General features: G+C 36.9%; 1 protein-coding gene and 1 long non-coding RNA gene across 12 annotated transcripts; one reads left to right on the top strand and one right to left on the bottom strand.

The window, feature by feature from the left end:
• The first annotated feature begins 40,203 nt into the window (after nt 1–40,203).
• LOC309847011 lies at nt 40,204–45,157 on the top strand. The gene is made up of 3 exons (XR_014302259.1): nt 40,204–40,547; nt 41,266–41,346; nt 45,005–45,157. It is a non-coding gene; the product is annotated as an uncharacterized lncRNA (long non-coding RNA).
• Nucleotides 45,158–112,676: 67,519 nt separating this feature from the next.
• On the bottom strand, nt 112,677–505,088 carry ZPLD1 (zona pellucida like domain containing 1). Of its 11 annotated transcripts, none has more exons than XM_082696335.1 (20): nt 505,045–505,088; nt 311,083–311,143; nt 247,455–247,500; nt 229,467–229,531; nt 220,180–220,314; nt 219,160–219,269; nt 216,647–216,713; nt 181,101–181,193; nt 180,549–180,634; nt 180,203–180,314; nt 159,666–159,779; nt 144,455–144,675; nt 141,223–141,404; nt 139,854–139,926; nt 135,356–135,453; nt 133,901–133,981; nt 123,365–123,536; nt 122,009–122,117; nt 115,631–115,660; nt 112,677–115,232 (listed from the first exon to the last, which is right to left on the bottom strand). In XM_082696335.1, the coding sequence occupies exons 11-20, from the start codon at nt 159,769–159,771 to the stop codon at nt 115,057–115,059; spliced, it is 1,248 nt and encodes a 415-aa protein (XP_082552461.1). In that variant the 5' UTR covers nt 159,772–159,779; nt 180,203–180,314; nt 180,549–180,634; nt 181,101–181,193; nt 216,647–216,713; nt 219,160–219,269; nt 220,180–220,314; nt 229,467–229,531; nt 247,455–247,500; nt 311,083–311,143; nt 505,045–505,088; the 3' UTR covers nt 112,677–115,056. The 11 variants fall into 11 exon arrangements, with proteins under 11 accessions (XP_082552461.1, XP_082552462.1, XP_082552457.1 ...); XM_082696336.1 differs by lacking the exon at nt 505,045–505,088 and adding an exon at nt 345,074–345,359 and having other exon boundaries at nt 159,666–159,915; XM_082696331.1 differs by lacking the exons at nt 216,647–216,713; nt 505,045–505,088 and adding an exon at nt 345,074–345,359 and having other exon boundaries at nt 219,156–219,269.
• Between the last annotated feature and the right edge of the window lie 71,628 nt (nt 505,089–576,716).

Below are 576,716 nucleotides of genomic sequence, written 5' to 3'. Positions count from 1 at the left end.
AGAATAAAAAAAGTGAAGCAATAGTTACCATTTATTGTGCTGATAACGTATGCAAGGTCAGGTGTTGAATGAAGTACCTTACAAATACTAAAGAACAGTAGACACTGAATCAAATAAATTTTTAACTACAGTAGCTCTTCTGAGTTAGTCACATGCACGTAGGGAGTAGATTTTGATTTAGGTGATATTAAGAAACACCATGCCTACATGTTTCTCCCCAAAAGACCCTGAAATTTTACTAATCAAGACTTACGTCTTGGATTCTGTGGTCATTCCTTAGGAATACTTTAAGGCGAACAACTCTCCCAAGTTCTACTTCCCTAAGGTGTTCTAAATCTTGTTTTGCAAAATCCCCAACTTTTCCCTCTCATGATTCTTCATCTGCCTACCAGTTTTTGTCTCCTATAAATCAATAACCTGCAAAGACTGTTATAAAGCCCCAGGAACTTCTGATTGTTTTAAAAGAAATCTCACCCCACTTTGCCACATTCAAATTTTTCTCCCAGGATGGAATTGCAGTCTTATAAGAGAAATTTGACTTTTGGTACAAAAATGCAGACTATCTTAAATAGGTGAAATTACTTGAGAAGTATAATCCTATGAATTCACTGGAGGAAGAAGTCAATGCCCAGGAAAAAGAAAAATAGAATTAGTTGTAAAAATCTAGAAGGAAACTGCAGACAGAGGGAGACCAAATGTCATCTAAGTTAGAAGTAGCTGGAAAAGAACATTACAGGTTGTGCTTAAGACACTGGCACACATCAGAGAGCTGAAGGGACGTAAGAACTAGAATTTGCTATTGGAATGCTTCTGTGACTGAATGGGGGCATAAGTGCGGCTAGAGGATTTGAAACTGAGAAGAAATTACAACTAGTCTTTGATTTTATAAACTTCTGTTCTAAGCAACTGGCCTACCAATATGGAAACCATCATGAACCAGTCAACTCTAATATATTCCTTGACACAGAAGAGAATGAGAATAAATTCAAGAATTTGGTGCCAGTCTTCATATGAACCATATATATGGTTTGGGGGCCTTGTTCTACCACTAGGAGAATACAATCTATGATCTCCTTCCTGAAAACAAGTCATGTCCTAAGTCCTGAGCCAAACCTGACAGACATTTCTCAGACTACCCTAGGAGTCAGACTTTAAACATAGATCATGCTTCTACCTCAGGACTTCCCTACTCTGAAGAAGACTCTGATGTCACCCTAAGGTTTATAATCAGGTACCAGATCAGTGTGTTTCAGAGATGCCCATAGGCTTGAGAAACTGACTTTCTCTCATTTTTTTTTCCATTATGACACGGTTTCTGTTTTATTTCTTGTTTTATTTCGTCTTGGCAAACTGATCCCCAGGTTCCTTGAAATTTATTGACATACCTTGCTTTCTTAGGTACACTTCTATCATCAAATTCAACAGCCAAGTCTATTTCCATAAGAATGAGACCCTCATTTCATTTGCTCTATGTTGCTCGCCAGACACACAGACCCATGGTGAATGTTCCACAGGAGCCCAAGACCAGGAAAAGACTGCTGAAGGATAGGGAGAACCAAGGGGGAGAACACAAAAGACATCAGTTGAATAGGCATGTAAGGTATGGTGACTTGAAAATAAGTAAAAAACACTGAAGTAGAGGGGGAAAAAAAGAGCTCTCTTTTTTTCAGAAATAATTAGAGACTTCAAAATGGATTAGGGAATAAAGGTATGTGTATGTTATGGACTTGAATGTTTGTTTTCCCCCCAAAATTCATATGTTGGAAATCCAATCCCAATGTCATGAATTTGAAACGGAGCCTTGGGGAGGTAATTAGGTCACAGGGGAAAAACTCTGATGAATGGGTTTAGTGCCCTCATAAGAAGAGAGCAGAGAGCAAGCTAAATAAATGGAGCTGTCTGCAACCTGGAAGAGGAAATTTACCAGAACCCAACCATGCTGGCACCATGATCTTGGATTTCTGCCTCTAGAACTGTAACAAATAAATGTTTCTTGTTGATAAGCTGCCCTGTTTATGTTATTTTATTGGCTGCAAACTTGTATTGCTGAAAACTCTAAAGGGTTCAAGTATCAAGACTTTGAAAAGTCTGAAAAGAGAAAGAGAAGTTGCATAGAGAAATAAAGTTAACCAGAATTAAGTCCCACGATTTAACTAAATCTTTTTAAGCCCCTCCAGGAGGGAAACCATCAGATGTCTTGTTCTACTCACTTCTGCTCCATAAATCTGTACATGCAAGGCAACCTATCTTATCCTTTAATTCCTCCCACCAAGACAAGTCATTCAAAATTTGCCTGTTGCATTAAAAAAAAAAAAAAAAAATCCTAGGGTGCCTAGGTGGCTCAGTCTGTTCAGCATCTGCCTTTGGCTCAAGTCACGATCTCAGAGCCCTGCAATCAAACCCTGCATCTGGCTCTCTGCTCAGTGGGGAGTCTGCTTCTCCCTCTTCCTCTGCTGCTGCTCCCTCTGGTTTGTGCTCTCTCACATTCAGTCACTCAATCTTTCTCTCTCAAATAAATAAATAAATAAATTCACTTTTTAAAAAATCCTGCCAGTAGGCTTCTCTATTTTACATATAGATATAGATGGGCTGGTTTCACCTATATCTATATTATTTATACCAAGAACGAGGCTTGTGTGCTTTCCTGCTCCCTTTCCCCTTATCCCTCTCTCTCTCCCTGCACTGCCCTCCCAATCACTCTCTTTCTATCTCTTTCTCTGTCTCTTGCTACGTGGATTTTAAGAAACTCTTTGCCAATGGGCTACCTTAGCCGGGGTCCTCCCTTATTTTGTCTATGTCTAAGTGAGTAATAAATCTTTAGATTACCTGCAATCACTCTCTCAGGCATTCTATGCTTTCATACCCTATACCTTTCATGGGAGGTAATAGGCAGGCTACTGATCCAGCAAGGGGCCAAATTTGTTCAGTGTAGTTCCTTGAAAGCAGGTTGAAAAGAAATCTCCCTCCTGCAAGTTTAATGGGGAATTTTTTAGGAGCAATATCTGCAAGAAATGGAAAGAAACAGGACTGGGCAGAGGGAGCTGTAAGGCCCCATGCCGTCACAGAAAGGGCTCAGCCAATTCCCTAGCACCTCTAAAATGGACTGACCCTTCAAAGTTGCTCTGAGTTAGAGCAAAAAAGTCGAGGCCTGAGACCCTAACTGGGCTGCAGACTGACCCTGGGAAGGTGTGTGACCTTGGGCAATATGGGTCTATTCAGCTAAAACAAATTCCTAGAAAGATTAGACAGCTGAGGACTATTTGTGGGAAGCAATCCCAGTAACTGGAAGAGGTTTCTCAGTGCCGGAGGCAGATCTGGCTTACAGCACAGCTTTACTGCAGAAGCAGAGGCAGAAGATATTTAATGTGGGTTTGGGTGGGTTTTGAGATATACAGATTTTTCCCCACCCCCACCTGCCCACTGTTTCTCTGTGACACCAAGGGAATTTCTGGCAAGGTGGGCAGCAGAAATAGTCAACGAAACTTCCAGAATTAAGATTTCTAAATCTTAATTTCTTAAATCTTAGTCTGATGTGGAGACCAGGGTTTTAGAATGGCAAGGAAGAGGACTGTAGATCCTAGATCAGTAGGTAGCTGGCCTTGGAAGACAGCAAGAGAAGAATCTATGTGGTATTTCTAAAAAGAGGGAACACAGACGTCAGAGTACCCAGCCCCATGAAAATAACTGTCTGGTGAGGAGTGGGATCTGAGTGGGCTGTGTAGACAAGTACAGGGGACATATTGGTAGTTACTAGTGTGGTCACCCAACCATTAGCAGAGGGTGCCCCCTCACACTCCACTAAGAATCAGTGGCACTGCATCAAATACTCCCCTGGCAGGGAGGAAAGCCCAAAGTATAGCAAGGCCTGAATATCTCACCAGCCTGCAGGATGAGGGCTTGGCATCAAAATAATGTTAAGTCACGGACAATGGATAAATACAGTATTTCCTATAAATCTACGTTTCTGGCCTCCAGTCTATACCTGGTTGACATCTACCTGGGACTAGCTAAGAAATGGAAAGTTGTTACTGTGTAACCTCTCTCACCAGTATGGAATACACCAAGAAACTTTCACACCATATTCAAAAATTGTTGCTATAGGTACCTGGGTGGCTCAGTCAGCTGAACATTTGCCTTAGGCTCAGGTCATGATCCCAGGCTCCTGGGACTGAGTCCCACATTGGGCTCTTTGCTCAGCAGGGAAGTCTGACTCTGCCCCTCCCCCTGCTCATGTTCTCTCTCACTCTCTTTCTCTCTCTCTCAAATAAATAAATAAATCTTTAAAAAAAAAATTGTTGCTAACACTGATGGACAGAAAGTTCCAGTCTGCCACAGAAAACACTGCAGTGGAGAGATCTTGATATTGCTAGAGAAATGAGAGACAGAAAATGTTCTGGCAAGTCCAAACGACTTGTAGAAGCCATAAAAATACTCATCCAAGCAGAAGAATAACAGAAACCCAACTGAACGAGCCAACATTTGAGAGTTATCTAAAAATGGAAATAATCACACAGGCAGTGTGCGCTATCAAAATTTAATATTTCTTTTCGTGTTTTAATAAAAATTAGTACAAAGTAAACAAAATTTTTAAAAAAAGAATGAGAAAATACTGAAGTACTTCTGCAACAACATGCCTAAATTTTAGAGGAATGACAGTACTTTTGCTGGGAATCCAAGATAGAATGTGTTAGAGATTATGTAATAAGTCTATCATGACGTTAGCCTAATGCATAAAGAACAAGATTTTTTTTTTTTCCATTTGTTTCAGCTGTTCAGTGTGCCTGTGGGATAGCAGACTTTAGCACTGGGATATTTATAATTTTCCAGAGGAATGTTAAATTCTGTCAACTCAATGTGCCGATTTTTAAAAACTTATGCATGCATTATGTATAATGCCACAAGTACTCAGGAAACTAAATGGTATCACTAGGAAAGAAAACAAGGAATCTTAAGGAAAACCTAAAATAATAAAAGATAATTGATTAGTGACACTATGTAGAAAAAATTTTGAACTTGCCCTCTCAAAGAGTAATTTAAATTCTTTAAACTTTTGGATAGTATTTGGAGATGAAGTCTAAGAATTGCATCGGAAAAAATCTAGCCTTCCGGCAGCGTTTACATATGGCAATTCTATTTGCATTCCATTAGAATCGACCTTTTATGAATTTGAGGCAATGCTGGAAGAGGTATCAGTTCCCCCTGGTCCGAATGGAAAAGAAATGCTGATAAGTTGTTAGTGGAGGTCATTAAGCAGCCGGATATGGAAATCAATAAAACTATGCATTTATGTAAGAGAAGGGTATTGAACAGAAAATTGCAAGATTAACAGTAAGGTTCTATTGAGGGAAGTTTGTGTTCAAGTGAGAGTTCTCAGAAGCCCCCTTCTCATGTCATGCTCAGAAATAATCGTAACAATATGCAGGAAAGCAGATGGAATTTGGCACCATTTCAAAGACTGCAGATTGGATGCTATGTATTTAAACTACATGTAATTGGGAAATTATGAATGAGTCTTTGAGATAGAAAATGCCAACCATCTCCTGTTATACTGCAATTGGTTTGATTTATAATGACTTTATAAATAGTAAAATAAAAGGAAATGTATGTACTAAAATATTAGAGCAGAATAGGAAAAGATCAGTGAGGTTCTCAATTACAAAGAAGGTCATTTCTTTTCGAATGGAAATGATTGACGTTCAATTAAGAGACAAAAGGAATAAATAAGTTAGTCCTTGTATTACCACTCTATCAAAATGTAGAAAGCACTGTGATTAGCCAAGAGGCCAATAGACAAAGATACAAAATACATAATGCAAGCCAAAGTGTACCTTTGAAAAAGGAAGAAAAAAATCCCAATTGCAATATTTCCCCATTGTTCCAAAGCCAAACTTTCTGTTCTCTGATCCATCTGCAGATAGTTTATTTTGCTTCTGACTGTGCAATAATCAACGTCTTGCCCCAGGCATAGCTGGACACTCAACTTCTGTTTCTCTGGGGACTCAGTAGGGAGGCCAACAGTAAAAACAGCCAATCACTAGGGTTTAACATGCTGACTAAAAACTCAAGGACTGCGACTTGGTGGGAATGCTGGTTTTTCTAGGCAGTAATTGTACTCAACAGCAAAAAAGATACTTGGTGATTGAGTAAAGCAGCCAAGCCACTCTGCATTTACATATCATGTTCTCTTCAGTCTTTTATCTTAAAATTACTCCAAGCCAAGACTCAAAGACTCTCTTGCTGTTCAATGAAAACAGTTACAAATGAAACCTCACTACTGTAAAATTTACCAAAACTTGGCATCTGTCTCAGGAAGTACTCCCATGTCATTTTCTCTCCTCAAAATCCCTGGTACTGAATGACCTAAATAAGTAATGTTTTCTTCCTCTTTCTTTAGGAGGGAATGGTATCCCATATCCAGCAATGTAATCACGGATCATCTCTCAACCCAAAGTCACGTCTGGTGTTCAAAAGATTTAGAAATATATTGAGCAGTCTGCCCACTTTTAGCGAGGCCTTTGTCTGGTTTTCCAAAGCCCTGAAGAGTCTTTTAAAGAACACGTGCTCCTTCTCTTGCCCAGTCACTTCAGAAGGCAGTTCCTATTACAGGAAACAGGCAAATCCCAGAGGGACCTATGCCATGGTCTCTTTTCTCAACATCAACACAGAGTTCATTGATCTATGAAATAGGTATTTACTTGGAGCATAGAGAAAGCAATCTCCCTTTACAAACCACAAATAAAAATAATAAAAAAAAATTATTTCTGGAACAAACTTGTAAACCTTCATTAAAAAAAAAAAATTTCTGGACCTTAGTAAGGATAGACCTTATTCAAAAGGATAATTGTAAGCTGTGAGAGGGACTATCAGAATAGGAAAGGGGAGGTATTGCCACAGGAATAATCTGGGACCATAAGATCTGCGAGAGTCTCAAGAATTAGGCAGAAAGGGCTTTTCTTTTGTAGAGAGGACTTGACAAAATAGAGGATAAGATGTGGGAAAGTAGGGTGAAAAGTGGATCAGATAGTGGATCAGAGAAAGTCATTGGCTTCTTTCTTAGCCGGCCCATTTTCCTGTGTTCCAGGAGGGGTCCTTCGGAAGGATTCTAGGTGGGATCAGGCTGAGGGTGGGGCAGAGTTCAGGGACTTGAGGGAAGGAAAGAATTCTAACCAAAATTTGGTTACGAAGCACTTTGTTCTGACTTGTGGGGACAAGCAGGGCAGGTAATTATTTATGAGGAAAGGAAGGGGAATTTGGAGGGTCTGGACTTGTCATAGGTAAACAGGGGAGGTGGAGGCATCTCAGAGCTTTATCTAAATATATCTAAGTAAATATGGGGAAGAGTGGTTCTTTTCAGTAAGTTGTTGTATGGGGTTTTTGATTTTTGGGGGGGAGGATTTTTTTTTTTTTTCATTGCAGATAAGGATGGGGATTCCTATCAACTTCACTATTTACCAGAAGCACAGGGTTGGGGGAAAATTCAACACTGTCATTTTTATGTGAAGATCTATTATATGGCTAGAAGAATTGCTCAACTTGGATTCCTGGTGTCCAGTGTTGCTGACTTGACACAGAAGAGATTGTTGGGGTTTTGAGAGGTCAAGGGTAAGATTTCTTATCTTCTATAAACAAGGTGATGAACCTCTTATATATTCTCATGTCCATTTCTGCCTCAGTCTCAAAATGTTAACAGGCAACTCTGGCTTTAGGAATACAAAAGAAATTAAAGGTTCCCAAGCCATCTTCACTTAAAAATCCTTAGAGTCAGTACAATCCTATTTTAGATGTATTTGACAAAAAGTAGAAGGGTCCTATGATTGCTAATTAAGATCACAGACCACCACAAAGGCTGGTTCTTTGGGAGAAGTGTGAATTGATTTTGCATGAACACAAGCCAGTTTAAATTGACCTAGGAAACCACTGCTGCAGACCCGCTGACTTGTACTCAGAGACACCTCCATCATTATGGCCACACTGTCTTGTTAGATAATTGAGGTTATTTGTTGTGGTTACTGGTGTCACTTGTGTTACTCTTATCGTCTAGTTTCACACTGATCTGATCTCTCCACAGAACATAAGGAACATTAAAAGTATCCAAATGACCTTAATGTATTCTTTCATTCCTTCCTGCTAAAATAAAGGCCCTTTGTGTACTTAAAGAGTCTCAGGTAACTGGAGGTGACACAGTGAAGAGGAGGGGATTTGGGAAGGAGAGTGGAGGCTCTCAACAAAGTGGAACAATTCTTAGAGTGGAGAATGATGAGGGAGCAGGAGACTGGCTGAGGATAAAGCAAAAGATGGCACCTTGCACCCACTCTCCACCCACTCCCCTCCCCTCCCCTCGGTAATATATTTGACATTCCTCAGGCACCCCTGACTGCCATAAATGAAAAACAAATAGTTAACGTGCAGAGATCACAATCCTGCAAGACAGGAGTCTCCCTTGGTTTACATATGTCCTAGAGATCTACAAACAAAGAAGCTATTTTATCAATAGCCCAATTCCCAGAGAGGAACAACTCAGTCCCTCAAGCCCTAATGTCATCCTCCCCTCCATAAACAAAACTGAAGGAGGCTGGGGTACAAGGAAATGTAAATAAAGTTAAGTTTCTCCTATACCTAAATCTCACTAACAAAGACGCTTGACAGCAGGATTGTGACTTCCCACCAGGAATCTCCCAACTATCTTGATGTTAATGGCTTGCCAAAAGACAACATTGATCAAGCCACAAGACCTCTGGTATCCCTGCACCCCGTAGGCCTTTTTTAGCATATGAAAGCTCCGTTGAACCTCAGGGTACATAACCTGTCATCCCTCACAACCTGGGGCAGCAGCTCTTTCTGCCCATGGGTCCTGTCCCCATGCTTTAATAAACCACCATTTTGCACCAAAGATGTCTCAAGAATTCTTTCTTGGTCATTGGCTCCGGACTCTCAGCCCACTGAACCTCACCTAGGTTCTAGAATTCATCAGAGAAGAAATACAGTTTGGGTCGTTTTATTTCTTACTGCATTCAGTCTCCATTACGTACCTTTTCTTTAATGACCAAAGTTTTATAGGTGACTTATTCATAAATATCTTTCAAAATAATGTTGTTGAACTTAGCCCTTCACTCTATCCTATGTATTTTTCAGAGTCTACGAAGAGTAATTTCTGCAAAGCCAGAATTTATTCTTCTCTACATCTGTCAGTAATGGAATAGCCAAAAACAAAAGTTCTGGGTTTTGGGTATGGTGAGTAAATCATTTTGCTCCAGCTCACTGTGAAAGATGATTATGTCTCTGGCAAATACTTTTGATCCTGAAAAAGATAAGGCCTGACTTCTCAGGGCCCAAGAACAGGAGTCCTATTGTTTTTAGCTGCTCCCCATGCTACCCCTCCCCTTCTCTCCACCCCTACAAGTGATTGAATGAATCAATAGATTAAGCCATAGGCTTAAATAACTCCCATTACCTCCCTGAAGTGCTTGAATTGCTTGGAGGACCACCTTTGCAAGGTAACTTTGGAAGATTTTATTGGTGACTCATGCATGTTGCAGAGCAAAGTTGAAGTGGTGGTGTGAAGTCCTGGTCTGCAGGGACCATGTTCCCTCAGGGACTGAGCCCTTACTCCCACTTGGATTACCATTTCCAATGCACATACACACAATTAAACACAAAGACATTCTCTGCTTTCTAGTGAATGCCAAAATGATTCCATTGCAAATACCCTTTTAATCCAATTACATGGAAAACGACATCACATCTTCACATTTATGACTTCTAGATTTAAAAAAAAAAAAAAATATATATATATATATATATATATATATATATATATATATATATATATGTTGCTCCCCTTTCCTACATGTTTGATAATTCCAATATAATTTCACTCATGGATAGATCACTCTTCTGAAAATGAATACTGGGCTCAGGTGCACTCCTAACATTTTGTGAATCCTTCACCTAATTAATGAGAGGTTATTCTCTTAACCTACTGCCCAGGTCCCATGGCCGATTATTACCACTAGTGCTTTGATGGATCTTTTTAAGTGCTCCTCTTGGGAAAGATGTTTGAAAGTCACATTTAAATAAGGATTCAAAAATTACTGAACATTAATTCTCTTCCAGTCTCAAATGCTATTTCTGGTGAAGGTTATGGAGGCAATTTTAATGGGAGAAATACACCATTCTTTAGTTATCCCTTCTTCCCAATATGCAGCAAAGGACTTTGCTAATCTTCCCACCTCACCCTCACCTCAGACCTTTCAAAGGATGTAATGGATTTTCACTCCTGTTGGAAGAACAGAGAAAGAAGTGAAAGAGGAAAGAACTAGATAGAGCTGGTGGGGATTTATTCTCTCTATCTCAAACACAACCTTCAGGGAGATGGCATCTTGATCAAACCATTCATATGACTTAAAATTCAATATTATATCCAAGAAAATTCTTACCTTTTTCCTCTCCCCTGCCTTCTCAGTTGGTATATTAGAGTAAAACCAAAGAGGCCTTTTCTCACCAAGAACTAAAAAGCTGAAAAGAACTGAAAATCAATTTATCACCCTCCTCCCCCACCCCAGCCCATATAAAGGACAAACTCAGAGTATAAGTAACTTGCCCAAAGATACTTGCTTGTTAGAAGTAAAGCTATGACTTGAGATTGGGTCTCCTGATATCCAATATTCACCCTGCATGAGGCCACTTAAGTATAATTTGTGAATTAGTCATTTTTTAAAAGGTCAAGATTATCCTTTTCTGTCCTGCCTTAAGACAAAAATTTTAAATTGAGTAGATTCAGATGTCAAAGGAAATAATTATGGAATTGCAATTAATTTAAATTTTCTACTGTGTATAATGAAAGCGGCTTATAGATGAAAAAAGGGGAAACATGAAATTAAAAAGGAAATGAGTTTGAAACTTTCTTAAATTTTTAAAAAATCTTATGTAAAGAGATATATTCAGAAGAAGAACCAAAATACTAATGTCAGAGGAAGACACTAGAAACACAAAATAATACTAAATGCAACTTCACAAAGTATTTCTAATATCAGGAAGGCTAAGAGGGAAGAAAGGAGAACATCAGTGGGTGAAACTAGAAATGAAGATGCACCAGAGGGCACAGAGCTCATCTATTAAAAAGGTAAGGAGGAATATAATTCACATATTAAATGAACACAAAGTATCTGTCATCAAACATTTATTTTACATTTGGGCATCATAGGGGATTTCTGTCAAAAAGCAAAGATAGTTAAATTAAGCCAACAGTGCAAAGTCACAGAACTGGAGGGGATGATCACAGAATTTAATTTCAGGGAAAATGAGAGAATAGTTTATGTAACAGTTTAACAAAAGGCTGATTTATCCTTCTGTATGCACATGTAAATCCTATTATCTTCATAGGGAGTTCAGGCATGACCAAAAAGCTGCTACATTCTCCCTTGAGTGAACAAATAGGACTGGGTGCATAGCAGCATGCTGGTAGAAGTTAGAGGTGGTATTAGGGAAGTCAGGACACAGATGGGACTTCTTCTAAGACATCCTTCCTCAATAGAAAAGGGCTTTGAGGAAATAGGAAAAGCCATGGATCACTTATTTAGCATAGATTTACATCCCATCCTCAGTGAGGAGAGCATTGAACCTATAAGACAGATCTTAGAATTTCTACTGCATGTACCTATGGCAGTAAGACACAGAGATTTTGCAAGTGAAGCCCAATGCCTGTCATTTCAAACACACAACATTTTCCCTTAGGCTCAAAATTGGAATCGAAGTTATTTATAATAAATCTTCTAAAGTGTATATTCCACAATCTTTTTTTTTTTTAAGATTTTATTTATTTATTTGACAGAGATCACAAGTAGGGAGAGAGGCAGGCAGAGAGAGAGGAAAGGAAGCAGGCTCCCCACTGAGCAGAGAGCCTGATGCGGGGCTCAATCCCAGGACCCCGGGATCATGACTTCAGCTGAAGGCAGAGGCTTTAACCCACTGAGCCACCCAGGCACCCCATATTCCACAATCTTATACAATCACATATAATACTTAAAAATTCCACCTTTCTGCCAAAAAAATGCGTATTTATTTCTTTCACATACTTCTAATGAATCAAACATGAAATCACATGGTAGATATTTCAATAGCTATCGGTAAATATCACTATGTGAAAGTGTACAAAACCATAATTAATTGAAAGAAGCAAAATTTAAAGTTTTCAGGGACATTAGTGTTAATTTTTAGGGCAAATGTTAATCACATACTAGGAGTTAACCAGAAAGTACTTAGCTGGTAATAGTGGGCAATTTAAGCTTTATTTGGGCAACATACCAAGTAGTATGGGGCAACAGAATCAATAGGATACTCGCTCAAAGACAATATGTGCCTCTTGGAATAGCACAGAAGGTAGGACCTAGCCTAATGTCCTGGCCAGGTAGTGCAGACATTGCAAAGTAGTTTGCAAAGTAGTTCTTTATAGCCAAGATGCTGCGACTAGCTTACTTTCTATGCCTACCTTTTGATCCCCACTGAGTGATTGGGTATATGAGAGATTTCCCAGAGAAACTGGGAAAATGATTTAGCCTCCTAAGATCAGCCTTAGGATTATAGACTTATGAAGGAGAGAGAAGAAATGAAGTCACTTTGGAAAGGAGAAACCTTATTGAGGAAGAGAGCATTCAGTGCCCTAGGCTTGATCCTGGATACTAATTTCTACTGAAGAGGCAAGTTTTAGAACAGTGGTTTTGCTCATAGTTGACTTTATAACTTTACATCAACATTTAAGAGGTATTCATTTATTTTACAACAGTCTCATTCCTTTTTTCCCCCATGGGCTTTCCTATGAATGTGAAAAAGAAAAAAATATATATGCCTTGTGTGTCTGGGGTACACAATCCTTGGTACAACCATGGGGCATGTCATGCTTATGAATATCACCAGTCAAGTGCAGTGAGTCAATTAGGATATAACGCTCAGTCTGTGTCACTGAAAGTCCATTCTCCAGTTTGGGGGTAAGAGGTACTAGAGGTTGGGGGAAAAGAAGAAATAAAAAGAACAAGGCAAGCATTCAAGAAGCAAAATGAAGAAGTAGAAATCACTGTGAATATTCTCTTTTCTTCAGGAAAGCAGAAGATGGTTTTCTTCAGGAAACCATCTGCTGCAGATAGTTTCAAACTTTCAAAATCAGAAACAGTAGCACAAAACAGCAACTATTGCATGAGGTAATAAATCAGAAGGAAGGACAGTGAGAATGGCAGGAAGACACAAAGGCCAACAGAAGCAGTGTGCAAGAAACTAGGACCATGCCTATTAAGAACTTGATGTGTTCAAAGATCCCGGGACTGTATCAATTGAAGCCAAGAAATCAACTCTCAAAGCCAGGTTAAGATAGAACTAAACACTCCTTCCTATGTGATGTCAAAACATGTATTAGAATGCAGAGTTACAATAATTATGATAGAGATACAATAATTATGCATCTACTTACCTGTCTCCCTCACTAATTTGTGAGTTTCTATAAGAGCTGGAACCATGTCTTATTCACCTGCCAGTCTCTGAATCACAAGTGGGACTTGGCTTAGAGTAAAGACCCATAAATGTTTATTGAAAGAGAAACTATAAAGAACTTTGGAAGGAACATGCTAAACAGGAGAAAGGACACAGTGGTCTTACTGAGGAGACTGCCTCTTATAATTCTGCCTCTGGCAGTAACCAGCTGTGAGACCTTGGAAAGCCATTTAATATTTCTGAGACTTGGTTTCTTTATTGGCAAAATAAGCCCATTTATCCAAATTACTCTAAATTCTATTACTTGGAAAATAAGGTCTAGATTTTTTTTGAAAGTTTGTTTACTGTAGCTAAGTACCATTTTTTATTAGATTTAGCACTTCAAAAAATGGTATTTGTTAAAAACCCCAAATTTCATGATTTTAATTTCTCTTAGTAAATGTACTAAACACATAATTTACTGAACCACTACCTCAATGATAAAGTCAATGAGTTGTAAGAAATACATTTTTAATCTCTCCAACATGGAAATATACTATTCTTACTATTCTCATGCAAAGCTGTAAGGTGGTTACTATTTTACACTAGTTTAGTTTCTGATTATAAGGAGTTAAGGTTTTACTTTAAGTTGATGAGTTTTATTAAATTTTCAGGTGATGTTTTTTTAAAAGAAAATAAAAATCGCACATACTCTAATGTCTTTATTCTTTCAAAATGAGGGTGTTTTGTGAGGACTGGGAATGTTTAAAATGAATTGTGTAAGAGCATATTTATTTGTTTAATTATCTGTGTAAACTATAGTATAATGAGAGTATTGTAATTGTACCACTTTTCAAAGCAACACTGAGGAGAAAATTGTAAACATCATGGATGGGGAATTATGCACACAAAGACTAACAGCTACAATAATGTTATTCAGAACTGTGCTGGTAATTTTCCCCTTAGGGGGTAAATTTGGGGGAAAAATATGTATAAGGTTGAACCATGTGACTCTCACTTAATGGGCGTTGTACTGCAAAAGCCACATATACCACAGTGAACATTCAGTAATAATTATTTCTCTTAGTTATTCTCCTGGTGGCTTCTCAGTATCTATGATTGCCACATTCTCAAAAACAGCATTTGTTGTATGGCATCTGCCCAACAAGTAAAATGGACTGGTGGTTACAACAGAAATTTCTTTCAACATTTCATTACTGAGGGCTTCTTCTAAAGAGGAAAAAATAAAATGAGTAGATGAAGATCTATCTTTAAACTTAGGAATTTCAGCCCAAAGAGTCTTTTTATTAAGTGCTTTACCTAGGGATTACTTGTCAAATATGTTAGAGAAAATGGCTTGCTTTTTGGATAGAAAAGCAATCTGTTTTATTTGGAAACTGTGCTGACTATTCTCCATTTGCCCGTTCTAATCATTCTTTGCTCTTCTCATCCCATTCTTTGCCACAGGAGACTACCCTTTGTGCACTGCATTTCTGAGACTTACTTGTTAGGTGACTTTCAGATGGATTGGCCAATAGGAAGTCACCAATGTGTAATTAAGGGCTTCAAGCACCACCTCTGTGTTAGTAGTTGTATATCTCCAGGATTAGGGCTCTTTCTAGTGTAGACCTTCCTCTGTCTTTCCAACTTTCACTGGGTTTCTATATGTCTCTTTACCTCTCTTGTCCTTTCAACTTCAGGGGAATTAATAGCACTCTACTGTTGTTAGTCTCTGTGTGCCCCATTATCCCTATACATCCCCTGACCCACCTACATCTTTGAAGTGCTACTCTAATACACAGAAGTTACTCCAGATGGTTTAAATGATGAGCTGTCTTTTTCCAAGACACTGGCAATAAGTGCTAACAGTGTGTGCACTTAATGATACTTAAGGATAGGTGATATTTGCAAGCATGTTGCACCGTTTCTTTACGTAACAATGTACTATAGTGGATACTGTGCTGCTGCACTCAAATATGTGAATGATTAAATTACAAAGAGGTAAGAAGTCCTTGCCCTTTGCCTCCATTTAGGATACTCTAAGGACCATCCCCATTCCAGAGCTTGCCACAAATTGGCTGGCTAATGTCTCATTAGTTACTTCATTATGGGTCAGGTTTTCTTTCTGCCCAGTCTTGCAGGTATATCTCCTGAAAGCAGCCCCAAATAAATATGATGCAATTCTTGTGGAGGCCGAGAAAATTAAGGCCATCCCACCTCAAGTTTAGCTGATGTGGGAAACAGAGGGAGAAGAAAATCATTAAAATTCCCCACCTATTGACAAGCCCTTGAAACAGACAGAGTGGCTCACCCCTGGGGACTTAACTGCCCTCACCTTGATATTTTGCTAAGGACAATCCTAGCCTGACCGACCCCCTACCCCGACAAGTCTGACCAGAATCCTGTAAGTCTACTTTAACAATTCCTTTAGGAAACTTTATCTCTAAACCTCCAAGATAGTGTGGAGAATCATTCCCAAGTATATGACTCACTGTTACACATCTAAAGGGTCTCACAAGAAGACTTTTATTATTGATAATGAATAACCTTTTCCTCAGACAACAGCTAGCCCCTCAAGGTCCTGGAGACCTTGCTTCCAAAATTCGTTAGAGACTTACATAATCCATAACCCCCTTTGTCCTCACCCACCACTGAGTCCACCCCTACTCTGCCTTTAAAAACTCTGACTGTAATCTGGCTCGGGATCCAAGACCCTACTCTGCTGTGTCGGGTATACTTGGGCCCAAGCTTAAGCTTGTCAAATAAACCCTCGAGTGATTGCATCGGTGCTTGGCTCCTTGGTGGTCTCTCAGACTTGAAAACTCGGGCATAACATTCTCAGTTTCTGGGACTGTCTCCAGGGAATCTAATCTAAGTCATGAGATAACTGGGCTCAGCCTGGACCTGAGCTAGCAGTAGAATATAACTAAATTCCCCAAATCGGAAAATACTTAGACTGTAACTACAAGAATCAAATGATCCTGTAGAATTTCATGAGAAAACTTACTGTAGCCATTAATGTAGCTATCACTGCGTATATTCCTTCCAGTGTCAGAACTGTTTTTACTAAGTGCCCTCAAAGAATGACTTTAGTCCCTAAGAAATTGTCTTCCATCAGGACTAGGTGGGTGAACATTTGCATAATGCCAGCTAGTGGTATCTCCTGAATCATCTCTCCTGGTTTCTGGCATCTGTTCTCCCTTCTTTCAGGGATTATGGCTAACCTTTCCTGTTACAGTAGGTTGGCCCCATGGAACCAAATTAGTGGGTTCCTCTGAGGCAGCCAACTTGTTAGGACTCTGAGGAGTAAAGCAAATCAGTCTTTAAAGAGAGCTGATCAAAAAGGATCACTGAATCCAAGATTGCCAGAAAGAGGTTTAACGTTTGAATTATACAGGCAAAAATATTTGAAAGGTTTGGATTGGGACAAAAAAGGTCAGCGACAAATGCTGAGCATCTGCCACAAAAAAGGGGGTGGTCCTCAGAAACTCACAAGTTGTTGTTGAGGGTGTATAGAGCGGTAAAAGCAAAGGCAATTTCCATTATCATAATGCCTCTCCCCCCAGTGATTCCTGGAGCCAGAATCATTACTATGATAACAATTCCTTTCTGTGTGATGTCAGGGAAGCTTGAAGAAGCTGCAAACATGGTTCTCAGTGCAAGCAACTGTAGTCAACTAGAATGGGTGAGAAAATCAGAGCCTTAGCAGAGGTAGGATGGTAAATGAAGAAAGCAGAAGGAGGGAGGTAAGCACTCAGTTTTTAATCTATAGCAATGTAATCAACATCAAAAGAAAGTCAGCATAATATGCATATAAGATAACTGGATATCTGAAATTACATTTAAATAAATTAAGTCCACTGAAAATGATCAATAGTAATTTTAAGACTTTTTCAAAGACCAACTTCACACAACTCCTAGAGGCTTCCTTCCATACAGAAGAGATGAAAGAAAATCAAAACAGGGGGGAAAAATTACCATAGTTAGTCATTGAAAAAACCCTAACTGACCGATCAATTTTCTTTGGAAATATATGTTTGAATATCATAGCTTAAAAGCTTACATTAGTTTCTCTTTCAATGCTTAAAAGCGAGCAATAGAATAACGCAGTTTTCTTTGCAGTAATGATAGTCTTGCTGCGCCTAGTTAATATAAACAAAAGATAAAAATTGCTCAATAACCCAATATGTTTGTTTACCTCCAATTCTCTTAGGCAGACTCTAGCTAAATAAGAATGGTAATTTAAGGTTAGTCTTTCATGAAAATGTTCTCTTAATGAAAAATAAACCATTTTAACTAATATTCATTTAAAACAGATTTCATATTAAGAAACCTCTTTGAATTCAGTCTAATAAATCAGGTTGATTCTAAGTAGTGGTAGTCCAAATAGATTTTTACTGAAAGATGTGTTATTGTGGTGGGGCAGATTTAGTGGGACAGACCCCACAAGCAATGGGGATTCAGAAACACTAATAGAGTTACTCACAGGACAGTCCTAATGAACTGCAACAAAGTGTAATAACCATTTTGCAAGGTAGTTTCTGCCCAATTTAACCACATTCATGGAGGTAATACTTTTCAGAAAGGTGACCCTGAAAAGTCTTCTTTCATTTTAAAAACACTCAATCATTTTCCAGGTCTTCTAATCTCATAAGGCTCTAGGTGATTGTCATGTTTCCCTACAACATGTCAATGAGGAATAGGAAATTTGTGTTCTATTCTCTTTGGAAGACCATTTACAAGCCTAAGGCAAAAAGCACATGTGGTCGCTCTCATGGCTACTCTGTGTATGGCTCCTTGCAGTATAGATGAAGGCAGGGGTTATAGAAGCATGAATTCTAAGTGACTTCTAAGATTTCTACCTTAAAGTGTACATACCTTGTGTAATTCTTTCCACTTGAGTGCCAGTGACGCCTGTGAATATGATGATACCGTTTTTCCCTTGAATAAGTGCTGGACTGTCACTCCTGCTGGACTTAAAGAGCCAAGATGGCATGTTGGGGAGAAGGTCACAAGGCAGGGAAAGCTGGATGATCTCTAGGAGCTGAGGGCCTCAGCCTACAATTGCAAGGAACTGAATTCTGACAATACTCACACAAATTCAGCAGAGAATCTCAAGCTCCAGAAAGGAACACAGCTCAGCTAACATCTTGATTTTAACCTCGTGAGACCCTGGGACCCCAGCTGGGACTCTTTACTCAGAAGATAATAAATGGACACTGTTTTAAGTTGCTAAGTTTGTATTAATTTGCTACACAGCAATAGCAAACTAATACAGAGTAGAGGGAGAATGATTGGGAACTTCTACAGTGTTAATGAGCTCCCTCTTTTATATATATGTAATATTTGGGGTTTGTCTAAGCTGCCTTTGCACAGACCCTGATATCAAAGAGAAGGCAGTATCAAAGTGGCTAAGAGAATGGACCCTAGAGTCAAGCTGTAAAGTTTACATTCTTATTTTGCCCCTTAATCACTGAGCTCAAATAAGAAAATTAATGTATTTGTGTCTCAGCTTCCTCATTTATAAAATGAAGATAATAAAAGTTCTTAGGGTCATTGTAGCTATTAAATCACCTAAGCTATACAAAGAGCCAAGCTGGCTCTTTGTATGATTACACAGTAATCATTCAAATCTGTTATCTTAACTATTATTATTGTTCGAATTCCTGCCATAAATAGAAGGGCTATCTCTCTAATCTCAGCACAATAGAGTTAGGATACTTTTGCTGCAAGAATAGAAACTCCAACATACTAATTTAGATGAAAAGAAACTAAGTTGTTTTTTGCTTGTTTGTTTTTTCTTTCCTCTTAGAAAATTCTAACAATGGAATGGTTTCAGGTACTGATTGGCTGAGACACAATGTCATCAGTGCACACCTCTCTTTATCTCTTGGTATCCTTCCTTCTGAAGGTTGGCTTTATCTGATTTTTAATGCTCCTAATGGTAGTGAGATGGCTTTAGTGAACTTCAAATCCTTATATCGTAATCTCCAAAAATTAAACAAAGAAACAAGCCTCTTTCTTTTCCAAGAATGCTAGCAAATGTCTCCTAGTGTCTCAACAGTTATGAATGAAAGATAAACACACCCAGAACCAAGTAGAGGGACCAGAGGGATGAGGCAGGATTCTCTGCCTAAACCAGTTATAGTTCTTCCTTGAAACTGAGATTTGGTCAGTTCAATCCTGTTCAAAACCCAGGCCTGAGAACTGAGAGTATAATGGTTCCTCCAAAGAAAATCAAGAGATTATATTTGGTTTCTCCCCCCAAAATGTATATTGTCTACCCACAAACATATGTTGTGTCTCCTCCCAAAATTTGTTGAAGCTTTAGCCCCCAGAACCCATGAATGCAACCTTAAATGGAAATAAGCTTTTTAAAGATGTGACCAAATTAAAACGAGGTCATTGGGGTGGGTCCTAATTCAACATGACTGGTGTCTTCATAATAAGAGTGAAATCTGGACACAGTCTCACAGAGAAGGTGGCCATATGAGGACAGAGACAGAGACTGCAGTGATGCATTTACAAACAAGGAACAGCAAGGAGTGCAAGTAAACACCAGAAGGTAGAAGGGTTAAGAAATGATTCTTCCTGATGTTTTCAAAGGAAGCATGGTCCTGATGACACATTAATTTCAGACATTTAGTCTCCAAAACTGTGAGGCAGTAAAGTTGTTTTCAGCCACCCACTGGAAAAAGGAATAAGGAAAAAAAAAAAAAAAAAACTTAATCTGTAGTGAGCACCTACTATGTGCTCAGCTCTTACCTCCTTTGATCACTGCCCACAAAATTATCAGGAGGTCTTAATCCCAAGAACCTTTAAACCTTACCTTATCTGGAAAGAACCTCTTTGCATATGTGGTTAGGAATCTTAAAATGAGGAGATTGTGTCTCTCATTAACCAGGTTGGCCCTTGATGCAATCACAAGTGTTCTTATAAGAAAGGCAGAGAGAGGCTATGCCATATAGATACGAGATGATATATAGGCTAGGCAGAGATAAGAGTGATATAGTCACAAGGCAAGGAATGCCAGTGGCTACTACAAGGTGGAAGAACCTCCAAAGGCAGTGTATCCCTGCCAATATCTTGATTTCAGCCCAATAAAATTCATTTTGGACTTCCTGCCCACCCCAACCTTTGCTTACTGTTTTAAGCCACCTTGTGTGTGGCAATTTGTTTCAGCAGTCATAGGAAACTAACCCATGCACCTAGTTGATAATTATTAGTGCTTTACTATGTCCTGGGCTCTGGTAAAAAACATTATACAGCAAACCTAAAAGGTGAGCAATATTATAATTTACATTTTATAGAAGGGGAAACTCAGCACAAAAGAAAGATTGAATCAAGATCACACGGCTAGGGCTTTATGGTTACCAACTACTCCAATTTGCTAATACTATCCCAGTTTTAAATCCAAGCAATACGATATATAGATGGTTTTTAAATGACTTCAGCCCATACCTTCCATGTCAATCATTGTCATTTAGGTGGTAACGCATGACATGATTTGATTCACCCATGACTGGGGCAAAGCGTGTGCTTTGTAATGCTGTAGCACACTACATCTCTGACCTCATAGCCCTAGGCATTTGACAGAAGTTTCACTTTGCATTCATAGAATGGAAGTTATTCTTCCATTTTCTCCTAAGAAATGTGACAGCAAGATATGCTTCCCCCCACCCAGCTTTCTCTGCACCACTTCTCAGAGCTGAAGGGGGTTTTCATCTGCCCAGGTGGTTCCAGGGAATAAGGGGAAAATCATGTTTTCCCACGGGCTCCTCTCCTGAAACAGGACATAGAACTTATTAAAGTCTCTGAGTGTAGAGCCAGAAATGACAGGTTAGCTAAGTCACCTGGTGTTCTACCGTGACTCAACCTCAGCACTTTATTTCAGAATGGGTCAACCTACAAGATCCGAATGCTCTTTATACGCTATGGATTTCTTCTAAAAAAAGACTTTCTAATTCTATTGATATCCATTTTCTGATGGCTATTGCTCTTGTTAAAAGTCCTATGACACAGCTAAAGCCATCTTTAAATACATTATCAGTCATATTAGAAGAATAATTTCAGGTATTCTCTTACATTTCCTTAGCCTTCCTGAACTAAAAGCACTTTACTTTTTGAAGGTTATCAGGAAGAAAGAAAGAAAGAAGAGCACTGAAGGCTGAATTTCTACTTTTATAATTCAGTTCCTCTCCTCTCCCTGCCTTTCCCTTCCCACAAAAGTCTCCCTTATTCTCCATTGTTCAACCCAAATCTCATCTTCTCCAGGAAGAGTTTCCAATCTTCTTTGTACACAAATAATGATAAAATTTTATATGATCTTACTATGAGCCAAATACTATTCTTTAAAGGTAAATCAGTAGATAGATAATCTTTAATTAAATAAGATCATAATTTATTTATGTTTTAGTAAATACATTTATTGTATATAAGTATTTTAACTTAAGTATGCCTGAGTGGCTCAGTCTTATAGCATCTGCCTTCAGCTCAGGTCATGATCCCTGAGATCCAGCCCTGCACTGGGCTCTCTGCTCAGCTGGGAACCTGCTTTTCCCTCTGCCTGCCAGTCCCCCTGCTTGTGTTTTCATGCTCTTTCTCTCTCTCTCTGACAAATTAAATAAAATCTTAAAGAAATAAATATTTTAGCTTACATATATATATATATATGTGTGTGTGTATATATATATACATATATTAGATATAAGATGTATATTGTATATGAATATATATTATTAGATATAACATACATATACATCTTGTTTAATCTTCACGCCACGGTGAAGTAAGAAGTATCTTAATTATCTTAATTCACAGATCAGAAAATTAAGTAACAGACAAATTAAATAATTTGCCCAAGGTCACAGAACTAGGCAGAGTCAAAGCTCAAACCCAGATCTGTCTAAAGGGAAAGTCTATGTCCCTAACCTATAAACATCTCATGATAATTGTCCAAAAATTTACTTCTAGAAATGCTCATTGAGTATGACGTTCTATTGTGGTTTAGCATATGTTCCTGACTACTGTGAGGTAATTTATGTGCATGTCTTGTTCATCTAGGTATATCTAAAACCTCCTAGATTAAAGGAACTTTGCTCTGTACCTCATTGACGATTCATCACTTAGCATAGTGTCTTCCTGAATATGAATGTTGGCTTTTATCCTAATCAAATATTATGATAGTATTTGTCTTAGAAGAATGTTTTATTTATTTATTATAATTATTGAAATACTTTATGAGAGGTTACATTAATTCATTATATGTTTGGCATTATTTATCAAACATTTATCTACATTTCTTCTTAAAGATAATTTTATGAGCATTGAGTGAATGCAAAGATGAATCAAATGCATATTTTTGCCTTAAAGGATTTTCAATCTATAAGGAAGCTAGGGCATGTACATAAATGATTAGGAAGTAAAATAAGTGAAGATTAGTTATGTAAGAGGGACAGATATTCTTATCTCTACTGCTATAACTTGTGTTACTTCAATGATGTCTCTGGAATGAAAGTCAGATCATCACATCCTAGTTTAGAACTTCTCAAATTTTTCCCAGTGCCAAGAGTATAAACTCCAAGTTCCTCAGAACGCTCTAGAATTTCCTGCTACACTCACACATGCCCTCTATATTTATAGTTCTGGCTATGCCATGCACTTCCCTTCTCCATGTTTTTCCCTTGGTTTAGAATACTTTCCTCTATTCATCCTAAATGATTTAATTTAAACATTTCTGCGCTTTCCCAGACTTCAACTATAAAAAATAGTTGATTGTTTTATTACTCTATTATACTCTATTATAGTGCTCATTAAGTGTTACATTCATTTCTTTATATAGTAGATATCTATAGTAGCCTATATTATTTCTAGGGCAAGGACAGCATCCCCTAAAACAGTGTCTGGCATGCTCGGTACTCATCAATATTTTGAATTAATTATTTGTAAACTCCAATTATGGTAGGATAACTTCTTAAAGGTTCATTATTCTCCAATGCAAAAACCAGTCAGTGCTAATATAATAGTAGTTGTGATATGCAGAGTAAAAAATGATGTCCATGTTCTAATCCCTACCCTGTAAATATGTTAGGTTACATGGGAAAAGAGAATTAAGTTTACAAATAGAATTAAGGTCCTATGGAAGTAAGGTATTACTTCCATAATTAACCTTGTATCTAATACCTCAATTACTTTAAAATAGGGAAATTATTCTGGATTATTAAGGTTGGTCCAATCTCATCAAAGAAGGTCTTAGAAGTAGAAGAAAGCAGAGGAATGTCAGAGAGAGAAAATGTGAGAACTTAATCCCGTGTAGATGGTTTTGGAGATGGAGGAAAGAAAATAGGTGGGAATAGCCCTCAGGTGACAGGCACAAGGAATCCAAGTCTACCAAAATCTCAGGAGACAAAGGAAACAGAGCCTCTCCTAGAACCTTGAAAAAGAACACAGTCTATCAATAAATGAGATACCTCCGGGTTTCTGACCAATAGAGCTGTAAGGCAACAAATTTGTTATTTTAAGCCACTAAGCTTGTGGTCATTTGTTATGGCAGCACAGGAAACTAATATAGTAGATATTCAATAAATGCTTGCCCTGTACATAAAAGGGTCAGCCCAATATCATGAGTTGCATGCCAGTTTGAAGGTACATGTGGTCCAGCCTCCTATCTCAGAGAAATTTCTCATTCAACTATGACTATTATCAAATATATCAGATGTCTAGGGATAAAGACAGCAATGCTTTCCTCTGCAGGCAATTTCAGTGTTTTATCACTTGGATGATCAAGAAGTACCTCCCATGTCCAACAGAGCTCTCTCTTGCCATTGATTTAAGATTGTTTTCTCTTGACCATTTCCTTGTGGACAGAGTATAACTGATCAACATTCCCTGACAAAATGTCCTACAGATGCTCAAATACAGTAATCAAGTTTGCTCTTAGGGTTCTTCTCACTAGAGGTTAACTTTTTCTCAAATGATTTTTTTCTTTCTTTTTTTGAATGATTCATTCATTTTCCTTTTTTTTTTTTTATCCCAGTGTTCCAAGATTCATTGTTTATGCATTACACCCAGTGCTCCATGCTATATGTGGCCTCCTTGATACCTACCACCAGGCTCACCCAAGTCCCACGCCCCTCCCCTCCAAAACCCTCAATTTGTTTCTCAGTATTCACAGTCTCTTATGGTCTGTCTTACCTTCCAATTCCCCCAACTCACTTCTCAAATGACTTTTTGATTGTTTTCTAAGTTTATTTATTTATTTATTTATTTATTTATTTATTTGACAGACAGAGATCACAGGTAGGCAGAAAGTCAGGCAGAGAGAGAGGAAGGGAAGCAGGCTCCCTGCCAAGCTGAGAGCCTGATGTGGGGCTCGATCCCAGGACCCTGGGATCATGACCTGAGCCGAAGGCAGAGGCTTTAACCCACTGAGCCACCCAGGCGCCCCATGACTTTTTGATTTGTATAATCATTTTTACTTCCTTGGTTTGGATTCCTTTTCTAAATAATTAACATGAGAGGCAATATAGTTGGTCAGTACTAAGTCTAGGCTAGAATTAGAAGATTCCTCATTCTCTAACTTCTTATAGTGACAAAATCATGTCAACTTTAATAACTATGGTTATGTAATATGGAATTGATCAGATTAGGTAAATACTTGTTAAGCAATAATTTTTAGCTGCTTTCAATCTGCTTGGACTAAAGCTTATAAAATGCACATTGTTTTGTAAAATCTCTGACCAGAGGAATTGAAAAGGAGGAAGATAGAAAGCAACTAGAGAAGGAGATGAGAAATTGCATTTAGAATGGAAAGACTTATTTTTGTAAAAGTGTATATCTTTCCTAGAAATTTATATAAAGATGTTCCTCTACCTGTATGAGGGCCAGCCCTCCCCAATCAAGGATTTGGCTTTTTTGCTTCCTTTTAAATCTCACCAGCACTTCAAAAAATCAATATGCTTTAGTAATAATTCATAATCCTCTCTGTGTTGCCTTTATTGGCCAGTTGGAGCAGTCATATCTTGCTAGCTGGGTTTTTAGGAAACGTACTCAACAACAAAACAGGAATCACAAATCACGAGTGCAGTGTTCTCAGAAGCCCACTTGTTCTGCAGAGTAGTGTCACAGTGTGAGCCAAGCATAGCCAACAACTTTGATATAAGCAAAATCCGAGTTTTCCCTGGAAAAAGCAGCTGGACACTTGCCCAATGTTCTTGTTGTGCCCTTAGTATAGAAAGATTGTGGTCCTAAAAAATCATGCCATCTTCCCATTGATCTAAGTTTATGGAATTCAATCTGTGATCCTTGACCTCTAGAAAACCAAAGACAGTCTCTTCAATCTATATGCATGTCAAAATGCTTTTTGCAAGATGAATAAATCAAATATCTTTTAGAAATGTGTACTTGTGATAGTTTTATGTGTTGACTTGGCTAGGCTACCGTACCCAGCTATTTGATCAAACACTAATGTAGGTGTTTTTGTGAAGCTATTTTGTAGCTAATTATAACATCCCTAATAAGTTGGCTTTACATAAAGGAGATTAGTTCCCCATAATGTGGTTGGGCCTCATTCAATCAAATGAAAGGCTTTAAAGTAAGACTGAGTGTCTCTGAAGAAATCTACCTCAAGAACCCAACATCAGCTCTTCTTCAGGAGTCACCAGCCTGACCTGCAAATTTTGGACTTAACAGCCCCACACCCATGTAAACCATATGTGGCATCAATATTGTTTCATTTTCTCTGAAGAGCTCCAAGTGGTACAATATTCTTTTTCAATGTAGGTAAATACTATTAAGGTTTAAATGCATAAATTGGTTGTAAATATACTTCTATGTGGTGGTATTTCTTATTACATATTTTCACAATCAATCAATAAATACTAAGATGAAACTAATACAAAATGAGATCTGCAACATTGACATTAATCAAGGGTTTTTATATCAGGAAAATTTGGCCAGTATAAGATGATCGATGACTTTGGAGACTAAATTTCACCAACTCTGTAGCAGAACAGACCATATCATGACTATGGCTATAAAAGGTAGAGAAAAACGAGACCCTGAGGCTCAGAGTTCAAAACCACAGGCTGCTGTCAGGCAGCTGATGCACTGGGGGTTTCAGGAACAGCTCTCAGAACCAAAGCAAGGCCACCTTCCCTTACCTTAGCACTTATCACAGTATTGTAATTGTCTGATCCTCTCAGTGGCTCCATGAGGCCAAAGACTACAGTCTCCAGTCCTACTAGTCATAGCAATAACTACTTTATCTTGAGTTCAACATTTGTGCCATGCTTCTTTCTAGATTATGCACTGTATATATGTTATTCCTAAAAACCCTGTGAGATAGGGGTTATCTGTAACATTTGTTTTATACATGAAAAAACAGGGCCTTGGAAAAATGATTGTCCAGTGTCTTTAGTTTTTGTTTTTGTTTTCTTAACGATTTTATTTATTTGACAGAGAGAGAGAGAGAGAGAGATCACAAGTAGGCAGAGAGGTAGGCAGAGAGAGGTGGGGGAAGAAGGCTCCCTGCTGAGCAGAGAGCCCAATGTGGGGCTCGATCCCAGGACCCTGGAATCATGACCTGAGCCGAAGGCAGAGGCTTTAACCCACTAGCCACCCAGGTGCCCCCAGTGTCTTTAGTTTTAAGTTGACTATCCAGCACTCATCACAATACTCAGTATTGTGGATGCTCACTAAATATTTGGCACATGAAGTAATACAGGCGCTCTGAAAAGAATCAGATGCAAATCGTGTATTTAACAGATGAATAAACTGAGGCCAAGACAGGCTAAGCGACTTGTTCCAGAAAGCATAGCAAGTTAATGGCAGAGTCAGGACTAGAAGCCACCTCTCTTAACTATTAGGCCAGAATATCATAGTTGGTGTTGCTGTTCTTAACAGCTATAGCTCCCAGGCCTTCTGTACCATCAAAATATCCCTGCACCACCTATCGAAATGTCATGTTTGGGTCTGGTCAGAGACTGGAGAAAAGCTATTTACTAATCTGTTCCACTTACGCCCTCAAACCCCTCCTACCCAGGACAAATGCTTTCCCCCAACAAAAGCTATTACTGATGATTTCGGTCTTCTCTTGATTAAAAACAAACACAAGAACACTCTCCAATCCATACGACTAGTAAGTTACTTTTTTGAGCTCAGAAATCTTGCTTAAACCCCCGTACTATATTCAGTGTTTGTGTCAAACATGAATAACTTCCCGTAAAGAACCTAGGAAGACCCCAAAAGTTGTGAGTGTTCCCTAGCCAGTGGTTCTGTGAAAGGGCGATACAAATATCTCTCAGACTTTTAAATTCCTGAGTTAGAAACTATTTTTAGTAGTAACTGAGAAAGATATTTTTTGGTGAGAAAAAATTTCTAAAAAATTTAAAGGGAAATGGCCCAAGTCACAAGCTCAGAGGTGAATTCAAGATCCACAGTATTGCTGGCATTTAGATGAATGCATAGATTTGAAACCAAAAATACACATCTTAAGTATGTATGTAGAAAGAGAGTACAAAAGAATAAGACTCAAATTCAGAGCAAAATTCCCAAGTTGGGGTGGGGGGGAAGCATAGGATTTCAAACTCTCAGATATTCTAGAATAAAAAAATTTCCTGGCTACTAGAATCCCTGAGTTTTCCCAAGTAAAAATGATCACATGAATAATGTGTCTTAAAGAGGTCTCTAAGCTGTGACCTGGATGGACTCATCAGAGGATCCCACTGATTGATAAGAAATTATCTGTACTAAAGATAAAGAAAGCTCACTTTTCCAAGAGTAGAAAGGAAGAGCTATATGCTTCTTCCCTTCCAAGTTCTGATTCTTGGCCGATAGAGACCAGCTCTGTCTTTGCAGAAGACTGAACTTACAAAATTATACCTAGTTTGATAGCCAAATACATTAAGCTTTATCTCCTGAACTCTTCTACTGCAAGTGGAAACACTTAGCGATATCCCTAACCCACCATTACAAAAATCAACTTACGTGTCTACACTATTCCAACCCCAGTGGTATCCTTTGGAATCTTTTAGTACTTCAAACATTCTTCCATATCAGGTTTTTTGGATTTTTTTTCCCACTAGAATGGTTCTTCTTATCTCTCATGTCCGCCTAAGTGTAATCTTAGGAGTATATTGACCATGCTCTCTACAACAATTATTTTCACATGCTGTTTCTATTCTAAACACATTTATTTTCTTTTCTTTTTTTTTTTTTTAAAGATTTTATTTATTTATTTGACAGAGAGAAATTACAAGTACACTGAGAGGCAGGCAGAGAGAGAGAGAGAAGGAAGCAGGCTCCCTGCTGAGCAGAGAGCCCGATGCGGGACTCGATCCCAGGACCCTGAGATCATGACCTGAGCCGAAGGCAGCGGCTTAACCCACTGAGCCACCCAGGCGCCCAACACATTTATTTTCTTTATAGTTCTCATCACAACTTGTACTTTTTTGTTTGCTTCTTTATTTCTATTTTCTTTTATAGAGAGTAAACTCATTGAAGTCAGAAATCTTTATATCCCTAAGATCCAGCAGAGTATCTAGCATATAATAGATGCTCAATAACTAAGGATAAAATGAATGTTCAAAAGTAAAATTTGTACATTTATCTGTGGTCTATACTCTTGTAGGCCTGGTATATCTCTGAAATATGTTTATCCTTGTTCTTCTATACAGCTAATAAGTTTTCGGCATTTTATCTAGAATCTTTCTAGAAGACATAGGGTATATTGTGTGTGTGTGTGTGATTTTTGCCTATAATTCATCACCATAAAGAACTACAATTCTTGAGAACTGTAAAAATTAAAAAAAGAACCAGGATATCTTTTGCTGACTTTTCAAAAGCATATGGCAAATTTTAATGCCTGGGCCCTTTCTAATCTTTGATACCTCCCATGTGGTAATAAGGATGCTTTAAGAAATGCCTGAAGAGCATTTTCAAAAGCAGTGATTCTCTAATAATAATTATAGATTTGTATTCAGTAACCAATTCAAAGGACCAATTCTTAGTTATTTGCTAATAACCAAGATCTTAGAACTGTCACGTCGGCACTACTGTGTTACCCTTTTGCAACATTCCTTCTATAATCTCACATTCTCCATCAGGTGCATTTGTGATGCATAGTTTATTTCTTTCATCTTAGATCTTTTTTCCCTTTGAAAGTCAGTGAAATGCTGTTTTTAGATAAGGCAATCTTCCACCTATACCCCAAAAGTGACTGAAACATACAGTCCAGCTAATTACATGCCCTTCCAAACTCAGCTTCAAACCTCTCAGCATTCTTCTGAATGATTTAAACGTATTTCTTTCAGTGCCACATTGTGACTCCCATCAACAAAGGTTACTGATGCAGTCTCAAAACAGTAGGAAAGGAGTCATATTTTGTCAAGAACTAGTATACTACCCATATATCACATTAGCAAATTTTAAAAATTCCATTTGCAAGTAGAAAATCCTGTTGGTGAGATGTTCATAAAAGGATGTTCTTGCTCATACACATTTAAATTGAAAAATCAGAAGTGAAAAGAAGATTGTTTTTCCATTTCTAAACTTTGGAAAAGTAAGGCACTTCTCTTGCTAAAGTCAATATTGGATATCATAAATTCAGTTTCGTGCATGATATAGCATGTAAAAGTATATAAAAAATTTAGAGAGAAATGTTGCCTATTAACAGTGTAATCTTTAAAAATGTACCTTATAAGTAAAGGGTAACATAGGATAACTACAAACAAATTGATGTTATCTTCTAGTACACAGTCCTAGTGTCCTCTCTTTTCTGCCTTATTTAATAAGAAAAACAGTCTGAAAACTGCAGGTTGCTCTCTAAGGTCATCTCCACATGCACCAAGGAAGATGAGCTGGCCACAGATCCTTGGACACTTCACTTACTCTGCCTTGCCCCACCCCACCCCATAGTGATCAATGAGCATATTGGCATAATACACATTTAGAAGGCAAACAAATATTATATAGAGAGTTTTATCTTGTAATAAATAAGATTGTGAAATTCTGGAGCAAAAACATTTTGGAACCTTGGTCTCAGAGAATAACTGGAACTTGTGGGCTTGGGGCACAAGTAGAGTCCAAGAAAGCTGGTAAGCTAAAGAGAGAGAAGAGAGTAGAAAATAAAGGAAGAGGCCTTCAGGCACCCATTGGCAAATAAATGCCTTGTCTTGTGCCTTACCTTCTGCAACTGACTGTGAATAATTACCCACTTATTTCTGGTGATAAGGTGAGCCCACAACCATTCCAGTCGTTGCAGGGCACACACCAAAGTTTATAAAATTAATAATCAGTGAATTTTCAGGTGAATGCAAATAATACATAAAGCCAGACACAGGTATAAATGTAAAAATTTGGGGCCAAGGGTTATGTAGGCTTTGCTAAAATATTCCAGACCATTGACAGAATGTTTTGTAACTGTGTCAAATAACTCTTACTCTAATAATCCCATTAACAGAAATAGGGCATAGGAGCAAGGGAGTACTTTATGGTTTCTATTCCTTCAGTCAACCTGTCTCCCCTATATGTAAGTCCCTGGGTGACTCTATTAGAATAGCATGGCTGAATGATCAGAAAAGATCAGCTTCTATTATTAGGCCTTGGTAGATATAGTCATAATCTAAAACCAAAGATTTTGTACATATCCACCATTAAATGAGATAAATAACAGATAATTCTATAGAGAATATACATAATTATCTACAGATAATTATAGAGAATTATCTATAACCAAATATGAAGAGAATTAAAATATAGAGACAATAAAGATATATAAGACTAATCTAGATCAGTTTCTTAAGCTGGTCAGCTTCATTACAATAACTTCACTTTCTTTTGTTTACGTAGACCAGTGTAAACAGAAATAGCCTCTCCTTTTGATAAAAAAATGTTTTATAACATTGAGAAAATTTATAAATTACGTTTTTGGTCCTTCAAACTGAGTCTCCTATTATTTGTCTATTTTCCTTAAGATGGCATTTTCCCATTTCTGAACATTACAGCTGCTGTAGGCCATTCAATAAAAATATTATATCCTCCCTATAAATGTCTGTTCTGATTTGCTTTTATATTGTTTCCTTAACCCTGATTTAGTTTTATCCCACGGCGATGTTTTGAGCTGAAAAGGCTAACTTTACTTGGCATTATACCTGTAAGAATTACTGATGTGAAGATGTCATAGTTTTAAACCAAGTGCAGCAATGATTAACATAAAAGAATGAGAAGGAAAGAGTTAGTGTTATTAAAAAATCACCTTTCAAGCATCTAAACCTTAATGGATACTATTCTCCTAGCATACTAGTATGTATATGAATAATCTTTGAGAATTGAAATACTAAAATAGTATACTATAATAAATGGTACAGCTTTGTGACCACAACACTTGTGGTTATTTTAATTACCAAAGTATGCCGTAAAAACAGTTGCATGATTTTTTTCTAGAACAAAGATATTCGCTGAAACGTCCTAGCCAGCAAGAAATGGTAACATTCAGCTAAAGGATGGCCTTCCAGGGGCGCCTGGGTGGTTCAGTGGGTTAAAGCCTCTGCCTTCAGTTCAGGTCATGATCCCAGGATCCTGGGATCAAGCCCCGCATTGGGCTATCTGCTCAGCGGGAAGCCTGCTTCTCTTCCTCTCTCTCTCTGCCTGCCTCTCTGCCTATTTGTGATCTCTGTCCTTCCAGCAAGGGCTGACTTTCATTCCCCAGATGGAAGCAATGGAGCAATGGTCCCCCTGTTACAGAAGAGCTCTACACAGGCAAACTGGACCAGACTGAATGCCTTGGGTGGAATAATTGAATCAGAAAAGCTTTTTCTTTTCTTACGAGTCTATCCCAACCCTTATCGCCAGGTGTACTGTGAAGAAACACAGCTTTCCAAAATTTAAATATCAGAAGGAATCTTTTCCTTTCCTACATCCCTTCCAAAAAAAGTTTACATGCCTACAGAGATCCCAAGGCCAACTATCACAATGCAAACTTCGCCAAAAGGAAAAACTAAATGGTTTTCTGTTTTCTAGCAGAACAGATTTCATGGATTAGAGATTGTCTAAGCAGAGGCAGGTGGGACCACTAAAAAGTTTGAAAAGTCTCCCAGGAAATGATGAACACGATACCTTAAGATAGGACCATTTGGGTGATTATTGTCCTACAAAACAACTATCCTTCTTTTCCTAACAGTAATAGTTTCCAGTAAAATAAGACTATTAAATGTAGGCCCCACCCACCGAAGTTTAAAAGATTAATCTCTGGCCTAGGGATTTGCAGGCAAGACTTCCTCGTCCAAAATTTACACTGTAAATTTTCACACTGCCCGGCTCCGGCCTCATCTCAGGTTAGTTTCCCTAGGAGCATAAAATATGGAAAGCGAAATGGACAGAGAATGCAAATTGAGATACTGAGTAGAAGGAATTTATAAAGTTCAATATCTATGATCCAACTAGCAAGTCTAGTTTAATATTTTTCTTATGTTTAATAACAGGGCAGCTAGGGTGCCGGGGTGGCTCAGGCCATGATCTCAGGGTCCTGGGATCGAGTCCCGCATCAGGCTCTCTGCTCAGCAGGGAGCCTGCTTTCCTCTCTCTCTCTCTCTCTCTCTCTGCCTGCCTCTCTGCCTACTTGTGATCTCTCTCTGTCAAATAAATAAAATCTTTAAAAAAAAAAAGATAAATAAAAAAAATTTTTTTAAATAATAATAAAACAATAACAGGGCAGCTTCTCTGTATACCACAAAGCTGGCATCTGAAAAATGGCTGATGATGAGCGCGGGCTATAATGAATCCCATCACCAGTGCTTGTGAATGTTCCTAGTTCACTATTCCGCATGGTGTGATGGAATCTGTTCACTACAATTTTATCTGGTGATATACTACTAGCTGTGAATTCTCATGGGCTCTAAGAATGTGAAAAGTGACTTGTAGATGTTTGCAGGGATCCTTCAAGCCTGTTTTAATATAAAACACCCTCATCTTTCTTTTGAAAATCTCCAGTCAAAATGTGCAAAGAAGTAAGTACTTTGAAAGTGTGGGACTCAAGGAATGACACAAACCTGTGCGGGGCATAAGGTTCAGGTTTAAGATAGTATCAGGGAAGTAAGAGCTTGAGAGTTGGGGAGAAAAGCACCAGAATAAAGAAGATAAATGCAAGAAAAGTCATACCAGACAGAAACTTTGCTCATTTACAAATTTTGCTTATCATGATTATCTTATACCCTGTAAAGCAATATCTATGTATGGATACATATCTATGTACGGACTGCAAATTTCAGACCACTGTTTATTATGACTTCTAAGTCTATTAATTTGTCTATTTTTAATCAACTTACTAGGTCTTGTGAGCTAGTGAGCTAGCTGGCAATAGGCTTTTGTGGACTAGTTGGGAATTCAATCATCACTAGCTTGGTTGCTTCTATAATTAATTGCAGTTTCAACATTTAAAAGTCATTTAGAACACATTCTATTTAAAAGTCAAGGGGCTGAGGAGCACAGGGAATGGGAACTGATTGTTTAATGGGTATAGAAGTTCAGTTGTACAAGACGTAGAAAGTTCTGGAGATGGATGATAGTGATGGCTGCACAATGTGAATATATTTAATATCACTGAACTACACACTTAAAAATGTTTAAGATGGTAAATTTTATATTACGTGTATTTCATCACCAATTTTTTTAAAGAGTCAGAGGCTATTTTAGCATCTCTATGAATAAAATAATTTGTACATAATTAAAATCAAAGGAAAGTCATGGGGTGCCTGGGTGGCTCAGCCAGCTAAGCAGTTGACTCTTGGTTTCAGTTCAGGTCATGAGCTCAGGGTCCTGAGATCGAGCCCCTTATAGACCCCCCACTCAGTGGAGAATCTGCTTCAGGATTCTCTGTCTCCTTCTGTCCCTCCCTCTGCTCTCTCTTTCTCTCTCCCTCTCTCTCTAATAGAATAAACCTTAAAAAGAAAATCAAAGGAAAGTCCCTAAAGTTTATTCCATTTTATTATACCTGATACTATAAAAGACACCAAAAAGCACATTAGATATGAACTACAAAAAAACTTTCTGACATTATAAGAAGATCATCATATATATTGCAGGTAATTTATCAATCCAGCAACATCTCTCTTTATCATATATTATTTCCTTTGTTTGCATTTGTTTGCTCAAAATGAAAACACAATATTCTTAATTCCCTGGTTAGACTCAGAATAGTAAGGTTTTATATCTACCACTTAATCTGCATATTAATTAAACCATTAAATGCTATCTCAGTGCATACAGAAATCAGCTGTGCTTCTCTATCTCCTTTTTACTCAAAGGTTTCAATCTGAAATAAAAAATAATTTGCTTTTCTAAGAAAAGCCTAATAAGTGGCCAATAAAAGACAGAGTCTGGGATTTATAGATTAACTTTCTTTCGAAGATTTGCCTTTTTTTTTACTTCTTGGCATAAAAAGTTATTTATTCAAGGATTAATCATTCCTTTCCCAAAGGAGATTTTACAAATGAGTTTTCAGGGTTCTTTATCAAAAATTACTATAATTTTTCCATAGCTCTTAAAAGACAGGGAGAAATTAATGTCTCCATCTCACAGACTACTTGAAATGAATGGAAGAAACTGGGATGTTTCAAGTAGAATTAGAAGTTCAAGTTCACAGCAGGTTGGATGGCAGATAGAAGAGAAAACCAGTCCTATTATCCCCTGGCTTTGAATTCTGGCCCATGGAATTGGAACCCCTTCTGCCCAAAGTAATTCTTCCTTTTCCATGATGTCACTGCTTTGAGAAAACCTTCTACTTTAGGGTATGTGCCCCTCCTAAACATTCTATTAACTATCTGATTCTATATCCCCTCTGTGGCAGTGAGCAGATGCGGTGGTGACTCTTACATTGGATCCAAGGAGGGAGGTTATTAGATGCCAACTGATCATTTTTAAGGGTAGGTTTGCAAGTATGCACTGATTCACTGAATTTTCACTGAAAGTCCCCACTGGACACAGAAGAGTTAAATGGCTTTTAGAATACCTCTGAGAAAGCTTGTCACAGGTTAAATATCATTTAGACAAGTGAGCAAATCTTCAGTACCTTTTATGTCCCTCCCAAAATAGTTTTAAGTTTAGGTTTAAAAATGGCATAAAAAATGTTCTGGAATTCAGAAGAATATATAGAAGAGCCTAGGTCAAAGATGCTTACCTACAACTGACAATAGGAGTAGAGGAAGGAATTTGTGTATTATTTGCCAAATTTTAAACAAATTCACAGGGCATGTGTTTCTACATTTGAACATCTCGGGCATTAATGGACCAGGACCTGAAGATGTATCTTGACAGGAAACAAGAAAGAAAGATACAGAGAACACTCACAAAGCAATGCACATTTTCCTATGACACACTAATGGCACTTCAACTGTACATAAAACACATTTACAAGCAGATATCTTTCCAATAAAATGAAAAGGCATGTTTAATCTGTAGGAAAATAAAACTTCCTGGGGTGAAGTCTCAGACAATTGGTTTTAAAGGTTCATTCTTTTTCAATTGTGGTATTTGGTATTTTGTTTTAACGAGGCACATGAAACGCTTCATTTTAGCCCTTGGCCATCTTAAAACCTTATTTTAATTCCCATATGTCCTTAATAGGATTCTTGGAAAACAGACATTCCTTCGTTTTCATGAAATTTGGCCATGTCAAGGAGCTCAAGCCTCACACAGAAGAGTTCCTGGATTACTAAGTAAGTAGCCATGGCACAGAGATGGATTTCAGCCTAGCTGAATGGTAAGAAATAGCCAGGGGTGTAAATTTAACAGGCATCAGGTATCCTCTTCCAGATGTATTGTGGGACACGAAAGAGACGAGGTCATTATTATATGTTTCACATCTTCTCTCCTCTGAAATGTTCAATACGGTCCTTTCTACTTCCCTCCTAACTCACATTACACTGAGGAAATATGAGAAACAGCATCAGAAGAGAGTAACGAGGAAGGCTAACAACTTCCCTCCATCTGCAATCCATCAGATAGACTCTTCCAATTTCTATGGATAAGATCCTTCCACCTGTCCCTGATCCCAAACCTCTTCTCATCCTTCAGGACTTTGCTCCTGCAATATTCCTCCTTCTCTCACCATTACCTCTCCCCTCCCCCCAGGATCACTCCCATTTTTGTAAGAGGCAGTGATCTCTACTCTAAAAAGCATGGGCTCTGGAAATATGGAGTGCTGAGATTGGAATCCTGGCCCCAGCCTGTAGTAGCTGCACCATCAACCCCTTTTGTAAGTTCATTTCATCTGTAAGGTGGTAGGTTCATATAAAAATTGAGAATTAAGGAAGTTGATATCTGGGGAGAACTCAGTTTCAAGCACATGGTAAGTTATGTAAGTATGAGCTATTTTTTATTATTAACATAAAATATACCTCAATATTTTCCATATTTGAAAAATATCCTCTTTAGGCACAAGGCCACAGCCCCATTTCACCAATCTTTTTTCTAGTGAACCCTTCAAAGTTAATATTTCCTCACTTCCTCACTTCATCACCTCCCACTCTTCCCAATAAGCCCCACCCCCCCACACACACATAGGACTCCACTGAATCAGCTCTCAATGTCATTAGTGACCTTCATATAGCCAAGTGAACGACACCTAGGCCAGCAAAAGCAGAATCCAGAGTCCAACATTGACTATAAGTACCCAAAACTCACACAAGTTTTAGGATGGCACATGAGACTATCTAAAATGTAAGATAATAAAACTATGCTAATTTCATCTTACCAAAAAGGATAGCATGACTTCAACTAACACCAAGGTCACATTAATATCTATATGCATATCCCCTAGGATCACACAAAATAAACTCACTTTGAGAGTTAGACCTGAAGCCCATTAAATTAATAGCTCTCACGCACTGTCACAGGACCTAATCCCTCTTCTGTGCAGGACAGCTGTGAAAATCCTTAGAGTGGGGCCATCACATATGGTCTGCCACATACTTGCTTCCCGTTTCTGTCTGCCTTCCTGCTGCTTCTCTTCAATCTCACTGTCTTTTCTAAACTTTACCCTGCTGGTCTCTGCTCATAGTGCCTGCATTCGACTTTACTGTCTAGGGTGAATTTATCAAGCACACTGGACACTACTGAGAGTAAAATGACATTCCCTTAGGTCAAGTCCCCAGAAGAACCCACACAAGATAAGGATTTATGTATGTGACTTACTGAGGGAAAGCTCTCCAGGGTAAAACTGAAAGGAAGTGAGGCAGGTAGAATAGGAAAAGGGGAAAGAACTAAGCAAGCGGTCACAGCCTGGTCTGGGTAAGATCCACAGGAAACACTGAGGCATAAATTGCTCTACAAAATTGCCTCCCTCTTGAGCTAAAGGAAGGATACTTTGCATTTATTTTGTCAGCCACCCACTCTAGGAACATCATTAAGGATTATGCCAGGATCATTTCAAGCTACTGGGACATTTGGTCACCCTAGTGATATATCTTACACTGCCAGCCATGCTGTAGTACTGCTCTGCTTTGACTTCCCCTGGGCCCTACAGCTGTTAAGGACTGCTATCATAGCCATCCAATACCACCACGTGGCCTTTCCCAGGCTGCTGCTTTGTACCACTGCTGCCAGTCTATAGTTTTTCACATAGACCACTCCATGGGCTGCAGCCTACTCTGCTGCACCAGCAGATATGGCTTGAAAATCTTTGGCTTCATGACAAGTCTTTGGGTCCATGCCCATGGGTCCTTTTCACATGGCTCTTGGAGATTTTTACCTGAGTCCATCCCTTACTCTTTGATCATGTTTCTTCTTCTAGCAGAAGGAAAGCATTTTTTTTTCTTAAATTTTATTCTTTTAGGAAGGACCCACAGTGATATTAATTGGGTTTGGTAACAGCATATCCAAATTTAACTGGAGTGGTCAGGAATATATATTTTGTCCCAGAGTAATTATAAGTAACACCTCCTTTGATGCTCAACATTGTCTTCTTTGGGATAACAAATTATAATTTCACCCTGTTGAGAATCCTGGTTTTCAATATTCAGACCTCTTCTGCAAAGGTTCTACAAAATTTCTTTTGTATCTTAAAAAAGATTTTCTTTAAAAAAGAAAATTTCTAAAAAAAAAAAATTTATTTTGTAGAAGAAATATTAATTTCTTCTGACCTCAACATAGGAACCATAAGGGGACCTGGGCAGAATGAGTTCAAATGCATCCTCCCTCTGTATTTACCATCACTTACAATCACTGACCCCCTGTACTTCAGGCCAGGTCACCAAATGTGGTAGGTGAGACTCCTTGTCCCTTAGCAAATCTCTCAAGGATCCTGTGCACTCCTTGTAGTTTACATTATCTGCTCCCCCCCCCCCCATCGCCAAGATCATCAGATACTCAAACGTAGTTCTGCTCCTTAAGTGTGGACAAGTTATTTACTAGGGTTCTCAAATTCTTTTACAAATAAACGCGTGAAACTTGAACTAGATAACAGGATGTGTTGCATAGCTCCAAACAGAACTTAAAATTGAGCTTCCACTCTGAACTGACAGACCCCTAGATACAAAAGGACATTGTGAAGTATGGGGATTTATAACTTTCCCTGTATTTATTTACATCTGAACATTATGATCCTAAAGTTTGCTTGAAGAAATGGCTCTTAGATAAAAGAGCCTCCCTTGTGGTATGTGAATGGATATCAGTTTCTTTGCACTTTTTTTGTAAAAAGCTCAGAGGGTTATCTGGAATCCACTTCACATCACTGTGTACAAATATGCTAATATTCTGCATAATTACTTAGCCTCATTTGTACATGAATGATCACATACAAAAGATGTTCTGAGTCAGAGAGTTAAAGTCAATATGAATTTGAACATCTGAGAACAGAATTAAGTCCAGAAATTTTTATTATATAATATTCTCATTTAGATAGTTCCCACATCTTAGACAATTATTGAATAGCAAAGCAGTAAGAATGAGGAGCACTTCAATCCAAGATTTGTTTACAGGTGAGACCATTTTCTCCTATTAAAAGGTAGTAACCTATAAAGAAAATGATCAAACATTATATACACACTCATCTATCAAATAAACTCCAATAATTCTGAATATGTATGCTTGTAGTATATCTTTCACTTAAGGAATCTGCAAGTTAAAGTTCATTGCTATTGAAAATAAGTCTGATGCAATCACTAAGTTATAACCAGTATGTTCTGACAATCAGTAAAAAAAACTGGAAATGAGCACATATGGAAGTTACTGTCTATGGGTAAATTATAAAGAATTGTATGTACACTATAAAATGTTATGTACTTAGTTGCAGATAGCCCTTAACAAAATGAACTCCATTGCTGAGATTTATTAACTCCATTCAGCCTGGACAGTCATTCAGCTCAAACTTTAAAAGCTTTCAAAATGTTTAGTACCAGTCTGGTTTTAATATAGGTAACAAAATGATCATAAAAAAAAAAAAAAAAAAAACTGAAGTTAGATTTTAAGAAATTTACCAAGCTCACATTAATTTTTAATGGCCTTATCAGAACCATAGTTCAAATCTATGACCTGGTGGCTAAAGATGGAATTCTCTCTGAAGGATAGGAATATACTCACTATCAATCTTGGCAGGTAGAATTAATTCTGGGATAGATTATTAGGCAAGAATTTGAACTGATGTTGGAAAAGAGACTTTTTCCTGGGACTTGGAACCAAAGGCCTCTTAATTAACCGGGGTCCCCTAGAGAAGCAGAACTAATAGGAACACACACACACACACACACACACGAGAAGCTTAATTCTAGGAGGCTGAGCAGTTCCATGGTTTGCCTCTGCAAACTGGAGAGCCAAGACAGCTGGTGTTAAAATTTAGTCTGAGTCCAAAGGCCTGTGAACTAGGAAAGCCAATTGTCTAACTCTCAGATTGAGGCCAAAGCCCTGAGAAGGAGCTGGGATGTGGGCCAGAGTGCAGCTGATGTAAGTCCCAAGATACTAAGATCTAAGAACTAAGAGCTCCAGTGTCCAAGGACAGGGAAAGATGGATGCCTCAGCCCAAGAAGAGAAAAATTGCTTTCCTTCCACCACTTTGTTCTACGGAGTTCTCAACAGCGTGAGGCCTGCCTACATTCGTAAGGGTGAGTCTTCTTTACTCAGTCTACTGATTAATCTCTCCCAGAAGCATACCTGGAAATATAGTTTTACCAGCTATCTGGGCATCCCTTAGTCAAGTTAACACCATCACAGACTTCAAAGGGTGGAAAGGTTTGGAGTGATTCCTGGAGTGGGGTGACATTCTCCTGGCCATGTGGGGGCAATGTGGGAATGAGTGGAGGCAGCGAGCTTCTACTCTTTGCCAGCAGCAGGATAGCAGGGACATTGCCCTTGGCAGTCACCACAGAGCAGACAGGGCCTAGCTTCCAGAGCAGCCACCATCTGGAGCAGCCAGTAAGAGCAGTCCAAATTGAACTTTGGACAGGTTAGTGAGTAGTGCCCCATCTAGAATGGGAATGGGGGAAGAGGTGACATCAGTGCACAGATAGCTTTGTCCAGCAGACTTCATAATTCACAAGCATCTTCAGCAGCAGGCATAGCAGGCTGGTGGCAAGAAAGAGGCCATGAGTTGAAGAATCTGAGGATCTTGTTTTGGGGTTAGTATCTTGGAAAACTTCCCAGAAATCCATAAAATCCCTGGGGGATTACTCCCTGGGGAGTAATTTCTGACATGACAGTGCATAGGGCCTTATGTTAGTATGATCTGAGTAAATAAAGAAGTGTAACTTGCTTTGTAGTCATATATGGGAGAGAACAGGGGTAAGTGAGAAATACAGATAAATAATTAAGGTATTTTTCTAGTTGGTTAGATTTTGTACATCATCAACACTTTGAAAGACACCTCTTGAGAATCAGACAGTTCTTGAGAACATGATCCCAAAGGTAAGTTTCTAGAAAATCAGTTGAACCAAATTTAAGACTTAAAAAAAAAAATTAAAGGTGACTATAAAATTGACTTTTATTGTCACAATTACTTATTATGTTTATCAAGACTCTCAACTCCCAGCTGAAAACTTTTTTGTAACTCTCGGTTTCAACAAAGTTTACTCATTTTAGAGCTAAAATAATGATTTTTCTTTGTTTGGCTACTGTGCTTCAAATGATAGACCTACGAATAGATTTTGTTTTTATTTGAAATAAAATTTCTAGCATTTATAAAGCATTGCACTTTACAGTACATTCTCTCATAACTATTTTACTTTACCTTACAATTACCTTGTGATATAATTACTCTGTGTTCATTTCATTGTTATTACCATTATTCTTAGAACCATTCCTTTTTTAACATATAAAAAGAAGGGTCAAAAAAATTAAGATTTTCCAAAGATTATTAAAGTAGTGAAGATAGAGACCAACTATTCACTTAATAAAACTTTACTTTGATTTATAAAGGCCTCCGGAGTGTTGTTTTTAAATTTAGGGAGACTAATATATTAAAGCTTCCCAAAACTTATTATAGGCTACATTTTGAGACACATGTTAATAGAAAATAAGGACATTCGTGTTTGCATAGTTCCATTTGAAAATGTCTTTAATAAAGTTCTATTTACAAATAATTAGGGAAAAAGTATGGGTATGCCATATGAACTTCAACTGCATCTGCCTCATTGTTTACGAGAATGAGTAATTTTGTAAATTTACTTAGATCTAAATTATAAAAAAATTGAAAATAGTTTCTAGTTAAGCCAGAGTTATGCATACAAAACAAAATGGAGAATTGGAGCACAAGAGAGAACATTTTAAATCCTGAATTTCTCTTGGAAATTTTACCAAAATTTACCTCAAAATTGTGGTTAAAGTGATTTTTAAGTTTTGTATTCACGTAAATATTTTGTTAAGTGATTCAACAAAGACTTATTGAATACTAACAGTGCCCTAAGCAATGCATTTTTTCTATTAGTGGAGAAAACAGTAGAAACCAAAAGAATAAAAATATGATATAATAACCAGAAATTATCCTTTCCATGAAGGTGAGGAAAGCAGTGAAAGAAGTGAATGACGTGGCAGGGGCTGGGGGCTGCCGGATGCTATTGGATACAGTACTCCCAGGTAGGCCCTTCTGGAGGGAAGTGACATTTAAGAAGACACAGTGTTTGAAAAAGAAGAGCGTTTGAGGCAGAGAGAAAAGATCTTAAGACAAAAATTAAATTGGTGTATTTAAAAAATACCAAGAGGGCCAGCGTGAACAAGATGAAGTGACAGAGAGCAACAAATGAAGTTGGAGGGACATAAAATACAGAACTTGTAAAGCATTCAGAGCGTAATGTTCGGCCACTGAAGAGCTCTGAGCAAGGATGAGGGATGAAGTGAACCATGCTTGTTTCTTCTGATTTCCTTGAAATTGAATTAAAAATTTACATAAAGCAAAATGAGAACATCTGAAGTACACAGATCAATGGCTTCTTATAAAAATAGACACCATGTAACCACCAGTCAGAATTATACGTTTAAAAGGTGACTGTAGGGAGTGACAGGGAAATTAAAGCAAAAGAAAAGAACATGGCGACTAGTTAGGAAGAAATGACTATAGTTTATGTAAAAGAGATCATGGCCGATTAAACTAGGATGGTAAATCCTTGAAGTGGTGAGCAATGGAAAGCTGGAAACTGCAATTTACATTTCAAGGTAGAGCCAATAGGCTTTTTCTTTTTTTCTGTACTGAATGCACATGCAAGGAAATAGGAAGTAAAACAGGATGACTCCAAAGCTGTGGTTCAGAACAACGGCAGGAGTAGTAGGGAGTACTGTCGTTGAGACAGAGAAAGAGTGATTGAGAGAGAAGCATCAGAGATCCTACTCTGGCACTTTGAGTTTGCCCTGCACGTTAGAATCACTGGATTCTAAAGCTCTAGGATGAGGTTGAATGAAATTGTCCATAAATGGTAAGATTACACAGAGAAGAGCAGAGGACAAAAAGAAGTAGAGTTAGCACATGCCTGGGAAGGAAAAGCTGAGGAAGTAGCCAGCAAAACAGGAAACTACAAAGTTTTGAAATGCATGAGTGTGAACATGCAATTCTCTGTGGAAGAATTCTCTGTGGAGCAGTTGTAAGGTGCTGAATTGTGCCCCCCCCAAAAAAATCAAACTTTGTTAAAAGTCCTAACCCCTGCACCTCAGAATGTAACTATATTTGAAGACAACCATCTGTACAATAAGGAGAGAGACCTCAGAAGAAACCAGCCTGCCAACACCTGGATCTTGGGCTTTTAGCCTCCAGAATTATGAGAAAATAAATTTCTGTTGTTTAAACTACCTAGTCTTGGGTACTTTCTTATGGCAGCCCTAGCAAACATGAATACAGGCAACATAAAGATCTATGGTCCTTTTCTGAATAATCGAGAGAGAAGGAAGGGAAATATTCTCCCAACCAGACATTCACAGATTACCTGCCTTTTCTCATATCTGTAAGATATTGCCATACCCTGGAAACCAAGTTTGAAGGTATATAAATGTGTGCCCAGACTTATTATTGGGTTTAATGTTAAAAGACTCTATTTTATTACCTAATCCTTAGGGCTAACCACTAGTAAAGATGAGCAAATCTTAAAAATGTACTATATGAAGTCCTAGGAGAGGATTCCTAGCCTTAGTTTAAAAAATAAAAGAGAGATACAATGAGAAACCAGTATGTTTAGGAAAGACTGCTAACTTTTTTCCAATATCCATTCTCCGCTACTTCCTTTCCCAAGTACTAACTCAAATAAGTTTTTGCTAGAACACATAGTCTGCCTTGTATCATGTGGTTAAATTTTGACCAATAAGACATGCAAAAGGTCTTCCAAGATGTGTCCTTAAAGAGAGATGCACAAGCTGGTGCAGCCACTCTGGAAAACAACATGGAGTTTCCTCAGAAAGTTGAAAATAGAGCTACCCTAAAACACAGCAATCACACTACTGGGTATTTACCCCAAAGATACAAATGTAGTGATCCGAAGGGGCATGTGCACCTGAATGTTTATAGCAGCAATGTCCACAATAGCCAAACTATGGAAAGAACCTCGATGTCCATCAACAGATGAATGGATAAAGAAGATGTGGTATGCGCATGCACACACACACACACACACACACACACACACACACAATGGAATACTATGCAGCCATCAAAATAAATGTAATCTTGCCATTTACAATGACATGAATGGAACTAGAGGGTATTATGCTGAGTGAAATAAGTCAATCAGAGAAAGACAATTACCATATGAGATCCCTGATATGAGGAAGTTGGGAGGCAGAGTGGAGCTTTGGGGGAATAGGGAAGGAAAAAAAATGAAACAAGATGGGATCAGGAGAGAGACAAACCATTAGAGACTCTTAATCTCACAAAACAAACTGAGGGTTTCCAGGGAGAGGTGGATAGGGAGAGGGGTGTGGGGTTATGGACATTGGGGAGGGTATGTGCTATGGTGAGTACTCTGAAGTGTGTAAACCTGGTGATTCACAGACATGTAGCCCTGGAGCTAATAATACATTATTAATAAATTAAAAAAAGAAAAAGAAAGAGAAGCATACCCTTTCAACCTTTTCCACTTTCTTGCAGTCTGGAATGTGGACATGATCCTTGGAGATTTGGCAGTATTTGGTAGAATGCAGCTTGCTGAGAATGGCAGAGCAACAAGAAAGAAACATGGTCCTTGATGCCATGAAGTGACCCAAGGGTCCTAGAAATAAACTTGTCTTTCTTGTCACCATTCTTTTTGGTGTTTTTCTTTTTTTCTGGTACTCATAGTCAGACTATCTTAACTATATCTCCAAAGGCACATTTTTGATGGTATAAACACATGCAATACAATGGAGGATGTTTCATTTTTCAATACTCATTTCAATAAAATTCAGATTTTGAATTTGGACACATACAGTAGTACAACTTGCATTACAAAACTCCATGGGACCTTATTCACATAGGGGTCCAGGAAATGGCACCCCTGGAGTTGTACAGTGACCTGGAATCTGATGATATCTAGTTAATACTAAAACTTTTTTACTTCCCATAAGGATAAAAATTGTGCTTTTAGAAATCACTGTTTAGGAAAAAATAAACATGTCTATAATGAATTAGCTTCACTTTTTACTAATCGCATTGGTATTTATTTACTCTTGAAATATCATAATGGATGTGTATAACACTATTCAGTGTACAAATTCTGCTTTTGATACATGTAGACTGTGAAAGTCTTACAGCAGCTGTGGACCTCCCCCATCCCTCACTCTGAGTCCAGGGTCAAGGAATTGGAGCTACTAACAGACTATTTGAACTGTGAGAATGTTCATATAAAGTGGGCAATTTACTGTTGTGTTTTAAATATAAGAGCTTTGGAATCAGAGACATAGGTTTCAGTTTCTTTTCCATTACTTACCCTGAGTAAGAATTAGGACTTCTGTGACCCTTGATGTTTAAAATGTGGATTCCCATAGTTGAGAAAGTCAAATCAGATTCATGTATAAGCACTCAATATAGAAACTGTCAGACAGGAAGTGCCCAGTACCTGCTAGCTATTATTACTGGGTATTCCACATTGTTAGTAATTCAGTGAATGATAATACCAACAGTCTCTGAGTTACGATTCAACAGATGATTTTTCAACTTTACAATGCTATAAAAGCAATACACATTCAGTAGAAACCATTATTTGAATTTTAAACATGGATCTTTTCCCACACTAGTGCTATGCTGTACAACATTCACAACGCTGAGAAGCTACAGCTCACTCTCTGTGACATGATCATGAGGGTAAACAACTAATACACTTATAACTATTCTGTACTCAGACAACCATTCTACTTTTCACCTTCAGTACAGTTTTCCATAACTTTCATGATTCCATGAGATATTATTTTACAATTGGCTTTGTGTGAGATGATTTTTCCCAACGGTAGGGTAATGTAAGCGTTCTGAGCATGTTTAAGGAAGCTAGGTTAAGCCATGACGTTGGGTAGTTTAGGTGTATTAAATGCATTCTTTACTTATATTTTCAATTTTTAATGGGTTTACTGAGATATAACCCCATAGTAAATCAAGGGAGATCTGTAGACCTTCTTCATTTAGCAGATGAATACACTGAAACTGAGACAATCTGAGTTATGACCCCAGGTGTTTTTCCACTTTTGCCAACTTAATTGCTAAATCCTTGCACTTCCCCATAAATGTCACAGAAAAGCACATTCTGGCAGTGAGGCTTCTCATCCAAAGTAGCTGCTCTAACAAAATTCTTGCCATTATTATCTCTTAAACTTTGCCTTTCAAGTGTCTGCTTTATTTGGCAAGACTGGTATGCTTTTAAGCAAATAATAATGTCGATAACAAATGCAGAAATAATGTGTTTTATATTGAAAGCCTAATCGTTTAAAATAAATTACTTCAGATCAACCATTATTTTCAATAATTTCCCAAGATTTGAACAGGTCTGAAATTGGGAAACTTTTTCTATACAGACATTGTACTGCTTCCTCACCAGAATGCTTCAGATATTTGCGTAGCAAGTAAAATACTCACAAATTACTATCTTTACACAGTAAGGAAGTATGTTTCCTTAACAGAGGAAAGGATTGAGAGTTTCAGGGTCAGATTTCGTTAACACTTAGCCAAGACCCTGAATATATAGTCACAAACATCCAAATCTTAATTTTTTTGAATAGAAATTAATTTTAGTTAAATATAAATCATCATCTTCTTAATTGAATCTACCCTTACATAAAGTACATGCCCAGTGAATGGTTTGTCAAGTGAGGGAAGAACTGAAACTCAAGTTTTGTTTGTTTGTTTTAAGTAGGCTCCACACTCAGCATGGAAACTGAGACAATCTGAGTTATGATCCCAGGTGTTTTTCCACTTTTGCCGACTTAATTGCTAAATCCTTGCACTTCCCCATAAATGTCACAGGAAAACACATTCTGGCAGTGAGGCTTCTCAAGGCTTCTTGACCTTAAGGTCAAGACCTGAGCTGAGATCAAGAGAAGCATGCTTAACTGATGACTGAGCCAACCAGGCATCCTGAAATTCAAATTTTTCTTCATTGGGGAACTTACTCTCCTGCATAAAACAAAAAACTTGCTTTATTTTTATTTTTTGTCTAATTTTATTATTATTTTATTTTATTTTACTTCTGGCATCGTTAACATTGTGTTGAATTAGTTTCAGGTATACAATATAATGATTCAGCAATTCCAAATATTACTCAGTACTCATCAGTGTCCTCCTTACTCCTGATCACCTATTTCACCCGCCCCCTCCATCCATCTCATCTGTGATAGCCATCTGTCTGTTCTCTATAGTTAAGAGTCTGTTTTCTGGTTTCTCTTTTTCTCCTTTGTTCATTTGTTTTGTTTCTTAAATTCCAAAGGAGTGAAAAAATCATAGAGTATTTCCTCCACCTCCTCACCAACACTTGTTTCCTGTCTTCTTGATTTTAGCCATTCTAACAGGTGTGAGGTGATATCCTATTGTGGCTTATTTTTTTGAAGTAATCAAACGGTGTGTAAGAGTGTGTGGTGAAAAGAAATTTTCATATTCATCCCTACACCTTCCCCATTTCAAAAACCAATCGTGTTTAGCCACTTCTGGCTGTCTTTCTCCCTCCTCAAAAACTGGACTATTAATATGTTAACTTTCAGCTTTTTACCTTTGGATCTTGCCTACTAACTTCTCATTATGGTAGAGGAGGCTTGAACTCTCTCTCCTTCCATCCCCCTCTTCCTCCACCTTAGTCCAGTGATCTCTACAACCTCAAACAACATCTTTAAATTCTTTTGTTCATCAATTATAGAAAGTGTCTCTTGATATCCTTCTCTGTTCAATCTGATATCTTCCCTCATTCCCTTCCACCTCCCTTCTTCCATCAACCATAACTTTACACTGGCACTTACTTTTTCTCTCATAATTATTTAAAATATTTTTGTATAATTTATCTGTTACTGTATTTAAAAGTTGAGTACTAAGGAACTGTTTCTATTCATATGACTCTGTAGCTATTTTTTCCCGAAACATCAAGCAGTATAGAAACATTACATCTCCTTCTGTATCATCAATACCTTGGGCTTCCAGGTGTCTCCTGTACAGTTCAAATAAGAGTTTTATTGCTTTTTCTTTAAGTTTCAATGGATTTTTCTTTTGTAATTTACCAGTGGTATTCATCAGAACCTTGAGTTCTTCTAAGCTCTAGTTCATTCTATCACTTATGTTCATTCTATCACCATCCTCCTAGAATCCACTTAAAGGTTTATAGTGAATATTAATGAAACATGAAAAGAGATTAGCACCATATCAGACACTACTAGTCAACATCAGTGTTACTGTATTATCAATATAATAGCATTATTATTAGTGCAGTAATGCTATTAAGTTCTCAGGGGACAGAAGATACCTTTAAAGCTCATTTTTCTTATTTACTATTATATATGTCACAGCCCAGTTAATAAATAAGTGGCTCATATTTTGTAATGATCTTTAAGAAGTTTTTTAAGTTGCTTAGTTGTCTCAGTATGTAATATTGCACATAATCAGCAAATATTGAGTGAAATAAAAATGTAAATGAATGTTATTTTTTAAATTTCCTCTGTATTTTTGAAAAATATACTTCAATGTGCTCTAAAATTTTTACTTTACCTGCTCAAACTAACTCATCCACAAGGTCACATGATGAAAAGAAATAATTTCCTATACACATAGTAAATAGGTCTTTATGTAAACTACACTATATTTGCCACTCTGTCCTATTGGATTAAAGCAAGTTAAACTTGTTACATGCTGCCAATTTTATGAGTACAGTGCATGAGATTAACAATAATTCAGAATTTTTCTTTTGGTCTATAAGTGAAAGCCTATTGCTTTCTGCTCTGTAGAAAAACAGTAGGTTCTGAATTCTTCCATAGCTTTTCAGAGTAATTTCAGTATGTGAGCTTTTAAAATGTTTAAATATCAATTTTCAAGGAAGTGAGTAAAAAATAATGTATTTTATGATAGTCACAATTGTTATAACTTTTAATTATTAATTAAATTAATAATTATAGATTCACATGCAGTTATATGAAGTGATACAGGGAGCTCCATTAAGCCCTTTGCCAGTTTCCCCCAATAGTAACATCTTTTGTAACTACAGTGTCATACCACAATCAGGAAATTGACATTAATACAATCTTTTGAGCTTATTCTGATTTTGCTGGTTATAAATGCATTCTTGTGTTTGTGTATGTGCATAAAATTTATCATATGTGCAGACTCTTGTAACCATCACCAGAGGCAAGATATAAAGCATAACCATCACTTTGCCATTGTCTTTTAACTTTAGATTTTTTATCACTAAGATTTAAAAGAAAAAATTGAGTTTCCTAGATGCTTTCCTGTCTTTTATAGATAAGATCCAAGCAATACCAAACATGGCTATAAGTAGCTCTTGGTTTCCCTCAAATGTCAGTAAAATACATCTTTCTAATTCAACCAGAATTTGTCAGCAACTCTGAAAACTCCAATGAGCTTTGGGGGAAAACTGACAAGTGTATCTCTAGCTTTTGATCTTTTCTTTAATGAGATACCTGAATAGCCGTCTTACCGTGAAATGTACTCAGTTGCCTTACTTTCCCAGGTAACCTTTTGAGAACCAGGTATCCCTCCCATATTCCTCAGGATTTTTTATCCTCACCCCAAGGCAAGCAAAAATGAAAGAGAAATTAAAGAAACATCATGATGGTGCTGGTCTGCATGAAAACACCATGATTATCTTTTCTAATCAGATGGGAGTAATTTTCTTGCTCTCCAACTGACTAATTTTCTCCTCTCTTCTCCCCCACCCTCCCATCAGGTATCTAGCTGCTAAATGTTTACAGATTAATTTGCATGAAATGGTCCCTCAGCAACAATCACTCACAGGATCAAATTTTCCTTTACTCTTAGGTTCCCACTTTTTTTTTTTTCTGATGATACCCCTGTTTATTGTTTTTTGTTTTGTAAGATTTTATTTATTTATTTGACAGAGCGAAATCACAAGAAGGCAGAGAGGCAGGCAGAGAGAGAGAGGAGGAGATACCCCTGTTTTTTAAATAAAGATTTAAAGTTGAATATAAGACTCAAATCCCAGAATGCAGTCTACATAAGACCATAGCTTTTAAAATCAATTTAAAAGACCATGGCTTTTGGACTGATATAAAGCGTTTTCAAGCCCCAGAATATTTTATGTGTTTTAGATCATAGCTATAGAACAGAAAAATTTATATCAGGCTGATTAGTTTTAAAAATGCAGTTTCAGTCTGCTGTCAAAGTCAAGTCAGTAGGTCCCCAGACTTTGCTGTCTACTTCTCTACAACTCTGACTTCTATGCCCTGTGAGCTAAAGTAAGTGATGCCAAGAATGATAGGGAATGGCAATAATGAAAGGGTCATGGTGTAACAAGACTGGCCTTTTTTGGGGCACTGATTGATTCTATGATTTCTTCAAATCAAAGACAGTTTAAAGAATTAGCTTCCAATTCTATCAATTGCTAACTTGATTTATCAGTTGGTTTTAGTCCCAAATTATAGCCAGTTGAGAGGTTATAGAGGACTCTAATGCAAAGGTTAATCGCAACTTCCCATAACAGAAGAAGGCCAATGATGGACTATTTTTTTTAGTGAGAAGAGATGACTGTAAGTCAGAGGTGGCAGAGATTCCCAAACTGGCCTCTTCTCCAACCAGAGCGGCAGTGGCTTTTCAGCCATAGGATCTGTGAAACATGTCAGTAAATCTCCAACTACCAGGTCTTTGCCACAGTTTTGTTGTTGTGTTGTTTTCATTTTTGTTGTTTTTCTTTTCCACAGTTTTGTTGTTCTAACTGGTTCCCAGAAAGCTCAAGGTTACAGGAAAACTGTTTTTCTATTTATTGATTTAGTTGCAAAAATCTGGTGCCAGGACCCTAGAGACTTAAGCTGTTATGCCTCCACCAATCCAAAAGGTGAGAGTTTACCTAGGTCAACGGTGTTATCGTAATGCCACAAATTGCTCTAGACAACTGAAGGGAGGGAATATTAAACCTGATATTATTCAACATCATCATACCAGTCATCTGGGTGTTTGCAATGGACTTGAGACTTCCCCAGACTCTCTGTCAGATAGGCAGAAAAAGAGGACTATCTCCATTTTACAGTTGATCAATCATAGTATTAGGGTTCTCCAGCAAACAGAACCCATAGGATACATCTATCAATACAGATATAGATAAGTGAGACAGAGACAGACAGAAAGAAAGGAAGAAAGCAAATGAGAAAATGAATGCGTAAGGAGACCTGGGATAGCTGATGGTTTAGTTTTAGTCCAAACCCAAAGACCTGAGAACCAAGAGAGCCAATGGTGTACTTCCAAACCAAAACGGGACATGCTTGAGGCCCAGGAAGAACTGATGTTTCAGTTTGGGCCCAAAGGCAGGAAAAAGATGATATTCTAGTTAAAAGGCAATCAGGTAGTGGGAATCCTCTTTTATTTTAGGGTAGGGGGTGGGGTCAGGGTTTTGTTCTATTCAGGCCTTTGACTGATTGGATGGGGTCCAGCTGCCTTAGGAAGGGTAATCTGCTTTTCTCAGTCTACTGGTTGAATCTCATCCCAAAACACATGGAATAACGTTTGACCAAATATTTGGATACCCACAGTGCAGTCAAAGTCAACACACAAAAAAATAACCATAACAATGTGTCAACTAATCTTATGATGGTAATCATTTCACAACGTATGTATATCAAATCATCACATCATACACTTTAAATTTACATAATGTCATATATTAATTATATCTCAATAAAGGTGGAAGATTAATCATCACAATATTATTTCAACATGTGCATGAAACACACACCAGCAGAAACATCTGCATTCCCTGCAGTCTATTTTGTAAACTTCATATTTAGTGACAGTAAACCTGGGTTGACAGAGAGGCCAGCAGAGGATTCGCATGAATATTTTGCCTATTTGTGATATATGGTATCACATTCCTATGGGAAATATTGTTTGGCATAATCCACGGTGGTACCATCTTTCAGATTAATTGTTCTGACCTTGGTCTATAAGCATAAACAGAAATGTATTTCAGATAATGTTAGTTCCCGTCATAATTATATTCTGTGCACATTCAGGTGGAGAGGAGTTAAGGAGCATCTGTGTTTGCCAGCGGGAGCAAGGAACCTTGAACCAAAAACAAATGCATAAATCTAATCTTAGGTAGGATGCTAGCTATTAGATGAACACTGACCATGGACAGGGAGATCTGCAACTGCAAATCTTTACCTTAACCCAAACTACAGCATCCAGAAGATAACATTAATGATAAATTACCATTATCTTGTGCCTATAAAATGAATCTTTTGAACTGGCTTGAAAACCTTTGTGTGATTACATCTATTAGATACTAGGTATGATAAACACCTTTTAATATACCTTAAAATTTGCTGCAGGCTTGCCATGTTTAAAAAAACAACAACAGGGTGCCTGGGTGGCTCAGAGGGTTAAGCTCCCTCTGCTCAGCAGGGAGCCTGCGTCCCTCTCTCTCTCTCTGCCTGCTTCTCTGTCTACTTGTGATCTCTTTCTGTCAAATAAACAAATAAAATATTTTAAAAAAAAGCAACAACAACTGTCAAATGACTATGTGTTGACAGTATTTAGAATCATACTGCATTCATCAAAGCTAATTCTATTGGGGAAATTTGTGAAATTATGATAATATGGTGATTGATAACAATAGTAAAGAAACTTAGGATCTTAAAAGTAACCTTGCAATTTCACAAATACTTACCTAACCTGCTATATATGAAAAATCAATGTGTACCATTTTTTCTCAATTGTGCATGTTTATTTAAAAATGCATGTTAATATAAATCGGGAAGGGCATAAGCATGTCTCAGTTTCAAGGAAGGAAATGGAGCGACTGGGATGATTGGAGAAATAATCTTTTCTTTACCAGAGAAAACACTCACAGGGTTTGGCAATCCTTCCACAATGAAGCTCATTTTTCATTTTGCTTTGACTATGCATGTGGGCAAGAAAAGTGGGGAGAGAAAGAGAGAAGAGGAGGAAAGGGTGGGGGGAGGGAGGGAGGAAGAAGCTAAGAAGGAATGAAGGAAGGGAAGGACAGAGGGAGTTTGTGTCTCTCCGAGAGATGGAACAGAACAAACCACAGGCAGCAGCCTGGTTTTCCCTTGCAAGGTATTTCTAGAAGAAAAAGCAAATCAAAATCATCCCTCAGAACCTAAACAAATCGCTTTCAAAGTTTTGAGTCTACCCTGAAGTAGCCACAGCACCTGTAGCAAGATTCATTGCAAAGGATGAGAAGCAAAAGGAAGAAGCAAGTGGCATTTTGTGCAGACATCAAATTAAATAGGTGAGGGGGTAAAAATTATTCCTATGGGTAAGAATAAAAGTCAATATTTAGCTAAGCAACTATTGATAATAACTGATTCAGTGGGGATATATGCTATCGTTGGATTTGGCTATTATTTTAAAATGCACTTCACGCGGAATCCTTCTGTTCATCGCTGTAAATGAATACATTATCTACTGTTATTTTGCTAGCTGTGCTTTTAATAAGCATAACTAAAACATTTAACTTCACTTTTCAGTTATATTAAGTAATCTATATGTCGACATCTAAAGTGTCAGCCTTTACCTAATGTGAGCTTCTGAAAAAAGCAGCTTTCTGCCTTTTTTTTTTTTTTCCCCCAGCTTTTCTGCTTTCTGAAAAAGCAGACAAGACTGCTAGGGGGCAAAAAAGGTATTTCTATTGAGCCATTTTTCATTTCCAAAGGTGCAAAATGTATTAGTCAGAATATTTTAAGTTACATATGAGTTAAACCTAGCTGATACCAGCTGAAGTAAAGGGAAATTGAGCCATGTAACTAGAAGCCCAAAAGTGAAACTAAGGTATGAATAGATGAAGGAGTTCAATGACCCTTTTTCCATATTTTGGCTCCATTTCTTGCTGTTCTTTGCATATTGGCCTCATTCTCCATTTCAGCAAACTGACTCTCTGTACGGAAAGATAGATGCTTGATAATTTATTTTGACAGCTTACAATCTAGAAGGAAGTGTTTCTCTCTCTTAACATCTATGTATAAAATATCATGGAAAGGTTATTATTGACCTGGTTAAAAACAGGTGTCCATTGTACTGTTGATGGGAAAAGAAATTCCATATGTAGAGGAGCCTAGGGCATAATTCCTGTTGTCAAGAACTGGATGAGACACTGATTAACAGACATGTTGCTTGCTTAAAACATGGGGCCATCTCCCATTAGAAAAAAGGTATTGGAAAGGCCAAAACTACAGATTTCACCACTCTAAAAATGGCCAAAATTTCCATGAGACATCCTAATTTATAGTTTTTCTCACTTAACTCCAGAATCCTGGGTTTTATAAGAATAGACAATTCTAACATACTATACATAACCACCATTTATTCAAAGCACCATATTAAGCATTACAAATTTATAAAAGAAAGAGAAAATAATTCTTCCAGTGACCTGATAACCTATAAAGCTGTTATGGGAGAAAAAAAAAAACACATAAAAATGCATTTTGAAGAAAGAAAAAATAGTTATAAAATTATGATGAAAACTCCTTTCATCACATATTTTATATCAGACTCCACAAAACAAGTCAAAGATCTTATTACAAATACAGGATAGCTTTTATGTATAAGTAAGCATTTACTTATTTTCTTTATTTATTGACTTAATTATTTCTCTTCCCTGGGGTTCCATTTGGCAAATTAACACACCAGGACACTAAATGGAACCGAGGTGATCTTAAAGAATTTAGATACCTTTCAATTTGCCTGAAACCCAGTTTGCCCAAAGGTGACCTAATTAAGTAGGTTTTAAAACACTCCCATGAGAAGGCTCGTGTTGCTGCTGAATAGAAAGCTGTGATACAGTATTTCTGTTAAACAGTATCTATGTCCTGTGTTTCTACATACTTGCTTTAGCAGTACAAAAAATCTGAGCAAGAATATCTAAAATAAGGATTTCAAGGGAGGAAGTCAAACATCATGCCTCAACATAGACCTTATTTAACATCATGCTTACTCTGCCTTCCTTCTTTCATTAGCCTCTGGATTATAGATTTTTTTTAATGTGACTATTGGTCAATAAATCAATAAGTTCCTGGAGTGCATTACATCTATCTCTCACTCTATATGTTTCTATAAATTGTTTTCTTTTTTCCTTTCAGACTTGAAAGAGAAGAAGGTCATGCCAGAAATAAAAGTATCATCAGGAGAAAATGTTTGGACTATAAGCTGTTCTGCATCATTGGAGAAAATATCGAAGTAAACATATTACCCAGGGAGGAGTCCTGCCGAGCCATCCAGAACAACTTTTACCAAAATATAATTACGGGGGCTGTAAATATATTTGCTTTAATGGCTGGTACTACACCTACAATTATAAGCACTCCATTTACCTGATGCACCTCTGAACAAAGAAAGCAATAAAGGGCTTTGAAATACTGGACAGCAGAGGGTACTTCTCGTTGGTTCGCAGTGAGTTACACCCATGACGACAATCTCAGTGACAGAGAGGCCATTAGCCTCATGCACTCTATGATGATTCCACACCTGAAGTGCCACTGAGTTCTCCAGACATACCCATCACTCTTATTGTTTTGCTTTTTCTGACCGAATGGGTCACTTTTATTGCTTTCTCAAAGTTAAGTTAACAAAAGGTGCCAGAAACAGTAACCAGAAATGTTCTTTAATCAAAAATCTATCTAGCTAAAGTATTATATACAGAGGAGAAATCTGAAGGATGAATACCCTCACTTAGCCTTCTCACTAATCATAGAGTTTAGCATAAATGAAGAGGTCACATCAGAGATCACAGGAAGCAGGTTCAAAACCTGCAAACCTGGGGCCTAAAGGAAAGTAAGTTAATACAAAAATGTAAAAACTGCAGAGCAAAATAGCGCAAGTCCATGATGCCCTTCCCTGGAGCCAAATGACTTTTAGAATTCAAAATTTTTCCAATTTGAAAAAGATAGCACAGTGTCCACACCATGTATTTCATAAACCCCCCAGCATGTTATGGCACAGTACGCGTAATCAAACACTCCAACAATCTGCAGTGAAATTTAGGAATATTCAAATAGGGTCAAATAGAGGCTCAAGATATATGCATCAATTCACTTCAGGTTTTCCCATCAACTATCTTTGCATAAAACTTAAGAAAAAAAAAAATCTTTGTTTTCAGAGATGTTTTGGTTTGAGATGGGGGGAAAAAAAAGAAAGAAAGAAAAGGAATGTTTTAGCTTCACAGACCTGGCTGCTTCTTTTGCACAGACCTGTCTCCTCAGAGCTAGTCGGCTCTGCCCAGACCTGCCCAACTCCCAGCCTTGGATACTGCTTAGGCTCAAGCTGAGAATCCTGATGTAAGTGTACATACATACTTCCAGGGAGAAGTCTTTAAGTGCTTAAATCCACAAACTATGTCTGTTATCATTTGCATGAAATTCCCCTACCATGCTTGTGTTAATTCCATTTGAAGAACCACCTACCATGAGAGTAAATATGTTTTGTGATAAGGCTGTTGAATATCCAGAATGCAAAAATATTTTTTAGATCAACTGTGCTACCCAGTGAAGTCACAGCCAATTCACCAAATCACTCAGAAGATTTTGTTTAAGGATGGATTGGGGTAAGAAAGCAACATTCTATAGCCCAAACTCTTAGCCTGTTCAGGTTGCTATATCAAAATAGCACAGATGGGGGACGCCTGGGTGGCTCAGTTGGTTGGATGACTGCCTTCGGCTCAGGTCATGATCCTGGAGTCCCAGGATCGAATCCCACATTGGGCTCCCAGCTCCATGGGAAGTCTGCTTCTCTCTCTGACCTTCTCCTCGCTCATGCTTTCTCTCACTGTCTCTCTCTCAAATAAATAAATAAATAAATAAATAATAGCACAGATGGGTGACTTACAAGCAACAAAAATTTATTTCTCACTGTTCTGAAGTCGGATGCTGGTGTGTCAGCGCGGTCCGATGAGGACTCTTCCTGGCCGTAGACTCGAGGTTGTGTCCTCACACTGCGGAAGTCTAAACAGCTCTGAGGAGTGCCTTTTATAAGGGCACCAATCCCATTCAAGAAGGCTCCACCAAGGCCCTCCCTGTCTCACCTCCTAAAAACATCACCTATGGGGGTTAAGATTTCAATATATGTGTTTGAGGGGGATGCAACATTCAGAGCATAGCAGTTGCCATGAAATATCATACCTAGTCAGTATTCCTATTTATGGTACGCTTAGTACGTGTTAACATAAAGAGTTGGGAGGGCAATGTTAAAAAAAATGTATCCATTTAACTTAGATAATTCAATTCCATACACATAGAAAGGAAAGATGGAAGGAAAAACAGCAATTTAAATAATGCAGGTGAATCTTGTCATCAGTTTACTCAGTTGTGAATAGCCTAGTGTGATCATGAGATCAGGGGGACCTACTCTATCCTACTGGGTCTGAGTTCCATAAGCCCACATCAAGCACACGTGCTCTCTGTGCCTCTTCAAGTTCTAGTGTTTAAAGCTGCTATATGTTTTTGTTTGTTTGTTTTGAATCATATGGTCCCTAAAAATAAGCCAGATGCTTCATCAGTAACTCACTTCAAGAAACAAGAAGGAAAATGACATGTATAAAATGAATTCTGGTTTTGGGTGCCTGGATGGCTCAGTCAAGTGTCTGCCTTGAGCTTAGGTCAGGGTTCTCGGATTGAGTGGCAGGGCTCACAGCCTTCTTCTCCCTCTCCCTCTTCTTCTGCTCCTTCCCCTTGCTGTGCTCTCCTACACTCTCTCTCAAATAAATACATAAAATCTTTAAAAAAAAATAATTTGGGTTACTCTGATACTACACCTTAGGGGACATTTCAAGAGCAACTCTGACTACCTATGATTTTCACTTTATGCTCTTATTTTATTATCCAATCTCTGAGAAAAGTGCAATTTGACTGCATATGTAAGTCATTCAAGGCATTAATGAACATTCATTATTAGCAGATGACTTTGTTTAAGGATGGATTAGGATAAGAAACAAGCATGCTGTAGGCTAAACGCAAATATATGGATGACTCAGAAAAAGGCAGCAGAAGACAAGCGCAAATATTTTTAAATTCACTGCTTCCCTTTGCACACAGCCCAGAGATTTATATGGAAATGCAGACTCATCTCCAAATTGCTATATTCTAAGACGACTAAGTCTTGATGATAATACTACAAAAATCAGGAAATCTGCTAATGAGGCAATTGTTGTGTTTTTACGGGTTAGTCATTCTCAGACCCCAGATCATCTGTATCCATCATCTCTTACTCCATTGTGGGACAGTTCATGGATGTGTCATAATGATACTAAGGCTCCTTTACACAAACTTAATGTTACAATCTGGTTAATGAAGAAGATACTCATTTCCTTCTCAACTCTTATTAAAGAACATTGGTCAGGGCTTTTGTGGCTTTTATTCTATTGGGGAATTTTTCTTTAAAAAAAAATAAAAACACTTTCACTGAGATTTCTCATTTGTTATTTATATCTAACAAGCATAGAATTAGCCCTTTTATTCCAGTTTCCTCCTGTGTAAATCAAAACAGTAGATTAAATATTTAAGATCCTATCTGACCCTAATGGTATATGAATTTATGAACCAATGTATTGAAAAAGAACATGAGAGCCTGTGACCCATTCTATACAAGTACCTTCAAATGTGTATCAAAGTAGCATTGCATGCTGGGCTTTGTAGATGGGATAGTTGAAATTGAGACCTTAACTCTCCAAATCAACAGCAAAAAGCCTTACTCTGACAATTTTTAGAATTTCCCTTAAGAAAGAAAATTATTGAGCTTCCTTCACCACCTCAGTTCCCAGCAAAGTGGGACTCTGAACCCATTTAGAAAATGTTAAGACATATGAAAAACTCTAATGGAGTTAGGACACTTGCATTTGAGATCTACCTCTGCCATTTTCCAGGTCTACAGCCTTAAGCTATTCACTGAATTTCTCCAGGTCTTAATTTTCTTCAGTTATAAAATGGGAATAACAATTTCTATTCAACTGTAGATGTGAGAGCATCTCGTAAACACAATCCTAAGTCCTATTCAAATGGGAGGAAAATTGAAAATTGAAACTACTGTGCACCCCTCCCCCAGGAAATTCTTTCTCCCAGGAAATATTAGAAACTCAACTTAAATGAAAACTCAGAAAAAATGTAAACCAGCACTCAATATGGGTTTCCTTTGTGTGTCCTGTGCACAAGTCCTCAGCTTATGCCTAACAAGGGGGTAGCCCTGATGGTGGGTTTATGTGTACACAGTTGAAAACTAATTTGCTTCCCATGGCTGGTGACAAATTCAGAACATTTTCATTGTTCAGAGAAAGGAACAGAAAAGAAACAGAGAGGCAGTTCATCTCCTTGCCTTTCAAAGGGAACTTCCTTAATTTAAAGGCCTCTAGAGAAGAAAATGCCATTATGTACTCTAGGACTACTTTCTAACATGGAATACCTTCTACTACCAGGAAATTCTCTCCTCAATTGTCTAACCTAAGGAGAATCTTCCTTGCTTCCTGTCTCCCATCCATATAAGATGTTGAGAATTATTAGGAAAATTTAAAAACTTTAAAAAAGCTACAAAACATTTGCAGGTGAAAAAAAAATGAAAAATAAGGCTAATTTGAAAATACATTATTTAATTTGTGTTACTGGAAACCCAACAATTAAAAGGGCTTAGAACTGAAAATTTAGAAAAAGATCCATATACGGTGAAAGAAGATGGGTTAAGTTTTTTAAGCGTGAAATTTCTGACACATCTCAGCAGATAGGTTTCTAACCAGAAGCCCAATTTCTCATAAAGCATTATGGTACTAATTTCCACTTATTACAAAACAGCTTTTTTGCCTGTATGACATTGCCTCTTGGACCCCATACATGACTTTAATTAAGATCTAACTTATTCATGACTATAATTCAGATCTAACAACCAGTCTAGTCAGATCAGGGTAATTAGTCCCAGAGGGTATTTTCAGAGAGCTCATTTTTCTTTTCATCTTTATATTTTGGCAAACAACTTGGGGTACTGGTTCATTTGAGGAATTCTATAATTCAGAGAACTCAAAAATGTGGGAGTGAATTAGCTAAATAAATTATTTTAAAGAGTTTCTTATATAGAGCTCGTGTGCTGGTTAATTTGGTTTGTGTGCCTTTACTGTGGTCCAGAACAGAAACAATAAGGATGATTAACCAACATCAAGCTAATAACTTTTAACAGCTTGTTAACAAGTTTATTAGAAAATTTAAAGGCCAGAATTTAACCCTTCCATATCGCATACCCACTTGAAGTTCAGTGGATCTGAAAGCATTAAATCCTACTTATTTCTATTTTTACCACTGCTGTTGTTATTGAGGACTCTATTAAGAACTTATATATCCAGTCAGTTGGAAAGATAAAACAGCTGATATTGGCCAGGGTGAGATAAAGCAAAGCTATTTTCTCATTTAAAGTGTTGCTACTCCAGCATTCTTTTTTTATACTGCCATTGCCTGATGCCATAGGACAACCAAGCTTATTCTTACTCCTCACTGTACTTGAAGCCAACTCAACATTATAAAAATCCCTTTCTTCCATTTCCCCCCCCATTATCCTTATTTTTAACATATTATCACTGTAATTCTAAATATTATAGCCAAAAACCCAGAGCCTCAAGGGCTTTTAGAATACAGCTTATTAAATTCTTACCCAAACATCTAGCTCAGCCCGTGTTTAATTCAACATATTCTAAAGAGTAAGGCATGGAACCAAGAATAATTTTAAAATCCAGAATTACTCAATGATATGCAACGCATGATGTTTGGTCTATACCTAGTAGTCAAGAATTATTTAACCTTTCCAATCATTTCTAAGAAAAAAAACATAAGTGATGCCACGTACTAAATTTATCCAACAGATGGCCATTAAGTTAATGCTGATGTCCACAACCAAAATGTAAAGGGCAAAATGTATCTTTCCATCCAAAACACTGTAGTTCCAATGGAATAAGTCTATAATACTGGGCTGTAAGGCAAGAGACCAAAATTACCACCTCAAAACTTCTACGTGTAAGAAAGCATGAAGCAGAGCCGGTAGTCATTGAAATGGAAAGAGAGGTAAACATTAAGTCTTGAAAACCTAGGTTCAAAGTCTAGCTCCCTTATATTATTAGCCACAAAACCTCAGAAGTATTATTTATTTTTGAGTCTTCTGTGCTTCAAAGTGAAATGGACATAGTGATTCCAGCCTCACTGGGCTGTGAACCTATGAGGATTAACTAAAATAAAATTGTGTGTACTTCTTTAGGAAGAAGAGCACCTGAAATAAAATAAATTCTTTTCTCCTTGCGTCTTTGCCCCCACTTCTCTTTCCGTTCCTTCCTTCCTTCCTTCCTTCCTTCCCTCCTTCTTTCCTTCCCCGCAAGTGGATCTCAATGAGGGATATTTCTCCTCTAACCTGCTACCTATTAATGTGGACTACAGAAGTTGTCTGTGAACAAAAAAGTTGAAGGAAGACTCTCTTTCTCAATACCCTCAATTTCTTTCCTTTTCACCAATGCCTCTTTCTCCATCAATTTAACAAGATCTTTTTATTAAGTTCAATTAGCCAACATATAGTACATCATTAGTTTTTGATGTAGTGATTCATTAGTTGCATATAACACTCCGTGCTCATGAGCCCAGATACACCAACCCCCACCCACTTCCTTCCACAACCTTCAATTTGTTTCCCTTAATAATAGCTGTTACAGCTGACCTAAGTGACAGTAAGGAATTGATGCCAAAATGTTTAAAACATATCAAAACATTATTATAACAGCCAAAGGTGAGTCTCTAACTGGACCAGGGAGAGGAAAGAGCATGTTCAAAAACTTACCATAAAAAGGCAAGGATATTCAGGGAGCAGTTTGGCATCCAGAGAGACAAGAGAGTAGACAAGTGGGACTGTGTGGTGAGGAGGAGTGGTTGGGGATGAATGAGACTGGACTGGTAGTTCAGAATAGGTGGAGGAGTGTGTTCTGTGTTGTATAAGTCAAGGTTTCCTCTGTATTCACTAGATCTGCTTTAACCAGTGGTCCCCAGCAGTAACATCCTTTATACCTAATACACAAATCTCTTTCATTCTGGTCCCACTCAGAGATGAATTTAGTTACAAAAGATCCAAAAGAACCTTATCAGGGACATCTATAGACATCCCACACCATGAGGAACTTATAGAAGTTATCATATTATAGAAGGAAAATAAATTATTTCTATGTGAATAAACATACATCTGAAAAATCATGATCTATTCCATCACAGCATTGTGATGATTGGGTTATTTTATTGGAACAAAACTGGGAAGTTAACTGTGCTTCTATCTTAATTTTTCTGAAAAAGAAGTAAAAAGTCATGAAATCTCATCAGAAGGAAACTTTATTTTGTGTTTAATTGTTAGAAATTCCTACTTAAATGGATCTAAAACTTGAATCTATAGAGGGAGATGCATTCTTAATGTCAAACTGAATAAACTCAACTACCCAGATCCAACTTGTATTTCCAGCCACTTCTCTCTGTGGTTCTCCTTCTTCATAAACCCCCATACCTACAATCCCATGAACTCAGACACTGCATTACTCACAGATTACTGAACCTACTTCACCTTGTCTTACTTTCAAGCCTTTGCACTTGCTACTTCCTCTGCCTAGAATATTTCCCTCTACCTTATATATCTGGCCAAGGATCACTGGCAATTTTGTTTGCATCACTCCTTTATAAAAATATTGTCAAGGTACTATGTGAACAAGATTAATATTAAATAACTGGTTGGATGTCCTGAGGCACAAGTTGGAGAAAGATACTGATGGAATATGTGGTGGGGTCTGAGTAACATGGAAATCAGTGACTTTCCATGATTATGAAGTCTAAATGCAGAATCCAGATATTTATGGGACATCTGCCATATATATCCTTTTATACCAGTGCTCAAATGCTTAAGACTCTCATTACAGAATCTCCTTGGTTCTACTTTTTCCCTTTCTGCTTAAACATGAGCTTACTTAGCTTTTTCATACATGGATCTCTGCTTTTGCTCTTCCAAGTACAAGCCTAGTTCTTAAGCTCAGATGAGATTAATCATCTCTTCAAGTCCAAGGCCACCATTTTCCTAGATCAAGAAACCGAAGCCCAGAAATCTGCAATGATTTGCTCACAGCTACTTAATCAAATACATACCAAATCAAGACCATGTTGCGGACCTCCTGACCCTGAGATAGGCATATTTTCCCCTTTAGAATTTCAAAACGTATGTTTTAGGGAAACACTAGCTTCTTGGAGTGTGAACAGACAGTGCTTAATATATTTGTTCTGTGATCAACTATGCTTGGGAAATTCTGAGTTAAATAGAGTTAAGCAGATTTATTTACTGGGAAGTCTTCAGTATACCAGTGGGTATTAGTTAACTATATATAACAAAGTGTCCAAATTGTACGTGACTGAAAATAATAGTTAGCAGTGGGGAATTTAGTATTTTATAAAGACAGTAGAGCACATTGGTTAGAGCCATACGCTTGCATTCTAATGTCAAATGTTACTATCAAGCATGACTTTGTCAAGTAATTTCATCTCTCTCTGCTTCAGTTTATCTGGAAAACCAACATATAACATGTATTATATAATGCATAATATAATAGCATCTTCTTCAAATAGTTGTATAAAGATCACATGTATTATATATGTAAAGCCCTTAGAACAATGTCTGGCATTGTTATTGGAAGGGTCCAATAACAGTTAATTTTTATTAGAGGATATAGGTAATTATGCTGTAATCCAGGCATCAAATATCTTAATAAACCTTGATTAGTATTTTATTATCTCCTAAAGGCCTTCTTTGATTTGTCCACCATGGCTTTTTCCATGATTCTTTCTACACAGTATTCTGATATAGCCCTTGCTCTGTTGTTCTCTTTTTTATGGAGAGTTGTTTCTTCATTCTGCATAAAATCTGGGGGCCAGCCAAATCACCCTTCTATCCTGAGTTAATTTACTCACTGTTTGTTTCTTTTTAAGAAAGCAGGATCTCCCCTCCCCAGCACCACACAGTAGAATTCTTCTACTATTAAGAAGAGAACTCTCTTCTCGGCATACATAAAAAAAATCTTTTCTTTTTTAACATCCTTAAAGGACCTATCTTTGGGAAATCATGACTTGTAGGCACATTCTTCATACTTAAAATCTGTAATTTGCATTCATATTTTAGGGCTCTTTCCTCTTTGAGACTGTTAGAATTCATGTAACACAACTTAGATGGCTACAATAAAGAGCTTCAAAAGTGTATCAGCTTAAGTAAGATAGGAATTGTTTTCCCTTTCTTCTGTAGGTCTGCTTAGGCATTTCATGGTTGTTAGGGAACAGCAATGGAGCTGGGAGAGCAGGCTGCTTTTATCTTTTGTTCTGCTCCTCTTTAAAACGGAGCTTCCACCTCTCAGCCCATGACGGCTGCTCTCTTCCCACCATCATATCTACATCTCAGCCAGCAGAAAAGAAGAAAAAGCCAGGGAAGGATGGCACACATGTTCTCCAAAAGGATATGACCAGACGTGACACAAATCATAAGTCTGAAGGACACACTTCATGAGTCAACTAGGACATATTTAGCCATGCAGTAATTTGTTAGCCAAAAGTTCAATTGCCTTTAAAAAAAAAAAAAAAAAGGAAATATGACTATTAGAGGCCAAATGGCAGGCTCTGCCCTGTCTGGTTGAAGTGAAACTGATAATTAATGATTGACAGTCCCTATAGACAAGGCTCCCACAACAAAAATCTCCCCTTCCCTACTTTTCACTCTAAACTCAATTCCTTCAGCCAAGATAGTCTAAGCAGTTCTTAAAATGAAACGGAGGTATTATCTGAAGGGCTGAAGTGAGGATAGGTTTCTAAAAGGAAGGAAAAAGCCATACGAAAAAGAATGCAGGTGCATTTTCAAGGTTTGGTAAGCACTTGAATTTAATCATTTTTGTAATTATTAAAATTTAATAATTTTAAGAAACTCAATCACTTGAAGTTTTAAAGATAGATGGTTTCCTGGTCTTGGAATATATGAGTCCTCTCTCTGCATCTACTTATTTGGCTAAAGCATTTTGATCTATTTTGAGTGGCAAGATGAAATTAGTTTCTATTTTTTGTTTTACCATTTCTTAAATAATCTCTATCGTATGGCATTTGTTTTATATTTTTATTGTAAATAATAATAATAGCTAACATCTTTAGCACTTCTGCTTAACTTCTCTCTCCTAAAATTCTAGTGATGTATATGCTGTTGTTGTCCCCACCTCATAGATTTTTAAAAATGGGGACTAGCAAGTGGTATATATAGCCAGGATACCAGCTCATGTAATCTACTGCCTGTAGACACCAAGCCTTAAAAGTCTGTGTAATATTTTTATTAAGCTAGCAATCCCTTTATGAAAAACAAAACAAACAAAAAACAGAGCAGGTGATCAAGCATTCCATGCAAACAACCACTGCAGAAGAAATAAGAGTTTAAAATAACAGAAAAACTAAAGATGTGGCTTAAAAAACAAAAAAGAAAAGAAAGAAACGTTAGTGTTGATCAGGTTAGTGTTTCTAATTCCAGGATTTCAGCTTCTAATTCAGGGTTCCTGGACAGTGACCAGACCACCTATCTTACCAGACAGAAATAAAAGGAGAAAATGCAAAATATTACCAGTAATGAACAGCTGAGTTAAATTATTTAGAGCAGACAAATGATAATATGCGTAGTTTCAACTAATCATTTTCCAAGGGTAAATAACAGAGATGGAGAGAAATTCTCAACACATCTTCTTATTTAAAATGGGTGCTGCCCTCTCCTGCATTAATTACACAGCACTAGATGAACAGGAGAATGTGAGCTGGGACTCCCAGGGAGGCCGGGAGAGGTGGCTTGCTTGCCTTGTGCATCCAGATGCTGGGAGAAAGGTGCCCGCGGGAACTGTAACCAGATGCTTCGAGCTCCCCGCCTGGCTGCCGCTGCCCTCGGCTGTGCGTGCATTTCTACGCTGATTTACTAGGTGGCGATATAATCTTAGAAATAAGCATTCACGTGCTGGTGCAAAAATTGCAGCTCTCCATTTTCTGGCTGACGCTTTTTTTCATTCCCATTGTTAACTTCTATGCTTTCAGTTTTGCCGTCTTTCACTGAAATTTTGTGTCATCTGAAAAGCCATTAAACCATACAAACTGGCTTGAGGAAGAAAAGTTCAAAATCATTCCGTGGTATCCTCTGAATACAGGTGTTGCTACTGCCAGTTCCTGAGGGCTAACATTCATGTTTATTCCTGATATATCTGTACACGTGGAATTCTCTTTCTTGCTAAGATATTAGAGAAGTAAACTCATTCTCTCTATATATTTCTCAACACTTCAAGAGATAGGTCTCCTTATGGCCAATAAAAAAAGCAATTTACCATCAAATTTTTTTTTTTCATTCTAAATTCCTCTCCTGTACTCCTTCTGCTTATCCTATGCATCTACCTCCAACCCCAAAGTACATAGCAATTCTGGACGACCTTATAAAATCTCAATAAGTAAATATCAGTGAAAGTGCTTTTATAAGCAGCGAAAAAACATAAAAACACTACTAGCTCCTATTACTTTCTAATATCCTGGGCCAACGTGGGAAATACCTCATTTGGGAACCAGAGACAATGAGAAGCTCCCTCCTTCCCTTGGTACTTTTAGTTATGCTGAGAAAATACGGGCCCAGCGGGGATAACCCAGATAATGCTACCACTACAAGTTCATATGATTTATTCACTAATATTAGATTTGATAGGGCAGTAAACAGATGGCATTTCTGGAAGTACCAGAGCAACACAGTCAAAGCATGGTTTGTGGAAGATTAGCCTGGCAATGAGAGTGGGAGTCAGTAGAAAAGGAACCAGATAAGCCCAGAAACCAGATAGAAAAGCAAGGAGATAATTTTAGACTCCAGGAGAGGAAAGTTTGGGGCCAGCAAAGTGGCAGTGAGAATGCATTAATAAAAATAAGTACATTATAAGCTACTTATTATAATCCCTACCTCCTCCATGAGGACACTGAGGCCTGGAAAAGTTAAGAGATTTCCTAGGGCAGCTCTCTTCCCATTCATTAGTGCACAGGTAAATTTTAATACAGCACAATAACATATGTCTCTACATTCTTTTCTGTCAGGACAACCAAAGACAAGCATTGCTATATTCATACTTGCTTGGGACTCAGTTCTATTTATTATATGGTTGCTGCATGCAAAAGGGAAATAGGTAAACAACACAGAGCATTCAATATGGAGCATCCCCAGCTTCATCTAAGAATTTATAAAATATTTCGTCGGCTCTAAAGTGCTTTCTTCATAAGTCTTTAACATTTAGTTGCTTCTAAGCAGTACGGAGGCAGGATGGACATACTGACCAGGCCGCTAAGAACTGGATGAGCAAATTGCTTATCCTCATCCTTCTGGTCCAAGCTCTGGCCACTAACTAAATTCAAAGAACATCCACCATCAGTTAATCTTCTAAGCTGGTCCATGAAATGTTCCATCCATCCAGACAGGTCCCTTAGAGCTATACTGGTCCATGATTCAAGATGGAGAAGTAGAAAGCAGATCTTTCCACTCTTTTCCCAGGATTGTTTCCAGAATTGTTTCCATCCTTGGTGACCCAATGATGTCAGTTATAGGGAGGGAGTAAATTAAGATCTACTCAACAGGGGCCCCAAAAAGAGTTATGCCCTGATAGTAAAAGTCTGCAAGCTAGTAGGCATCTATCTGCAAATCTCATCATTATTTAGCTCATCTACTTGAAACAAAATGCTGGATATAACTGTAGTTGGGATCATCACTGTTACTTAAGAAAACAGGAGGTTGAATTGTCTTATAATGTACATATTTCTTTTTAAGGATGTCTGTCATCTCATGAACCATTTCTTTTCAGCCTTCCCCTTCATTTAAGTAAGATTAACACTTTTGTGGATCACATTCTTTTTTTTTTTTCCTAGTGGGAAGCATAAAATGAGGGCAAGAAATATAAAATGAGTTTGGAAAATGTAAATATTTATACCCTGAGGAGAATTATGTCAATTTGATATGGTATTGTTTTCAGTGAAATGCTAATAAGCAAATGACTGTGTAATCTCACATTCTCCTACAACAACCATTTGACAAAGCTCAAAGTCCATGCTCTCTGATTTGATACAAAGGGCCAAACCTTCAAGGGCTATTTTCCTTTGGTGGGTGCTGAATTTTGGACTGCAAAAAAAGGACACTTGGTAAAAGAAAATACTGTATTACAGTTGAATTATGGCTACACTGACTAATTGCAATTTTGCTCCTAAAAACCTGTGTGAGTTGGCAGAGCCATGATGAGGCATTGTTTGTAAGAGGGGAGAAGCAGCTGTGGGGAATTGGGCTGCAGAGGACTCATTGACTTCAGTGCCAGCCTCAAGATTTGTGAGGTCAGGAGACCAGAGTAAAATATGAAGCTGCCTGACAGCAAAGCTGTTTAAAACTGACCTTGGTCACCTTGGAGGATAACCAAGGAGCTGATTGTTCCAATGCAGTCTACAACTGCCAAGCATGAGAAGACACAACATCAGGTTGGCCGGAGCCGTCCCCACCAGGAAGTTTGTGCATAGCCATGCAAGTAATATTGAAAAATTTACCCACCCACAGCACAGTGCTTCCTTCACTGAGTACCACAATATTTGTATAAACTTGCTGCTTTTTCCACTATACCTAACCTATCACTAGCTATTCTATTTGCAAGAAACCCTTTCCATTAGCAAGAAGGTGAGAGGTGATTATACCTAGTCACGGTTCCCTGACTGATAATGTCATTGTCCACAGGGTGGCCTAGATTAGAACAGAACATCAAGGAGACAAGATTTTTTTTAAAGCCTCTGACAAATGAGGAAATGGGGGAAAAAAAATATCCTGTTTTCTTCCCAGAGATAATGAGGCAAAAATAATCTCTTCTGAAGGAGCCCAGAAATGTCATATAAATTACAAATTTAAAAGCTAGCTTGGACCTCAGGGCTATAATGGACCTATTCTGACCAATTCTCTCACTACACAAATAATGAAAACTGAGGTTCAGAAAGCTGTGTGAATTTGTTCAAGGTCAGACTGTATTATTCAGGGTTCTCTAGGAAAACAGAACCAACAGAATATATAGATAAATGATAGGTAGATAGAAATACTTATTATTATAAGGGAGATAGAACTACAGAAAGAGAGAGGTTTAATATTGGTAATTGGCACATACCATTTAGGAGCCCTATAAGTCCCAAGATCTGTAGTTAGAAAGCTAGAGACCAGGACAGCAAAGGGTGTATTTCCAGTGTGAATGCTGGTTGGCTCTAGAGCCAAGAAGAGCTGATGTTTCTGCTCAAGACTGAAGGCAGGGAGAAAACAATGTCCTGGCCCCTGCTCAGGAAGGAGGAAATTCCCTTCTACTTGAAGTAGGTTCAGCATTTTGTTCGAGTCAGGCCTACAACTGATTGGATGGTGCCGCCCATTTTACTATGTCTACTCATTTAGATATTAATTTTTTTTAAAAACACCCTTGCTGACACACTAAGAATAACGTTTCACAAATGCCTGGGCACCCTGTGGCCCAATCAAGGTGACATGTTAAACTTTACACACAGCTCATTGTTAAAGATTCCAGACTTGACCAGCTCTCCTGATTTCCAGTCCAATTCTCTTTGCACTGTGCCACATTGCCAATTCAAAATGAAATTACATGCAAGGCATCGGTATAAGGCTAGCTGGTTCAATTTAATCAAGTCAAGATCCCTTGGGATGAGTCATGTGGGACATCATTCACTGTACTGATATTTGTATTAGAAAAATAATTATTGAATTGTATCTGAAGCTCTGAGGAGCCCAAAATGATGTGCTTGAAAGAGTCATTCCTCACAGATAATCACTGTTCTATCAACAGTGTCAGGGTTGGGTAGAGTGTTTCCTCTGCCTGAGTACCCATAACTTCCTAGAGTAGAGTTTATAAAACTAGTACTAAAGAGAGTGGTCTCTCTCAAACACAATCCTCTTCCACCACCCCACACCCTTATTATCTCTGTAAAATTCACCCACACAAATCACATCGTGTCTATTTTTCTAAAGATGCTATCAGCTGGTTTTCATAAAACAAAATCATTCACTCAATAATTTTCCTGGAAGATGTACTAACAAACTTCATCTCTGGGCTCTCATAATCTGTTGTCTGGCTATGGAACACCAGGAATTTGGGGATGAAGGAAACAAGCCAAAAGATGAATATATAGCATGTGTGCCCACGTGCATTTTCTCCACTAAAAGAAAGGAAATGGGCTTAATAACATGGAAACCTCATAAAACAATAGTCACAAAAAATAGGTGAATTCTAATTTTTCCCTGGAATGATTCAGTAATGACAGAATAAGTGTTTTTTATTTTTCTAAATTCATGGGAATCATGTCCTCTACATTGGAAAAAATATATATATGTATATACATATACATATATACATATATATGTACACATATATAACAATAAAACAATAATGGAATCACCCTTATTTTCCACCTTTATTCCAAATAAGGGTGATTCTATTATTGTTCAGAATTCTGTTATTTGTGTATTGGATGGGGCTCATCTAGTCTCATTTTCTGTGTGCTGTGAGAACTAAGCCTACATGAGTATTTCTCCAAATGAGAAAGCAAAAACAATTATCATTCCTATTTTATTTCAGCTTACTTAATAAAGGAGAAACAAGAGAGTTTAAAATTAATTGCAAGAGCCAGACTAGTATTGGGCAAGTTAATGAGGCACTTTTATGAGCTGTAATTTTTATTTATTTATTTGTCCAATTAATTATTTATTATATGCATTGGATATGGCCAGTGTATAATAGCCTTCTGGGTGCATTTAATGCTGTAATTACCCCAAAATGAGCCCTGCCCTTACAACATGTAACCTAATCAGACTCAGGAAAGCAGAACATTCACATATGGAGTAAATGGAATTTGCTGAGCTCTCTCCCTCAAAGTGAGATTTCAAAGAAAGTTATTTTCACCCAGCAAGAGGCTGTAGTGATTTCTGTGTCTATTAATCAATGAGCCAATAAATAAATTATTAATTGCCTACTATGTATAAGACACTGTGGCAGGCAAGATGAGAAGATTTCAAGAGCATAGGCATGCTGTCTAACCTAACGCATATCTAGCTATGACCACCTACTACGTGCCAGGCAAACTACATACAGCCTCTTGCAAAGCTTTACATTAATTCAACAACAAAGACATTATTATCACGATTCCCTCATTTTACAGACCACAAAGCTGATTTAGTAACTCGAATGGTGCATATCAACAGTTCCCTGTTAGCTGTAGAACTAGCCAGATATAACGGGTGGCTCCCTTTCTCGGGGATATTTAGAAACTTCATTAACTTGCTTATGTGCTGATAAATAAAATTGGTACTTTTTAATATTATTTTTATTAGATGAAATTCACCTAACATAAAATTAACCACTTTAAAGTATAAAAGTCAGTGGAATTTAGAACATTCACAATGCTCACAAATTCATATTTTAAATTGTCTAGCTTGTTGATGTTTTAGGAAGAACACTCACTGACCTGAGAGTCCAAAGTTTCATTTTTAGTTCACACTCATCCAAAACAACTCTGTGACCTTGGCTAGGTTGTTAAACATCTCTAGAACTGTGGTATCTCTCTGTAAAATGGTCAATGATTTTCACTGTTTGAATCAAAATCACCTTGAGATATGTTTAAAAATATCTGGCATTGTTTCACTCCCAGAGCCTAATTCAGTAGACGTAGCATATGGATTTATAACAAGTCAAGTTTAAGAACCAGGAGACAATTATCTTAGATTATTTTAGATAATTTCTAAGATTCTTTCATAACTTCATATCTTACGATTCTGAGAGCCATAACTTCATAGTACAAAGCCAGAATTACCAAAAAGAAGTTTCCTTTAATTAAAAAAAAAAAAAAAGAATTAGATTTAAGACTTGTGTAAAGCCATCTGACATTTTTTAATGATTAAAATTATTTAGAAAGTTATATACAAAGTAGATGTCTTTAGTCAACCAAAAAAAGAGGCCCCATGCCATTTGTATTTGCCAAATATCCATGCTTTCTCGGTTCCTTTCTCGGTTACTCCCTTCCTTGATCTCCTTTTGCCATTCATAGCTTAAGTTCAAACAGAAAATTCAAATTGTTGATTTCTGGCCAATGCAGTAGTTAAATGGTCAACTATTCCTTAATTTAACATCCATTCAAAATACTCACTCTCTGCTGTAGATCCACTCTGTTTGCATGCTGCTGAGGTGTCTGATGGGTCAGTACTGCTGGTCTCCACTGAGTGAGTATAAATTTGTACAGCTGCACCAACGTGGAAGGGATTTCTTGACAAATAAGAAATATAGATGTGGAGCTGAACATTGTGAGAAATGAATTCAAGTCATGATGACTTTATTTTCCTAAGATCTAGTCTTACTGGACAACAATAATTTTGGTATATTACTTTCTACCAAAGCTCATTTCTGGTCTATATGAGAATTTTTTTTTTCCCAATCCATTTCATAAGGATGTCATAAATTTTGCATTTTCTATTAGTCCATCTTTCCTATTCACAAATCACTCCGTGAAGATTGCTTATCTCAGCCTTTCTTTTAGATACAATGCAATCTTTATAAAAATTATGCACAATGGATTCAAGTATCTTCCCTGATTATCAGATAATATCCTTTCCTGATCTTATTAGAAGATATCATTGCACACTATTTCAATAACAGGTGTCTTGTTTTATGATGTCTTGCAAAAGAATAAGACCCTCCTCTCTCACCCTTAACTCACTCCCCACCCCAACACACAAACAAAGCCCTAAATCTTTGAAAATCTTCTTTCTTCTTTGATGAGCTTCTGATTGCTTTTAATATTTCATTGGGACAAAAGACAGAGAAAGAGAAGTGAGAGTTTATACTGAAAGGTTGTGGATCCTAAGATGCTTCCATTAATTCAGCTCTACATTCCCATCCAGCCTGCCCTACAGGATTTTCTGTTTCTGTTTGATCATCTGGCCCAGCCCACCTGTTCTTACCATCACTGAGCCCCCAAGATCAACCCTGACAAATACCAAACTCCTACAAAATTCACCAGATAACCAACATTCCCTTTGTCCATTAGATTTCTTCCTCTCTGTTAAAATCACCTGCTATGTTCATCATCCCCTTTCCATCCCAACCTCCATCCCAAGACAGGCATTTGCCAAATAACAGCCAATGGTGTTTTCAATCAGGAGTAGGAAAAAAGTACACAACACATGAGAAGTAGCCACAACTAACCCAAATCCTCCCAGACAGCTTAAGAGTTTTCCAAGAGTAAAATGATCTCCAAAATTCAAGCCATCCAGGGAAACAGACAGGTGATAGCCCTATATTAATTTCTGTTATAGCAAATGTGATTAACTTGAGGTGCCTGGGTATCTCAGTCATTAGGCATTTGCCTCCGTCTCAGGTCATGGTCCCAGGATCCTGGGATCAAGTCCTGCATCAGGCTCTCTGCCCAGCGGGAAGCCAGCTTCTCCCTCTCCCTCTCCCACTCCCCTTGCTGTGTTCCCTCTCTTGATGTGTCTCTCTCTTTGTCAAATAAATAAAATATTTAAAAAAATATGATTAACTCATTGTATATTTGTTTGATAAGAGCTAATAATTACATAAAATATGGCAATAGTAACCAGAGACGCGAAATTCAAAGTCCATACCAGTTAAAAGTACAACATTCATAACGTGAGAAGTAAACTTTCAGGTCTAAGTACCAAAGATAAGCTAAAGACCAAAAACAGTATCCACAACCATAAGCAAACCCACTTCGTAGGTAAACTCAACCCTCTCACTTGTTAACACTTCTCAGGGAAACAGAAGGCCTCAATTTAACAATTTCATTTCATTTAGGAAATGAAATTGCTTGCCAAGCCATGTTGTCAGATAAGAATATCTTGTGTTTGAAGAATAAAACTTGTTTGAAATGCATCCAGTCTGGTAATCAGCTGAATACACAAGCTCTAGTCCAAGAGTGCATCTATTTTTTGAAGAAGAGTTGGGGAGGACCTGCCATACAGAGGACAGGTAAAAAGTCTTCCAGGCTGAAAAATACCTGATACTTTTAAGAGCACAGAAGGTCAATGTGGCTGGAGTGAAGTGAGTGAAGGGAGAGTAACTAGAGATGAATTTGGAGGGTGAGGGCAGATCTGTATCACCATTCACCACTGAAGAGATTTAAGAGTCCATTCCAAAGGGAATCACTCTAGTAGGCTTATACTTTCTGGCTGCTGTGTATGGAATGAACCAGAGGACAAAAATAGGAGAAGCTAGAAGGAGAATTGGCATGCCAAGACTACCAAGAACTTGGCCAGCATTATCTTCTTGTGTCACCACAATATTCATCTCATGTATGAAAAATATCCAGCCATGCCCTTAATGTTCAGTAGGGTAAATCACTCTCTCTATTACGTTATCCCTTTGTGCTATTTGTACTTCTTTCACTTGGCACAGTATATTGCATACATTTCCGCTGCTAAATTAAATAACATAAGTGAGGTATTTATGCCTGTGTTTGACACACAACAATTGCAAATATTAATTCCTTCTCTTTCTCCTGAGTCACTCTTGATTTTCTTTCCCCTCCAGGGAAGATTGCTGTAGATTACTTTACCTAGGAATTATCAGTAATGCCACAATCAAAAGAGTTTGCAGAGCATGGCTTATAGGGCAGAAGAGGAAGTTGGAAAATATGGGTGAACAGAATTGGGGTGTCAGCCATGGATATTGAAAGTCAGACAAAAATCAGGGTTTTAATGAGTCAGATAAGAGCTTGTAGAAGTGTGAAGGTAGAATGAAGGATAGGATGTTCTTTTGTGAATGCTTCGGACAGATTGACTTTACTGGTGAGGAAGCAGCTTAAGTGGTCAGAATAATGGTGAAAAGTCCCTATATCTTTCTCATGATATTTTCTCATGCCATAGCCTAGGGCCAGGCACATAGGAGAGCTTAATAGTGCTGTAGGCAATTATAATTAACTATGCTTTAGAGAGAGAAGCTGTTAAATTGAGGTATATTCAAAACTTTCTTGAGGTAAGGGCCGCAGAGCCCAGGGAAAATGATTCTATCTAACCTCATGTTGTATGGAGAATTAAAGTGTAGTCTGGTCTTGTAGATAACTCTAACATAAACAACATGAACACAATCAGGGAAGAGTGGCCGTAGCTTGATTGTTGGAAAGCAGACAGGAAGGACAACTGAGGAAGCAAAATGCACAATTATGTTTTACCAAACAGATCATCCCATAATAGATTCCTGGTAAAGAAGTGTAAGAACAGCAGAGGGCTCTTTTTCAAGAACACTAGTAATTTAATTCAGATCTAATGTGATTTAAAGTTTTTGAGCATTTTCCTCTATTTGGGTCTTTTTCCGTCCTTGCCATGCATTGTACTTTAAAGTTTTTAAATATTGGTCTAAGTCTGGTATTCACCTCTTCTTTCTGGCAAATGTCATAGTCTAGCCATTTGAGCTCAAAGTCAGTGGTTCATTAAGTCATTTAATGATAGTTTCTTTATTTCTTCCAACTCCTGATAGGGATGGAAGTCCATCCAGTACTTATTAATAGGATTACTCCACAAAAAAAAAAAAAAAAAAATCACTCAACCTTTCAATGCCCCTAAAGAACACTATTTATTGGAAGCCAAATTCTAACAGTGGAAGCAGGTTGGAGACAAAGAGCCCACCTGCATCTGACTCACAGTGTGAGGATCCGAGGTTTAAACTGAAGCCTATTCCCAGAGGTGGTTCCCAAAGAAGGACAACTGTAAAAGGAGGATTTGCAGACCTAGTCCACCCACACTCAGGTAAAGAGTGATGGGGTCCAGGCACCAGTGAGTATGGTAAATGGTGAGACAGTTTAGGGTTATGTGAGTGTGAGACAGAGTATTTTCAGGAGGAAAATTTTCTGGTTTTGGTTAGACATAGCTTTGTTGGACAAAGTGCTGGGAACTGTGGAATTACCCTACGATTTCACATCCTGTACTTCCTCAATAAAAAGTAATTTAGCATCCTGTAACCACTCTTCAACTTTACACTTCCCCATGCCCCATCACATACATACACACACACATACTCGAACACACACTAAGATTTGCACAAGGCAACCAAAAATCTAGCACTGAGACTGATGGCAAGCTAAGACAAGATAATCAAAACAAAATAGAAAAAAAAAGTCTTAGAAGCAAATAACACAGTATGCTTTGATGAACTTGCCTTCTGTAGACTTTTCCAAAATGTGTATTTTCAGACAGATGCTTTTGTTCTCATTGTTCAATAAAAAAGGAAAAGACAGGAAGATATAAAAATGGCTTACAGGATGAAGACATAATGCTAGAAAATGTGGGTGGATCATTTGCACATCTTGCATATCCCAGACCTCAACAGAAACCATACTTGTTTTCTGCCTGACATACTCTCCAATTCCCTTAATACCCACCAAACCAACACATAAATTAGATGCAAGAATCCTCAATTTATACTGATTTTCTGATTAAATTCATGAGTAATAAATAATTTGAATATACATTTGGATCGGCTAGTTTTTCACCATGAGGAATAAAATTATTTATTTCCCTTTGGTGAGTCAAAGGCATACAGTTACTTAATAGCCTTGCCTGAATCTACTTCCATAAACATTCACTGTAAGTCTTATTTTAAAAGCTCTACTGTTTTCCTTTTCCAACCAAGCTATAAAATTTGGCTCTGTCTTGTTTAATGCATCCCCTCATCTCATTACCATATCCTGTTCATATAAACAGTATAAATAAAAATTTAAAAAGAAAGGAGCACTATATTCATGGCTTAAACTTGTGTAAGTTTCTACTTAAACATAGCCAATTAATAAGTACTAAATGAATATACTATGCCTTGCTTATGTTTGCAAACATAATTCCTTTTAAAATTTTGTGCAAGTAGTAAATAGTTTATGTGACAGCTTCTATCTTAAGTTCTAATTATTCTGTGTGAAGATAGGTAATGTAATAATGATCCACCTTCAACTCCTGGACAGGAAATGGCAAGTGCTTTGTTCCTTAGTAGTGATACATTCAGCACCTTAACTTTTTGTTCTATAAACAGTGATAAAATTATTATTCTTTTAAGAGCTAAGACAAAGACATCTTGCCTAAGACTATGAGTGAAATTGTTTTCAGGATAAGCATTTAAAATATGTGAAGTAGTTAGGATTTTAATCAAGCATACCTCTGGACCACAGTGCATAGGATATGAAATATTGATGAAATCTTAGTTGATGAACCAGCACACTTAAAGATATACCCCATTCCTATTTAGTTGATTAACTACACTGAGAAATTGGAAGTAAACAAAAGCAAAAAGATGGGCCTATATTATATAAACTTTCAGATAACTTTCCTTTTTCATGGATATGGGAAAGAATGAAAAAAAATTTTAAAGTACACTTGCTTAATCATTTTATCTTAAGCAAAACAACAGGTACCAGGGTCTAAATTCCTTTAAAAAAATTAACCACAAAAATTTATGTTGCCATATTCATATTGAAGAAATTCTCTTAAATCGGTCTTCATTTCTCTCAACCTTTATTCCTTTATTGTCCGTATTAGGATTCCTTGTGGAAAGTGATAGAACCAGATTAAACTAACTCAAGGAGTGTTTGCTGGTCAGCTCCAGGGGTGGCACTTAACCAACAGACCACTGAAATATACAGATGCAAGAACAGTTACAGTCAGATCATTGACCACAATAAGGAATTTCTCTCTCTCTTCCTGTCCATTTTCCCCTCTCTCTACCCATGTTTATAATGCTAGCTTAATTATTCTTCTTCCTCCCTGTATATGGCAGAAAACCTAGGCATCCACGATTCCTATGTTTAAATATCTTACAAGTACCATTATAGAGATTGACTTATTCTACATAAAACTAAAAATTCCTGAGGTTCCCCTATGCCTACACCTTTGTAAATTACCTCTCCTCTCATTGTCCTATTTCAACTGTGCTATAGGCTTCCTACTGTGACCTTGACTGATATAAACATGCAATCAAGAATCACCATACAGGTGCGCCTGCGTGGCTCAGTGAGTTCAGTCTCTGCCTTCAGCTCAGGTCATAATCTCAGGGTTCTGAGATGGAGCCCTGCAATGGACTCTCTGCTCAAAGGGAGGCTGCTTTCCCCTCTGTCTCTGCCTGCTGCTATGACTACTTATGATTTCTCTCTCTGTGTCAAATAAATAAATAAATCTTTAAAAAAAAAATCACCATACATTTCAGAAACACCAATGCCATGAAACAGTAAAACACATTCAATAAAAAGAATAATTTGACCTGAGTTAAGAACAGTTAATAGAGCAAGGAAAACAGGATTTAAAAAATATATCTTTGGAGACCTGTGCAAAAGTATTATAATCTAAGTAAAGGGGAATTTTTCTTCCATATATGATGAAGTAACTAATATTAATCACTCCGGTCCATCACAAATAATTATAAAACTGGACAAAAATGTATGGGACGACTACTTTCAGACTTTAGGTAACAGGGAGCACAAAACTATAAACCTTGAGGGAAGGGAAAGCTCATGGGATGAGTCCCATGATCACTCCAGTTTTCAGCTGGTAGATATTTCTTGACCTTGACACAGTGATCTGGAATTCAGAGAGAATATGGAGATACTACTAAACTGAGAAGGTAGACATCGGGGTTTAAGGTATCTGAAGCAGCTGGAACCCAAGGGCCAGGGCATCAGACAGGAAGAAGCTGTGCAGGGAACAGACAGAACTCTGGGGAATCAAGGCAAGTCCTTCATTAAAGGTTGGGCTGCACAGTGCAAGGCAAGACTTCATCAGATTTCCCAGAAAACGGCTAGGTAGCATTTAGTGATTAACATTAGAAGTTGCACAGTACTGGAAGTTGGAATCTGTTCCCAAGCAGAGAGAAAAGATGTTTTAAATACTGTGAATATCCCAGGAATCCACTGAAGACATTATAAGTTTTAGTGTGAACTGCTCTAGACTTGTCCAATGAAACCGAGAACCAAGCCCTGACAAGAGCCTCAGAAAACATAAAATTTGGAAGTTTTTATTTGGGCAGTTTGGAACATCTTGGCAAACACCATATGCTTTCGTTGATCTATACTGAGCAAAATAATACCAACTAATCCAAATTTTTGCTTAAAAAGAGAAGTCGAGAAAAAAAAAAAAATCCCAACTCATTCTGTGGAGCCAGCATGTAATCTTGATACCAAGGCCAGAGAGATATTACAAAAAAAGAAAACTACTCCCAATATCCTTCATGACACAGACAGAAAAATCTTCAAAAATATTAGGAAATCGGGCGCCTGGCTCAGTGGGTTAAGCCACTGCCTTCGGCTCAGGTCATGATCTCAGGGTCCTGGGATGGAGTCCCGCATCGGGCTCTCTGCTCAGCAGGGAGCCTGCTTCCCTTCCTCTCTCTCTGCTTGCCTCTCTGCCTACTTGTGATCTCTCGCTGTCAAATAAATAAATAAAATCTTTAATAAAAAATTAGGAAATCAAAATCAGTGATGTACATGAAGGATGATATGAAGATAAAAGAAAGTGACAAGGAATGCAAGGTTCGTTTCACATTAAAAATATCAATCAATGTCAACTACCACACTTACAGAATAAAGAACATATATCATATGACCATTCTAAAAATTAAAGAAAATATTTGGTAAATTCCAAAACCCACTGTTAATAAGCCTCAAAACCTAAAAATAGAAACAAATTTTCTCACCTAATAAAGATAATCTTCCAAAAAACCATCAACTAATTAATATCATAGTAATCTTGGAAGTCTAAATGTTTTCCCTTTAGATTAGGAACAAAGTCTAACAGCATCACTTTCATTGTATTGAAGGTCCTAGCTAGGTGGCAAGCTGTATATGCATTCCTTATATGCCTGTATATGCCTTTTCAAAGAAGGCATGGATACTAAAAACCAAAAGGGGAAAAAAAAGTTCTATTTGTAGACAATTTAATTAGCCACATGGAAAATTATTTTAAAAATATTTTTTAAATACTGCATTAACACAATTTTAGAAAGCTTGCAGTATAAAAGGTCAATATAAAAAACATTGCATTCTGTGTACCAGCAAAAAACCCCTGGAACTTAAAAGTTAAAAAACTAAATCATCAAAAACGTGAAATATTTGGGATAAGTTTAATGAAAGACTTTTTTAAAAATTTATTCATTTAACAGAGAGAGAGATCGCAAGCAGGCAGAGAGACAGGCAGAGAGATGGGGGAAGCAGGCTCCCCGCTGAGCAGAGAGCCCGATGTGGAGCTCGATCCCAGGACCCTAAGATCATGATCTGAGCCAAAGGCAAGAGGTTCAACCCACTGAGCAACCCAGGTGCCCCTAATGAAAGACATTTAAAACCTCCACAGTGAAAACCTCAAAACATCGCTAAGGGAATGTAAAGAAGCTCTGAACTAAATAAGAGAAATAATGTTCATGAATTAGTCAACTCAAAATTGTCGGAATGTCCATTTTCTCTAACTGAACTGTAGATTCAATCTATGTTGAGCCCCTAACACAATCCCTAATACCATCCAAACATCCATTTTTGCAGACACTGACAAGTTGATTCTAAAATTTATATAGAGGAAATTTATATAGAAGACTTAGAATAAACAAGACAACTTTGGAAAAGGACAGTGATATGACTTACTGGATTTCCTTTAAAGCTACAGAGATCCAGACTATGGTATTAGTATAAAGGTAAGCATGTAGATCGCTAGACAAGAGTATAGAGTCCCAAAATAGACCAACATATATAAATCAATTTATTTCAACAAAGGGGCCAACATAATCTCATAAAGTTAAGATACTCTTTTTGGAAAAAGATATTCATCATTATCCAAGCAGTGGCACCTGGAGATGGAACGTAAAGGATTCTTTCTCATGGACTACATATTCTGCCTTAAGGAACGATGTGACTGCCAAGAGGTCACAGGTTATTGTGCAAAGGTGAGCTTAGTTCTGCCATTGTCCAACTTCCTGTACTTGATTTAATGCACTGAGTAACTCTAGTCCCTGTATTTGATTTAAAGTAGCATATTAAGGTTTTTCTAATTGACGTGTGGAAAAATGGCAGCTAATTTGCAGTTATATATATACATATATATTTTAAAGAATTTATTTATTTAAGAGGGAGAGAGAAAGAGAGAGAGCACACACAGGAATGCCAGAGCAGGGGAAAGGAGCAGCCGACTCTCTGCTGAGCAGGAAGCCCCCCATGGGGCTGGATCCCAGGACACTTAACTGACTGAGCCACCCAGCTGCCCCCCATGTTCTATTTCTTCTAAAAGATACATACATGGAATAAGCGTCATAAAAAGAGGAGTCGTTTTTTAAAATCATACGGACTTAGGTTTCACTAGTCTACTTCCTTTTTTGATGATAGAACTTCCTGGTAGGAAAAAAAAATAACGTTTCCATTAATTAGCTCTAACCCTCTTCAATTATGAATGAAGGATCTTTAGCAGAAAATTGATTTTTGTTTTATTCAGTAAATAAGTGCAAATAGAACGTATTTTTGTAAAATAGATTATCACTCATATAAGTTATTTTTAATTGCAAAAGCTCTTTTTGGTTGATTCATCTCTTAATGAGATTTTGCTTGATTTGAGTAAGAAAAAAATGTATAAATGCCTCATTTGTTCCTGCTCATTTGAATAACGGCCAAAGTAATATTGTCTCAAAGAGACTTTTTTTCAAATGTAGTTTATGCTGTAATAAGTTATTGATGTTGATGCTAACATTTCTAGTTGTCATTACTACAAAGCTAAATATCACCAAAATTCATTCATTCCCTCTTGACACACAAGATGTGCTCAAGATTTGGAGGCTCTACTTTGAACAAATTACATATTTCCTTTGTTTCCTGAAAAAGTCCATGCAATGTTAATTTTCACTGTATCCTTTTTTGATAGTCTGTCAATTTTTAAAATGCCCTTCTTCCCAAAGGACTAAAATACAAAAATAGGACAGAGAAGGGAAAGTCATGTTACCACCAACTGCTTTTTAAATACAAAGGCTATTATTGGTAACAGATGGATTTTTGTCCTGAAGAGCTTCATCTTCCTCTTCTTTCTCCCGCCAACACAAAATTAAGCTTTGGTAATTAAATATTTCAGTGAATTTGGATTGTGAAAAAGACCAATTTGGACTTGAGACCATTTAGCATTTATTGTTTATGAGAGATAAAGGTAGATGCTTTAGTCTGAACTATGTTAAATGTCTACAAAGCAATTTCAGATGATTGTAAATCCTCCAGTATAACCCATACCCTTTCAATCAGGCAGGAATTCCCTCTCTATTTGCACAATTTCACCAAATATATAAGAAAAAGCCTCAAAAATTTTCATCTTTATTCTATACTTCGAGCGATTTATTTTTTTTTTTAAAGATTTTATTTACTTTTTTGACAGAGAGAGAATGAGAGGGAAAACAAGCAGGGAGAGAGGGGAAGGGAGAAGCAGCCTCCCGCTGAGCAGGGAGCCCACTGAGGGGCTCAGTCCCAGGACCCTGGGATCATGGCCTTAGCCAAACAAAGGCTGACACTTAACTGAGCCACCCACATGCAGCTCTAATTTGAGCGATTTAATTTTCCAATGGTCAAATTTGATTCAGTATTCACTGTTCCCATTATTTTACTTTTTCCTTTATAAACAGAAAAACATGGAGTAAGGAGGAAAAAAAGGTACAATATACGGAGTCTATTGTATGTAAAATTATTTATATACTGTTGAAATCGACAGATCTTTGAATTGAGTCTCCTGATTTGCTCCAACTTTACAATCATCCCATAAAGGAGATGAGTCATCATTAATGTAATTATTCAAGCAGTAAGAGTGGCAGTAATGACCTACAGAGAAAAGGACTCAACTCTTACAGTCCTTGAATTCTAAGTTGCAAATAAAACAAAGATGCATTGGCCTATTACTGCGTACATCATACTGTAGTTTTTTTCTTCTCTCTAACTGGATTAGACTGCCCATTACTTCAGAAGAACTTCCTAACTGGAGGGAACATATTGCAAGAGAATGTCAGTGGTACTCATGCCTGTATTTTAGAAGAGAATTTTGCCCCAGAGCATGTTTTTTAAAATGACAAACTACCAGAATCTGAAATCCGTCCTTTGCCATAATGATAAAAAGCACCACACTGAGTGCTAAAGGGTTCTTGTGCACTGTTGAGCCAATCTTTTCTGTTGCCGATCACTATGAATGTCTTCTTCTCCCCTTTAATCTGTCCCTCATTCTATTAGCTACTAAAGCTAGAATCATAGGTGGTTTGTGACTGCAGGGGGCTTGCTGGGCATATGAGAAAGCCCTCTCCATCCCTAGTCTTTGTCTCCATTTGAGAGTTCCTTACTACTGGCCTGATTATAAGGTTACCTGATTATAAGTTACTATAGTAAAGTGTGTGGTCCCCCCCCCCCAGTATTTAATCACCAAAGTTGCTTAATCAGCAACCAATATAATATGGTGGTGGTTGTATCTTTTATAGCACAATTGAATGTTCTGGGAATCTATGGATCCTGATGCAAGTGTTGTGTAAATAACATCACCTAGGGACTTAACCAAATGCATTATGGCATGCCAAAAGGATTCCTTCAAGGCTGCTAATTGTTGTGCCCAGCATAAGGGCACATTCTTTAATGGAACCCATGTTACAATGTGGAATTGCTCTCTTATGGAGGACCATCTCCCCTCTTGTAGGTTAAGAATGAGAAAGTAGCCTTGTCAGAATGGGAATACACCATTGTTTTGTGCCAGGAGTTAGGATTTGTATGGAAGTTGTTTACAGAAGTTGTCTGAAAAAGCTAGCTATCCAACACTTGGAAACCTCCTGGCCTATTGGATGCTGTCAGCGTAAAGAAGCCACTAGTCCCATGGAAAACTAAGTCCAGAGGCAGCCCTTCCCACTAGAAGAAGGAAAAGAAGCTCCCAGGTGTCCCTGTTGCCTTTTTGTCCACATAACCCACATTGAACCTTTGGAGACTCCTTTCTGCTCACTGCACCATACATTTTGTTCAGAAGAACAATCCCTAATAAAGCATTGTACATGTGGTTTTTAAATAAGCCAGCAAAGTTCAAGTTAATTTCATTTCAAGCCTTTGCTCCAAAAATTACTCATTACCAAATCTTCAGTGACAAAAATAGCACTCTGGTTATCCAAAAACAGAAGACAAATCCTGAACTACCTGTTTTACTATCAAAGAGTATTGGTTTACTAGTAAAAGCTGACAATTATAAGACATAAAAGAAAAATCCCTTAAAAGATAGCTCTGTTCCCAAAATGGACTCCATCCCATTTGACTCTTTAAGAAGGGTGACTAGAGAAACATGTGCTCTGTTGGTTTTTATTCGGTTGCCCTTTTGATCCAAGGACCAGAAAACTATTAGCAAATCTTTTGCCTGCACCACAATTGTGACTTAGTCATCTTTTGTGTTATGGCAATCATCTGTCTCTATACTAGTATAAGTGTGTCTTTTTTAACCATTAGCAGCTTGAGCAAAACAAGAAAGATGAATTATTTTAGATACGTAGGAATTCTAGGTAGGTATACTACATGCCATTTACTGACACCACCCTGGTTGGAAGACTGCCGGTGTAAATGTCTTTATGCTTCCCAACACACATGAATCAGTCTTATTTCATACCTGTCTCCAAAGGAAGCTTGGTTCCTACAGGTATTTACTTTTGCATGAAAGTAATCATTCTAGAAAGGAAGTCATTATCAGCTAGTTCATTTGTTCTGTAAATTTGAAACTGGATTGATAATATTTTCTAAAATAAGTATATCATGTCATAAAGAAGATAAATTGCCTCTCTCAAAATGGGCATATCTGACTTTGAAATAGCACTTACAAAGTCTCTGGGATAGGTTAAGGCTGAGAAAGAGTGCCATCTTATTAGTGGAGCTTATGACTGATAGACGGTCACTTTACAAATTATAAATACCTCACAAATACATTCTATGTATTTATGCTTGAACTGCTCTGCTCCTTAACCAGTGTTTCTGTGCCAACATACTGCAGCATGAGGCAGTGCTAAGTTGATGCGACTGTATGTTAATATTCACAGATTTACTGAGGCATCATATTATGAGAGTGATTAGGTTTGGTATACATAACACCATGGTGTCAGCAATGTTGATGTTGGCTCAGAAGCCATTCAAATTAGCATTGCTCATGGCATTTTTTATATACTAAGATGTTGCTCATAATAGCAACATTGAAGAAAATACTTCTTCTGTAGGTGTCACAACACCCCCAACTGTCAGAGAAATAGATTAAACAGTTTAAAGGCAGAGTTTGAAAAACAAAGGGATGAAGCTTCAGGAATTATGCAATCATTTATAAATGACTGTTCCACAATTCTTGTGTTTACATATTTATTGCAATTTTAGGCTGTGTTTACATCATGAAGACATAACTCTCATGTATGCTGTTGGGTTTTATAGAGGATTTTTTCAGACATTTGCATTAGGAATTCAGTTTTGAAATGAAAGTCATTCTCACATTAGACTGATGCTGTTTATTAAAATGAAATTAATGCCCAAGTCCCCAAATCACTCTGATGGTAATTAACCAAAATCTAGTACCAGAATATTATAATTTTTAAAAAACAAGCCTATAATTAATTTTTAAAAGGAGACAATCACAATATAGATCAAATTTTAATGAATTTACTTAGTCTTCCACCATTTCAAGAGCTTTGTCAAATATTTCCTGTTTTCCCAATAAAAGCAGAATAGTACCACATTAAAAATACCTCTTCAGAATGAGATTTCTTTGCTGAAAGAGGTTCTCAGTTGAGATTATTTATATAAACTCTTCACTTTCAAATGTTCGTTGCATTTTATGATATACTCTAATTTTAGTCATCACAGTGGAAAATAACATTCCCATTTTTCAGCTGAGTAATAGAGGAAAAAAAGAATAAGTCACTTATCTAAGGTTACTCAAATAAAAAAGGACATACATACCTAAATAAAATACATGGCCAAAACACTTGTAATTTCTCGAACTCACTGCATGACTCCTCTGTGTTCTCTTTTTGTTAGCTTGTGCGTGAATAGAATCCAATGATCATATAACACTTGAGTTTACAGGAAACCTTAGCATATATTATTTTACATAATCCCCATTACCCTGAGAAGTGGGTATCTTTATCCCATTTTGCACATGAGGAAAATGGAACTTTAAAAAGGATAAATTGGGGGCGCCTGGGTGGCTTAGTGGGTTAAAGCCTCTGCCTTCGGCTTGGGTTGTGATTCCAGGGTCCTGGGATCAAGCGCCGCATCGGGCTCTCTGCTCAATGGGGAGCCTGCTTCTCTGCCTGCTTCTCTCTGCCTGTTTCTCTGCCTACTTGTGATTTCTGTCTGTCAAATAGATAAATAAAATCTTTTAAAAAAATAAAAAAATAAAAAAATAAAAAGGATAAATTGGTTTTTCCAAGGTCACATGTATAATAACTGGGATAGAAAATAATTCGGACGTCAACAACAGCATTCTTTTCTCTTCACCCTTATTCCAGTTGACTTTTTCTGAATCCTTGAGTTTCTGTCAGTAAAAGCATATTCTGTCCTTCAAGATTTGCCTCAACACCCCCTACTCCACAAAGCTCCTAATGCCCCAATGTTCCCATAAGGAATGTATGAATATCTTGCATTTAATTTTAAATATGTGGCTTCTTTCTCTAGAGCAGAGCAGTAAAGGGAAATGACTGGTGAGCCTGCATATAACACTTGTTCAAAGAACAGTGATTGAACAAATGGATGAATTAATGGATGGATTCATTAACTAAGGGAAATGATTATTTTTAATTTTTTTTTTCCCATAATGGGATGCCTGGGTGGCTCAGTGGGTTGAGTGTCCCCTCTTGATTTCAGTTCAGTTCATGAACTTGTTGTGAGATGGAGTCCATGTTGGGCTCCATGATCAATAGGGAGGGGGGAGAGGGGTCTGCTTCTCTTTCCTCCCACCACTGCTCATGGTCTCTTTCTCTAAAATAAATAATTAAATCTTAATTTTTTTTTCCACATAACAACAGTAATAGTTGGGTAGTATGGGTAATAGTTGATAGTATGCTTAAAATATTATCTGGCCTCCGCTCCTGGAAAAGAAGTATCTGTGGATCTACTCTAATACAAGTATAGGAGAAGTCAGGGCTAATGCTCAGCTGTGACAAAGAGTAAGGTGGGAACAAATTCCCAGGTCCAGGTGAGTACTGCCAGGAACCTGGCAAGTTCTGAAAATTCAAATCAACGGGAGCAGGCAAGGGTGAATACTGGATCTTACAGAACTGTAGATACTGTAATCATAACAGAAACTTTTCAATGAAGACTTTTTTATTGAATCAAGAGATGTCCCTTCTGTTTTAACTTAACCATACAAGGTCCCAGAACATCTAATACAGAGAAAATTAACAACTTTAGAAATAAATGAGTAAATAACCCAAACTCCAGATTATTGTAGAGGAGAAAGGGTCCTCTGTGATCAGCCATCTTGTTCTCCCAAAATGTTCTGTAGGATGAGATCAGCTTAATGATTTTCTCATGGTACAGCATCTGGTCCTTAATTTTGAAGAGGGTGAAGACTTATTTGTCAACACACAGAGGATGATCTGTCTCTCAGATGCAGACTCACATTTACTTAACTCACAAAATCAGTAAATGAAACTAGAGTGACCACAGATTTATCTTAGTATAAAATCTACTTGATTCCATTTCTTAATTTGGCTGACAAAATATATGAAAAGTCCAATTGTAATCCAGTTTCCTAAATGAGAAGATAGCTGAAAACTTGGATAACCATAAAAAGCCAACATCTTAACAAAAGGACAGAGAGAAGCTAATTCTTTGGCCTCGGGTCTTTGTCCACCCACCAGATTATGCCTGCATTTACCCACTTAACTCTCTAACTCTCCATTTTCTTTGTCCTGGAGGCTGTTAGTGCTCCCTTGTGATAGATTCACTCATAAAAAAAAAAAAAAAAAAAAAAAAAAAAAAGAAAGTCAGTGTGAATACATATATATAAATATACTTACTGGGTTACCATCAAGTCTTGCAGGCTTAGGAGCTAGTCTGCCTCTTTGGCAATTTTGTGCATTTCTCAGCTCTGTTGACATCAAAATTTTACTCTTTGAACAAGTAAGGCTATCAGATTTTTCTCATTTCGAAGTTCCTGAGGGAAGCCCCACTATATCATGAAGTCCTAACAGCAATTGAATAAAAGAACAATTAACATTAAAAAAATTTTTTTCCCAGTGGCCTTTACTGAGTAAAGAGTTAGGCAGACTCTCACAATGTCAAAAGAAGTATAACTGCCATTGAGCCTTGCTGGAGTGTTTATACACTCCCGACCCTGAAGATGAAGCCAGTTGACCCCACCTGCAGTGTATATCTGCAGGCCTGTGATCCCAGGCAAAGAAGATCTAAGTTCTTGCCCCACTTTCTGGGTTTCTGCATCCTTTGTTGTTTAGCTCTCTCTGAATTCCTACTGGAATATGACAACTGGGCATCTCAGGTTGCCTAGAGACCATGCTCCATCACGAGCTCCTGTATTAAATACTCTTGAGAGACAAGAGGCACGGACAGCCTGACATGACCCTATGGTTTGGGACCTGGGAGAATAAATACTTTGACCTAAATTTCCTGTTTTTTCTCTCCAATCTCCTCTCACCGCCTCTTATCAGCCTCTTAAAGAGCAAGGTGAAAAAGAATTCAAGGGAATAAGGAATATCTGAAACAATACATTAAAATGCAAACAAGCAGTGGGACTTTGGTCAACTTCCTTCTCTAGCCTCAGTTTTTAATTTTTAGAGTGGGAATAACAAGAGCTACAGAATTATAGTAATAATTAAATGAACTACTTCATGGAAGAGTGTGTAGCAAAATACCTGGTATGTAGTAAGAGCTTTAAATATACGAGCTCTCATTGTTGCAGGTGTCATGACTACATTAACCACTATTCCAAGCCTCTCTACAGCCCCCAGCCACTTTGAAAAATCCTGCCCACTAAGCTACATCTTCCTAAAGTTAGATTCCTGTCCATGAATCCTGGCTTATATGCAATTCCTTCTTACCAATGATCCAAGTGATCAATGGTGAATCCTTACGCTCCTGCTGTCCAGATTCCCCATAACTGGGGTCCGCCTGACCATTATCACATCTTCAACTTTTCTGCTTAGAACTGTTTTACTAAACTACATGCTGATGAATGCTGCTGAATACTAGTCTTCTTGCCATAGGTTAAGAATAAGGGTAATGCTTAAGTTTGGGACTTTCTAAACCCATGTCTCTGTTCTTAACCAGAGACAGTTGGTGTAATCATCTTCCAAGATATGACAAGGACAAGAGTTTTATTTTTTAATGCTTGGTGTTATTTAAAACCATATGCATTTCTGTAGCATTTAACAGTGACATTTAGAGAATGAACGGATGCACCATTAGGAATTATGTGTCTGTATACAAATGAATACAAATGCAAACACAAAATGCCTTGGTCATTCCCTGTTTCCTTCCTGAGTCTACGGTTTATGGGTGAAGGCTTCATTGGCCACAGAAACCATTTGGAAGGATCATTACCAATTGCATAAAAGTTTGACAGTCAAAACATATTAGGTGATTGCTGTCCATAACTTACTGAAAATATGAGCATAAGTGGAGCAAAGCTGAGACTGGGGGATTGTTCTGAGACTCTGAATACCAACAATACATTGGATCCAGTAATTTACTGTTGCCAACTTAGTATGGCTCTATGAAGCACTTCAAAATCTATTGCTGGCTACAGTGGTCATTTGATGGGTGAGAGGCTTTTGTTTTATTTTCCAACAGGTTTATGTGTTTTTCTTTCCTTGGCAACAAGACTCCACTATTGCTTTTCTACCCTCAAAGCCCTATTCTCCTCTGCCCATCTTGGGGTGTTAGGAAGTGATATGGAAAATGATTTTATCTTCATTCCAGGAACATGCCCTAAAAATGAAGCAGAAAGTCTGACTTTGTTTTCCCAAGGACCAAGAATCTCATAGAAAGGTGAGCTGCCATAGGGATGAGGAAGAATGAACCTGAGGGAGTAAGACATCTATCACTTAAGCTGGGCACCTAGAAAGTGTCTAGATAAGCATAATTTTTACCCCAGGGTTTCTCTGATTGATTTAATTTCTTGTGCTCTAAATGGCTGACTTAGGGTGACATATTCCCTATACTAAAAGTACAAGATTGTAATTGGGAGTCTATAAATAACAATGTCTATAATAAAGGATAATCAAAAAATGTGAAATCCTCACCCAATGCTGCTCATTCCCGGCCTTAAGTCCTTACACGTATTTTTGTAAAGCTTCAAATGCGGCCTGTGATATAAACTAGAAACAAAGAGTGATTATGAGTAGTATTGATGCTATGATAAATAGTAATATCACATCTTTGAAAAATGAAAAATGGCAAAATAATTTAAAGTTTCTTTAGTGTTTTATAAACAAATGGGAAATTAAATGAATTTGGATTTTTAAATCTGGAGAAAAATAGCTATTTCAGCCATTTGTCAGGAACTCAAATGAAATATGGGGTCTTTCTTTGGCCTGTTGATTGACAGTTTTAAGTCATGGAGTAATTATTTGAAACTGTTAGGATTCCCTTAGATGAATCCAGAAGTGGTCTAGCTAAAACACAGAATCTGGAGGAATGTTTTCCTATACCACTGAACGTGTCCCTTATAATGTGGTGCAGAACCTAGAAAATGATTAGCTGTGAGATCTTGGACTATTCACTTAGACTTAAACTTCAACAGTCAAATAAGAGGTTTTGTTAAGATGATCTTTTATTCCCTTACAATTATTAAATTAAGGGATTCTGACTTCCTGACATCTTCTAAAGTAGCAGGACCACCAAATGAGCTGAAGTTTATCTCAATCTCATGCAAACAAATCTCTAATTTTAACAACTACATAATGTATTTTTGGTGGACAATTTAGTTGATAATCTCTTTAATATCAAAGTTCCTTCAGGAACTAAAAAAGACCTCTTCTTAGTAAGTAGTATTTACAATTATCAGTTTCAAATGGAACCTAAAAAGGGTGTCAAGTATTCATTTTACATACTTTCTCCCTGCCTTTTTTTCCTCTTTCTCCTTTTAGACATTCTATTTCTTTCATCAATTTCCTGGAATTGTCTGCTTACAATTCAATGCTCACAATTGAAATGAGTGTCTTTTCCACAAAGATGCTTGATTCCAATGCTTATGTCACCATGTTTTGGACCATTTCACCCCAACATGTTTGTTGTGATTGAAGAACCCCTAAGCAAAGGCTTACACAATCTACGATGTATGGCCCAGAGTTCAATATCTATTCATTGCAGATGCTCTGGGCAGGACCATGATGATCTGTCTTTCTTAGATCATTTTCCGGAGGAACTTGAATACAAAGTACAGAGAAATTAGAAGATAGAGTAGCACAGAAGAAGACACATAGAGAGTCTGCAATAAACAGGAGCCATGAGACAGGAGTAACCATGAGTAAAACCTGGAGGAAAGCCTGATCTCAGTTAAAAGCAGAAATAGAAGTAGAGAAAAAAAAAATCACAGAAAGAAATTAAGTTGAGAACTAAATCATCATTAGAATTGTTGTTAGACAGCAAGAGCAGCTTGAATTTTTACTGAGCTCGAGTTCTTCATGAGGTCTGATTAGCTGTTGCTGAGACTCTGTTCCTGACCTCTCTGTATGAATTCTGACCAAAAGATGCATACCTTTCTGTTTTTCCAAACTTCATACCTTCTCTTTGAACCGGAGTCAAGGTAGGTAAGCTTCCATAAAACCAACTTGTTGTATCTGGTCCAAAATGGGTTTATTCCTGAATATGCAAAAACCTAGAGTATGTCAGCAAGGTTAGGAGAAGGCAGTGACAGTCAACATTGGTCTACATTTACATTTTCAGCAAAGAGTTTTAGTAAGAGAATAAGAGGTAAAGGAATCTAAAACTAAAAGCCAAGAGTTTTTATGAAATAAATATCCATAAGTTGAATTTATCCCTGCTATTCCTATTCATCATTTACAGAGATATTCAAGATTGCGTTATAATTAAATTATTTTGTAAATAGAGTTGGGTTAATGTTATTATTGCTTTCATGAATCCCTGGTATCAGCAGTATGGCTTATCATTCTTTACCAGAGAATGTCAAAAGAATTGTATAAATTAGACCACAGAATGCTTACTCTGTCTGCTAGTTGTTGAAGTATGTATCAGCGTACTAATTAGAGTCCTGTTTATGAGGCTGAAAATGCTCAGGGCCAATTTCTCACGTAGCTCCTGTTGGTGGGCATAGTTTCCAGAAAAGCATGGTTACATCTGGTGTGTACCTTGTAGCTCAGCATTGATATTTTATTCATTTTATAGCTAGCAGCAGTTTAGAAGGCAATATCTTTCTGAAACAGTGAATTCAGTACAAATAGCAGTGTAGCTATGATATGGTTGCTCTGTTCTATGAAGTGGAAAACTTTAAAAGGAAAACCTGTGTGATTTGAATATCCTTGTAAACCGTGTTTAATGCACCTTTAAATGAAAGGAGAGGAGTTGATCACAGAAACAAAAGCACTCAATACATCCCTCACCCTGATCTGGTGCAAAGTAAAACTCATGGGATGTCAGAAGAATGAAAGCCATTATTGTGGGCCATTTGAGGAACCAAGGAGCCCAAAACAACATTTTGACACATGGTAAAATATAAGGCAATGCTTTCTCCACTCTGATTTAGTTTGCCAGTCAGGAAATGAGCCAACAGCAAACTTACTTCTTTTGCCCAACATAATTGCTAATTTGAGGATGAGTACATTTACTTTTTCCTTTAGTCTATCTATTCTTATGCTTAAATGGTATTCAGAACAGTTGGGATGAAGACCATGCCTTCCTCACAGTAGAAGATCACTCGTTTTCATTGACCACTGGGCTGGATAAGATGCAACTGTAGCTGCTGAGCAATTTCACTCTTTTTTTTTTTTTTTGAAATATGGGTGGCTCTGGCTGGATTTAAAAATCTGTAAAGGGATGATGCTATTTATCCAGTTAATTACCCCATCAAAGGTATGGCATCTATAACTGTATCTTGCCCACAGCCGTCAATACTGTAGCCCCCAAATAACCCTCTCATTACATTTTACACATAGTTAATGGTAGTTTCCTGTGATTTACATGAAGAGTGAAAGAAGATTGGAGAAGCCTGAAGGTATCCTCGCAATGTTACCTTATTAATAGATGTGGTAAACACTGGTAATCCTAAACCTTCATAGTGGAGAGGCCAAGAAAGTATGTTCTAACTTTGCTTTTCAATCTTAAGCATCTCACCCAGAAGGCAATTTAGAGCTAAAGAGAACCATAAAATATTAGGGTAGACAAGTGATACAGAAAATGAGGAAAATGGCCATTGATAAAATGCCATTTTATTCTGTAATGAATTTCACCTTATTCTGAATACCAAATTGACCAGATCAGGCTAATACATGTTGTCATCAGATGGCAAACAAAATTCAGGGAACTATGGATGTACTTTTTTATTGTTGCTATCTGACAGTGGGGATTTTTCACAGGTCTTAGTAAAAACACTTCAGAACAAAGACTTGGGTCCACAGTGACACTTTCAGCAGTTTCTTTCTCCATCTTTCATCTATGACCTTCACCTAACATTTTATCCTAGTGAATTCTGGTTAAAATAAATATCAAAAGAAGGTATAGTTTAAGAATAGTACATAAGAAAAGAAGAAGGAGGAGGAGGAGGAGGAGGAGGAGGAGAAGAAGTAGAAGAGAACATCAAAGTCAACCTCTGTCCCCTCTGAGTTTCGGGCTTTTTCTTTTCTTTTTTTTTCCCCCCAAATCCAGCCAATGCTCTATCTTTGGTTCCTCTATTTTTTTTTTTTTAAAACCATAGCTCATTATTAACAAAGACAGCCATAAATAAAAAGACTTAATATCTCTTCTTCTGATCTAGCACCTTCCTTGTGAAGGATGTTCCACTGAGCATTATAGAATTGGAGGGAAAATGGTGACCCAGTCCTTACCCTCCAGATTTATCAGACTATATTATAAATGACAAGATGAGATAGAAAGAAAAATGAATATGGATATAATCTGGGAAATGGAGAGTGGGAAAGGAGAGCTTGATTCCTACAAGACAGATTCCTACCAGCCTTTTTGGAAAGGATAAACAGAAAAAAATAAAATTTTAAGTAGAGACTCGGAGAACAGAAATTTAAACAGTGGAAAGGGAAATTGACAATTTGGTACAAAAAGAAACTATAAGAAAAAATTTGCAATCCATATTTATCCAATTAAACAGTTAACTACTTAAATGAGACAACATTAAAACAAATTTAGAAGAGAACATCTTTTCTGATGTGCTGGAGAGCAGGGTATTGGTGGGATGTGAGGGGAAATACTAGATAAAAAGTTATAAAGAGAGATGATGACCCACTTTGACGGACTGTTGTCCACCATGCTGAGGGGCCATGGAAAGTACCCGAAGAAGAGAGCAATCTAAAAAGATATACATTAAAAGGTACCTCTGTTAAGAACAGATTAGAATGTGGAGTGGCAAAGATACCAATTAATTAATTGCTAGAGTGTTGGTAAATTTTAATAACGTTTTTAAACTAATAATTCTTCAGTGTGTTAAAATTTACAAAGTTATCTCACAGACATTTTCTCATTTGAATACACCCTGATATAAGGTAAAAGGACAGTACTGAATATGAAACACAGATATGAGCTATTGTGAAGGCTGAATTGAGGACTCTGACCACTACTAGAATGGACAGTGAGAAAACTGGCCAAGGACTTCAGTTCTGAGTTGAGAGCTCCCCATCATCATTACTGGCAACAACATGTTGAGGACAAACTAGGTGTTAGGCCCTGTGCTAAGAATTTATATTAAATGATCTCATTTAATCTTCACAATAACTGTATGTGCTCACCTTATGTCACAGGTTAGAAAACCAAGCTATAGGGGATATTAAAAACTTTGTCCAAGATCAGATAGGTAGCAAGTGGCAAAGCCAAGACTTGTTTGAATCTAAAGAGGTCAAAATACTGGTCACTGACAAGCTTAGAAAACAAACTCTGTACCTGCATGTTTAAAAAAAAAAAATCCAGACCTTATTAAAAGTTTAACTTGACTTTTTCTCAGGTTATTCATTATTTGACTCAAGGATAAATGGTATTTTCTTTTAAAGTATGAGCTAGGAGCCTGCCAGGTTCTATTATAATGGCAACAGATCCCATTTAAAGAAACCTGGCAATCTCTTGCCACACTGGATTTGGATTCATATGGTGTACCAGTAAGGGGAACTTTGTCTGCCAAGATGCTGTAGCATCATGATAGAGTCACCTTTACTCTCAGACACCACCAAGATCAAAAATTCTCAAGACTTGAGTGAAGAAAATAATTTTCCTTTTACCACCGACTCACATATGACAATATTTGCATTCCCAACATCACCATATGTAGTCACAAAGTCATTTTCAACATGCCTGCCTTTCAGCACTCTTGTATAAATTATTATGGGTTTCTTCTGGAGCCCAACTTAAATCTCTGTGGCCAGTGGGACCACTTAGAAGTTACTGCTTCAGAGCACTAAGTGGGCCCTTGGCGGCATGAAACAATTAATGACTTGTCCAGAAATGCTTGGTTATAACTTAAATCAAGAATAAGAATGAGGCTTTCTATTGCTATATCTTCTACAATGTATTTTTACAAAAGTGTAAATGTGTACAGATCAGATGGATTCTCTATGATTTTTATCTATGCTATGCTTAAAATCACAGGCTGCTATGAAGGTTTCTTTTTCTCTATGTAATTTATTTAATTAGTCAATTACATTCTCTAGAGAGAGGCTGTATTTGAAAGACCTATGCAAAGAAAGGCTTAAAGGTGCAGAGTCATATAATTATGAGTGTTTAGGGGCTCTAGTTAACAAGATAAAGCCACGCAGTCACAAAATATTAAAGAAATGGTGAGCATCTCTTTCCATAAAGTAAATATTATCATGTTCCTCATCTTGTCCTTCCCTTGTATAGGTGTGTCACTTATTTTGTTCATAATTTTTTCCCATAGTAAGAGAGGAAATAAACAACAGTCTGTGTGAAAACTCTTTCCAGAGAAAGCACTGGCAGGGGGAGATTATCTATTTAAAGTGTATTGTGTCTTTGGTTAAGCAGGAAATGAATTTGCTACAAAAGGTTGGAACCCACTCTGATAGAATTGAAGGTAATTAAAATCTAATGGTAGAATCTAACCATTTAAATTGCAATTTAAATTGGTCAAATAGGATTGAAATCAGAGTACTTGACAAGCTAAAAATGGGACTATACAAGATTCACTGTGTGCATGTGAAATATTTGCTTACTCTGGATTGAAATGCATATTGCATGGATGAAATGAAATACTTTCTAAATTTATATGACTTTTCATTAGTATAAAAAGATGGTTGTGAGGATTTGCATCTTACAATATATAATGACAAAGAACAACTGGCATGAAATTAAAAGCTTTCAATAACAAACAAAAGATGATTAGGTATTTGGGTTTATGAGATCTTATTATTCTAGTATGTATACTTTATTATATAAAGTCTTAAGATGGGAATTGCAAATTATCAAATTACATTTGTTGTTGGTTTAACCTAAGGCTACATGGTTAGGCTTAACAGATATTCTCTCTTCAAGTGTGGAAATAAAGTACCAATGCATATGTTTCCACATGTAATTATACTACTTTTTTAAATTTGTTAATATAATGAAGTAGTTTGACATATGAAGTAGAAGAGGTGTGGTTTTTGCATTTCTTACAGGAAATTGCTAAAGCACAATGATAAGGAATCTAATGGAAATTTAGAGAGACTATGATTTGGCAAAGTATATGTAAGCATCCCACCTTTTTACTCAACATTCCTTCCAACATACCATTAATTCCTCCCACTTTGAATGCTACCTCAAACACTGGGTACCTTTTACTTTTATTACTGACCACCACAGATTACTCATAATACCACCACATGACATCTGTCAGACTCCATCTTGTTCCAAATAACACGGAAAGGGTTTTCAGGCCTCACTGGCCAGTAAAATCTAGATCTCTAAAGCTATGAAGCAAAATACCTGATAGAAGAATAGTTAAAGCACTAACAATAAAAACACTTATTTGAAATCTTTTTTCAAATTAAGGGTTTTGTTGGTGGTAATACAACACCTTCCATGTAGGTACACACACATGTGTGTTTTTTAAAAACTTTGGTTTCCTGAGAATGTTGCATCTCAATGAAATGAGTGCTTCATTCATAGTAAAAGACTTGGCCACCATATAACATAACTACATAACCTCAAGGGGAATTATTATCCCAAGAAGGAGAGGGAAACACAGGGAGGGAAAATGTTTCAGTAGAAGTAAGAAAACCTGGGTCTTGCTCAATTAGCTTTATTGAAATTATAGGCAAGCAGATGTTCATGAAAGGCAATGTATTTATGTATTTTCCCATAGAAACAATGTTGAAATTGAGAGCTGTGTTCTTGACAAGAGACTTGGCATAAAAGTAAGCCTAGCTTAATCCAACGATGTCATAAAAACAAGCATAAAATTCTTCCATATATTTAATAGTAAAATTATGCTCAGAGTCCAATAAAATGAACATAAATATCCTATACACATTGATTATACAAGAGGGCACTCAGTGTTATAAAGTATATATGCTGCACATAAATAAAATCATGCTAAACTATAAATTAAACCTACTTAAAATTAATATGCTAGTTATAATAAAAATTAAACATTTAATTAGCAGTATTTTTGCTTGCCTTCTTAGAAATGTTATCATTTGAATGGCCTGAATGGTCTCTGAAATTGCTGCCTAGGGAAGTTTCTCTCTTCGAAAGATACCCTGTCTTGACCTGCATGATCCAGGCTGTAAGAGATTTTGAGACTGATCAGCAGACTACAGAATAAGAGAAGTAAGCTGAGAATAAGCATAAATAAAAATCCACATAAAAGGGATCTCCCAGGGGTTGCTAACCATCTAAAATTCAAAATCAAGCCTCAGGAGACTTAGACATGATCTCAGCCAGTACAAAACTTCAAGGGGAGAAGTGATAGAGAAGACCCAAAGAAGAAATTTCTAATACTGGGGTTTTTGTCAAGGAGCTCTGCAGCTCATTATCCTTGCAGGACAGGACCCAGGTGGCAGTTGATAGGAATAGTGGTAGAGAAAAGTGCTCTGAAGGTTGTCAGAAAAGTAGAAACCTTTCAGGGAGCACATTTGGGTATTAGGACTAATGTCCAGTCAAAAAAGGTGACAAGTATCAGCAAAGAGTGCATCCTATGGACACACAGATGACCAAAGAATGCCAAGAGATCCAATGACAATAGGTCTTAGAAGAAGCAAGACAAACTTAAGACCCTATCATCACCCATGATGGAGAAGAGACCCTTAATACTGCCATTGTTGTCTTCCTTGGCTCTAGTCTGCATCTAAAATAACCTGCATTTTCTCAGCTTAGAGCAAGGAAACATCTGCACTTTGACCGACACACAGGCATTCAAATGTCATTCAGTGACCCTAATCTGATGCTCATAAATCGAGTTCTTATTTCCAGAGTCTCAGTGGTAGATAAATATTCTTTTCAACAAATTACCTTGATAATATATATTATATTTAAAGTACTATCTAGAGCTTAATTTAAGCTTCTGAAGAAGAGCCAAACCTTGTGAATTTGGTCTTTTTGTTCATTTATTTCTTACTTGTTAAATTGTTTGCTCTTCTCCCTCATCTCATTCTAACAAGAGCACTAAGGCTGCCAAAGAAAATACAAATAGGAAGCTGGGGGATACTTTTGGAAAGAAGGAACAATATCTGTACTCCTTTGCCTTGATGCTATGCTATCTAGGGGGTGTTTATGGCTTGATTATATGCATATGGGTTTGAAGCTTTTCATTTCAGTTTTTGGAATCCTATTTATTACCTCACTTTATTTGCAACACTTTAGCATAGATACAGAGGAGATTATTATTATCCCCATTCTACAGATGAGAAAACTAACTTGGAAAAGCAGTAAGCAGTAAATGTAAATCCATGTCTTAAAACTTATTCTGGGAGAGTCAAGATGGCAGAGGAGTAGCAGACTGAGAAGACATCAAGTCACAGGAGTTCAGCTAGATAGTTATCAAACCATTCCAAACACCTACAAACCCAACAGGAGATCAAAGAGAAGAAGAGCAGCAATTCTAGAAACAGAAAATTGACCACTTTCTGAAAGATAGGACATGTGGAGAAGTGAATCCAAAGCAATGGGAAGATAGACCACAGAGGGAGGGGCTGGCTCCCAGCAAGCAGTGGAGCAATGGAGCACAAAATCTGAACTTTCAGAAATCTGCTCCACTGAGGGACATCGCTCCAGAGGCTAAGTCGGGGTGGAGACCTCACAGGGACAGTGTGGTCTCAGGTCCCGTAGGGTCACTGAATGATCAGGGGTGTCTGAGTATAGTAGAGCTTGCAGGTATCAGAGCAGGAAGCTGACTACAGAGACAGAGTCGAGGAGTGAGCTCAGCTTGGGGTTACCTTTAACTGTGATCCGTGGCACAGTTGGACCACAGCTCTTCGAGCAGAGACCCTACAAGTGGCAGATCCGGGGAGAAGCACCTTCCTCTGCTGGAAGAGCTGTGCAGCAGGAATCTGCTATGTTTGGAGACTCCAAATGGGGTCATGTGCCAGAGACAGAAACGCTCAGTCACAGGCCGGGTCAGCTTGGAGCATGGCCAGAGACCGGGGAGACACGAGTGATTGACTGCTTTTTTCTGAGGAGTGGGGCCTTAAGCTCTTGGCTCCTCTGGGCTGGATATTGGGAAGCCACCATTTTCATTCCCAACCTTCAGAGCTCTACAGAAAGTGTTCAGGGAACAAAAGCTCCTGAGAGCAAACTCGAGCAAATTACTTAGCCCAACCCCTGGCAAGGGCGGCACAATTCCACCTCAGGCAACGATATTTGAGAATCACTACAACAGGTCCCTCCCCCAGAAGACTGAGAGAACAATGAGCCAAGATCAAGCTCACTGATCAAAGAGAACAGCAGAATTCCACAGGAGGGGAAAGCAAATCATGGAATTAATGGTTTTTTCCCCATGAAACTTTAGTCTTTCAAAGTTAATTAAATTTTTTAATTTTATATTTTTCTTATTCTATTTTTTTAACTTTTCCTCTTTTCTGCTTTTAAATTTTTTAACTAGTTTATCTTAACAATACTTTTCTTGAAAAATCTTTTTTAATCCTTCATTATTATAGTCATATTTTATCCTTCATTGTATCTAACTTTATTTTTGTACACATATAGGGCTTTTTCTTCTAAAAAAATTTGGAATACAATTTCTAATAGATCAAAATATACCCTAAATCTAGAACAGGGCTTTGTTCTAGTCTCCAGCCTGAGCAAATTCTCTTCACTTTCTTTTTCTATCTTTTTCCAACCAACTTATCAATTCCTTTTTTATAATTTTTTTAAATGTCATCTACTTTAATTTCACCTAATTTAATTTAATTTCATCATAATTACAGTTATATTCCATCCCTTCATTGTGTTTAACCTTGTTCTTTAACATTTTGGGACATAGTTTCTTCTAAGAGACCAAAATACACCCAAAATGGGTGGCTCTGTTCTAATCTCCAATCAAATATATATATATAAATATATATTTATATTAATTTTTTTAAATTCCTTTTTATCCCCTTTCTCCTCCCCCTGATTTAGGGTCTCTTCTGATTTGGTTAGCATACTTTTTCTGGGGTCTTTGCCACCCTTTTAGGATTTTATTCTCTCATTTATATATTCTTATCTGGATAAAATGACAAGGCAGAAAATCTCACCACAAAAAAAAAAAAAAAGAACAAGAGGCAGTACCAAAGGCTAGGGACCTAATCAAAACAGACATTGGTAATATGTCGGATCTAGAGTTCAGAATGATGATTCTCAAAGTGCTAGCTGGGCTCAAAAAAGGCATGCAAGATATTAGAAAAACCCTGTCTGGAGAAATAAAACCCTTTTCTGGATAAATAAAAGAACTAAAATCTAACCAATCTGAAATCAAAAAAGCTATTAATGAGGTACAATAAAAAAATGGAGGTTCTTACTGCTAAGATAAATGAGACAGAGGAGAGAATTAGCAATATAGAAGAACAAATGAGGGAGAGTAAAGAAGCTGAGCAAAAGAGAGATAAACAACTACTAGACCATGGGGGGAGAATTTGAGAGATAAATGATACCATAAGATGAAAAAAGATTAGAATAATTGGGATTCCAGAAGAAGAAGGTGGGGAGGAAGAAGGTATATTGGAGTGAATTATCATAGAGAATTTCCCTAATATGACAAAGAAAAAATGCATCAATATCCAGGAGGCACAGAGAACCCCCCTCAAAACCAATAAAAATAGGTCCACACCCTGTCATGCACTAGTTAAACTTACAAGCCTTAGTGACAAAGAGAAAATCCTGAAAGCAGCTAGGGACAAGAAGTCTATAACACACAATGGTAGAAATATTAGATTGGCAACATACTTATCCACAGAGCCCTGGCAGGCCAGAAAGAAGGGCATGATATATTCAGAGCACTAAGTGAGAAAAAAATGCAGCCAAGAATACTATATCCAGCTAGGCTATAATTGAAAATAGAAAGAGAGATAAAAAGCTTCTAGGAAAAACAAAAATTAAAAGAATTTGTAAACACCAAACCAGCTCTACAAGAAATATTGAAAAGCGTGCTCTAAGCAAAGAGAGAGCCTCTTCTGCTCTAGTAGACCAGAAAGGAACAGAGACAATATACAGTACAATCACCTCACAGGCAATAAAATGGCACTAAATTAATATCTTTCAATAGTTACCCTGAATATAAATGGGCTAAATGCCCCAATCAAAAGGCACAGGGTATTATAATGGATTAAAAAAAATAAGACCCATTGATATGCTTTCTGTAAGAACTCATTTTAGACACAAAGACACTTCCAGATTCAAAGTGGTGGTGGGGGGTAGAAAACAATTTATGATGCTAATGGACATCAAAAGAAAGCTGGGGTGGCAATCCTTATACCAGATAAATTAGATTTTAAGCCAAAGAGTATAATAAGAGATAAGAAGGATACTACATCATACTTAAAGGATCTGTCCAACAAGATCTAATAATTTTAAATATCTATTCCCCTAACATGGGAGCAGCCAACTATATAAACCAATTAATAACAATATCAAAGAAACACATTGACAATAATACAAAAATTTTAGGGGACTTTAACACCCCCTTCACTGAAATGGACAGATCATCCAAGCAAAAGATCAATAAGGAAATAAAGACCTTAAATGACACACTGGATCAGATGGACATCACACAAATATTTAGAACATTCCATCCCAAAGCAACAGAACACACATTCTTCTCTAGTGCACATAGAACATTCTCCAGAATAGATCACATTCTGGGTCACAAGTCAGGTCTCAACTGGCACCAAAAGATTGGGGTCATTCCCTGCATATGTTCATACCACAATGCTCTGAAACTAGAACTCAAATCACAAGAGGAAAGTTGGGAAGAACGTAAATATATGGAGGCTAAAGAGCATCCTACTAAAGAACGAATGGGTCAACCAGGAAATTAAAGGAGAATTGAAAAAAATTCATGGAAAGAAATGATAATGAAAACACAACTGTTCAAAATCTGTGGGACACAGCAAAGGCCATCCTCAGAGGAAAGTGTATAATGATACAAGCCTTTCTCAAGAAACAAGAAAGGTCTCAAGTACACAACCTAACCCCACACCTAAAGGAGCTGGAGAAAGAACAGGGGAAAAAAAAAAAGCCTAAACCCAGCAGGAGAAGAGAAATAATAAAGATCAGAGCAGAAATAAATGAAATAGAAATCAAAAAACACCAGTAGAAAAAAATTAACAAAACTAGGAGCTGGTTCTTTGAAAAAATTAATAAGATTGATAAACCCCTGGCCAGACTTATCAAAAGAAAAAAAAAAAGGACCTAAATTAATAAAATCATGAATGAAAGAGGAGAGAGATCACAACCAACACCAAAGAAATACAAACAATTATAAGAACATATTATAAGCAACTATACACCAGCAAATTTGACAATTTGGCAGAAATGGATGCATTCCTAGAGACCTATAAACTACCAAAACTGAACCAGGAAGAAATAGAAAACCTGAACAGAACCATAACCAGTAAAGATTGAAGCAGTCATCAAAAATCTCCCAACAAACAAAAGCCCAGGGCCAGACGGCTTCCCAGGGGAATTCTACCAAATATTTGAAGAAGAATTAATTCCTATTCTCCTGAAACTATTCCAAAAAAATAGAAATAGAAGAGTAACTGCTAAACTCATTTTATGAGGCCAGCATTACCTTGATCCCAAAACAAGACAAAGACCCCTTAAAAAAGAGAACTATAGACCATCCTATAGAGAACTATAGAACTATAGTTCATCCTTGATGAACACAGATGCAAAAATTCTCACCAAAATACTAGCCAATGAGATCTAACAGTACATTTAAAGAATTATTCACAACGACCAAGTGGGATTTATTCCAGGGCTGCAAGATTGGTTCAACATCCGCAAATCAATCAATGTGATACAAATACATTAATAAAAGGAAGAACAAGAACCGTATGATACTTTCAATAGATGCTGAAAAAGCATTTGACAAGTACAGCATCCTTTCTTTTTTATTTTTGTGATTTAATTTACTTTTTTTCAGTGTTCCAAAATTCATTGCTTATGCACCACACCCAGTGCTCCATGTAATACCTTCCCCCCTTAATACCAACCACCAGGCTCAACCAATCCCCCGTCCCCCTCCCCTCCAAACCCATCAGTTTGTTTCTCAGAGTCCACAGTCTCTCATGATTTGTCTCTCCCTCCAATTTCCCCCAGCTCACTCCTCTCCATTTCCCAATGTCCTCCATGTCATTCCTTATGCTCCACAAGTAAGTGAAATCCTATGATAATTGACTCTCTCTGCTTGACTTACTTCACTCAGCATAATTTCCTCCTGTCTGTCCATGTTGATACAAAAGTTGGGTATTCATCCTTTCTAATGGAGGCATAATACTTCATTGTATATAGGGACCACATCTTCTTTATCCATTCATCTGTTGAAGGGCATTTTGACTCTTTCAGTAGTTTAGTGACTGTGGCCATTGCTGCTATGAACATTGGGGTACAGATGGCCCTTCTGTTCTATACATCTGTATCTTTGGGGTAAATACCCAGTAGTACAATTACAGGGTCATAGGGTAGCTCTATTTTTAATTTCTTAAGGAATCTCCATACTGTTTTTCAAAGTGGCTGCACCAACCTGCTTTCCCACCAACAGTGTAAGAGGGTTCCCCTTTCTCCACATCCTCTCCAATACTTGTTGTTTACTGTCTTGTTGATTTTGGCCATTCTGACTGGTGTAAAGTGGTATCTCAATGTGGTTTTGATTTGACTCTCTCTGATATCTAATGATGAACATTTTTTCATGTGTCTTGGACATTTGTATGTCTTCTTTGAAGAAGATACAGCATCCTTTCTTGATCAAAACTCTTCACAGTGTAGGGATAGAAGGTACATACTTCAATATCATAAAAGCCATCTATGAAAAACCCACAGTGAATATTATTCTGAATGAGTTAAATCTGAGAGCTTTTCCGCTAAGCTCAGAAACATGGCAGGTCTGTCCACTGTCACCACTGCTATTCAACATCATATTAGAAGTCCTAGCCCCAGCAATCAGACAACAAAAAGAAATAAAAAGCATTTGAATCAGCAAAGAAAAAGGTTAACTCTCACTTTTTGCAGATGATAGGATACTTTATGTGGAAAACCCAAAAGACTCCACTCCAAAACTGCTAGAACTTATACAAGAATTTAGTTAAGGTGTCAGGATATAAAATCAATGCATAGAAATCAGTTGCATTTCTATACACCAACAAGACAGAAGAAATAGAAATTAATAAGCCAATCCCATTTACAATTGCACCCAAAACCATAAGATACCTAGGAATAAATCTAACCAAAGAGGCAAAGAATCTGTACTCAGATAACTATAAAGCACTCATGAAAGAAATTAAGGAAGACAAAAGGAAATGTATAAATAGTCCATGCTCATGGATTGGAAGAACAAATATTGTGAAAAATCTATGCTACCTAAAGCAATCTACACATTTAATGCAATCCCTATCAAAATACCATCAATTTTTTTCAGAGAAATGGAACAAATAATCTTAAAATTTATATGGACCCAGAAAAGACTCTGAATAGCCAGAGGAATGTTGAAAAAGAAAACCAAAGTGGGAGGCATCACAATTCCAGACTTCAAGCTCTATTACAAAGCTGTAATCATCAAGACAGTATGGTACTGGCACAAAAACAGACATAGATCAATGGAACAGAATAGAGAGCCCAAAAATGGACCCTCAACTCTAAGGTCAACTAATCTTCAACAAAGCAGGAAAGATGTTCAAGGGAAATAAAGACAGTGTCTTCAACAAATGGTGTTGGGAAAATTGGACAGTTACATGAAGAAGAATGAAACTGGACCATTTCCTTACACCACACACAAAAATAGACTTGAAATGGATGAAAGACCTCAATGTGAGACAGGAATTCATCAAAATCCTAGAGGAGAACACAGGCAGCAATCTCTTTGAAATCCACCACTACAATTTCTTCCTAGAAACATCAACAAAGGCAAGGAAAGCAAGAGAAAAATTGAACTATTGGAACTTCATCAAGATCAAAAGCTTTTGCACAGCAAAGGAAACAGTCAACAAAACCAAAAGACAACCAACAGAATGGGAAAAGATATTTGCAAATGACATATCAGATAAGGGCTTGTATACAAAATCCATAAAGAACTTATCAAACTCATCACCCAAAGGACAAATAATCCAATCAAGAAATGGGCAGAAGACAGGAACAGATATTTCTGCAAAGAAGACATCCAACTGAACAACAGACACATGAAAAAGTGCTCAACATCATTCGGCATCAGGGAAATACAATTCAAAACCACAGTGAGATACCACCTCACACCAGTCAGAATGGCTAATATTAACAAGTCAGGAAACGACAGATGTTGGTGAGGATGTGGAGAAAGGGGAACCCTCCTACACCGTTGGTGGGAATGCAAGCTGGTGCAGCCACTCTGGAAAACAGTATGAAAGATCCTCAAAACTTTGAAAATAGAGCAACCCTCTGACGCAGCTATCACATTACTGGTTATTTACTCTAAAAATAGAAATATAGTGATCCAAAAGGGCATGTGCACCCAAATGTTTATAGCAGCAAAGTACACAATAACCAATGTCCATCAACAGATGAACGAAAAAAGAAATTTTATATATATATATATATATACATATATGTATATATATATATATGATGGAATACTATGCAGCCATCAAAAACCCTAGAATCTTTCCATTTGCAATGACCAGGATGGAACTAGTGGGTATTAAGCTAAGTGAAATAAGTCAACCAGAGAAAGACAATTATCATATGATCTCTCTGATATCAGTAATTTGAGAGGCAGGGTGGGGAGTCATGGCGGGTATGGAGGGAAAAAAAATGAAAAAAGATGGGATCAGGAGGGAGACAAACAATGAGAGATTCTTAATCTCAGGAAACAAAATGAGGGTTGCTGGGAGTCAGGGGCTAGGGATAGGGTGGCTGGGTGATAGACACTGGGGAGGGTATGTGCTATGGTGAATGCTGTGAAATGTGTAAGACTAAAGATTCACAGACCTGTACCCCTGAAGCAAATAATACATTATATGTTAATAAAAAATAAATACACAGATAAAAAATATTAAAAAAATAAAAAATAAAAGCAAAGTGTTCAATTCCTTGACTCTAAAGTCCCCAGGAACCTATAAGTGCTGATTTGCAGAGCTTATGCATTTCACAGTAAGTTCCACATTTTCCCTGAACACAGAAAGCACGGATATAGATGACAACTAAGACAAAAGTTAAAAACAATAGTGCTTATTATACCTTTGCAATTTACACATAGGTCCTTGAAACTCAATTTTGTTCTACATGGTTTAGATTCCTTGGGTCAGCCCTGATAATCAATATCATCTGGAAAGTTTCACCTTATGCATATTTTTGAACTTGCTCATTTTTTCTGCCAATAATCAGATAGAAGTGAGTTTTTGCTCATGTTTTGCAGATGATTTTTTTAAAAAATAATTTTCATAGCTTCACTGTGAGCATTAGACTTTTATAGTTGTCAGAGCTCAGCGAAGGAAAGCTATGACTGTTTCATTTTGACAGTTCCTTTGGAACAATTATTTAATGTGAGCATTATTTAAATGTGAGAGTGGAATGAATATATCTTGGTGTGGTTTTTAAAATTTAGTCTCTACATCTTATCTTCCATCTACATTTAAGACAGCACATTATTCTTTACTTCTTGCCTTCCATTTAGAGTTAGCACAGAGTTTAGATACTGGGAGAAGTAATTTAGACTGAAGAGCAAAAGATACACATTTATGTGCTATCCTTGGCTCTGTTAGTCCCTTAATCCCATCTGAAGAGAGAAAAAATGTTGATTTTAAGCTGAGGCAAAACGTGATATCTTTTGAACGGTACAGTTGACAATTTAGGAAAAACCACACAGTTTTTAAGGCATTATTTCAACCCCTCTGGGTATGCATAAAGTTACTTTCGCTGGTTGCCATTTGAGGAAAGATCCATTGTTGAGAAAAAAATTTAACCCCAAGAATGAATAAGTTAACGGAAGAAAGCTGCCGCAGCCTTTTTTCTCAGACCTGCAGGAATTCGGATCTTATATTTGTAATGAATTTCTGTCCACTTATTCTCAGGAATACTTAATAGGTAATGGAAGAAATATAAAATGCCAACAAAGCAATTATCATTGTTCTGAAGGGGGAGATAGGGTGAGGTGAAAACACAGTGAACATAGTTATTTGTTTACTTTAGAATATGGGTAGTGTTCAACCGAGGAGGTAATCTGGAGAATTTCTGTATCTTTTTCATATGCCAGCTCTCTCAAGAATCGACAGGCAGTGGCATTATACTCATTCTGGAAATTGCCTCTATGTTCAAATAGCATTCATTACACGCAGCTTTTCTCAGATCTAAAGGGCAAGGGGAAAACAGATTATTTGTAAAATAAAAACATAATGCTGGCATGGATTTTTTTTTCCCCCTCAGGGTGAGAGGGAAAATGTCTGGGTGTCGTTTTCAAACATTCCAGCCATCAACTCTAGAGAGCATGGACAGACATTATTTTCATTGTTGATATAATGAAGATGATGATGCTTTTCAACCATTTCCCAGAGCATAAACCCATTTTCAGTGCGAGCCCGGCTAACCATAACGAATGTCAGTGATGTGGGAAAAACAAATGCACAAATGAAAAACAATGAATCTGATAGCTCATTCATTGCTGTCAATAGAAGCCAGAGTTCCCCCAAATCCGCTTAGTATCTGGTATCGGCCGTTGTATAATCTGAAGCATTGCAGGCCATTTGCATATTGATTAAAGTATTAAAATTAACAATTGAGAAAAATGTTGGGAATAAGCAAAGCAGTTACATGCTATCTCCCAGAAAGGTCTGGGATTTTTCTTTCAGGTGTATGCTTTATAAAATAGGTACAAATAATTTTCTCAGTAACTGAAATGAAATAAAGTTTAAAATTGAGGCAATTATCTCAATAATATATACAAAACATTTTCTTCAACTTCTAAATTATTAGAAAACTAAAATTATTTTCTGTTTAAATGACTTGGATAGTTTCTCAAAAAAAGGAAACATCCCAGAGAGCCGTACAGTTATTTTTCCCTTACTGACCATTGTGAACATTTCTATCAGTTTCCTTCCTGTCTTTTTTCTGTGGGAGCTTATATTATATATATGGTTCAGGGTTCTTTTTTCTTTTCATAGTCCAGCATATTCTTATTTGGTAAAGGTTTTTGATAACTGATGTTCAGTGTCTACATATTCTTTTATCCCAAAAATAGTATGTCTAAGAATTCTGCATCTGGGAACATATAAGTGGCCTCTAAGACTTTTTGATTCAAAGTAATACAGTGATAAAGATCCTTGTACAGAAATCAATATATTTAACATTCTAAGGTCGTGAGTAAATGGTGACAGAGGCTTAAGTCAGATCCTCTGGTAACCCTGGGTCTCTGCATTATTCTCTGCCCCCCTCATTCTAGCAACAACTTTTAAAAAGCAAATCATTTCCAATTCCCAAGTGGTAAATAATTTCTCAAAAGTACTACATTTCCTCTCAAGTAATTTTTCATTTTAGTCAATTGTTCACTGTTACAAAAAAAAGAAAAAGTTACAAACTACATACAAGAGGAGAAATAGCTTAAGGACCTGTATAACTTGGAGGCAAAGTTGCATGAAATTGTCAAACCACAACTCTCCCAGGATCTTCTGGTGCTGGGTGATTAGCCAAACCAGCAGGACTACTCAGTAATGGATTCCACTTTGGGCAATGCTAAAGAGTTCTACTCTTGATGAAAAGTAACCTCAAAATTGGGGCCACATTGACTTTCACTAAACCTCCATATAATGATAGCACTTCAACATGGAAAATGTAGGGGAAAATTGAGGTAATTATGTTGGCAATTTAAGTAAAACAGAAAATACCCAGATACTTGAGGCAAAAGGAACTGGAGCTTTAAACTATACAGAGATAACAATCTGAGCTCTCGATTTCACTTTTTCAAGAATACAAAGCATTTTACAAATGAAGTTTACTGAGCAGAGATTCCCAAATCTTGTATCTAGTACCTGTGAGTAGAAGGTCCCAAACCAATTCTCTTCCTGCTACCTTAGCAAAAAAGTGTGATTAACTAAGGTTATTTTTCAGTTCTCCTGTGTTCAAATTTGCAGAGGCTGATACTGTTTGCCAATAAGCAATCAGGCAAGATATTCTCACAAACATGAAAATGTGACATATTTATCCAGTTTCCACTTCCTTAGAGCCTCTGGAGGAGATCGGCCACCATCAGGATAAATATGGGTAACAGCTACCAGATATTCTTCTTTTGTCTCCCACTAGTGAACTCATTCCCACTAAGAAGGTGCCTCTTCTCTCAGCCTCCAGCACTTCCTTTGCTGCATTTGCCCCCAATATCTCTGCTTTGTTGTCTTATGTTCTTTATTGCTCTGGCCTACTGTCACTGCTGATGTCATCACTCACTATGTTCCAGGGCCAGCCCTGTGGAATGGGGACCCATTGGTACTTTGATGCCAAGCCTCTTTCTGTCCTGTTTCTCCTGATGCTGCAGGGTATTTTGGCATGACTTTGGAGCTCATCGCTGCCCACCTACTCGTGGCCCTCTCTTTTCTCTATTTGATCCATATTATTAGCTAACATAAAAGAGGACCCTCTGCTCATAAGTCCCTACATTTAGATATTAAGTGTTTCACAATCATTGCAATCATACACTGCCAAATTTTGTAACATTTTTATTTATTCATTTTCTTACTGTTACTGGACTGATTAGGACTTCTGGTTTTCAAAAGTGCCAGACAAATAGATGGTGGATTTGCCAGTTAACCAGCTGTGATGTCCATTTTATATCAACTTGACTAGAGCATAGGTCACCAGACATTTGGTCAAACCTTATTCTGGGTGTGTCTGTGACATGTTTTTGGATGACACTAATATTTGAATAAATTAGCAAATCAGATTGCCCTACTTAATGTGGGTGGGCCCCATTTAGTCATTTGAAAGTCTGGCTAGAACAAAAGGGCTAAACATCCTGTGACTAGGAGAGAATCATTTCCATCTGACTGCTTTTCAACCTGGGACACTGATTTATTCCTGTCTTTGGAATTGAATGGAAATAATAGCTCTTTTTTGGTCTTAAGCCTGCTAGCTTTCAGACTGGAAATACACCATCAGCTCTCCTGGTTCTCAGATCTTTGGACCCAGGCTAGAACTCCACCACCAGCCCTCCTGGGCCTTGCTGACTACAGATCTTGTGACTTGTCAATCTCTATAATTATGTAAACTAATTCCTTAAAATAAACCTCTTTATATCCAGTACATATATTCCATTAGTTCTCTTTTCCTGGAGAGCCCTGATTAATACAACAGGTAGTCCTGGCATCTGTTCTGTTTACTACCCAACTACATTTTTTTTTCTAAATTGCAAATTTGAATTGTTTTATATTAAATGTCTCCCCACTTATAAATAATTGAGGAACCTCATTCTCAAAAGCAATTGATCTGTGATCGACTTGCTTTTTCCCTTATAAATATGGAATGAAAGCCAATGCGTGCTAGCCTAATAGCCTCCACAGTCATAATAGAAGGCTCTCCATCCTGTTATAATTCTTTCCTGCCAAGTGCTCTGGAAATCCTTCAAATTATGCCTCATATGTGTTCACAAATACGTGTCTCCCATGAACTTCTTCTCCTGCTCTTTTCTCACTTCTAGACATTTATTACCTTACATTTTCCACAACTGACCATGTCCCTTCCTGAACCATCATTTCTGTGATTCTCCCAAACCTACATGCCATCGCATGGAGACCCAGAGGTTTACTCATTTCTTTAAGATTAGATTCTCCCTGAGTCAGGAAAAGTTTTTTTCCTCAACTCTGTCACTTCTCAAAACAAGAGATGATAGGCTGACCCTGGGGCCTGTCATGAGAGCCTGTGAAACTCTAGGCAGAGGCTGAGCTTCTTGTCTTTCCAGTTCTGATTTTCCCCTCAAAGTTTTAAAAATTATAGGTTCAGTGTTAGTGCTCAAACTCAAGGTAAAGCACACTTCTTTACCGTCAACTGATCTCCTGAATAGGTCTCCTGACACAGAGCTGTAACCAGGAAGCTCAATATGGAGAGAACAAGCTTCATCTAGTTTCAGAGATCACTGCCCTTCCCTGTTGCATGAAGGAGCTTATTTTAAGTTCAGTCATTCTTAACATTTGTGAATCTAGGAAGAGAATGTTGAGATTAGGAAGGAGAAATACCTTAAAAAAAAACAAAAACAAAAACAGATGACTATTTTAAAGATATTCATTTACAATTATTTTATTAAACAATCATCTTTTACATGTCATCAGACCTAACTAACCCCTGAAGTGCCAAAACAAAACAAAACAAAACAAAAACAGTTTGAGGTATTAAAACTGAAGGAACATTTGCACATATTTTGTAAGGCTTTCACACTATAGTAACCAAAATATTCAGCACAACTAAATACTACACATAACTGCAGGTTGATAAGAACAAAACTATATAAAACAAACATGGTTTGTCTCATTATAGCTCTGATTCTCCCATTTATAGTGACAGGAAGGCAAAAAAAAAAAAAATCTGAGATGTAAGTTGCTTACAAAATGATGTGTCCATTATTCAATTTTAAAAAGTGGTATATAGAATGTAAAAGGTCACTGACCTGAAACAGTTCCCAAAAACACAAAATCAAACTGACCAACTGGCTTCAATGATAACGTCCTATTCACAGGACTTAATCCTCAGATTAATGGCAATTCACTTAAAGTATCTGAAATAGATCTACTAAATAGATCTACTAAACTATTTTAATTACCCATGTGCATATAAGATCACATAAGTAGCACACATGGTCCGTACTTTTTCTTTTCTGTAGGATTTTTCCGTTTAAAGTAGAAAATAAATTCTTAATACAGATAAAGTTCAGAATGGTCACTTCAAAGGGATTTTTGAAGTAACACAGGGAAGAGGAAGTTGGCTTTCTAAGTGTTAGACTTTTTAATATTGAATAAATTATCCAAAGACTTTCTGGACCTATTTCACTTTGACTGTATCTAAACATTGAAAGAGAAAGTTGAGGCAATCATATAGCTAATTATTATAATATAAACACTTTCTTCTAATCTGTTCAGGCAAATTGGAGAAAAGGTGTTTTTCATTTGATGATTGATTTAATTATTAACTTCAGAGCATAGCTACTTCATTTGAAACAAATTTAAAATTGCATAGCGATTTGCATATAGGATACTAAATTAAGTTCTGAATAATGGATCACAAATGTTGAATATAAATTAGTCTCTACAGCAGTTGTTACAGGTAACATAACACATCTAGTAGCCATGTGCTAGATTTTGATGGTTGTCGCTGAATTGTTCTATTCAGTTGTGTAGATAGGCTGAAGAAAAGGAAGGATAATTTTTTTTTTTGTAAGAACAGTCTGCTTAAACTTGGCTTTTAAAAACTTTTTGCAAAACTGATAAAAGACCAGATACTTCTTGCAGCTTACTATATAGGAAAATACTGTTTATTCCATGGTGAACATGATACTTTCAAGAAGACACCCTAACAAGTTAGACTCCTCCAGATTCTTTGTTTAGCCAGCATCAAAAAATTTGTGGGAAAAGGACATTTTTTCATAGAGACAGCAACAACGTTCTGCAAAACACACTTAGCCTGTTTCCTCTTTGTCATAGGAAAAAAAGGGAAACTAGGTTGTTAAAAACCCCTATGGGAACACTACACGTATGTGTGGGGACAGTGTCCTCTCCCACAACTATGGTTTGTTCTCATATGTAATGGCTCTTGAAAGAAGAAAGACCTTTGCAGTTGCCTCACTACTAGAAATAGTAGTGCTTTTGCAAAAGCAGCTGAGCGGTTTACCTGGGAGGAGAGTCAACATGTGCTAATGTTCTCACTTGAACCAGGAGAAAACTGATCACAGTCATTCCTATACAAATGAATAATGATCTAGGGTCACTTAGTATCTTTCAGAGGTTAATGACTATTTTTACTATTTGCTACACAAGTAGATGGTCCAGGTTAAGATACATTTCCCAAGAGTTTGTTGTTTTGTTTTGTTTTGTTTTTTAATGAATATCATCGGACATGGAAATCAGCCAAAAACACAGGTCATAGAATAAGTAATTAAATCTCAAGTGTCCAAATTGGCCAGTCCAATTAAAACATATCCCCAAGCTGGAATTATCTGGAATAAAACAAAAGAGTGACTTTCATTTTAGGACCACATATACAACTCTAAATGCTATTACATCAGGTTTTAACACTTACGGGGGTGGGGGGGAATGCAACAAATGTATTTTTTTCTACGCCCACCTTTATCTCTGTAACAACCAAAAATCAAAAGAAAATTGAAATAAAATGAAATGTGACTGATCCTGTAAGATCTAAGTCCTGAATATTGTTTGCTTATTGTCATTATACCAATTGGTGCCAAACAAATAGGGCTGACCACATACATAAATGACAAGAACAATAGCATCAAAATTCTTTCACTATCATCATGCTAATGAGCTACACTGTGAAATCTATCAAACCTATAAATACCAAATGCTGGCTGGCATTCAATTTGGATGAAACACTGACAAGTCACCCATGGTATGGTCAGTGAATCCTTTTCCCAAAAGGAGGGACCTGTTACAGTCAGTCAAAGACTGGGTTTCTTATGCCATTCAACACTAAATTGGTGGGTGCCTTTCTGTGTAGAAGGGCCAGTGAGCACAAGAGAAGGGAAAAGCTCATGACTCCCAGAATGACCATTCCTGATATCAGTGCACTGGTAACGGTGTTCAGCTGGAAAGGAGGGTCACTTGGAGAACCTGCAAGCAATAAAATACACATAGTGGAAAGGTCCAATATTGGATTTCTCTCACCTTATCCCAGTTTATACCTGCAAAACATCTGTCATTAGTATCTTGTGAAATAACAGCACGACATGATAAATGCTATAATCTATTTGACTATAATTCAATCCAGTAACCAAAGATTATGCAGTTTAGAAGACTGATATTCCCTGGGCTGCCAAAAAAAAAAAAAAATCATCTGTAAAATGCTATAAAAATTGACCACCAGGTCTCATATGAGTTCAGATGTTATGTAAAATATAACAAACTTGTAAAATCAGAACTCATCATATTTAGTTGCAACTGATAGTCAAAAAACACTTAAAATTTTTAAAAATCGTACTTTTATTTTCAATATATGTTCATTAGCTTACCAAGCTGCGAATTGTTGGTTGGAGTCTCATCTGAGAGAGAAAAGAAAAAGAAAAGCAATATTGTATCTCTAAATATTTACTTGTGTTTATTATAATTCTGTGATTACTTTTTACCTATATGTGTTTCATCCACAATCTCCATGGGTGAGGGAATCATGAAAATCTTCCTAAACCATTCTGCTTTCCAATTTTCTGTTTCATGTGTCTGAGATTTTTTTCTGTCTCTCCCATAAGCCCACACCCTGCCAGTTTCCCTAGGCATACAGATATAATCGCAAAATATACTGTATGATATTCTTTCCTGCCAACCTTTCTTTGTCATTCTCTCTCTAGTCAGGTTAGTGGGGGCAGTAATTGTTAACAGCTATTACATTTTTTATAGCCCTATAACCTGCCATTTGTTATTGTGTTCTAGAGAAGTATTCATTATTTAGTGCCGCTCTACTTTAAGTGTTGCAAATTTGCCCATCATAATTTGCAAAAACATCATTTTAAGTTCCTAAAAGATAAATTCACACTTAGTAACTAAATGAAAGGAAAACATGACTCCTAATCTTGCATTGCAGGATTTTTTGCATCTGTTTTTGTTTGTTTGTTTTTAAAGAATTTATTTATTTATTTGACAGAGAGAGATCACAAGTAGGCAGAGAGGCAGGCAGAGAGAGAGAGAGGAGGAAGCAGGCTCCCCGCTGAGCAGAGAGCCTGATGCGGGGGCTGGATCCCAGGACCCTGAGATCATGACCTGAGCCGAAGGCAGTGGCTTAACCCACTGAGCCAGCCCCGATTTTTTACATCTATTAAGTAAAAGATTAAAGCTGGTGATTTTTTACTTGTCCCTGGAAAACCTCATAATGGATGCAGTGACGCATTCACCTGGTATCCCAGCTTGTGTTATGCATTTGGTAATCATATAGCCATTAACCTCTGATCTTGTACAATGAGTGGATATCATTTTTGGTCTTAAATATGTGGGTGTGTATGTGCCTGTGGGTGTCCGTTATCTGAACCATAAAATGTGTGCCGTTGACTGTTTGGGAGTGTAAATATTATTACAATTAACATGTGTGTCATGCCATACAGTTTACAAAGTGCTGCTTCATGTGTCATCACATTTTGTCCTCATAACAGCCATATGGTTTTAACATTATTGCTACCCCCATTTTACAGATGAAGAAACTTCCATCTGTCACAGCCTCCATGATGAAGTAAACATATGTTTAAATAATAGCTCGGCTTCAGAATCCTTTTTCTAAAATAATATAGACTAGCCAAGCATGGAACAAAATTTTAGTTATAAAGATGACTATCTCAAGCTATGAAACCCCAGGGTTGGTATTTGAAATGATTGATTGGGAGAACCTGGCGTGATATTTAGAAGCCATCTGATGCCATTTCTTTTAAGACATATATATGAGTCTTGGCGGAAATGATGATTCTGCAGTTTGAGCCGGAAGTATAACGCTCCAAATTAATGGAGTGCTCATTTATAGTATTCTTTAGAATGGTGCAGTGCACCACTGTAGGACAAAAAGGAGGGGGAAAAAGCACAAATTTTTATTACAGGACACCCTTAGGAAAATCCTAACCTCTGACCAACACTATTTTATAAAGACACTTGTTTCTCATGGAATTGGATGGAATGAATGAACTGTGATCAATTCTCCCAAAAGATTTCCAAGACAAAATGCCTCACTGGAACATGGAGGAGCATATGTAAGGCTCTAAAACTCCTTTTTCAAAGTTATTCTTTGTTTATAAATAACATTTATTTTCATTTATTTATTTATTTTTAAGACTAGAAAGCTCCTTCTCCTATGTGTCCCAAATTAGGTGAAAGTGCTAAGACTGGCTGCGCATGCTATTTTCTGTATCCTGAAGTTAATTAAAGAAGTCAGAAAGTCCCCTTCTCTCCCACATTAGCAGCAACACTTCCTTCAGAACACTACCCCAGGTGTCACTCACAAGGATGGGGCTATGGACAAAATCTTTACATGAGACAAACTGTCGGATGAGCCATACCAGCCACAGGTTCCAGGACTGAAAAAGTACAAGCGTCCTACCTCTGATGGCAGCAAAGGGCTAAAATTAAAGCATGTACTATTTGAGTACCATTTGGAACTGCATTTGATAGTGGATAAACATAGAGCGAATCACTTTATCTAGTTGCTGTTTCTGGTTTCATTCCATTTCTAGTATCTTGCAATTTGGTTTAGCCCCAAAGGGAAGGTAGACATTTTCTAGGAGATTTTTTTTTTCACCACACACTCTTGTTTATTTTTCTCTTACACACACTTGGTCTTACCATATATATATATATATATATATGCTAAAAGACACCTTCTGGATTTAGAATGTATGGGAATACTAAACTTGGTGGGCTCTTCAAAATGCATGCAGCTAGTTGAGGACCCAGAGGAGGAAAGTGACAGCAGCAATATCATGGCTGTTGGAAACCCAGAAGCACCTGATAAGCATTTTTTCTCTGCTTTTCTTTCATATAAGTAGCAGAAATAAATGGACCAAGTAAGCATTGGTGCAAGGATATATACAGAATAAATATTTTTCTTTTCTTAGCACAAGCAAACTATTTTCTTTAATCTTCGATTATCTACGTATATGGTAAAATGGACCACATATTTCAAATTCAGAGCTTCCAAATTTATTATTTATTTATTTGAGATGAGGGCAAAAGAGGCCAAGAGACAGGGAAAGAAAGAATGTTTTCTTAAAGATTTATTTATTTTACTTGAGAGAGAGTGGGGGGTGGGGGGTCAGAGGGAGAGGGAGAGAATCATCAAGCAGACTCCCCACTGAGTACAGAGTTTGACTTGGGGCTCAATTCCCAGGACCCTAAGATCATGACCTGAGCCAAAAGCAAGGTTTGAAAACTCAACAAACTGATCCACCCAGGTGCCCAAGAGAGAGTATCTTGGCCCTCTCTCCACAGCAAGCACAGAGCTGAGCCAGGACTTGATCTCATAACCCTGAGATCATGACCAGAGCTGAAATCAAGAGTTGGAAGCGCAACTGACTGAGGGACCTTGAGGATTTCCTAACTCTTTATCCTCCATTATGTTATTTTTGTTAATAATCCACGTCTACCTTTGAAGACTAAGATTCCTGAGAGCAAAGACTGTGGCCTGTTCTCTAGTCTATTCCCAGTACTGAACAGAATGCTTGTTCCATGTGGAGGTTTGTATAAATTATTAACTCCCCATAATTCAATGATATGCATTGAATAGTTGACTAGGACTTCCTCCCATCAGAATTTATGTAAATAAAACAATTAGGTACTATTGATTTCCAGGACTTGCAGTTGTGAATTTCTAGAATTATATGCCATGATAAGCATTTCCCTACTGAATAGTTTTAGCATGTGGAGGTGTGAAATAAGAACACTTCAGGAATTTTGAGGATTTGAAATATTGCAGATAGGAATCTTTTCCTAAATCAATCAACAAAAGGATTTACAGTATTGGGCAAAATGATCAGAATGTCTTCGATTGTATTAAAACAAAAGAAGGGGCGCCTGGGTGGCTCAGTGGGTTAAGCCTCTGCCTTCGGCTCAGGTCATGATTCCAGGGTCCTGGGATAGAGCCCCACATCGGGCTCTCTGCTCAGCAGGGAGCCTGCTTCCTCCTCTCTCTCTGCCTGCCTCTCTGCCTACTTGTGATCTCTGTCTGTCAAATAAATAAATAAAATCTTTAAAAAAAGAAAAAAAAAGTACTGAGCTTTAACAACTTACTAAACTTGACCTAAGTCAGATGTCTAAGGGAAAGGAGTGGTTCAATGAGTAAACAGAGCAAAAATTCCAAGTACCAGAGAGCTTTGAAGAGAGCAAATCAAGCCTGAAATTGGACTTGTCTATAAAAAATTGGCCACAGGACCTGGAGAGATAAATTCTAGCTGACCTAAGGTAAAAATGAAGTGAAACTGAGAACAGAAGGTAGCCCTGGTCATTAAGCTAGACATTATGTTTACATAGGATTTTCCTATTGAAGGATATGGCTTGATTTCTGAGTTCTATATGTATGTAGAATTCAAAATAATAATTTTTAAATTATGATACTGTAGTAACATAAAGTAAAAATTGTTATATATGGCCCTCTACACCGTGAGGTCACCATGATTGTCCAGAAATGAGCACCATCCTAGAGCTATTTATCAAAATTATAACAAATAAAACCACAGAGAGTAAGAGAGGAATGAAGGGCATCCAGAACTTTTAAACATGATTCTTTGGGGGCTTTGCCAGTGAGGAGACTGAGGTTACTAAAACAACACTACTGTGTTGGAAAATGAATGTTATCTTTGAGGTGAAAATAGGTTAAAATTGGAAAGGAAGATATTCAGGCATGACTTCAGTGACATTGTGATCGAGGCATGAGCTGCCTAAGGTTTGAGCCAAGATACTTGGGCAAGTGACTATGGTATAGGTAAAACCTGTAAACTTGCATGACTGGGTGGCTATGGTAGAATAAGAAACTTCTACTTGGGGGATGTCTGTGTGGCTCAATCAGTTAAGTGTCAGCATTCAGCTCAGGTCATGATCCCGGAGTCCTGTATCAGGTTCCCTGCTCAGAGTGGGAAGTCAACTTCTTGCTCTGCCTGCCACTCTTTCTTTCTCTCTCTCTGACAAATAAATAAATAAAATTTAAAAAAAAAAAAAGAAAAGAAAAGAAACTTCTACTTGGTTAATATTTACTGAGAGTTCGAGATCTTAAAAATGTTGGTCCTTGTAAAAATGTATCTTATGCTAACAAATTAATTAAAATGTGTACCATTTAAATTTGATTTGGTGCATGTAAGAAGGAAGCAAGCAGGTTAATAAGGAGGAAAAGCCATCTACTCAACATGGGAAGAGAGATGCCCCTTTCAAGGGTTTTTTTCTCTTACACAAAACTGATGCTAGATATGGTCCATAGAAATAAAAATATTTTTATTGTGTCTACCCAAAACGATTCCTAGTTATTGGCAATGAGGGTTGAGTTTCCATGCAGTGTAATTCTATGAGTTATTTCTGACAGCCGGACAAGAGATAAGAATTGGGCCTTTCATAAACCACAAGCCAGTCATTTTCAAACCATTCAAAATGCATAACAAACCTCAGGGAATGCAGAGTAAGTTTGAAATTTCATATTTAATAAATTTCTGCGTTATTTTAAAAAACCCATTAGCTTGTTTTTAAATAATGGTATGTCTAAACAAACACAGAGGAGTGAATAATTTAAGCAACTGTCTAAACTTTCTAGGCCAAATCATTTTTTGCTTAATTACCTATTTCAGGCAAAACTTTCTTTTCACTGTGGAACAGAGGGCATGGGAAAAAAAGTAAAGATAATCTCATTGAAACACGATAATAACCTTATGGCTAAGATAAAAGTGAGAAAAAATTATTAGAATACAATCCAAACCAGAACTCTACTTTTTTAAAGACAAATTTAGATCTATAGGGTAAGAATCTTAAAGCAGCTTCTTCAAACCCCTTGTTTTAAGATATTTTCCCAATGAGGTGACGTAAAATCCCACGTCATATAGCTTGTTTGGACACAGCGGAGCTAGAATCAGTTTTTCTGACTTAAGTTTGGGTTGTTTACCCTGCATGTCTGTTTTCTCCAGTTGATTCTGAATGTCTCTGGGCTCACACTGATAGAAAACAATATCCCTTTGGAGAGTGTGTGTGGATGTACATGCATGCACAAATATTTGCATATATGAGAAGATGTGCGGATAAGTAAGCCGTTGTATCTGTTAGATTCGTGACCGTGGTTGGGTGTGCTGGAAGGGCTATGTAATATTCAAGATCCTGGCAAGAAACAAATGGTACTCACACTGGGCATTTTAAGAAAAGTTTAATAGGACTATTTTAAAGATACAGGGAATTCACGAAAGTAAGTCAAGTTCCCAGGGCTATAGGAAGGTTCCAGTTCTGGTGAGAGAGTTGTTGGGGAGGAACTCTGTGGACTTCATTTTCATCTTCGGATAGCACCACCTACTGGCCAAACCCAGCCAAGCACTGGATGGCAAAGCACTGGATGGGTGCAGTTCACACAGGCCCCATCTTCAGGGGAGAGAGCAGGACAGAGAAAAGGGCGAGTGAAACATGTACAGCACGGTATATTTGTATACTTGTGTGTGTGTGTGTGTGTGTAGTGTGTGCATGTGTATAAAGGGAAATATTGTAAAAGACAATATTGCCCTTTGTGTGAAAGTTGAGTAAACAGGAAACTACTGTGAAATTAAAGTTGCTTAGCAGTTTATCTTGTTTCACAGTTAATTAGTGTTATTGAGAAACCACTTTGAGTTCTCCTTCGAAGCCAAGTAATAAGCCATTTTGGAACAATCTATTACTACACACAAAAGGAGAAACGTTCCTACCACTCCGAGTAATGATGGGACCAGCAGAGAGGACGGCGCTTCCAGACGTGCTCTGGGGGCTCCAAGTGGTCCTCCTCCCCGCATCTCTTCTTTCTCTGTGGCCGCAAGTCTGAGGTGTTAATGAAAACAAATGAAATTCCACACCAGCACAAAATTGGTTCTTTATGGCCATTTGGAAAGCAGATTCTTTTGGAAGAGATACCACATGTTTAATTTTATTCATTTACTTCTGTGCATTTATTTAATTACTTTGCATATGATTGCTACAGTGTTTCTCATTCTGGCTTGGGCCACATTTCTTATTTCCTCCTGTTATAATTGTGCTTTGCCTCATTAATTCACATAGCTCAATGTTTCTCCTGAAAAAGAGCTGTGTTTATCAAACTTTTTTCTTTTATTTCTCTCAAGCCTTTAATAAATCTTTTCCTGAAATGTTGGTCAGCATAGAGTCAAGGTAATGTGGATTCACCATTTAACCCCATCTGATACAGCTAGTTAGGACTAAAGTAATCAATCATTGTGAAGGAAATGCATGAATTAGAGCATAAATAAAAATGTATTAAAGCTATTTCCAATTTTAAAATGTGGCTTCATTTTTCTCAGGTTAATATTGATATGACCTTAGGGACCTGTCAGCAATAGCTATCTTTTCTTATTCACTAGTAAATGGATCAATATTTTAATGATGGCTGTATGCAATTCAGATCCATGCCTATTTTACAAGTTCTAACTTGCAATCCAAGGGATTCCTGGGCCACCCATCCCAAATCTACCTTTCTAGTGTCAGCCCTGCCCCCTCCCTATGTTTTCCAGTCATCCCCTACTCTGTCCCATCACTTCATGAAGTTCTGGTAGTTCCCTGGTTACTCTGTCTTATGTGTCTGTGAATTCAGTCAACCTGTGGGATGGGGTGTCTCTCACACTCTTGATTTTGTTTCTTTGGGGTTCATCCATCTTCAGAGTCATACCCCGGGTTTCATGTCTTCCATCAAACCTCCCAGTCTCTCCTGTTCTTCTCACAGTGGTGATTACTGCCTCTTACAACAACCCATACATGTGTCTGTCTTTGGACCATAACATTTTTATCTTATCTTCTTCCATGACAGTCTCATGGTCCTCAAAGATCAGCTAAATGAGTTCAGAATTTATGCAAACATGTCTGTTTTCCTAGTATTATGCTTGGTACAATAGTAGGCATCCAATAGATCTTTACTGCATAAATAAATAAATAAACTCTACTTCAAACTATTGGCTTGACCCATATTCACTTTCTATACAGAAATTAGTCCCTAACACTGGATAACCCTTCAGCTTAGATCAATTTGATAATTTAGAAGAAAGTTGCTAAAAACATACAGGCATAAGGAAGGGGCAGTCATCAGCTCTGCAGAGCTTGGTAACACAGTGCAGGAAGACAGTAGACATTTTCTGATTCTTGTGTTTCACAAATCGGAACACTTCAAAGGAAAATCGGCCCTGCTGGCTTCTGCCATTTTCAATGACGGTGGTCTGAGGATCTTTGTCACAGCTACATTTTAGGGAATGTGAAAACAGGATGTTACTAAAGATTACCAGCCCGCTGGAAATGGTAAACTAATTTCTGCAGTATTAAGAGCTAACAAAATCATGCCATGTTACAGATATTTAATAAGAGCATAAGCTAACTCAACAAATATGACAAGAGTGACCTAGATCGCAAAGTTTAAACAGATCAATTTCTGACTATAATAGTACCATCAAATTTTAGAGGGATTATACTTTCATAAGGTTCAAAAATCCAAACAGTATAAAGCATACGTAGTGAAAAGTCTCCCTCTCATCATCGCCCTTGTCCGCACCATTCCATATCCACATTCAAATCTGCCAGAGGTGACCTCACTTGCTACTGCATCTTCCCAGCGTATACACAGACAGAAGCTGAAGCAATGAATTCTTATTGTTTCCTCCTTCTTTAAAAAAAAAAAAAAAAACCTACATTGCTTTGTTCCTTGTCTTTTAAAAAATTTAACAGGACATTTTAGGGATCTTTCCATATGAGTATTTAGCAAGCCCCCTCATTCTTTTTGCGTACCATACAGTATTCCATCACGCACATGCGACAACCGTTACTTAATTAGGTCCCTATTTATGGAACTTTGCATCATCTTGAATCTTCTGCTTTTTACGAAGTAATAATGAATAGCCTTATAATGCCTTATTTTGAACATAAGCAGAATTATCTGTACAATGTCATTTAGTAGATTTTGCCACATTGCCTTCTGTAAATATTACTGCATTTTGTACTCTGCCAGTAATATATGCAAAAAATCTTTCTTTCCCCCAGAGAACAACAAAGTGTATGGGAAAAAAATGGTTGTTCTCTGTTGGGGAGGAAAAGTAAACTGTCACTAATAATTTTAATTTACATTTTTGTCAGTGGGAATGACTAAGTACATCTTTCCATATACATTAGAGCCATCTGTATTTATCTGAAAACTGTTTATGTCCTTTGCCCAAATTTCTCTTTTGTTGTTGGCTTTTCTTTCTGTTTCCTACAAGTTCTTTATGTGCTAGGAATACTAGTTCATTGTTTGTTATATAAGTTGAAAATTGCTTGTTGCCCAGTTTTGGACATTTCTCAAGTGTGCCTGCGTGTATCTGTTCATACATACATAGGAAGTTTAGTTTTATGTTAAAATTTCAATATTGTATAGCTTTTAGTAAGTCATGTCCTGTTTCATTATGCTTTACTTTATTGTGCTTTCAGAGATTGTGGTTTTTAGGAATTGAAGGTTGGTGGCAACCCTGCCTCGGGCAAGTCTAGTGGCACCATTTTTCCAACAGCAGTTCCTCATTTTCTGTCTCTATGTCACATTTTGGTAATTCTCACAATATGTCAAACTTTTTCATTATTATTATATTTGTTACAGTGATCTGTGATCAGTGATCTTTAATGTTACTATTGTAATTTGCCCATCCCCCCAAAAAACTATGCCCCTCTAAGACAGTGAAGTTAAGTGATAAACGTGTGTTCTGACTGTTCCACTGATCACATGTTTCCCCATCTCTTTCCCTCTCCTCAGGCCTCCCCATTCCCTGAGATGCAATAATATTGAAATTAGGCCATTTAATAGCCCTACAGTGGCCTCTAATTGTTCAAGTGAAAAGAAGAGTCACACATCTCTCATTTTAGATCAAAAGCTAGAAACAATTAAGCTTAGTGAGGAAGGCATGTAGAAAGCTGTTTCAGGCTGAAAGCTAGGCCTTCTGCACCAAAAAGCCAAATTGTAAAAGCAAGGGAAAAGTTCTTGAAGGAAATTAAAAGAGATATTCCAGTGAACACACGAATGATAAAGTAAAAAGCTACTCCATAACAAAGTCCTAAATTTCTTCAATTCTAGGAAGGCTGAGAGCGATGAGGAAGCTACAGAAGAACAGTTTGAAACTTGCAGCGGTTGGTTCATGAGGTTTAAATAAAGAAGCCATCTCCGTAACATCAAAGTAGAGGGTGAAGCAGCAAGTGCTGACATAGAAGCTGCACAAGTTACCCAGCAAGTTCACACGATGTCCACTCTACAGCTCAAAGATCAAGGAGTAATTTTGACTTCAAGTCTTATTATTTAAGAAATACATTTCGTAAGGCTACGGGGGGCCATTGGTAGTGATTCCTTTGACGGGTCTGGGCAAAGTTCATTGAAAACCAGGAAAGGATTCACAGTTCTAGATGCCATGAAGAAAGTCAAAATATCAAATGACAGGACTTTGGAAGAAGTTGATTCCAACCTTCATGGGTGACATGGAGAGGTTCAAGACTTCTACGGAGGAAGTAACTGCAGATGTGGCAAAAACAGTAAGAGAATTAGGAATTACAAGTGGAGCCTGAAAAACGTGACTGAATCCCTGCAATCCCATGATAATGGGATCTCAACAAATGAGATGTTTCTTCCGAATGAGCAAAGAACCTGGTTTCTAAATATGGAATCTACTCCTGGTGAAGATGCTGTGAAGATTATTGAAATGACAACAAAGGATTTTCTATAAACTCAGTTGTTAAAGCAGCAGGGTTTGAGATGATTGACTCCAGGTTTTAAAGAAGTTCTACTGTGGGTAAAATGTGGGTAAAATCAAAGAGCACTGCATACTACAGAGAAATTGTTTGTGAAAGGAACAGTCAACCCATATGGCAAGCTTCACTGTTGTCTTATTTTAAAAAATTGCCACGGGCACTCCAGCCTTCAACAACCACCACCCTGGATAATCAGCAGCCATCAATATTGAGGCAAACATTCCACCAGCAAACAGATGACAAATCACTGAAAGCTCAGAGGATGGTTAGCTTTTTTTTTTTTTAGCAATAAAGTACATTTTAAAGGCAAGCCACTTCATGTTGGTAGGTGGCAATTTTTTTTTTTTAAAGATTTTATTTATTTATTTGACAGAGAGAGGAAGAGAGGCAGGCAGAGAGAGAGGAGGAAGCAGGCTCCCTGCCGAGCAGAGAGCCTGATGCGGGGCTCGATCCCAACACCCTGGGATCATGACCTGAGCTGAAGGCAGCGGCTTAATCCACTGAGCCACCCAGGCGCCCCAGCAATAAAGTACATTTTAATGAAGGTCTGTACATTGTTTTTTAGGCACGATGTTATTGCACACTTAATAGATTACAGTATAATTTAAACATAACTTTATATGCACTGGGAAATCAAAAAATTCAATTGACTCGCTGTATTGAAATATGTGCTTTATCAGAGTGGTCTGGAACCAAACCCACAGTATCTCCAAGGTATGCCTGTATTTGGACCAAAGATGGATAATTCTTACTCCAAAGTTTTAAAAATATTTACGTTAATATGGTTTCTTCTGCCACTTTTAAAACTGTATTTTTATATTTAAATTAATAATTTACTTAAAGTTTATTATTGTACATTAAATGAACTATAGATCCAGGATGATATTTTCCTCATGGTTATGCACTTTCAACACCATTTTTTAAAGTTTCTTTTTATTCTACTGATTTGTGGTATTAGTCTATCATATCGTAAATTCCCAAATGTTTTGGATCTATTTCTCAACTCACTATTCTAATTTTTGTCTATGTGGCTAATTTTGTATAATATCACATTCCTTTAATAATTTTAGAACTGCTTTTAACTATAATATGTGGTTAGGCTATTTCCATGTTTTGGGATATTTTGTGGATTTGTTCATCCCTTTTCTTGATTTGATTAACTTGTGATTGTTTTTTTCAAAGAATGTTATTTATTTCAAAATTTTGGTTCATATTTCCAATTCTGTTCCAAGTGTTATCTGTTTTAAACTTCTAAGTAATGGTGAATTTTTGTTTTCATATTGTTAAGCATTGTCAGCTATTAATATATAGCTCACTTACTATTTCATTCAGCTCTTCTATACCCTTACTTAATTGTTGGCTACCAGATCTGAGTTTCCTAAGAGAGGGGAATTAAAGTCTCCCATTTTTATTATATTTCTGATTATGTCTTTTTACAGTTCTCCTCATTTCCACTTGATGAAACTTTTGATTTTATCCAGGGCATCCTTTCTTTATGTTGGTGTAAGTCTTCTTTCAATTTAGGAAAGTATTTCTGGACTATATATTTTTTTAAATTTTTTTAAAATTTTTTAATTTTAACATCTTAATTTTATTTTTTTCAGTGTTCCAAGATTCATTGTTTATGCATCACACCCAGTGCTCCATGCAATATATGCCCTCCTTAATACCCATGAAGTATTCCTGGACTATATTTTTAATTACTTGTTCTATTGTATTATGTTGGATCCTTTGTGGGGAGGGGGACATTCCAATTATGTATTTTAGACATGTGTTGGATTCCTTCAGACTACCTTTTATTTTTACTATCTTTACTGTAATCCTCTTTATCTTTTCTTTTATATTTGTTTCTTTTTATTTGCATCCTAGTTTTATTTTCTCTGTCCCGTACTGTGCTTTCTGCTGTTTCTATTCTCCCTAGAACACCTAATTGTGTATTCCTCCTGTTTCACAGAAATGTTTCTACAACACACTTTTTTTCCTATTCTATCTTAAATTCTTCCAGTTCCCTTTTCTCATTCTTATAGATTTCCCTTTTACTGTCCTATCCTTTCCTAAGTGAGTTCTATTATTCTATCAACATCACTATGATTTTTTTAAAGATTGATTTATTTATTTTAGAGAGAAAGAGCACAGAAGTAGGGGAAGGGACAGAGCAAAAGAGAAAGAGAGAGAATCTCAAGTAGACTTCCTGCTAAGTGTGGAGACCAAAGCAGGGCTTGATCCCATTACCCTGAGATCATGACCTGAGCCAAAATCAAGAATTGAACACTTAACCAGTTGGCTGAGCTACCCAGGCACCGCCATCACTATGATTTTTTAAGAGAAATTCATTTAGACTTTAGAATAAACTTCTTCATAAAATTTCATCTTTTTGAAGTGTTATATAAATGGAATCAAGCGATATGTAATCTTTTGGGACTTGATTTTTTTACTCTGTAATTATCTAGAGATACATTTATGTTATGTGTATCAATAATCCATTCTTTTTTATTTAGGAGTAGTATTTTATGCCATGAATATATCACATAAAATTATTTACCTATTGAAGAATATCCATTATTTTCCAGCTTTTGGCTATTGCAAATAAAGTTGTCATTAATATTTGCATACATGTTTTTTTGAGTAAGTCTCTTATATAAACCTTATATCATATAAAGCTCATAATCACTGAGAAAAATGTCCAGGAATGAAATTGCTAGATTTTAGAATAATTGCATATTTAGTTTTCTTACTTTTATTATATTTTTAAGTACTAAATTTTCCATTTGTTTCTTCTTTATGTCTTCCATTTCTGTTCAGAGACTTCCCTTTCATTGCTAAGGCTTTCTATTTTTCCATTTGTTATAAGCATGTTTGCTATTGTCTGTCAAACTTTTTATGATGACTGTTTTTAAAATCTTTTTTTAGATCATTCTAAACTCCCTGTCACATTTATTTTTGTCTGTTTTCTATTCATTTTGAGATCTTCCTGATTGTTGTTGTGAAAGTGATTTTTACTAAACCTAGGACATTTGGACCAGTATTTTATGAGACTCAGGATCTTATATAAACCTTATATTTTAGCTGTCTTTCTTTGCCAACACTTCATCAGGGAAGAAGAGGCACTGTGTCATTACTGCCAAATAGGAGTAGAAATCCAGACTCCTTCTTGGCCTTTCTTGACCACCAAGGAGTGGGGATCTTGTTAATGCTGGGTAGGGTGGGAGTTTCCACTCCCCATTAGGCACCCAATAATATTTCTCTGACTAGCTGGGGTAAGTCAGAAGGCCACTAACTAGTGGCCTTCCACCAATACCCCAAGGACTATGGTCTTGTTACAGTGGGGTAATAGTAAATATCTGACTCTCCACTGGGACTCCTTTGACATTAACCCAATTGGGCATGTAAGGGTATTTCATTATTGCCAGGTGAGAGTAGAAGTACAGAATCCCCACTCAGCCTTCTCTGAAATCATCCCATAAGGAGAGATTGGGATACCTTCTTACAGCCAGACCAAGGAAGGAAATTTGGCCATCTACTCAGTCTTTGTTGGCCTGGGTGGGGATGAAGTCACACTTTATTTTGTGTTGTTAAACTAGAGTAGTACAATTATTATATAAGTTTTCTGTTTTACTAAGCTCTCCTTTTCTAGTCTTTTGGCTTGAGAGGGCAAGCTTTATCATCATTCATCCATTCATTCATTAATATCTGTGCCCACTGATATTTGAGTTAACTTCTGCAGCTCTAAGTCTGGGGTATATAAGACAAAAAGAAAACCCAGGGAACTCACCACAATATCATTCATGAGGTCTCAAATTTCCTAACTTGTTGAGCCCTATCTCCATCTTTTTATATTTATTTTATATATAACATTCGGGGTTTTGTTGTTGTTGTTGTTGTTGTTGCACTTAGCAAAAAGAATAGGCAAAACTCTATCTACTCAGTCTTCTCAGGAATGATTTCAGGTCACTTATTTTTACTACAAAAAAGAATATCAATTTTTTTCTTTTTCCATACTTGTTTACTTCCCTTCTCTTTCCTTCCTTCTCCTTCCATTCCTTTCCTTGCCCTTGTCTCTTCTCTACACCCTTGACAATTTTTGCCTTGACTCCTCGTTCTTTCTTTCCTTTTCTTCTTGTCCTTCTCATTTTCCTCTGTTTCAATTCCTTTTTTTTTTAACCTTTTGACCTCCTTCACCCATTTCTCTCACCCCCAAGTCTCCATGTCTGGCAACCACTAATCTGTTTTCTGTATCTTTGATACCTATGAGAGCTTGCTCCCCCCCACCAATATGATATCCATTCACAATTTCTTTATGCATTCATCCATCAATGGACACTTAGACTGTTTCCATGTTTTGACTATTGTAAATAATGCTGCCATGAGCATGAAGGCACCTATATTTTTTTGAGTTAGTGTTTTCATTTTCTTGCCTAAGTACCCAATAGTGGAATTTCTGGATCAAATGGTGATTCTATTTTTAGTTTATTGAGGAATCTCCACAGTGTTTTCCATAGGGTCTATACCAATTTACATTCCCACCAGCAGTGCACAAGTATTCTTTTTGTTCCACATTCTCACCAACACTTGTTATTTCTTATCTTTTTGATGTAGCCATTCTAATAGGTGTGAGGTGATATCTCTATTATAGGACTGATTTGCATTTCCTTGATTATTGAACAGTTTTTCAGGTACCAGTTGGCCATCTCTATATCTATTCATATCTTCTGCCCATTTTTTGATGAGATTGTTTTTTTACTGTTGAGTTATAGGAGTGATTTTATATATCTATATCTATATATATATAGAGAGAGAGAGAGAGAGAGATTTACTTGAAAGGGAGAAGGCAGGGGAAGATAAAGAGAGAGAATCTCAGGCAGACTCTGCACTGAGCACAGTTCAATCTCATAACCTTGTGGGGTTCAATCTCATAACCTGATCATGACCTGAGCTGAAATAGAGAACTAGACACTTAACCAGCTGAGCCAGCCAGGTGTTCCTTTATATATTTTAGTTTAGTTTAGTTTAGTTTAGTTTAGTTTTATTAACATACAATGTATTATTTGCTTCAGGGGTACAGGTCTGTGAATCATCAGTCTTACACAATTCACAGCACTCACCATAACACATACCGTCCTCAATGTCTATAATCCAGCCACCCTCTTTAAATATTTTAGATGTTAGCCCCTTATCAGATATATGTTTTGTAAGTATTTTCTCCTATTCTTCTATTCAGAAGATTGTCTTTTCATTTGTTTGATGATTTCCTTTGCTGTGCAGAAGATTTCAGCTTGATATAATCCCATTTGTTTAATTTTGCTTCTATTGTTCTATGGTTACTTTTTAATAAAAAAATTAATGTTGCTATGTTTTTTTTTTAAGATTTTATTTATTTATTTGACAGACAGAGATCACAAGTAGACAGAGAGGCAGGCAGAGAGAGAGGAGGAAGCAGGCTCCCCGCTGAGCAGAGAGCCTGATGCGGGGCTCGATCCCAGGACCCTGGGACCATGACCTAAGCCGAAGGCAGAGGCTTTAACCCACTGAGCCACCCAGGCACCCCTAATGTTGCTATGTTTAATTGCAAATCTTATCTGTTTCATAGCAAACTTTTCCAATGAGTTTAATTTATCTTTAAATATTTTTTCTCAGCTATTTTTTTACATTTTTCAGGCAATACATTGGAAAACTAGAAGCAGTATCTTCATTGCTTACCATTCACGTTTAAAAGAGTTGGATTTCCCTAGACCTGTTATTTTCTGAGGACTCTTTGGGCAATGTGGAACAGTAATGACCTTCCTCAAAGATTTCCTCAACTCAAGGTTCTCCCGCCTTTGTTTTACAAGGACAGAAAAGTTTCCATTGAATGTGCCATAATTGTATAGTTGAATTTTCCCTGCCTCTCTGGACCTAAAGATGTTCAAGAGTTCTACTACCAGTTCCATGTTCCTCAGCTTCATTCATACGCATCTTCCACCAAGGCCTTTGTCTTCCCAGGTGAATCCTTCACTTTTTAGAATGTGTATTCCCAGCACTTTGAGACCTCCCACTTCTGAGGCTCTGGTCACTCTCTATCCCTTCATTCTTCACATTCTCCAGGGCTGTTGGCTTATTGGTTTTCAGCCCTGTTCCTAGCAACTCTCACTCAGATTGGTACCCTCTCCTTCTGGGTATGCATCTCTCCTGGCCCTTTCTGAAATTTGCCACCCCGGGTTCCCTCAACATTAATTTTTCTTCCCCACTTCTCCTCCACCTCTCCCTACACTACATCCTGCAGCAAACTGCACCCCCCCGCACACTATTTGCTCTTGACCTTAATTATTTTTATCAACATGAACACATTATTTGGGTATTTCTCAGTTTTCTTTTTCACTTACTTTCATTGACATGGACATTTGAGAAACTCATTTAGTTACTCATTTCACTCTCTGTAGTTCTAATAAGAACACTAAAGAGAGTTAGCCCTAAACCATAATCATACTAGAAGTCTGATGATCATATTCCAGATTACCATCATGTGAACACTATAGAAATTTTGGAAAGTAAGAAAAAAATATCAAAACAAAATGATTCATAATCCTACCATGCATAAGTAATCAAGGTCAACCTGTTGATGTATTTCCTTACAGTCTTTTCTATCATATATTATGTAAATGAGGTTCATTGTACATACAATTATATACACTGATTCTTTCACTTCACATTTCAGATCATTTAAATTTTAAAGAATCACATATTTCCAAGGATTAAAAATACCAAGAAGACAGAAAGGTAGAAGATAAAATAGAATCAATTTTTTTTCTGTTTTATAAATAACTTTATAAAATTTAGTGCTGTGCAAGCTCCCAAATTACTAGTGTTCCCTAATTCACCTAGCCATTTCCTCATTGGTGAACATCCAGTTTGCCCCCCAAGTTTTAGTATTTTAAGTATAGACCAGAAAATCATAAACATTTTTGAATATGCTTCCAAATTTGTGGATGTAACATCAAAGAATATGGAATGTTTTAAGGTTTTTGATATATACCAACATTTTTTTTCCCAAAAATGTTTCCCAAATTAACACTTCCAGCAATAGGATATAAGAGTGTCAGTTTGACCTAGCCTCTGACCATCATCTTAACCTTGATTAGCCAACAAAGCATATTTTTTTGGTTTCCCATCATATTATTCCCATCATGTGTCAATAAGTAGCTGTGATCTGAGCCAACCGCATTTTATAAGCATGATTAGAAGCCATTGCTTGACTCTCAAGTCTGCTCTCCTGTCAGATAAAAATGCTGAAAGGAAACTTGGATGATTGAATGCTTTTATGATCAATGTCCCCTCTCCCCAAATGTAGATTACATTCACTCTATCATTGTCTATTGGGGAATGAAGTTGAAGTTATTGGCTCTGATAAAAAAGGAGTAGCAAGCTATATCATACTTTCATATTAAATACTGATAAATGAAGAAAAGAATTTTAGGGTCTAAATTATCTAGATCATTACTTTAATTTTACTCTCTCTGACGGACGACGAGACTATCTAGCTGCAAATAAATAGTACTTCCTACTGCCCTTCTTTGATTGCCAATAATATCCTAACCATGCTTTTTCTAAGACAGTGAAATATTCCCATATGTCCTAAACATGAATAAAATATCTGTGATGGGCCTAACTTACTTGGAATTCTCATTCAGCAGTAGCTTTATCAGCATTTTGTCTTGAAAACTCTTCTCAACTTTTATACTTCTGGCTTTGTAAGGACTAAAAGCTCACAATGTAAAACTTTAAATTTAAAAGCTATAGAAGTACCCTACAATTTGTTTATCTAACTTGGAGTTTTCATTTCAATGGGTCTTTGTTATCAATACAAGACTTACCTAAGGAAGAGATCATATCGAATATCATCATTTGGGTTCCCTGATGGTGTTGTGTAGCAATAATCCATTAAGACATTCCATCTACACAATGAGGAAAACATAATCATGATTCAGAATCTCCTTTTGGGTATTAGTTACTAATACAACGGAAGTAAATATTGACAAATATCTTTCCCCCACAGGATAAAAATATAGTCTCATTAGTTATTTCAGAGGTTTCTTGTTTTAGAATATTCTCCTAAGCTTGAGGTGTTTAAAAATATCCAGCAAATTGCCATCCTACATCAAGTGGGTTTAAGGCTAATATCACACAAACACACACAAAAATTGTGTACAAGACAGCTGTTCAAAGTCCGGAGAAACAGAAGCCAAAAGTGAGCTACAGAGATGCTTTTATGTTCACTCTGAACAATAGCCTTTTGTTTCCAGAAGTTACTATCTTTAACAAATGACAGAAGATATTATAATACCACATACAGCAAGAAGTTTGGTACATAAATTATACACTGAAAATTATGCCAGAATCAGTGGTGGTGACAGTGGAAGTCCATAACAGACACTGTTTTAGGTAAAAGAAAACCATGAGGCAAATACACAGCCTTCCTCCACAGGCCATACTGTGCCTAGATTTATACATTATTTCATTCCAACTCTGGTGTTATTAAAATGACTAGTCTATGGGAAGTAAATGCCAATAATTCTTTTTAATTCCTGCATTTGATAAGATAATTTTAAAGAATCATATATATCCAAGAAAAACAATACAAAGAAAGAAAGGGAGAAGGTAAAGAAGAATTAAATTTCCAGAGTACACTGGAGAATACCCTTCAGGATGCCAAGTTTATATAATAATACGTGATTGGATCTTTATAAGAATATTGGATTGGATCTTCAGCTTTTGAATTCCCTTTCAATTTTGATCATTCTGGATTGTCTAAAACATGGTCATAAGAAAGTCAATCATATGAAACTCGATTGACTTTGGGTTTCTTATGGAGATGTTTCTGAGGGTCATATTATATAATTTTGGCCCAGATCATTATGGGGAGAGTTCTTTGTGTTGTTTTCTTTTTAAATACATTTGTATTGAATAGTAACATACACATAGAAAAGTGCACAAATCATGCAGTCACAAAATGACTGCATCTGATTCATCGTCTTTCAGATGAAAGACTAGAACATTGTGGTATCCCAGAAGATCTGCTCATTCCCTCTTCCAGTAATTCTCCCTCCTTCTTTATGGGAAGACTTCTTATTTTCCAATTGATGACACAAAATAAGTGTCACCCCTTAATCTTTGTAATTTATTATTTCTATTTATTAGCATTCCTAAATGGTGTGGCAATGACAGTATTTTTTAAATTAAAAATGAATGAGCTAACTTTATGATTCATTAAGCTTTATGTGGTCAAAATGTTTTAACCAACAGAAAAAAAGAAAAGAGTTTGAAAATACCTGCCATCCAGATTAGTGGCTTGTACAGCTGCAAATACTTTGGTTTTCAAAGGTAATCCTATACTTGGGATAATTAACTGCTGGCTGTAGGTTGAATCCTAATGATGAAAAAAAATGAGCAATTAATCTGTCATTGTCTTTCAAACAGCACATTTGCCACTTAAAACAATGATATCATATAAAAAGGGGGAGAATCAACATAAATATACAGAATCAACCCCAAAAAGATCCAGTTAATCCTTTAGTTTCTCAGCAGAACTGTTCTTAAACCATATCCAAGTAACAAATTCATTTCCATGCATAAATCTTTTTGTTTGTATAGTTTATCATATCTAGTAGTTAATGTTCTGTGTATTTAAATTGCATTCAATGGTTGATAATCAGTGGTTAATACTTAATTTGTTTAATAATCAATTGTCAACATAGAGTTTATTTAATTTAATACTTAATTTATTTAAATTACATTACTGGATAATACTCAGTTTCTTTAAATTACATCCACTTTAGTTTAAGCCCTTTCCCATTAGGGTTTTGGTCTTTATGCTCTTGATAATGTGTCATTTGCCCAAAATCACTTATCTGGCAATTTGAAAATACCAAAATGTTTTTGAAAACCTAAAAAGAGACCAACATGTCCTGTAAGTTGCCAAAATGCATGCCACGGAGTTCCTTCACCTAATTCCTTGGCAGTTACTTAGAGAAGGGTGTCTCAGGATTTCACTTCTACCTTTCTACCATTATTTTATAAAAAATTTCAAGAGCTTATTTATATTATTCCCCAATTTACAGTATTAAAGTAATAGGTTAGAAATTAAGAAGTGACAGTTTTAATGACAAAAATTGTAGGATGCAAAAAAAACAAGAAGAAAAGAAAAGAACTTCTAAAAATGTAGGCTGTCAAATCATTTAGCATGCAAGCAAATTGTTTCCTCCAAATTTAGTAACCCTGAAGAGAATGATATTTTGCGGCAAAGGAAAAATGTTAATGTTCATTATGAAATTTCAAAGACATCAAGCAAAGGCAAAATACAGAGCATATTCTATCCAAGAAGGACAGGAAGAAAGCAACAGATTTTGAATTTTTGAAAATATAAATTTTTAAAATTATGGTTTGGACACTTTACTTTTGAAAAAGTTGCACTTGTATGGAACATTTCATTCCCAAATAAAATCATATAAATGAGGGATTATATGCTGTACTTATTTTCTCTATTTCTGTGATAAATGATAATAGCTCCTCAAACCATTTCTAATAGGTAGTATTTTTATTTATTTTCCAGCTCCCTTTGCAAACTTCTCCAAGTATTCCACACTTCATTAAGTATACAGATCTGATTCTTGCATCAACAGGGCATTAGCAGGGGCCAGAAGAATGTTTGCTTATTTACAAATATCATACTGCTAAATCATTTGCAAATGGTGAGACTCAGCTGTGGTTTAACCAATGAATTATCACATTTTTTCCTCCTAAAGTTGCTTCTAAGGGTATTTTTTTCCTCCTTTGTTTTTATAGTTGCTTTTTTATTCTTGTTAGTATAATATTGTCCCTAAAGTCAATTATATTTATTTTATATTTTTTCTTCGACTATTAAGAAACATTCATAGTTAATGTAGTACTATTTCAGATTTACTCTTTCTGTATTTTCTCAGAAGACACTAATATTTAGGCACAAAGTCATCTTCACTTTCCATTTCCACAGTGGAGAAAACCTATATATTAATATTACACATAAATAAGGCCACAGTTCAACTTGAAATAATCCACATATATGGAAATTGCGTAGTCAATAAAAGTTATCTTTTTTATAAATAAAATTTTCCTAAGTATATTTACTGACTTCTAGAATACTTAAACAATTACATGAAACCAGACTAGGCACAACTTCTCGTTTCCAAAGAATGAGAATAGTAGGTATATAATTCTTCATGCTTTCATAACTTTTCATAACCCATTGCTATGGGTTAAAAATCAAAAACTCTGCATGTAAAATAGGAAGATATGGCCACTAATGGTTATAACATAATACTCGTTTTGAAATGCTATAATGAAATTACATATGGATAGCTAAATGTTAGTGTTCCAAATAATAAGTATGATTTGGGTCAATTAGTGAAAGGAAATCAATTTTTTTCTGGTGTAAATTACTAGGTTTTTGTCCTTGTTATTACAATACAACTGACTATATTCCCTAGACTTTGCTTTTCACCTTTGTGACTTATTTATTTTAAAGCTGGAAGCTTGCATAAATTACTAGTTTGGTAATATCCTGTATCATGACAAAATATTTCATCCATGCCATGTTAAAAAAGTAGTTTAGAGCCATGAAACTCTTCTGTGTGATACAGTAATGATGGATCCAAGTCATCAGCATTTGTCAAAATCTACAAAAATATTCATGAAGTGTGAAACCAAATATAAGCTATGGACTTCAGTTAATATATCAGTATGAGCTCATCAATTGTAATAGACCCCAAAATTCAAGGTGTAAGTAATAGAGGAAATTGTGCATAAGCACAGGACATCTGTGGGATCTCTGTATTTTCAGATCAGTTTTTCTGTACACCTAAAACTGCTCTAAAAATTGTCTGTTAATTAAAAAAATACTTTGTGGAAAAATGGCCAAATTTCATTATATAATTATTTAGTAAATAACTTTCAAAATTCAATTTAATTTTTTAATTCAACCATTAATGGCAACTTTATTGCAAACTGGTTAAAAATGAGATGCATTTATCCTGTTTTCTGAATTCTATTTTTTAAAAGATTTTATTTATTTGAGAGAGAGCAAGAGCAAGTGAGAACAGGGTGGGGAGGGGAGGTAGGGAATGGGAAGAGGGAGAAGCAAGGTAGCATCATGCACTGAGCCAAAAGCAGATGCTTAACCAACTGAGCCACTCAGGCATTCCCTGAATTACATTTTTAGAATCTGTTCCCATCAGAGCTTTCAGGATGTTGAGTCTTATGAAATAAAAAGCATGACACATCAAAAAAAAAAAAAAAAAGTGGGATGTGTTTTGACACTATCTGTTTTATTTATAGTCTGATATCAAACAATTGGTTACCTTTTTACCACAGAATTTAAACCTTAAGGTTATCACCAAATTATAGGCTTTCATTTAGCATCTTAATTTAGCATTAAGATTCTAGAAAGTTTTGAAGGATTATATCTAGTTAGCAACAGGAGATTACTATTTCTAATGATAAAGAAAAGACTCACACAGCAAAGCTCTCCCCAAATTCCACACTTCTAAATTTTTATTTTCTGCTTTACTAGTAAGAGAATAGTTTAATTTCACAAAAAATAATGGTGTCAATAAACACCATCTGGGTAAATTTTTTTACTTTTTTTAGGATCAGGAAGTTTCATCTTTGTTTCACTTAAATATAACAAGTAATACTGAATCCAAACCAGTCACCTCAATTCTACCCCAAGGAGCTTACACATATAAATCAACAGAGAGGAATTTTCCAGTTTAAAAAATATTGCTCAAAACAAAAATAAATATCTGACCATATTGGGAATGAATATTGGCACATATTTGCTGAGTATTGTGGAACCAAGTAACTTGGCAGTTTCTCCTTGCAGAGGGAAGTTGGGAAATGACAGAAAGGCAATCTTCATTCCAACACATTTTAATTTGTTGTTTAGAACTCGGTGGTGTCAGACTACAAACTTATAAACATGATTTTTTTAAATGCCTTTGGAAAATGTCCTACTACAATATTTATAGCTCATTATATTCAAAGTATAAAGCACTGACTTTTAAATCAGTTGCATGAATTATAACTCAGTGCCATGATGACATGAATAATAATGTAAAAATCAGATTCATAATTTACAAAAATGTTGGTTGATAGATTGAAAAATTGATATTTAAATCAGGCATTTAAAATGTATGAATAAAAATTTTTAATCAACATGAAAATATCATTTGGGGGATTAATGTTAGAGTTATAAATAGAAATCCATAGTGTATTTTTCACGTTTTGCTGCCACTGTCTATATTTACATGACAAGAGTTTAGACAATACTATGTAGTCAACCCAAGTTATTTCAAATGTGACAGAATTGTCATCAGCCAAATCCCACACTGAAAATATTAACACATTCATCACCAGGAAAAATATCATTTGGATTTTTCCTATCTTTTTATCATAATAATACTACTTTCAAAATCTTGACCCTGACCACGGCTACATACACAGGCACACAAATTAAATACATACATATAAATATAGATAGACACTTGGAGTAACTATGTAAAATCACATTTACAAAATAAAATCGAAGTCATTTATCAACTTTTAGAAAGTAATGCAGTTTTTAGTATACCTTTATCACTAAGCTATACAAAAACTCTAGTAAAGATGAATAAATGTTACCAAAGTAAAACAGGGTTAATGTGGCTTTTGTAGATTTTGATATAAGACCCTTCCGCATAAATGGCTCCTCAGAACAGTGAGAGGGAACATAACATCCTTCACCCATCAACTTACATTATAAAGGAGCAGGTTCAAAGTGCTGACAAACGTACCATTGTTCTCTCTCACAGAAATAGCAGCTGAGGACCTAAAACAGATTTAGAGAAAGGAAAGCACTGATGAGTTTTTAAATTAGAAGTTTCAGTTATACATTAATGTTGGATTTAAGGCACTTAAACTCTCGAGTAAGCGTGACATACTTTTAACTAGGCCTGGACTAGGTACACTATTTAAATCACTGAACAGATAAATAATCAAAAAGCCAGAGAGACCAAATAAAGACAGACTGTTCTTTATGATCTTTTCATTTACAAAGGCATCTTTGCATTTTGCATTGCATATATGGGACTTTTTAAAGAAAAATGTCATTCCCATATAACTTGAATCTGATACAATCACATTTTCATCAATCCCCAGAGAAGTTTCAGGAGATCAGGGATTTTGTTTTACTTTGTTCACTGCTAGAACACTGCATGGCACATGGTAGAAGTGTAATAAATATTTATTGAATGAATGAATGACTTTCCAGGCGCACTGCAGCTTGGGAATGTGTTTACTGGGGAAGAACAAGGGAGCAGATTAAGTCTTTGACACCCTAATGACTCACTTCCCTCTACACCTGTATCTTTTTGACTCAAAGCCTTTCTTTTCTTGCTTTTCCAAGTCTTGCTTTTCACCAAGTTATTTGTCATCGTTGTGCCACTAAAACCAGCTGTGATCATTTTTTTTAAATGAAAGAGAATGTGGCCTCCACACTCCCTGATGACTAAGATTAAACAATCACTACACCTTTGTGAAAGCAAACGCTAGATCTGAGGAGAGAAAGTTTTCACTCAATTACCCCATTTTGTCAAAGTTGTGACAAATCTGACAAATCCAGGGGGCTATGCAGTACTGTGAACATAACCTTGTCTTGGAGTATGTGCTTTGGGAAAAATGAATGAATGCATGACTATAAGTAAAAGGCTATGAGCTCCATCCACCTCTGAAGCCCTTTGGCTCTGAGTGATATCACCTCTCTTTGGGAGCCATCAGCACCTGTGCAGCTGACACTCCAGCAAGGGCGTGCAGTCCCACATTCTGAGGCAGGAGAGTCCAACAGTGAGAGCTTATGGCAGAGACTGAAGCCAAGCAGGACCCAACATGCAGTAACTGTTCTACGCCCCGGAAACAGGACAGTCCTCTGGAACTGCATCAGCATCCAGAGTTCTTAGCTGCTTGGATGATTCCGAAGGGCATGAGGAGAACCCCCAGGCAGACATCTGGCCAGTTTGAACCAGTTTTAAATTGGGGAGAAATAGATATATTTGATCTGTTGATATGGGTCATGGCAAGGTCCTATAGGTAGATAGAATGTGAAAACAAGGATAGAATGTGAACTTACGAGGCAAGCTGGGTGTTATTAACCAGGTACTCTAGTGGGTAACTACAACTAAATTTGTAGAGAAGCCCAGGTAGATAGCTGATGATTGTTGGTGGGTCTGGAGTATCAATGTATCCTGAAATATTTCCTATTTGGACTGAAGTTGCATTTCCATAAGCACTGACTCCTGGAATTGTGGATACCTATTAAAACAGTAGATCAAGTTTAATGATTAAATAGCTATATGTAAATCTAGGTATTTCATTTGCAAAATAAAACATTAGATCAGATCATTCCTAGGGTCTTTTTCAACTACAACATGCCATGGTTTTGAGATTATATACACAAAATGCTATTTGTAAGTGATTATATATGTCTTTTAACTAAACGAAACTCCATATTCACCAAAGACACTTTATTCATATTTCACAAATAAGAAAGGAGAGAGATTACATGTTCAGAGGGCTACAGCAAGTAATTCGAAAATGTTCATGAGTAAGGTCCAAATTCTGTGGCCTGCCTTAAAAAATCCCTGTTAATCTGATGTTGTTTACCATTTTGGTTTCATGTCTCCAGACTTAAACTCTTGGCTAATAATGACCCAGCCACTGGAATACTTGGGTGGCGCAGTCAGTTGAGCATCTGCCTTGGGCTCAGGTCATGATCCCATGGTCCCAGGATCAAATTCCCCAGTGGGCTTCTTTGTCAGTGGGAAGTCTGCTTCTCCCTCTGCCTACAACAGCTGTTTATGCTCTCTCTCTCTGACAAATAAATAAAATCTTTAAAAATAGTAGTAATAAAAATAACACCCTAGCCGCACATGTTCCCTCTGCCTTCTTCTTTCCCACTTCACCATGATGTATCCTGCTTCTCCCCTTGATCTCATCTTCCCTAGGAAAGCTCCCTATCTCCATCACAGGAGCAGCTATGGTGCATGAACTGGAAGTCCCCTTCACCGAATCAGAACCCTTCGTGGGTAGGGAGTCCTCTTAGTCTTATTGCCTTTGCATGGTCAACATCACACAGTGAATTCTGAACAAATGAAGTAAGGTCACAAATTTTCTGAGGGTCAATCTGTGGGCCTTCATCTGTAGTACATACATGGAGACTCTCATCTCTTTCCAGGGCAATTATTCATAGATAGGTTTCAGGGGGATCATGAACTCCCAGAAGTTATATTAAAATATTGTCCATATGCATATTTTCCTGGGACTGATTAGCTTTCATTGGATTCTTCAATCCCACTAAAATGTAAGAAACACCATTTTAGGAATAATCAATAATGTTCTTGATTTTTGTAACATCGTAGAGCAATACAGCTTCCCCCAGTATGTCAAAGACAGTATGACACTCATGAATACTTGTAGCAGATATTATGGAAACTTGTTAATACTTACTTTTCAACAATAGAATAAACCTTATGCATGAACTTAGAAGTTCATGGACAAAGCCAAGGCAATCATCAAGCTGATTCATGAACAGAGCCAGAATCGTTATAAATGAAAACTTTTTTTTTTTTTTAATTCTAATTCAGTGATGTAATAGTCTACTTAATTTTTCCCATGTAGGATTATCGTTGGAACAGATTCCAAAGCTGGGACATCCAGGGCAAAAATGAAAAAATAAGCAAATCTTCCCCTCCTCTCACACCTTCCTGACTGGCTAACTAAACATACCAATTCTGTGAAAACAAAACAAACAAAACACACACACACATACGTAGTAATTTTTATACCCAAGTTATTCAGCTTTAAAAAAAGGTAAATAGCACATGTGCGTACCAATGTGCACACATGCACGTTCATACATACACACACACACACACACCCAGATGATTTGCCTGGAATTTCTCCTGAACTATTTTCTTGGCAGCTTGGCAAGACTTAAATCCAGAGAAGAAAGCAGCCCGAACGAGAGACCCCAATATGGTGGGAGGAGGGAGACCTTGGCTTTCCATGTGGGCTCTTCCCTCGACAAGGAAACACAGACATGTAATAATCAGCCTGCGTCACTCTCTCTCGGGCCCATCTCATAACCTCTCTGTGCACAACTCAGAGAGATGAATAAATGTTTTTAATAAAAAGAGTCAACAATACTCACGGTGAGGGCTTGAAAATGGTTATGGGCACAATATTCTAACTGGCCTCTGAGGGAAAATGAGGAAGGAGATCAAAGAAATCCCTTTCCTGTCTCCCTTCTCCCATCAGGTCTTAGAAAACCTGCCTTAGAGAAATTAAGCCTTCCCCTTTAATCCCAAACAATAATTTATGAAGAGGAAAAGCCAGTTTCTCCTCATACACTGGGCTAAGTGGTCATGCTCACTGTATCTCCTTTTTGTCTGTGCTAGGATTTACCAAGAAGATTATATTTAAACAAGCAAAATGAAAAATAATATTCAATGAATTTCAGTATAACACCCCTCAAATCACAATATTTATACTTCGATTAATTTTAATTCCTCACTCAGTTTCTTTTCTTTTTCTTTTCCTTCTCTTTCTTTCTATCTATCTATCTATCTATTTATTTATTTATTGGTGGTCAGTGCAAGTACAAATAAATGAATAGCATAGACTAGTGGTTCTCATTCAGGGTGGGAATATTTGAAGCAGTATTTTGATTTTTACAATGACTAGAGAGATTTCTCTTTTTGAACAATATACTGGGATTTCATGAGTAAGATTAGATATGAAAAACATTTGGAAATTCAAAGGACAGTCCCACACGATGAAGAATATCCCACTGAAAATGCTGACAGTCCTCTTTCACTAAATACTGCTATAGATCGTCCCATGGTAAACATGGACCTAGACGATTCTGAGCTTCCCATTCTGTATTTCATCTTTCTTTCTGAATAAGGTCCCTAGAAGCAAGGGGCCAAGAGACTCATTGCCAAACTCACCAGAAAAAAAAAAAAAAAAACGGTTTTTGTATAAAATAGTTCCATAAAAAAGCATGAAAAGCATAGCTAATGATAAAATGTAGGGAAATCTTCAACAATGTCACTCACACCAAAAATGTTGTTTAGAACAGCACAGCTGATCTCACACCCCTCAACTCTCACCAACAACAAACAGAACCATTACTGGGAAATACAATTGTATGTCTGAAGCCTCAACAGGCAAAGGACATGATTTGTTTAGTTTTATTGGAAATTTTTTCTTGAAAGATAGATTGGGCTTCTGATTATTTCATGAAATGGGGAGACCTTTTGTCGTGACCCCAAACCTAGCACATAATTTCACACTCTTCTTACCACTAAGCTGTTTCCACAGCCCTCCAAGGTGCTAAGATTGATGATGAAAATGACGACTGCAGGAAAGGTGTTGTTGTTGATGAAGCCCCTGCAGTGGGAGTCCCCATGCCTTCCATTCAGGGCCAGATCAGTTTCAGAATAACCCGAGAAAAGTACAGTGCAAAAATTAATCTTCATTGTAATGGTTTGCACCCCACAATAGACATTGATGTCTCTTTCAGCTGAAATAAAAATATATAAAAAGTAAACATTAGTCACAAAAGCACAGTACAGGGTAGAAGAATAACTTTAACCTCCTCTAATGTATTTACTCATCCCTTCAGTCTGTTATAACTGATTCCTATAGTTGAATATACCATAATCCAATGTGAAAGTTAAGAAAAGTAGCCAGGAAGAATAGTCTTAGATATAGTAATTTAGGAGTTAGAAAATACCTCTGTTGCTTTGTGTCTGGTATAGAGTGGATGTGCATTAAATGTCAGTTGAGTATTACAGAATGATTAGAGAATCAAGTGGAAAAAAAATCAAGTTACAGAGAAAATTCAGAGCTAGAGTAACTGAATTATTCAGATAGCCTGTCCAGAGTAGTGAGATTCACTACAAATGATGCATCTTTCCAAGTGTAAGGAAGAAGTTAAAATCCATTGTGAGCCATATTGCTGAGTGTTTAGGTGTTTTGTAACCCACCATACCCAGGATGGAGAAACAAAAGCTGTCCGTCAGAATCCCATTTTATTTTGCCTGTATTAAATTACTCTAGAGAGAAAGGAATGAGAACAAATGTGCTGATACTACAAAGAAAAAAAAATGCATAACTTGCTCTAAGAAATTTTGCCAATGACTATGCCAAAATAAAAGGAATGAACGAGACATGGAAATTTAAAACACAATTATCACAGTTTCCATGACTATGCCATGAGTTATCAGTGATGGGATCCACTCTAGGTCTACAGAGGTGAGCATAGGCACACACACAAGTTTTTCATATCTCTATTTAGTTATATTTCTTCATATGATGAAGAAAATATATGTAGCAAATGGAGAGGTGGGTTGGGAGGCAATTCCCCAGTGGCAGAAGCTTTTACATTTATTGTTTTTGGTAACTGTTTTAAGTTGAATCATGTCCCTCCCCCATCATAAAAAAGATACACTATAGTCCTAACCCTCAGTCTGTCATAACATGATCTTACTTGCAAATTGAGTCATTGCAGATAAAATTAGGTTAGATGAAGTCACACTGAAATAGGGTGGGTCTCTAATCCAAAATGACTTGTGTCCTTAAAAAAGGAATGCCATGTGAAGAGATGGACACAGGAAGGATGCCATGTGAAGACACAGAATTGGAGGGATGCATCTATAAGCCAAAGAATGCCAAAGCTTGCTGGCAAACCACCAAAAGCTAGGAGGGGCCAAGGAAGGATTCTATCCAGAGTGTCAGAGTGAACGTGGCCCTGCAGACACCTGGATTTTCAACTTCTAGCCTCTAGAACCCCAAGACAATAAATTACTCTTGTTTCAAGTCACCCTTTTGTGGCATTCTGTTTTGGAAGCCTTAGGAAATTAAGACAATAACCTTACCACTTTCTAACACTCCATTTTACCACTTAAGGTATCCAAAAAAAGCATCAGGTTTTCAAAATGTGGACACAAACAAAACAAAAACTGACTAAGCTATTTGGGGAAGTAAACTTACTTTGCTCAAAAAAGGAAAAACAAGCAAACTAAAAGGTATTTTTAGTAAATGAGATGATGTTCACCTAAGTAATACATAAATGTCACTCAAGGGTTTTTGGCATAGTATTATTGGCTTAAATATCTCAAAGGTAATCTAAGGGTTAAGTGTTCAACAGCGTATTTCTTTGGAGTACTCATTCCCCAGACTGGTTTTTGCTGGAAAACTGAGTCATATTTTGAGAATGTGAATAAGTAAAAATGAAAATTTCTGTCTGGCTGTGATTTTAAACTCATTACAAAAAGAAAGAAAATATTTTTCATGGTTAAAGATGAAGAGAAAGATGGAAAATCTATTTCTTGGCCAAAGGCAAATATTAGGCTAATTATCCAAGAAAACTCCAAGCAATATTCCCTTTGTAGGTATAATTCATTATGAAGTATACAGGAAATAATACATACTACTTAAAATTGGGAAAATATCTCTATTAACTTTCAGCGACATTAGCTGTTTAAATGCAACCATAACTTTTAATAATGCTCTTTACTAAAATAATAGAGTTCATTTTAATAAATGTTTGAGGGTCTACAAACTCAAAATAAGATCTTATATCTATCGATTATTCTCTATCTACATGCTATTCATTGACTCATGCCACCATTATCTCTTACCCTAGAGTATTATGTTAGCTTCCTACTTGATTCCTTTATTTCCACACTTAACCTTCTCTAATTAGTATAGCTATTAATAGATTAATGCAATCATTTCAGCTCTGCTCAGGTCTTTAACCTATCCATTTCACTTGTGCCAGAATTCCAAATCTTGAAGCAGGTCCTCAAGACGCTCCATGATCTGCCATCATCTTACCTCTGCATTCACATCGCTCTACCATTCCCACTGAACTTTCTTTAGCTCTTTGAAAGCATCACATTGAGTGATGAAAAGCTGAAGAGCTGTTACCTCCAGGGGTGGAACTGTCTGGAATAGGGGAATCAAGGAAAATTTGTGGGATGATAAAAATGTTCTTTGCCTTGATCTGAGTAGTAGTTACACGACTGCATATACCTGTCAAAATCGCAAGCTGTACCCTTAAAATCACTACAAATATGTAATATTATTTTATATAAATTATTCCTAAATTGCTGTGAGTACTTTGAAAAGCCTAATACAGATTCGTACAAGTCCTTTGATCAGTGCTCTTTTCTCTGTTTAGGATGTTCTTCCTCCCCCCAAGTCTTTGTCTGCTTAACTCCTATTCAATCTTCAGGTCTCAAATTTCTTGTCCTTTCCCCAAAGACTTCCCTGATCCCAAATCTAAATTATGCCACTGCATTATGCTGTCATATTGCCCTAGAATCATATATGTATTTGTCTAGTTGTCTTCTATATAAACTGAAAGTCCCAGAAAGGAGGATGCTATAATATTCATTGATGTGAATATTTAATTAAATAATTAACTGCATGAAATATTGGAACACTAGACTGCAAAGAGGATTTACAAAGTAGTGGTACTTGTTCTCCAGCACATCATAGTCTGTAAAAGGTGCCCAGTTTGACAGAAAGATTAGGCAGAGAGCTTTGGGGTGGTACCAAGAATGAACCCTACCCAGATGATCTAGTTAGGAACAGTCTCTTGGAGAAGATGTCCGTGACCTGAGTTTTGAAGCATCAGTAAATTGGAGATTTAAAGGAGTAGAAATTTTATAACACAAAGGGGAGTGTGAATAATGACATAAGTGTGAAATATGTCCAGGCTTGACATATTGACATATAGAGAACTGGATGGTTCTGTTTTCAGTAGAATTTAAAATAAAAAGAAGGAAATAGCAGAAAAGGAGGCAAGTGACAAACACACTGGCAAAATCACAGGAAGCTGTTTCTTAAAAAATGGTCTCTGTAAGGTAACAAAATGTCTTCCTCAATGTCAGATCAAATTCTTAACTACCAGTGAGTTTACTACGAATTCTCTTTCTGTCCAGTGGAATAGAGAATTGTACCACTGCATTATTTAGAGTATCACAAATTCATCGAAGTGAATACATATCATTAAATATGTTACAAAGGAGAAATATTATTCCCCTCAATTTAAACCAACTTAGACTTCAGCGTCGTCACCTTTGTTTGAGAGGAATTAGTGGATACTTAGAATAGCTTAATAAAATGGCAAAGATTGCTCTGTCCAGATGTAGAGCTCTCTTCAGTTTTCTGCGTTTAACTGAAGACTTGTAATGCCTGAAATGGAACTGAATTTGCTACAAGCTGATCCCACTAGGAGATACGATAACAAGCTAAAGGCTTTTTGCAGTAGAAGAAAAGAGCTCTGTTCAAATCCATCCTAACCTAGTTTTCTAAAGACTTTACACCACCACTTCTGAGAAACACGTTTTCCACTAGTTGTAGATACTAAAGACATCCATTCAGCACAACTTTTCCATTTGTGAGGCTTTGAGGTGGGAGAAAAGATACTTTAAGTTGCCAAAGGGCAATTTCTGCCAAAATAAGAGAAGTTTTCTTTCAGAGTTCGTGAGTAACAGTTGCTCTCGACAACTAAATTTCTTCAACGTTTTTATCGTCCAATCTCCGGCCAGAATTGCTATATTCTTTTAAACAACACTTGAGTATTAAACAACTCAATGAGTGCAAGTTAAAAACAAGATCAATGAATAAATACCTTTAGATTTTTTTTTACTCCTAGTGTTTTGTATTTAAAGATACTAAGCATGTTTACGATAAGTCAGCTTGCATGGTTTATGTGGGGTTATACTGACAGAATAGCTATTTTGCCCCTGATATTTTTAAAGAGTTGTTTACTTATTTGAGAGAGAGAGAGAGAGAACAGTGGGGAGAGGCATAGGAAAAGGGGAATAGAGTCGTTAAGCAGACTGAGGACTGAGTCTAAGGTGGGACTCCATTCCACAACCCCAAGGTCATAACTTCAGCCAAAACCATGAGTCAGATGCCCAACCAAATGCACTACTCCAGTCCCCACCTCTGATATTTTAACCAGGCTAAAGTTTTTCATAAGAATAATAAAAAAAAAATACAGTATTAAATCAAATTCAGGTAAAAATAAAGAAATGCTCTGTACTTCCCTCTCCAATCAATTGGGCCATGAGTTTGTCTCAACTTTCTTAAATTATGCAAATTTTAAATATCCTGTCACACTATCAACCATCTATCTCACCACATAGAGAAAAAAAGTGTCCAAACTTAGAGCTCTTAGAGTATTATTACCATATAAATGGGTATAAAGAAGGGATGAATCTAATTCTATATATATGAATAAAAACCTCATTCTGTTTCTTCATTCCCAATAAAGTTCAATTCCTACAACACCTAACTATAATTTCCCTTTAGACACAATTACTGACAATATATTTGCAACATATCATTCATATATCTAACAAGTATATCTAACTTTCTTCTTTTTCCTCAACAATTCCACACTCAACTAACTTAAATCCAATGGCATCCAGATGAGACTAAAGATCCCCAGCTTTTGATAGACTGACTGATCTTCATCTCATCTCAATACTGTTAACTTTGAGATCTACATTTACTTTCATTAACATCAGCATATTTATTCTAACATTCTCTAATTATTACCAAGCATAATAAGAGCACCGAGCAATACATTACTCAAATAATCTGCATACACATATTCTGATACAAACATGGTGACACCTCAAAAAATTTGAACTGTAGGCTATTACTCAGCCCCACAGAGCAGTGGCTCAAAAATATTCTTCCACTGTCTGAAAATAGAAAAATCTTCACATGAAAATCAGTAACTCTGGGGTCAATGCATTAAAAAAAAAAAAAAAAAAGACAGGGTGCACAGGAGTTTAAGACAAAATCAGTGGTGAACCAGTGTGGCACAGTCTGTTAAGCATCTGCCTTTGGCTTAGGTCATTATCCCAGGGTCCTGGAATCAAGCCCCATGTTAGATTTGCTGCTCAGCTGGGCATCTGCTTTTCCCTCTGCCCCTCTCCCTGTTCATGCTCTCTCTCTCTCTCTCTCTCTCTCTCTGTCTGAAATGAGTAAATAAATAAAAATCTTTAAGATAAAATCAATTCCATCAGTTTTATACAAGCTAGAACCTATTGTTCCTATTTATTTTCAAGATCTAAACTATATGCTACTTCATGTCAAAAACAAACTTTTTAAAACTACTTATTGTATCCATATTAAGGCTCTTTGCTAGACTCTGAAGATAAAGGCATTAAGAACACTACTTTACTTCATGATGTTCATGTTTGATTAGAGGAGGCAGAAAAATTAGGTAATTATAGAGCAGCCTGATAAAGACATGACAGAGATTCACTTACATGTTGTATACAACCATGCCTCTGTAAGAGAGAGCTGTTTGGAAGGGACCATTAAGAAGAAATGAAACCGTTCCTGGGTACCTGGCTGTTCAGTCAGAGGAGCATGTGACTCTTGATCTTGGGATCAGGACTTTGAGTCCCATGTTGGTGTGGAGATTGCATCCAACCACCCATCCATAGAAATGAAGTCATTCTAATGGACTAACTTAAGAGAAATTGATCAGATGATGGCATGAAGAGAGAGATAGATGTCAAACTGATATTCAGATTTCTAGCTTTAGTGGGTGACTAGGTCATTCCCTGAGATAGGAACACAGGAACGAAAAAGAGGAGACATGTTCAACAGGTAGTCAGAAATATAATTCTAATATTTGGAGTATAGCAAAGAACAGAAAACATAAATTTGAGAATCACTAAATACTCAATGTATCACTAATAAACAATAATAGTAGATGAAATACTCATGATGGCATTGAAGAAGGGAGATGAGCTGAGAAGAGAAAAATAATATCTAAGTTGTCCACTTAATGAGACTTTCCCTCATCTCTCAGGGGAAGGACTCTATCATGCATTCCTTTAACTGTGAGGCTACTGACCTGCTTACATTATGTCTGGGAGTGGATATTTGCTTTCCCAGTAGATTATGATCTCATTGAAAGCTCTGGTTTCCCCAGGTACCTAACAAATATGCATCAAATGTCTATTAAAACATGCTTAGGTCAGGGCACCAGGGTGGCTCTGTGGGTTAAAGCCTCTGCCTTTGCCTCAGGTCATGATCCCAGGATCCTGGAATCAAGCCCTGAATGAGGCATTCTGCTGAGCAGGGAACCTGCTTCCCCCTTTCTCTCTGCCTGTTTCTGCCTACTTGTGATCTCTATCAAATAAATAAATAAAATATTTAAAAAAAAACCATGCTTAGTTCAATTCCTTCACAAACAGCATACCTGGTTTGTAATGGTTAATAATAAGTTCCAAGATTCACAAAGAAAATATGTGTGCAATTAATACAGTGTCATCCTGACTGTTCATCCAGAACTCATATTTCCTATCTGTACTCTGCCAAGTGCCTGAGATGATTACTGTTTTCAGAGTTTTAGTCAGACATCAATATCTTTAATGTCACATATTTTCTGACTTCCAATTGAGAAAATTCAACCCATTAAAGAATATGAAATTAATAGATTTTTTCTATTTTTGTTTAGGTATTTAACCTTTTAAAATGCATTAGTCTTGGTAAATAATTATCTTGCCTCATTTCTAATAATGATTTTTTTTAATTATTTTCCCTTAACAGTGATAGATTTGCTGATTCCTGTTGTCACCAATAGTGAGCAAGTGCTTGACAGCCACCTGGACTTGACATACACAGTGTGGCTATGTAGCAACACAAATTTAGGAAGACATCATGAGCACCATTCTCAAACCAACAGTTCTTTTTTTCTTTTTTTTTTTTTTTAAGATTGTATCTATTTATTTGACACAGAGAGAGAGATCACAAGTAGACAGAGAGGCAGGCAGAGAGAGAGAGGGAGGGAAGCAAGATCCCTGCTAAGCAGAGAGCCCAATGCAGGACTCAATCCCAGGACCCTGAGATCATGACCTGAGCCGAAGGCAGAGGCTTAACCCACTGAGCCACCCAGGTGCCCTCAAACCAACACTTCTTATGATTTACTGAGCATATGTATTATCAGAGAATCCTATTAAAGTGCAGATTCTGATTCAGGAGATCTCGGCGGGCCGGGGCTGATTTGTGTGTTTCTCACATGCACCTAGGTGATACCAATATTGCAAGTCTTTTAGTCACTTGAACTGCTTAGTAACACCTATATATTTGGGGCAGAATCTAACCTTTAGGGTGGATTCTATCTGGTAGGATTAAGCACACCCACCAAATGCCTATTTGTACGATTTCCATGCTGACAAGAAAAAGTTTGGATGAAGAAGGATGGGAGGTAGGAAGAGGGGGGAAGAGGGAGAGATAAGGGGAGGAGAAAGCATGAAGGCGATGAATCCTGACTCCTTTCTGTGCCTGAGAAACCAACTGGTTTTGAATCTCAGTGAAAGAGGACTCATAAAAAAACTTTGTGAGCCTGAGTCCAAAAAGAATCTATCTTAGTGCTCAGGTGGCGGTGTGTGAAACAAAGCTGGGAATAGGATCAGTCTTCTTTCCCCACCTCTCCCCCATTGCAAAAACCACATCAGTTCAATAATCAGTGGAGCACCTCAAATGACAAGTATGTTCTGGGCACTCTCCCCAAACCGAAGGAGACCTGAGGTGGGGGTGGATATCTGTTGTGAGCAGATGGAGGCTCTGTGCAGGTCAGACACAGATGCAGATGCAGGTGACGCTGTGAATATGACTCCACCTCTGTTCATGGGTTGGATTACAAGCCCTTCGAAGTAGCATTGGGTTGAAACTGATTGTGTGAACCAAAGCCTATTACATATAGCAGGAGGAGCCTTTACTATACTGAAGAGTACACTGCTTTGTAGTGCCATAGAAATCTCACCTGGGAAGAATTTACTTCCTGAACTGCAATAGACATTCCAAAACTAATTTGTGCCATTTTAGCAGATTATGAGTAATTTGTATATCACTTCCATTTCTGACTCTGTAAAATGAGGGAAGAAATATTTGGCACTATATAAACTAAAAATTGCTTAGAGAACAGATGCTATGTTCATTGTTTTAACTCATTTTTTAAGTTGATTTTCTTCGCAACAAGATTTTATACAATATTGAGATTTGGGTGCTAAATGAGCAAGAAGTCCCAAAGAGGTGGTGATATTTCATCCACACAAAACACCAGCAGCTGATGGAAAATTGAAGGTAGATTAGGAATTCGAGTTCCCTTTCTACATGGACCAGGTTTCTTGCCACCTTGGTTTTTCACATCTGTTTCTCATTAGCAAATACAAGCTGTTGTTTCTAGTGCTGCAGGAAATTCATATGCAGTCTGAGGCAAGTTTTGCAGACTTACATTCATTACTATCTGCTCTACATTCTTTGGAACCAGAAGAGATTGGTCATCTCTTTCCGGCAGGAAAAAGCATATGGATTTTACAGGCACAAGCAGAGGAAGTGAAAAATTCATGCAATAAAGAAATTCTTTATTGAAATAAAGAAGGGTATGGACTCTGAATTACTAAGCCACTGAACCTGTGACTAATTATTCTTCCTGCCACTGCATTTTATCACTTAGATTAATCAGGAAGTGATCAGCAATCGCTGCCTAGATCAGTTCTTCTGCTTCATCTGGTCTTGTAATGGCAGTCACAGGTGCAATGCAGAAAGCAGGCATCCTCTGGACAGCTTGGAGACCAAAACACTACTACTACATGGGAAGGCAGGAGAGTAGGCCTTTCTTATCACAGAAAGTCCAAAACATATTCCCTTGAATAATTATTCCATTAACCACTTTTACTTCGGGCACAGGATAATGCAATGGTCAAGCAGAACCTAACACAAGATTAGAGAGTTCATTTTGCTTGACCCACTCATAAATTCAATTAAATTGGTGATTCTTAATTTTATCTCCTGTAAAACACTTATGTTTACTGAAATATTAATAAATATCACTGGAAAAAAAGATTTCCTTAGTCAAGCAAGTACTTAAAAGGCTAAACAATTTTCCCTATTATGTGATTTTTCAGATTGTTTGATGTGATAATTCCCACTTTGATTCTTTTGAACTTAGTATTCATTTTAAGGCATCATGATTTGATGGAAAGGGTCTTAGTTTTATATCTCTGTCAATTTCTAGCTTTGCAACATTAAACGATGCTAATCCTCAATTTCCCCATTGTAAAATGATGTTAAAAGATTTTATAGGTTTGTCATAAGGACTACAAGAAAGAATTAGTAATGCACATTTCACTCAATATAAACAAGATGGGATTGGGAGGGAGACAAACCATAAGTGACTCTTAATCTTACAAAACAAACTGAGGGTTGCTGGGGGGAGGGGGTTTGGGAGAAGAGGGGATGGGGTTATGGACATTGGGGAGGGTATGTGCTTTGGTGAGTGCTGTGAAGTGTGTAAACCTGGTGATTCACAGACCTGTACCCCTGGGGATAAAAATACATTTTATTAAAAAAAATTAAAAATTAAAAATTAAAAAAATATATATGGAACCCATTTTTTTCTTCCTTATTAGTGTTGTTTTAAGTAGAAATCAAAATGACAAATTGTGTAACACTGATATATTCAGTTTCCCATGAGTGGTTAGTTCACTATAAGAGAGCGCCGAGCCACAGTTTCTGGTGCTATAAGCCCCATTTTTCCTCGATGGTGCCTTTATTATTAAAGACTTCTTAGAGGCTAACCCTTATATGCTACCACCTTCCAAAAGGTGGGGTAGTTCCAGAAATGTATTTGTCGGTCACAGAGGCCAAATGCATTTGTCCATATATCTAATTTAAGCTAAATAATTCTGTGGTACTCTAAAAGTCAACTTTTAGATTGATTTGAGTTTTATTCTGGGAAGAGCGTTACCATAATGTCAGTGGGGTATAAGTCTGTCTCCTACTATCAGCTTGGATAGCCAAGAGTTAACTACTTTTAAAATTAAATGGGGTCCCTTTAAATTTAAAATGAATTAAACCATGGCAGTTCCCTTAGCCCAAGGATAAATGCCATGGAAATTAAAGAAAATAGTTCTAATGTCATGAAACAGCAAAGGTCAGATAGGGTGAGATGATTACTTTCATCATTATTAACATTACTTTGCATTTAGATAGTCCCTCTCCTTTGCCAGACTCATTCTCATTCTACCCCATTGCTTAGTATCTAAGCAGCTTGTGGAATTCCTGATGACATCAAGGGTGATCCTGATGTCAAAGAGAAGCCACAAGTCAAGAGGGGAGTGAGCAATTAACCTTTATGCTTTATTTGCTCATTCTAGTCTTCTGCAAATGACCTGCAAAAATAGGCTTACTTGAAAATAATACCCATATAAACTTAAAGCCTCTCCTGGGACTTCTGAATTCTCCAGATCTTAGACTTCTTTAATATAGATTTTTCATTGCAATAATATGTGTGTGCATAATATGTGTACACATGTGAGTGCATGCCCGTGCATGTACATTTAGAAAGTCTGGATATTTGTTCTCTAAGCTGAACAGTATTAGAAGTTTTAACATGTATAAGGACAAACACAAATTGAGAGGTTTAGGGGCACCTGGGTGGCTCAGTGGGTTAAGCCTCTGCCTTTGGCTCAGGTCATGATCTCAGGGTCCTAGGACAGAGCCCCACATCAGGTTCTCTGCTCAGCACGGAGCCTGCTTCCCCCTCTCTCTCTGCCTGCCTCCCTGCCTACTTGTGATGTGTCAAATAAATTTTAAAAAATCTAAAAAAAAAAAAAAAAAAAAGAGGTTTCCTTCTCTTTTCCTTCTCTCTGTTTAAAATAAAGGAAGAAACTTCTCCCTCCCTTTTCTTAAATCATTTACATCAGAAAACTTGTAATTCTGAATACTTGTACTTAGAAAACTTGTAATCCTAAGTATATAAATCCTCTGAAGATTAGATAGGCCTGCTATCAGCTTTATGACCCAGGAATGTTTCTCAAGGATCAGGGAACCATCTCTTGAAAATGTAAACATCAAGAAAAATAGCGCCCCCTATATCTGTAGGTGGGTGGGTGTGAGCCTCCCTTCCAGGCAGCATGGCTCCAAATTACAAAAGGACTTCCTTTTGTAAAGATAGGAGTTTATTTTTCCTCTAGATAAAGCCAATATGCTAACACAGATGGTCATCGCAATTACCAGGTATATTTAGAATGAACTATATGTAACAAATGGTGCTGTCAAGTCCTCTTATTGGAGGACTAGTTATTGTTTATCTTGAAAACATATGTGATGTGTTGCATGTGCTTGGCTACATAAAAGGGTAAGGTTTCTTTCTGTCTTTGCACTCTCCTGATGGATTGTTTATGATAAGCCTCACATTCTGGTTTAATGCTTATTGGATGATAAGTGATTTTGTCTCTACTCTCCTCGCAGAGAGCATTTTTGGATGGCGGGAAGATTTTGTCTTTAATTTTATTCCCCTAACACATGACTATGTTTTTAGTTGGAATAATGGGCTAAAGAAAATAATAGTATACAATGTGTCAGTTTTTCCCAACCATAAATATGCATTAGACTCATCCTCAGGATTTAAAATACACCACTATCAGAGATTTGGACACTACATTTTTGGTGTAAAACAGTGAAGTAAATAGATTTGGGGTAAAACACTTTTAACAACTATCCCAGGTGATTTTAATGCAGGTGGTTGGTGGGCACCATTATAAATGAGTGTTTTAACATAATTTTTAAATTTTCTATATGAAAAATACTTCCTTATCCTGTCTTAGCCTCTTCCTGGCTCATTTACATGTTTTATTTACCTTTACAAGTATTACGTACAAGATCAGGTAGATCCTCTTTGCTGAACAATCTTTTTACATTTAACTTTCTTTTCTGCACATAATAGGGGACAGCTTGACTGCTTTCTCTGGCTCCAACCAGGCCCCTGGGCCCTCACTCTCCAGTGGGTCTCTGCCTCTGCCTCCCATGTCACAATGAGCACCCCTTAACTTCTCTGTGTCTTTTATTTCTCCCTCTCTCCTAGAGAAAGTGTTACCAATTTCCCCAGGTTAACTCCTCCACCTGCATCTATGCTCTCTTCCATATTTTCTTTCCTCATCTCATCAATTCTTTCTCTATTGCTATTCCCAATCTCTGAATAAAATTTCCCTTTACTCGTGTATACTAAATGGCCTCAAGTTCTCTAATCCCCAAATCCTCTCTTCCTATTTTAGTTGCTGGCTCAGGTTACTCCTCTTTCCTTCATCACCAATGTTATCTAAAATAATAGTCTATTTTCTTACCTTTTATTTTCCTATTCCCCACTCATTATTTACTCAACGGGGATTCAGCTCCTACATAGCTATCTTTGGTTCCAACCTCTCTCCTTAGACCCAGGTCCATTATTTTCTACTACTCGATAGAGGCTGCCATTAGAAGTTCTAAAAACTCCTCAAACTCATTATTTTCAAACCCAAACTTTTTTCTAAAACATGCAAATGTCCTCTACTTTTGGTGTTAGTTGGCAATATCACCACCCAGTTATCTGAATTCAAAACATCATCTAAGACATGAACATCATCTTCTCTTTTACCTCCCCAACTGAACCAGCTCTCAAGCTCTGTCGATTCCACCACCAACATATCTCTAAGAGCTGTCTCATTCTGCTGCTCCCACAGACCTGCCTGCATGACATTTCTCTCTGCCTCTAGATTCTTCTAACTTGATTCTTTCACTTTTCCCAAAGTTGGCTTTCTAAAATAAAATGTGACCAGGTCAGATCCTTCAAATAATATATTTAGAAGGACACAATGGGTCTTCATTGCCTATAGATCAAAGACAAAATACTTCACATGAATAACTCACAAAGTCTTCTTGGCAAAATAACCAAACTTGAATTTACTCAAACTTCTAGCCCTAATTAGTTTATAGGGTGTATGGGAAAAGAGGAGCATGTAAAATGACATGCCAGAGCTACATCAACCTGATTTAAGCCAAAATTCCACAAAACAAATGACCACATTTCTTAACATTTTAGAAAAGCAAGGGACATAAAACTACTATAAATTAAAATAGACTAAAGACACATGTCAATAAATGGACCATGGGGATGTATTAGAGGCAACTTAGCTGAGTACTAGATGATATATTAAGGAATTATCATTAACTTTATTAGACATATACATGAAGTATAACTATTTTAAGTTCTTTTCCATCAAATACACTTCTGAAACATGAATAATGAATTTACTTTAAATTATTCCAGAGAGAGAGTTGGTAAGAAGAGAGAGATGAAGCAAAATGTATGTGTTGATAATTGATGAAGTTGGGTGATCAGTACAAATGCTTGTTTTACTCCTCTCTACTTCTGTATATATTTGAATTTTCCATAGCAAAAAATATTTTTTAAAAGCCCTCCTTTGTGGTACTCAAAATCGTTAACATCCCTGCCTTAGAACACCTTGCTAGACTTACCTTTAGACATTCCCCATCCTGACCTCCAGGTTGTACTTAACCTGCCAAGCACTTGGGTTCTTGAATGCATTCCTACATACTTGGATCTTTATTCTGGAGATACAGATTACCTCATTTCAGGTGAATTAGAAATCCCACATCAACAACATAACTACCTAGTGATTACTCTATGCAAGTCTGTTGTTGCTCTGGCATGTTCCAAACACAGGAGTACTGGCAGGTTTAGAAAATGTAAAACATGACTGGAAGTATTTCAGTTTGCATGGCAAACTTGGAAAAATGATTCCAGAATATCTAATCTTTATTTTGTAAATGTTTATCTGTGAATCTATAACTTTAGCTGACATAAAATGATGAATAGTTAAATGAAACACTGAATTACTTCTCACTGAGTGCAGATTGTAGGAACCTGTAGGACATGTCCATCAATCTGGTCAAAATCTCCTGTCTGTCCACAACATTGATGGTTGCTGGGCCATTATCCTCAAGTTGGTCTGTGTGCTTTGGAAATGACCAACACACCATTGAAATAATATTTTTGAGTAATGCACAATATCTCACAATCATTTTCCTTTTTTTTTTAAAGATTTTATTTATTTATTTGACAGAGAGAGATCACAAGTAGACAGAGAGGCAGGCAGAGAGAGAGAGAGGGAAGCAGGCTCCCCACTGAGCAGAGAGCCCAATGCGGGCCTTGATCCCAGGACCCTGAGATCATGACCTGAGCCGAAGGCAGCGGCTTAACCCACTGAGCCACCCAGGTGCCCACAATCATTTTCTTAAGTATTATTCCTAAGTAAAACTGTTAGCATATAAGGGTTGTTTTGAATGTCTGGATTAACTTATGAGGGGGATAAAAAGGGCATTAATTAAGCAAGTTTTGATGAAATTAGCTTCTCCCAATTCTATCACCCAATAACCGATATTTCTCACATTTGTGAGCAGCCATTATAATAATATTAACTATGATGAACACTTTGTATGTTAATCTGGATATAAATTACAACTCCAGAAAAATGTCTTTTGTCATTTGCCACTTGTTAATATCCACTTAATGTAGATGGATATCACTTCCCTCCATTTTCCATATGTATTTAAGGGCCTTACTATTCAAACATAATCACTCTTTGCAGCTGCAATTAGAGAAAGGATTAGGTTCAGACTTACCAGGAAATCTGCTGTGGAGGTTGGCATCACAGTTGTAGCCATTAAACTGAGCAGACCCCAGAAGCACTCCAATTGCTAGAAGCAACAGCAACCATATTCGTTCCATTGCAAAACCTAGAAAAGAGTTCTTATCATGTGTACATCACCAGCTTTCACTCCTTCTTGCTGGAAAGACAGGCTGATCTGAACTCACGGTTGGATAGGAGACTGGCAGGCTGCTATCTCCATGCAGGCAAAGCTCATTTAAAGTCTGAGGATTATGAGAAATAATTATCAGAAATGAAGCAGACATGTTGGTGACAATATTTGTAAATTGCTCCCATTCTTTGGTGTCAGTTTGCTAAGGGTGACAAATCCAGACTGTTCTAGTGGAAGAACTAAGATATAAGTCATAAAGCTTGCAAAAGAAAATGTATTATAAATAAGAACTCAAACCAAATATTTAACAGATTAGAACAACGTATCTAGACAAACTGATCAATGTAGAGACAATTTTGCACTTTAAAATACCAATATAATTAAGAGGGATTTAACACTCAATACTTGATTCTCAAAGAATTCTCTATACAATTAATAGTTAAACAATGTCAGGAAAAATTTCCCCTCAACAAAGGAATTCTAGACTAGTGCTGCTTCTCAAAATCAGTGTTGTGTGTATCATTTGTTTGTTTTTTTTTTTTTTTTTTTTTTTCCAGAAACACCGGGCTAAAGCAAAAGGAAGAATAGAAAAATACTATTTGTGAACTGACATCATCCTTCCATCAATGACTCATCATTGGTGGGTATATAAGACTGATTATACAGATAAATGAGCACCTTGAATTCTTAGGAGAAAGTAATGGAAAGTGATTTTTAAAATTGTCATTTTGTGTTGAACAAACAAATATAAACTGGCTTTGATAATTAAACACCAGTCAGTCTGGTGTTTTTTTTTCCCCCACATGCCCTTTTTTTGGCTAGATAAAGTTAAAACATCTTCCAAAAGCACCCAATTTAGTCTCAGTGCAATTTGTGCACTGAAAAAAAAAAAAAATCATTTGGGTTGGTGGTTTTGGTCTGTGTATAAAAAGCAAAAAGAAAAGAAAATTGTAAATGGTTTACTCAAATAATTTAGTACATTTTAAAAGCTTGGGTTTGTGGGGGATGGTATTTTAGCTTCCCTTAAAGATCTGCCCTTAGATGATTAATCAAGTCTTTAACAAAAGGAAGGAAATATATTTTGCTTTTGAACCATCATTTTAGTATAACAAGTTTATGGTGAACAAAGTCACTTTGGTAAGGATGTGGGAAAGGAAGGCATGAGTTTACTCTCAAAAATAGAAAAAATATTCAACAGGGGCTTCCTTCCTTCAGCATTATAACATGCTATTCAGGTACCAGCCTCATGACTTTTGGGAGAACAGCCATATGTCTGGTTACTTCTGATTCCCTAGGACATTCAGTAAACTAAAATTTCACAGAAATGGCTGACCCAGATCCTGGGCTCTCTTGGCCATATCTATAACATCATTGTCTAGTTCCTCAAGGCACTTCAAATAGACAAGAAATCCTTGCTCTTTTGGAGCCTTTGGAATACTAGTAGGGAAGGTACCAGCTTGTTTTGAGCAGTAGATCCATCCCACACAAACTTAGTATACACCCTACCCTTCTCAGATAGTACACATATGCCTTCTCATGATCGCTCCCATGGATTCCCTCAAGGCTTTGGAGACTCTAGACTCATACTGTTGTCTCCTGATCTAGAAAAATAGACATTTCTAGATTAGATAGAGCGGTATGGATCCATCCCTTAGGATTCACAGAGTCAAGAATTTTCATTGATGAGTGATTTTTATTCTGAAACACTTTCTATCTTTTATATTCTTTCATAGGAGAAAAATAACATTTACCATTTGGACACTTTGCATGAAGAAGACACTGTGAGCCAGATCATTTGCCTATTGTCTCTAATTCATATTCCTTATAATAACTGGATGAGATTGCATTTATTATTCCATATATAGAGAGAGAGACAAATAAGTCTCAGGAAGTTTAAGTGGCATGGAAAATACATGGAGAAACCAGATTTCAACTCCAGGTCTTTCTAGTAACATTTGCTGTTCACACTACCTAAATATCATCTCTAATTAAATAAATTCAGCATTATTTTTGTTGTTATTTACCATTAGTTATCAGTTATTTTCCTTAAGTTTATGAATTAATAAATCTTTTTGCTTTTTTTTTTTTTAAATTAGAGAGAAAGAGTACAAGCAGAAAGCAGGAGGAGGGGAAGAGAGAGACTAGGAGAGAATCTTAAGCAGGCTTCATGCCCAGCACAGAGCCCAGCACAGGACTTGATCTCATGACCCAGAGATCACGACCTGAGCCAAAATCAAGAGTCTGACCCTTAACTAACTGAGCCATCCAGGCATCCTATTAATTAACAGATTTTTAATAGATATTTTCATCCGAAATGGATAAACAAATTCTTATGTGGTAAATGCAATCTGCTTAGATTTTTATAATACAGGCATTATGAGGAAGAAAATTATTTTTTTTTTAATGGAGAAAAGTCCCTCATTATGAAAACTGTGGGAATTATTGCTACAGACTAAACTGGATACATCTATGTTTACCAAAAATGGTGAGAAACTTATGCTATTTGAAACAGCCTACCAATAGTGGTGGCAGCACTGTTGTGAAGATTAAAACCCTTCATAAATATTTTTTGATGAAAAAAAGATAGAGATAGAAAGAAGTTTGAGTCAACAGAATATACATTGATTTTTATTTCACCAGATATGGATTCAAGCACCCCCTAGTCATTCTCTGTATTTGTCATTTAAAAATCAGGATGATGATTGCAAGACTAGAAACTGTAAGTGCATAAACAATACAGCACCTGCACCCCAACATTCATAGCAGCAATGTTCACAATAGCCAAACTGTGGAAAGAGCCAAGATGCCCTTTAACACATGAACAGATAAAGAAGATGTGGTTCATATATACACTGGAACCATGAGAAAGAATGAATACCCACCATTTGCACTGACAGGGATGGAACTGGAGGAGACTATGCTAAGTGAAAGAAGCCAGGCAGAGAAAGACAATTATCGTATGGTTTTACTCATATGTGGAACGCAAGGAATAGCACAGAGGACCACAGAGAAAGGGAAGGACAACTGAATGGAAAGAAAATGAAGAGGGAGACAAACCATGAGAGACTCTGGACACTGGGAAACAAATTGAGCATTACAAAACAGAGGAGAGTGAGGGGACGGGGTAACCTGGTGATGGTCATTAGGAGGACATGTGTGGTGAAGAGCACTGAGCATTATACGCAACCAATGAATCATTGAACACTACATCAAAAACTAATGATGTACTATATGTTGGCTAATTGAACATAAGAGAAAAATTTTTCAAAAAACAGGGAGGATAAAAAAGAACATAGCATAGTGTGGACATACAGAACACACTGAAATACTAGTTTCAGAGTCACCACATATTGAAATGCAAGTGATACTTTCTCAAGTACATCCAATAAAAAGAGACAGTGACAGGGCCTGTGCTTCTTTGGCAAAGCCACATGTTCTGGAGCTAGACTGCTCAACACCAAGGTGTCCATGTTCTAGTAACAGCTCTGTGCAGTTGGGTGACATTATATTTATCATGGTGTTTGTACTGATCTGTGTGTTAATATTAAGGTACATCAAGCAGGAGATTCTTAAAGGACATCCCCATCTCTTGTGTAGGTAACCACATTTTGATCCCTATAACACATATCAAGACTTGGAGGGTTCTTTATAGTCCACCTGCAAGTTAGAACAAAATGATGAACTATTAGCATGCAAACTTCCCACCCTCCATCTCATCTCATCATTTCCCCTGCACACAGAGACCCGGTGTTTCATCTCACAGAGGCAAGCTTCGAAATGTTATCTTGCCACAGGTCCTAAAGTTCTTTCTGAAATGGAATTGCCTGGGATTTGGGAAAATTTTGAGACTCTTTACATTCACTAAAGCATAAAGTCCTGTTTGCTCAAGCACCCTAGTTCCTAGGCAGCTATAATTCTAGACATGCATACTCCAGTCCTGGTCTGGTTATAAAAGCTTAGTTGAGCTTCACATCACAAAGTAGAACCCAATTTTCATTGTCCATTCTGGTGGGATGTGTTGTGTTTGCTGTCCCATCATGGCTCCAGCAGACTCTGTTTGAGCAAAGGTATCTCCCATCTTCTCTACCATAGCTAAGCGCAACAACCAGTGCCCCAACTTCAGTGCTGACAATGGTATGCAGGACTGCCTAACACAACCAATAATCTAAAACATTCATAACAAGTTCTTAGATTAAAAAAAAAAATTGGAGAAATTGTGCACAAGGTTTTTGCATGAGTTTCTTAGCTTTGTATCTTCATAAATGTAAATGGATGGTGATAAAGGAGGGAGAGGAGAGTTAGGTCCACAACACTGAATTTTAAGGAATTTAGGAGTATTAATCCTAAGGTATAAAAAGAGACACTCCCATCTCTTAAACTGGCACTAAAAGGTTCTGTGTTTTATATGTGGCAATTCAAAGAAAATCATGGGCCAAGTGATTTGCTGTCAAATATGTCCAAGTTTCTCATATTAAATTTTCTTTTTAAAAATGGTAATTTCTTCTAAAATATAAATTCTGTTTTATTTGCTTAAGATTGAACGAGTCAGAATAATGTAATTTCATTTTCAATTCTCAATTTTATGTAAGTTGATATGGTTCTGTCATAAGCACCGTTCTCTAGTTTTGCATATTTGATTGTCTTATTTTGACCTTCCTTTTACCAAGATCTGTTATTTGCCAGGCATTGTGCTATATTTAGTATTCAACCACCATCATAGATTTATTTTTTTACCCATGTTACAGATGTGGAAACTGAAGCCTTAAGTTTTTCATTGACTTGTTCAGGGTCACAGATCTAGAAAACGATAGAGTAAAATTCAAAACCAAGCTTGACCTTTGTAATGATTACACTACTCTGTTTGGTTTAACTGGAGTGTGTCAAATAAATAAAATATATGTTCTGTAATCTTCAGAGAGTAAATTATATTAATAACATATACATCACATATGCCTTTACCTAAACAATTCTGATGATTAAGGCAAAATATTCGTAAGATCTACATAATTGTCATGACTATATTACTTAGGCAATGAGGGCCATAAAGATATTATTCTTTTCACAGATTGGCTTAATGGTAATACTAGTGAGTTTTAAGAACTGATCATGTACCACAATGTGTTTTTTTTTAATTTATTATTTTATTAACAAATAATGTATTATTTGGTTCAGGGATACAGGTCTGTGAATCTTCAGGCTTACACACTTCACAGCACTCACCATATCACACACTTTCCCCAATGTCCATATCCCAACCACCCTCTCCATAACCCCCTCCCCCCAGCAACTCCCAGTTTGTTTTGTGAGATTAAGAGTCTCTCATGGTTTGTCTCCCTCCGATCCCATCTTCCTTCATTTTTTTTCCTGCATTATCTCCCACCCCCCCACTCTGCCTTTCAAATTCCTTATATCAGGGAGATCATATGATAATTGTCTTTCTCTGATTGACTTATTTCACTCAGCATAATACCCTCTATTTCCATAATACCTTCTATTTCCATCCATGTCATTGCAAATGACAAGATTTCATTTCTTTTGATGGCTGCATAGTATTCCTGTGTGTTGTGTGTGTGTGTGTGTGTGTGTGTGTGTGTGTGTGTGTGTGTATCTTACCTCTTCTTTATCCATTCATCTGTTGATGGGCATCTAGGTTCTTTCCATAGTTTAGCTATTGTGGACATTGCTGCTATAAACATTCGGGTGCACGTGCCCCTTCGGATCATTACATTTGTATCTTTAGGGTAAATACCCAGTAGTGCAATTTCTGGGTCATAGGGTAGCTCTATTTTCAACTTTTTAAGGAACTTCCATGCTGTTTTCCAGAGTGGCTGCACCAGCTTGCATTCCCACCAAGAGTGTAGGAAGGCTCCCCTTTCTCTACATGTCTTTTTTTAAGCACTTTATACCTGTCATCTAACCATGATATAGGTAATTTATTTGTCTTACTCTGGGGATAGAAAACTAAGGCACAGATATGTTAACTAACTTGCCCAAGGTTAAACAGATAACCAGAATTAAAGTCAAGATTTGATGCACAATGACTCTAGAAACCACCCTCAACTATCATATGGCATTTCCTTCTAGAAAACAAACCTACTCTCCTCAAAGGGAAAAATGGCAATCACTTAGTAAATTTGATCAATAAAGATTATTCTTGCATTCATTTATTAAATACTATTGAATGTTTACAGATGCCTGGTACTATCCAGCGAGAGGGGCTGCTGAAAACTTTTTGTCTGCCTAGAATCTACATTCTAGTAAGGAAGTCAGAAGAAAAGAAAATCTGTAAGTAAAATACAGAGTATATTTGTGATAAGCACTATGAAAAAAAATAGAGCAAAAAGAAGGATAGGAAGTTCTGGGGTAGAACAATGGGAGTATTAAAATTTTAAATGGGGTAGTCAGGGATATATAAATAATACATATAAATAAAAAAATTACTTTAGTTATGAACTGCCAGATCTACCTCTTTTTAATTTGTACTTCACTTTTTTTTTTTTTACATTATATAGGCATTTCCAAAATAAAACAGACTTTTAGTACATAAATTATTCTCTGGGAAAAACTTGGACATTTTGAACAACTGCATTAACCTTTTCAGATGAATAAAGGTGGCCCTTAGTGTCTGAGAAAAGCAATTTATTAAATAGTACCCCTGTGACCTGAGAAAAAGTGAACAAGTTCAAAGTTCTTTTATCTATTCTCAAGAAGTAACTTTTACAGAAAAAATGGGTTCAATCATTTATCAGTTTCTTACTTCCTTAATTTTATTCCCTATATATAGACCATCTGTATGATACTGTTGTAGGTGGGAAGAAAGATAGGAAATTCAAACATCAGCTCTGCATATGTTTAATCTTCATGCTAAGATGGATTTTTTTTCCACTAAACTAAAGCTGATCATTTTATCATACAGATTTTAAAAATATGAAAGGGGCCTTTCGCATCAGTGATTGCCCTAATTCTCTCATTGTCAGCCCTCCTCCGAATTTATTAGCTACCTGCTCTGCACAAGCTTGCTGGTTTCTACAGGGAGCATAACCTCATTCCTGGTGCTTCTGTATCACCCACCCAAGCCTGCCCCTCAGAAAAGATCAAAAACAGTTCATTATATTTAAATGACTGGAAATAGTGTAGAGGGCTCCCGGGAAAGAGGAGAAGAAATATGTATATTTTAGCAGAGATCAAAGTTTAAGTTAAAGGAATAAAGCCCTTTAAAGCAACCAATAAGACCCAGGTAAGAACTGGGGCAAAAAGGCATGGAATTTGTACAGGTAGGCAACTGTCCTGCTCAGTGAAGTCTCAAAGTGTTACATGGTCTTGCCTCTAGAAAAAGAAATTATTAGTTCACCCTCCACAATCATCAGTTTTAAAGTGCTGGAAACCACAACTATTTAATGAAGAGACATATTTTTTGATGGGGTGTCTAGACTGAAACTCTATGCTCTTTATTTCCATGTTCCACTTGGACATTAAAGGCAATAGATATACTAAAAGGAAAGTGGAAAAACTTTCATCAGAAATATCCATTACTATGTACATACACACTCTCTAACATAGAGTGTCCTTGTCTTGCTAAACAAAGAATAAAATGTACCATGTACTTTCAGAAAAATGCCTCAAAGAAGGAGATATGCTTAGCCATCAAGAAGATATTCAGAAATTTTATGACTAAAGATGCTGATGTATACCATGAGAAAACGTGAATGCTCAAGGCTGTTCCTAAGAGAAAAGCCCTCTCCAATCTTCTCTGACACACTGTTCATTTATTTCTCTTTGCCCACTTCTCTCATTTGTCTTTCTGCTGAGGGTTTTCTTGAGTAATCTATGGAATTTAAATGATCTACAGTGTTCAGCTTAAACATTTATTCTAACACCTTAGTTTGGGGGGGTACTGACGGATTGAACTAGGTCACTCTAAAAGCCTTTTTTTTTAAATAATTCACCAGTTTCATTTTCAAGGTATGTGTACATTTTATCCTACTGAAGCAGCTTTGAAGATATGTTAGTATATTAACTTCCTCTCATTTTTCATGAAGTACCAAGATAACAGCTTAATAATAAAATGATAATTTATCTATTTATTTTAAATGCCCATTTCCCTGTAATTAGCTAAATAATTAGCAGTTAGTATGATTATTGCTAAATGAAAATGTTTCTTTCTTAATAGAGATAATATACAAAATATTTATGAAAAGGCACAACAGAAGAACCAGCCAATTAGAAGAGACACCATGCTGACATATGCTGGCTGAATACCAACATAACTTCCATACTTCAAAAAAGTATTTGCATGGGTACCAATAATGATAATGGAAAGATAACTTCATACCCTGGTCAGTTCTTGCCTAAGAATAAAGGAGCACCCTTTTTTAGTACCCCCACTATTTGAAATTCCTCTGTTAATTAATTCACTCATTTTATTTATTCATTTTTTTTAATAGAGCAATTTCTAAGTTTCAGACCTGGGGCATTGTGGATCCAGTGGTGAACAAAATAAACATGGTCCTTACTGAGTTTATGCATTAGAAAGGGAGATAATAAATATAAGGTAATATGTATTACTTAGTAGATACTATTTTTCTTATATTTTTGGTTTATTTTCTTTATCAGTCCATCCATCTATTCTTGTGGTGATGGTGATTTTTTCATCATTTGGTATTAAGTTTTAGACAATTTGGTTTTTAGTATTTCAACATATATTTCCTAAGAATAAAAGGACCTTTTCCATATAACCACAATACCATTACTAAACTCAATAAAATTACAATTAATTCATAATAGCATCTAATATCAATACTATATTAAGATTTCTCCAATTCACTGAAAATGTATTTTACAACTGATCTTTCCCCAATTCAGGATACAAAAAAAGAGACCAAAGAGATAATATAACTAAATGCAAAGGTTTATGTATTGTATTTGAATTGTTACATTCCTTTAGACTCTTGAAATATAGAATTCTCACTGCTCTGGTATCATTTTATAGCCATAAGAATTCTGTTGTCCTATCAGCCCAAAATTATATGAGAAAATACAAGATTCTGTAAAAATCAGAAATATCTAAAGCAGGACAAATTCTTTCAAATATCTTAAAGAGTCAATAAAGGCAAAATGTAATCAAAGATTAAAACTGTACCATTGGCGTTTCAGAGAGAAAAACTGGGTAATGGGTAACATGAGTCTAGAGAATGTTAGAAATGTGGGTTATATGGTCTGGATGAGTTATGTGCACTATAACAACAATGAGACCAATCTTTTCTCTAATTTATTAAGTCCTTGTATAGAAAATAAATAAGACTATGTTGCATGATGCTTACAAATAAGAATCTATCCATTGTCCCAGTCAAAGCCTCTGACTAATAAGCAATTGCTGTAAGCTTAGAAGATAATTGCTTTCTAAGTGGGTTAGTATCTCTTAAATCCAGGAATATGTAGGCATAGAAGTATTTAAGATAATCAAAACTTAGAGTACCATTTCTTTGTGTCAAAAGAACTAATGCATGTTGATATTCTTTGTAATTGTGTGACCTATTTAAAGTTAGTTCTTTTATTCTGATTTAAGATGTGTAACTGAGTAAATAATTTAGATTTTTCCATATTTTGGCTATTATAGACATTGCTGCTAAAAAAATAATTTAGACTTTTTATGTAAAATTGACATACTTTGAAGATTATATATATTATTGAAATACTTAAGAAAAAAGAAAATAGAACATATTTAAAAACCTATTTTTTATCTTTAATCATTAGTTGAATACTTTAGATTTTTTATAGCAGATAACTTAACTCTTACAAACATACTAAACTTTATCTGATAAAATATTAATATCTTATTTCCTTTTTAGTATGTTAATTAACAGCTTTTGCATATAAAATCAAATATTACTCAAAGGCTTGTTAAAAATTGTACAGTCTACTAGAACTTATAGATAAAAAGCTATAATCTGAACTTAAAATCTTTAATAATAGCTAGATTTGGTCATTTGTAACTCTAATTGAATGTTAATCTTAAGACACCTCAGAATATATTTTTCAATTACTCAATATAGAGCATCAGAAAAATAACCTCACACTAAACACAGAATAAGTGGTTGTTTTGCTTCAGAAGCCACGTTAAACATAGAATTCACATCATCAAACATTAAGTTCATATACTCCATATTGAGATGTTCACACTCAGACAATTACAAGGGAACTAAGATTGACTGAAGGGTACTAGTTTGATGTAGTCTACCTCACATTTACACAGTCATAAATCAATTTATTGACTGGCATAATAGGAAGACTGAAAATACTATTTAAATTAATTAACATTTCTTTCTTTTCCTCCCCAAGATTATATAGTGAAATCTGCTGATGACGAATTCCAATTTGATATGACTTCACAAAGTACACAGAATACACATTTCTGAATGTGTTTCTATCCTCAAAATGTTTTTAATCAGAGGGGAAACACTTTAGCTTCACAGTAATTACATCAATAGAACTTCTAGAAATTAATTTAGAAGAATATCTTTATGACCTTGGGATAATGAAAGATTTCTTATGAAAAAGTTGTTTTACCGTCATTTATTATAGTCTGTGTTTACCCACAACCTCCTTGTAGAGACTCACTGAAATATTTTTGTTTCCACATTGCCTATCAATTTGTATAATGTAACACTTATGTAGCAAACACTAGCATACTTCTGATTAAATACAATAATGTCTTGGGTTCTGGTTCTCACTCCATCACTAATTGTCTGTGTGGTGTTGGGCCTCTTGTGGGCAGTGAACTGTTTGATGACAAGATGACTAAGATGACTTCCAGCTATCAAGAGCCAGAGAAACCATGATGTTTCAAGAACTGGAGGAGAGAATTGTATTAAGTTCCTCAAGGCCTTCTTTCTAAAATCACCTCCCTTATCAGAATTAGGGCTTACAATATCAGGAGATGTTAGAGATCTACTGCCTTCCTGTCCTCTCCACAACAACAGAGGGGGTGTCAAATGTTGCACTCAGAACACCCTCGTGTCTCTCTTATCATTTTATAAGAAATAAAAATCAGCAAGAGGCTCACAGATTAATCCCAATCATATCAAGGGAAAGCATTTTTCCACTTTTGGACAGTTCTATTCTTCTTCTGGTAAATTAAAATTATATTAAAAATAAATAAGCTGCTATTGGTTTTACACTCTTATTTATTTCTCCTTGAATCTACATTTTTGTTTGTTTCTCAAAGGTCTCAAGGCTTTCAGGAAGCAATAGTCACAAAATAAAATAAAATAAGCTGCTGGTAATTTGTAATAGCACTTTGTTCTGCCTCAAATACATTTTCAACCCTGTTCTCATTAATGTTCATTTCTTTTTTATTATTTGTTGAGCTGTTTGGGGGAATGTAATATTAACCTTCATGACATCACTCTGAGGAATACATTGAAGCAACAGAGCTGCCTTTGATTTTTAGATGTGGGAATTGATGCCAAGTGGCTAAATGGTTTTCCCAGGTAATGCACACTTGTTATAGATAGTACAAAAGAATATAACTAAAAGCACCTCCTTGAAGTAATAATTTCTTTTTTTTTTTTTTTTTTTTAAAGATTTTATTTATTTATTTGACAGAGAGAAATCACAAGTATACTGAGAGGCAGGCAGAGAGAGAGAGAAGGAAGCAGGCTCCCTGCTGAGCAGAGAGCCCGATGCGGGACTCGATCCCAGGACCCTGAGATCATGACCTGAGCCGAAGGCAGCGGCTTAACCCACTGAGCCACCCAGGCGCCCGAAGTAATAATTTCTAATATCTCAAAATTAGATGTTTGATAACAACAAAATTACATGGACAAAATACAATACTTTTGGCCATGATAAAGTCGGATCCACAAAAGTTTTAGCCAGTCAGATCAAGTAGTACATATATACAAAAGCTTTAGTTAAGAATCAATGTTGAAATCAGGGAGAATCTAAAATTTAAATCCTTATATATAAACATTTCAGTTAGCTCCATATTAAATGCTTCTATTTTATGAATTAAAAAGACCACTCATGGAGGTGATCAGTATATTAAATCCTTTATCTGAAAATCAGTAATTAAAAGGAAAGAATTAAGCATTAATCCTGATTTTTCAAGTAGCAGCTATATTTCTGTTTTAAAATGACTTATCAAAAAAGTGTGTGTGTGTGTGTGTGTGTGTGTGTGTGTGTAGGCACTGTAGCAAAACATTAAAGCTTAGCTATTATTTTGATCTTTTGCATATTTTACATTTATCATAATAACTCAAAATACAGTGACCTACAGCTAACTTAGTCTGTGATACCTTAAGTAACCCACTTTACTTGTCTTGAACTCTCTTCCTATCTATAAAATAAAGACTTGCACAGTCTAAGTGACTAAATAATTATAACTACTTTACAGAACATTTGAAAAATTTTTCATCCCTTTTCCATTAGCATTACAGAAAAGCAGAATTCAGCCTAACTTATTTATAGGATCAAAGTCAATGATGTCAAGACATTGGATAATGAGGAGTTTTGAAGGGAAGGGTATTACCACTTCTTAAGAAAAGAGCTCATGAGCCTTTGTGGCTTTGAGATGAGCATAATTCTAACAAAATCATAGCCCCGCAATAGCCAGTGCTAGGAATATAAGATATAACTCTAGTTACAACATTTCAGCTTCTGTCTCATAAATCAAAATAATCTCTGGGATCTGAAGCACCAGGTGAATTGTAGAGATGACTGTGGGCCAGAGTAGGTAAGGTCCTTACAGTGAGTCTTAGTCAATAAGTGAGAGAGAAGCGGGTGAACAGAAAGGAGGAGGTAAGAAGGACATATTATTGTGGATGAGATTACAGATAATGTTGTATCATAACTAGTATATTGGGGTCTTTGGCAAAATTAAACATAAATTCTTCAGACACAGAGATCCCACTTCTTCAGGAGAGTTTATTTCACACTATAGTAGCAAATATTCCATCAAGACCAGTTTGAAAACTGGGGCTCATTATGACAAAAATGTCTCTGACCCAAAGACTGACACAAAAGATGTCACCCAGAAATACAGAATTAATCTTCAAATGAATTTCAATGAATGTTTAGTTTAGTCCATTCATTGGATGACTCAAAAAAAAAAAGAGAGAATAAAGTATAAATGAGAATAGAAGTTAAGTCTTTGAAACACAAAGAAATCTCATTATTTGTGCTATTTGAAAATCTAAATAAAATAACCCTCTTCATTAAATACAAATCTTCACTGAACAACAAAAACAGCTTTGTTTTCCAAGTATCTATACAACTATGATACTTTTAGGAGAATTCTACAACCCACAGACCCCGTTGAAAATCACGAGTTTAGATTAGAAGAACCTTTGAAAAATTAGTATTATGCTAGGATGTTAGTTTACTAGGTCAAGAAGAGCATTTTTCATGAAATGGAAAAGATGGGATAGTATAGGATGGAATAGAATGAAATAGAGTAAAATGGCATATTTTTGTAAAATATATATATACTATGTATATGTGTTTGGGTGAGTGTATATTAAATTACAATGTAAAATATCTGACTATGAGTCATACTGGAAAGTTTGAAACCCACTGATTTAGAACAAGGCAGCAACATGCTGCCACAGAGCCCATGGGCGAATGTCCCTACCCACAAACATGTTTTGATTAGCCTCACAGAAGAAGCAAGCAAAAGGAAAATAACATTCCCAGACTGAGTTACCCATAGAAAAATGCTGAGAAAAACTATATTTTCCATGCTATAAGTAAGGACTCCAAGTAGGGTTACAGATTGTGATTATTTATTTGTTTGCATTTTAAGAGGGTGTTTGTTTTAAGTATATATTAAGGAAGTAGAGGCAATAGCTATTTTCTTAAGGAAGTTTGTGAATTGAAGGAAAAAAGTTAGGAAGGAAATTAAGAGAAATATTTTCCACAAAGGGAAGCTTTAATGACAGAGAAAGGAAATGCAAAAGAAAATATTCAAGAAGCTGGAGAGAAGACAAATTGTAATGTAGTGTTTTCTCCTTTGCTCACTGGTGTGATGTTATAAATAATCTATAGGGAATGAAAACTGTACCTTCTTTTCCTTTCTGTTTCCTGACAGATGAAAAAAAAAAAAAGTGTCATCCCCTTGCACAGAGCAGGTAATTAATGACTATTTTGTTGATTTAACAAAGGATTAGGACTGGCATTTTAAGTTACTTTTCACAGTGATGAGTTCTGTCGGTACAATCTCAGGAACACAATACAATCTCCTGTAGCACGTTAGCTAAGAAATCCCACAATTTTAAGGCAGCTTCCTAGGATGAGGTGTAGGATGACCCATAGCTAAAGAAAAGAGAATGTGTTACAGGAAGATCGAACTCCTAACCTTGCTTTCACTGCACCATGCTTATTGGCCACATCAACCAACCAATCAGAGAGCTAGGCAGCACAAAATAAGACTGTTGGAAAATAATAAATATCACTGTTGGAAACTCCATGTTCAAATCTCTAGTTACCTCTCTAGATAGTGAGACTCACCCAACCTGTTTTACATACAAAATCATAAACTAGTTTCCCCTTGCCCTATAACACTATCAGAAAGCCACCTTCTAAAAGTTAGTAACCCCCCAAAAATTAAAATTCATTTTAATCTTTAATAGAAATAAGAAGATACACTTACTGGAGAAAAACTAAAAAGAAATCATTGAAAACCATAGTAAAAATGTGAGGTTAATATTTTGTATTCAGGCCGAGTTCCCTGAGTTAACCCAAGGAGTTGAAAGAAATACAGATACCCAAATATCTCTCCTCAGTGACTCTTTTTTGTTTGTTTTTTAAAGATTTATTTACTAATTTGAGAGAGAGAGGGAGAGGGTGAGAGAACAGACATGAACAGGGGAAGGGGCAGAAAGAGAGGGAAAGAATCCTCAAGCAGACTCCCCGCTGAGCAGGGAGCCCAAAAAAGAGCCTAACAAACAGTCCAATATGGTCCTCTATCCCCGGATCCTGAGATCACAGCCTGAATGGAAACCAAGAGTCAGATGATTAACTGACTGAGCCATACAGGCACCCCTCTCCCCTCAGTGATTCTACTGGGCATCCAGGGTTGAGAACCACTGATACAAAAGAACAAGGTTTTGCTATAGCTGAGATTTCCTTTCTAGTTGTCTTCTTTTATTGGTAAGCAGATATATTTTTTTTTAATTTGTCATGGTTCCATAACAAAAATCTGAAAACAGAACCTCTAGGAAAGGACAATGCTTCCTAATTCTTCAACATGACAGCTTAGGCCTGTGAGAGTCAACCAATCAAAAACAACACATTCATGAAAACACAGAAATCAAGGTAAGGTTGAGTTTTTATTGCTTTGGTAGAGTTCGGACCAAATAAGTAAAAGGTATAGAACCAGAAACACATTTACAGGAAAAGAAGTAGGGATCCTTTTCTTCCTACTGGAAGGCTTTTTCTTCCTGTGGCTTTTCTCTGATCAAATGATGTAGGATTTTGTGTTTCCTTAAATAACCATGACATTTGACACCACACCAGATGAATCCTACAAACAGACTGCCTGAGTATGTCATGTCCTTGACTGAAACCCCTCATATCCCCAACACCTTTCAGAGGGACACCCAATTCTATGATGTAAAAGAACAAAACAAAAGAAATAAAAATTTCCTGAGGTAAAATTCCTACTTACCTGACAACCCCAAATCTCCCTACTCCCATGCCCATTCTACCCACTCTCCACTTATGTTCCCAAAGATGAGAAGTTGTTTCAGACATTCATTCCTTTGCTCATTTTGCTGCCTCAGTCTGAAAGTTCCTCTTCCCAACTCTAGCACTCTTATGAGGAACAGCTCTCCATTCAGCCCTTCAAGAGTCAATTCACACATAGCTCTGCTTTCAGATATTCCTTTTTTTGGGGGGGGGGATAAGTCTTTATTTGAATAAAATGATAGTAGATATTATCATTTTATTTTTTAAATTTGATTTTATTTTTCCAGTGTTCCAAGATTCATTCTTTATTTTCCTTTGTCCAGACAACACTTCCTGCTCATAGAATTGATCACTTCCTATTCTTTTTCCACCAGGGTCTCTGCACCATTCTAGAATAGCAATTCTAAAAATGTGCTACACTGAGATCAGGGTTTATCCAAGCCAGCACAATTGGCATCTTAGTCTAGATAACTGTTACACGATGTTCTAACATCAATGTAGCAGATGTAACAGTATCCTTGGCTTCACTAAACACCTGGAGGACTCCCACTCAAATCATGACAGCCAAAAATATCTCCAGGCACTGCTACATGTCTGGTGGGAGTCCGAGTTCAAAATCACCCCAGCTGACTATATGCGCATCTTTGTTATCCCCTAATAAACCTGTAAGCCTCATAAAAGCAAGAGTATTATGTTTACTATAATATTTAGGATTTAGCAAAGTGCCAAATCCACTATAGATGCTCAAGAAATGCTTGTTAAATGTATTATTACCTTGTTATACAAGGGGCAATACCACACTACCAAAATGTAGAAAATCAAGTATATTAACTTATAGTCCTGATCATGATAATTCTTTATTGATAATTCTTTAATGATTCTATCACTAATGAAATTCACATTTTTAATTTCAACAAAACATGAAATTATAATCCTTAAATCAACCCACCCATCACTAGAAGTAATTTATGTTGATTTTTATATGATTTTAATACAAAAGAAAATGAGATTGGGATCTAAGATTACATCTATATGTATATAGAACTTTTGGATTAAAAATTGCTTGAATTTGTTAATTGATTCAGGTTTTTAAAAAATGTTTATACTTTTTATGTTCCCTGAATATTAGCTTTAAGTAATTGCTTGACTTCTTAAAGAAAAAGTTGTTAGCACTTGTTATGCCTTCCAAATAATTTTTTCAAGTTTTATAAAATAAAAAACACCAAACTTAATACAATCCCTTGCTAAGTCTCCTCATTCTATTAATATTGGTGGCACACATTTCTATGATAGAAATGACAAAGCAAGAAGTTTTTAGAAATCAGAAACATATTACTTTAAATTTAAATGCTTATTCAAAATAAGTTTTTAAATAGAATTGCAGTGCGAGAATTCAAATATATGAGCACAAATGCACATTATACACAAATACACATAAGTTTTTAAATGTATATATTCTATGGTAATGATTTTAAATCTTAAAAGATTAGTATTTTTCCATTATTCAATTAACTTCTTATATCCAAATTATGATAAATGACATTTGAAATAGAAAGTTAGCAGTAAGTTCTTTCCAATTTTAAATTATATCTTATCTAAAAAATGGTTTAATTTGAAAGTACAATTCATGTAATTTACAGAAGGTTTATATTCAGTGGTTTAATGATGGTATGTTCAACTGAGACAGTGTAGTCATATGAGCCATGGTTATCTATTAGGTAAACATATTTGAGCAAATATACTTTACATTCTAATGTAGGACACTAAATGGTCTACATTTTTTTTTACTCTTTCTAATAATGAAGTTAGATATTAGATAACTATAGTCTTAGTGACAATTTCAAGTTAACTTCATTTTACAGAGAATCTGAACTTTACAAACAAAGCCATTGACATTTTCATTCAACCTCAACTACCTTTTAACAAACTAAAAAATACCTTTTGTATTTAATATCCTGTTCTTTCACATATATAACAATAGAAATAATATAACTGTCATCTTAATCTAATTTTAACTTTGCTATTCTTAAGGCTTAGCAGCTTTTTAATTTTTCTTCAAAGTTTGGCACTATAATATTTTCTAATGCTCTAGTTATGTCTTAAAAAATCAATAAAAATCTAGACAGGTAATTTTGTTTTTTATATTTCTTCATGTACTAGTATATCTTATTGTGAGTTCTAGAAAACTAACACTTTAAACTAGAGGTCAGTGAACTATGGCTTGTAGGCTTAATGCTACCCATCACTTGTTTTTGTATGGAACATTAGCAAAGGCAGTTTTCACATTTTTTAATGGTTGAAAAAAGTAAAAAAAATAATAATAATAACATGTCATGAAAAGGGAAAATTATATGAAATTCACATTTCAGTGTCTATAAATGAAATGTTATTGGAATGCAGTTACACTCATTTATGTATATATTTCTATGGCTGTTTTTTTGGGTTTTTTGCTTTTTAAGATTTTTTTATTTATTTATTTTACAGAGAGAGAGAGAGAGAGAGTGAGATCACAAGTAGGCAGAGAGGCAAGCAGAGAGGGGGAAGTAGGCTTTTTGCCGAGCAAAGAGCCCGATGCGGGGCTTGATCCCAGGACCGAGATCATGACCTGAGCTGAAGGCAGAGGCTTAACCCACTGAGCCACCCAGGTGCCCCTCTATGGCTGTTTTTGAGCAACAAAACAATTAGTATAGGACTCTACATAAAATAATATGTAAATCTGGGGGACAGGACCCAGTATGTTCATAGGAGATTTCTTTCAGCCAATCTGAGATGTTGATCATTAGTAATAAAACACTTACCATGATGTTCATTCAATATTTGGAAAAAATTATTGAACTGGTCAAATCAACCATTTACTTTTTTGAGATGTACCTTTCTTTACCATATCATTGAAATCTTGAGAGTTTGGAATTCCAGTAATTCCCCACTCAAAATCAACTTAGATACCTAGTGATGCAGCAATGACTCTGAATCTATGAAACCCAGACTAATGTTTACCATGTCTTGGTAAAGCTGTTATGCCTGGTTTCTAGTTACACTGTTTTGTAATGAAAACGAAACACAGCAAACCAGATCAAGCTTAATTTATAGTCTTGACCCAGTTTACATTACAGCTTAAACACAAAAGGAAAAAAAAAAAAGCACAAATTTGGTAAATTGACCAAAAAATTGAATTCCTTGCAAGCAAACATTGCTAATAGGTATTTAAATGATACAAAAGATTATCATCCTCTATTAAGGGTCTTAATGCTATCCAAACTATTGAAAAAGCTACAAAAACATAAATCTTCAGTAAATTCACTGTTTGATGTCATAACTAAATAGATGATAGTCTGAGCATCTGCTTATGGTTCAAAAGTTACCTTTGAAATAAGATTTTCTAGCCAAAAAGTCTGATTATTTTTTTTTTTTGTTTATCCTCTGGATCATTGTCATAAGCCTTCTTAAAAAGGGGAAAAAGGCTTTAAATGTCTTGAAGGGAATGCAGAATTTGTTGGCAATATCTAGCATGATCTTGTTATTATATTATGTGGCTATTAACAATAACAATTACTATATTTTATTTTGAAGACATTGCTGAAAACCTCTAAAATGAAAGTACATATAACATATTTATAGATTTTTATACTTAGCCAAGTACAATAATAGTCTGTAAAGAAAAATTTAAAAATCACTTAGGTACATTAAAAAATGTATAACTAAGAGCAATGTTCAAATAATACCTCTGATACGTGTCTCATAAGATAAAGCTAGTGAAAGAAAAATGATATAATAAAGAAATATTCTATTATGTATTAAAAGAAATATTAGGTTTTTAACTAAATTCAACCCCTTTGCAGTTGCTATTAAAGTTATTTAAACTGAAAGTTTAGAATTGTTTTTCTTTGGCCCCTAAGATGAATCGTAAGAAGCCAGTTTACTGCAGCAAAACAAATAATGCCATATTCCTGAGAACCAGAAAGATTGTTATTTCAAACACATGAACCTAAGAAGTAAGGTCTTCTCCTCAACATCAAAAAACTAGTTTTACTGAAGGCAATCTTAGAATGGAAGGAGCATTAGAGGTCACCCAAGAAATGGGAACCACCATGTTTCCTCCCAGGTTACGTGAGAGTCCATGGCAATTCTAACAACACTAGACTCATTATTAAAATTATTTCCATTTAAAAGAAAATAAAACCATAATTATTTTCAATTATCATATCATCTTTGTAAGTAGAGATGGTGGCCCCCATATTCAAGCAGATTTTCTGGTAAGAAATGAGGTAAGGTATTTCATTAATAGAAAACCCGTGGGCCATAGCCGATTGGAAGTGCATTGTGTTTGGAACTCCAGGCTCAAATACAAAGGTGTAAGAAATCATGTATAAATTTTGACCTCAGGCTCTAACTTCAAAATTGAAGAAGCTATCAAAAGAGTAAGTCCTTTTTCCAAATCCAACCCAAATCTTTGGGATGAGACTCTAGTTCACAAAATAAAATTTTCTCTCTACCTTTCTGCACTCAAATATGGAAAGATGTTTTTCATTTCTTTTTGTGATATTAAGAGATTCCCCAGCCCAACCCTTACCCATCGCTGGAATCACACCACCAGAATTTTACTGGAGATTGTCTTATGACATAAAAAAAAGTATTAAATTTAAATGAGTTTTCCATGCTTACTAAAAAGTTAGCATTTGCTGTCACTTTAGGTGGCTTTGGTGCTGGGCACTTACCCAAGTCCCTGGTTCTGTGGAGTCAGCTGTCCTCCATGTGCCTGGTTCTGGTGCATGTGACTCAGTGTTCAAATGCCTGGCCTTACCAAACTTTTTCAGAAAAGAGTCAACCCTTCAAATGAGAGAAGAGTTGCTCATTATGAAAAGCCCTTTAAAAAAAAAAAAAATAGAGGGGGGTGGGGAAACCCTGGATTTTCAACAAGCAAATGCTTCCTCGGTCTCAGAAGATTTTGCAAGACTAATCATCACCAACATGAAACTTGAGCTCGTCTTTTATAGACCTTTGTTTCTTTCCAGCTACATCTCTTTCAGTTTTCATTTCATTCCCTTGTTCTTTTTCTCCTACCTGCTTTTGATCTTCTATTTTATACTGCACAGAAGTCTTGAGTGGTATGTGTGAAGCGAGCCATCGTCAGCCTGATGAGGGAAAGCCTGCAGGTCCAGAAAAAAAAAAGAATATAAAGTAAGAAACAAGGCCTGAGATTGGATTGGGAGTCAGTCTGCACAGTTATCAATGTCCTGTTATGCTTGTGAAAGATGCCTGGCCCTTTCAATACTACATTTCAGGTAGTGATGAAAATGGGATATGGAATATCATTGTGAAAAATGGTTTGATTGGAATCATAATGACTAAGAGGCTGTCAATGCAAAAAAACCCAACAGGACCCAATTGTAAAGGAGTTAGACACTGAATCCACTTCATAATCTCTGCTTTTATTTGGGGATCTCCAAACAACATGCCCCATCAGCCCTTGGAGACCTTGGACCCAGCAGGACGTCATCTAAGCCTTCCACTCCAGCAACCATTATGATTTCTCATTGGGAAGGAAAGTGGGAAGCTGAGATTCAGGTGCCACGGAAAACGTTTCAGGATATTTTGACCAAAGTAAAGCTTTACCTTATGCACACCTGTGCTTAGGAATGACCAGATGGCAGATCGAAGCCCATTGTGTAGATTTATAGTACTCCACCAGCTGTTTAATAATAATGCCTGTCCGGAAAAAGCACATTATCAGTAATACCCTAGCATATAGCTTGATAAAATTTTATTGTATTCAATTGGTTCAAGATACTTTAACAACATTTACATTCTCAATTGCTTCTTACGGAGGCAAGTTGCCTATGGCTACTGTGAACTGAGATTAAAATCTAAGAGTTCAGCCTTTGAAGATTTCTAGTCCATTCCCTGAACCAAATTCTCTCTCTAAATGGCAAGTGAACTTAAAGCTAATGTAACTACTAAAAAAATAATAACTGGAGGCAATTCACATAGCCTCCTATGTCTTGTTTAGTGTTGAGAGAGAGTTGGTACTTTATAGACCGAACAGATCCAGGTTTTTCAGAGAAGTGTCAGCTCCATAAACTTAAAACACCATTCTACTATGAGTAAATATGAGATACACGAATCTACCACTTTTTTGAATACCACTAATAGAACTTTCCTATATTATTTTTTGGTTAAGAACTCTTATTAAAAACATAAGAAAATGATTCCAGGAAATCCCTTGTAGGTCTTCCTAATTATGTTGACAGGAACTGCAGCTTTTCTTCATCCTCCAGAGGCTGTTTCATTCTATAATGAAGCTTTTGAGCTAGGTGTTTTCTAGCAATGTTTCAGGTTTTACTTTGAATACATGTCTGTCATGTTCTTTACCATTTTGAAAGTTAAAATGAAAATTCAACAGGTTCAAGCATCAATTTATAAATTCTGTCACTTACAGAAAAAAATCAGTAGCCTCTATCCTATGAGAAAAATGAGCATTTCATAAATATTGAAACCACTACCCACATTCTCTAAAAGTTGGTTAGCTAAAAAGACTGTAATTCCATTATAGGCTTTCAGCAAAGAAAAGATGAAATAGTTGAGATAAAGTAACTGACATTATTTGTTATTATTTTGCCATTAAAAATGTAGTGAACAGTAATGTCATCCATTCCACTAACTTCTAAGAGAAAATTTTATCAGTTTTCTGAAAACTCCGAGCCCTTTATTATGGGATTTCTTGTCTTACAAGCTATATCACTTGGCTGAATATTTGATTAGTTGTACCTGAAGCATATGCTTGTATCAAGGAATAATTTTAGCTATATAAAATATTCATTGGTATTTGATAGCACCAGAAGTGGAAATCTGAGTAGTTATTCTGTTCAAAAAAAAAAAGGGGGGGGGTTTACTAAATGTTTTGTAATCAGAGGAAAGGCCACCTATGAATGCCCTTCAGTTCCTAAAGCAGGCTGAATTTAGACCTCAAAGACACCTGGCCAGTAACAGTTTTCCTCACACTACATGGCTCACTCCCAACTTCCTTTAAAAATCATATAACTAGGGGTGCCTGGGTGGCTCAGTGGGTTAAAGCCTCTGCCTTCGGCTTAGGTCATGATCCCAGGGTCCTGGATAGAGCCTGCATTGGGCTCTCTGTTCAGTGGGGAGCCTGCTTCCCTTCCTCTCTCTGCCTGCCTCTCTGCCTACTTGTGATCTCTGTCTGTCAAATAAATAAATAAAATCTTTAAAAAAAAATCATATAACTGAACTCTGTGTCTGAATAGCTCCAGCTAGAAAATGAAAGTGAAAAGCCCTCATTGTGCATGGAGCTATACTAAAACATAGTGAAAGTAAGTCAGTACATTAGGATCTTGCTAACAGGAGAGTTACATAATTTCTGTCATTCAACCTAAGGATCTTTCCACTGTGAAACACAAAGACAAGTCTTTGTCTTTTTGTTATTAGAGTCAGACCTAGAAAGGTGAAATTGACAATCACCAGCCCCCTGTGTAAGGAACAAGGGCAAAGGTTAATTTCCAGGCTTCTCACAAAGTTCTCTCTCAGGGATGGAACTGCCCCCAGGGCTCAGTCTTTGCCCTCTTCGCCTCTATATGTACATTTGCTTCCCCGGATGATTCAGTCTCATCCAGTTGTAAAGCACTTACCACTTTCTAGTGTACTAAATAATTTACTTACTTCTGGGTCTTCTCCCTCCAGACACTCACCTGAATGTAATCCCTCCTGTGAGTTCTCCTGTTCCCTGATGCTTGCCTAGCACCAGGAGAATGCCTAATATGCATATAGTGTTCAATGACATGTTTTGAATAAATGAATGAATAAAAAAGAGCAGTACAGGATTACAGAAAATGTGTATTACTCTTATAGCTTGTAAGTGGGGAAATATGTTTCTTTCAAAATTAAAGGAAAAATTAAATAAAGAAGACCAGTTTTACTCTAATTTTCTATTAAAGCAAAGTTTAAGCTTTACACTAAAGAACTATATCATAAAATGAACATAAGAACTTTGTACCTCTTAACCTCTATGCTTGATCAAGTTTGTACCATGTGAATATTTAGCCTCACTTTCAGAATTACTATTTTTATTTTATTTTATTTTATTTTATTTTATTTGACAAAGAGAGAGTGGAGAGAGCACGCAAGCAAGAGCACACAAGCAGGGGGAGCATCATGCTCCCCCAACCCGAGCAGACAGCCCTACATGGCGCTCCATCTCAGGACCCTGGGATCATGATGTGAGACCAAGGTGAAGGCAGACGCTTAACTGACTGAGCTATCCAGGTGCTCCAAATTCCTGTTTGTTCTAAAATGGGTATTAAGGAGGGCACGTGTTGTGGTGAGCACTGGGTGTTTTACTCAACTAATGAACTGTTGAACACTACAACAAAAACTAATGATGTACTATATGTTGGCTAACTGAACATAATAAAAAAAATAAAATAAATAAGAAATAAAATAAAATAAAATGGACCCAAACTCAGTTAGATAAAGGAACTCATAAAATATATACTGGTAATTTTTTTTAGTTTGATATAACCAATTAATCTAACAGCCAGAAAATAGTTTTTGGTGTCCTAGATTCTCCCCAGTCAATTTTCTTTTCCTGCCGTCACATGGGCATCTCACAGATGCACCCCAACAGGCTTCTTACTGCAGAGCTGAGTTGTAAGAGAGCTATGTTCTTCAGGTCCTTACAAAATCAGTTGTAGCCCATGTACTCTATAAACAAATAAATTGGCTCTATGTCCTAATGAGATTTCAGTCCACATAGTATTGTAGACAATTTATAAAAGCAGATTTAGCCCCACTTGAAAGAGGGCCCACACAAGATTTATACATAAGTGCAATCGATTTCCCAGCTCAACAAGTAATTTAACCAAATATTTCTAATCTCAAGAGTCTAAAACCGGAATAAATTACCCTTACTTCTTGATCAGGATAAATTGTTAGTTGATAAGTTAGCAAGCAGCAATAAGGCTAAAGTTTTATTGTATTGTAGGCATTGTTGCACCATAAAAGGGGAAAGGTTATTAAAGGAATGTTAAATTTATTACTTTAAGACCATCAGTGGAAACACTGATAGATCATTGCTCTTATATCATACGATACTTAAAACCTCTGTTTTGTTTTGTTTTTGTTTTTGTTTTCAGGTATTTCTAGAGACTCCCCTTACAGAAAGATTTACTGATATATTCTAGATAATTTCAATGAGGATTTCACGGTGATTACAGTATTTAAAGTACTATAATTTCTTGCTAGTTATTTATTTACAGATGATCAATTCCAGGAACTAGCTTTACTAGGTATCTGATATTGAATACCTTTAAGAAAGCTTTTAAATCATCCCTACATTTAGAAGGCATTTCCTTGTTTCTTGGATTACTTAAGCACTCTCATTTCTGGAAACACCTAGTCAAAAGCATTAAATTTAAAATAATTGTAACTTGGACTGCTGAGGCTATAAAAGTGCAATTACTGTATCAGTTCACCGATACAGCCCTATTTGCCAATAAAAGCACTGAAATTGTGGTTTGTATTTCCAGCAAATCTTCATTGAAAGCCACAAACTGGATAATGGTAGGAAAAATTGTTCTAATCATATCTCTATTGTCATAATAAGGCAGGCCCAATCCTTTTAAAACCAAAACTTCTAAGAAATTTCTAAGCCAGAAACATAGAATACCACAGTAGCTTCAGTACACATTTCAGGATGGTAATTCATCTTGGACATTTTGGTCAAGTTGGGTACCACCTCTTTTATAAAAGAGGAAACAAACTTAAAAGACTACAAAGGCTCAAAAGTAACTTAAATAAGCAATGTAAGCCCCCTGGTGAATGGGCATAGGGTACATTGAGTTTGTGGCAGGAAAGAACCAACTGGAAGGCACAAGTCTTGCCTAAGGACAATGGTTAACACTTTTTCAGGTGGTTGCCATCCAGGAATAAATACTCAATAATGTGGGAAATTCAAAATTTTCAAGAAAAGAACAGATCAAGGATTTTATTTGTAACTACTTGATTTTTATATGCTGCCTCCCATTTGTAAACAATTTTTCCATATTTGGACTGGATTACAACTTTGAGCTACCAATTTGCCACCATGACTAAAGTAAAAAGTCAATGGTATTTTCTTATTAGAAAAAAAAATGAGATAGTTTCCTGCTAAGATCTTTTCCTTTTTAGGCAATACTGCCGAGTTAGTGACATTTTCTTGAGTCACAGAGTGAATTCCATGCACCCATTTATATATTCATTATGCTAACTAACCACGAAGCCCAAACTCACAGTTTATGTATTTTTATAATATAATAAAGTACCACATCTTGAAGAGGAAAACAGTAAGTCCAAATTACCATCTTGATACTAGTTTTACTATAGTCACATTAAAGGAGACAGGTCATAACATCACTCTTTGACACATTACTCTTTGACACATTCAGGAAGGTATTCAGTAGCATTATCCTAACAAAACAGAGAATAGAGATGAAGAACAAAATGTTATCTAGTTTTTCAAATCTATAGCTTTGACCTACAGAAATATATGTTATAGGTGAAAATGCAATGCATATGTAAAATATTCACTCTCTGAAATTTCTTCATGAATGGTGTAATATTAATCAAATTTTCTCCATCACCATTTTTTTAAAAAAGCATTTGATTCCTCTCCACATAGTCAACATTAAATATAATCATGAGAGTACATATAGAGATAGAGATGACAAAGAAAGAGATGAGATGGTAGAGATGATAAATACAGAGGAGAGGGAGAGGCAGAGGGAGAGAGTGGTTTGCTATTGGTCCTGTTCCTTGGTAGAACCCTGACTAATACAGCAAGCTAATGTTCCATCTTTCCTGCTAAATCCCATCTCCCCAACCTAACAACTTTACAGATTTTTTTTTCGGTTTTTATTTGCACCCAAAGTGAAAAAAAATTATTTATTCACAATAAAGTTTATCTTCTCAGAATCAACTCATCATTCCTGACTGAATGAGTCTTTTGGAGTTCTGATTCTGTCCCACGCATTCACTGCCTGTCCACCTTTATCTCAAACACAGAGGATAGAATAATATTTTTTTCAGCAAGTTTAGATTGTGAAGTCAGATCAATGTATAAGTTAGCTGACTTTCTAAGGAAACGGTCTACTCCAGTCATAGTAACTATGTATGTTGGAGTGTTAACTGTTTTTCCAAGTATAAAAGCTACCTTAATAACTCTCTGAATCATATTAAACAAAATGAATGACATGGTTTATTCTGATCTACCTTATTAAAGTTTCAGAAGAAACCAAAACACTTGAATGAATAATCCTAAATCAGCATGGAATTAAGCCCGTGTACTCCAAGGGAATATAGACCATTGGCTAATTCTGCTGGGCAAAGGATTTCTTTTACATATGCTCAGGTTTGGTGAAATAGAATCTGATTTGCCTCCAGTTCCCATCCTTTCATCCCACAGTTAAATACTCTGCTTATGTAAAATAAACTGTCCCAACTACTTTGTGTTATTTGAAAGTCTGTGTATTTCTTCCCCACAATGAACATAGATGGGTATATTAAGGACACCAAAAAAGTATTTTGCAAACAGACACAATTCTTTCTAAGGATCTGGTATCCTTTAAAAATTATTTTTGAAACATTTCTTAACCTTTATATAACCAATTATTAGGCCAATTTTTTTTCCATTTTGCCCAATAAATACTTTGGAAGGTGAATAGTATTACATTTTTAAATATAAGAGAAATATATCAGTATTCTTATCTGATCTCTCTTCCCATCTCCTTTACCCTCTTTCTGAACACAGGTATGTGTAGTAAGCCTTTCACAAACAAGGAATCCATTCAGGACTTGGTACTTGGGCCAGTTTCCACTCAACAGGTTTCCTATGCACTTGTAGGTGCCAAACAGCAACTCCTGTGTTTCTCCAAAAAGAATTCTTAATAGAGAGGGGATTAAACTCTAAGTGGCTTCCTGATTTCATCATTTCTGCAGTCCAGTGTTAGGTTGCTGAAAGGTTACTTCATTTATACCATCAGGAGCCTAGCAGGCTTTAGAAACTGAGTGAATGATGTAATGATTTTTGTTTGGGTATATGTGTGTGTGTGTGTGTGTGTGTGTGTGTGTGTGTGTGTGTGTGTATGAAGTACTAGAGTAGCTAGCAATCTGTTGCATTAATAGCACAGATAAATTTTTTTAAAGATTTTATTTATTTATTTGAGAGAGAGAGAGACAGAAAGAGCACAAGCATGAGGTCTAGGAGAGGGAGAAGCAGGCTTCCCACTGAGCAAGAAGCCCAATGTGGGGCTCTATTCCAGGACCTGGGATCATGACCTGAGCTGAAGGCAGACACTTAACCAACTGAAGCCACCCAGGCCCCTTAGAAACATATACACATTTTTGAGCATCTCTTCAGTTTTTGAAAACAACTTTTCTGTGATGCTTTAAATTTCAAATTTAAATGCAAAATGTGAGACAAAACATACTGTAATTACAATAATAGTATATATAGTAAAAGAGAGACAAAATTAAATGAATGCATGTATTTGCCCAATACTAATACTCAACTCGACCCTAAGCAAATAGTTACTCATTATCTGAATATAAAAAGTAAAATGTCCTTAGGGTGGTAACACACCCATCAATGTCTGGTCTATAAATGCCAAAAGCCACATTGCAACAAAGTTTCCATATACTCACATTCCATCAAATCAATATATAATCAAGAGGAAAAAGGAACCAGAGCTCACACTGAATGGAGAACTCTCCAAATTATCAAATTCAAAATTAAACAGGAGAGAAAACATTACAACTATTGTTTTTATAAATATAATCAGTCATCTAGAAAATGAGTTTAAACAGATAAAATAAGTTCCCAAGAATAATTTATGCAAAGTCCAATCAATGTTTTCAGGTTTATGCAAACCATGCCTGATACCATCTTGGTAGTGATTTCTGGTCCTAATCCAGTATCCCCTGTCCTCTCTGAGGCATGGGACTACTGAACGTCCATATTCAAACCACAAGATCATGCAAGGTTATTTGTGAAAATGTATTGACTTGGACCCACACTTGAACTCTCACCTTAAAATCAGGAAAGTGTTTTGCTGGACTAAAAAACTTTAGTAGAGTCAGTTCAATAATTGCTACTTTAGACATCAAAATTCTAAAGAGTTGTTTACTGATAGTCATCCTAAACAATTTTCCTTCTTTTCAAAGGAGGTGTGCCTTCCTCAAGTTTTAAGAAATATAGGCTAGACAGATTAAGAAGTGTCAGGAAACAAATACTCCATGTAATCTGAGATTAAAGAATAAAATTAATATATTTAATAGTTTAGCATGGCTTTAAATTGATTTTATTTTGTATAATTCCTTTATTACAAGGGTAATATTCTAGCCAGTGATACACATGGGTCTGTTTTTTTTTGTTGTTGTTGTTTAATGAGGACTGGCCACAAGGTCCAGTATACTAGACATTTACTTTAGAAAACTTCCAAAGATCAAACACATTTTTTCTTGAAACTCACTATATTATTACATTTGTTTATTTTTAGCCATAGCTACAATAGATGGTTTCCACCTACTTCTAAACTGATTTAAGGGATATTGTAAGTAAGAGGAATAGACATAATAAAGCTATTATGAAAAACTCAAAGGACAAGAATCAAACAGTGAAAGAGGAATGAAGTTTAAGAATCTGTAAAGGAACACTGACTAAAATATGAACAGTGTCTTCTATAGCAACTTTGTAAAAAATGAAGAACACATTCTTTTATGTACTATTATCACTGCTCTTAAAAAAAAAAAAAGAGTTGAGAAAAAACATTAAGTGACAGGTATTTTTTTTTTCTTTCCTGTAAGTCTCTCAATGACCTGAGAATTCCCCTTTTCTTCCAAGACTCAGTTCTCACTTTCTACAGAAATCATCATTGTGCCAGTTGTTTTTAATTGCCTTCTTAATATCTATTCACTCCATCTCCCTTTCTAATAGAACACAAATTAATTTAGTGGGTAATGTTTCTGTTTTAAAATACTTTAGCTTTCCACAGTCCCACGAATCAGAAGATGGGCTTGAGATGTAGTTCTAGACAAAGAATATATTGTATACACTGCAGTTAAGTATTGGGCTTTTCATAGTGTTACTGTCTTCCTGAAAACATGGGCAAACCTTTGCAATATATATTTTTCTCTTTACCCTTTCCCTTTATTTCTTCCTAGAATTGAGAAGTGATGTCTATAGGGAAATCTCTGTTTTTGTAAATATGAGGAGAATGGCCATGCATTAAGGATGAGGATGCTGAAAACCAGGGGAAGTCTAGACCTCAATGGCCTCCAGTTACCGTAACAGCCGTGGAGTACTGTTTGCCTCCAGACTCCATTTACATGAAAGAGAAGATAAATAAAATAAGACACTTTAACTGAATTTTTGTGACCTACAACTGAATACAACCTTAACTCAGACTCCCTTAGCATGCCTCAGTGCCACCCTGCATTAGCTGCTGCCCTCTGTTTCCACAGCATCTCCTACAAACCCAAACACAATCTTTTCCTCTCCCTCACTGCAGCCGAAATTTCAGGAAGACAGAGATCATGTCAAGCTTTCAAGCCCAGGTCCTCAGAACCTTGCTCATATCTGCATAGCACATAGTAGGCACTCAGTACATTTACTGAATGGGGGAATAATAAAGAAATTATCATATAATACCCACTCATCTCTGCATCTACTGCTAACTGCTACATCTATTACTACAACTAGGGTTTTTTAAACCCAGACTATTGAGGTAGCTTCCTTGCTGATTAAAAATCCTTCCTTAGCTTCCCATTACCCTTAGCATAAAATCCAAATCCCCTCCATATTCTGGGAAACCAGGAACTACTCTGATTTTATCTTTTTCCTTTTCCTCATTACATTCTACCCACACTGGTTTCCTTCCATTATTGAAACATCCCAAGTTCATTCTAACCTTAAGATCACTGTGCCAGATGTTCCCTTTCCGCAGATTTTCAACGTTGGCTCCTTCATGCCCTTCAAATCGAAGCTTAGATCCCCTCCTCAGAGAGGTCATAGCTGACAAGTGAATCTAGAGGAACTCATCAAGTACTCTATCCCATAACCTTCTTGCAGCTGTGGAGAAAAATACTCCGATTTCTGCAAAGTTAGGGCCTTCCGAGAGCATTTTACTGAAACTTGGAACGAAAGCTAAAACACAATCCTTAGAAGGTAATTTAGGACTGACTAAATAACGAGAACTTCAGAGAGCTTTATCTCTCTTGAAGTATGTGTTTACATTTTAAGGAGAGAGGAGACCCAGGGCCATGGACCCATTCCAAAAGAAGGACCTAAGTTCCTTCCCATTTCCAAGGAAAGTCTCTCAAAAAGGGAGGAAAGACAGCTGCCCCGCTCTCCTGTATAAATGTCCAGATTCATGGGAGGTGAGCAGGGGGTACTCATCTATAATACAGACCCCATATATGTTGAGTGACAGCTGGCTTTCACTGCATTGCCCAGAAGGAAGAAACTGTGGCACAAGGGAACCTGGACATTATTATTTGCTACAAATAAATAATGATAAATCTGTCTGCTCCAGAAGCCTCATGTTGGTTTTCAGGATAATATTAATAAATACATTATTATAAGCCTAACATCTCCTATATTTGTTATACTTCTTGTCATTATCTGACATTCTGTATCCACACCACTCTATCGTGATCCACAGGTTCAGCCTTTGTTGTGTTTATAGCTAGTGTCTGAAAGAACTCCCAGTAGGAGATCACCAAATACTAGTTGGATGAGCAAATGAATCAATTACTAAAATGACAATGTTTTGAAGAGCTGGATTACAGAGTTTTCCAGTGAAAAAACAGAGGGGAGATTATAAATTTTAGAAAACAATGGCTGTTTATTTTGGGTGGCCTCTTAAAGAATAGCATATGTAACATATATTTGAAAACTGAGGTTTTTATAAATGCCTGGAATGGACACATTTTTTTTAATGGGCTCATTTCTTTATGACAGCTACTAGCTGTGTAGTTGACGAGATTTTTATTTTTTCTATAAACATTGAATAATTTATCTGTATTCCTGCCCAGCTGCAGAGCAATTGAATCAGGCAGGACCAAGAAAGACTTTTCTCAAAAAAGCAGTTTCAGTTCTTGCCAGAGGTCTGAACAAGAACACAGTTAAATCCTCAGAGTTCTGCAAATACATTAACTAGAAACTTTAAGAGTGTATTTTAGTAATTCTCAACCTCTATCATGTGAATACCTATGAGAATTTGAGGAGGACTACACCTTAATGCCATTTCAAGATGAGTCACTCTCAAAATTTACTCTGCAGAACTTGCAGATTAGACCTCTTAAGCATCATATCCACATGGATATTGAAAAACATCTTCAAATAATTTTCATTTTGGTAGAGTTGGTATTGAGCTCTTAATTCTGATAATATTTGTACTATTTGCTTGAGCTGAGCATCTCATTGTAGAAATAAAACAAACATACTGACATTATAAATATTGGGTAAATACAATTCTTAAAGATCCTCCAATGGGACTGGATTCCATAATACCCAATGCTTTCTGAAAGATAAAGTCTGGGTAAACAAGAGTTGAGAATTTAATACTGTATAGTTGTGCCTCCAGCATAATCCATAGAACAGGATGCCCTGATTGGCAGGTTTGAGCCTCTAGCCTTCTCAACAGGTATAGTCCTACAGTTTAAAAAAAAAAAAAAAAAAAAAAAAGGTGCACAATAATCTATTATTTTGTATTATTTCTAAAGATTATCTATACACTTTTTGTCTGGGTTTTCTTAAAATCATCTGATTTCCCAAATAGACATCTCTCCTGAGAAGAAAATGTGTTCATACCCCAATATCAGTATTTCTAACAATTTATCAATGCAAAATAAATTAGTTCATGAGCCTCTCATAATTTGGTAGATGTAAAATAATCCTCCAGAAGCTAGTACTTAGAGAGAAAGAAAAAATCAAGTTCCTGAACCTACAAAAATAAGAAATAAGATCTGGAATAACAGTAACACCATAAACATCATTATATTATATATTATACCTACACATTATATACTTTTGTTATTATGCAATATACAAAGGAATATTGAAAAAGTGATGTTCTTGCTAATTTCTAATCCTTGCAAAGAAAATGTTTAGGAAGGCCTGAGTGAGGGTCAGCCATACAATTTGCAGGGCTCAGGGCAAAATGAAAATATGAGCCCCTTGTTCAAAAGCAGGAGAAAACTTTATCTGTTCTTCTATAGTCTCCCAAACTATCATGGTGATTTTTATTTGCATCTAATGTTCTGCTCCCTTGGGAATGAAAATACCCAAGGCGTCTGCTCCACACCCATGCCTGAGCCATGCTGGGGACAGAAGGCAACAGAAGTCACTGGGTGGAGTCAAGGGAGTGGGTGACTTGGCCCCCAGCCAGGGGAAATAAGGCGATGATAGGAGGCAGAATCATATGTAAGTAGAGGATCCAAGATCTCTGTGTATGTTCCTTCCTTTTGACTACAGAATACAAATTTAAAGATAACATTATTAAGAATTTCAAGATGACCACATTGCATCAAGTCCTAAATAGGGGACCCTATATGATTGCCCTGTTCTCATACCCATGAACCTGACCTTTCTTAAGGCAATGAACAGTCTCCCTGTACTGGATCTGGCTCTGACTTAATTTGTCTCATCTATTTCTTTTTTTTTCCTTTTTTTTAGTTTTTATATGAATTCCAGTTAGTTAACAGACAGTGCAATATTAGTTTCAGGTATACAATTTAGTCATTCATCATTTCCATACAGCACCCATGCTCATCACAAGTGCACTCCTTACTCCCCATTACCTACATAACTCATCCCCTCACCCACCTCCCTTCTTATAATCATGTTTTCTTCTCTATAGTTAAGACACAGACATACAGTTCTTGGACCCAGTTCAAGTATTTGCAAGGTGAGAGTACAGTCAATCATCACTAATGAGTATCAAATAATCAATAAGGATTAAAATACTTTTTTAAAGATGTGGATAGAATTTTAAAGATAGAAAAAATCTTAAGTTATGTATCCCAACTCTTTCATCTGACAACAAGAAAACCAAGGCCCCAAGGAGCTACATACTCAAGGTCACCACCAGCTGGTTAGCATTCAGACAAGGAATGGAGCCCACCCTTTCTCACTCCCAACCCAGACCTCCTTTAGAAGAGCTGAATGAGACAAAGAACGAGGAATTTTATTTCACCAGCAATGTAGACATTTAAGAAATATATTCAGAATTGAATCTAGATGAAGCTTCCCCTGACAGGTCATATTAGTAAAAGCTTAGAACATTATTCAGCACCACAGAGCCAAATGGGGTTGGTCACATGACTTGGTTTCCAATGGAAAAAAGAGGTGACATGCTGATGAAAATTCCAACTTTTATTTAACACATTTTACTTTTATTGATTTTATTCTATAAACCCCTGGAAGATGTGCACCTGACCCTCCAAAATTTTAGATTGCTATTCCTTTCACCACACAACCCTAGGTCTTCTGTTAGCTATCTTTCTTTGCTTTCTGCAATTGAGAGCCCACATGGCTATCTGATTTAATTTAAGCTCTTAAGTAAGTAAAATTTCTGCTTCCATGAGGCAGGGATTTGGAACAATGAAAACTGAGAAACCATCTTTCTCCTTCAATAAGCATGAATACAAAGTAAGCCAAAAAATGAACCTCAGAGAGCTGGATAAAAGAAAGGGAGGTACTCCATCCTCTCCCTGCAAACCGGAGAATAGGATGTTGAGTAAGTCTCAATACGTTATTTGTTTGGAGAAATGTATAGATTATAAAATATAATCTTGGAACACTACATCAAAAACTAATGGTGTACTATATGGTGACTAACATAACATAAAATAAAATATAAAATAAAACAAAATCAGTATAATTGTTATTTGGGTATCATCATAAAGCCAAATGCTTTTCTCATGAGTCCAATCAAGTCTACAATATTTACAACACAGTAAAATCTATAGTAATAAATACTGATCTATAATCATTATCATTGTTAGGTAAAGAAATACTGTAACAACTGATACTAGTTTGAAACACACTGATGTCTTCATAAAAATATTCTGTTACTTCAAGACTAAAAAAAGTGTATACTACTAAGCTAAGTGGCCTTTGGAAGAAGGGCCCTGAGGATAGTATAGCTTTGATATAGTGTTTTCTGTTCTATAAAATGTGACCTCATGTCACAGAAAACCACTTGGCTGACGGAGTTCTCCCCATTGGCATGCTACTATACTGGGTGCTATCTCGAGGCCGAAAAGAAGCAGACAACAACTTCCTTCTTTCAAAGCACTGAGTCAAACTGGAAATACAGACCATATATAGGAGAAAGGAATTGCTATAGGAGATGGCTGAAGGGTTAGTATATCCTGCTCTGTCTTGGCTCTGGTTTCTATTTAGAGCTATGTCACAGCTTAGGTCTGTATCAATGGAGTTTTGTTTACACTGGCAGGGAAAATTCTCCATCATATGTTTATTGAATCCTAAGAAACACCTGGAAAACACCTGGAAACACCTCCCAGAAACACCTGGGAGCACAAAAGCACCTCACACTGACCTGAAACATTGTATCAATTCTAACTCCAGTTAGCACATAGTCCCTGGTGTGCTCTTCTCTGGGATAGTTCCCATACCCTCCAGAATTTAGAATTTCTCTGAATGTCTAGGTGAGGGCAGAGTACCCAGCCAGCCTGTGCATCAAAAGTCTCAAAATGAAAAAGGCACGGTAAAATAAATCAGTTGGACACTTAGTGGTAAATGCCTCATTTTCTTGTTGTTTTTACCCTTCTGACCCAACAGAACAGTAATGTATATCCTTTCCTTGCATTCTTAATAAGGCTATTTACACTGCATATCCAATGAGTTTGTGCCCTATGCAATAAATTCTCAATTCTGAAATGTGTGCAAGAGTGTAGACATCATGATTAGAGGAATTAACCTTGTAAATGAGGAGCACCCTTACTGAAGCTCTGGATTTTGATTATTCAAGAGTGACACAGGAATATAGGCAGTTTTATGCAGGATTATGATAAGCCCTGAAAATTTGAAAAATATCTCCCTGTTGGTTTGTGATCTTCAATGCCAACAGGGGAAAAAATATTGTGAGTATCTCTGATACATAGAATTAAAGGTTTATTTATCGGTGGTGATCTGTATTTTGAACTGGTTGGACTGAGCAAAGCTAGCAAGAGGAAATGTAAGCAGAAGAGAACTTTTCAAGTCCTGCTGTCTGCTGCTTACAGTCCCCAGATCAGCACAATAGTCTACTATGTCCTAGCCTCCACTCAACCACACTGTGCAACAGCCATGGCTAAGACATACCTGGATACACTAACATTTTGTCAACATCCTGATTCATTAAGAGGTAATAGAAATCTAAAGGTATAATAAAACTACTATTATAACTCAAAAATGAATAATTGGGGATTTAAAAAAAAGGAAAGAAAGAAAGAAAAAAATAATAAGTACTACTTCATTTAGGTAGAAGCCTGAGATAAATCATTGGACTTTAATTCTTTCCATTTTTTTAACCAAGCAAAGACACTGAGGATTAACACGGGACTTGGAGATTCTTCCACCTTCTCTCTCCTCTAATTCATGATAGCTATCCTCACCTTCCTTGTACCCTGAAGAGGCAGGAGGGGGGAGTATTTCAGAGTCTATAATTGAAAATAATGTTCAAGAGCTATTAGCCTGGAAGCAAAAGCTCATCCGTCTAAAGTCTTTTAAGCCCATGTATAACACCCAACTACCAGGCCTGAGCATCAGGGAGTAAATAGGAGAAGCATTCCCTCTCTTCCATGTGAGAACGTACAGACTTTATAACATCCACAGTAATAAGTATAAATCCCACCGCTGATCATGATCCAGATGGAGGAACAGTGTGTACTTATGTGTAAAATTTGCACAGTTAAGATTTGTGCATTTCAATGTCCTTAAGTTATACCTCCCCCACCACATACACACACAACCTCTGTAAATAATAATAATAATTGAGTAAGGTCAGGAAATGAGTGGAAGCAAAGATAAAAAAAGAAAGGCTGAATACTGATTTTTTTTTAAAGCTGGGAGATGGGCTCATAGGGGCTCATTAGACTATTTTATTTATTTTGTATGTGTCTTAGTGTTTCTTATAATAAAAGCATAAAAATGCTAATTGTTTCTGCTTTATCACTGACCCACAGCCACTTTTATCACTATGAGGACCTTGATCAAAATCTACTCAAGTGTGACATTTAACAAGATAGGTGGAAGACATCACATCCCCTTCACACAATCCAAACTGAAGGAATGAGCTCAACATTTTTTAACTTCTGGGTCTTTGCTTAGGTAAAAATGAGGAATTTAAAAAGCTTGCCCATAATCATTATTTTTTTTAAAGATTTTATTCATTTATTTGACAGAGACCACAAGTAGGCGGAAAGGCAGGCAGAGAGAGAGAGGCAGGAAGCAGGTTCCCTGCTGAGCAGAGAACCCCATGCTGCGGGGCTCAATCCCAGGACCATGGGATCATGACCCGAGCTGAAAGCAGAGGCTTTAACCCACTGAGCCACCCAGGCACCCCAGTCATTAAATATGATTATACTGTCCCAGGAAGCCAGGGATACCAACTGAACACCTCTACACTGTTAGGGTTTTACTGATCTGCCATGTTGTATGTACTTCCTTAAGACACCTTCGATGGACTGAGCATGTTGAGATTTATCAAAGTCCCCTCGCTACGGACTTAGCCTTTATTAACTCTAATGTTGCCAACATTTCTAGATTAAGAATACTCGAGTTTTAGTACAGAGGTTCCTCAAAAAGTTGAAAATGGAGCTACCCTATAACCCAGCAATTGCACTACTGGGTATTTACCCTAAAGATATAAATGTAGTGAACCAAAGGGGTACGTGTATCTGAGTGTTTATAGCAGCAATGTCCACAACAGTCAACTATGGAAGGAACCTTGATGTCCATCTACAAATGAATGGATAAATAAGATATGATACACACACACACACACACACACACACACACTGGATACTATGCAGCCATCAAAAAAAAAAAAAAACCCACAAAATCTTGCCATTTGCAACAATGTGAATAGAACTGGAAGGTATTATGCTAAGTTAAATAAGTCAATCAGAGAAAGACAATTATATGATCTCTCTGATATGAGGATTTGAGAGGCAAGGCAGAGGTTTGTGGGGGAAAGGGAGGAAAAAGAAGCAAGATGGAAACAGGGAGGGAGACAAACCATAAGAGACTCTTAATCTCAGGAAACAAACTGAGGGCTGCTGTGGGAATGGGGGGAAGCATAGAGTGGCTGGGTGATGGACATGGGGGAGGGTAGGTGTTGTGGTGAGTGCTGTGAGTTGTGTGAGACTGATGAATCACAGACCTGTAGCCGCCCCGAAACAAATAATACATTATATGTTAATTAAAAAAGAAATAAAAATAAAAATAAAAGAATACGTGGGTTTTGTACCATCACACAGCATCCCATTAAAAGTACCAACATACAGATACTGAAGTCCTTCTAAAAGTGTTTATTTGATTCTTAAACACTGGTGCTATTGCAACCAAAGGAAAAACTGCTTTAATGCAGGCATGTTTTCATATTACACAAGGAAGGACTAGCATTCAGTATATGTGTATTGGATGAATGTTGAGTAGTGGAAGAGAGAGATTTAAATGTTAAAAAAATTTTATAATGGGCTTCAAAGACAGAATTTAGAAAAGTGCCAAATACTTACACAACAAAAAAAGAGCATTTGTAAAGATCTTAAAATTAAGGTCACTAGAAAGTGTTTTTGGAGTTATTATGGACCATGAAATGCCACAATATATTTAGGCTTAAAAAAATTATATATAATACTTTTACACCTAAAAAGGACTATTGGTTTAAGAGCTGCTAAGAGAAGCAGTCAAATCTCTAGGGGGAATAAAATGCCTTTACGTACAACACATTTATTACAGGGTTAACTTTAGTTTGTAAGTTTGACTCTGTTAAAATTGATTTCAAAAGATCTAAACTTCAAAAGCTAAAATAAACAAAAAGATATGTGGAGCCTAAATTACATGAATAATTACTTCTTATTTTTACATTCACTTTTTATCCCCCATTCACTTTTTTTCTCCTCTTCTTTTAATTTTTTAATTTTATTTAATTTTATTTTATTTTCATTGTTCCAAGATTCATTATTTATGCACCATTCACTTTTTATCTCTCTTTTACTAAAGCTTGCGTGTCAAATATTGAGTAACAACAGAGTGAGAACTCAAATAATCCCTATGTTCATAAACAAGAGGCTACGTCAAATCTGTACTAAGCACATACACGATGGTTTTCTTTTCATAACAAAGAGTAGCTGGTCCGCAGGTATCAACTTCAAAGGCAAACTTAGTAAGTAAACATTTAGGCAAAAACAGCTGGTTTTGGTCCTATCATGACACATGACACCTAGGTGCCCAATCCCTCATTTTCAAAGCACACTAGACACAGTCAATGCTCTCTTCCTGGGAACAGGACAAAGGAGTACCTGAAGCCTTTTAAGTTATCTTGTGAAGATAACCTGTCAATCAAGTACACCGAGTGCCTCTAATATGCAAAGCATTCAGAAAAAATGAGAACAAAAGCTTCTTCACACCACTGAGACACTTAGCTTTGCTCTAGCAAAATTGCAAAATTGTGCAGGCTTGTCAAATGTTAGTATGCTGGGACATGAAAACATCAATAATAACTGCATCTAGAAAATTTGATATCAGCAGTCTTCTGAGATCTATATATATGGGCCATATATATATATATATGGGTCACTGCATAACTCATTACAGAGGAAGCCTATCGTAGCTGCCATGGCATGCAGACTGACCACATAACCCCAATTTTCTCTCACTGGTAACTTTTTGATGCTTTGTTCCCCCCTCCAGGGTTATAGTTGGTTTTCTTCTTAGAGTCAGCTTAACAATGAGTTGTCATGGAAATTTTGCCCTAAAAATGTTTAGTCATGGGTTCAGTTGGTAAGAGAACACTAATGAAGCCAAGGTCACAGGTTCTTACTGGTATGAAATTCATGTGAAAGGAAAATATTCCACACCGGCTCTTGTTCACAGGATCAGTAGTCTCCAGCTGGAATATCTTTGGCCAAAGGGGGACCAGTTCAAAGAGTGGGGAGAGTCCACATCCTACCAGCTGTAGAGGATAGCCAGTCTCACGATCATTCTTATGTTTGTATTAGTAGCTATGAGTTGCTAAATTAGATTTGGAAATAAGAAGACAGGTGTTGCAACATCTCTGCCCTTGAGCTCCACACACCCCAAGTGAGGGAAGAAGGACAAATAAAAGAGATAAATAATAAATGATAAAGTGTAGCATTTTTAAGAACTGAGTAAGGAGTGCAGTCAGTATGTGTAGATGGAGTGAAGAAAAGGGAAAGATTGCATTTTGTCGTATGGTCAGGGGAAATTTCTGGAGGCAGTGACCTTGGTGCTAGCCTTTCTGAGCATGGAGAAAAAGCAGGAGATGGGTATTCAGTAAAAGTGGCCCCCTGATTCATCCTCACAGAGAAACTTGGTACTCTCCATCTGGGAAAAAATATAGCTTAGGCTTTCAGTGTGCACAGCAGGAGGTCAACTCCTATTTTTATTCCAGTACTACAAGCCTGTGGCTCATCCTATAGTTAGCAACAGAGAATACAGTAGGCTGTATCCAGAAAAAAAATTCATATCTAAAGACCTGCTGAGAAAAGTGTACATCAAAGAAAATCATTTAAGACCTCCATTCCCGAAGGCTTTCTAAGATCTAGCCTTGGATTAAGTTAGAGCTTTATAAAGCTACATGTCATGACCACCTTCACTGAGTTGTGCTTTCAAATTAAACTCTCTGAGTAAAACAGTGGTTACCAATGGGCTGAAAGGTGAGAAAAATGGGGAGATATTGGTCAAAGGGACTTTCAGTTTTAAGATGAATAAATTCTGGGGATCTAATATACACCATAGTGATTATAGTTAATAATCTTGTATTATATACTTGAAATTTGCTATGAGAGTGGATCTTGAGTGTTTTAACACACACACACAGACAAGGCAACTATGTGAGGTTATGGGTGTGTTAACTAATTTGATTGAGGTGATTATTTCACAATGTGTGCAAACATCAAAACGTCACATTGTATACCTTAAATATATACAATTTTTGATAATTTTACCTCAATAAAGCTGAAAAAAAATAAATAAAACTAAACATGCTGGTTTGGCAAAAATCTATCAAAAAAAAATCCCATACCTTTTTATCTAGTAATTCTAATGCAGGCAATTATTTCTATAAATAATCTCCTTTTGGTGTGTTGATACGTACATGTGATCATTCATTCTGCAGGTATTTTTTCTTTATTGTAATTGTGAAAGACTGGGAAGTAACATAATGCACATTAGCAGGAACGGTTTAACTAAATTAAAGTGCATCCATGTGATAAATACCATGCAGCCTTTTAAAAAAGCACAATATGACTATGTCTACGTATATGGACCTGGAACTAGCAAACTAGATGCTGAGACCTGAATGACGAGCAGCTACTCACCCAAAGATCTACTTACTGTTAGAATGTGCCAGGTCTGAGTGACAACTGAAGCAAAACACCTTAGACCAAATGTACTGTTCTAAGAAGGCCCCAAATGACTACAGCGAGGCAGATGAGGAAGGGGAGAAGGTAAAGGATTGAGATCTGAGAATGCAGTAGGTCACTTACACCCTGAAGGTCATGGTAGAGAGTGACCTTGTGCCCTAAATCTAAAGGGAACCAGTAGAATATTTTAAACAGATGCCCAGGTTTGTATTTTAAAGTGATCACTCTACCCTCTATATGGAAGATGAATTCTGTAGGGGTAACAGCAGAGTGTGATGCAGGTGGCCATTACGATGGCCCATGCAAGAGACTTTGAGTGTGGGCAGTGCAAGCAGTAAATAGTTTAGGGAAACATTCCAGAGATAAGATGCCTGTTTCCTCTTCCTTTTCATATTCATGCTTTTCTTCATTTTTATTGTAGTGGAGGTGTTGTCAACTCCAAACTTATTGTCCCACCTTGTATCTTTTTTGAAATCAGGTGGGGCATATACATACAAAGTTCTAAATAAAAGAGTGTGTGTGTATCTGTATGCACATAAAGGTATGTGCTAAGTAGCAACAGCTTGAATATGCATGTGGAAGGAGCAAAAGTCAAGTATCCAAAAGACCTGCTTTCATACTTATACTTTCAAAGATTTTATGTTCTTTATGTTTAAGAGGGTAAGTAAGAGCATAAATAGCTATGCTCATGGTGTTGTAAAGATTAAAAGTTGGCTTTTAATCAGAGACTGTGGACTCTGAGAAACAAACTGAGGGGTTTTTTTTGAGGTGGGGAGTTGGGTGAGCCTGGTGGTGGGTATTAAGAAGGGCACATATTGCATGGAGCACGGGGTGTGGTACATAAACAATGAATGCTGGAACATTGAAAAGAAATAAAATAAAATGAAAAATAAATAAATAAATGTACATGGTATAATATCTAGCACTTTGAAGGAAATCAGCAATTGCTTGGGATTAAAATGGGGAAGACCTTGGATATCATATCATGGGGAAGATCTAGGAAAATCTGAACATGGGGCTGGGGTACAAAGCAGCATTTTAGGAAGGTAGTATCAAGTTAGTTTCAGGAACTAGTATATAAGGGGGAAAGGCCAGTTAGGAGATTATTGCATTCTTCACAACATCTATTTTATAAAAGGAAAGAAGAGATCTCATTATCACCATTGACAGACAAAATAGAGAATGACTCACCTCAGGTCAAACAACAAATCGGGGCAGAAATGAGACTAGGCTGGAAAAATCACGCTTCCTAGTCTAAGTATACTAATTCTCTAGACCCCTGCTGCCTACATTATTCAAATACAGTGACCTTTTCTAAATATTAAAACTCACTGAAACCCACTAGATAAATAATATGCCAAAGGTCAAAGAATAGAGAAAACTGTAGTTTCTCCCAAGTTCTAATTTTTTCCCTTCTTTGAGTTTGTCTCTAATTTCCAATTTTCTTTCAAAATTAAAGCTTTTAGTTAAGTGGGATTAAACCATTCTTCTCTGTTCCCACTGAATCTATATGTATACATGTCTATGGAGTTTGTGTGTATGCATTCACACATGCATTTATCTCAAGGGTGAAAGTAATCTGTCACCATTAACTTAATGTGCAGAAAATACTTCTAAAGGGAAATTATCATTTAGCTTACCATATCTTTAGAATAAGTAAAAGTTTTTACAATTGCCTCAGAGAAAGTATTGGACTCAGTAAATGTGAGAATTTAAAAGCCATGGTGATTAATGAAGGGAACAGCTTACCCTATGAAAACAGAGCACAAAGATACTTTAGTAAGAAACTGCTATAATTTCATTGAGATACAATGCACATTCAGATCAAGGAAATGTAGTGAGGTAGTATTCAGAACAGGTAATGGATAATGTCATCCTCTAGATATATTTAACTATAAGAAGTAGGAACTCACATGGGCTTACTGCATTTGCGCTTCCCCAGACCTAGAGACATACCAATTGGGACAGGGTAGAAGGGACCTACATAACATAGGCCAAATACCCCTGCTTTAAAAAGTTGGGACTCTATTCTTTCAAATACCTTATCAGAGTTCTCCTACTCACTTCCAAGTGATAATTGGTGGAAATACCCAGCTTATTTTTGAGTATCAGCAGAAGACTAAGTGACACATTGATTAGAGAGTCTCTCTCCTGTCAACCCTCCTTCTCCAAGCAACATTCAGTTGCAAAAAAAAAAAAAAAGTCTATATAAGTCTACCCAATGAAGGTCTGCCATTAAATATTACAGTATCTAGGGGCACCTGGATGGCTCAGTCAGTTAAGCATCTGACTCTTGATTTTGGCTCAGGTCATGATCTCAATCTCAGGGTTGTGAGATCGAGACCCATGTTCCAGCTCCACGTTCAGCATCGAGTCTTGAGATTCTCTTCCTCTTTCCCTTCCTTTGCCCCTCCCCACTTCTATCTCTTTCTCTTTTTCTCTGTTTCTCTAAAATAAATCAATAAATCGTTTTTTATTGTGTTATTTTAGTCACCATAAAATACAACATTAATTTTTGATGCAGTGTTCCCAGATTCATTGTTTATGTATATAACACCCAGTGCTCCGTGCAACATGCGCTCTCCTTAAGACTCACCGGCAGACTCACTCATCTCCCACTCCACTTCCCTCTAAAACCCTTAGTTTGTTTCTCAGCATTCATAGTCTCTCTTAGTGTGACTCCCTCTCCGATTTCCCCCAATTCACTTCTCCTTTCCTTCTCCTAATGTCCTCCATTTATTCCTTATGTTCCACAAGTAAGTAGAGCAATCTCTTAAAATAAATTACAGTATCTAAAGCAGTAAAGGAAAGAGATAGTAGAGAGGAAAAGAGGGCTCTTCCTCACAGTTTGCCATTGATTCCCACTGACAGACTCTCTCCCTGACTAAACTGTAATTAGGTTCTTCTGAGACTTCTTCTCAACTAGGTCTTGATCTTAACCTTCCACATCCATCCCTGCCGAACCCATTTTCAGCAATAATTCTGCTAAGTTAGCCCTATACCCTCAATATCTGCTCATACTTAATACCTGGACAAGTTCCTCACTCCCTACTTGATGTCTGATCATGCTGCCTTCAGCAAATTGGTTTAGCAAGAATCTATCTACCCATAATGTTTCCTCTTAGAAATTTTCAATACACTGACCCACTCACTCTGCTCCTTGGCTATAAAATCCTTGCTTGTCCTTGTTATATATTAGAAATTGAACATAATTCCATACTGAAACTTCTTTTCCCTATTGTAAAAGTACTGAATAAACTGTTTTTACCAGTTTTACCTAGTGTCTAGCTCTTTTTCTCTTTGACACCATGTAGGAGCCCTTCCCCCTGCCCCTGCACTAAACAACATCCTTACATTTCTTGCAACATCATTAATTCTTCTGATGATAGTAAATCTAGGACTGGGCATGCAAAGATTTGATGGTCAAAATCTGTTTTCTGTAATTGAAGGGTATGAAAAAATACTTTGTGAGAAGTGACAGAAGTTGCTGGAGAGAAGGTAACATATGTATCATTCCTACTTTCTTTCTCTTCTTTTTCTCATTAGGTATAATTTCTTATGTGGTTGTCACTATTGCTGAACACTTTGCCTGTATCATTGTACTTAATCTTTGCTACAAATCTACCACATATGAAGTAAGTGATCTGCATTTTAGAAATTTAGAAATTTTAGAAATGAGGCTACAGAGGTCTATTTGTAAGTGATGAGGCCAGGACTTTGGTCACTGGATTCTAGAGCACTTTCCTTTACCATTCTGCTTAGAGAGGTTGCCAGACAGAGAAGTGAAGAGCATATGTCCAACCACACAGAAGCTGGAATGAGAAGGGCATGTTCACACATCACCAAGAAGTTCAGTACAGGTTGTAGGACTAGAAGAGGGGGGAACGAGGTTCAGTGGTTCAACGCTCAGGCTTTAGAGGGATAGCCAGCAAATGCTACTTCTGCTCACCTGCTGATCTTGGGGAAGTTGTTTATCATCTCTCAGCCTGTTTCCCTATCTGGGCTGTACTGTATTAGCTATTTTTCATATTATTATCCTATTTCCTGGATCCCCAAAGGTCAGGTTTTTCTAGTTTGATGTCTCTAAAAATCAAGATGGGTCATAAAATCAATATACAACAGTCTTTTCAGGTACAAGGTAGAGGAGTAAGTTGTAACCAGTTGTTTTCATCCTGAATAGAGGAAACTATCTGCCTAAAAGGTGTTTGTTCATTAACTCGTTTAAGTTCTTTTCACTGGTAGCATCATATGCAATTTAATTTTCACTGAAATATGGATCTCTAATTGTCACTTAAATGTCTTCCAAAAAGGGCTATAAGGCAGCTTGACTACACAGAAGACTGTCGCATCCAGGTAATGCAATTAGAGACAGAAGACATTGCCAGTGTTTCAGAATAAATCATAGGACTTTTAAAGGTAGTGAAGCAGAGCAGGGCTGATTCATGCATAGTGAAGGACTATCACTGGAGCGCCAACATCTGCCTGACAAATGCTTCTACTAGGTTTTTAAGAGAAGCTATTAAACTTCTAACAACATGTAATTCAATTAAGAAAAAAAAAATGGAACTATGAATTAACAAGAAGCAAATGCAAACAAAACACCTTGAGCTGGCAATGTCTATTTCTAAAGAACTTGTGAACATGAGTTATGAAGAGCAATGTGCCAGTATTAAACTACGCAACTTTCAACAGCCTGCAGAAAATCAAAAGTATCATTTGATTCTGACTGTAAGGAAAACTCAAGCTCCAAGTTCGGCTGTCATATTAAAAAAGATAAAAATGTGTAATTGCATTACCATAATCTATTGTTAATGGATAAAACAAATATTTGTATTTTTTACCCACCTCCAAGTCTCATGAAATTGGTTTTATGTCTTACAATAGATGGTATCTTGGAGACAAAGTAATATGATACTATCATTATGAGTATGTAGAGGTACATTAATTTCCTTATTGCTGTTGTAACAAATTACCACAGAATTAGTGGCTTAAAACAACATAAGCATATTATCCTCTAGTCCTAGAGACCAGAAGTCCAAAATGGGTCTCATGGGGCTAAAATCAAGATGTTGGTAGGGCTGCCTCCCTTCTGGAGCCTCTGGGGAGAATCCTTTCCTTGCTTTCCTGACCTCTAAAGGCCACTTTCATTCCTTGGCCTAGGGTCACCTTCCCTTATCAAAGACAACAATCGCATAACTCAGACCTCTGCTTTCACTGTAGTCTCCTTCTCTGACACCATCCTGCCTCCTTCTGTCCCTTGTAAGGACCCAGGATATCTCCCAGATTATCCAAAAATAATCTCCCCATCTTGAGATCCTTAACCACACTACAAATACTCTTTTGCTATGTAAAATAAAATAGTCACAAGTTCTGAGTGCGGACATGGACATGTTTGGGGGTCCATGATTCTGCCTACCACCGGAGGTAAGCTAGAAGTGAATTGGGGAAAATGTTGTTTACCATGTCAGGCATTTGGACTATTGAACCTAAACAGCAGAGTTTCAATAAAAGTTGTCATCCACTTCCTGAGTTCTTCCTTTTCTACCTTACTGATGTTTTTGCTATCATCAATTTAAATTTATATTTGGTGTGTAATCTCACAACCTAGATATTTTTCCTACTGCTGTGCTCTATCTGTAAGTCTTTACCTCTCCTCTCCCTTTCAATTGTTCTTGTTAAGAGTCATCTTTTGAAAAGGAGACTCTATCCTCTGAAAAAGCCTTCCTCAAATCAAAATTTTCACTGCTCCGAGTTCTACAAATGTGGCACAAAGTCAATTTGTTTAGAGAAGGCAGGTCCATGTTTAAAGTGAAAGGGTGAAACCACAATACCGGGTCCAGGCTCGGAGACATGGAGACCGCATCCTGAGGACTGTAAGCATCACTCCGGTTAATTTTACCAGTCCAATTTTAAAATCACTTCAGAAAGCTCTATGGAGACTGAGGGTAACTCAACACTGTTAACAACATCAGTAATCAATGAACAACTTTTTTTTTCATGTTCTTCAAAAATAAGAAGGAAATGAAAAACAAAAATTTATGTCAATGAAACTTTTAAAGTTTCCAATTTAAACATAAAAACCAGGAAATGCAAGTTAAGTATCTCAAGGGAACATTAACTTGTTCATATTTCATGTGCTTCGTTTTAAGGTATAACACTTAACAGTATAATTAGCAATCAAAAATATTTTATCTGTGCACTGTGGGTGTTTGATGTTATTATGAGATCCTTGTTTTTTGCATTTCCTGACTCCTGTGTTTAAATGAATAACCTTAATGTTGCATTATTATCGTGTCTTGCATTAGTTATTGATGGCTTGTAAATGAAATAGATGCCCTAGCAGGTCTTTTCTCCCTCCAACTTCCGTAGATAATTTCTACAGACACACATTTTATGAACCAATATTACAGAAGCTCTATAAAAACCATAATGGAAAACAACACAATTCTTGCTGAAATGTATGGGGGTTCTAAAAGGTTTTTTACTTTGTAACAATTATGTTGAATCTCTTTGAAAGGTTGTTACTTGTTTTGCTTCTTTATGCCATCCCATCAATTTTACCTAGTGCTGAAAACATATTTCAAAAATTAAAGCTCCACAGCAATTTCCAACCTATCAAGGGCTTAAATGCAGCCTTGTAAGACCTGCATTATGCTCTTTGCTCTAAAAATCACCAAGACCCCTGGTAAAGGACAATGAGTCAGTACTTAATGATATGCTAATTAGGAGAATCATTCCTTTGATATTCATGATTTTTCATTGAAACTTTTCCTTTGCAAATGGCAAAGTGATAATAGTTAAAATGCCAAAGACATTTTTAATTAAAAATTTCACCAACTCAAGACTCTAGCTTTCAAACATAATGAGTCGGTTTATCAAACGTAAAAAAAAAAAAAAATCCACAAAACATGCAATGTGTATTAATCCATTTCCTCACATGTCAGGTAAGAGAGATTCCTGCCGCATCTACTATCCTCAGACAGCTCCTCACCTCTCAACACCCATATCAATGGAGAAGAGTAAGCAGTATTCAAAAATCCCAACTTCCATTATTTTCCTGCCTAAATCCAAATACTGTTATACTAAATTATTCTCATTCCTCATAGTGCACTGATAAAAATTTAGATATTAGCAGTCGATGAATATGAAATTAGAGATATGATGAAAATATCCACTCAGTATAAGAGCAACTATGAGATCCTTTAGTTCCATTCTAATATATAATTTAATAATAATATAAATGTACATAAATATCCTTCCCCTAAAATTCATGATTTCAGCCTCAGATAAGAAATTACAGATGTACTGAAGGTATGTGTTTGAAGGGAGAGGGAAAAGGGGTAATAAGTCTATTTACAGATCTCAACCAAATGTTTTCCAAAAACTTCCTGCTCAATAATTGAAGATTTTGATGTATATAACACCCCAAATATATTTTGTTGAATTATACTCTACTGTATCTTACTAGCAAATCAACATGTTTGCATGATAATTTATCCTGAGTACTTGAGAGAAGATGGGCTATCTTAGAGCAGAGAACAGCAAACTTTTTCTATAAAGTGTCAGATAATAAATATTTCAGTCTTTGCAGGCCATATATAGTCTTTGTCACATACTCTTTTTGATTTTGTTTGTTTGGAGTTTTTCTTTTCAATAATACTTTAAAATAGAGAAACCATTCTTAGCTATGGGCCATAATTTAGCCTGGAGACTACAGTACACCAACTCCTGTTATGGAGGAAAGGAACACACTCCTGAATTTAAATCATCACAAGGGTAAGTATGATTCCATGATACTGTAACTGGGGCACTAGACCTAAGAGCACCCAGGCCCCAGAGGTTTCAAAGAGACCAGGGCCTGGTGCGGGTGGGGCACTCGATGCTAGTAAATCCAGATAAAAAGAGGTGAGTGGTGCTGAAATTAAAAAGGAATTTATTTCAGTGAAGATAATATTGGGAAGACAGTGAACTAAATGACCCAAAAACTGGTTTATATAAGGAAAATGTGGGACAAATGTTGGTGGGACCAGGCTGGGCAGTGAATGTCAGGTCAATCACTGTCACAAGGTCAGTCTCAGGAGGTCTTGCTGGTAATGGGGCAATCATTGTTGCTTGAGGGGTGATTAGTTTCAGTCCCCAACATGGACACTTTGCCTGCTGGGTCTTTTTGCTTGAGTTTAAGAGATAACTGGAAAAAAGAACTTAATCAGTTAGGCAGTAAGGACTGAGGTCACAATGGAGGGAATTAAGGTGACAGCTGGGTCCTCTTTCAATATAGTAATTTCTTACTGCCTAACTAAACACTCCAAAATTCAAAAGTACAGTGGCAATCATTTATTTTGCTCACACATCTGCAGTGTATACTGGGCTCACATCTGCTGCCCCACATGACGGTGTGCTATGGGGCTCAGCTGAGACTAGAGCAGCAGCTTCCATGTATGCCTAGTCAGAAGATTCAGGTTATCAGTTCCTTTCCAGTGGGCTTCTCAACAGAGTTACTTAAGTTTTCTCTAATTTGATGACTGTGTTCTAAGGGGCTACCTTCCAAAAGAGAACTAAGCAGAAGATACCATTTCTTTCAATTAGCTTCACTACTTCTCTTCTGTAGTCACAAGTTCATACAGAGTCAAGAAAGCAAACATACACATTCACCTCTCCACAGGAGGAGCACCAAAGAAAGGAACGCCAGATGGGAAACATTGTGGAACACTGGGGAATGTGCCATCCCATAGTATCCAAGCAGATTTTAAAAGGTGCACTTGTCAGGGTACCTGGGTGTCTCAGTCAGCTAAGCTTCTGTCTTTGGTTCTGGTCATGATCCTGGGGTACTGGGATTGAGCCCTGCATAGGGCTATCCACTCAGCAGTAAAGTTTGCTTCTCCCTCTCTCTTCTCCCTGCTTATTCTCTCTCTCTCTCTCTCAAACAAATAAAGAAGATCTTTAAAAAAAAGAAAAAAGATACACTTGTCCCTTGGCACCTGCATATTAACTTTTCTCTCCTTGCTTCTCTAATGTAGGACAATTTGGGGCAGAGTTAAGTCAATAAAATACACTTTTACAGTCTAGTCCTAAAGAAGCCTTTAAAGTACTCCATAAAACTTTCTATAAGTCTAATGTATTTAGTTGCAGGATTTAAGTTTGTCAAGTAGACTCCCTAAGCTTCTTTCACCAAAAAAACTGGTAGAAGTTCAGGTCTTGACTTGTGTAAAATGAGTTAAACAAGTTAAGACACATCAGCAAACCAAAGGAGATGTTAGATGGATTCTTCCCCTCTTGGATTGTTTTTCAAGGAAACTAAAAATTTACTTAGTCTGTAACTTAAAGGGGACATGGGGTCTCTTTATAACATTTTACTTAGGAGTCTAAGATATTACTGGGCTTAGAGATTTATTATTTGAGTTGTTTTTCAATTTCACCAGTTTAAACTTACCTCTAAATTGCTTCACTTTGCAACATTCCAATACTTTCTTACATGTTGGGATATTGATCTGGAGACAGGGTTATGAGTAACCAGTTAAGCAGTGAGTGGTAAGGAAAAGACAGGTTGTGGTGTGCACCACTGCCCATCTCAGCAATCAGTTTAGAACACTACAACCTTTTCAATTGTTTAGAGATCTATATCTCTTGTTGAGCAAACCATGCACTTCATGTTTGTTGAGCTTCAATTTGATATTCTCCTGCTCAATGGGGAAGCTGACAGGCTATATCATTTTGAATTATTAGGGTAATACAAACACCTAAAAACTTGTTTGCTCTAAATATCTGAGCAAGCCAGACTTAACTGACTTAAGAATTTTAATTTTTAATTACTATGATATTTTCTAAATAGGAGGAACTCAAGAGTAGAAATCAGATTTGGGACAAAAGTTGCAGGCCTGCTTGGAAGTTACTTAGAAAAGAAATCACACTGTTTTTATATGACATGTTTAAAGTTATCTTTGTGAGAAAAGCACATGGTTTTAATATAGATTGCATGTTTATTTGGGGAGGTATGATAAAGTCTTTAGAGACTATTGGGACTTGACTGTCCCTTCCATCAAGTCATGCTTTGGCATTGTAGGGGAGGAAAAATAATTTTCCTACTACCCTTCTAAGTTCTCAAAGACAGATTAACAAAAGAGAAACAAATAGAAGTTTATTATCATGTATACTTTATGTATACATAGAAGATATGCGGGGTGGGGGGGAATGAATAACTCTTTGAGGTGGCTTAGAATTCAGACTTACATACCATCTTAATAGGAAAAAGTGGGGGTGGGGAATGTAGCCCTCTGAGGGAACAGTAAATATTTTTTAATAAATACAAATGATCCCTTAGAAGCACAGGCGTGACAGTTTGTGACAAATTTTCTCTGGATGTGATGTGACTTCTAGTCTCCTGTCCTATAATGAGTCAATCCCCCTGAATGATATAACTCCATGGGAGGAGATTTTTACTAACTGAGTTCCCTTTAGAGGATCTGTCTTTAGACAGGTAAGTGGGATTGAGAGACAGCCTTTTTCTGCATGTGCTGTTTTTCAAGATTCTGCAAATAAAAATAATCAATATATGAAAGCAAAATATTTTGAAGTAGTGTGTCCCACACTCCTAGAATCATATTTTGGGTTGACATGTTCTTCTATCCTTCGGCATTAACTCTGAAAACTGATAAACTTGCCAATATAACAAGGTGGGTGTGACAAATTAAATAAATCTTTTGCATCTTTTACAAATATCCCTTTAGAAGCCTTCAAGTCTAAACTACATTTATGTTTTTTTCATCATCCAGTATGTTATCTACCCTACCATCATCACATAATTCAAATAATTCTCAATAATTCTTCCTTCAATCAGCATCAGAAAACCATGACACTCAAAATCTCATCTAAGAATATAATCATTAAATTTTGTTGCACTACCTAAAGGCCTGGCAAGAGAAATTATATTAAAAGTGACCATCTGAGAATATGCCATCCATCTGATTCATAGGTTATATATTAAACTCAAACCTATCTTTGGATCAAGATACAGAATCATAAAGCTATAGAAATGGACCACATTTACCTACACCCATGCACAATCATTTTCTCTGAGTTATGCCTCAATATTCAGCCCTAAATTTATACCTAGGGTCCAAATGAGGAAAAAAAAAATCATGAAGCATGCTGCCACGGTACTATAAAATCAAAGAAGAATTATTGCCATTTAGATTATTCAGGGCCTCTCATGTTGATATTTTTAGAATAGGAAATACAATATTTCCTTTTAAATATGGCTTGGGGTTGCTTGGACATGGCAAGGACACGGTTTAACCTAGAACTGTGTTCATTTAAGGTAGCTTAAAAAATAGTAAATTTCTTTTAAAATTTGAGTCAAGTTGACAGGCCAACCATATGTGCTGATCCTTTTTGCCTCTGAAAAATTTACTAAACTAAAGGGAATAAAACATAATAACTGAAACTGAGTAGTGACAATCCCAGGGCATACAAGCTCCAGTATTATTTCATAAGGGCCAGCCTTCTTCATTTACTTAATTACCTGCCAGAGTCATACGGACATTTGAGTGTACAGACTGTCCACGACAAGGAAGGAATCACAAAGGGGAGGTATTACAACAAAATGATGGTGCAAGGGAAAGAAGAAGCTGTTCAGAAAAGTAAGTGTGGAAAGAGATACAACTGAGGTGGAGGTTGGGTTTCTAAATGTCAAGACAAAGATAGGACTTGGGAGTAAAACTAGGAATGCTAATTAAGAGGCAAGGTCCCACTTCTTTTTATCATCAGCTGGCACCAAGATATCTATTGCTTGGACCAAAAGAATTAAAAGTCCCTTCTCTAAAGGATTTATCAAGCACCAAAAGTGTCAAATCTGACTTTTTTTTTAACAGTTATAACAGTCACATGTCTGCCCAGTTGTTCTAAAGTAAACTTATCAAAAGCCCCAACTGAACTCTGATGTGGCTTATATTGTTTTATTTTAAAATACGAATTGACAGCAAAGTGTAATGAGATCTTTGAGGCAAGTCTGCCATGCAAAACTAATGTCAAACAGAAAAATGTTATTCCAGAGGAACTGTATATAATTTAGAGAGTAGAAGAAAACATTAAAATAACAGAAATAATATTCTCAGAAATGAATGAGTAAATATGAAAATAAAGGTGATACATGGCAGATGGACATATTGTGGCAGGAGGGGGAAATCCAATAATATCTGTTGAAATTAAAAAAGATAACATCTTTCTAAAAGTTGATAAAAATCACTGAGAAATAAAAATCTTATATTACCAAAAAAAAACTAAAAAAGACAGAAAATGAGAGAAGATATGAAAGATATAAAGATTATATCAGGTCCAATAGCTAACCAACTAGAGATCAGATGATACAACCAAAGTGGACAGAAATAAGAAGATCATCAAAGGGGAAATGAGTGAAAATAGCTCAGAATTGAAGGACATGATCTCAGGATTGAAGCACTAGACTAAGGGCTCAACATAACGAATGGAAAAACACCCATATCTAGACACTTCATTGGGAAAGTGGCATTCTGCAGTGCCAAAGATAGAAAATTCAAAATGCTTCTGGGGGAGGGGATTAAACTTTACCTCTACATGAAGGAAAGTGACAAGCAGAAGACTTACCATCAATACTAAATGCCAGAAAGGGATACACCAATGCTTTCAAAATATAAGAGAAAATGTCCTAGATTTTAGCTTTGAATCAAGAGCCAGTCTAGATTGTTAGAGCAGGAAAATCAGTTTGTGCTTAAGGATCATGGTCTCCAAGAAAGGGGGTCAAGAAAGAATATATATAATGTAAACAATATTTTTAAAATGACAGGATACAAAAGAAAAGAGTGAAAAAAGGGGAGCAGGGCATTTCAATGTACAAGAGTCTGATGGGCTTTTCAATTTACCGTTCTCATACAGTCAAAATAATGTGCAAATGTGTATTAGCTTTCAAAATTTAATCCACAGGCAAAATAGAAAATATGTATGTTATAAAATGGAATATGTTTTCATCAACCTTAATTTTGTAAAAGCAAAAATGACAGAGGATGGAACATGAGGGAGAACAGAAAAGAAGGGCCTGGGTGCTAAATTCCTCATCTTATAAAGTGTGAAGTCAGAGATACAGCTTACATTTGACACAGAAGAAAAATGATGAAAATACATAAATTAAAATTAGAAAAGTAGCCAGTAGAGGATTAAAAAATAATAATGTAATTTAATGAAAGGATGGAGGAAATGATGGGGTAGAGTGGATGGCTAAACCCTTGCTATCACGGCAGAAAATAAATAGAAGATGTCAGGAAATAATTCATCAAGAAATAACAGAATAATCATATTATTTAGAAATGCTAAGATGGCAACTGGGACAAGCAGCTGAAAGAATTGGAAATGGATACTTCTGGAGAGGAATACTGGAGTAGGTAGTTCTTATTTTCATGATAAATTATTCTTTTTAAAAATTGTATTTTCTTTTATTTAAATTCAATTAATTAACATATAGTAAATTATTAGTTTCACAGGTAGAGTTCACTGATTCATAGGTTGCATATAACACCCAGTGCTCATTCCCTCATGCCCTCCTTAACATCCATCACCCAGATACCCTAATCCCCCAACTCCCTCCCCTCCAACAACCCTGTTTATTATATAACTTTATTTTTAAATAGTTGTGTGCATAACAACTAAAAAATAAAAGACTAATTCAATACCTGTAACTGCAGAACTCTAATAATAAAGATACTAACATTTAATATATTAACCTCCTAAATACTATGGTTTCAATTTATCTGTCTTATATCCATTTACTTCTGAAGGCTAGTGTGTGTCTTTGAAACCAACACACTATTTTTTAGACATAATTTTATCTAACACATTTTAAAAATATCTAGGAAGACACAACCTCTTAGGTTCTGAAATTGCTGATTAAAAATGAGTTTCCAAAAGAAATGTACCTTCCCTCAAGAATTTTACAAACGATTTCAGAAAATACAAAGATAAATTCACCTACGATGAAATAATGAGAAATACTTATAGAATTATAGAATGGGGAATAATCCTTGGGTAGTTCCTGAAGGAGAAGTTCTCAAACTTGGCTACACAACAGAATAGCCTCTATTATATAATATATATATAATTAATATAATATAATATATATTACATATATTATATTATACACACACACACCCTATTAACTTCCTGGGGTCCCATGTGCAGGTTTTTAAAAATAGCATCCAAGCAATTTAAAGTATCACTGAGATTGAGAACCTCTGTCCTAAAAGGAGGGGCTATTGTTTAGTGTTTTCATAAGGAATTGCTTCCCAGCATTTCTGGGATAACAGAAGTTTCTTTGGAATCAGGAGAAAAAACAGGAAAAATTAGGGTAATTGTCTTGAAAGAGTCAAAACGTAACAAGCAGTGTAGAAACACAACTTGTTTAAAAGAATCCACTAATCAAAGCAGGAGCAGGAAACAGTGAGAGGAGACTTAAAAGTTGAGGTTGACATTTTTCAGAACCAAACAGGAACATGAGTGGAGTTCCTGACCTAGTCCAGCAGTATTGTTCATGGCTATAACCATGTTGTACGTGTGTTTTCATAGCCTTGTTAGCTACTAACAGTGAGTCATGCTTGCAAATAAAGTAAATATTAATATGATTATGTTCATAGTATAGTTTAAACAAATCTTATGAGTAATCTCCTAAGGAATAGCAAGTTTAGGAAGTAAAATAAATCCTTACGTTGACAATTTATGCTATGTAGTGAGGGATGGTCAATTTGCTAGGATTCAGAATGTTACCATATTTGAATACAATCCAGTATTCTTCACTAGTGTTTACCATGTTTGAATATGTACTATAGGCTATAGGGCTTTACAAATGCTACTAAATTTAAACTTATTTCATTTGTATTTGTAATAATTTGTTTATATACCCATAAAGACAATGAAGAATGTTGGAAATATTTTAAAGATCATTTATGATTCATAGAATTCCCGAGTATTCCAATTTCTCATTGGCAAATCCCAAAGATTTGTGATCTGTCAGGAATTTAGAAACATCACACCTTTCCTTTATACTGAAAGTTCTTGTAGTACCAATTGTGGGTGAGTGCTTTAAAAATAATCAAAATTCTTCACACTCCTTTCAAGTGAGAAGGACTTGATGAATGAAGGCAGTGGGTTTTGGGAAGAGGGATGCCTGTGTGTTGTGAGGGCAGGAGCTGTGTTGACAGAGCATTGGTATTAGACCAAGTAGGAAACAGCTGCACAACTGTAGGAAAAGGTCTGCATGGGTGCAGACCCAAATGAAGAAACTGAGGCAGGAAAACACCAACCCGTCCTTCTGAATTCACAGAACTGGAAGAAAATATGTATAAGCTTTATCTCCTGGTGCTCCATTTAGTTGGCTTTTCTTTTCTCACCATTTCTATAATAAAGTAATCTTCAGTTCAAACCTCACAAGAGTGTCCTAACAAGAGTCCCTTTATGTGTTAAGAAAGAGGTGGCCATACCTGTAGCAGAGAAACATCCATCCATTCTTCGATGATGTTCCCTCTTCTCTATTGAGTTTGTAATTAACTTTTAATTAAAATTTTAATGAAATTTGAGATAGAGAATAAGAGTAGAGGTAATTAATATTTCATATTAAAAACATTAGTACAGAAAAAAAGTTGGTGAGTCTTATTTTCTTTTCTCAAATCCTGGCAATCAAGATAACCTACTGTGTTTATCTTGTCACCTTGTCCATCAAGAATCTGAACACTGAATACTACAATTAGTCACAGTAAATGTAGTTAGGCATTTGTTTAGTGTAACTGATTTACCCTCCTTTTCTTACATATTCTGATAGTTCTGCTTCCAGTGTTTATCACAGTTCTGTGGTTTATGCTAAGCCACCTCAGTTGGGTACTAAGAAGTAGATGAGAACACACATTTGTTGAAAATGAAATATTCCATACTTTACTTAATACTCACAATAACCCTATGAGCTTTGTATGATTATTCCCATTTTGTGGATGATAAAACAGATTCAGATGGGTTTAATGCCTTTGGAAAGCAAATAAAAGCTAATTATCTATAAATTCAGAGCTGGGATTTAAACCTAGAAATTTCTTATTGCAAAGCCCATACTCTTTCCACAGTACCACAACACCATTTTCCTATCAGAGAATTAATGAAGGATATTTACCTGTTTGTGATTATGGTATTACTAGAGTCAACAAATGTGCTCTCCTTCCCACACACTCCCACACTGTCATATGCACACACCAAAAAATAGATGAGCAAAGACAAAGTACGGGAAAAAACAAAACATTCACATAACTGGTTCTGAGCCCCTGCTTGACGCGTGCTAGAATGACATTTTTGTTCACTCTCAAATCAACCTAGGAAAGGATAAGTGGTCATTAGGCCCAGGGGACCATGCAAAGCAAGAAAGAGGGTGAGGGTCCCCCAGTTTATGCCTTCTGAAATCAGAGAGGGAGGACTAAGATGTGAGGTAATAACAGAGGTTTCCCTAAAATTTTGGCATATGAGAATACTGAAACCTTTTTGAATTTTCTCTACCAATGTTGTGAATCTACCCAAAAAGAGCAAAAATTGGAAATTTTACCACTCTATTGTTATCCTGCCAAAACTGAAAGTGATTATTAAACTTTGCGAGAGAGCAATTAGAATGGGTGAATGTACAAAATTAAACTGTTGGTAAATAAGCCTGAAATGTAAGTTAAGGGACTATGAAATATAAATTTGCTACAAATGAAACTTCTCCAGGTTCTGACTAGTATAGTCTCTTTCTAGGGACTGGAGCGGAAAACACATTCACATATAGGTTCAATTATCCTTCACATTACTAGAAAGATACTCTAAGGTAGATACTAGTGCAACTTGCTAGCTATGATAATGGCACAATGAAAGCAAATGCTATTAAACAAAATGAAACATTATAAACTATTGTAATTAGAAAAGCACATTTTAAGTAATCCATAGAAGTTTTTAAAATGATAAAACTATTCTTATAGGACTTACAGCTCCATTTGTCCTTTCCCCCCCAGCTGGCAAACTCATCCAACTACTTATTTATTTATTAAAGTGTTTTAGTCAAGGGAGCTGCTCCATTGTCACATTTCATTAAAGGTGGTCTTGAGCCGAGCACAACAGAAGGAGGTCAGCATAGCTCTGCAGAGCTCCCCTACAATTAGACACTCACTAAAATGAAATGATTCTGTCACTGATTAAATAGAATTTTATAACTAAATAGACTCCACTTACACTAGTCAAACTGATGGGCAAAAATACGTTCTTCTGCCTTATTCAGCATTAGTAAGTCCCTGTTTGCCTTCCAGATTTTTCATCTTGCTGCTTTTAAACATTTTTTTTAAATTTGTAATTTGTTTTCTCTATATCTAGAGCAATCATATATTTTTAAAGTACTCTATAAGGAAGGCTCAATCATTTTTTCCTGGTTCCTCTGAAAAGTGGTCAACAGTATCCTTTCATTTCCAAGTGGAGAAGAGGGCACATGAAGTTTAAGAGAATTGATCAAGGTCCAGTTATAGGAATAATTTATGAATGGATGTTTTTAAATTTTGGGATGCTATAAAAAGAGTTTAAAAGAAAGCAATGTGTGAAATGAAGCTATTTGATTCTTCTTTTAATAAATATGGTTGGCATAATGTCTCAGAACCAAGAAGCCGAAGAAAGATACATGACAATGTGAAAAATATAGGATTAACAATCAAATCAACTTCCAGCAACTTCAAAGAACAAAATGAAATGTAGTCCCTACCACACAGCCATGGTTTGATTTAGGAGCCACATACCCACATGGCTGCCATTTATGTATTTACGCATTTGATAGTTTTGCAAGTCAATGCATAGAATACATTATATATAACTTACATTGGTCTATCAATATTATCAGCTTTGGCACATAGAACCAGGGATTATTATTGAATTTTTTTATTGTGAGGAATAATTAATAAAATGGTATACAATAAAGGACCTCACAGAAGCAGTGACTCACCCATCTAAATATGGACTTCATATTTCAGTATGATCTTCATTACGCATCTCAGAGAAGTCTTGTTGTGGATATCCTGTAAGACACTCTCAAACCAACCAGCCCCAATTCTTCTGTAAGCAAGTAAAGGCAACAAAGAGTTTTGTAAATTATTGACAGGGAGTTTTCAATGACTCTAATCCAGACACTGTTCAGCAATTCTATAGCTCAAGTTAAAACAAAACAAGGAAAAAAAAAAAAAAAAAGGTCACGTAAGAAAAAGCAATGATAGAGTTTTTTAGATCATTCATTCATTTGTCTATTGTGTTGTAAGCACAGACTAGGTGTCAGAGATAGCATGGAGAGAGACAACAGGTTGGTCTTGCCTTGCTGGGGCTTACCATTGATTGTCAGAGAAATACTCCTTAATTGCTTTTAATTGTTTTTGAAATTGCGGATAGACAACAATATGTAACAAAGGCAAAATTTCATTTGTAAGTCATCAGGTACTGAATCTCTGAATCCAGTCAGTATGATCTCTGGCAAGTTACTTAACTTCTATATCCTTAGGGTCCTCACAGTAAAATGAGAGAAATAATTGCACCTATCTTAAAGGGTTATTGTGAGATTAAATGAATAAACAATGTAAAACACAATGTAGAACAAACAATGTGTGGCATATAGTAGGACTTAATAAACGTTAGCAATTTACTATTTTGGGAGTTATGATTTTTATTATAATTTTTCTAACTTGTATCCTTACGTGGTTAGAGAAAAACTCAGAAAATACAGTAAATAACCTCAATGTCATAAAGCCCTGGCAAGTAAAGAGTGAGTTCATTAACAGAAACCCTAAGTCAGGGCTTTACAGTGTACAGGGTAAGTTTTACCCACGATAGAATTGGGCAGGTCTGCTCTGGATAACCGGTGGCCCTTAGCAGTCAAGAATTATTTGCATAGGGCACCCAGAAGCACTTTTAGGGGTAGAAAGTAACTGATCATTGGAAAAGAGAGAGTGGAGCCCACAAATTTGGTTTAGCAGACCTTGCTGGTTTAGCCTAGCAAGGCTACTGGGCTAAGAAAAGGACAGGGAGGTGATGCTGCACAATGTAATTATCTTCTCAAATTGCTCTTCAGTCCCATCTTCAGGCTCTCAATCCAATCTTAGAATGAAGTATCCTAAAAGGAGGAGTAAAAATAAATCTTATCTCTCCAAGTTGGATCTCCGTGAGAAAGTGCAAGGTATCAGCATCATCAGCATCAGCAAATCCCTCTAAGACATGATGGGTACCATAAACAATATTAAAGTCCTGATGATGATTTTGGCCTGAGAGCCCACAGGAGTTCCTCCACGATAAACCAGAGCTGAACAGGGCATCCCAGCAAAGACCACAGTGTGACCAAGAGCACTGGTTCCCAGAGGTCATATGAAACACACTTCTTAAGAAACCCAATACATTTGAGTGAAGAATCTAAGCATTTCTAGATTTTTCTGCAAAGCAGGCATTAGCTTATCCATAAAAATACTCATTTGTGTGTGTTACTTGATGCTATTGTGTGGTTTAGGGTAGTCTAACTCTATCGTCCTTTAAAAAGCACTTTAGAATTTTTTAATGGGTAGACATTTTAAAAATTATTATTAAAGTGTTTCAATTTCCAGCATTATTATGGAAATAGCAATATTTTTCTCACTTATTTTCAATAAGAATAAACCTTACCTGGGAAGTAAAAAGTGTTTCATGTTATTTTTATAGAAGATAAGGCTTACCCTCATGTAGTAATTCCCTATCCTGCATCATTTTTTGCACACTGATAATACTACTTTTAATTTGGGCTGTGGTTTAGCAACTATAAGCACAAAAGATATTGCTTTCTAATACTTGTCTCCAGGGTAATATAAATTAATCCAGGATATAGACTCCATCCTTGAGCAAGAGATGGTTAATTCTAGGCTAGGGAAGTTTGAAAGTTAAAATTAGATACTCTCAGTTCAGTGCCTAGCTTTTGGTCTCCTGCCAAACTGAATGATTTTTTAAGTCAGTGAATTTTTAACAAACATGCTGAAACATAGTTCCCAGCAAGCAATGTCCTTCAAAAAAGTTCATATATTTGAGAACTAACTACTTATTCTGATGAAGGTTGTTACTTAAGCCTTGATTAGAATTAATTTTGAAATTTTTTCAGAGCTATTATATAAACTACACAAAATACCACATTCATCAATATAAATTATATGGTTCCATTCTGATCCTTAATCTAACAATTCTGTTTAGTCCAGAATCACTTTTAGCCTCTTCCTAAGCACAGAACCCACCAAAATAAGAATAATCTTCGCTGAAGTTTTTAGGAGGAAATTCCCTCAAGGACATGCCTAACAAAAGTTGCAACAAGGGGCGCCTGGGTGGCTCTGTGGGTTAAAGCCTCTGCCTTCAGCTCAGGTCATGATCCCAGAGTCCTGGGATTGAGCCTCACATCTGGGTCTCCGCTCCTTGGGGAGCCTGCTTTCTCTTCTCTCACTCTGCCTGCCTCTCTGCCTACTTGTGATCTCTGTCTGTCAAAAATAAATAAAATCTTAAAAAAAAAAAAAAGTTGCAATAAGATCTTGAGCAGTAATAAAATAGTTACATATGTTAAAATCTCCTGATAAATTTTTTTAAAGATTTTATTTATTCATTTGACAGACAGAGATCACAAGTAGGCAGAGAAGCAGGCAGAGAGAGAGAGGAGGAAGCAGGCTCCATGCTGAGCAGAGAGAGCCCGATGCAGGGCTTGATCCCAGAACCCTGAGATCATGACCTGAGCTAAAGGCAGAGGCTTTAACCCACTGAGACACCCAGGTGCCCCTCTCCTGATAAATTTTAAAGAGACTACTTTCTCATTTGTACAAACTTAAATATATGCATTATAGAATTCATGTAATTTATAACTTTCTATCAGAAACATGAGCATCAGCAAGGTTACAAGAAGAAATTGTGTTTTGGAGTTAGTCATTTTGAAAATTATGACCAAACAATTCTAAAGATAGTCAATTACCTTATTTTAGCCTTTTGTAAAAACTTTTTTTTTTCCTGTGATTAAGTTTTGCAGTCAGATATTTTCAGGTAAAAGAAAAAGTCAAACTAATAGCATTCTACCAGCTCTAGGCTTCTCTCCACAGCCCTCTTCTTGGTTTCAGGTTTGGTATATTAGATTTTGCTAGTGGGTTCTCTGTACATTCTGGTCTTTCTAAGGTAAACTTGTCATTTCCTGGGTAGCTTGAGTTAGTTTTAAGTTTTATAGTTTTATTTCTAAAAATCTTGACACAGAGAGACTCAATTAGACTAAAAATCAAGCTATGAAAGTTATATTTTATCAATATATTAAATGAATTTCTCAATCAGTCTTAATGGGAACATGATTCCCTCAACTGGAATACAACAGATGTACTGATCTATTTTAGTCAGTAAATTTAGAAAGTCGTATTTCTTATGAAAGCCACATTTTCTTAGAAAGAGACCCATTCACGAAGGACTTGAGAAGACGTTACTCCAAAGAAGATACACAAATGGCCAACAGGTACTGAAAAATTTGCTCAACATCCCTAATAATTATAGAAAGAAATGCAAATCAAAATCAAAATGAGATATCACTTCCCATCTGTTAGAATGACAATTATCAAAAGACAGAGAGAACAAGTGCTGGCAAGGTTGTGAAGAAAGGGGAGCCCCTGTGCTCTCTTGGTGGAAATATAAATTGGTGTAGACACTATGGGAAAGAGTATGGAGGTTCCTCAAAAAATTAAAAATAGAACTACCATATGATCCAGCAATCCCACTTCTAGGTCTATATCCAAAGAAAATGAAATTATTATCTCAAAAATAAATCTGCACCTCCATGTTCATTACAACATTATTCATAATAGCCATGATATGAAAACAATCTAAGTGTACATCAGTGGATGAACTTTAGAGATAGATAGTTACAGATATAATCATGTATAATGAAATATTGTTCAACAATAAAAATGAATTATATAGGGGCACCTGGGTGGCTCAGTGGGTTAAAGCCTCTGCTTTCGGCTCAGGCCATGGTCCCAGGGTCCTGGGATTGAGCCCCACCTGGGCTCTCTGCTCGGCAGGGAGCCTGCTTCCCTCTCTCTATGCCTGCCTCTCTGCCTGCTTGTGATCTCTGTCAAATAAATTTTAAAAAAAATTTAATGAATTATATATAATCATATATATAATGAAATATTATTGAATAATAAAAAAGTAGAAAATCTTGCCATTTATAACAGCCTGCGTGAACTTAGAGAGCATTATGTAAAGTAAGACAAAGACAGCTACTATATGCTCTCACTTGTATGTGGAACCTAAAACACACACCTCATACACATACAAAATCAAGTTTATAGAAACAGAAGTTGGATTTGGTGGTTGCCAGGAGGAGGGGGTTGAGGATGGGGACATGGGTGAAGATGGTCAAAGGGTTCAAACTTCCAGTTATAAGATGAATAGGTTTTGGGGATCTAATGTACAACATGGTAAATATAGTTAACAATACCATATTATATACTTGAAAGTTGCTAATGGATCTTAAAATAGATCTTAAATAGAACTTTAAAAGTTCTTAACAAACAAACAAAAAAAAATAGTAACTGTGGACTGATGGATATATTAACCAACCTTATAGTGGTAAACATCTCACAATTTATATGTATATCAAATCACCATGTTGTACACCTTAAACTTATGTAATGTTACATGTCGATTATATCTCATCAAAGCTGGAGGAGGAAAGTAAGTAAGAAAGGGGAACCTTCATGTGCAATGAGGAGAAATAATAACTTAAGCATCTGGCACAGTCCTTGCATCATATTGTTTGTGATAAAGTTTTATCACAAATACCAAGCTTACCACCATCTGCCCATGAAAGTCAGTGGATTCTGGCTGCACACACAAAAGCAGAGGATGGCCACATCAGGGCTAATCTACTATTGACATATGGAAGATGCATGAATGCAGCCCCTTGATGATCAAGAAGGAAGCAGGAGCTGGAAGACTACCAAAAACAAACAGCTTTCCCTCGCTCTGCAGGCATAAACGCAAAATAAATCACTCCTGAGATGGTGATTAATGTTTTATATTTGTCTACTTCTCCTTCCAATAAAATTAAATTAACATACATCTAGTTACTTATGAGACCAAGTTCTTACTGCCTTCTCCAAGGCTAGTTTACTATTTATGAATGTGGTTAGTTGTTGTGCTTTTTGCATCTCTTTAATGGCCTTGATAATGGTGAAGACATTAGTAGTCATTGTGTTTCCTCCATTTACTGGTCTTTATCTTAGACTCCCCTGGGGTGGGGTGTGTGGTCTTGTGCTTCCCACTCTGTTTGCTTCCAATGGCTGATGAGGTATAGTTCCTACTGCTTCTAACAGAGCAGCTCCACGTGAGCTGTGCTATTCTCAGCTGACATGTCGATCTGGAGCTGAACTTGTATAAATATCTAGTGTAGAATGTCAAGAGCTATTCTGCCTCATACCTTTACATAGCTTCAAACACTCTCATTTCACCTACTTGATATTGGCATTGAATCATAACTCACCTTCACCAAATCTCAATCAGGACTGGATTTTGTTTGCATATTTCCATACCGAAATGGTGATGAGTAGATGTCCTCAATGTTAATAATGGCCATGAGCCTTATTCCTTGGTTCTCTGTCTGGAGTGTTTGAGGTAATGATGTAAGTAATGTGAAAAAATGATGTTAAAATACAAGTCTGGCAAAGTTCCAGGTCCTTTCCTCCATATCCCAGTGATCTAGTTATGATCTTCACTCTCTCTAAATCTTGGTTTCTTCATCTATAAAATAATTGTCTGCCTTATAGTGTGGTTCTGGTATGAACCAAGATCATTCAGATAAAATACCTAATACATGGTAAACACTTGACAAATTGCAGCCACCATTAAACATTTTTAATCTCACAACTCCTAATATATTAATACATTGAAAAATTCTAGAAAATTAATTTTATAGCTTCTAATATATTGATAAATTAGTAAACTCTATAACTTTAATTCATCATGCTAAATATATGATATGTGAATTCATTTTGTATTTCCTCAACAGTCACTTAATTTACACAAAAATTAATTAAGATTGAATTTTCCTGAATGTGCTTTTAGAAGATAATGGATAGTAGATATAATGGGGCAGAGAATAGAAACAACTCATAATAAAACATAATTCGCAGATATGTCTAGGTGTCATCAACACATGAGTCCCACAAATGCTCAGTTTTATAAAATCCAACCATGACTTAGAACCCATTATGGTGGCAATATGTGCATAGTCATTGTAAGCAGAGGATCAAGCTTCTAATTTCATATTAATTCTAACATGTTTGCTTCTATATCAATTTAAGATATATTTTTATATTTTCAGGTACCAGATTTCAATAATATTAGGTTTTACAAAGTTTCCTATCTTTATCCTTCTGTAATATTGAGATTTACTTATGATATTATAATTAATGTAAATAAACATAATTATCATATATGTATATATAATCTATACATAATAATTTGTGCTAATTGAAACACATTGCAGACTGTCAATCTAATACATGCACATGAGGTAATTTTTATAAATTTTTTGAAATTGTGAAAAATAATATTTTTTGTACAAATAGGTTGTACAAATTTTTTGTACAATAGGTTGACATTCCAATCCCTTCTTCCAGCATATTCTCAGGGCATTTTGAATAGGAGACTGCTATATTCCTCCAGAAAGCTTTTCTTTTTTGGGATATCTTTCCTCCAACTTATGCAGCAACTTAGCTAAAAATATAAGACTATGGACATAAGTTTAAGGAACAACAGCTTAGTAACAAGATAGTTTGAGACAATGCTCAGGAAGAGATGAACAATTCTCCTATTTTATTTATGTTTCGTTTTCTTTTGTTTGTTTTTTTTGAGTATAGTTGATGCACAATGTTACATTGGTTTCAGGCGTACAATATAGTGATCTGATGAGTCTCCATGTTGTACTGTGCTCACCACAAATGTAGCTGCCTCCTGTCATCATACAACGCTATGATAATGCCACTGACTATATTCCCTATGCTGGACCTTTTATTCTCATGACTTCCTCATTCTATAATGGGAAGCCTGTATTTCTCATTCCCCTTCACCCTTTTTGCTCATCTCCTATCTCCTTTCCCTTTGACAACCATTGTTTTTTTTCTCCGTATTTATAGGCTTGACTCTGTTTTTTGTTTGTTTATTCATTTGTTTTGTTTTTTACATTCCACATGTAAGTGAAATCGCATGGTCTTTGTCTTTTTCTATCTGACTCATTTCATCTAACATGATACTTTCTAGGTCCATCCACATTGTCACAAATGTCAAAATCTTTTTATGGCTAAATAATAGTCCATCATATACATGCATACACATACACACACGGACACCACATCTTTATGCATTCATCTTTATCCATTCAGCTACAACTGTCAAGATATGGGAGCAAACCCAGTGTCTAGTTCTCCCATTTGGAATGAAGGCTAAAGATCCTCCTGAATCAAATTTCATTCCAAAGATAGTACGAGCCCTTGCCTACCAAGGAGCTACACATCTCTGACTTTGGTGAAGAATGGTAGCTATTGATACGCAGACAATGGGCATTATCAGAGAGTGGTGACTTGGTGAAAGAATAGATATATGGACTAGGAAGAGGACAAAACGACAGCAGTAGGGAAGAGGAAAGTGAGCTTTCTCAATGATTCTGTTCTGTGGTAAATTTCAAAAAAAAAAAGATTGTCTCTATATCAGCACTACATTTGAGTTGCTATGAAATATGAACGGTGTCTCAGCATATGAAGTAAGACATATATTCTCATCTCTAAGGCCTAATTGGCATGGTATAGTTGTTTACTTACAATACGACAGTCAAGTGAGAAATGATGGTAGTGGAACCTGACATAAAACCTACAGAACTGGACAGGCATGGAAATAAGCTTTCAGAGTCTGGGAAGGCAAAACACAGTGGCCAAGGAATCATGCAGTTGTAAGCACAACTGGGTAATTAACAAGCCTTCAATTTCTAAGGGGTATAAAATGTGCCAAGAGGCAGGTGAAAAACAGCAATGAGAGAACCCAAGTGGTAGTGATACCCTAAAATCCTCATTGACAATAGACATCAGGACAGGTTGCTGGATGATAAGAGCTGACCTTCTAGCCCAGGACAGAAGTGAGGCTCCCAGGCTTAAAAGGATCTTTGGGGAAGATGCAGGATTTTAGTGTAAAACATGAAATGGCAATCTTCCAGAAGCCCAGGATTATAAATGGATACACAAAAAGCGATCCTGCCTTCAGTAAATCAGGCATAACAGACCTATTCTCTGTCGGAGGGAACTGTGATGTAAGAGTTATATGAAAGTTCCAGTAATCAGAAAAAGGGCACATGTTCCAGATGAGTCTCCCAGCAAGAATGGTTCAGTGACTGCACCCTCAGTCAAAAGATAAGGAAGGTGAGTCATAGCAAAGTCTCAGCCAAAGTAGAATAGATAGAATGGAGCTTCACAAATTCTTTCCTTATTACCACATGCTTACCAAGCAAGGAATTAGGATATGGTTTATCTGGGAAGAGAGGCATGGTATCTAGGGTTTGAACAACCTGAGGAAATGGGGTGAATCATCTGAATTCTACAAGTGGCAAGATCCAGTGAGTTCACCAGTAGAGAAGTTAGGTGAGCAGAGACCGGAAGATTGAAAAGTGAGTAAATATCAAGGGTGTGACAACTACATAGAGAAAGTGTGTGCAGATACAGTGAGGAATATACTATATAAACTGGGAATATTGGATAGAATGGTGGGTTCGTGCAAGTTGGGAGGAGAAAACCCAAAGGAAACTGAGTCCCCCAAAATAAGCAGAGCTTCAGAACTTCAGTGGTTCTCAAGATAAGTCAAGGCAGACCTCTGCAATGAGGATGGATATGGCATGAACACATTCTCAAAAATCTGCTTAAGAGCTATGGCATGAAAGTAGTGCCCCTTCCCTTCCAGGAACCTTTACAAATTATCCAAAGCCTGCTTCTTGGTTAAACTCTGGTTATCACCTCCCCAGTTTACAATGAAATTAGAGCTTTACCATATTCTCAGGGTCTCCTTGGTGTGACACTGTGTGTGTGTGTGTGTGTGTAAAACTGGAGAGAGAAGAAGCAGAGAAAGGCTAGGTAAATTGAAGACTGCCGTTGTATGTAGGATTTTATCTTCTTTAATTTTTGACAATACATTAATCCTATTTATAGAAATTATCTTGTGTATTGACAGTTTTATGTCAATATTAATGATCAGAGAAACAAAACCATGCTTGAGGGTGGAGCCTGAAAGGCTGTGAAGAAACCAAAGTGGGCACCACCACAGAAGCATTTCAGAAGGAAGAGAACTTCACTGTATTTCAGTGAAGTGCTTATCTTATTTGCCTCTTCTAATTAAAGCACTGAGAAGAAATAGCATTTTTTTGCAAATTTCTGAGCCCTCATAACTAATAATGCCATGTTAATTATCATTTGAGAAGACAGAAAAACATTTAAGACTCAGTGCTTTTTTTTTCTAACTTAAATTTGTCATTGTTCAAAGGTGTTTTTATTTTTATCTATACTGATATTTATTTTTGATATATTATGTCCTTCCTTTAAAATAAAACTATTATGGGTTTTATCAATATTTGCTAATGTGCTGCTGACCATCAAGAAATTAATTAAGTTCACCTGTTTACGCAGGCTATTTTTTCTTTAGAAACTATGGTGTGTCGCTGAAAGAATGTTTAAAATAATAGATTTGTGAAAATGTAACAAAAAGGAAACCAAGTTTAGAAATGGAAAAGCCTATTTATTTTAAGGAGAAATGTGAAGAGGGATAAGAAAAACAATTATTGCAGTGATGATCTAAAGGAAAGTGCTATATTCTTCTAATTTAAAACAAATAAATATGCATCTAGTCATAGTGTAATCTGGAATGAGAAGAGGATCTTAGGAGAGAGACTGCAGCTAATGCTATATTCCTTCTAAAGAAATTAGAAAAAGTTGGAAGTGCATACTTAAATATATCAGTCTACATAACAGAAACTAGATCAGAATCTTATGCTTCCTGGAACTGTAAAGTCTCTAATAACACATTTCAGAGAAGAGAATCAAAATGAAACTACACCAGAAAAGGCATATAAGAACTTAATTCACATTAAAGTGTAAAAACAAGAACTGAATGAAGGAGCTTAAAGGAGTAATGAAAACAGAACCTCTACCAAAAGCAAGAGAAGGAAGAATTTTTTGTCAAGGCAAATTCACCTACTTTTACTTATCATTTTGCCCCACGTGGCCCAGATGACCTGGAACTCAGGGATCTTGAGGAGCAATCTGCAATAAGGGTAGACACAATTCACAATGGTTAGATATCTTAACTGCAAATGAGTAATGTTATTTCTGCCCACATATTTATTATTCATTGTCTCTTAACCATGGTAAGTATAAAATCTATCTCTGACATGAAAATATATTTTGTTTAATTTTTAGTAAATAATTCTTACTGTAAAATTCCTAATAAGAAGTTTAGCAGAATTATAGGGTTCAACTTATAGCCATACCAAACTAGAATACATGGCATTTGTATTTTTGTAAGCAATTTAATGTCAAGAGAAGTTTACAATGGCTTCTCAATGAAATGTACATTAGACTTGCCCCACAGGCACAAGGGTAAATTAGGTTGAACAAGGAAATTAGTGGAAAAATAGAGTACAAGTAAATATGGGAAATGTGACTTGTAAAAGTATTAATCTTATTTTCCATGATGCATGGCAACAATTTACTTGCTGAAATAATTGGTCAAGGAATTTGTAAAATGATAAATTTTATTTAAAACTAACAAATAGTTTGAATTATATTGAATTTTGTAGTTGTTCCCTTTTTGGTGGCATACACAAGCAACCAAATCACAGTCTTTATTTCTTAGATAACCCTGATGAATTCTCTTATTTGAGCCTCTTTGCTGCAGAAGGCTTATATAGAATTAGCTAGTAACATGACACAGATTCTACCCAATCATTTTACTAATGGGTATTGACTGGGATGATGTCTGTGTTGCCATATCCTTTAGAGAAAGATTATACCATGACAAGCATGTGTAAGATTTAGATTATTCTTATTTTTGGCTACAAGCATAGTCATCTAGCTTAGCTGCTAAAATACTCAATTCAGACAATTTCTTAGTAGTCACTAAGTAAGGATTCCGAGTTTTCTACTAGCTGTGGGTTGTACGAATCTTGAGGATATTATTGATACTTGTCTATCAAGTATCATTGATAAATTATTGATATTTGTTTTCAATATATTGAAGCTTATTGATACTTGTTTTCTAACGGAAGATATGCCTCTTGATCAAAAAGGAGAAATTGGATTAAGCCATCAAAGAGGAATGAAATAAAGAATAGTTCTCCAGTGATAGCTAAGTCCCCCATGCAGGTGAAATGAATCACTGTCCGTGAGGAGCTTGAAGACAATGTGGTTAGTAAATGAATGAATACGGACAATTCTATCAGCAGTGTCAACTCAGGTCAAGTCTTCCAACATAAAGAGTATTTGTAGAAATAATAGCTATGTTTACAAACCTAGACAACCTCCTTTCCATCTTTTACACCAGCTTCCTTATCTGGAAAATCCAAGTGATGGGAGAACTACTGTAGGGCTTAGAAAGGTTCCAATCAGTGGTAGTTATGTATATGAGAATTAAGACAAATATAAGTGGCAAAAGGAAGAAAAGATTTAGGAAAAATTTTACTAGGCAATAAAAAGTATAAATCTAAAGAGTTAGTAATATCAATAAAATAGAGAAAATATAGAAAAATAGTAGTTAAGGAGAATTGAAAAAGTCTGAAATGCAAGTTTCCATGTTTAAAGTGAAATTTTTTTCACCTCTGATCTCAAGCCCAGGCTCACAAGGATACATGAGGGTGGAAAGTATGTGGTAATGGAAAACTAAGTGGCATTAACTCGTGTAACAGAGCCAAGGACAAAATCAGAAGGATGTATCACTCATCTGTTTCTCTGACTGTAAGAACAGAGGTCAATTAATCACTCGACAAATATTTAATGACTACCCACTGTGTGTTCAGCAGTAGATCACTACCTACTCTAATTTTAACTCCTATTCTATTGGAGACAAATAAGATTCTCTTTCTGCTGAATGTGGATAAATTTATATAGTTATAACTACAGGAAGAATGAAACTATAGGCTCTTTTCTTCAGCCCACATCTGATGTGATTTAACATTTGTGTTGTCTCTTTCATTCAGAATCCCAGTGTTACATAGTGTGCCTTAATAACATATGGCTAGTAGAAAGAGTGCATCTATGTTTCAGTATTCTATTCAATAAAGAAAAGTCCATTTATGGCTCAAAGATAATCTAACACTAGTCTGCAGTGTTTGGTTTTGAGCTTTGTTATGACAACTACTCTTCATTGTGAAAAGGAAAGAAAATTTCAAAAAAAAATCTCTTGCTGAATTATAAATGAGAATAATTCATTCCCAATTATTTCCTTTCTGAATATAGTGACTTAGGGGAATAACAAAAAGTATCCACCTGGCTTATATTCGCTATGGATAAAATTAAATAGATCCATTTCAAGGTAGATTTTCCCATGATACTGGTTGAGGGACAATGCAAATCTTCCTGCTAAGTGGTCACCAAGACTGTAAGATTGAAAAAGAATAAAAATTACTGGGGCGCCTGGGTGGCTCAGTCATTAAGCATCTGCCTTTGGCTCAGGTCATGATCCCAAAGTCCTGGACTCAAGCCCCACATAGGGTTCCCTGCTCCACAGGAAGCCTGCTTCTCCCTCTCCAGCTTCCCCTGCTTGTATTCCCTCTCTCACTGACTTTCTCTCTCTCTCTGTCAAATAAAGAAATAAAATCTTAAAAAAAAAAAGAATAAAATTATCCACAACATGAAATAATATTTCTTAAAATGCAGAAGTTGAAACTAATGTCTAAAAAAGTTATGGAAGTGAAGAAAACAATGGACAATATAGTGTTTTATTTAAAAAGCCAAAAGTTATTGGTCAGTTATGTTAATGGACATTGCTAATGGACAGAAATTAAGACAGGTTAGAAAATTTTTTTTAAAAAATCTCCTTTGTAGATTCAAAGCACACCTCAGTTAATTAAGTCAGATGAAAGGAGAAAAGAATTTCAAAAGTGATCTTATGACAAATATTTAAATTAAATACCTCACCCTTCCTTGAACTTATTATTTACCTACATTTAAACCAGCTTTCTCTAAGTGGAATAAAGCTGCATACTGAGAGAATTTACAGAAAATTTAAACCCAAAACATTTTCCATTAGAAATAGTTGGCAAAAAGTGAAGACAAAGATTTTTTGACCACTATAAAATATAGAACTCAGCTTAGATTAAACTTCAACCCATCCTAAATCTAGAGAAATATAATGAAGAAGATAAGTAAACCAGATATCCAACTTAGCTAACTCCCTCACCATTTACAAGCCTTTATTCCTAACTCACCTTCACTGCAAGGCCAATGGTAACCACCAAAATTAATGCTATAATTTGCCCCCTTCCTGGCATCCCAATTCTTTTATCTGATGTTCTGTTTTCTTTCTTTCATAGCATTTGAGAATTAAGACCATCTGCATTCACAGAGCTTTACCTATGAGAACTGAGACCTGAAGCCCCAATATGAACATGCCACAGAACATTTTTGTCCCAGAAGATAAGACTTTAATCTAATAGTAGCTTCACTCTTTGCTTCAGAAAATACAAACAAGCTAAACCAGATAGTACTCATCTGGACAATTACCTTTCCTGTCAGGCAATAGACTGTTCATACTTACCAAACCACAGTTTACTTTTCAAGAATCCTTCCACTGATTTTGTTACAAACTCTTTCCAATCCCAGTGGATTTTCCACTTTGAAAGATACATCGTAAACCACTTGATTCCAGGCCCCAAACATGATAAACACCCTTTAAGGATCTGTTATCTTTGTGACACTAATAAAACTCTGTCACGGTAGTGTTCTCCCTTACTACAGTAGATCAAATAAACTTTATTTTGCTTAATCAACAGATTTTCTGGTAGTTGAGTCAAGAGTCGACACATTTATCACTTCCAGAATACTATGCATTACTTACTTTCCATGTTTATTGCATATTTTAGATCTCCTCCAACTAGAAAGTGAGTTCCATGAGACAGATATATTTATTTTCTTCACTGACATCTTCCAAATATCTAGAACAGTGTCTGCAACTCACTTGACACATGTTTGTTGACCAAATGAATAAAAGAATGAATAAATGAATGAACGACGTACAGAACATTTCACCAAGTAGCAGAATTATCATTCTTCTCAATCACACACAGAACATGCTCTAGGATAGATCACATGTTAGGTCACAAAACTAATCTTAACATATTTAAGACAGAAATCAAACCAAGTATATTTTCCAACCACAATGGAATGAAACTAAATCAATAGCAGAAGAAAAACTAGAAAATTCACACAAGTGTGGAACTTAAACAACATCTTAAACAACCAATGGGTAAAAGAGGAAGTAAAAGGGAAATTAGAAAACATATTGAGACAAATGGAAACAAACAAACAAATAACTTACCAAAACTTATGCAATGCATTAAAAGTGATACGAAGAGGGAAGCTTTAGTGATGTGTCTACATTAAATAAGAAGAAAGATCTCAAAAAAACAACTTAACTTTTTACCTCAAGGAACCATAAAGAGAAGAACAAACTAAGCCCAAAGTTATCAGAAGGAAAATAATAATAAAGACTTGAGCAGAAATAGATGAAATAGAGAATAGAAAATAGAAAAATTTGACAAAATGAAGAGATGGCCTTTTGAAAACATAAAAAAAATTGACAAGTTGGACTTACTAAGAAAAAAAGAGAGGATTTAAATAAGTAAAATCAGAAATAAAAGATGTCACAGAAATAGAAAGGATCATAAGAGACTATGAAAAACTACTCTGATAAATAGGATAACATAAAAGAAATGGAGAAATTCCCAGACATTACAATTTAACAACACTGAATCATGAAGAAACTGAAAGTCTGAACAGATCTATAACTAAAATGGAGACTGAATCAATAATTTAGAAACTCCCAACAAAGAAAAAGCCCAGGACTAGATGGTTTCAATGGTGAATTCTATCACACATTTAAAGAAGAATTGATACCCATCTTTCTCAAACTCTTAAAAAAAAAAAAAAAAAAAGCTAAAGAGATGAAAACACTTTCAAATTCATTTTATGAAGCCAGCCTTACCCTGTTACTAAAACCAGACAAAGACAGGACAGATACCACAAGAAAACTACAGACCAATATCCCTGATGAACATAGATGCAAAAATCCTCAATAAAATACTAGCAAACTGAATTCAACAGCATGTTTAAAAGATAATACACCATAAGCAGGTGAGATTTATCCCTGCAAAGGATGGCTCTACATAAGAAAATCAATTAATATGATATCCCATATTAAAAGAATGAAGGGAAATAAATCAGATGGCCCTTTCTCAATACATATAGAAAGTGTTTGACAGAATTCAATGCCCTTTTGTAATAAAACCTCTCAACAAACTGAGGAAAGAAGAAAATTACCCTTGACCTAACAAACACTATATATGGAAATGTTATGGTTAGTTCTATACTCAATAGTGAAAACTTAAAGCTTTTCCTCCAAGATCAGGAACTAATCAAGGATATCCACTCTTGCCATTTCTATTAAATATGGTACTTGAAGTCTTAGCCACAGCAATTAGTCAAGAAACAGAAACAGAAGCCATCAAAACTGGAAAGGAAGAAGTAAAACTGTCTGTTTATAGATGACATGGTCTTATATGTAGAAAAGCCTAAAAACTTCATAAAAAATCTTTGGAATAAATGGATTTAATAAATTTAGAGGACACAAACTACAGATGAAAAACAGGAACTACCTGAAAAGAAAATTAAGGAAACAATCCTATTTACAATAGCATTAAAAAGAAGAAAATATTTAGTAATGAATTTAATTCATGAAAGATGAGATGAAAGAAAACTATAAAATATTGATGAAAAATTAAAGATACAGATAAATGGAAACATTAAATGTGTTCATGGATTAGAAGACTTAATAATGTTAAACATTTTAAGTGTTAACATTTTAAGTGTTGACATTTTAACATGTCTACACTGTCCAAAGCAATCTAGAGATGGAATTCCTATCAAATTCCAAATGACATTTTTTTACAAAAATGGAAAAGACAATTCTAAAATTCATATGAATTCATAAAGGACCCTGAAAAACTAAAAAACCTTGAGAAAGAACAAAATTGGAGTCATCAAACTTTGTGATTTCAAAATATATTACAAAGTGACAGTAATTAAAACAGTACAGTACAGGCAAAACATAGACATATAAACCAATGGAACAGAATAGAGAGTCCAAAAATAAATCCATGCATATACAGTTAAATGATTTTCCAACAAGGGTGCCAAAAATAGATAATGAAGAAAGGATAGTCTCATCAACAAATGGTGTTAGGAAAACTGGATATTCACATGTGAAAGAATAAAATTAGACTTTTATCTTACACCGCATATAAAAATTAACTCCAAATGGATTACATTTCAGTAAGACCTGAAATCATAAAACCCCCTAGAAGAAAATGGAAAAGCTTCAGGACTTTGGTCTTGACAGTGGTTTCATGGATATGACAACAAAAGTTTAGGTAACAAAAGAAAAAAATAGACAAGTAGGACAAACAAACCAAAAAAAACCTACGAGGGTGAGAAGGCAATCTATCAAAGGCAATCTATCTATCAAATAGGAAAAAATATTTGCAGATCATATATCTGATAAAGGATTAACTTCCAAAAATATAGGAGGAATTTTTACAATTCAATAACAAAACAACAACAATAAAACCTAAAAACTTGATTTTTCTAATGAGCAAAGGCCTTGAATAGACATTCCTCCAAAGAAGACAAATAACTATATGAAAAGACAGTCAACTACACTAATCTTCAGGGGAATATAAATCAAAACCACAATAGGATATGGCTTCACACCTGTCAGGATGATCAAAAAGCAAGTGTTGGCAAGATTGTGAAGATATATGACCCCTCACATGCTATAAGTCATAATGTAAAATGGTGTGACCATTACTGATATAGTAAGAACATTTCTTTACAAATTAAAAATAGAACTACAATATGATCCATCAATATCACTTCTGGTATTCATCCAAAAGTATCAAAATCAGGATGTCAAAGAGATACTAGTATGCCTATGTTCATTGCAGCACTATTCACAATAGTCAAGATGAGGCAACAACCTAAATGCCCATCGACAAATGAATGGATAAAAAAAATGTGGTATTCACATGCAATGAAAAACTATTCAGGATCAATAAAGAAAGTTCTGGGGGTGCCTGGGTGGCTCAGTGGCTTAAAGCCTCTGCCTTGGGCTCAGGTCATGATCTCAGGGTCCTGGGATCCAGTCCCACATTGGGCTCTCTGCTTGACGGGGAGCCTGCTTCCTTCCTCTCTCTGCCTGCCTCTCTGCCTGCTTGTGATCTGTCTGTCAAATAAATAAATAAAATCTTTAAAAAAAAAAAAAAGAAAGAAAGAAAAAGAAAGTTTTGTAATATGTGACAAATTGGATGAACTTTAAGCATATTATGCTAAGTTAAATTAGCCATTTCCAGAAGGACAAATACTGAATGACTCCACTCATATGAGATACCTAAAATAGTTATAACGCAAAGAGTATGAAGGTGGTTACTCAGGAGCTGGAGGAGAAAAATAGGGAGTTGCTGTTCAATGGGTATAAAGTTTCAGTTAGGCAAGCTAAATAAACTCTAGAGATCTGGTGTACAACATCATGCCTATAGTTAATAATATATTATACATTTAAATGTTTACCAAGAAACCAGATCTCATGTTGTGTTTTGACCACAATAAAATTAAATATTAAATTAAAAATTAAATTAAACTGAACTTAATTTAATTTTTAAAAAGATTGAATGAATAGATTGTACTCTGCTTAGGGAAATATGCAAAATACATAGAAGATACTGCCATTGCTTTGTAAAACTTACCTATTTATAATAGCAACTTGAACAATGCTTAAATGGGTACCAGGTACTATTCTAAATATATCACCACATATCAAATTTAAAATTCACAATGACTCTATAAGGAGGATGATATTAAAACCATTTATTAGTAGGCACAATATGGGCACTGACCTGCAATATGGGGCAGCATCCTGGAGCCCTCAACTGAGCAAACACTCCCTTACAGAGTCAGGGAAGAGCAAAGCAGCACTGAAGCCATGGGGAGAAGGGCCTGTCTCCCAGGGGCCCAAGGCTGCAGCCATTTAACAACCAAGGTGTTTGGATAAATGGTACATAGGTATATATCAGTGGAATAATAGCCCGTGAGATTGGTCATACTATTATCCCCATCTCACAGATGAAGAAATGAGACCCCACAGAATTGAATGACTTGCACACAGCCAACAGGTGGAGGCAGTAATGCTTGAATTTAGGTAGTCTGGCACTAGACAGTATTCTAATTGCTGTCCAATACTGCAACATATTTACAAAGAAAATAGTTAGCTTTAAAAACAATGAACAGCTATCCAGCAACTAATGGATTCCAGGTACTTTTCAAGGCATGATTTAGAGGGATTCAAACATAAATTAAATAGAATTTCAGAGAAGGTAATGGGTTTAGCAAGAAGTACTACAAGTCAGGCAAGACTGTGGCTAGGAGGATGAAGATTTATCTTCAATAAACCAAAGGTGAAAATGTACTGTTTGCACATATTATCTGAATAATTGCTCCAATTTTCCATTATGTTGTATCAAGACAGTGGTTTGGAAACAAGAATTTGTGAAGTTTCCAGTAACATCCCCAGAGGACACAGCAACAGTGGTTCCAACTGCACCTTGGCCAACACTCTTTTCATTTTAGAAGGAGATGATTAGCCATGATTGGCGGCTATTGCTAATGAAAACAGGAAAACTGGATCAGTCATGCCAGGAATTTTCTTAAATGCACAGTGGAGGAAAGCAGCTAAAACCCCTCTCTCGCTTTCTCCATTGCCTACTCTTCCCCTACAGTGGCACCCTTTCTGGAACTTTGTCCAACTACCTGGTATTGATTTACTATGGAACATGGCTCAGGATTTGTGTTCCAGGCTGAACAATGTTCCCCTAAAATGGACCAGCATCACCATTCAGAAATAAAATGTTGCCACTTCTTTCCATGGCTAGATTAACATTTTGTTATAGCTAAAACAGCAGTTTGGGTTTACTGTATCTTGCTTTAAGCCATTTTAGGGTCTTGATTGACTTAAGATGCTAAGGACACTGCCTTTTTGTCAATTGAAAGAGATTTAAAAAAAAAAAAAAACCAGAAAGAAAGAAAAAGAAACTAAAGACATGATTTCTTAATAGCAGTTCCAAGACATTTTTAACAGAATATCATTATAACCTAAAGTTTAAAAGTTTATATTCATCTTTGTATTTCTCAAATTAAGTAATACAAAAATCAGATGACTAATACTTTTAATACAATGAACAGTCTGATCAGAATTTAAGAAACTAGAAAACAATACCAACTGGAGCTGAGAAACTAAATCCCATAACACCAGCTTTCTTTTCAAATGATCTCCAGGTGGCTGCTGGCCAATTTGCCACATGAAAAAAGCCTGACACTTATTGGAAAACAGACTCCCAACTATTTAAAAAAAAAAAAAAAAAGAAAAGAAAAAAAGGAACACTCAGTAGAGAATAGACAATGTTGTGCTAAAAAGCTATGTTATTTTGCCAGAAAAAAATTCAATCTGTGTGCAAAATACCTCTTCCCATGTCTTTTGATCTGATGTAGCACTTGTCCAAATGGATGGGCTCCCTAAAGGGAAAACCCATTTCAAACATTGAGGAGCTCTAACAAATGCGGAGCACTCAACCTCAGGCTTAAATATCCCAAATGGTCTCTTGCTGGTAACATGAGAACAAAATCAGTGTTTCACTCAGAAAACAGCTTTCCTGGCTTTTCTCTTCTGTTCCATTTGTGCATTGATATGAAGATCAGAGTCATCGAATTGAATGTGATTTAGAATCTCGATGCAAACAATGAGACATTAAACACTTTCTGGTCCTCTAAAATCTGTATTCAGACTCTTCTCTTTTCAGGGTATAATCACAATCCCATCAGTATTCGAGGGATTTGCGCACACAGACTGCCTCTGTCAAAATTGTAGCAAGTTAATGCATTCAAATATAGCTTGGTTGTGCAAATTATTGCCTTAGAAGGAGGATGTAACTTGGTATTTTGACATATGTTGTTTTTATACAGAACACAATACCTTTTTTTTTCTTTTTTTTTTTTTTTTAAAACCTTTTAGTTTCAACTTAGGCACTTAAAGATTTGGAAAATGAGATTAAACTTTAAAAAAGAAAAGAAAAAAAAAAAACAAAGAATGGAAATAATGATCTAACGTCACAAAGAAAGGAAGGCAGAGACCAACATCACCACCATACTATGGCCATGCAAAAGGAGCAAAGACCTGAGTCCTATAGCACAAAGATTTTGGGCTTCTTGTCTTTTCAAACTGATGAATAATGTTGTAAGCATTTATTCATTTCCCAAAATTTAACAACATGTATTGCTTTCTTTCATCACTCTGCCAATTTACTTCAAAGAAAATTACTACTTCAAGCTCTTCATAAATCCCATAACCTCTATATGCTTAGTTTCCTCACGGGTAAAATGGGAATAACGATGTGCTTAGTTTGTGGAGTTGGTATGAGGGTTAGAAATAATATATGAAAATCACCTAATAGTGCCTGCAACATAACGTAAGCCGTCACCATTATTACTACCCAAAAGCTATATCTGGATGTGTAAATTGGGATAAAACACTGAGGCAGTTTTCATCCTAATTCAAACATAACACATTTTCTTGCGGATTCAAGATAATTGAGGTAAATGTGAGAACATTTATTTGAATTATCAAGATACACAAATCATTTCAATTTTCCACTTTGCATGTCCAGATATGGCTTTTGTACAAAGCCCTAGAGTAATCCAGACACTTTTGAAACTTCATCCATTACTGAAAACCCTCAGCATTAGTTAACCAATGTGATTCGTAGCTGCCCATAGACTGCAGGACAAACTCCATTTATTCGTAGGGTTGCTTCCTCAGATATCAAAAAACAAGAAAACCAATCCAATGTATGGTTCCAACAACCATCCCTCATATGATTTAAAGCAGTAAATTTGACAATGGACCATTTCCAGAAAACATCTTTGTTTGAGTACCTATAATATAAAGTGCTAAGGTATCCTTAAAAAAATTTTATAGGAGAAAATAAAATCTGTGAAGAAACTAAAGATAAAAATGACTTTTTCTACCTAAAATTAAGTATATATATATATATAGTGTTTCGGTCTCTTAGAACAATCTTAACAAGAGTTGTCCAGGGAAAGGGAAATGTAGTAAAACCTTCTCCTTAAAAAAGAATGGAAGGTTTTTGTGTTTTGTTTTTGTTTTGTTTTTAAGATGTTATTTATTTATTTGACAGAGAGAGACGAGAAAGAGAATAAAAAGAGAGAATGAGAGAGAGAGAGAGCATAAGCAGGTGGTAGGGACAGAAGGAGAGGAAGAATCAGGCTCCCTGCTAAGCAAGGGACCCTTACATGGAGCTCAATCCCAGGACCTATAGTTGTGATCTGAGCCAAAGGCAGATGCTTAACTGATTAAGCCATGCAGGTGCCTCAAGGATGCAAGGTTTGAAAAGAATATATGTTGCCTTTTAAGTGTGCATATTACTTATCAAGTTAAGTTGTTTAAAAGCTATAAAATATCGTGCACATATGCTATAAAATATGGTGCACATATGAAAGGATACGGAATAAAATTTGGGATCTGAAAATTACAAGCTCTATATTTATAGCCTAAAAATATCAGAACAGCAGCATGATGTTAGGGAATTTGCACTGAACCAAAATCAGAATGTTTGGAAATTGTTTCCTAATAAGGCACTGAGCAATCCTTAGGGCCTCATATCTTCTTCTCTACAAAATGAGAGTATCAGACTAAATTGGACTCCCCTTAACTCTTACAACTATAACATTCTATGGCTCTTTTTACAATGTAATTTTCCTTTGGTCCAAGTCAAACTACCATAGTACAAATTTAACTTTAGGAACAATTATTTTCATGAATATTTTGGGCTATGTTTGGACTCCCTGGATTTTGTCACCACACACAAAGTAAGTGATGAGGAAGCTCAGCTCCATAAACACTGGGATCGATGATGAAGGAAAACAGAAAAGTTCTGAAAGAAAAAGGAGCTCAAAGGAAAAAGGCAATATAATTGGGACAGGTCAGGTGGGATCCACCAAAAAATAATATGTTATTGTCCAGAGGCAAGTCATCTTACATATATGAGGGTTTTTTTTTTCTTTTTGTACCTGTAGGTCATATTAACCTTGTAAAGAGATTTTATTTGGTAGATATTGGGGAAATCTCTTAAAAACCAGGTAATAAAAAAGAAGATTTGACTTTGAACTCTTGAGTTGGTCTCAGAACCATCAAGAAAGAGCTAAACATGACTTAAGTGAGTGAGCCAATCAACCATTAATAATCTATTTGAGTAGCAGCCTGTTAAGATACCAGTTACCAAACAGAACCAATTCAAGTTAACCCAAATGATCAGATAGTACAACTATTACTTACCTACCATGTAATCTACTTCAAATTTTAACACTCAAGATCCTTATTCATCATAATACCTTTCCCATGTAGTTTATCTTATACTTTTCCATGTGATATTCCCATTTGAACTAGGTGATTGATTGTCAGACTGAAGAAAACAAGCAGACAGAGTTTGAAGAGAAGGCAAACATCTGAGTTACCACAATACAGTGACAATGAAATGCAATCAAGTGTGAAAGAACCTCTGCTTGGAGCTTAGACAGATGTATAGTCTTCAGGGTAAAAGTAAATTCAGGGAGCATCTAATCTATCCTTTTTGTTTTATATACATACCTAAGTATCCAGCACCATGCATTCAGAGATAAGCTTACATTAGTATCTTTTGGCCTTGACTATTAAGTTATCATAGCCATCCAATAACTCTTACCACTTGTCATAGAAGTCCTAAGAAGTACCTAAAGGAAGTTTTTGGAGCCATAGCCATTTTGTTCATTAGCCCACAAACAAGCACAGGATAGCTATGGAAAAGGCTGACTGACATCCATGGATAGATCATCTTGTTACCCGGTAAGAGTTACCTGCAAGGTTTCCCTCTTGTTTCATTCACATATGACATAAATATTCTCTATGTCACTGTAGTACTCAAGATTCTCCAGAGAAACAGAACTAACTGTGTGTGTGTGTGTGTGTGTGTGTGTGTGTGTGTTCCTCTCATTGGAAGAAAAAGAGAATTATAAGGAATTGGCTCACACAATTATGAGAGCTAAGTCCCACCATCGGCTTTCTGCAAGCTGGAGACCAAGGAAAGTTGATGGTATACAGCTCCTGTCTAAGTCTGAGGGCTTAGAGATAACCAGGTTGTAAGTCATGGTCCAAGTGCAGAAAATGCTCAATCCCCTTCGGAAAAACATTCAAGCCTACAGAGTGATTTTTCCCTTACTCTACCTTTTATTCTATTCAGGCCTCCAGTGGATTAGATGAGGCCCACCCACATGGGGAGAGCAAATACTTGACTCAGTCTACCAATTCAAACGTTAATCTCTTCCAGAAACCTCTCATAAACATCCAGATTGATCCAATCAGTTTGACACATAAAATTAACCATAACAGTCCCCTTTAGCAGCTCCATTAACAAATAAACAAATTAACAGTCTCATTCCAACAGTTCTATTCATATACTCTTTCCCCAGACCTTTTTCTCACCAAACCACCAAGCTTGTGGCTTCTAAGTTTCTGACCATCTAACCAAACTGTTCAATATCTGCCCTGTAATCTCTTCTGCCTATCCATCTTTACAGGCAAGTATAACAAAGTGTTCAAAATTCTGCCCCCAGGGCTGAGAGGGCATTAGTGCTTTAGTTGTGTCAACATATTATGCAGACATATCTGTAAACTAATATTTTTTTTTCTCTCTCTCTCTCACTTAATCATAGGGAAGATCCCATGAGGCCATAGGTACAGATGGAGGTATAGGCATCAGTGCAGCAAGAGTAGAAGCTAGAACATCTCAACCACTGGCTCATGTCACTTACATATTCTTTCAGGACATGCTTAACCTGATGACCTCATATACCTACTTCTACAGGATGAGACACTTTTATTGCCCAATCCAAATTCATGACTTTGGTAATCACATGACACAGTTCACAGTGGGCAGTTTAGACCCCATAGTCTTCTTAAAGGAGAATAATTAGCAGAAGATGTCATGGAAGATTTTCTCAAAAGCCTCTACTTAATCCTTTGCATTCAGCCGCCTAAAAGAGTTACAAGAATGGGGCGCCTGGGTGGCTCAGTGGGTTAAAGCCTCTGCCTTCGGCTCAGGTCATGATTCCAGGGTCCTGGGATTGAGCCCCACATCGGGCTCTCTGCTCAGCAGGGAGCCTGCTTTCCTTCCTCTCTGCCTGCTTCTCTGCCTACTTGTGATCTCTGTCTGTCAAATAAATAAATAAAATCTTAAAGAAAAAAAGAGTTACAGGAATATGGAAGATCAGGTGGCCCATGTTAGCAGTGGGACCTGGAGGTGACATTTAAAATTGTACCCATATTGGCCAAAATTCACTTTCAAGGTTCTACCGAACTACCAGAATGTCCAATAAATGTAGCTTAAGTCCCACCTATCCACCCTACAAACACAAACAGCCTTCTCAAAGACAAAAACAATGCAATCTATCAGTGGTTTGAAATGTGATACCTGGATCTGCAGCAACAGAATCACTAGGGAACTAATTCCTATGCCACACACTGCAATTACTAAATCCACATCTCTGGGAATGAGACTCAGCAATTCATCTTCTTACAAGCCCTCCATGAGATTCAGATGCATGCCAAAATTAAAGAATTACCAGTCTGGAACTAAACAAGTAATAGCACCAAACTTCACATTATCTCAGAGCTTTCCATCCCCCAATCTTCCAGACTGTCAAAAATAAAAAATAATTTCATTGCCAACTCAACTCTTTACAACTTCTTCTTTAGCTATCCTAACCCTAGGAGGAAGACATGGTAGGGATTCTTCAGCAAGGGTCAGGATCCTCTTTAGTTTCTGCTTAGCTAGAGGGAAAGGGGGCTCTTTTTATGCTTCAAGATATATAACATTCTTCCAGTGACAGCCACCAAGATCTGTTTCCTTAACACAGAAATGTGTTCAGACTAGTTTAATAATATCTGTCATTGGTGGTATAATTTTAAAACCTAAAGATTTAAGAAGGAATAAAGGCTGGTCATTGCAAAGTGGCAGGGCAATAATCTCAATCACTCAAAAATTTCATATTCTGTTGCCTTAATTTAAAAATCAGCTTAAATCACCCCTGCAAATTTTTTTAATTAAGTTGTGGTCTCTAAGCTATAATGACTTCGAACTATATTATATATCTTGAAGTTCAAAGTGAAGATTACTTGTGAATATTAATTTGAATTCATTTTAATTTTCATTAGCTTTTTCATTAACAAATTCAATAATACAAAATTGACCTTTCATACTTGAGAAGCAATTAAATTTTATTAAATTATGATTTTGCATGTTTTAGTTTGGTAGCTAGATTAATATATACCATAAGTTTTTATTCAAAGGACCAGATTTTTTGAGTAAATAAACTGTTCCCTGGATATAAATTGGAAATTAAACTGTACTAAGTTTTTTAAGATTTATTTATGGAAGAGAGAGAGAGTGTGTGTGTGCATGCACACACAAGTGGAACAGGGGCAGACTCCCCACTGAGCACATGGAGCCCACCATGGGACTCAACCCCAGGACCCATGAGATCACAACCTAAGTCAAAGCCAAGAGTTGGATGCTTAACTTAATGAGCCACCCAAGTGCCCCAAACTGTACAAAGTTTTCAGAAATCTTTCTAGTCATTAACTAGTTAGTATTTTAGTAAAACTGAAAAGTTGACAGGATCAATTTACGGGAATGATTCTCTAACCCATGGACTCATGTCTTCTACATTTTAGAAAGATCGTCTATATTGGTTATCTTTGCTTTATAACAAATTACCCCAATATTTAGCAGCTTAAAATAACAAAGAAATTATTTTGTAATTTCTGTGGGTTAGGAATTCAGAAGTGGTTTAACTAGATGGTCTGGCTCAAGATCTCCAAGGAGGTATAGTAAAGAAGACAGACACTGTCTTCTGAAGATCTGATGAGGGGAGGATGCACCTTCAAGGTAACTCATCTGGTTCTACAAGGCTACTTCCTAGCTATTAGTCACAGAACTCCATTTCTCTCCACAGACCTCTCCATGGCTGCCTGTGTATACATTTTCACAGGTTGTCTGGCTTCTCCCAAAGTGTTTGATGAGAGAGAAGTAGGTAGGAGCAAGCGCCCTACACAGAAACCACAGCCTTTTATAATCTAATCTTAGAAATGACTTATCTTCACCTCTGTCATATGATATTGGTCACAGAGAACAAACCTAGTTCATTGAGAAGGGATCACCACAAGGGTAGGAATACACCTGGGGGCCATGATGAAGGCTGTCTATCACAGCCTAACTACAGGATTTGACAGACAATATTTTTCACACAATAGTCTGTACCTAAGATGATTATTTTATTATATACACAATTCTAAAATGTAATCCAGTTCACACCTGGAAATACATTTCTAAAGAATTTTGTATGTATAAAATATTTGTCAATGTCTATTTTTTCACATCTATTCTCCTTCCTAGACTGTGAATTCATCAGGATAGATACTTTCTTTTACACATAGTTAAATTTCTAGGTCCTTGAACAGTGGCTGAGTTAGAGGTACTTCGTAGATACTACTGCTTGTGCTGAATTGTCTGATATCTTAATTCTCAAAGTTTACTTTTTTCTTATTTTTTAAAGATTTTATTTATTTATTTGACAGAGAGAGAGAGAGAACACAATAGGCAGAGCAGCAGGCAGAGAGAGGGGGAAGCAGGCTCCCTGCTGAGCAGAGAGTCCAATGTGGAACTCGATCCCAGGTCCCTAAGACCCTGCCCTGAGCCCAAGGCAGAGGCTTAACCCACTGAGCCACCCAGGTGCCATGGAACTTAATCTTTAGCTGAGATTGAGATCACATATTCTGGACAAAATTATAGTATACCCCAACTACTTCCAAAGAGGATTTGGTACAGAATTAATATATTATTGAGCTGCCTCCTGGAAAGTCCTTTATATATATTCTTTATACACTTACCTAATGAATCTTTATTACCTAATAATCAGTATTTCAGCCTTAAAATTTTGGGACATTTATTCATTTATACATTCAACAGACATGGAATGAACACCTGTTATGCAAGAGATGCTGTGGCAGGCACTAGATCCAATATTCCAGTGTATTTAAATATATTAAGATTCTAATGCATTAGGTGAAAAAACAAAATGCAAATGAAACATGTATTTTGATCATATATATGCAGATGTATTTAGCCATATAAGGGCAGGGATTTTTGTCTGTTTTGTTTCCCCTAGCTCCCAGAACAGTTGCTGGTAAACAGCAAATGTTCAGCAAATATTCGTTAAATACATGAATAAGTAAGTAGACTGATATGGTGGTGCTCTGAGAGGCATATGGATGATGAGAAGGAGGACGTTTTGTCAAAAGGCCTGGAAATGGGAGATAGGCAAGATTACTTTGGAAAAAAAAAGATTACTTTGGAAGATTTAGGGTAGCACAGGCCCACTTCTGTTTACGCTGTCATAGTTTGTTGTTTCTTTGCTTTCCCTCAAAGTACTGCTCTCTTGTATCTTCCAGGCTTTGTATGCTGAAGAGGTAATGTGGAAAATTCATTCCATAACTTTATAAACAGACTTCATACATAAGAATTCTGTCTACTGCTCTTGTTCCCTCAAGAAACTTAGTGTGAAAACTAGTATTTCCATTTCTGTTTGCTTAACATTCTTTGTGTAAATTAGGTCTTAAATTCCTAAACAGGCTGGAAGACAAAGAAGCCTTTTGATTAATTGAAAACAATGGCATCCAGCAATTCCACTGCCTGGTATTTACCCAAGAGAAATAGAATCATGTTTCTATCAAAAGAAATTATGAAAGGATACTCACAGCAGCTTTATTCATAATAGGCAAACTTGAAAACAATCCAAGTGTTCTGCAAGAGGAGAATGGATAACCAAATTGAGACATATTCGTGCATTAGAATATTATACAGCAAATAACAAGAATGAACTACCAGTAAGTGGAATAGCAACATATGTCTCAAAAATAAATGTTAAGCCAAAAAAATCCAGTGAATATAGTGTTTGGCACGAAATTAGTTCATTTGTAGAAGTTCAAGAACAGGTAAAACTAATGTATGGTGACAAAAATTAGGAAGTTAAATCATATGGGCATGGAAACAGAGGAAAGAAATGACTAGAAGTGGGCACATGGAAATTTTCAGGGGTGATGAAAGGTGACATGAATATATATATATATATATATATATATATATATGCCAACATTTATTTTAATAAACACTTAAAATTTATTTTATATAAATTAAACCTTAATTTTAAAAATAAGAGTAAAGGGGGCACTGGGGTGGCTCAGTGGATTAAGCCTCTGCCTTTGGCTCAGGTCATGATCTCAGGGTCCTGGAATCAAGCCCCACATCAGCTCTCTGCTTAGCAGGGAGCCTGCTTCCTCCTCTCTCTCTGCCTACCTCTCTGTCCACTTGTGATCTCTCTGTCAAATAAATAATAACTAAAATATTTTTAAAAATTTAAGTTCACTTTTCCAAGAGAATTAGGCAATTTTCAGAATGAAACTAAAATAATGTAAGAATTTATCAATAGCTTAGTAACCACCAAACCAAATTACTCCATACTTGGCTTGTGGTTAAACTTTCAACACAAATATATTTCTAGATACAAAGGGAAAATAGCATCTTACAAAATTCACCTGATTAAAAAAAAAATCACGTCTGAAGATCATTCATCTAAGCAAGCTGCAAACCCCAGGCTTGCAAGGTCATGCTGCTTTCAAAGTGAATGGGATCAAAGGGTTTAAAGAACACAAGAAATACTTTCAGACAGGAAGACACCACATCAAGAGGCTATCACAAGTGACTGCTGTGAGAGGATGAATCATCAACCCTAAACTAAGCTGTTTATACACAACTTTATTTCAACTTTTTTTGATGATAAAAGTTAACACTTGTCCATTGTAGAAAAAATCAACCACATAAAAAGTTATAAAGAAAAATATTTAAATCACCAGGAGTAATAGCTGATAAATGTTGGTGAATTTCCTTCTCGTCTATTTTCTCTGCATATGCTTCAGTTAGTTCAGCTCCTCCATAAATAAAAAAATGACTGCTTTTCACATTGAAAACTGCAACACAAGCCTTCCGCCTAGTTTATTACAAATATATCATTATACATTCTCTTAGTGACTACATAATACTTTGTCTAACTCTTTCCCTATTTTGACTATTGATGTTATTTTCATTTTTCACTATTTTAAATTAATGTTATATGAAATATTTCTGGAATTTGAGGGATTTGTTGCTTGTATTGGTTTTTGGAGACTGAGTAAGCGATTTAGGTTTTTCACTTAGGGTTTATCCTCAGGAGTGAAATTAAGCAATATATTTTGCCAATTACTACACAGCCTCATAAATCTGATACATAAAGAGATAGCCACTCCCATGTATATAATATTCTCTGAAAACCAATTCCAACCTAATGAACCTCAGTGATCTGACACCAGGATTTGATATAGATCCAGGATTTATATTTTCATCTTTTAATACATAATTTAACCCCACTAAGTTCTGTAATAATTTTTATAGATATGTCAATACTCTCTAAAAGGCAGTAAATGTTCTTTTTCTACTTCTTAGAGAACATGGATTTTTTTCTTAAAACCTGAATTTATTAGATGTAGAAACATTTCAATGGGCAAAAGAATAAACACTGAACTTAAATATTTCATCTCATTAATTTCAATTGTTTCCAATCAAATGAAAAGATAACTTTCTCTTAAATCTAAACTAATTTAATTAAAGTCTAATTTGTTAATAAAGGTCCATGTATCTCCCTGTTCAGGACGCAGTGAATCTAAAGACCTGTTCCTACAGACTGAAGAAAGCATATCTGGGGAAGCTATCATTTTATATTCTTAAACTACCCCAACTTTTCAAACAGGAGAATCATGAAGATAGAAGAATGGGTACAAGAAAGAAGAGTTAATGACAAAATAAGACAAATGAGCACACAAATATCTAGACCAAAATCTTAAGATATTTTTCAGATCTGATTCCAACAAGTTGAGACAATGGAAAGTACTTTTTGTGGTTATTTTTCCTAGGACTTCATGATAGTCTTAAAGCCTGGGTTTGAAGATTGCTTGTGAATATAATGAGCTCATTTAGAACATGTGTTAAAAGACTAAAACATGTAGGAATCAAACCCAAAAGCTTTTTTAAATAAACCTTAAGGATTTAAATGAAATGCTGATATCAAAACATGATTATAGGTAAAATTATAATAAATTGCCTGTTTGGTCATGGATGAATAATAATGAAACAGTTAAAGACATTAGAAGCTAAAACCCAATTGTGTGACTTCAGGCAGATATGAAAGATAGCTATACATGTGTGTTCCTCACCATCTCTTTTAATTCCAGTGTCCAGGGGATTTTCTGTAAGGAACTCATCCCATATTCCATTGTATCAAAGGCAGAACTACAAAGTCAGGATGAATTCATTTATTCCTAATTGTTTTGCTTTATAATTTATAAGAAGTTACTTTGTGTTTTTTCTCCCCCACCCCTCTATTTTAGACATATACTGAGCACCAGCTCTGACCTGAGCTAAGTAAACTGCTAGGTACTAAGGCTACAAAATGGGTAAAATGTAATTTCTTCCTTCAAGGCATTTATTAGCTAACACTGATTAAGAGCATAAAACAACAGTTGCAGTAAAACCAATTGGGTATTGCCATACATATTTCAGCAAATGTCCATTTTATCTTTTGGTACAGACATAAATAAATCAATCCATACAGGCATTATCTCACTTCATGTCTACAACAATCCCAGGTAATAAATATTATTGTTCCCATTCAATAGATAAGTTAACACAAGCTTGCATAGAGTCATGAGGCAAGTACCAAAAAGAGCCAAGATTCTAGGCAAAGCTCCATTTTGACAGTAAGCCATAATACTTGAGATTCACATAATTACCCCAGTTCATTTTGCATGTGGAAATAAATCACCCTTTTGACATTGGAACTACTTAAATTGAAAATATCTTGAGAAATAATGTATTTAAATACCTTTGAGTCTTGAGACACATAAAAACAGCACTTGTTGGGGCACCTGGGTGGCTCAGTGGGTTGAGCCGCTGCCTTCAGTTCAGGTCATGATCTCAGGGTCCTGGGATCGAGTCCCGCATCGGGCTCTCTGCTCAGCAGGGAGCCTGCTTCCCTCTCTCTCTCTCTGCCTGCCTCTCTGCCTACTTGTGATCTCTCTCTGTCAAATAAATAAATAAAATTTTTAAAAAAAGCACTTGTTCACAATAATTATTTTATTCCCACTTAATACCTTCTCTGTGTTCCACCATCAGCTGAAGAATTTACCCCCATGGTTATCCCCCTCTTTCCTGAACTAAAATATCCCCTTTACATATTTCTACATTTCTTGTTCCTATTCACAGTGAAAGTTTTTCCTTCAACATTTCTGATTTCCCTCATGACCATTTCTAATTTGGTTGTCCTTCAAAGTACTACAATCCATTTGCTCTTGTCAAGAACCAGTGGACAACTCTATTCTCATCCAATTGCCACTCAGGTGCCTTCAACAAAGTTGTTCATGCTTTTCTCAAGGCATGTTCTCCTTTCTCTCCTTCCAGGACATAGCTCTGCCCAGTCTCATTATATCCACACAATTTTTCCATCTCCCTTGATGACCTCTCCATAAAATATTAATGGCTTATTGGTCCTGAGTTTTCTACCTTTCTTAGTTTATACATTATTCTATATAATGTCATCAAAATTTGTATCTCTAAAATGCCATCTTTATTTTGATGACCACCAAATTTATATCTCTCAAAGTCCTTTCATCTGGATACTAGATATATATAGCTAAATGTGTACTTGATATTTCCACTTTGGCTACTGAAGGAGCATCTGGAATTCTCACTAACTTCTTCCACAAAACATGCTTTCTGCCTTACCTTTCCCATTTTACATAATGATACCATAATTTCATGTAGTAGCTAAATAAAAATCCGGGAAGCCCATTCATATGTCCCATTTTTCCTGCATTCAACCTAGCAGCAAATAACATCAATTACATCTCCAAAGTGAAGTTTGAAAGTTTGAGTTTTTCTACTGTTTTCCATCTCCATTTTTACCACTCTTGCCTAAAAAACTATATATATATATATATATATATAATCTCCCATGGGGTGCCTGGGTGGCTCAGTCAGTTAAGCACCCTACTTTTGGTTTTGGCTCAGGTCATGACTTCAGGGTCATGAGAATGAGCCCGAGGTTGGGTTCTGTAGTCAGCAGGAAGTCTGCTTGGGATTATCTCTCTCTCTCTCTCTCCCCACCCCCATCCCTCCCCCAGAAAACACATAGATAAAATCCTAAAAAATAATAAGTAAATAAAATAAAAAATTAAATACCATATATACATAAAACACCATATATATATATATGTAAGCTCTATCCCTAACCCCCCCCCCAAAAAAAATTTGGTAATATTTATTGAAAGTTTACCATGTGATAGGGAGTTTTCCATCAGTTGGGGATACAAAAAATGACAAAAATCCAAATCCCTATAGAACTTCCATTCCAGTGGGAACAGTACACAATAAACAAAAGGTAAATATATACAGCATGTCAGATGATGATAAGTACTAAGGAGGAAATGTAAGCAAACAAAGGCAATAGGAAATACCAGGAGACAGTAAACCGTAACATAAATAGAATAGTCAAGTCCATTCTTGATATGGCAAACAGGTTAAAATTTCTTTTAGTATAAATTGGTTGATATCCTAGTACACCTTAAAAACCTTCTAATGAGTCACATTAAGCCTTGAGTAAAATCTAAAAATCCTTATTGTGGTTTAGAAGATTTCCATACTCTGATTCCATTCCAACTACTCCTTCATCACTAGACTCCAGACAGCTCCATTCAGTGTCTCAGCATTAAAAAATTTCTGCGCTGTTTCCTCTCCCTAGAGCATTCCCTCTCAGCTCTACTTTTAGCAGCTCTTTGTCTTCCTTCAGGTCTTAGTTCAGATATCACCTCATAAGAGATGCCTTTATCCAGAGCTCTACCTCAAATAACACAACCATCTGCCAAGAATTTCTTACCTTACTTAGTTTCCTTATAGCACATATTACCATTATTTTGAATACATATTTTCTTACTTTCTTATAATCTGTCTTTTTCCAGTAGAATGTATGCTGCATGAGGGCCCACTCTCATGCTCTGTCTAGTCATTGCTTCACCTCCAAACAAGAGTTGTGCCTGGCTCTAGAAAGTACTCTGTAAACACTCGTTCAATGATTGAATGAGTAAGTACAAGTTCTAATTCCAATTTTTTCATTCAGAAAAAATTATTGAACAACTACCATGTGCCCAACATTGGTACAGTTCTCAACATTTGACTGGTCTTCAGAATATTGGCTAAATATCCAATCTTATTTAGAATTAGAGAAATATGGAATTCTAGTGATCAAAGGACTTTAAAAATGCCTTATTTTGTCCAACCTCTCCAGGAAAGTGAAGCTAAAAGATGTTGAATAATATGTCCAAATTACTTAACTTAAAGGGTGCACTGCAGAGATCCCAGCTGAAAACAACTCATTCCCAGAACACTGTCCCTTACATAACAAGAACATTGTAGTGAGAACCTGAGCAACAAACATCTCAGGCTCCAGAACGTAGTAAATTTAGGGGATGTCCATACAAGATGTCAAATTATTTCAATGTTATATATAAAACTGTACCTTTTTATGTATATATTTAAGTAATATGTTAACTGTTTCCTTTGCTGTGCAAAAGCTTTTGATCTTGATGAAATCCCAATAGTTCATTTTTTCCCTTGCTTCCCTTGCCTTTTGCGTTGTTCCTAGGAAGATGTTGCTGCGGCAGAGGTCGAAGAGGTTGCTGCCTGTGTTCTCCTCAAGGATTTTGATGGATTCCTTTCGCACATTGAGGTCCTTCATCCAAAACCATAAGATACCTAGGAATAAACCTAACCAAAGAGACACAGAATCTATACTCAGAAAACTATAAAGTACTCATGAAAGAAATTGAGGAAGACACAAAGAAATGGAAAAATGTTCCATGCTCCTGGATTGGAAGAATAAATATTGTGAAAATGTCTATGCTACCTAAAGCAATCTACACATTTAATGCAATTCCTATCAAAGTACCATCCATCATTTTCAAAGAAATGGAACAAATAATGCTAAAATTTATATGGAACCAGAAAAGACCTCGAATAGCCACAGGGATATTGAAAAAGAAAGCCAACGTTGGTGGCATCACAATTCCGGACTTCAAGCTCTATTACAAAGCTGTCATCTCAAGACAGCATGGTACTGGCACAAAAACAGACACATAGATCAATGGAACAGAATAGAGAGCCCAGAAATAGACCCTCAAATCTATGGTCAACTCATCTTCGACAAAGCAGGAAAGAATGTCCAATGGAAAAAAGACAGCCTCTTCAATAAATGGTGCTGGGAAAATTGGACAGCCACATGCAGAAAAATGAAATTGCACCATTTCCTTACACCACACACAAAAATAGACTCAAAATGGATGAAGGACCTCAATGTGCGAAAGGAATCCATCAAAATCATAATAACTTTCATTTGCAAATTTTTGCTGTGAATTCCTGAATGGATATATTGAAAGAGCCTCATGATAATCAGGTTTTCAGCTACACCAGGTAGATTCTTGATGCTAAAAGACAAAACTTGGAAGAATCCAAAATTTTATGCTTAGAATTAATAGGACACATTTGATTCAAGACTGGTCACCATTATCTCCCTTTTCCCAAGACCCCAATAAACAAATGTGTAGGAATCAAAAGGTTGTAAATACCAATTGAGAGAATGGGGTAAGGAGAGGAATACTGATAGAGAACAGATCTCAAGAAAGCTCTAGAACATGAGGAGTACAAGACTGAGGAAGGGGAACAGAAGAAGCATAGCCTGGAGAGCTCACAGAGAGCACACAGGTAAAGAAAACACACTTTCCCTGCAGAATCCCGAGACTCCCCACTCAGAAATGTCAAGTACTTAGGAAGACAATGGTAAGAATTGAGGCTAGAAACTGGGAGAAAAATGGAAAGTGTCTATATGAAAAAGTTGACTTGACACCTAATGGATGAAATTGACCAGCTAAACCTCTCCCAGGCATTTGTTCCCAGGAAAAAGGTTCTCCTTTAAAGAAACTGGAAAGCCCCACAGACACACTGGCATGTGTAGTTTCTCAGCCTATCAGCCAGATCACCATTCAGTTTTCTGAAATGATACCACCAGTGGAAAATCAAATCCTACTATGGTGGAATGGTATCATTTTTATATTGTTTCATTTGTAAATATGAACAGACAATCAAAAGTTACCAAGCTTTCAGAGAAAACCTACTTTATAAAAAAAAAAACTAAAAAGAGGGAGAAAGAGAGAAATAAGTCAACAGGAAAAGAATGACTTGAAGAAAACAGAAACAGAGTTAATTCAAGGAACAAAGAAGAACAAAGTAAATATGTTCTTCTTAATAAACATTAATATCTTCAGGCAGATAAGACAATCACAAATAAGAAGGTTATGGAAAGTTGTACTATTTCTTGGAAAGAAAAAATGCCACTATCCAAATTATGAATTCCTAAATAAGATGAGAATAAAAGTGAGGAAATCTCCCTGAAATCAAACAATAAGAAAAGGAGATATAAGATATCAATTTTTCTGATAAGAAATATAAAGGATTATTCTGGAAAACCTAATAGCCAATCAACAAGATTTTCAGAAAGTGATGATTTTTAAGAAGAGAAAGTTAAAGCAGAAACAACTAGCAGAACACTAGCATATCTGGTTCAGGGAGCTAAACAAAGCTCAGTTGAGGACAAGGAGATCAAAGTCCAGAATTGAATTGGAGAAAAATATCTAAAGTTTTTCTTCAAGCCCAATGAAATTTTGGACTGCTAGTGACCATCTTTTTCATTTTTTGATAAAATGAAGCCGATGGAAAGGAAATCAGAACCTAATGATGGAAGGAGGCAGTCCTAAACCTCACAGGAGCTCTTGTATACAGATATGCCTTTATTTAGAGTTACCCATGAATTCAGAGAGCCAGTCAAATGTCTGTTTTGCTTAATGAAAGTGTTTAACATCACAGAACAATACCACACTATAAGGTAATTGTTAATAGTTTAGAATTACTCTTCTGTATTGTTATATAAATGGAACTTGGTTTGGAGAAGGAAACATATTTAAAAATATGAAGTAAAGTGGTATTTTCATTTTTACTATAGACTTCCGTATTTTTTTAGATTTTTGCTTTTATAAGTTAAAAATATTTCTTAAAATTAATAGCAATACAGTTTTAAAGTAAAAAAAGTATGCAAGACAAGAGCTGAGAGAGAATAAGACAAACTCAGTAAATCTAAAGTACAGACATGAGGGAGTCAGAAAGTATATTTCTGAAAAGAAGTGAGACTAGGGACAAGAAAAACGAGGATAACTGATAACAATGCTGAATTTTGTTTGAACACTATGATCCTGGAAAACAGCAAAAGTTCAAAATTTCTTCCACATTTAGTGTTTGAGAAAATGTCTTACTGCAAAGAGACACCCTTCCCTATGACTTAAATGAGGCATGCAGATGCCCCCTTTATCTACCTATCACAAAGCCAGATACCCTGCAAATTCCCATGCTTTGCCTCATAAATGGTTAATTGACTGGTCTCCACTGATAAATCAGAACAAAATGCTTGTTAAGTCAATGTGGGGTGTCCCTTCTTCCAAGCCGCTGACTTTTGGTCCACCCTTACCCTGAGCCAGTATGGATAGAACCCCTTCCAATGGCCACTTCTGTAAATAGACAGATCTCAGGGCAGAACCATCTCTGATCAACGGTCTACTCACAGCCACTCTCGTGCAACCAATCTCCCTAATCTGGTTCTTTCAGCCTTGTTTATTCCTCCCTGTAAAAGCAAAGCTTTTTTTTCTCAGTAACCAATGAGATACTTACAGGGCTTCTAGCCCAAGCTTTCTCTCTCTCAGTATAACTTTCCTTACTACACTAGTCCCTTTACTTCCTATTACAGTACATTCTCTCCTTACCTAAATTTGGCTTTGTTTTATTTGATCCTGATTAAAATCTGAGAAGTAAAAATAAACCCTGGAGAGAGACACTAAGGAAAAAAGTCAGAATGAAGTGACAAAAAGAAGACACAATTCTTCAGTGGAATTAGAAGCAGCACCCAAACTGAGGTACAGAAGAAGGCGGAAACTTGGAAAGTTATTTTGATATTTCAAACTGATGATAGAAAAAGCGTACTGAGACTTGGACCCCTTGGTCTTGAACCCCTGGACATAAAGTGGGGCTAGAGATAATGGCCGAACCCCAGATGGGAAGAGGGAAGGCAGGACAGAGGTCAAAGGAAGTGCAAGGCCAGGGTCTACCTGATAGACCTGGGGACTACAGATGAGTGACTGTAGGTGACATCTGGAAGACTGTGCAGAATGTTAAAGTAACTCCATCATAAAAGCCAAAATTCAAACTGTCAACTCTTGTTGCTCAAAATAACTTCCAAGCAGCCATCACAACAGCAACCTTCATGAGAATTTCAATATGTGTGGACTCTGAAGTGGGATAGGAGTCATAAGAACGAACACCTTTTAGATTCAATCTTTATGGTCTTACTTCTCAGTAAAAGTGGTAATGCCTTAGGTGCAGAAAAGTAAGCTTTTCCTACTGCTCATTGAGCACTGTTAAGGCAACTCTCAGGGGGGTTTCTGATCTTTTGTTCCAAGGTATTCATTCAGGAAAGGGGGAAGCAGGGGCCAAGAAAACTACATCAGAATTTTCTGCCCCGTTTAGAAATGTGTTGCTTTTTTTTCCTTTAATCTCAATTTGTTATTTGTCACTCCTCTGCTCATGCACATGTTTCTTTATCCCCTCAGATCTCACTTACAAAAACAGTTTCAAAGATAAAATTATTAAGAATTTCAAGGGGGCAAAAGCAGGATTTTTAACTAGTGTGGGGTCTTCTGAGAGCAGCACCTTATGCGAATGTGTTCATGACACGCCATTCAAGCAGGCCTTGGATTTGACCTAGATAAATGCAAGAAGTTGCCACACTGCCATATAGCAGGGTCCATGGGAAAAGTGGGAATTTACAGGCTGGCTGGACATGAAATGTGTGCAGGAAACAGAAGGTGAACTGTTCTGCTCTATAGAGGTCTGAACACTGTGACCACAGAAGGTTGGAATTTTATTGCATATTTATCTTGTTGTTTGCTTTTCAATAAACTATTTCATTAATAATGAGCTAAAAAAAAAAAAAAAGCCTAAGTCCATGTTTATTTTTAAGTGTAGGTACCGAAGTTCTCTTTCTCAAGAAAATTGATGATACACATGTAACTTGTAATATGCTTTCAGTGTTTACCATCTACATTTGGAGCCACAGTGATTCCATTGACTGCTTGAAAACCAGTTGTCAGAATCTACTAAAGTATCACCAGCACTTACTTCAAAAGTTAATAGTTATTTTGAGAAAAAATTGTTCAAAGACAGTAGTTTAACATGTACAACTATACAACTCTATCAGGCATAACTTTTTGTTAAGATCAAAAGATAATGCTTATAAATTAATTTTACTTATTTTTGTAAATCTATGACATGTGAAATGATGGCCGATACAGGGCTGGCTCCACTAACTATACAACTTTGTATATAAATGATGCCAGTTATATATTAATGTTTTCATATGCAATAAGCAGAAAATCAATTCCAACAATGGTTTAATAATTTCATCCAAATTATGGAATCAAAGTGAAGTTTTTCTAGGTTCTTGTTGTCCAAGATGAAACATTTGAACTTATTTTAATGAACTTTACTAAAGTACAATTTATGATAAAATTTACCCATTTTAATTGTTTGATAATGAACTATGACAAATGCATACATTTAGGTAACCACCATGGCCACAATGAAGATATAGAATACCTACATCATCCCTAACCATTTGTTATTAACCTTTGGTGGTCAAGACTCTGGCACAAGAAAACACTATCTGCTGTTACTCTAAAAGTCAATATAAATGGAATCATCCAGTATATACTCTTTATGCCTGAATTCTTTTACCTGGCATGAACTTTTGAGATCATTTATTTTGTTGTGAAAATGAACTGTTGTGTCATTAGTTTGTTCTTCCTACTGAGTATACCATTCAGTTGTGTGAACATACCATTGTTTGTTTAGCCTTTGACCTATTGACATTGGGTATTTTCAGTTTGGGGTTATTATGATGCAATGTGCCATGATCTTGTGAAATATTTTCTTTTCTGTTGGTTAAATACCTAGGAATGGAATTTCTAGGTCATTTGTTAAGTGTATGCTTCATTTTACAAGATTCTGACAAAATGTTTTCAAAAATAAATACATGTTTATACTCCCACAAGCAATGAGTATGATTTTCAAATGCTCTATATCTTTGCCAACACATACGAAAAATCCTTTTATCATTGCAGAAACTATATAGTTATAACTCATTGTGGTTTTAATGTACATTGTCCTGGTAACTAATTATGGTCAGCATCCTTTTATATGCTTATTGACCATTTGTATACCTATTTTGTGAAGTGCATATTCAAATATTTTGAAGGCTCTTCAAAAAATAAAAAAGAGAAATACCGTATGATTTAATAGTTCCACTACTGGGTATTTACCTAAAGAAAATTAAAACACTAATTCAAAAAAATATATGCACCTCTATGTTTATTGGAACATTATTTAAAATAGACAAGATATGGAAGCAACCTAAATATCCATCAGTACATGAATGGATAAAGAAGATGTGATATATCATACATTTTTACATGTGTACACATAATGGAATATTACTCAGCCATAAACAAGGAAATAATCAGGGCTTGACCTAGAGGGTATTGTGCTAAGTGAAATAAGTCAAGAAAAAGACAAATACTGCATGGTATCACTTACATTTGGAATCTAAAAGGAAAAAAATAAAGCAAACCAGACCTACAAATACAGAGAACAAATGAGTGGTTATGTAAAGATTTGGTGCTTCAAGGCAAAGAAAAGTGTGGAAGACAAGAACTATGATCCAGTCTACATTACTTTTTCTCTAAATCCATTAGTCTCTAAAATGATAACAAAAAAATTAAATACTATAGAAAAATAAAAGAAACAATATGTGGCAAGATATAAGAATATTAGATTTTTCTCAATGTACATTTGTTTATATCATCACTTAATTTAATAATTGATTTACTTTACTGAACCTCAAGAAAAATGTTGTACCCCTTTTACTATCAGTTTCTCACTTTTTAGTCTAACACTGTGAATTTACAGAAAAGCTAAAAGCTTCTGCACATAGTAGAAGCTTCTTCAGTTCTCATACTTGTTCCTTTTTGTGGTTTTCCCTTCCCAGGTCAGAATAGGATGCCAGGAAAATCAACTGGGTCATACTCAGTATACATGACCATATGTCCTCCAATCAGGAAAAAGACTTTTTATCCACTCTATTTACTCCTCCTAATTCCTCTATAAGTAGGAAACATTTTTGCCATATTATGGAATTTTATTATGATATTTACTAATATTGTATTGCCTGTTTTCAGTAATTTTCTCTACTGAGATCCTTCTCAAAGGGGACTGCGTCTCCTTCCTTAATGTTTCAAACAAAATGCAATTCCCTTTTTTTTTTCTAAGTACTTTTTTCTTTCAGATGCTATTGTAAATGGAATTGTTTTCTTAATTTCATTTTTGGTTTGTTCACTGTCATATATAGAAAGACAATTGATTCTGTATATTGATCCTGTACTCTTTAACCTTGGTGAAATAAATTTTTAGTACCGTTTTTAAATAAACATGTGCAACAATTTCCTCCTGGAAGGAAGAACTATTTAAAAAAAAAAAATATATATATATATATATATATATATATATATATATATATATAATTTAAGAGGATTGTATCAAATGTATTTTTCTCATTCACATATTTTCTAGATCTTTAAGATAAATAGTATCTCTATGAATTTTAAAGAAGATATTAAAAAGTCATAAACTGATGCATATAAATAGTTTTGGCACAGTTTTAAAAATATTGATTTTGATACAGACAAAATCTGCAAGTCTTTAATTAAGAGTGTCTTTCAGAAAACTCTATGTTTCAAGTTGCAATACAGAATAAGAAGTCATTTTTTCTCACTAACATCCATTAGAGAACTTTTGATGTAATCACTGAATAGATAAGGAAGATTGAGTGTGAACTGAATTTTTATAAGTTGATTTATATTTGCATGCTCTAAAACAACTCATTATTTTAAAAAAATTCTATACTGAATCCATGTATAAACATAAAAATTATTATAAAAATTGAATACTATCCTCCATTTTATCTATGTCGCAAAGATTTTCTTAAATGGAATTTTATTTAGTGCAAAGTGTATCCTTCATTTATATTGTCCATTGACATTTTGGTCACCAGGCTACCTGGTGAAGTACTGAGGTTCTTATCAGTGGACATGTCCAAGTGATGAAGTAAAGCAAGCTCTTGTCAGGGTGACTTTGGCATTTTATAGAGAATTTTAATATATGGCCTCTAAGAAAATATATACTAAGACTGAATGTATTTTAGTGAAGTTCAGTTCTCTGTTATCTAATATATTTTGGCCAATTTTATGTCATTTATGACTGTAAGCACATATTACATATTTACACATGCACATAAATATACAGTGCACCCAAAGGAAGCTATTGCTTCTACTTATTGGATAGAATTGATTTATGTATTTTGGAAGAGGGTGCAATATGTGTAATAGGTTATGGGTGTATATATGGACATTTTCCTCATACATCTATCCTTGGTATAAGGTGTATATTACTTATGAAAGGAATATGTGAGCCAAAGAACTTATGTTAATGTAAAATCATTGTCGTGCTTTCAAAGGAGAAGGAAAAATAGCTTTTTTCATAAAGGTAGAGACTTCTGAAAATAAAGTTTTAAGATAGACATACTAGCATACCTTTAAGTACTGCATTAAAAAGGACTATAAAAAATGAAAGAAATACACTCACATGACAACTCAATAGTTCCTGAACCCAAACAACCAAAATAGAAACCAATTTTACAACAGAGAGAGAAGCTAGTTTCTGGGAAGACTGGTTTAAGTAGCACCAGTATACTCAACTCTGTGAAAAAAAAGATGAATATAATCTGGCCCTACATCCCTTGAACTTTGCTGATTACTCTATATGGGAAGATGCATCTGTTCCTCTCTTAAAACAGATAGTAGTCTTAAAAGGATACTCAAGGAATCTGCAGGGATCCTGAGGCAGAATTATTCAGCACAGACCTCAATGCATGTGACTGCTGACGACTGTGTGCACCACACACACTGCTAATGTTCATCAATACCATCTCTGAAGCATGTAAATTGAGGCTTCATTTAGTGCTAACAGCAGCAACATTTCAAAGCCAGATATTACTGAAGACAAATGGACACTTTAGCCTGAAATATGAAGGCTTTACAAAAGCATTTCTTCCCTAAGCTGAAGCTTGCTTATCTGTTTACCTTTGAGAAAAAGAAAGAACTCTCCTATCTGCAATATCCTTTAAAATGAAATGAAGAAGTGCAATAAAATGAAACATCTACAAGGGGTTTTGTGGGAGCCAGAGGTTTATTGAATTTTAAAATGTATTTTCTAGAGTTCTACTATCCAACTTGGTAGCCACTAGTTATGTATGGCCATTTAACTTTAATTTAGTTTAATTTAAAATTAAATGAAAATTAAATACTTAGTTCCTCTGTCACACAAACCATATTTTGCTGCTTCATAACCATGTGTGAGAGGGGGTGACCATATCAGAAAGCACAAATATGGAACATTTCAGTAACGGCATAAATTCTGTTGGACAATGGTGTTTTAGAGAAAAGCAAGTAATGTGTTACCCAGCCTTTAGTTATGAAACAATTCATGGAGAAAAGTCAAGACATTATGATATATATTTTTTTCCTTTTTTTAAAATTAACATATAATGTATTATTCATTTCAGGGGTGCAGATTTGTAATTCGTCAGTCTTACACAATTGAAAGCACTCACCATAGCACATACACTCCACAATGTCCATCATCCAGCCACCCCATCCCTTCCATGGACCCCTCCCTCCAGCAACCCTCAGTTTGTTTCCTGAGATTGAGTCTCTTGTGGTTTGTCTCCCTCTCTGGTTTCATTTTGTTTCATTTTTCCCTCCCTTCCCCTGTGATCCTCTGTCTTGTTTCTTAAATTCCTCATATCGGTGAGATCATATGATACTTGTCTTTTTCTGATTGACTTATTTTGCTTAGCTTAACACCCTCTGGTTCCAACTATGTCATTGCAAATGGCAAGATTTGGGGGGTTTTGATGGCTGCATAATATTCCATTATCTATATATACACATGTGTGTATATATATTTGATAAATATATAAATATAAATTTATATGTTAAATTTCAATAATTAAATATAAATTATATATTAAATTTTTATATAAATTTATATGTTTGATAAAAAGATGTGGTGTATATATATATGTATACAAACCACATCTTCTTTATCAAACACACTTTTATAAAGAAGGGGGACATATTTGACCTCAACTCTCTAAATTTACTCTTAACAGTTATTAGACTTACATAATTCTCCATAGAATCAAGAATCAGACAAGAGGGAACCAATATAAAGGCCATTTCACAGATAGAAGTCAGCCAAAGAATCTCCCACAAAAAGAGAAATATTTGGAATAAGTTACATGCGCCATAAAAGTATGGGTTAGACAGATGAATGGATAAAGAAGATGTGGGGTGTGTGTGTATATATATATATATATATATATATATATATATATCAAAAGAAATGAAATCTTCTAATTTGCAATGATGTGGCTGGAACTAGAGGGCATTATGCTGAGTGAAAAAAGTCAATCAGAGAAAGACAGTTATCATATGAGCTCTCTGATATGAGGAATTTAAGAGGCAGAGCAGGGGATTGTGGGGGGTAGGGAAGGAAAAAATGGAACAAGATGGGAACGAGAGGGAGACAAACCATAAGAGACTCTTAACTTCACAAACAAACTGAGGGTTGCTGGGGTGTGGGGGGAGGGATAGGATGGCTGGGTTATGGACATTGGGGAGGGTATGGGCTAAGGTGAGTGCTGTGAAATGTGTAAGCCTGATAATTCACAAACCTGTAACCCGGGGGCAAATAATACATTATATGTTAATAAAAATGATTTTAAAAAAGAGTATGGATTAGAAATTAGCAGGGACTTCTATAACTGGAGGAGGTTCAAATCTTGCATTTTTTTTGTTCATTATGAGATAATTTGTATGCTTAACTAAACTAAATTGTATCTGAATCTTTTGAAGTTGTATTTTAATCTTTCAGATTTCTGTAACAATTCTGTTGGTATGAATGCAATTTACTGAAAGAGCAAAACTCGGAAAAAATATAGGACAAATTTAACGTTTTCACTACTGACCCCTCAACTTGATCTTCTTCACTCCTAGATGATACCTTTGCTAAAACCTACCATTTTTCTAGTAACTTTTAGACACCAAAAAGTCCTCTTTGACATAACTGAAGCCTAACATCTGATTTAAGCTTCTCCCTTTTTCTTTTCTTTTCTTTTTTTAAGATTATTTATTTATTTATTTATTTATTTATTTATTTATTTGACAGACAGAGATCACAAGCAGGCAGAGAGGCAGGGGGAGGCAGGGGGAGGCAAGCTCCCCGCTGAGCAGAGAGCCCGATGTGGGGCTCGATCCCACATCATGACTTGAGCTGAAGGCAGAGGTTTAACCCACTGAACCACCCAGGTGCCCCAACTTCTCCCTCTTTCTAACGAGGGGTCACTTCAAGGACAGGCTGAGTTGGAAACTTCACCCTGCTCTTCTACTTCCTCATCCCACCTCACTGGACTGAAACTGACACCTCTAACATTGGCACAGGAAAAGGAAAGGAAAACAAGAGTCAGAAAATTCTTGTTTGACAGAAGCTGAGCATTTTCAATTTCGAAGATTGGCATTCTTTTTTGTGCAGTGGTCTTTAGGCTCTTGAGATATAGCTACAACAACTACTCTTAATCTATTGCTCCTAGTTCTGCCAAAACTTCTAACTCCTCAGCCAGTCACTGTCCCTGTTCCTACTTGGTAAGGAAGCACACTGAAGTAGTGCTAAAAGCAAAAGACTTTGCATCAGACCAACAGGAATCAAAATCCCTTCTCCTCTACTTTCTACCTACTGAGATTGTGCCTTTTACTTGTATATACTATAGTCTTTTCTTATTTTAATGGGGATTTTTAGGAGTTGTTAGGGATTACAGGATTATTAGAAGAGTAAGAAATAAAACAGAATCTGGGGGTGCCTGAGCAGCTTAGGCAGTTGAGCTACCAACTTAGTTTCAGCTCAGGTCATGATTTCAGTGTTGTAAGATGGAGCCCTACTAGGGGCTCCCCAATCAGTGGGGAGTCTGCTTGGACATTCCCTCCATAGTCCCTCTCCCCACATGTATGCTCTCTTTTTCTCTCTCTAGAATAAATAAATAAATCTTGAAAAAAAAAGTCTGTGATAAAAAGTGTATATTTTTCTTTCCATCTATTCTCTCTCTTTTCATGGACTATGCTTTGGTATTATACCTAAAAAGTCACCACCATACAAAGGACATCTAAGTTTTCCCCTATTGTCTTCTAGGAGTTTTATAGTTTTGTGTTTTACATTTAGTTCTTGATGTTGAGCAATTTTTTTGTGAAAGGTGTAAGGTCCATGTCTAGATTTACTTTTGTGCATGTGAATGTCTAATAGTTTTAGCACCATTAAGGGACTATCTGTACTCCATTGTATTGCCTTTGCTCCTTTGTCAAAATTTGTTGATTATATTTGGGTTTATTTATATGTGGGTTTATTTCTGGGCTCTCTATTCTATTTCATTGACCTATTTGTTTATTCTTTTCACAATACCACAATGTCTTGATTACTGTATCTTTAGAGTAAGTCTTAATGTCAGCTAGTGTCAGTCCTCCAGCCCTGTTCTTCTTCAGTATTGTTTTGGCTATTTTGTGTCTTTTGCCCCTTCCTATAAACTTAAGAATCAGTTTGTCATGAGCACTGGGGATTATACACAACTAATAAATCATTGAACACTACATCAAAAGCTAATGATGTGCTATATGCTAAGTGAACATAATAATAAAAATACAAAATTTAAAAAGAACAAAAAAGAAATAAAAAAAGAAACTAATGACATACTCTATGTTGGCTAATTGAATTTCAATCAATCAATCAATCGATCAATCAGTTTGTTGATACACACACACACAAGAAAAAGAAATTTCGCCAGAATTGGGAATGGGATTATGTTCAATCTATATATCAAGTTGGTATGAACTGACATCTAGACAATATTAAGTATTCTTAGTGATAAACATAGAATATCTCTTCATTTATTTAGTTCTTCTTTGATATCTTTCATCAGAGTTTATAGTTTCCTTCATATAGATCTTGACATACTTTACTAAACCTAAGCATTTCAGTTCTTGAGTATATAGGTATGTTCATAACAGCCTTATTTATAATAGCTAAAAACTTTAAGGAAATTAAGAGCCAAATGGATAAATTTGGCATATCCATACAATGAATTAGTACTCAGCAGTATAAAGATACAGACTTTTGAACTGAGCAAAATCATGAATGAATCTCAAAATAATTATGTTGGATAAGAAAAGTTGGACAAAAAAGAGTATACATATATATAATACATATGTGTATATGTGATCCCATCATATATATTGATTCCACTTATATAAAATTCCAAAAAATTCAAACTCTAGACAGTGAAGCAGTAAGTGGTGCCTGAGGAAAAGTGGGGAGGAGAGGGGGGTTCAGGCAAAGTGGGAAGGAGGGATAACCAAGGGGTACAAAAAAGCTTTTGGTGCAATATAATGCTCATTATACTGATTATGGAGATATTATAATGAGTATATATAGACAGATATATAGATACTTATCATAATTCATTAAACTTGATATATTAAATACATACAGTTTATTGCATGTCAATTATACCACAATAAAGCTGTAAGAAATAAACCAAAAAGATTACTTGCTGATGTGATAATGAGTATGCTCTAAACTATACCAAAATACATAGTTCCCAAAATTAAAAATGTTTTAGGTACATTTTAAAATTAATCAAATATATTTATTATTATATCTCAACTTTGAAGCTTTTATCAATAATCAATTCACTTCCTGTCCCCTGAATCAAATATAACTATTTAAACATGTTTTCATTACTCAAAGTTTTAACATTATAGTGGGGAAAATATTATTCTTAAAAAATCCAAACATATGTCAAATAGAATTGTTTGGAACATGTGAAGGCTTCATGCTTGTAGATGTCTTCAAGGTGAACTTTCTTTTTCTTCTAAGTAACCCATATTTGGCAAACCCAAAATTTATTTAAAATTCTCATTCTCCAATTCACTTTGGTTTGTTGAAACCTAACCAAAAATTCTCAGTTAAATCAAAGCAAGTGTGCAAGTAAATATTCTAAGTATAAGCAAAAATCCTAAGTACAGGAAAATTGTCAGGACAAAGTTTCTCTTTTAATAAAAAGCAAGATCTTTTATTTTATGATGCCTTTTCATGATCCATGCCATTTGCAGTAATTTTTCTTTCAAAGAATATCCTTTCTCTAATAAATTCAATATGATAATTTCTATACACAAGTAACATACTTCATTCTTTATTATTTCCTATAGATGATGTGATTAATGAGCTCTTCAACTATCAGTGGCTTGCAGTGCAGATGCAGAACACTCCACCTCCCACCTCAAATTATCAGGTACAAGCTGATTCTTTGTACTCAGAATTTTTTTGGTTCTTTGCCTAGGGCTGATCTATCATTGTTCAACATTTACTACTATTTCAGTTTACATTAAAATAACAAGTGCAGACAATTGAATATTTGTAGCACTTCTGGTTTATTGTACTTTATAGAATCAACTCATTTTCATGTTCAAGAGCAGAATGTCATTCTTCCATTCCTAAATAAAAAGATTTAGATGATTATCTGAAAAGTCTTCAAGCTCTTCTTAAAAGTCACATTTGTTGGCCCTACTATAAATAGGAAAACTGAAGCATGCTGAAGTATAATGCCCTGTCTAAATCAAGATGAGTACTTAGGCCAAGTTTGCAGAATCCAGCCTATATGATGAGCTGAATGCTTTTAAAAAACAACTTTAATGTGAATACTTCCCTCAGGCATGAACTTCCCAAATTGCAAGGTCTCCACCACTCTTTATAGGAAGGCAGTTGTACTACCTAGCTGGCCCTCAAAGGCATTTCAGTTTTCTATACCTAATTTACAAAACTGCAGAAGTTTTAGATTGAAAGAACCTTAGAGTTTAAAGGATCTCTGAAATATGTTGTCCAGCCTTCTCACTTTACTAATGAGGCACAGAAAAGTAATTTTCTCAACACTAAACATTAAATTAGTAGCAGACTGGCAAGAAATCAGACTTTCTCACTTCTGATAGTGTATCCCCAATGCAAAACTCTGTGTTCTAGGCTTATCCCTATCAAAAACTTTCCCCCAATAGAATATAAGCTTCAAGAGAGTAGGGCCTTTTTAATGAAATGATTTATTCCTGAAGACTAAAACAGTAAGAACTTAATAAGAAGTCATTAATTGTTGTGAACTAAATGAGTAAGAAAAGTGGTATGGGAAGTTAGAGGATTAATATTAATTAAGTTACCTGACAGGTGTTTTATACATGTAATCATATTTAATCCTTCCAAAAATAATATAGGAGAGAAACTATTGCCACCATTTTATAGACGAGGAAACTAAAACTGTATGCAGTTTGCCGGATTCTGAAATCTCATCTGTTTTCAGTACAATGGTACAGAGCTGTAACACAAAAAGCTTTGGCAGAGCCAATACTAAAATTCTAGGTACTAACGTACTTATGAATTCTGGGAAAGCTAAAACATAAGAACACTTACAATATCATGGGCATTGTGCTAAGATTTTTATATCTTAATATTATAGGTTAACTATTATTTTCACCCCTACTTCCCAGATGAGAACATGAAGAACAGAGAATGTAATTTATTTTTTAAATTTTGTATTTAAATTCAATTTAGGTAATATATATTGTATTGTTAGTTTCAGGAATAGAATTTAGTGATTCATCAGTTGTATACTACACTCAGTGTTCATTACATCTAGTGCCCTCCTTAATCCCCATCACCCAATTACCCCAACCCCCCTACCTGTCTCCCTTCCAACAAATCTAGTTTGTTTCTTAGAGTTAAGATCTATAAAGAATTTATCAAACTCAACACCCAAAAAACAAATACTCCAGACAAGAAATGGGCAAAAGATATGGGCACTTCACCAAAGAAGACATACAAATGGCTAAAAGACACATGATAAAAATGTTCAACATCACTAGTCACCAGGGAAATACAAATCAAAACCACAATGAGATACCACCTCACACCAGATAGAATGGTCAAAATTAACAAGATAGGAAACAACAAGTGTTGGCAAAATGTGGAGAACAGGGAGCCCTCTTACACTGTTGGTGGGAAAGCGAGCTGGTACAGGCACTCTGGAAAACAATATGGAAGTTCCTCAAAGAGTTGAAAATAGAGCTACCCTAGGACCCAGCAATTGTACTACTAGGTATTTACCTCAAAGATACAGCCATAGTGAAAAGAAGGAGCACGTGCACCACAATGTTCACAGCGTCAATGTCCACATCATTAGTTTTTGATGAACGAATGACGGCACCACCCTAGGTCTAGCCATACCCAACATAAAAATCCAATCACCAAAATACAAAAGAGCTAATGAATGCTTTCGGGAAAGAACTGGTGAAGTTCCACTGAACCATATTACTGTTTAGTCTCCATGTCCATAATTACAACAGGTTCTAAACAGTCTTTACATCCTTCTTTAGAATAAATTATATACTTCCTAAAAAGTACACATTTTTAAAAATTTAGTAATATGTGGAATGCAATAATGAAGATTTGATGACATTTTAGGCTTCATACAAGATCAATGGTCTTTAGAGCACATACTGACCTTGACATTATTATAGATGGTATTTAGCTCAGATCAATAAATCCTGATTGTTGATATCAACTGCAGTCAATATCTGCTTATTATTAGAATACAAATGAGTAAGCAGAACTTCAAGTGAAGATTACCAGTAGCATTTATGTTTTCTCATTATAAGATCTTAAATCTTAGTTCTAAAAATATCCTAAGTTAAAATTATTTAGGATTTATAGAGTCAAGTCCTTTCTTTATGTAATATGACAGGCATGGAAAATACTCTCTGGGAATGATTATAAAAAGTCAAAGAAAGAATATTATTTCATATTAAATTCTTTGTCATGAAATATAAAATTTCTGGGTCCATTAAAAATCCACAGAAAATTTCATTAATATCCAGGCCAGAGCTGGTCCTCAGTCACCTAGCAAGCAGGAAACAGTCCTCCGGTACACACATGAACAAAGGCTGGTGGGTGGGCAGGTATGAAAGGGAGTACCAAAGTGCCACTATGAGCACAGACCTGTAGTGTGTGGTATCTATTCTGGGAAAGCCACGAAAAACAACCCTCTAGGGGCACCTGGTTGGCTCAAGTGGTTAAGCGGCTGCCTTTGACTCAGGTCATGATCCCAGGGTCCTGGGATTGAGTTCCACATCGGTCTCCCTGCTCGGCGAGAAGCCTGCTTCTTCCTCTCTCACTCCCCCTGCTTGTGTTCCCTCTCTCATTGTCTCTATCTCTGTGTCAAATAAATAAATAAAATCTTAAAAATAATAATAATTTTAAAAAAAAAAACCCTCTAAGGTATAGGTGAGCCACTGCTGGGGGATGGGCATGCAGGGAAATTCAGAGCACCTTTTCAGGCTCAACCTTGACCTATGTAGTGTCTGCACTGAGGGGACCACAGAATGTGGCAAGGCAGCAAGATCACTGCGAATAAGTGTGCTGTGAGCACACATGAAGTGTAGCCATTGTATGGCCTCTCTATACTCCTGTACCGCTGACCCATCATGTGGCATTAGCAAGAAAAAACATAACAGAGTAACCAGATCCAGTAAGAGAAGGTACCTTACTATAGTAATGTCCCTCCAGTGAAATTTTGTCCTACTAACAAAGCTTAATGATTTTATATTGTTTGCTTCTACAAATTCTTTACATGTTAAAAATATCACTTTAGTTCACCATATGTATGTAAATTGTTTATTGTTTGAGGACATAGAAGAGATTTCAATTTTTTACAGAAAATCTATTAACTTTTTCCTTTTATCTAGATTTATTTTGTCTACATGCTTAGAGATAATATTCCCTACCTAAGATCAGACAAATAATCACCTACATCATCTTCTGGTCAATTTTCTCTTCATATAAAATTTAATCCATAGGGAATTTTCTTTTGTATATGACATAAGGTAGAAATCTAATTTTATTCTTCCCCAAATGTTTTCTAATTATCCCAAAGGTTAATGAGCTATTATTTTTCCTTTAATTTTCTTTATCTTTATGTCATATGATTAAATACTTATGTTTATAGAAAGGAAAAAATATTATTTCATAGATATCTATGAACCCATCATACATAGGTAACAAATGTTATTACATTACCATGTTGTATTAAAAAAATTTTTAAAGGAAACAAAGCATTATCTAGAAAGCTATAACCACTTTGTCTATCCTGTCCATCTCTCTCCTTCCCCAGAAGTAGCTAACATCCTAAAGTTGGTATCTCTAGCCCACATGTTTTAATATTTCTGTTACATATGATTGTGTACATATTTGTGTTTTAATAAGTATATGTAAATGGTATATTTTATATATCCTTTACCAACTTCTTTTTTACTCAACACTATATTTTCCAGATGTATCCAGTTCACACACAAGCTTCATTCATTTTATTTTTTTTTAAGATTTTTTTTATTTATATATTTGACAGAGAGAGATCACAAGTAGGCAGAGGCAGGCAGAGAGAGAGAGGAGTAAGCAGGCTCCCTGTTGAGCAGGACTCAATCCCAGGACCCTGAGATCATGACCTGAGCAAAAGGCAGAGGCTTAACCCACTGAGCCACCCAGGTGACCCAAGCTTCATTCATTTTAATACTGTGTAGTGGTCTATTTCATAAATAAATCACATTTTATTTGTCCATTCCCTGCTGCTTAAAGACAGTGTAACAAAGTGGTTGGTTGTAATGATTTACATGCTCATCCACAACACATGAAGGGCACCATTGTTCCAAACCCCCACAGGTTGATGTTATGAGAAATTTGTTTTTGCAGATCTCTTGATTATAGAATGTTATCTTATTTTTATCTCAATTTGTATTTCCTTAGGGACTAGTGAGATTATACATACAGGCCATTCGAAGTTACTCTTCCATGAATTGCCTATTCATAACTTCTGCCCATTTTTCTTAAAGAAACATTCACCCAGGAGGTCAATTACTTTGGTATGCAAAGTATACCAAATATCTACTTATTCTACTTTTATCTAGGATAAAAGTAGAATATTTTGCACAGGAATCCCAGGTTTCTCCCAAGAAGTAAAAAATGGAAACACTAAGCTCACAGCAATCTTGCAATATTGTCACACTTTTGGAAATGATTACTATATTACCACTAGTAGTATTCATGATGATAACAGGAACATACATTTTCTGTAAATCTTGTAGGTACCAGGTACTTTGCTTGTTATATGTTGTCTCATTTAATGTTCATGACAATAAGAAATTCTATTATTATCTTTATTTTATAGATGAGGAAATTGAAACTCAGAAAGTTAGATGATGGCTTAAGTCACACAAGTAAAAAGAAGCAAAGGCAAATTCAAATCCAGTTCACATGACTCCAGAACTCAGAATCCTGATCAGGCACTCTATACATTGAACCCAAGTACATAGGGAAGCCAATATAGGGTCTTAGACTGGAAACAAATCATCAAGTGATGAGCATCTATGAAACTGGATTAAGACCCATCTTCAATAGAGGACACCATATGGTAATGAGAATTCCTAAGTAGAGGACCAGTGGAAATTTACAATTACTTTGGAAATATAATTGATAGCCTTTGGTATGAGAAAGCCACCTGAACAACTTGGGATAGTTGGGAAGGAGAAGCACTCCAATAGAAGATGCTAGACTTTCTGCTAATAAGGACATATTATAGCTTGAATGATTAATTGATAAATAAAGAATATGTGATATATTGCTACATATAACTGGTGAAGTGAATCATTTTGTATATATAAACCTAATCTATAATGTATATTCATATACATTAGTGGATTATGGATTTATAACTGCTTCTTAGAGGAAGGTGGAGATGTTTGGAAGACAGCCAAAGTCTTTTGAGTTGGTGGAACAAATGGTAACTATGCTCTGCCGCAATACAATGCAGGAAGTTTTGTCAATTAGAAAGGATATATCTTAGGAGAAAGCCACTATGATATTTTGTATTTTCTTAATTTGGTATGTCACTTTGGGTCAAAGTCAATAATTTATAACCTAGTGTAAGCTTTATAATCTTTAGTTTTTTCTATTCATAATTTATCCAGCTCTGACTTTTTTTTTTAATTTGAAACACCTTACTGTTACTTTTTGTGTAAAAAAAAAAAAAAAACACTGGTTTCGAATAAGCTTCACAATTTTATTCATGAGATATAACCATCCTTATATCAATAGTAACTGCTCAATTATAATTAATCATTTTAGAGAACATGTTATTGCTTCTTAAAAATCAGCTGCTGCTTCTAATATTACAAAATGCATTTCAATGAATTCCCATCTATTCTGTTGTCATATTTGCATTTTTTTAAATTTCCTTCTTAAATCCTTGGGGTTGGAAAGAATCTTAGAGATCCTCCAGCCCAATTTTAATGATAAAAAAATTGTCACTCAGACAAGTTAAGGAACTTGTTCAAGATTCTATCCTTCATTAGTGGCAGACCTAGGGCAAAAAGCCAATTTCCAGAGTATTCCACCAAGTACACTTTCCACTACTTGTAAACTTCCCAGACCTCTACCTAGAATCAGAAAAAGCACATCCCGCTCACCATTATGGATTCATCTTATTTTTCACTAACTGAGGATAGGAGAATATCTAAGGCAAATCATATCACTATAGATGAAATAAATATAAATATAATATAGATATATTTGCCTTAGATATTTTAACACTTTGTCTCTTCTTACCATCCTCCCTTAGCTGCTGTATAGACCACTGTCTCAATAAACTGGGAGGAAGGGGTGCCTGGGTGGCTGCCTTTGGCTCAGGTCAGGGATCCCGGAGTCCCAGGATTGAGTCCTGCATCAGGCTCCCAGCTCTATAGGAATTCTGCTTCTCCCTCTGACCTTTTCCCATCTCATGCTTTCTCTCACTGTCTCCCTCTCAAATAAATAAATAAATAAAATCTTTAAAATAAATAAGCAAACAAATTGGAAGGAGGATCCCAACATCCCATTCTTACAGGATCATTCTGGCCAAGAAAGGCTCTCATCGAGTGAATGAATAATAGTTTATTCTTTCATCCAACATTTTTAAGCACATAGTATTTTACAGACACCTTTGGGGTGACCTTGGTGGTACTTATGCAATTCTAACATCTACATGGTTATCAATAAGCCCATTGTCCTAAAAATCCTCATGTATGTCTTATTTATATGATTTTTCCCCCAAATCACAACTATGAAAAAAGTAGGTTGGTGATATTATATAACATTAATGGCTCGAATCTTTTACCCTTTCTGTATTCACATCCCTTGACCTATGACTTTCCTGTCTCTCCTATAGCCATGTGAGTCATTCAGTGGAATATTAACTGGTGTAATGGGACCAAAGGCTGGAAAGTCACCTGCCTATTTGGGCTGGCTCTCTTATGTCAGAGAGTAAAGACATTTTAAATTTTAATAGATTTTCTTTCCAAATTAGACCACAGAGTTGTACTATTTCTTCATATTGTTCTCAATAATAAAGTCCTCCAAATAACCCCATGAGGTATTCATTATTATCCATATTTTACAGATGAGAAAACTGAGGTACAGAGAAATTAGGTGCCCGACTTGACCAAGGACATAGAGATGATACGTGGTGGTGTCAGGACTAAAATGCAGGCCTACTTTCCTAACCCTTTCACTGTGCCTCTCCCTTGTATTTCCTTGTGCAACCATCACCACCATCCCTCTCCAAACATTTTGTCCTGCCTGAATGAAACACTATGTCCATTAAACACCAAATCAACATACTTCCTTCTCCCACCTTTGGGAACCACCATTCTACTTTCTGTTTGACTAAAATAGAAACCTCATATAAGCAAAATCATACAATATTTGTCCTTCTATTGATTGGCTTGTTTCACTTAACATAATGTCCTCAAGTTACATCTATGTTGTAGAATATGTTGGAACTTCCTTCCTTTTTGAGACTGAAGAATTTTCTAATGTATGTATATGCCACATTTTGTTTATCCATTTACCTAGTAATGGACATGAGTTGTATCTACCTTTTAGTTACTGTGAACAATGCTGCTATGAACATGGGTGTACAAATATCTGTACCTGTCCTTTCTTTCATTGATTTAGAGTATACATCCAGAAGTTAAATCACTGAGTCATAAGATAATTCTATGTTTATGTTTTTAAGGAATTGCCATGACATTTTCGACAGTGGCTCCACCATTGTGCATTCCCATAAAAAATGTACAAGGGTTCCAATTTCTCCACATCCCTGCTTACACTTATTTTTTTTTTGTTTTGTTTTTTTAAATTGAAACAATAATGTCTTCTCTCAGCTCAGGAAAAAAGTATTCTTTTATTATCACTTTAATTATATCATTCCTTCTAATCCCTCTACTCTCCTTATAGATGCTTTCCTGGGATTTCTGAATGCCTTGCATGCCTTATGAGTTTTTGTACCTCATATACTGGAAGACATCCTTCCTTCCAAGTTTCACAGTATATATATATATAGTCTTTTCACACTATATTTTGAGGAAACTTCTTGGCTTTATCTTCCATAAAACTAATTAGGTTTTCAACCACACCTATTCTACTATTCAATTTTTTAACTGAAATTTTTAGGTAATTAGTGTGATTTACTTCAGAAGTTGGGGAGTATGAATGTAGTCACATATTTTACATTTTTTCAAGTGCCCTTTAGCTGACAACTAACCCTTTCTTGAGATAGCCCTTCTCCTCCCTAAATTTTACAGGACTCCAAAGAGTTTGCCCCAGTTCTTTTGTCAATGAGCTGATAAAACTTGAATGTGATGAGTCTGATACTATGACCACTTTTGTCACTGACCAGAGAGATGCTTTTGAAAACTATTATAACACCTTATCCATCACTATAGTTTTACAGTCTCTTGCACAAATTTCTTTGATGTCCTAGGTTTAAACTGCAAGGATATAGCTCTTTCAGCTCACATGCAAGCTTAATTATTATTTGGTACCATAACCCAATCTGTCAAGGTAGTTGGTTTCACAGGTATTTCTTGTTGTGGCTCTATGATATCCCATACGCAACCCTCCCCAAGTTAAACTTTCACTTTAATGTTGACCCTTGCCCACCTGTCCAGTCTCTACCAATCCCCATGGTGAATTCCTCCCTGAGAAATGTAATGTCCCTATGCCTCTGGACTTTTCACAGACCTAGTCAGCCAAAGAAGTACTAAAGACATTAAACCTCAAAAGGAAAAGAGTTGACGTTTCTTCTTGGGTAATTTCTTCTTCCCCATGCAAACATTCTCCATCTCCTTTCAGTAACCAACTCAGCTTTCCAAAGCCTTAAGATTAAAGGCAGCTTTTGTCAGTCAAAGAAGTTCATATTATCCCCTTTCACCTGGGCAGTAGGTTAACTGTTTTCATTTAAGTGACACTTTTCTGAATGAAAATTAGTTCCAGAGTGACCGGTCTTATCTATATATATGAAGAAGCTTTGGGGAAATTAAGAACTTCACAGTCTACATCATCAGTTGCTTCAATACATTTATTTCAACAATCATGTAGAGGTTTTCTAATTTCTATAAATTCTCTCATATACTTTACTTTTTCTTAGCAGTATATTCTAGTTGTATGATTATAGTGTCCCCTCAAATCTCTTTGAGGATACTAATTAAATTGTTTCAATAATCTTTTCTATATTTCTCCAGTAATCCAATTTCTTCAAGAATCATTTTGATTTGTAAAGTTGGTAACTCATTTTTATCCTGTCATTTTTCCTTAAATATCTGGAAACTCAACTATTTATATGTGACAGTTTAAGACAACTGATACAAATGGCCAATGTGAAAGTCACAGTTCCTTTGATAGTGAATTTGACTGCAAAGGACAGAAGCTGTGGCTATGATGAGTGAGCTGGGATCCGTCATCAGAGATACCTCTCTGTTAGGGAAGGTAGGAGCTTATTGTCAGGGTATGGAAAGGTTTCCCCTACTGTCAGCTGATATTACATGTGAGAACCACTCAACTTCTCTCTCTTAGCTCCAGTACTCACTATAAATATCCCTGCTTACTCCCAATGACAAAATCCATCCACCCCTTTATTAGTTCTCAAAATATTTGTGCCAGGTCTGCTAGAGCTGGGAGTGTATGCATTTTCCAGATGCTTGGAATGTCCTAGTTTCACTGGTCTTCCTACTAAGTATCCAGTAGATGATTCCTGCCTCTAGCTCCTAATGATTATGACCTTGGAGTTTTGCCAAAGTTCTGTTCAAATAAAACAAAAATAAAACTCCCTTCTTCCTCCATTACCATTCTATTTCATTTGTATTAGCTGCAGTTATCAGTTCTGTCTGGTTACTCCATCAATCCATTCCCATCTGCTTTATATCTTCCAGAAATTTATTGCTTCTGCTAATGTCAACCTTCATCTTTCCTAGTACTATTTCATTGTTTTTCTTAATTTTATATTTATTCACTCATTCCACTGGAACTTTGGGGATAAATCTGTGTGCTTAGTCAGTCATCTAGAAGGCACTTAGCTCCCAAGTGACCTTTTCTCTTATTTTTCTTTTTTCCTTCTTTCTTCATGATTTGTATTTTATTACTTTTTATTTCATCTGCTTTATTCAAATGGCTTTTAATAAATAGGATGGTGACAATAGCACTGGTATAGGAGTTATGATTCTTTTATTCGATTTATGCTTTTGCTAATATTAAACAGGGCCTGGCTCATGATAGGTGCTAATTAAGTATTTTGGAACATATGAATGAATGAAGTAAATTATAATCCAGACCCATACTTCAGCTTTCTCTAATGTAAAATTAGGATACCTCTGTAAGTAACAGCAAGCTATGATTCTTCTTAGGCTAGATAGAAAACATTTATCATCACCTAACAGAAGGCACCGAAAAGAGAGAGGCTCCCAATGTGTGAGTAGAAATGCAGCAATATGCAATCACATAAGCGGCAAGGTAAGACAGAAAACTGTGATCAAAAACCTAATAGGAGACCTGTGACATCAGAGTCTCACGGAAGTTCAAAGCAATCATAATTAGGCTTTAACAACTGAGTCTCAGGGGACTATAGACTGTGATCAGGCCAGAGGGCAGCTGAGCACTGAATTAACCAAGAGAGAGATAAAAACATAGTCTGCCTTTGAAAGAACCTATGTTAACCACTCTCCTTTTTCTAAACCCACATCATAAAAAGTAACATAACTAAAATCCTCTGGGGCCTAGGGCCTGACAACCCTGCCCTGAGAAATTCCTTAATATCCTCCAAACTGACTTAAATGCTTCTGCTATGTCATCCAATGGCAATGAGGTTTCCAGGTTGGGTAGTAAGTTTCAAATACACACACAAGCAGCATAACTCTCTACCATAAGCAGTCATTTCAAACAATTCATTAGTAATGGTCTTGTTTGGTAGAATGAAAAGTCATAATCATGAAAAATGTCTTCAGTGGGTTCTTTTACATTTTTAATCATTTTATTATTATGATAACTTTCATTATTCTATATTTGAGAATCCTAAGGAAACACAAAAGTTTGCAAATTATATATCTGCCTGATATGCTCAGTTCAGTGGTCTTCAAACACAGTCACCTGAGGGCTTACTAAAGCATGCTACTGGGTCTCACCCCCAGAATTTCTGATTCAGAGCTGGAAGATAGGACCCACCTCTCACGACAGGGAGATGGTCTCATAACATATACAACTGAGCCTAGTGTGACATCCCCCTAAGCCACATCTTCAGGTGTATATCTATTGGGATGCTTTTAGCTACAAGTATCGAAAAACAAAACTCACTCCACTTGAGGTATGCCCTAATGGGTTTTGTTCTATAGACCCACATCACTGGAAGTGCCTCATGGAGTAAATACATAGTTTGCTTTACTGACAGAATTATGTTTAAATCTAGAGAAAGAACTCTAAGACAGGGTTATTAAAACTATTTAAGTCTTAATAGTTAACATTTTTAATCTTACCTATTGGCATATTCCAGTGATCTGCACTATTCTAGGTGTGATAGTTTAGGCACAAATATGATTGAACTTATTCATGTCTTGATGATGTCTGAAATTGACAACCAGGCAGGTCCAGCTACTCTGACACTAAGCATGGCCTTAACATAAATTTCTTGAAGAAACTGGGGACCAAAGTTTACAGAAGGAGAATTTTTGAAGTATGTCCATACTCAAGTAGAGATCAAAGAAGCCCAACTAAAAGAAATGTGGACTGACATAACAATTGTAGATTAAGCAAATGTTCTTTTAATTTTTTTATTTAAATATTTATTTAAATATTTAGTTAGTTAACATACAGTGTTTTTCTCTCATCTCTTATTGATTTGTTCTTTCACATTGATTGATTTGCAAATATTGAATCACCCCTGCATCCCATGGATAAATCCCACCTGGTCATAGTGGATAATCTTTTAATGTATGGTTACAAAGTGGTGCAACCACTTTGGAAAACAGTGTGGAGATTCCTTAAGAAATTAAAAATAGAGCTTCCCTATGATCCTGTCATTGAACTATTGGGTATTTACCCCAAAGATACAGATGTAGTGAAAAGAAGGGCCATGTGTACCCCAATGTTCATAGCAGCAATGGCCACAGTCGCCAAACTGTGGAAAGAACCAAGATGCCCTTCAACGGATGTATGGATAAAGATATGGTCCATATATACTATGGAGTATTGTGCCTCCATCAGAAAGGATGAATACTCAACTTTTGTATCAACATGGACAGGACTGCAAGAGATTTTGCTGAGTAAATAAGTCAAGCAGAGAGAGTCAATTATCATATGGTTTCACTTACTTGTGGAACATAAGGAATAACATGGAAGACATGGGGAGATGGAAAGGAGAAGTGAGTTGGGGGAAATTGGAGGGGGAAATGAACCATGAGAGACTGTGGACTCTGAGAAACAAACTGAGCATTTTGGAGGGGGGTTGGGGAGGTTGACCTTGGTTGTGGATATTATGGAGGGCACACATTACATGGAGCAGAAGGTGAGGTAGATAAACAATGAATTTTGGAACACTGAAAAAAAATTAAATTAAAATAAAAAATAAATAAAAAATTAAAAGAGTCTCTTGTAGGCAGCATATAGATGGGCCTTATTTTTTATCCATTATGACACCCTGTGTCTTTGGATTAGAATATTTAGTCCACTTTCATTCCAAGTAATTATTGTCTTGTATTTATCACCACTTTAATACTTGTTTTATCATTGTTTCTGTAGATTTTCTCTGATATTTTCTTGTCTTTGTTACTTTTGGTCTCTCCTTTCATTAAAGGAGTCCCCCTTAATATTTCTTGCAGGACTGATTTATTGGTCACAAACTCTGGGTTTTTGTTTTTGTTTTAGTTTTTTTGTCTAGAAATGTCTTTATCTCTCCTTCTATTCTGAATGATTGCCTTGCTGGACAGAGTTTTCTTGGCTACAGATTTTTTCCCATTCAGCATTTTGAATGTATTAAGCCACTCTTTTCTGGTTTGCCACATTTCTATTGAGAAGTCTTCAGCTAGCCTTATGGATTTTCCTTTATTAAGTACTTCTTTTTTATATTGCTGCTTTTAAGATTTTTTTCTTTATTAATATATTTTGTAAATTTAAGTACAATATGAATGGTGTTAGCCTGCCTTTGTTGATTTTGAAGGAAGTACTCTGTGCCTCCTGGATCTGGATGTCTGTTTCCTTCCCCAGATTAGAGAAGTTTTCTGCTATTATTTCTTGAAATAAATTTTATGTCCCCTTTTCTCTTTTTCTTCTGGGACTCATAGTAATAGGAATGTTATTATGTTTGATGGAGTCACTGAGCTCCCTAAGTCTATTCTCATGTTACATAATTTTTTTTTCTCTTTTACTTGGCTTCATTATTTTCCATTATTTTGTCTCCTAGGTCACTAATTCATTCCTCTGCTTCGTCCAGCCTGCTGTTCATTGCATCAAGCCTGTGTCCAGTCTTATTTATTGCATTCTTCATCTCTGATTCTTTTTTAACTCTGTGATAAGGGTATCACTGATGTCTTCCATTCTTTTCTCAAGTCCAGGGAGTACCTTATGTATGTAGCTTTAAAATCTCCATCAGGCATGTTACTTAATCTGTTTCACTTAGATCTTTGGCTGTGGCTTTATCTTATTCTTTCATTTAGGATAAATTCCTCCATCTTGGCATTTTTTCTAAATATCTACTTTCTTCTGTATATTAGGAAAGCCAACTATGTCTCTTGCTTCTGAAATTAATACCCTATGAAGAAGAGGTCATGTAGTCTTCAGGGCCTTGTCCTGGGAGTGTCTCCAGTGTGTGCTGTATGCACTCTGTTCCTGTGCTTTGTCTGCTCTATCCTTCAGGCTAGTATCCTTCAGGCTAGTCATCTGCAGAGGTTCTCCTTTAATGCTGTGGGCAATGTTTGGTCCCTGAACTGAATATGGTGAGGTTTTTTTTTTTTTTAAGATTTTATTTATTTATCAGAGAGAGAGTGGGAGAGAGCGAGCACAGGCAGACAGAATGGGAGGCAGAGGCAGAGAGAGAGGCAGGCTCCCTGCTGAGCAAGGAGCCCAATGAGAGACTCGATCCCAGGACGCTGGGATCATGACCTGAGCCGAAGGCAGCTGCTTAACCAACTGAGCCACCCAGGCGTCCCCTGAATACGGTGAGTTTTAACTAGGTGTGCTCTGGTCTGCTTGTGAAATGATACCTGATACCAACTCCAGCAGAACTGAGGCCTTGAAGGAATCTCTGATCAGGAGATATGGTATAGGCAGGGGTTTATGCTGGTCTTCTGAGGGAGAGTCCCACTGTACAAGTCCCACTGAGGCAACCTTGACTGAGAAGGGCAGTCTTGTCAGAGTATGGAAGGGAGGCTTGGAGGGGGTTTGGTATAAGAAAATAAGGCACCAAGTGTTGGTGCTGTGCTGCTTTCATGGGTAGGTCTATGTTTATGCTCAGGACAGGAGAAGGAAAAGGTGCCAACCAAATCCTTTGTTCCTGGTGAGACATCTCTGTGAACACTACTTCTCAGAGACATGCTCCAAGAAGAGCTAATAATCTTCCACTGTGTGCTCCAGGCATTCTTCAGTTCACAGTTTCCATACCATCTTCCCCTGGTTGTTTGCCTACTTTCTCTCCAGGAGAAAGGCAGTGCCATCTGGGCTCTATTCCAGCCAAGCCCCCTGACCTCTAAGACTCCAGGCTTTAAGCCCCATTGGCTGCAAGAACTCACAATATCCAGCCCCTCTCATTTTCCAAGCAATGGTTTTGGGGAAACATTCTCCTATTCTCCTTGTGTATTCCCTTCTGTGCTCCTCTCTCTTTCTTACCCTTCTCCATAACCATGGCTCCGTCCCCTCTGCAGCACCTATAATCCATTTCTCCCCTAAATGAAGTTTCCACATTTCCTACCTCCTTCAATGTGGCCTCTTCTCCCCCTTTTGTTGTGGAGTTTGTTCTGTCAGTCTTCAGGTCAATTTCTGGATATATAGGATGATTTGTCATCTGGTTGTGTTCATAGGATAAGACAAGCCTATGATCTTTCTAAGTAGCTGTCTCATCTTCTCCTCCAGCAAGAGTTCTTTTTTAAAAATCTTGAAAATTGGGATGCCTGGGTGGCTCAGTTGGCTAAGCGGCTGCCTTCGGCTTGGGTCATGATCGCATCATCCTGGGATCAAGTCCCACATCCGGCTCCTTGCTCGGTGGGGAGCCTGCTTCTCCCTCTGCCTCTGTCTGCCTATGCTCACTCTCTCTCTCTGACAAATAAATAAATAAATAAAATCTTAAAAAAAAATTGAAAATTATGACTCAGAGTTCAGATGAACTAAAGTGATTGGCAGTGAAAGGAATCACAACATGTGAAATTCCTTAAGTAAAAATTCATTCATTTTAATTTTGCATTTGTTACATGTAAACAAAAGAAACACACACACACACACACACACACACGTTAAAAGAAAAACCTCACTCCAACTGGCAGCAACAATAAGAATTGTTCTAACCATGAGCATTGATTGGCTAACATAAGGACAAATCCAGAGGCATAGTGAACTTCAGGGGTAAGGACCCAAAGGTTCAATTACATCATCAAGGATGTAGTTTCTTTCCTCTTTTCATCCTGCTATCTGCATCGTTCACTTCATCCTTAGGTCGGATCTCCTTATGTTTCAGAAAGTTATCAGTAGCCATAAAGGCCACATGCTTCCCTGTCCATGTCAACTACAAGAGAGAAAGCACTTTTCCCAAGCTATCAAACAAATACTTTTTCTTTTAGAATGACTGGAAAAAACTTAAGTCATATATTCATCCCTAAGCCAATAATTGGTGCGAGAAGAAGCAGTTGGTTGATTGGCTTAGACCAAGGCTGCTGAACAATCATTTCTAGGAGGACTGAGACACATGTTTGGTTTTTACTACTTAGGAGTTAACCAAGAACTCAGTCAATTCCACAAACTACAAATAGAAAAAGGATGGAGTGAATTTTGGGGGGAATGTTCCATAAAGCAGGCAAAACTTGAAAGGATCTTTAGAGCATAGAACTTTTGACATAATTTTGACACATGCTAACATGAGTCTGAATCTGAAAGTACACAGCAATAATGACTGATCATTACAATGACTCAACTTTAAAACTGCTAGTCATTTTGTATATTTATACAAGGTGCCTTTGATATGACATCTATACTCTGGATATTCCCCTAAAGACATTCTTATTTGAAGTGAGATCCCTTTTCCTTCCCTCAGAACTTCAAGATATTGACTTTGCAACTACGTAACAGGGGAAATACCAGATAAACTTCAGAATTCCTTTCCTCTTGGACTCCTTTAGAAAGTTGTAGAGCATTATTTTCCTTTTGTATTTCAGCAATTTTGTTACTGGGCTTCTTTTTTTTTTCCTCCTAAACTGATCATTATGGATAAACATAAAATCTCTAAATAGATTTTCCTAGTCAGTTAACCATATTCTTGAGGGAAAACATAAGGTAGAATCATTATTAAAAAGCACTCTCAGTAATACACACATCTTTATTATGTCAGTCTTTTGCCAAAAAAAAATAAGATTGATAGTAAAATCCACTTAATTTTTTTTCTTCGCAGAATCAAGCCATCTGCCTCAAAATACACCATCAGCCTCTGTTAGATGAATTCACACATTTTAAAGCCCCGGAGTAACCATTTGAATGGAAATTGGACACTTCTTGTCATTTAGGAAGCTTTTTTAAACTGGAAAGGCTTCTCGTTTGTTCAATTAAATGTGTGTGTATGCAATACACTTTATGAAATTTATCCCAAAACAGCGAGGGCTGAAATAATATTTGAAACAGATGGCACAGCTGCTGTATTTAGAGAGCTACCCATGGACATAGATGGAGACATTGAGGGAACTTTGAAGTGCAAGTCAAAATATTGTATAATCAAGACTCTAAACCACAGTCATTAGGGATGGGAAAATCTTTGTAATGTCAACCCCTTCCCTAAAGGAGGTGTGGGGAAGGTGCTAAGATTCAGTCAAGTGGAATTTATACCCTTCTCTGGATGAATTCTTCTCTTCTCAGTTGAGCCTTAAAATTTGAAAATGCAGGATCTGCTGCCTCAGACTTTTCTCTCTCTTGAATACTGTTTGAAAACAGAGGTACACGCTGAAAGTATTGTTCCCAAGGGAATGTTAGGTAGTGGCATGTGCAGTGCACAAAGAAGCAAAATGAAGTGTTTAGAGCTGGAGGGAAAGTCAGGGGAAAGACCACAGAGATTATTTCTGTAGTGCTCTAATTTTGTGAGAGAGGAAACAAAGGCCAAAACAGGTTAATTCACATCACCTCCATCCCACAGAACAGGTTTCCTCAGACTCATTTCAGGAGAAATTCCACCACAGACACTGTTTAGCACAAGGAAAAGAAAGGCTGAGTACTTTTAAATTATATCTTATTTCACTTTATTTCATTTTGAATATGTGTCATATCTAAAAACAGTCATAATTTTATAAGGCAGATTTAAAATGGCAATGAAGAGAAAAAGTTCAACTTTTCTTAAAATAGCTTTAAGGTTAGAATATTTATATATTCATATTATATATATATATACATATGCATGTATGCACACACATATATATACATATATACACACACACACACACACACACACACACACACACACACCCTAATTTCTGTAAACAATGTGTGTATTAACAGGGTATTTGGCTAAATGTTTCATTTCACTTGATCACATTGATACAACTTGCAGCTTGTTCTATAACACTTATACAATTCTACCTCTTAATCCAAAAGAGGAAGCAAAAGTTCTGATGCAAAATTCTTCAGTTCAGAAGTCTTGAGAAGATGAAATACATCTGAGCAAACACACAGTCACACACATACACACACACACACACACACACACACGTGCGTGCGCACACACATACACACACACACAAGCATAAACAGTGACCAGGAGGAAAATATTTTACATTCATAGTTACAATTCTTCTTAAATGCAGCAGTCTCTGGGGTTTGGAAGTTCACACATTTCCCTCTCACTTGTGGTTTTATAGACACAAATGTTGAAAGCAGATGCCTTTAGTTTATTTCAGGGAGATCCCTGAGCTACTGAAAATGACAAATCTCAGCAATCACATTTAGGTTCCAATATCCTTCTTAGTTGAAAAGAAATGGATAAAACCCTTAATAAGAAAAGCAGCAAATAACTAAGTTTATCCATCATCTTCTCTGCAGCAAGAGCTAATGAAACAGAAATGAAACCATGTCCATCTTCAGAGGAACTTTTCCCCAATAGACTATTCCTATAGTTCAGTGGAATCCTCCTGGAGAGAGCAAATTGATTTTCCAAAACATCTTGGTTATCCCACAGACAGAATAAAGTTACAGTCTGACATGTTAACCTTCCACTACATTTCTGAGACCGGATCTATACAACTGGAACAAAGGAAGAATTAGGGCAACTTCAGGTCACCTCAGCAGAAAGTCCCTTTATGCCTGAACTACCCCAATGGTTGGTTCATTTACCACTTTTGTCTCACTCGTTAGCTCACCACAGCTCTTGTGCATACATGGTTGTAGCCCAGTCTTTGTTTCCATGTAAATCAGAATAGTAGCCCCTAAAAAGCGACAACTGCACTTAACTACCATGTACACCTACACCAGCTAGGAGTCTCTCCAGAACAAGACTGTTTTTCTTTTTCTTTACCTTTGTTTTTTTTGCACTCAGGGAAAACAAAGTAATTTTCCCAGTGCTCTGAGAAGTTTCAGCCTTCTTGTTTCCATTACATAATATTTTTGACAAGTTTCTATAAAGAATTTTAAAATCAGAAAAGTTCAAACACATTGATCTTAAAATTTCTTTTAAGTTAGTGACGTTTCACTTCTCACATAATAAGTGGTGAAAGCCAGTCAACAGCTAAAGAGTGTTTCTTTTTCTTTGATATGGCCTTGTGTTTAAAAGAAAAAAAAACCTCACTGAAATTCATATCTATAAAGTTCTATATTAGGATGTGTGAGTCACCCACATAAACACACACATTCATTCATACATTCATTAACTAGGGAAGAAAGAGACAAGGACAATTTGACTTGGGAAAAAAATCAGCAGAGCAAACCTATCACTTGGTCACTTTCAGTATGTCGTTTTTCAGAGGTATAGGAGAAGGTCAACCCAAGGGCACTGTGGAGAGCTAATCTACCCCATATACATTCCTGGAAGTTCTAACATGACAGAGAGGGAAATTGTCCTAAGGTGAAAGAGCATCCAGTTAGTCTACACATTTGGGGTCATCATCAACTGCATACTGCAAAGATAATTAGGGGTGCTAAATTATACAGTATTGATCAGGTTAACACAAACTACACACCCCTGAGAGACTGTGAGAAACTGAAATAGTGTATGAAGTAAAAGAGTTTAAACACAAGGGGGTTTATAAAACACAAAGAGTGAGGCACTTTATTAGACTCTAAAGAAAGACCAGTAAGACAATGAGGAGAGTGCCCATCCTTAAAGTGTTTGAAGTTAGGAGGAAAAGCAAGGGCCACTAGAGAGAAGAAAACACCACCAAAATGAGTGTTCCCCAAGATCTATGAGAGTCAGAATGACAGCAAACGGGCCACAGCAGCAGAAACGGCCACAGACAGAGGATAACGGAATTTAGTTCCCACACAAAACATATAGGTCACCCTACAAAATTACAGTTATGTTTCTTTTTCCTCCACTATACATTTGTCAGTTGTTTGGTTCTGTTTCTTTGAAAACCTACCATATTCTCTCTGCTAAGACTCCCTCTCACTTCTCCGTAGACCCAGAGACTCCCTTTACACAGCAATCTCCAACCTGAACCATAGCTGTACAAATATGACAAGTGTAGTTTTCTGTAAAAACAAAAACACAACTACCACAAATTATCAAACAAATGTAGGAACTAGGTCAGATCTTCTATTTCTGAGGAAAACGGAGTTTGCTTGATGACTTTGTCAGCCTCCATTTTTCAACAAAAAGATGCACCAGACGCAGAACTGAGCCCTCCTGCTCAGACTTGCTTTCTTCCTGGCCTTATTACACTATGAATAATACTATCCCATGTGGAACTAAGACCCATTTGTTCCTCTGTTCCTCAGTCTATTATTTTTATATCAGGAGTTAGCATATAAAATTAATAAGACTCTCAAAATTTATTTAATTCTGATATTTCAGTTTCATTCTGTGATTTCAATCTACTATAAGTTACTAGGACCAAGTTATTCAATCTTAATTTCATACATTCTAAATATCTAACAAAATATAAAATCACTGCTTTTTCCGTTTTAAACAAAAAACTGCTCCAACCACACACATAGACACACCAGCACACTCAGACATACAATCCTATAAAAGTTAACAATAAAGGGCCAACTTCAAGTGTGCTTATGGATAGAAATCTAAAGCTAACCAAAAGTAAATAAAAAATCCTATGATCAAAAAATCCATTTGGCATAATTTAATTCACAATCAATAGATTTAAATAATTTCTTAAAAACAAACATTATGTTCCATATTTCCGATCAATGTCACTCAATCAAATGCATCCTTGCATATAAAGGATTACATTTCTTTATATGTCTTGGACGTCTTTGGTCTTTAAAACAGATGACAATTTCTTGGCAGCAAGTAGATAAAGTTCCATATGGCTTCTGTCTATTATTTTATTTCTGTTGCAGTTAGGATCCTTTCCCATAATAAAAACATGATGAGACTGACAGTTTTCCAAAATCATAGCTAGTATTTTAAGAAAACTTACTCTTGATTTTCTACCACTAGGCAGCATAATTCAGGAATAAATTGTTGATCAAATACGACCTGAGATTTTAACCACCTTCTTAGGTAATTGCTTTTCCCTGAAATAGTGTTCAACTTTAGGAAGTGCTCATATATAAAAGCAATGCATTATAAATTTCTCCGTACTTTAGAAAATATAATAACCTATTTTCTGTTAAAATTTGTTTAAAATTGTTTTCAAGGTGTGTGGAAGATAAATGGGAGTTATTGAAAAGTAGAAAGTAGTTTGGAAGAGACAATATCAGTCTTAAGAATGTCAATGAGACAAATATCGTATTTAAAATTCTTTTTAGAAAAAGTTTAGAATTCCATATTATCCCAAGATGAGAAATTTGAATACACTTCAATGACACAAAATTATTTCTAGTGCCATTTCCACATGCTTTCCAACAGCTCTTTCCTAACTTTGATTATTACTAAGCTATCTTCATCTTCATCCCTCAATCATAGATATTTTTCAAGGTACCAGGGAGCTACATTCCAGCCCAAACTAGCCACCTTTCTTTATGATGTCCATCAGTATTCTGTTTTTTATAGCACATAACTCCCTTTTCTCCCTGACTCTCTTTAACTTTGATTCCAGAAACACTGACAACAATACTTCTTCAAATCTTATGGGTCCTAACCACCTTATTCTTAAATAATATAAATTATTATGACCAATAACTTTATCACAATTATAGCAATAATAACAAGAAGGCCACTTGCCTCAAAATCATTTTAATACAAAAGTAGAATAATCACAAACGACATCATTGTGATAAAGTCAAGTCTTATGTCATAACTTTATTCAGCTACAGCTCAGCTCAAATGAAGCTTAAGTTCAAATCTTGTGTCCCAGAATTGACTTACACACTTAAATGTCATCTATAAATTAATAACCTATGTTAAAGAAAGACATAGATTTGAGTATCTACTTCCAGTCTAACATAAGCAGACTTCATTATGATGTTTTATTCCAAATACATTGCCAATCATTATTATTTGAGAACATGAAATTCCAAGGAGAAAATCAACTAAATCATGTATTACCTTATCTAGAATGATGGTAATTGATAATGAAGCACAAAGAACCCACATCCGTCACTGAGAAGTTTTCTCAAATAGTTAGAAGAAGCAACTGCTAGATTAAAGGGTACTAGTTAACTTTCCAGCACTATTATACAATGTTTAGAATAGGCAACAATGGAATAGAGGGCATTAATATCAAGCCATGGAAGAAGAGAAATCTGTAACAACAAATGAAAAGATGTTTAGACCTAATTGTCTTCTTCAGCATTTTTATTTATGAGGCTTTCATCTCCCATCAGCAGGAAAAGCCTGGAAAACTCTCCCATTGAGATGCTAATCTAATTCCAAGGAAGCTGATGCATTTTATCAAAGTTCTACTAGAAGGATGGCTTATGAATATGGCCAGATGGAGAGCTGCATAACTTCGCAGGGGACAAATTCACATGAGAATTATAACGAGAGGAGGGGAGGAACCCCTGCGAAACTCCAATTTCCAACAACTTCTAGCATAAATTTAACTAAATTAAAAGTTTTTCACATGGGTGCTGCTGAGATAGCCATTTCTATAAAGAAATATATTTGAGCAAAAGCTATTTGGAAGCATTGAAGTATTCCTAGAGCATACCAATATGGGTACAGATCATTTTTTTAATTCTCAAAGACTATTATTATTGCTCATTGCCATCGACTCGGAAGGGAAAAAGAATACTTGGATTTTTCCCTCTTTGGATTAATTTGGAGAAACTTTGACATGATATAGAAGCAGAATACATGCTTGAGATATGCAGCTCTGTTGGGGACTTTTAATTCTAGTGCACAATGACACTGAATGAGATAACCACTAGAGGTTAGGTTTGTCAAATTCCCCATACCTCAGGCCAATGAGAAAAACAGTGGATGTAAGAGTAAAAACAATGATTTCCAGTTAGTAAAAGTTGGCCAGGACAACACATTCAGTGAGTCAAGTAGACTTCTTACCAATAAAAGAGAAGGAAGATTATCAATGATAATAAACAAAGAAAACTACTGTCCATCATCTTTTTCTTTGGTCCTCTTTCCTTCTCCATGTATCCTCTCAAATTCACTCTCTTCATATATTTTTACTTCTAGAATTATCCTTCCTGTATATCCACCAGCATATTTTACCACAGACTCTTTATATCTGCCAGACCAGCCTGCCATTTCTAAATGACTGCTGTACAGCTATACTTAAATGAAGCATTTGGAGCCTCAAGTTCAACATGGTCAAGTTCGACCTTACTTTTCATTATCTATTAATGAATAGATATTATCTATTAATGAATCACATCTATTAATGAATCATATCTATTAATGAATCACATTAATATCTATTAATTAATCACATTAATCACCCAGACTGGCATATCTCAACCGTCTTTATACTCCATTTATTCCTCTCACTCCCTCTCATCCAGATCCAATTAAATAGTCTATCTTCTCACTCTACAATGTTTCCTATCTATAATGACACCCCATAAAAATAAAGCAAAAGGCTGTTCCTTCTGAGAGTGGCCTAAAGAATGGAGTTTGGGGAATGGTTGGGAACAGATGTACTTCATGGAAAACAGGAGATAATAAGAGAAAGATCAAGAGAGAATTGGTAAGAAGAAAGTCTTAGAGAATAAAAGTAAACTCAACGAAATTACTGCTACTCCTGCAAGACAAACTGGCAAGTTTTCAAGATCCTTGAAGTACGAGTTGCCCATTGAGGCAGGCAGCATCTAGGGATACACATAATGGATCCCACAATGGTGGAAGTAGAACCATTTCTACTGATTGAGGGGATTAAGACCAAGCCAAGGACAGTGGAAAATTTAGGAATTCTCTTCCCAGTTCAATAAGAAAAGCAGGCATGTTCTGAAGATCAGAACTATGTCAGTATGGGGAAAGAGATATACCAGTTTCATTTGCCAGTCATTAAAGCAAAGTGTTTCTATTTAGTTAAATTGCTTATGTTAAATATAATATTATGTAAAGCATATTTTTCTTCCATTTCCCATGTGTCCAAAAGTCCACAAGATAGGGAAACTTGACCATAGAGTGATATTCTTCCAAAGAAATACTATGGAAAATGAGTGAAAAAATTTGCTGGTATCTGTGCTATTTTATCTCATCAAGACAGCATCAGTGACTTAACTATTTTCCTGCCAATTAATCTTTCTCCTCTTTCTTCTCCAATTAATTCTCCCTTTTGAAATAAACTTTGACCAAGTCTCTACATTTTTTATGCATCAAATTTTAATATATGCATATGTTAATTTTAATATATGTCAAATAAAAATAATAGACTTTGTCTAAAATTCAAAATCTTTCATTATCCAATTCTAATCTAAGCTTCTCTGTATCACTGCATTCTAAATTTTTTTAAATTTGTGATTCAATAAAAATATCTCAGAATAAAAAGAACTATCTTAGCAATATTAATCTAATCATCTGTGCCACAATACTGGTGTATTCACCTTTCCCCCTAACACAGTACATATTTTCACATTTACTTGCCTTTATTAATTGCATTCCCTCTGCCTAGAATTTGTCTTCCTTATCTCTATTTCTTTTTTTTTTAATTTTTTATTTTTTATAAACATATATTTTTATCCCCAGGGGTACAGGTCTGTGAATCACCAGGTTTACACACTTCACAGCACTCACCAAAGCACATACCCTCCCCAATGTCCATAATCCCACCCCCTTCTCCCAAACCCCCTCCCCCCAGCAACCCTCAGTTTGTTTTGTGAGATTAAGAGTCACTTATGGTTTGTCTCCCTCCCAATCCCATCTTGTTTCATTTATTCTTCTCTTACCCACTTAAGCCTCCATGTTGCATCACCACTTCCTCATATCAGGGAGATCTTATCTCTATTTCTTGAAATTCTATGTAACCTCAAAAACCCAGTTCAGATGTCACCTCCTCCTTAAGGTCCTTCTTAATCCCCATTTTGTTCTCAAATCTTCAAGAGCTTTGGTCATGTCTCTATGGCACTTCCCATATTTTGCTCCAAACTGTGAAAACAGAATTGACAAAATATGGAAAGTGCCATATTTTGTGCCACAATTCTCATTAGATTTTTTGTCACTACAGGTGTGGTGTTTTATTCCTGCCATCACAAATTAACATAAACTTAGTGGCTTAAACAACAGAAATTTATTATCCAATAGTTCTGCAGGTCAGAAGTCTAACATGGGTCTCATTGGGCTAAAATCAAGAGAGCAGGGTGGCATTCCTTCTAGCAGCTCTAAGGGAAAATCCATTTTCTTGCTTTTTATATCTTCTAGAATCTACTTGCATTCCTTGGTTCATGATTCTTGACCCCCATCTTCAAAGTCAGAATCTCTCTGACCCTTCTTCCATCATCATATCTTTCTCTGACCAAAGCCAGGAAAGATTTACCACTTTTAAGAACTTATATAATAACATTGGACCTACCTTGTTGATTCAGGTTAATTTCTCCATCTCAAAATTCTTAACCCTAATCACATCTGGAAAATCCCTTTGCCTTTTAAGTTTACATATCCACAGGCTTCAGCAGATTGGGATGTGGCCATCTTTAGGGGCCCATTTGCTGCCTACCACACGATACAATGTAAGCTTCTTAAGGGTAAAAGAATATTCTACTTCATATTTCTTCTTCACAATATCTAACAGTGACTACTCCAAAGTGGGTATATATCACTATAAATTTATCACTGTATTTATCTCACTCCCATCATTTATTTCTCTCTCATCTTTGTTATTTCCTCCCTTCTATAAGCTTTGGGCATCCTTCCTTTCCTAGTTGCCTAAGGTATAATATTTGGTTGTTTATTTAAGATCTTTCTTTTCTCTTAAGGTAGCTCTTTATTGCAATAAATGTTCCTCTTTTTTTTTTTTAAGATTTTATTTATTTATTTGTTAGAGAGAGAGAGAGCGTGAGCACAGGCAGACAGAGTGGTAGGCAGAGGCAGAGAGAGAAGCAGGCTCCCACCAAGCAAGGAGCCTGATGTGGGATTCTATCCCAGGACTCTTGGATCATGACCTAAGTAAGCTGAAGGCAGCTGAGCCACCCAGGCGTCCCATGTCCCTCTTAGAACTGTGTTATTGCAGACTATAAATTTTGGTATGTTGTATTTCCATGTTCATTTGTGTGAAGATATTTATTGATTTCCACTTTGATCCACTGGCTTTCAGAACTATGTTGTTTGATCACCACATATTTGTAAACTTTCCAGTTTTCCTCTTGTTAAACTTCTGATTTAATAACATTATGGTCAGAGAAGACACTTGATATAATTTCAGCCTTCTTACATTTATTAAGACTTGTTCTGTGGCCTAACATACGATCTCTCCTGGAGAATGTTCCATGTACACATGAGGAAAATGCATATTATGCACTTGTTGAATGGAAGATAAATGTTTATATGTGTTTGTTAGGACCTATGGTCTAAAGTATAGCCTAAATTTAATGTTTCCTTATTGATTTTCTGTTTGGATAATCCACCCCATGTGCAACTACATATTTGGTGAGTCAATGGGAGAAAGGTGTATCAGGAGTTCCTATGTTGCCATCTTGGTCTGTAGTCTACATTTCAGTTGGTTATATTTATAGCCAATGAAAAATTAGAACTTGCAGTATTTAGTAATGGGAGGCAAAGGCACTGTGAAAAATACCATTTACATGAGAAAGTTCACCAAAATATAAGTAATATATCCCTCTTTTATTCTTTAATTCAAGATTGGTAAATCTGAAGTAGTGAAAAACATGATGCAAATTCTAAAAGTATGACTATAGTAGCCTCTTCACCAGTCTCTTCCCTGTTAATCTTTTCTCTCTGTTCTCTCCAATCCATCTTTCTTAAACAAAGTTCTAATCAAATGACTTCCCTGGGAAAGATGTCAATGACGCTTTCATTCCTTCCTAAGTAATGTTGAAACTAATTGGACTGAAATTAAAACTTGCCATTGTGATCCCAAACTTTGCTTTTACACATTCCAACCCACCATCGTATGAGTTAATGATTCAATAATAAATATTCTGGGAATTTGAGCTTGAATGAACACCACCGCTAGCTAGAAACTCCTGATCTTCTCAGTGATTTGGGTCTTTTTGATGACTACTTCACACAACTGAGACACTGAGAATTCTTTAAAGTAATTTGGAATGAGATTTCTTTTGACTGAAAAAAAAAATAAATAAACAAAAAATTAAAAAATTAAAAAATTAAATAAACCACTGGCATGGAGATTTCCAATTAAAGGTAGAGGAGTAAGTGGTTTTTTGTTTACCAGGCCTCTCCAAAGCACACTGAAAGCAACAAAATGTGAAGAAAATATTGTCCCTAATGAAACTAGGAAGGCACGAATCCAAACCTTAAACTTGGAAGAACAACTGCCAAAAACAATGAGAGTGCCTCATAAGTGAGGAAGCAGAGGAGAGGAGTGTGAGGAAATAGCAGAGATGGTAAGTAGTGACTATGGTTCATGCACTGGTAGCAGCAGGATCTGCAGACTTATATACATGCTAGACTGCCCATGAAGGACTTCTGACATTCCAGCCTCCCCTGCAACCCACAAGGATCTGCTGATGATCCCCTAAAGAAGAAAGACACAAAAACTAAGGAGAGAGACATGCCTCAAGGGGAAGACGTTAGAGAGGATTTTGTAAGAAAGCATGTGAGATGGCAATCCAAGGTCAGAATGTTCCTCTCACCCCCACCCACACCATCACTGGGCAAACAGACAGCCAATATCCAGGCCCTCTCCCTCAAAGATGAACCACAGAACCAACACAAGGTCTGTACTAAGGTATTACAGAGGATTTAGAAAAGAATATAAAAAGCAAACATTAGTTGAAAACTAAACATCAGGGGTGTCCATGTGGCTCAGTCCATTAAGCATCTGTCTTTGGCTCAGATCATGATGCCAGGGTCCTGGGATTGAGCCCCAGAGCTCCCCCTGCTCAGTGGGGAGCCTGCTTCTCCTTCTCCCTCTGCTCCTCCCCCGGCTTGTGCTCTCTCTCACTATCTCTTTTTCTCTCTCTCTCAAATAAATAATTTTTAAAAAGATTCCACTGATTTACTTATTTGTCAGAAAGAGAGAGAGAGAGCACAATCAGGCAGAGCGGCAGCCAGAGGCAGAAAGAGAAGCAGGTTCCCCACTGAGCAAGTAGCCCAATGCTGGACTTGAGCCACCCAGACGTCCCAATAAATAAAATCTTGGGAAAAAACAAACAAACAAACAAAAACTAAACATCAGAAGAGCATCTCAAATAAAGAAATTTTCAAAGAAAGTAAGTTTCAAATAAAGTTAACCTGGACTGTGGGAGAAAAAAGAGCTTAAAGAAGAACAAAAAAAAAAAAAAAGAAAGAAAAGAAAAAACAAACAAAAAGAAAAAAAAAAGAAAGAAAAGGGAAAAAAGGGGGAGATAATAAAAATTGACAGATGGAAGCCAAAAAAAAAAAAAAAAAGAAAGAAAGAAAGAAAGAAAATGCTTACAAAATAAAAGCACCTAAAATTAGACAGTTTTAAAAATATAGCCAGAAAACAGGATTAAGAAGATGAAAAGATGCACATAATTAGAGAGAAGATGATAGATCAGGAAGAGACATGGAGGATCATGATACTTACATTAATATTGACGAAGAAGATATAATAGAGGAAGAGTCATCTCCCAATTCTGTGCAACAATGTCTATAAACTGCTATGGGAAATAAACTTGATCCTAAAATGGTATATGTAGCCAAGTTTTATATAAGTATAAAAGCAACAGATAGACCTTACAAGAAACACAAGAATACAATACACTTTTGAGGTTTTCTTGATTTTTTTTTTTTTACTATTTGAGTTTAAAAAAATTAAAATTAAAAGCTCAGGAAATTTTTTCTGAATGTAGAAACTGGAAATGTCTAACTAACTGAGGGGAATAGAATTATAGAACAGAATGTAAGTATTCTTTTTTTAAGATTTTATTTACTTATTTTTGAAAGAGAGAGAGAGTGCCCATGCTGGGGAAGCCACAGGCAAAGGGAGAAGCAGAATCCCCTCTGAGCAAGGAGCCCAATATGGATGAGGGACTGGATCCCAGGACCCAGGATCGTAACCTGAGTGGAAGGTAGAAGGTTAACCGACTGAGCCACGCACATGACTCAGATTGTAAATATTCTTAAAGGAGGCAGATTGTTAAGAGGGGATGTGGTTGAGAAATATGTGTGTCAACTTCTACAAATTTCTGAGTGACTATTCAATACAAACCATGTGAAGTCAAGAAGTTGACTTAAGCAAGCAGAGAAAGTCAGTTATCATAGGGTTTCAAATACTTGTAGAGCATAAGGAATAACAGGAGGACATTAGGAGAAGGAAAGGAAAAGCGAATTGGGAGAAATCAGAGGGGGAGAGAGCCATGAAAGACTGTGGACTCTGAGAAACAAACTGAGGGTTTTGGAGGGGAAGGGAGTGGAGCGATGGGTGAGCCTGGGTATTAAGGAGGACACATATTGCATGGAGCACGGGGTGCGGTGCATAAACAATGAATCTTGGAACACTGAAAAAATTAAATTAAATTTTAAAAAAAGAATGTGAATTTAGAGGGCTAACCACCAAACACTTAAACATAGAGTATGAGTCTAATGATAAAATGAAAAAAAATACACACACACACACAAAAAAAGATCATTTAGAAAAAGATAAAAATAGATGGGATTTTAAAATCCAACTATTTGACTATATGACAAAAGTAAATGTAGAGGAAAAAAAAAAAAAAAAAGACCTAGAATTTTTTAGGAAAAGGGTGAAGCAAAGGCCTACCAAGCAAATGCCAGGGAAAACGAAGCAAGCGTTGCAGTACTAACACATATATGGGTGAATTCAAGGAAAAGACTCGTTATAGAGGAAAAGGAAGAGATCTGTAAAATAATAAAAATACAGTCCACAATGAAGATCCAGTGTGCTTGAGACTTTTATCCCTAACTAACAGCATCAGAGCACAGGAAAAAAGCCTGGCATATAAGGCAGAAATAAACAGAAAGAAGTACAACAGGAGGAGTCTTTACCCCAACCCTCTGAGCCTTTGACGAATTAAGTAGACAAAAGTATAATTAGTAGGGGTGCCTGGGTGGCTCAGCCATTGGGGTTCTGCCTTCAGCTCAGGTCATGGTCCCAGGGTCCTGAGATCTAGCCCTCTGTTGGGGCTCCCTGCTCACTCCCCTTGCTTTTGTTTCCTCTCTCTGTGTGTCCCTCTCTGTCAAAGAAATAAAATCTTTTTTTAAAAGTATAATAAGTAAAGATACGTAGAATATTTAAATATCATAATAAAGCAGGCAATAGAGTGACATTTTAAAAGCATAAATAAGATGGTGTATCCCTCTGGCTTAAAAATCTCTAAGAGCTTTCCAAACTAATTATCATGGCTCCTGCCTGTCTCTCTGACCTACCTGCTACCATGTTTCTCCTTCACTCACCCCATGCTGGTCATACAGACCTTTGTGCTGCTCTCCTCGAATACTTATGTTTTATCATCACCAGTTTTACTCCTCTGCCAGCTTGCGGTTCCCTCATGTCTTATTTCTGCCTCACTCACTTCGGTCAGCTCCTGCTCCAATGGCACTACCCAGGGAGGCGTGTGCTTAGGACCCTCACATGATGCTCTCCCACCTCCTCAGCCATTCCACACCTTCTTACCTAATTTACTTTTTTTTTCTATAGAATTTGTCAGTAATGAAAAGATATATGCACTTATTTGCTTGATTACTCTCTGTCTCCTTTACTAGAATGAAACCTCCACAAACACAGAGATTTATTGTGTTTTATTCATTCTACCATCCGTTCTGTGTATAATGAAATTGGGTACATATAAATACTTATATTGAATATGAATAAATATGTATTTATAAATTACTGAGTGAATGAATGAATGATTCACTGAATTCTATATTTTCCAAAAAGAGAAAGCATCTTTTTTTTGAGGGTGCATGGAACATGTCCAAAACCAATTATATATTAAACCACAGAGAAAACCACAACAACTTACACAAAGTATAAGTAGTACAGAAATTATTTGTTGGCCATAATAGAACAAAACAAAACATAATACAAAATAAGAGGAAATAAAGAAAAAAATCCAACCACTTGAACAAAAAAATTTAAGTCAAAATTTTAGATTGTAGCCTCACTGGAATAATAACTGTTTTATACACCCTACTCATCAGAACCTATAAAACACAGCTACAGTGAGACTTTAACAGAATAACCGTATTCTAAAATGTATTACTTAAAGGGCACCTGGGTGGTCAGTTAAGCAACCAGCTCTTGATTTTGGCTCAAGTTATGACCTCAGTTCATGAGCTCCAGTCCCACACTGGGTCTGGGCTCAGTGTGGAGTTCCCTTGTTCCTCTCCTTTTGCTCCTCCCCTACTCAGGCTCTCTCTATTTCATTCTCTAAAAAATAAATTAAATTAATAATTTAATCCGGAATTTAGGAAAGAAACAAAAAACCTTGAAAATTAAAAGAAGAAAATAATAAAAGTGAAATAGAAAAAGGACAAACTAGGCAAGGAAATATATTCAAGAGCTAATCCCTTCAAAAATCCAATAAAAACAAAATTTTTAAGTAATTAACCTGAACAAGATAAAGAACAGACAAAATTTACAATATGAGGCAGAAACATGAGAAAAGAAATTGAATTACAAAGTGATACATCTACATTGTTCTATACTATGCAAATACATTTGAAGTGTCCAGATGGTGTGAATTTTATGAAAACTTCAAAAAACCTAATTTTGAGGCTAAAGATTCCAAAGCATGAAGAAGGAGGCAAGTTTTCAAGCTCATTACAAAGAATAATACAGGTACCAAAAAATGGTGACAGATTGATAGATTGATATGTATTCATATGCATAAATAGTCTATCATATACAAAGAATACTGCAGACCAATCTAATTTTTAAATACACTGAAAATTTCAAAATGCAGTTGAAGAAAATATACCATTTACAATAGCAGAAAAAGGAGAGACTAAAATTGTATTTCACAAGAACTTTTTAAGATTAAGATAAAAATCTGATACTATAAAGGTGTTGATTCTTCCCCAAATTAATCTATGAATCAGTGTAATCCTACTTCTTTTCAGTATCCCTTCTCTTAATTATGAAAAGTGAAAAAAACACCTGTTCAGTTAGGAATACTCCATGAAAAAGGAGTCATTAAGGGTAACTAGCCTCACTAGATAGTTGAGCTTTAAAGCAACTGTCATTGAAATTATTTGGCACTAGCATAGAAAAATACATGAAAATGAAAGGGACAGAGTAGACAGTATGAAAATAATGCTAAATATGTATAGAATTTTTATTTTTAATAAACATGGAAATGATAAATTATTAGGGAAATGATAATATATTCAATAAGTGAGTCAGACAAAAAAGTGGCCATTTGCAAAGAGAATTAAAATAATTCTCTACTTCATTCCTTACTACCAATATAGTTTAGATAGATCAACGATTTAAATGTAAAAAGAGTTAAAATGTAAAAGAACTCAAAATGTGACTGAATATTTTTAAAACTCAGAGAGAGAAAAACCTTTCTAAACATCAAATAAACTGGAAGCCCTGAAAGAAGAATTTGATCCAAATTGGCATATAAACCTTTTCTCTCCTTTGTAGATAACTGATTTTATTGTTTTCTGTTTTATTCTTCTTGCATTGCTTTTTGCAAAAGTAAACTGAGACGTTTGTCCCTTCTTTTTTCTACAAAAGTTAACACACAATATATAACCCATTTTCCCCCAGATTTCCATGGTTGTTACTGAGATATAATTTACATAACATAAAATCTACCCCTTTAAAATATATAATTCACCAGATTTCATAACCTTCATCACTATCTAATTCCAGATCATTTTCATCACTTTCAAAGGAAATCCTGTACCCATTCGTAGTCACTGCCCATTCCACCCCTTAAATTGACAGATAAACTTTTCAAATTCAGTTTGCAAAAAACAATCATCACAAAGTCAAAATGCAAAGAACTAGGAAAAGTATTTTAAAGACATATGAGATAATGATGAATAATTTCTTTAATCTATAAGAAATAACTAAGCAGTCTATTAGAATATTAGTCCAATGACATGAACTAGTATTTCAGAGAAAAAGAACCGAAATGGAAACAAACATAGAGAAAGATCCCTAAACTTACTCTTTACTAAAGATATACAAATATAACAATGAAATACCATTTCTCACTATCTAATAGTTTGATAATACACGATTTCACTGAGATTAACGAGCAGTTCATTTCTGCACTTTTGTTAGAGAATGGATCCCAATATATCCTCTGTAAAGACAATTTAGAAGAATCTGGTAAAATGTAATACACACATTTTCCATTCGGCCAAGAAATCCTACAAGTAGGAATTTTTCTTCCAGTTAAACTCACTTGAGTGTGCAAATACACACATAAAGAGGTCAACTGTAGCATTGCTTGTTTTAGCATGCACACACATGGTAGGAGTAAAAACCTAAATGTTTATCAATGGAGAACTATTTAAACAATTACAATAAAAACACAAAATAGAATAAAATACCCGTGTTGGAAAAGAAATATCTAAATGCACTGATTTGGAAAGAAGATGATCAAGATATTTGGTAAGTATAAAATGCAAAGTATAAAACCAATATGCATATAATCAGTCAATTTGTATAATCAAAGGTATATAAGATATATGTTATGTAATTCTTGCTTACACACAGTAAAATGATCTTACAGGAACATTAAAAGAAGCATATAAAAAAGTTCACAGTTAAGCTCAGGGGCATGGGAATAGGAGTTAGAGAAAAAGGTATCTTTCCTTTCCATTTTAAACTAATCATGCACTATTTGAATTTTTTATTAAATGCATGGTTTACTTTTTTATAATTAAAAAACTAATTTAAATTTAAAAATTTTAATTAACCCAAATTCTAAAAGGTATGATCTCAAAAATGAAATAATGTTTTATTGTCCTACTCACTGAGGTTTATTCCTTTTTCCTTCAAACTATTTGGAGATAAAAATTGTATTGTCAGAACAAACACAGAAAGGCCATCAGGACTATAAAATGTTCTGTGAAGTGAACGCTCAAATGGTTCCAAAAACAAACAAACAAAAATATTTCAAGTATCACATTTAGCAATAAAAGAGTGTCCATGGGAAAAACAAGAAGAATCTGGATTCAAGTCTTAATTTCACCTTCAATGTTATCCAGCTGGAAGTGAGTTAAAACTTTGGTGATTTTATTTTCTTTATAATATTTCCCACCTGCAGAATACCCCAGCAGTCCATGGGTCATAGTCATACTTCATAAAATACACTGAGTCCTTTGGGAGAATAAACTGATGTGTAACAACTCTGCAAGGGGCCTACTAATGCTTTTTTCACCCTTTAAGAGAGTCCTTGGAATGTGTTCCCCTTACCCCAGTACAACCTACCTTCCCAATACAGCTACTTCCTGTTTCCCTTAATTCCACAAGCTCTAATAAGGCTGTTTTTATGTAGCCAAACTCCTACTGATTCTAATCAGTCCAGCCTTTAGAGTTAGTAGCATGTTACTGATAATATTTCTCAGACATTGCTTTTTTCAGTATGAAGCCACTTCTTCCATCTCCTGCAAGTAATACTAAATTGTGCCCCAGGGAGGTTTCTAATAATGCCCCATTCTTCTTTCTCCAACATCTATAACACTTGCAATGCAATAGCAATTTTCAAACAATAAAAAGTAAATGCGAGGAATTCAACTCTTTCTTGGTTTACAGAGAACTTTGGTTGAATGGGAGTTATTGCAAAATGTGTTCCCTCCAGGAAACAGCTTCAGTTTACAGCTAACATCCTCCTATTACCAGGCACTGCTTTAACACCAAAAATATTCACAACTCCAACTATGAAACAGAACAGTCTCTTCATAACTTTTAGGTAAATGTTTCATCAGAAGTTTATGGTTTTAAATTGTTGATAAGAGCTAATAAATCCCAACATATGTGTTGTTCTATCATTCTGATAGAGGTATTTGGTTCCAAAGTGAAAAGTTGCCCCCAACCTGATTTTCATATTTCCTCGATGAGTTGCTCTAAACTCCCACTGATTCCAAAGAGATGTCTCTTTATGGAGCAGATGTGTATCAGTGGGAATTAGGCAGATACTCTGAGGCCTATTATCAGGAATAAATTTTTTTCCAGGAAACATCACAGCATGAATACTTTTATTCCAGGCAAGTTTTTCCCACAAATGAATCTTTGTAACTGCCTGCAGGGGAGAAGACCGTTTCAATTGGTGAAACATGGATAAAGGAATTGTCTAGAACAAAGGGAAAATATGACCACATCCTCACCACAGCAGGCAATTCAGAAAACTTTAATGGAAATATCGGAAACAGATACAAGAGGAAATTTCCAAGGTGAGCCTTGTGGGATTCCTATAATGTGCACACGATTGAGAAAGGCATCTAAATCCCTTCCCTTGTGAGCTTATGATTTAGTGATGAAGGAGGTATTTTAGGAATATCTCTCTTGTTTAAATCACACGCCAAATTAAAGGGAAATGGGGCAGGGAGGTGGATTGCCCATGGCGGTGACTTGGGTGCCAGCTATGTGAACCTGGATCAGGTTGAGGCAGTGGCAAGTTAGAGAAGTGGATGTAGGGGGTGAACCAAACCAAAAAAGAGAGATGAATCCTGGTAGCAGTGTTTCCCATCTATGGAATGCTTCACACTTCTGAAGAGCTTTCCCCCTTATTTCCTCACAACAACCTTACATGGAATTAAAGCATAAAGTGAATTATTGCCAATTATGCCAAGGAAGAATCCAAGACTCAGAAAGGCTAACTGTTATGGCACTATTGAACCTACTCTTAGGGCAGAGGTTGGGTGGAATATAAACACAGCTCTTGCCACTCTTAGAGCCAAATCTTGTACTACACAGACACACTGCCATTAAACTGCTGGGAACATAGCAGGTACTTAATAAATATTTAAATGGAAATTGAGTAAGCAAATGAATGTTCACTTTTTTGTAACAGCTTTTTTTTTTTTATTCTACCTCATTTACACATCTTTCTGCCCCAATTCTCCATGAAACTTTTGAAAGGGATGGACTATATCCTGGCTCTTTGTATCTCCAGCAGAAACCCACAGATCTAAGCAGACCTACAATCTTTTCTGCTCTGGCTTACATAGTTATCAGTCAAAATTGAGTTGAGTACTCCATTCATAGCCCATGAACATTAGTTAACCCATGCACATCCCCTTTTACTGTTGACTCTTTTGTCCCTGGCTTTTTGCACCCATTCAGCTACCATCCCTAATCACATTTGTCTCTTTACTTACACATATAAGTAGCCCTACACTATACACACACACACACACATTTTTATGGTTGTATTTTTATATTAATAAATGTGGAATCATGTTTAGATCTCTGCTTTACATCTTTACTTAACATGTTTAGAATATATAGTTCACTGATTATGACTAAAATATGTATTTTTATATATATTTACATTTATTTATTTATATTCATATTTGATGTTTAGTTTTTCTTTGCTATTACAAACAATACTGTGATAAACATCCTTATGCATCTATTTGTGTCCATGTGCAAGTCTGCTTTATTTGAATCGGTTGCAAATAATTAAATAAAAAGAGTGAAGTTCACATACAAATCTGTATTTTCATCTTATTTTGAAAAATAGAAAAAAATGTCAGCCTTTGACCCCTTAAGAAATATTGGCTGGAACTGGATATGAGCCAGGTATGAATGGGTTAGGCACCTTCCAGATTGCCAACCATTCCACGTTTTCTCCACAATACCCCTTCACTTCTGTTATTTGCTGTATTTCCTATTGCTGCTATAACAAATTACCACAAACTTTGTGGCTTGAAACAGCATAAATCTATTATCTCACAGTCCTGGAAGTCAGAAATTCAAAATGAGTCCCACTGGGTTAAAAGCAAGGTGTCAGTATGGCTGTGTTCCTTTTTGAAGGCTCTAGGGAAAATCAATTTCCTGGACCTTTCTAGAAAGCTTCTAGAGCCTTCTTGCATTCTTCAGTTAGTGCCTCCCTTCCATCTCCAAAGCTAGCAATGGCTTTCTCATGCTGCATCACTTTGACACTGACTTCTGCCTCCTTCCTCCACCTTTTAAGGAGACTTGTTATTACATAGGGCCTACCCAGGATAATCTCCCTATTTTAAAGTCAGCTGCTTAGTGACCTTAATTCCATCTTCAACCTTACTTCCCCCTTGCCATGTAACAGAACATAATCACCAGTTCCCAGGATTAGGACGTGGGCATCTTTGGAAGAGAGAGAGATGAGGAATGAGAATATTCTGCCTACCGCACTAGACTAACCCATTCAGGACAAAAGAATTATTCATTTCTATCCCAAGGCATCTAAGTATTAGCCCACAAGTGTAAACACTTAATAACTGCCTCTGAAATAAAGTTAGCAACAACTCAGACTGTTATTTTAGACTCTGCCATCACAAGATTATTTAATATTGAGAAATAACTTTGTTCTTTAAAATACTGATCACTCACTTAGCAGTAGCCATACGGCTGATATGAATCTCTGTCTATATGGTATGTAGGATCAATATAACTCTTTTACAATATGATATTATCCTAATAGTGGATCAATATGTTAAACATTGAAGCAATATTGTTCAGAGACCTGCAATAAACTGGCTAACAGTTTGCGTTACCTTGGTTTCCATTTTCTTTTTAACCAAATTGAACTGCCCCTTTAGTGATTGCCTCAATCACTCTCACAACTGTAGAGAACATGTCAATGAATCTTTACATACTCAGCTGTAATAAAAATAATACTTTAACCTTTCCAGATGTCTAAGGGAAAAATGGGCCAGAATAGTGAGGTCCCTTCAAGTTCTAACATTCCATAATTCTACAGAAACTTGAAGGAGGATGGATATGAGAAGAGCATTAATTTGGTATTCTTCTTCCTTAAGGGTTTCCAACACCTGCCTGCCTAAATTGTCTTATCAGATCACAGGCCTTATTATTCCACACTTTGACTGAGAAACAAGATGACCTGATTAGGACTGTGTGCTACTCTTCCAGTCAGTGTTGCCTCCCTTTATAAGCACAGAATAGGAAACTAGACTCAGAAGATGCAGATTCACAGTGTCACTCAGACATGTGACCAACCTGGCCTCACCTTTAACCCGTGTCTACCTAAATCATTTCAACTCTCAACATTCCCAACTCATCATTTTTTTTCAACAACCTCCCAGTGATATGAGATCAATCCAAATACCCATCTTCTTGGCTCCACTCCCTGGCTACTGAAACCCTCCAGAATAAATTACTGAATCCTACAGATTCTTTTATGTATAAGAATATATATATATATATATATATATATATATATATATATATATATATATTTTTTTTTTTTTTTTCCAATCTCCTGTGTGAGCTGAATCTAAAGTAACCAAAGGTCCTGGTTTGCCTAGAACTGAAAGAATTCCTGGGATGTGAATCTTAAAAACTGGAACAGACCATAACCAACTGGGCCAAACTGGCTCTGGCTGCACCCTTAAGAAGGCTCAACAACACTTTTCAGGTTCCAAATCACTTTTCTTACCCATTCCACATATTCACACCCTTCCACTGTCCCACATGCCCCTATGCACACGAATCTTCCCCTTCCATTGCAGAAAAGACTAAACCATCAGGCCACTGCATTTGAATAAAAAATGGCCCATATAACAAAGAGGCATTGACAAAGATTTTCTCCTTGACCAAACTCTACTGAGGCTAGTCTGAGCTCTTTTTCAACTCAACCCTAACTTTTGGTCTTATATGTTTATCTCTGCAAGAATACCACTAAGTCAGTTTAACCAAGATGTCCCATCCTCAGTATGTGATCACTCTCAATATCTGATCAGATTCCTCATACTACACCAACCCCCAAGTGATGTCTGATCACCCTGGCCTGCCTTCAGCAAGAATCCTGTTAGGTCAGTTTAGCAAAAAGCTCCCCTTATTCTTGATCTTTCCTCTTAGTAATTTTCCATCTGTTGACCCCAACTGTGTTCCTTGGCTCTAAATTCCCACTTGCTTACACCATATTCAGAGTTAAACACAATCTCTCTCCCCAACTGCAAAACTCCATTGTGGTGCTCCCTAAACCTATCGACATAGTCTCCCCTTGAATAAAGTCTTCTTCGGCCTCCTCAATAAGTATCATGAAAAGTTTTTTCTTTAACAACATCAATGGAAAAGGCCAGATGTCTGTCTACAATGGGCCTGCACAAGTAAAATTGAGCATAATGAATTCACCACAGTCTAGGAACTGGTCTTTAACTTGTAGGGACAGGGCAAGATACATGGTTTTATTAGAATACTAATGTAGGTCTGACACTGAGGGGTGGGCTTTCATTAATCATGTTCTCACAGACTGATATTATAAACCACAATGACAATTTACTCACTTAGGAGAGTCTCAACCATTAGTCAGAAACACTCACATCATTATGCCAACACATTCTCTTCCTGTGAACAAGTGACATGAAGAACCAAATTATCATCAGAAGGCCACTTTATTAATGTTCAGTTTAAAAACATAGTTATCAAGCAGAGCAGAGAATCTGATCTATCAGCCTGATTGATGAATATCCTCGAATAAATAAAAGTTAAATGATCAAAAAATGGCTCTTGTGAATATTGACCAGAACAAAAGAATATAAAGAACCTTGAAAAGTGTCCTCTGGCAAAGGTAATGTTTCACCTAAAGGACCATGCAATACGCAATTCCAGAAGGATTATCATTCACATATTAGTATACAATCCACATGGTCTTTCATTATAGTTCTGGTAGCATAGTGAATACACCATGCTTTCTATTTCTCTCGCTTTCTATACTTACAAGAAATGTTGGAGACTGCCCTATATCAATGCTAAAGAACAATTTCATTCTTTTCAAGGGTTGTGTAACATTCCTTGCTTTATGTAGCTTAGACTGCTTAACAGTTTCTAATTCAGAGGGCCAGGAAACTCTTAATCTAATCTCCCATTGTCTTCTCTGGGCTCTTGACCATTAGTTAATCTTTCTCTTTCTCCTGTATTTTGTTTCTGCACTCTACTGACACCTTCCCCATAACTTACACACATGTTCAAGATTTTCCCTTGATCTTCCACGTCTTTCTCTCACTAAAATATATCTCCCCTTCCTTTTACAATCAAGAATCTAGAGGGGCGCCTGGGTGGCACAGTTGGTTGAGTGTCCAATTCTTGATTTTGGCTCAGGCCTTGATCTCAAAGTTGTGAGATTAAGTCCTGCATGATGGTCTCACACTGGGTATGGAGCCTGTTTAAGATTTCTTCTCTTCCTTTCCCTCCATCTCTCTCAATCTCTCTCTTTCCCGCTGTCTTAAAAAAAGAAGAAGAAGAAGTAGAAGAGGAAGAACCTAGAAATAATGTCTTCACTCAAAGACTCCTTTCTCCACCTATCCACCATTCAACTCATTACAGTCAGGCCCCTGCCCCTATCATTATAGTGAGATTACAGTGAGGCTAGCCAGATAAAATCAGATAAAATACAGATAAAATCCACTTGTGTCTCACTATTTGCTAAAACAACTGAATCTTAAAATCCTGCTTGTTGACCTCCATATTGAACATGCACTCTTTGGAATTCTCTCCCACATTGGCTTCAGTGACATTGCTCAGTCCTGGATCTCCTTAGATCTTGTTTTCCTTTCTCATCCTCTTCCAGGCAGATACTAGCCAGGATTCTGACTTTGACACCCTTTGCAACTCACTCTAAACCCTCTTTAATCTGTCTCAAGCCTCCAACATTCTTGTACATGTGATTGATCCAATACTCGCATGTCTCATCAAGGCCTCTCTGAGTCAAAACTTGCATTCCAATGCTTGCTAGGTACTTACCTCTGGATTCTCACAGTACCTTAAACTCAACACATCCAAACTTTTAATTTTTTTTATCTTGTGCTACCAAGTCTGTTTTATCTTTCTCCTTTCTCTTTCAGAGACCAACAGTATCCTCAACCATAGCAACCATATGCATATGTATATATATATATATATATGTGTGTGTGTGTGTGTGTGTGTGTATATATATATATATATATATATATATATATATATATTTTTTTTTTTTTTTTTTTTTTTTTTAAGGCTTGGAACTTACCTTTTCAACATCCAGGAATCTGCTGCAATGTCAAATAGCTTTGCTGGACAGGACCGAATATGAAGCCATGTTGACTTTCTCTCATGTAACTGACAACATGTGACCCATGAGAAAGTTTCACATATTCTTGCCTGAACAAATTTTGGAAGCTCAATTTGTCCCATTTCGCACTTTCTCCTTTGTGCCTTCATCACAGCATTTAACCAGTCACTCAGCTAGTAGTTCTCTCAAGTGTGAGTCAAAAACTGATCTCAGACATCATTCAAACCAACAGGGGCTTTGCTGAATTACCTGAGGCGAGGTGAGGTATAAGCATATACCCCATTCATTTCTCTGGAGGGCAAGTGGGGAGACTCACAGCAAAGAAAACTTGTTATGTACCCCAAATTCCCTCTAATATTCAAATCATGACCCTTTTATACTTTTGATGTTATAAAATAACTAAGACAGATGTAACTGGCTTAATAATCTCCTTAAAATTTGGCAACTTATCTGATAGCTCCTATGGAATTTACTATTTCTTGTGCCTTGTTACCTCAGTTAAAATTTGCATTTTATCATCCCATTATATTATCATACTTTTGACTAAAAATTCTACTCCATTGAATAAACCCTATAAAAAATAACCCAAAATACCAAAAAGTCAAACTTAAAAAGATTTCTAATACAGTTTAATTTAAATAGTGAAAAAGTGAATACTATTCAAATATTCAAGAGTATCATAATGGCTAGGTAAATTATAGACTCCCCCACTCAATAGAACCCACATATGCATTAATAATTTGAGTTAACATAAGAACATTTTTAGGTTATAAAGTTAAGGTTAAAAAAAATGTCCACAACTGAATAAAGTACAGAAAAGTTCTGTGCACAGAAAGTGAAAAATAAAAGTAGAATGCTAATAGTTTTCTTCAGATGATATTTTCAGTAATTTATTTTTCCTTTTCAATTCAGATTTTCATAATCAGAAAAATCAGACATAGTTTTAAATGTGTACTCATAAAATTCCACTCTGTACAACAAATAGTTTCATCTCTATGGTAAGCTTGAGACTACTTTGTGTGAGCCAAAGCACCATACTGGAGCAGACCAAAACTTTTAAACTCAGTCATCTTTCTTCCTTCTCCAAATAACAAAATCAACAGGCCACTAAGTGTTTTAATAGTATGCACAAATAAACCTAACATCTGGTAATAAGACACTAAGCTTTCATCTCACTATCCAGGAAGGATGTTTGAGGGATAATTGAAAAATATCAAAGTCTGAAAAATTAACTCTCCAATATTTTTTAATCTTATGAGTTAGTTCTCTAAAGGCTGGAAGAACACAAAAATTTTTATTTTTTACTCAATCCATCAGGTGAAGAAGCATATCCCTAAAGAAAAGTATCTTAAAGCTCTAGCAACTAACCTATCCATGTTTTCCACTTTGCAAAATTAGTTTACCTGCCAACTCAATCTGCCAGTATTCTCCCAACTTTTTAAATGTGAATTGTGGCAATTCTGCAAACCAGTCTATTGGGCAGTCTGTCAAGAATTAACTGCTACTGTCATGTCTCTCCTAATGGAGTTATTGGGGAATATTTCAGGTTTTTAACATTTTTAAATTGACATGTTTATTGATTCTTGCTCTTTTTATGTGCATTATACACAGTGTTGGCATCCCATGTCAAAACGCTAAACTTTACAGCTTGAAACTCACTACTGTAATAGGTAACTTCCTTAGGTTATTAGCAAATGTCACTAATGCAATTGAGTAGCAAGTATTAAAATGAAATGTCCGTCTTTAGACCTTCTTGATAATCTAAAATAGTAATTATATGCATTAGTGATACTTTCTGACAACGAAGCTCTTAATTTTTAAATCCAAAGTGGCCTTTTCTACAATTTCTTAGCAAAAATGGAAAGAAGCTGCAATTAGACTATCGAGACCATGTTATCATCATCCATCTTCTTTCAGTCCAAAACAGTGGGTGATACAAGTGGGAAATTTCTAAAGTTCTTTAATTGGAACTAATGCTTATCGACCTCTAGCTACTTTGGCAAAGCTCAAAATAGTAGATAATAGGATGATTAATGCTTTAATCCCCTAACAAAAGGGTGTTGAGCCTGTTACTATTGTTCATTCCCTTCTCAGAATTTATTTAATTTTGTTTTCCTTGATTCAGAACAGTTGCTTTTAAATGGGAGAATCACGTTTAGCCCAACAATATGCTTGCTACTTATAGCAGGAGGAAATAGAGTTCAGCAATGAGATTGAAAAGACAGGGATTCTGTTAGAACCTGAAAGTTGTTTTCTTCATTTTCACAGTGCTATGATATTTAATATATATAAAATGTTCTAGTAAAATACATCGAGTAAATGTATTTACTATTTTACCCTAGTAAAATACATTGAGAATATATGAATCCTTACCTTTGAGGATTTCCTCTAGTTCTGCAGTGCTTATCAGCATCCGAGTGCATTTACTATATGCCTACAATGTGCAAATAGAGAAAAGAAGTATAAGATGTCCTTTCTTCACAAAGCTGATAACTCCACACTGACATGTAGGACTACTAAATCACACCTATAAGACAGTTTAGAAAAGATGTGACTCAAATAGTTCTAGGGTGTGGGGTAGATTACTCTTAACGATAAGAATTTAAAGAAGGAAAAATTCAGGAGGTTCTCGAATGTTCTCAGAAAGGCGACCCAGAAAATGCTGAATAGAATATTCTTGGAAGAGAGCTTGAATTTGGCTGAGTGGAAAGTTTGGATGCTAGTTCCTTGTAACATCCACTTCTTACCTCTCTTTTGGCTTTGCTTGCTTTCTATTTGTCTGATTGTAAACTTTTTTAGATAAAGGAAACCCCAATAAAGTAAAACCTTGTTGAACCCAGTTTTCTTTTTATTTTAAGCTTGTATTTACTTATGAGAGACAGAGTGAACATGAGTGGGTGGGAAGGGGTAGAGAGAGAGAGGGAGAAGCAGACTCCCTGCTGATCAGTGAGCCTGATGAGGGTGCTCCATGCAGGGCTGGATCCCAGGACCCTGAGATCATCACCTGAGCTGAAGGCAGACACTTAACAGACTAAGACACCCAAGTGCTTCAGGAACCCATGGTCTTAACCTTATTTCTCCTCTTATGTGTTTTAGAGTTTGAGAGATTGGCTTGGGTCAAAAATAAAAGTTTTTTATGAAACTAATGAATTATTGAACATTGTATAAGGAACTAATGATGTACTGTATGTTGGGAATTTGAATTTAAATTAAAAAATAAAAATGCTTCTATCCTTATGAAAAAAATTTTAAATAAATAAACGAAAGTTTTGGCGGATAGGCAGTTGGTCAAGGGGAATGCTAAAGAACAATTACCTGCGACCAGTTGATGGGGACAAATGCAGTATCTTTCCTGTTAAAGTTTAAGTCTTTACAAACAGCTTCATAAGTACCTATACTCTGGTCTCTATCAACATTGTTAAGGCAAGCAACAGCTCACCCTAGCGTGCCAGTCAGCACCATGGCCTTATTTTTATAAGACACAAAACCACGAGCTACCAGAGATGTTCCAGTATAGGTTACAAAGATATTTCAATAGGTTCTCAGCAGTGACAGTCTACAGAGTAGCTGAAAATTCTGAACTAAATAGACCACTATAAACGTTAATATATATCGCCACTTGTACCATCACAGGAAATAATTTGAGTACGGTTTGGGTTTTTCTTTGTTTTGAAGTTTAAAATGTTGTCCTAGTGATTTTTGTTCCCCTGACTTAATCCAATATTTTACATGAAAATAAGTTTTATTTCTGCCTTGGCAAAATAGCAGCCCTTCTGGTTTATTTTCAGTCCATTTGGTTCCCTGCATTTATGGGGCTTCCCTTACCAGCTCCTGTCTCTGCTCCCCAAACCAAAACTTAGAAGAATCAAGTCACTTTGATTCTCTCAGAATGCCTCTAAAAACTTCCCACTTATAGATATATAGAGATAAGGGATAGATGATATAGATATATCTGAGAATATATATGTATGTATATAATGATATACTACATATGTATAGCTCTACTCATGCTTGTCTTTGCTCCCCAGAAACAGCTTATGGCCTATTCACTTCTTTCTTTTTTGCTAAGAAGTGAAGCAAGAGAAATATGAAGCTCAGAGAAAGTTTTCCAAACGAGGGTTCCTCAAGGTTTAATTTTTTCATTTTGCTAAAACGTGTATTTTACCATTTCTCTTTAAAATCCAAGATTCTTCTCTAATTTTTGTTATAGTGGGGTATAGTTCTCATACATTTTCTAATTCTCTCCATTGTCAAATAATGCCCTGAGCTTCTGCCTAGACTAACCTGGAATTACCTATTTGGGGATATCAAAGTCATCTTCTGGAGTGCTAGGGGAACAAGGGAGGGTAGTGTCAACCTTCACTGAGTAACGAAGGTTACTTCTGCTTCATTATAAATCAAATAAAAGCTAAACAGTAATATCAAAACATTGTCATTGAAATTAGACCCTCAATTAACTCTCATGGCAGTGAATAGTTTAAAAGTATTTTAACCCATTGTTCCTCTACAGCTCTTCACAACTTCGTGATGAAAATTAGGCTCATGGTAGAAAATCCCCCAAGTTGCATGTTTCCCTCTGACCAGATCTGGAGTGGTCAGAAACTTCATTCCCCTGCTGCCACCACCATACCCTGCTACCTGGAGCCAGAGCCAAGGCCACAGATAGCCAGAGAGGAGTTGCCCAAGGAGTGCAAGTGTCTTTAATTACATGGACAGCCTATGGCACCATCAGTGGCCAGTTGGACTCAGAGCCCCAATCTCAAGGCCAAGTTAAGCAAAACTGTGCAAGCATATGGAGATGTGACACTACTGCTTCTCTCTCTCTAGGCCTGAGATGGGTATGGGTATGGGGTGCCTATCTGAGATGCCAAATCATGGCACAAATATTGCAATAAAATTATCTTTTAATTTGTTTTTTTCATTTCTCATTGGTAAAGGAATGTTGTGAAGGAGGTATTTGGGATTTTTAGAGGTAAGCACACCAGAATTAGGAGCTTATACCTGTACATATATTCATGAGAGGTCCCAGTGTAGATCAGAGTGAGAGAAGTTCAGTGACCTGACCTGCCCAAGGTCACACAACATCAGAAAACAATAATAAATAACAATAACATAATAATAAGTAATAAAAACCTCTTCTCTCCTAGGCTTCATTTCTTAACATTTAAATGTGTCATCCAGATGACAAAGCATTTCATCAGGAGCACACTAACATGAAATAATTTCTGTCTCTAATAATATGCACAACCCTTTGAAATTATAAGGTATTCATTTCTATTTAACCACTTTTTACTAAGAACATCTTTGAAAGGAGAACTGGTAACCTTATCCTCATTCCTAGATGAGACAACTAACACACTTAGGCTTCTTTTTTTTTTTAATATTTTATTTATTTATTTGATAAAGAGAGAGAGCATGAGATGGGGGAGGATCAGAGGGAGAAGCAGACCCCCAGCTGAGTAGGGAGCCCTAGGCGGGACTCAATCCCAGGACTCCAGGATCATGATGTGAGCCAAAGGCAGTCACTTAACCAACTGAGCCACCCAGGTGTCCCACACTTAGGTTTCTAAACTGATGAATACAAAAGGACTAGCAAGAAGGAAAAAGTAAAACTAATATAAAATAAAAGAGATATACATGAATTTGAATGCATTTCAAGAGTTTTCCTGATTTTAAAAGTTCTCCATCTTTGTGAGGGTGTTATTATTTAAATCTAAGCCAAGGTCTTGACGATTTCTAAGGAGTAGGAGAGGTACTGTATAAATCACAGAGCAGTTTTCACCAACACAAAAGTCTCTTTAATTATACAGGTGAAACACTCTACCTTTCCCTATTTTTTCATGAGAATAAAAATTAATCCCACTGAATTATTCTTTTTTTCCCATTATGTTTGGTGTCACTTCAGTGACAAGAAGCACTCTAATTCTTTTTCTCCCAGTTTGATCCTGAATTGGTGACTAGTCTGCTTTTGAAAAAAGAAAGTTCAAAATAAAAATAATATATTTTTATTGATTATAGCTTTTAAGCCAGTAACATCTAATATGAAAACATTCCTTTCATATTCACTCAAATAATGCTTTTTACATAACAGGCACCAGAATACTATCAAGATTTTTTTATTATGTGAATATTCTGATTGAAAAGTAGAATGTCAGTGGTGGTAAGTGGTAAGTGAAACAACTAATCTACTGAAAAATCTTCCACTAGAAAAGGTAAAATAACCTCTGCTCAGTCAGTTAAATGAGAGTATATGAAACACAGTAAACACACAGAGGAGGGAAAAAAATCCTGCTCTTCAGGTATGGATGCAATGACCTTAATAGTTCTCCTTTCCCTTTATGAGGCTTCAAGATTCTCTCTCCTTTCCTTATAACCTGGAAAAAAAAATGACCTTTTTGTTGTCAGTCATTCTGTAATGTAATTGCTAGTCATTAAAAGTCATTTGGCTCAATACTAAGACAAGGCAATCAGCTTTGTGGTTTTGTGCAGTTTAGTAAGGAACGGGATTTATAAGCCCATGCCAGGAGAGGAGGTAGAGGCATTTCAGAAATCATTTACAAGTGGAACCTGGCATAATATCAACCCTTTTCTAAGTGTCATTATAAAAGGTCAATAGGACAAACGCCCCTGAAGTGCTGAGGAGGAGAAAGAATAAGCAGCTCTCTCTGCTGTAATCCCTACTACAAACCAATTAACAGGCCTGCAAAAGGAACTTTCCTAAACCATCACTTTGGAAGACTTAATCCTGCTCAAAAGCCACCTGTGGCTTCCTATTGCCTGCATAATGAAATGCAAGGCTTGGATATACATACCCACCATGACTTAATCCTACTCTCTCGTAAATACATCACTTCTGTGTGTCCTTTCTCATTCAGTCACCTGTCCTTGAGCTTCTCCATGTTGGATCAATGTGTTCCACTGACCCAAGATGGTCTGTTCTTGTCTGTTACATTTTCTTCATGACCCAGCTCAAGTCATAACCTTGCGAAGTCTCCCTCATTGGCCCATTTCATAGTCACCTCACCATAGTCACCATTCATTGGCCAATCAGTAATATGCTACCCTGTTATGCACTGAGATTATCACTTTAATATAACTTTATTGGAGACAAGGACTAGGCCTCAGGCAATACTGGTCCTGCATTCACCATAGGGCCCAGTACATAATAAAACTACATTTGTAGAGTACTTAGAAGTATACAAAGTCACAGCTCTCAAGGGAGTCAGACTCCTAAATATCATGATCACTGAACCCCATTGTCCCAGCCTCACCTTGACAATTTCCAAGCCATCGCTCCCTTGTTCTCACCTTTAATTCTTTACCTGCACGTTATAGATGAGGACACTGAGACTCAGAAGAGTTGATTACCCTGTACTTATGAATATGTGAGAACCTGAAGCCTAGCTCTGGTCTTCTAACTCCAAATCCAGTGATCTTTCTACTCTACTACACTACCTCCATGACAAGCATTCAAAACATTTTTGTGGATTTAGATCTTGGCTATCAACACTATCACCAGTTCCAGTAACTTGGTGAAGGAGCAAAGATGTATGTGTGTGTTGTGTCAATTACTGGGTACAGTAGACTAAAAAATGTAGTAGCAAAGATATTAAATAAATAAAACAAATGAACAAGTAATAGTTATAATACTTAGGAGATTCCAACTTTTAAGCCTGCCCCTAATTAACTCTATATTCTGAATTGAGTCATCTTTCTAAGCCCGAGTCTAGTCATCTGTTAAAATGTGGGCTCGAACAAGATAATTTTCAAAATATCTGCCAACCCTCACATTCTGTGAATCTGTGTTCAGCTCTGGAAGGAGGTTATGCAGGAACCACACCCCGCCCCTCTCGGAGCCAGCAGCAAGCAACCCAGTAGTAGCTCTTCTTCCAGGCCCCACATTCACATTCTTCAAGCTGCCCTATAGGACACCCATGTCAAAGTCTCGGTGCTCAATTCACATGCAAGTGTCCCTTTGAGCTCTGCTCCAAATCCCTGCCTGGTTCCCCCACCCCAGAATAAAGATGGAATAACCCCAAACCCCTTGTCCTTGGTCTCTCAGTCCAAAACAAGAGAGTCTATAGGCCTGTGAAAAATAGCACCAAAATTCAGACCATAATACCTAACCACAGAAGATAAGGGTAATTATTATTCACAAGGCCAACAGACAGCAACTGAAATTGAAGCTGAGGCACCAAAGAATCACATTACTTCCTTTAGAATTCATGTACAGGGAGATCATTTCGTGTCTGGAATGCTTTGGATATATTTGGTGTTTAAAGCAGGAGTGTGGACTTAGCAGACTGTTACTATCTTCCATAAATTCTGATTCCAGAGTTTATATGCGAAGACAATACGAAACTCTGAGCTTGGAAACTAGATTCGAGTAAGAATTAACTGTGTGACAGTTAATGTGAGATAGTCCGCTTAATCTTTTTGCACTCAATAATCCCATCTGTGAAATGAGGACAGTGGCTAGGCAAGAGGATTTTAAAGTCATTTACATGTATAAAAATCTATCACCTAACTGTTAGCGATGAATTTAAAATACCCATTTCAAACTTAAAAATTTTTTTAATCTAAGCTGAGTTTTGATTCATCTTTATAGCCATAGGATAGAGGTGTTAAGCAGTATATTCAATAAGCTTGCTATACAATTTTTATAACTTCACTGCTAAGTATGAGTGTCATTTCCTCCATGCCCAGCTATTTACCTGAATCTTTACCGTGATTTTAGACAACTCTGATCTCTGTCTGAAAGAAGACAGCAGCCCAAAAAACCCTCAAGAAGTCTTCTTTCCAAGCACTGCTGTGAGGATTAATGAAGAAAAATCCCCTGCTATGAACTTCAATTCTAAGCTGTGGCCACAGGAAGGGCTGCAGGAAGCCCAGTAGAAGTCCAAATAATAAATTCTCTTTTTATCTTTGTCACTGAACATTGGATAAAGAGTAATGCACTTCAGTGTTCTCTTCCTCATTTTTTCCAGCTGTAAAATAGAGGTAAACTTGCAGGTAGGAACTCTTTCCTCATAGGCATGAGCAGAGTAGCTCCATCTCCATCCCTTCCATCATTCCCAAATTGGCTGCAAGAGATTTCTAGTGCTTCATACAAATTAAAACAAGTTCAACAGCTTGAAATAACATACATATACTATTTCATAGTTTCTGTAGCTTGGGGGTCTGGGCACAGTTTAACTGTGCTCAGGGTTTACGAGGCTGCAGTCAAGGTGCTGGTTAGGCTACATCCTCATCTGGAAGCTCAACTGGGGAAGAATCCACTTCCAAATTCATTCAAGCTGTTGACATGATTCGTTTCCTTCGTGCTGTATTACTGAGGGTCCTGGCTCTTTGCTAGCTATTGGCTGGAGGTCTCCCTTAGGTCCTGGAGGCTTCCTGCAGTACAGGCTTCTTTGATATGGCCTCCAACTTTATCAAACCCACAAGGAGAGTCTCCAGCTCCAATCTACTAAGACTGAAGTCATATAAGGTAACATAACCATAGAAAATCCATACTGTCACCTTTGCCATATAAATAACCTAGTCCTGAGAGTGACATTCCATCATTTTTGCCATATCCTGTTGTCTAGAAGCAAGTCACAGGTCCTGCTGACAATCGAGGGGAGAATATTACACAAATATGTGAACATCAGGAGGTAAGATTGACTGGGGGTCATGTTAGGGTTGGTTGCCACATTGACCTAACAGAAAAATCAATTATCAGTCCCCATAACCAAAATCTTCCACTCTTACTAGGACATTTCTCCCTCACCAACCACCAGCACCTCCCTAATTACCATTGCTTTCCTAGTTGTTTTGACAGAAGCCAGGCCACACTCACCATAGACCCTGTCCATTTGTCTTTCAAATTTTATTTATCTCCTAATATGAACCCAACTCTATACTGGCATGATGAGCAGCAGAATAATGCCACACACACACACACACACACACACACACACACACCATCCAGATTCTAATTTGTAGAACCTATGAATATGTTTTATTAAGTGGCAAAGGGGAATTTAGGCAGCGGATGGAATTAAGGTTGTAAATCCACAGACCCGGAGATAGAAAGGTTATCTTGAAATACCAGATAAGAAAATTACAAGCATCCTTATAAATGGAAGAGGGAAGTAGAAGAGAGCGTCAGACTGATGCAATGTAAGAAACACCACCCCGGCCATCACTGACTTTGAAGATGGAAAAATACCATGAGCCAAAGAATGTGGGCAGCCTCTAGAAGCTAAAAAAGATTTGAATGTGGTTTCTTCCCTAAGGCTTCCAAAAAGGAACTCAGCCCTGCCAACACTTTGATTTTAGTCTAGTTAGCGCCATTTCAGGCTTTCGATCTCCAGAACTAGAAGATAACATATTTGTGTTGTTTTAAGACATTAAGTTTATGGTAATGGAAAACTAATATTACTAGGACCTGGGGACACAAAGTTAAAAGAGACATGGTCCTTGTCCTCAAGAAGCTCATAGGCACATGGGGCAGGAGGCACACAAATAAGCCCCGGGCAGAGGATACAGTTCCAATCTGGTGTCTCAGCACCAGGCACAGTTTTTCAGCAGTGTCTACAACCCCCTTCCTCCCCAGACCATTGCCTGGCCTGTTTGTGGCTTTGGGGCAAGAACTTTCCCTCCTTCTATAATACAGAGGTGGCAGTTCCTGCTTTACATATGGAAAGGGAAAATGAGACAAACACAGACCAGCCATGGTGATTCCCACAGGTCCCCATCTGTGGCCACAGTCCCCACTTGTGTCTGCCACAAGCCCTGAGGAGTTCAGACTCCAGGAAGGATCCCTGGGAGCCTGCCTATGGATTCAGAGGAGCTGGCTCATGGGCACTTTGCTTTTCATCACACCTCCTGCCCCCTAGGTCAGTGTGAATAACGAGCCAGCCCAGCCCATGATTCCCTCTTTCTGTAGCCTGATGTCAACTCCACTCCATCCAGGAGGCTGAGACACAGGAAGTACAAGTGACATGCTTTATGTCTCTGTTCTAGTAGCATCATCAAGGCTCCAGGATTCCATGTATCTCCCCATCTGGAAATATCCCTGACTAGCCCTGACCAAGCTATGGAGTTCCTTCCCCTTCCCCAAGTTCCCAAAATACCCAGCCCAAGAGCTCGCAAGATCTGGCCTCAGGGAGATGGCTGCTTTATTTGAGGGCAAGACATACACAGACCACCTATGGTGTTTCCCACAGGTCACCATCTGTGGCCACAGTGAGCCCTACAGTCATCTTAGGCTGGAGTGATCCATGGGAGCCCGCCTGTGGGCAGGGAGGATGTGGCTCATGGGAACTTTCCCCTTAGCACACCTCCTGCCTTCAGGTTTCTAGTACCTCTCGGCTGGTGTGAATCATGGGCAAAGCTGGCCCATCAGTCCCCCTTTCTATGCCCTGGGGTTAACTGAATGGCACCTAGGATGCCAAGAAAGGCAGATGCCTAGAAATGCAGAATTAAGATGCTTGGGGCCCTGTGCCCAGGAAGAATAAGGGCTCCCTGGCCCAGTTGAGTCCCCCAGATATCTCTGATCAGCTAACTTTCCAGCCTCCCCTTGGCCGATAAGGCCAAAGACTTCCCATGAGTCTGACTACAGACTGACTGACTACAGGACAAATGGGAACTCGGCTTCAGAGAGGAGTGAACCTGCAAATCCCACTGAATCCTCCAGAAGTACCCAGCAGGAGGCATTTTTTTTTAATGGTGGGGAGGGGAGCGATTAGGAATGACAAGGTTTGATAATGAGAGGTAATCAATTATGCTGAGAAAGATGGATAGGAGGGAGTGATAAAAAAAAATTCCCAAAGAGCATGAGCTGTGAAAGGGATCTTAAAGAGCAACTAGGAGCATGCAAAATAGACAAAGATAAGTGAAGCAAAGAGAACATGTAAATGCATGATAAATAAGAAAACCTGGTATAGTTGAGAAATCTAAAGTCTAGAGTAATCAGAACCTGGGATACAGGCAAAAGGAAGAAATGAGGGGACATCAAAGTGAAACTGGCAAGGCTAGGAAGAGTCAATGGAGAAACATCTATATGTCACGCCCACAGCCACAGACTTAGGACACAGAAGGGAGTGTGCCATAAAGGACGTAATCCCACATGTGTGTCATGGTTACTCTGGTCACAGTTTGGAGATTGGACTGGAAGGGTGAGGAAGGAAGCAGAGGATAGGCAACTGCCATGGACCAGAAGACCGGGAAAAAAATCAGAAGGACTTGACTCAAGGCAATGGGTGTGGAAATGGAGAGGCAAAAAGAATTTTTGAGAACTTCATTTGAAATCTGAGCAAAGGAGTTTAATGTAGGAGGTAAGGAAAAGGAGTAAGAAAGAACTCTTCCAGGTTTCTTCTCAGGCAACCTTATGAGGAGTGACAGTGTGAACCAGGCTTCTCAAGTCAGGACAGAGTAGGCATCAGAACGGCCTGTGGTTCTTACAAAAACACACACTGGCAACCTCCCCACCCCAGAACTTCTGGTGCAATCACCTTGGCTGGGACAAGGCTGTAAACTGAGGTAGGGAAGACAGGTGGAGGAGCAGGTTTTAAGAAATGATACTGCAATTAAACTATTTAGTGAGAAAAGAATGAGCAGCCTGAATGCCTTAAGGGAAGGAGCTATATAAATATGATCTCTAAAAGAAAACTCTCTGCCAAAAGCTAATCCAGCTTGGATTTGTTGGTTTTGTATTATCTGAGAAATTTGTGAGAGAATGATAAATTATTGACTAGAATCCCGTGACTATTCCAAATCCAGAGCCTGCTAATGTCAAATGACATAAGGTGTTACCACCATGGACACAGACATAAAAGGAGAGCCGCAGCATCATTTTAGCTGCTAAAACAAAGAAAATTTTAATTCATTACACATAAATTACTAAAATAATCATCTTGTTTATTTATGGGGCGAGAGATGGGAAGAGACAGAGCCTAGAAAGTGAAATTCTTTGTGGAAATTACCTACGACTTGTTTTTAAATCTGAGATTACAGAGACTCTGGACAGTTCATACTTAGGCCTCACTGATCACCTTCTTCCCTGTTTCTCTTTGCTTAGAGGTCCCTGAGTGTGTGCTGACTCAAATGTTCACACTTATCTGTGCAAATGTACGGCCCTTGTTTTTTTTTTTTTTTTTTTCCCCATTTGCTTTGCCGCACAAGCAATAAAGAGATTGTTACTAACTGGAAAGCTATGGCTTAAGGTCATAATCTTATAAATCCTGCTGAGAGCTGAAGAAAAGTTTGACAATCCCAAATAACCCAAGCTCCTCTGTCCCACGGTGGGGTTATGAGGACAAAGACTGATAACCAGTATACAAACCTGAAGGAGCCATTTTAGAAAACTCAAAAGTGTTGAGAGGCAGAGCAGCAGAAAAAGTCTGAAGATGTACGTGTTGCTGTCAGGATTCTGTGAGATCATAGTGGGAATAAAGCTGCTTCTCTGCTGACAGAGCTCACCTCTGAAAAAGAAAGCCTTTTGCAGTGGCTTAGTTGCCATTACTGATCTCATTCATTCTATTTACTATTTATTGTGCACATATATTGTGCCTGGCTCTGGGCTATAATCACAGAATGCTTTCTACCACCACCGTTATCACTGTTATCAATAATTTGTTAAGTATCTGCCCTGAGCTTGACCCTAAGACAAGTGTCCTTACACTCAAGGAATGAACAGATTGAAATTTAAGTAAGTGGATCTACAAAACCCTGAAGCACACACCTGGTATTACCATTACTTTAAAATTTATCCTTTTTATATACAGCAGTCACTTCTGTGACCCATAGATCAACTTCCCTTACTGGTTATTACCGAATAGCTCACAGCCCATCAACATGTCCATGACACTGCAAATATCTATGTGAAGAAGAAAAGTGAAAGGGAGTTTGTCCTTCCACAGTCAGTGTGGCTCATGCTCAAAAGATGAAAATTTGAGGCTCCAAGAAACATAATTAACACCTTTCCTATTGTAAGTTGGCCAGTGGGGGAAGAGCTAGATCCAGAAGGCAGATCTCCTAATTCCACAGTTATTTCAACAGCTCCTCAACCTCTTCATCAGAGGTGGCCTTTCACATGAACTAATGAATGCTGTGTTTGCCTGTTAAGAGCCTGCTGCTCTTATCCGAGGACTGTTCCTAATGAAAATGTAAACACATGGCCACCCACTACCCATTAGTTTCTTGGGGCTGTTTTTCCAGCCCCAAGAAAGAGTCTGAATCAATGTTTCCATCCACTCTTATAGGGACTGATAGCACAATATCACCATTAGCAGAATTTAAGACTATTGTAGCGATGGGAAAAGACTTTTCAAAGCAAAACTGACCAAAGTGTAAGTGAGATTTATGTCCTTCCACCTTATGACTTGAAGTGAAGTCAGCGGACGAGCAGCATTTGCATCGCTTGGGAGCTTTTTAGAAATGCAGGATCTCAGACCCACTTGAGAACGACCGAATCAGAATCGGCATTTGAATGAAGTGTCTAACGGACTCACATGCACACTACATTTTAGGAAGCATTGCCCTGGACCTCATGAGCATCAAGTCAACAGAACTTCCCAACAGCAATATAACAAATGTGTTATAGTTGCGCAGCATTAACAACTTCCTCAGCTCTTATCAGAAGTGGTCAAAGCCTCCATCATTCAGGGCATCTGGGTGGCTCAGTGGGTTAAAGCCTCTGCTTTCAGCTCAGGTCATGGTCCCAGGGTCCTCGGATCAAGCCCCACAATGGGCTCTCTGCTCAGCAGGGAGCCTGCTTCCCTCTCTCTCTCTGCCTGCCTCTCTGCCTGTTTGTGATCTCTGTCAAAAAAATAAAATCCTAAAAAAAAAAAAAAAAAAAAAGCCTCCATCATTCAAGGCTCCTGGGCCAGCCCTCTCCAGCCATGTGCAGCCTTGTCCACTGACCCTAGTGTGCCATAGAAACACAAGCTTGAATTTCTTCTGTATACTGTGCAAACATGCACCAAAAAAAGATGATGTACTTCTCATGTACTTTCTATACAAAAAGATTAAGTAGTAAGTACTGTTCTAACCGATACCTGAATTTGAACAAGTGGTAGAAACATGAATTCAATTTTGTAAAGTGCTTTGATGTCATGAAACATATCATAAAAGCATCAAATGGTTCGATATCAACACTAACAAGACACACTGGAATTTCAGAAATATCATAGCTTCTCCTTTGTTTTGAAGACTTACTATTTAGTATCTCAGGAGGCAGGGCGATATTTCAACCAACCGCTTTCTGAAAGTGACTTTGGAGGAAGTTTGAGGCATCTTTTTATGTGATAGACAAAGAAAGCCACTACACTGAAGTAGATGACCACACACGCTAGGAATGAGGGGAAGCCAGGCTTATAAGACAGCCCCTGGTACTTTCCCTCTCAAGAAAAGATCCACATCTCATTTCTTCTCCAGGATGATTGGATTCTACATGCCTGTTGGAAAGGGAGTATCAGTGTAAAGAAAAGCATACCAAATTCATTACTCGGATTCTTTATAACGCAAGGCCCTCCACGATGAACCCTCCGACCCACTCAGCCACCCTCATCTCAGCAAAACTCATGTCGTCTAGTTCTACAAACTACAGTCCAACACAGGAGCCATTAGCCACAGATAGCTATTAACATTTAAATACAAATTAGTTGAAATTTAAATTTGAATATAAATATAAATTCATCTAAATTAAGCAGAATGAAAAATTGAGTTTCTAATGTGCATTTACTACATTTCAAGTGTTCAAAAGCCACATAAGAGTAGGGGCCACCATAGTGGCTATACAGAGATTAAAATGTGGCCATTAACACAGGAAGTTTTATTGGACAGCCCTACTCTAGACTTTGCAAATAAACTATGTTCCTGCTCTAAATTGCTATAGGAAAAAGAGGCAAAGGTACTTTCTTTATCGCATTACTATTTTTTTAATTAACATATAATGTATTATTTGCCCCAGGGGTACAGGTCTTTGAATCATCAGTCTTACACATTTCACAGCATTCATCATAGCACATATACTCCCCGATGTCCATAACTCAGCCACCCTCTCCCTACCCACCCCCAACCCCACAGCAACCCTCATTTTGTTTCATGAGATTAAGAGTCTCTTATGACACCACTGTTTGAAGCCCGATAAAGTAAAACCAAAGGCCAACCAGACATGTACCCTCAAGAGTCTCCTCCCTCTCTCCCTGCCCCTCAACCCCCCCATATTAGGTGCTAGTGAGACTTCCCCAACACTGTAGAAAGATCATGGACCCATAACACACTCCAGAAGAAATACAGTTAGAATTGTCTAACCATGCTCTGTGTCCTCAGTCTGGAAACATGCTACTCACATCCCTATGCCACCCAAAAACTCTATAAAAATGGCCAACATTTAAAAAAATTAAATTATGTCTATTAACTCATTCATGTAGTTCTTACAAATGTTTCCATTTATGAAGTCATCCATTCTACAAATAGGTATTAAATGACACTATATCCCAGGCACTGTGCCAGGCACAGAAGATACAGTGATGGACAAGTCAGTCATGGGGTCTTTCTTCAGGGCACTACTGGGCTAAAAGAGAGCAATGAATAAGTGACTATAAGTATGATAGGGAAAGTGACAAATACTCTAACAGGAAGGGCCGACCTAGTCTTCGGGGATAGGGAAGGCCTCCTAAGCTACTCTTGTTTAAGGTGAGGCTTGAAAGATCAGATCTAGTTAGGGGAAAAGGAGAGGAACAACATTCCAAACCATGGTAATGAGAAATGAAAGCCAGTCAGTGTGCCTGACTCACAGACTGAGCAGAGTAGAGGCGGTCAGGGTCAGGCCAGGAGTGTCACCATCTGATTGGCATTTCCAAAGTTCCCTCTGGCTGCAGAGAATGGATGAGAAGGCAGTAAAAATGGATTCACGAAGGGACGCCTGGGTGGCTCAGTGGGTTAAGCCGCTGCCTTCGGCTCAGGTCATGATCCCAGGGTCCTGGCATCAAGTCCCACATCGGTCTCCTTGCTCAGCAGGGAGCCTGCCTCTCTCTCCACCTCTGCCTGCCTCTCTGCCTACTTGCCTGCTTTCTCTCTCTCTCTTTCTGACAAATAAATAAATAAAATCTTAAAAAAAAAATGGATTCACCGAGATTATTTCCAAAAGTTCTATACATGACCACGGGCTAAGATCAAGGTACAAAAAAATTAGGCAGGGCGCTAAAAACGTGGATGTAGAGAGAAGCAACAGGCCCTAAGACTGAATGGAGGAAGAGGGGGTTTAAAAAAAGACTCCTAGATTGCTGGTTGATCACTGCATAAGGAGGGGACCCTGGGAGGCCTCGCACTAGAGTCAAGCTGCAGACTAGTGGTATTAAGGATATCCATGAAACTTCTAAAATGGGGTGCTCGGGGCGCCGGGGTGGCTCAGTGGGTTAAAGCCTTTGCCTTTGGCTGGGGTCGTGATCTCAGGGTCCTGGGACCGTGCCTCCCATCGGGCTCTCTGCTGGGGGTGCGGGGCGGGGGGAGCCTGCTTCCTCCTCTCTCTGCCTGCCTCTCTGCCTACTTGTGATCTCTGTCAAATAAATAAAGTTTTTTAAAAAGATTTTAAAAATAATAAAAATTAACAATAAAATAAAATAAAATGGGGTGCTCAGTAGGCAGCAGCAGATTCCGTGGGTCATCCCCAGGTTGTAGAGGAGACTGAAACCACTGGCGTCGGGCAATCACCCCAGGCGCGAGCACAGATTTAAAAGAAGAGAAGAGAGGCCCTCAGGATGGGCCCCAGGGTACCGCGTGCAGGGCTGTGGCTGCTTTCTGAGGCGGGCAGCCCTGCCTTCAAGAGATCTACCATCAAATAAATGCTCCATTCCGAACCACCCAAGATTAAATCTCAGCGATCAAGCATTTGCGACTGGCAAGAGGCTGTTTTCCCAAGGTTTTCTGCAAGATTTGAGACATTTGAATACGTTCAGATCTCTTTAGTATTCAGGCTGGATTTCTGGCAGCCGCGGTCCGGAGAAGCCGGCTTCTCCCCATTCCTTGAGATGCACTGCCATCTGGTGGCCGTCGTCTGCCAGACGCACTCTTTCCCTTCTCGCCCTCTGTGTTGGTTTGAGATCCACACACCCTGTGGGTTGCCTCTTACCCAACTATTTTTAGCTTCTTTCTGGTATTATTGAACTTGAAGTATAATTGAACTGGAAGGTCAAGCGGTACTAAAAGCAGTGGCTCATTTTTTCACTTCCTTTCTTCAAATATTTCTTTATGCAACCATCAGAACATGTAAGCATTGTTAATGGAAACAAGAAATATGGATTGCAGAAGTGCTCATAAATTGCGGTAATATCATAGGCTTGTTCTTACTAATGATATTAATCACAGTTTTAATTGATTTACAGAATTCAATTAATTCATGGCTACTTCCCCACCCCCACCCTAGCCCCTGTGCCTCACCCCTTCCCCACACACCGGTGGGAACCGGTTCCCACCTTTAAACTCAATTCTAGGGGCGCCTGGGTGGCTCAGTTGGTTAAGCAGCTGCCTTCCGCTCAGGTCATGATCCCAGCGTCCTAGGATCAAGTCCCACATCGGGCTCCTTGCTCCGCAGGGAGCCTGCTTCTCCCTCTGAATCTGCCTTCCACTTTGTCTGCCTGTGCTTGCTCTCGCTTGCTCTCTTTCTGACAAATAAATAAATAAAATCTTTAAAAAAAAAAAAAACTCAATTCTAGGCAACAAAATGTATTTTATGGCTGATACGCCAACATAGTTGTTTTATTTCATGGTTTCAGTGTCAGTCATAAGGTTTAGGATATAGCTCCCATTTTAACAGATAGTAGTAAACTAACTCATATTATACTTTTCTTTCCCATACTTTTCTTGAGGGTAATATCTAAAATTATGGAAAAATTAATTATTTTGCTCTTTCAGGGGGTGGACTAAATCATGACACCTGTGCCCTCTGTTTATCATGCTATGATATATAATCATACCCTAATGAAATAGGTTTCAATTAGGCTCAACGTCAATCAAAAAGCAGGAAACTGAGATGCAATTATAAAAACTGATACATCACCACTGTTTATTGTAATTCAGTGACTATAAAAAAGATTCTATTTCTTATTTATATTCAAATTTCCCAATTATATATTATACAAGATAATTGCATAGGTACTATTTTTCTGAGAATTTCTAATTGACAAGAGATCAAACACCCTTGTGTCACCTGGACTATATAGTCATAAAACATTCAGTTTTTTAAGAGAGAGGAAACTCAATCCAAGTCAGAAATCAAAGCAAAAATTCAACAAATGACAAAATCATGAAACAAAAGGACCAGTATTAAACCATGTGCTTTTGGGCACCTGGGTGGCTCAGTTGGTTAAACCATGTGTTTCCTTAATTATCTGAGTTCCCTACAGTTCATTAAAAAAACAAAAAAAAATTCTCTATGGAATATGCTTGTTATTTTTTTATCTGAAAGATGCCCAGAATTCTTATTTCTCTAAGACCCACCATAACCATTGAACGAATCATTGCTGAATAAATAAGAAGAGTGTTGGAAGGCGTAGAACTAGGAGGTGAGCTGAATAAAACAATTTCTATCTTTCATTCATTTAAAACCTGATGTAGACAAAATGTAAATCAAATAAGATAGAAGATGGGAAATGCTTGTGAAAATTATAAATCATGCAAGCCTGAAGAAGGCTTGTTCTCGTAGTAAGAAGAGTTGTATCCCAAACACAAGGGTGGAGGAGAGCTCATCACAAACATGCTTGCACAATGGAGCAAGTCAGTGAGATAAATTCAATGAGGGAAAGCATAGCAAAAGTTAAAAACTTACGGTGGTTGCAAGAGTAAGACCTGGCTTGGATAATCCTCACCCATTTTTGGGGGGTTCATTGCGAGGCAGCTGAATAAAACCCCTTACCCTTGCCTTTGTTTTTTTAATTGTAATACTCTGATTTTCTATCTTAATTCCCAGAATAACTATGGAGCAGCAACTAAACAGAAAACAGAAGGCCAGATTGCCAACAGCACCTCTCTAAATACTGCTCTGCCGTGCGGGGAGCAGTGGCGTGTGGCCAGCCGAAGCCCGCAGTAAATTATGTGAAACATCCATCCCCCAAGTGTCCTGTGCTGCTGTACGGGGAAGTTCACAGCACATATCTGAAGGATCTCTTTGCTCAGGAAGGTTTAAGCAAAGTTCAAACAAAATTTGCTCCCCGGTGGATAATATTAAATCAAAATCAGAATGCCACAGGCTTGATTCATGACTCAATAAAACCCTATGAGTCCTGACACATATAGACACATTCTCAGATTCCCAGCAATCCTTCTTTTGCTCTTTCCTCTAATAACATCAACTTCCCTTGGGTCATCATCACCTCCCAGCAGTTTGTGTAGGAAAAGCAGGATGGCAAGAGAAATAAAGCTCCTCTTATGGAGTACATTTCTTTAAAATATCTGAATGTTCTCTTGGCTTATTGGGGGATAAATCTCTGAAATCACCTTCTAGTCCATAGCTGAAGATGTACTTTCTTGTTGTTCTGTTTTTGTCACACAAACTTGGAGGTCATCAGCAACACCAAGTATCCTACAGGGACTGATGTTGACCTTTCATGGAAAGTAGCTAGTGGACAACCCACCATGTATGTCTAATCCAACCCTGTCTCAGGCTACCATATTAATAGGTATACTACAGCCTGGTGGCTTAAACAATAGAAATTTAGTATCACACAGCTCTCCAGGCTGGAAGTCTATAATCAAGGTGCCAATTGGGTTGTTTCTCAGGAGACCACTCTTCTTAGCTTGCAGACAATAGTGTCCTGCTGTTTCCTCACGTGGTTTTTCTCTGTTTGTGCATGTAGAGAGTTCCAGTGTCTCTTTCCTGTTTTTTGGGTTTTTTTTTTTTTTCAAGATTTTATTTATTTGAGAGAGAGAGTGAGAAAGAAAGAGCATAATCAGGGGGAGAGGGGGCAGGGGGACAAGAAAAGCAGACTCCCTACTGAGCAGGGAGCCCAACATTGGGCTCGATCCCAGGACCCTGGGATCATGACCTGAGCTGAAGTCAGATGCTTAACCAACTAAGCCACCCAGGTGCCCCACTTTCCTGTTCTTATAAGGACACTAGTCCTATTAGATTGGGGCCCCACCCATATGATATCATTTAACCTTAGGTAGCTCCTTAGAAGCCCTATTTCCAGATACAGCCACATTAGAAGTTGGATCTTTGACATGAATTTTGTGGGAACACAAGTCCATAACAAACCCGTATTAATTGAGATCCTGACATGAGAAAGATATGGTGCTAGACTCAGGAAATACAGAAATGAATAAGACATTATCCCTGTCCTTAAAAAGTATCCCTTTATGTGGGGAGATCAATATGTGTGCAACCATCGAGGGCCCACATCAGCTGTGGAAAGTGTGAACATTAGCCTCTAAGAGAGTGAGAAGATGGTGGAGAAGAAAGAGAATTAATGTGAGTTTCAACAAAGGTTCAGTATGTTCTTTAGAATGACTGTGCCGGTCACTGTGAGAAGAGTAGGAGGATGAGATGCTGGAAGCTGAGAGAAAAGTCAGTAACCTCTTATGAGCCCAGAAGGTGAAGAAAGAAAACTCAAACAATACCACAGAAGCAGGATTGAAGATAAGCTGCAGATATGAGAGACTCTCAAAAAACAAAGCCAAGAAATTTGGAGGAAAATCATGATTTCTGTCACAAAGGACTTCTAGAAGAGCTTTACTTAACTATGCTTCACTTTCTCACTTCACTCATTCAGTCAGCATTCTCCAACCCAAGTTAGGTCTCTGGCAGTATATGTTTACAAAATGCCTTTAGTTCAATCTAACTTTTTTACTAACATATTCTTATCACTCTTCCAAGGATACTTTTTACAAATTTAAACACGCTAGGCATTGCCAGTGGATACTGAGAAGAAAGACCTATTAGTAAAACTCTAACAACTTTCACTAACAACTAAGACAACTCTAAAGCTGTCTTACTCTTAGAGTCAACATTAGTTGGGCACCGTTCTGTTCTCCTTTCATATCCACGAAAGGAGTTCCATGCCTTGGAATTCTATTCTCCTTGAATTCATTACCCCATATGTCACAGAGAGTGACAGAGATCTGCAAGCCTTCCTTTAAATTCTAAAATTGAAAATGGCTTTAGTGTTCATCTTTTCCTTTCTATTTCCAGGCCAATCTTCAGTATTACCAGAATTGTTCAATCTATTCGGCTTGCAAGAACCACATCCTTTCCAAAGACATGATGCCATCCAAGCATCAGACATAAGCCTCCCCTGACTCCCTCAGACAGAGCTATTGTCTTTTCTGCAAGACTGCATCACAAACATCTTTAGGTGTTTCCTTCCAACTAGACTGTGAGATCTTTGAGACCATGGCAAGAGCCCTATCTTATTCAATAAAATGCACACCATACTGCTTTGGACCTCATTTGTACTTTGTGTTTGTTGAATCAATTATTTGATTAAGAGTCCTTGTTCCAAGGAAGCTTACATTAGTGATTGTATTAAGTATAGCGTTGCATGAGTACATGCTGTTTCTCCTGCTCGTGTGTAAAGCACCTGCAAGCCAGGCCAGGACTTTAAGTTTCTTTATATCCCAGAGAATCTGAGGCAATGCCTTAAACCTAGAAGGTACCTAGGTGCTACCTGTGTTTGGTGTAGGTAGTGTCTCTACCCACCACTGCACAAACTGGAATCAGGTCAGAATGAAAACACATTCCCCTAGTTTCACTATATTATTAAGTTCCATTCAAGAGACCACTTAAAAATAACCACTTCTGGGGCTCCTGGGTGGCTCAGTGGGTAAGGCCTCTGCCTTTGGCTCAGGTCATGATTTCAGGGTTCTGGGATCAAGCCCCGCATCAGGCCCTCTGCTCACCAGGGAGCCTGCTTCCCCCCTGCCTCTCTGCCTACTTGTGATCTCTGTCTGTCAAATAAATAAATAAAATCTTTAAAATAAAACAAGAAAAGGACCACTTCTCAGAAGCTCTTCCAAAATCTCTTAAGCCAAACAGCATGAAGAATCAGCAAGTCCCTAAATCCTAAAGGACTTCTACCTCTACCTTGTTTGAGAGCAAAGAATAATAAAGGGAATGCAGTCATTGCAGGAGATCAGAAACCAAATTTAAAAACGAGTTACCAGCTGGTGCAGCCACTCTGGAAAACAGCATGGAGGTTCCCCAAAAAGTTGAAGATAGAGCTACCCTACCACCCAGCAATTGCACTACTATGGATTTACTCCAAAGGTACAAATGGAGTGAAAGGAAGAAAGGTGCATCTGCCCCCCAGTGTTTATAGCAATAATGTCTACAATAACCAAATTATGGAAAGAGCCCAGATGTCCATTGACAGATGAACAGATATAGACGTGGTTCATCTATATATAATGGAATTTAAGAAACAAAACAGAGGTTCATGGCAGAAGGGAGGGAAAAATAAAACAATGAAGTCAGAGAGGGAGACAAACTGCAAGAGACTCTTAACCACAGGAAACAAACCAAGGGTTGCTGGAGGGGTGGGGTGGGGCAGGGGAATGGGGAATTAGTGATGGACATTGGGGAGGGCATGTGATGTAATCACTGGATATTATATAAGACTAATGAATCACTGACCCCTATCTCTGTAACTAATAATACATTATATGTTAATTAATTGAATTTAAATTAAAAAAATAAAATAAATAAAAATAAAAAATTAGTCCTACAGCCAGAGCCAACTATGACTCTTCTGCCTTCCTCAAAATGGCCAGGTTCCTTAAAAGCTAGGGACACCTGGGTGGCTCAGTTGGTTAAGCCTCTGCCTTCTGCTCAGGTCATGATCCCGGGGTCCTAGGATCGAGTCCCGCATCGGGCTCTCTCCTCCGTGAGGAGCCTGCTTCCTCCTCTCTCTCTTTCTGCCTGCCTCTCTGCCTGCTTGTGATCTCTGTCTGTCAAATAAATAAATGAAATCTTTAAAAAAAAAAAAAAAGCTTAGTGGCCAACTACCAAATCACCCACTCATTTCTGACCCAAATAGTTAAGGTATGGGAGTAAAAAATATACCCTGTCCTCACCCTACCCGCAACCCTTTCCCCTAAACTGAAAAAGTTTTTTTCATGTAGGTTGCCTTACCAAAGGAGACACAAACACAGGACAATATTACAGCAATTATGATATGTTCTAGGTTGCTATCGCATTAGAAGCAGCCATATTTTAACTTGGTGTTATCGAAAAGACCAGACCAACTTCACATGAGGTCAATGAGGACAAATGGATGGTTCAGTGTGGTACCTAATGGCTTGTTCATATTAATGATAGAGAATGTATATTAAGTGTGTTTACCGTGTACCTGGTACTACACCAAGTGCTCAATACGTGTTCTACCCTTTTGTGCACATTCTATTATTTAATCCTCACACTAATCTTATGTGGGCACAATGATGCCCATTTACCTATAGGAAAAATGAGGTTGGGGGAAGGTCTGGTTGTGCCTACACATACACACTAGTAAGCTGGAGTAGCTGCAGTAAACCCAGTTCAGTCCGACCCCAAAGCCTACCATCTTTACCACTGCTCCTCCCTAAGCTTAACTGGGAAATGCAGATGTGAGGGTAACTGTTGATTTGGCCAAAAGGACTCAGAGGCATAGGATAAACATGATAAATCTTCTTGGAGCAATTATGCTCAATGGCAACATAACTAAATACATTTTAATATATTAAAACACATATGGAGAGACTATGGACTCTGAAAAGCAATCTGAGGGGTTTGAAGTGGCGTGGGGGTGGGAGGTCTTCCCAAGACTTCCGTCACCAGCTTGAGCCCCACACAAGGACCAAGTAGAATCATAGGTGAGGTAAAATAAAAAAGAGAACGGAGTTAGAGAATCCAGTGCTGGAAGAGTACCCTTTGAGTTCCAGATTTAGGATCTTCAGAACAGTAAAGAAAAGAAAAAAAGGAGCTCTGGGTGGCTCAATGGGTTAAAGCTGCTGCCTTCGGTTCAGGTCATGATCCCAGGATCTTGGGATCAAGCCCCACATTGGGCTTTCTGCTCTGCAGGGAGCCTGCTTCCTGTCTCTCTCTCTGCCTGCCTCTCTGCCTACTCGTGATCTCTGTCTGTCAAATAAATAAATAAAATCTTAAAAAAAAAAAAAGAAGAAGAAGAAGAAGAGAAATAAAAGAAAATGGAAGAAAGGGAGGGTGGAGAGGAGAGAAGAAAGATTAGAGATAGAAAGATAAGGAGAAGGAAGATTAGAGATAGAAAGATAAGGAGAAGGAAGGAGGGGAAAAAAGGAAGAAAGGAAAAATTTGAGAGGGACTAGTTAGCGCTTAAGGGTCTTACCAGTTATGGTTGACCACCTGAAGTTAGTCTTGGTCCATATTCCAGTATTGGGATTTGTTGCCTGAACCAGCATCTAAATCCTTTTCCTACCTGATGAGTTCTTCACCATACGAATCATGGGGAAAGGCAGCAATTTATTCCACCTGAGAAGCTGGACCCCCCCCCCAACCCTTTCAAATATATGACCTCAACTCTGCTGATCAAAAGCACCTGCACAGATGCGACTGCTATCCTTCCTGCTCCCGGAAGGACTTCCTCAGGACCTGGGGATGGAATGGGCTGAATGTGAAGCCCATTAGTAGATCCACCTGTAAAAAAGCTAAAAAAGATGCCAAAATCAGGCAAAGGTAGGGACTGCTATTTGATGATGATAGAGGAATGGCATTTTCACATAAAATCAAAGGTCTTACAAACAGCTTTATGCCTCAAGCCAGTGTTCTCCACTAGTGTTTGAAGGTATGATTTCCATAAATTTTTCCTGTGGGTCTTACCTAATGACTGATCAGCTTCCCCTTCAGCTTCTACACAGTAACCTTAATTAAAAGCCCAAGATGTTTATTTTCTGTGCTCCTCTACCTCCACCCAGTGGATGAAGAGTCAACTACAAGTCTGGCTTCCCTGTAATACGTAATTTGTGCAGGCTTTTCCCCGATCTACAATTGCAGATCTGTCTGTTCAGGCTTTTGTGGCTGAAAAACACTCCTATTTTTCATTGGGCAGGCTTTCCATATAGCTATGGAAAACCAACAAGTTCTGCCCAGGGCTAGAATTACATATTCTGAACCATGCTGATTTAGCAATGACTGATAAAATTGGTCTTAGATTTCCAGTATTTACTATTTAAAACTCTATCTTGAGAATATTTTGATCTTTGCAGGAATTTCTGCTGCACAGAAGCACACAAAACATAAAGCACCAGGAAATGACAGAAGAAACAGAAGCCGGTGTTAACACATAAGTGTGGCTCAGAGTAGACTCTTGGATCTAACCTGCAGAAAAGTCAAACAGAAATGTAGTAATAGGGAGTAAAAGAATTCAAAAAGAATTTTGAGCTGAGAAAAATCTTAAGGGTGATGTTATAAATCTGAAATACAAAGCACAACAAGGGAAAGACGGGTGATATGGCCCTAGGAACTTAGTTCTGGGCCAGAATCTCCAGTAGAGACTCTATGAACTGTTCTGTCTCCTTCTCTCCTTTCTCTCCAGGTCATTTCACCTGCCTGTCCAACCCTTACTCCTTCCCCATATATATTATGACTTTCTTTTTTCCAGCATGAAGTTACCTTTGCCACTGACAAAATCATTAAAACATAGAATCCCAGAATATTTGAGCAAACATATTTTCTCAGATCCCCTAGTTCCAGATCTCTCATTCTACGTGTAGGACTGAGGTACTTTCAACAACTTGGCTATAGTCATACAACCAGCTGGGCACAGAGCCACTGGAAGAAATTTTTAATGCAAATCTTGCAACCCTCTGAAAAAAGAGAGGCCCATCATCAGGGTAAATAAAAGCAGTCACATGAAACAATGTCCAGAGTAGTTTAGGATAAGAAATAATGGTTTGATTCAGAGGGAAAAAAAATTTTTTTTAAGATTTTATTTATTTATTTGACAGACAGTGATCACTAGTAGGCAGAGAGAGAAGGAAGCAGGCTCCCTGCTGAGCAGAGAGCCTGATGCGGGGCTTGATCCCAAGACCCTGGGACCATGACCTGAGCCGAAGGCAGAGGCTTAACCCACTGAGCCACCCAGGTGCCCCCAGAGGGAAAAATTTTTAAGGAGCAATGCATGTCAGCCTTTCTTCCCTCATTTTTCCCCCCAGATATTAGTTTCTTCCATGGAGAAATGCCCTCAGGGAGCTGATAGGTCACCAAAATATCTGGAACCATTCATGCAATAGCCTACATAATGATAGATATTACCATCAAAAAACCACAGTGTTAGCCCATTTGAAGGGTATGAAACTTAAAAATTGTGAGCTTCGTGGTGCTTGAGAAGACTACTTCTGAAAACCCCATTCATCTTTCTAACAGCCAGGTCACAGCCTGTATTCCTGGCCTCACCCAGAGAGATTTCAAGAGTAAGGCCTCCAGAATGATAGTCAAGGAATCATCTTGAGTCAAAGAAACTGCGTTCTACCTTTTCCCTCCTAAGTCCGTGTTGAAGAAGAATGATAAAAAGAGGAAAGCAAAGCATACATAGGCAAATTGCAATGGTACAATTTTAAATTCTCTCTCCCAGGTAGACCAAGCCCTTGGTAGAGAAGAAACAGTACAACAGGGTAAACTTTAATATAATGCTCATGCAGACTTATGTAACTGATTGCCAGAGGATATAATTATTTTAAAGAAAATTAATTTGATTACCACCAGTGAATTTTTTATACATGCAAACTAAGAGATGGGAAATGGGATAAAGGAAGTAACCAAGCCTCCAAAATCAGAATGTAAGATGAGTTATTTGGGAGGCTGGAGAGAGGAGTCCATAGCTTGGGAAACACTAGACTGAGATACACGACATTTCAGGGATTTTTGCTGGCTGGTTCACTCACCACATGGTAATTCCATTCCCAGAAACCACATCTGGAACTACACTGAATGTAAATCACCTTTCTTATGTGCATAGTGCTCAGCTAGAACTTTTACCTATCCACAAAACTGAGGAACAGGCAGGAAACATCATTGAGCATCTATTGAATATCATGTAGCTTGCTAGATACCTTTTATCTATCTTGTATTCTAATCCCCACAACTAATTCTATGTGGAAGGTTAAGGTGATTAGACCCGGCTCACACAGCTGGTAAGAGACTGTGGCTGTCCAAATCATGGCCCCCAAAGATGTCTATTCCTAACGCTAAGAACCTGTAAATATTGGGCAAAAGGGATATTGTAAGTATGATTAAACTAAGAATCTCAAGATGGGAAGATTATCCTAAATTATTGAGCTGTCTAGAAGCAATTACATGTAACCTTAAAAAAAGAAATCTGATTGCAGAAGAAGGAAAGTTGATATGTCCCTGGAAGCAGAGACTGGAGTGATATAGTCAGGAGCCAAAGAATGCTAGCAACCTCTAGAAATAGACGAGGCAAGAAATGGCTTCTCTCCTGGAACCAGTAGAAGGAACGAGCTCTGCTGACATCTTGTTGCCCTCTAAGATTCATTTTGGAATTGTAACCTCCAGAGATGTAACACAGATCTGTACACAGATTCAATTTGTCTGCTTTAACCTACTCAGTTTGTAGAAGTACATTAGAGCAGCAATAGAAATTAATACACTGATGAACCAGAATTCTAACCCAGGTCTGCTAAAACTTGAGACCTGCTTTTCCTCACTTTACACCACATGCAATTGAATCAAAGATTTGGGAATTAAGTACAAGGACTTATATCTTATCCCAAGATCTGGGGCTGAATATTGAATTGGATGACTGAATGTTGTTCTGATTAAATCATTAGAATTACCTCTGTTTGCTGATTATTGACATGATGGTTCTAAATAGCTGATTCAAAATTTAAAATATCAAAGACATTCACCGTTTAAGTGGCTAAAATGAAGCAGTCATTTTGACTCAGATTACTCCATATACGTTGAACTAAAATACTTAGATATTGGGCAGAAATTGTTTTGTTGCTTTTGACTCATAGTATTGTGAAAGCCATTACATTTACATATCTAAGCTTATCCTTAGCAACACTCTTACCTATTTGCATATGTGTTTTTCTCTGATTACATTGCCATAATAGCTTGGAAATTGAAACCCTGGATTCTATCATTAGTGACTCTATCATCAATTAGCTCTTCAAACTTGATCACATCACCCAAAATTTCTGGATCTTAGTCTCATCTGTAAGAATGGGGTAGCAGGTGTAAAGTTTGCCAAGTTGATCATCTCTAAAGTTTCTTTCAGTTTTAAGAAAAAATGATAGCAGGATTCCCACAGCAAAGCTTTTAAGTGGATTTCAAATGTGCTCATTATTACATGTTGCCACTAGAGGGCAGACCAAGCTCAGAAATACTATCTAATTTGGCGGGCACATTGAGCAAATGAAAAAGATAGTATATTGATGCCTTCTTTGTCTATCCTTCACCTAGACCCTACTAAGTGAATGGATGTTGATCCAGTGTTATAAAATAAAATATGAAAATCTCTGAAACCAGAAATTACATTCATTAATGCCTGATACCGGAGTGCTTATGTTTATTTGTTTGCCTGGATGTTGTTAATTGAGTATGTCACCCACCTGAAGTTCTGGAGCTTCATGTTTGCTCATGTTAGTGTGCTTTTCATTCGGTCACATGGAGTTGGGAGTGTGAGACCAAAAAACATTCCTGCATCCTCTTTATGCATTTAGGTATAACCGTATTAAGCATATGTGACTGCCAGTGTATATGGTATTTGACTCACTCTATGTATTCACGTTGAAGTATAAGGAAATGAATGAAGAAAAAAAAAAAAAGAATGAGAGGGAATAAACATTCTATTTGGATACTTGCTTTGTCAAGGTATCAATTAAGACCAGCTGTAGGCACAAGTGTAAGTTATATAAAATTAGATTTTTGGTAGCTACCATTTGTCCCTCTGTCCATCACTCCCACTTTTTCTCTTGTCAATATCCCTACTTAAACTCAGCTCTCAGGAAGATCCAAAGAATTCGAATTCAATAAGATAGAAGAATCTGACGAAGCAATTTTGGTCTCCTGGACACATGTGGATTTTGTCAGAGAACATGGCTTATTAAAGAGTAGAATTCCAAAGACAGAATTGTAATCATCTCAAAAAAGGCAGTAATTTGGGGGACAAGGTGATTGACAGCATCCACAAAATCATCTGTTTGAGCTGACACCATAAACCAGTGGCAAAAACTGGCCTGGCCTCCCATGAATGCACACGACCTAAATGGCTGAGTCTGTCCTTTTTCCATTTTAACAGCATCCATTGTGCATTTGCACTGCATGTGAGGTTCGCTGGGATGACCCAGAGTCAAGTTCTTGCACTTGAGAAGCACATCTCACTGAGTTCTTGATGTAGAGGTCCTTTGGAGTTGCTTTCTTAATGCATGGGATTACTTCTTGAGACCCGGTGTTTTCTCTCGGCAGGAGGCTTTAACAAGAGGCTGGGGCCTCGGCACCATCTCCATGGCAAGAGCCTGGAGAATGTGGATCCTTCTCCTCTTTCCTTTATCTCCCCTTGACAGCATTAAGTGATGGGGACAAGGAGGGAAGGGTTTTGAGAATCATGCTAAGAAGATGTGTGTAGAGGGTCCTGACTTGACCACCAAAACAGGGATCTCAGATTACATATAATTTCCAGATAGCTCTGCAGTTTGAGGATGAGACAAAATTTCTTAGTGGCTATCACTTAATTACACTGGAGGCAAGCAAATCTCAAAACTTCAGGGACCTCTAAACTGCTAGAGTGCTGATACACCAACATTCAGGGTCAGCCTTGACAATGCTGTCTTGCATTTCGTCTACCTGGATTTCTCATGAAATCCAGGTCATGTTTTCCTTACAGCACTGCTACCACAACCATACAATAAAAATGCTCTTTCACATTTATAGTCAGTAAACAGAAATAACGCCTTCTATTTACCTAGTGCTTGGTAGTCTACAGAGTCAGAAATTCCTTTCCTCTGTCATATGAGGTTAACTATTATACATACCTTCACCCCTCACAGATCGGAGTTGGTAGGCGATCATCTGTTGCACACTCGCCTCCACACTGAACCATCTTACAGTGCTGGAGGAAATGCATGGCACTTCCTAAACCACAGCCCTTCCTTCCCCACCATTCAACGCCACCTTTTGTAACCACAGACATTTCATAGGAGATGAAATTGAGACTCATGTTAGGTGACTACTCTCTCAGCAGCAGAAAGCATGGAAATGGAGGAGCAGGGTCTCAAAGTGGTTGAGGTTTTTTGTTGTTTTTTGTTTTTTTGTTTTTTTTTTTAATTAAAATAATGTTTAATAATTTTCTTAAACAGTCACAATCCATGTATGAAAATATATATAACATTCCTCATTTCTGAACAAATATTCCAGCAAGTGTGGACTTTTGACCCGGGGAGTTCATCATTCATTTCTATCACTTTGGAATGAGAAAGAACCCAGTATGGCCACATCCCATTTATTCTTTTGTTGTTGTTGTTGTTTTGTTTTGTTTGTTTTTTGTTTTGGGTTTTTGTTGTTGTTGTTGTTTTGGGTTTTTTGTTTGTTTGTTTGTTTTTTATCCTTGTTGCTTAAAACCACTCAGTGGTATCCAAAACTGTTGACCCCTTCCTGCTTTCTTGAAGCCTCTCATTCTGGGTTTCTTCTGTACTACACCCTCAATTCTTCTAGTATATCTGATCCCTTCTCTTCGTTCTCCTTAAGGAAGTTACCATTAGCCAGTCTCATTCTGAGCATTCCTATTTTTTTATTTTATAGTCCCACCTTAATTTGTCTCTTATTTTCACAGCTTTAAGTATTATATATGCTACATATATTCCCAAACTTGTCTCTAAGCCATGCCCCCTTTTCGAGTTCAAGATTCATTCGTCCGAATGTCAACTTGTCATTTGCATTTTAGCATTTCCACATGTCTGATCCTTTTTCACTCTAACCACCTCTACATTCTTTATTTCATTGTAACAACACCTCCACTCACCCAGAAAATTGAGTTTTGTCTTTAAACTCTTCTTTTCTCTTTTTCCCTACATTCAACCAAAGTATTGTAGAGTATGCTCTCAAAACGTATCTTTTTAATTCATTACTCTTCAAAATTAAAAATAAAATTATGAAACACAGAAATTTGCACACTAAATATTTAAAATATATTGTTAATTTTTATGCTTTTAGTATTGTAGTCATTTTTAGAAGTACTTACTGAAGTATGAATAAAAAGATATGTCATTAAAACATTCTGAGGTAAAAGGACATCAAAATGGCCAACAGGCACATTAAAAGATGTTCAGCATCACTACCCATCAGGGAAATGCAAATCAAAACCACAGTAAGATCACCTCACACCTATCAGAACAGCTATCATCAGAATGAAATAATAGGTGCTGGTGAGGTTTTGATGATATGGGAACCCCTATACACTGTTGCTGTAAATGTAAACTGGTCTAATCACTATGAAAACAGTATGAAGTTTCCTCAAAATATTATAAATAGATCTACCTCACAATCCAGGAATTACATTTCTGAGTATATACCCCAAGGAAAAGAAAACAGTATTTTGAAAAGTTATGTGCACTCCCATGTTAATTGCAGCATTAGATTACAATAGCCAAGATATACAAACAACTAATGTCCATCAATGGATGAATGGGTAAAGAAGATGTAGTATGTGCCCAAACATACACACACACACACACACACACACACACACACAGTAGAATATTATTTAGCCATGAGAAAGGCAGATTTCCTACTTTTTGTGACAACATGGATGAATCTTGAGCAAATTATGCTAAGTAAGAAAAGTCAGAAAGAGAGAAGCAGTATATGATATCACTTACATGTGGAATCTAAAAAAGCCAAATCCATTTAAAAAAAAAGGATAGTAAAATAGTGATTACTGGAACAAAAAATATGAAAAAAGGTAAGATTAATACACTTTAAGCGTACAAACTTGCCATGAGTAGTAAATAATCTATGTAATGTACAGTATAATAAATATAGACAATATGTACTATAATTGAGTAATGGGATAAATATCACTGCAACACTAATCACATTACAACATATAAATATATCAAAGTAACACATTGGACTCCTTAAATTTATACAATGTTACATGTTAAATTTATTCAATAAAAAGAAACACAAATGAGCAAAAAATAAAAGAAAATCATAAAAGAGCTGGTAAAATATTAGTAAATAAATAGAAAATAAAACAGTCTGAGGGGAGGGTGAGTAGGAGTATATAGATGAAACAAGATACACCATACAGTAATAATTACTGAAACTGGGTAATAGGTATGTCAGTTTGATTATATTTTTCCCCTCTATTTTTCTATATGTTTGCAAAATTCCATTATAAAGTTAAGGAAAACGTTTTAAATGTGTTGCTTCAAATAATGTAAGGAAATAAGACAATGTTAGACATTATACTTTTATTTCAAGTGAGTTGTCAGCTTTATTAGGAGATAAAAGCCATGGCAAATAACCTAACAAGAATTTGCCCCAAATATAAAATTATCAAGACTATGAAATATACATCATAAATCTACTTTCTTTAAATATTAACCTTGCCCTAAGTAGAAACTGTACTTTGTTAATGGTGGTTTGAAAACACACTAATCATGCAGAACATGAAGACAGATGTCAGCATTCTTTTTAGTAATAGTTCAAAATACCATGTGAGAGTTAACCCAGGCTTTTATAATAATCCACTAAATATGTAATGTGTATTAAATTTCCTACTTAAGGGGCACCCAGGTGGCCCAATAGGTTGAGTATCCAACTCTTGATTTTGGCTCAGGTCATGATCTCAGAGCCATGGGATCAAGCCCCTTGTCCAGCTCCAAGCTGGGTGTTTAGCCTGTTTAAGATTCTCTCTCTCCTTCTCCCTCTGCCCCCTTCTTACCCTCTCATGCACCCATGTGAACTCTCTTTCTCTAAGAAAGAAAGAGAAAGAGAGAGAAAGGAAAAGAAAAGAAAAAAAAAGGAAAATATCTTACTTAAAGACTAAAGTAAAACCATATACATTGGGAAACATTGTCCTTCATAGAGTAAAAACAGCTGAAAAAAATACCTGGTAAGTAATACGGTTACAAATGAAAATATATTCTCTTGTGAGAAAATGCTTTTGGAAGATGGAAGAACATTGCAGATTTGAATAACTAAGTACCACCCAGTGTGGGAAGTTGGCTATACAATTGGGTAAAAGTGTATCTGTTTTTCAGAGGTCAATGCTTACTTCCTAGATTTTTTTCCAATAATGACATATATGAAGCACTAATTTTCTTGCAAACAACAAAGGAAAAGTGTATTCAAAGCCTTATTTTACTTAGTAGATTACTTCTCTTCTCTATCATATATATGAAAATACTTAATTGATGGAGTAGAAGCTTTGAATGTAATAAAAATAATAATGCCAGATTAAGTTATGGATAGAACAAATTACATGAAATTTATGTGCTCTATCATTCAAAAACAAGCAATTACAGCAAAGAAGATGAAACAGAAGTATACAAAGTGCTACAAAACATCATTGATGTGACTGTCTTTACAAAAACAAGATCTCCACAATACTTTGTAGTGAGATGAGGAGTAACCATGAAAAACTTTTATGCTTCAGAAAATTCTCCTGGTTATCCATAGCAAAGCCCTGAAAAGATACCAGATTTACTGATGAGATACCCATGTTTCTTTTACAAAAAGAAAAGCAATCCAAATTTGCTGAATTTTTCTTTAATGGCATGTGACTATCAGTAGAAATCACCCTGGTAGATAATTTTTTTTAATAAATAAGTAAACAAAATCTTTCTCTTCAAATTAAAAGTGCTGTTTCATGACTCCAGAAAACACTATCCACTTGCCCTCACCTAGAAACCATGACTGCTTCTTATAGAATGTTCTGTGGGAAAGCGGACAATGGTGAGTTTCCACACAGCAATACAGTGAATAAAGGCAGTGTTTGCATTTTAAAAAGTTAACAACCATTGTTGATTTCCTACTGCTGTTAGAAACAACATAGTTGTCAAGATTTCCCTGGTGGGAGAATTATCATTCTTCCACTTCATGAAATCTGTGACATTCACCTACTTAACATTATTAATCAACATACCTATGAATCATATCTTATGCCTCCATCAGAAGGATGAATACCCAACTTTTGTATCAACAGGGACAGGACTGGAGGAGATTATGCTGAGTGAAATAAGTCAAGCAGAGAGAGTCAGTTATCATATGGTTTCACTTACTTGTGGAGCATAAGGAATAACACAGAGGACATGGGGTGATGGAGAGGAGAAGTGAATTGGGAGAAATCAGAGGGGAAGACAAACCATGAGAGACTGTGGACTCTGAGAAACAAACTGAGGGTTTTGGAGGGGAGCGGAGGGGGCATTGTGTGAGTCTGGTGGTGGGTATTAAGCAGGGCACATATTACATGGAGCACTGGAGGTGGTGCATAAACAATGAATCTTGAAACTCTGAAAATATAAAGTAAAATAAAATAAAATAAAATAAAATAACATACCTAAAGCATCAGAATGGGCATTAAAGAGATCTGTTTTTAAAATAAGCATTGTTGATAAATTTAAAAATGTGTTACTTCAGTTCTAAGTGAAGAAATGACTTATTTTCAAAAGAAACTGAATATTAAGAAATATATTCATCATTATGGTCTGTGTTGCTATAAAGACTGTGTATCACCTACAACAGCTTTCCTATCTACACATTCTAAAACATGGGAACAGAATTATTTATCCCAGATAAAAATCCTCCAAATGAAGTTTTTCAGTAGGTATTGAATCTATTATAATGAATTTTAAAAGACTGATTGTCACGAGAAGATGGATATTACAAAATGAATTTCAACAAAACTTTAGCATAACTGATGATTTAAGAGATTTTAAAATGAGCATCACATAAAACTGTAACAACTAATGACATACTTCCTCATTTGTATCATACATCAAGGGGAGGCATCGTTTTCATCTACAACATTGTGACACTAAAATAAAATCTTTGAAATGAAGTCTTGGAACTAAGATTTAGATTCTCAATCTCACATTGTTTCAAAAAGAGTAAAAATATTTAAGACAAAAATACTATTATTGGCAAGATAATTACCTCTATCATTTAAAAGTTATTTTAGGTATGATTTATTTCATCTCATCCTTTTCTGTTTTTATTTTTATGTGTTTTATGATATGTATATCAAAACAGCAGCACAGGCATCTGAAATAAGTATACATTTTGGGAAGAGTTAGCTAATTTGTTTTATCTGAGGGAGTGCCTCCAGGACTCAGTTTGGAGGTAGAAGTTTAAAGTAGCCTCATGGTCCACTTGGAAGACTTCGTCAGAGTGTCCTTACCTTACCTCCATTTATAAAAGTGAAATCAAGGGGCGCCTGGGTGGCCCAGTGGATTAAAGCTTCTGCCTTCAGCTCAGGTCATGATCTTAGGGTCCTGGGATGGAGGCCCACATGGGGCTCTCTTCTCAGCAGGGAGCCTGCTTCCCCCTCCCCTGTCTCTGCCTGCCTTTCTGCCTACTTGTGATCTCTCTCTGTCAAATGAATAAATAAAATCTTAAAAAAAAAAAAAGTGAAATCAAGCTATAGTATATTTAAATGACAGCCTTTAAGGCCTGAGAAGAATGCGGGACATCACGGAAGTTCAGCACAGTGTATGTTTACAGTATATGTTGCCAGGTAGGCAGAAGGAGGGCCTTCGCGAGTGATGATTGAAATGGGATGAGGAAATTGCACTTAATGGTAGAATAAATAACTGTAGCAGGTAAATCTTCTCCACTATACTAACAATATAAGACATAAAACTTTCCTTACATATGTGGGCAACACCCAGAAAAAGCATTTACTATACAAAGATATGATTACTGTTGAGAATATGTTATGATTAGATCAACTCAGCAAATCTGCTAGAGAGCAAGTCTTTTATGCAAGTCTTTGGTATTGGAATTTTCCTGAACCTTTGATAAAATGACTTGTTAAGCAAATAAATAACAAAAAGAAGAGCCTTCTTTTAAAAAACAATTTAGAGGAAAAAAAGAATTTAGAGGACATATTCTATTAAATCAATTAACATGCCTACTCAGAATTATTCCTATCAAAAAAAAGAATTATTCCCATCTAATTATTAAAATACAAGATTCCTTAGCATAGTAGCTAACTTTTGATGAGGACTCACAGTAAGAAATGCATTTTACATCCTATCCCAATACACACATGAATATGCAAATGAAAAGGATTTCACAAAATTTTTCCCTTACGTAGAACATAACCGAACATACCTATTTTTCACTTTTTTAAAATTCTAGACACACCTTCCTGAATTGGTTTCCCTTTCTATTAGAGTCTACACCTGGAATTTGAAACACACTGCTCTCATACCTACAGCCTAGCTCAGCATCCCTCCTCAACCATGGCGTTATTCTGCATATCTGAAGTGGCACAAGTACATTTCCGCTTTCTTAATACTATTTCATACTTTTTAAAATTCAGACAGTTTTCCTTCCTGGTAAGAGTAAGTTTTCAAAATTTCACTGTTCCTGAAGGGTATTCTTGGAGACCTCAGACGCCAGAGGGTATAGCCAGGAAGGTCCACAGAGGTGCATAACCTCCTGGTTGAGAATAGAAAACACCACAGCATGACCATGACGATAAAAGGTACATAAGAGACACATATAGCACTTGCTAAGTACAAGGCACTATTTTAAGTCCTTTACATAAATCACCATTTATTCGTCTAACAATAAGGTAAGGACTACGTTAACCCTGTTTTATAGATAAAGAAAATAAAGGGTAATTTGACCTTTAACTTTGCCACAGTAGGTAGTAAGAAGTCTAACTGCAATTTGAACTGGGATTCTCACCGCTAAGAGTCAGGCGCTTTCTTTCTTGTTTTTTTGTTTTGTTTTGTTTTGTTTTTTTAATTTCTTTTCAGCATAATAGAATTCATTGTTTATACACTACACCCAGTGCTCCATGCAATACGTGCCCTCTCTAATACCCACCACCTGATTCCCCCAACCTCCCACCCCCACTCCTTAAAAACCCTCAGATTGTTTTTCAGAGTCTCTCATGGTTCATCTCCCCTTCCAATTTCCCTCAACTCCCTTCTCCTCTCCATCTCCCTATGTCCTCCATGTTATTTGTTATGCTCCACAAATAAGTGAAACCATATGATAATTGACTCTTCTTGACTTATTTCACTCAGCATAATCTCTTTCAGTGAGTCGGGCTCTTTCTTAATCTCTCTGCTGTCTACCTCCAGATCTTATCTGAAATCCTCCATTTTTTAAATATTAAAAATTTTTAACCTATATGCAGTTCAACAAAACTTGTCCATAGGTTAAGTGTGGCCCTGAGCTGGCAATCAGTAGGCTCTGTGAGGGAAACAAAAGAAGGAATAGCCCAGCACTGAGGAGCATAGCCCCTGGAATCCAAGGATGTGACTCATTCCTGCCTCTGTCTTGCTATGAACTTTTGGGTAAATTATGCTGCCTTTCTGGGCTTAAGCATCTTCACCTTAAAAATGAGATTTCTAGAGTGGTTGCACCAGCTTGCATTCCCACCAACAATGTAGGAGGGTTCCCCTTTCTCCACATCCTTGCCAGCATCTGTCATTTCCTGACTTGTTAATTTTAGCCATTCTGACTGGTGTGAGGTGATACAACATGGAGGTTCCTCAAAATGTTGAAAATAGAACTACCCTATGACCCAGCAATAGCACTACTGGGTATTTACCCTAAAGATACAAACGTAGTGATCTGAAGGGGCACATACACCTGAATGTTTATAGCAGCAATGTCGACAATAGCCAAACTATGGAAAGAACCTGGATGTCTATCAACAGATGAATGAATAAAGAAGATGTGGTATATATATACAATGGAATACTATGCAGCCATCAAAAGAAATGAAATCTTGCCATTTGCGACGATGTGGATAGAATTAGAGGGTATCATGCTTAGTGAAGTAAGTCAACTGGAGAAACACAACTATCATATGATCTCCCTGATATAAGGAAGTGGAGATGCAACATGGGGGGTTAAGGGGGTAGGAGAAGAATAAATGAAACAAGATGGGATTGGGAGGGAAAAAAACCATAAGTGACTCTTAATCTCACAAAACAAACTGAGGGTTGCTGGGGGGAAGGGGGGTGGGGAGAAGGGGGGTGGGATTATGGACATTGGGGAGGGTATGTGCTATGGTGAGTGCTGTGAAGTGTGTAAACCTGGCAATTCACAGACCTGTATCCCTGGGGATAAAAAATATGTTTATTTAAAAAAATAAAAAATTATTTTAAAAAATGAGATTTCTGAAGCAGATGTTCTCTAAAGACCTGCCTCTTCCAACCCTCTAGGAGTCTGGGGTGCTAAGGAGAAAAGGAAGCCCAAATCAAGAAAGAAGATGAGAAAGTGAGGAAAAGATGTCTCACCAAGGAAGTGCCAGGGAGATAGGAACAGGGAAGAAGAAATTGAATGAGGGGAAGTGGAGCAAATTAAAAAGAATACCAACAACGAGAAAAGGTTTGTAGATGTCAAAATTGGATTATGAGCCCCTCTAGGATCTTATGAAAGAAAGTAAAACGTTGCAAATCAGATTATAGTTGAGAAATATCTCCATGACTCTTTTTTCTTTAAAAAAAAGTGAAGAAGAAAGACAACAAACAGATAATAAAGACATGGCATGAGTGTGGAGCAGAAAATGTCAAACATAACCTTTGCCAATTAGCTGAGAAATTGGCAGAAGGTGGGGATTTGGAGATAAAGATTGCAAGGAGTCGAACAAGAATCTACAAAGAGATCCTGGGCAGTCTCAGAAAAGCAGTGTGCCTTTCTGGCTCAGAATTAGGGTCTGAGGATACTCCACGTGGCCAGAATAACTCCTGTCATCAATTCTGAAGTGCTAGATTTTTCCTAAAAAATGCTTTTAGCAAGATAGAAATAAATTTGTGTGCTGAAAATCAGCCATGAATTTCCCAGCACTGACTTCATCCTGAAAATTATTGGCTTTTTGAAATCCAAGAATCTGGAAATGTTGTGAAGAGGGCTGCCTAGAAACTGGGGGCCCTGTAGATGGCCTGCATGCATCCTTCAATGGCCCAGGGAAGCCGATCCCAGAACCTCTGGGAAGAAAGTAACTGTGAAACGTACTCTTAAGCCCTGACAGGACATGAATCTCCTCTGAGAACTAGCACCCTTGATTTTGTACATAAATTAAACCAGTTTTCTTTTTCATCATGGCTCTTGCTTAGAATAGTCACAAAGGTATTAAGTTAAAATAAGAGTTCACACACCCCACCATTAGAAGATGGGAGCTTTTACTCTTACCAGGCATGGTGCAGGCGCAAGTTTTAGGTTAAGTCCACTGCTGGAATGCATTAACCTGAGGTCCGCAGACATGTGGAACGACTCCAGGCCTTGACGAAGGTCAGAGATGCCAAGTTATAAGATGCTTATAACTTTCCTACTGACAGCACTCCCATATTTGAGAAGTGAAAATTCCCCATCCCGGGGGACATTCATTTAAACACAAGATGTCTTAGGATCTTCCTTTTTTCTCAGTTATTAGACTTGATTCCAGTGCTGTGTGCCAACATTCATGTTTTCCTTCTAGGCATCATCATTTAAAAATGATGGAACATGTCTTTTTACTGAACACAAGAGCCCACTCTCATGAAATTTTTGTACAATTTAGACATATAATAAACGGAAAAATAAATTTTGTAAAATGTTAAGAGATGAAAATTTCCAGGAGGGAAAAAAAGAAAAAGAATAGTGTAAGGAAGTGATCAAAATGTTGAGGGCACTGCAATTTTAAATAGTATTGGACAATGGGCCTCGTAACAAAGATAGATTTAAACAAAAACTTTAAGAAATTAAGGGATTCATCTAGAAGGGGATTCCAGGCAGAGGCAATAGCCAGCACAAGGGCCCTAAAGTAGAAATGTGCTTGGCTTGGGTAGAAATCAGCTAAGAGTCCAGGGTGGCTGAAGCAGAGTCTATCAGTTATGCAATAAAGCAAAGCAGGCCAAAGTTGTAGGGAATCTTTAAGACATTGTAAAGCTGAGTAAAGTGACATGACTGACTTTTTTAAAAATTAGACTTATTGCAATTTGTTAGATTGCTGGATCAGATACAAAACTGGCTAATGTCCAACAGAGGTAATAAACCGTAATCTTATGGTTCCCCTACACAGACATTATTTTTATTTCTCCTGAACAAAATCTACAACGAAGAGTTGAAGTTATAGTCTCTGGAAAGCATGTTTTTCATGTTTTTGTTTTAAAACCCAAACAAGCAAGGACACCTGAGTGGCTCAGTCAGTTGAGCTTCCAGATCTTGGTTTTAGCTCAGGTCATGATCTTATGGGCTATGGGATTGAGACCCACATCAGGCTCTGTACTCAGTGAGGACTCTGCTTGAAAGATTCTCTCCCTCTTCCCTTTCCCGCACTTATGCTCTCTCTCTCTCAAATAAATAAATAAATCTTAAGGAAAAAAAAAAAAGCAAACACAGTTTGAGTTTGACAAAACTTTAGCAAATAGGAGTGGTAGGACATTTTTATCCCTACTTTATAATTGAAAAACTGGAAATGTAAGTGATATGTTCAAGATTTAAATATACACATATATATAGTAAACGTATGTACATTTATTTATCTAACAAATATATATATATATATATATATATATGTTTATTTAGCTAAAGCAGAGTTGTCTTTTTTTTATTGTTTTTACTTTTATTAGCCATAGAGTTCACTCAGAAAACTTGGAAATTAACCTTTAAAGGAAATAAATATTCACATTCTTTTTTTTTAAGATTTTTATTTATTTATTTGACAGACAGAGATCACAAGTAGGCAGACGCAGGCAGAGAGAGATGGAGAAGCAGGCTCCCTGCTGAGCAGAGAGCCCGATGCAGGACTCGATCCCAGGACCCTGGGATCATGACCTGAGCCGAAGGCAGAGGCTCTAACCCACTGTGCCACCCAGGCGTCCCTATTCACATTCTTATACAGTCTTTTGATGCATGAAAACCTCACTTATGGTAGGAAAAAATTCACTTTATTGGCTTAGGCAAAGAGGGGCCTATTGTAGGTTAGTAATTTTAAGACAGTTGACCAGGTGTTCATAGCAAACGTTGACTCAAGAGGGAAAACTATCATTTCCCTAGTGGTAGAAGTAGTAGTCACATGTTTATGTGTTTTGATGCAGGGACCGTGTTTTGTGAACTTCTCCATTCCTAGCACCCAGAAGCACAAAATAGACACTCAATGGACATAATAGTCTTTGTTCTCCAAATAAAATTTTCTTCATGTCACCTATTTTGGAATTAACAATTTAAGTCTTTGGCTCTCCGGGACCTGACACCAACCTCAGTGTCAAGCTGCATGGGCAGCTTGTGTATACAAAGGAAACAGTAAATAGCAGCAGTGAAGACTCAGCTGCACACCAGACCTGGATTCCAGTTCTGGCTCAGTCACTTATAACCTTATAACTTTGTCAAAGCGCTGAACTCTCCAACTTCAGCTCCTCATCTATGAAGTGGGAAGGATGCTATTACCTATTTCATAAAGTTATTGTGGAGATTAATTTTTCTTACAAATATGTATTTACCTAGAAGATGGTAGAGTTAAGTCTTGACCTCTTGACCAAGTCCAGTTCCTCATCTATAATGTAGGAAGGATACTATTACCTATGTCATAGAGTTATTATGAAGATTAATTTATCTAATAAATATGTCTTTACTTAATAGAGGACAGAGTGAAGTCTTGATCTCGACTAGTTCACTACTTTCCCATCCTATCATTGTTGTACTATCCTTGCCAAGTTTGTTGTGTTGCCTTTAATAAAAGATCCAATCAGACACAGTCACAGCAAGCTGATTATTTTCTCAGATGTTAGTCACTGCTCTCCTTCCAGACAAGCTTCCTGTGCAGGCTCATGTATATGTTCCTTGTAATGTCATTTAGGTGACTGACTGAAATGTTAAATAATACAGACACAGGGCCACTTCTGGCCATAGTTCTTTCAGTTTAAATGGTCACATTTTAGATAATGAGTTGCATAATGCAAGTGGGTTCTCCCATTAAGGAGCTAGGTTAAAACTAGAAACTTATTTCTTATATGCCACTGCTCACTTGCTTTTTAAAGAATCTCTTTGTATGCTATATTGAGAAAAGACTGTAGGCAATCAAGAGCTGAAAGAAAGAGACCAACTAAAGGATATCACAAAAATTCAGGGGAGGGATAATGAAAAATGAATTGATGACAGCAGTAAAGGTGGTGTTTGAAGGGGTATACATGCACAGGGATTTACTAATAGATTGGCTATCACATGTTCAAGGCTAATTCTGATCCTCCAAGAAATAGACACAAGATGGAAGTAAATGTGCAAGGGAGTTATTAGAGAAACACTTGTAAATAATAATGGAAGAAGACTTCAAACTGCAATGCAGATATTCTATCAATGAAAGAAGAGAGAAAAAAAGGATTGAGTAAGAAGACCCTCAAACTGCAGTACAATTCTGAAAAAAGTCTTAACTGTGCCAATGGCATATCCCTAATAAAGATTCCCCAAAGAAAAGTCCCAAGTCAGACAGGAGTGTCTAATCCCAGTATACCACTGTACTCAGCCACTGGCTAGAAGCCATCCTGGGGACAGCCTGACATTGGTACAAATGTCACAATGAACTCAAATGTGTAGCAAATAAAAGGTCCATCACCTGTGCCCTACAGGTGCTCTTGACAGATCAAAGGGACCATGGCTGCCACAAGGTTTGAGGAGAGCAGAGGTATAAAATGATCATCTGGAATAGAAGGCAATGAATGGCCAAGAAAAGACATTTGGTTTCTCAGTCAGCATTAAGGGCCTCTTGATAGTCATGGTCCTGACTCAAGTGGTTGTATTTTGCTCAGGTATATGCACCTGCTTAGATTCAGGTGCAGAGCAGACAGAAAATCAGATTTAATCAGAGTTGAAGTTTTGACAAATGAATATAATGAAGCAAGAGAGAGGTTCCAGGTATTTGGGGATGTATACACAAGAGTGAGTAATTAATTAACATAGAATTTAATTTACATAAAAAGGAAAAAAAAGGCATGGGGAGCAATAAAGAGTGAAAAGGCCGAAGAATCACACTGAAATCCATGCTGGGATTAATGGATAGATGGAGTTTGAGTACCAAAGAGTTAGTGAACTAGAAATATAAGACACTAGAGGGGGTGATCAGAAGGTGGGATATATAAAATTAAGATTATAAAGTAGTTGTAGTTATCAGAAATAATAAGGTCTAGGATATTACCTAGGAAATGAATAGTTAGGGTAAAGTAGAAGACAATGTCAATCAGTGAAGAAGAGTCCCAAAAGTGGAAAAGGCAAAATCTTGGAGGGATTATTTACACATGTGTTGAAATCACCAAGGTAGGACTAGTATTGAAGAGAATAGGAAAAAGCCAGTAGCTAAAATAATCCAGAAATGAAGGACTTTAGGATCAGGAGATGAAGGATGGTAGGATAATACATGAGAATCAAGGTTTAAAAGCTTAGAGAGAATGAAAAACAAATGGTCTGACAATGACAATAAGAAGCAAGGGGGAGGGGAGAGAGGCAAGATGGTGGAGGAATAGCAGACTGAAACAACATCAGATCCCAGGAATTCAGCTAGATATGTATCAAACCATTCCAAAAACCTACAAACTCAATAGAAGATAGAAGAGAAGAAGAGCAGCAATTCTGGGACAGAAAATTAACCACTTTCTGAAAGGTAGGATGTGTGGAGAAGTGAATCCAAAACAATGGGAAGATAGACAGCAGGGGGAGGGGCCGGCTCCCGGCAAGAGGTGGAACAGTGGAGCACAAAAGCAGAACTTTTAGAAGTTTGCTCCACTGAGGGATATCACTCCAGAGGCTAAGCAGGGGTGGAGCCCTCCAAGGACAGTGTGGTCTCAGGTCCCACAGGGTCACAGAAAGATCGGGGGTGTCTGAGTGTGGCAGAGCTGCCAGGTATTGGAGCAGGGAAGCTGGCTGCAGAGATGGAGCCAAAGAGTGAGATTTCACATCAGAGTTACCTTAAACCATGATCCAAGGCACAGTCGAACCACTGTTTTTCAAGCAGGGACCCCACAAGTGGCAAATCTGGGGAGACTTACCTTCCTGCTCTGGGAGGAGCAGTACAGCAGGAATCTGCTGGGTTTGAGGACTCCAGACAGGGCCTTGTGCCAGAGACAGAAATGCTTGGTCACAGGCTGGATGAGCATAGAGCATGGCCAGAGACCAGGGAGATGGGAGGAATTGACTGCTTTTCTCTGAGGGCACAGTGAGGAGTGGGGCCCTGAGCTCTCAGGTCCCTCCAGGCCAGAGACTGGGAGGCTGCCACTTTCTTTCCCATCCTACAAAGCTCTACGGAAAGTGTTCAGGGAACAAAAGACAAAAGCTTCAACAGTGAACCTGAGCAGATTACTTAGAGGGGTCCCTGGCAAGGGCAGTGCAATTCCACCTTGGACAAGACCATTTGAGAATCACTGCAACAGGGCCCTCCTGCAGAAGATCAGCAAGAACATCCAGCCAAGACCAAGCTCTCCGATCAAGGAGAAGAGCCAAACTCCAGAGGTAGGGGAAAACAACACAAAGAATTCATGGCTTTTTCCCAAAGATGTTTTTAGTCTTGCAAAGTTAATTTTTTTTTAATTTTATATTTTTTCTTATGCTATATTTTTAACTTTTCCCCTTTCCTCTTTTAGCATTTTTTAACTGGTTTATCTTAACAACACCTTTCTAAAAAAAAATCTTTTTAAAACTTCAGTGTTATAGGCATATTTTATCCCTTCATTGTATTTAACCTTATTTTTTGTATACATATAGGTTTTTTTTTTCTAAAAAATTTTGGGATAAAATTTCTTCTAATAGAGAAAAATATACCCTAATCTAGCACATGGCTTTGTTCTAGTCTATAGCCTGAGCACATTCCTTCCTCTTCATTTTTATTTTTCCAACCAACTTATCAATTCCTTTTATAGAATTTTTTTTTAGTTTTTATCTTTATAGTCATATTCCATCCCTAAATCTGTTTACCCTTTCTTTGTATATATATAAGTTTTTCTTTCTTTAAAATTTTAAAAGGTAATTTCTCTTAAGAGACCAAAATATACCCATAATCAACTGGGTGGCTCTGTTCTATTCACCAATCAGATAATATAAATATATAAATATAAATATAAATATAAATATAAATGTAAATATACACACATATATATAATTTTTTATTTTATTTTTATTTTTCCCCCTTTCTTTTCCCCCCAGTTTTGGACCTCTTCTGATTTGGTTAAAATACATTTTTCTGGGGTCTTTGCCACCCTTTTAGTATTTTATTCTCTCATTCATATATTCTTATCTGGATAAAATGACAAGGTGGAAAAACTCATCATGGAAAAAAAAAAAAGAAGAGGCAGTATTGACAGCAAGGGACCTAATCAATACAGACATTAGTGATATGTCAGAACTAGAGTTCAGAATGACAATTCTCAAGGTACTAGCTGGGCTTGAAGAGGGCATGGAAGATATTAGAGAAACCCATTCTCGAGAAATAAAATTCCTTTCTGGAGAAATAAAAGATCTAAATTCTAACTGAGTTGAAAAAAAAAAGTTATTAATGAGGTGCAATAAAAAAATGGAGGCTCTTACTGCTAGGATAAATAAGGCAGAAGAGAGAATTGGTGATATAAAATACCAAATGATGGAGAATAAAAAAGCTGGAGCAAAAGAGAGCCAAACAACTACTGGACCATGAAGGGAGAATTCAAGAGATAAGTGATACCATAAGATGAAACAATAATAGAATACTTAGGATTCCAGAAAATGAAGAAAGTGAGAGAGGAGAAGAAGGCATATTGGAGTGAATTATAGTAGAGAATTTCCCTAATATGGACAAGGGAACAAAAATCAAAATCCAGGAGGCACAGAGAACCCCCCTCAAAATCAATAACAATAGGTACATACCCCATCATCTACTAATTAAACTTACAAGTCTTAGTGACAAAGAGAAAAATCCTGAAAGCAGCTCAGGACAAGAAGTCTATAACATGCAATGGCAGTAATATTAGATTGGCAGCAGACTTATCCTCAGAGACCTGGCAGGCCAGAAAGAACTGACATGATGTATTCAGAGCACTAAATGAGAAAAATATGCAGCCAAGAATACTATATCCAGCTAGGCTACCATTGAAAATAGAAAGAGAGATAAAAAGATTGAAGGAAAAGCAAACATTAAAAGAATTTGCAACACCAAACTAGCCCTACAGGAAATATCGAAAGGGGTCCTCTAAGCAAAGAGAGAGCCTAAAAGTAGTAGACCAGAAAGGAACAGAAACAATATACAGTACAGTCACCTTACAGGCAATACAATGGCACTAAATTCATATCTTCCAATAGTTACCCTGAATGTAAATGTGCTAAATGCCCCAATCAAAAGACACAGGTATCAGAAGGGACAAAAAAACCCCAAAACCCACCAATATGCCATCTACGAGAAATTCATTTTAGACCCAAAACACCTCCAGATTTAAAGTGAGGAGGTATAAAACAATCTACCATGCTAATGGACATTAAAAGAAAGCTGGGGTGGCAATCCTTATACCAGATAAATTAGATTTTAAGCCAAAGACCCTAATAAGAGATAAGGAAGGACACTATATAATATTTAAAGGCTCTGCCCAACAAGAAGATCTAACAATTTTAAATATCTATGCCCCTAACATGGGAGCAACAAACTATATAAACCAATTAATAACAAAATCAAAGAAACACATTGACAATAATATGACAACAGTAGGGGACTTTAATACCCTTCTCACTGAAATGGACAGATCATCCAGGCAAAATATCACCAAGGAAATAAAGGCCTTAAATGACACACAGGACCAGATGGACATCACAGATATATTTAGAACATTCCACCCCAAAGCAACAGAATACACATTCTTCTCTAGTGCACATGGAACATTTCCCAGAATAGATCACATCCTGGGTAACAAATTAGTTCTCAACTGTTACCAAAAGACTGGGGTCATTCCCTGCATATTTTCAGACCAGAATGCTCTGAAGCCAAAACTCAATCACAAGAGGAAAGTTGGAAGAATTCAAATACACGGAAGCTAAAGAGCATCCTACTAAAGAATGAATGGATCAACCAGAAAATTAAAGAAGAATTGAAAAATTCATGAAAACAAATGATAATGAAAACACACTGTTTTGAAAGTCTGTGGGACACAGCAAAGGCAGTACTGAGAGGAAAGTACCTAGTGATCCAAGACTTCTCAAGAAACAGGAAAGGTCTCAAGCATACAACCTAACCCTACACCTAAAGGAGCTGGAGAAAAAACAACAAAGAAAGCCTAAAGTCAGCAGGAGAAGAGAAATTTTAAAAGATCAGAGCAGAAATCAATGAAATAGAAACCAAAAGCACAGTAGAACAAATCAACAAAACTAGGAGCTGGATCTTTGAAAAAATTAAGATTGATAAACCCCTGGCCAGACAAGAAAAGAGAAAGGACCCAAATAAATAAAATCATGAATGATAGAGGAGAGATTACAACCAACACCAAAGAAATACAAACAATTATAAGAACATAGTATGAGCAACTATACACCAGCAAATTGGACAATCTGGAAGAAATGGATGAATTCCTAGAGACATATAAACCACCAAAACTGAACCAGGAAGAAGTAGAAAACCTGAACAGACCCATAATCAGTAAGGATATTGAAGGAGTCATCAAAAATATCCCAACAAACAAGAACCCAGGGCCAGACGGCTTCCGAGGGGAATTCCACAAACATTTAAAGAAGAATTAATACCTATTCTCCTGAAACTGTTCCAAAAAATAGAAATGGAAAGAAAACTGACGAACTCATTTTATGAGGCCAGCATTACCTTGATCCCAAAGCCAGACAAAAACCGCATGAAAAAGGAGAACTACAGACCGATATCCTTGATGAACACAGATGCAAAAATTCTCACCAAAATACTAGCCAATAGGATCCATCAGTACATTAAAAGAACTATTCACCACAATATACCAAGTGGGATTTATCCCTGGGCTGCAAGGTTGGTTCAACATCCACAAATCAATCAATGTGATAGAATACATTAATAAAAGAAAGAACAAGAACCATATGATACTCTCAGTAGATGCTGGAAAAGCATTTAACAAAGTACAGCATCCTTTCTCAATCAAAACTCTTCAAAGTGTAGGGATAGAGGGTACATACCTCAACATCATCAAAGCCATCTATGAAAAACCCACAGCAAATATCAGTCTCAATGGGGGAAAGCTGAGAGCTTTTCCCCTAAGGTCAGGAACATGGCAGAAATGTCCACTACACCACTGCTGTTCAACATAGTACTGGAAGTCCTACCCTCAGCAATAAGACAACAAAAAGAAATAAAATGCATCTGAATCAGCAAAGAAGTCAAACTCTCACTCTTTGCAGATGGTATGATACTTCAGGTGGAAAACCCAAAAGACTCAACTCCAAAACAGCTAGAACTCATACAGAAATTCAGTAAAGTGTCAGTATATAAAATCAATGCACAGGAATCAGTTGCATTTCTATACACCAACAGCAAGACAGAAGAAAGAGAAATTAAGGACTCAATCCCATTTACAATTGCATCCAAAACCACAAGATACTTAGGAATAAACCTAACCAAAGAGGCAAAGAGTTTGTACTCAGAAAACTATAAAGTACTTATGAAAGAAATTGAGGAAGACACAAAGAAATGCAAAATGTTCCACGTTCATAGATTGGAAGAACAAATATTGTGAAAATGTCTATACTACCTAAAGCAATCTATACATTAATGCAATCCCTATTAAAATGCCATCAATTTTTTTTCAAAGAAATGGTACAGACAATCCTGAAATTTATATGGAACCAGAAAAGAACCCAAATAGCCAGTGGAATGTTGAAAAAGAAAGCCAGAGTTGGTGGCATTACAATTCCAGACTTCCAGCTCTAATACATACTGTCATCATCAAGACAGTATGGTACTAACACAAAAAGAGACATATAAATCAATGGAACAGAATAGAGAGCCCAGGAATAGACTCTCAACTCTAAAATTTGACAAAGCAGGAAAGAATGTCCAATGGAAAAAGACAGCCTCTTCAACAAATGGTGTTGGGAAAATTGGACAGTCACATGCAGAAAAATGAAACTCGTCCATTTCCTTATACCACACACAAAAATAGACTCCAAATGGATGAAAGACCTCAATGTGAGACAGGAATCCATCAAAATCCTTGAGGAGAACACAGGAAGCAACCTTTCGACCTCAACCACAGCAACTTCTTCCTAGAAACATCACCAAAGGCAAGGTAATAAGAGCAAAATGAACTATTGGGACTTCATCAAGATCTAAAGCTTTTGCACAGCAAAGGAAACAGTCAACAAAACCAAAAGACAACTGACAGAATTGGAGAAGATATTTGCAAATGACATATCAGATAAAGGGCTAGTATCCGAAATCTATGAAGAACTTAACAAATTCAACACCCCAAAAACAAATAATCCAACCAAGAAATGGGCAGAAGAACAGACACTTGAACAAACACTTCTACCAAGAAGACATCCAGATGGCCAACAGACACATGAAGAAGGGCTCCATATCACTCGACATCAGGGAAATACAAATCAAAACCACAGTGAGATATCACCTCACACCAGTCAGAATGGCTAAAATTAACATCAGGCATGACAGATGTTGGGAAGTATGCTGAGAAAGAGGAACCCTCCTACACTGTTGATGGAAATGCAAGCTGGTGCAGCCACTCTGGAAAATAGTATGGAGGTTCCTCAAAAAGTTGAAAATAGAGCTACCCTATGACCCAGCAATCATACTACTGGGTGTTTTCCCTAAAGATACAAATGTAGTGATCCAAAGGGACACGTGCACCCGAATGTTTATAGTGGCAATGTCCACGATAGCCAAACTATAGAAAGAACCTAGATGTCCATCAACAGATGAATGGATAAAGAAGATATGAGATATATATATATATATATATATATATATACAATTGAATACTATGCAGCCATCAAAAGAAATGAAATCTTGCTATTTGCAATGATATGGGTGTAACCAGAGGTTATTATGCTGAGTGAAATAAGTCTATCAAAGAAAGACAATTATCATATGATCTCCCTGATATGAGGAATTTGAGAGGCAGAGTGGGGGCTTTGTGAGGTAGGAAAGGAAAAAATGAAACAAAATGGGATCAGGAGGGAGACAAACCATAAGAGACTCTTAACCTTACAAAAGAGACTGTGAAACAAAATGGGATCAGGAGGGAGACAAACCATAAGAGACTCTTAACCTTACAAAAGAGACTGAGGGTTGCTGGGGGAAAGGGGTGTGGAGAGTGTGATTGGGTTATGTAGAATGGGGATGGTATGTGCTATGGTGAGTGCTGTGAAGTGTGTAAGCCTGATAATTCACAGACCTGTACCCCTGAGGCAAATAATAAATTATATGTTAATAAATATAATTTTAAAAAAAACAAAGAAGGAAAGAAAATTTAAAAAAAAATTTTTTAAAGGAAGCAAGAGGGATATCTAACATCTTCTGGGACCAATGAGAGGAAAACAACAATCCTAAATGTAAACAACTACAGGAGAGGTAGGAATCTCAGAGGAGATCTTGGTTTTGGTAACAGTGGGAAGGTGAACAAGACTGTATTATTCAGCATCCAGTCAAGGAACAAAGTCGACACCAGGTATCTTCTTTTATTTGAAGAACTGGTTACAGAAGAACTGGAAAAGGTAAAAAGCCCAGGGTACAATGAAGAAACTCAGAAATCAACAGGAGTAGGCCTCTCTCACACATTTGGCTGGAGAGTCAGGTGATAGTACTGGAGCTGAGGAACTGGACCACCTGTCAGAAACTGGAACAAATGGACAAGTGGTACCCAGAGGGAGGTCATCCAAAAGAAGTTAGAACCAGACACATTTAAAAGAGAAGCTATAGGTTCTGCTGGAAGAGAGAGGAAAATGAGACTGCTCTGGCTTCTCCTTTCCTACCACACTTTAATGTCCCACCAATGCCTCTTATTGGCTAAACTTTGGCATCCAGCTGACAAGGGAGCTTTTGAGAAGTTCTGTTCTGTAAAAGGCATCATCTATGACTCCCTTTGCCACATATTATGTGAGAAACTCTGTGAGCCTTCCCATGTCCCATCTAAGTAGAATAAGTAGAGTAATACTGTGGAGCCATTTTCTCTGCAATCTCACCACCTACCCAGAGCTCTAAAGAAAGGTGAGGTATAGACCTTTCTGCTCTCAGATCCTACACACTCTGGCTGTTTCCAAAACCCCAGTCTTGGCCCATAGCTGGACACAGAATCTTTCTCAGGAACCCCCAATCTTTCCTGTCTTTCCCCATGCATTTCTTTCAATTTCTTAAAGATTTATTTATTTTAGAGAAAAACTGTGTGTGAGCATGGGGAGTAGGAGCAGAGGGAGAGGAAGAGATAATCTCAAGCAGACTCTGAACTGAACACCAGGCTCTACCTCAACCCTGAAATCAAAACCCAAGCCAAAACCAAGAGTCAGAGGCCTAATCAACTGCACCACCCCAGCATTTCTCCCCATCAACTTTTATTCTGATAGCCCAAGGAATCCTTAGCAATGAGGGGAGGCAAAGAGTGAGAAGTTCTACTCACTCTTCAAACTACCTCTATTGAAGTATCTGTCTTGTCCCAATTCCCAGGGTACAATCTCAAAGCTTTCTCTCTCTCTCTGAGACAGTGAATGTGGGCTATTATGGAGTCAAGGAAGAGGCCAACAGGGGGAAAGAAGTACTGAAGGGGAAAACAATAATACTAGTTCATATTTCAAAAATGATATACCCAGAGAAGAAGTCATGCTGAGCTCAGAATTATAGAGGAAAGGAGAAAGTTTGGGAATGAAGGAACATTTTGAGATAGAGATGACAATTCAATTAATTGGTTATATTTTCTTATCAGTTTCCCTTCTCATGGATGGTACTTCTCAGTCAGGAAAAAGATGAGGTGTTTCTAGGGATAAAATAATAGAGTTGGGGAGAGCTTACAAAAAAAACAATAAACTGTGCTAGTCCTATGCACCATTCCCACATGAATTTCTCCCCAAAAATGCATAGGGTTGGTGTCATAATTCCCTTTCAGAGATGATGAAACTAAGGCAAAGAAACGTTTAGAATTTTCCCAAATCACAGAGACTAGTGGTGGTTATGTAAAGGACAGAGGTGAGTGGACACACGTATTCCCAAAAACCCATGGATTGCTTCTCTTCTTATAACTGAGTTTAAAAATAAAACTAGTTTTCAAGTGTATAAAATTCTCCAATCAATGATAAAATGTTTTTGTGTCATTGACAATAGTTGTTATCAGGCTTGAGAAAATGAAACCAGGACATGACTCAGCATGAGAAAGTGGGAAGTGGTTCTGTGGGAACATGTTTCCTATGGCAACCCTAGAAGACTCCAGTTTTGATACAGCTTCAGTTTTCTAATTAGCAAAACTCTCTTAGAAATATCTATATCTCTTATCACAAATCCTAAGCACGGTACACTTGCTCCAGCCCCTTCCATAAGCACACGCTTCTGCCAGGATTTGTGCCCCAGGGTCAGGCTGAGGTGGATTATGTTACAAAACATCAGGAAGAACCAGAGCTATGTGATTGCTCAGTCTTTAGAGAGCACTGAAAATCAGGCACAGGAAGAAGAATTCAGCCTTGGAATTGGGAGCAGATTGGAAATCAGGCTGAAGATCTGAAAGTCAGAAGATGTCGGAAGTAACACAGTGATGAAAATAATAGCATGGCCAGGGGAGCTTGGACTTCATTCCCCATGGTCAGCAACTGGTATTACCAAAGAAATTATGCTTTAAAGACCATCACCAGTGTGACTCTTTCTTTAACTTCCTTGTATTTTTTAATAAAATAGATCAAATAAGAGATATGATTTTGAAATCTGATTTTTCCCTTCATGTATCATAAATATATAAATACACCCTTTAATTTCTCAATCAACAGCAGTCTGGCTTTTTCCACCACTGCTCCATTGCATGCCTTGGCCCAGACCAAGGAAATCAGTGAGATAATAATTGCTTAATCTATGCCCACCTCCAGTTCTGGCTCACTTGTCTTATCTTCCTTAACCATGCCTTCCTAATCAAACATCCCTCCTCTGACTTCCTCAACATTCCTCTTATCCTGGTGTTCATCCATCTCTAGTGGCTCCTATTGATCCCATTTACAATCACTTTCTTTAGCTAATTCTTGAATATAGAAGGAAGACACCCTAGAGACACTTCACTTTAAACACCTCTTCTTGTTAAATATTCTTCTTTGAAATTCTCTTTTACTGACCATCTCTGCATATTTTTTTATTATGTTATGTTAGTCACCATACAGTACACCATTAGTTTTTTGGATTTTTTTTAAAGATTTTATTTGTTTGTTTGACAGACAGAGATCACAAGTAAACAGAGAGGCAGGCAGAGAGAGAGAGAGGGAAGCAAGCTCCCTGCTGAGCAGACAGCCCAATGCGGGACTCGATCCCAGGACCCTGAGATCATGACCCGAGCCGAAGGCAGTGGCTTAACCCACTGAGCCATCCAGGTGCCCAGTACACCATTAGTTTTTGATGCAGTGTTCCATGATTCATTATTTGCGTGTAACACCCAGTGCTCCATGCAATACGTTCCCTCCTTAATACCCATCACTGGGCTCCCCTCCTCTCTGAAACCCCCAGATTACTTCCCGGATCATGACACGTCTCCAAAGGCAAGATAGACAAAAGCAAAAATGAACTTTTGCAAATTTATCAAGATAAAAAGCTTCTACATAGCAAAGGAAATGGTCAACAAAACTAAGAGGCAACCCACAGAATAGGAGAAGATATTCGCAAATGACATTACAGATAAAGGGCTGGAATCCAAGATCTATAATAAATTTCTCAAAATCAACACCCCCCTCCTGAAAAAAATAATCAAGTCAAAAAATGGGCAGAAGACGAACGGACACTTCTTCGTCTCTGCATTTTCACATACAAATTCAAATCTTCAGCTTTGTCCCTCTCCTGAATGCCAGACCCTTAGCTACAACTTAACCTAAATTTCCACAGACTCATTAAACTCAATATGCCCAAAGCAGAATTGACCTCTTCTTCCTTCTCAAATATGAAGACTAGAGATAGGTAACATCATAGTGCCATCTTGTCTTTTCACCTTGGTAACATTAATAAACACATAGCTAACTTTGATTGACCTCAAATATTACATGAAGAGCTTTATAGACCTTGTCTCATTTAATCCTCACAGCTGACTTTACCACAAGGGCACTGAAGCTAGGGAGGTCAGGCACTTGCTTAAGGATGCTGACCAGCAAGTGGCAAAGCTAACAAACAGACTTAGCTGTTTGTCTCCAGAGTCCTGAGCCTACAGACACTTAGCACCACACCCTTATAAAAAGATTCAGTAAGTCTGGGTGTTTGTAAAAGGAATTTTTGCTGAGAAACCATGTGGAAAAAAAAAAACTCAAAATGTAAAAATGAAGAGATGAAGCGTGTATTGTTTTTTCAGATGTAGGTGTCCACCTGCAACAACCTGGCATCTCAGCCTGGTACCCAGTCCTGGTTCCTTCTCATCACAACAATCCTTTCTTTTGGGTGCTAGACCACATCTTCCCTGGGCAAGCAGACTCCTTGCCCAGGGAAGATGTGGCTTCTAGATTCGGTGGGTTCCTCCACTTGTTCCAAATGCTGCTTATTAAAATAATTAGTGCTCTTTGATAGTGGGCTCCTCTTATATTCTGATTTGGTCCTCTGAGTACAACCTCATTCCCTACAGTAAGGAAAACACTTCTCTACATTGACCACTGAGATTCAGCTGCTCTGAAACTACCTTCTCCTCTCTCTGGATGATTCAAGCCCTGGGAATTTGTGTTATTTGGTACTGAATTCTGTCTTTGGTTAAACGATACCAGAAGCTGGTGAGACACTTTTAGCCACCTTCTTGGTCGTGACCTGTCTGGGTCCTTTGTGGCCCGACACCATCATCCTTCAGCCAATCTGGCTTTGTCAGCTCCTCCAACTCACCAACCCATTCCTATCCCCAGTTCCAAGACCTAGAAGGAGACTTCTTAATGGTTCCTCCAGTTTTAAGCCACTGTCCCTCCTCTGGTCTTTCTTGGGATTTCTTTTGGTTCTCAACTCATTTGCAGAGCAGTGATCTATGCACTTTGTTTTATTTATACAAGAATTTATTAAATATCCACTATTATGCCAACCACTGTGTTTTGAGATTCTGTAAAAGTTCAAAAACAATTAGAAACAATCCCAGCCCTTAGGGAAATGTCAGTCTGTCTGGAGAACCAATGAACATGCAGGTTATGTAAGGAAGTGAACCAAATTCTCAGTGAAGTATGAGAATGCAGCCTCTAAGCTGAGTGCTCACTGGGTGCCAGAGCCTGTTCTAAGCACTGGGGATTAGACAATGAACAAGACAGAAAAACCTCTACTTACATGGAATTCACACTAAAGAATGGTAAGAGGATGCATAAAGGAAGAAAGGGCTGAGGAAATGCGTATCATAGGTGATAGGACAGAAAATGCTTCTTTTTGCATCTCTAAGAGTGAGTAAGCATACCTTTTCTGTAAGAGGCTGATCCTTCTCTCAAAGTGGACAAAAATGCTCTAGGTATGTTCCCTTAATCAGTTGTACTTCGTTGTCAATATGAAACCTGGCTTAAGCTGTCTGTTACATTTCCTTGATTTTCCTCTAAGCAATCACTAAGGTGCCCTGAGATAAACTTTCATAACCCCCTTAAAAGTTAACTGGCCTGATCTCCCATCCAAGTACTAACCAGGCCCGACCCTGCTTAGCTTCCAAGATCAGACGAGATCGGGCGCGTTCAGGGTGGTTGATTCACAGACCTGTACCCCTGGGGATAAAAATATATGTTTATAAAAAATAAAAAATTTAAAAAAAAAGTTAACTGGCCTGATCTACTTCATGAGTCTGACATACAAATATAGTTACATCTATTTTTTCTAATTTATCACTTCAATCCCAACTAGTTTTCTTTTTTTTTTTAAGGGTGGTGGGGAGAGCGAGCACAGGCAGACACAATGGCAGGCAGAGGCAGAGGGCGAAGCTCCTGCAGAGCAAGGAGCCTGATGTGGGACTCCGTCCCAGGATGCTGGGATCATGACCTGAGCCAAAAGCAGCTGCTTAACCAACTGAGCCAGCCAGGTGTTCCCCCAACTAGTTTTCTTATAAGAACTGCATACCAAAGGGAATTCTGTGAAAGACTGCCTTTATAAAGTTCAATAGACTCCTTAGGACTCTTTCTTTAAAATATCAGACTCCTATATTTATATGTTTGAAGGAAATCACTTGTGAATTTTCAAGTAAGTGTAAAATTTCCTCCAAAGGTAGCTTACTATCTCCACCTAAGAGACAAGAATGTCAATTTTTGAAAGGCTACTATTTCCATTAACAATTAGGAGAGGGGGACATCTCTACACAGAAGACCAACTTGAAAAAGAAAATTACAAGAAGCCTTAAGCATTCCTAGGAATGAGTTTTTAAGTCACAGGCTTATGCACATTGTAAAGATGAAAAAGATGGTAGCAATAAGGGATCTAGAAGTCTGATTTACTTTCCATCAGGAAAAGATAAGAATATTCTTCCTTTTTCCTACATCTTCCACTTCCTTTCCCTTTTCACTTCACCCTCAAGAATGGGAAGCCAAACTTAGAGGAGAGATATGGTCTGAAATGGAATAAGCTGAAGAAGGTATGCTAGAAAAGACTGATCTGGCCACAAATATAAATCATTTTTAATTTCTGCCTTCCAAACTCATTCTGACATCTCTACTCAGCCACTGGCAAGCCTCTATACAGCCAAAGAGCCATAGGCAATCTGCTGGGGAATTTCAGTGACACATCAACCATTCACCTGCCCTTGGCAAAGTACACACCCACACCCTCCTACCTCTATCTTGCTCAGCTTGGTCCTGGAAGCATCCACAAGGTCATGTCTTCCAACAGAGTGTTGGTCAATGGTCCCAAGCACAAGATTCCCCTTCCTGCCCAATTCCAGCATCAATAGATTCCCATGCTTTATCTAATTTGATTATTATCTCTGGGTCAAAAAATGAGACCCAGTTTATTTATATCTTAGAAAGGAGTTGGTTAAGAAAAATTCATCTCTTGGAAATGGGATATGATCTATTAAGCTTCACATTACTGCACTCCACATTGATTTTGTCCCATTTATGATTAAGAATGAAAAGTATAGGACACCCACATTACTCTACTGAACACAGGTGCACCCTTATGTTAGCTTAGCAAATGACTTATATCAATGGCATGAGGCTCAATCAAAACAAAGAATCAATGGCTTTGGTTTCATGGTCCATACATACATCCAAACTGATCAAATTTATACACTAATTACATACTTTTTTGTTTATCAATTATACTTCAACAAAATGGTTTTTAAGAGAAAAAAAAAAAAAGCTGGGGAGGGAGAAAGATGGCAGAGGAGTGGGGAACTCTGTTCAACCAGTCCCCTGAATTTAGCTGGCTATCCACCAAAGCAGTCCAAACACCCAAGAAATCACCCAAGAAATCAGCCTGAGATGTAAGATTATACATGTGGATCTCTATAGGGGCGTTATACATGTGGATCTCTATAGGGGCAGAGGATCTTCAGTCAAAAGATACAAAGCACAGAGTTGTGATTGCACAGACAGATATCAGAGGATAAACAGAAGGGGGAGGTGTCTACCAGAAGCTACCCACTGGGAAGTAAAATAATACCCCAGTGCAAAAGCATTCTGCATCTGGGGACCAGCAATAGCTTTCAGAGTGATAGTGGTGGGACAGGAAGCCCCTGATAGGAGTACTTGAACAGAATCCAGGGACTTAGGAGCAAGCACCAGGACCAGGTGGCTGTTTGTGCAGACCAGTACCTGAGGACCTGGGAGGGCTGGCCATAACCAGAGCCTCTACAGTGGCCATTGTCTCCCAAAACCACCCAGAACAGGATTGTTCATCATATTGGAGATACAAGGGGACAGAAACAAGAGGGGGCCTGGGTTGACTGTTGAGATCACTGGGGTCATGCATCACCTGTGTGAAGTTTCCATTAGTGCTTACGGAGTGGAGGACTGTGTGTTCTGGAGAGTTTAAAGAGGAGCAGACTATGGCTTCTCTCCTCTGAGGTGGAGGTCTGGATGCAAACATTTTCTTTGCCCCGACCTTCTGAAAAGGCCCTAAAAGTCGCCAGAGAACAAAAGCCAAAAAAACTGGTTTCCACAGAACCCAGCCCCTTGATAGGGGGCAGGGCAACTCTGCCCAAGCAGGAAAGCAACACAGCAGGCCCCGCCCTGAGAAGACAAGCTGGAAGAACAAGAGGACAATAATCCAAGGGTCCCCATAAAACTGTAAAACCCCAAAACTAGAGGAAAATGAAACACTGAACTCCTGGTGCTGTTGCATGGCCTGTGTACTTCTTAGATACAACTTTTTTATTCTTTCTCATGTTTCTTCTCTGGTTTTTTTTTTTTTTTTTTTAATCTACTTAACATTTCAACTAGATGCTTAATAGAACATATTCCACAGTAACTTTTTAACTTCTACTGTTTCATACATGTACTTTTTTCTCTTTTTCTGTTATCTCTCCCTGGAACTCTGGGAAGTAGTTCTCTAACAAAAAGAACAAAATACACCCAGAAAAAACTGAAACACCCTATTTCGCCCACATGTAGAGATTATATCCCCTCCTCTCCTCACCCCCCCCTTTTTTTTTTAACTTTATAAATCTTATTCTTGGGTTTCATTTTGGCTGGGTTTTCTTGGTGGTGACTTCTGATCACTCAAAACTTTCCCAGGGTGCACATTTCTTGGACTGTGATTATATTTTCAACTTTATACATTCCCTCAACTACCTCTCAATAGAATGAGTAGGAGAAGGAACTCCCAACAAAGAACCAGAGACAATGGCCTCTCCCACAGACCTAATGGATATGGATATAAACAAGACATCAGAAAAAGACTCCAGGGTGCCTGGGTGGCTCAGTGGGTTAAGCCATTGCCTTTGGCTCAGGTCATGATCTCAGGGTCCTGGGACCAAGTCCTGCATTGGGCTCTCTGCTCAGCTCTCTCTCTGCTTCCCTCTCTGTCCACCTGTGATCTCTCTCTCTGTCAAATAAATAAATAAAATCTTTAAAAAAAAAAAAAAGACTCCAGGGTAACTGTTATGAAGACAGTAGCTAGGCTGGAGAAAACCATCAATGGCAACATGGATTCTCTAAGAACAGAAATGAGAGCTAAGTTAACCAAATTTTAAAATGATATAAATGTGCTAGTAGCTTACATGTTAATAGATGATGGATAAAGAAGATGTGTATATCTATAGATAGATATACACAAACATATACATGAATCACTAACCTCTACTCCTGAAACTAATAATACACTATATGTTACCTAAATTGAATTTAAATTTTAAAAAATTTTAAAAATGAGATAAAAATCATACAACCATTTCATCATTCATCATTTAAAAAAATTTTTAAGTGTAAAATTCAGTGACTTCTAGAAGATTCACAGTGTTCTGATAGCATCACCCCTATCTAATTCCAGAATATTTTCATTACTCCTAAGAGAAACCACATACACATTAAAAATCAGTCCACATTTATCCTTCCCCAAGACCTGGCAACCATTAATCTGTTTTGCGTCTCAATGGATTTGCCTTTTCTAGACATTTAATATATATTGAATCATAAATATGTGGCTTTTTATATCTGACTCCTTTCACTTAGCATGATTTCAAGGATGATCCATGTTGTGAGATGCATCAGAAGTTAATTCCTTCTTAAGTTTTTTTTTTAATTTTTTATTTTTTATAAACATATATTTTTATCCCCAGGGGTACAGGTCTGTGAATCACCAGGTTTACATACTTCACAGCACTCACCAAAGCACATACCCTCCCCAATGTCCATAATCCCACCCCCTTCTCCCAAACCCCCTCCCACCAGCAGCCCTCAGTTTGTTTTGTGAGATTAAGAGTCACTTATGGTTTGTCTCCCTCCCAATCCCATCTTGTTTCATTGATTCTTCTCCTACCCACTTAAGCCCCCATGTTGCATCACCACTTCCTCATATCAGGGAGATCATATGATAGTTGTCTTTCTCTGCTTGACTTATTTCGCTAAGCATGATACGCTCTAGTTCCATCCATGTTGTTGCAAATGGCAAGATTTCATTTCTTTTGATGGCTGCATAGTATTCCATTGTGTATATATACCACATCATCTTGATCCATTCATCTGTTGATGGACATCTAGGTTCTTTCCATAGTTTGGCTATTGTGGACATTGCTGCTATAAACATTCGGGTGCACGTGCCCCTTTGGATCACTATGTTTGTATCTTTAGGGTAAATACCCAATAGTGCAATTGCTGGGTCATAGGGCAGTTCTATTTTCAACATTTTGAGGAACCTCCATGCTGTTTTCCAGAGTGGCTGCACCAGCTTGCATTCCCACCAACAGTGTAGGAGGGTTCCCCTTTCTCCGCGTCCTCGCCAGCATCTGTCATTTCCTGACTTGTTGATTTTAGCCATTCTGACTGGTGTGAGGTAACATCTCATTGTGGTTTTGATTTGTATTTCCCTGATGCCGAGTGATATGGAGCACTTTTTCATGTGTCTGTTGGCCATCTGGATGTCTTCTTTGCAGAAATGTCTGTTCATGTCCTCTGCCCATTTCTTGATTGGATTATTTGTTCTCTGGGTGTTGAGTTTGCTAAGTTCTTTATAGATTCTGGACACTAGTCCTTTATCTGATATGTCGTTTGCAAATATCTTCTCCCATTCTGTCAGTTGTCTTTTGATTTTGTTAACTGTTTCCTTTGCTGTGCAAAAGCTTTTGATCTTGATGAAATCCCAATAGTTCATTTTTTCCCTTGCTTCCCTTGCCTTTGGCGTTGTTCCTAGGAAGATGTTGCTGCAGCAGAGGTCGAAGAGGTTGCTGCCTGTGTTCTCCTCAAGGATTTTGATGGATTCCTTTCGCACATTGAGGTCCTTCATCCATTTTGAGTCTATTTTTGTGTATGGTGTAAGGAAATGGTCCAATTTCATTTTTCTGCATGTGGCTGTCCAATTTTCCCAGCACCATTTATTGAAGAGGCTGTCTTTTTTCCATTGGACATTCTTTCCTGCTTTGTCGAAGATTAGTTGACTGTAGAGTTGAGGGTCTATTTCTGGGCTCTCTATTCTGTTCCATTGATCTATGTGTCTGTTTTTGTGCCAGTACCATGCTGTCTTGATGATGACAGCTTTGTAATAGAGCTTGAAGTCCGGAATTGTGATGCCACCAACATTGGCTTTCTTTTTCAATATCCCTTTGACTATTCGAGGTCTTTTCTGGTTCCATATAAATTTTAGAATTATTTGTTCCATTTCTTTGAAAAAGATGGATGGTACTTTGATAGGAATTGCATTAAATGTGTAGATTGCTTTAGGTAGCATAGACATTTTCACAATATTTGTTCTTCCAATCCAGGAGCATGGAACATTTTTCCATTTCTTTGTGTCTTCCTCAATTTCTTTCATGAGTACTTTATAGTTTTCTGAGTATAGATTCTGTGTCTCTTTGGTTAGGTTTACTCCTAGGTATCTTATGGTTTTGGGTGCAATTGTAAATGGGATTGACTCCTTAATATCTCTTTCTTCTGTCTTGCTGTTGGTGTAGAGAAATGCAACTGATTTCTGTGCATTGATTTTATATCCTGACACTTTACTGAATTCCTGTATAAGTTCTAGCAGTTTTGGAGTGGAGTCTTTTGGGTTTTCCACATATAGTATCATATCATCTGCGAAGAGTGATAATTTGACTTCTTCTTTGCCGATTTGGATGCCTTTAATTTCCTTTTGTTGTCTGATTGCTGAGGCTAGGACCTCTAGTACTATGTTGAATAGCAGTGGTGATAATGGACATCCCTGCCGTGTTCCTGACCTTAGCGGAAAAGCTTTCAGTTTTTCTCCATTGAGAATGATATTTGCGGTGGGTTTTTCATAGATGGCTTTGATGATATTGAGGTATGTGCCCTCTATCCCTACACTTTGAAGAGTTTTGATCAGGAAGGGATGCTGTACTTTGTCAAATGCTTTTTCAGCATCTATGGAGAGTATCATATGGTTCTTGTTCTTTCTTTTATTGATGTGTTGTATCCCATTGACTGATTTGCGGATGTTGAACCAACCTTGCAGCCCTGGAATAAATCCCACTTGGTCGTGGTGAATAATCCTTTTAATGTACTGTTGAATCCTATTGGCTAGTATTTTGTTGAGTATTTTCGCATCTGTGTTCATCAAGGATATTGGTCTATAGCTCTCTTTTTTGGTGGGATCCTTGTCTGGTTTTGGGATCAAGGTGATGCTGGCCTCATAAAATGAGTTTGGAAGTTTTCCTTCCATTTCAATTTTGTGGAACAGTTTCAGGAGAATAGGAATTAGTTCTTCTTTAAATGTTGGTAGTATTCCCCCGGGAAGCCGTCTGGCCCTGGGCTTTTGTTTGTTTGGAGATTTTTAATGACTGTTTCAATCTCCTTACTGGTTATGGGTCTGTTCAGGCTTTCTATTTCTTCCTGGTTCAGTTGTGGTAGTTTATATGTTTCTAGGAACGCATCCATTTCTTCCAGATTGTCAAATTTATTGGCGTAGAGTTGCTCATAGTATGTTCTTATAATAGTTTGTATTTCTTTGGTGTTAGTTGTGATCTCTCCTCTTTCATTCATGATTTTATTTATTTGGGTCCTTTCTCTTTTCTTTTTGATAAGTCGGGCCAGGGGTTTATCAATTTTATTAATTCTTTCAAAGAACCAGCTCCTACTTTCGTTGATTTGCTCTATTGTTTTTTTGGTTTCTATTTTATTGATTTCTGCTCTGATCTTTATGATTTCTCTTCTCCTGCTGGGCTTAGGGTTTCTTTCTTGTTCTTTCTCCAGCTCCTTTAGGTGTAGGGTTAGGTTGTGTACCTGAGACCTTTCTTGTTTCTTGAGAAAGGCTTGTACCGCTATATATTTTCCTCTCAGGACTGCCTTTGTTGTGTCCCACAGATTTTGAACCGTTGTATTTTCATTATCATTTGTTTCCATGATTTTTTTCAATTCTTCTTTAATTTCCCGGTTGACCCATTCATTCTTTAGAAGGATGCTGTTTAGTCTCCATGTATTTGGGTTCTTTTCAAACTTCCTTTTGTGGTTGAGTTCTAGCTTTAGAGCATTGTGGTCTGAAAATATGCAGGGAATGATCCCAATCTTTTGATACTGGTTGAGTCCTGATTTAGGACCGAGGATATGATCTATTCTGGAGAATGTTCCATGTGCACTAGAGAAGAATGTGTATTCTGTTGCTTTGGGATGAAATATTCTGAATATATCTGTGATGTCCATCCGGTCCAGTGTGTCGTAAAACTCACAAATCTTAGAAGCAAGAAAACCATCTTAAGGGCAGTTGGGAGAAGCAATTCCTTACATACAGAGGGAAGAACATCACAATAACATCAAACCTGTTCACAGAGACCTGGCAAGCCAGAAAGGGCTGAAAAGACATATTCAGGGTACTAAATGAGAAGAACATGCCACCAAGAATACTCTATCTGTCATTCAGAATGGATGGAGAGATAAAGAGATTCCAGTACTAGCAGAAACTGAAAGGATGACCACTACGCCAGCCCTGCAAAAAATATAAAGGGGCATTCTATATAAGGACAAAGATCCCAAAGTCATATACAACAGAAATACACAGAGACAATCTATAGAAACAAGGACTTCACACGCAACATGATGACAATAAAATTGTATCTTTCAATAATCACTCTCAATGTGAAGTGGTGTAAATGCTCCCATAAAAAGATACAGGGTTGAACTTTGGATAAAAAGACAGGACCCATTCATATGCTGTCTACAAAAGACTCATTTTGAACCCAAAGATACATCCAGACTTAAAGTGAAGGAATGGAGAACCATCTTTCATGCCAATGCACCTCAAAAGAAAGCCAGGATAGTAATTTTCACATCAGACAAATCATATTTTGAGCTAAGGCCTTTAGTTAGAGATAGAGAAGGACAGTATATCATTCTTAAAAGGTCCACCCAATAATAGGATCTAGCAATTGTAAATATCTATGCCCCCAACAAGGGAGCAGCCAACTACATAACACAACTCTTAACCAAAATTAAGAGACCCATTGATAATAATACATTAATATTAGGAGACCTCAACACTCCACTCTCAGCAATAGACAGTTCATCTAAGCAGAAAATCAACAAAGAAACAGGAACTTTGAATGACACACTGGACCAGATGGACTCATTGATAAATACAGAATACTCCACCCTAAGAACAATAGACTACTCACTCTTCTTGAGCGCACATGGAACTTTCTCCAAAAAAGACCACATACCGGATCATACACTAGCTCTTTTTTTTTTTCTAAAGATTGTATTTATTTATTTGACAGAGAGAGATCACAAGTAGGCAGAGAGGCAGGCAGAGAGAGAGAGAGAGAGAGAGGAAAGCAGGCTCTCCACTCAGCAGAGAGCCCGATGTGGAACTCGATCCCAGGAGCAGCGGCTCAACCCACTGAGCCACCCAGGCGCCCCCATACATTAGCTCTTAACCAATGCCAAAAGATTAAGATTATTCCCTGCATATTCTCAGATCACAATGCTTTGAAACTGGAACTCAATGACAAGAAAAAAATTGGAATAAATTCAAATACTTGGAAGTTAAAAACTATCCTACTTAAGAATGTTTGGGCCAACCAGAAAATCAAAGAAGAACTTAAATAATTCATAGAAACCAATGAGAGTGAAAATACAACATTCCAAAACCTATGGGATATTGCAAAGGTTATCCTAAGGGGGAAATACATAGCCATCCAAGCCTCACTTAAAAAAATAGAAAAATCCTGAATTCACCAGCTAAATTTACACCTTAAAGAACTGGAGGAAAAAAAATATTTAGCCTAAGCCATGCACAAGAAGGGAAATATGATTAGAGCAAAGGATAATGAATTAGAAACTAGAAATACAGTAGAACACAACAAAACTAGAAGCTGGTTCTTTGAAAGAATTAATAAGATCGATAAACCACTGGCCAGACTTTCCAAAAGAAACGAGAAATGACCAAAACTAATAAAATTATGAAAAAGGGAGAGAGATGACTAACACCAAAGAAATAGAAACAATTATCAGAAATTACTATGAACAACTATATGCCAATAAATTAAGCAACCTGGAAGAGATGTATATATTCCTGGAAACCTATAAACTACCAAGACTGCAAAAGGAAGAAACTGAAAACCTGAATAGACCAATAACCAGTAATGAGACTGATGCAGTGATCAAAAACTTCCCAAAAAACAAGAGTCCAGGACCTGATGGATTCCCTGGGGAATTCTACCAAAACATTCAAAGAAGAAATAATACCTATTCTCCTAAAGATCTTTCAAAAAATAGAAACAGAAAGAACACTTCTGGACTCATTCTAAAAGGCCAGCATTACCTTCATCCCCAAACCAGGTAAAGATCAGGCAAAACCAGGCAAAAAGGAGAATTTCAGGCCAAATCCCTGATGAATATAGATGCCAAAATTCTCAACAAGATCCTAGTTAATAAGACCAAGAGATCATTAAAAGGATTATCTATCACAACCTAGTGGGATTTATCCCTGGGATGCAAGAGTGGTTCAACATTTGCAAATCAATGTGATAGAACACATAATAAGAGAAGAAAGAAGAATACATCTGCATCAATTGATGCAGAAAAAGCATTTTACAAAATACAAAATTCCTGATTAAACTCTTCAGAGTGTAGGATAGAGGGAACATTCCTTAATTTCATAAAAACCCTCTATGAAAATTTCACAGTGAATATAATTTTTAATGAGAAAAAGCTGAGAACTCTTCCCTTAAGATAAGAAACATAACAAGGATACCCACTCTTTTTTTCTTCTTTTAAATTTCTTTTCAGCATAACAGTATTCATTGTTTTTGCACCATTCCCAGCAATGCAATATGTGCCTTCCATAATACCCACCACCTGGTTCCCCCAAGGTCCACCCCCCACCCCTTCAAAACCTCAGGTTGTTTTTCAGTGTCCATAGTCTTTCATGGTTTACCTCGCCTTCCAATTTCCCTCAACTCCCTTCTCCTTTCCATCTCCCCTTGTCCTCCATGTTATTTGTTATGCTCCATAAATAAGTGAAACCATATGATAATTGACTCTCTCTGCTTGACTTATTTCACTCAGCATCATCTCTTCCAGTCCCGTCCATGTTGCTACAAAAGTTAGGTATTCATCCTTTCTGATGGAGGCATAATACTCCATAGTGTATATGGACCACATCTTCCTTATCCATTTGTCCTTTGAAGGGCATCTTGGTTCTTTCCACAGTTTGGCGACTATGGCCATTGCTGCTATAAACATTGGGGTACAGATGGCCCTTCTTTTCACTACATCTGTATCTTTGGGGTAAATACCCAGTAGTGCAATGGCAGGGTCATAGGGAAACTCTATTTTTAATTTCTTAAGGAATCTCCACACTCTTTTCCAAAGTGGCTGCACCAACTTGCATTCCCACCAACAGTATAAGAGGGTTCCCCTTTCTCCACATCCCCTCCAACACAGTTGTTTCCTGTCTTGCTAATTTTGGCCATTCTAACTGGTGTAAGGTGGTATCTCAATGTGGTTTTGATTTGAATCTCCCTGATGGCTAGTGATGATGAACATTTTTTCATGTGTCTGATAGCTCTTTGTATGTCTTCATTGGAGAAGTGTCTATTCATATCTTCTGCCCATTTTTTTATATGATTGTCTGTTTTGTGTGTGTTGAGTTTCAGGAGTTCTTTATAGATCCTGGATATCAACTTTTTGTCTGTACTGTCATTTGCAAATACCTTCTCCCATTCCGTGGGTTGCCTCTTTATTTTGTTGACTGTTTCCTTTGCTGTGAAGAAGTTTTTGATCTTGATGAGGTCCCAAAAGTTCATTTTCACTTTTGTTTCCTTTGCCTTTGGAGACTTATCTTGAAAGAAGTTGCTGTGGCTGATATGGAAGAGGTTACTGCCTATGTTCTCCTCTAGGATTCTGATGGATTCCTGTCTCACATTGAGGTCTTTTATCCATTTCGAGAAGGATACTCACTCTTGCCACTATCATTCAACATAGTACTAGAAGTCCTAGCAACAGCAATCAAACAAAATAATAATACTAATAATAAATAATATTCAAATTGGCAAAGAAGAAGGCAAACTCTCTTTGTAGAGAGTGTATCCACATGATACTTTATGTGGAAAACCCAAAAGACTCCACCCCTAAATTACTGGAACTCATATAGAAATTCAGTAATGTGGCAGGATACAAAATCAATGCATAGAAATCAGTTTGTTTCTTATACACTAACCATGAAACTGTAGAAAGGGCAAATAGAGTAGCTATTCCATTTACAATAGCACCAGAAACTATAAGATAACTTGGAATAGACCTAACCAAAGAGGTGAAGGATCTATACTCTAAAAACTACATAACACTTATGAAAGAAATTGAAGAAGACACAAAAAGATGGAAAAACATTTCATGCTCATGGATCAGAAGAATAAACATTGTTAAAATGTCTATGCTTCCCAGAGCAATCTATACTTTGAATGCCATCTTGATAAAATTCCACCAGAATTTTTCAAAGTGCTGAACAAACAATTATAAAATTTGTATAGAGACAGAAAAGACCACAAATCATCAAGGAAATATTGAAAAAAATAAACAAAGCTGGGGGAATCTCCCTGCTTGTGTTTCCTCTCTCACTGTGTCTCTCTGTGTCAAATAAATAAAAAGATAAATAAATAAATAATTTTTTTCATTTATTTGATAGAGAGAGAGATCACAAGTAGGCAGAGAGGCAGGTGGAGTTGGGAGGGAAAGCAGGCTTCCCACAAAGTGGAGAGCCCAATGTGAGGCTTGATTCCAGTACCCTGAGATCATGACCTGAGCTGAAGGCAGAGGCTTAACCCACTGAGCCATGTAGACACCCTAATAAATAAAATCTTAAAAAAAAGAAGAAAAGAAAAAGAAAAAGACAGTTTCTTTAATAAATGGAGCTGGTAAAATCAGCTATATACAGAAGAATGAAACTTGACCATTCTCTTACGTCATACACAAAGATAAACTCAAAATAGATGAAAGACCTCGATGTGAGACAGGAACCCATCAAAATCCTGGAGAAAAACATAGGCAGTAACCTCTTTGGCATTGACCACAGCAACTTCTTTTAAGACACATCTCCAAAGGTAAGGGAAACAAAAGCAAAAATGAACTTTTGGGACTTCATCAAGATCAAGAGCTTTTGCACAGCAAAGGAAATGGTCAATAAAACAAAAAGGCAATCCATGAAATGGGAGAAGATATTTGCAATTGACACTACAGATAAAGGGCCAATATCCAAGGTCTATAAAGAATATCTCAAACTCAATACCCAAAGAACAAATAATCATGTCAAAAAATGGGCAGAAGACATGAGCAGACACTTCTCCAAAGAAGACATACAAATGGCTAGCAAACACATGAAAAAATGTTCATCATCATTAGCCATCCAGGAAACTCAAATCAAAGCCACATTGAAATACCACCTTACACCAGTTGGAATAGCAAAAATTAACAGGCAGGAAACAACAAATATTGCAGAGGATGTGGAGAAAAGAGAACCTTCTTACACTGTTGGTGGGAATGAAAGTTGGTGCAGGCACTTTGGAAAACAGCATGGAGGTTCTTCAAAAAGCTAAAAATAGACCTACCCTATGACCCAGCAATTGCACTGCTGGATATTTACCCCAAAGATACAGATGTAGTGAAGAAAAAAAAAAAAAAGGCCATATGTACTCACAATAGCCAAACTGTGGAAAGAGCCAATATGACTTCAGTAGACAAATGGGTAAAGAAGATGTGGTCCATATATACAACAGAATATTATTCAGCCAGCAGAAAGGATGAATACACAAATTTGCATCAACATGGATGAAACTGGAGGATATTATGCTAAGTGAAATAACTCAAGCAGAGAAAGTCACTTATCATATGGTTTCACTTAATTGTGGAACATAAGGAATAGCATGGAGGACATTAGAAGAAGGAAGGGGAAAATGAAGAGGGGCGGCGAATCAGAAGGGGAGACAAACCATGAAATACTATGGACTCTGAAAAACAAACTGAGGGCTTTGACAGGGGGTGGGGGGAGGATGAGTTAGCCGAGTGATGGGTATTAAGGAGGGCACATATTGCATGGAGAATTGGGTGTTATACACAAACAATGATTCATGGAACACTACATCAAAAAAGAATGATATACTGTATGGTGTCTGATATAACATAATAAAAAAATAAAAAGAAGAGAGGAAAAAAAGACCATTCCTTTAAAATAAGTAAGGTTGGGAGGAGTCAAGATGGTGGAGAAGTAGGAGGCTGAGACTACTTCAGCTAGCCAGAGATCAGCTAGATAGCTTATCTAAAGATTGCAAACACCTGAAAATCCATCGGCAGATCGAAGAGAAGAAGAACAGCAATTCTGGAAACAGAAAAACAACCACTTTCTGAAAGGTAGGACCGGCGGAGAAGTGAATCCAAAGCGACGGGAAGATAGACCCCGGGGGGAGGGGCCGGCTCCCGGCAAGCGGTGGAGCAACCGCGCACAAAATCAGGACTTTTAAAAGTCTGTTCCGCTGAGGGACATCGCTCCAGAGGCTAAACCGGGGCGAAGCCCACGCGGGGTCAGCGTGGCCTCAGGTCCCGAAGGGTCACAGAAGGATCGGGGGTGTCTGAGTGTCGCAGAGCTTGCGGGTATTGGAACGGGAAAGCCGGCTACAGAGACAGAGCCGACAGTAAGCTCGCAGCTCGGGGTGACCTTGAACAGGTCGCAGGCTCGGTGAGCTCGGAGCGCGGCCGGAGGTCAGGCAGACAGGAGTAACTGGCGCTGTTCTCTGAGGGCGCACTGAGGAGTGGGGCCCTGGGCTCTCGGCTCCTCCGAGCCGGAGAACAGGAGGCCGCCATTTGTGTTCCCGTCCTCCGGAACTCTACGGAAAGCGCTCAGGGAACAAAAGCTCCTGAAAGCAAACCCGAGCTGATTACTCACCCCGGCCCCTGATAAGGGCGGTTCAATTCCGCCTGGGGCAAAGACACTTGAGAATCACTACAACAGGCCCCTCCCCCAGAAGATCAACAAGAAATCCAGCCGAGACCAAGTTCACCTACCAAGGAGTGCGGTTTCAATACCAAGGAGAGCAGCAGAATTCCAGAGGAGGAGAAAGCAAAGCACGGAACTCATGGCTTTTTCCCTGTGATTTTTTTTTTTTTTTTTTTTTTTAGTCTTGCAGTTGATTTAATTTTTTTCTTTTTCATTTTTTTTTTTTTTCGCCTTCGGGTAAATTTTTTTTTTTTTAACTGTTACCTTTTTCTTTTTAAACGATTTTTTACTAGTTTATCTAATATATATATATTTTCTTTTTTATATTTTTCTTATTTGTTTTCTTTTTATAAATTCTTTTCTTTTCTTTTTTTCTTTTTTTTTCTTTCTTCCTTTTTGAACCTCTTTTTATCCCCTTTCTCCCCCCTCACGATTTGGGATCTCTTCTAATTTGGTTAAAGCATATTTTCCTGGGGTTGTTGCCACCCTTTTAGTATTTTACTTGCACCTTCATATACTCTTATCTGGACAAAATGACAAGACGTAAAAATTCAACACAAAAAAAAGAACAAGAGGCAGTACCGAAGGCTAGGGACCTAATCAATACAGACATTGGTAATATGTCAGATCTAGAGTTCAGAATGACAATTCTCAAGGTTCTAGCCAGGCTCGAAAAAGGCATGGAAGATATTAGAGAAACCCTCTCGAGAGATATAAAAGCCCTTTCTGGAGAAATAAAAGAACTAAAATCTAACCAAGTTGAAATCAAAAAAGCTATTAATGAGGTGCAATCAAAAATGGAGGCTCTAACTGCTAGGATAAATGAGGCAGAAGAAAGAATTAGTGATATAGAAGACCAAATGACAGAGAATAAAGAAGCTGAGCAAAAGAGGGACAAACAGCTACTGGACCACGAGGGGAGAATTCGAGAGATAAGTGACACCATAAGACGAAACAACATTAGAATAATTGGGATTCCAGAAGAAGAAGAAAGAGACAGAGGAGCAGAAGGTATACTAGAGAGAATTATTGGGGAGAATTTCCCCAATATGGCAAAGGGAACGAGCATCAAAATTCAGGAGGTTCAGAGAACGCCCCTCAAAATCAATAAGAATAGGCCCACACCCTGTCACCTAATAGTAAAATTTACAAGTCTCAGTGACAAAGAGAAAATCCTGAAAGCAGCCCGGGAAAAGAAGTCTATAACATACAATGGTAAAAATATTAGATTGGCAGCTGACTTATCCACAGAGACCTGGCAGGCCAGAAAGAGCTGGCATGATATTTTCAGAGCACTAAACGAGAAAAACATGCAGCCCAGAATACTATATCCAGCTAGGCTATCATTGAAAATAGAAGGAGAGATTAAAAGCTTCCAGGACAAACAACAACTGAAAGAATTTGCAAACACCAAACCAGCTCTACAGGAAATCTTGAAAGGGATCCTCTAAGCAAAGAGAGAGCCTACAAGTGGTAGATCAGAAAGGAAGAGAGACCATATACAGTAACAGTCACCTTAAAGGCAATACAATGGCCCTAAATTCATATCTCTCAATAGTTACCCTGAATGTTAATGGGCTTAATGCCCCTGTCAAAAGACACTGGGTATCAGAATGGATAAAAAAACAAAACCCATCTATATGTTGCCTCCAAGAAACTCATTTTAAGCCCGAAGACACCTCCAGATTTAAAGTGAGGGGGTGGAAAAGAATTTACCATGCTAATGGACATCAGAAGAAAGCAGGAGTGGCAATCCTTATATCAGATCAATTAGATTTTAAGCCAAAGACTATAATAAGAGATGAGGAAGGACACTATATCATACTCAAAGGGTGTGTCCAACAAGAAGATTTAACAATTTTAAATATCTATGCCCCCAACGTGGGAGAGGCAACTATATAAACCAAAAAATAACAAAATCAAAGAAACACATCAAAAATAATACAATAATAGTAGGGGACTTTAACACTCCCCTCACTGAAATGGACAGATCATCCAAGCAAAAGATCAGCAAGGAAATAAAGGCCTTAAACGACACACTGGACCAGATGGACATCACAGATATATTCAGAATATTTCATCCCAAAGCAACAGAATACACATTCTTCTCTATGCACATGGAACATTCTCCAGAATAGATCATATCCTCGGTCCTAAATCAGGACTCAACCAGTATCAAAAGATTGGGATCATTCCCTGCATATTTTCAGACCACAATGCTCTAAAGCTAGAACTCAACCACAAAAGGAAGTTTGAAAAGAACCCAAATACATGGAGACTAAACAGCATCCTTCTAAAGAATGAATGGGTCAACCGGGAAATTAAAGAAGAATTGAAAAAAATCATGGAAACAAATGATAATGAAAATACAACGGTTCAAAATCTGTGGGACACAACAAAGGCAGTCCTGAGAGGAAAATATATAGCGGTACAAGCCTTTCTCAAGAAACAAGAAAGGTCTCAGGTACACAACCTAACCCTACACCTAAAGGAGCTGGAGAAAGAACAAGAAAGAAACCCTAAGCCCAGCAGGAGAAGAGAAATCATAAAGATCAGAGCAGAAATCAATAAAATAGAAACCAAAAAAACAATAGAGCAAATCAACGAAAGTAGGAGCTGGTTCTTTGAAAGAATTAATAAAATTGATAAACCCCTGGCCCGACTTATCAAAAAGAAAAGAGAAAGGACCCAAATAAATAAAATCATGAATGAAAGAGGAGAGATCACAACTAACACCAAAGAAATACAAACTATTATAAGAACATACTATGAGCAACTCTACGCCAATAAATTTGACAATCTGGAAGAAATGGATGCGTTCCTAGAAACATATAAACTACCACAACTGAACCAGGAAGAAATAGAAAGCCTGAACAGACCCATAACCAGTAAGGAGATTGAAACAGTCATTAAAAATCTCCAAACAAACAAAAGCCCAGGGCCAGACGGCTTCCCGGGGGAATTCTACCAAACATTTAAAGAAGAACTAATTCCTATTCTCCTGAAACTGTTCCACAAAATTGAAATGGAAGGAAAACTTCCAAACTCATTTTATGAGGCCAGCATCACCTTGATCCCAAAACCAGACAAGGATCCCACCAAAAAAGAGAGCTATAGACCAATATCCTTGATGAACACAGATGCGAAAATACTCAACAAAATACTAGCCAATAGGATTCAACAGTACATTAAAAGGATTATTCACCACGACCAAGTGGGATTTATTCCAGGGCTGCAAGGTTGGTTCAACATCCGCAAATCAGTCAATGGGATACAACACATCAATAAAAGAAAGAACAAGAACCATATGATACTCTCCATAGATGCTGAAAAAGCATTTGACAAAGTACAGCATCCCTTCCTGATCAAAACTCTTCAAAGTGTAGGGATAGAGGGCACATACCTCAATATCATCAAAGCCATCTATGAAAAACCCACCGCAAATATCATTCTCAATGGAGAAAAACTGAAAGCTTTTCCGCTAAGGTCAGGAACACGGCAGGGATGTCCATTATCACCACTGCTATTCAACATAGTACTAGAGGTCCTAGCCTCAGCAATCAGACAACAAAAGGAAATTAAAGGCATCCAAATCGGCAAAGAAGAAGTCAAATTATCACTCTTCGCAGATGATATGATACTATATGTGGAAAACCCAAAAGACTCCACTCCAAAACTGCTAGAACTTATACAGGAATTCAGTAAAGTGTCAGGATATAAAATCAATGCACAGAAATCAGTTGCATTTCTCTACACCAACAGCAAGACAGAAGAAAGAGATATTAAGGAGTCAATCCCATTTACAATTGCACCCAAAACCATAAGATACCTAGGAGTAAACCTAACCAAAGAGACACAGAATCTATACTCAGAAAACTATAAAGTACTCATGAAAGAAATTGAGGAAGACACAAAGAAATGGAAAAATGTTCCATGCTCCTGGATTGGAAGAACAAATATTGTGAAAATGTCTATGCTACCTAAAGCAATCTACACATTTAATGCAATTCCTATCAAAGTACCATCCATCTTTTTCAAAGAAATGGAACAAATAATTCTAAAATTTATATGGAACCAGAAAAGACCTCGAATAGTCAAAGGGATATTGAAAAAGAAAGCCAATGTTGGTGGCATCACAATTCCGGACTTCAAGCTCTATTACAAAGCTGTCATCATCAAGACAGCATGGTACTGGCACAAAAACAGACACATAGATCAATGGAACAGAATAGAGAGCCCAGAAATAGACCCTCAACTCTACAGTCAACTAATCTTCGACAAAGCAGGAAAGAATGTCCAATGGAAAAAAGACAGCCTCTTCAATAAATGGTGCTGGGAAAATTGGACAGCCACATGCAGAAAAATGAAATTGGACCATTTCCTTACACCATACACAAAAATAGACTCAAAATGGATGAAGGACCTCAATGTGCGAAAGGAATCCATCAAAATCCTTGAGGAGAACACAGGCAGCAACCTCTTCGACCTCTGCTGCAGCAACATCTTCCTAGGAACAACGCCAAAGGCAAGGGAAGCAAGGGAAAAAATGAACTATTGGGATTTCATCAAGATCAAAAGCTTTTGCACAGCAAAGGAAACAGTTAACAAAATCAAAAGACAACTGACAGAATGGGAGAAGATATTTGCAAACGACATATCAGATAAAGGACTAGTGTCCAGAATCTATAAAGAACTTAGCAAACTCAACACCCAGAGAACAAATAATCCAATCAAGAAATGGGCAGAGGACATGAACAGACATTTCTGCAAAGAAGACATCCAGATGGCCAACAGACACATGAAAAAGTGCTCCATATCACTCGGCATCAGGGAAATACAAATCAAAACCACAATGAGATGTTACCTCACACCAGTCAGAATGGCTAAAATCAACAAGTCAGGAAATGACAGATGCTGGCGAGGACGCGGAGAAAGGGGAACCCTCCTACACTGTTGGTGGGAATGCAAGCTGGTGCAGCCACTCTGGAAAACAGCATGGAGGTTCCTCAAAATGTTGAAAATAGAACTGCCCTATGACCCAGCAATTGCACTATTGGGTATTTACCCTAAAGATACAAACATAGTGATCCAAAGGGGCACGTGCACCCGAATGTTTATAGCAGCAATGTCCACAATAGCCAAACTATGGAAAGAACCTAGATGTCCATCAACAGATGAATGGATCAAGAAGATGTGGTATATATACACAATGGAATACTATGCAGCCATCAAAAGAAATGAAATCTTGCCATTTGCAACAACATGGATGGAACTAGAGCGTATCATGCTTAGCGAAATAAGTCAAGCAGAGAAAGACAACTATCATATGATCTCCCTGATATGAGGAAGTGGTGATGCAACATGGGGGCTTAAGTGGGTAGGAGAAGAATCAATGAAACAAGATGGGATTGGGAGGGAGACAAACCATAAGTGACTCTTAATCTCACAAAACAAACTGAGGGCTGCTGGTGGGAGGGGGTTTGGGAGAAGGGGGTGGGATTATGGACATTGGGGAGGGTATGTGCTTTGGTGAGTGCTGTGAAGTATGTAAACCTGGTGATTCACAGACCTGTACCCCTGGGGATAAAAATATATGTTTATAAAAAATAAAAAATTATATTTAAAAAAAAATAAGTAAGGTTTGGCCACCAAATTCTTCAGACCCTGATGGGAAGTACATGACTTCTGATTTACATAATAATAATAATAATAACTAATAATAATATATATATATACACACATTTGCAATCTATTTTACATAATGATCTCATTTAACACATGTAACAATCCTAAGAGAAATTGCTATTATTGCAATTTCACAAAGTAGGGAATTTCTATTTTAACTAATCCTACAAGTGTCAAGGAAATTACTCTAGTGTTTTACTCTTAGAAAAATGGAACTGGGGCCAGAAAGACTCATAATTAGAGTGATTGGGCCCTTTCTTCCACATACCACATCCACAGGCAACAACCTTCCCATTCCTGTAGCAGACAGGCCCCATCACATGGGACTGAATGATTTCACATTGCTTTCAGCAATTCCCTGAAGAGGCATGTGGTTAAAACAGCCTTTTATCATCATTTCTGAACAACTTTCACAATATTGCACTTACAGAACTCTCCAATTAAACAAGCATCCTTTGATTAAAACTTCTAGCAAGAGATACTGCCTCAAACACATCGACATTGTGGGCTTCCTAGAATAATCATTTATATTTATTAAATCATATATATTTATTAAAACAAAGATCATGATATCTGGTAATAAAAGCGAAGGCATCCTTTGGATAAATATCTAGTAGTGCAATTGCTCGGATATAGGGTAGTTCTATTTTTAACTTTTGAGGAACCTCCATACTGTTTTCTGGAGTGGCTGTGCCAGTTTGCATTCCCAACAAGAGTGCAAGAGAATTCCCCTTTGTTTGCATCTTCTCCAACACCTGTTGTTTCTTGTGCTGTTAATTTTAGCTATCGTGACAGGTGTAAGATGGTATCTTATTAAGGTTTTGATTTGCATTTCCCTGATGATGACTGATGTTGAACATCTTTTTATGTGTCTGTTAAGCATCTTGATATCTTCTTTGGAAAAGTGTCTATTCATGTCTTCTGCCAGCTCTTAACTGGTTATTTGTCTTCCTGGCTGTTGAGTTTGATAAGTTCTTTGAACATTATGGATACTGACCCTTTATTGGATATGTTGTTTGCAAATATCTTCTCCCATTTCCTAGGCTGCCTTTTAGTTTTGTTGATTGTCTCCTTCACTGTGCAGAAGTTTTTATATTGATTAAGTCCCAATAGCTCATTTTTGCTTTTGTTCTCCTTGCTTGTGGCGATGTGTCTAGTAAGAAGTTGCTAGAGCTGAGGTCAAAGACATCTCTGCCTGTGTTCCCCTTCTAGGATTTTGATGGTCTCCTTTCTCACAATAAGGCCTTTTATCCATTTTGAATTTATTTTTGTGTATGGTGTAAGAAAGTGATCCAGTTTCACTCTTTGGCATGTTGCTCTCCAGTTTTCCTATCACCATTCATAGAAGAGACCAATTACCCTATGATCCAGCAATTGAACTATGAGGTATTTACCCAAAGGAACAAAAATAGTGATTTGAAGGGATTCATGCACCCTAATGTTTACAGAAGCATTATCAACAATGATCAAAATATAGAGAGTCCAAATGTCCATCGACTGATGAATGGATAAAGAAGGTAGATATATAGATATAGATACACATACACACACGAACATGTATGTGTATAATAGAATATTATTCGGCCATCAAAAAGAATGAAATCTTGCCATTTGCAAGGACATGGATAGAGCTAGGGTGTATTATGCTAAGTTAAGTAAGTCAGTCAAAGACAAATACCATATATACTCATATTTGGAATTAAAGAAAGAAAACAAATGAACATAAGGGAAAGAGGAAAAGAAAAAAAAAGGAGAGAGGGAAACAAGACTTAAGAGATTCTTAACAATAGAGAACAAACTGAGGGTTGATGGAGGGAGGTGGGTTGGGGTGGGCTAGATAAGTAATGGGTATTAAGGATGACACTTGTTATGATGAGCACTGGGTGTTGTAGGTAAGTGTGAATTACTGAATGCTACTCCAGAAACCAAAATTGCACTGTATGTTAACTACCTAAAATTTAAAATTAAAAAAAAAATTAAAAATCCAAGGCAAGGTATGAGAAGTCAATCTCTAGTGACCATGGACAAGATAACCCTGAAAATGTATCCACTAGAGAAATACTACAGAACACACCTATATCAAACTCTCCTGGGTGGTAACTCTCAAGAGAAGCCAACCTAAAGTATTTTATTATTGCTTACACTTCTGCATGAGAATTTGTTATCTTTTAGTTCATTGAGCTTGTTAATTACTGCCTAACAAGAAAGTGTTCATGGTATAAAGTAGAGAATTAAGAAGGGTTTTCATTTCATAGATGACTGAGAGAAGAAAAAAATAAATAAGTAAAAAGAAGAAAGTGGGAAAACCTTCTCAGGAAATACATTTGATTTCCTCCAGAACTTGATTTCCATCTCCTGTCTCCTTGTAAAGGATTAACTTTAAACATTCCTGCTGCACAATGAGTGTAAAGGATTATTAGAGGCATCTGAAAGCAGAGACTTGACTGAGCAGTTCTTCTCTTTTCTTTTTTCTTTTCTTTTGTTTTCTTTTCTTGTGGCAAGAACACTTAACATGAAATCCAACCTCTTAAATTTCGAAGTGTAAAAGACAATATTGCTGACTCTAGGTACAATGTTGTAATTTGGACATCTAGAAGTTATTTATCTTGCTTAACTGAAACTTCATGCCTGTTGATGAATAGCTCTCCATTTCTCCCTCTCCCCAGTCCATGGAAATCACCAGTTTACTGTGATTCCATGGATATAATTACTTTAGATACTTCATTTAAGTAGACTCATGCAATATTTGTCCTTCTGTTTCTGGATTATTTTGTTTAGCATGATGTTTCCAAGGTTTATCCATGTTATCATATATTACAGAAATACCTTATATTTTAAGGCCGGGTGATATTATATTGTGTATATATACACAGCTTTCTTCATCTATTCATCCATCAGTGGACATTCAGGCTAATGTGAATAGTGCTATAATAAAATGCGAGTGCTAACATCTCTTTGAAATGATGATTTCCATTATTTTGGATAAATACCCCAAATTGGTATTGCCGGATCATATCATACTTCTATATTTAATTTAGGGCAATCACATATGGTTTTCCATAGCAACTGCTCTGTTTTGCATTCCCACTAACAGTGTGCAAGGGTTCCCATTTCTTTACACGTTTAGAATCAACCCCATCTTTGTTTTTTTGTGTTTTTTGGACAATAGCCATCCTGACAGATGTAAGGTGATAGATCATTGTGGTATTGATTTATATTAAATTCCAATGGCATTTTTTATAATAAAAGAAGAAAAATTATAAAATTCATATGGAATCAAAAAAAGACTACAACAAACCATAACAATCTTTAGAAAGGGGAACAAAGCTATAGGCATCATACTTCCTGATTTCGAAATATATTACAACACTACAGCAACCATATTATAAACAGTATTGTACTGGCATAAAGACAGATATATAGACCTATGGAAGAGAGGAGAGCCCAGAAATAAATTCAAGCATATAGCAACATCAACAAGAGCACTAAGAATACATAATAGGGAAAGAATAGTATCTTCAATTAAATGATGTTGATAGAACTGGATATCCATATGTAAAAGAATGAAACTGGACCCGAATATGACATCATATACAAAAATCAACTCAAAACTTAAACGTATAAAGAAGATATGGTCCATATATACAATGGAGTATTATGTTTCTATCAGAAAGGATGAATCCTCAACTTTTGTATCAACATGGATGGGACTGGAGGAGACTATGCTGAGTGAAATAAGTCAAAGCAGAGAGAGTCAATTATCACTTACTTTCACCTTCTTTTAGAGCATAAGGAATAACATGGAAGACATGGGGAGAAGAAAAGGAAAAGTGAATTGGGGGAAATCAAAGGTGGAAATGAACCATGAGAGACTGTGGACTCTGAGAAACAAACGGAGTTTCGGAGGGGAGGGAGTGGGGGGGTGAACCTGGTGGTGGGTATTAAGTACGGCACGTATTACATGGAGTACTGAATGTGGTGCATAAACATGAATCTTGGAACACTAAAAAAATTAAATTAAATTAAAAAAACTTAAATATAGATTTAAAAGTGTAAAACTCTTAGAAGGAAATAGAGGAAAACTTCATGATATTGGTCTTAGCAATGATTTCATGAATATGAAACAAAGCACACACAACTGAAGCAAAAATAAACAAGTGGGACTACATCAAACTAAAAAGCTTCTGCACAGCAAAAGAAGCCATCAACAGAGTGACTTATGGTGACTTATGGGATGGGAGAAAATCTTTTCTAGCCATATATCTGAGAAGGGGTTAATATCCAAAGTATATAAGGAACTCATACAACTCAAGAACAAAACAAACAAAAACCCAGAAGTGGGGCGGGGGAGGAGTGGAAAAAACCTGAATAGACATTTCTCAAAAGAATACAGGATCTTCTTGCTCTATCCTTTATGCTTCATTTAGAGGAGTTGTCTGTAGGGTCAAACATTAAGTGGTATTTTAATGTCTGGGGAATCTCTTAGACTTTGACGATTGTCAGCTTTTTTAAGATAAGAACTTTGTCCATCTTTCTCGTTCTCAGGACCTACCACAGCACCTGATGCCCAGGGAGAGGATAATTACTTGATGAATTTATTAGATGCAAAATTAACACCTATCTGGCCTACGACCTCACCCAGCAAGAGGAGAAGCTTGGTGGGGTATAGGCAGTCAGCACAATAGTAGCAAACCTAGAAAAACCTTCAAGTCTTTTCCTAGCATCATAGGGAGGAAGTTATTAATCAACAAATTAGCATGACATACTTCTTGTTCTAAAGATAAGGGAAATTATTTTCAAAAACTTCAGAAAAAAGAAAGCAAATAATTAAATTAGCCATGCATATACCAAGAGAAGGTTAAGAGTTAAGTTTCTTACTGCTGACCATGGTTTCTGTGCATGGGCAATGTGAATGCCTGAGGTCAAGAGAATATCATTACCAAATTTTTTCAGAACTGGTCCAAAAGAAATCAACAAGGTCCCTGGAATCAGAAACATTGTGTGTTCTGCCTTCAGGAGTAAATCTAGTCTTTTTATTTTATTTCATTCTTAATTTTAAAGAATGTAGTTTCCATTACTCTACCCTTAATAACAATGATGGCTGAAGCATATAACAGTCCTGAGGAAAAAGGGGGATATATTTCTCTCCACAAACCTCCTACTTTGAGGAATACATCTTTCACAGGAACATAAGCATATATATTTAATAAACCTTTCTTCAACCTAAAATTTAATATACATGGAAATTTTCCCTCACCCTACTATTCAAGCAAAAATAAAAACCAGTTTCCTTTCATGTTTGCCTTTCCTCCCCACTGCCACTGCTACTTTACAAAACCAGTCCTCATTACCTCAAGAATGATTCTGGCAAGAAGACTTCCGGTTATCTCATTTTTCCCTTCAGTCTTCTCCCTTAGACTACGACTGTCTAGATAGAAGTTCCTTGATGGTAGGCACCATATTTATTCATTTGTATTTCAAGAAACTTGCACAACCTTTAACACACAGTGAGGCTCCATTAATTTCTGATGATTGAATGAGCAAGTAACTGAGTTCCCTAAGTATTACTTATTGTGGCATTCCTCTGCTCAGATCTTATTAATGTCTGACTATAGTTTACTCATCAAAATGTATTTGATTGCCATCACTGACAGATTTAATATTTATGAATTTTCCTACTGACTAAAGTTTATTTATAACCCAAAAGTCAATATTCAGGCACTTTAAAGATCATTCATGGGCATGAAGAGAACAACAAAAATTTGAGTCATCCATGATTATGTTCCCAGCTGAGTTTGAACAAGGTGACAATGTCTTATTTTAGCTCTCAGACTGTGAACAAGTGTCCTTTTTATAATCTATATGGTGTCGTGTTTTTCATATGTTCATGTTGGTTTTTTTTTTAAAGATTTTATTTATTCATTTGACAGACAGAGATCACAAGTAGGCAGAGAGGCAGGCAGAGAGAGAGGAGGAAGTAGGCTCCCTGCTCAGCAGAGAGCCCGATGCGGGCCTCGATCCCACGATCCCAGGACTCTGAGATCATGACCTGAGCCAAAGGCAGAGGCTTTAACCCACTGAGCCACCCAGGCAACCCTGTTCATGTTGTTTAATGATGTCTTTGTTGTTTCAAATGGGTCCCAGGCATAGCTCCAATGCTGTCTAGTGTTCCTAAGCCTGAGAACACCATGATGTGCCATATAAAGAAGAGACATGTGTTAGATAATCCCTGTTCAAGATGAGCTGTTGGCCATGAATTCAGTGTTAACAAATCAACAATATTTATTAAATATAATGTCTTAAAGCACAAATTCACAAAAAAACAAACATGTTTTGATCAGCTGAAGAAAATGTGACCAGAGGCTCACAGAAGCTTAACATTTTATTTCCCCTTTAAGCAACAGTTCAGTATTGCTAAGTCAGTGTCTGTGGTGATTCTATAAAACATATTTACCATGAATAACTAAAATTAATTGTAAATTATCTCTAATTGCTTCTCAAAGACCTCAGTAATCTGTGCGTACTAGGCCTATTACCTCATCCCTTCAGCAGACAGTATGTACCCCAGTCACCTTGCCATCACCAGACTATGCTTCTGTGATCTGAGGTTCCTCTGTGCCTTCTTTCTTTCTTTCCCCACGCCCCTCTATGCCTTCTTTCATGTTTTTCCACCACATAGACCATCAAAGTCCTCTTCAAAGACCATCTTCTCCTTGAAATCCCTACAGAGCTCAGTGCCATGAATAGACTCATCTTGAAATTTTTAACATAACTGCCCTTGTCTCTTATCATAGCACTTAACATTAACCACAGATAATCTTGATTTATTCCCTATTTAATTAGTGTTATTTGGTACCTAGTTTGATTGTAATCACTTTGGAAGCAAGATCCACTTCATATTTACATCACTCCCATTTATTTACACATATTTATACATATACTCCCACCTAACAATGCCTAAGTGCTTTTAATCTGCCTTTTACTCTATGGAGTATTATGCCTCCATCAGAAAGGATGAACACCCAACTTTTGTAGCAACATGGACAGGACTGGAAGAGATTATGTTGAGTGAAATAAGTCAAGCAGAGAGAGTCAATTATCATATGGCTTCACTTATTTGTGGAACATAACAAATATCATGGAGGACAAGGGGTGTTAGAGAGGAGAAGGGAGTTGGGGTAAATTGGAAGGGGAGGTGAATCATGAGAGACTATGGACTCTGAAAAACAATCTGAGGGGTTTGAAGTGGCAGGGGTTTGGGAGGTTGGGGTACCAGGTGGTGGGTATTATAGAGGGCACAGATTGCATGGAGCACTGGGTGTGGTGAAAAAATAATGAATACTGTTTTTCTGAAAATAAATAAATTTAATAAAAAAATAATCTGCCTTTTTTTAAAGATTTTTTTATTATAATTTTTTATTTTTTATAAACATATATTTTTATCCCCAGGGGTACAGGTCTGTGAATCACCAGGTTTACACACTTCACAGCACTCACCAAAGCACATACCCTCCCCAATGTCCATAATCCCACCCCCTTCTCCCAAACCCCCTCCCCCCAGCAACCCTCAGTTTGTTTTGTGAGATTAAGAGTCACTTATGGTTTGTCTCCCAGATGACAAGCAGGCAGAGAGGCAGGCAGAGAGAGAGAGAGGAAGCAGGCTCCCCGCTGAGCAGAGAGCCCGATGCGGGGCTCAATCCCAGGACCCTGGGATCATGACCCGAGCTGAAGGCAGCGGCTTAACCCACTGAGACACCCAGGCGCCCCTTAATCTGCCTTTTTTCATATTATTAAGGAATGACAGAGTTATAAAGAGCCTTAAAACTTCACTAGGCCACCCTCTTAATTTATAGATAAGGAAACCAGAACTAACAAATGATTTGTCTAACCCCATGTCATTTATATGCCAGAAACAGAAGTACCATGATTGTCAACTGTGTTCATTTCCCACTGTTCCAGACAGCCACTATGGCACTCCTGCTATTGCCATCTTTTAATATAAACAAAATTTTCCAACACTTACATTTATGAAAATGAAAAACAGAAATGAATGATGAATTCTAGAATATGGTCATAATCACCCATACATAGACACATGAACTGGGGAAAGAAATAATAGCAGCTACCCAAATCTATGAGAGGTTCATTACTAACAAGATTTCATTTTTATATTAAATGATTATATTTCAAATTATTTCTGTTTTGGTCCCTTGTATACTACTTGTTGTATTTAAGTCTTATAAACATGAGGCACATGGGTGGCTCAATTTCTTAAGTGTTCACCTCTTGATTTCAGCTCAGGTCATGATCTCAGGGTCTTGGGACTGGACCCCACATTGGGCTCCACATACAACATGGAGTCTAATTGTCCCTCCATTCTTCCTCCTCTCTCTCATTCAAATAAATAAACAAATAATCTTTAAAAAAATTAGCCAATAGGATCCAACAGTACATTAAAAATATTATTCACAATGACTAAGTGGGATTTATTCCTGGGCTGTAATGGTAGTTCAACATCTGCAACACTACATTATAGTGTATCATATCCATATCCATATCCGTACGATCCCCTCAATAGATGCAGAAAAAACATTTGACAAAGTACAGCTTCTTTTCTTGGTTAAAACTCTTCACAGTGTAGGAATAGAGGGAACATACCTCAATATCATAAAAACCATCTATAAAAAGCCCACAGTGAATATCATTCTCAATGGGGAAAAACTGAGAGCTTTTCCCCTAAGGTTAGAAACACGGCAGGGATGTCCATTATTACCACTGCTATTCAACATAGTACTAGAAGTCCTGGTCTCAGCAATTAAACAACAAAAAGAAATAAAAGGCATTCAAATTGGCAAAGAAGAAGTCAAACTCTCACTCTTTGCAGACGATATGATACTTTACATGGAAAACACAAAAGACTCTATCCCAAAATTACTAGAACTCATACAGAATTCAACAAATGGCAGGAAATAAAATCAATTGCATTCTTATACAGTAACAATGAGACAGAAGAAAGAGAAATTAAGGAGTCAATCCCATTTATGATTGCACCCAGAACCGTAAGATACCTAGGAATAAATCTAGCCAAATAGGTAAAGGATCTGTACTCAGAAAACTATAGAATGCTCATGAAACGAATTGAGGTAGACACAAAGAAATGGAAAAATGTTCCACGCTCATGGATTGGAAGATCAAATATTGTTAAAATTTCTATGTTACCTAGAGCAATCTATACATGCAATGCAATCCCTATCAAAGTACCATAAAGTTTTTTCACAGACCTGGAACAAATAATCCTAAAATTTGTATGGAACCAGAAAAGACCCTGAATAGCCAGAGGAATGTTGAAAAAGAAAACCAAAGCTGGTGACATCACAATTCCAGATTTCAAGCTCTATTACAAAGCTGTCATCATCAGGACTGTGTGGTATTGGCACAAAAACAAGCACATAGATCAATGGAACAGAATAGAAAACCCAGAAATAGACCCTCAACTCTATGGTCAACTAATCTTCAACAAAGCAGGAAAGAATGTCCAATGGAAAAAAGACAGTCTCTTCAACAAAGGGTGTCGGAAAAATCAGATATCCATATGGAGAAGAGTGAAAATGGACTATTTTCTTACACCATACACAAAAATACACTCAAAATGGATAAAAATCCTAAATGTGAGGTAAGAATCCATCAAAATCCTAGATGAGAACACAGTCAGCAAACCTCTGACCTTGGCCACAGCAACTTCTTGCTAGACACATTTCCGAAGGCAAGGTAAGCAAAGGTAAAATGAACTATTAGGATTTCAGCAAGATAAAAAGCTTTTGCATAGCAAAGGAAACAGCTGACAAAACTGAAAGACAACTTAAATAATGGGAGAAGATATTTGCATATGTCTTATCAGATAAAGGACTAGTATCTAAAATCTATAAAGAATTTATCAAACTCAATGCCCAAAGAACAAATAATCCAATCAAGAAATGGGCAGAACTCACGAATAGACATTTCTCCAAAGAAGGCATACAGATGGCCAACACACACATGAAAAAATACTCAACATCACTCAGCATCAGGGAAATACAAATCAAAACCACAATGAAATATCACCTCACACCAGTCAGGAATGACTAAAATTAGTAAGTCAGGAAACAACAGATGCTGGCAAGGGTGTAGAGAAAGGGGAACACTCTTACACTATTGGTGGGAATGCAAGCCAGTGCAGCCACTCTGTAAAACAGTATGGAGGGTCCCAAAAAGTTGGAAACAGAGCTACTCTAAAACCCACTAATTGCACTACTAGGGATTTACCCCAAAGATACAAATGGTGTGATCCAAAGGGGCACTGGCACCCCAATGTTTATAGAAAAAAATGTCCGCAATAACCAAACTATGGAAAGAGCCCAGATGTCCATCAACAAATGAATGGATAAAGATGTGGTATATATATATATATATATATACAATGGCATACTACTCAGCCATCAAAAAATGAAATCTTGCCATTTGCAACAACATGGATGGAACTAGAGGGTATTATGCTAAGCGAAATAAGTCAATCAGAGAAAGAAAATTACCATATGCTCTCACTCATATGCAGAATTTAAGAAACAGAGGATCATAGAGGAAGAGAAGGAAAAATAGAAGATGAAAACATGAGGGAGAAAAACCATAAGACTCTTAATCTTAGGAAACAAACTGAGGGTTGCTGAAGGGGAGGGGGAGGGGGGTCAGGAGATGGGGTACTTTGGTGCTGGACATTAAAGAGGGTATATAATGTAATAAGCACTGGGTATTATATATGACTGATGAATCACCAACCTCTATCTCTGAAACTAATAATATACTGTATGTTAATTAATTGAATTTAAATTAAAATAATTTTTAATGTTAAATCTTATAGACACAAGACATTTTTTTAAAAAATAATTTATGTTCTAGTATATATTTTTGTGATAAAAAATTGTGATAAGGTAATTAAACTTTCAAAAATAAAAAAGTATTTTAGGATAAAATTAGGAAGGAAGAATGGAATAGAAATATAAGTTCAAAGAGCTAACAAACTGACAGACAGAGGGAGAAACCCAGATGGTGATAGAGGAAGCTCCTAAACTTCTTCCCTCCTATGAGCACACCAAATGTACAGCTATGTATCAGATAATTCCTTCCAATAGAAATCCAGAAACATTCATAAATGGAGTGAATGAAAAAACACTAACCTAGAAATAGGTAGGAAAGGCTGAGATATACACTTGCCCTAACCCCTTTCCCAGCACCATGCCCTACAATTGGGAGGGAGCCCCCAACTTGCAGCTTTTCCCTGACGTATGAATGATTTGAATCACATAAGACTTGAGTCCACAAGACCCACAGGACTATACCAAAAGGGCACAAGCACTCATAATGCCCATCCCCCAAGGCTCAACACAAAAGGTAAGGCAAAGATGCCCAACTCCCAGACTTTCCCTGGAAAGGGTTTTGCTGCATATTTACAAGCTGCTGCCTAAGGGTTTGACTTCTAATTAGCATGCTTCTGTGGGCTCAGATCCTCCACAGAGTACCTGATGTCCACTTGTGCGGCCTTCTCCCTCCAGCTCATTCTATCATTAAAACCAGGTCACTAGCATCTCTCTGGAAGGCACTCATAGACATGTCAGGTGCCCCAGCTTTTGCAACACCCACCAAAGGAGCAGACCTCCAACTTGCCTATTTCTGACAGCCAAACGTTCATGATTCCCAAAGGACTAGAGCAAAGCAAGAAGCAATTCTTATTTGGCATGTGAGTGCTCACCATAGGGCTTAGTGCAAAAGGAACAGGTTAAAGTTCCCATCTCCAGGTATTTCATAGGAAGGGGTTTGATGGCATATCTCACAAGCTGCAGCCTGAGGTCCAGCTTCTAATTAGCACACATCCAGGTACTGACTGCATTCCTCACTGGAGTCTTGAAAGGCTGGTGACATTTTTCCTACCTTCTTCCTCCTGTTCACTCAAACAACAACAACTACAACCAAGTCACAAGTATGTCCCTAAATAAAAACTTGTGCATACAACTAGCACTCCAACTTTTTCAGGTGCCACTTGAGGAAACAGCCCCCAAACCCTCTAACTCTGAGAGCCAACAAGGCTTTTGTTGATGAGTCCACAGTTTTATAGTAAACAAAGCAGTTTTAAATACGCACCCCAACCCCCAACAGCTATACACTCAGGCTCAGTGCAGCTTCCCAGCTGCTGCCTGAGGGTTTGGTTCCTAATCAGTCTTCATCTAGGTGCTGACTGCAACCCCTCCTTTTGGGACAGTAATGGGTCTTGGTGCACCTTCATCTGCTAGGAGCCACTAAGAGCAAAGATGGCAGCTTGGACCATCATGAAGTTTTGGGAGACAACCAGGAGTGCGATCTGGCTAACTGACATGGTTAATCTCTTACACAAAACCAGTCTCTCAGGGCTGGAAAGGGTAGCTGGTTTATCTTATGTGCAGAAACCAACACAGAGACTCAAGGGAAAATGAAGAAATATAAACTGTGGGGAGGGGAGTATAAAATGCAGAGCTTTTGTATGCATTAAAAGTTAAGTTACTACCAGCTTAAAATAGACTGTTATAACTAAAAGTGTAAAATGTCATTATGTGCAACACAATAGAAATTACATTTGCAACTCCTTAAACATACAAAAAATTATAGGTGTCAATTTCAAAATGTATGGGGTGGTAGTATTACCCAACTAAACAGTAGAGGAGCAAAAAATGTTTGACCATCGTTGCTATAGTCACCTGCGGTTTTATCTTGGCTAAAGGCTCTCAAATTGTTTGTTGGGTGTGGCTCCTTGAATGTCCTGTGCTGCCTCAGTCCCAGCAGCACAACCCCTCTGCCCCTGACTTGCCTCAGTGGATTTGCCTTCTACAGAGCAGCTCACATGAACTCCCCCAGACTTCAGTAGTAATAGCAGAGCAAAACAAAACAAAACCTCCATAAAAATTGGCATGGGGGCTTAAGTGGGTTGGAGAAGAATAAATAAAACAAGATGGGATTGGGAGGGAGACAAACCATAAGTGACTCTTAATCTCACAAAACAAACTGAGGGTTGCTGGGGGGAGGGGGCTTGGGAGAAGGGGGTGGGATTATGGACATTGGGGAGGGTATGTGCTTTGGTGAGTGCTGTGAAGTGTGTAAACCTGGTGATTCACAGACCTGTACCCCTGGGGATAAAAATATATGTTTATAAAAAATTAAAAATTTAAAAAAAAAAAAAAAAAGACAAGGAAAAAAAAATTGGCATGGTGATTCAGTAACCCTGAACCTAGAGAAGCATGAGAATATGGGTGGGGAGAGTTGAGGGGAACTGTGAAAGTGTGAAACCTGAGCATCTCATGTCTAACAAGCAGCCTAGGGTGGTTATGACAATAAACCCCAACTTTAAGGACCATTTTACAAAAGTTGCCTTGCACCCAGCTGAGCAGGACTGCTGACATCAGGAAGCAGGATGGAAGACCAAGCTCTTCTGCGAGGGATGATCCCAGGGTGATGAAGGGATATGAAGTCCCCCAAAACAGGTAACATACAATCCTTGTGCAAACTTAGATCCTCCATTTCTGGGCCTAGAAATGGTCACTTCGCTATATGAAGATTCCAGCCAGAATGCTATTTTTAAAATACAAAATTATGCATTTCCCCCTGCTTAAAACTTTTCCATGATTTCCTTTAACTTTCAAACATTCAAACTCTAACTTAGCACACAAGTGCTTTATGGTCTGGCCCCTACCTTTCTCTCTAAACTCATCTCTCAACTCTCTTGGGAAACACTCTGCATTCCCTTCAGCCTTCCCCTGTGACCAGGAGAGCTCAACTGTGTCTAATGTCTAACTCTTGCTCCAACTCAATGACTATAAAAATGCTAGTGTGCCTGCCAGGAAAGCTCTTCCTACTTCCTCACCTATCCAATTCTTCTTCCTTCAAGACATACTTAAATGGCATCTCCCGGGCCTCAAATTTTGATTTTTTTTCCCCTTCTTTGTGCCCTCAGAGCAACCCTAATCCAGCATCTATATATTGTACTATATTCATTCATTCATTCACTTATTTGCTCCCCTTCAAATTTCCTAGCAGGTAAGGCTGACACCCTACAGGTAAAATTAATGAGTGAAAGAGGAACTAAGTTAATATATAAATTTTAAAAATTATAAAAGACCTCAATGTGAGGTAGGAATCTATCAAAATCCTAGAGGAGTACATAGGCAGTAATCTCTTCGATATCAGCCACAGCAACTTCTTTCAAGATGTGTCTCCAAAGGCAAAGGAAACAAAAGCGAAAATGGATTCTTGGGACTTCATCAAAATCAAAAACTTCTGCACAGCAAAAGAAACAGTTAACAAAACACAGAGGCAACCCACAGAATGTGAGAAGATGTTCGCAAATGACACTACAAACAAAAAGCTGATTTCCAGGATCTATAAAGAGCTCCTCAAACTCAATACACACAAAACAGATAATCACACCAAAAAATGGGCAGGAGACATGAACAGACACTTCTCCAAAGAAGACATACAAATGGCTAACAGGCACATGAAAAAATGTTCATCATCATTAGCAATCAGGGAGATTCAAATCAAAACCACATTGAGATACTACCTATTCCAATTAGAATGGCCAAAATCAAAAAGACAGTAAACAAGTGTTGGAGAGGATGTGGAGAAAGGGGAACCCTCTTACACTGTTAGTGGGAATGCAAGTTGGTGCAGCCACTTTGGAGATTCCTTAAGAAATTAAAAATAGAACTGCCCTATGACTCTGCAATTGTATTGCCTGGTATTTACCCCAAAGATACAGATGTAGTGAAAAGAAGGACCACCGATACCCCAATGTTCATAGCAGCAATGGCCACAGTCACCAAACAGTGGAAAGAGCCAAGATGCCCTTCAATAGACGAATGGTTAAAGAAGATACAGTCCATATATACAATGGAGTATTATGCCTCCATCAGAAAAGATGAATACCCAACTCTTACATCAACATGGACAGGACTAGAGTAGATTATGCTGAGTGAAATAAGTCAAGGAGAGAGAGTCAATTATCATATGGTTTCACTTACTTGTGGAGCATAAGGAATAACACGGAGGACATTAGGAGAAGGAAAGGATAAGTGAACTGGGGGAAATTGGAGGGGGAGACGAACTGTGAGAGACTATGGACTCTGAGAAACAAACTGATGTTTTGGAGGGGAGGGGTTGGGGGTTTAGGTGAGCCTGGTGGTGGGTATCGGGGAGTGCATGTATTGCATGGAACACTGGGTGTGGTGCATAAACAATGAATCTTGGAACACTGACAAAATAAAATAAAATTTAAAAATTTAATCATATACAAGGAACAAGAAGATAGAAAACTTGGGATAAGAAATTACAAGTGAAGAAGCAGGAAGACATCGGAGAAAATTTAAGAGACAGAGGGAAACAATGGGCTACAACGCACAGGCCTCCATCTCCGCTCAGCGGCTATGGATGGATGGCTGTAATAGACTAGTAGGGCTCAAAATCCAGCTCTACCACTTATTAGCTATGTGACCTAGTATATATTAGTACTCATCTTAAAGCCCCAGTTCTCTCACCTCTGAAATGGAAATAATTGTATTAGCCTCCACACAGAGTTGTTACGAAGATTAAATCAGGTAATGTTATGACAGTAAATCATGATAAGAATGATAGCCCTGACACTGTGTTTTGTACATGATAAACATATGATGTTACCTGACAATACCTTTTTAGCTGATGCTGAAGAATAAAACAAAAGGCTTTTTCTCAGACCCCATAAAGTGAATGGCTTGGGCTAGGACATTGGACAATGTGATATGAAGTCATTGTTTGATCCAGGACATTTTAGTTCAGCGCTAAATGCAGAAAATCAAACCCAAATCAGCATTTGTTACCATCATTTGGGTCTATTCATTAACTCATAACTAATGGTGATTGCAAGTTGGGGCTGGGGTCAAGAAGATTGTGATGTGTTAACTATGTTAATGACATGGTTTTTAACATTTTGTCTTTAAAAAGAAAGAAAAAATAAAATCATACGAGGTTGCCACCTGAAAGATCTAAGAAAGAGCCAGCCCCACAGCAAAAGAAGCGTCACTTGAAGCCTCAACTTCTCAAACCTCCTGAAGTGGCCAAGTTTGGCTCAAATGAGCAGTAGGAGTGTTTGCCTATTGACTCAACCAGTAGGTTGGATTAGGAGGTAAAATATTATCTAGTAAGATTAATTATTATATTACATTGTACCAGAGGCCTCTATCATGTATCAGTTCTCTTGGTCGGGCACATATTAACAATCACTGTCTTAACATTCTGAACACACTGCCTAATTATTAGTTCCTGGCAGCAGTGGCTGATAGTAGTTACTGGAATCTCTGCTTGCTGGGAGATTACATAATATCTGCACCTAGCTGCACAACTAGTCATAATATTTCATGATGTTTGGCCTGAAGAGTGTCGTATTCATCACATTGATTTCATTATTAAACATGTTTCAGTTTCCCTACCTGTGTCCCTTTGCCTGCTCTCTTTCTTCCACCCCAAATTTCCTGTCCAATTATTCAAATTCTAGAAGTCGTTTAAGGTTCAAGTCAAATACTCTTTTTGTTGGTCAACAATCCAAGCAAAAAAAAAAATCATTCACTTCTGAATTTTCACTTCACTTTATTTTCTCTACAGTGATTTTTGTTTGACATCTGTATTTTATTGACTAGCACAATGCTTTACACACAATTGGCACTAAGGATTTACTGAAGGCAGGAACTAGTGACCCACTACAGCTAAGGTTACCGTAGAATGCTTAATAATATAAACAGACATATCATATTAATGAAAAGAAAACACTTCATTCTGTACAAGGAAATCCAGCTTCTTAACCAATAGCTAAGTCTACTTCCTGCTCATGTGCCTCCCAAAGGGTTTGGGAAGGAGACTCTAGGCAGAATGTACTCTAGAATTTCATCTCTGGCTTATTCCCAAAAGAGTTTGGCTTTGCTCTCACTTCTTGGCTATTGAAACACTGCCCTAAGCAGTGGCAGCAAAATTCAGAATTAGGGAAACTTGAAAATGAGGGATTTAAGTTGTTGCTTTGGACAGAAAAAAGGGCAAAGATGGTTTTCATTGTCCCCTTTCTTGACCAGTCATTCCTTCACAGAAATGAGTCATGGGCAGCCCAGAGATAATCTAACACTAGATCAGGGTAAAAATCAGGAGGATAATAAAGAATATTTATTTGGACTCAGTATTAGATGAAATGAAGGAATTGCTTTTTAATTTGTCAGATTGAGTAATGGTATGCTTGTTATGAAATATAAAAGCCTTGTCAGAGATACATGCCACAAAATGACATTATTTCTGAGATTTGCTTTGAAATACCCAAGAGCAAAAAGGAGGAATGGAAAGAAAATCCCAACATTAGCAAACTGTTGACAATTGTTTGGCTGATTAATATATAGGAGCTCATTATACTATGTCCTACACTTCTGTATGCTAAAACATTTCTACACTAAAAGTTCTAAAAGAAAATTATTTTAAGGTAACAGTTATTCTTATATAGCTGATCTCCAAACAAGATGTTTGCCTGAAATGACAAATAAGGCGGGGGAGGGTATTTGTATTATCTAGATCATCAGTCTGTGCCATTTGATTTAATCCAGACTATGCCAAATCACTGCTGTTATGTTCTCTGTTAAGTGAGTCAGAAAGCTATACATTTACAGCATAACCTGGAGAAGATATCTGGGGTTTTAACTTCAAACAAACTAGAATTATTTATATAATGCCCTTAATAAAGAGTTCAGTTTCATCCCAGACCAGTTCTTCAGTGTGTGTTTGTTGCTTCTTGTGTTTTTGTTTTGTTTTGTTTTGTTTTGTTTTAAATCAGTTATGTTAAAAAAAAAAAAAGAAGAAGAAGAAGGGGAAAAAGAGGGTAAAGGGGATCAGATATGGTCTTTGGGTTAATAAATTTCCTGTCAATATATCCTGGTAATACTAGAGGTAAGCACTTAATTATATATCATTTGTGGCCCTAATTTAAATTTAGGTTTGAACCATAGTGTCTTTTACAGAAGTTAATAAATAATCCTGTCCCTCCTCTACTCTTTTTTCCACCATGAGGCAAAGATCAAAGTTACAACTTTTTTATTTTAGCTTTAATCAAAATAGCCCCAAATTTCTATTCACTGAGTCATTTAAGGAACCAAAAGTATTTGTCATATAAAATGCTTCTTTTTGTCTTTTGCAAATACCACCAAAGACTGGAATCCTTAGATACCTGAGAAACATTTTTTATTTCTATTTTTTCCCTGAAATGAGCATATGTTTCTAGAAACAAAACTGTATATTTTTGGTCCCAACTTCACCATGTATGACATGGTAGAAGTAACTTTATTGATCTGCCTGATAGAACTGGATAGGTAACTTACTTCAGGAAAAGGCACATTCCCATGTAAGTTAAAAAACAACAACAACAAAAAACCTTAGAAAGCCTCTTTGTTATTTGTTACTTGCATAGAAAGACTTTTATATTCTGATGGCCTAAAAGTACCTCAGCAGATCAAGGCTTTGAAAAATGGAATGGACTTAAAATGGACTTACAGCCAAACTTAAAAAGACAGCAAAAACTTTGAAACTGTTATCAGCCTACATTTTCACATTCCTCTTTATATCTCTGTGCATTAAGCCATTATAGACATCCAAATCCTTCAGAAAAAATCATCTAATTCAGTATTTCCCCAACATTTTTACAGAACTGAGATATTATTAATCATTACCTGAAAAAAGGACTTTATGGTCAAATGACATTGGAGAAATTCTGGGCCACATAAAGTTCAAATATCTCTTTACTTTGGGACTTTCTAGAGTCTTCAATATGATAATAGGTATTACAGATCTTCAAGAAGGGAAATTTCGTAAGATCAGCATGTTCAGAAGTCATCTTGTAGAACTAGTGTTCCAAAAATATATTGATGACTATGATCTGAAAATAAGCCCAGGTACACTCATACACAGAGACATGAACATACTAGAAAATACAAGTGAAACATTATTTTTTTTAATTGGTCTGAACAAGTATTATGCCTCGTTCCAGAACATAATGAAGTTCCAGAACATAATGAAGCCAAACAAGAAGCTAACTAGTTTAATTAAAAAGTGAGTTAATCTCCTGAAAACAGAATCTGCAAATCAGAAATGCTAATAAGTAATTTCAAATACTGCAGTCCCTTTAAAGATCCTTTTTTTATATAATTTTTTATTTTTGTAATTTCTTTTCAGTGTACCAGAATTCATTGTTTATGCACCACACCCAGTGCTCCATGCCATACATACCCTCCATAATACCCACCACCAGGCTTATCAAACTTCCTATCCCCCAGCCCTTCAAAACTCTCAGGTTGTCTTACAGAGTCCATAGTCTTTCATAGTTCATGTCCCCCTCCAATTTCCCCAAACTCCCTTCTCCTCTCCATCTCCCCATGTCCTCCGTGTTATTTCTTTAAAGATTCTTAACTAGTGGTCAGAACTGGTTAGGAAAAAGGCATACTCAGCTAACACATATGGCATTTGGTGGGAAAATTCTGTCTTATCTTGATGCTAAGGTAGACAGTATGTATATTTACAGAAAGTCACTAGTAACCAGTCCACCTCTTCACAAGAATGGCCTTTGTCTTCTATTGAAGACAAAATTATGATTTTATATATATATATATATAGAGAGAGAGAGAGAGAGAGACTGACTTATGGGTTTTCCTGCTTTTTCATTCTGTTTTTCTACAGTTTCACCTCTTCCACACATAGTCTGCTCCAGCCTCTACCTGGATCTCCCCATTGTAGTCTGGGTGCCAACCTCAGCTCTACTTGTGCTATTGCTGAAAGAGTCTAAGGAGAACTAGGTTAGTTATGGTTGCCAAGCCAACTCTAACAGCTACTGAGGCAAGAATTGAGAGTCAAATCTAAACCTGTGAAACCTAGGTAAGCAAAGAGCTGCAGTCCTATAAGATGGAGGAACAGAGCTAAGGTCGAGGAATGGAGGATGAATTTCAATATGGACAGAAAAAAGATCCAACCCTGACAACAATGTGGTAGTTTTGGAGACTGGAAAGGAGGACAAAAGCAGTCAGAAGCCTCAAAAACCACCATCAAACATGGTTATGACAATTAGAAACCTTTAGTCATGATAGACCAATGCAAATGGCAGGTTATCTACAACCGTTGCCAACGCATTCTTACGCTATTGGCTATGTGCTATTCTTCTAAGCAGAATGTATCTACAAATAACCTCTTCTGAGATTTTCTAGAATCATCCACAGTGAAAGAAAATACCTGGAGGTCATAATAAGAATTACAAGAATTGATTCTTTGTCTTTCCAGAACAAACATCCTGATATGGATGAACTGGAAATGATTAATGCTTTTCTTCTTTCCTTGCCAAAAGACAAGCATTTGCTTAATTGAATAGAGACAGAAAAGTCTATTCTCTGTATATGGAATGAAATCCAAGCTACCTTTTTATAGGCAGGAAAAATTAAATTTCCATCAGATTATGGAAGTAGGCCAACATTGGAATAACAACAATATCCTAGTGGTTTTCCATGGAACTGGTTACATGCCAAATCCAAAACTGGTTCAAGTGAATCCTCTGTACCAGAATTCCATGGATACCACAGAAACATGACAATGAGAACAAAAGATAAATGTGGAGAAGTGAAAAGAAGTAACAATGAAGAAAACAATAAAAAAAAATTAATAGGAACTATAGATCCAAGGAGGATTTTCCATTTATTTTTTGGTAGAATAGTGAAACTCTGGCTGAATCTGACCATGCTATGATAAAGGCAGTCATCTCTGTGCCCTGTCTTCTGAATAGGCAGCTTGCCTTTGTGATCACACTTTATTCTTACACCTATGAAAATTAAATCCAACTAGACTTCTTGCACACAACCCTTGTTTACTTAGTATAAATTATATTAAAAATATGTATTAAGGGGCGCCTGGGTGGCTCAGTGGGTTAAGCCGCTGCCTTCGGCTCAGGTCATGATCTCAGGGTCCTGGGATCGAGCCCCGCATCGGGCTCTCTGCTCAGCAGGGAGCCTGCTTCCTTCTCTCTCTCTCTCTCTCTCTGCGTGCCTTGTGATCTCTCTGTCAAATAAATAAATAAAAATCTTTATAAAAAAATATATATTAAAAGAATGGGTAATTGTTCTCGTACCCACTTAAGCCCCCATGTTGCATCACCACTTCCTCATATCAGGGAGATCGGGAGGGAGGCAAACCATAAGTGACTCTTAATCTCACAAAACAAACTGAGGGTTGCTGGGGGGAGGGGGTTTGGGAGAAGGGGGTGGTATTATGGACATTGGGGAGGGTATGTGTTTTGGTGAGTGCTGTGAAGTGTGTAAACCTGGTGATTCACAGACCTGTACCCCTGGGGATAAAAATATATGTTTTTAAAAAATAAAAAATTATATTAAAGTAAAAAAAAAATAAATAAAAAATAAAAAAATAAATGTCAAAAAAAAAAAAGAATGGGTAATTGAATTTATGAGTAGCCTGAATATTAATTATCCTTTTTACTTTTCCACTGCCTTCCTTAGTTATTATTTTAATGTTCAATGTTTTACCATTCATTTTGCACTTTACAGGGTTTATGTGGACAACTATTTTGGTGTGGTGAGGAAAGCAAAATTTAACTGAGGACATTTTAAAGATCTTATTGACTTTTATTCAACCATTAATGAAATGGACAGCATTCCATCTAGCACATAGAAAAGAGCTCTGAGAAGCTGTACAAATTGAAGACTTTCATATACAGAAGGGAGTGGGAATAAGGAAGTGACACTTGCAAAAAAAAAAAGGATTGGTTGTGGCAAGGTCACTTTCCTTTATAGGGTGGCAAGGGTCTATCAGGCAGATTATCTCACTTGTGCTGACCAGATGGTTTCTGACTAACTGGTTTAAGATTCCATTTCTGGGAGAGGTCAAGACTATAATGAAGTCCTAGGTTTGGTGATACGGGGCTTAGCTTAGTATAAATGACTCCATTTTGGGCCCACTGTCTTATTTTTAACAGTACATAAATAGGGAGTTTTTACTAATTATTTGTATTCTGTGCATTCTAGATTTTTTGAGTTTTTTTTTCTATCTTCCATAATCAGTGAAAACCCCCAAAATGTATAGGTCATTTTATCACTACATTTGTTAATGAAATTCAATAAAATCTTTTTTATAAATCTCTTCTTTCTACTTTGCATGAGTTTCTAAGCCACAATAATGTCAATGTTGTTTTAACTTTAAATCTGAATCAAAAAGGACCATAGTATATTTTTTTTAGTCTTTATTAATTTTTTATTTTTTATAAACATATATTTTTATCCCCAGGGGTACAGGTCTGTGAATCACCAGGTTAACACACTTCACAGCACTCACCAAAGCACATACCCTCCCCAATGTCCATAATCCCATTTTTCATGAATATATATTTGACATGTTCCTGCTGGGTTTTTGTAAGCAACTGAAGCAATACAAAAAAATATTAAAAGGAGGGTGAATATCACCTGAGGGGCAGCACCCAGAGATTCCAGTGTTAACATTTTGCTGAGCATATATCTCAAAGTATCTCTTTGCCTATAGACATAATTGTAAACAAATATACAGTTTTATATGAATGGGATCTTTCTACTAAGGATGTTTGAAACAAAATCTTTTACTCAACCATACCTTGGGCATTTTTCCATGTTGATAAATAAAGAAGTCCTGCAAGGCTAAGCATGATCTGGCCCTGTCTACCTCTCCAAACTCATCTGAAACTCCTCCCACCTTTGCTCATACCATTTCAACTGGTCTCCTTGTTATTCTTCAAGCACATGAAGCCTCTTCTTATCTCAGGGCCTTTCTGTTTTCTGTTGCCATGTTCTTGCCATGCTCTTCCTCCAGTTCTTTCTTTGACATACCACCTCACTTTGTTACTCACATTTGAGTTCTAATGTCCCCTCTCAGAGGTCTTCAACAATGACTGTCAGTTGGGGCCACCCAGTCACTCTGCATCTCATCACACAGAATTATTTTCATCATAACTGTATCTCCAACTGAAAGTAACTGATTAATTTGTCAAATGACTAAGAAGTTTTTAATTATTCCCTTAAACAGCACTTAGGAAATGAACAAACTGACCTAGTGATACTTCAAGAAAATCAAAACTTTATCAGAACCCAAGACTTCAAGGACAATGAGCATTACCGTAGAATTATATATAGATCATCAACTTGCCTTTCCTACCAGGAAAAAAGCAATGGAAACTTCATCCGGAGCACAGCAGGAATCCTCACAATTGTTGCTTATAAGTTAAAGATCAAAGCTAGCTTGCCATAGCCTCTCATCATAATATTTATTAACTGTAAGAGAGTTTCTAAAAATCTGAATTTTAGACAGCATAAGCTTCCAATCAGTTAACTTTGTGTTATATGAAAGATTTAAAATTGAACTTAAGTGATGAGGTCCCTGAGATATAAAAAACAGTAATAAACTGTTTTTTTTTTTTCAAAAATCTAATGACCAGTAAATATTCTGGCAATAGAATCTGTAACCAAATTTTCCATACATAGTTGTAAATCTAAGTAATATTATCATTTGAGAAGAAATGTTCATCTATTCTATGAGGAAAAGTAAATTTGTTAGAAATGTTTGGATCTAATGACCCAGTTTAATTAAAATCAAGAATACCATGGAAATCAGATGAAAAAGAAGTGAATGATCTTAAACTCATTTAATAAAGAGCAATTAATTTACCTTTAAAACAAAATTAAAATCACTATTTTGAGAGTTTTTAAAATTGTTTCTCAGTCATAAACCCTTAAGGCTCTAAGATTTTCATCCAGAAGTGTTCATTACTACATCCTGAAAAGTGTGAACATTAGGCACTAATGTTTGAAAATGACTACAATAAGAAATAGTTTTAAAAATTGCTGTAGGATTCACCACAAAGTGCTCGTAGTTCATTTAACTGACAAATATACATTCTAATTTAAAAGATGTTTGAAAATTAAACATTTCTTTCCTCCTGCTGAATTCTATTTTTTTAGGGAATCTTTGATCTGCAGTTGGCCCTGATAACTGTTAAATATGGACTTATTACCTCTACCCAGAACTTGAACCGATTAAGGGAGTAACATTATCAACTTCATGACTCTAAAGGAAGTTCACTTGTGGAAATACCTGCTGCAATTCAGGTATCACATTGAGCATTCTGAGAATGCTCTGAAATTAAATAATTAGATTACTAATTTTGGAGATGGTTGCTTTGTGCTTTGGGGGAAAACTGATTTTTCTGCCTTTTTATTAAGAACATTACAAAGACTCTATACTTCAGGGGTCTTCTCTCTGCTCCAAATAACAGTAATCAAAGTCACTCATGGCATTTATATAATATGATTTTTTAATCTTCTATAGGATATTCTTTTCAAATATTTTTAAGCATCCCAATGATTGCATATATACATTCCACAAATCTGTGTAGGCTGTTATACACAGGACAAACTGACATCTCACCCAAACAAACTGAAAACTAATTTTCTACCTGACAAACTTGAAATCAAATTTCAGTTTATCATCCAGTAATTTAATTGCCTGCTATGTTATTACATACTAGACATAGTGAATGATATATTATAGAGACTCTGGACTCTATTATCTTCCTCTGAAGCACATTGATTTGTTTTTCTATCAGGCAATTAAATTACTAGGTGTGTAAATCACCACAACACCCAGCCAGTCCCACAGTGGTGGTGATAGTGGTAATGGCAGAAATGTCTGGACAGAGGAAGGGAATCCTCTTTAGCCAGATGGCCTGATCCTTAATGGAGCCAAGAATGTGCAAAGAATCCTGCTTTTCCCCTCTCTTTCCAGTCACTGCTTAATCCCAGAGGCAGAGGAGAGGCAGTTGTAAGAAATGTGCAACAAAGTGGGGACAGTAAAGCCCTAGCTTTCCTGCCAAAGGAATAGGGGAGAAGCATGGATACTAGGAACCAGAAAGGGTCATGGACTTTAAGGATAAGATGGAGCAAGAGAAAATGATTCCATAATGTTGTGTGTGAAATTTTAGGCTACTTTAAGGCTGTGAATGCATGGCTCTAACTCCAAATAGTATACAAAATGTTTTGAGAACTGAACTATAAAGTAGATCATAAACTAGATCCCAGAATGGCCACTGGTGGTACTCACACAGGATGGCTCTGAAAAACACTATGCAGGCTTTGAAAACTAACCTGACATTAAGCCATAGTCTATAGAAGGCAAGTAGGATCTGAACCAAAACAGGCTGATGGCCTGCTAAAGGGAAAACAAAACAAAACAAAACCATATGCTTTAAATAATACCGAGCCATGTAATAGAATATGTTCCAAAATAATTTGGTGACATACAAAATGCTAGGAAAATCTCAATATCTTGAAAAGGAACAGGTAATTGGCAAATGCTAACCCCCAGATGACATGGATGTTGAAACTATCAGATAACACCTATAAAGCAGCTATGGCAACCATGTATCAGAAATAAAGGTAAGCATTTAGGAAACAAACAGAAAGATGGAAAATAATAGCATAGAAACAGAATATGTAAAAAAAATGGAAACTTCAGAACTAAAATATATAATAACCAAATAAAACTTTCACTTGATGAGTTCAATAACAAAATGGAGATGTTAGAGAAAAATCTTAATAAACTTGTAGATCAATAGAAATTACCCATACCTGAACAAAAAGTGAAAAAATATTTAAAATTATAAATAGAGTTTCAGGGCCTATGGAGGAAAATAAGGGATCTAACATTCATGCCATTTAAATTCCAAGAGGAGAGGGAAAAGAATAAGATGCAAAGAAAAATACTTGAGTAAATAATGATTAAAAACTTCCTAAATTTGAAAGAAGACATAAACTTATAATTCAAACTCAGTGAATCCCAGAACAGGATACACTAAATAAAATTTATGCTCAGACATATGATCATCAAACATCTAAAATCTAAAAATGGTTTCTTGAAAGCAGCTAGAGGAAAACAGTGTATTACGTGGAGGGGGACAACAATTTAAAGGCCCACAGATCTCTCATGAGAAACCATCATGCCTAAAGGACATAATGTGTTGAAATAAAAGAACTGTCAACTCAGAATTCTACAACCAGTGAAAATGTCCTTCAGAAATGAAGACGAAAACAAAACATTATCAGATGACTAAAAACTAAAGAAACTTGTCAACGGCAGACTTAAATAGAAGAAATGCTAATGAAAGATCTGAAGAAAGAAGGGAAATGATCTCAAAGGAAACTTGAAAGTATGGAAGTAAAAGAAAGTCAACAGAAATGGTAACTATCTGGATAAATATGAGACTTTTTCTGCCATGCTCTTTAAATATTCATGATGGATGAAAGCAAAAATGGTAACATTGTCCCATGGGGTCTCAATGTATGTTGATACAATACATATGAAAATTTCAACAGTAAGGAATCCACTGAGTAGCAAAATGTTTACATTCCATGTGAGGTGATAAAATATTATTCTAAGTGGACTGTGAAAAGTTAAGAGTAAATATATTCTAATCCCTAGAACAACCATTAAAATATACACACACATACACACACACAGAGGTATAGCTGAAAACTCAATAGTTAAAAGGGAATGCCAAAAAAAATATTCAAATATTACAAAAGAAGACAGAAAAGTAGAAATACAGAAATTCCTTCACTGAGTGGGGAGTCCAAGACAGGGCTCAATCTCACAACCCCAAGATCATGACCTGAGCCAAGTCATGATGCTAACTGACTAAGTCAGATGCTAACTGACTAAGCTACCCAGGTGCCCCAACCTATCTGTTTAAAACATATATATATAATTCCAAACATATAGTTACCTTAAAAGTAAATGCTTTAAATATACCAAGTCAAAAATAGATTTCAGAATATACCATGAAAACAAAACAAAACCACCCATGATTATATGCTACAATAATCCCACTTCTAATATAATAAAAGGTAAATTAAACATAAAAGAATAGAAAAGATGCAACATACAGATACTAATATTTTTTAAGGTAGGACTGGCTACTGATATCAGAAAAAAAGAAAGCCTAGAGCAAAGAAAAGTTACCAGGGATAAAGTGAAACATTACCTATGATTAAAGAATCTTCACCAAGAAGACATAATAATCCTAAATGTATATTATCTAACAATAGAACCTTAAAGTACATGAGACAGAAATTGATAGATTAAAATAAAAGTCTCTGATTATAGTTGAAGACGTCAACATTTTCATTCAGTAATCAATAGAGCAAATAGATTGCTTAAATTAGCAAAGATAAAGAAGAACAGAACAATACTGTTAACTAATTGGAACTAATTAGCTTTTAAAAATTCCACCAAATAACAGAATACACATTCTGTTCAAATATAGATGAAACATATTCCAAGACAGACCATATCCTGGGTCAAAATAAATCTTGAAAAAGCTTTTCTTAATGAAACCATACAAAATATGTTCTCTGATCATGAGATTAAACTGGTATTCAATAACAGGAAGATAACTAGAAAACCTTTAAATATCTGGTAATTAAACAATATAACTCTAAATTATCTATGGATCAAAGAGGGACTTATAGGGGAAATTGGAAAATATTTATGAACTGAATGAAAATTAAAATTCAACTTGTTAAAATTTGTGGAATGCAGTCAAAGAAGTGGATAGAGGGATATATATATAGATAGATAACATTCAAAACATATTAGGAAAACAGAAATTTCTCACATCAAAAATTTTAAAAGTTTACCTTAAACTAGAAAAAACAATACCCAAATATACCCAAAGGAAGCAAAAGGATGGAAAAATAAAAAGCAGAAATTGATGAAATAATAAACAGAAAAATAATACAGAAAATAAACCAAGCCAAAATTGGTTCTTTGAAAACCATGATAAAATTAATAAACCTTTAACCAGGCTAATAAAGAAAAAGAGGAAAGATACATGATAACAATACTACAGATAAAATAAGGGCTGTCACTATAAACTCTGCAGACACCAAAACAACAATAAGAGAATACTACAAACCCCATGCATGTAAGTTGGACAAAATAGATGAAATATACCAATTTCTTAAAAAACACAAACTACTGTAACTCACCTGTCCTGGAATACATAATTTGAATGACTCCGTATCAGTGAAATTTAACTCATAGTCTGTAAATCTCCAGGTGATTTCACTAGTGAATTCTACCAAAGATCTGAAGAAGAAATAACATCAATTCTACAAGTATCTTCCAGAGAATAAAAATACTTCCCAACTGATTCTGCAAGACCAGCCTTACCTGCATACCAAAACCAGGAAAAGTTAGTACAAGAAAATTACAGACCAATATACCTAATGGACATAAACACAAAATTATTAATAAAATATTAGCAAATTAAATCTGGCAATAGATAAAAAGAATAACAGACTGCTACCAAGTAGGGTTCATTCTAAAAAGGTAACATTGGGGAAGCCTAGATTGCTCAATCAATTAAGCATCTGACTCTTGGTTTTGGCTCAAGTCATGATCTCATGTGATTGAACCCCAAATCAGCTCCATGCTTAGCAGGGAGTCCGTTTAAGAATTCTTGCCCTGCTCTCTGCTCCTCAGAGAGCCTGCTTCCTCCTCTCTCTCTGCCTACTTGTAGTCTCTATCCGTCAAATGAATAAATAAAATCTTAAAAAAAAAAAAAAAAAAGAATTCTTGCCCTGCCCCTCCCCTCACTCACTCACTCTTTTTCTTTTTCTCTCTAAAAAAGTAAATAAATCTTTTTAAAAACTGTAAGGTTGATTCAGTATTTGAAAATCAAAGTAATTCATCATACTAAAATGCACATACATAGAAACACACATAAGCCTCATGATTACATCAATTAATGTAGAAAAAGCTTTACAAAATTCAAATATCTTTCATGATAAAAACTCTCAACAAACTAGGAATAGAGGAGAACTTTCTCAATCTGACAGGAAGTATCTAAAAAATCCCACATCATACTCAGTGGAAAAGACTGAAGGTTTATCCTCTGAGATCAGGTACAAGACAAAGACTTCCACTCTTATCCTATTCGGTACTGTACTACATGTTCCAGCCCAAGCAATGGGAAGGAAGAAAAGAAGAGAGAGAGAGAAAAGAGAGAAGGAAGAAAGAGAGGAAAGAGAAAGAGAGGAAAAAAGAAAGAAAGAAAAAATGAAGGAAGAAGGAAGGAAGGAAGGAAGGAAGGAAGGGAGGAGGGAGGAAGAAAGAAAAGGAAAGGAAAGGAAATAAAAGAAGGGGAGAGGGAGAGAAATTAAACAATAAAATTAAGAACAGTGGGGCACCTGGGTGGCTCAGTGGGTTAAAGCCTCTGCCTTCGGCTCAGGTCATGATCTCAGGGTCCTGGGATCAAGCCCCGCATCGGGCTCTCTGCTCCGCAGGGAGCCTGCTTCCTCCTCTCTCTCGCTCTGCCTGCCTCTCTGTCTACTGGTGATCTCTGTCTGTCAAATAAATAAATAAAATCTTTAAAAAAAAATAAAATAAAATTAAGAACAGAAAAATAAAATTGTTCTTTTTTGGAAATGAAATGATTGCTAGAAAATTTGAAGAAATCTTTTTCAAGGTGGTGTGGGGATTCTAAACATAATACATAAATTTAACAAGATCTCAGGAGACAAACTCAACATTCAAATAATAAAAGTATTTCTAAATGGTAATAGTCAACAATTGAACACTAGAGTTTTTTTAAATACCTCTTAAAACAGCTTCAACAAATAAAAATGAAACATGTATAATTCTTTAAAAATTTGTGCAGCATCTGTATGCAGAAAATTGAAGATCACTGACAAAAAAAAAAAATACAAGTGTTAGATAAATGGAAATATATGACAAAAAAACATACCCAGCAATTAAAAAGAACAAAGCATTGATGCCTTCAACAACATAGATGAATTTTTAGAACATTTTGAATGAAAGAAATCAGACATAAATCAGACATGTATTTTATTTACATGATACAAAATCAATCCATTTCTCAGAACAATGATTGCCTACAGAGTAGTGATCATCTGAAAGGAGACATAGGGGACTTTCAGAAGTGATGGAAATGTTTTACATATTGATTTATGTGGTAGTTAAACAAATGGCTTCATTCATCAAAACCTATTCAGTTTTACACTTAAGATCTGTGAATTTTACCATAAATAAATATATCTTAAAGATTATTTAGTAATCTCTTCCTGCTTCTAGAAACCTTGGAGTCTAGACTAAGCTCCTTATTACAAACATCCTTTCCACAGTTCATTACTGTACATCTCAAGAGAAATATATTCTCATTGCATAATAACCTACCCTACCTGTCCTCCCTAAGAAATTACATACTCTGAAAACAATTTTCTAGGCTACTTTTTCCCCATTAAAACCATGTTTAATTACTTGTTCAGTTAAATTAAGATTTTTTAAAAGATTTTCTTATTTATGGGGCACCCGAGTGGCTCAGTAGGTTAAAGCCTCTGCCCTCAGCTCAGATCATGATCTCAGGGTCCTGGGAATGAGCCCCACATCAGGCTCTCTGCTCAGCGGGAAGCCTGCTTCCCCTTCTCTCTCTCTGCCAGCCTCTCTGATACTTATTATCTCTGTCAAAGAAATAAATAAAATCTTAAAAAAAAAAAAAAGATAGATTTATTTGTTTATTTATTTATGAGAGAGAATGAACAGAGGGGGAGGGGAGCAGACTTCCCACTGAGCAGGGAGCCCAATATAGGACTCCATCTTAGGACCTTAAGATCATGACCTGAGTTAAAGGCAGATGCTTAGTCAACTGAACCACCCAGGTCCCCAAACACAGCTCTTTTTGAGGGGAGGGCTCTTGGATTAATTTAGGTTCCTTCTAACCACATAAATATCCTGAAGAAGCAGCTCAATAAAATTTTAAACAAGTCCGGTAGGAACTTACAAAATGTCAGAAGAGGTAGAAAAAAATCAAACTGTTTTTTAGACATAGTACCTGACTTAGGGTTTGAGAATAGATGGAACTTCTCAAGAAATCCATGGTGAATCTAGGAAGGTAGTACAAGAGTGATGGCACAGTTTATGAAGATAGCTGGTAAATGTCACCAGACAGCATCCTCCACCTCCACTGACCTCAGGGAAATTTTCAGAGAGTCCTAGGTCATAATTTATACATAAATAAAGTCTTTAATTCTGATGCACATGTTTTGTGATGGCAGGAAACTGTGAAAAGTGAGTGAAGGAATAAATAAATAAATAAATAAATTTCATGTTTGGTTTGACATGGAACAGAACAGAAATACCAGCTACAAGATGGCAAGATGATTCATGATCCAAGCCAATTAAATCAGAGGAAACAGCATTTCAGAATCATGGGTGACCACAGGAGTATAAGAACTCCAGAAATACACAGAAATACACAGAAATCTGAGGAAGAGTGGTTTCACATGTGTTAGATATCACCACATTAATTAGGAGGATATTTCAAAATTCCAAAGGGAATCCTATCTCCTGAACAATACCAAAAGATTGTTCTGGCTTAGGCTGTCTTAAAGAGATTATTTTCAGGGTGCCTGGGTGGCACAGTCAGTTAACATCCAACTTGGTTTCAGCTCAGGTCATGATCTCAAGGTCCTGGGATGAAGCACCCCTCAGGCTCCATGCTCAGCATGGAGTCAGCTTGAGATTGACTCTCTCTCAATCTCTCTCTCTCTCTCTCTCTCTCTCTCTCTCTCTTTCTGCTCCTCCCATTCATTCAGTCTCTCTAAAATAAATAAAAGGTTTTTGTTTGTTTGTTATTTAAGGAGAGATTATTTTCATTCTTATGTTGGTTTCATGGCCCCCAACAGCCACCAAGTGATTTAGGCAAAATTTTTGGTGCCAGTTAATACTTTCTAAACAGCTTAGCCTTGATTAAAAAAAAAAAAAAAATCAAAGAACTGCTTTCATTAAGTATGTTAGTAATACCAGGAAGGAAAATTCTATCTCTATACCAATATGTTCAAGTATCATGAAAAGAGAGATTGCTGAGTTTGTTTGTTGGGTTGATTGCTTGTCCCAAAGTGTGCCAGGACTTGTGAGAGCAATGGGAAGAATGCTCCTGGGCTCCACCCTAGTTGGGGTTCAGTGATTGTCACCCTTATAAATGTCTTGATCAAGGCATCAGCAGCCAAGAGAAACAATCAAAATTTTAAAGAAAATTTTATAATAAAACTTTTAGTTATATAAGCAATTACAACCTTTCTTAACTATTAAGCAAAGAATCCCCTTTCTGATTATTCTCAATGGTCTCCTTTTCTTCATTCAGCTATGTGCATGTAAGTAAAATGAGATTATGAAGTACATGGCAAATCTAATCAATAGGACTTGCCATAGTCAGTCTATTTAATCTCCACAGACATTTCATGAGACAAGTTAATTTGCCAAATATAAGATAACTTGTAATTTGTAAACTGATCATTTCCTAGAAATATAAACTGATACCATACAAAATGTGTCTCTGGTTCTCCCATACATCGCTTTCTGTGATTTTTCCCCACCCCACCATCCTTCATCTAGACATGCCTTACCCAATACAGGAGCTGCTATCTACCTATGGCTATCTAAATTTTAATTCAAATTAGTAAAATTAAATAAAATTCAAAATTCATTTCTTCAGTCACACCAGTCACATTTCAAGCACTCAATAGTCAATAGTGACATATGACTAATAACTGCTGAACAGTGCAGATATAGAATACTTTCAGCACTGCAGAAAGTTCTAATGCATACTATTGGCCTAGACTTAGCTTTTACCGCCCGTCCTTTGTCTGGCAAGGATTCTCCCTACCCAGGTCATGCCTTCCTCAACATCTTTACAGGTTCTTCCTTACACTTTTCTTACCTTCCTAGCTTCCTTGAGGTTTCTCATGGTGCCCCCATAGAAGGTATTATTTTGTAATTCCTTTCTTAAGGACCTTACTTTCAAATTAATTAGTGTGATAAACTAATCTGTACATGGGCACTCTGTGGATGTACAGAGATGGTGTGGTGTGTACTTTCTCCAAACTAACACATTCCTAGTTTATCAGAAGCTCCTAGAGATATGCATTTACATAAGGAGTTGACTCTAAAAGTGGTGACTTCAAGCACAGCGGTAGCTTGGAAACTTTGGTGAACAGGCCTCAAAAAGCAAGCCTTCAGAATGCCTTTCCTAGCACATATCCTATTGGCGTATCCCCTGACACTGGCCTTGGTCACTATGTTATTTTGTCTCCTAACAGTACTGGGCTGTCACTAAGTGTTACCACAAAAAAGGCAGTGTTAGGCCTCTGACACAGAAGAGCAATAGTAGGTCAAAAGAAATATGTTTGCTTTGCCTGTAACTATGAAAATTGTTAGAGTTCAGGGTGGGGTTTTGGTATCATAATCCATTTACTCTTTGTCTAGCCTTGGATCTCTGCCAAGGCATCGCCCAAACAACAATTAACAACAAAATAAGAAGTAGTTATAAGATTCTTAGTAATAGTTTGGGAAATGTTTCCTCCTTCCCTCCTTCTCCTTTAGTTTTGATAAAAACTAAATGGTAAATCCAGCCTTAAACCAGGAGACATAAAAAAACAAAAGGAGGGAGGGGAATTGAAAAGAAAAGCCTTCTCACCCTTAAGTAAGAGATGATCAGGTATGCAGACAGACTCCAGGCTACCCTCTAGGTCCTTTCCCTGTGCACGGAGGTGGTGAGGCGCTGTTGAGGGGGGCAAGGGAGCAGCTCTTCCTTGTCTGCTTAGCACAAACCACAAGAAGTCAAGAGAAATCTCTACCTCGTCAGAAGGCCCTAGTCCTCTTAACATGTTCAAGAAAAAAGGTAAAAGAGAAAGAGATTAGCCAGACCTGCTCAGTTTTTATTCACCTACCCACCTCAACTGTATTTGTAAGCAAATACAAGATATATCATTTCAACAATATATCAATAAACATCACTCAATATACATCACTAAAAAATTCTTTAAAAAAAATAAAATCATAATGCCATTATTACACATTCAAATTTGAAAATTATTTCTTAATATGATCAAATATCCAGTTATTGATATTTTACCAATTTTTTCATAATTCTTTATAGTTGGTTTGTATAAATCAGGATGAAAATAGATATCCTTTTTTTTTTTTCTGTGTCATTTAAAATCGCCTTTCTTTTTTTTTTTTTTTTTTTTATTAACCAAAATCTATAGTTTAATTTTGTCTTAGCTTGGGCCACTATAACAAAACAGCATAAACTGGATGCCTCAAAACAACAGAAACTTATTTCTCATAGTCCTGGAGGCTGGAAGTCCAAGATCAGGGTTGTGATGAGATCTCTCTTTGAAGTTGCAGACTGCCAACAACTTGTATTTTCACCAGGTGGATGGAGTGAGCTGCCTGTCTGGCCTCTTTTCATGAAGGCAATGATCCCCTTCATGAGGACTCCACCCTCATGATCTCATTATCTGCAAAGTCCCCCACCTCCAAATCCCATGAGCATTTGAGAGATACAACTATTTAGTCCAGAAGAGATTTCCTTAATTTTCACTCCATGTCCCTTTATGTCCTAGAATTCCATGCAGGATACCACATTGCATGTCCTTGTCATGTCTCTCTAGGCTCCTTTCAGCTGTGAGAGCTTCTTGGACTTTCCTTGATAGCAACAGCCTGACAGTTTTGCGTGCTGCTCAGGTATATGGTGGAATGTCCCTCATTGCAATTTGTCGGATGCTTTTCTTTTTTTTTTTTTAATTTTTATTTTTTATAAACATATCTTTTTATCCCCAGGGGTACAGGTCTGTGAATCACCAGGTTTACACACTTCACAGCACTCACCAAAGCACATACCCTCCCCAATGTCCATAATCCCACCCTCTTCTCCCAAACCCCCTCCCCCCAGCAACCCTCAGTTTGTTTTGTGAGATTAAGAGTCACTTATGGTTTGTCTCCCTCCCAATCCCATCTTGTTTCATTTATTCTTCTCCTACCCACTTAAGCCTCCATGTGGCATCACCACTTCCTCATATCAGGGAGATCATAGGATAGTTGTCTTTCTCTGCTTGACTTATTTCGCTAAGCATGATTCGCTCTAGTTCCATCCATGTTGTCGCAAATGGCAAGATTTCATTTCTTTTGATGGCTGCATAGTATTCCATTGTGTATATATACCACATCTTCTTGATCCATTCATCTGTTGATGGACATCTAGGTTCTTTCCATAGTTTGGCTATTGTGGACATTGCTGCTATAAACATTCGGGTGCATGTGCCCCTTTGGATCACTACATTTGTATCTTTAGGGTAAATACCCAATAGTGCAATTGCTGGGTCATAGGGCAGTTCTATTTTCAACATTCTGAGGAACGTCCATGCTGTTTTCCAGAGTGGCTGCACCAGCTTGCATTCCCACCAACAATGTAGGAGGGTTCCCCTTTCTCCACATCCTCGCCAGCATCTGTCATTTCCTGACTTGTTGATTTTAGCCATTCTGACTGGTGTGAGGTGATATCGCATTGTGGTTTTGATTTGTATTTCCCTGATGCCGAGTGATATGGAGCACTTTTTCATGTGTCTGTTGGCCATCTGGATGTCTTCTTTACAGAAATGTCTGTTCATGTCCTCTGCCCATTTCTTGATTGGATTATTTGTTCTTTGGGTGTTGAGTTTGCTAAGTTCTTTATAGATTCTGGACACTAGTCCTTTATCTGATATGTCGTTTGCAAATATCTTCTCCCATTCTGTCAGTTGTCTTTTGATTTTGTTAACTGTTTCCTTTGCTGTGCAAAAGCTTTCTTTTTTTAATCTATTGCAGTGGTTCTCACCTCTAGGCAATTTTGTCCAGCGATATTTTTGGTGGGCACAGCTTGGAGGTGAAGATGTAGACTTCCAGTGGCATCTAGTGGGTAGAGACCAGTGATGCTGCTAAAAACCCTGACATGAACAAGATAGCTCCAACAACAAGGAATTATCTGGCCAAAATCTTGAAATCACCAATGAACTGGGCTGCTTTTTACCTCTAATATTTTTAATGTGGTCTCTTAACTTTTCTCTATGTAAAATCACATCATTTGAAAATAATGAGAACTTTTTTTTGTTCCTGCCTAAAATCCATACTTATTGTTTTATTTTCATGCTTATCACTAGTCCTTTATCTGATATGTTGTTTGCAAATATCTTCTCCCATTCTGTCAGTTGTCTTTTGATTTTGTTAACTGTTTCCTTTGCTGTGCAAAAGCTTTCGATCTTGATGAAATCCCAATAGTTCATTTTTTCCCTTGCTTCCCTTGCCTTTTGCGTTGTTCCTAGGAAGATGTTGCTGCGGCAGAGGTCGAAGAGGTTGCTGCCCGTGTTCTCCTCAAGGATTTTGATGGATTCCTTTCGTACATTGAGGTCCTTCATCCATTTTGAGTCTATTTTTGTGTGTGGTGTAAGGAAATGGTCCAATTTCATTTTTCTGCATGTGGCTGTCCAATTTTCCCAGCACCATTTATTGAAGAGGCTGTCTTTTTTCCATTGGACATTCTTTCCTGCTTTGTCGAAGATGAGTTGACCATAGATTTGAGGGTCTATTTCTGGGCTCTCTATTCTGTTCCATTGATCTATGTGTCTGTTTTTGTGCCAGTACCATGCTGTCTTGATGATGACAGCTTTGTAATAGAGCTTGAAGTCCGGAATTGTGATGCCACCAACATTGGCTTTCTTTTTCAATATCCCTTTGGCTATTCGAGGTCTTTTCTGGTTCCATATAAATTTTAGAATTATTTGTTCCATTTCTTTGAAAAAGATGGATGGTACTTTGATAGGAATTGCATTAAATGTGTAGATTGCTTTAGGTAGCATAGACATTTTCACAATATTTATTCTTCCAATCCAGGAGCATGGAACATTTTTCCATTTCTTTGTGTCTTCCTCAATTTCTTTCATGAGTACTTTATAGTTTTCTAAGTATAGATTCTGTGTCTCTTTGGTTAGGTTTATTCCTAGGTATCTTATGGTTTTGGGTGCAATTGTAAATGGGATTGACTCCTTAATATCTCTTTCTTCTGTCTTGCTGTTGGTGTAGAGAAATGGAACTGATTTCTGTGCATTGATTTTATATCCTGACACTTTACTGAATTCCTGTATAAGTTCTAGCAGTTTTGGAGTGGAGTCTTTTGGGTTTTCCACATATAGTATCATATCATCTGCGAAGAGTGATAATTAGACTTCTTCTTTGCCGATTTGGATGCCTTTAATTTCCTTTTGTTGTCTGATTGCTGAGGCTAGGACCTCTAGTACTATGTTGAATAGCAGTGGTGATAATGGACATCCCTGCCGTGTTCCTGACCTTAGTGGAAAAGCTTTCAGTTTTTCTCCATTGAGAATGATATTTGCGGTGGGTTTTTCATAGATGGCTTTGATGATATTGAGGTATGTGCCCTCTATCCCTACACTTTGAAGAGTTTTGATCAGGGAGGGATGCTGTACTTTGTCAAATGCTTTTTCAGCATCTATGGAGAGTATCATATGGTTCTTGTTCTTTCTTTTATTGATGTGTTGTATCACATTGACTGATTTGCAGATGTTGAACCAACCTTGCAGCCCTGGAATAAATCCCACTTGGTCGTGGTGAATAATCTTTTTAATGTACTGTTGAATCCTATTGGCTAGTATTTTGTTGAGTATTTTTGCATCTGTGTTCATCAAGGATATCGGTCTATAGCTCTCTTTTTTGGTGGGATCCTTGTCTGGTTTTGGGATCAAGGTGATGCTGGCCTCATAAAATGAGTTTGGAAGTTTTCCTTCCATTTCTATTTTTTGGAACAGTTTCAGGAGAATAGGAATTAGTTCTTCTTTAAATGTTTGGTAGAATTCCCCCGGGAAGCCGTCTGGCCCTGGGCTTTTGTTTGTTTGGAGATTTTTAATGACTGTTTCAATCTCCTTACTGGTTATGGGTCTGTTCAGGCTTTCTATTTCTTCCTGGTTCAGTTGTGGTAGTTTATATGTTTCTAGGAATGCATCCATTTCTCCCAGATTGTCAAATTTATTGCCGTAGAGTTGCTCATAGTATGTTCTTATAATAGTTTGTATTTCTTTGGTGTTAGTTGTGATCTCTCCTCTTTCATTCATGATTTTATTTATTTGGGTCCTTTCTCTTTTCTTTTTGATAAGTCGGGCCAGGGGTTTATCAATTTTATTATTTTCATGCTTATTATATTAAACAGAATCTCCAAAATTGTGTTGATAATGGAAATATTTTTGTCTTACTCTAGACATTAGTAAGAGTATCTTTAAGTTTTAAGCAGCTAATATGATTTTTAAATTTTTAAAACTGATTTCTATCATATTTCCTCTTTTCTCTCAAACTAGGGCATGAAGTTCAAATAATCAAAACTCTGGGTTCATGACACATTTCTCATTATTGATCTATGAAACTCTCTTCTGTTTATTTTGCTAAGGCTGTTTCTTCTATCCCTCCTTTACCAAGTATTTAACAGTAGATATTGAACTAAATCAAATTCATTTTGTACACTGTTAGTATTTTTTCCTCCTGTAATCTATTATTGGGATGACTTTCTGTTGTTCCACATCCCTAGACTAAATCCTACTTGATTCTTCTGCATTATATTTGGAATATTCAGTTATAACTTAGTTGCATACATTTTGTATCTCTTGTATTTTTGCATGAAATCAATTGTCTTTTCTTTTTGTAGACTTCATCAGGTTTTATGTCAGAATAACATTCCTATTTTATTAAAAAAAAGATGGAGATACAGAGAAATTGTTTTTCAACAATTAGTTGGTAAACTACTTAGCCTCTACTATTGAATTTCCTTCACTGGGAAGTTTTTAAAAGGTCCATATATACAATGAAATATTACGCCTCCATCAGAAAGGATGAAGACCCAACTTTTATATCAACACGGATTGGAATGGAGGAGATTATGCCGAGTGAAATAAGTCAGAGAGAGTCAATTAACATATGGCTTCACTTACTTGTGGAGCATAAGGAATAACTTGGAGGACATTAGGAGAAGGAAAGGAAAAGTGAACTGGGGGAAATCAGAGGGGGAGATAAACCAAGAGACTATGGACTCTGAGAAACAAACTGAGGGTTTTGGAGAGGAAGGGAGAAGGGGATGAGGAGTTAGGAGGGCACATATTGCATAGAGCAAGGGGTGTGGTGCATAAACAATGGATCTTGGAACACTGAAAAAGATAAAATAAAATTTGAAAAAAAAAAAAGAGGGTAACCTTTAAATTGAAAGGTTTAGAGCACTCTAACCTTCAAGTAAACATTAACTTTTGAATTACATCTTATTGCCCCAAGGAAGTTTTGTTCCCCTGTCTGTTTCAAGCCAAGTTATCCTTGAGTGAGATAGAAACTGTGAATAAAGTAACTCCACTGCCCAAACACCCAATATGGGATGGTTAATTAGAACTTCTGTAACTTCTTAACATCATTCTATAATTTAGGTCCATTAAATTAAGAATACTCACTAGTACAGAAAGCAAATAACTATTTTTCTTTGAACCCAGAACCTAGTTCTAGTTACTCAATCCCTGAAGTAGTTTTAAAACTATTTACTTTTAGCTGCAATTTCTTTCTGCCAAAGAAAGTCTTTTAATTCATTAATCACCTTCACATTTAGTGACAAGAATCTTCAGGGTATTGCCCCCAAAACACCATCTATATTCATTCTGTGTTTCTATTTCTTTGTCAGATTCTAATATTGGTAATTTTATTAGACATTAGCTCTTCTGTCTGTTCCCCACAGACAGAGTTTACATTGGTATTGTGCTTCATTTGAAGTTTTAAGAGATTTCGAGTCTGAAGGCTGGGCTCTAGTCTCTGTTCCTCTACAAATAAACTAAGTCAAGTCACACTGTAAAAATAATTTCTACCTACCTATTTGACAACATGTCACAAGAAACAAGTGAGATGAGGTTGTAAACATTCTTCAAATATGTAAAGGGAAAATACTAGTTATTATTTCAGCAAACAATAACTCAAAATAACAGTAGCTACCATTACTGGATGCTTATTAATGTGAAGCATTGCATTCTAAGGATCTTACATGCACCATATCATTGAAGCTTCTTCACAAATAATGAAGCAGGCACTCTTATTGGGTAAAGAATTATAATATTAAGAACATTAGTAATATTATCAAGGAAACAGTAGGTATGGAATTTAAACCTAGGTTTTCTGATTCCAAAGCAGAACTCTTGCCCCTTTGCTCTTCAAGAGCAAAAACCTCAAAGAATAATCTTATTTAGTATGGATGAAATATTATTTTAATGACCGCAAGTTAATTCTTGAATTCTCAGAGTCAGGCTATACAAAGTAGAAGACTATCACCCTCCCATTTCCTGGTTTTGTTACCCTCTCCTACAGGATGCTGGATAAATGTTGGTTGCCTCTGAAAACTACTCTTCATTCTGCTTTGTGACCAGGAGCACTGGACTATATGAACAGCATTAACAGAACCCATCGCTCTCTGACCCTGGTTGGGCTCAATCAAGAGACACACTTAACTTGTGCTGAGAAAAATTTGTGCTGTTCTTAATATGTACTGAGAAAAAAATTCAAGAAAACATACTTAATTTATAGGATATCCAGATGTTATATAACTAACATTTCATATCCTTTCCATTTTTTTGTTAGTTTTTATTGTTCCTCTTCAAGTCTTACATCTTTAGAAATATAACTGTATAGAATTAGGGAATTCTGTTATTTTTATAAGTATGTATCAAAATCAGTCTGGTTTTTTTTTGACGATATTAATGTCTTGCTTTTTATTGTATTTCAGTCTGTTTTTTTTCATCACATCTTTGATTATTAAATAATGACATAAATTCTGAACTCAGATTTGTAGATACATGGCTTAACTACAAATCCAATATTAGATAATCATGTGCTTTGTTACCACAAGATGTAGAATAGGTCAAACAAATCAAGGGATAGTCCAATCTAATCTCTAGTTGAGCGAGATAGTCTCTTTGACCTCACATTTTTGGCAGTCCGACAGGACAGAGCATTTTCGGAGGAAAGGAACCCAAATGTGAGAAAACATGAACTACAGCATATGAAGAATGGTAAAAAGTAAATCCTGAGTGTGTTTAACCTAAATAAATTTTTAAATAAATAAAGGAATGAATATAGAATTTTGAGCAGGAAAAGAGCTGGTTTCAGTCTTAAGGGGTAGATATAACAAGAGGGAATTGTGCTTGTCCCATGTAGTCTTAGTATAATAAGAATGTTTTGAATAATAAGGGCAGAGTTTTCAGCTCAATATAATCATGCATTGTGTCCCAGGCTGAGCTCAAGCCCAACACACCACTGCAAGGACAAACCTGCCTGGTGAACTAAAGGAGCACATCCAAGTTTATTAGCAAAAGACACCAAGGCACCTCCCAGATATCATCTTATAAATTAGGATGGTGGGCACGAAGATGTTGATTCATGAACACAGCTTCCTTTACCTGGAGAGATAGTGGATTCTAAGAAATGCATGGTGATGTCGCCTGATCCAGCCCATGAGGGACTCACAACTAGATCCTAAGAAAGAAAACTGGATAGCTAGGTGAGTGCCATAAATAGCAACCAAAAGTACCATTTTCACTAACAATTCTGTAAGACTTGAATGCAAAGCTGCCTGCACTGGAGCGATGTTAACCAAAAATTATTTTAAAAAGAAACTATTTTTTTCTAGTGACTCACAAGAGAGGAAGGGCACTGGAGCAACAGGTCAAGGAACAAACAGAGGCCTTCTCATAGTAACTGAACATGACTCACTAGCCTTGTTTGTGACCATAGAAGACATCCCCTGAGTATACCTCAACACCTTGGAAGCTGGGAGACCTTTTAGGTTAACAGAGCTTTCTATGAACAGATGAGTAATGACAAAGCAAAACTCAGGTTACTTAAAGAAGAGCTTTTCTACTAACTCCTCTTTTATCAAAACGTGGAATAAACTGCCTAGAGAACACTGTCAGGTGCCAGAGGACATGTTCTCATCCCTAACCCAGCACCATTATAGATTAGGCTATTGATAAATATTTCCTGAATGTGTTCAACATGTCTTACAGAAATTTTTTCTCTCTCAAAAGTTTGAGAAAGCACAAAAGAGAACCCTTTATCGGTCATTCTGTTACTGTTCATTCAATTCCAATCAACAATGAAGAACTGTTTCATGAAGCAGGTGTGACAGGAACATGTTAAAAAGTTATGAGCACTTCTTGGAAAGCTGGGTATTCCAGGGCTAAGGCAGGAAAAATAGAAGACAGCATAAAGCACCTTGTGGTGCTAAAAAAAATAAGGAAGTACTCAAATATAAAGGATGCAGCCATGTGAAAAAAAGCACAGGAGCCCAAAGGGGAACTCAATGGCCATAATTGGAAAAAAGTTTATTGACAAATTAAATAACAATAATATAGGCTAATAACCCCAATAATAAAATTAATATCCATGAAGCTCTCCTAATATAAATATATGATTGAATAAATACATACATAAATGGGGAAAAAGAGGCAACTCTTCTTACAAAAGCATTTCATGAGTTATCACCTCACACCTACTTGAACAGTTATTTTCAAAAAGACAAAAGACAAGCATGGGAAGATGTGGAAAAAGAAACCCTTGTGCACTGTTAGGAATATGAACTGGTGCAGTTAATATGGAAAGTTATATGGAGGCTCCTGAAAAAATTAAAAATAGGAATACCATGTAGTCCAGTAGTCCCACTTCTGGGGCTGTATCCAAAGGAAACGAAAACACCATCTGGAAGAGAGATCTGTACGTCCATGTTCACTGAAGCATTGTGTAAAATAGACAAGTCATGGAAACAACCTAAGTGTCCACTGATGGACAAATGGAGAAAAAAATATGAGATATAGAGAGATGATGTGAATATGAGATATAGAGAGATGATGATAGATATGGTTATACTTCAGCCATTAAAATAAAAGGAAATTCTGCCTTTTGTGACAACATGGATGGATTATGCTAAAAGAACTAAGTCAGACATGGAAAGACAGATATGGAAGTTTCTCACTTATATGTGGAGTCTACAAAAGCCAAACTCCTAGAAATAGAGTAGATGGATGGCTTCCAGGGACTAGAAGGGGAGAGGAAAATGGAGAGATGTCAGCCAAAGGATACACATTTCCACCTATAAAGTGAAAAAACTCTAGGGATCTAAGGTATAGCATGGTGAATATAGTTAATAATGCTGTATTACATACTTGAAAATAAAAATAATAAGTCTTGAACACTATCACCACATACCTTTTTAAAAGTGGTAATTATGTAAGGGGATCGAAGTGTTAACTAACCTTATTGTGATAATTATTTTGCAATATATATGGATATCAAATCATCATGTTTTACAACTTAAACTTAGTTATGCTCTTTGTCAATAAATTTTCAATAAAACTGGGGGCGGAGTCAGGCATACCTTTATCTCCTTAAGTTTGGCTTAAATCAGCCTATTTTTTTAAAGAGAAAGATTTCAATCAATAAATAGGAAATGATCATTAGAACACCGTAGTAATAACTGCTGCAGGCAGGCACCTGAAAGATGCTAACACTGGTAAGAGTTTAAGCAAAAATGGGATATTTGCATATTCTCAAAGTGTCTCCCACAAAATACTGAGTAATAAGAAGGAAAAATGTTAACTTTGTAGTGGGCATCCTGAAAGATAGCATCTTAGCTAAGTGATCAAAGTTAACATCTCCCATAATACTTATCGATATCTTGATCGGAAGTACTGGAAAGGGCACAACATTTCTGTGGTATCCTTTGCGATAAAGCATAGCCTCAATCTAGTCATGAGTAAACATCAGACAAACTCAAGTTGAAGGGAGTTCTACAGAAATAACTGACCAGTATTTTCCAAAAGTGTCAGGGTCATAAAAGATAAGGAAAGATTAAGAAACTGTCATAGATTAGAAGATACTATGGAAATGTGATAACTAAATGCAATGTATGATCCTTGACTGGATCCTGGAATAGATAAAAAGACATTAGAGGAAAAATCAGTAAAATCCAAGTAAATTCTGTAATTCAGTTAATAGTAACTTAGTTCTAAGGTTAATTTCTTAGTTTTGACCATTGTTTTATGGTTATATAAGATGTGAAAAAGAATATGGGTGAACAGTGTATAGAAAGTCATTGGACTATCTCTGCAACACTTCTGTAAGTCCAAAATGATCCCAAAATAGAGAAGTTTAAAAAAATAAGATGAGCATATCCTGGAATCCCTAGGACAGGAAAACTGGAACACTGGATAAAATTAGCACACACTCATTTACTGTTGGAGCAAGTTTCCAAAAGCTCAGAGAAAAGACAGACATGATCTCAGATGCAGAGATCCGGAAGGGAAAGTGATTCAGGAGAAAAAGTAGACCCTAATAAGAACAACAAAACATATGAGAAACTTCTGAATCATTTTCCTGCCTCTTCCTTTCCCCCACTGCAAATCAGCCACCCAACCCTTTAACAACGCTAACGAGACCCTCCTCTGTAGCTGGTATTTTCATCTTCCTCTTGACTAATTATTTCCCCTTCACAAGTTGTCCCAAGACTAATTGTTTTTCTAAAAGAGGACTCTAAGTATGCCTGGGTGGCTCAACTGTTTAAGTGTCCTAAGCATCAGACTCTTGGTTTCCGCTGAGATCATGATCCCAGGGTCTTGGGATTGAGCCAGTCTGCAGCTCCCCACTCAGCAGAGAGTCTGCTTCCCCTATCTCTCTCCCTCTGCCCCTCCCCCTGTTCATGCTCTCTCTCTCTCTAAGTAAATCTTTTTAAAAAATTTTTTATTATGTGAGTCACCATACAGTACATCATTAGTTTTTGATGTAGTTTCCATGATTCATTGTTTACATATAACACTCAGTGCTCCATGCAATCTGTACCCTTCTCAATAGCCATCGCCAGACTCACCCATCCCCCCAATGCACAGAAATCAGTTGCTCTCTTATAAACTAACAATGTAACTATAGAAAGAAAAATTAGAGAATCAATTCCATTTACAGGAACACCAAAATCCATAAGATAGCTTTAGAATCAAAATTTTTTATAAAAATAAAAGAATAATCTATTTCCCTTCTCTTGTTCAAGAACATTCAAGTTTATTCAAATTCCTCAGCATAACATAAAAAGTCCCTCACCACTTAGCCACTGTTTAGCTTCAACCTCATCTCTGTTCATTCCCCCAAGAAGCACTCCACAGTCCAGGTGCAAAACTAGCTAGGAAGCCTGAAACATATCAACAATTCAGACTTCTGCTCATGTTGTTCACTCGTGAATGAATACCATGTTAACCAGCTTTCCTGTTCTGCAACTCTTACTCATTCTTACTCAAACATCGTTTGTTTCATAGGTCTCTCTGATTCTTTATGACTTCCTTTCCCATTCTACATGCACTGCAAGCAGAATTAGCCCTGTCCCCCTACTACACTCTCCCAGGACATTACGAATACTGTTAATACGCATACAACTCATGACATGTGACTTGTAGTACAGGAGTTTGGTTCTCCTAGTAGAATATAAGTCCTGTGATGGGAAGGTCCAAGTCTAATTTACCTAGGAATCTCCAGCACCAACTCGGGGCCTGGCACTTAAGGGTCAGTCAACATCATCAGACTGGGTTGAACTGAATTAAAATATAATCAAATCTGATTTCCAGGGGGTGCAAAAGGAACAGCAGTTAAGGAATTTATATGTTACTCATGTTTCTGTTAAACTCAAAATTTTAAAATGGGCTTCAAAAAACTAGGGAGGAAATTAAAAGCTCACGGTAATAGATGGACATAAAACAGTAGTATATAGCTACAAGTATTCTAGTAAAAATACTATAGCCAGAATAATCTGGGTTTGAAAACAAGAACACTTTTGACAGCAGAACAGAAAGTTATGTCAACTTCAAGAAGAGTAAGTAAAGAGAAAGCTAACTGTTGGGAAAGATGGAAATAATGCCAAAGATGGAAAATTTAAAAACAAAATTACTCAACTTTTTTTGCGTACATCTTTTTCCATCAAGGAAAATGATGTTCACATTATAAGGAAGAGAAAAATTTTGTTAAAGGAAATGACTTTTTTAAAAAAGGGAGTTGAGGAGCACTGAGGGGCTCATTAAGCAGCTGGCTTTGGCTCAGGTCACAAAACCGGAGTCCTGCAATGGAACCCTGAGTCAGGCTCCCTGCTCAGTGGGAGCCTATTTCTCCCTCACCCCCTGCTGCTCCCCTGCTTGTGCTCTCTCTCTCTCTCTCTCTCTCTCTCTCATTCTCTCAAATAAATAAAATCTTAAAACAAAAAGAAATGATTATTCAATCTCAATGCACTTATATCCCAGTCTAAAAACAACTTGTTGGTATGAACCAGTGACATAAAATCACTATCAGAAATCTTTAGGAATTTTGATTTGGTGCAGTGGGGGAAAAAATTATAACTTATAAACACAGCAAGAGAGAAAAACCAATGCATTCCAAGAACCATGAGTCTCTCACCTTAATACAAACTCCAGTTAAATTATATAATAATTATTAAATGGGTCATTCATCAGATATGGTAAAGTTGTGCTGTCCAATATGATAACCACTAGTCAGATCTATTTAAATTTAAGTTCTTCAAAATAAAAAAAAAAAATTAGAATCAGTTCCTGAGTCACACTCACTATATTGTAAAATTTTCCATAGGTATCTATGGCATGTGGCTACCCTATTGGACAGCATAGATCATAAAATATTTCCATTCTGACAGAACATTGAACAGTGCAGCTGAAGAAAGGAGTAAGTTGTAGGAACCAGATAATTTACAAAGAATGCCACACTGAACTAATAAAATTTTTATCATTTTGTAGGATTGTTATACTGTTGGAAACAAAGCGCCTATAGACTATCCTGATTTTAACAAAACATCCAGCCAAATTTCTTATGAAACCCTAGTTGTGAACCTGCATGGTTCAGTCAATTAAGTGTCTGCCTTCAGCTCAGGTCATGATCCTAGCATCTGGGATGGAGTCCTGCATCAGTCTCCCTACTCAGCAGGGAGTGTGCTTCTCCCTCTGCCTGCTGTTCTCCCTGCTGTGTTCTCTCTCTCTCTCTGTCAAATAAATAAACAAATAAAACTAAAGAAGAAGAAGAAAGAGAAGAAGGAGAGAAGGAGAAGAAGAAGAAGAAGGAGAAGGAGGAAGAGGAGGAGGAGGAGAATAAAGAAGGAGAAAAAGAAACCCTAGTTGATAATTTTTTTCCTTTTTTATTTTTTTTCAGCATAATAGTATTCATTGTTGATAAATTTTTTAAAAAAATATTAACAAGGTATAATACAATTGAACAACTGTCCCCACAGAATGTTGACTATCAAACATATAATTTGGGGAAGAATGATTTACTAGTTTTCTCTAAAACCTTGTCGTTGATCCCCTCTTGCTCTGTGTTTGTATCAATAATTTGCTGGGTGGGGACATATATCCAGTTTTCATATAACTAAATGGTACTGAAATTATTTCATAACTTTCCAGAGGACAATTTGTTAAAACATATCAGAACCTTTGACAATTTTATTTGTTTTTTGACTTACAGTTCTACTTCCTCAGGAAATAGTCATAGATATTTGCAAAGATTTAGCTACATGTGTGCTAATTAAAGCAAAACATTTGGAAAAAACCCAAATGTCAAATAATAGAAGACTAAATAAGCCACAGTATATTTGCTTTGATTCAACTGTATTCCCAGTACCCCACATAATGTTATGAACTTTGTATTTTTCAAAAATGTATGGAACAGGGGCGTCTGGGTGGCTCAGTGGGTTAAAGCCTCTGCCTTTGGCCCAGATCATGATCCCAGAGTCCTGGGATCAAGCCCCACATCAGGCTCTCTGCTCAGCGGGGAGCCTGCTTCCTCCTTTCTCTGCCTGCCTCTCTGCCTACTTGTGATCTCTGTCTGTCAAATGGATAAATAAAATCTTTAAAATATATATATATATGGAACAATGTTGAATGATCAGAGGAAAAAAGAAAATCATTTTTCTTTTTTGATTGTACATGGTATGATCATGATATTGTACAGTTTGGCAATAAATGCATATGTGTACATGCAGGATGTACAGATATGTATAAAAAAGACTAGAAAGATGTACTAAAATGTTAATATTTATCTCTGATAATAAGTTAAGGAATACCTTTGTCTCCTTTTTTAGCTCATCTGTGTTCTCTAAAAGTTCCGTCATGAATAGATGATTCTTTATTATAAGAACAACATTTTGAACAAGGAACAATGGATAATATATTTGATTAAAAAACAATATTCAAAAGTACAAAACATGCTTAACAAGCTAGAAAAGTGAACCACAATTAACAAGAGGAAGCTTAGTAGGTATACAGAGGACATCTAGCATTTAAATCCTCAAAGTCTCTGGAAAAGTACAGTGTGGAGAAGAATGCCCAACAATAAGTTTGGTAACATAAACACAAGGCTTTTAATTGAATTAAGTGGAACAATACCCAAAAGAGTGAATACAAATTAAATCAAAGGATATCTTGTACAGAACAGGAAGAAATATGGTCCCTCTCTGTATTCTAAAGTTGATTAGCCATATCTGCTCACTGTTCTCTTTGTTTTCTACAGTAGCAGTTATCTAGAGGTGGGTAACCAGGAAACTGAAGGGACTGAAAAACCTACAACATGAGAAAATGGCGGAACTGGTGTTTGATAGTCTAAAATAGAAAAACCCTGGAAATAGCCAAATGTGTATCTTTATGTACAAAAGAGGGACTAGAAAACATGTCTGCTACAGAGAAGTTAGAGGAGGTCAGATTTCCACTTAGCATAAGGAAAAACAACAAGTAAAAACTACATCAGACTCACAAAAACCTGCACACAAATATTTATAGCAGCTTTATTCATCATTGCCAAAACTTGGAAACAACCAAGATGTCCTTCATTAGGTGAATGGATAATGAGCTATGGTATATCCAGACAATAAAATGTTATTCTGTGCTAAAAAAAAAAAAAAAAAAAAAAAAAAAAAAAAAAGAAAAGAAGAGAAAAAGAAACAAGCCATGAAAACACATAGTGGGAGGAGTCAAGATGGCGGAGAAGTAGCAAGCTGAGACTGCTTCAGCTAGCCGGAGATCAGCTAGATAGCTTATCTAAAGATTGCAAACACCTGAAAATCCATCGGCAGATCGAAGAGAAGAAGAACAGCAATTCTGGAAACAGAAAAACAACCACTTTCTGAAAGGTGTTTTCTTTTTTAAAAAAAAAAAATTTTTTTCTTTTCTTTTTTTTTTTTTTTTCTTTTTTCTTTTTTTTTCTTTCTTTCTTTTTGAACCTCTTTTTATCCCCTTTCTCCCCACTCACGATTTTGGATCTCTTCTAATTTGGTTAAAGCATATTTTCCTGGGGTTGTTGCCACCCTTTTAGTATTTTACTTGCCCCTTCATTTACTCTTATCTGGCCAAAATGACAAGACGTAAAAACTCAACGCAAAAAAAAGAACAAGAGGCAGTACCGAAGGCTAGGGACCTAATCAATACAGACATCAGTAATATGTCAGATCTAGAGTTCAGAATGACAATTCTCAAGGTTCTAGCCGGGCTCGAAAAAGGCATGGAAGATATTAGAGAAACCCTCTCGAGAGATATAAAAGCCCTTTCTGGAGAAATAAAAGAACTAAAATCTAACCAAGTTGAAATCCAAAAAGCTATTAATGAGGTGCAATCAAAAATGGAGGCTCTAACTGCTAGGATAAATGAGGCAGAAGAAAGAATTAGTGATATAGAAGACCAAATGACAGAGAATAAAGAAGCTGAGCAAAAGAGGGACAAACAGCTACTGGACCACGAGGGGAGAATTCGAGAATTAAGTGACACCATAAGACGAAACAACATTAGAATAATTGGGATTCCAGAAGAAGAAGAAAGAGAGAGGGGAGCAGAAGGTATACTGGAGAGAATTATTGGGGAGAATTTCCCCAATATGGCAAAGGGAACGAGCATCAAAATTCAGGAGGTTCAGAGAACGCCCCTCAAAATCAATAAGAATAGGCCCACACCCCGTCACCTAATAGTAAAACTTACAAGTCTCAGTGACAAAGAGAAAATCCTGAAAGCAGCCCGGGAAAAGAAGTCTGTAACATACAATGGTAAAAATATTAGATTGGCAGCTGACTTATCCACAGAGACCTGGCAGGCCAGAAAGAGCTGGCATGATATTTTTAGAGCACTAAATGAGAAAAACATGCAGCCCAGAATACTATATCCAGCTAGGCTAACATTGAAAATAGAAGGAGAGATTAAAAGCTTCCAGGACAAACAACAACTGAAAGAATTTGCAAATACCAAACCAGCTCTACAGGAAATATTGAAAGGGGTCCTCTAAGCAAAGAGAGAGCCTACAAGTGGTAGATCAGAAAAGAACAGAGACCTTATACAATAACAGTCACCTTACAGGCAATACAATGGCCCTAAATTCATATCTCTCAATAATTACCCTGAATGTGAATGGGCTAAATGCCCCTGTCAAAAGACACAGGATATCAGAATGGATAAAAAAACAAAACCCATCTATATGTTGCCTCCAAGAAACTCATTTTAAGCCCGAAGACACCTCCAGACTTAAAGTGAGGGGGTGGAAAAGAATTTACCATGCTAATGGACATCAGAAGAAAGCAGGAGTGGCAATCCTTATATCAGATCAATTAGATTTTAAGCCAAAGACTATAATAAGAGATGAGGAAGGACACTATATCATACTCAAAGGGTCTGTCCAACAAGAAGATTTAACAATTTTAAATATCTATGCCCCCAACGTGGGAGCAGCCAACTATATAAACCAATTAATAACGAAATCAAAGAAACACATCAACAACAATACAATAATAGTAGGGGACTTTAACACTCCCCTCACTGAAATGGACAGGTCATCCAAGCAAAAGATCAGCAAGGAAATAAAGGCCTTAAACGACACACTGGACCAGATGGACATCACAGATATATTCAGAACATTTCATCCCAAAGCAACAGAATACAAATTCTTCTCTAGTGCACATGGAACATTCTCCAGAATAGATCACATCCTCGGTCCTAAATCAGGACTCAACCGGTATCAAAAGATTGGGATCATTCCCTGCATATTTTCAGACCACAATGCTCTAAAGCTAGAACTCAACCACAAAAGGAAGTTTGGAAAGAACCCAAATACATGGAGACTAAACAGTATCCTTCTAAAGAATGAATGGGTCAACCAGGAAATTAAAGAAGAATTGAAAAAAATCATGGAAACAAATGATAATGAAAATACAACGGTTCAAAATCTGTGGGACACAATAAAGGCAGTCCTGAGAGGAAAATATATAGCGGTACAAGCCTTTCTCAAGAAACAAGAAAGGTCCCAGGTACACAACCTAACCCTACACCTAAAAGAGCTGGAGAAAGAACAAGAAAGAAACCCTAAGCCCAGCAGGAGAAGAGAAATCATAAAGATCAGAGCAGAAATCAATGAAATAGAAACCAAAAAAACAATAGAACAAATCAACGAAACTAGGAGCTGGTTCTTTGAAAGAATTAATAAAATTGATAAACCCCTGGCCCGACTTATCAAAAAGAAAAGAGAAAGGACCCAAATAAATAAAATCATGAATGAAAGAGGAGAGATCACAACTAACACCAAAGAAATACAAACAATTATAAGAACATACTATGAGCAACTCTACGGCAATAAATTTGACAATCTGGGAGAAATGGATGCATTCCTAGAAACATATAAACTACCACAACTGAACCAGGAAGAAATAGAAAGCCTGAACAGACCCATAACCAGTAAGGAGATTGAAACAGTCATTAAAAATCTCCAAACAAACAAAAGCCCAGGGCCAGATGGCTTCCCGGGGGAATTCTACCAAACATTTAAAGAAGAACTAATTCCTATTCTCCTGAAACTGTTCCAAAAAATAGAAATGGAAGGAAAACTTCCAAACTCATTTTATGAGGCCAGCATCACCTTGATCCCAAAACCAGACAAGGATCCCACCAAAAAAGAGAGCTATAGACCGATATCCTTGATGAACACAGATGCAAAAATACTCAACAAAATACTAGCCAATAGGATTCAACAGTACATTAAAAAGATTATTCACCACGACCAAGTGGAATTTATTCCAGGGCTGCAAGGTTGGTTCAACATCCGCAAATCAGTCAATGTGATACAACACATCAATAAAAGAAAGAACAAGAACCATATGATACTTTCAATAGATGCTGAAAAAGCATTTGACAAAGTACAGCATCCCTTCCTGATCAAAACTCTTCAAAGTGTAGGGATAGAGGGCACATACCTCAATATCATCAAAGCCATCTATGAAAAACCCACCGCAAATATCATTCTCAATGGAGAAAAACTGAAAGCTTTTCCACTAAGGTCAGGAACACGGCAGGGATGTCCATTATCACCACTGCTATTCAACATAGTACTAGAGGTCCTAGCCTCAGCAATCAGACAACAAAAGGAAATTAAAGGCATCCAAATCGGCAAAGAAGAAGTCAAATTATCACTCTTCGCAGATGATATGATACTATATGTGGAAAACCCAAAAGACTCCACTCCAAAACTGCTAGAACTTATACAGGAATTCAGTAAAGTGTCAGGATATAAAATCAATGCACAGAAATCAGTTGCATTTCTCTACGCCAACAGCAAGACAGAAGAAAGAGATATTAAGGAGTCAATCCCATTTACAATTGCATCCAAAACCATAAGATACCTAGGAATAAACCTAACCAAAGAGATACAGAATCTATACTCAGAAAACTATAAAGTACTCATGAAAGAAATTGAGGAAGACACAAAGAAATGGAAAAATGTTCCATGCTCCTGGATTGGAAGAATAAATATTGTGAAAATGTCTATGCTACCTAAAGCAATCTACACATTTAATGCAATTCCTATCAAAGTACCATCCATCTTTTTCAAAGAAATGGAACAAATAATGCTAAAATTTATATGGAACCAGAAAAGACCTCGAATAGCCACAGGGATATTGAAAAAGAAAGCCAACGTTGGTGGCATCACAATTCCGGACTTCAAGCTCTATTACAAAGCTGTCATCATCAAGACAGCATGGTACTGGCACAAAAACAGACACATAGATCAATGGAACAGAATAGAGAGCCCAGAAATAGACCCTCAAATCTATGGTCAACTCATCTTCGACAAAGCAGGAAAGAATGTCCAATGGAAAAAAGACAGCCTCTTCAATAAATGGTGCTGGGAAAATTGGACAGCCACATGCAGAAAAATGAAATTGGACCATTTCCTTACACCACACACAAAAATAGACTCAAAATGGATGAAGGACCTCAATGTGCGAAAGGAATCCATCAAAATCCTTGAGGAGAACACAGGCAGCAACCTCTTCGACCTCTGCCGCAGCAACATCTTCCTAGGAACAACGCAAAAGGCAAGGGAAGCAAGGGAAAAAATGAACTACTGGGATTTCATCAAGATCAAAAGCTTTTGCACAGCAAAGGAAACAGTTAACAAAATCAAAAGACAACTGACAGAATGGGAGAAGATATTTGCAAACGACATATCAGATAAAGGACTAGTGTCCAGAATCTATAAAGAACTTAGCAAACTCAACGCCCAAAGAACAAATAATCCAATCAAGAAATGGGCAGAGGACATGAACAGACATTTCTGCAAAGAAGACATCCAGATGGCCAACAGACACATGAAAAAGTGCTCCACATCACTCGGCATCAGGGAAATACAAATCAAAACCACAATGAGATATCACCTCACGCCAGTCAGAATGGCTAAAATTAACAAGTCAGGAAATGACAGATGCTGGCGAGGATGTGGAGAAAGGGGAACCCTCCTACACTGTTGGTGGGAATGCAAGCTGGTGCAGCCACTCTGGAAAACAGCGTGGAGGTTCCTCAGAATGTTGAAAATAGAACTGCCCTATGACCCAGCAATTGCACTATTGGGCATTTACCCTAAAGATACAAATGTAGTGATCCAAAGGGGCACATGCACCCAAATGTTTATAGCAGCAATGTCCACAATAGCCAAACTATGGAAAGAACCTAGATGTCCATCAACAGATGAATGGATCAAGAAGATGTGGTATATATACACAATGGAATACTATGCAGCCATCAAAAGAAATGAAATCTTGCCATTTGCGACAACATGGATGGAACTAGAGCGTATCATGCTTAGCGAAATAAGTCAAGCAGAGAAAGACAACTATCCTATGATCTCCCTGATATGAGGAAGTGGTGATGCAACATGGAGGCTTAAGTGGGTAGAAGAAGAATAAATGAAACAAGATGGGATTGGGAGGGAGACTAACCATAAGTGACTCTTAATCTCACAAAACAAACTGAGGGTTGCTGGGGGGAGGGGGTTTGGGAGAAGGGGGTGGGATTATGGACATTGGGGAGGGTATGTGCTTTGGTGAGTGCTGTGAAGTGTGTAAACCTGGTGATTCACAGACCTGTACCCCTGGGGATAAAAATATATGTTTATAAAAAATAAAAAGTTTAAAAAAAAAAAAAGTTAAATGGAGGGGCGCCTGGGTGGCTCAGTGGGTTAAGCTGCTGCCTTCGGCTCGGGTCATGATCTCAGGGTCCTGGGATCCAGTCCTGCATCGGGCTCTCTGCTCAGCAGGGAGCCTGCTTCTCTCTCTCTCTCTCTCTCTCTCTCTCTGCCTGCCTCTCCATCTACTTGTGATCTCTCTCTGTCAAATAAAGAAATAAAATCTTAAAAAAAAAAAAGTTAAATGGAAAAAAAAAAAAAAAAAACACATAGCGGAACCTGAAATGCATGTTCCTAAGTGAAAGAAGCCAAGCCAATCTGAAAAGACTACCTACTGTGTGATTCCAAGTATATGACAGTCAAAGGGTGAATCTTTAGAGAGAGTAAAAAGGTCAACGGTTGCCAGGATTAATGGGGAGAAAGGATGGGAAATGTTATCACTATGTCTGATACTGTAAGGATAGATACATGCTTTTATACATCTGTCCAAATTCACTGATGTTGGATGTACAACATCAAGAGTAAACTTTAATTTAAACTGTGGACTTTGATAATGTGTCAACATTGGTTGGCTCATCAACTTTAACAAGTGTCACACTCTGGTGAGTGTTGTTGATGGCAGGGGAGACTGGATGTGTGTGTCTGTGTATGTTTGAGGAAGGCTGTTTAATTTTTCTATGACCCTGAACTGATCTTTAGAAAGCCTATTAATTAAAAAAAATAACCAAAAATATTTCACTGAGAGGTAGTGATCTGCTTGTCGCAGTAAGTGGAGACTGAGAGAACAGCTGTCAGGAACACTGCAGAAGGAAGTTTTGAATTACAAAGAAGATTCTATGTGTCCTTCCAATTCTGAATTTGCTATCATTTGTTCATTCAGTATTCAGTTCATCCAGTATTTCTTGAATACTATTATGGATTGAAAATTTGTGTCACCTCAAAATTCATATGTTGAAGCCTAAATACTCAATATAATGTTATTCAGAAGTGAGGTCTTTCAGAAGTCCTTAAATCACGAGCATGGGTTTCATTCCTAGTTGTAGAAACCTGCCATCCAGCAATACCATGTATATATGGACAAAATGATTTCATAAAGGTCCTAAACAGGTAACAGTAACCCAGGTCTACTTTCTAGTGGGGAATTGCATGGCTGACCTTAACTGGTATCTCTCAAGGGAAGATTTAAGTTAAAGTTTGTTTAATCCATGGAAAGCCAATGCTTTATGAGTGCCATGGAAACAGAGATTCTGATTAATTTCCCCTTTATGTTTCCCTTTTTGAAGTACATTCATGGTCACACAGTGCATGCAGAGAAAGACAAAAACAACTTATTTCCATTATTGAACAACCTGATATATTCTGTGTATCGGTATGAAGCGCAAACCCAATGAAAGAGAAAGGCACGATGGAGCGAGTATGTGAATAAAAGAAATGTTAAATATGTAAAAATAGTTAATTTTGAAAGCCATGGAATGTCATAAAAACTAAAGCATTTCTATTCCTACATTCACTTTACCAATAAACTGAAACTAGTCATACTGCTATATCTTAGGCATGTCAGCCCACTTCATTCAAGTGCAAAGACAAACTCACTCACAAGCCAGAAAAATCAGCATCCCTGAGGTGTCTGTTGTTATGCTGCCCATCACAGGTATGTACACACTGCCTCAAAACTCTTCATTCAGTTAGCAAAGTAATTGTTCTTCCCTCTGCACCCCCAACCATTAAGTTGCTCAAATAAATGCTTTCCAAATGATAATGAAATTGAGAGCAAGAAACTAGCATCCTCAGATAAAAGAGAACCCTCTTGCACTGTTTGAGGAAATACAAATTTGTGCAGCCACTCTGAAGAACAGTTTAGATGTTCTTCAAAATACTAAAAACAGAACTACCCTATGTTCAAGCCAATTGCACTACTAGGTATTTACCTAAAGAACACAAGAATATTAATTCAAATGGGTACATGCACCCTGATACTTATAACAGCATTAGTCAACAATAGCCAAGCTATAAAGAAGATACCGTATATCACACACACACACACACACACACACACACACACACACACACAGGAAAATTACTTAACCTTCAAAAAGAAAGAAATTTTGCCATTTGCAGTGACATGGATGGAGCTAGAATGTATTATGCTTAGCAAAATAAGTCAATCAGAGAAAGACGAATACCATGATGTCACTCACATGCGGAATTTCATAAACAAAACAGATGAACATCTGGGAAGGGAGGGGGAAGGAGAGAGGGAAATAAGCCATAAGAGACTCTTAAAGATAAAGAACAAACTGAGGGTTGATGGACAGAGGGCGATGAGGGAAGTGTTAGATAGGTGATGGGTATTGAAGAGGGCACGTGTGATGAGCACTAGATGTTGCATGTAAGTAATGAATCATTGAATTTTACACCTGAAACCAATACTTCACTGTATGTTAACTAACTACAATTTAAATAATTTTTTAAAAGAAATTAGCATCCCTATAGAGGCTTGTGGTGTCAGTGGCTCCAAGGGTCTCAGTTCCCAAACTCATGTATTCATTCTTTTGTTTATTTATTCAACAAACATTCATTGTTGTTCTACTATGGGTCAAGTAATGGGCTATGTGAATCTTTCCCTAGGTAGGGCCACCAACATCCATTCATTCTTCCTAAAAATTGCGTTTCATGTTGCCCTTTCAATAGCCATCTTCAGCACCACACTTACAGGAAGAAACCAAGAAAACTTATTGTTTGACCTGCAAAGCCAGCAGTTCCAGTATTGGGATCTTGTCTACAACACAGGGGTAGGAGCCTGGCTCCATGGACGAGGGTATCCCAGCCTCAGCCTCAGAGAGAACTCATCAGAAGCCCTTCTTCCAGAAGGGTCTATTTGTTCATACCAAGAGATTCAAGTATATCTGTTGCTTATATCCATTTATAAAATTCTTCTAAAAGCCAACTTTATAGTAAAAGAGAACTTGGCACATCAAAAGCCTAGTCAGCATATTTATAAGTTTCTATAGAAAGGTAAATACATAACATCTGAAGAATTCATTTGTCATCTCCTTCCTGTGACTATTTGAAGTTTATATAATAAATAAATTTATTTATTTATAAATGAATAAACTTTTCATTTAAGTTATAGGGGAATGCATCTGTTTTCTCTCAATGCCAGAGGAGCAGTTCGTCCACAGGAAATCCTGTGAAAATCAGGATTTCTGTCTAATGAGTGCATGTATATTTTACTGTTGATGGGTTTGATTTTTTGGGGAAGGCATTTTGTTTTGGTTTCTAGTAGGGGAAACTCAATTTAGGAAATAAGAATTGTCTGCTTCTTACAGAATGAGAAAACAAAATCAGAATCCTTAGCGATTTAGGATTAACTGCAAGGACACAGTACTTCTCATAGAGAATCATCTCCTAGCAAGACATGATGAATGTTCCCTCTTTACAGACAAATCAGGAAGAGTTCAAGTCATAGAGATGAAAACAGGTACAGGAGGCTAACCCTGTCACTCTCCTGCCCAAGCCCTGCAGGTATCTTTGTCTCTTTGCCTTTTTAGGGGTCTCACCAACTGTCTAAAAAAGGGAGGATTTTCCTGTTACACAGCAATGGTTAAGATTAGGCCAATCCACAAACAGATAAACACCAGATTATCCAAATCTCTAGGGAATTACCAGATGCAATGTCAGAAGTAGCTGGCTCCTGACATTCTGGCAAAGGGTTGGCAAAGATTTTTTTCACCCACTTCTTCATTCATTCAACAAATATTTATTAGGGTCCTCTAATGGGCACTGTCTTGTCTAGCTATGCAGCAGTGAACAAAGTTCTTTTCCTTCATGAAATTTACATTCATTAGGAAAACTCAGGAAGGAGGAGGAAAAAGAAAGACCAACTAGCTGTTGACAAGAGGTTTCAAGGTAGCTTCTTAAAAAGTGTCCCCAGTCTAGTAGATTCATCCTATCAGCCCCCAGTTTGAGTTTTCAGAAGGCCCATCTAATTGGTGGAAGGCTCAAGCTGGGTTTTTTGAGACAAATGGCTATTTCCCAGCAGCATCACCTAACTAAAATTCAGGTTATGATTTGGGAGCATTTTAATGGAACACCACTGTTAATTCCTGGGCTTTCTAGGTGGTTTGTCTGCACATCTCCATTAACCAAGTTCCAATGAGTAGAAGTGAACATAGTGGAAATTACATGAGCTTTAGAGCCACACCTGTTGAGGTGTTTGGAAATTGGGTAACCTTGAACAGGTTACTTAATCTGAGCTTTGTCATATGTAAAATGTGGAAAATACCTATCTCATTATATGATGATAAAGTGAGACAATGTACAGAAAGTCTCCGATAGAGTGGCACATGGCCGATGCTTTTGAAATATAACTATTATTAGATTCTATTTTATTATTATTCATAATATTATAGCTTGTCAATTCCTCCTCAACAACTGCCAAGTTACTTTTAAGCAATACCAAGAGTGTGTGTGGGTCTGTGTTATCACAGGGAAGTGAGAAGTTATGGAAACCACCCTACAGGGACCATTCAAACCCAAAGGGAAGGGTGTATCCAGATATATCCACAGGAAGATCTGTGTAGTGTTTAATGACCTGCCAATGATTGCAAAATACTGCAAGTTCCTTCCCAAAGAGTCTGAAAAGCAAGTCCTATAATCCCTCCTCTATAGGCATTGAATTAGTAAAATAGTGTATGCTTCTTCAAACTGGCATGAGATTCTTGGCAGACATAGCTGTGTTAATCTGAAAAGTACCAAAACCTTCTCAGTTGCCCCTGAAGAATTCCCTGATTGGTCAATAACCAGGAATGTTGTAGACAGATAGCAGTCCACATTGTACTGGGCATCTAGTGTAGGGTAAAATGTGTTGGAGTATAATCAAAATTGAGCAAAAAGAAGAGGACAAAAAAGCATGTCATGACTTTGGTATTTGAGTGCACTAAAGACCAAAGATGCCACTTACATTCATATATAAGTTGTTGGGAAACAAAGTGGGAAGTTACCTTTCTAAATACAAAGCAAGGGGTGCCTGGGTGTCTCAGTGGGTTAGGGTCTCTACCTTTGGCTCAGGTCATGATCCCAGGGTTCTCGGGCTCTCTGCTTGGTGGGGAGCCTGCTTCCTTCTCTCTCTCTCTGCCTGCCTCTCTGCCTACTTGTGATCTCTGTCTGTCAAATAAATAAATAAAATCTTTTTAAAAAATTAATTAAAAATAAATAAATAAATAAATAAATACAAAGCAAAAGGCAGTGAGAAAATACTTTCAGTTCTGCTAAGGATAAATCTCCCTGATATGAGGAAGTGGTGATGCAACATGGAGGCTTAAGTGGGTAGAAGAAGAATAAATGAAACAAGATGGGATTGGGAGGGAGACAAACCATAAGTGACTCTTAATCTCACAAAACAAACTGAGGGTTGCTGGGGGGAGGGGGTTTGGGAGAGGGGGGTTGGATTATGGACATTGGGGAGGGTATGTGCTTTGGTGAGTGCTGTGAAGTGTGTAAACCTGGTGATTCACAGACCTGTACCCCTGGGGATAAAAATATATGTATATAAAAAATAAAAAATTTAAAAAAAAAAAAAGTGGATAAAAAAAAAATAGTCAAAGGAAAAAAGAAGCAAGGAGGCAGCAAAATGGCAAGTAGATGAGACTCGCTTACATCAAAGGATTGTGAAGGGTATTCACAGTGAAATGGTTATGACATTGCTCAGCTTCCAGGAAGGCAGGAATAAGATTCTCACCCCTGGTGGGACTACTCAGTGACATGGAGGTAAAAAGAGAGTGGTCATTTTGGATTTTATTTAAAAAATGCAAATTGTCTGAATCTCAACAAAACAATCACTCATGACTTTGTAGAATGGACAGATGACAATGTGGTTAAGAAATCTAAGAACCCTCTTTGGACAAGTGAAAGATTTGGGAATGAAGGAAACCCTACTTTCCCCATGAAAAAGATTCAAGTCTCAGCGAGCACATGTACTTAATTAAGGCTTTACTACCAAGTTAAGGAGGGGAACAAAGCAGATCTTCACCTCCCTGTCAGAGGAAACCCAAAGAGAGATGGGTCTTAGCCCATAGACCCTGGCTTGAGTAGGTCAAGACAGAAAAGCAGCCTGATTTTTTTCACCACCATTTTGGACTAGATGGAGAACACAGAAGTTGTGGGTGTGTAAAACAGAAGGAAGGCTTTGATTTGTGGGAACCAGTGGTGGCTCATGGAATGTTCCAAGATGGGCCTCTTGTGGGTTTTAGACATATCCAACTATGTTTGGGAAGCCGAGAGATGGTCTGATAGAAGCCCATTTCTCATGTGCCTGAGAAACCACTAAGGAAAGAACTCACATTGAAAAAGAGTCATGCATAATGAGCTTTATGAAGGAAAGGATGGGAGAGTGTAAGCCCAAAATGGTGGTGGTTATGCTGACCCCCAATTAAATACCTGTTTGAGTCTTAGACAGAGGAGGGAAACTGGAAGTAAGACTGACAAGGGGTTTAAAACTCAGTAAGACTTGATCACAGCTTTGAGGCCACAGAGCAGCACTGTGAACAAAAGGCTTTTCCCCACTTTGTCACAGCCTGCCCCATCCCATAGGAGTGGCTTCCCAAGGATTCCAAGACCCATTAGTGCTAGAGAACATGAAACTACCCAGCGATGCACCCTTTAAAAGTGAAGTAGTTTGTGAGCACATGTGACAAAATCCTGGTTAGCAATAAAAATTCTGGAACATGTTATTAGGAACTGAGTTTCTATGCGAACAAAGGGGTCAGGACCAGTATCACTGGTGCTCTTTCTGTTATAATGAGACACTATCATGTTCTCTTTAGTCATGTGGGCTCAAGAATCAAACATACTGGACTCAAACTCAAGTTCCCTGCTAACTGACTGTGTGACCTTATGTGAACAATCCACTAACAAGCCTGGGTCTCACTTTTCACATCTGTGAAATAAGGATTATAACAGGACATACAGAGTCATGAAGATTAAGTAAGAAAAGAGCTTGGAAGAATTCCCAGAACATAAAAGGTACTCAACAAATGTTAGTTCGTTTCTTGTTGTTTTCTGACTAATATGTGTAGCCACTGATGGGTGACATCTAAGAAATTATATGAAAGAGACCATCTCTTCACCAACAACAGAAAAGATTTCTATCACTAACATTGAATACACTTCACAATCAGGAGCTTCTGGGACTTCCACTGTGATTCACGGATACATATATACATACTTTGTGTTCCAAAAGTCATTTAAGGAAGCTTATAGCGAGATACGTGATCTTTAAAATATTATTTAAAATATACTTAAATAAACAAGGATAGGAACATAAAATAGAACCAAGATACAACTGAAAAACATATATAGTACTCCTGAGCAAGACATGAACACGTGTTAGCTAAACTACATATAGGGAGATTAAAGGTCCTCAGAGAGAGACTCCTGCTGGCTTTAATCTGGCAGAAATGATGGGATAGGGTAAATTGATATTAATATTAGCCTCTGTTTAGTCTAAGTGCACAACTGTATGATCTAAGTACACTACATGTGCCAAGCATATAGCTTCTGCCCCAGTCCATGACCTATGTGCAGAGAACTAGCAGAAGATGAGATAAGAGTAAAAAAGTAAAGAAATCAACTTCAATTCTGTTTCCCTTCCTCAAATACATTCTTGAAACTCCTAGGACCAACTTAAATACAGAACCAAAAGAGAGCAAAGTATGGTGCTTATCAGAGGAGTCAAACATCTTCATATATCATAAATATCCTGTATCACTTAGGAATGGTTCTGCAATTATTAATAGAAATCACTCCCCAAAGTGCTTATGTTAAAGAATTGTCATCAGGAAAAAAAAAAAAAAAAAAAAGAATTGTCATCAGAATAAGGTGTGTATGTTGTCATGTAAGCAATTTATCCATGGTGATCAAAGCCAGTTGGAAACTGTTGGATTGGTAAGGAAAATTGTTGGGTGGCAATTTGGCAAACACAAAATAGATTTTCCTTTAGGGTCACCTGGGTGACTCAGTCAGTTAAGACTCTGATTCCTGGTTTCAGCTCGGGTCATTATCTCAGTGTCTTGGGATCCAGCTCCCTATCAGCCTCTGCACTCTGTGAGAAATCTGCCTGTTCTTCTCTCTTCCCCTCAGCTCCTCCTCCCTCCCCATGCACTCTCTCTCTCTCTCTCTCTCATGAATAAATAAATAAAAGATGTCCCTTTAAACATGAAACAGATAATAAAGGAAAGTGTATTTAAAACATCAAACTTAGTTTGCCTTGCTCTGGAGTATGTGATAATTCAGGCTCAAGGGTATGGGAGAAATGGGAAGAGATGGGTATTGAGGAATGTAGAATGAGTTTGAGGCACATTGTCCAATGGATCAGAATGCAAAATTCAAATCAAATGCCACAAAGTGGGAAGATTTGCAACTACGCACTTAATAACCATATTAGACCTTGTCTCAGTCAGCCAAACTTCCACTTCTACCTCCTTCATAAAGTGTGTGTGAGGGAACAAAGACAGAACACATCATCCCAAACAGATCCTACTCTGAGTCTCTTTGTCCCTGTGGCAACTCCATACTCTAGACTCAGAGTCCTGAAACCTGAATCAACTTTGACTTATCCCTCTGATTTTTCTTTGACCTCTTGTGCATCCAGTTAATAGCCACTTCCTGTATCTTTGATCCCAGTTCTGATTCTTACAGAAATTACTATTCTCTCTCACAACCTTCACATGTATTACTATAATGTACATCTTTGTAAGGCTGTCTTCTATTACACCCTCCTCATGACTCATGTCAAACACCACAACCATGGTGATCTACAATCCTAGTGTTTTAAAGAAGTAGGTGATTTCCTTTCCAACTTTCTTATAACAGAAAGTGGAGCAGACATTCATGGAGTTAAAAAAAAAAAGAGAGAGAGAAAACTAAACAAAACTTTGACTTGCTTAGAATGAGTGTGAAAGAAGTACAAATGGTTCATATTTCTTAGCACCCTACTCTTAGTCTTCAACAGTTCAGTGTTTCTCATCCCTGCAACTCTTTGGATAACCTCATGAAACCCACAACAAGGAGCCAAAACAAGATGAGTCACGGTGTAGTGACTCAGACAAGAACAATATGTCTCTGAATGAAAGAAAACAGTGTGCTTCAACCACAGGAAGTAGGAAGCAGGAATAACCATGAGAGCCAAAAGGCAGTCTTGAAGCAGTACATCTGCCAACTACCTCAAAATTTCCTTAGGTTGCAACTGAACTACACTAGTGGATGTCCTCTGACGTCTCCAGCGTCTAAAGTATACTATCTTCCTCAATCCCTTAAATAAGCTTCCTTTTGAGATATACTATTTAAATATCCCTTTAGGGGAGGAATTTCTTAAGCTTCCATTTTGCTATGTGAGAGGACTCTCTATCCATTGGTGGAAGGTTTGTTAATTCACCATTTTCTTTTAGCCCTTGGGATGTCATTATGGAACATACTGCTAGGTTCTAACCCCATATCTGTTTTTCTTTTCTTGCTTATTAACAGAACCCACATGTTAGATGGCAATACTAAGCCCCCAAATAAAATTTACATTACCCAGTTTTCCCCTCAGATAATCGTAGCCATGTGACATAGCCCTTGTCAATAAAATGTAAGCTGAAGTCATGGACTAGGGCTTCTAGAAAAGTCCTTAAAAGATTTAGCTATTTCCATTTTTATTTTGTCCTGCCTTATTATTTCCATTTTTCCTTTGTCCTGCCTAGAATGTGGATGCAGAGCTGGAAAAGTAGCTACAGCTATCACTTTGCAACCATGAAAGAATGGCAGGAGAACTATTAAGGCCTTGGCCCTAACACCCGCAAGCTGTTGAACCAACCCATCTACCAGTGAGTTTCTTGTTACAGGAGAAAATAAATGACTACTTAGTTAACTACTAACATTCATGTGCACTGGTAAATGCACTTAATCAAACAAACCACAAAACAAAACAAAACCAAAAACCTGATATATTAGCCTAAATGGGACATAAAACCAAAGTAACTAATATACCACCAATTATCTATGGTGTATTTTTCCTTTTGTGTTCATAATATGTGTATTTGTGTGGTGTGTACCCACATTCATAAGTACACCACATTAACTCTCAGGTGATGGTAGGCTGAATGTTGTCCCCCTCAAAGTTCATATACTGAAGCCCTAACTCCCAGTGTGATGGTATTTAAAGATGGGGCCTCTGGGAGGTATTCAGGGTTAAATAAGATACCTTATAACAAAAGACATCAGAGAACTTCCTCTCTCCCTCTAGATACACACACACACACACACACAGAGAGAGAGAGAGAGAGAGAGAGAGAGAGAGAGATCATATGAGCCCACAAGGACCTACAAGCTAAAAGAGTGCTCAGAATGACAATTGCCTACTCCCTAATGTTAGACTTACAGCCTCCAGAACTGTGAGAACTAAACTTGCATTTTTAAGCCACCCAGTCTGTGGTTGCTTGAGAGCCTGAGTTGAGACATGGTTGCTTCATCCTGAAAAGGACTGGCTACTATTTCTGTGGCCTCTCTCCACACAGCAACTATATCAGCCTAAGTGATTAATTTATCCTTCTGAGTCTTTTTGATGCCAAAGTTTGTGTACCAATAAGATCAACATTGTGACAAAACACCACACTAATTATAGTGATCATCGCTAGTAGACCCTAACCCCTTACAGGATATAGACCCCAGAGGAATGTTCTTCCCATTTTCTCTGATTACTTTTCTTGAGAAAACCTATTCATGCCATTTTTTCCCTTTATCTCCACAAAGTTTGCGGTGGGGTTAGTGAAATGTGTCCCATGAATAAAACAGGAGGGACATAGGCTATGAAAGCCCCACACTTTAGTTTTTGTTAATCACACAGATTCTTTCACAGATGTTCTATTTTTATATGAACTACCAATTTCACAACCTATATTTAATAATTGTCATCCGTTTAATCACCTCAGTCTACCACGTCTTTCCCCAAATTGAAAAATGTTGGTGTGATACCAAGCCCTAGTACTTGGAAACCTCCTACCTTAAAGTTATTGTCAACATTTAGATTTGGCAAATTCTTGGTGAAAACTCAAAACATCAAGGTCTGAAAGTGTTTTTTGTAAGCTTTCTTACAAATGGTTGATGGTTGGTTTCTGTCTGTCTGTCAGAGTTCTTTCACATATTATAAATATGTGAATAAATCTTAAAAAGTTCTTTCACATATTATAGACATTATTATCCTACTCATACATGTGAGTAAGATGAAAGTCTAGTTGAGAAATACACAGGGAAATTGTCCACCTTAGCATCATAAAATCAATACAAATTAAAATAATGGTAAAATTCCATTTTGTCAAAAGCTTAACCAAAAAGTTAAATAATAATAAGCCATGGGCAGAGGGGCAAGCAAAAGACCCATTTTCATATAGTGCTAATGGAAGAGTAAACTATTTCAACTCCTTGATGGAACTGAATGCACCAAGAATTGCAATGTGTTTATATCTTTAACCTGTAAACCTACTTGTAAGATTCTTTCCTAAAAGAAACAAAAGGAACAACCTAACTGTCCAGCTGCAAAGAAGCAGTTTAGTAAGCCACAGGAGGGTATGCAGGCATAAAAAAAGTTTGTGAAAAATGTACAACATGGAAAATAATAATAATGTTTAAAAATAAATAAAATTATATATGTTTCCAATCCTTAAGTATGGACTGTACAAAAGTGACTTCCTTCTCAAGATTATGATATGGGAAGAGGGGAAAAGACTAACTTTTTTTTATTTAATTTTTTTATTTTTTATAAACATATATTTTTATCCCCAGGGGTACAGGTCTGTGAATCGCCAGGTTTACACACTTCACAGCACTCACCAAAGCACATACCCTCCCCAATGTCCATAACCCCACCCCCCTTCTCCGAACCCCCCTCACCCTAGCAACCCTCAGTTTGTTTTGTGAGATTGAGTCACTTATGGTTTGTCTCCCTCCCAATCCCATCTTGTTTCATTGAAAAGACTAACTTTAAAGGAGAGAAATCTGGCAAACACTGCCTCGCCCAGGTGATCAAGGTCAGCAGAACATTGATAGTGTGTATCCTGAATATGATATGATGAAAATGGCACTGGTTTGCCTCCCAAAAACCTATAATGCCAGTATACCCAAAGAAAAAAGAAAAAAGAAAAAAGCCAGGTAAATTCCAATAGAAGGATCTTCTTCAAAATACCTAACTGGTAATCCTCACAACTGCCAAGACCATCAAAAACAAAGTCTGCGAGTTTGTTGCAGCCAAGAGGAAACTAAGAAAACATAACAACTAAATGTAATATGGTGCCCTGGATGGGATCCTGGACAGAAAAAGGATATTAGAAAAAAATAAGGAGGTTGCCTGGGTGGCTGAGTCAGTCAAGCCTCTGACTCTTGGTTTTGGCTCAGGCCATGATCTCAGGATCATGAGATCAAACCCCCACATCAGGCTCCATGCTCAGCATGGAGTCTGCTTGAGATTCTTTCTCACTCTGCCCCTCCCTCTGCTCATACACTCTCTCTTCCTCTCTTTCTCAAATAAATAAATAAATATCTTTAAAAACAAAAGAAAAAATAAGGAAGTATGAATAAACTACAGGCATTATAATGATATATTAATATTGATTCATTAATTATAATAAATACATCACACTAATGTAAGATGTTAGTAGTAGGGGAAACTGAGTATGGGGTATATTGGAACTTTCTGCTATCTTCCAAAATTTTTTCTGTGAGTCTAAAACAGTTCTAGAAAATAAAGTCTATCTTTAAACATTCTACATATGGTACAATTACAACTTTATTTTTAAAAGAGTAAGAAAAAGGAAAAGAATTCTGTTCTTTACTAAATATATAAATAAAGCCACAACATGTATCAGTGATTGTGCTTGGTTAGTAGAAACTATGTGGCTATTTTCCTTTTCCCAGTAATTTTATATATTTATATATTTTTCAAATTATATTTTATGAAAATTTATTACTAGAAAAAAAGAAAGAAAATTTATTACTTTTATAATGCTAAAACATAAGGCTAGAGACAGTAAACAGAGTTAGAAGTTAGTAGGATACAGAGTTAGGTGTGAGTCCAGGATACTCAACTCGAGGACATGAGTTTTCTCCATTATCTTGGACAAATTTACTTATCTCTGAATCTCAACTTCACACATTATGAAACAGGAATATTAGTATTATCTATTATGTACAGGCTTTGTGAGGATCAAATGCAATATTTATAAATCACTTAGAGTAAAGCCTGGGTAAAGAGAAAATTCTCAATAAAAGCTGCTCTTATTATTATTGATGATGATGATGATGCTATGAATAGCATAACTGCCCCTAAACTCGCTATATCTACCTGTGGAAATGATCTTCTGGTACAATTAGTGGTGGTCATATTTTGTTCTTTGCAATACATGAAAATTGGCATTACCAAGAAGTATACTTCTCCTGAAAGCAATAATGTGAATGTACAGAATGTCTACCTTTTAGAAAGAGGAAACCGAGTAAGAAAACACTAAAGATAGCACTACATGGAACCTAAGTGGGCTATGATATAGTTATTATTTACTTACCAAAAAGCTTAAAGGGAATAATTGTACCCTAATAGGACTCAACAAAAATTATTTGGTTTTCATATTAGGAATTTTAAGTGACAAGTGACTGAAAGCCTGGATTTTTGGAGCCAGCCCTCCTTTGGAGGCACAACTTAGCACTATTACATTCTGAGCTCAGGAAAGTTCTCACCTCTCTGATAATAATACTGTAGGAGGGGTTTTGGAGGTTAGATTAATACATGTACCTAAAGAACCTAATGTTCACCCAAAAAAAAACCCAAAATCCACAAATAGTATGCATTAGATTTTTAATAACTTGTTAAATTCATAATACTTAGAAAGATTCCCACTACACCAACAACCTGCTGTTCCAACTTTAACTCAGATTGATGAAAGACAGTGATTCTTTGGTCAAGTTCCTCAAGAGTAGTCTCATTGAAATAACCTAGCAAATGTAATCTCATTCAAGAATAGATTTTCAATAACAAAAAGACTCAGGGCACTTCAAATTAAATTAACTGCTCCTGTTGGACTGAGCCAGCTGTAAGGCTAAAGCAATAAATTCTTTATTATTATTATAAACAAGTCATGGTAGAATCAGACTGTGTCAACAAATTCATTCAACTGCTTACTTAGATGTGTCTAAAAATTACAGGAAATTGAAAAGCAGTAACTCTTGTTGAGATAACAAAAGACAACAAAAGTATTGCCAATCAAAATGTATTAAAGTTCAAGAAGGTGAGTTAACCAAATTGACAATGGATTAAATTCAAAATAATTTAAATGGATAAAAGAGATAAGCTTCTAAAGACAATACCTCAACCATACTTTCCATGTTGCCTTTGTAGATGAAGACAAGTGTCCTACACCTTCAGTTCATTGTTATAAAGAGAGTTTTCTAGGATTTCCAGCAATATTTACCTGAGGAGTTTCCAAAGGAAATATTACATCAGAGCTAGAAGCGCTGATTAGAAGACTGAGCTATTGAAATATCTCCCTGCTTTTAGGGGTTATAGTTTTTAATCTTATGGAGCAAACGAGCATGCAGACCAGAGCAATGTACTATAAATCACCGTCATTTGTATACAGTAGCACAATCATTGTACCTGAAACAGGAGGTCCGTAGGTAGAAACAAAAATGACTTTACATGTGTTCTTCCCTTCTCTAGGGCTCCAACAGAGATGAGAGTTCTCTTGAGTAAACAAGTTCTCATACTTCCAATCATGACACAATGAGCTACTTGTGTAATAGCATCCCTCACACTGAGGTTAGCCCAACTATGTTTTTGCTTCTAAAGGGTATGCTTGTTTTCTCATCCCAACCCAGGACAACACATGCTGCCTTTGAATTTTACCCTTTGAATGCAGATTATTCACTTTTCTTAAATTTGTAGATTCAAAGAAGGGAAATGAACTTATTATCTATAATACTTTCAGGTTAAACTCTTGAGTATCTTAATTTGGAAAGTTATTTTACTATTGAACTGTTTTTTTTTTTTTAACTTTTTATTTTTTATAAACATATATTTTTATCCCCAGGGGTACAGGTCTGTGAATCACCAGGCTTACACACTTCACAGCACTCACCAAAGCACATACCCTCCCCAATGTCCATAATCCCACCCCCTTCTCCCAAACCCCCTCCCCCCAGCAACCCTCAGTTTGTTTTGTGAGATTAAGAGTCACTTATGGTTAGTCTCCCTCCCAATCCCATCTTGTTTCATTTATTCTTCTCCTACCCACTTAAGCCTCCATGTTGCATCACCACTTCCTCATATCAGGGAGATCATATGATAGTTGTCTTTCTCTGCTTGACTTATTTCGCTAAGCATGATACGCTCTAGTTCCATCCATGTTTTGTAAACACTTACAAATGATGGTTAAAACTCTAGGCTTAAGAAGAATATTTGAATTTTCAAGTCTTTTTGGTATCTTCTTTGCAAGTAACCTGAATTAAGATTTTATTCCTAAACTTATATGTAGGAATGAGACCTACCATGTCTATGTGGAAAAGAAATGGCTATGGTTAATACAGTTTTGAAACAGATCCCAATGGTATTGTCTGGAGCACATGAGCACGAGGAAGATCTTACACTCATCCATTTGCTTTTCATGGCTATATCTGGTCTGCTTGCTAAAGTAAGATATAAAAGATTAAAACAAATATAAATCCTCTCCTGTTGTCACTTCTAATTAAAATTACAAACAGAAGTGTCAGTCACATTAATGGAAGGAAATATATTCACAGATGCCTCACAAATAACACTGAAACACTGGACTCTGCTCCATAAACAGACTTGATTCTCCAGGCAATCTAATCTCAAGTTATATGAGGAAGGGCCAGCTATATAATTCATGGGGCTCAGTCAGAATGAAAATGAAGGACTAGCCCCCTTGTTCAAGAATTTCATCAAGATGACAGCAGAACATCAACAAAGCACGAGTTCCTATGGAACACGGGGCCCTTTGTGATTGCTCAGTTCACATGCTCATCAAGCCAGCCCTGAGTCACATCTATCCTGTCATAATTATCTGCATTATGTTATTAACTAACCAAATAATGTGACTGTGTGCTTACTATGTAGGAAAAAGCTAAGGTGCTATGCTTAATCTCTGAAAGCCCTTAGCCACAGAATATAAATGTTGTGTAATGTCTTGTATCAAATTAAGCCAGATACATTAAAGACAACAAAATTAAGAGTCGGATCTACATTAGGATATAGAGGGCAGATGCACCATGCCCCACAATCTCTTTATGCATGCATTCATTTTTTGCCAAGGATTCTTACGTATCAATTCTCTTTGCCAAGTCTCTCTACATTCTCACTGTGAATTTGTATTCAGGTGCCAAAAAAAAAAAAAAAAAAAGCCTCTACACAGTATCTATGTGAAAAATAGTCTTATCAGCCCAGAAGCTGTAGGAAAATTCCTCACATTGATGATACTGATCACTCCTTCTTCAATGAAAGAATATCCAATCTTCTTGGATTTGAACAAAAAAAGGGAAAGGCCTTAGTTGGTTGTTCTTGCTTGGTTTTGTTTTATTTTATTTTGTTTTGTTATGGTTAATAAGACCATAGGGAACTGTGTAGTAATAAGATAATCCTGGTGAATGTACCAACAAGTTCTTTGGCTAAGAGAATTAGTATTGGAAAACAATTTCATACAAAGACATGCATAATATTCAATTAAAGTGAGATGAACAGAGGAAGATGAAGAATAGTGTTTCCAAATATAAAATCAAAGAGAAGGCTGGAGAAAACACCGAGCATCCATAGTTTGGGGATGTGGCTTGACAACCTGTGGATAGGTAAACCAGGAAGAGTTGTTTTGCCATCAACCTATGAGAAATCTCAGGATTGAGAACAGAACCTTAAAATAAAATAGTTTTGGGACATTTAAAGGATTATTACCCTGAATCATAAAAAGAGAAATGCAAATCAAGATTACATTGAGATGTCATATCTAACTTACTATATTGACATAAATCCAAGTGTTTGACAGTGCTTTCTGATGGTGAGGCTGTGGGGAAACAGGCACTTTCATACAATCCTAGGGGAAGGGTCAAGTTGTGCAATGCCAATGTAGGGCAATTTGACAATAGTTATCAAATTACAAATTTACAAAAAAAAAATAGAAGATGTTGTTCATATATACAATGGAATATATGGATGAATACCCAACTTTTGTATGGATGAGATTGGAGCAGATTATGCTGAGTGAAATAAATCAAGCAGAGAAAGCCAATTATCATATGGTTTCCCTGACTTGCAGAACATAAGGAATAACTTAGAGGACATTAGGAGAAAAAAAGAAAAAGTCAATTGGGGGAAATCAGAGAGGGATTTGAACCATGAGAAATTGTGGACTCTGAAGAACAAACTGAGGGCTTTGGAGGGGAGGAGGTGGGAGGTGGGTGACCCTGGCGGTGGGTATTAAGGAGGGCACATATTGCATAGAGCACTGGGCATTGTACATAAACAATGAATCTTGGAATTCTGCATCAAAATCTAATGATGTATTTTATCATGGCTAACATAACATGATAATTTTTTTTAAAGAAAAAAAAATTATAAATTTACAAAGGCTATATTCCCTGAAACCTAACAATCCCACTTCTAGGAATTTATTCTCAGATACATTTGTATACATTAGAAATGACACATGCACAATGTAACTTACTACAATATTACAATAGTAAAAGATAAGAAGCAACACATATAGCTAACATTATGAGACTAGTTAAATAAATTAAACTGTATCAATAAAATGGAATGCAAACCAGATGTTCAAAGGGATAAAGGTACATTCTATCTACAGAAAAGATAAGTTTTTGGGTGCAGAAAGTGTCAATGTGCTTCTATTGTATAATAGGAAGGGGGACAAAATATCTATATTTGACCACATTTGTAGGAGGAAGTTCTGGAAGACTCAAAAAAATAAATAAAAATAGTTACCTATGGGGGAAGGTGGGGCTGGTAACTGAGCAAAAAGAAGGCAGGAGTGGAAGTGAGAAAGTTTACTATGAATGTCTGTAGCGTTTGGATTTTAAGGCATATAAATTATGGCATGTGTTAAAAATTAGAAATTTCAATAAAGAAATGCATGACCAAAAAGAAGAAAAAGATTAAAATCCAATAAAGATAATAATATTTAACTTCTTGTGCACAGAAGAAACTAAAGAGAAGAAAATAAAATCCCAAATCCAAAATCCAAAGACAGTGGCAGAGGCTGCTTTTGAACCTTGAAGAATCAGACAACTCTGTTGAAATGAGACACAGTAACACTTTCATAGCCAGGTCACCAAAGATAGTAGGGTAGCCAGGGACACTGAAATCTATGAACTTGATATTCCTCAGATGTCAATATTTCTTATCTCTGAAGCTCTTGACACTGGAGTGAATTTATGTCTTTCTAAAAGTGTTTGGCTTCTAATAGAAATTGCCAAGCTATGTGTCACCAACATTTTTAATATGAAATAAAGTTGCTAAGGGCATGGAATATATCAGACCAAAAAAAAAAAAAAAAAAAATCTCATGGATGAATAAGAAATCAGAAGTTGAGTACTGGGTAACTAGGGTACTAAAGCCATTTTAGAAGAAAAAAAAAAAAAAAAAGCCCTGTACCAAGACCTGGAAAAGGTACCCCATCATCAACCATGCTGCTGGGATGGGGCTGGAAAGGGTCAATCACAGCACGACTTGCATATTATGGTGACTTTCATTGACAGTCCACACCTACTACTCTCTTCTCCTCACTCCTTCTCCTACCTCTGTTCATTCCCTGCTATTATTTGTGCAAGAGTCTCTTTCTTCTCCTAAATCAAGAGATCAGGGGTGAGGTCTTCTTTACTTTCATGTGCTCCACTGTGCCCTGTGTCCAGACAGTATCTTGAACCTAATAAGATTCTAGTTTCCAAACATTAAGAGCATAAGTCTAAGTTTCTGAAAATTATTTAAAAGTATTAAATCCCTTTCAGATGAAAAACTACATAGACTCTCCCTAAAATGGACTTCTTTTTTTTTTCTTTTTAACAGAGATGCTTTGATTGAAATGGGAGCAAGAGAGGAGAGAGCAGACAAAAGTCAACCTACAATAATCACTCTGTTTCTCTAGCCAACCCCTGCAAGCACCTCAGGGAACAGAGTTTGGAAACTGTTAAGCAATTTAACCTCTTAATTTTCTTTATTTTTTTAATATTTTATTTATTTATTTGACAGAGAGATCACAAGTAGGCAGAGAGGCAGGCAGAGAGAGGGAGGAAAGCAGGGTCCCTGCTGAGCAGAGAGCCTGGTATGGGGCTTGATCCCAGGACCCTGGGATCATGACCTGAACCGAAGACAGAGGCCTCAACCCACTGAGCCACCCAGGTACGCACAACCACTTATTTTCTTTTTTAAAAATTTTTTTAATTAATTTTTTATTTTTTATCAACATATATTTTTATCCCCAGGGGTACAGGTCTGTGAATTACCAGGTTTACACACTTCACAGCACTCACCAAAGCACATACCCTCCCCAATGTCCATAATCCCACCCCCTTCTCCAAACCCCCCCCCCCGGCAACCCTCAGTTTGTTTTGTGAGATTAAGAGTCACTTATGGTTTGTCTCCCTCCCAATCCCATCTTGTTTCATTGATTCTTCTCCTACCTACTTAAGCCCCCATGTTGCATCACCACTTCCTCATATCAGGGAGATCATATGATAGTTGTCTTTCTCTGCTTGACTTATTTCGCTAAGCATGATACGCTCTAGTTCCATCCATGTTGTCGCAAATGGCAAGATTTCATTTCTTTTGATGGCTGCATAGTATTCCATTGTGTATATATACCACATCTTCTTGATCCATTCATCTGTTGATGGACATCTAGGTTCTTTCCATAGTTTGGCTATTGTGGACATTGCTGCTATAAACATTCGAGTGCACGTGCCCCTTTGGATCACTACGTTTGTATCTTTAGGGTAAATGCCCAATAGTGCAATTGCAGGGTCATAGGGCAGTTCTATTTTCAACATTTTGAGGAACCTCCATGCTGTTTTCCAGAGTGGCTGCACCAGCTTACATTCCCACCAACAGTGGAGGAGGGTTCCCCTTTCTCCGCATCCTCGCCAGCATCTGTCATTTCCTGACTTGTTGATTTTAGCCTTTCTGACTGGTGTGAGGTGATATCTCACTGTGGTTTTGATTTGTATTTCCCTGATGCCGAGTGATATGGAGCACTTTGTCATGTGTCTGTTGGCCATCTGGATGTCTTCTTTGCAGAGATGTCTGTTCATGTCCTCTGCCCATTTCTTGATTGGATTATTTGTTCTTTGGGTGTTGAGTTTGCTAAGTTCTTTATAGATTCTGGACACTAGTCCTTTATCTGATATGTTGTTTGCAAATATCTTCTCCCATTCTGTCAGTTGTCTTTTGATTTTGTTAACTGTTTCCGTGGCTGTGCAAAAGCTTTTGATCTATAAAGTACTCATGAAAGAAATTGAGGAAGACACAAAGAAATGGAAAAATGTTCGATGCTCCTGGATTGGAAGAATAAATATTGTGAAAATGTCTATGCTACCTAAAGCAATCTACACATTTAATGCAATTCCTATCAAAGTACCATCCATCTTTTTCAAAGAAATGGAACAAATAATGCTAAAATTTATATGGAACCAGAAAAGACCTCGAATAGCCAAAGGGATATTGAAAAAGAAAGCCAACGTTGGTGGCATCACAATTCCGGACTTCAAGCTCTATTACAAAGCTGTCATCATCAAGACAGCATGGTACTGGCACAAAAACAGACACATAGATCAATGGAACAGAATAGAGAGCCCAGAAATAGACCCTCAAATCTACAGTCAACTAACTAATCTTCGACAAAGCAGGAAAGAATGTCCAATGGAAAAAAGACAGCCTCTTCAATAAATGGTGCTGGGAAAATTGGACAGCCACATGCAGAAAAATGAAATTGGACCATTTCCTTACACCACACACAAAAATAGACTCAAAATGGATGAAGGACCTCAATGTGCAAAAGGAATCCATCAAAATCCTTGAGGAGAACACAGGCAGCAACCTCTTTGACGTCTGCCGCAGCAACATCTTCCTAGGAACAACGCAAAAGGCAAGGGAAGCAAGGGAAAAAATGAACTATTGGGATTTCATCAAAACCCCTTATTTTCTAAATGGAGACATTCTTTAAAGATTTTTTTTAATTTTTATTTATTTTTTAATTTATTTTCAGTGTTCCAGAATTCATTGTTTATGTACCACATCCAGTGCTCCATATAATACGTGCCCTCCATAATTCCCACCATCAGGCTCACCAAACCTGCCACCCACCTCCACCCCTCCAAAACCCTCAGATTGATGAAACGTCTATACTGCCTAGAGCAATCTACACTCTCAATGTCATTCCAATCAAAATTCCACCAGCATTTTTCAAAGAGCTGGAATAAACAATCCTAAAATTTGTATGGAACCAGAAGAGACCCCAGATTGCTAAGGAAATGTTGAAAAAGAAAAACAAAACTGGAGTATCACGTTGCCTGATTTCAAGCTTTACTACAAAGCAGTGATCACCAAGACAGCATGGGACTGGCATAAAAACAGACACATAGACCAGTGTAATAGAGTGGAGAGCCCAGATATGGATCATCAATTCTATGGTCAAATAATCTTCAACAAAGCAGGAAAAAAATATCCAGTGGGAAAAAGCCAGTCTCTTCAATAAATGGTGCTGGGAAAATTGGACAGCTATGGGTAGAAGAATGAAACTTGACCATTCTCTTACACCATACACAAAGAGAAACTTGAAATGGATAAAAAACCTCAACATGAGGCAGGAATCCATCAGAATCCTAGAGGAGAACATAGGCAGTAACTTTTTCGACATCGGCCACAGCAACTTCTTTCAAGATATGTCTCCAAAGGCAAAGGAAACAAAAGCAAAAATGAATTTTTGGGACTTTATCAAGATCAAAAGCTTCTGCACAGCAAAGAAAACAGTCAACAAAACAAAGAGGCAACCCACGGAATGGGAGAAAATATTCGCAAATGACACTACAGACAAAGGGCTGATATCCAGGATCTATAAAGAACTCCTCAAACTCAACACACAGAGAACAGATAATCATGTCAAGAAATGGGCACAAGACATGAACAGACACTTCTTTAATGGAGACATACAAATGGCTAAAAATGTTCATCATCACTAGCCATCAAGGAGATTCAAATCAAAACCACATTGAGTTACCACTTACACCAGTTAGAATGGCCAAAATTAGCAAGACAGGAAACAACGTGTGTTGGAGAGGATGTGGAGAAAGGGGAACCCTCTCACACTGTTGGTGGGAATGCAAGTTGGTGCAGCCACTTTGGAAAACAGTGTGGAGATTCCTTAAGAAATTAAAAATAGAGCTTCCCTATGACCCTGCAATTGCACTATTGGGTATTTTCCCCAAAGATACAGATGTAGTGAAAAGAAGGGCTATCTGTACCCCAATGTTCATAGCAGTAATGGCCACGGTCACCAAACTGTGGAAAGAACCAAGATGCCCTTCAATAGAAGAATGGTTAAGGAAGATGTGGTACATATATCTATGGAGTATTATGTCTCCATCAGAAAGGATGAATACCCAACTTTTGTATCAACATGGATGGGACTAGAAGAGATTATGCTGAGTGAAATAAGTCAAGCAGAGAGAGTCAATTATCATATGGTTTCACTTATTTGTAGAGCATAAGAAATAACACAGAGGACATAGGGAGATGGAAAGGAGAAGGGAGTTGGGGGAAATTGGAGGGGGAAATGAACCATGAGAGATTATGGACTTCTTAAAGATTTTTTACACTGAATTAACATATCCATGGCAGGGCTAGTAAACTGCAGAGTAAAGGTCACCATATTCCCCTTGCCTATGAAGATATCAGTTCTACCTAACTAAATAGCATAATGATCAGGGAGAATAGATTCTGTGTAGCCTCTGGAAACGCCACCTTATTCTTTCACTTGCACATGTTTGGAGGAGAACCTTGTCCGAGACATGAAAGAATATCCATTCTGTCTGATCCTGTTTATTCCATAGTTTTCTTGGAATAAGTTATATACTTCCCTCCCATCAGAGGAAATGAACTGGGGTATGGAGAGATTGAGATAGTGGGAATCTAGCCCAGCAAGGGCCATTCATGGATAAGTTCTGTTTACCAGATTTGGGTCAAAGCAGTTAGCAGAGGATCTAAGGGTTTTTCTGAAAGACTTAAGATTAAGGAGGATCCACAGACAACATAGAAAGTTAATTCTCTAGTGTATTATGTACTACTAATGTACTTGGCAATGTTTGGAAGAGGGGACAGAATAATAATAAAAAGATCATTTAAGGATGCTACAAAAAAATAAATATGGTGATGTTGTAGGCCAGATGGAGGTAGTTACATTACAATAACAAATAATTCCAAATACCTTAGCATCCCAAGACAACAAGTTGGATTTTTTTTCCTTATGCATGTCCCTATACACCATACATCAGTGCGGCTCTGTTCCATGTTGATCTCACTTGTGGAGAGCACCAAGGCTGATGAGATTACACCATCACATCACTTTCATCTATCCTAATGGCCAAAATTTGTCCTAGAGTCCTGCCCAACTGTAGAAGGGTCAGGAAATTATCATCTTCCATGTGTCCCACAGGAGAGAAGAGCCATGAATGAACATACAAGATGGTGGAGGGTGGAGAGGTATAGAGTATACAAAGGTTGTTTAGGGTAACAAAGGCTTTCTAAGGAGATGCTGCTTGAGCTGAGACCAGAATTGTAAGAATGAGGGTGCCAAGGAAATAGCATCAGGAAAAGCATTTCAGGCTGAGGACATAGCAAATGTAAATATCCTTAGGTTAAATTAAGTATACCAGGAAACAAATGAAGGTCAATACCATGAGGGCACTGTGAAGGGAGAATGGTAGGTGATATTGTCAGTGAAGCCAAATGACAAAGCCTAAAGAATCATGATGAAAGATTGAGGTTTCATCCAACTCAAGTTCACTAATCTTTCCTCTTTTGAACAAAAACCGAAAAGTCATCCTTAAATTACACTGAAAATAAAAATTCACATTTTTGCTTTTCAGACTTCTCTTTTTCTCAAACTAAGCTGAGCCTTCACCTTTTTCATATTCACCTCAGATTCACCTTTCTCTAAGTGCTTGAAATACCACAAAATATCATGATAGGTTTTATAGTGTTTCCTGGAAACATTTTACCTCAGTTCTGTAATTTCTCAGGCCTTACTTCAAATTCTTGATCAGCACCCAGATCTGTGTTCTTAGCTACTAACAGTACACACATTCTCTGAAAAGGAAAAAAAAATTAATAAAAGGAAGTTATCACTGTAAGAAAAAAATAATTTTATTTTCTTATCAGAGAAATGACTCATCTTATTAGACTCTGGTTTTTGTTTTTTTTTTTTTAATTTGAGAGAGAAAGAGAAAAAGAAAGCACCAGCAGGGGAAAGGAGCAGGAGGAGAGGGAGAAGCAGACTCCCCACTGAGCAGAAAGCCTGATGTGTAGCTCCATCCCAGGACCCCAGATCATGACCTGAACCAAAAGCAGACACTTACACAACTGAGCCACCCAGGTACCTCTAGAGCCTGGTATTTTTAGAACCAAACCAAATATAGAAATTTTTTTTTACTCTTTAAAGAAATTACTCAGATGGAATGGGTTCAAACTTAAATGACCGCAGTGCCTGGGTAGCTCAGTGGGTTAAAGTCTTTACCTTCAGCTCAGGTCATGGTCCCAGGGTCCTGGGATTGAGCTCTCTGCTCAGCAGGGAGCCTGCTTCCTCTTCTCTCTCTCTCTGCCTGCCTCTCTGCCTACTTGTGACCTCTGTCAAATAAATAAATAAATAAATCTTTACAAAAAAAAACAAACAACTTAAATGACCATCAACTTATTATAGGCTGCTATATGCAGAAGACCATATATATATATATATATATATATATAAAATAGTAATCATATAACAAAAACCAAAAATAAATATGCAAAGAATAAAGAAAGTAAAATCCAAATATATTACTAAAGAAAATCAGCAAAACATGAAAGAGTGGAAGATAAGAAAGGATCAGAGAAAATCTTCAGAAACAACCAGAAAACAACAAAATGACAATAAGCACATATCATCAATAATTCCTTTGAATATAAATGGACTGGACATTCCAATCAAAGACATAGGTTGAAAGAATGGGTAAAAATATACCCAGCTATTTGGTGCTTACAAGTGACTCATTTTTTACCTAGAGACACCTGCAGGTTGAAAGTAAGGGAATGGAGAAACCCATGTAATGGGTGTCAAAAGAAAGCCACAGCAGCAATACATATATCAGAGAAAATGACTTTAAAACAAAGACTATAACGAAGGACAAAAATGATACTATATAATTATAAAGGGGACAAGCTAACAAGAAGCTATAACAACTGTAAATATTTATTCACTCAACACAGGAGTACCCAAATACATAAACAGTTAATAACAAACATAAAGGAACTAATCATAGCAGGGGATTTTATACCCCACTTATCCCAATGGACAGAACATCTAAACAGAAAATCACCAAGCAAACAATGACTTTGAAGGACATACTGGAACAGATGGATTTAACAAATATATTCAGAACATTCTAACCTAAAACAGCAGAATACACATTCTTTTCAAGTGCACACAAACATCCTCCATAAGAGATCACAATTTAGCCCACAAAACAAGCTTCAAAGATTTTGAGAATATCAGTCATATTATGCATCTTTTCTGACCACAATGCTATGAAATTAGAAATTAACCACAAGAAAAAACTGGGAAGACCACAAATACGTGGAGGTTAAACAACAAGCTGCTAAACAATGAATGGGTCAACCAGGAAATAAAAGAAGAAATTAAAAAGTACATGAAAACAACAATCCAAAACTTCTAGGCTACAGCAAAAGCAGTCATAAGAGGGAAGTGCCTAGCAATATAGACTTACCTCAAGAAGCAAGAAAAATCTCAAACAATCAAGTTTACATGTAAAGGAGCTAGAAAAAACAACAAATAAACCCTAAAGCCAGCAGAAGGAAAGAAATAATAAAGGTTAGAGTAAAAATAAATGATACAGAAACTAAGAAAAAAACAATAGAACAGATCACTGAAACCAGGATCTGGTTCTTTGGAAAAGAATCAATAAAACTGATAAACCTCTAGCCAGACTCATCAAGAAAAAAAAGGACTCAGATAAATAAAATCACAAATGAGAGAGAAGAAATAACCAAAACTACAGAAATACAAACAATTATAAGAGAACATTATGAAAAATTACATGTCAACAAATTGGACAACTTAGAAAAAATGGATAAATTGCTAGAAACATATAAACTACCAAAACTGAAATGGAAATAAATGACTCACTCAAAAAAAAAAAATCCCCAAGAAAAAAATCTTCACAGGAGAATTCTACCAAAGCTTTAAAGAGTTAATATCTATTCTTCTCCAACTAGTTCAAAAAGTAGAAGAGGAAGGAGGAAGGAAAGCTTCCAAATTCATTCTACAAGGCCAGCATACCCTGACACCAAAACCGGATAAAGATACCACAAAAAAAGAACTATAGGTCAATAACTCTGATGAACATAGCTGCAAAAGTCTTCAACAAAATAATAGCAGACCTGACCCCATGATATATCAAAAAAAAAAAAATCATTCATCATACTTAAGTGAGATTTATTCCTGCGTTGGCAAGGGTAGTTCAATATTCACAAATCAATCAACATGATACAGCACATCAATAAGAGAAAGGATAAGAACCATATGATCATTTCAGTAGATGCAGAAAATGCCTTTGACAAAATACAGCATCCATTTATTATAAAAGAACCTCAACAAAGTACATTTAAACGGAATATTCCTCAAGGATAATACACAGGCCTTGTATGAAAAACCCACAGATAACATCATCCTTAATGGGGAAAAAATGATGGCTTTTCCCCTAAGGTTAGAAAAAAGGCAAGGATGTCCACTATCACTATTTTTATTCATGAAATTACTGGAAGTCGTAGCCACAGCAATCAGATAACAAAAAGGAATAAAAGGCATCCAAACCGGCAAGGAAGAAGTCAAACTTTCACTATTTGCAGACAACATAATACTACATACAGAAAACCTGATAGACTCCACTAAAAACTGCTAGAACTGATGAAGAAATTCAGTAAAGTCACAGGATACAAAATCAATGCACAGAAATCTGTTATAATTCTATACACTAAAAATGAAGAAGCAGAAAGAGAAATCAAGGAATTGGTTCCATTTACAATCATGTTACAAACTGTAAGATACCTAGAAATAAACCTATCCAAAGAGGTGAAAGACCTATATTCTGAAAACAATAAAACACTGATGGAAGAAATTGAAGATAACGAAAAGAAATGGAGAGACATTGAAAGAACAAATATTGCTAAAATGCCTGTACTACCCAAAGCAATATACTCATGTAAAGCACTCTCTATCAAAATATTACCAGCATTTTTCAGAGCTACAACAAACAATCCTAAAACTTGTATGGAACCACAAAAGACCCCAAATAGCCAAAACAATCTTGAAAAGGAAAAGCAAAACTGAAGGCATTATAGTTCCAGACTTCAAGTTATATTACAAAGTTGTAGTCATCCACAGTATGGTGGATGACTATGTGCCACTAAAGCAGACACATAGATCAATAAAACAAAATAGAAAACCCAGAAATGAACCCACAACTATATGGTCAAAGCAGGAAAGGGAACCCTCTTACACTATTCGTGGGAATGCAAATTGTTGCAGCAACTTTAGAAAACAGTGTGGAGGCTCGTCAAAAAATTAAAAATAGAACTACCCTATGACCCTGAAATTGCCCTACTGGGAATTTACCCCAAAGATAAAGATGGAGTGAAAAGAAGGGCAACATGTACCCCAAAGTTCATGGCAGCAATATCCACAATAGCCAAACTGTGAAAAGAACTGAGATACCCTTCAACAGATAAATGGATAAAGATGTGGTCCATATATACAACGGAATAGTACTCAGCCATCAGAAAGGATGGATACCCAATTTTTGCATCAGTATGGATGGGACTGGAGGAGATTATGCTAAGAGAAACAGGTGAAGCAGACAAAGTCAATTATCATATGGTTTCACTTATTCATGGAACAGAAGTAAAAGAATTGAGCTCATTGTGGGAAAGGAAAAATAAAGGGGAGAAATTGAAGTGGGAGATGAACCGTGAGAGACTATGGACTCTGGGAAACACACTGAGGGTTTTAGAAGGGAGGAGGGTTGGGGGATGGCTGAGCTTGGTGATGTGTAGGTATTAAGGAGGGCACAGATTGCATGGAGTACTAGGTGTTACATGCAAACAGTGAATCATGGAACACTACATCAAAAACTAATACTGAACTGTATGGTGACTAACATAACAATTTAAAGATAGGAAAATAAATCAGTTTAAAAAAATAAAAAAGAAAATTTCACTGTTATATGAAATAAAGTTGGAAAATAATACCAAAAAATCACTATGAATTCCACTATGCAGAGAATGGCACACAGAATATTTGTCTGTTTCTAATTTTTCTGGGTGTGTGTAAAATATATCTACTTTTTACATAATTTTTTTAACTTTTTATTTTTTATAAACATATATTTTTATCCCCAGGGGTACAGGTCTGTGAATCACCAGGTTTACACACTTCACAGCACTCACCAAAGCACATACCCTCCCCAATGTCCATAATCCAAGAAAGAAATGATTTCCAATGGGAAAAGAACAGTCTCTTCAACAAATGGTGTTAGGAAAACTGGACAGCAATATGCAGAAAATAAAACTGGACCAATTCCTTACACCATGCCCAAAAATAAATTCAAAATGGATGAAAGATCTAAATGTGAGACCTGAACCATAAAAATCCTAGAAGAAAACTTGAGCAGTAACCTCTTTAACATCTGCCATAGCAACTTTTTTCTAGATATATCTAAATATGTCTAGATATGTTTCCCAAGGGAAACAAAAGCAAAAATAAACTATTGTGGCTACAACAAAATAAAAACCTCTGTGCAGCAAAGGAAACAATCAACAAAACTAAAAGGAAACCTCCTAAAAGGAGGAAGATATTTATAAAATATATATACCCAATAAAGGGTATTAAAATATATTTAAAAAAATACAACTCAACACCAAAAAACAAATAATCTGATTAAGACGAGCAGAAGACATGAACAGACATTTCTCCAAAGTAGACTCCAGGTAGTCAACACTCACATGAAGAAATACTCTATATCCCTGAACATCAGAGAAATTCAAATCAAAACTACAAGATATTATGTGACACCTGACAGAATGGCTAAAATCAACAAAACAAGAAACAAGTGCTGGCAAAGATGCAGAGAAAAAGGAACCCTCTTGCACTATTCCTGGGAATGCAAATTGGTGTAGCCACTATGGAAAACAGTATAGAGGGTCCTCAAAAAGTTAAAAATAGATCTATCCTATGATCCAGCAATTGCACTACTGGGTATTTACCCAAAATACACAAAAACACTAACTCAAAGAAAACATGTATCCCAATGTTTATAGCAGCATTGTTTACAATAACAAAATTATGGAAGAATTCTAAGTGTCCATAGATTGATGAACATATAAAAAAGATATGCCATACACAGAGAGAGAGAGAGGAATATCATTCAGCTGTAAAAAAGAATGAAATCTTGCCATTTGCAATGACATGGAGTTAGAGAATATAATGCTAAGCAAAAGAAGTCAGTCAGAGAAAGACAAATACTATATGATTTCACTCATACATGGAATTTGAAAAAACAAAACAAATGAACAAAGTGGAAAAAAAGAGAGAGAGAAATTAAGAAACAGATTCTTCACTATGGAGAACATATGGTTATGAGGGGAGGTGAGGGGGGTGATGGGAATTAAGGAGGGCACCTGTGAAGAGCACTGGGTGATGTATGGAAGTCTTCAATCACCATATTGTTTATCTGAGACTAAGAAAACAATATATGTTAACTGGAATTAAAAACTTAGAGAAAAAAAAGAAAAAAAGAAATTATCTAGATTGATTGATAATCTGGAGTTTACTGAGTTTCCAGAGTAGGTTTCCAAAGGAGAGAATCTTCGGGCCTTTACTTTTCACACCATGTATGTTTAAGGAGACCCTCTTCAAATCCAAAACATTGTTCCCTGCTATCGAATAAGAATAAACAATAAATAAAAAATTACCATTCTCTTACACCATACACAAAGATAAACTCAAAATGGATAAAAGACCTCAGTGTGAGACAGGAATCCATCAGAATCCTAGAGGAGAACATAGGCAGTAATCTCTTTGATATCAGCCACAGCAACTTCTTTCAAGATATGTCTCGAAAGGCAAAGGAAACAAAAGTGAAGATGAACTTTTGGTACTTCATCAAAATCAAAAGCTTCTGCACAGCAAAGGAAACAGTCAAAACAACGAAGAGGCAACTCACAGAATGGGAGAAGATATTTGCAAATGACAGTACAGACAAAAGATTGATATCCAGGATCTATAATGAACTCCTCAAACTCAACACACACAAAACAGACAAGCATATCAAAAAATGGGCAGAAGATATGGACAGACATTTCTCCAATAAAGACATACAAATGGCTATCAGACACATGAAAAAATGTTCATCATCACTAGCCATCAGGGAGATTCAAATTAAAACTACATTGAGATATCACCTTACACCAGTTAGAATGGCCAAAATTAGCAAGACAGGAAACAACATGTGTTGGAGAGGATGTGGAGAAAGGGGAACCCTCTTATTTTGTTGGTGGGAATGCAAGTTGGTGTAGCCTCTTTGGAGAACAGTGTGGAGATTCCTCAAGAAATTAAAAATAGAACTTCCCTATGACCCTGCCATTGCACTACTGGGTATTTACCCCAAAGATACAGATGTAGTGAAAAGAAGGGCCATTTGTACCCCAATGTTTATAGCAGCAATGGCCACAGTCGCCAAACTGTAGAAAGAACCAAGATGCCCTTCAACAGACGAATGAATAAGGAAGATGTGGTCCCTATATGCTATGGAGTATTATGCCTCCATCAGAAAGGATGAATACCCAACTTTTGTAGCAACATGGATGGGACTGAAAGAGATTATGCTGAGTGAAATAAGTCAAGCAGAGAGAGTCAATTATCATATGGTCACTTATTTGTGGAGCATAACAAATAGCATGGAGGACATGGGGAGTTAGAGAGGAGAAGGGAGGTGGGGGAAATTGGAAGGGGAGGTGAACCATGAGAGACTATGGACTCTGAAAAACAATCTGAGGGTTTTTGAAGGGGCGGGGGGTGGGAGGTTGGGGTACCAGGTGGTGGGTATTATAGAGGGCATGGATTGCATGGAGCACTGGGTGTGGTGCAAAAATAACGAATACTGTTATGATGAAAATAAAAAATAAATTTAAAAAAATTAATGTCTCTGAGCCTCAGTTTTCTCATCTATAAAAGAGGCATGACTAATTATACATCAAAGCCATATGCTGAGATGATAGAGCTACAACTGGTAGGCTGCCCTCCTTTCCACTTCTCATGTTGGCTGCCTCATGAAGGCACCTGGCATTTTATTTTCTCAGTGGTCCAATGGAGAATAGAATTTGACCCAATAGCATCCATAAAAAGAGGTTTTCCAAGCTGCTTCTTGAAGGAGCCACTAACATAAATAACCAGTGACTACTGGGTGAAATTTGACTGAGCACTTCACCTGGTTAAAATATACTGCTAAATAGCAATGTTTTTGTTCAGGAAGGTCTGCTGGGATGTCTCTAATATCTGTCCTATAATAGAGTATAACCATTAAATATGCAAACTTTGACATCAGGTGAGCTGATATCTAATCACAGCTCTGCCACATATTAGCTGTTATTCAATCTCTCTGTGCTTCCTTTTTCCTTGTTTGAAAATAAGGGTTATAGGCTTGTTTCATCAGGTTATTATGACGTTTTTCAGGTAAATCTCTCAGCACAGTAAGTCTCAGTAAACATTAATTTAAGTCATCATTGTCAACCTTGAAGAGTGGAGAATCACTACTTAAAAATCTCTCACATGATTTGATGATGTCAATTATTTAACTTCTGGCTATGAGGCTTAAATATTTACAAATCATTCTAAAGAGTAGATTCAAACCAGAGTAGAAAAGCTGAAATTTCCTTCAGACATTGAGTTTTCATTGTGAAAAATTTCTTCTTCGGGTACATATTTTCAGTTTTTGCCCCTCTCCTGTTTATCCATTTGTTTATTTATTTCCCTTCATAAATTAAGCTGAAGAATCTCTTTCATGACACAACCATTTATATCTGAACTTTATCATTAGACAACCCCAAGCCTCTTTGCTACTAATTGCATCATCGTGTAAGGCTTATATTCAAGTTCTAGGTTCAAGATAATTCTATCTCACCTATTATGAAAATTAAATAATATATTACAAAACTGTGTATAAACAGTAAGCTTATATTCAAATGTCAGCCATTATTATATTTGCTGCTTCCTCATATTCCTCAAATATTATAAAACATTGTCACCTAAACTGTAAAAGTAACTGGGCTAACTAGTTTGACTAGTTTTAAATGAGGCCAGTTGTGGGTTGTACTCTGTTCTCCTATTTCTAACACCACAAGAACTGCCTTTGGAATAAGTCACAGAAACTAGAAGATGAACAAATAGCTATCAATGACAGCTAAAGAGCAGAAGAGCAGAATTTACTCCCAGTCATACAGATACTTAAGTCCACAACAGATGCCAACATGACTTCTCCAGTTCAGCAGACAATCATGATTAGTAGCCTGTTCAGCTAAGGTCAATGCTAAAAACCCACAATTAGTCAAAACAAAAACAAAAACCTGCTTTTACTTGAATTGTTCATATAACTATTACTTTACTAGAAAAGTTTTCTATGTAAAACCCAAAATTACTGGAAATTCTTCAATATGCTCCATCTGATATAGTGTTAGACATTCAATGGGTGGCATGAAGAGAAAAGAAGAGACATTGATATCTGAGCCTGTTGGACTGCTCTCTTTTTTTTTCTTTTTTATTGCAAACACCCTACTTTAGACTCCTATTAAAACAAGAGTGGGTTAATAGAAAAGTCTAACCAGGTCCCATGTCCATATGTAAAATGTTAACACATACCACACGCTGCAGACATGTTAATTCCTTCCTTCACACAAAACCCATCCAATTTCCATATTCATTTGCTAAAGCAATACAGTACTTTATTAATTCATTCTTTTACCTTCAAAAGTTACTATACCAAATATATACTATATATATGTATGATGTATAATCAATTTATATTAAATATTTTAAAAATCTAAACATTGAAATTCTAAAAATAAGAAAGCATATCAGCTTTTTGCTAGAATAGTGTTTGATGTTTTGATTAATTTGAAAAATTTGCATACAGAAAAAAACTTGATAAAGAACTTGATATTTATAATAAATACAATTTAAAAATAAAGTAGACACCAATATTTCCAACAATTATTCACAGAGGGTTCCCATCTATAGTATGTAAAAAGATCATACAAAATGACAAGAAAAGCCATCAATATTCCAATCAATGAATTGGCAAGAATTCATACAAGAAGAAATATAATTTACAAATAAATAAAATAAATGCTTAACATAGTAATAAAAGTTAAACAGATTAAACAAAGAAACAGAGAATCAACGGAGAGCACAGGTTTGCAGTTGGAGCCCTACCTCAAGTCCTACACTGGCCACCTACCAACCATAAAATCCTTGCAAAATGTTTACATTTCTCAATTTTGGTTCCCTCATCATATAATCATAACCACCTCATAAGATTGCTTAAAGGATTAAATAAACTAATCTTGGCAAAGCACCTAATAAAATGCCAAACAGAAAGTACTTTATAAATGATTGTCAGTATGATTATTGCTGCCATGGTTACAACCAGGTAAAGCCTAAGATGTGAACAATGCTTAAAATGATCTCATTCATGGGTGCTTGAGTGGTTTAGTCAGTTAAACATCAGACTCTTAATTTCGGCTCAGGTCATGATCTCAGGGTCCCAAGATGGAGCCCTGCATTGGGCTTTGTACTCAGCAGGAAGTCTGCTTCTCTCCCTCTCCCTTTATCCCCTTCTCCCTCTGTGCTTCCACCCACTCAGCTCATGTGGTGAACTAGTGTCTTTTTAAATTGGTCAAACTTTTGCAAAGTTCAAGTTATAAAAATGTTCAGACACATTTTATAAGTGTATCCTAGGATACTGCAATAAGGAAAAGTTGAGTTTTCATCAGAGCATCTTTTTATAAAGTTAGAGCCATGGCATAAATATTTGACAATTCAAAAATGTATATTAGACTCAGACACCAGTGGAAGATTATGTAGCAACTAGAGACATGGTTGAAAAGATACTGAATGGGATCAAAGTAAATGGCTGTGTGTGCCTGTGGTGTGATTCCAACTGTGTAAAGACATCTTTAATTATTAAGAGAAAGGCAGAGAGTATAAAAATCTGAACACACTTGATAGAGCATCTTAGGTTGTTTTCCCCCAAAACAGATTCTGGAACAAGGATTTTTACATGGTAATTATTTATTAAAGAAATGCTGCCAGCAGACATTGGTAGAGGGTTTGGGGTAGTAGCTAAGGGTAGGGAAGGGGCCAAGTGAGGTGTGGCTTCCGGGTAATGTCTCTCACAGGCAATTTCCACCTGATCCTATGGGGGGAATTCTGAGGTGCAAATTGTTGAGCTTCCTGAAAAGACTGACCACTGCTTGACCCACAAGCTAGACCAGACAATGGAAGCTCCTCACCCCCCCTGCCCTGTCCTTAGACCATACACTCTGCAAACCATTCCCACTGTGGGGGCTGTTCCAAGAACACAGCCTTGAGAGAGCATTGTGGAAACTGTCTGGACTATATATGTGACTGAACCCAGGTAAAGCTGTTATATAAATCTCTAAGATCCTAGTGGGCGGGTTCAGTGATCGACTTGCCGTGCAGCTGCCCAAGACAAACCACATTAAGTTCCTTTGCTTATTAAACTTGCCATCTACTACCAAGGAATGGCATGCCTTTCTTCAGTCTCTTCTTGTCCTCTCTATATAGGGGCAAGTTTATGAACCAACACAAATTATGCTTTATTTTTCCTACTCAAGGCAAGAGTGCTGAGCTTTCATATTCTGGCACCATTCAGTCATTAGCTAATAGCTGCCTAAGGAGTTGAGAGCATGAAGGAGAACTCCCAGGTATTCCAGATACCCTGTGACTGTGGCAAAGTGGCTCCCACAGCCCCAAGGCAGTCCTCTGAAGAGAGTGGCAGATGCAGGTGGTCTTACACACACACACACACACACACACACACACACACACACTGCTAACTACATAGAGGTGATAAGTATGTTAATTAACTCAAATATAGTATTTCAATGTATACATACATTGAAACACCAAGGTGTATACCTTAAATATATACTATTTTTATATGTCAAAGATCTCTCAATAGAACTGTTCAAAGGGAAGAAAAAAAAAGGGGAACAGAAAGCTCAGAAAAGCTAGGGGAGTGGTGTGTAGTAGTAAAAGGGACCAAAGGCAATCCAGGTAGATCATTAACAGAATCCACATGTCAAATTTTTTTCCTTTTCAATTTCTTTTCAATTATTATGAATCACATATAAATACAAAGAGAAAAGACTTTCAGCAGTGCCCCATGGCTACAGAATAAATCCGGATTTGTCAGGACAATAATCGATGTCCAATGTAATCCACCTTATTATTTAGAATGTGTGGTTACCAACATGAGTGGCCCCTTTGTAGACACTACCACCCTACCCATCTGCCACTAGAGAGCCTTGCATACACTCTCCACTATCAGGCCCTCCTCAAAAGCTGCCATAGAACTGGGACCACCCAAACTTGTGAAATTCCACCCACAAACCACAGGCTCTCTCCCTTTCCTCCAATGGGGCTCAGAGGAAGTAAAGATTTATAGATGTTTTAAGTATCAAAGGATGTGGAATATGAGGCCTCTAGACACAACTTGTATTCTGCAGTCAAATCCAAGTTTTAATATTTGAAACAAAATAAATTGGGATTTTTATTTCAGGTGATAGTTTAGCCAATTCTAAAAATAAAATTCAGACAACAACCTAGGAAACCAACTGCAGTACAGAATGTCACTTCTATTAGAAATTGCTAAATTTCATGCAGTTCATTTAAGAAATGCCATATTCAGGGGCACCTGGGTGGCTTAGTGGGTTAAAGCCTCTGCCTCTATCTCATGTCATGATCCCTCAATCCTTGGGATTGAGCCCTGCATTGGACTCTTAGCTCAGCAGGGAGCCTGCTTCCTCCTCTCTCTCTGCCTACTTGTGATCTCTGTCTGTCAAATAAATAAATAAAAATATTTAAAAAATGAAATGTCATATTCATTTATTCATATTCAATTCATATGTAGAAACTTTTAAGTACTTTGATATCTCGAAATAGTCCCCAAAATATGTGAACATTATTTGACTCCATATAGTTCAAAAGACAGAAAAGAACTTTGTGCAAAGTGATGTTCAGTGCAGCATTCTTTATATAAGCCAAAAAAATATATACTGGGACAAATCCTGAGGGGATTAGTAGAAAATAAATACATTCAAACAATTAAATATTATATAATCATTAATGCTGCCTAGAGAATTTTTAATAGTATTAGGAAATGTTCACACAATAATCTGTGGGAAAGTATCATATAAAATTTAATAGAGCATATTTTTACTATATTTAATTAAAATAATAACCATAAATTGAAACTCACCTATACTTCCTTCCTTGAACATTTCCCTAAAGGTACCTGTGGTCTCTAAACACACCTTGGCTTTCAAATTCAACTACTTGATCATTTTATCCTTGATCATTCCTGGAAATGTCCTTTTGCCTTATTTGTTCAGTCAAAATTCAACTATAGACATATAATAGGTGACTATTACATAGCAAGCATGGTCCTAGGAGTTAGGGACACAAAAATGAGTATGATTTGGTGCCTGACCACCATGGAATTCACATCCAGGCAGAGAGGCAGACAAAGCAACAGAGGAGCATAGTAAATACAATAGGACTACTGTGAGATGGAGGCATTACAAGCTTCCTTCTAGAAGCTAAGCTCTGTTATACATTTGGTCATGCTCTACAGAGCTTTAGTCTGGTAGCTATTCCAAAACTGATTACTTAACTGACTTAAATTCAAATAAACTAAACAAATACATCTATTTAACTGAAGAAATGGTTCAGCCAGAATCTTCAGAATACCTGGTCACACCCATTAACTTAACGGATAATAGTTGACCTTACTTCTAGTAACAAAATATGGAAAAACACCTGGCAAGGAAATTGTAGGTGTCCTGAAGACAGTAATGTTTTTAAACTTATAGTCATCTCTGCATTAAAATCAGAAATTCCCAAAATTTCATGTACACAAAAATTATCTGAAATGTAAAAAATACAAATCCATTGGCTGTTGGCAATTTTTAAAAAATGCAAATCCAGACAGTCTAGGCCAAGTACAGCAATAAGCACCTGAAGTTATTCAGCTGCAGCAATACAAAGACTACACTTTAAAATATATCATTTTAAATAAAGTAATAACCACATTTTATGTAGATAATATTCTACCACACTCTCCACTATCAGGCCCTCCTCAAAAGCTGCCATAGAACTGGGACCACCCAAACTTGTGAAATTCCACCCACAAACCACAGGCTCTAATAGTGCTCTAATCAATGAAAACACTTTAAAATACTCAAAACAGAAATAAGTTAAATATACCTTCTGTTTAAGAAATGTCATCTCTGTGTATAAAGACTCAACTGTTAATTAAAGAATATCCTATACACTACTTCCATCTGCCAACATTACAAACTGTTTACTCTGTGGTTAAAGTAAAAGACAATATTGTGAAATTGGATTTTTATCATCTGAGGTCTAGTTCTATGCTAAACTGAAATTTATGCTTGGAAACGACATTAATCAAATTTCCTTGCAGACCCTCATGTTGGTAACAACACACCTACAGTTTTACTGACTGTTAAGTCAGAATCTTAGAAGCATAAAGTTATGGAAAAATTAATATGTAATTAACCTTTAGGAACACCTTGTCTTCCTCTACCTGCAAGTTAAGATTTGTTCATGAAAATTGCAGCACTTTTGAAAATCTGCCAAGTAAAAAGAAGGAAAAATGGTTACAAAAGAAATTTTTCAAGTGGAAAATTGTTCCCAGTATACAACCATGTTAGAGTTGTTGTTTATTATAAAAGCTAGATTTGTAAACTTGTGTGCTTGTTCCAGTGATCATAATGCAGAAGAAGCATAATGTACTGGAGAAAAAATAAGACCTGAGTTCTAATCCAAGCTCCACCACTAATAAACTCTACAGCCCAGCTAAATCACTTAACCTCTATAAATTTCAGTTCACACATTTATCAGATTCAGAGTATGAACACTTGATGGTTCTGTGCATAAAAGGCAGGGGATTACAGACTAAAGTAAATTTTAAGTCACAGAAGAGTAGGTATTAACACTGAAGGATGTGCATGATATACTGGGAATACTGTATTCTCTCTGCCTAGCCCAATCTTCACTTCCTAATAAATGCTCAATAAATATTTGGTAGATAAATAAATGAATAACAGTGAAATCACAGAAAATAAGAAATAGGGCTCAGTAGCTTAATTTATGTTTCTATAAAATTTAGCATACCAAAATTTGTTCAGCCAACTAATGAACACTCTTTTGACTCCTTGTGAAGAGAAGTATAAAAGAATCCTATGATTGTTGTTGAAAGTCCACACATGAAATGAAACAAACTAGGTACTAATCCACATGTAGAAATCAATTGGCAACCAGATTATCAACCTTTGCACAAGAGAGCAAGATCTAATAAAGCTTCCTGATGGAGGAAGTATGTTGAAATATTGAACCAACTAAGGCTGCTGGGTTGATAGATGAGGGGTGGGAGGTGTGAAAAGAAGTAAAGCAGAAAAGAGAAAGTCATTTTCATGATAGAGCAAACAGATTCACTTCACTAGGAATAAGATCTGAGAACCAATGAGGCTAAAGATGACTTGGAGATCGTTGATGGTGGAATTTTAAGGCTTGACAATTAATCACCATTTTTTCACGAGGAATAAGAAGAGTAAAAAAGATGCATTTAGCTCTGCACTGTACAATGTGGAAGCAATTAGCCAAATGTGGCTACTGAGCACCTGAAATGCGACTGGTCCAAACTGAGATGGAGTATAAATGTAATCTACACAACAGATTTCAAAGACTTGGTCTCAGAAAAATAAGGATATAAAATATCCCATGAATACATTTTTATTGATTATGTGTTCAAATAATATTTGGATATGGTGGATTAAATAAAATGTAATATTAAATTAATTTTACCTAGTTCTTTGTACTTTTTTAAGGAGGTTACTAACAATTTTTTTTTTTTACTAACAATTTTTAATTACACAGGTGATTCACATCATCTTTCTATTGGACAATTCCAAATAGATATTCCCAACAAAAGTCATCAGTAGTGAATTGCAGTGCTAAGAGAAGAGAATCCAGGGGACCAGGTAAATTGTAGGTAGGAATAGAATCAATGATATACAGCAAAATAGGAATCAACAGATGAAAGACATACATAATTACTATTAATTCACAGATAAATTAATGTATTAGAATGCCTCCGTCAGAAAAGACAAATACCCAACTTTTGTAGCAACATGGACGGGACTGGAAGAGATTATGCTGAGTGAAATAAGTCAAGCAGAGAGAGTCAATTATCATAGGGTTTCACTTATTTGTGGAGCATAACAAATAGCATGGAGGACATGGGGAGATAGAGAGGAGAAGGGAGTTGGGGGAAATTGAAAGGGGAGGTGAACCATGAGAGACTATGGGCTCTGAAAAACAATCTAAGGGTTTTGAAGAGGTGGGGAGTGGGAGGTCGGGGTACCAGGTGGTGGGTATTATAGAGGGCATGGATTGCATGGAGCACTGGGTGTGGTACAAAAACAATGAATACTGTTATGCTGAAAATAATAAAAAAAAATTAAAAAAAGAAGTTTCTAATCTGGAATGTTACCATGATTATAAAACACAAAAATTAAATATTTTAAAAACTCTGGGCTTCCTGCCTGATACAAATATATTGAATAAGTGTATTTCTTTTTAGCTTTTTATAACTCTTTCTGAATGTGACAGCTCCTAGTGTCCCCACACACTTGCTGATCTCAAGCCTAGAGATTATCTAACAGCTTCATAAGAGATTTCCTATCTAATTATTTTGGCATCCTCAAAATGTAACACAGTCCCTGGTATATACTAAGTGCTCAATAAATATTTGTTGGGTAAGTGAAGTACATCTACTCAAAATTATGACTATATACAGGAGGCTAAATATCAGGAATTCTATGTAATATTGCTCTTCTAGAAAGTGAAAAGTGCCAATAAAATCCCAACAGGCTAGTTTCCAAAGAGTATCCCATATGTTAGCTAAGTTCCAGAAAACATTGTTATTTCAGTATGCATAGATTCTTTAAAGAATTTAATATGAAATAGAGCTGATTATACCATATGAAAGCATCTTACAAGTACTTATTTGTAATATATTTCTTTTTTGTTTAAAAAGAGAGAGAGAGAGAGAAAGGAACATCTGGGTCACTCAGTGGGATAAAGCCTCTGCCCTTGGCTCAGGTCATGGTCTCAGCGTCCTTGGATAGGGTCTGCACTGGACTCTCTGCTCAGTGAGAGGCCTGCTTTCCTTCCTCTCTCTCTGCCTGCCTCTCTGCCTACTTGTGATCTCTGTCTGTCAAATAAATAAATAAATAAATATCCCACAGAAAAAGATTCTTACTAGACTATAATGGTAAATAAAATACTAGCAAGCACTCATTCTTGAGTGCACATGGAACTTTCTCCAGAATAGACCACACACTGGGTCACAAATCAGGGCTCATCCAATACCAAAAGACTGAGACTATTCCCTACATATTCTCAGACCACAGTGCTTTGTAACTGCAACTCAACCACAGGAAAAAGTTAGGAAGGAATTCAAACACTTGGAAACTGAAGACCACCTTGATTAAGAATGTTTGGATCAATCAGGAAATCAAAGAAAAACTTAAACACTTCATGGAAACCAAAAAGAATGAAGACATTTTGGTCCCAAACCTATGGGATACAACAAAGGCAGTCATAAGAGGGAAGTACATAGCCATCCAAGCCTCCCTCAAAAAAAAAAAAACTGAAAAATCCAGAATACACCAGCTATCTTTACACCTTAAAGAACTGGAGAATCAGCAACAAATTAAGCCAACCTCACACACAAGAAGGGAAATAATCAAGATTAGAGCAGAGATCAATGAGATAGAAACTAGAGATACACTAGAACACATCAACAAAACTAGAAGCTGGTTTTTTGGAAGAATCAATAAGATCAATAAACCATTGGCTAAACTAATCCAAAAGAAAAGAAAAAGGACCCAAATTAATAAAATTATGAATGAAAAGGGAGAGATGACAACCAACACCAAGAAAATAGAAACGATCATCAGAAATTATTATCAACAGTTATATGCAAATAGGTTAAGCAACCTAGATGAAATGGATGCATTCCTGGAAACCTATAAACTTCCAAAACTGAATCAGGAAGAAATTGACAACCTGAATAGAACAATATCTAGTAACGAGATTGAATCAGTGATCAAAAACCTCCCAAAAAAACAAGAGCCCAGGACCTGATGGATTCCCTGGGGAATTTTACCAAATATTCAAAGAAGAAGTAATACCTATTCTCCTAAAGCTGTGAAGTGTGTAAACCTGGTGATTCACAGACCTGTACCCCTGGGGATAAAAATATATGTTTATAAAAAATAAAAAATTAAAAATAAATAAATAAATAAATAAATAAATAAAAATAAAAAACAGAAGGCAAACTTTCAGACTCTTCTTATGAAGCCAGCATTACCCTGATCCCCAAACCAGGCAAAGACCCACCAAAAAGGAGAATTTCAGACCAATATTCCTGATTAATATGGATGTTAAAGATTCTCAACAAGATCCTAGCTAATAAGATCCAACAGTATATTAAAAAGGTTATCCACCATGAAAATATAGAAAGGGGAATTAGAGAATCGATTCCATTTACTATAGCACCAAGAACCATAAGATACCTGGGAATAAACCTAACCAAAGAGGTAAAGGATCTGTACTTCAAAGAAATTGAAGAAGACACAAAAAGATGGAAGACCATTCCATGCTCATGGATCAAAGAATAAACATTGTTAAAATGTCTATACTGACTAGACCCATCTATACTTTCAATGCATTCCAATCAAAATTCCACCAGCATTTTTCAAAGAGCTGGAACAAACAATCCTAAAATTTGTATGGAGTCATAATAGATGCTGAATTGCTAAGGAAATGTTGAAAAAGAAAACAAAATTGCGGCATCACGTTGCCTGATTTCAAGCTTTCATACAAAGCAGTGATCACCAAGACAGCATGGTACTGGCATAAAAACACACACATAGACCAGTGGAACAGAGTAGAGAGCCCAGATATGGACCCTGAACTCTGTGGTCAAATAATCTTCAACAAATCAGGAAAAAATATTCATTGGAAAAAGGCAGTCTCTTCAATAAATGGTGCCGGGAAAATTGGACAGCCCTATGTATAAGAATAAAATTCGACCATTCTCTTACACCATACACAAAGATATGGACTCTGAAAAACAATCTGAGGGTTTTGAAAGGGAGGGGGATGGGAGGTTAGGGGAGCCTGGTAGTGGGTATTATAGAGGGCACGTATTGCATGGAGCACTGGGTGTGGTGTATAAACAATGAAATCTGTTACACTTAAAGGAAATTAAATTTAAAAAAAAGATAAACTCAAAATGGATAAAAGACTTTAACATGAGGCAAGAGTCTATCAAAATCCTAGAAGAGAATATAGACAGTAACCTCTTCAACATCAGCCACAACAACTTCTTCAAGATATGTCTCCAAAGGCAAAGGAAACAAAAGTGAAAATGAACTTTTGGGACTTCATCAACAGCAAAAGCTTCTGCACAGCAAAGGAAACAGTCAATAAAACAAAGAGGCAACCCATGGAATGGGAGAAGATATTCACAACTGACACTACAAAGGACTGATATCCAAGATCTATAAAGAACTCGCCAAACTCAATACACTCAAAAGAGCTAATCACATCCAAAAATAGACAAAAGGAAAGAAAAAATAGACAGAAGACATGAACATACACTTCTCCAAATAAGACATACAAATGTTTAACAGGCACATGAAAAAAGGTTCATCATCATTAGCAATCAGGGAGATTCGAATCAAAACCACATTGAAATACCTTTATGAGCCCATTTACTCTTACTTTACTTACAGATTAAATAAATGAGTATTACTACTTTTACAATCTTTAGTAGATTAAAAGAAAATTGGAAAGGTATAGCAAAAGGCAAGCATACTAAAAACAAGAGGTGCAAGAGCCATGGAAACAAAAAATAGATCAAAGTAGATGACATAACTTTAAAAATAATAGTGTGGGGCTATTTAGTGTGGGGATACACTGATCTCATGCATTAAAAGTCACAAAGATATCACTATATCACAGTAGATGATGTTCACTGTAGGGATTCTGAATCATCAAAAAAAGTTTAGAATTTCTTCATGCTGTTCTGTAAAAGCAGAGACATATGTCATATATTTTTTAAAATTTTCAGTTCAGAGAACTGTAAAGATTAAAATTTGATGCATATCAATATACTTTAGATTTTATCAAATAAGTGCACATGTCAAATATTTTATTTTTTATGGATGTCAAAAGGCTAACTACTGCTGGCTCACATTGTCAGAATGAATATTGGGATTTTAGATTCTTGGAGTTAACAGGTATGTTAAACAATATTATGTTAAGCTTTTTCTAGCAGTAAACAGTTACAGCAAAGCAAGACTATGTCATAATTTCATCATCAAGTCTTTAGACGTGAAACAGAGCCTATGTGGCTAGTAGTAAAGAACTGTGGCCCTGAAGCTAGATCTAGATGCGAAGCCAGTTCCACCAGGTATTAGGTAAGGAAATTTGGGGGCCTCCTTGGACTCCTCCAAGGCTCAGTTTCCTCAGTTGTAAGTTGGGGTAATAAAACCTAAGAACTAAGTAAGTTAATGTACATAAAATAGCATAATACCAGGGACTAATAAAGTACCCATGCATGATCATCTATTTATCTCATGGCTATTTATCATTGTCATTATCATTATTATATCACACCTATTGAAAATTCATAGCATATTTTTCTGTGTTGGAAAAAATTTTTTTAAAATTAAGGCCAGTAAGATAGTCATGATAGAAACAGGTGAGTGTTTTCTGTGTTTTAGTTTGTTTACCTGTGTTTCCTTGTAGACTGAGCATTTGGAACCAGGAGTATTGGGCCATAAAAAATAAAGGCTGGAAGTGATAAAGAAGAAACATGGGGCAGATTAAGAGAGATTAAGTTAGAGACAGTTGGTTAGTGAGCAAAGGAAAATGGCTCAGTATGGCCCCATAAGCACTAAAAAGTAAGTAGATCCAGTCCAGCAGGCAGAGACATCAGAAATGCAGGAGGCAGTTGAGTACAGGGGGACATCACCATTGAGATTTCAGAAAATGTGACCATTCTCTAGTAGTTTAGAGTGAAGGAAACTTCAAGAGTTAGGCAATGTATGAGGTCTTGGCAATCAGATAAGACAAAATTCTTGTTCTATTAGCTAATGAGTGAATTGGAAAGCAAGGCAGTGGAGGTAGAAATCTAATCAAATAGAGGAAAAGAAATCCAGTCAGATGGGATGGAGAATGATTGTCAGAGTGGTGAAGGCTTCGTGGTCATGGAGTCCTTGGAGTCTACAGTAAATATATCAATTACCAGGTGACCTCAGCTGTTCAGGCTGCTCTAACAAAAAATGACCCTCCCTTTCCCAACCTGCAATAAATGGGTGACTTAAACAATAGACATTTATTCTCACAGTTCTGGAGCCTGGGAAGTTCTACATCAGGATGCTGGTCTGATCAGATTTTGGTGAGGGACTTTTTCCTGGATTGCAGAGGGCTTCCTTCCCCCTGTATCCTCAGGTGGCAGAGAGAGCTGGTGTTTTTTTTCTCTTCTTATAAGAGCATTGACCTCATGCCTTTAACCAAAAGTCTGAAAATTGCCAAAACCTCATTTGGGTCATATGAAAATGAGGCAGAGTTTATCTCTTGAGTTGCCTAAATCAGCAAAGAGATTATTTATTTAGCAAAAAATTATATGGCTCTTCTTATGTGCCAGGCCTTCTTCTAAGCACTGTATGTGTGTGTGTGTATATATATATATATATATATATATATATATATATTAATACACTTAGTATAAGGTAACAAAACAAGGAATGAAATACCAGACCTTGTTTATGACATCACAGAACTGTAGATCTTAAACCAGATTAAGCCTCAGAGGTCATTTGTTTAGCCCCCCGCCACCAAATCACTTGATTCATGGAACCCCCAGAGTCAGAGGAATATTAACTTCCTCAGGTCTCTCTGAGATGAAGTAGGAGCCAGAACTTGGGTCTTTGGCCCCTTAATGAAATTGTCTTCCTTCTACATCCAACCATTCCTTATCAATCCATAGTTTTCCAAGTTGAAAGAAATATGTAGTATCATTCATGCAGTGTTCCTCTGGGACACTTTTTTTATGGACACTAACTTATGTAAATTACACACCCATCAATAATCGTGCTCAGCGTTACCTTACTTCCACCTCTCTCTCCAGCCACCTGGGAACTTACCTGGAAATTGAGATGTAGCACTAAAAATTGCTCAGCTGTACTCTAGGGACCATTCTCTATGACTCCCTATATACATACTTCCTCTGGGAGGAAGACAAAAGACCCTCCCTTCCCAACCTGCAATAAGACCAGGCTGGCATTCATTCTTTGTCTGCAATAACAGGATCTATAAAGAGTTTAAGAGAGACCCATCATGAGCCAAAGTCAAGAGGCTGATGTGAAAAACTCCTAGAATCCTCATTGCAGGTTGGGGCTTTGGGTGGGAAAAATTTTCTGATCCAGGGCCCCTCTGGACAAGTTCCCCATGCCAACCATAACAAAGTCCTAGGATACTCTCACCTCTGCCAACCTTGTACTCTCTACCCTGAAACCACAAGCTGTAAATAAGAATGGAAGATGTTATCATTGAGTCGGGTTCGGAAAGTCATTACTAATTAGTGATGGTACCAGATGATATGTTTGATTTTTCCTATTTATTGTTTACAATAAACACACAACTGAAAAGGGAACTACACGAATGATATAACAAACTTTCTTTCTTAGTTGTTAAATATGTGTTTTATACCTGCAATAGTATATATAGCCTTCTTAATTCCTTACAGTAAATACATGTATAAGCTGGATTTATAAATTCAGCTAGAAAGAGATTTCATTAACCATATGTCATCATTATAAAAGAGTTGCATTGTCCCCTAAGGGACCTTTATTTTTATTTATTTATTTTTTAAGATTTTATTTATTTATTTGACAAACAGAGATCACAAGTAGGCAGAGAGGTAGGCAGAGAGAGAGGAGGAAGCAGGCTCCCTGCTGAGCAGAGAGCCTGATGTGGGGCCCGATCCCAGGACCCTGGGACCACAACTGGAGCTGAAGGCAGAGGATTAACCCACTGAGCCATCCAGGCAGCCCCCCGAATGGACCTTAAAACATAAAATGAAACCAAATTTCATGGCCTTGCTAAAGATGGGGCCCATATAAAGATTTCTCTTCCAAAGTTTAGTGGACTCCAGCAACAAGAAACAAAAGCTTTCTTCACTGGAAAAAAATGTAAATGTTGAGAAAAATCCCCCATGTTAGTCAGGATTCAGCCAGGAAATCAGAAACTATGCTATCTATATTTTAACCAGACATGGATTCAATATAACTCAATTCAAATGGGTGCCTATAAAACTATTGGAAAGACGAGACAAGAGGAGCAAAAGTCAGGAGTTGCTGCTTAAGTTTCAGGTTTGTGGCCACAGAAAGAGAGGAGCCATGTCCCCCAAATCCATGAAGTAGCTTCTCAGCTCCTCACAGCTCCAACATGGGTGAAATGTAAACCATGTTCATCTGGACATCTGGCAAGCCTACTCATCAGCTCACCGCCACTGCCAGAGGACAAGGAAAAAAAATGTTTGCCCCCTCTTCCACTTTTGCAACCTGATGTGAAAGCATCTCAGTGGCAGAGCTCCACCATCCTAGAACCCCGCTACCAAAAGAGCCCTAGAAACATAGTTCCCCAGCTTCCACCTGCAGCATTATTGGGTAGAATTTACAAAGGATGTAAGGGTGCAAGTGCCAGAAGACAAGTCTAATAGGAGGACTACTCCATTCGGTAAGCAAACCTCCAAACTCCATTCTCACCAGAAGAGAACCCAGAAAACTACCTTTTGTCACTAAGACAACTCTAAGAATGCAACTACCTTTCAACTACATGCAAATCATCTGCCCAGGCATTCTGTGAACTCAAAAGATGATATAATCCCTATGGATAAATTACTGAAAAAAATGATCACAGGCAACATTAATACGACAGAATCCTCACCACTAAGACCCACTCTCAAGGGAACTTTATGTAAAATGTTAATGAGACATTTCCTTCAACAATAAAAAGTCCCCTTAAAGGAACATCAAAAAGAAAAGAGGATTCCCTTTGTGTAAGGCTAGAATCATTGTCCTCAAGGTTCTTTAGAAATATTTAGTTTTGCTTTCTGTATTATCAAATAATTTGGATCAAGAAAAAACAACAAATGACTTCATAACTTCATAACTTTCCCAAAGGTAACACTTTATAAAAGTATCACATTTCTTTTCAGCTTAAAGAATATTAGCTTATCCTTCTTTCTTTGGTTTTAAACTCTGAACTTGTTTCTTTCAGTTTCAGTTAAAAGTGACCTTTTAATTGGGGGTTTTCCATACATGATTCTGTTTCCGGAATAAGAGCCAAAGTTTTTTCCATTTACACCAATTTAAGAAAGGATTTCCTTTCCACTAAAGGAATTTTTAAAAAATCATTCTAGATTTCTTATCTTTGAATCTTTCTTAGATTTATGTTAACAGGGATATTGATTCAGATCTGTCAGGTACAAAAGCACCATATCTTCATATCTTATTAAAAGTATCCTTCATGTGAATCTTTTAAGTACGCTTGAAAGGATGCAATAATAAATGCATTCCTTGGGTCCGAGACGGTTTCCTTTCCCTGATGGAATAATGTATCTGCCTCGACACCACACTAGTGACTACAAATGTACTTTGACCAGGAAATGGATTATGCATATGAAATCTCACACTCAATCCCAAAGCAGACACTAGATAGAAGGAAGAGTTGTTGTAGGGGTTGAGGCAGGAGAGAGGTTCAGAACCTGCCCTCTCAGGAGCTCTTGGGAGCATAATTTAGAATACCAAACAATACACAGTCTTTCCTATCATCTTCAACATCCAGGCTTAAGATTATAAATGGGTGACTTGCTCTTGAAGGTGTCTAACGTTAATAGCAGAAGACCTTCCCAGGAAGTCATCTCAAAAACAAAGGGTAGCCTGAGCTCCAAGAGAGAAATGACCATCACACACCCTCTGAGGGTTCCAGGCCATAGCTGATCAGGCCACATTTTTTCAGCACTTCTCCAGCCAAAATGTGAGAAGGGATAGCTATGATCTGATGGCTACCTACATTAGCTTACTCAGCCCACCTTGGGCCAAGACCTTTGGGAATCAAGGTCCTGTGAAAACCTGGCTCAGTAAGAACAAAATGATAGACTTGGTCCTTTAATCATTATTTATAAGCTACTAGTTTGTATAGTTCTTAGTAGATGCTCACTGCATAAAGATGTGATCCACAACCATAGTAAGTTTCTAATGTGCTGAGTTTCAAGCCTGTTCTGCCACTTCCCATGTGCATAATGTTGTGTAAGTTAATTAACCTCTCTAAGCCAATTTCTTCACCTACAGACCAGGAACACAACAATAGTAAATACTTCATATATTTACTGTGTGGCTTACATGAAATAATGCAAGTAAAATGTTTTACAGAGACTATCACACAATAAACACTCAATAAGTAAGAGCGATTTTGTATTTCTATCATACAGAATTTCTGTTTCTTTCTCACATCTTTTATTTATTTCTTTAGAAAGTTTTTGGATATGGGGAGGAGGAATATGGGAAATACTATATAAACAATTTCTCTCATAGAAAGCTAAGATACATTAAGGAAACAACCTAGGGTATATAATATTGAAATAACCTTTTACCAAGATAAAAACCAGTCAGTTTTGAGTGATATTCAAATTGATGGACTTTATGAAAGAGTTATTATGTAAGTCTAATTATCTAACCTTCCATGTTGTGTGGTCAGCATTATTTGTTACCAGAAGTCATTGCTGGGTTAATCAGGGATTAACTGATATGTACTAGTAATTGGTATGACACACTAAGGCCTCTACTCTCTTAAATAGAGAAACTATTACAACCACAGTGTAACAACTATTACATTTTCCTGTCCTTACCCCTGCAAAATAAGGTGCACAGCCCATTATGCGGTTTCCTTCCTCCCCCAGGCCTAGAGCTTTTCTCAGTGGTAATGGTGTTAAATCTTATTATCTTGTGTCTTAGAAATGGCTGTGAAACTTCAAAAGAAAGTGTAAATACCTCAGGGAGATCATTTTGAACTGATGACTATCTAGCCATTTATTTCACAAGAGACTAGCCATATCAAATTCTTGAGAAGACAAATATTGTAACCTATTTTTATATGGAACATTTCCTCTGTGACCATCAAAGAAATTCAAGCATTTCCCAGGAGCCAACATTATTTCCTTCTTTCATCTGGCTCAGAAGCTAAATGACTTACTTGAGGTCATACAAATCATTTTGTAAGACCAGAAATAGGAACTCCCTTTGGATTCCCACCCCATGGTTCTCTTCCTCAAGTATCTTAGTTGGTTCTTCACTTAATGAAATGGGATGGAAGAGTGGGCATGCTGAGTTATTACTGAACAATCTTTCAAACCCCGATTGAAAAGATACAGGATACATGTGGATGCAGAAAGATAGAAACTGCCTTACAGAATGAAAGCCAAATACTAGGAACTTTGACATTTTGAATCGTAATCTAATATTTGTTAAGCAAGGGTTCCACCATTGAAGTACCTTCTTAAGATTATAACTGAAAGATAGCCTTCATATGGTTTATATATATATGTATACACAAAGAATTAAAGAATATATATAAATATAGTAAATTGCACTTATACTGTAGGATTTCACATCCCCTGCTCTTGTCCCCAAACACATTTTCTTTTTTTTTTCCACATTTTCTTTTTTTTTTTTTTTTTTGAGGGTTGCTGGGGGGAGGGGGTTTGGGAGAAGGGGGTGGGATTATCCACATTTTCTTTTTAAATTAATTACTAAAGCCCTCTAATTTCACAGCATGTGAGTGAAATATTTAATGACCACTTTTTCAAAGTCAAAAGATCACTCAGAACAGGGGAAAAGTTTTGCCTTCCCATAGTTATTATTCAAAACAAATGATAAGGGTTAACAATAAATCTGTGAGTCAGAGATTAATGCTCCCAAGCTTATCAACTGTACCTTTAAAATCTAAAAATAAACCAAACACTGAACTATGAAATGCTCTTGGCGTCAATGGAAGGCACAGTAGTCAACTGAGATCACTTTATAGCCCTCCCATAACTGCCTCACAGATAAACCTGTGCTGTGGTCTTTCATGTAAGGACCATAAAAATACCCCTCTAGACTTCAGAGGTAATCACCTACTAACAACACAATGCACTAAATCTATGTAAACTATGACTCCTATGACCAGCCATGGGCAATATAAATAAAACCTCATGCTCTGAATATGAAATAAATTATGTAGACACACCTAGAGAAAAATTTCATTTCTCTTTTTAAATTTGCATTAATTCTTTTTAAGGAATTTCAGTTTGAACCTAAACTACTGAAAAATATCCTCAAAACTAGGAGTTTATCGACATATCAGATAAGGGACTAGGGTCCAAAATCTATAAAGAACTTAGCAAACTCAACACCCAAAGAACAAATAATCCAATCAAGAAATGGGCAGAGGACATGAACAGACATTTCTGCAAAGAAGACATCCAGATGGCCAACAGACACATGAAAAAGTGCTCCATATCACTCGGCATCAGGGAAATACAATTCAAAACCACAATGAGATATCACCTCACACCAGTCAGAATGGCTAAATTCAACAAGTCAGGAAATGACAGATGCTGGCGAGGATGTGGAGAAAGGGGAACCCTCCTACACTGTTGGTGGGAATGCAAGCTGGTGCAACCACTCTGGAAAACAGCATGGAGGTTCCTCAAAATGTTGAAAATAGAACTGCCCTATGACCCAGCAATTGCACTATTGGGCATTTACCCTAAAGATACAAACGTAGTGATCCAAAGGGGCACGTGCACCCGAATGTTTATAGCAGCAATGTCCACAATAGCCAAACTATGGAAAGAACCTAGATGTCCATCAACAGATGAATGGATAAAGAAGATGTGGTATATATACACAATGGAATACTATGCAGCCATCAAAAGAAATGAAATCTTGCCATTTGCGACAACATGGATGGAACTAGAGCGTATCATGCTTAGCGAAATAAGTCAAACAGAGAAAGACAACTATCATATGATCTCCCTGATATGAAGAAGTGATGATGCAACATGGGGGCTTAAGTGGGTAGGAGAAGAATCAATGAAACAAGATGGGATTGGGAGGTAGACAAACCATAAGTGACTCATAATCTCACAAAACAAACTGAGGGTTGCTGGGGGGAGGAGGATTGGGAAAAGGGGGGTGGGGTTATGGACATTGGGGAGGGTATGTGCTTTGGTGAGTGCTGTGAAGTGTGTAAACCTGGCAATTCACAGACCTGTACCCCTGGGGATAATTATAAAAAATAAAAAATTTAAGAAAAAACTAGGAGTTTATGCAATTTGGAATAAATTCAATAAAATCAATCCAATTGTTGAATATCTAGCTAACTATAATCGCCTTTTGTTTATCTTGGGCTCTAAAAACATAGTCTCAAGTCGCTTGTCACAAGCTAATGTCACTACCCATTTTTCTATCTGGAATTTAACAGCAACCACAGTAGCTCTTGATCGGGAGGCTTTTTCCCCCTCTTTAGTTACACTTCAAATAAATATACTTGCAGGCAAAAAGTGATTAATCAATGGAAAGAGAAAATGGGCCCCAACTTTTTTACATACCTGGCCTATTAAAATCTTAATCCTAGAATCAGTCTATGTGGACAGATCCTCTGGCATGATACAGCTCATGGATCTGAGATCTTATGAGATCTCCCCCATTGAACTCATGTTCAAAACCCAAATAGCACTTCATTTGTGTATAAGCAGAATTATGGCTCTATAACTCACCAACTTGGGAGCAGAGCCATAATTCCTAGTATTTAGTCTGTACAAACAAGAATAAAAAAATATTATTTCTCCATGGAGCACTAAATAGAAAAGAAATAGAAATGTTAACCAACCTGACATCTCTGTATTGTAATATATCTAGTTTATGATTTGTATAAATTAAAAATTTTAATTATTTTAAGGTAAGAAATAAATTGTGCAGAAAGGTGATACCTTGGAATTTCTACCTGGTGGCTGGTATTATTCGGCAGGTGGGGAGACTATATGCACAATAAAGTGGGTTTATAAGGTCTAGAAATTCCCTAATCCAATATATTGGGAGCAATCAATTGAATGATGTAGGCTGAGTGAATTTAGGTATATGAATAGCAGTCCAGTTAACACAAGGAAATTATTCTCAGTGGTAGGTACACAAAATGTTAAATCATTTCTCCCTTCTATAGTATTACATAGGTATGGACTTCAAATTTCAAAGTGTTGCCCAAGCTAAAGTGAGTTCTGTCTGGGAAAATTCTCTTTAAAAGATTGGTTCTGAGCTTGCAGACCTGTGTATGTGTGTGTAAAGTTAAAAATAACTTGGGTCCCTTGCCTCCAGAGACCTCTCTTTTAAGAAGTTGCTACGACTTAGGTCAAAGAGGTTTGCTGCCCATGTTCTCCTTTAGGATTTTGATGGCTTCCTGCTTTACGTTTAGGTCTTTCATCCATTTTTAATTTATTTTTATTTATTGCGGTCTGGTTTTTGCATATTGCTATCCAGTTTACCCAGCACCTTGTTGAACAGACTTTGGAAATTGGATCTTCTTTCCTGCTCTGTTGAAAACTAGTTGGCCATATAGGTGTGGGTTCATTTCTGGGTTTTCTATTCTATTATATTGATTTACATGTCTATTTCTGTGCCAGTGCCATACCATCTTGATGACTACAGCTCTGTAATATAGTTTGAAGTCTGGAATTGTAATGCCTCCAGCCTTCCTTCGCCCCGTCCCTCACCAAGATCGCTTTGGCTATTCAGGGTCTTTTGTGGATCCACACAAATTTTAGGATTGTTTCTTCTAGCTCTGAAAAATGCTGGTGGTGTTTTGATAGAGATTGCATTAAATGAGTAGATTGCTTTGGGTCACATAGACATTTTAACAATATTTGTTCTTCCAATCCATGAACATGGAATATTTTTCCGTTTCTTTTTGAACTCTTCAATTTCTTTCATAAGTGTTCTTCAATTTTCAGAGTACAGATGTTTTACCTCTCTGGATAGGTTTATTCCTAGGTATCTTATGATTTTTGGTGCAATTGTAAATGGGATCAATTCCATGATTTCCCTTTCTGCTGCTTCATTATTGGTGTATATAAATGCAACAGATTTCTCTACACTTATTTAGTATCCTGCAAATTCACAGAATTCATGTATCAGTCCTCGCAATATTTTGGTGGAGTTTTTTGGTGGAGTCTCTGGGGTTTTCTACATATATATCATGTCATCTGCAAGAAGCAAAAAGATCTATAAGGACTTCATCAGGATAAAAAAAAAAAAACTTCTGTACAGTGAAGGAAATAATCAACAAAACCTACCTACAGAATGGGAGAAGATATCTGCAAATTACATATCTGATAAAGGGTTAATATCCCAAATCTAAAAAGAACTTAACAATCTCAACATCCAAAACACGAATAATCCACTTGAAAAGTGGGCAAAAGATATGGATAGACTTTTTCCAAAGAAGACATCCAGATGGCAAACAGACATATGAAAAGATCCTCAACATCACTCATCATCAGGAGAATACAAATCAAAACTACAATGAGCTATCACTTCACACCTGTCATAATGTCTAAAATTAACAACACAGGAAACAATAGATGTTGGTGAAGATGTAGAGTAAGGGGAACCTTCACACACTATTGGTGGAAATGCAAAATGGTGCAGCAATTCTGGAAGACAGCACAGAGGAGGTTGCATGGGTGGCTCAGTTCATTAAGCATCTGCCTTAGGTTCAGGTCATGATCCCAGGGTCCTGGAATGAAGCCCTGCATCAGGCTCTCTGCTCAGCAGGGAGCCTATTTCTACTTCTCCCTCTGCCCCTCTCCCCTGCTCCTATATGCACTCTCTCTCTCTCAAATAAATAAAATCTTTTTTTTTAAGCTAAGAATAGAACTACTCTATAACCCACTAATTGCACTATTAGGTATTTACCCAAAGGATACAAAATACTGATTGAAAGGCACACAGGAACCCCAATATTTATAGCAGCATTATTTACTGTAGCCAAATTATAAGAGCCCAGTTGTCCATTGACTAATGAATGGATACAGAAGTTGTGAGATACACACACACACACACACACACTTTTGTATGGCTGATATATATATCAGCCATACAAAATAATAAAATCTTGCCATTTGCAACAATGTGGATGGAGCTGGAGTATATTATGCTAAACAAAGCAAATCAGTCAGAGAAAGACAAATACCATATGATTTCACTCAAATGTGGAATTTAAGAAACAAAGCAGATGACCATAGAAGGGGAAAAAACAGAGGGAGGCAAACCATAAGAGACTCTGAACTATAGAGAAAAAACTGAGAGTTGCTGGAGGGGAGGTAGGTGGGAAATGGGATAAAAGGGTGATGGGGATTAAGGAGGGATTAACTTGTGCTGAGCACTAGATATTATATGTATGTGATAAATCATGAAATTCCACTCCTGAAACCTGTATTACACTATTTGTTTACTAACTAGAATTTAAATAAAAATTCAAAACAACCAAGATGCCCTTCAACGGATGAATGGATAAGGAAGATGTGGTCCATATACACTATGGAGTATTATGCCTCCATCAGAAAGGATGAATACCCAACTTTTGTAGCAACATGGATGGGACTGGAAGAGATTATGCTGAGTTAAATAAGTCAAGCAGAGAAAGTCAATTATCATATGGTTTCACTTATTTGTGGAGCATAACAAAAAGCATGGAGGACATGGGGAGTTAGAAGGGGGTTGGGGTAAATTGGAAGGGGAGGTGAATCATGACAGACTATGGACTCTGAAAAACAATCTGAGGGGTTTGAAGTGGCGGGGGGGTGGGAGGTCGGGGTACCAGGTGGTGGGTATTATAGAGGGCACGGATTGCATGGAGCACTGGGTGTGGTGAAAAAATAATGATACTGTTATGCTGAAAATAAATAAATGAAAAAAATTCAAAACAAGAAAAGATCTTCATAAAGCTAAAAAGATCAATTTTTCATAAAAGTAGAAACACTATCTCAGAAAAAGAGTAAGATTTTAAATTGAATAAACATGAGAAATTGGTACCCCCCCCAAAAAAAGAAAAAGATGAACACTGGGTTGAAGGTTGAAAGGAGAGAAGTAAACCGTAAAAAAGAATCTTAACTACAGAGAACAAACTGAGGGTTATTCGAGGAGAGGGTGATGGGGATGGAGTAAATGAGTGATGGATATTAAGGAGAGCACTTGGGATGAGCCCTGGGTGTTATATGTAAGTGATGAATCACTTAATTCTACTCCTGAAACTAATATTACACTATATGTTACCTAAAATTTAAATAAAAACTTGAAATAAAAACAATAACTTGTAAAGACATTGCTAATAGCAGGGAAGATATCATGGTGCTTCCCCTGTTTTTATTCTTGGGCTATTTTTCTCTAAGGTACTTTGACTTTCTCCTATCAATTGGTAGTATCTGTTAAAAGTTTCGTGGCTATTTTTGCCAATCCATATTTTGTCTTTTGACACTTGTGGGCAGTTTTCTTTTTTATAAAATTCTCTCAGTATCGGGGTACCTGGGTGGCTCAGTGGGTTGAGCCCTGTCTTAGGCTCAGGCCCTGGTCTCAGGGTCCCAGGATCAAGCCCCACATCAAGCTGTCTGCTCAACGGGGAGCCTGCTTCCCCTCTCTCTCTGCCTGCCTCTCCGCCTGCTTGTGAGCACTCTCTTTCTCTGTCAAATAAATAAGTAAAATCTTTAAAAATAAAAATTCTCTCAGTATCATTTATTCAACCAAAAATTTAAAAGACAATTTTAATGTGGTCAAATCTGTCCATTTTTATGTATATCTTCCCTCACATATGGCTAAACAAACTCTTGTCTAAGTTATTTTTGAATATTTTTACTGTTTCCTCAAATATAGCTTTAATCTATCTGGAATTCATTTTTGTTGCAGGGGTTGAAATTTAAAAAAAAAACAAAAACCTAAGAACATGAAAAGATGTAAAAATATTCATCTAATGTCACCAAAAGGAAAAATATAGCAATGTGACACATTATTCTGTTTACATTAGAGTGGCAAAATTCATGGGGTAATAATACCCCTGCTGGTTAGCATATATGCAAGTATGGCTGATGGGTCTGGGATCTGCTAAAGTCTTTAGAAATATAATCTGACAATAGGTTTCATTTTGGCAATCCGATGCTTTGAATTTGGAAAAACACTGATATATAAAATTTTTTAAGGAAATTTTCAAGCAGCATGGATTTCTTTGTTTTGTTTTTGTTTTCTTTTTTTGGGGGGCCAGGCACTAGGTTGTATTATTATTATTATTATTATTGAAATTTGCTAATTTTTAAATTTTAATTCCAGTGTAGTTAACATAGTGTTGTACTAGCTTCAGGTATACAATATATTCAACAATTCTATATTACCCAGTGCTCATCAAAATAAGTGTACTAGTAATTCCTTCACCTATCTCACCCATTCTTCCACCCACCTCCCCACTGGAAACCCTATTTGTTCCCTGTAGTTAATAGTTCGGTTTTTTGTTTGTCTCTTTTTACTTTCCTTTGTTCATTTGTTGTTTCTTAAATTCCTCATATGATTGAAGTGTGGTATTTGTCTTTCTCTGACTGGCTTATTTTGCTTAGTTTTTTATCTTTAGAACCATCTGTGTATTGCAAATGGTAGGATTTCATTCTTTTTTATGGTTGAATAATGTTCCATTATTTTTATTATCCATTCACCTATCACATCTTCTCTACCCATTCATCTATTGGTGGACACTTTGGCTGCTTCCATAATTTGGCTATTGTAAATAATACTGCAATAAATGTAATAAATTTCATATTCTTTAGGTAAATACCCAGTAATCAAGGAGCACTCTTTCATAACAATAAAAATCATCTATGTGTTTGTCATCTGAGAGGACTTATGGGCCCCTAGTTTATTTGGAAGGTGATTCTAGAGACAGAAATGAGGGAACAGGGAGAAAAAGAAGACTGAAAGCCAACATAAGAGTAGAATCTGATCACCTCTGAGAGCAATAAGCCCTTGATTCTGCCACCTGAATAACTTACAAAATTGTCCACTGAGGTTGGACATGGGAGCATGACCATTAGCGAAGCTCCAGAAAGAAAAAAATATATATATCAAAGAAACTCAGGGCACACACTTGAAGCAACATGCTATCAACTTAGGCTGCTTCTGCATTTGCATGGAATCGTCCACTTCAAGTGAAGCTGAAACCAGAGGCGGCCTCAGGGACATGTTATGGAACTCCTGATATAATACCTAACAATAAGTAAATGCTTGAATAAATTACGGGATATCAGTTATATGAAAGATGATACATCTATTTAAAAATGAATAAGATACATATATATTGACCTAGAAAGACCACCAAAAACTACTAGAACTGATAAATGATTCAGTAAGGCCACAGAATACAAAATCAATTACAGAAATCCATTGCATTTCTATACACTGATAATGCAGTAGCAGAAAGAGAAATTAAGAAAACAATGCTATTTACAATTATATAATAGTTATAAAATAATATAATAATAAATACCTAGGCATAAACTTAACCAAGTAGGTAAAAGACATACTCTGGAAACTATAAGACACTGATGAAAGAAACTGATGATGATACAAAGAAATGGAGATATATTCCATGCTCATGGACTGGGAAAACAAATACTGTTGCAATTTCCATCCTACCCAAAGCAACCTACAAATTTAATGTATTTCCTATCAAAATATCAGCAGCATTTTTTACAGAGCTAGAACAAGTAACCTAAAATTTTTATGGAAACTTCAAAGACCCCAAATAGCCAAAGCATTTTGAAAAAGAATATCAAAGCTGGAGGTATCACAATCTCAGATTTCAAGATATATTACAAAGCTGCAATAATCAAAATAGTATGGTACTGGCACAAAAATAGACACAGATTAATAGAACATAGAAAGTCCTGAAATAAACCCACATTTACATGGTCAAGCTACAGCAAAGGAAGCAAGAATACACAGTCTCTTCAACAAATGGTGCTAGAAAAAGTAGACAGCTACATGCAAAAGAATGAAACTAGACCACTATCTTAAACCATACACAAAAATAAACTCAAAATGGATTAAAGATCTATATGTGAGACCTGAAACCATAAAACTTCTAGAAGAAAACATAAGTAGTAATTTATTTGACATCAACCATAGAAACATTTTTGTAGATATGCCTGTTTCCCAGGCAAGGGAAACAAAAGCAAAAATAAACTGTTGGGACTACACCAAAATAAAAAGGATTTGGACAGCAAAGAAAACCACACAAAATGAAAAAATAACCTATGCAATTGGAGAATATATTTGCAAACCATATATCTGAGTAGGGGTAATATCCAAAATATATAATGTGTACAACAACCCCCCCCCAAAAAAATCCAATATAAAATGTGCAGAAGGCCTGAATATACATTTTTCCAAAGAAGATATACAGATGGTCAACAGGCCCATGAAAAGATGTTCTGCATAATTCATCATCAGAGAAATGCAAATTAAGACCACAATAAGATATCAGATCACATCTGTCAGAATGTCTAAAATCAAAAAGATGAGAAATAACAAGTGTTAGAGAAGTTGTGGAGAAAAAGGAATCTTTGTACTTGGAGGGTGGGAATGTATACTCATATAGCCACTATGGAAAAAAAGTTTTCTCAAAAATGAAAAATAGAAATACCATATGATCCATAAATTTCACTCCTGGGACATTTACCCAAAGAAGAAAAAACACAAATTTGAAAAGATGCATGCACCCCTATGTTTACTGCAGCATTATTTACAATAAACAAGGTACGGAAGCAACCCAAGTGCCCATCAATAAATGAATGGATAAAGTTGTGTGTATGTGTGTGTGTGATGTAATATTACTCAGCCATAAAAAAAATGGAATTTTGCCATTCATTAACAACATGGATGGACCTAAAAGGTATTAATAAGGGTTGCATTGAAGTAAGTCAGAGAGAGAAAAATACCATATGATTTCACTCATATGTGGAAATTTTTTTTTAGATTTTATTTATTTATTTGACAGACAGAGATTACAAGTAGGCAGAGAGGCAGGCAGAGAGAGAGAGAGGGAGAAGAGGCTCTCTGCTGAGCAGAGAGCCCGACGTGGGGCTCAATCCCAGGACCCTGAGATCATGACCTGAGCTGAAAGCAGAGGCTTTACCCACTGAGTCACCTAGATACCCCTCATATGTGGAATTTAAGAAACAAAACAGATGAACAAAGAAAAAAAGACAAACAAAAATGGACTCAAATACTGAAAACAAACTGGTGGTTACCAGAGAGGAAGTGGCCATGGAGTGAGAAATAAATAAAGGAAAGTAAGAATACACTTATCTTGATGAACACTGAAAAATTTATTAAATTGTTGAATCATTATATTATACACCTGAAACTAATGTAACACAGCATATTGATTATGCTTCAATTTAAAGAAAAAAAACACAATCCAGTTATCCAAATATCTTCTGAGCAAAACAATGATATAATTCTTTGGTGCCAATAAAGCCTGCTGTCACACATCAAATTTTGCCCATCCTCTTATTTTCTTTTAACATTTGTTGAGCATTGATGCAGAATATGCCACAATCTACTAAGCCACAATGGTGCTTAATAATGTGCCACAATTTACTAAGCCACAATGGTGCTTAACAAAAAATAAGTCATTCTTACATCTGCAGAAAAGTCCCTTGAAGTTTCCTAAGATATCTGCCATTATTCACATACACATTCTCTTCTTGAGAAATCCAACATCTTTCTGGTTTCTGTCTCATTGCACATATGATTACCTTTTGACCTTTCTTTTTCTTTCTTATATTCTCTGGTAGATTTTAAGATCTTCTCTTTATTCCCAGGATTCTGAAATTTCACAATGACATGATTTGATATGTAGTTTGTTTTCATTGTTATTTCAGGCACTTGGCAGAACTTTTTTTTTTTTAATTGTGTTATGTTAGTCACCATAAAATACATTATTAGTTTTTGATGTAGTGTTCCAAGATTCATTGTTTATGTACAACATCCAGTGCTGCATCCGCTACATGCCCTCCTTAATACCCACCACCAGGGCCACCTGTCCCCTACTCCTCTCCTCTCTAAAATCCTCAGTTTGTTTCTCTGAGTCCACAGTCTCTCATGTTTCATCTCCCCCTCTGATTTCTCCAATTCACTTTTCCTTTCCTTCTCCTTATGTTCCACAATAAGTGAAACCATATGATAATTTGCTTTCTCTGTTTGACTTATTTCACTCAGCATAATCTCCTCCAGTCCCATCATAGAGCTACGCTACAATTGGGCAATTGTACTACTGGGTATTTACCCTAAAGATACAGATGTACAGATATAGTGAAAAGAAAGGTCATAGGTACCCCAATGTTCAGAGACGCAATGTCCACAATAGCCAAACTTTAGAAAGAGCCAAGATGCCCTTCAACAGATGAATGGGTAAAGAAGATGTGGTTCATACAATGGAATATTACTCAGCCATCAGCAAGGGTGAATACCCAACTTTGGCAGAACTTTTTAGTCTTATTTTCCTATATTATTTCTTTTATACTTTTTTTTTTTGTTCTATGTGTCTCTTATCTTTTTGTGATCTTGACCACTTGAATTGTCTAATCTCTTCTGTTATCCCCTGCTTTCCATCTTCTTAATGTGGATTCTTCATTTGGGTTTTGTTGTTGTTATTGTTTTTTCTGGGAAATTTACTATATTAGCTTGCTGGGGCTGCCATAACAAAATGCCACAGAATGTGTGATTCAAACAGTGGAAACTTATCCTTAAAATTCTGGAGCCTGGATGTCCAAGGTCAAGTTTCTGTGGGGTTGGTTTCCTCTGAGACCTCTCTCTCTGGCTTGCAGATGGCAACCCTGTAGTTGCCACTTCGCAGAGCTGTCACTCTATACACACACACCATGATGTCTGTGTTCTAATCTCATCTCATATGGACACCGGTCATATTGAATTAGAGCACATCCTAAGAGCCTCATTTAACTTAATTACTCTTTAAAGCCATATCTTCAAATACAGACATATCCTGAGGCTTCAACATTTAAATTTGGCAGGAGGACACAACTCAGTTTGTGACATTTACTCAAGTTTTCTATCAATTAAACCCTTTGTTTTAATTTTTTCTTTTAGTTGTCATAATTTTTATAGATAAGTCTCTTATTATTTTCTTAAAATCATTTTAGTGTACCCTGTTCTTGTTCATGGATTTATTATCTTCTCTTATCTAAGAATATTTTTGGTCTTTTCTTTTTTATTTCCTACATTGTCCTTGCTTCCTCTGTGTTCATTTCATGTTATTTTTTACTCAAATATCTGGGGATGTCTGACTGTCCACTCAGAGTTGAGAGGGACTTATTTAAGACACTGAAAAGCTGATTAGAAACTATGAAAATATCAAAGAGCTGACAGTAGACTTTGCTGTAGGAATGATCACATGGTAAGCCAGTTTGTTTTGTTGGGTAAAGGGAAAGATGCAATTTAGGAAATGAGTGATGAGCAGTGAGCTGTGACCATGAAACACAAGGATGAGATCATAATAGATTTGCTCATGATAGTCCCCTGTATGAGGGAGCCCTCAGGTCTCAATAAATTCAATGAACCTGAAGAAAGGCTCAATGTCAATTACATGGGATTCCTTTTCACATGATCCAAAGAGATGTGAAGCTCCAACCTGGCATAAAACTCATAGTCCAGCCAGAAGATAGGAGGTAGGGAGGCCTGACTAGGCAAAAACATAAGAGTGAGCTTCCTGATGGAGTAATCATAGGGTGGAGAGCGTAAGACTACAAGTTTCCTATTGACACCCCAAACAAGCCACCATGCTTATCACTGCCATTTTGGTGCTATTCTCTGCTACCTCTGTGCAATGGGGGTAGGGTGAGATAGGAAAAAGATCTTATTCTCCATTGCACTTAAGTATTTTTATAATCTGAGGAAAAAAATAATTGAATTTTAAAAGAAATTTTCAAATCCAGGCTAGTCCACATAACCAGCACTGAGTTTTAATATTTGTTTAAAAAAAAACTTTCTCTTGAACTTTTTAAATAATACTTTATATGTTAAAAACTTTCCCTAAAAATTCATTATTCAATTAATGTACTTTGAAAACTTCGATTCATTCTGCAAACTCTTATCAGAATAGTGGCAGGAATAAGTCCCTCTATCCCTTGAGGGCCCTAAGTGGTAAGGACCTTGCCCAGATCAACCAAGCCAGGAACAGAGTATAGTTCTATTTCCTTTAAACCTCATTCTTTGCCTTTCACTAGGTGGGAAGAAAAAGGGGGGGAGGGGGTTTTAGTATTGTCTGACAGAGAAGAGCTGCCAAAATCCACCAAAGGGAAAAAGTAAGTAAAGAAACATCTACCTTCAGGTTTCTTCCTCATGAAGCCTATCTGCTTTAGAGAGAAGAGGAAGGATATCATGCTCATCCTATCCAAATTTCTTCCTTCTGTGCCCTCATCACTTCACCATCAAGTGTCCTTAATCTGAAACAGCTTTAACCAGAGACCATTCCCCTCTACCCCTAAAAGCCACTGTTCTAGGATTAAAGATACAACAGGAAATGCCAATACCATGAGACTGAATATCTGAAAATCACATTTACTTTAAATCATACAAAAGTGTGTCTGAAGATTCCTTCTTGATTGAGAAGAAAGGAAAAGTTCATCTTATTTGCATTTTATTATACTGTTTGTAAAAGGCAGAGAAAGGACTGGACAAAAAAAAATCATGCTAACATCACTGCAGGTGTGCTTGCTTTCAATATTTAGCCACGTCACCCCTTTGCTGGGGCCCTGTGAGTAAGAGGGGCTCTGTGCTTGTGCAGGTACAGAGAAATCTGACAAACAACCAGAGTTACCCAGAATCAGGAAACTGAAAAGACGAAGATGGCAAATATTTTTACAGACCACACTTCTGCTTCATTCTTTTTCACCCAACCCATATGATTAAATAACTTTTACTGAGAGGTGGTAAGGATTTGGGTTTTAAAAAACAGTTTCAACTTTTTTTTAAGATAAACAGCTCACCTGCCCTCATATTATGAAAAAAATATATACAGATTGTGAGATTTCAAAGAACAACTTGAACTAGGACATGTGGTTTCTCTCTGCTAAAGAGACCTTTGCAAAGAGCTTACTTCATTAAAAAGCAAGTTTAAGAGAATAAAGTGTCACAGGGATGAAGACTTTATCCGAGATAGAGCCTCTGAGAGCTTGTCTTGATTCCTGAAACCCTCATGAGAAATCACTCTAGGGAATTAAGAAATTGAAAACCTGTTACTTCACATGTATATTATAATCCTCTCAGATGGACAATAACCCTTGTCTCCTAAGATTGGTATAAGGATTGAATGAGATACCATGTGAAAAGCACAATGCCAGGTACTTAATAACCCACATATATCTATCTACCTATCATTATACTTATTTTAAAACACCAATTATTTTCAGACCTCTAGGAACATAACAGTCTGATACTGGGTCTAAGAAAGGAAAACTTAGCCACAGGAGTTCTGAAGCCCAATGCAGTGAGGTCCCCCGCAAAGAGTTCCAAGCAGTAGCCAGCATGAGGACACTGATGAAGAAGAAGGGCCAACAGGGGTGCTAAACACTCTCTCAGAAAATTGACCAAAACTCTCCTTGTTCCTGTTCATTTACTTAAAATTTCAAGTTATTTCAGAAATGTGCCAAATACACCTCTTAAAACATTTTTAATAGGCTGGAGCCTAAACAATACATTGGGGGAGAATCCAATCAACTTTTTGGTTTCCAACACCACTTAAGCTGTCCCTGATGAAGGGGTGTGAAGAATGTTCGTTCAAAGCAAATTTGAATGCTGAGAACATACCTGTCTTTAGTCCCACAGGAATCCCAGGGGTCTTCCTTCCATCTCTTGCTGAGAACAGGCAATACTGCCAAAACCAGTAAATTTCCCTGAGAGTCCAACTAACCAAAGGGTTCATGAGAACTAGCATGCCCATGTCACCATCACATATGAGGGGAGGAGACAAGTTATGGCAAATGACACACAAGCCTGATGCTTAGAGAACAAGGAAGGGGCGCCTCCAATGTAGACAATGAGGAATTTAAAGGAGTCTGTTGTTTTAAGGCAGGGTAGGGGGCTGGAAGTATAGGATTCTGAAGTTTTCCATTAAGAATCTAGAATTTTAATTTTTACTGTGCAAGCAAGTCAAATTTCCCAGAAATTTCCAGAAAACTTGGAATTATCCATGACAACCATCAGGGACTCTTCCTCCAGTCCGGCCACTAATTATATATCTGTTTATTCTTTCGTCAAGCCTCTTCCATCTGTCCCTTCCTTTCTATAACTACCATGCAAATTCAACCCCTCCTATCACATTCTAACTTAACACTCTCATTTCATAATGCTTTCTTCTTCCTTCTAGTCTTCCTCTTCCTTCTCAGAGAAAAAGTCTGAAAACCTCCTGTGTGTAAAACCATAGCAAGATTCTCAACTAGAGCATAAGTATTCACTTTAGAATATCTACAAGACTGGCGAGGTGGGCCTAAGGGGTGTGGGAGAAGGCAGGGGTGTGCATGAAAGACTTAAAATAACTTTTGTAAAATAATTCATCCTCAGAGAAGAGAAGTCCTCACACAGAAACTTGGTGTGATAATAAAGCTTCAGTGTTAAACAGGAGGGCCGGTTTTTCAATATGATTTCAGTTAGTCAAATTTTCCTCTGGCTCAGTCACCATGGACTCATAATGGAGTCTCCAAGGAAAAGGGGGTTAAAAATACAAAGAAAAAGAATCATACTTAATGTGAAGACAGAAAGAGATTCTCACTACATCAGGGGAGAAAATGAAGAGGTTTTGGTGTGCTGAGGAAGGAATCATGGTAACATGGGCCGTGTGAGTGACACTGGCAATATACACTGTGTATCCTCCATGATGGGAGATGGAAGCTGGCAGTGACCGGAGGGGTTTTCCCAACATCTTCCCAAAGACACCAGAAGGTTCTTGGCACCTTTTGCGTTTACTTCACCAGTTAACAGTCCCAGGAGAAAATGATCGGCACAGCCAAAGCAGAGAAGAACATGGTAAACTGGGTGTGGGCTAAGAACACTGTATTTGTTAGCATGTGTGAGATAGTCCTGGAGACTCCACAAATTTGGGACGATTTCTTTGAAAGGAGTTTAGAGGGCCCCACTTAAGGTAGTGGGAAAATTTGTGCTATGCTGTGGTCCTCTGTTTTACCTTCAGACTGGGATGGCCAAGGGAAATATAGTATTTAATCATAAACCAATTCACCAGAGGAGAGAAATCAATATTTGTTAAATACCTGCTACATGTTAGGTGCCATGATAAGCACATTTGTATATATCTCATTTAGTCTTTACAACAACTCTACAAATTAGGTGTTTTTATCTGCTTTTTAAATTAAAGGTTAAGAAACTGAGGTCACAGGCTACTGAATTACCCATCCAGGATCCCATAGTTGGCCGACATCTCACCCGGTTCAGCTGAAGGCTGGGCCCTCACTTTTGCCATCATATTTGTATTTGTATAAGAAAAACATCTTCCAGAGTACCTGCTAACAAATGGATAACATCAACATGATTGGTTCTCTAGTATTCTACTTTAAGTGTTGTGCCCTGGAAAAGCTCTATTAGGATCACAGTTCATCACTAAACTTAAGCCACATTTCAAGAACCATTATGTTACTTTAACAAAAACATTTTATGTGCAGGAAGGAAAACAGAACATGAAAGAACTGTTGGCAGGTCCCAGAGACAACTGTGGATCTTATCTAAATACCGTCAGTGCAATTCTAGGTTTGCATTATGGTGAGTGAGAACAAAATGAACTGGCCTCGTGCCTATGCAAGTTTCCTGTCAGAGTTCTGCCGCTGGGATTTGAGAGTCCATTGGAAATACAATCTGTTTGCTTTTGGCATTCTCTGACCTTAGGGAAATAAATCCTATTTGATACAAGCACATATTTGTGTAATCCAGAATCTACCACTGAAGTCTCTGCTACACTCAGCTACTCAGGGTAACACTCCTGAGGTGAACAAAACTGTACTTCTTTGTGTAAAGAAGAAAGCCAAGTATTTCTGTTAGTGGTAGAAGTAAGTAGATTATGAAGCAGTTGAAGAAAAAGTTGGTCCCTGAAGGGTCTCACAGACATCTCAAACTCCTCTAAGTCAAAACTAATCTCGCCATCTTGCCCCCCAAGTCTCACCCCTCTTCCCAGGTATCTTATCTCAGTAAATGTCTCCAACATCAACCCATTTGTCCAAACCTGAAACCAATGATCAAAAGTGGCTTATGTCTCCCTTTCCATCCACATCTACTCAATCACTGAAACTTCTGTTCCTACTTTCTCATTATATCTCAATCTCTCCCTTTGACTTCAACCTCACTTATACTACCCAAATTAAAGTCACCATTATCTCCTCCCTGAATTGCAGAAAAATTTTCTAACTGGTCTTTCTTCATCCTATGTCTGACTCCATTAAGCCAGTCTCTAAGCACATCAAAGGTAGTCTCTTTTTTTTTTAATTTTAACTTGGTAAAATACATGAAAAGGGTATCATTTTAATCATTTCTAAATGTTCAGTCAGTGATATTAAATAGGCTCATGTTGTTCTCTCCCATTACTACCCTCTATCCACAGAACTTTTTTCATCTTGCAAAACTGAAATTCTGTACTTATTAAATAATAACCCCTGATTCCCTCCTCCCCCTAGTACCAGGCAGCTATCCTTCCAATTTCTGTCTCTATGAGTTTGACTATTCTAGGTACTTCAAAAAAATGGAATCATACAGTATTTGTCTTGCTGTGACTGGCTTACTTCACATATTATACTCAAGTTTTATCCATGTTGTAGTATGTTCAGAATTTTTTTCTTTTTTAGGACTTACTAATATTCCATTTTATGTCTATGTTATGTTTTATTTATCCATTTATCCATATAAAAACATCTGGGTTGCTTTCACCTTTGGCAGCAAGAATAATAGGAATATACAAATATTACTTCAAGTCTCGGCTTTCAAATCTTTTATATGTCCCTGGAAGTGGAACTGCCTGCTCATCTGATAGATCAATTTTAATTTTTTGAGGATTTTCCATACTGTTTCCACAGCTATTGTGGAATATTGTGGAATATATTCCCACTAACAGTGCATAAGTTTTCTAATTTTTCCATGGTCGCACCAGCATCTGTAAGTTTCTAGGGTTTAGATAGTAGCCACCATAATGCATGGTATCTCACTGAGATTTTGATTTTCATTTCTCTAATGATTAGTGGTGCTGAGCATTTTTTCATGTGCTTATTGGAAATTTATATACATTTTCTGGAGAAATGTCTATTCAAAGCTCCTTTTTTTAATTGAGCTCTTTGTTTTTTTCTTGTTGTTGAAGTATAGTCTCATTTTGATCTCCTACTATAATTTTAAATTTCCAACTAGAGTTCTATCAGATTCTGTTTGTTTATAATTTAAGGTCATATTTAAGGTTCACAACAGTTAAAGACTGTCATATCTTTTTAGCAGATTTTTCCTCTTATCAATATGAAATGTCAACTTGTCCACTTTAAAATGTTTTGCCCTGAATTTTATTATCTATAATTCTAATATTCCTATACTAGATTTTTACTTTTAACAGCTTCACTGAGGTACAAATGACATAGGAAAAATGGCACATATTTAATGCATACAATTTGATGAGTTTGAGCATATGCATACACACATGAAACTACCACCGTATCTATCAAATCCATTTCCTTTTGACCCTTTGTAAGATTTGGGGGTTTGGGGGAGAAATAATATGAAATCTATCCTCTTTTTAAATATAATTTTAATAGACTTTATTTTTAGGAGGAGCCTTAGATTTATAGCCAAATTGAGTAAAAAACATATCTTTTTTCACCCCTGGATTTTCAACCTTTTGGGAATTTTTTTAGTTGAGTCTCTTTTTTTACCAGCATGTAGCTGGACTTTTAAAAATCCAGTCTGAGAGACTCTGTATTCTATTCACAAAAAAATGCCTGTGCATGTGAGATTTAACCACAAGGATTTAGGATAAACAGGAAAGAAAAGTTTCCTGCATTTCCAGGGCCAGTTAACATGTCCACATTATTGTGATTACTGTTGTAGGTGTGCATGTTTCCAACAAATTATTCTGTACTTTCTCTTTACTAGGCCTTCACTTTGTTTCTATTCTTTCTCCTTTCCTGCATTCTATTAACTTAATTTACTTTGTTATGTTATTTTTCTTGAATGTCTTAGGACAGTAATATATTTAATTTCTACCCTTTCGATTCTTTAATAATTGTCCTTTATTTTTGTCACATTTTCTTAAATATATTTTTCTAATAAAGTCTATATTTATTCACTCTATCTTCTTCCTGAGAAGAAAGAGAAGAAAATTAGCATGATTTTAATTCCTTCAATATTTCCTCCTCACATTGACCATGTGATAATCTGATATAATCTTAATCCCATGTTGTTACCCATGTTTTCCCTAGTGTTGTTTTCAAAGTCAGTACAAATTTTAATTCAACAGTGTGTTTTACCAACTTCTTCACCCTCCAATTGAAGCCTTTTTCTTGCTGGGATATATGCACTTTAGTTCTTCCAGCAAAAGACAAATTCCAGCGTCTTTGTAATCTGGAAATATCTTTAACTCTAATTCCTGATGCATAATTTGGAATACGAAATATTTCTGTATTAAAAGGTTTTTAGGGGCATCTGGGTGGCTCAGTGGGTTAAAGCCTCTGCCTTCGGCTCAGGTCATAATCTCAGGGTTTTGGGATTGAGCCCCGCATCAGGCTCTCTGCTCAGCAGGGAGCCTGCTTCCCCTTCTCTCTCTGCCTACCTCTCTGCCTACTTGTGATCTCTGTTTGTCAAATAAATAAATAAAATATTTTTTAAAGAAGGTTTTTAACAGGGATTTTTATATTCATGTCATCTAACATTGATGAGAAATTTAATATTGCTATAATGTACATTTTTTAGTATTATCTCTCTGGCCAATTTTATAGTATTCTCATTATATCTAACCTTCCAAACTTTGAAATGTAATATCTAGATACAGACTTTTTTAGTCTTTTTTAGTACTTCTTGAGAAATTTTTCAACCTAAGGATTCATATCTGTCTTTTCCCATGTAAAATTCTTATTCATATATTATTGTTCAAAATTCTGCCCTATGTATTTTAATAAAAGTACATTGAAACTTCTGAATCTATTCTATGCCTTAACTTTTCTTTAATATTCCTCTTCTGTATATTTTTAATACTACATTCTTCTGAAGAGACTTCTCTAGGTTAATCTTTGGGTTTTTTATAGTTGGTATTTCTTAATTTGGCTCCTGGATAATAATATAAATATATATTTTCAAGTCCCTTTTTTGTTTCTATATTAGATTTGTAACCCCTCACATATCAGTATCAGTTGTCCCAATTATTCTGCTTTTTGTCTCTTTCATGGTTTTACTTTTCCTTGGATTCTTCTTTTCTAACCTCTTCTTTCACAGGTTTCTCCTAAATGCATCCTGCATTGTGACAGTCTCCTGAAGGTTTGTCCTTTTTCAGTGGCCTCATCCCCAGTCCTGCATCAGGGACAGCTTGGACCCTGACACACAGAGGATCACATTTCTAAACCCTATTCCTCTGTGACAGAGGAACTCCAAGATTCTGCTGAAAGCAGGTGGCCCCTCTCAGCCCCAGGCCTGGGCAGATGGGATAAGTCAGCCCTGTTCCTACATGCCAAAGGCTCCAGCCCCCAATCCTGGCCCCCTAAAATCCTAACGGCTTCAGCCCCTCTTGCTGTTGTGGGTTTCTATCTTTTGCCTCTTCTCTAATTTTTTTGGCAAACTTCTGAATTTCTGACTTATAGAGATTTTCCTTTCTTTCTTGTTTTCAAGCATGAAAATGTATTAAATAATGCAATTTTAATATATTGATATCATCTTTCTATGTTCAGAGTGGAAGGGAATGTTTCTGCTTACGTTCAAGTTGCATCTCTAAGTAGATGGAAATAGGAGAGGGAGCACAAATGTGACTGCTCTCTTCAACATAAGTCCCCTCCCACACATTTTTTTGGCAAGTCAAAAAACGTATTATGGCTTCCAAGATTTTGTGGGCTGACTTCCACCAACCTCTGCAGACTCATCTCTCCCTGTTTCCTAACTTACATGAAGACACAGCCATGAATTTCACCTCCAGACTTCTTCACATGCTGTTCATTCTGTGTGGAGCATTTTCCCCCACCTATTTTGCCTTCATCCTTTACGTCTCAACAACCCTAGGAGTTAATTCCTCCAGGAAGCTCTCTGTGATTAACAAAAATCAGCTAAGGTGTCGCTCCAGAAAGCAGCCTAAGTTCCCTATGTAGTTGTATTCCACTATAGCACGTAGCATACTGTGCTTGAGAACTGGATGACAGGACTGTTCCCCACACCTGCTGCACTGTGCACCCTATGGTCTGAGCCATGCACACCTCACTGCCCAGCCCTGCCCCGGGCCCTGCAGAAAGTCAAGGTGTTTTATTGAATGCAGCATGTGTGGCACCAAGAAAAAGAGGGAGAGAGGAGGTAAAGAAGAACACTAGAAAGAAATAAAGGGGGAAAACATTCAAGAAGGTCTCAGGGTCCTCAAAAAGAACATCCTTTTTGAATGAAAATTCATCTTTTTTTATTTCAAGATTTTGGGATCTGCCAGCATTTTGCCACAACCATGCTCTCCTACTCACTCCCACTTTTCAAAGAATGCATTTCTTTTCCACAGAGCTTTTCAACTATATTTGTTCACTAGGGATAGCATAACAAAATACCACAAACTAGGCGAGTAAAAAACAGAAAATTGTTGCCTCCCAGTCCTATAAGCTAGAAGTCTAAGATCAAGGTGTCAGCTGTACTGGTTTCTTCTGAGGGTGTGAGTGAGAATCTGTCCCATGCCCCTCTCCCAGCTTCTAATTATCTCAAATGTTCCTTGCCTTGTAGAATGTACCTTCCTGTGCCTTCATATCTTCTTTCCTCAATGCATACCTCTATCTCTCCACATGGCATTCATTTTCTAAGGATACCAGTCATATTGGATTAGAGGCCCACTCTAGTCCAGTATGACCTCATCTTAGATAATTATACCTGCAACAACCTTATTTCAACCAATAAGATCACATTCTGAGGTACTGAAGATTAGGATCTCAGCATTAGAAATTGGGGGCATGGGGCGTGTCTGGATAGCTCAGTCAGTTGAGCATCCCACTCTTTATTTCAACTCAGGTCATGATCTCAGAGTTGTGAGATCAATTCCCACATCTGGCTCAGCATGGAGTCTGCTTGAGATTCTCACCTCCTTCTCATTCCCTCTCTGCTCCTCCCCCAACCTGTGTGCTTTCTCTCACTTTCTCACTCTCTCAAGTAAATAAATAAAATCTTAAAAAAAAAAAAAGAATTTGGGGAGGATAGGGGGGTCACAATTCAACCCATACCAGAAATCAAGATTTTGCAATCCACGTTACTGTGACATTGCATTTAATTTAATCTCTACCAAAAATGTTTTAATGCCTCATGATAAAAGGTATCTAAGAAGGGAACATCCAAAACCTTCTGTTACTGAAATTGTCTTCAACAGGAATAATTCTGTTTTGGGGAGTTATTTGGCATATGGGAGAGTAACTTCAACATACTTGCTTCCTAAAAGGTGTCTGCGAGGACAATAATGAAAATATAAAACCCTGTTGATATATTCTATTACCAATCCAATGAGAAACCTTGATAAACTTGTATTTACTAATTTAAATGCTTAATAAAACACTGCTTTTCAAGATGACTTGCCTCACAAATAATAGTCCTACAAGCATTATGTCAGTAGCTATATTTTCTCTAGAAATGGGTTTTGTCAAAAAGCAGAAAAAATTACTTTTAGCTATTACATTTCAAATTTTAGAATTCAGTTGCATTGCCTTTGATCTGTTCCTGATCTCAGTACCATGTTTCGCAGCAATTCTCAACTATTCCACAGCATTGTCAACCAAAACATTTTTCTTGACTATTTGTAATTTCTCAACAAGAATAGAGATATAATCGGGACCCGTGGTGGCTCAGTCTGTTAAGTGTCTGCCTTCAGGTCAGGACATGATCCCAGAGTCCTGGGATCTAACCCCACATTGGGCTCCTGGCTCAGCAGGCAGTCTGCTTCTCCCTCTCCCTCTGCCTGCTGCTCCCCCTGGGTGGTTCATGCTCTCTCACTCTGGCTCTCTCTTCTCTCTCAATCTGACAAATAAGTAAAATGTTTAAAAAAAAAAAAAGAATAGAGATATAAAACTGCCTGAGGCAGGCAGATTTTTGTGTAAATACTTAAAGAACAGCATACTTAGACCAAAAAAGAATCATCACTCAAGTTTAAAAGGGAATAAATGTGGGAAAGACAGTTTGGGTTTAAGAATAATCTAAGATTCTAAGTTTGGATCCAGGTGAATTCAAAGTATCACAATCAGCTCCCTCTTTCATTTTTCCCTCTAAGCCTTCCCTAGAGTTCCCTAGACTTACCTACCCAATATGGGACTCCTGGGTTTATGCCAAAAGCTTGATCAGACTATCAAGTTTCCCCCATAAAGGACCAACTCCTAGCAATATGGCTAACCTTCCTTTTCAAAGTCAGATCTCAGAAAATCATCAAAACAATTATTCCCATTGAATTATAAGAGTACTAACTTAAATATACACACACTCACACAACTGTTTAGACTACACAACTATTTAGACCACAGACTATAACCATGTCAACAGAAAACTATAACACATTAATAAAAGAAATTGAAGAAGACACAAATAAATAAAAGGATATTCTGTGCTCATAGATTGGAAAAATCAATATTGTTAAAATGTTCATACTGCTCAAAGAAAACTACAGACTCAATGCAATCCTTATCAAAATACCAATGGCATTTTTCACAGAAATAGAACAGATAATCCTAAAATTTGTATGGAATCACAAAATAACCGGAATAGCCAAAGCAATCTTGAGAAAGAGGAACAAAGCTGAAGGCATCACACGCCCTGAGTTCAAATGATATTACAAAGCTACAGTAACTAAAACGGTATGGTATTGACATAAAACAGACCCATAGATCAATGGAATAGGATAGAAATATTAGAAATAAGCTTACATATATATGGTCAATTAATTTATAACAGTGGATCCAAGAATACACAATGGGAAAAGAACAGTCCCTTCAATAAAAGGTGGGAAAACTGGATAGCTACATGCAAAAGAATGAAACTTGGCCATTATCCTACACTGCACACAAAAATTAATTCAAAGTGGATTAAAGACTTGAATGTAAGACCTAAAACCATAAAACTAGAAGAAAACATAGATGGTAAACTCCTTAACACTGGTCTTGGCAATGATTGTTTAATCTCAAACCTAAAGCTAAAGCAACAAAAACAAAAATAAACAAGTGGGACTGCATCAAATTAAAAATCTTCTGCAAGCAAAGGAAACCATCTAAAATCAAAAAGGCAACTTACTGAATGGGAGGAAATATTTTTAAACCATGTATCTGAAGACAGGCTAATAACCAAACTATATAAAGAACTCATACAACTCAATAGCATAAAAATATCCAATTTAAAAATGAACAGAAGATCTGAATAGATATTTTTCCAAAGAAGACTTACAAGTGGCCACCAAGTATATGAAAAAATGTTCAACATCATCAATCCTTGAGGAAATGCAACTCAAAACTACCATAAGCTATCACCTCACACCTGTTAGAATGGCTATTGTCAAAAAGACAAGACGTAAGTGTTTAACGGGATGTGGAGAAAAGGGCACTGTTAATGGAAATATAAATTCATGCTGCCAAACTCAAAAATAGGTCTGCACCTCCATGTTCATTGCAGCATTATTTACAATAGCTAAGATGTAGTAACATCCTAAGTGTCCATCAATGAATGAACAGATAAATAAAATGTGGTTTATATATACAGTGGAATATTTTTCAGCTATAAAAAAGAATGACATCTTTCCATTTATGACAACATGGATGGACTTTAAGGGCATTGTGCTAATTGACATAAATTAGACACACAAAGATAAATACTGTATAATATCTCTTATTTGTGAAATTAAAACAAAACAAAACAAAAAAACCCATGCTCACAGTTAGAGAGAGCAGATTGGTAGTTGCCAGAAACAGGGAATGAAGGCAGTGAGAAACAAGTGAAAGGGGTGAGCGTTTTTAAAAAATAAGAGGTAGAACAGTTTCTCACTCACTGAATGTGGACTGTTCTTGAATTTCCATATCCAATAAAATGGGGAAGAATTAAATGCTTCTTCTTTTGCTCCTTTGGAACACAACCCCAAGACTGCTGACTGAAGAAGTCCAGTCTAGACTACTGGAGGACAAAAGACCAGTGGAGAAGAGCAACTCTGATGAGTCCCCTGAGCCTACCCAGCTGACAGTCTGCTCCAATCGTGAGAAAGACCATCTTCGAGCACACAGCCCTGGTGCAGATACAAGATACGTCAACAGCAAAATAACTCCAGAGCATACCAGCCCAAAGTGCTGACCACAAAATCATGAGCTAATAAAATGGCTATGATTATAAGACACTAAGTTTGGGGGTGGTTTGTTACATGGCAATAAATTAGTAATATACCAAGTGTACTATGGCAGCTAACACTGAAAAAGGGGCACGGTGGTGGGGAAGGAGGAAATAACCTTTATCAGGCTTGCAGTGGGAAGCATTTTGCTGGGCATGACTGATGTTCCCAGAGTTAAAGCGTTGGCCTCTGCTTTGCAATGCTGAAAATACAGAGAAAACAGATGGGTATCCATGAAAAGTGCCAGGAAGAGAGACTTGAGGCAGGTAAGTGTCCCAGGTAGGAGTTTCAGAGCAAAAAGAGTCTCTGACTGGAGAAGCCAAGGAAGCTACTCCTGGGGGGTAGGAGTAGAACTCATGGCTGTTCCTTTAATTCCAAAAGGATTCAAATGATCTGAGAGAAGACTGCATCTCACAGTGGTCACAGGTTCAGGCCGGGGAGTCGAAAGGAACTGAGTTTGCATCCCATCTCTGCATCCAGCCTGCTCTGTGACCTTATACAATTGCTTTACCTCTCTGTGCCTCTATTTCCTCATCTGCAAAATGGGAGTAATGTAGTACCTCCTTTACAAGGTTGTCATAAACATTGAAAGAGATTATTACAGAGTATATGCTCACTTGCATGGGATATTACTATGAATATTATTATTATTTGTATACCTCTTTGAACATACTTCATGCACCAATTTGGGCAGATTGGCAGAACTGTACGTTCATAGATAGTCCCAAACAATAAACATCCTTCCATCTGCTCAGCAGCCATTTATGAAGCAACACCTATGAGTCAGTCACATATCCAGCCAGCTTGTCAAGGAGCTGCCCAGAAGGGGGGAGCACCTTCAGTAGATGCCCAGGTCAATGAGCACTCCACACCAGGTCTCCTGTCCAAACACCATCATGGGCAGGGAGGTAAGGAAGGCAAGGAAACAGTCCTTAGAAACTAACAGGCCAAATAATCAAGACCAAAATGGATGTGAATAGCACTAAACAGAAGTAGGTTTGTTTTTCAAAAATAAACATTTTACCTAAGGAAAATCAGAGTCCAAATGGCAGGCGGGGAAAAAAAATGACAGGGAGTTATAGCTTTGATCTCAGTTTTCATATTAAGAGCTTTGAAGCAGGTGTTCCCAGGGCCAGAAATGGAGGAGGACAACTTGGCTTATGAGCCACCCCAAGGCAGCAGGGTAAGCATCTGGACATCTTCTCTCCCCTTCTGCCTCCCTGGGGGCTCCAGAGAGCAGAGCTTGCTTTACACAGGGCCAAGGCAGAAATGGACTGAGATAAGAGCTTTTCAGGCAAAAGAGGAAAAAAAAAAAGCAACATAATGTTTGTAAAAATAGGTGCTAAAAATATATTTTAGAAAAAACAGGGAATTAAAACTAAATTCAAAGCAGTGACATTCTCTGAAGCGAAGTGAGTCAAATGTGATTGCAGTGGAGCACACAGATTTCAGTAATGGTCTTTCTCAAGGAGGGTAAGAGTAACATGATTGGGGTTTTTAAAATTACTTTTTAAACATTACATGTTATTTTTGCCCTTCTGTACATTACACAAATATTAGAAGTAAAAATGTATAAGTAGGTAGATATGCATCAAGGGTTGAAACAGATTGGCCCAAGTCTAGTATCCAAACCATGTTAGTCTATATAGTTTTTTTTTTTAACTTTTGACTAAATGGCTCACATTTTTAAATATGGAAAATGTTATGTAAAAATCCAAATTTGGGCCCTATCTTGAAAAATTAGAAGGTCTGGCAATCCTGAGCCCAGTCCTGCAGGCAACACTCTTTGGGCTTAGAGTGTTTGTTCAAGATCTCCCCCCACCCCCATGTTCTCTTCTCCCTCAGATCTGGAGCTGTGGCATTCGATTGTGTAATTCTCAATACCTTTTTACTTGCTGTAAAATGTAACAGTTCTACAACAAGCAATCTAACCATTAAGCCTGTATAAAACTTTACAGTTACCTCCCTAGGAAATTGATCAGAAGTATAGTGTGTGGGTCAAAGGATATTCGCATTTAAAACTTTAGTAGATATTGTTCTCAATTTGTACCAATTTTAATTCTTATTAGTGTGTATGAGAATGCCTACAGTCTCTGGCTGTAACAAATAATAAATATTAGCAATTAATCTTTCCTACGTTTATAGATGAAAACCAATAGCTTGTCTTCTAATTTATATTTATTTAACCACAAATAAGGTTAACTTCTTTCATGCTATTGCCATTCTATTGCCATTCAAATTGTCTACTTAAAGTTCTGGAACTTTTCTCATCATTTCTTAGTGATGTATAAAATATCTGTGTGTATTAGAGATACCAACTGATGGTATCTATCACTTTGTCACCTGTTTTTAAATATTGCTTATGGTGGGTGTTGAAGCAGTTTGTCACATAGAGACTTTTAATGTTGTGTAGTCAATTTAGTAATCTTTATAAGGACCAGTTTAAGGAAAATAAAACTACCAAATAGGTACTCTTTTTTCCTTTCAAATGGAACAAATTTACCTTTTGTAAGGAAAACAATATATTCATTGCTTTTAAAATTTTTAATGGTACAGGAAAATTTAAAGAAAGTAAAATTAATTACAAATCCTGACATGCCTGGTTGTCTACATTTTTAAAATTACAGAAAACATTTTCCAAACAAGTTTATGGAATGCCTTAGAGAACAAAAGCATGTATTTTTATAATATATAAATAAGTCTTCTACTCAAAAGAGGAACCTTGCTAATAAAATTTGCTACTACTTTCAACTGCCATAATATAAATAAAAGTCAAGTAGTAGTCCAAGCTGTACATGGTCTTTGGACCCAAGCAACTCATCAGTGACCAAGTACACAGACTACCCAGAAATTTCCCACCTACTTTAGTGGGCTTTCGAGAGTAACAATCAATGGCCCTCACCTTCACCTGCTTCTTCCTGGTCTTAGCACTCAGTGAATGGGCCATATTTAAGGATGAAGATGGGACTGAATGGGATTGAATGGCAATAAACATCTAAATAATATAAGAGGATAAAAGGCAAGTAGCCTTATTCTGCACATCCAATATCTATCCCCAATTGCTTCTGGAGACTTTATTATTTTTATACTTATGCTTATAATCTAACCACTTTCCATAAATGAATGCAATGAGCTTAAAAATCACCTTTAATTTCTCTAAATTCATTCACCAACTCTGTTTCCACTTCTCTAAATCCATTTGATGAGTACAGGTACAATTGTAGGAATATTCTATTTTGTGTTGTGCATTGTTTACCTAAACAGAGCTTTTACTTCTTTGTAGTTTTCTACTTCCTTAAAATACCGTGTTTGACTATTTGTTTAACTAGAATTTTCTTCTCAAACATTTGGAAGACCCCCAGTTAAATGCCCTTTTAAATTCAAAAGACACCCTTGCAAGTTACCTTTCTGATGGTTGCTTTGGGGTTTATTTCCTTGAGGCATAGGCCCAAGATTAAAGGTTACAGACAGCTTTGCAGCTCAAGTGAGTAGCACTTTTGGTGAATTAGCTGTGGTCTCATCACGTGATTTCCCTTCACCAGCGTGAGTTTCATTAACACTAATGAAGGAATAAAGAACTTCTCTGGTGGGAACTACCCAGCTGTGGTCTGCCACCCATGGCCACCACTGAGAACCCATTGACATTTTGCTCAAATTTTCTCAGACCTAAGGTCTGCAGAAATTCATCAAAGGTGGATCTGACCCATTCACTCAGAAATAGAGCTCCTCTGTGGGCAATTGTCCCTTTGCCAATCACAAAATGTTGCTCAGATCACAGAACCTGCAATAGATTGACTGCCTAAAACCCAAAGCAGACAACAGGCACCATCCTGAAGGTGCCAGGCCATTCTTACAGACTTCATGTTGCACTCTCTGACTCATGCCCCCTTACCTGGGTCATCCATAAACAGTTTGCTGAGGCCTGACATCTTTTGACTTTGTGTGGTCTATTTTGTGAAGCTGCCAATCCTGCCTTCCCTTCATAGAACACCCAAGTACAAACACACAAACTCCATTTCAATCAACCAATAAATATCTTTTGAGGGTTTACTTTTACCCTTGACCCCCATTCTATTCTCAACACAGTAGCCAGAGCGATCCATGTAAATGTAGGTCAGATCTTGTCTCTCTTCCGCTCAAAACCAAGCCTTTATCCTACCAAAGTCTTCCCAATCCAAAATTCTCTTAATGGCAGATGGCAGCCAGACCTGTGTAGTCTGGCTCCCTATTAGGTATCTGACTCCTTCTCCTTCTACCTCTGACTCACTCTGCTCTAGACACACTGGTCTTCTTGCTCTTTCCAACACACCAAACACACTCTCATCTCAGGCTTTCTGCCCATGTACTGTCTACCTAGAATACACTTCCCCTAGAAAGCAATCACCATACCTCACTCCCTTTTTTCCATTGAGTATGTAGCCAAATGCCATGCCTTGGTGAGCCTTTCCTGAACCCAGTTCAAAACTGTACTTACCCCCATCTTGCCACTCACTATTCCCATTTCCTACTTTGTTGTTGTTGTTTAATATTTTTTTATTTGAGAAATAGAAGCAAGCATGAGCAGTGGCAGAGGGAGAGGAAGAAGCAGACTCCACACTGAACAGGGAGCCTAATATAAGACTCGATCCCAGAACCCCAGAATCATGACCTGAGCCAAAGGCAGACTTTTTTTTTTTTTTTTTGATAGACAGGAAGTACAAGTAGGCAAAGAGGCAGGCAAAGAGAAGAAAAGAAGCAGGCTCCTTGCTGAACAGAAAGCCAGATGCGGGGTTTGATTCCAGGACACTTGGATCATGATCTGAGATGAAGGCAGAGGCTTTAACCCACTAAGCCACCCAGGCTTCCCCAAAGGCAGACTCTTAGCCAACTGAGTCACCCAGTTTCTCCTCCTGCTTTATTTTTTCCATGGCATTTATATATATATAAATATATATATATAAAATAATTATATATTATAATTATTTTATATATAATATAAATATATAATTATTTTATAATTATAATAATTATATATATTATATAATAAATATATAATCATTTTATATATAATATAATATATTTTATTATATTATTAATATATTATTATATTATATTATATATATTATATATGAAATATATATATAATATATATTTTTTTTTCAACCCATGGCATTCAATCTGTGGAAATATAGATATATATATTGGAAAACAATATATAGATCGTATATATATGTATGTGTGTATATATAATATACACACATACCATGTATTTATAGGTAGTCCCCAACACTATATACTAAGGTCTTTGAGGGCAGAGATTTTGTCCATTTCATTCACCACCATATCACCCCTAACTCTCAAAATGGCCAACTGGCATATAGTAGACACCAAACATATATACATTTTTTATTAATTAGTACAGGCCTTGCACAATGTCAGGCACTAAGGGAATACAAATTCGCATGAACAACCCCTGTCCCCCAGAAACTCTTGGCTTAGCTGGGGAGTTTGACAACAGCTAATACCTTATCAGAGTCCCAAAGTTATCACCCTAGCAAGGGCTTAGTCCCAGCTAGACAAAGACTGCTCCTAGGGGAAGATACTTTCATGAGGGTATTAGTTTATGGGCTATGTTTTTGTGGCCAAACTCTGGTTTCACACAAACACTACTAGCGTGGACAAAGATTTTAGCTTTTCTTTGTCTACTCAACTATGCCTTTTTTAATGAACATTGGTTTTATTCATAAAAATAGCAGAGGATAATAATTGTCAATCTTGTATTATATGTAACCCTTGAGTCAGAGAGGCCCATAGTACAAAGTATCTAATCTTTTAGAGAGAGTTTCTCCTGATTCAAAATCACATATAGCACACCCATTAGGATGACTACTATATATTAAAAAAAAAAAAAAACAGACAAAAACAAAATGACAACTGTTGGAGAGGATATAGAGTAACTGGAACCCTGGTGCACTGCTAGTAAGAATGTAAAATGGTGGGAGGAGTCAAGATGGCTGAGAAGTAGCAGGCTGAGACTACATCAGGTAGCAGGAGATCAGCTAGATAGCTTATCTAAAGATTGCAAACACCTACAAATCCAACAGGAGATCGAAGGGAAGAAAAACAGCAATTCTAGAAACAGAAAATTAACCATTTTCTGAAAGGTAGGACTGGCAAAGAAGTGAATACAAAGCAAAGGGAAGATAGACCCCGGGGGGAGGGGCCGGCTCCTGGCAATCGGCGGAGCAACGGAGCACTAAATCAGGACTTTTAAAAGTCTGTTCCGGGCACCTGGGTGGCTTAGTGGGTTGAGCCACGGCCTTCGGCTCAGGTGATGATCTCAGGGTCCTGGGATCGAGTCCCACGTCAGGCTCTCTGCTCGGCGGGGAGCCTGCTTCCTCCTCTCTCTCTCTCTGCCTGCCTCTCTGCCTACTTGTGATCTCTCTCTGTCAAATAAATAAATAAAATCTTTAAAAAAAAAAAAAAAAGTCTGTTCCACAGAGGGACATCACTCCAGAGGCTAAATCGGGGTGAAGCCCACGTGGGGTCAGCAGGGCCTCAGGTCCCGCAGGGTCACAGAAGGACCGGGGGTGTCTGAGTGTCGCAGAGCTTGCAGGTATTAGAACGGGGAAGCCGGCTACAGAGGCAGAGCCAAGGAGTGACCTCTCAGCTGGGGTTACCTTGAACTGGTCGTAGGCTGGGTGAGCTCAGAGTGCGGCTGGAGGCCAGGGAGACGGGAGTTATTGGGCGCTATTGCTGAGGGCACACTGAGGAGTGGGACCTCCATCTCTCGGCTCCTCTGGGCCGGAAACCAGGAGGCCGCCATTTTCATTCCTGTCCTCTGGAACTCTACGGAAAGTGCTCAGGGAACAAAAGCACCTGAAAGCAAACTTGAGCTGATTACTCAGCCCAGCCCCTGGTAAAGGTGGTACAATTCCGCCTGGGGCAAAGACACTTGAGAATCACTACAACAGGCCCCTCCCCCAGAAGATCAACAAGAAATCCAGTCAGGACCAAGTTCACCTACCAAGGAGTGCAGGTTCAATACCAAAAAGAACAATGGAATTCCAGAGAAGGAAAAAGCAAAGCACGGAACTCATGGCTTTCTCCCCATGATTTTTTAGTTTTGCAGTTAATTTTATTTTCTTTTCTATTTTTTTCTTCTTCTGCTAATTTTTTTTTAACTTTTACTCTTTTCTTTTTAAACATTTTAACTAGTTTATCTAATATATATTTTTTCTTTTTTATATTTTTCTTTATTCATTTTCTTTTCTTTTTTTTATTTATTTATTTATTTATTTTTATTTTTTGATGTTTTAATTTTTAATTTATTAATTTTTTATTTTTTATAAACATATACTTTTATCCCCAGGGGTACACGTCTGTGAATCACCAGGTTTACACACTTCACAGCACTCACCAAAGCACATACCCTCCCCAATGTCCATAATCCCACCCTCTTCTCCCAAACCCCCTCCCCCCAGCAACCCTCAGTTTGTTTTGTGAGATTAAGAGTCACTTATGGTTTGTCTCCCTCCCAATCCCATCTTGTTTCTTTTATTCTTCTCCTACCCACTTAAGCCTCCATGTTGCATCACCACTTCCTCATATCAGGGAGATCATATGATAGTTGTCTTTCTCTGCTTGACTTATTTCGCTAAGCATGATTCGCTCTAGTTCCATCCATGTTGTCGCAAATGGCAAGATTTCATTTCTTTTGATGGCTGCATAGTATTCCATTGTGTATATATACCACATCTTCTTGATCCATTCATCTGTTGATGGACATCTAGGTTCTTTCCATAGTTTGGCTATTGTGGACATTGCTGCTATAAACATTCGGGTGCATGTGCCCCTTTGGATCACTACGTTTGTATCTTTAGGGTAAATACCCAATAGTGCAATTGCTGGGTCATAGGGCAGCTCTATTTTCAACATTCTGAGGAACCTCCATGCTGTTTTCCAGAGTGGCTGCACCAGCTTGATAAAGGACTAGTGTCCAGAATCTATAAAGAACTTAGCAAACTCAACACCCAAAGAACAAATAATCCAATCAAGAAATGGGCAGAGGACATGAACAGACATTTCTGCAAAGAAGACATCCAGATGGCGAACAGACACATGAAAAAGTGCTCCATATCACTCGGCATCAGGGAAATACAAATCAAAACCACAATGAGATATCACCTCACACCAGTCAGAATGGCTAAAATATTCATTTTCTTTTCTTGATTCTTTTTTTTCCCTGAACCTCTTTTTATCCCCTTTCTCCCCCCACGATTTGGGATCTCTTCTGATTTGGTTAAAGCGTATATTCCTTGGGTCTTTGCCACCCTTTTAGTATTTTACTTGCTCCTTCATATTCTCTTATCTGAACAAAATGGCAAGGCAGAAAAATTCACCACAAAAAAAAAAAAAAAAAAAAAAAAACAAGAGGCACTACTGAAGGCTAGGAACCTAGTCAATACAGACATTGGTAATATGTCAGATCTAGAGTTCAGAATGACAATACTCAAGGTTCTAGCCAGGCTCGAAAAAGGCATGGAAGATATTAGAGAAACACTCTCTGGAGAAATAAAAGAACTTTATTTCTGGAGAAATTAAACCCTTTCTGGAGAAATAAAGAACTAAAATCTAACCAAGTTGAAATAAAAAAAGCTATTAATGAGGTGCAATCAAAAATGGAGGCTCTCACTGCTAGGATAAATGAGGCAGAAGAAAGAATTAGTGATACAGAAGACCAAGTGACAGAGAATAAAGCAGCTGAGCAAAAGAGGGACAAACAGCTACTGGATCATGAGGGGAGAATTCGAGAGATACGTGACACCATAAGATGAAACAACATTAGAATAATTGGGATTCCAGAAGAAGAAGGGGAGAAGAAGGTATATTGGAGAGTATTTCTCTAATATGGCAAAGGGAACAAGCATCAAAATCAGGAGGTGCAGAGAACCACCCTCAAAATCAACAAGAATAGGTCCACACCCCATCACCTAATAGTAAAATTTACAAGTCTTAGTGACAAAGAGAAAATCCTGAAAGCAGCCTGGGGAAAGAAGTCTGTAACATGCAATGGTAAAAATATTATATTGGCAGCAGACTTATCCACAGAGACCTGGCAGGCCAGAAAGAGCTGGCATGATATTTTCAGAGCACTAAATGAGAAAAACATGCAGCCAAGAATACTATATCTAGCTAGGCTTTCATTGAAACTAGAAGGAGAGATAAAAAGCTTCCAGGACAAATAAAAACTGAAAGAATTTGCAAACACCAAACCAGCTCTACAGGAAATATTGAAAGGGGTCTTCTAAGCAAAGAGAGAGCCTAAAAGTAGTAGATCAGAAAGGAACAGAGACAATATACTGTAACAGTCACCTTACAGGCAATACAATGGCACTAAATTCATATCTCTCAATAGTTACCCTGAATGTTAATGGGCTAAATGCCCCAATCAAAAGACACGGGGTATCAGAATGGATAAAAAAAAAAAAAACCCATCTATATGTTGCCTCCAAGAAACTCATTTTAGACCCGAAGACACCTCCAGATTTAAAGTGAGTGGGTGGAAAACAATTTACCATGCTAATGGACATCAGAAGAAGGCAAGGGTGGCAATCCTTATATAAGATCAATTATATTTTAAGCCAAAGACTATAATAAGAGATGAGGAAGGACACTATATCATACTCAAAGGATCTGTCGAACAAGAAGATCTAACAATTTTAAATATCTATGCCCCCAACGTGGGAGCAGCCAACTATATAAACCAATTAATAACAAAATCAAAGAAACACATCAAAAATAATACAATAATAGTAGTGGACTTTAACACTCCCCTCACTGAAATGGACAGATCATCCAAGCAAAAGATCAACAAAGAAATAAAGGCCTTAAATGAAACACTAGACCAGATGGACATCACAGATATATTCAGAAAATTTCATCCCAATGCAACAGAATACACATTCTTCTCTAGTGCACATGGAACATTCTCCAGAATAGATCACATCCTGGGTCATAAATCAGGTCAACCGGTATCAAAAGATTGGGATGATTCCCTGCATATTTTCAGACCACAATGCTCTGAAGCTAGAACTCAATCACAAGAGGAAATTTTGAAAGAACCCAAATACATGGAGACTAAACAGCATCCTTTTAAAGAATGAATAGGTCAACCAGGAAATCAAAGAAGAATTGAAAAAATTTATGGAAACAAATGATAATGAAAACACAACTGTTCAAAATCTGTGGGACACAGCAAAGGCAGTCCTGAGAAGAAAACATATAGCGGTACAACCCTTTCTCAAGAAACAAGAAAGGTCTCAAGTACACAACCTAACCCTACACCTAAAGGAGCTGGAAAACAAAACAAAACAAGAAAGAAACCCTAAACCCAGGAGGATAAGAGAAATCATAAAGATCAGAGCAGAAATCAATGAAATAGAAACCAAAAATAAATAAAATAAAATAAAATAAAATAAAATAAAATAATAGAACAAATCAATGAAAATGGGAGCTGGTTCTTTGAAAGAATTAATAAGATTGATAAACCCCTGGCCAGACTTATCAAAAAAAAAATAGAAAGAACCCAAATAAATAAAATCATGAATGAAAGAGGAGAGATCACAACTAACACCAAAGAAATACAGACAATTATAAGAACATACTATCAGCAACTCTACGCCAACAAATTTGACAATCTGGAAGAAATAGATGTATTCCTAGAGACATATAAACTACCACAACTGAACCAGGAAGAAATAGAAAGCCTGAACAGACCCATAACCAGTAAGGAGATTGAAACAGTCATAAAAAATCTCCAAACAAACAAAAGCCCAGGGCCAGACAGCTTCCCAGGGGAATTCTACCAAACATTTAAAGAACTAATTCCTATTCTCCTGAAACTGTTCCAAAAAATAGAAATGGAAGAAAAAGTTCCAAACTCATTTTATGAGGCCAGCAACACCTTGATCCCAAAACCAGACAGACCAAGAGAACTACAGACCAATATCCTTGATGAACACAGATGCGAAAATTCTCAGCAAAATACTAGCCAATAGGATCCAACAGTACATTAAAAGGATTATTCACTACGACCAAGCGAGATTTATTCCAGCGCTGCAAGTTTGGTTCAACATCCACAAATCAATCAATGTGATACAACACATTAATAAAAGAAAGAAAAAGAACCATATGATGCTTTCAATAGATGCTGAAAAAGCATTTGACAAGGTACAACATCCCTACCTGATCAAAACTCTTCAAAGTGTAGGGATAGAGGGCACATACCTCAATACTATCAAAGCCATCTATGAAAAACCCACTGCAAATATCATTCTCAATGGAGAAAAAGTGAAAGCTTTTCCGCTAAGGTCAGGAACATGGCAGTGATGTCCATTATCACCACTGCTAGTACTGTCTCAACAATCAGACAACAAAAGGAAATTAAAGGCATCCAAATGGGCAAAGAAGTCAAACTATCACTCTTCATAGATGATATGATACTATATGTGGAAAACCTAAAAGACTCCACTCTAAAATTGCTAGAACTTGTACAGGAATTCAGTAAAGTGTCAGGATATAAAATCAATGCACAGAAATCAATTACATTTCTCTACACCAACAACAGGACAGAAGAAAGAGAAATTAAGGAGTCCATCCCATTTACAATTGCACCCAAAACTATAAGATACCTAGGAATAAACTTAACCAAAGAAGCTAAGAATCTATACTCAGAAAACTATAAAGTACTCATGAAAGAAATTGAGGAAGACACAAAGAAATGGAAAAATGTTCCATGCTCCTGGATTGGAAGAACAAATATTGTGAAAATGTCTATGCTACCTAAAGCAATCTACACATTTAATGCAATTCCTATCAAAATAACATCCAATTTTTTCAAATAAATTGAACAAATAATCCTAAAATTTATATGAAACCAGAAAAGACCCCAAATAGCCAAAGGAATATTGAAAAAGAAAGCCAAAGTTGGTGGCATCACAATTCCACACTTCAGGGTCTATTACATCATCGAGACAGCATGGTACTGGCACAAAAACAGACACATAGATCAATGGAACAGAATAGAGAGCCCAGAAATAGACCCTCAACTCTAGGGTCAATTAACCTTCGACAAAGCAGGAAAGAATGTCCACTGGAAAAAAGACAGCCTCTTCAATAAATGGTGCTGGGAAAATTGGACAGCCACATGCAGAAAAATGAAATTGGACCATTTCCTTACACCACACATGAAAATAGACTCCAAATGGATGAAGGACCTCAATGTGAGAAAGGAATCCATCAAAATCCTTGAGGAGAACACAGGCAGCAACCTCTTCGACCTCAGATGCAGCAACATCTTCCTAGGAACATCACCAAAGGCAAGGGAAGTAAGGGCAAAAATGAACTATTGGGATTTCATCAAGATCAAAAGCTTTTGCACAGCAAAGGAAACAGTTAACAAAACCAAAAGACAACTGACAGAATGGGAGAAGATATTTGCAAATGACATATCAGATAAAGGGCTAGTGTCCAAAATCTATAAAGAGCTTAGCAAACTCAACACCCAAAGAACAAATAATCCAATCAAGATATGGGCAGAAGACATGAACAGACATTTCTGCAAAGAAGACATCCAGATGGCCAACAGACACATGAAAAAGTGCTCCACATCACTTGGCATCAGTGAAATACAAATCAAAACCACAATGAAATATCACCTCACACCAGTCAGATAGGCTAAAATTAATAAGTCAGGAAATGACAGATGCTGGCGAGGATGCGGAGAAAAAGGAACCCTCCTACACTGTTGGTGGAAATGCAAGATGGTGCAACCACTCTGGAAAACAGCATGGAGGTTCCGCAAAATGTTGACAATAGAACTACCCTATGACCCAGCAATTGCACTACTAGGTATTTACCCTAAAGATACAAACGTAGTGATCCAAAGGGACACATGCACCCAAATGTTTATAGCAGCAATGTCTACAATAGCCAAACTATGGAAAGAACCTAGATGTCCATCCACAGATGAATGGATAAAGAAGAAGTGGTATATATACACAGTGGAATACTATGCAGCCATCAAAAGAAATGAAATCTTGCCATTTGCGACGACGTGGTTGGAACTAAAGGGTATCATGCTTAGCAAAATAAGTCAATCGGAGAAAGGCAACTATCATATGATCTCCCTGATATGAGGAAGTGGAGATGCAATGTGGGGGGTTTGGAGGGTAGGAAAAGAATAAATGAAACAAGATGGGATCAGGAGGGGCGCCTGGGTGGCTCAGTGGGTTAAGCCGCTGCCTTCGGCTCAGGTCATGATCTCAGGGTCCTGGGATCGAGTCCCGCATCGGGCTCTCTGCTCAGCAGGGAGCCTGCTTCCTCCTCTCTCTCTCTCTCTGCCTGCCTCTCTGCATACTTGTGATCTCTCTCTGTCAAATAAATAAATAAAATCTTAAAAAAAAAAAGATGGGATCAGGAGGGAGACAAATCATAACTAACTCTTATTCTCACAAAACAAACTGAGGGTTGCTGGGGGAGTGGGGTTGAGAGAGGGTAGTGGGGTTATGGACATTGGGGAGGGTATGTGCTATGGTGAGTGCTGTGAAGTGTGTAAACCTGGCGATTCAGAGACCTGTACCTCTGGGGATAAAAATATACTATATGTTTAAAAAAATAAAAAAATTTTTAAGAAGAATGTAAAATGGTGTAGCCACTATGAAAACAGTATGGCAGTTCCTCAAAAAAACTGAAATAGAATTACAATATAATCCAGAAGTTCCATTTCACGGTATATACCCAAAATAACCGAAAGTAGGATCACAAAGAGACATTTGTACTCCCATGTTGATAGCAGTATTTTTCACAGTAGCCAAAAGGTAGAAGAAATCCAACTGTCCATTATCAGAAGAGTGGATAATCTACATGTGACATACACAAACAATGGAGTATATTATACGGCCTTGAAAGGGAAGGAAACTTTGACATATGCTGTAACATGAATAAACCTTGAGGACATAGTGCTAAGTGAACTATGTCAGGCACAGAAAGACGAATACACTGTAGAATTCCATTTATATGAAGTACCTAGAGTAGTCAAAGTCATAGAAACTGAAAGTAGAATAGTGATCATCAGACCGCAGCATGGGTGACAGAGAATTGGGAGTTATTTAAGGGATAGAGAGTTTCGGTTTTGTAAGACATAAAAGTTCTGAAGATTGCACAATGTGAAAGTGCTTAACACTACTGAACTGTATACTTAAAAATAAAGATAGTAAATCTTGTGTTTTTATTTTACCACAATTAAAATTTTTTCATTAAAAAAACACAGCTAGAAAATAAACATCTCCTTGGATGTCTGAATATATAAACATCAACTACTTCCTGTGCAAGCACATTGCTGTCAATACAGTAAAAATACTTTTTTTAAGAAATAAAATTTTAATTTTTTTTATTAATTCAAAAACAATTAAAAATAGGGGCACCAGTTGGCTCAATCAGTTAAACATCTGCCTTAGACTCAGGTCTTAGATTCCTTAGATCAAGCCTTGAATTGGACTCCCTGCTCAGTTGGGAGCCTGCTTCTCCTTCTCCCTCTGCCCCTTCTCCCTTCTCCTGTTCATGCCCATGCTCTCTCACTCAAAGAAAAGCTTTCAGTTAATTAATTAATTAACTAGAAGAGATAAAATATAGAAGGACAGTATCAGCAGGTATTTGATGGTCTACAGTGGGAATACCACAGCAAGCTAAAGTTCCTCTATATTCTATTCTTCCTTAGTTGACTGAAATGATCACCTTCTGATGGAATTAATAGTCCCTGAGTGAGGTATGAGGAACAGGACCCTTTTCATACATAGGATTCACCATCTAACCATGTGACTTGTCCATAGAGGGCTCCTGGTTCACAAGGAAAGGTATATCTAGTTGTGCCTCAAGGGACAAAACAGTGAAACAGAGAAAGGAACTGGTGGTCTGGATCTTGAGGCTTAATTAATGATTGCTCAGGGAATGAAATTTCTTCACATTACAGGCTGGGGACCTGGCATGAGTATGGAAAAGAGGCCTGACAGGTGACAGTGAATATTTCAGTGCTGGTCTCAGGGAAGACTGCAGTGTTTGGAGTACATAAGGGTACATAGGGAGGACCAGTGATAGAAGGAATCATGTTATTCTTTAACTGTTGGAAAAGTCATCTCTCTAAGCTCTGCTTTTCTCATTTTAGAGTGAAATTAAAACCATTACCACCCAGAGTTGTAAAGTTGAAATGATGGTGAGGAACCTATCATACTGCTGGCATGTGAGACACAGAATAATTGTTAATCACTGCATTCTGCTGGAAATCATTAAAGATCTTGTGATCCAAGGCCAAGAATTTGAATATCTTCTAAAAATGCAAAGCCAGGGCACCTGGGTGGCTCAGTCAGTTAAGCAACTGCTTTCCACTCAGGTTATGATCCTGAGCATTGTGCTTCCTGCTCAGCAGGGAATCTGCTTCTCCCTCCCCCTCACTTGTTCATTCTCTCTTTCACATGAGTGCAAATAAAATCTTTTAAAAAATGCAAAATACAAAATCTTTTTTTAACCTTTTTTTTCCATTTTATTTTATTTCTTTTCAGTGTTCCAAAATTCATTGTTTATGCACCACACCCAGTGCTCCATGCAATACGTGCCTTCCATAATATCCACCACCAGGCACACCCAATCCCCCCTACCCTTCCGCTCCAAAACCCTCAGTTTTTTCCTTAGAGTCCACAGTTTCTCAGAGTTTGTCTCCCCCCCCCCCAATTTCCCCCATCTCACTTCTCTCCATCTCCCAATGTCCCATGTTATTCCTTATGCTCCACAGGTAAGTGAAACCATATGATGCTTGACTTATTTCACTCAACATAATCTCTTCCAGTCCCATCCATATTGATACAAAAGTTGGGTATTCATCATTTCTGATGGAGGCATAATACTCCATAGTACATATGGATTATATCTCCCTTATCCATTCGTCCGCTGAAGGGCATCTTCGTTCTTTCCACAGTTTGGTGACCATGGCCATTGCTACTATGAACACTGGGGTACAGATGGCCCTTCTTTTCACTACATCAGTATCTTTGAAATAAATACCAGTAGTGCATTTGCAGCGTCATAAGGAAGCTCTATTTTTAATTTCTTAAGTAATCTCCACACTGTTTTGCAAAGTGGCTGCACCAACTTGCATTCCCACCAACAGTGTAAGAGGGTTCCCCTTTCTCCACATCCTCTCCAACACATGTTGTTTACTGTCTTGTTAGTTTGGGCCATTCTAACTGGTATAACGTGGTATCTCAATGTGGTTTGTTTGTGTTTTTTTTTTTTTTTTTCAATATGCAATTTTTTTTTAATTTATTTTTTATTTTCAGCATAACAGTATTCATTATTTTTCACCACACCCAGTGCTCCATGCAATTCGTGCCCTTTATAATACCCACCACCTAGTACCCCAACCTCCCACCCCCCACCCCTTCAAAACCCTCAGATTGTTTTTCAGAGTCCATAGTCTCTCATGGTTCACCTCCCCTTCCAATTTCCCTCAACTCTCTTCTCCTCTCCATCTTCCCTTGTCCTCCATGCTATTTGATCCACAAATAAGTAAAACCATATGATAATTGACTCTCTTTGCTTGACTTATTTCACTCAGCATAATCTCATCCAGTCCTGTCCATGTTGCTACAAAAGTTGGGAATTCATCCTTTCTGATGGAGGCATAATACTCCATAGTGTATATGGACCACATCTTCCTTATCCATTCGTCCGTTGAAGGGCATCTTGGTTCTCTCCACAGTTTGGTGACCGTGGCCATTGCTGCTATAAACATTGGGGTACAGATGGCCCTTCTTTTCACTACATCTGTACCTTTGGGGGAAATACCCAGGAATGCAATTGCAGGGTCATAGGGAACCTCTATTTTTAATTTCTTAAGGGATCTCCACACTGTTCTCCAAAGTGGCTGCACCAACTTGCATTCCTACCAACAGTGTAAGAGGGTTCCCCTTTCTCCACATCCCCTCCAACACATGTGTCCTGTCTTGCTAATTTTGGACATTCTAACTGGTGTAAGGTGGTATCTCAGTGTGGTTTTAATTTGAATCTCCCTGATGGCTAGTGATGATGAACATTTTTTCATGTGTCTGATAGCCATTAAAATACAAAATCTTTTTAAATCTTTCCATTTTTAGGAGCAAGATGATTAGATGTACATTTTAGAAAAAGAACACTTGAGTGACATTTTAGAAGTGAGCAATATCAAGTAGCAGTAAAGGAAAGGGGCCACTTTGGAGGCTAGCACAAGGTTCCAGGTGACAAATGTGGGGTGTGTCCGCCAAGGTATGAGTAGTTACACTGTAACTGGCCAAAACACCCAGATGTATCATATCTGTTCTCAGTCAGCAGGAATGGGAATACTCAACTGAGCATGGGAAAGGCTTTTTTTGTTTGTTTGTCTAATTCTCTCTGTCTCTCTCAAGAGGAAAAGAGCAGTAAAAATGATAAAGCCCTATAAGCAAGTAGCCACAGTTCTGTGGGGTTATGTGGGGAGCAAGGACTGAAAGGAAATGGATTACAAGTCTCTTGAACTCAACTTCCCAGAGCTGAAACAAACAGGCACAGATATGAGAACTTGGGAGAGTCTTTCACTGATTTAGAAGACTATTGCTGAATCATTCGTTCACAGCTAAGAGTGGAAGCTGGTTCTGGTTAAGCAGTGTTTGATTACAGGTGAAACATTACTCACTAGAACAGGCTGTTTGAAAAACCTTTTGTATAATCCTATTTAGATACAAGGATTTTTCAAACTATTTTCACTAGCAGCTTTCTACTTAAATCCCACATAGATTCACAATATGTAAAAGACTTAAAAGACTGAACTAAATATGGATGCGATAAGGCTGACATGAAGGAGGTGGGTGAGAATTCTCTCTCAACAGCCTCCTCTGCCACTTCCTGAAACCACTCAGAAAACCACTTATCCAAGGATAAATCAAACTTCTACCTTCCCATTGGAGGCAGCTTTTTCAGTTTGGAATTTGAGTGATGCTAAATAGGAGTGCACATGCAGTAGAATGAACTTCACACACACTGACTAGGTGCTCACCACCCACCCCACCCCCAACTACCTTCACCCACTAGTCAGAGCCAAATCACAGCCAGACACAAAGAATTCTAGTCACCTTTTATCTAGTTATATGTATTTTTAACCTCAGTGTATACTTTTGTAAATCCATGCCATATACAATAGCTCAGTGAGATGTGGCTTTTTAAATATCAAAAACCAGTAGGTTTAGGGATGCCTGGGTGGCTCAGTTGGGTTAAGCATCAGACTTTGGTTCAGGTCATGATGCCAGGGTCCTAGGATGGAGTCTCACAATGGGCCCCTTCCTCAGCGGGAAGCCTGCTTCTCCCTCTGCCTGCCACTCCTCCTGCTTATGCTCTCTCTCTCTCTCTGATAAATAAATAAAATATTTTTTTAAAAAACGGATAAGTTTGGAAGAATTCTTGCCAAGTGACCTGAAAAGGGAAATAAATTTGATTAATAACCTTACTAGAATCAGAGAAAATGTGGTCATTTCAACTGCTTGACTCCATTCCTACCCTTTAAGAGTCAGGAGGGAAGAATAATCAGTCCACTAGGTCTGGGGCCTCGTTTCACATGCATAAATCAAGAAGACAACAACCTTTGTGCAGACTTCAGTACACTTATCCCACATATGTTCTGACAACAGCAGGGTTAAAATAGTGAAGGCAGAGAGGGACTCAAGACTATGGATCCCTAAAGACCACAGAGAAATATCCAAAAGCTCCATGTACCTATAAGAGAAGCATGGAGAGTAGTCAAATTCGTGAAACCTGTGACTGGAGCAGGAATTTCAGGCCTATTTCCCTTAAGCATTAAATGACTGAGTAATCATTAACGTAACTGAATTCACCTGATGTTTTCTGCAGATAAGGAGCTTGAAGTAAAAACTAAGTTTACAGAAAATAAAGATGACACAGTTTTGTGCAACTGAATTTATCATTTTTGGAAAATTGCCCCCCCCCAAAAAAACTAAAAAAGGAAAAATCCCAGCCTGGGTGCCTGGGTGGCTCAGTGGGTTAAAGCCTCTGCTTTCGGCTCGGGTCATGGTCTCAGGGTCTTGGGATAGAACCCCAAGTTGGGCTCTCTGCCCAGCCGAGAGCCTACTTCCCTTTCTACCTGCCTTTCTTACTTGTGATCTCTGCTTACTTGTGATCTGTCTGTCAAATAAATAAAATCTTAAAAAAAATCCCAGCCTATGCTAGAAGTTATTTTTATTAAAGCACATTCAAATAGATCATAAAATTTGAAAATGGAAATAACCAGTGGTTTCTCCATAAGGATAGTAACAGATCCACTATCTCTTGACAAAAACCCCTGGATACAGATGAGTTTCTGAACTCAAAATGTTTCAGATTTTGCACAGGTAACCCAATAAATTATATAATAACTCCCAAAAGGTCTAGGATAGCACATCAAAATCAAACAGAATATGATTATATGTGTGTGTGTGTGTGTGTGTGTGTGTGTGTGTGTGTGTGTGTGTGTGTTTGTAATAAAAACTACAGGTTAATAAAGTCAAGTCAGTTCAAGACTTGTCTCCAAATATCTTCAGACCCATCTAGATTTTGCTGCCAAAAGAGTTATTTAAAAGCTTTCAGTTTTCAGAGCTTTTTGGATTTTAGAAATAAAAATAAGGATTGTGAATCTATAGAAATTTTAATGCAGCTCAGAGCTTTCAAAACAAAGTGAAACTTTGGGCTTCACCCTGAAGAATAGGTATAATGAAAAGGAAGGAAGACTTTTATACAGAAACAATGATATAACTAAAAGAGTCTGCAACCCTACCAACCTGAAGGTTCCCAATCTCATCTGATATGAATAAGATCCAGAGGAATATAGACATGTCCAGCAAATCCAAGTAAATCAGTTTGGAAGAGTTGGGATAAGACCTAGATTTGAAGGGGAAGTTGGGATAAGACTAGAAAGTGGGGCAAAATTTTGAGATACCTTGTAGAAAGCAACTCAGAGGGTGCAGGTTGGGTAGAAAGGGGAGAAGCAGGATCTTAGCACCAATTCTATTCTTCACTTTTTTAAAGATTTTATCTATCTATCTATCTATCTATTTATTTATTTGACAAAGAGAGAGAGCACAAGCAGGGAGAGCAGCAGGCAGAGGGAGAGGAAGAAGCAGACTCCCTGCTGAGCAAGGGAGTCATTGAGGGGACCAATCCCCGGACCCTAGGATCATGACCTGGTCTGAAGGAAGATGCTTAACCAACTGAGCCACCCAGGCAACCCCAGTTCTACTCATGAGACCATCATTAGCCAAGACTCTGCCACTCAGGAAAGATATAGTGCTAAAGGGTTTGGTCATCTTCAGTCTCAGTTCAGAAAACACTCAGGACCTGGACTTCAAGTGGAAAGCAGGACATCTCAACTGGCAGTCAACAAAAGCCAGGTATTCTCCACAGCACAGAAAACCACTGGAGGAGGAGAAAGGAATTCATATTTCATTTCTTTCGATACAGTTGCAAGAGTACCTAACACCTGGTCCTTACTGTTTAACCTTTCTATGATTTAGGAGAGGCTAGGTTATATGGGGTAGCTAGTTAATCCTCAAATCATGAAGTTTATCTCTTGATCAAGTTCCACATCCAGCGCTAGTCTAAAGAATGCTCTCCTGGGGGTGCCTGGGTGGCTCAGTGGATTAAGCCACTGCCTTCAGATCAGGTCATAATCCCAGGATCCTGGGATCGAGCCCTGCATGGGGCTCTCTGCTCAGCGGGGAGCCTGCTTCCTCCTCTCTCTCTGCCTGCCTCTCGCTGACTTGTGATCTCTATCTGTCAAATACATAAATAAATAAATAAATAAATAAATAAATAAATAAATGCTCTCCTACACACAATATCCCAGAAACCAAGCTACCATCCAAGGCCTGCATCATCTGCATTGTGGGGTCTCCCAGTTTGCTCTAGCTCAAAAGAAACATGTTTCTCCTCTACTTAATTGTCCACTGACCAGAATTAGTCAGAAGTCCCAAATATAATGGCAAAAGAGACTAGGAAATGAAAAGAAACAGAACACATGGTGAACACTAGTACTCTATATCACAATGGAATAGATTTTATAATCTTTTTAGGGAAATAGTTCTCTCTTTCAAGATAATATCATGATAAAAAAGATAATATTATGGGATGTTTAAGAAAATAAAGTATACTTAGCAATAGGGGTACATGCATTCTTGCTTTGCTTATGAGTCCACACATTGTGGATTATACTGAAAGTTCTATCTATGCCAAAATTTACAACATACATTAAAATAAATTCAATAAATGTCAACTCAATGAAATCTGAAATTACCTTGTGAATTCAGTACATGCTTGGATATCTCTCACCCCAAGACTACTATATGTTTCATTTACAAAGAAATAATATTTATCTATAAACCTTTTTCCAATCAAGAAAATTTTCAATGATAGAGGAAGGAGCAAGATGGCAGAGGAATAGCAGACCAAGATATCATCAGGTCACAGGAGTTCAGCTAGATAGTTATCAAACCATTCTAAACACCTACAAATGCAACAGGAGGTAGAAGAGAAGAGCAGCAATTCTAGGAACAGAAAATCGACAACTTTGGAAGGTAGGATGTGCAGAAAGTGAATCCGAAGCATGAAAAGATAGACCACAAGGGGAGGGGCTAGCTGCTGGCAAGTGAGAAAGCAGTGCAGCAGAAAATCAGAACATCTGGAAAACTGCTCCACTGAGGGACATCACTCCAGAGGCTAAGTGGAGGTGGAGCACTGGTGGGGACAGTGTGGTCTCAGGACCCACAGGGACACAAAAGGCCAGGGGTGCCTGAGTGTGGCAGAGATGCCAGACATCAGAGCCGGGAAGCTGGCTGCAGAGACGGAGCCAAGGAGTAAGCTCAGGATTACCTTAAAATGTGATCCAAGGCACAGTTGGACCACTGCTTTTCGAGCAGGGACCCCACGAGCAACAGATCCGGGGAGAACCACTCTTTCCTCCTATGGGTAGAGTAGTGCAGGAGTGCTTGGCAGGAATCTGCTGGGTTTGGAAACTCCAAACAGGGCCATGGGCCAGAGATAGAAATGCTCAGTCACAGGTCATGAAGCAGAGTACAGCCAGAGACCTGGGATATGGGAGGAATTGACTACTTTTCTCTGAGGGCACACTGATGAGTGGGACCCTGAGTTCTCAGCTCCTACAGGGCCAGTGATTGGGAGGCCACCGTTTTCATTCCTGTCCTCCAGAGCTCTATGGAAAGCATTCAGGGAACAAAAGCTACTGAGAGCAAAACTGAGCAGATTGCTTAGCCTGAGCCCTGGCAAGGGCAGTGCAATTTTGCCTCCAGCAAAGACATTTGAAAATCACTACAAGAGGCCACTCCCCAAAAGATCAGCAAGAATATCCAGCCAAGACCAAGTTAACCAACCAATTAGAACGGCAGAACTCCAGAGCTAGATGAAAGCAATACATGAAATTCATGGCTTTTTTTCCCATGATCCTATAGTCTTTCAAAGTTAAATTTTTTTAATTTTATTTTTCCTTCTTCTATTTTTTTAATTTTTCCTCTTTCCTATTCTAATGTTTTTTAACTCTTTTAAAAAATTTTTAATTTTTTTAAAAATTTTCATTGTTATAGTCATATTTTATCTGTTCATTCTATTTAACCTTATTTCTTAAATACATACAGGTGTTTTTTTTCCTTAAAATTTTGAGATACAATTTCTTCTAATAGATCAAAATATACCCTAAACTAACACATAGATTTGTTCTAATCTCCAGCCTGATCACATTCTTTCCACCTTTTTTTCCTTTTATCAACCAAGTTCTTATTGTATCAATTCCCATTTTAGAATCCTTTTTAATTTTCATCTTTACAGTCATATTCCATCCCTTCATTGTTTTTACCCTTATTTATATATATATATAAGTTTTTCTTTCTCTGAAATTTTAAGAGGTAGTTTCTTCTAACAGACCAAAACATACCCAAAATCAGCTGTGTCGCTCTGTTTTATTCACCAGTATATATACTAGTGAAAATAAATAAATATATATATATATATATAACACACCTGTGTGTGTGTGTGTGTGTGTGTGTGTGTGTGTATACTGGTGTGTGTATATATATATAAAATATATAATATATATAATATTTATGTATAATTATATGTAACGTATAATTATACATAAATTTTATATGTAATATAATATAAATATATAATATTTCCCCACTTTTTTTTCAGGTCTATTCTGATTTGGTTAGTGCATATTTTTCTGGGGTTGTTACTACCTTTTAGTATTTTGTTCTCTTATTCATCTATTCTTACCTGGATAAAATGACAAGGTAGAAAAACTCACCACAAAAAAAAAAAAAAAAAAGAACAAGAGGCAGTACTGATGGCTAGGGACCAAATCAATACAGACGTTAATAATGTGTCAGAACTAGAGTTCAGAATGACAGTTATCAAGGTACTATCTGGGCTCGAAAAAAGAATAGAAGATATCAGAGAATCCCTTTCTGGAGAAATAAAAGAACTGAAATCGAACCAAGTTGAAATCAATAGCTATTAATGAGGTGCAATAAAAAATGAAAACTCCTATTGCTAGGATAAATGAGACAGAAGAGTTAGTGGTATAGAAGACCAAATGACAGAGAATAAAGAAGCTGAGCAAAAGAGAGACAAACAACTACTGGACCATGAGGGGAGAATTTGAGAGATAAGTGATACCATAAGATGAAACAATATTAGAATAATTGGGATTCTAGAAGAAGTAAGAAAGAGAGGGGGGGCAGAATATATATTGGAGCAAATTGTAGCAAAGAACTCCCTAATTTGGTTAAGGGAACAAGCATCAAAATCCGAAGCACAGAGAAATCCCTCAAAATCAATAAAAATAGGTCCACAACCCATCACCTAGTAGGAAAACTTAGAAGTCTCAGTGACATAAAGAAAAATCCTGAAAGCAGCTCGGGACAAGAGGTCCATAACATAAACAGTAGAAATAATATTTTGGCAACAGACCTATCCACAGAGAACTGGTAGGCCAGAAAGGACTGGCATGACATATTCAGAGCACTAAATGAGAGAAATGAGCAGCCAAGGATACTATATCCAGCTAGGATATATATTATATATATATATATATATATATATATATATATATATCTACTATATCCAGCTATATCTTCACTAAAGATAGAAAGAGAGATAATAAGCTTCCAGGACAAACAAAAATGAGAAGAATTTGCAAACACCAAGTCAGCCCTACAGGAAATATAAAAGGGGACCTCTAAGCAAAGAAAATGCCTAAAAGTAATATACAATACAAGGCAATACAGGCAATACAAGGGTACTATATTCATATCTTTCAGTAGTTACCTTGAATATAAATGGGCTAAATGCCCCAATCAAAAGACACAAGGTAGGGCGCCTGGGTGGCTCAGTGGGTTAAGCCACTGCCTTCAGCTCAGGTCATGATCTCAGAGTCCTGGGATCGAGTCCCGCATCGGGCTCTCTGCTCAGCGGAGAGCCTGCTTCCCTCTCTCTCTCTCTGCCTGCCTCTCCATCTACTTGTGATTTCTCTCTGTCAAATAAATAAATAAAATCTTTGAAAAAAAAAAGACACAAGGTATCGGAATGGATAAAAAAATCTAGACCCATCAATATGTTGTCTCCAAGAATCTCACTATAGACCCAAAGACACTTCCAGATTTAAAGTGAGGGGGTGGAAAACAATTTACCATGATAATGGACATTGAAACAAAGCTGGGGTGGCAATCCTTATAACAGATAAATTAGATTTTAAGCCAAAGATTATAATAAGAGATGAGAAAGGATGCTATATCATACTTAAAGGGTCTGTCCAACGAGAAGATCTAACAATTGTCAATATCTACACCCCTAACATGGGAGCAGCCAACTACATAAACCAATTAATAACAAAATCAAAGAAACACATCGACAATAATGCAATAATAGTAGGAAATGTTAACACTCCCCTCACTGAAATGCACAGATCATCCAAGCAAAAGATCAACAAGGAAATAAAGGCTTTAAATAACATACTGGACCAAACAGACATTACAAATATATTCAGAACATTCCATCCCAAAACAACAGAATACACATTCTTCTCTAGTGCACATGGAACATTCTCCAGAATAGATCACATCCTGGGTCACAAATCAGGTCACAAACCTAAAAGATTGGGATCATTCCCTACATATTTTCAGACCATAATGCTCTGAAACTAGAACTCAATCACAAGAGGAAACTTGGAAAGAACTCAAATACATGGAGGCTAAAGAACATCCCACTAAAGAATGAATGTTAACCAGGAAATTAAAGAAAATTTTAAAAAATTCATAGAAACAAATGAAAATGAAACCACAATTGAAATGAAAATTGAATTCAAATGAATTGAAATGAAAATGAAAACACAATTGTTCAAAATCCTTGGGACACAGCAAAGGTGGTCCTGAGAGAAAAGTATAGAGCAATATAAGCCTTTCACAAGAAATAAGAAAGGTCTCAAATACATAAGCTAATCCCACACTAAAGGAGCTGGAGAAGGAAGAGCAAAGAAAACCTATACCAAGCAGGGGAAGAGAAATCATAATGATCAGAGCAGAAATCAATGAAATAGAACCAAGAGAACAATAGGACAAATCAACAAAACTAGGAGCTGGTTCTTTGAAAGAATTAATAAGATTGATAAACCTCTGGCCAGACTTACCAAAAAGAAAAGAGAAAGGACCCAAATAAATAAAATCATGAATGAAAAGGGAGAGATCACAACCAACACCAAAGAAATAAAAACAATTATAAGAAAATATTATGAGAAACTATACACCAGCAAATTTGACAATCTGGAAGCAATGGATAAATTCCTAGAGACATATAAACTACTAAACTGAACCACAAAGAAATAGAAAACCTGATTCACAGACCTGTACCCCTGGGGATAAAAATATATGTTTATAAAAAAAAAAAAAAAAAAAAAAAAAAGAAAGGACAAATACCCAACTTTTGTAGCAACATGGACGGGACTGGAAGAGATTATTATGCTGAGTGAAATAAGTCAAGCAGAGAGAGTCAATTATCATATGGTTTCACTTATTTGTGGAGCATAACAAATAGCATGGAGGACATGGGGAGTTAGAGAGGAGAAGGGAGTTGGGGGAAATTGGAAGGGGAGGTGAACCATGAGAGACTATGGACTCTGAAAAACAATCTGAGGGTTTTGAAGGGGTGGGGGGTGGGAGGTTGGGGTACTAGGTGGTGGGTATTATAAAGGGCACGAATTGCATGGAGCACTGGGTGTGGTGAAAAATAATGAATACTGTTATGCTGAAAATAAAAAATAAATTAAATAAAAAAAATAATAATAAAATAAAATAAAATAAAATAAAATAAAAAAAAAAAAAAAAAAAAAGAAAACCTGAACAGACCACTAACCAGTAGGAAGATTGATGCAGTCATCAAAAATCTCCCAAAAACTTGAGCCCAGGGCCAGATGACTTCCCAGGGGAAATTCAACCAAACATTTAAAGAAGAATTAATACCTATTCTCCTGAAACTATTCCAAAAAATAGAAATGGAAGGAAAACTTCCAAAGTCACTTTATGAGGCCAGCATTACCTTGATCCCAAAACAAGACAAACACCCCGTCAAAAAGGAGAATTACAGACCAATATCCTTGATGAACACAGGTGCAAAAATTCTCACCAAAATAGCCAATTAGGCCACCAAAATGGCCTATTAGCCAATAGGATCCAACAGTACATTAAAAGGATTATTCACCACAACCAAGTGGGATTTATTCTTGGGCTGCAAGGTTGGTTCAACATCCACAAACCAATCAATGTGATTAATTAATAAAAGAAAGAAAAAGAACCATATGATACTCTCAATAGATGCTGAAAAAGCATTTGACAAAGTATATCATCCTTTCTTAATCAAAACTCTTCAAAATGTAGGGATAATGGGTACATTCCTTATATCATCAAAGCCATCTATGAAAAACCCATGGTTAATATCATTCTGAATGCGGAAAAACTGAGAGCTTTTCCACTAAGGTCAGGAACATGGAAGGGATGTTCACTATCACCACTGCTATTCAACATAATACTAAAACTCCTAGCCTCAGCAATCAGACAATGAAAAGAAATAAAAGGTATCCGAACTGGCAAAGAAGAAGTAAAACTCTCACTCTTTGCTGATGTTATGATATTTTATATGGAAAGCCCAAAAGATTCCACTCCGAAACTGCTAGGACTCAAACAGGATTTCAGGAAAGTGTCAGGATATAAAATCAATGCACAGAAGTCAGTTGCATCTCTATACACCACCAACAAGACAGAAAAAGAAGAAATTAAGGAGTTGATTCCATTTACAACTGCAACCAAAACCATAAGATACTAGGAATAAATCTAACCAAAGAGGCAAAGAATCTGTACTCAGATAACTATAAAGTACTCATGAAAGAAATTGAGGAGGACACAAAGAAATGGAAAAATATTCCATGCTCATGCACTGGAAAAACAAATATTGTGAAAATGTCTATGTGACCTAGAGCAATCTACACATTTAATGCAATCCCTATCAAAATACCATCAACTTTTTTCAAAGAAAAGAAAAAATAATCTTAAAATTTGTATGGAACCAGAAAAGGCCCTCAATAGCCAGAAGAATGTTGAAAAAGAAAGTCAAAGTTGGCAGCATCACAATTCCAGACTTCAAGCTGTCATCATCAAGACAGTATGGTACTGGCACAAAAACAGACACATAGGTCAATGGAACAGAATAGAGAGCCCCAGAATGTACCCTCATATCTAGGGTCAACTAATCTTTGACAAAGCAGAAAAAATTGTCCAATGGAAAAAAAGACAGTCTCTTCAAATGGTGCTGGGAAAACTGGACAGCCACATGCAAAAGAATGAAACTGGACAATTTCTTTACACCACATACAAAAATAGACTCAAAATGGATGAAAGATCTCAACGTCATAAAGGAATCCATCAAAATCCTTGAGAAGAACACAGGCAGAAATCTCTTCGACCTCAACCACAGCAACTTTTTCCTAGAAACATCACCAAAATCGAGGGAAGCAAGGGCAAAAATGAACTATTAGATAAAAAGCTTTTGCACAGCAAAGGAAACAGTCAATAAAACCAAAGACAACCAACAGAATGGAAGAACATATTCACAAATGACATATCAGATAAAGGGCTAGTATCCAAAATATATAAAGAACTTAACAAACTCAACACCCAAAGAACAAATAATTCAACCAAGAAATGGGCAGAAGACATGAACAGACATTTCCATGAAGAAGACATCCAAATGGTCAACAGACCAATGACAAAGTATTCAACATCACTTGGCATCAGGGAAATACAATCAAAACCACAGTGAGATATCACCTCACACCAGTCAGAATGGCTAAAATTAACAAGTCAGGAAATGACAGATGTTGGCAAAGATGCAGAGAAAGGAGACCCCTCCTACACTGTTGATGGGACTGCAAGTTGGTGCAGCCACTCTGGAAAACAGTATGGAGGCTCCTCTAAAGGTTGAAAATAGAGCTACCCTATGACTCAGCAATCACATCACTGGGTATTTACCCTATAAATACAAATGTAGTGATCCAAAGGGGCTTGTGCAACCAAATATTTATAGCAGCATCGTCCACAATAACCAAACTATGGAAAGAAACTAGATGTCCATCAATAAATGAATGGATAAAGAAGATGTGGTATATATATACAACAGAATACTATCATTCTTCAAAAGAAATGAAATCTTGCCATTTGCAACAACGTGGTTGGAACTAGAGGGTATCATGCTAAGCAAAATAAGTCAATCAGAGAAAGACAATTATCATATGATCTCTCTGATATGAGGAATTTGAGAAGTAGGGTGGGAGGTTATGGGGGGTAGGGAGGGAAAAAAATGAAATAAGATGGGATCAAGACAGGAACAAACCATAAAAGACTCTTAATCTCACAAAACAAACTGAGGGTTGCTGGGGGGTGGGGGAGTAGAGATAGGGTGGCTGGATTATGGACATTGGGGAGGGTATGTGCAATGGTGAGTGCTATGAAATGTGTAAGCCTGATGATTCACAGACCTGCACCCCTGGGGCAAATAATATATTATATGTTAATTTTTTTAAAAGAAAGAAATTTTTCAATAATTATAAAGTAGGCATATGACTTTTTTCTTTTTTTTTCTATATAGGAAGCAAATACAATCAGGAAAAACCTGAGGGATATCTCCAACTGGATAGTCAGAATCATAATTTGGAAGGGTTCATCTGATAAGAGTATGCTGAGTAGGTTAAAGATTGTAGCCAAAGAAAGCAGTTAAGCCAGTAATACCTAAGTTCTGCTGTGAAGTACTGACTGTGTACCATTTCATGAAAGAAATACTTCATGAAACTAATACTACACTATATGTTAACTAACTAGAATTTAAATAAAAACTTGAAATAAAAGAAAAGAAATATTTCATGAATAGGAAACTTCTTTCAGGCAGAAGTCAGGAATAATCCAGCCTATAGTTTCTAAACTTCATTAGGACAGTGATTACCATGCAAAAACCATGTCTCAGAGCCACTGGATCTTCCATGTTCCCTTCCAGTCTACTGGTGTATTCCCTGAGTCAGAGGAGATAAAACTGCTGTGGAGCTGACTTTGTCACAACCACAAACCCTGACTCACACTATTGGTAAACAGAGCAGAAGTAAAGTCACAAGGCATGGGCTCACTTATCAGAAAGCCTGAAATAACAAATCTCAGGGCTTAATTTAGAAGAATCCTTATAATGTCAAGCTTATGAAATAGCATTTAGCTGCCACTAAAAAAAAAAAAAAAAAAAAAAAAAAAAAAAGTCATGTGGTGACTTTTCAAAAAGTATAAACTACATGGTCCTTTTTATTCATATCTCACTTAAAGAGGAAATTTTTAACTTGGGGAAAAGCCATCCTGTTAGTTACTAAGCCTTATGTCATCCTGGATTTTTGGCAAAGGTATCCTCATTTGTAATGATTTTTGTCAAAAACAAAGGTTTTAAGCATTTAAGCTTTTATTTATCTTCCTTGTGGCCTGAAATAGCCATTTTTCTTATTTGTTGAGATTTTTGTCTATTTAGTCTAATTTGTTTCTGTTTGAATGTAGTTTTGAGGTCAAATGCTCTAGGATTTGCAATATAGGAATGTAATTCTATGAAGGCAGCAGATTCTTTATTTTAACCTTCTTTAAGACTCCCCCATTAAAAGTCCATACTCAACCCAATAATAATCAGTTATAGGGGGAAAGTGACAAGTAAACTCAACACAGTAAAATTCTAATTCCATATGATCTATTCTTGGAGCTTCATTCCCCTACCACTCTCTGAGGCCCCAGATGCCCAAAGTAGACTAGAGGAAAGCCACTGGCCCTCTCCCTGCCCTTCTTTCCTCTCCCAACCTCTCCCCCACAACACACACTAACACATACACACTAATTAATTTCTTTGGAAATAGCAACTGAATCAAAAACATACAAGATTTTTAAAAATTTCTTTAAGTTTACTGCTAATTCACCTATGCTGCCCCCCCCTTTTTTTGAAACTATGGGAAGGAAAGAACCTCAAGAATTTTTAAGGTAACACAAGGAGGGAGCTATGCCAGACAACCGAAGAAAAGTAAATTACACTTCTCACTTTCAAAAAATGAATGAAGTTAGAAGCCACAAACTCTAGATAAATAATAAAAATATTATCAAAGACATAAATAAATGTACAGTTTGTGAACTTATAAAGGTAAAATGATGGATCACCAGAAGGTGTCACATATGCACTAAGAACAAGACATCTAGACTCTTCATTTCTATTTTTGAAAATTCAACTAGTGAAAGAGCAAAAGAACTCTACAAATATCGTGGATATAGATTCCATAAGGCATTCTGTCTCTCATAATATCCATGGATACTGATGAAGAAGTGTGGGCTGGATGCCAGGACAGCTGAGTGACTTAACTTAGATCCAGCTGGCTAGTGTCCCCAGGCTCAGGATCCATGCCCCCCTGGTTAATTTTTGAACAGATTGACACAGTGCCTCATTCTCAGGTTGTAACTGCTTAACTGCTTAATTCATTTATTGAGAACTTCCATAGGGACGGAAGTATCATGGATACACAACTTGAAATTATAAGGCTTGTTGATAATTATCTCCAAAAAAATCTCAGCAAAATGAAAAAATTGAACCATGTCTTAAAATGTATTTATATCAGAAGAAATAAAACCTTGCTTTAGCATTTCTCTCATAAAAGTTGTAGCATGAATACTATGCAGCCATCAAAAGAAATGAAATCTTGCCATTTGCGACAACATGGATGGAACTAGAGCGTATCATGCTTAGCGAAATAAGTCAAGCAGAGAAAGACAACTATCATATGATCTCCCTGATATAAGGAAGTGGTGATGCAACATGGAGGCTTAAGTGGGTAGGAGAAGAATAAATGAAACAAGATGGGATTGGGAGGGAGACAAACCATAAGTGACTCTTAATCTCACAAAACAAACTGAGGGTTGCTGGGGGGAGGGGGTTTGGGAGAAGGGGGTGGGATTATGGACATTGGGGAGGGTATGTGCTTTGGTGAGTGCTGTGAAGTGTGTAAACCTGGTGATTCACAGACCTGTACCCCTGGGGATAAAAATATATGTTTATAAAAAATAAAAAGTTAAAAAAAAATAAATAAATAAAGATGCAAAAGGCAGAAAAAGAATGGAAGAGAAAAATAAGAGAAAGGACAACAAAAATAAAATAATAATAAATATGGTACATATTAATCCAAAAAAAAAAACAAAAAAAAAAAACAAAAAAAAAGTTGTAGCATCTTTAACTTTTCAGTTCTTCCTCTATCATATTTGTCTATTATAGTTTCCCAATATGTTATTTACTCTTTAATACTTTCTGATTGTTTGTATCTTAAATTTAGTATATAGTGAACTCTAATTTTCCTTTGCAATTTTTTCAGTGCTTTAATATTTAGAAAAACTTTTGTCAGCTAAAATGCAGGTAGAAATTTACTGATGCTTTCACTATCTTCTTATAATTTAAAGTTTTTATATTTAATTTTTTAATATATTTCTCATTTAATTTTGTGTATACTGCAAGGTTAGGCATCAAATGCATTCTGTTTTAAATAATCAAGTCTCCCAATTATTTATTGACCTATCCTTCCCTCTTTAATTTGTCATGCTTTCTTTATCAGCTGTTATGTTTTTTGTTTTTCCTAGGGCCTTTTTTATTAATTATCTTGCTGAAAGTATTTTAAAGACTTAATTTCAATGCAGGCTGTTCTGGAAAACAGCATGGAGGTTCCTCAAAAAGTTGAAAATAGAGCTACCCTATGACCCAGCAATTGCACTACTGGGTATTTACCCCAAAGCTACAAATGTAGTGATCCTAAGGGGCACAAGCACCCCCAATGTTTATAGCATCAATGTCCATAATAGTCAAACTATGGAAAGAGTCCTGATATCCATTCAGCAGATGAACGGATAAAGAAGATGTGGTGTTTATATACCATGGAATATTATGCAGCCATCAAATATGAAATCTTGCCATTAGCAATGATGTGGATGAAACTAGAGGGTATTATGCTAAATAAAATAAGTCGATCAGGGAAAGACAATTATCATATGATCTCGCTGGTATGTGGAATTTGAAAAACAAGGCAGAGAATCATGGGAAAAGAGAGGAAAAAGTGAAACGAGGCAAAACCAGAGAGGGAGACAAGATTAAGAGACTCTTAATCTTGGGAAACAAACAGGGTTGTTGGAGTGGAAGGGGGTGGGAGGGATGGGTGGCTCGGTGATGGACATTGGGGAGGGAATGTGCTATGGTGAGGGCTGTGAATTGTTTGAGACTGATGAATCACAGACTGTACCCCTGAAACAAATAAAATATTATATGTTAATTTTTTTAAAAGGTTTGATTTCAAAACAGGAGAAAGAGGGCTGGCCTAAGTTGAGTATTAGGAGAGAAAGTATGACAGAAATTTATTATACAGTTCTACCAAATTCTAACCTCTGTGTTAAGATCAGGAAAGAAGGCCTTCCTTTCCAACTGGAGAGCCCAGCCAAATAGCTCCCACAAAGAAGGGTGTGAGAAGAAGAGTCATTCTGTTATAAATGAAGCAATGACCAGGGAACACACCATCCACATTCACCAGCTCATCCATGGAGTGGGTTTCAAGAAGAGTGCCCCTTGGACACTCAAAGAGATCTGGAAATTTGCCATGATGGAGATGGTACCTCCAGATGTGCACACTGACACCAAGCTCTACAAAGCTATCTGGGCTGAAGAACTAAGGAACGTCCCATACGTATCTGTGTGCAGCTGCCCAGAAAACATAATGAGGACAAATATTCACCAAACAAGGTCTATCCATTAGTTACTGGTGTACCTGTCAACCACTTTTAAAAATCTACAGATGTTAAATGTGGATGAGAACTATCTCTGATTTTCAAATAAAGGTAGAAAACCACCAAAAAGAAAATTTTAAAAAAAAAAAAAGTAAGCAAAGGAAACTACCCTCCTTTTTCTATACTTCCCCTAGGTGTCCTTGAGCATAAAAACATTACTTTTAAAGTAAGTGGAAAACTATTAGAGTGGCATATATCACCACATGACTGGAGGGATGTCTAAGAACCAGAAGGAATTGCTAGTCCTGCTATTACTCTATTTTCAGAATACACCCAGAGAGTTCTCGTGGTGCTACCACTGTCATCAAAGTTGCTCAGAGCTGATTTAAATCCTGGTTCTGTCACATCCTGACTGTGTGACTTGGGTGTGGTTTTTAAATATCTATTTCCTCACCATAAAATGAGATAATATAATGCCCGTATCACTGGACTAACGGATGGCATTTGACAATACTGAGCACACAGTAGGTATGCAAGAAAAGATAACTCCCTTTGTTATCTTTTCAGAGAGAGCCCAGTGAACATGAACAGCATGTAACTAGACCAAAACAGGACTTTTACTAGAGATGGTGGCCTCACAGATTACCCAGTCACCTTCCTCATTAATCTTTGACCAACGTTAGCTTCCGTGGAAACCACTCACAAAATTTAAGAGCACAACTATTGATCCAAGCTCTTTCTTCCATGTAATCTTTTTCATTGATTCCTTTCCATCCATCCTTTCTCCTGATGCCTAGCAGGTGACTAATTCAAGTGCATAATAGGAACTCCCCAGAGAAGGGGCAGTGGATGTTCACAGTATAATCAGATTACAAAGTTACTATAGTAGAGTCATCTGTTGAGTCAACTCTCATCTCCTCCCTGCTCCTAAGGGTTGGAGTAAATCTAAGAATTAAAGGGAAGCAAGTGGAAGAAAACATCATTTATCATCAGCCAGTGTGAGATCACATTATAATGTAACTCAGGGTCACAGAATCAAGGAACACCATGTTAGCAATATTCACCAAAGTTATTCATCAAAGGAATATAAAAAATATAAAGTCAATGTTAAGTACTGACAATCAGTAATGCCTGAGCCTTAAAATTTGCAAACCACAAGAGGAGACAGACTAGAGATTTTTTTATTATCATAAGCGTCCTAGGAAATATGTGTATGTCAAAAATACCAACAAAAAAGGGTTTAAAGGAAAAGAAATGCTGGAGAAGGGAAAGGCATTAAGAAAGGGGCTGTCCCGGGCACCTGGGTGGCTCAGTGGGTTAAGCCACTGCCTTCGGCTCAGGTCATGATCTCAGGGTCCTGGGATCGAGTCCCGCATCGGGCTCTCTGCTCAGCAGGGAGCCTGCTTCCTTCTCTCTCTCTCTGCCTGCCTCTCAGTGTACTTGTAATTTCTCTCTGTCAAATAAATAAATAAAATCTTAAAAAAAAAAAAAAAGAAAGAAAGAAAGGGGCTGTCCCTATGGGACAGTCCTCCTTGTTCCCAAAACCTAAGCTGAGAGCCTTTGTCCCTGAGGAAGGAAGAAAGCAAGTGAGCTCTGGAGATATATCATGGGCAAGACACTGAATTTCCTCCTCCCACCCACAGATTTACTTACAGAACTTTGAGAAAACTGCCTAAACTCTCCAGTTTAAAAAAAAAAAAAATGTGAGCCTTCACTGAGGCTCAGTGTGGTTTCAGTTGAGGGAAAGTGAGTCACTAACTCCCTCCTCATGACCATGAGAGGATATCACCAACCCCACCCTTCAGACTGTTGGGCAGGCAGGAAAACCCACCTGCAGATGATGTCCTGGCTGAAGACACACTAAGACAATCCCTATCAAATAAATAGTCAAGGAACAGAGCGGCCACACAGCCAAAAAGTGCTCAGGCATTCCCTAGGGAGATCAACATTCTTCCTATTTCCTCACTCAGAGCTCAGGTGTTCTCTTCCCCATCCTTAGATATTTTGAAGTGCCAGCTCTCCTTATCAGGTCCATGTTTACCTACCACTCTTGGTTAGACCCTGTCTTGGAAACTTCTCTTCAGCTTTTCTCTGGGGTCCAGCACCTACTTCCTGATTCAAGATCCTGAAGTAGGGTTCCCTCCCATCTGTGCCCTGCCTCCCCCGCCACTCATCAGCATTTCCTGCATTGCCAAGTCCCTAGCCCCTAATGGAAAAACACTCCATTTTATTTTTCTCTACCTGGCCACAATATTTGGGCTCTTCTGGCCAGCGGTTCCTCTAGTGCTAATGGATTAATTCACCCTGTGCTGTTTTTGTTTTTGTTTTTGTTTTTCTCCTTTGCAAATTAATTAACCAACTGCTCTAAATGTAAGTTTCATGAGGTGGAGGTTTTTGCCTATTATGCTCACTACTCTACCTTGAGCAGCTGGAATAGTGCCCGACAGCTAGTAAGCTGTTAATAAATATTTATTGAGTTAATTAATGAATCTCACTACAAATTAACCCTTTCTTTCTACAACTTCTCCTCTAGCAGCCATCCTTCAGCCAGAAGGTTCCCATCTTCTTGCATAGCAACCCAGAGCCACCTTAAGAATTTGAAGGTTGGGGAGTCTGGGTGGCTCAGTGGGTTAAAGCCTCTGCTTTCAGCTCAGGTCATGACCCCAGGGTCCTGGGATCAAACCTCCCATTGGGGCTCTCTGCTCAGCAGGGAGCCTGCTTTCCTTCCCCTCTCTGCCTGCCTCTCTATCTACTTGTGATCTGTCAAATAAATAAACAAAATCTTTAAAAAAAAAAAAAAGAATTTGAAGGTCACATCTACATTTTAAAGTGACTGCTCAGAAGAGTTGTTTTGTTTTCTTATAGATTTTTAGATACCTATGATCCATACTTAGATACCTTACAAATATATATGCTTAATTATTTTTATTTAATCTTTCGAGGATTTTTCTTATTTCTAAACCTTTTGGGTAGAAAGGAATGCTTTAAGAAAAAGACATATAATTCTCTCCCTGTATAAACTCCTTGAGAGTGACTCTGATATAGTTGACAGCACATTCTTTTAACTACCAACAGGAGAAGCAGATGTTAAGAATTTGAAACAATTAACTATCTGAAAGTAGTTTTGCTGTTACTCCTTCACATTTTAGGTGTTAACAGCAACACAGAGTAAGCTGGCTTTGCAGTCCATGGAGTTCAACCATTAGCTACTTGATCTTGAACAAATCGTTGAAGGTCCCTGAGTCTAATTTACTAAGTGTGTAAAAAGAGATGACAAGATCTACCTCACAAGGAAGTTAGTGTGAAGATAAAAGATAATGCTTATATAGCAAATGATATAAAAAATCTGGTATATAGCAAATGTCCAATAAATTATTGCTACTTGTTTTAATATTTCTATTATTACTCAAGAGGTTATTTATGCCCTCATGTACTGTGCCTGCATTTAAGGCAAGAAGTCACAAGATGAAGTTGATGTGTTTATGGCCTGAGTGGTTTCTCTCACTTTTTTTGTTTTATCAAACAAGAGATTTTTGCTCAGTCTCCCTGTCAGGCCTCTTGGTTTTCATGGCACTAACCAAACTTCAGGTATAGTTTACCTGAAATGGAAATAAGTCCGCTTTTCTTATTTGACACAATAAAGCTAAGCTCTATTTTTAAGCATATGAGTAATTAACATACAGAACATACATTTCAAAACTGACAATCTTAAAAGAAAATAAATACCAAAGAGCAACACTTTGGCAGTTTTTTTTTTTTTCCATTGTTTAATCTTTTTTTTTTTTTTTTAACTTTTTATTTTTTATAAACATATATTTTTATCCCCAGGGGTACAGGTCTGTGAATCACCAGGTTTACACACTTCACAGCACTCACCAAAGCACATACCCTCCCCAATGTCCATAATCCCACCCCCTTCTCCCAAACCCCCTCCCCCCAGCAACCCTCAGTTTGTTTTGTGAGATTAAGAGTCACTTATGGTTTGTCTCCCTCCCAATCCCATCTTGTTTCATTTATTCTTCTCCTACCCACTTAAGCCTCCATGTTGCATCACCACTTCCTCATATCAGGGAGATCATATGATAGTTGTCTTTCTCTGCTTGACTTATTTCGCTAAGCATGATTCGCTCTAGTTCCATCCATGTTGTCGCAAATGGCAAGATTTCATTTCTTTTGATGGCTGCATAGTATTCCATTGTGTATATATACCACATCTTCTTGATCCATTCATCTGTGGATGGACATCTAGGTTCTTTCCATAGTTTGGCTATTGTGGACATTGCTGCTATAAACATTCGGGTGCATGTGCCCCTTTGGATCACTACGTTTGTATCTTTAGGGTAAATACCCAATAGTGCAATTGCTGGGTCATAGGGCAGTTCTATTTTCAACATTCTGAGGAACCTCCATGCTGTTTTCCAGAGTGGCTGCACCAGCTTGCATTCCCACCAACAGTGTAGGAGGGTTCCCCTTTCTCCGCATCCTCGCCAGCATCTGTCATTTCCTGACTTGTTGATTTTAGCCATTCTGACTGGTGTGAGGTGATATCTCATTGTGGTTTTGATTTGTATTTCCCTGATGCCGAGTGATATGGAGCACTTTTTCATGTGTCTGTTGGCCATCTGGATGTCTTCTTTGCAGAAATGTCTGTTCATGTCCTCTGCCCATTTCTTGATTGGATTATTTGTTCTTTGGGTGTTGAGTTTGCTAAGTTCTTTATAGATTCTGGACACTAGTCCTTTATCTGATATGTCATTTGCAAATATCTTCTCCCATTCTGTCAGTTGTCTTTTGATTTTGTTAACTGTTTCCTTTGCTGTGCAAAAGCTTTTGATCTTGATGAAATCCCAATAGTTCATTTTTTCCCTTGCTTCCCTTGCCTTTTGCGTTGTTCCTAGGAAGATGTTGCTGCGGCAGAGGTCGAAGAGGTTGCTGCCTGTGTTCTCCTCAAGGATTTTGATGGATTCCTTTCGCACATTGAGGTCCTTCATCCATTTTGAGTCTATTTTTGTGTGTGGTGTGAGGAAATGGTCCAATTTCATTTTTCTACATGTGGCTGTCCAATTTTCCCAGCACCATTTATTGAAGAGGCTGTCTTTTTTCCATTGGACATTCTTTCCTGCTTTGTCGAAGATGAGTTGACCATAGATTTGAGGGTCTATTTCTGGGCTCTCTATTCTGTTCCATTGATCTATGTGTCTGTTTTTGTGCCAGTACCATGCTGTCTTGATGATGACAGCTTTGTAATAGAGCTTGAAGTCCGGAATTGTGATGCCACCAACGTTGGCTTTCTTTTTCAATATCCCTTTGGCTATTCGAGGTCTTTTCTGGTTCCATATAAATTTTAGCATTATTTGTTCCATTTCTTTGAAAAAGATGGATGGTACTTTGATAGGAATTGCATTAAATGTGTAGATTGCTTTAGGTAGCATAGACATTTTCACAATATTTATTCTTCCAATCCAGGAGCATGGAACATTTTTCCATTTCTTTGTGTCTTCCTCAATTTCTTTCATGAGTACTTTATAGTTTTCTGAGTATAGATTCTGTGTCTCTTTGGTTAGGTTTATTCCTAGGTATCTTATGGTTTGGGGTGCAATTGTAAATGGGATTGACTCCTTAATATCTCTTTCTTCTGTCTTGCTGTTGGTGTAGAGAAATGCAACTGATTTCTGTGCATTGATTTTATATCCTGACACTTTACTGAATTCCTGTATAAGTTCTAGCAGTTTTGGAGTGGAGTCTTTTGGGTTTTCCACATATAGTATCATATCATCTGCGAAGAGTGATAATTTGACTTCTTCTTTGCCGATTTGGATGCCTTTAATTTCCTTTTGTTGTCTGATTGCTGAGGCTAGGACCTCTAGTACTATGTTGAATAGCAGTGGTGATAATGGACATCCCTGCCGTGTTCCTGACCTTAGCGGAAAAGCTTTCAGTTTTTCTCCATTGAGAATGATATTTGCGGTGGGTTTTTCATAGATGGCTTTGATGATATTGAGGTATGTGCCCTCTATCCCTACACTTTGAAGAGTTTTGATCAGGAAGGGATGCTGTACTTTGTCAAATGCTTTTTCAGCATCTATTGAAAGTATCATATGGTTCTTGTTCTTTCTTTTATTGATGTGTTGTATTAATACTTAACAGATAGTGTTTATTTCAATGCCAAATCTTGATAACTCCCTCAATTTCCATTAATTTAGGTTCCTTTCCTAAAATTTTAACCAAATCAAAGATGTAGTCCTCTTCATATCTTTTTTTAAGATGCTTCCTCCCATCATCATCTAGTGTCCACCCTCTAGTTAAGAGAAGAGGGGACTTTAATCACCCTTTCTTCCCTCTCTCTTCTACAGTCTCAGAAGCATGGCACCCCAATCCCCACATGAGGCACAGTCAAGGGCCTAACATCAGAGGTGCTACTGAGGATCCCTGCATCAGTGTTGCCTCTGCTGCTAACTAGCAAAGCTATCAGGCCCCAGGCCAGTCATGTCAGCTGTGGGATTTTCAGTGTCATACTCTCTAGACCTACATTGCCTCCAGAATCTATGGAACCTCTCAGAATCCATGACTTCATGATTTCTTGCCATGCCAAGTGTCATATATAAGTGAAGGTAAAAATGGCCAACTCCAAAGTTAACAACAAATAATAATGGTATGGGAAAGTATATTCAGTAAAACTAGGCCTCCAATAAAGATGATCAAAAATGTAACAGAAATTTCCCAAAGACCCTATTTCTTAGAACCCGGTGAGTAAAACCAGTGTGTTAGGGTTCCCTAATGAGTGCCTTTTTCTTGATTTTAATTTGTGTGTGTCCATGTCCCTCTTGGATTATAAATTCCTCCAGGAATGAAAATGGGCCTTTTTCTAGCTCAATGTCTATCACATGACAATCCAACAAGAATCACTTGATGGCTGATAGCTGACTTACCGATTAACAAAATCTGCTTTTGTTGAAAAAGTTATATGGATCCTGACAGCACTGTAAAAAAATACATATGATATCACTGTATTTGATACATTGACCAGTTTAACTTTTATCTGGTATATGGAGCAAGAGGCTCCCTGGTTTACTCTTTTACTGGGGAAGCTATCAAGTAATCTTACTTTGCTTCAGCACCTATGCCAAATCATATTTACCTGAGATTTCCACAATTTGTTTTTACTTACATATTCTTTTAATGGTTCCACATTTGAAAACACTTTATTTGGTGACATAAAATAGACTTTACAACCTAATAAATTTAAGATGCTCATATTTTATAATGCATGCAAAGCAGAAATCTAAACTTCTTTTAAATAGAAAAAGTTACTAATTCCAACCCTTGTTAAACTCCTGCATCTAATTTCTCTATTCTTGTTCCTAGGCTGCATAGCATTGCTGGAAAATTTTTATGAGGCCATGCTCAAAAGCATTGGCATAAAAGAATAAAGGACAAATATAAAGAGGGACACAGCCTTCAATTCAAACATTGATGGAAAATACATGTGCTTAAAGATAAAACCAAAAAAATTAACTATTCAAAAATTCATCCTCCTTACTTTATTTTTTCTGGCTTTTGATTTAGTTAAAAGGACTTGGTTTCCCATGAACATCAAAGACAGCAGACAGGTGTTATAAAATGTTTAAGGGAATCTTACTTTCAGTTTGACTATTGCTAGTTTGACTATACTGCACAGATACTTTAAAGGGAGAAACAAAGACAAGGCTTGAGAGTTCTAGTCAGTTAATCTTGAGATTTGAGTTCCTTATCATCATTGCCAATGTCCCGCACTATTGTCTTTTCCTTTCTCAGATTCAATACTGGCTTACTGTGCTATTCTGGCCAACTCATTCAGCCTATATGGCAGATTCTGCTAGAGTTGTTCTGGGCTCATCAAGCTATCAGGAAGGCAAAAAAAAAAAAAAAAAAAAAAAAGACTGAAGACTGAGAAATATTAAATGAAGAGGGTATTTAATGGTGATGTAGTGAGGTGCTTAAAGATGAAGACTGGAGATGGAGATGGGCTCCCAGAGCCAACCAGATTTGTAAACCAACACTCAGTGTTGTCCCCTGTGGAATCTAATTGATGATGAACTAGCTCATATACACCCTAATTCTTCTCTTGGATTGTTCCTCCCCTGACTTTGACCTGACATCAGGTCAAAACTTTCCTGCAGTATCTACTCCTGCCATTCCTCAGAATTATTATGATTAAGGAAGAAACATACTCTTACTTCCTGTCAGCCATTCCCAAACCATCATTCTAACATTGCTCTCAGCAATGCCTGGCCTTTTGAAACACCTTTCCCTGACCTCCCAGGACCCTCCTTGTTGCTATTTTCTAGCAACTTGTGAACCCTCAGTATTGTTTTTGATAGTTTAGCCTTTGACTTATATCTTCTCCTGCCTCACTCATGGCAATGTCTTCAGTATCCATAAATATGGCCCTTGCCCCAGTCTAGCCTCCACACTCTTGCACCTCTGTACCTCCACTGAAGCACCCACACTTACCTTGGATGTGTTATTCTGCAGAATTGCTCCCTCGCAAGATTCTTAAATCCCAATTTCCCTTCTTTGCCCACAACCTATCCTTCCTCCCCTTTCATATCTACTGAAATGGCTGGTCAGTTACCCTTTTCCCACTTTCAGCATGTTCATCCCTCTATTTCCTCCTTTACTTGCCTTCTTATCCACTCCTGGTTCTCAAATTCAACAATTTTAATATTATTCCCCTTAGTACCCAGAATTGTTTATGCCTTCATTCTTCAATGACTCTCACCTTGGCAAGCCCTGACTCTGAGCAAATTCTGTCATTAACTTTCTTTGTTCATGTATCAGGTTGCTGAACATTACTTGAAGAAAATCTTGAACTTGGGTCACTTGTTTTCACTCCAAAATCATACCATCTGGCCTGGCCTCAGTAGGGCCTTCACTGATATTTATGATTTTGGAACTTATTTCTAAATGAGACACTATCACTTTTGCTGTATCAAATTGTTATCACTAACCTCAAAGTCTACTCTCCTCCCCATCTTCTGTTTTCTTAATAGTGCTCTATATGATCTGAATTTAACCACTTTTCCTTCTCTGTCCTTCAAATTTTCAACATGTATAATCCATCTTCTTCTTGACTCCTTTTTCAGAGATGGGCATTCCTGCTAGCTATGTATTCATTCCCTCCCCCAACCTCTCCAAGACTGTATTCTTATCGATCATCATACCTATCTCTTCCTCTCTGGCATTCTTCCTCAACTTACAATTACAACCAGGTCTCCCACATTCACACAAGGCTCCCCAAAACATTCTATTACCATGAGGTACCACCCTTCCTGTATCATTTTATAACCACCCAATTTCTTGGAAAAGGGTGTATGCCTTGTGCCTCCATTTCAACTTTCATTTACTCCTCTCTTACATGCATCTGACCAACATGGTCAGCCTCTTCAAGGTCACCAATTATAGTCATATAATCTGTTTTATTAAGAATCATTTTCTCTAAAACCTTTAAGGTTTTAGGAAAATTCTCATAATGTTAAATTTTTTAGAGTAATCAAATTAGAGTATGATCCCAATTCATATCATTTAAAGTATTGATATGCATGTTAATGTGTGTGTCTATTCAGAAAGTGAGTGGGGGAAAAAAAACACCAAAATGTTAAGTTACCAGGTTAAGGTTACTAGTAAGGAAATCAAAGTATGGATATTTTTATACTTTACCAAATGTTATTTAATGAGTAGTACTTTCAAAATCAGAGGAGCAAAAAGAATTTGAATATTTTTTTCTTCATTTCTCTTTCTCAGTCCCCCAATATATTTGACCTTATTGACTGTTAGTCCCCAAAACTCTCCCCAGGATCAGCCTAATAGGTATGCAATCAGAGCAATCAGATGAGGTCTTACACTTAGAAAGATTTGGCTCAATTTAGGGTTCTTCTACCTTCATTTAAAAATTCTTAATAATTTGTTAACAGTATCTCATACTCATTTTGTACTGAGCTCTGCAAATTATGTAGCTAGTCCTGACTCTTTCCTTAACTTCTGACATTACATTCTCTTTTTTCTACATCTCTAACCCTCTTTTCCATGTCATCGCTCCACTCACAAAATTCAGTTCATCACAGTGTTCAGTATCAAACACATCACCTCTCTCCTATGTTATTCTCACCACTGGCTTCAGCTTTCATTTCACCAAATGTCACCAAATGTTACCTAAATCCTAAATTTCACTTTACCTTTCTGCCCATAATCTAGATATTTCCACAAGGGTGGTAGGTAAGCACTTCATGCTTAACCTGTCCAAAAAGGAATTCAGCTTCTACTTACATATTCCATTCTTCCATGACCACCTTCTTTCCTCAATTCTATAACTTGGAGACTTGCTCATGTTGCTGCATATGGCTATATTTCATTTGCTTTCACTGATCTATAGTATTACATTATATGAACATTTCAATTTATTCCTCCCTTTTATTTGAGATGAACATTTGGGCTGTTTGGGAAGTTTTGTTCCTCATTGTTATGTCTGGGTGTGCACGTGCAAGAAGATTTTCCTTAGGTTGTGAAAACAGGATTAAAATTTCCATGTCATAAAGTACCTACAAAGTCAATTTTACTTGGCAATACAACAGTGTTTTCAAAGTGGTTTCATTACTTTACATAGATGCCACAGGACACAAAAGTTCTTGTTGCCCCATATCCTCACTCATGCTTGATTTTATCAGATTAAAATTTGCCATAATAGTATCTCTTTGTGATTTTTATTTTCATTTCCCTTATTATTACTGGGAATTAGCATCTTTCAGATGTTAGTTATATATCTGAAAAGTATCCTATTCTTATACAAGCTTTATAATCAGAAAGTATTTTTTTTTTAAATTTATTTTTTATTTTCAGCATAACAGTATTCATTATTTTTCAGAAAGTATTTTTTAATTAAAATCTATACCATAGCCACATGTTGTCAGTAAAAAGTTTTCCAGTCAACCCTGGTGAACACTAAAGATTTACAGCCCTATGTTCATTTAGATGGTGGATTTGACCACTTCAAACAATTGTACTTTGGAATTTACTTGATTAAGTAATATACTTTCAAGACAATAATTTTCTATAAAACTAGCTCTATATGCAATCAGCTGTGGCTGTTAAGCTTTTCCATGCAAACAACATGAAGTTATTCAGAGCCAATGTTTAGAGAAAGATTAACTTCAGGGGTAGGCACAATGTGGAAGAAAGAATTCTCCTAATCCTAATCCAGCAAGAATAAGAACTAAAAAGAAAACACAAATGCATATTGTTTTGTGAAATGTGTACTACAGTCATGAAAGAACATGTGAAAATCATGTGAAATAGAAGTACTCTGTCAACCTCAGCCCAGCCCAACCTCACCTCTCCTAGATACTTCCCCCTATACTTTCTGGAGTTCCCCAGGCATGTTCTTCTCATAAGTCATTGCTTCCTGTCTATCATTACCTAAATCGTTTGCATCAGAGGAGACACACTAAGTATCTTGAGGCAAGGAATCTCCAAAATTGAGTTGAGGTTAATTAACTTACAAAGTGTACTTGGTCATGAATTTCAGATTCCTGAATTAGAGAAATGAAATGATGATTAATTCAGTTTGATGTGACAAATATTGTTAAGAAGCTTCTACATTCAAAAAGAATATGATAGAATTTTGGCCATTCTTAGTAAGCAAACTTTATACACGAAGAACAAGAAAAGATTTCACACCTCTTGCTCTAAAATAGAAATAACTACATCAAGGCACACCCTGAATACATCAAACCTTTGTGAAGTTTATTTAATTAAGTGTTATATTTAATAAACCTCTTCCTCATTTTCTTACCCAGTTATCAACTATGAAAAAATTAAATGACATTTCTTTCCAAACATCCTTGGCAATTCCCAATCTAGCACTACCTCTTCTAAACTAAATAATAATAATAGCTAAAATTGATTGTGTTCTTACTATGTTCCAAGAGTTACACTATTATATCCAAAGCATCTCATTTAGTTTCACAACCTTCTGAAGTATATACTCTTTCCTCATTGCTGCTATTGTTGTTTTAGGTATAATTCCCATATAACGAAGAACACATGCTTAAGTTTACAATTTGATAAGTTGTAATGATGTAAATAAATAAGTGATATAATTAAGTCATCACCGTAATCAAGATAGCAAACATATCCATCACCCCCAAAAGTTTCTTCATGACCTTTTATAAGCCTTACCTCTCACTCCTCTCTGTTCTCTCCCTCCTCACCATCCCAAGCAAATACTGATCTGTCACTGTAGATGAGTTTGCATTTTCTAGAATTTTACAAAATGGAATTCTACAGTATGTACTCTCTTTTTCTGGCTTCTTTGTTCAGCATAATTATTCTGAGATTCATCCATGTCGTAATTATCAATAATTTATTATTTTTTATTACGTTGTTCCATGTTCCATTGACTAGATATGCCATGATTTGTTTATCCATTCACCTGTTACTCTTTACTTGTTTCAGGTTTTGGCTATTACACATAAAGCTGCTAAAAACATCCATATACAAGTATTCAGATGAGCATATGATTTCATTTCTCTTACATAAATATCAAGGAGTGGAAGGACTAGGTTACATTGCAGATATATATTTAATGTCTTAAGAATCTGCCCTTTCTATTGGTACTTTAACAAACTATCAAAACCTGAGTGGCTTAAAATAACACAAATTTATCTCTTACAGTTCTAGGGATCAAAAGTAAGTCTAAAGTTGAGGTGTGTCCAGGCTCTGTTTTTTCTGAAAGGCACAGGGGAAAACCCATTTGTTTTCCTTTTCTACCCACTAGTCGGCCTGCATTCCATAGCTCATGATTTTTTTTTTCTCAGAATACTCTAACTTCCTGCTTCTGTAATTACACCTCCTACTAACGCTGATCTCCCTGCCTACCTCTTTGTAAGGTACCCATCTGGATAATGTAAGAAAATCTCCTGGATCTCCAAGAACTTTCATTTAATCACATCTTCAACGTCCCTTTACCATGAAAAGAAACATATTTACAGGTTTCAGGGATTAAGATATGAATATCATTCAGGGGCCATTATTCAAGCTACCAATGTCTTCCGAAAAGGTTGTATCATGTTACATTCTCAGCAGCAGTATGACTTCTAGTTCCTCCGCACCCTTACCAACACTGCTTATCGTCAATCATTTTAACATTAGCCGTTCTAAGATTTTGAAATCTTGTCATTTTAATTTCAATTTCTTGAATAATAAATATGTTGAATTTCATATGCTTATTTGCCATCTATAAATCTTAGGTAAGATGTCTATTGAAATCTTTTTCTCATTTTTATTGCAGTTTATGGATGTTTATTTTTTGATTTTGGGAGTTCTTTATATATTATGAATATGACTGTTACCAGATATGACTTGCAAATATTTTATGCCAATCTGTGGCATGTCTATTCTCTTAACAGTGTCTTTCAAAAACACAGAAAATTTGGGGTTTTTTAAAATTTTTTATTTTTTATTAACATATAATGTATTATTAGCCCTAGGGGTACAGGTCTGTGAATCACCAGGTTTACACACTTCACAGCAGTCACCATAGCACATACCTTCCCCAATATCCATAACCCAACCATCCCATCCTTACCCCCTCCTTACATTAAGTGTCTCATATGGTTTGTCTCCCTCCTGATCCCATCTTATTTCATTTTTTCCTCTCCTACCCCCCAAAAGCCCCCCCACTTTGTCTCTCAACTTCCTCATACCATGGGGATCATATGATAATTGTCTCTCTCTGATTGACTTATTTCACTCAGCATAATACTTCCTAGTTCCATCCACATTGTTACAAATGTCAAGATTTCATTTCTTTTGATGGCTGCATAGTATTCCATTGTGTATATGTGTGTGTGATATATATATATATATATATATATATATATATATATATATATATCACCTCTTCTTTATCCATTCATCTGTGGATGGACATCTAGGTTCTTTCCATGGTTTCACTATTGTGGACATTGCTGCTATAAACGTTTGGGTGCATGTGCCCCTTCGGATCACTACATTTGTATCTTTAGGGTAAATACCCATGTGCCCCTTCGGATCACTACATTTGTATCTTTAGGGTAAATACCCAATAGTGCAATTGCTGGGTCAGAGGGTAGCTCTATTTTCAACTTCTTGAGGAAGCTCCGTACTGTTTTCCAGAGTGGCTGCACCAGCTTGCATTCCCACCAACAGTGTAGGAGGGTTCCCCTTTCTCCACATCCTCGCCAGCATCTGTCGTTTCCTGACGTCTTAATTATAGCCATTCTGACTGGCATGAAGTGGTATCTCATTGTGGTTTTGATTTGTATTTCCCTGATGCCAAGTGATGTGGAGCACTTTTTCATGTGTCTGTTGGCCATCTGGATATCTTCTTCACAGAAATATCTGTTCATGTCCTCTGCCCATTTCTTGATTGGATTATTTGTTCTTTGGGTGCTGAGTCTGATACGTTCTTTATAGATTTTTCATACTAGCCTTTATCTGATATGTCGTTTGTAAATATCTTCTCCCATTCTGTCAGTTGTCTTTTGGTTTTGTTGACTGTTTCCTTTGCTGTGCAAAAAGCTTTTGATCTTGATGAAGTCCCAATAGTTCATTTTTGCCCTTGCTTCCCCTTCCTTTGGTGATGTTTCTAGGAAGAAGTTGCTGTGGCTGAAGCCAAAGAGGTTGCTGGTCTTCTCAAAGATTTTGATGGATTCCTTTCTCACATTGAGGTCTTTCATCCATTTGGAGTCTATTTTTGTGTGTGGTGTAAGGAAATGGTCCAGTTTCATTTTTCTGCATGTAGCTATCCAATTTTCCCAACACCATTTGTTGAAGAGATGATCTTTTTTCCACTGGACATTCTTTCTTGTAAAAAGCAGAAATTTTTAATTTTGAGTAAGTCCAATTTGTGATTTTTTTCTTTTACAGATTGGACTTTTGTTGCCATATCCAAAAAATCTTCGCCTAACCTAAGATCAAAAAGACTTTCTCTTATGTTTTCTAGTATATAGAATTGACTTTTCTGTATTGATGTTGTATAATATTTTATTAGATTATGTAGCTTTTATATATTCCATTGGATTCTCTGCATGAAAGATCATGTTGTCTATGAATAAAGACAGTTTTCCCCCAAACTTAATATGTTTTTTCCCTTTGATTAGTGCTATAAATTTCCTTATAATTACTGATTTAATAGCATTTAAATCACAGATTTTTCTGTTGTGCTTTCACTTTCATTCAGTTCACAGTACTTTCTGATTTCCCTTTTGATTTCTTCTTTGTCCCATAAGTAATTTAGAAATATGCTATTTGGTTTCTAGATAACTGATGACTTTCTAAAGATCCTTCTGTTACTGATTTAATCTCACCATGGCCAGCAACATACTTTGTATAACTTCTAACCTTTTTAAATTTTTGAGACTTTAATGGCCCAGAATATGATCTTTGCAAATGTTCTATACACACTTGAAAATAAATGTCAGCACTATTGTGCTGTTGTTAAGTGAATTGTATAAATGTCAATTAGGTCAGGCTGATTGATTGTTTTATTCAAGTCATTTATCTTAACTGGGTTTTGGTTTATTTGTTTTATCAACTATTGAGATAATTATATTGAGAGAGAATTATCGAAAGAATTATATTGAAATGGATTGTAATTGTGGATTGTCTATTTTTCTCTTGCAATTCTACCAGTTTTTGTTTCATGCATTAAGAACCTCTGTTATTCAGAACATGAACATTTAGGAATGTTATTTCTTCCTGATAAAATGACATATTTATTGTGAGATAAACTTCTTAATCCCAAATAATAACCTTTGCTCTGAAATTGATTTGGTCTGTTATTAATATAGCCACTCCAGCTTTCTTTCGACTGTTAACATAATGTATCTTTTTTTCTAGCTTTTATTTTTAATCTTCTCATGTCTTTATATTTAAAGTGCATTTCTTGTAGCTAGCAAATAGTTAGATCTTCCTTTTTATCCAATGTGACAATTTCTACCTTTTAATTGGGGTGTTCAGTCCATTTACAATTAATGTGACTATTGATATGGTTAGATCTAAACCTATCATCTTGCTGCTTTTTTTCTATTTGTCCCATATAATCTTTGTTTCCTTTTTTATTTTCTACCGTTTTATGAACTAACTGAATACTTTTTATGATTGTATCGTATATCCTTTGTTCAGAATATCAACTATAACATGTTTCAACAATGTACTTTCATTTTCTCCATTTAGCTTGCTATTTTTATCATACATTTTACTTCTCCAGGTGTATATTAGTTTTCTAATTGGTTTTCTGCATAACAAATTACCATAAACTTAGAAGCATAACACAAGACCCACTTATTATTTCATAGTTCCATAAATCAGAAGTCTGGAATAACTTGGCTGGGTTTTCTGCTTGCAGTCTCACAGGCTGAAATCAAGCTAACAACCTACTGTGTTCTTATCTGGAACATGGGAGTTTTCTTCCAAACTCTTCCCTATTATTAACAAAATCTAACTCCTTTATTTTTAACTTTGAGGTTCCTATTTCCTTATTGATTGTTGATAAGTGGTCAGACCCAGCTACTTTTGACCAGTTTCTGATCTTTGTATATGAACTCCTCCATTTAAAGCCAGCACCAAAACATCAGATACACCTTTGCTTTCATCTCTCTACCTTCCCCTTTTGCACCAGATAGAGAAAAAGCTCTGCTTTTTAAAGGACTTCTATGATTAGTTAGGTTTAACTGGATAATCTATCCCAAGGTTAACTGTACTGTAAAACATAACACAGTAGAACATATAGCAGATAACATATCAATAGAGATATCATCATATGCAATGGTGCTGGAAATTAGAACATGGAATCCTGGGAAGCCATTCTTAGAATTCTGCTTACCATAATATGTTAAAAACTTCACACTGCATTGTCATTATCTTTTTAATATTTAATTTTCTTTTAAGATATTTAAATAAGAAAAATGTGTTTTATTTTACTCATGTAGTTGCCAAATACAACATTCTTCATATCTTTGTGTAGATTCATATTTCCATTTGCTATCTTTCTCTTTCTGATTGAATAGTTTAACATTTCTTGTTAGGGAGCTCTGTTTATGATGAATTCTTTAAGCATTTATCCATCTATAAATCCTTATTTCACCTTTATTTCTCAAATGTTTTTAGTAGGTATATACTTTCAGATGACAATTTTCATTTTGGTACTTTAAGAAGTTGAGGCACTGTCTCCTTGTTGTTTTGCATTGTTGTATTGCATTGTTTCTGGTGAAGATCTGTTATGATCATTATCATTGCTACTCTTTTAGTATGTATAAGATTTTCTCTTTATCAATTTTATTTGCCAATTTGATAATGATGTACCTTGGTGTAGTTGTCTTCAAACTGCTTGTGTTTGAGCTTCTCTGTATTTCTTGGATCTGTGTGTTTATAATTTTCATTTGAAAATGAAATTTTCCAAATATAAATTTGGAAAACTGTCAACCATCCCCTCTTCAAATACTTTCTGTATTTCCCTTTCTCAGGAACTCTTGTTACATCTATATTATACTGCTTGAAGCTGTCTCACAGCTCAGGATGTTCCATTTATTTTTTTATTCCCTTTGACCATTTGTTTCATTTTTTAATTGCTTCTATTGCTATGTCTTCAATTCATTATTTTTTCTGCAATGTCTAATCTGCCATTAATCCCATCCAGTGTATTTATTATCTCATACATTGTAATTTTCATCTCTAGAAGTTGATCTGGGACTTTTTATGACTTCTGTATCCTTACTTTATTGAACTACACAATACAGTTCTAATAATTGTATAAATACCTACCTACTAATTCTAACATCTGTGCCAGTAATGAACTGGTTTTATTTTTCTTCTCATAATGAGTCATATTTCCCTGATTCTTCTCATGCCAGGTAATTCTTCATGGATTGCTGTACATGCATTTTATTTCATAGAATGCAGCATATTTTGGCATTTTTTGAATATTCAACCTTTCTTCTAGGATGCATTTAAGTTACTTGGGAACAGTTTGATCATTTTAGGTTTTGGTTTTTTTTTTATTTTAATTTTTTTTTTAATTTCTTTTCAGCATAACAGTATTCATTGTTTTTGCACCACACCCAGTGCTCCATGCAATCCGTGCCCTCTCTAATACCCACCACCTGGTTCCCCCAACCTTCCACCCCCCACCCCTTCAAAACCCTCAGATTGTTTTCAGAGTCCATAGTCTCTCATGGTTCACCTCCCCTTCCAATTTTCCTCAACTCCCTTCTCTCCATCTCCCCTCAAATTTGTGAGGCAAGACAAATTTGTACATTATTGTAGGCCTAATTATTTCATTTCTCTATTATTTCAGATAGCACTTCCTGCAGTAAAATGCAGCTTTTGGGTACATCACTAATTTTCTTGGAAATGATAGGCTTTCAAAACTTCCTAGAGTGATAAGTAATCTCCTTGCCACATTTCAGCACAATGAGGTGGTTCACATGACTTTTCTGATGGGCTTCAGGCTTCCAAGAATCTTATATTGAACAGATCAGAAGAGTGATTTAGCTTCCTTTCTGGTAGAGTAAGTAATATTAAACCCAAAATGTAAATATCCCTTTTTCATCTTTAATAAAGGTTTGTTTTATCTTAATTTCTGGTGACACTTAATTAGAAGTAGATTGAAATGTTATAGTATTTAGTTGTTTACACTGTTGAGCATTTAATGACCTATAAAGAAATACTTGAGAAATTAGTACACCAAACAATCCAACAAACCTTTTGTAATCTTATAAAGTGAGTGATTTCAGCATCTATTTTGCCTTTTTACAAATAATATGCTCAGGTACTACGATTATGTGTTCTAAGGCTGAAAGACCTGCTGTCTTGGTGGTTTGTTTTGTTTTGGTGATGGATAGCCATAGAAATATTCTCTATGAGACAACCTCTTAAAAAGCGTTTTGTTCAAATGGTTCTTTTATATCTTCACTTTCAATTAAGCCTGTCAAAATTCTCTTCATTCTCAAAAGAAAACCACTGCCACCACCACAACAAAAAAGGTAAAGGAGCCTTCTTTTTTTTCCTGAAATGTTGTTTGTCCCTTCAGCCTCAAACTCTTTCAACCTCCATTCCCCTCATTCCTAACTCACTCAACTTCTGGTAATCTGATTTTTGCCCCGTTTTACTTTATTACACTACAGTCAAGTGTGAAACTAGACTGTCAGTATTTATTATCTAATCATATAGTAACAAACCAAATGCTCTTTCACTTCTGCAACTCTGTGAATATTTAACACAACAGATCATCATTTCTTGAAAGTCTGCTCCTCTGTTGTCATTTATAACACAACACTTTTTCAGTGTTCCTCCTGTATCTACAACCCAGTCTTCTCTGCCCACTTTATCTTTTTTTCTGCTTTTGGCCCCTAAATGCAGGCTTACCCCAAGGATATACCTTTGGAGGTTTGCCTGTTCTTGCTTATACTCCCATAACATTCTCAATCAATATTATGCCTTGAACTATACCTTATAGAAATATGGTTCCTGACCCTCTGCAGCCCTCCTGTCTCTGCTACATGTAGGTTCAGCATTTCCAATTGACATGAGAGACATCTCCACCTCAATTTCCCTATAAAACACCTCACACCAATTACGTCAATTATTACATTTAAGACACTCATTTACAAATATATTCCCTTCTGTATTCTGCAGTTTAATTTATAACATACTTAGCTACCCAGATACCCAGGTTCAAAGCCTCCTTACTCTCTTTGACTCTGCCACCATTGCAACCTGACAATCAATGGCTTCGTTCGTCTGATCAGATCTGAGTCTTATATTTAAAACAGTCCTCTCATCTTCATTCCCAATGCCACTAACCAGCTCTCATTACTTCTACATAGACTAGAAAATCCACTCATCTTTCAATTTCTCCCTTTCTACAAAGCATAGTCCTATTTGTGTTAGTCTAACCTGGAATTACAACTCTGATCAAATAACTCCTCTTGCAGATATCTTTGATTATCAATAAGTCTTAATTTCTTAGTGTATAAAAAACAGACTTTCTACCTTTATTTCTAAAAACATAAAGCCTAAACCCAATTGAAATGCTTTCTGTTTTCAAAAAATCACTACTTCCCTATCCTATGTTCTCAGTTAGTTTACACCATTTCTTTTCTCTAAAATGTCCATTCCATGCCTTAGTCCCATCTTTTCTTCAAAACCAGGCAAAATTCACTTTCTTTTTTTTAAGATTTTTATTTATTTGACAGAGATCACAGGTAGGCAGAGAGGCAGGCAGAGAGAGAGGAAGGGAAGCAGGCTCCTCACCAAGCAGAGAGCCCGATGTGGGGCTCGATCCCAGGACCCTGGAATCACGAACCGAGCCAAAGGCAGAGGCTTTAGCCCACTAAGCCACCCAGGCACCCTAAAATTCACCTTCTTAAATAAGTTTTCCTGTTATCTCCAAATATAGAAGTATGTTATCAACACTTTCAATCCCATAATCCTATGGGGTTTTTTTTACATTTTACATTGTTTTTTGAAGTTGTTTTTATATATCCCGTCTCCCTTAGTAGACTTTAAACTTCTTAACATTTAAAGTAGCATTACCTTCTTCATTATGCCTATAAGGCAAATGATAAGATTAATCAATTAGTACATAATGCTGAATTAATCAGTCAATTCACCAAATTCTAATGATTTATGAAGGGGAAAAATAATGCCTACGATGGATTCTTTGCTCTCTAAAATGACTACAATGTAAGGGAGTATATAATCAATGTTATGTGGCCAAAAATATAATCAGTGGTCTAAGTCAGTCTTACTTAGAATGGCTATGATTGGGGATCTTCTTGAAATATTTGGTGTTTGAGACAGACTTGAAAGAATAGGTAGGATTTTGTAAGCAAATATGCAGAGAAATACATTTCATGTTCAATGTAAACAAAGGCTTGGAGAAGCAAGAAAGTATGGGGTATTCAGAGAATAATGAGTAGAACAGTTTATCCAAAGGGGAGAGTTCATATGAGGGATACTGACAGATACAGCTGGAAGTGAGGATTAGGGTTAGACTCTGTATTCTTTTTCCCACTGGTGTGTAGGGTTGGTGGCAACTGCCAGGGAATAATGAATACTGGGCATTGCTAAAATCAAAATTATCAGGCATTCACTTGGCCATGATGACTATGAGACTTTTTCCACTTCTCTACAGTAATATGGCAACATGCTGTCATATAATAGTCAGTTGTAGATCTTCTCTGTTTCTTTTTTTCTTTTCTTATTTATTTTTAATTTATTTTCAGTGTTCCAGAATTCATTGTTTAAGCACCACACCCAGTGCTCCATGCAATATGTGCCCTCCATAATACCCACCTCTAGGCTCACCCAACCTCCCACCGCCCTCCCCTCCAAAACCTTCAGTTAGTTTCTCAGTGTTCAGTTTCTCATGGTTTGTCTCCCCTCCAATTTCCCCAAACTCACTTCTCTTCTCTGTCTCCCCAGGTCCTCTGTGTTACTCCTTATGTCCCACAAATAAGAGAGACCATATGATAATTAACTCTCTCTGCTTGACTTATTTCCAGTTTATTCATCAATGTGTTTATTCAAACATTCATTAAAAAACTTATTATATCCCAAACATTGTGTAAGACCCTAAGGATTTCAATATGAATAGCCATGCTTCTAACCCCAGAAGCTTCATATTTGAGTAAAATGCAGGCTTTAAGTTTTTTCCTGGCTAAAACTGTTATTAAACGTGAAGTTTTATTTGGGGTACAATCAAAGTGTGTTTTGTGATTCATCTGTTTTGTTTTGTTTTGCTTTGTTTTCATTGCTTATTGGGTTGGTCAGTTAATATATATTATTTTATAAAAGAGAAGAAAACTAGTCATTTTTATTTTTACTTTAACAAGAGCATATCAAAAAAAAAAAAAGATTTTCTCCCATAGAAAGATCTTTATGATTCAGGTATTCACTTACCCTCTGCTCCATGAAGAAAATTACTACAAATGCCTTATCTATGCTTTTATTCTTCAATTTGTGGCTAAAGTAATCCCCTGAAACAGTCAGACTTTATTTAACCTAAAAACTCTCCCAGTTTCAGAGGCAACAGTGTTTAGAAATTTTTTTTCAACACTCTTACACTAAATGATAACTGAGATACCCCCTCACAACTTCTAATCTAACCCACAAAATATGAAGTAATGCTCCCAAATTTTTTGTCCTGCTGGGGAACAGGAACAAGAATGGACAAGGGATTTTCTCTCTTGGATTCTTTACAACCTCAAAGCTTTAGACATTAATTAGACTAGTCTCAGTTGAAACTGCTAACAGCACTTTTTTCGTGCCCATCAGCTTCCTCTTTCTCTTCATCATTTCCTCTTTATAAGTTGTTTCCTATTAGTTTCAATACTTTCTTTCATATGATAGTTACATTTTTAAAGGCCAGCAGATAACCCTACCCAAAGAGCTGACATAGCTATCAAGTGGAAAATCAAATGTAGCAGGACTGTAGCATGGGAAGTTTCATATTCAATATCCTTTTTCCCCCTGAAGGAACAAATAAATATTTTCTCAAAGCAACCTCGTTGGTTTCAATGACTCCTGAGAGGCAGGGATTTAATGGGAGAACTTTAATACAGGTCCAGGTTTGGGATTGTACTGGATTGTTCAGGTGGCACAAGGTAATTCATTGGGAGATAGAGTTAGCAAGCAGGCTGGAATACTAATCATTAGGGAAATACAAGTCAAAATCAGTATATTACTTCACATCTGTTAGAATGGCTAGCATCAATAAGATAAGAAATAGTAAGTGTAAGTGAGGATGTGGAAAAAGGGGAATCCTTGCACTGTTGCTGTGAATATAAATTAGTGGGGCTATATGAGAAACAGTATAGTGCTTCCTCAGTAAATTAAAAATAGAAATACCATAAATCCAGTAATTCTGCTACTGTATATTTACCCAAATAATACAAAAACACTAATCCAAAATGACATATGCACCCCATGTTTACTGCAGTACTATTTATAATAGCCAAAATATGGAAGCAATTCAAGTGTCCATTGATAGATGAATGGATGAAGAAGATGTGGTATTTCACAATGATACATATGGTACATATTTATATACCATTCCAATATAATGGAATATTACTCAGCCATAAAAAAACAGTGATATCTTGCCTTTTGCAACAACATGGATGAACCTAGAAGGTATTAATGCTAAGTGAAATAAGCCAGACAAATAAAGACAAACACCTTGTGATTTCACTTATATATTGAATCTAAAAAACAAAACAAACAAAAAAAATAAACAAAAAGGGGAAATAGACCCAAAAATACAGAGAATAAACTGGTGACTGCCAGAATGTAGGAAGGTGGGGAAATGGGCAAAATGGGTGGAGGGGGGTGGGACATATGAGTGTCCAGTTGTGAAATTAATAAGTCACAGAGATAAAAGTACATCATGGGGAATATAGTCAATGGTATTGTAATAGCATTATATGGTGACAGATAGGAGCTACACTTGTGGCAAGAATAGCATAATGTGAAGACTTGTTGAGTCACTACATTGTACACCTGAAATTAATACAACATTGTGTGTCAACTATACTTCAATTTAAAAAAAAAGAAACAGCACAAAGGGTAAATATATTGGAAAATATGTAAAATCTTTCAAAAATTATTCATACATATATTTTTAAATCTCTTTAAAAGTCTGTTGATTGTTTAAAATAGAAATAACAGGGGAGATCAGAAGAAAATGGCAGAGTAGGAGGCTCCTTACCTCACCTCCTCTACACACAAACACCAAAGCAAAACAACATGTAATGCAACTCACTCTAAAAATAACCTGAACACTATCAGAACAGATATTTCACAGCTAGACACAAAGAAAGACAACATCACTAGGGTAAAATGGACAGAAACACAGTTGGGAACAGAACTCCGAGTGAGACAACCCACATGCAGCAGCAGTATCACACAGTTAGAGGAGCAAGAAGATTAAGCCTCATACCAGGTATCCTGACCCTGGATATCTGCAGCAGGAAGACAAGACTCTGTAACATCTGACTTTGAAAATTATTAGCCCTTAATTTCAGGAGTGTTAGAGAGCTGCAGGAAAGTGAGTCTTCGCTTCGAGGACTAGCATACTATATAACTCAGCCCAAGACCCAACACAGAAGCATCAGTTTAAAAACAGGTAGAGTTATATGTGAAGATTTATTGGTTAATTTCAGGACATGTGCCACAGGGGCAGGGATATACAGGAGCTTTCTCTAGGAATGAAAGTGCTGGCAGACACCATTTTTCTTGCCATCCTAAGCCTTGCTCTCCAGACACTGCAGGAACCAGTTCTGACACCCTACATTTACTTTGCTAACACTACCTGCCCCATCTAAGCACTCCCCTACAGATTCACTGCACCTAACCACCCCCCCAATCAAACCCCCTCCAATGCAGCTCCCAACCCACCACCACACCCACTGAGCAGCTTCAGTAGGAACCAGTGCCCCCCCACGTCCCAGAAAGCAACTGCCACCCTAACATACTCAGTGAGTAGACCTGGTCAGGACTGATGCCCTTCCAAAGAGACTCCTGCCCCAGGGAAGGACAAAACTAACCCCACCCATCAGCATGACCACAATAGATACAATGAGGCCTCTCAGCCAGCCATGCCTGCTGTAACCATTGCCCACCAGTGCAACTGCAGCAGTCACAGCTAGTCACTGCAGAAAACCAGGTTGAGAGCTACTCCCACCCACCAGCATGCCCACAGTAGTCATGGCCCAGCCACAAAAGAAAGGTGTATGGAGCCCACAAAAGAGATAACCATGGACCACCTCATTCTGGTTGCCAGGAAGGATTGTGCTATTGGGTTTCACAAAATGCTTTCTATATAAGGCCACTAGTTTCACAACCAGGAGACATAAAGTCTCCTGGTTGTGAAAAGACATAATACATAGAAATAAGCACAGCAAGTCAGACAAAATGAGAAGATAGAGGATTATGTTCCGAATGAAAGAATGAGACAAAACCAGAGAACAAAAGCTAAATGAAATGGAGACAGCAATCTACCTGATAAAGAGTTTAAAATAATGGTCATAACGATACTCACTGAACTTGAGTGAAAAGTGTTTAAACTCAGTGAGAACTTCAAAGGGGATAGAAAATACAAAAAAGACTCAGATCTGAAGAACACAATAACTGAAATGAAAAATACAATAGAGGGAATCATCAGTAAAGGAAGCAGAGAAAAAAATCAGTGATCTGGAAGAAAGGATAGTGGAAAGCAATCCACCTCTACCACAAAAAAGAAAAGAGATTTTTTAGGGGATCCTTGGTGGTTCAGTCAGTTAAGTGTCTGATTTTGGCATAGGTCATGACCTCAGGGTCCTGAGATCAAGCACCATGTCACGCTCCCCACTCAGCAGGGAGTCTGCTTCTCCTTCTCCCTCTGGCCCTCCACCCAGCTCATTCTCTCTCTCTCTCTCTCTCTCTCTCTCAAATAAATAAAATCTTTTGAAATGCAGAAAAGAAAAGAGATATTTTAAAGATGAGGATAGTCAAAAGACGTCTGCGACTTCACCAAGCATAATAGTATTTGCATTGTAGGGGTTTCAGAAGGAGAAGAGAGAAAGAGAGAAGCAAAAAATTTATTTGAAGAAATAATAGCTGAAAACTCTCCAACCTGGGAAAGGAAAAAACATCCAGACCCAGAAAGCACACAGAGCCTCAGTTAAGATGAATTTAAGGAGATCCACATAAAGACACATAATAATTGCTAAATGAAATAAGTCAATTTAAGAATGACAATTATCATATGGTTTCACTTGTATGTAGAATATAAGAAATAACACAGAATCATAGGGGAAGGGAGGGAAAACTGAATGGAGAGAAATCATAATTGGAGACAAATCATGACAGATTCATAATTCTGAGAAAAAACTGAGGGTTGCAGAAAGAGAGGCGGGTGGAAGAATGAGGAACTGGGTGATGGGCATTAAGGAGGGCACGTGATGTTATGAGCAATGGGTGTTATACACAACTAATGAATCATTGAACATTACATCAAAAACTAATGATGTAGTCAAACTCTCTCTCTTTGCAGATGATATGATACTTTATGTGGAAAACCCAAAAGACTCCACTCCAAAACTGCTAGAACTCAAACAGGAATTTAGAAAAGTGTCAGGATATAAAATCAATGCACACACACACACACACACACACACACACACAAAACGCGCAGAAACCAGTTGCATTTCTATACACCAACAACAAGACAGAAGAAGAAGAAATTAAGGAGTCAATCCCCTTTACAATTGCACCCAAAACCATAAGATACCTAGAAATAAATATAACCAAAGAGGCAAAGAATCTGTACTCAGATAACTATAAAGCACTCATGAAAGAAATTGAGAAGGACACAAAGAAATGGAAAAACTTTCCATGCTCATGCATTGGAAGAACAAATATTGTGAAAATGTCTATGCTACCTAGAGCAATCTACACATTTAATGCAATCCCTATCAAAATACCGTCAACTATTTTCAAAGAAATGGGAAAAAAATCCTAAAATTTGTATAGAACCAGAAAAGACCCCCAAAACCCAGAGGAATGTTGAAAAAGAAAAACAAAGTTGGCAGTATCACAATTCCAGACTTCAAGCTCCATTACAAACCTGTAATCATCAAGACAGAATGGTACTGACACAAAAACAGACACATAGTTCATTGGAACAGAATAAAGAGCCCAGAAATGGACCCTCACTCTAGGGTCAACTAATCTTTGACAAAACAGGAAAGAATGTGCAATGGAAAAAAGACAGTCTCTTCAACAAATGGTGTTGAGGAAACTGGATAGCCACATGTAGAAGAATGAAACTGTACCATTTCCTTACACCATACACAAAAGTAGACTCAAAATGGATGAAAGACCTCAATGTGAGACAAGAATCCAAAAAAACTCTTGAAGAAAACACAAGCAGCAAGCTCTTTGAACTCAGCCACAACAACTTCTTCCTAGAAACATCACCAAAGGCATGGGAAGCAAGGGCAAAAATGAACTATTTGGACTCCATCAAGATCAAAAGCTTTTGCAAAGCAAAGCAAACAGTCAACAAAACCAAAAGACAACTGACAGAATGGGAGAAGATATTTGCAAACAACACATCAGGTAAAGGGATAGTATCCAAAAATTTATAAAGAACTTATCAGACTCAACACCCAAAGAACAAATAATCCAATCAAGAAATGGGTAACAGATATGGACAGAAATTTTTTAAAAGAAGATGTCCAAATGGCCAACACACACATGAAGAAGCCACATCACTTGGCATCAGGGAAATACAAATCAAAACCACAGTGAGATACACCTCACACCAGTCAGAATAGCTAAAAGAAACCAGTCCGGATATGATAGGTGTTGGTGAGGATGTGGAGAAAGGGGAAACCTCCTACACTGTTGGTGGGAAT

The sequence above is a fragment of the Mustela nivalis genome (assembly GCF_964662115.1).
Source record: "Mustela nivalis genome assembly, chromosome: 1".
In the NCBI taxonomy this organism is placed as follows: Eukaryota; Metazoa; Chordata; class Mammalia; order Carnivora; family Mustelidae; genus Mustela; species Mustela nivalis.
This window is presented reverse-complemented; position numbering and strand designations above follow the sequence as displayed.

Bases quoted from the DNA above. Each gene is read 5' to 3' on its own strand.
- ZPLD1 (XM_082696335.1), bottom strand. From the start codon at position 159,771: ATGGAACGAATATGGTTGCTGTTGCTTCTAGCAATTGGAGTGCTTCTG. The intron at 144,676-159,665 runs GTAAGTCTGAAC...TTTTTATTTCAG, and splicing joins CCTCCACAGCAGATTTCCTG to CTGAAAGAGACATCAATGTC. The intron at 115,661-122,008 runs GTAGGAACGTTT...TTTCTCTCTCAG, and splicing joins TCCCATCATTACTCGGAGTG to ATGAGACTCCAACCAACAAT.